The sequence below is a fragment of the Phyllostomus hastatus genome, unplaced genomic scaffold (genome assembly GCF_019186645.2).
Source record: "Phyllostomus hastatus isolate PE091 unplaced genomic scaffold, TTU_PhHast_1.1 phas_scaffold_46, whole genome shotgun sequence".
In the NCBI taxonomy this organism is placed as follows: Eukaryota; Metazoa; Chordata; class Mammalia; order Chiroptera; family Phyllostomidae; genus Phyllostomus; species Phyllostomus hastatus.
The window spans coordinates 22,071,212-22,647,927 of record NW_025334032.1 but is presented as its reverse complement, the minus strand read 5'-3'; the positions used below and the strand labels follow the sequence as shown (position 1 = coordinate 22,647,927).

General features: G+C 42.1%; 1 protein-coding gene across 2 annotated transcripts; it reads right to left on the bottom strand.

The window, feature by feature from the left end:
• Positions 1 to 118,900: 118,900 nt before the first annotated feature.
• Positions 118,901 to 435,451, bottom strand: ZMAT4 (zinc finger matrin-type 4). Of its 2 annotated transcripts, XM_045821471.1 has the most exons (8): positions 435,325 to 435,443; positions 430,540 to 430,639; positions 368,064 to 368,169; positions 313,718 to 313,807; positions 252,789 to 252,945; positions 226,258 to 226,485; positions 157,486 to 157,582; positions 118,901 to 120,848 (listed from the first exon to the last, which is right to left on the bottom strand). In XM_045821471.1, exons 3-8 carry the CDS (start codon positions 368,163 to 368,165, stop codon positions 120,833 to 120,835), a joined length of 690 nt encoding a protein of 229 aa, XP_045677427.1. In that variant the 5' UTR covers positions 368,166 to 368,169; positions 430,540 to 430,639; positions 435,325 to 435,443; the 3' UTR covers positions 118,901 to 120,832. The 2 variants fall into 2 exon arrangements, with proteins under 2 accessions (XP_045677427.1, XP_045677428.1); XM_045821472.1 differs by lacking the exon at positions 430,540 to 430,639 and having other exon boundaries at positions 435,325 to 435,451.
• Between the last annotated feature and the right edge of the window lie 141,265 nt (positions 435,452 to 576,716).

Below are 576,716 nucleotides of genomic sequence, written 5' to 3'. Positions count from 1 at the left end.
AGCTTCTCTTCCCACCCCTGGCCTTCTCAAGCAAACACACAGTCACCCCCTTTCCCAGCAAATTGGCACGAATCACCGCTTCATTTTGGCCCCAGGGGCAGTATTCACTAAGGTCCCTGGGCTCAGCTCTGAGCTGGATATCTTTGCAAATCACACTAGTATTTTTTGTTTTCATTTGTTGCTTTGGAATATAAGAAGTGAAGCTTCCTAGGGTCCCCCATCTTTGTACATTTTTGAATTCTATGGGGTCTTGTGTGCATATGAATTTAGCCTCAGAAGCTCTGAGGAGCTGGGAGCCCTGACTTCTATGAGGAATGACAGTTGGAGATGGCAAAAGTGGTTCTGCACACCCAGGGTAAGACCAAAGAGGGTAGTAAGGAAGACTAATTCTTGGCAACTATCTCTTTGTGGGATTCACATATAAGTAGAGGAGAGAAGCTGAATTTCCTTTTTCTTTCTTATTTGTAATGATGTGGTATATTTTAACACATGTTTCTAACAGCATCCCATTCCTTAAGCTTCCCCTTGAATCTCTTTGAAGCAGAGATTCAAATTTGGAGACCTATGTGTCACCTGGGGTCTTTTCCCCATTGCACTGCCCAGGTGACTGAGCTGGGAGGGTCGTGGCATGCAGACTGACACTGTGGTCCTTCACTTGCCTCCCTGGGGTGGTTTTTATCCACCTGATTGTGAGTATAATCAGGGAATAATAGCATGGGCCCTCTTCTCCCTTATTTCTTTTTTGTTGCTATTTAAAATAGAAAAGAAATATAGCTTCAGTGATTCTATTTACTCCACACAATAGAGATAAAGCCCACGGGCGGCACTGTAGATTTCTTCAGGGAATATAATTGGGCTGAGAGTAGAAGGTGCTGCTGGAAGCATTTATTTCTGGCAAACAATTTTTCATTTGATGGAGGATGGGAAGCAATAGAAATAAGTGAATATATTCACATGAGGATTTTAAAAAAATAATGATTTGAGGATTATGCTTCTGAAAGAGTGGGTATTCATTCTGTGGGACAGCACGGGGGTTGGGAAGTGTTGAATAAACACATACGCACACACACACGCATAGACTGACAATCCTAAACTTAAAAATGAACCTCTGAGCCCTGGCTGGTGTGGCTCGGTGGACTGAGTACCAGCCTGTGAACTAAAGGGTGGCTGGTTTGATTCCCAGTCAGGGCACATGCCTGTGTTTCGGGCCAGGTCTCCAGTAGGGGGTGTGTGAGAGGCAACCACACATGGATGTTTCTGTCACTCTCTTTCTCCTTCCCTTCCCCTCTGTCTAAAAATAAATAAAATCTTAAAAAAAAAAATGAACCTCTGAGAGGGCAGCCATTTTGAACAACTTTTCAAAGAAACAATGCTCAGCTTTTTAAATTTAAATTCTTTCTTTCTCTTTCTTTCTTTCTTTCTTTTTTTCAAGAAAAGCAAGGATTAAGTACGTGTAAACCAAGGGTTAAATAAAGCCATACATATTTAAAAAATAATCGTCGGAGATTTTAAGTACAAACAGTGCTTGACAAATTTTGTATTCAAATTCAATTTACTTCTATAAATTCTTACTGAGCACATGTTATTATAACTGGGCTTAGCCTGTCCTTTCTTCTCCTTGATTCCCAGCTCAGACTTCAACTAAGGCTAGTTTCAGGTGGATGCCAGAGAAACGAAAAAGACTACAGCTTAATATAGATGTGACTGTTATGTTAGTTGTTGAGAGGACTTTTTGGCTCTCTTCAGACCTTTCTGGTCCCCAAGATGGGCCCTCAACATCAGGTTCCCATGGAGAAGAAGTCACTTTTATATGTGGCCCTCTGCTCTTCCCCCTGGGGTTCGTACCATTCTGCACTTGCATTATAGGCTATTTATTTTCCTGTAGATGAGCCATGTGGCCCAGCCATAGAAGAGTATGCTCCTTGTTGGTGACCTATTTAGTTATCTGAAGTACCTTCCTCAGCTACTTGACTTGTTCCAACTCCACCATGAAACTTCTTCATTACTCTCCAAGATGAAGCCAGAAACTTGGCTGCATTCCTTATTCTTCTTTTGCATCCAGCTGCAGAGGTCTGCCTCTTCTGTTTCAAGGCTGGGGCCCGCCAGCCTGAATCTAATGGAAATCAGAGGCAGGTCTCACTTCATGCTTTTAGACCGAGGGGCATTGCTAATTCCAGCTCACCTACACATGATTAGCTCACCCCCGGTCCAAGAAATGATCAATCCCCAGTTCATTTAGAGGATTGATTTAGGTATTCTTCCACCCATCCCAGAGCATTTAAGACATCCTTTATTGTTAGTTAATCAAGATCATTTTAATCAAGGGTGGGGAAGATGTAATTTCCTCAAAGAAGACTGACTCCAGGACACATTGATAGGGAAATGATAAGAGGCATGACCAATTCTTGTTAACCAATGTTACCCTGTTAAATTTAAACCCAGAAGCATGGCCAAAACTAAATACTGCTCTGTGGCCAAACACAGGTCTCAGTATGACGGGAAAGCGCTTAGGTGGGCTCACAAGACAGAACCTCTAAGCATGATTGACCCCAATTCAGCACCCAGTCGGATTGTGATTCTAACTTAATATCTGTTTCCTTTCAAATCTGTCGAAATTCCCTCATAATCTCATAGTGATAGTGTAAGTAAATGTGAATGTGCTTTAAAAAGTGAAAGCTGGGATATAAATATCAAGTGTTGTTGTTTATGCTTATATCTAGTCCTACAGCTTCAATGCAATCCACTGATATATTTTTCTATCCACAGTTATAGCCCTTTTTCTTTATCACTTTAGACATGTGGCTGTGTGTCCAAAAGCAGATATAAACATATTCACAAAGAGAGATGACTGTGACTGTGGTTATAAATGGTTACACATGTGCTTTTAGCTCTTTTTTTAATCCCCGCTGCAAATGACTATGTCTTGAAATGCTCTAGTGAGCTATGTTTTGCCTTTAAAAGCTGGTGATCCAAAAATAAGACTTGGGCTGAGTCATCAAGCCCTGGGCTAGGGGAGGGATGCGGTGGAGGAGGAAGTGAGGAGGTTTTTCTAGTGAGGATGCACTGAACGCAGTGGGAGGGCTTTCTCCCGGGGATTGGCAACCTATGGCCCATGGGCTATATTTACCCCTCGTTTTGTTAATAAATAAAGTTTTATTGGAACATGGCCACATTCATTCATTTGGGTATTGTCCATGGCTGCTTTTGAGCTACAATGGCAGAGTTGAGTAGCAATAGAAACTGTATTTGGTTGGAAAACCTAACATATTGTCTATCAGGCCCTTTAGGAAAAGTTTATGGACCTTGGCTTTTTTCTAACATCTATAAACCCATCATATATTTTACATTTTTCTATACTTTAATTCATCTTACCAGCATAACACTCTGTGAAGTAGCTATGGTTTGTGTCTTTATGCCCTATTTTGCTGATGAGAGAAATGAAGCTCAGAGAAGCCATATGTCCCAATTCCATCACCTAGAAGAAACAAAAAGGGACTTGAACTAAGATTTCTCAGTGTTACTTTGATCCTTCGTGTGTTCCTTCACCATATCAGCTTCTGAGTGGGAGCCTTCCTATGGTGTCTACTTGAAGGTGAATACTCTATCTATCTATCTATCTATCCCAAGCTTATTGAGGTATGTGGGGATGAAGATTGAAATTCAGCTTATTAGACCAGCCTTCCTTAGACTCAACACTGTACTGAATTAGAATGTAAAGAACAGTGGTTTAAAATCAATAGACAACAACTGCTGGCGAGGTTGTGAAGAAAAGGGAACCCTAGTACATTGCTGGTGGGAATGCAGACTGGTGCAGCCGCTGCAGAAAATAGTATGGAATTTCCTCAGAAAACTAAAAATAGAACTGCCTTTTGACCTGGCAATTCCACTGCTGGGATTATACCCTAAGAATCCTGAAACACCAATTTAAAAGCACCTATGCACCCCGATGTTCATAGAAGCACAATTTACAATAGCCAAGTGCTGGAAATAGCCTAAGTGCCCATCAGCAAATGAGTGGATCATAAAACAATGGTACATCTACAAAATGGAATACTATGCAATAGGAAAAGAGGAGCTCCTACCCTTCATGACAGCATTGATGGAACTGGAGAGCATTATGCTAAGTGAAATAAGTCAGGTGGTGAAAGACAAATACCATATGATCTCACCTGTAAGTGAGATCAACAAAACAAACAGGCAAGCAAAATATAACCAGAGGCACTGAAATAAAGAACAAACTGACAGTAACCAGAGAAGATGGGGAAGGGGGATAATGAGGAAAAGAAAGGAAAGAGTTGTCAAAGAACATGTATAAAGGACCCATGGACAAAGCCAAAGGGGGGTAGGATTGAGGGTGGGAGGTGGGGGTGGGTGGGGCAGGGGGAAGTGGTGGCAGGAAAATGGAGACAACTGTACTTGAACAATAGTGAAAGAAAGAAAGAAAGAGAAAGAAAAAAGGAAAGAAAGAAAGAAAGAAAGAAAGAAAGAAAGAAAGAAAGAAAGGAAGGAAGGAAGGAAGGAAGGAAGGAAGGAAGGAAGGAAGGAAGGAAGGAAGGAAGGAAGGAAGGAAGGAAGAAACAACAACAACAAAAAGTGGTTTAGGACCCCACCTTCTTGCTTTCTGCACCTAACTACCCGAGGAACCTTGGGCAAATCACTTAGTTCTTCTGGGTCTAGGTTCTCCATTTGTACCATAAATAGATACGTGAAAAAAAATCTCTAAATCAATGACAACATGAACTTTCTACAAAATACATCTTTCCTTTCCAAACCGTGAATTGCAGTACTCCTTTACACAGCCCCTCATAGCGCCGGCAGGCTCAGGCATCCGGTAATGGCAGCTGAGTTGCACAGGTGGCTGGGGAGACAGCAGCCAGCAGAAGGGCGACAGGGCTCCTAAGCTCTTCTGTCTCTGGCTTTGTGTCTTGCTCCCTGGGTCCCCTTGTTATAACTCCTGCCTGTCCCTTACATTTTCTGCAAAACTGCAACTCTGCAAAGAGTCTGGCGAGGGGGCTGGTGTCTGTGTAAAAAAGAAACAAAGAGAACAGTCACTTATTTTGTTACCAAAGAGTCTTTCTTTTTTCCTTTTAATGGAATGTGCTATTTTTAAGTCTCGTCAGCCTGCAAGTGCATGTGCAGCAATTGCCCTGAACACATTTGAATAATGTCTCCGCATCGCTCTGTGATGTGGTGCAGAACGGCAACTTTGTACTTTGCATTTTTATTGTGATGAAGATATTTTATGACAGTATTTGAATCTCAACAAAAATTTTCCTGAAAAAAAAGTCATTTCTAGACCAGTTATACAGAAGGAGGATAGCCCAGACCAGTGTCCTCTTGGACAATTTGGGTCGGGGAATGTCTCGTCTCCACAGTGGTAAGGAACCCTGGGCAAATTCTAGAAGTCAGTGACCACTACATTTGCAGTCTCGAATGGTCCCGTTCAGCCTCCTGCCCACCTGGCTGCATTAGGGTCAACCTCAGGGCAAAATAGGCAATGTCAAAGACTGCCCCATTGCCCTGCAATCTTTTCTTCTCTGCAGTCCCACGTTTTCCTTTCCCTATGCCTAAATTGAATGTGCCTTTCACAGTGTATCAGACAGGCCCCAGTCAATACAGATATTTTGGTACATGGAAATTGGTACCAGATATTGCAGGAGCTGAAAATTCAAAGTTGTGAATTCAGAGTTGTGAGGCAACCAAGAGATTTAGCAAGAACAGGAAACTGCGATCATCTCTAGAACGGGAGAAACACGGGGAGGAGATGGCATTACCAGATCTAGGAGCCCAGTCTTTCCAGCCAAAACTGGGCTTGTGTCAGGAGCTCCCTGTAGAGGGTGGGTCCACAGAGGGGGATTGTTTGAAGGGAGCTGGTACCATGGAGGAGACAGCCGTTTCCAGAGATGCAGCTCAAAACTGAGGGGATGGGGGACAGAAATTCCCTGGCTTCTCCCTTCTGTCTGTCTTCCAGTCTCCTGCCAATGACTCCTATTACCTGGACTCAACAAATTAGCAAGACAGCCTTGGAAATATAGTTTTCATGGGTCGGATTCTGTAATTCAAGCCAGAGTAGAAAAGGGTAGGGAATTAATTTAAAGGAAACAGGCCAAAAAAGCAAAAAGTACCTTGCAGAGCACAGCACAGCACTGTCAACCTCTATTACTCTTAAAGACATCTCCATTGTTCTGGTAAGATTTCCTTCTGCACACAGGGCATGCCTGTGACTAGAGGTGACAGAAACGAAACCACAGGAAATGGGTGTGCCTGCAGACCTGGGTGTAGGCAATGGGTGAGTGTAGTACAGAGCCAGGGGTCACAAGGATGTGTGTTGGTGACTGGGAGTAAAAATTGGTGGTATTGATTGAAAGGGGGCTATACCAGAATTGAAAATTATAGGAGATCCTTATGATCAGACATGATGGCTGCACTGTAGTTCCTGAAGGCCAGCTCATTTTAGGGCTGGATTCCAGCTAGCAGCTACTGGCTTAAAGAGCAGGCTTCCTGAGGGAGAAATTGGACAGCTGTGAGCCCAGAGTTTAGGCTCCCATCAATCAGAACAAAACTGAAGCCGTGACCCCAATCCTAGCAATGCGTACCCAAGCCTGGCCCTCTACACAGAACCAACACATTTAAACGTCATAACCTCCAAGTTTACAAAAGTCAGTTTCAAATAGTAAGCTGCATTCCAAACAACTACCCAGGTAGCCTACCCAATTTGCCCCAAACCTATTTTTCATGGCCTTGATTTTCTTATTCTAAAGATTAGATTTTTATATCCACCTCTGGTTATTTTTCTCTCCATTGTTTTGAGACTGTTTGAAACACCTCTGAGACTGTTTTTCTCTGCCGCTTCTGGCTTCGTCTTCTCCCACTGTCTTGGGAAGAACTCCTTGCTCTGGCTCCTGGGCTTTCAGGATGTTTCTTCCTCCGCCCCCTCTGGCGCCCTTCCTCTGCCTGCCACGCCGCCTTGCCCTGCAGGAAGGGTGCATTCTGAGAAGCGGAGAAGCCATGTGTCAAACAGTAAGGGAATAGAGATTCTGTTGGATAGATAGGCTAGATAAGTGTGGTAGGGACCGTGGACGAATGGGGTTCCTAATGCGAGAAAATTCATCCTGGGCCAGTCAGGGAAATGTGGCTGTCAAGAGCTAAGCACATGAACTCTTTTCCCATATATCATCGGCTTTCTCATTGGCCAGCAACATGTGTGCCCCTTCATCTATCATAGAAACTCCCAGGGATCTGTCACCTAATATTTTTAAAAATGATGACCACTTTCTCTGTTTTCAAGTTTTTCTTTATTGGTGTATTTGTTTGTTAAGAGATAATCAGTCACGTTTTCTGTATTTAAATATCAATACTACTTTTGACTAGCTCGGTGACTTCAAAGAATAATTTAACCTTTCTAAGTCTCAAATCCTGCATCTGTAGAAGAGATGTAATATTAGTATCTCTCTTATAGGGTTGCTTTGAAAATTTAAATTGAACAGTTTCATTAAAAACTTAATATAATAAGTGTTCAATAAATGATGTTTGATGTCATTATTATCATCACTATTATGATCTTCCTCCTCATATCGTCATTGACTGAGCAGTAGAAATAGTGTTCCTGGCTCTCCACTCCTTTGATACCTCCCACAATAATGTTATTAGCTTGTTTTTAATGTTTTCTCTTACCAGTCACTATCAGACAGATGATGGTAGGTACAATATATGTCATAATAAAAAAAAATCTTACAAAAGCCTCATTCTCATGGTCCCTGGCCAGTAATTCCTAAACCTTTTATTACTTTTGGGTCTCAGTAGACTTCCTGGCCTTCTATTTTTTTTTAATCAAGAAACATCAGAACTTCCTGGGCTCTCTTTCTAGTCTCTGTTATTTCTTTGCCTCAGGAGAATCCCACTCTCCAGTACTTATGTTCAGGTTTATATTTTGGGTTCCTTAAGTCTCATCTGTAGATGGCCACTTACCTCCTAGGCCTCTGTCGTTCTCCTGTGAACTCAACTTCCAAAAGTTTCCAAAAAGAATAAAACTTGCCTTTTCAGGAGTTTGAGGTTAAGAAAAAGTGAGGTGCTATTTATAAAACCCTCAGATGTGGCTAGTCTTCTGAAACTGGGCATCCCCTGGCCATCAGCTGAGTGACACCACGGCTGATTTCTAGGCTCATGTCCTTGTTTTTTCAGTGTATTATTTACCAGATCAGGAGTTGGAAATGTGGATAATGGATTGTCACAGAAAAGATTTGTTTACATCTGGGCACTCTCACATCTGTTATTGGTAGTGGGATCAGAACCCAGGGCCCCAGACACAGTCCAGTAGATTTTTTTATCCAATATACTCACAAAAAATTAAAATCCCAATATTTTAGAAAAGATTAAAAATGGGACACAAGAGGAGATGAAGGAGAGAAAAGAAACTTATACCTGTGGCTGTGGCCTAGGCATGATCCTATAGTTGATAGCTGAGTGGACATATGACCTAAATTCAAATTGTAGCTCCAATTCCTATTAACTGCATGATATAGAGCAAGTTTCTTAATGGCTCATGCCCCGGTTTCCTTATTTGAAAAATAGGAAGAATAATATCTACTTTATAAGATTCAGAGGAAGTGTAGATGGATTAATACATGTAAAACACTTAGATTACTGACTGGCTCAGGAAATAAGCAACCTGACAAAAAAATCACAGAAATCTCAGTGGTGTGCAATAACAGGCATTTGTTTCTGAGATGGCTGTGGATCAGCTAGAGCAACCCTAAGCTGAAGGTTGCATGGGGGTGCTCCATATTTCTCTCATCCTCCTTGGGCCAGTGAGCTAGGCAAGGATTTTCTTCTATTTTTATGGCAGAAGCACCAAGGGGCAATCCCCAACAAGCAAGCTCATTTAACCCTCACTTCCTTCTCATCTGGTGACATCTTGTTGGCCAAGCAAGTCATGTGGATGAGCCCAACCTCCAGGACCAGGGAATTATATTCTGTCTTTGTTGGAGGAACTGCAGAGTTACATGGCCAAGGACATGGGTTTGAATGGGAGAAAGTATGAAGAATTTGGACACATAACATTGGCATATAATAAAAGTTTCCTTAATGTTAGCTATTTGAGGTAGTATTATCTCTAGACACTTTTGAAAGAAGATTCTGTTTCCTACCACATGTATGTAATACCCTTTTTATCTTCACAAGCACCACCCTTATGTGGTCTCACTACTCACTGCTCTGAAGGGACTCCTGATGATGCCCCTCACCTAGGACCTGTATAGCAGTACCCCATGCAGGCTCAGAGTGGCAACACAATTTCTCCTCATTCCAAGAGGGCTGCAGGGAATCTGAAGAAAAGCTGGCTGCTTCATACAGTAACACTGCAATTAGTATATTTATTTTAATAAAAGTTTCATAATAAAAGTTTTAATAGCACAAAAAGTTAGCCAATATTGTTGGCTTATAAAAAGAGATACTCAGGTATCTGGGAAACATGAAACATTGGTGTTCTTACTGAAGAACACCCAAGAGAATATCAAGTTGACCTTGCTGTTTCCAGGCTGAGTGATGGCCTCCCAGGACTGTCTCTGTTCTAATCTCTGCAACTTGTGAATATGTCACCTTATAAGGCAACAGGGACTTTGCAGTTGTGATTCCAATAAGAATCTTGAGATGGGGAAATTTTTAGATTTTCCATGTGGCTCCAATGTAATCACAAGGATCTTCATAACGAGAAGATTGTAAAGTTAGAGTCAGACTGAAGACAACACGAAGATGAATGTAGAGGGACACATAGAGAGAGATTGGAAGATTCCACACTACTGGTTTGAAAGATGGAGAATGGGGCCACAAGCCAAGAAATGCAGCCAGCCTCTAGAAGCTGGAAAAGACAAGGAAATAGATTCCTCCCTAGAGTCAGAAGAAACATAGTCCTGATGACCTATTTTAGGACTTCTGACCTTCAGAACTGCAAAAGAATAAATTTGTGTTGTCTATAACCACTATCTGTGGAAAAGCCCATAAATTTTCTCTCTGCTAGGCCATAGGACCTACACCTCTTAGTCAATGAAACTAATACTGTGCTTTTGATAAGACAAAAAGTTAAGAGACCAAGCATGTAGGCTGTCTAGAGTTCTAGCAAGCTGGCTCAAACACAGACTTTTTAAATGTCTATCTGTCTCATGTGTACTTGAGACAGCCTTTCAAAAGTTCTGTTGCCCAGCAGGACCTAGAGGGCATGATTTGTTTCCTAGTTTCTTCTACACCTAGCCTTTTAGAATATTCACTTTCAGAGCACAGCTGGAACTTCTGTGGCTACCTAGGTCTGCCTTATGGATAGGCAATATAAGCAAGTAACAAATTCTGAAGTGTGAAGGGTGAGCTCATCACTGGTCCTGGAAAGGATTTGATTAATCTGAAAATAACAGAAAACACACGTGGCTTAAGTAAATGAATTCATGTCTCTGTGTCTTAAATAAAAACAAAACCCAAAAAACTGACATCAGATAAGGAAGACTGATACATAGGTACAGTTAGGAGGGGGACAGCCTCCTTCCGTCTTCCTGCTCTGCAGCCTAGAGCATGGCTTCATAATCAAGGTTGATTTGTTGTCCAAGCTGACTGGCAGAGGTCCAGCCACTCTCTCTGTGTTTTTGGCAGGAAGAAGGAAAATTAGGGAATGCAAAAGAGCATACTTCCCAGAAGAATCATCTCCCTTTAATGAGTTTTTCTGGAAGACCCCCATGACCACCACTTATATTTCATTTGCCACCTCTACTTAGGTTTAAGGGCATTTTGTAAAAGTAATCTTTTTTGTAAACATGGACATTTTCTCAAAGAAGAACATTCTTGTTCATTCCAGTTCTGTTAGGGGAAAAAAAGGGGGGATAATGGACATGGATTAGGCAACAGTTTTTGCCATAGTTTGCCCCTTCACTATCCAATGTCCATGAATGTACAGAATACATTCACCACCTCCCTAAAAGAGTTCGGTACAAATTCTTACCAAATTATTGTATCCAGCTCACTACTCAGAATATTCAGGTTATGTGCAGCTCTATCATATCTGGGTATTTCTTCTGGTGAAACACAAACTCAAAAGCAAGTTATCTTTTCCAAAACAAGCATGATGGAGAAAAAATGGAATAACTGTAATAAAAACAAACAAACAAACAAATGAAACTCTTTTCCATTTGGAAAAATGGAAAATGGGAAGCACTGATCCACAGGAATCATGAAACCCTTGTGTGTAAGGATAGCGAGGACTCCTCGCCATGACAGTAGAGGGTTCCAGTGCAGTTTGCAACAGATTTCTTTATCAGGCAGCCTCAGTTCTGCTCACTGGGAAGAAGTCCTTTCTTTGTCATTTTTCCTCTGTTTCCTCTGGCCTCGAACACTGGATGTCTTCCCATTGCTCATTATCCTCCATAACCACATCTGAAATAGGAACTGGAGAGTACTCCCCCTTGGGGGGCTGGATATCTCTCATCATCTGTTTGCTGTTGTGCAGTTTGTGGGCCCAGGTATTGCTTTGAAGGTAGAAAAATCTTACGCTGCTGCTGGCCATGATATAAGGTTTATGATGATTGTTATCTTGTTTTCTCTAGCACTGACCACACTGCCAGGCTTCTTGCTTCTATTCTGCCTTATGCAAAGCAATAAAAGGTTAAAAAGAGCTTTCAAGCAGAAAGGGCCTCATCTCTTATTTACTGGCCTCTGTGCTCTGCTCAGCCTTGTTTCCTCAAATCAATGGTCACTTACTGGACTCATCTGATACAATGAGCATAGATGGAAATGTAATTACCTTTAATCTTATGTTTGTCAGCAGGTTCCTAGCATCCTAGGAGAGAGCATCACTCTTGTAAAGACAGCAATTTACAGCTACTACTTATAACTGTTTCAGTTCGGGGCATTAAAGTATTCAGCTTTTTCAACCCTGCATGACCTAAATTATGATTAGTCAACCTAATCAACCTAGTCAACCTAATCAATCCTATTCAACCTAGATTGTAGAGTGTAGGCAGGACAATCTCCCTTTAGTAAACTGGTATTTCTCTCCACCTGTGTGTATAGTGTGACTAGCTCTCATATAAGCTTCTTTTTCTCCTGTAGGACTCTACAGAAAACAACAAGGAGAAGCTAGAACATACCAAAAATTTTAATTTCTAACACTTCTACCATTTTCTAATGCTTCAACTTTGGTCTGCAGGGAGTCTGATTTCCAAGGTCCAGTAGGCAGCAGATGGATAAAATGCTCCCCAGTGTAGTAACAAGGACAGCAGGGTTTCCAGACTGCAACATCTGAATCCTTTATATCTACTTCCCCATCTCCTCCATTCAGGCAACTTTCTACCGTACTACTTTCTGGAACCCAGATCTGTATCAGTTAAATTTTGTTTTAGCCACATAGAACAGAAGGCCCAAATTCCAAATATGTGATCTAAACAAGGTAGAGGGTCATTTCTCTCTCATATAAAGTAAGGAGGTAGTCTAGGGTTGGTATAGTAGCTCTAGAGTATTTCAGGGACTTGGTTGTTCCTATCACCTTTCTCAAGTTTACCTCGCTGTCCAAAATGCTTGCTGACTCTCCAGCCATCATGTTCATAATCCAAGCAAGAAAAAGGAGAAGGGAGCAGGGGTACTGAACAGCAAAGTAAAGCCTACCAGCTGGGTGAGCTTTATTTGAAATTTTTTCCTTGGTTCCTCCCAGTGACTGTTACTCAATCACTCCCAGTGGCTGTACCACGTCTCCTACACCACATGGGAGCCTGGGAAATGTAGTTTTGTGGCTGAGCACATAACCACTCAAAATAAAACTGGGTTTCTACTAGTAAAGAGGAAGAGAAAAAAATATTAGGCAAGAATATCAGTTTCTTTCACATTCTCCAGAATTTCTGTTTTCTCCTACCTTGTGCTATCAGAAGTATGACCAATGCCTCATTTGCATAATAGCGATTGCCAAAGACTTGAGCTAAATGTTGGGGGTGGGGAAGTAGGGGGAAAGAAACAATGATTGAGTCATCTACACCTTAATGCCAATGAATTTCCTGTCATTTCCCGACAGTGGTTTGATGTAAGAAGAGAAAGAGGTGAAGGAGAGACTATAAAAAGGGCACTTGGCACCAGAGTAGGGAAGAGGATATAGGACATGGACAGTGGAGATAATTTCATTAGTTTTTCTGGTAAAGGCCATCCCAGCTCTAGGCTCTCTCTGCCCTTCACAGGGTCTCTGCTGCAATTGCATCACAGCCCAACTTTTTCCTTTGCCTCAACCTGTGTCCTTCATTTATTTTAGGTATTATTTTTTAAAGTACTCCTGTAACAAAACTTCTGAATCAAATCTAAGTCTCAATCTGTTCTTGGGAGGGGGGGTGGTGAGGAGTGTTGGGAAATGACCTGCAGCTGCCTGTGAGATGAGGACACCTTTCTGGGACTTAGGCCACCTGGTCCAGTTTCTCTTTAATGGCAGCGCCTGGGGTGCATGCTCCAGAGCACCCGGGAACTTTCGCTGGTAGTACCTCCAGAGGCTGTGGCTGACCTCCACTGATCCCTTTAACAATCCATAAAGGCCTGTCAAGAATTTATTTAGACATTTGTGTACCAATCACGTTTTTACTATGTATAATCTACTTGGGAACTTGATTTTATAATTTTACCTTATTAGAAAGATTATTAAGGCATTTTCCTTAAATGAAACCTCCTTCAAACTTTAAGGAGTATCTCCTGCTTATAGAGGATTACAAATAATGGCCCATGCTTTACCTATGTGATAGGTAACACACAGATCTTTTTTCCCTAAAATGTACCCCTTTGTTCACCAGAAGTTTATCAGCCTTCTAGCAAAACATTCTTCTGTGGATGTGGCAAGGAGGTGTGAGATATCCCCTAAGAACTTGGAGATAAGACAAATAAAATTAGCTTCCAAGGTTTCAACTAGTAAAATCCACACACAATGTCTAAAAATCTGAATGAGTAAATACGAGTATGTGACCAAAGGATTTGCTTTGCCCCTCGGTTCCACACAAGGTGACCTGGGTCTCCGAGAGGCAGGACAGGGATGCGGTTAATATTTAGCAAGTGAAAGCTCAATCACATTGTAATGCATGAACATAAAGGGACAGTTTGAATCACAGCAAGTACAGCTCAATAGGAAAAAACCTGGCAGTGTTTTTCCAGCATTGTCCAAGCTAAGAAGACACTGAATCAGCAAGACAACTTTAATTTAATTACTAGAGAGGTGTTCTGTAGCAAAGGATAGAAATGATTCATAATGCCACACTGTGGCCTGGATAAAAATCTCCCAAATTCTCCACCTTCCTTCGCTCTGATTTTACACTTACTATGCAACTTGAGAATTATTATTTTGACCTCACCAGGAAGGGGCTGTCCTCCAGCTGGAGAAATGAGAATTTCTTTCATTGGATCAAAATAACGTCCATTGTGCACTAATAAGTTTCAATCTCCTGATTCACTTAAATTTAAATTTGGTTAGTGTGAGTCAGTGTCCTTGCTTCCATCTGACTCTGGGACAATGACTAAGTTTGGGTCTCACAGGCACAGTGAATTTAGCACAGCAATACTTCTCTGGGAGGAGACTGGGAAAGGAGCGCTGTAGCCTTCAACACAAGACCCCTCACCTCTCAACGTGGGCAGAGATCTTTGGAGAGTTTTTGTGTGTCTGTCTGCTTAATATTTTATACCCAAGAAATGTGGAAATGCTGAATATCATAGGCAACTTTGGGGATTTCTCTGTAAACTCAACCTTCCAGATCACTCAATAAAAACAAGTTCTCCTGGCTGGCGTAGCTCAGTGGATTGAGCGCGGGCTGGGAACCAAAGTGTCCCAGGTTCGATTCCCAGCCAGGGTACATGCCTGGGTTGCAGGCCATAACCCCCAGCAACCGCACATTGATGTTTCTCTCTCTCTCTCTCTCTCTCTCTCTCTCTCTCTCCCTTCCCTCTCTAAAAATAAATAAATAAAATCTTAAAAAAACAAACAAACAAACACAAAAAAAACAAGTTCTAGTTAAGTTCCAGTCTAGCAGTTGAGTGGAGCTCTGTAATGCTACTAACTGAGCTCGCTGTAAAGAAATAACCTTCAAAGAGGTGAGCGATTGACCATGCCAGCCTCTCTGAGAGTAGAACATGGCTTGACATCATGACAAAGCTGTCCCCTGTGACAGGGTGGAACAAATTGCCTGGTGGCTCCTGATGTACCCACGCCTCTCTCAGACCATGGAGCAGAAGTAGCAAACCTGTTCAGTAATAACCACAGCCCTGCAGCTATGCTGCTAGCATTGCTCTGGGCAGGGGTTGGGGGGGTGATCTATAATTGGAACCCTAGCAGACCAAAGAGCAAGTGACAAAGAGCAAAGGGTACAGGAGATAGAGAATCAAACTCACTTGTGTTCTCAAGGTGTTTACAGTCCATGGGGAGATGGCAGTGAGATGGGTGCTGAAATAAAAGTTTCTATGAAGGACTTCCAGGGATGAAAGAAAGGAGCAGCTGCCTGCTTTACTCCGAGGCTTGGAGAACAAGAAGGTTTTATTTAGTAAGAGAAGGGTGGGGAAGATGCTTCAGACAGACGAGCAACATGACCGTAAAAAAGCACCTTGGTGTGAGGGAGTAAGCAACCTCCCAACGCTGCAAGTGACTCGTCTGTACATACAGGGAAGACGGCAATAGTCAAAATACCCTTAGAAACTCTTAGAAGACTGAGGTTTCTTTTCTTATTAAATCCAGCGGAGGTCGTGTCCCAACATCGAAACACAATTCTGTTTTCCCATTTAAGCCGCAGATGAAGGAATTGGGTTGAGTTTTGGAGTCACGTTCAACAAAATGCATTTATCTTCTGCCCCTAGGCTGAGTGGTGGCACTCGCACTGAGAGACAAGGAATGCAGAGCAGAAGGCGGGGGACCAGCAGGTTTACAGCTCTCGTCTCTCAGCGTATCGCAGGACAAATGCTCGTCTAGCACAACAGGAGGCAGGAACACCTCCCATCTAAGTTATTGCTTCCTCTAGCTATTCCCGTTTCTCTCCTGCCAAGACTGTATCACTAAATCTCCCTGTGATGTGACCACAAATGGTCAGACTGCCGAGTTCATACATGGCCTGAGGGGTGGCAGCTGGGAGCAGGAGGAGAGGAAGCAATGCAGAGGAAGTGAGGGAGTTGGTTAAGAGCCATCCTGTGATGCATCTGGCATGCCAGTGCCTTTGGACATTGTTCAGGAATGGGACCCGGGAAAGGCTCTGAATACCCTCCTGTTGGAAGCATGGAAGATGGATGGAAGAGCAGTGTAAACGGAGGCTGGGAAACGATTTAGCAGGCGGCTGGGAAACCCAAAGGAGCAACAATTAAGATCTCAGCTGGTAAGGCAATCATTGGGAATACAAAGGGAAAGCCCACTCCCAGAAATATTGGGTGGCATATTTAACAGGGAGGGGATTAGGGGTGCAAGAGTGGATGGATTAAAATGACCCCTAAGCTCTTGATTTTAGCATCAGTTGAGATGTTGGCCCTGAATAAGAATTCATAGGGAAAACAGATAACCTGTCAAATTGATGAGGGGTGTGTGTGTGTGTGTGTGTGTGTGTGTGTGTGTGTGTATGTGTTTGTTTTGTTCTGACACAAAACAAAAGGGTATAATTACAAAGGCGTTGGCAGGGTGGAAGGCAAACCATGAAGGACGGTACAGTAGGACCTCCCCAAAGCACACCTGAGAGGTTTTAGTGCCCAGCAACACTGGGGCCTCATTCAAAGGGACAGGGAAGGGAACACTTATCAGGATCAAGAGGGCAAGTCTTGTAAATCAAATCACCTTGAGAGGAGCACCGATCTTCTGAGAAGGGATACTGCCAGCCCAAGTTGACTCCTCAGGAAAGGAGCTAGGGAGTAAACACGTTGACCTCACCGTCCTACTTCCCTCTCATTTCCTGCTCAGGCTACCTATTGACACTGCCAATTGGAAATGAAGTGCATGAGGGCCTGTTGATGTGAGGGCCTGTAAGACATGACTTACAGTCAAGTCTCCAGGCACAGAGAGGACAGTGGAGAAGGTGCAGAAAGTGGGGAAAGGAGTAAACCTAAGATCTCCAGCCCAGGTGCCTTCGTATGAATATGCAGTTAGGGAGGAAGAGCACACCTGGGGGAAGATGACACATTTAGTTCATACAGGGTAAAGACTTGGAGATTCAGATACAGGATCCAAGGAGTGTGCCAAGAAGTCGACATTGAGCAAACTACCTAGTATACGCCAGACCTTACTCTACGTGTTTTCTGGAATTGACCTTGTTTAAGTTTTATTACAACACCTCAAAGGAACGTTATGATCTCCATTTTACAGATAAGAAAATTGCAACTTAATGAAAATGTGACTACTCTAAGATCATACTAGTAAGTATTAAGAGGTAGGATTTGAATCCAGTGTTGCCTGGCTCTGAAGAGTGTGTTACTTCCCATCTGAAAGTTAATTAAGTTGTGCAAAAAAAAACAAGAGAGGATGGAAGCTCTAATGTCCCACTTCAGTGCCTGCAATTATCCAGACAATTTATAAACAATTCCTACACTTCACCTCCACATTCGGATCAATGGCTATTTTCTGTGACTTTTCTTGCCGTGGTTCATTTGCCCATCTGTTCCCTACAGACTTGGAAGGCCTGTGTGATGATATTTGGGGTTTTCTGCAGCCTTGGGCTCCAATTATAACAGAGGAAGGGCGCAGACAGAGGTGGGCTGAGAAGGAGGAAATGGGGCTCTGTGAGAGCACCCTGTGGCGAGAGCAGAGCAGCTGGCAGGATGGTCAGGATCCTGCAGATGGCTTTGTATTCTTGGCACCTGTGCAGTGTCTGCCCTCCATGCCAGTGGCCACGGCAAATGGCAAGGTGACCTGTGTGTTTCTTGGAGCCGATCCTTCAGAAGGCAGAAACCTAGCCTTGATGGGAAACGGATGCTTGGCATGTGCATTGCTTGCTCTTATCCGCCTGTGAAGAAGGGACAAAAGAACCAGTTCCAATTATATCTGGTTGCTAGTTATGATCCCTCTTAAATGTTTTTCCTCTTCAGATTCAAAAGTTAATGCTTTAAAAAGCAACAACTCCCTGTCCTCTTGCTCTTCCTTTCTATGTATTCTTTGCTTCTCCCCTCCCCTTCCCCCTCACCCTCCTCACCTACCCCTACCCTTCCCCTGCTTCTCCTCCTTTTCTCCCTTTTCATCCTTAATGTCTTCCTCCTCTCTTTCCTCCTCCTTCCTTCTTTCTTCCTTCTTCGCCTCTTCCCCATTTCTTTTTTTATCTCACTCTATTCTACTAACTGAATCAGTGTAATAGAGTCTAGATCTGTAAAATCTAAGCACCTTGCTCAAACCTACTCAGTCATGCTCAGTCCTTTTTTGGGTGCATGAGAAAGGAGACTGCAGATTACTGTGGGGAGCCGGCATTCCCAGACTGCATACTGGCAATGAGAGCAGCTGAACTAATAACATGTAAACCAGAGGGACAGGGACTGCAGCCCAGCTGAGTGTAACAAAGAGGCTTTCGGAGACTAGACGTATCTGTTTAGTAAGGAGAAACTGCAGGGAGAGAGTGAAAGAAAGAAAGACAGAATGCTAGGAAATGAGCTCTCCCATCTCCTGGGGGATATAAGAAGGGTTTAGCATCATGGAAAAGTGTCAGCTAGACATTGGGAGGTCACTCGGTGCTTCGTAATTGTAGAGAGTGGCAACCATAGGACCTCCCTCACGCAGGCTAAAAGGGTTTCCTGCCTAGTAGTAACACTTATGGCATGTTAGGTATCCAGCAAGCCTGGGGATGGAGGGTGCTATCTTCCCAGTGGTAGAATGGGAGTGAGAGAGCTAAATTACATGGGGGTCCTGAGAGTTGAGAAGCTGAAAACTGATGCAAATGCATCTCTGGGCTTCTAATTCTCATCTGGAAAGGACTACATTATCCAGAGAGATGAGTGAGATAAACAGGAATCTGAGTCAAAATTAGCTAGGAATTACCAGTGTCTATTTGCAGCCTATACTTTTGGCATTTTGGGTAGCATTTTCTGTTCATTATGCTTTTTAATATTTTATCATGGTAAAGGTGATTGTCCATAGTTCAGATGCTCTCAGGAGTGCAGAGATAGGCATGAGGAATGCTCCCTGGCAGTAGCCCATGAAGCCAGTCACCTAGAGAAATTCATGCCACACAGTTACTGATTCCGATGTTAGACACTTTCTGAATGTTTAAAGAGGAAGAGAAGAGACTGATGCCTTTTGCTTACACACCCCTTCTTTTATACAGTTTCCCTACCAGTTCAGTGGGTTTGGGTGTATGAGAAGAGAATTTCTAAAGATCAATGTTGCTAGACTGGTTCATTATTATTTACCACCTTGTGCCAGATGTTCACTCGGCAGACAGTGCTTAAAGATCCAGGAACACTCGGAAGTCAAGTTTCTCCCTGGAAGCTACACATTGTTAATTGTTTGTCATTGAAAATTATGTGCCAGCACATTGTGTCCTCAGCCACCCCAAAAAAGATGTTCTATGTTTCTGAAACAGTATTTTTTTTCTACATCAGGCCAGGTTGCAAAATATAGGTTGCTTTACCCTCCTACCCTCATTAATGTTCTTTCAGTCTCATAGTTTTTTGTCTGTGAAGATATATTCGACGAGTCTCCCCTCACATATCACAGAATCTCATCCCCTGAATGGCTGGATCTCTTACTTGGGTTGACAGCCCTTGTCAGATGAGGGTCCAGATTGAATGCTGAGCTGCTGGAACAGAAACATGAGTCTCTTTGATGATCTGGAATAGAAATCCACTCCCTCTCTGTGTGCTGCCAGGTGGCTGAGCTTTTTACATGTTTCTCCCTGAGCCCTGCTCCCGCCAGCATTCTCCTAGCCGTGCCTTCCACAGATGCATCTCCCTCATGAATGTCACCAAACTAGAGCTGTGTTTGTCTTGGCTCATACTGGCCTCATCTCTTATTTCTCCCCATAAGTTTCTCATTCCTAACCTCTGTCTTCCCAAGGCTCAATTCTTCATTCTAGCCTGACCTCCCCACTTTGTTCCCATGCTTCGTATTTTTGCAATCAGTAGTTAGCTAATTATTAATAAAGAAAAGGGTGGCAAAGGGAATTAGAGATTGAGTTTAATAAACTGGGGAGCATAGGCCTGCTTGCTTCACCAGGAAGCTACAGCTTCACACCCCAGGGGATCATAGCATTACTCCACTAACAGTATTAACACTCCTCCCTCCCCTGCTCCTGCGCCAGATTGTCGGGAAGCACAGGGGGCGGTGCTTGAGCAAAGAGGCCTATCAATCTAACTAGGGAGTAGACCCATCAAAAGCCCATAAAAGCTTGGAAAGTTGACTGGTTCTTTTGAAAAAGCACCTAGTCTGGCCATAACCCAAACTAATATAATCCCAGGGGTACAATGAAGTGTGCTCTATCTTTCTTTCTCTCTCTCTCTCTCACTTGTGGCCTACATTCATTCCATGTGTTTGCATTCTTTTTCTCTCCCAGGACCACACAACCTATGGGTCTGGCAGCTACAGGAGCCCACAGCAGATAGCGCGAGCTCCAAAAGACTGAGCTTTAATGTGAAGCAAAAACTCTGGACACTAGCTTTTGCTTTGGCCTTGCTGAGGACAAGGCTAGACTTTTCCATGGCAGGATGGAGGGAAATGAGACATTAGACATCTGGGGGCAGCTTCTATTTCTACCTGAAAAAATTTTGCCGCACCACAATCTTCCATGTGTAGGTTCTTGGAATGCTTTCCTTGTGATCACATGGAAGAGCCTTATTTCCATCTACATGTCTGGACTCTTCTTTTCTTTTTTTCTCCTTCAAAACATTCCTTTTGTATTACTTTCCAATACTACCATAACAAATCACCATTAATTTAGCCTAAAAGAACACAATGTATTATTGTACAGTTCTTTAGGTTAGAAGTCCAGCACAAGTTTCATGGGGCTAAGATTACAACATCAGCAGGGCTGAGTGCCTTTCTGGATGCTCCAAGGAAGATTCTGCTTCCTTGTCTTTTCCATCTTCTGGAGACAACCCACATGCCTTGGCACATGCTGCCTCCCCACATCTGCAAAGCCAGCAATAGCAAGTTGAGTCTTTCTCATGCCACATCATTCTTACTTTGCTTGGTCATCCTGTGCTCTTCTCTGCCTCTCTCCTCTACTTTTAAGACTTGTGTGATTTCACTGGGCCCAACTAAATAATCTGGGGTAATTTCCCCAACTCAATTTTCTCATCTTAATGACAACTGAACACTGCCTTTTCTCATGTAAGCTAACAACATATGCACAAGTGCCAGGGATTCAGCTGTAAGTATTTTGGGGGTGCCTAACCTTATTGTGAATATCACACCATTTTTGGCCCCATTCCCATACAAGCTTTAGATGGCTAACAATAATTGAATATACTAATCCATCAGGAGTGAATGGATTTATATCTCTCCCCAACACACACACACACACACACACACACACACACACACACACACACATTGTATTTCTTTTTTAGCTGTTGCCTTCGATCTTTAGCCTAGGTAGTCCATCCTATAGGAGTTTGAGGTATCATGGTGGGCCCCAGGGAGATGCCATTTCTGTGTGGTGTAAACAGAATGTTCTAGCCCTTCAAATAGCAACACATTGACATTTGCTGGTTCTGCCTGAAGTCAGATCTGCATCTCACAAGACCTTTATCACAGCATGTAGATTTGGGATCCAGACTGAGCACCACAGACTGGGCTGAGCAGTGTCATTGGGAACCAGCTCATGTTGTCTGCCTGCTCCAAGTGCCTGCTGCAGGGAGTCATTAGAGTAAAGGAGTTTTTCCATATGACATTCATTTATAAGCAAAAATAAATGCCTCTGCGCTTTGCCTCTCCTCTAGTAGGTTAAGATCCCTGAGGGTAAAGGAAAGAAGATGTTATTGATCTTACTGCATTTAAGAAAGATTCATGTGCATGTGAATATACATACTTGTACGTCTGTGGACACACACTTGCACATCTGTGAATGTGCACACGCCATGGGAGTGACACAGCAGTGAGCACAAGCCACTCAAATGACAAATTCAGGACCAACTTCTCCTTTTCTATCCCCAGTGTCATGGAGAGAGCATGCTCAGCCTAGGAAACAATAGGGGGAAATGAAAAGTGTGGGACCTTTGAGGGAGGTTTACAGGCAAGGTGAGGCTATTGATTGTTGCATGATGAGAAAATGAAGAAGGATGTGGCACATTTGGCGATATTGATCCAACCTATTAGCAACAGTGGCAGGTCACTTCATCCTCCCCAAATCCTCTGTAAGTTCTGAGCAACAGCAGGGTGTGTGTGTGTGTGTATGTGCACACGTGTGTGTCTGCACACGTGTGTGTGCGCACGTATGTGTGTAACAGAGAGGCAGAGCAAAAGAAAGAAAAAGAACTAGTGAGAGAGGAGTATTTTGAATGGGGTAGACCTTAGCATTGACCAGCTTTAAACCAGCAAAGCAGGCAGTTCAGTGCAGACCTGCCAAGAAGTTGATGTCATAAAGTTTTAAGAACTTTAATTGAAGAATGAGTAGTAGTTTAAATGAACAGCATAGGAAACAGAACAAACTTTCAGGGACATAAATCCTGGCCTTCACAGCTAGATTTCAGGAGCTTTTAGAAGTCTCTCTTCTTTCCTCCAAGTTCCATACCTGAAATTTCACCATTAGAGATTTATTGTGGAAAAGGGAGGGGATTCTGTTTTTGCAGGAAGGCCCCATTTTAGAAAGAAGTATACATACACCTCGGATACAGAACTTAGTTGCTGTAAGGCATTAATATTAGCAGAGCTGGTTTTTAATGAGGGGACCATTGCTGAAAGTACAGATTTTGGAGAAAAAGAAATACAATAAATAGTGAAGACCCTAGAGAGAATGAGTACAGAAAAAAGTGATACAGAGAAAAAAAAATAGAATATGAGGCTAGCCAGAAGCATAGATTAGAATGAAGGCTTTGTAATAAACACCAAGACTAGTGTCTTGGTTCTACCTTCTGCAAGCTATGTCTGATAACATGTGCCTTACGCTCCCTGAGACATTGCCATGCCACTGTTCATCCTAAAAATTGTGACAGACCTCTGGGTTGTTGTGAAGGCTAGAGTTAATGTTTATACGGTAGTGTGCCTGGTGCCTAGCAGGTGCCCAGTAAGTGGCTGTTCCTTCCCTGGAGAGGAGATACCTAGAGTGATCTGTTCTCTCATCGAATGTGTACTCTGGGCACTCTGAAAGCCGGCGGAGGAGGTTGGGAGTGCTAATGTTGCGTGCAGGGTGCTCTGCATGATGGAGGTGTCACATAATCTCCTTTTATCTCATTCACTCTCCAAAGGACCCTCCAGAGATGACAGGAAGATTTTGACCCCATTTCCAAGAAGAGCCATGAGCCAAGACAAGAAATTGCTCTAGTTATTCTCCCCTCTTTCCCCTCAATCATTCATTTCTTCCTGTCCACTGAATCTTTCCTGTTATCATGTAAATATGTTGTTATTTATCCACCTCAAAAATATTTCTCTTGACCCTACTTTCTTTCCCATTGTTATGCTTCTCTTTGCAGCAAAACTCCTAGAAAGAATTGTTTATCTTGCTGTGAGAAATCTCTCATCCTATTCTCCCTTAGAGCCATTCCGATTAGGTGTTTGTCCCTCCCACTCTATTGAATGGCTCTTGACAAGGGCACCAATGTCTTCCATGTTGCTAAACCTAAGGGTCAGTTCTCAGCTCCCATCTCACTTGACACATCAACCATCGATCACACCCTCTCCCTTGAGAGATGTTCTCTTAGTTTCAGGATTCCATGCTTTCTTCTGTCCTGCCTATCTCAAGTCTATTTTTTTGTAGCATCCTTTGCTAACCCTTCCTCTTCTAATGATGGAGGTCCCCCTAGCTCAGTTCTCTGTCCTCTGTTTCTTACTATTTATTCTCACTCTTTAAAGATCTTATCTAGCCTCAGGCTTTATACATTATCTGTGCTGGTGATTCTCCCCATCCTCTCTTACCCCAGATCCTTTCTCCATCAGCCTCTGCTCTGCTCTGTGTCCCAGGAGGCTGGCCCCTGCAGAGTACATTTCCCAGGCCTGCTTGCTGGCTGACTTCTGACTCTGGCTGATAAGAAATAACTGTAGTAGATGGAGTTTTCCGTGGTTCTGTTTCTCACTGGGTTTCAGATACACTTTAAAAGTAGTAATGGCTTTCCATCTTTGCTGCTCTCTTGATGGCCACCATTCCTTGTAAATCCCTTTAATCCTGACAACATCTTGATAAGTATCTCTTTTATTAAATTCTTTCTAGTGAAAGCCTTTAAATGTGTCACTCTCTCCTGCAGGAGCATTCCTGATAACACCATCTAGAATCAGATGACTCATGAATATATAACCCCGTTTCCTAAATTCCAGGTCCATATAGCAAATGGTGGACTTCAAAGCTTCGTTTGGATGTCTCATAGTCACTTCAGGTTTAACATGAGACAATACCATCTTTAAAGATGCTCATCCCCAAATCCCTGGAGTTCATCTTTGACTCCTCTTCTTCTCTTGCATTGTACATCAAATCTATCGAGGAAACTCCTTGGTTCTCATGACAATAAATCCAGAATCAGACCGATTTTCTCCCCACCCCCATTACTCCCACCCCAGGTCAAGCCAGCATTCTCTTTCCCCTTTGGACACTGTGATGACTTCATCAGATTAGGTCTCCTTGCTTCTGTTCTTGCCTCTTTACAGTCTATTCTCAGCATGGCTGCCAGGAGTAATCCTTTCAAAAAGGAAGGTCAGGTTGGGACTCCTCTGCTCAAGACTCTGCCCATTTCCCACTGAGGAACAGCTGAGCCCCTATGACAGTCTAAGAGGCCCCACTTGCCCTTTGCTCTCTGACATCACTCCAGTCATTCCGGCCGTGCTGACCTCTGCAAAAATTCCAGGTAAGCTCTTGTTTTAAGGCTTGTATGCTGCCCAGGTCCTCTGCCTGGTTACTTTCTCCTCTGATATCTGCTTGGCTAACTCCTTCACTTCTTTCAAGTTTTTTTAATCAAACATTACCTTCTCCATGACTCTAAGACTATCCTAGTCGCCATGGTACAATGGCCAAGCAGCCCCTCCTACATCTCCAGTGTCTTTATCACACATTTTCTTCTTCAAAAGATGTATACTTCCCAAAAAACAATAATGTTTGTTTTTACTAGGTTTGTTTTTGTATTTGTTTTGCAAATTGTAATTATTGTAATTTGTAATAAAAGCTTGTATTGTATTTTGCAATATACTTATTAGGTTAATTATTTATCATTTGTATCCTGTGCAACTGTTTAAACTTTATGAGGACAGAAATCTTTGCCTGTTTTACTCATTAAACAGTGCTTGGGGTATAAAAGATACTCTACAAATATATTTTTAAATAAATGAAAGGTAAGTGAATTAGGAAACTTTACTAAGGGCAGGTCTCCCCCTTGGAGCCCCATCTTTTCCTCCCACCCCTGTGTTCCTGTAGGCGCACCATATACTCAGATATGGTATGACCTTCACTGTCTCCTCTGTGAAGGTATAGTCTTCAACAGCAGAGCAACACAGTTAAGGGGGAGAATCTAGAGGTAGGCTGAAAGAGTTTAGATCCCAGCCATGCTGCTCACTTGCTTTGTGTTTGCCTAAGTTACTTAACCTGACTAAGACGCATTTTGGTCATCTGTAAGATGAAGTAACTGTGTTAAGGCCTAGGGTTACCAGGAGGAATAAGTCAGAAATATGAAATGTAAAAGCCATTAAATGATGGCTGCACAGCTGTGTTTCAGAGTAGCTTTGTTTTGCTTGGTGAGTAATCCCAATCTCTTCCAGAGAAATACTACTGTGTTCTCACTCTGAGGTTGGATACGTTGCACAGGACCTGGATCAGAGTAAATGCTATGGAGTGCACAGAGGAGAAGTGTTGTAAGGGTGGAAGCTGAAATTCAATCCTGTACACATTTCCAGGCTACAAAAGAGGAGGCCATCATATTTAAACCTGAAGATTGCATCATTTCCTTGATACTTGACCCTTGGAAGTTATTTCTGGGATCAGCATATATCTTCCAAATAGTTTAAAAACTTCATAAAACCCTGTTCTTGGGGTTTATCCATTTGTTCTCTTCCCAGCCATGGGAAATAAGAACAGTTGTTTAAATTTTAAGATGATTCTTCCGATATGCTGAGATATTCTGAACCTATAGAAAAGAGTTTGAAGTTAAGAAATTTGTCTTCAACAGGATCAAGAGTGGACTTCATCAGCTGCTCTAAAATGTGGGTTTATGGCCTATGTCAAACCCTTGGTAGGCATTGGTTCTGCTGTCCTCATACTTACCATTCACACGTGAGTTCACACGTGTGGTCACTCCAGGACTGAGCTTTACCTTGAACTCAGGTCAAATGACATGGCCCTGATGCCTGCCTAACTCTTGCAAGTGAATCCTACTTTCTTAGGATTCTGAGTACAGTCTACTCTTTCCTACTCATATTCACTTTCCTACACTTTCCTGGGGGATGTAAGAAGTGTTTCCTACACTTTCTTACTCATATTCAGTAGTCCCACCTAGATTGGATTATGGGAAAAAGATGAGCAGCTACTTATCATGCCAATCGGAAAAGGACATTAAAATATCACTGCAATAAATAGAAATTGTGATGCCAATTAACTCAGGTTTCCACAGGGACTTATTAGATAACTGGTGAAATGCTAATTTGTCCTGACTTCCAGAGTATGCTCAAAGGTGAATTAAAATGAAAAATAATAAATTAAGTACTTACATGTTGCAAGTGCAAATCTAAGATAAATTAGATGATACTCCTATAAAATTGGTATTCAAAGTCTAAATTACAAATTAGAATGGTGTATATTATAATCCTGTTTGCAGAGATTCCTTCACAGCATAAAGTTGGCTTCAGACAGTAGAAGTCAATTGTTTGGTAAATATTTTCTTAATATTTATTAATAGGAATATTAATAACTTTCCAAATAAGTATATCACCAAATAAATTTCATAGTATAAATGCTGAATAAATGTTTAAAGAAAATCAGTTTGGAGATCTATGAAATTATTTTTTCATTAACATTGCCCATAAGTTTGTGCAGCGTTACTTTTACCATGCCCCGTGGGTAAGAAGTGTTTTCCAAGTTGAAGCCCAAACCTTCCACTGTACTAGTTAAAAATACCAAGTGCTGGCCCCAGACTAGCTCTACTAAATCAGAAGAAAAAACTAGGAACCTACATTTTAATATGTTACCACAAGTTATTCTTATGTAGACTCCTAATCTCAAGAGTTACTAAATTAACAACTAAAGAGCTACTAAAGGGGGGAAAGAGAAATGAAAGAATGAGAAGAATGAATGAATGAATGAATGATAGAACCCAAAATGCCACCATTCTTTCTGGTGAAAAGGTTTAAGTAGCATTCTTTCCCTGCAAGGTAAATGATCCTGCCCACCTGCCTCCCTCCGAGCACTGCCTCCCCCCCCACCTCCGCGCACCATCTCCTTCCCCCTGCAATTAGGGTGGACCTCATTCTGGGGTGTGGAGGTTACTTAGCCAGGGGCAGTGATGGTTCTCATCAAGCAGCCAATGGACTCTCATTTATCTTTCCTGGTAATTAATTCTAATACAGCTTCATTTAATACAAAGAAGAAAAAGCCTTTGGGGCACGGTTTTACAAGATATTGCAAATCCTAATTGAAATTCTTTACCCTATATTGAAAACAACCTTCCCCAAAAGAATTTAGAAATATTTAAAAGTGATAAAAGGGCAGTTTAGCAACACTAGCTTTTGGCTGTGGAATGTTTTGAAGATGTGTCCATGTCTACAGAAGCAGTTTTAATTCCCTAGTAATCTTAACATGGGCTAAAAAATCATGCTAAGTGCTGGGCCTAGAATTACAAATTTACGTAAAATTAGATCTCCTCTAATATTATCCAATGTTTTTCATGATGCTCACTGTGGACCAGGTACCACCCTGGGCACTATGAAGTCCCTCAGTTCTTTTTATAGGTGTGGAGCCTAAAGTACAGGGAAGTTAGCTAACTCTCCCACAGGGACATAGGGGTGGTTAAGGCCCCAACTACTGCACTGCCTCTGCCACAGAGAGTCACCCCACTCATCTAGTTTCCAAATGGAGAAAGTGAATCTAAGGACGTGTGGTAGAGTGCAAGGTCACATGGTCAGGGAACAGCTGAGCTGTAGTGACTTTGGACTTCCCAGTCCATGTCTCCTACTCTACAGCTGAGTGCCTGTCAACAACCGAAGCACAGAATTCCAGAGGGGGAAAGTAAAACCTGAAGTTCAATGAATCTCGTTCCTTCCCCTCATGTCTATTGCTTTCCTTTCATGATCAATTAAATTGTTCTAATTTTTAGCTGAGCGAGAAGGGAGAAAGGCCTAGCCTTTAAATTTTTTCTGAATTTCCCAAGGCCTAAGTCAGGACCAATCCTTTGGTCGCTTCTATCTGGCATTAAAACACATTTTTCCCCCTGAACTTAGAAAAACTGCTCTTGCGATCCTTTTATTTTGTATTTGGGAAATGCCCTCTAAGTAAGGAACTAGAAGGCTCTCCAGTTGGGACTGCCTATAGGTAACTGTCTCTCAGTTGGGTTTTGCCGACCCGGCCTCTTCTCAGGCTGGTCAGCTGCTGACAGTGGGCACAGAGTAGGAAAGACTTTGCCTCCTGAGGCTGAGCACGCACACTGGGGAGGGAGGTTTTCCCTGTCCCAGCCCGTGGAGTAAGCCTACCATGTAGGGACCTGAAAGGCAGAAGGGCCACCTGGTAGTCCTCATGGCTCCCAGGAACCCAGCAAACATGGATTTCTCTCCCTGCAACGTGTTTGTTCTCTCACTTTTAATTTAGTAGAATGAGATCCCCATACTTTTAGTTGGATTTGACCTTAATATTCTTTAAGCTTTGCTAAGGCCTTCCTACAAGACTGTCAAGCTTAATTCCTCACAGATAGATTCAGTGTCACCAGCTACAGATTCACCAAATGTTTTTTCAGTTCAAGGGAAGCTATCTAGCCTATTAACCATCACTGATTATTTATGTCATGAAAGAATTCCAAACATTTTGCAATCCATGAAGTATTTATTTATTGCTTTAGGTCAAATTTTATTGCTACAAACTCCAAAGTCCTTCCCATATTCCTTAGTGTAAGTGACTTTTGCTGGGGAGGAATGTTGCTTTAAAAATAATGAGCTGTCAAATGGAGCTTAGAAATCATTTAGTTATGTAGAAATTTTCACTGCAACAGCTATCCAAATTCAAGAAACACCTCTTTGATATGCAAATACATTTAGTTAATTCCAGCCTTGTATTTGCCCTTTTCCAGAGAGAAATTCTTATCTTTGTCTCTCCTCACTCTGAACACTTTCTTGGGTAATCTCATCCAGCAATGACCTCACCATGCACCTGTGTGCAATATAGCTTCCAAATGCTGGTAGCATCCAAACATGTATCTTCAATTTAGACATTTTCCTTAGCTTCAAACTCATATGTTTAGCTGCCTACTTGAAATCTTTACATGGATGTGCCTCATTGCATTCAAAACTGATTTTCTGCCCAAACCTTTTTATCCTCCTTTATTTTTTATTCGGATGAAACTACCTAGTCACTCAGTTCAGTTAACCTGAGAGTTGTGATGGTCTTTTCCTCTCTTTCCCCACAACAAAACAATTACTGACTATACTGATAATGTTGACTGCTCACTGCCCCTTCACTTCCCCTGCCCCATTTCTAGAAAATCCGTGATTTTGTTCAGATCCACATACACACTGCCCACTTGCTTCTGGAAAAGTGAATCCCACCATATTGTGGAAGGTGGTTTGTGATGTTTGTTTTTCCAATATTTGCTTCAAAAAACTCCCTAAATGACTCATCAAATCTTATCAATATCTGACATCTATCTCCCCATCACTCTCTCCACTGCCACTGTCTCAGTTCCCGCTTTCATCATTTCTTACTTGGATTAATAAAACAATCTTCCTAACTGATGATACTGCATCTAACCCCAATGTACAGCAATGCATCATTTGGAGTTGCCAGAGTGATTATTCTAACATGAAGAAGAAGGAGAAGGAGGAGGAGGAGGGCAAGGAGAAGAGGAGGAGAAATCTGCTTGTCTTAGACTCCTGCTCAAAATCTCTTTAGAATTTTTTTTCTTACCTTTTCAACCACCAATCAATGCAAAATGACTTTATGACTTATATTTATTTGAAGAACACTAAAAAAGGATGAAAGTAGAGAAAGATGAAAGGACCAACATTGCTCCAGATAAAGACAAAGGTTGACACAGAGGCCCAAGAGACTAGAAGGTACAGCAGCCCCTTTGAATGACTCTGGTCTGGATTGAATAAATTTCTCAATCAGACTGTGCGGGCAGAGACTAAGACATTTGAACCCCGCAGCATCTCTTTCAAGATCAAGATCAAGGCATGTTTTAACCTACATCCTGTTGCAATACTGAAGACTTAGGAGGTAAGTGCTTACTTCCTGGTAAGAGACTTAGGAGGTAAGTGCTTACCTCCTAAGTGCTTAGCACTCTCATTCTTTTCCACCAGCTCCCCGCAAGTGGACCATGCAAATTCAAATCATCCAGAACAAACCAAAGGCCAGGGAAATAAAAAGTAGGAGATTCATGGGTTGGCCAAATGATAAAAATTGTATTACCTATAAAAATGATAGTTCTTACCACATTATTCAATTTCATTTATGATAGTACCCTAAACTTTTTTCAGTAATAATAGATACCCATTGTTCTATTTTCCTAGCACCCCAATATGCAAGTAACTCGTTCTTTGAATAGTCACTTCCTCCTGGGACTATTGAATTTTCAACAGGAGTTACCATGTTCACACAGAAACTTGGTGACCTGCCTTCACAGTTTTAGTAAACTGTTTCAGAGATGGGACTCTGACTCAAGGGCAATCAAAGGACTCCTTGAGAACTTTTAAACTAGAACCAAGACAGTGAATCAGTCTCTGTTATACATTTAAACTGTGTGTTGTAAAGCTGTGAAAGGGAGAGAGAGAGAGAGGGAGCTGTATAGAGATGGAGATGGAGATGATGGAGATGCAGATAGAGATAGTGATGATGGAGATGGGGATAGAAATCAAGAGATTCAGAGAGAAACAGAGATGAGAGAGGAGAGAAATGCCTGTCAGGGTTTAAGTTTTCTTATCTTTTTCATTTTCATTTTTAAAATATGCTCTCATGGTTAAAAGTCTTTTACTGATAATCCTGGGTAAAAAATCAACCCCATTTTTTCTTTTCTTTTTTTTTCCTCCTCTTTTTCTCACTTTTTTACCCCCTGATTACAGTTCCTCTAAGACCTGGACATATTACTGATCTTAGGCTCACTGAGATACCACAGTTCCTTATAACAAATACTTCTCTTCCTTCTTCTTCTCCATCTCCTCCTTCTTGCTTAGGTTCTAGTTGACATTTACAATAGCCAAAATGGTTTCAGCTGATGCACCAGTCTCCTCTCACCATTTAACTTCATGGAGCTCATGCCCCACGCCTATGACTCTGTGATTCTGTAGATCTCTCCAGCCAGATTCATGAAGCTGATTTTTCCTCTCATGTCTCTATCCATGCCTTTGCCCCCAGTTTCTCTCTAGTTCTTTTCCTGGAATACGCAGGTCCCCATTTGTCAGTTCGTTTCTGAAATCTTTTTTTATACCTCTGACTCAAGGTAAGTGCCCCTACCCCATGCTCTCACAGTACCCTTTGTATAACTCCATCATCATTCTTAAGACACTCCCCAATAAATGCTGAGCTTTGCCACTAACTCTGATGCTCAGGTCTTTTTAGGGCACAGGATTTCATCAATCTCTCTTTCTCCAGCTTCTCACAAGGCATTTATTTGATAAATAGTTCTCGACTGGCTAGTTAAATGAACGACTCGATCAATTGATCAAACAAATGCTGTATAGCAACCTGAGTGAATTTTGCAACCTAGCAAATTAGCAAAAAATTTAAAATAAATAAATAAAAGATGGTGAGATTCTTGGAAAACTGGCAAACATGTACACTGTTGATGGTGTTGCCAATTAGTGTATCACTTTAGGAAATCAATGTATAATGTACAACAAGTGCCATAAAAATGTTCACATCTTCAGTTAAAAAAAATGAAGATTGTTTTCCCAAGGAAACAATTCTAGAAAAACAAACAAAGAATGGCATAAATATATTTATGGCCACAAAAGAGAAATTTTCACAAAAATTATAGTTTATCAAGGTGGTAAAATGTCAGAGCAATTTAAAATAAGAAATAAAAACTATAAATAAGGAAAATGTTTATTATATATTAAATTATTTTTTATTCTTACCAGAGGATATGTTTATTGATTTCAGAGAGAAAGGAAAGTGGGGGGAGAGAGAGAGAGGGAGAGGGAGAGAGAGAGAGAGAGAGGGAGAGAGAAAGAGAGAGAGAGAGAGAAACCTCAATGTGAGAGAAAAATATCGATCAGTTGCGTCCCCTATGTGCCCCAAATGGGGATCAAATCTGCAACATTTTTGGTGCATGGTACAACACTCCAACCAGCTGAACCACCTGGTCAGGTCTATATTGAATTTTAAAATGAAAAATTACAACAGAGCAATTTGTGATGGCTTTGAATTTTTCAAGCATAAATTTAAAGCCTAGAAAACTAATAGGCAAAATGAAATTGTTGAGTGATGGGACTACCATATTGTAGTCTCTTCATCAAAATTCTATTTGAATTAAAAAGATGTCATTACAATAACATTTATTAAGCAGGGAGAAATTTTATTTCTGTCCTCCATGCTGTGAGTTCTTCTTTGTAATTCCTGCAATACATTCTCCTGGATAAGGTGTGGGTACAACTACCTGAAAAAATTCCTGACACATGGAATTCAGTACGTTCAATTGAGAACCATTATATCCATATAGTCACAGTTGGCAAATTTGCATAATGATTTATGGACATTTGCCCTAACAATTGTGCGGGACTCCAAAGCAGCTGTTCACCAGCTCAGCTCTAACTTTGCTAACAAGAGGCAGACAGCTGTGGTTAATGAAAAACAATTGCTAATAGATAATTGTAATTTAGCCTTGAAGTGTGCTTTGGTATTGCCAGTACACAGAGTAACTTAAATACAGATCCAGTGGCCTCATGCCTGCTTCACCCCCTTTCTCTTCTCAGGCTTCATTCACCCTCTCGGGCTGGACACTGTAGGGAGATCGTTCCAGAAGGCGATCTGGGAGCATGCTGCATGAGAGGGGGCTGGCTCCTGTTCTAGCTGGTGGCAATAAAATATAAGCCCAATGACACAGTATAGTTTGTGAGGAGTCAGGGTGGAGAGAACCGGGATTAGAACAGAGCTGTGATAACTCCATCCCTTATTGTCTCCCCTTCACTGCTCCACCAGCCTAAAACATTAACACCCTCCATATAGGCCCCTAGAAAATGAATGTCACCCAATAGCACAAGCAGGAAGCCAACAGAGCCTAGGACAGTGCTAAGACAGTCGATGTAGAGGACCTGTGGCTTCTACCCTCGGCTGTTATCCTTTCTGAATAGACCACCCTCTTTTGACCTCACTTTGCTCCTCTACAAGAGAAAAAGGTTGAGAGAAGATCACAGAGCTCCTCTCCAGCTTTGTGATTCTTTGAGTCCCAGCTGGGGTTGGTACTCTTCTCGACAGGCTGTCTTTAAGTTAGCTGAAATGAATTTAGGACGCATTCGTCATTGCTAAAGCCCTCAGTCCTTCCTTCTGGGTTTGAGTGCAAATTTGAAAGGACAGTGGGACTCAAATTAGAAACTGGGTAATTGATTAACTGTGCAAATATTTTTAATATACTGCAAGTTTCAGTTCATATAGCACAACTTAATTGAATTTGCCCTAAAGTCCTTCAATTAAAATAGTGCAGAAACTAGCATTTTCAAGATAAATGTGGGACCTTGACCAAACTCCAAGAAAACAAAATGGTAAGTTTTTCAAAGGTTAATAACATTCTTCTAATCAAAGCAATAATAGAGATGGAGAGGCTAATTTTCTTTATATGGCGCACAGGAGAATTTTGATAGGTCCGTCCCCAGAGAACGCTGAGACTCTGAGAAACTCAGCAGAGAAATGAGCAGTTTGAAAGCAGTGGTGGAGCAGAGCCCCCTTCGGGAGAGATTGTGAGTCAGTGCACTTACCTCCGTGTTACCGCTCATCACACGATCTGCACTGCCTGGCCCACTCGTCCTCGCCAGCCTTTTGCTTACTTCTCAGGGTTTCTTCTTTTTTTTCACCATGAAGTTCTGAATTCCCTGCCTTTTTTCACCTTTTTTATAATTTTTTTATTTCCACTTGGTCCCCTTATACTCCCTCCCCCCTCAATCCTTGTCTTTTCTTTCACTCCTCCCTGGGACTGGATTAGTCTTTGTCTCCCACCACTTCCTCTGACCACCCTCCACCCCTTCCCTGCCTGTAAAACTCCTTCCTCCTAATCCTTTGAGAGTCAGGCCACCTGATTGAGGAGTCAGTTAAGTCTAAGTAAACCTCCCGGCTCTGCTGCTTATTATTTGTATAACTTGGACCCAGTCTTTTATACATAAGGGACTCAAGTTCTAATGAAAAAAGAAAAGTGGGTCAGCTCTGAATTGGTACTCCAAAGATTCAAAGGAGTTTGCCACCTGCAAAACAAGGTAAATGACTTTCTAAGAAAGGGCAACACCATGTACAATATATAGAGGTCTGGAAGGAGTTTGGAGATGAGATAGGAAAGTAGGCCGGAACCAAATAATAATGGATCTTTTGTGACATACTAACTTTTAAATAGTATCTTCAAGAAATGGAAAGATGTTGGAGGATGCCGTTCTCAAAAGTACTTGATTACTTCTCCTAGCCCTGTAATATTCTGAGTGAGGTTTTTTGCTTAAACATTCTCAATCCAATATGGCACTGATTCTGTTTTTCTTTGGGGGCAAATGGTGCATGTTCAGGTAAATATTCATTCTTGATTTACCAGAAACAGTCCTAGTTTTACCTGCTGTCCTGGTTTAATTATTAATAGTGCTTCCCTTTTTATCTCAGAGGTGTGCCAGATTGGCACAACAGAATCTTCTCATCACCTCAAGAGTTTGTATATGAAGAAATTCACATTTATTTTCAAAAAGGTTAATGGCATAATTCTGTAAAAAACAAAAAGCCAAAATTATTCTTAGAAGAAGCTAGAAAATATCCAACCACTGAAAGTTATGCCCAGGGGCATGATTGGATCTCAGAGAGCGGTGGGTAATGGGGGTTCAAGATGACTGTGTAGTCAAACACCTAGTGCCCAGATGCTGGCCATACACATGCTTCCTGTGTGTCCTTGGCCTTAGTATTTAACCTCACTGTATTCTAGTTTTTCACCTGTAAAATAACAAAGACATTAATAGCACTACCTCATACTTCCCTTGTGAGGCTCAAAAGAATTAAAATAGGTAAAATGGGTTGAAAAGCCTGACATGGAACAAGAGGATGATAGACGTCAGTATCTGTAAGATTGGTAGTTGAACGCTATTTTACTGTGGATGAGACCTAATATATTTTGGTTCTGATGATCATTCTGAGTAGCCCATGCTCCTCCTGCCCTACAAATATCCTTTTTAGAAATATTAGGCTCCTTATTACTTATTCACCTGAAGTTTTTCAATGGAACAAATAAACAAAGACAAAGGTCTCTTTAGAAATGAAACTCCATCAGGGAAAATGCAAGAATAGTACTTCATCACATTGCTAAACTTGTTTCTTGACATGCCTGTCTTCCCCTCTAGAAGGAGGCTTCTATGAGCACAAGAACTGTATTTTACCTGACTTTGTATATTTGTACCTGACCTCATAATAAGAACTCAGTAAGGATTTTTTTGGATAGAAATTGGGATTATTCACCAACTAAAACAAAGCTGTACTCTGGAACATGGCTCTGCGGCCATCATTTAATGGTTTTTACGTTTTGTGAATCTTGAGCTTCCTCCTACTGCAGTCAGGCTGATCTTGCCTTCTAACAGCTCACTTGCTTTAGTTGGGAGATACAGAATAAACCAAGTTAGCAGTTTGCATAGGAAACTTTCAGCACCCAGCCTGGAGCAAGGTTAAGATTAGATTTAAGTTTTGAGAAAGGTAGAAAACAGCAGCAATGTACTTGGCAGACAGGGAGAGGTTATTTTTAAAAATGACATTAACTTTGTAACCCAAGGTTTTACTTTTTTCCTTAGAGGCAGTAGATGGTATGGTTAGAAAACACAAACTCTGGGAACAGACTCCTGGGCTCTAATCCTGGCCTTGGTGCTTATTCTCTCTAAAGCCTTGGAGGAGTTACTTGTCCTGGCTGGGGCCTCTATGACCCAGAGCGTAAGGCGCAAGGTGCTGTGCTCACACTTTATTGGGGAGTGTAGTCCCACTGAAACCTGAATAAAAGCAAAGGGAGGTGAGGCAAAGGTAAAAAAAGAGGCCAAATACAAGGTAGTGTAGAAGCAGGCTGATCGCAGCTCCCTAACACCCTCATTTCTTAGTCTTTGCTAATCCTTTCAAAGCAATGACAGGAGACTACTCTCTGACAGTAGGAAAGAACTTATCTGCAGATTGTTATCTTCAACTGCCCTAAATCCACCACTATGGAAGTGAATTACCCTGAGCTTCTGCTTGGCTTATGCATGGTTGACCAGTAGGTCTCACTTCACCCCCTTAGAGGCTACAGGGAACCCCAGACAGGAACTGAGAGACAGGTAGCACAGTTTGAGGCAGGTTGTGCTCACAGCAGCAGAAAGGACTGAAGAAGTTTCTGCAGGTGACCCCTTGGCCTGCAGGTCCAGAAACAACAGCATCTGTGACCTGGTTCAATGATGCCGAGAGCAATGTTGGTCTTTCCTAGAGCAGCTCCACTCAGACGGGGCTTGGATCTCCTCTCTGTGCCTCAATGTCCTCATCTGTAACATGGGAGTGACAACTACTCACCTGCCTCACAGACTATTGTCAGAATTGACTAAGTTAATAAATGCAAGGTACTTAAGACAGTGCCTGGCACACAGAAAACATCATTAAATGTTAGCTATCAGTAGTATTATTGGAAGAGTTGTGACAGTTCTTGTGTATATGCAATTCTGCCTTTGCTTAGGAGTCTGTTTGAAGGCGGGGCGATAAGGACTAAATTCAGCATGGAATGATATCTCACGCACTCAGGCCCTGTGCCTTGTCCCTGGCCATCCCAGCTGAAATGATGTTCAAGAAAGAGGCAGAAACAAAGCAAATCCCACCAAATAGCCATGGAATTCACCTCTGCTTTGGTCTCAAGAGATGCTCCAGGAAAAGTTATCTAACCCCACACATTCTTATCACACTGCTACCCCCATTGGCCTGACTGTGCTTTCTCCACTAGTGTCACTCGTTCAGAAAAGTATCTACTAGAACTTCAAGGACAGAGGTGCAGATGCAGCAAGGGCTTAACACAGAGCTCCTGTACTTGGTGGCACTCTGGACAAACCCAGTTTGCAGGACTCTTCTGATTGAAGTGCACAGCGTTAGTAAAAATATTTCAATTTGAGCTTTCATTATGACTCCCCAAACAACAGGCTAGCCAGGAGATGCTGTCGGTCACAGTCAGTGAAGCCAAAATTTAAGTGCATTGAAACTAACATTTTAAATCACAGTATCCTCCATAAAAGTCCTTACTTCCTACTTTTCTTCAAAAAGAAACTAGAAGTTGGATAATCCTGGGCCTGAATTTCCACATGGAATTAATTAGCTGGAGCAGAATGGTGCCTTTCCACTTCAGACAGAACATGTTTGCCGTAGTTCTCATATTGCCTCCCCTGGCCAGTGGTAACCTAAAAATAAAAAGCATTTCAAAGTGAAGGACGGATAAGCATTTATTTGAGACCAATCAGAATAACTATTCAGGAACCATTAATTCATGCTGAAGCCCAAAGAATGTTCTGATTAGGAGACAAAGGCAACTGGGTATTTACAAGAGAGGAAAGGGGAACAACTACATCAGTAGAAAGAAGGCATTTCTACTCGTGCTGATAATGTGACATTAATTTTAAACAATTTTAAATTTTCAGTCCAGGAGTCATCAGTCCAGTAGTCACGATAATTGCTTTCTTGTTATCTTTGTACACTTTTTATTTCTTTTTAATTTTTGGAAATAATGTTGCCTTAGGCCCAGTCCCAAGGTTAGTTTCTCTGTGTGAACATACCGGAGTTTGAAGCATTAAGACATGCAAGGCAGTGCCTCTGGCATGGCAGCTCCGGCTCCATTTTAAAGTAGCTCCGTTAATTAATTTTTGACACCAGTTTCACTCATTTATATTAGTTTTTATTGCAGACATTTCAGTTTTCAACCCTGGACGTAAAGTTTCCTGGGCTGAGCTGGCCTTTTATCATGGAAACATAGGATCTCAGACTGAAAAGTATTTTGAAGATGATCTGGTCCGATCCCTGTGGATCCACCTCTACCTCCACTGCCCCAAACTTGCTCAATGAATACTTGTTTTGTTTGACTGCACCAAAGTGGAATGAATGGCCTTTAGATTTTATTAACATTGTCATACATTTTCTTTGTCTATAAAAAAGACAGACATGGAGAATTGAATAGGAAAATAAAGAAAACAGGCACATGATCACATGATACAGGTTTACACTGGAAATTTTGGTACATATATGTGGCAGGTACTGCAGAAATGGTTCACTAAACTCCACGCGTGTGTATTTGTAGGTCTGTGCAATCTTATCACATATGTGGCTTCAAGTACTCATCACTACAGTCAAGCTCAAGGTACGGAACAGTTCCAGCTGCTCAAGGATCTGTTTTACAACCACAACCACAACCACAACCACCTCCCTCCCAATCCCCTCTCTAGTCTCTAAACAGGGGTGTCCAAACTCTTGGCATCTCTGAGCCACAATGGAAGAAGGGTTGTCTTGGGCCACACATTAAATACACCAACGCTAATGAAAACAAAAACTTCTCATAATGTTTTAAGTAAATTTATGATTTTGTGTTGCACTGCATTCATAGCCATCCTGGGCCACACACGGCCTGTGGGCTGTGAGTTGGACACCCCTGCACCCCTGCAGTCACTAATCTGTTCTCTAGTCCTATGATACCACCATTTCAAGAATGCTTAATATAAATAGAATCATGCAGTATTTAACCTTTGGAGACTGACATTTTTACTTAACATAATGCCCTGCCAATTCATCTCAGTGTGTATCTTTGTGTGTATCAGTAGTTCTTTCCATTTCTTTTGTTATGTACTAATTCATGCTAACAATATGCAAAGTTTGTCTAACCATTCACCTACCAAAGACATGTGGGTGGTTTCCAGTGTTTGGTTATTACAAATAAAGCTGCTGGGAATGTTCATGTACAGATTTTTGTGTAAATGTAAGTTTTAATCTCTCTGGGATAAATGCCTCAGAGTATAATGACTGGTTCATGTTGCAATTGCATATTTAGTTTTACAAGAAACTGCAAATCTCTTTCCCAGAGTGGCTGCACCATTTTACCTTCCTGCCAGCACTGGCTGAGTGATACAGTTTCTCTTCACATTTGCCAGAATTTGGTATTGTCATTTAAAAAAAAAATAGCCATTCTGATGAGTGTGTAGTTGTATGTTATTGTGGAGTAATATTATTTGATTTTAAGATAATTCATGTAGCACTGTATTATAATTTCAATGGTAGTATAGAGTTTTTTATGCCATTATATTCAGAATTTATATTCTAAGTTTGCCTTTCATTTCCACAGAATTTTCACATATTTTATTACACTTAATTTTAATACTTTATGGCTTGTACTTAGCATCAGTCTCTTTTTTATGAGGAAATGGAGAAAATGGGAATAAATAAATTATGCAAGGCCACTCAGGAAAATGAAAATATGTTTACTGAGCAACTAGTATATGCTAGCCCATCATATCATTTCCTTTCTAGGTGTTTCTAGCCACTATATATGATTGAGCTAAAATTGTTAAACATTTTCTTTGTCAAAAACATACAGGCAGACAGATATAGAGGAAAAAGCTACATATTAGCTATAAACTATAGATAATCCATATAGTTAATAGATTGATTATATGATGCATAATATGTATCTGTATATAATGTCTTTAATAATATAAACCTACCAGACATTTTTGCTTATATGTTTAGGGCAGGTACTGTAGAACGACTCTCTAGCTCCACTTGAACTCCTACCCAAGGCTTTTCCTGCTATGCTGTGATACTTGCTGGCAAACAAAAGAGCGAAGACTAGAACCTCGCTGCCTGATGCCATGCTTGGTGGCTCACCACAGCATTATTACCTCTCCTTCTAACTTGAGAAGATAAACCAAAAACAAACCACCAAAGTGAAAGTTTCAGGGGATATTCTAATTTTTTATTTCTGTTGATTGAAGTGTTCTCACCTTAATGTTCCATTTCTTACACCTCCCTTCCTGCCTCTGGTCCTGAGACAGTGACTATGTTGGGCACACTGGGCCTCCCAGTTCAGCACTTCACGACAGGATGAGTGTACATCTGGGGGAGCCTTTCTTTGACTGCAGAGTTCCGTACCTCATCCCTTTACACCGTCACGGCCTCTGGGAGGTGAACTAGTGGGACAAGAAGACAGAACTGAGAACAGGGGGACAGAAGTTCAAGAATTAACCAAACTTGGGCAAATCATAAGAACATGTTCTTAAAATGCAGCAATTGCACCAAAGCAATCTCTCAGTTGCTTCTAACTTTGTCATTGGCTTTGGTGGGTGTTTTGATTGTATTTGCTCTACTTCCCAGCCTTCAATAAACAAGGCTGACCTGGAAGGCATCATCGCCCGGGTCTTTTTAAGGATTCTGGACACCTTGGCCCCTTTTTTAAAGTGAGATGTCCAGAGAAAGAAAATCTAGCCTTGCATATATGAAACAATCTGATCATTTCCTATGGCATATGATTTCAAATAAAGGCACATACAAGCAAGTGCATCCTCACATCAAGATTTACCATAAACAAAAAAAAAGCAGTCCAATTGCCATCCTGTGTGTTAATTCTAGTTATCAGACGTGACCTCCCCTGAGATCCCTAGCATGGCACTGGCTTGGAAGATGAATTTGCTGCTTGTTCACATCAGTCTCTTACTTGGCCATGAGACGTGAGCCGGGTAGAAAAGCAGCACGGAGACTGTAAATGGATCTCGGTAATAAAATACTATTTGTCCACCATAATTCTTCCTGGTTTTCCCATGCACTCTGTCCTTCACCGAGAGACAGGGGTTCAGAAGAGCATTCAATCACCAGCCTCATCTACGTCACACCACTACAATGATTAATAAATAATTGTGAAAGCCACACTTGTTCTGTTGACATGGGGCCTTCCAGAGTTAGCTGTTATCCAACTGTTGTCACATCACTTAATTAGGAGGCCAGCATCTGCTGAATGATAAGCCTTAATTGGAAGCACATGGTGGAAAAATAAAACCAAGCCTTAGCTGGCCTTCACTTCTTATACTGTGAAAGCCAGGAGGGACTTGCGGATCATTCAGTCTAGCATGTTCATCTTAGACACAAGTAAATGGAGGCTTAGAGACTGACAGCTGGTTAGGAGGAAAGCCAGCCTGGAGCTCAGGGTTCTCGGCTGTGCTATTTCTCAGAACCTCACTGCATTTGATCCTTCAGTTTTGTCATTGTTTTGGCAGTGGCAATTGTAGAACGGACACTGGGTCTTGAATAATGGTGACAATTTGGACCAATGTAGGAGCATTTTCACAGGCTTTTGATAGTCGGTAGGTACAACTCCTTGGTGAAAATCAAAGGACAAAAACTGAGTCTAACCCAGCAGAAATGGGTGGTACTTTGGGGCAGTAAATGTGGGTGAGTGGATCTACCTATTAACCACTCCTCTGCTCCTAAGGCATTGCATCCTAAACATCAGCACATTGCAGTGCAGTAACACTTCAGAGATGTGTCTCCACATCACTGCCCAGCTGTGATTTCCTAAGTTCTAAAGAAACTATTTTAGAAATATGAATCAAGATAATGATTCTACCCATTGGGACCCCTTCTACTTGGTGTGGAAAGTCAGGATAAGTATCAGAGAAAAATACACTGGAAGGGTATTATGAATTGCCTACTAGGAAGAAAATTTGGTCAGACACAGCACCTCGAGTGGTTAGTAATCTTGTTAAGATGACTGCTTCTAACACATGGGACAAAACAAAAACAATTCCCAACAGGCTAGGGCTGGGTGGCATAATGATACCAAGTAAAACACTGGAAATAGCACAGGAGTGAGGACTATTAAGAACTGATGATAAGCAAGTTCTCCCAAATTTCCAACATTGTCTTAGACAGTTGCTCCCAGTTTTATTTCCACTACCCAGCACCACTCCTGGCATGGGTAAGCCCTTATTAAATAAAATATTTCATCTAATCCAAGATAGCATCACTGTCAGAAACACCATTATATTTTGTACCCTTAAGAAAAAATTACAGTGCTGAGTAAACACATCACAACAATGTCAGACACGTTAACACATACACAAATAAATGCATCTTCAAATCAACAAAAGGCAGCGTTGGTGAAAGAACAGATGAATGAGTCGCCCAGGGTAGACCTCAGGGGCCGCAGCTCACTTCAGTGTGACCACGAGCAAATCACTTGAAGTTTCATTATCTTGAAATTAGAAAATACTAAGAGACCTGCTTCAAAGTTTTTTCATAATGATTAAAATACTGTATAATTTGTGATAAGCACTTCATGAACTCAAAGTTTTAATAAAAATTTTAATTAATTAAGTTCCAAAATGTATTCATATGCAACAGTTGCAATGGCTAGAAAGGAAAGGATGTGTGCGAACAAAACAGCATGAAATATTATTGGAAACTGCAGGATGGGCACTGTTTCTTGAATAATGGTGACAATTTGGACCACTGGAGAAGCATTTCCACAGGCTTTTAATTGTCAATAGGTACAACTCTTCGGTGAAAGTCAAAGGCCAACGAATTGAGTCTAACCCGCAGCAACAGGTGACTCTGCTGCAGACATTTAACGACATTCCTTTTTCATGCTGACCTTGTCTGGTTTGTTGTTGCTGATGTTACTGATGTTGACCACACAAGTTAGCTGAAGTTGTGAACAAAACAACAGAGTGCAGCTTACCAAATTAAAGTATTCTTTTAATTACCTATATTTTAAATCATTAATATGTGTCCCAAGATGTTATCTGCTCCTGAAAATAATGAATGTAAATTGTAGGACAAAGAATTATGGAAAAATAGAAAACATTTTACCAAATGTGTTCCTTTGTTTTTCCATGCATATTAATTCTGTCTTAGCAAATTTAAGTAAATTAGTGAGCAGAAAAGTGTCTTTAAAAATTTTGTATCAAATCCTGTCAAGATATTTATTAACAGAAACCTTTTTGTTCTTTCCTCTACTAAAAAACAGTGAAAATAAATAAGAAATATTAGTTTAAAGGTATAATTCTGTCTAGGGTGCCCTTGTGTGTTTATGTGATCCTGATGAGAACTGAGACTTAATCTTCTAACATGACTGTTTGGAGAAATATTTCTTCTGCTTACTCTACACAGGAGGAAGGTTGAATAAACACCTGAAAATGTAAATTTCTTCCAAGCCACTTTTCCTCTTCTAGCAATTATTCCTTCAGGAAGCATTTCAGTTTTGCTTGACACAGTGATATAGTTCAAGGATAATTCAGGAAAAACTGGCAATAATATTTAATGCATAAGCATTGAGCTCCCAACGTGGTACTGCCCTCCTTTTATCCACTTGATATTTGGGAAAAGGGGTGCAATGTAGTAATCTCTGCCCTGCAGTTCCCACCAGAAGAAACATGGGGGCTTTGTATCCATGAACCCGCCATTTCCAAGTAACAATCCAGAGCAGATTTGGCCACTGAGATTCTCTAAAGCTGCCTGTTTCTATTTTCTCTTCCATGGCTTTTGTGCTCTTTCCCCTGTTTCCTTGGTTGCACAACTAGCACGTCCACCTCACTGATAGTGCTCTGTCTGCAGCATGGTCTTCTGCTGTCGCTCTGATCATCTACCCTTCCCAGTGATGTCAGAGCTTTGCTTACCTCCTCATGGGGTCTCATCCTCCTTTCCTCTTCCATCACACACATTGCACAGTACTGTGATGGAGGCATGCTGTAGTTTCTTAGGGCTTCTGTGACAAATTAGCATAAACTGAGTGGCTTAAAACAACTGAGGTTTATTCTCTCATAGTTTTGAAGGTGAGAAGTCCAAAGTCCAGGTGTTGGTAAGAGCTGTGCTCCTTCTGGAGGCTCTAGAAGAGGATCCTTTCCTGCTTATTCCAGCCTCAGGTGGTTTCAGGTGTTCCTGGGCTTGCAGCTGCATCACTAATTTCTGCCTTTGTCTTCACATGGCCTGTCCTGTGCCCCTACTCTGTGTTTCTCTTTAAACACTTACCTTTGGATTAGAGCCTACTTGGTTAATCTAGCAGGACCTCACTTTAAGATCCTATTTAATTACATCTGCAAAAGCCCTTTTTCCAAATAAGATTGCTCTCACAGGTTTTGGGGAGTAAGACATGGACCTATCTTTGAGGGGGTGGGACATGATTCAACACACTATCAGGCGTAGAAAGTCCTATTGTCTTAGTTAATATCTATATTCCCACCGTGTAACTCTTAACGTGGCTCATTTTTTAGTTTCTCATATCCTCTTATCAGGACCATTCAACTAAGAGGGGAAGGGTGTAGTCAAGGCACACATATGAGGGACCCATGGTAATAGACAACAGGGTGGGGGGCTATGGGGGCGGGGATTGGGACAAGTGTAACTGAACAACAATAAAGAAAATGCACTAAGTGTTGAATTAGAAGTTGATAGCAACTCGTAGTTCCAAGTAAAAACAAACTGTGCCTTTCTTAAAAATACTTTTTCCCTAAACTTGACCTTTTTTCAGAAACGTACTGTAGATATTATTTGATATGTGTCCCTGGTCTGAGGTCAGGGGAAATGTACTGCATTCAGCATACATACAATACGCCTGCTGGCCCTCCCCCTTGAGGAAGAGAATGAAATTCCACTGCTATCGCCACATCCAGCCAGTTGCGGCTTTGTCCTAAGAGGCCCAAGGGAACCGCCTGGACTTTCAATGTTGACTATCATGAGGCTAACTGAAAGATCTCTCTGTTATCTTCATCATTGCCCCAAATATAAGCTCCTCAGATCATTTAGTAAGTTTTATTTACACGTATCTCAAAAGTTTAGTACAACTCCTCTTTCCTGATACAACTTCCTGCAGCTCCTCTGTTTCTAAAGCTCACCCGTGAAATGCACATTCCACCATAAGCAGGCCAACCTGTGTCCTTAATTCCGCTCCCATACTCCTAGTTAATAGCCCCTATATTTGCTGACCACCACAAAGTCTAAATAGTGTTTAAAATACATGCTGATTTCTTCTTCTAGACCATTGAATTATGATATGCTGAGGCCACAGGACCCCTGCCTTTAAAAATGATCCATAATTCATTAATGAATGTGTCTGTTAACTATGGGCCATAATCAACATCCCTTGGGGAGTATAGATTCAACTAATGGGAAATAACAGCAAAATAGCTAGAAAGGCTAAACTTGGACTTGGCAAAAGAACTGCAATAATATAAAATCCAAATTTAAACTTCAAATCTTTTTAATGAAAAGAACTGTCAAGTAATATTTGTTTCATATTCTTATAAAAAGATTGCTCTGGGGAGAGATTTCTACCTACTTGCTATTAACTTTTCATTTAAAGAGCATTCTATGTTTTTCAGAGAAGCTTCACATTAGGTGGATCCACAGGGGACATATCTGCAGACATATTTCCTTTCTTCCATAAAGGTGAGAACAACAAGCTCAGGAATCAAAAACTTATTTGGAAACAAGCACTCAATTTTGTTCACTCACCTTAAAAATTTATGGTTACCTCGATTCGACCTATTAAGAATTGATGTTAAACAGGTTCTCCCGTTTCCAACCTTGTCTCCAGTCTGAAGTCATTCCAGCCACGTCTTGGATTTGGGGACCTGCTAAGTCCCTGATTCACACTTTGCTCAGCCTTACACTGTTTATTTAGAAGGTGATTTCTTCTACTGTTTCTTAAAGTTTTGTAGAAAAGACGGTTCCCCCTTCTCTCGTTTTCTCCCCCTCTTCTACCTCTCTCAACCTCTGCCACCCTTCTTTTTCTTTCCCATTGTTTCGGTTTCAAATGGTGTTTTTCTTGTATTGTCTCAAAGCTGATATATAAATTTATTTCACTTTTGGGAGGAAGGGCATTGGATGAATTTACCACTTGCTCATGTCTAGAGCTTTCATAATAAAAACGAGAGGCAGATAATATGAATCTGCAGGGAATATTTTATAATTCAACTATTCTGAAAGTTAAAACCTAGTAGCAATAAAAAACACAAAAAGACAACTTTTTGGTTGTCAGTTGAGAATTCAGTCTCTCCTTGTTTTAAATCTTCCCCAAATGACCGGGGATGAAATCTGGAGGTGTCTATTTCTATTGAGCATCTCTGATTGAAAGACTTTACTTGCAGAAACCCATTCAGCTCCTGCCTGCTTTATGAATTGTTATGACTAAGTCAGCCCATAGTGACCCCTGAGTTTTTACCTTGGGCTCCTTATTTATTCACTGTTTGTTCATGTTTCCGAAGTTTTTGTAAGCTCCTAGCAGACAAGCATTGTGTCTCAGCAGAGATAATTACAGTGCAGTAGGAAAACTCTGCATTTGGATTTCAAAGACTTGATAATAGTGCAGAAAATTCATTGTGAGTGTGCTTTCCAAGAGATTCAAGGTTTTCTTCACCTTTTCTATTTTCCATGCCAAACAAGTGAAGAAAAACAAACACAAACAAAGAAAAAAGAGTTTACTGAAGGTTGTGAGCAGAGAAATGAGCTCATAAATATTTAAATGGAGGTTAGAGAACAGGCTTATCAGGTAGCTGGTTCTATCATGAATGAGCTACATAAACACATGTTCTTTATATTTGCATTAGAGACATGATTTTAACACTTTGAAAATTATATTTGGCCATTTGGGAGTTCTTACTGAGGTGTCCAGTTGGTTTACCTTGTGTAACTGATTAAACTTAGTTGCGCAAGAGGTGCTCCTCATGGGCTATTTTAGGCCTAAACATGTCTTGACTTTTAGGATGAATCCTTGGCAACAATAAAAGTTTGGTATCTTTTGCCTCTCAATCTTTCTCTTTCTATTTCTTTATTTTAATTTTTTTTCCTTTTAAATTCTGTGCTTTTTTTTTGTCTTTGCTTCTGGTTATGGGCTGACTTGCACATGGCTGTTCTGGTGGCAGGGATGACTGGTGGGCGGGTTGGTTCCCATGGTCCGACCATCAGGTAATCTATCAGATAGAGACAGGGCTCTGGTCGCACCCAGTGAGAGATAATAGAGGACCTGGTTTTTTCAATTGGTTTTGTGTTATTGTTGCTACACAGTGCTTCTTAGCTTCTTATTTTTATGTATTACAGAATGACTATATCCCTGGGTAATGTTAACAGAAGTATTCATTTTTGGTACTTTAGAAGGATAAAAATGTGTGAAAAAGATATTTGTGCTGCAGAAGTCATATATGTACATGAGTTTTGTGGGTCTGTTAAAATGCTTGTATGTGATGATTGTTGCCTACCTTCTAGTTTTTCTGTAAAATAAATGTTTCCTACTTTGCTAAAGTTATAATTAGCATACATGAATGAGAGTCTACTAGGAGCCATAATTGCATAGAGGTACAACTTAACATGCGAGATCACAAGAAGTTTTTTCGTTTTCCTACATGAAACAAGAGGATAACTTTGTTTAAAATTAAGTGACTGGTTGTTCTAAAATGTGAAAGAGAATAGCAAAAAAACAAAATATGAATTCCTGTTGAAGGAGGAAATTTTACTTTCCTTGGATCATAGTACATGTAAAAAATCAGTACGAAAGAAGCAATAATATCTGCCAACATTTTGCCAAAGGTGGTTAAGTTTATTCAAAAGAGGTTTTTAAAGGAGCTATGATTTCTTTAGTATCAAATAGCATATTGGTGCAAGGTATAATTAGGTTTTCTCTCTGTTTAAATAACAAATATGTCTTGGAATATTGTTCTTTACCTTCTATGATATCTGACAAGAAAATTTGGCTGGTACCTGTTCTATGGCTTAAAGCAGAGGTTGGCAAACCATGGCCTGCGGGCCAAATCCAGCCTATAACAGTGTCGGTAAATCTGGTTGTGTTACCCACAAGCACACAAATTTGTTTACATGCTGCTTATGATGTTTTCGCATTACAACAGCAAGGGTAGAATAATTGCAACAGAGACCTCATGATTTGCGAAGTCTAAAATATTTACAATCTGGCCCATTACAGAAAGTTTGCTGACTTCTGATTTAAAGCTTCCCATCCTTGTAGGTAGTAAGGAAGGTAACTTCCTGGTTGGCCAGGAGCCGTATATATTTGTAGGCATTGTAGACAAAGCTGGTAGAGATGAATATCTTGGGGTTGATTCCCTGGTCTCAAATTAGAAAAGAAAGTAAGAGCGATGAAAAATATCTCTAAAATAGTAGAAACAATTTTGTTTCTCTGGACAAAAATTAACTTTCTAGCCTTACAATTCCTTAACACCACGGGGCTCTAGATTTGCTGACAGTATTAAAAGGTGGCTCGTAAGGAGAAATGAACACTTTTTACTGCAACTATGTAAATGCATTAGGCTTGAACACAAGGAGGTCAGCTTTTCTGTGAATAAGAATAATCTTTAGACATTATGATTTAAGGGGAAACTGTTAATAAAAATAACCAAACCATAAAAGTGGACCAAAGAGATTACTGAATGTTCTTTCAGTGTATTTCTGAGTGTTTTCCACAGGCTAGCCTCAGGATTATCTGATTCTCCCCATTAGGGCTCTGAAAACTATGACCACAGGTCAAAAACAGCAGCTCCCTTTTTTGTAAATAAATAAAATTTAATGGGAACAGCCATGCTCATGTTTTCTTTGCTACTTTCAAGGGTAGAGATGAGCAGTGCACAGAGAGCATATGGCTTACAAAGCCCCAAATATTTACTGTCTGGTTCTTTACGAAAACATTGTGCCAACTTCTCCACTTGGAATGTTTTTCTTTCTTTGGCTTATTTACTTTTGATTAGAGTAGGTTTCAACTCAGTAAATATAGATTATAACATAAAAAACTTACAGCAAGGCAAATGATTCTTGTCTAGTGGGAATGTAAAAAAATTGTTCTGCAGAGATGCAAAAGACTTCTATATAAGAGGAGAGGTAATCCCCCCAACTGGAGTTGTATTACACTCTAGGATGTTAACTAGTTCTGTAGAGCAGTGAGCTGTCTCATCCAAGCATCAGTTACTACATATTCCTCACTCTTTCTAATCACCTGTGAACGGTCTTGCCATTTTGTTGGTTTTCTCATTAATTACCTAAAAAAGCTGTCAGGTGCTCGCTTTAAGATTTAATAAAAATGGTTAATATGTAATAACTTCTTTTATTTTTGAGGAAACATTAATCAGATCTTTATGATGTAGTTATGATATCAATATAATTACTGATCAGCAAAAAAAAAGTAAGTTGAAACCACACAAAAGATACAATTTCATAGCCAATCATACTGACACACAGTAAAGCCTGATCAATTCAAGTTTCGGGTAATTTATGGGAAACTATAGTTATTCATGGATGCACAGTAGTAAAGCCACCACTCTAAAGAAGAAGGTATGCTCACAGTAGGTAGGAAAGTGCAGGTGAACAAGGGGGGATTCTTCTGCCAGGTATGAACCCAAGGAAACCTGTGGAAATGTGTCCTAGGATGCATGTGCAAGAATGTCCACAGCAGAACTGTTTGTGTTGTCAAACAAACAAATCTAGGCATAAAAATGTATACCAATAGCAGGAAAAATAGTATTTGCATACAACATAAAAAATAAATGCATTATAGCTACATGCAACACTAGGAAAGAACCCTACAATGCAGAGATGAGTTAAAAAGAAAGAAAAGAAAGAATATATGCACTATGATTGTATTTATACAAATTTAAAAATTGTGAAAAACTACAATAAGTTATTTAGAGATACAAGTGTAATAAAATTATAAAGCAAACAAGGGAATCTAACAAAATTCAGGATAGTGGCTACTTCTCAGAGAGTAGAGGAAGGATTAGAATCTAGGAGAGGCTGCAGATAACTTTGAACGGTCATGTTTTTCTTAGATTGGGTGGCGAATAATTAGGAGTTTGATTTATAGCTATTCTTGAAATCTGACAAATATCCTTTTAATATCTTCAACATTTGATAAAACTAAATTTTAGAAAACAGTCCTCAGTGACAACCAAATGGACTATAAAAATAAGGAATTTGAGGTGGGAAGAGCTTCATACATCAGCCAAGATTCTTTAGGTTGCAAATGAACAATAACAAAATAGAAAACTAAGTTTAAGCAACAAGGGGAATGTATTGGCTCAAGAAAACAAAAGTCTAGGGCTTCAGCCACAGCTTGTTGATGAGAGAGGGAGGGAAGAGTGCAGTTCAGCTCTGTCACCAGATCCTGATCCCTCTGAACTCTGCTTAATGCCATGTGGGATCCATCATGAGGTAGCTTTCCCCCTGGAAGATGGCTGCGCCAACTCTAGTACCACGTTTTCTAAGCTCAGGCCTTCAGGTACAATGGAAAAGAAAATATGTGTCTTATTCATCAGTCCTAGCAAAAATTTATGTTGTGTCACATTGGCTCATGTTTGGACCAGGTGATGATCTTTGACCAGCTACTGGTCAGAGGGCATAGAGTGTTCTGATTGGCTGAAATCTAACAACATGTTCACTCTTAAACTAGACTTGGAATGAACATCTTTGGACCCACAAAACCAGGAGTAGAGAAAAAATGATTGCCAGGAGAAAACCAGGGTTTTTATTCCAAAAGAATGCAAAATCCAATCTAGGTGGCAAAACTTAAAAATCTAACCAGTCATTGACTCTGACTCGTCTCTCAGCGAGCCTAACCAGAAAAGCTCCATGCAGTTTCACTGAAAGCAGGAGAAATGGCCCAGAGGTGAGTACTGGTCCATGCCCAGGTTCCCAGGAAGCTGAGCCTGAAGCAGGGGCTTTCCTGCTTTCAATTCATGAGGGAACTTCATAGGACAAGAAAGAAGGTAAGGAGAATGAAGTAGGGAAGGAGGAAGACAGAATCCAAAATAAACTGATGAAAACAGTCACCATTAACAAGATTGGTTGCTCTGTCCTTGGTGGGGGGCTCTCCACCACAAAGTACTATAAATTGCCCCTATTTCTTCGTGATCAAAGTTTTATCCCACAGGTCACACATGCAAGGTGCTGAGCAGAGAAGCCCTGAAATGAGGAGCAAGAGGTAGCCAGCATGGGCGTGAGGTGAGATACTGCCGGGTTGTATCTGTATGAAGGTGTTTTCACCCACACACAGCTGGTTTGCTGCAAGGCCAGCTGGAAGAAAAAGCAGGAGAGACAGAGCAGATCTGGTACTGAGCCTTGAAGAGGGAGATTCATGGGCAGAGAATCCACGCTTTGCTTTACTTCACAGTGTTGCTCATAGTGCTGGTGGCGCCAAGGGTCAAAACTCCCATCACTTCAGTGACACAGCAGGGGCCCTCTCAATAGGATTTCTTCTCTCCAGCCTCTGAAGCTTCAGCCCTCCATGGGTTCAGGTGTTGTCTCTCAAAAACTATCTGGTGCACCAGGAAGGATTGGTGGGAGGTCCACCCTCATGTGCATCACTTACTTCTCAGATGACCTGCTAAAGTGACTGCCCCATGCCTGGAGTAAGTTTTAGCAAATACTCAACATCAAGCCCAGGTTTTTGTGAGGCCCCTCTCATGTTGTCCTAAGCCCAAAACTATGAGCGAAAGTGAAGAGCCAGGGAGAAATAAGAACCATAGAGTGAGAATGGTAAGAGAATCAGAGGCTTTGGGGTAATTCAACTGAAAGAAGCAGAGAGGGCTCCTGGAATTTGTGGCTTGCAGATGGTCTGGAGAAGGGTACTCACAGTAAAGGGACCATTTTCCTATCATGTGAGCTGTTACAGCTCCTTGAAGGTTAACTTTTCCTGTAGCATTCTGTGCTGCTCTGATGCATAATTGGTTTCTGGGAGGTCAGTGGTGTCTCACGAAAAAGCCCCTTTTGAAAAAAAATCAATTGGAAACATTAAAGTGGAAATAATTCCATGCTTAGCTACAGAAACTACAGAAACACATTTCATTGATGAAAAGCTTTTAAAGAATAATATAGGCCTTTATTTCCTAATCCATAAAATAAGGGGGTTGGATTAGGTAATCTTGAAGGTCATTTGTTTGTCTTCGTTGCTAGGAAGTTTAAAGCTCCAATTGTTATATATTTTAAAGAGGGGTTTGGGGTTTGGGTTTGTTTATGTCTCTGTCTCTTTCTTTTGTTCTGTACCTTTCGCCTTTTTAGCCAGTGCTAACAGCATCTATATATATGGGTGTCTGTAGTTACGGTGAGCCATTGCAAATCCCTCTGGTAAATTTATATAACCTGTAAGATCCCTTCAGTTTCTAATATTCTGTGATTATAATAACACCTAGACTCACTTTTCCCATCTGAAAAATAAAATAAATAAGTATCGCTTCTCTCTTTGACCAAATGCTGACTCTCGCGTGCATTGAAGCACCCAATGTAAAGAACAGCTCTGAGAGGCCTCAGGGTGCCCTGTGCCCTCCCAGCTCAGACCTTGACTGAGACAGCCCTGGAATGCCCAAGACAATTCCTCTGTGTCTGCCTTTTAGCAACACTCTGACTCCCTCCTCAAGCGCTTTGTCCCAGCTCTGTCACCCTGCTTTGAAGTTTAGTCACAGAATTTAGCCTCCTACAATCAGTGACACTAGGACAGCTGGGACACCTGAGGCATTCTTTGCCCAGGTCTATTCAGGCACCTCAGGGAAGCCCAGCAGACCTATCAGCAGCACTCTGAATGAGGACCTCAGGGCTCTTCCTGGGTGGTCTATTATTTCAGAGCCATCCACCTCAGCAAGAGCCAAGAAGAGAACAGAGAGATGTCACTTGGCTCCACTCCTTTCCTCTGCCTTTCCTGTCCTTTTCCCTTTGCCACTGTGCTAGTTTATCTGCCTCCGTGGACCTGAACTCTCTTTGGAACATTCTGTTTTAGTTGCTGTCCTTCAGTTTCCCTTTGTTTTCTTTTCCTTTATTCTATCTTTTTCTTCTCTTGTCAAATGCCTCTTCCCTTCAGGATTAGTTTATATGCTATTGTATATTCTACAGCTGAGGCCCCATATTCGTAGACAAAGGGGAGTGACTTTCATACATTCTCTTTTGAGCTCATTGTGGTGGTCTGGAAGGAATGAGCTAGACCTGCAACTTATCACACATGTAAATCCTGGGCTTGTGCCTTTCAGAGATGGTTATTGGTCTTCCTGACTGTATAGTTTGAAGCTCCGCATTAATGCACCTTTTCTTCTTGCCACCTCAGGTGGAAAATCCATTCCAGGCTGCAATTGTGAACTAGAAACATAAAATCCTCCGCAGGGTGCTGGCAGGCATGTCCTAGGACGTTGGCCTTGACAAATCGGTGATGGTGGCAGGGAAATCATTTTCTACACAGGTACCAGATGAGGGAGAGCAAGCTGTGAGAATAAAGGATGGAGAACTCGCATTTCATGCCTCTGATACCTGCTACGCGCCTTCCTGTGGTCATAAACTGTCATTTCATTCTAATAACAACCAATTAGGAAATAATCATTAAGCCATTATGCAGGTGAATAAGCTGAGGCTCTAGGAGATAAGATCTTTCTCAAGGTCTCACTGCCAGTAGATGGTTGAGGCAGGATCATTACCCAGGTTTGTGTGACTGCAAAGGCCATGCTCTTTTACCAAATAATATGACGACCCTCTAAGTGTTGGTACCAGCCTTCTAAGATGGGTGCTAACATCCACAATTTTCAAATAAGAAACTCAAGGCTCAGAAAAGTTCATCAACTTGCCCAAGTTCATGCTGTTATAAAGTAGCAGGAGGCATTGCTACCCAATCTTGCTCCAGAGTCCACATCTGGAAGTGACCCACTCAACAGCCAAGGCAGGGTGGCCTGGTGTGCTCACCTGAGGCAGGTTTGGGCCTGCAGCCAGTGAGGTTTCTCAGATACTTTGTTTGGCTTCCATCAGTGTGTACTTAAGCCCCAGGGAGCTTCCCAGACAAACAGTGAGCTGCTCTTCCTGAGACAGGCACCATTTGTTCCGCACACCCACTTCCCCTATCCCTGGGTGTGCTGCTGTGCTGGGGCAGCTGCACCACTCGCAGCCCATATGGCAGACCTGCAACCCACTTAGTGTAAGGGATGTACCAGAAGAGCCTGACAAAAGGAAGCAGCTTTGCTGCCTGTGGGATGATCCCATTTGGAAACCAACATGGGGGACCAGGAGTCCTGTGGTCACTGCACCACAGGCCCAGCCAACCCCTGCAGCAGGAACCAATTACCATGGGACAAATCTGCTTACTTTGGTGCATAAGCATTGCTAACCAGATTTTCAGTCATTTTCCACTCCCTTCAAGCAAAACAGCTCAACCAGCACCCTACTTGGAAGTAGAACAATATCTATGGAGACAGAAGGCAATAGAAAAAAAAAACCAACAAAATCAAAACAAACCCAAATTTTCCCATAGCAAAATGGCTTATATCCTGGGGTCTATGAGGCCTGTCCTCCTGGAATTTCTATTTTAGGACCCAATCTCTTCTTCTTTTCCTGTTACATCATTCCTCTGTAGCTGCTAAACCCTCCTTTGTGTTTAATTTTTTTCCCCTAAGAAGCAGATGGGAAAACCACAAAGCACACACTGGATAAAGAAAAATGTTTGGAGTGAGGGAACTAGCCTAAGAGTGAGCTTCACCATGGGTGGGGGCCTTTCCAAAGACCCAGCCCTGGGGCTGGATGGCAAGCAACAGGCTCACCTTTGAGAGCAAAGGCACCACCAGGAAGAGGAGCTCAGAAATCTTTGTGCATCTGGGAAACTGTGAAATACCCCCTGAAATTTTACCAACAGGGCAAAGTGGTCTGGCTTTTGAGATGGGCTACCTATAATCCATCCTCACATGAAAGGGGACTTAGGCATGGAGCTCTGTCCAGAAGGAAGCCAGCTCTGTGCTGACAGCCGGAAGTATTGACCCCTGTGCAGAGGAAGGAACAGTGGAGATGGTGAAGAGGAGGAATGAGGGTGGCCAGCGAAACAGCTGGGTGTTGGCCATATGAGGATGAGGAAGTGAGTGGGCTCCTAAACTCCTGGCAGCCTCAACTGCTAAGCTGCGGTGTTAACAGAGTAAGGGCACAGATCCCCAAACAAGGTGTGCTCTGGCCTTAGGGTAAAGAGTGCATTTATGGAAAATATATTGTCCCCTTAGGCAATTTGTTGTTTCTCATGACCCAAAGAGGCTTGACTGATAACAAAAGGGGAAAGAAAAAAAGAACAAGATCATAGAAAGTTACTGTTGGGGAACATAGGAGTAGAATTCTCACGGTTTGTTCTCCACAGGGAGACGCTGGAATACATCACAGAAGGTCATGTTTATTCCCAGATAGGCAATCTTCAGGGTTGGGGGTGCCCCTGAGACAAATAAAGCCCACACTTGAAACTGAGAAATGTGTTCTTTTTATAAGTGCCTAACTCCATGTCTCCCAGGTAAGCCAGGCCAATAAGAAACTGCTCACTCCGCCCAGTCGGGGACTGCTCTGAGAGGGACACCCGCCAAGGGTGCCAGGGGGGCACTCAGCAAATCTTCTTAGGAACAACCTCATATATGAGTCTAGATATTAATCTCAGACCTCCAGATGTCATAATTTATTAATACTCAGAGGATCAATCAACTTAGGAAGTTGTGATTGCTTCAACCAACCAAGTGTGACAGAAGTGAGCTCATGTGACGAAATACAGAAGGCTACGCTGCTTCTACCTGACTCTTTTGGGGACGCCCCCTCTCAGAATCCACAGACTATTCTGTGAGAAGCTCAAACCACTTGGAGATGCCTATGTAAGTATTTTAAGACTTCAAGGAATGCCAGGCTAGGTAGCAGACACGTGAGTAAAGAAGGCCACTGCTGATTCCAGGCCCCGGCTGTTTATGTCACTCCAGCAGAGGACTGAGATGTTACTAAATACAGACAAAACCTTCCCACTGTGCCCTGTCTGAAGTTCTGTGCCTCTTCTGAGCACCGTGAAATGATAGCTGTTTTACATCATTAAATTGGGAGTAGTTTATTTAACGGTAATAAGTGGGGACACTAAGTGTTGTACCAACTGACATTAACATCCTCAATTTATAATAGTACTCATATATACTCCTTTACAGAGATCCTGTGTTGTATATTCTAAGTACTAAAAGAAGCTAATTAGACATTAGAAACTTGCTTGAAAATTGAGGAAGAAAAGACTGGTGGTCATAAGAGGTATTTCCTGGGCCCCTGTGATAGGGCCTGATGAAATACCGTTGTTCTCTTTAAGGTCCACAGTCCTATTTTCATCTTTTGAGAAAATATTAGGAACTAGGCACTGTACTAAATGCTGAGTATACAAACATGAATTAGAGAAATCATATTTTAGAGAATGTAGACATATAAACCAACACTCATAATGGATTCATGTCTGTGAGAGAATTAGGAACAGGTGTAATGAGGTGGCAACTGAGCTGAGTCTGGATGGATAAATAGTAGTCAGCAGAAGACACAGAGGACATTCTCTGCAGAAAGAACTGCGTATGCAAGGCTTGGAGGAGGAAAATCACACAGTATATATGCAGAGCCATAAGATCCTTGGTTCTTCGATGTGTAAAGTGTAAACACAGGGGAATAGGGTGGGGAGGCCAGGGCAAGGAATCCGTCAAGTGCCTGGATGCCATGTAGAAGCTTGGATTTCACAGTGCAGGTGATGCAAAGCTAGGGGTATTTACCACTAGGAAGTGATATGGTCAAGTTGTGTTTTAGAGAAATCTCTCTGCTGGTTGTATCAGTGATGTAACTGAGAGAGCAGGTATGTGGGCAGAGAAACTCACTGGGGGATTATTTCCAAAGCCCAAAAGAGGAACTATAAAAGGGTAAACTTAGATAGTAATAGAGGGGATGCAAAGGAGAGAATGGGTTTCAGAATATTTGTAGATAAAATTTTCAGAATTTTCTAATTGATGACATGCAGGTTGAAGATCAGGGAGGGATCGACATTGTGAGCTTGAAGTGCATGTGAGTTACAGAAATGGAAATGCCCAGCAGAATTTGAATATTTAAATCTGAAGTTGAGGGAAATGAAAATTTGGAAATTATGTACAAATTACAAAAGTAGATAAACTCTCCCAGGAAAACTGTGTGGAGGAAAGAGAATACTAAAGATAAACCCTGAAGGAATTTCAAATGACATTCAAAAACAGAGTGAATAAATTCATTAATCTATAGCTATGTGATGGAGTATTACATAGCAATGAAAATGAATACTACAACCACTTGCAACAAAAAGAACTAAGTCTTACAAAAGTGAGAGAAAATGCACGTATTGGAAAATGCATGAAATAAAGTATGCAAGGTTAAAATAGGCAAAAAATCAACAAATTGTTAAAGGATACATATAGGTGGGTAAAACCACAACGAATAAAAAGAGAATGACAGACAGAAAGGTCAGAAGAGTGGAAGCCCATGGGGCTGAGGCAGGGCCGCCATTGTGGACAGATGCACCGGGGGCTCCAGTGGCATTGGTAACACTCTTTCTCAGGAGGGTTTAAGGCTCCACAGGTATAAATATTCACAGCCCATATGAATATTACATACATTGTTTTCAAATGCTTGAAATAATTTATAGTGATATATTTAAATGACCAAGATGTAACTAAGAGACAAAGAAGTCAAAACAGAAAATGTAAATTCAATTACTTTTAAGCAGCTTGACTGAGGACAAGAGATTCGACAGGGTTTAGGTTAGAAGAAGGTATGAGATGGAGAATGTCTTTAGCGTCATAGTGATGTGAGCAGTTGCACAGACTCACGGGGCTGGCGCGCAGGAAAGACAGCAGATGATGTGTGATTCGGTGACCCTGGGGAATCTAAGAAGAGGACCGTTTATATAGGAATTTCAACCTTACTAATGAAGTAAGAATCAGATTGACCTAGGAAACTTTCTGTTCCTAAGGAGTTTAATTTTCAGAAGGAAACCTTCCTTTCCTGGGAAAGCCCCTCAGGTCTTCCTTTACATCCCTCCAGTAGCCGTCTGTGTAACCGTGACCTCTGCGTGCCCTAGCAAGAGGCATGTGTGAGTGCACAGCAGGAGAGTGGCAGATACTTTCTACTGAAACCAGGCAAAAATAGGATTATTTTTCTAAAACTTCAGGGAGAAAAAAAAAGAACCATTGGTAGATGACCGTATTACCAAATATATAAACTTATTTGACACTTTGATTAATCCAAGTCATGCTGGAAATAATCATCTCACTGCAAATGACTTACAGTTTCACTTCTATTTCTGTGTCTTTATGGCATGGCTCATCATCTGCCCCTGACCTTGTCATAGACGGCAGACCCCACTACACATACCAGTTGTCCAGTCATTATATTACTGGGGCTTTCTCTGCCTCGACTGGGGAACAACTGCTTTGTCCCTGGGCTGCTTCTCTTAGTTAAGCTTTTTACTAATTTTGTTCTCTGGATCTCACTGATTATTCTCTCGTGGCCTTTTTTCCCCATTGATTACAGCTGGTAGAAAAATAAAATGTTTACAGTGTTCGTGTTCAGTCTTCCTTGTGTTTATTGCCCCAAGTTCACCTATCTAGGCTCACATCTGGAAATCTTGAATTATTGACTTAGTAGCTGGATTACAAATATTTAAATAAAGGAAGGTTATCTATCTTAATAGCTGGCACCCAAATTTGTCTTAGATATAGGGCCATTTATATTTTAGAAATCACTATTAATCACTTGAGGGTGGGAGGTAAGACCCCAAAAAGATGGGTTGCAATACGACCAACCAAAAAAGCTGTAAGAGATAGTTATCTTCACAGCATGAAATGAGTTTTGTTTATTTATAAAGGCATAAGCCCCTCAAAGATGAACCCACTCTACAGACAACTGTGAACACTGCACAAAATACAGAAAGCAAGCCCCTGAAAGCACTGGAAAAGGAACAAAAGCAGAGAGGTTTTGAAAGTGAGACCAAAAGCAGCTGTCCTTCTGTCCTGAAGAACAAAGGAAAGACATGAGTCAACCCCGGGGTACAGAAAAGTGAGGAGGGAACCCTGGAAATGAGGGAGCCACAGGAGAGCCCCACATTCTGTAAAGTAATTTGGCTCAAGTGTCTGGGTGGCCCCCGACAAACGCACATGTGAGCTTCCGCCCAAGGCTAAGAGACGTGAGCTGAGCTCTGGGCAGTACCCACCATGGGCGAGAAAGGGGTTAAGTTGGAATCGAATCAAATTAGTTGTTTGCTAAAACAAAATATCAACAGTCTTTTAAAAAATAACAGAATTCAAAGTTGCTGTAAAATGACGTTCATATTGTCCAGCCTGCTGCAAAATTAATCTGTAAGGAACCAAGTAAATGGGACACAATCTCATGGGAAAAGATGTGGAAAACAGGTCAATCCCGTGATTACCACACATTGGAACCATCAGATAAGGATTTTTAAGCCACTATTGCTGGTGTCCAATGAGACAAAGAAAAATACACTTGTAATGAATACAAAACAGGGATTCTTAGAAAAGAGAGAAAATACACAAGAGAATCAAATGGAAATTCTAGAATTGAAAAATAAAATACTATTCTACTGCACACACATTTGCGTCCTAAAATAAACAAAACGAACCTGTCAGCACCAATCGTTGGCAAAGATGTAGCATCTTTAATACACTGCCAGTGGTGTTGTAAACTGTGCAACCACTTTGGCAGTTTCCAGAGTGAAGCATACACCAATCATATGGACGCTGTGATTTTGCTCCCAGGTATTTACCCAAGATAAATACAAACATCTGTCTGTACAAAGGCTTGTACACAAATGTTTCAGCAGCTTTATTTGCAATAGTTCCAAACTGGAAAGAATGTTAAGCATTCATCAGTGGGTGAATGGATAGATAAAGTGTAGTACATCCATGCAATTACTACTCATTAATAAAAGGGAATTCTTGGGGGTGAATCTCAAAATCATTATGCTGAGTGAAAGAAGCCAGATGCAAAGGAGGAACACAAACTAGTAAATCCTATGATGCTATTTTTATAAAATTTAATACAATTCTAGAAAATGCAAACTAATCTACAATGACCAGAAGTCACTTGCATGTAGTAGGAATTGCATTTGGCTAAGGAGGCAGAAAGGTTAGATTGCAAAAAAAGCATGAAGAAGTTTTGTGGATGATGTAAACATTCTTCTTGATTGTGGCAGTGGATTCACTGTGTATGCAATTGTCAGAACTCATCAGATTGTGCACTTTAAATGAATACAGTTTGGTTTACGTGGAATAAACTAATGATTAGCAGTCAGAGGAAAACAGAGAAAAGAGGAAGTTCAGTAACATGGAACTCCGGTGGAACCGTGCAAGGCACTGAAGACTATCATTTCTTAAGATAAGGCATGTGTAATATTTAGTCAGAACCATTTTGGCTTCTTGCAACATAACCCCATTCCATCCTCTACAAAACTTGGGTAATTCTGAGAAATACACAACAATCTGTGAGTGGTTTTCCATGAAAATTAAGGACAGGAACTTAGCTGTACAGATGGCTTGATGTAGGATGGAGAAAGGAAAGCATGCAAAAGGCCAAGGAACAAGCCATAAACTGAGTCATTTCAGTAGAAACTGTAGTTTAGGGCCAAAAGTCACCAGGCAAACATAACATTCCCACATTGGAAGAAATCGCAGGGAGGCACTGGTTTCTCTGTGTGATCTGGACTGGGGATTTGAGTCAGTTGTCCAGATCTTAAAGAGCATCGCATATTCAGCCAATCATCTGGAGGATATCTATAAAAGCTCTGCATGCTAAACTTTCCCTTTGGCCACTTGCATTTATGGGCATGAATGCGGAACCCCTATATTCTTAAGGTAGTATTCTTAATGTGTCCTTATATTCTTAATGTGTCCCTCCTCAATCAAGGGACACATTAGAATCACCTGGGTTTCTTTAACAATTGGAACCCAGTTCAACTAAGTTGGTGTCTCCAGGGTACGGCCTAGGCATGTGTATTTTTAAAATTAATCTAAGGAACTCTGCACTCACTGGCCTCTGGGTCCACAGAGAAAAGACTGAATGCTTCCTTCACCTTTTGATCCAGAGAGACTAGCTCTTTAACCAGACAGGTTCCTGACCCCACTGGAATCACACGTCTCAGCAGTGGGCTGGCCCACATCTTCTGGCCACACAGCCTCAGCCCCTCCCTAATGTGAAACTAGTCTTTGACACAGAAGTCCAGGGGCAGTGAAAAGACTTCCCAGATAATCCAGAAAGCTATTCCCTAAGTAACCAAGTTACCTGGTGTCTATAAAGTGCTCTGTGGAACTTTACTCTGAAACTCTCTCTTATGAATTCTGAGCAAGGAATGGAAAGATCATGCTTCTAAATGTGCCAGCTAAACTGCTGCTGTCCTAATAAAAATGACTTCCCACACTTTTAACCATCCAGTTCCTCTCTGTCCACAAAATGAACCATGCAAATGCCCAGAATGGATGGATTTATAGAAGGAAAACTGAAAGGATAAATGTAAGATAATGTACAATAACCACCTACTTATTTGATAATTAGAATTTAACTTTTTTAATGTGCAAAGTTAAAAGGAGCTATTATTCATCTTAGAAATAAGATCATGTGTGCTTTAATCTTCAATATATATATATTTTTTGCATTATGGGTATGATTCGAAGGTAAATCAGATGGAATATATCATTCCTTAGCTAACACTACTTTGATTCTTTCTATATATCAAGTACTGTTCTAACACTTTATATATATTAAGTAGTTTAATCATTACAGCTCCATGAGTTATCTATTATTTTTATTCTTATTTTACAAAGAAAAGAAAAGAAGAGAAAAGAAAAGAAAAGGAAAGAAAAGAAACTGAGATATAAAGAAATTAACCAACCCTCCAAAGGCCACACGTGTGTGAGGTGGAAGAGCTGAGCTTTTCGCCCCAGCAGTCTGGACCCAGAGAAAACACTCATCTGTGAATCACTACACTCTGCTGACTCTTGGGACTTAAAACACTTCTTCTGTGTCTGCTCTTTTTCCAGCAATGTATTTCCCATACAGTGGCATTTGAAAATGGTCATAAAAATAGCTGGAGTTGTTCATTCAGTTTTAACCTCTGACAGTGTATGTTATAGAGATAATATTGTTAAAATGCATTTTGCTACATTGTCCAGTGTCCAAAGCATTCAACAACAAGTAATCTAGGAAGGTATGCAAGATAGGTCAACAAAACTTAGAAGTAAGGGAAATTTTTGTTCAACATTAAAAAATACATACTTGTTTATTGTGAGTTTTTCTATGCTCTTATCTTTTTGTTTGGGCCACCAAGAAACTAAGAACTTCATTTGTAAACTAACACTTTTAAAATATAGGCCCTTTTGCCATGTTTTTTACTTATTGGGCTTGCTTTCTCATTTTTTTCTCTGTTTTCATTGGTAACATTTTATCTTATCTATTTTACTGAATTTTTCATATATACTTTACCTTGCTTTAGCTCTTTTGTAATACAAGGCAGGTATGGACTACAAAAACAGAAACTTTTTTAAAAATAGACATTATAAAGGACCTAGAGCCTTTTAGGTAACACATATGGATGTAAAGAAATATTATGTTTTTCTAAGAAAAAGTTTAATTATCTTAAGGGAATTCCTGATCAATAGTCTCCTCTTAAAGTTTTCTCTGTTTCTGTCTGTCCCTCTTTCTACCCCATCCTCCTTCTTTGCACCATTTCCTCCTTTCCCCTTTCCTTCCTCCTGTTAAAAATAACACTACTACTATTTTTCTGTTGAATGCAGCTATGCGTACTTTATCTTCAGAATCAGTTATTAGAAACGTGATTATTGCACACCCATTTTGAAATGGACTTGTTCTTTGTCTATCAACTTAACCATTCATATATATAATTAATCCTTTGTTATCACATGGTAAGTATTTTTCCAGGGTGGCACTGTTTTGTAATTTGGTTTATTTTTTTAACTTTTATCTCTAAGAAGTCAAAGGTATTATTCCTTTTTATGGTTTTCAGGTTTATTTTTCATGTTTAGAAAGGTCTCTCCTACTGCAGTTATATAAAGAAACCCACCTATGTTTACTTCCATATTTTTAAACTCAAATCTTTAATTAATCTGCCTCTAATTTTTCTAAAGAATAACAACTTGTCTCTACATAATTTGAATGATACATCTTCCCCTCACTGCTATGTTTATCATCCACAAAATCTTTATTTATATTAGGGTCTATTTCTTGCTACTGTATTAAATTGATTGGTCTATTTACCCACCTATGACAATATAAATATTTTAAATTTCAGCATGCTTACATTTCTGGTAATGATTATTTTACCCTGTCATTTGTCCTTTTAAAAGATGATATGCTTATTCTTACATGTTACTTTTCAAATATCATTTTATCAAATCCTCTCAAAACCCATCTTGTTTTTTGACTGAAATATCAAAATTATAGATTAATTTAAAGAACATGTATAAAGAATTTTACATTAATGAACTTTCTTAGTTTAACACATATCTATTTTTTAATATTATTTTTCTTGGTATTGAATTTACTTCATTGGATTTTTAAGTTACAAAGTAACATATATTTGCTGTAACAACACAAGCAGTGTAAATATTTAGTAAAATAAACAAATTACTATCTCTCCAGTCCATCCAAGTCCCCAGAGTAACCAGTGTAAACAATGTTGTATGTAGCATTCTGTGCCTTTGGATGCTTCAAATCAAAGTTCATATACACATGTGTACATTCCTGCTTTTTACAAAATTTTTAACATGCTATACCCATTACTCAGCAGCTTGCTTTTTCCTTTTAATGGTGAGACTTACAGACTTCTCTTTAGACCAGTATATCTGAATCTAACACCTTGTTCTTCATACCAGTCTGGGTGCATCATAGACGATTTATTTCCCCTATTGATAGAACTTTGGGTTGTTTTGTTTGTTTTTAAAGTTTTTATTTTTGTGGGTTTTTTTCAGTTACAGTTTATATTCAATATCATTTTGTATTAGTTTTAGGTAAACAGCATAGTGGTTAGATTCAATATTATTTTATGATCTTTAATAGAATTCAAAGTTTCTGAATATTAGTTCTATATATTCCTTGTTAATTTCATCCCTATATATTTCACCTACTTTTGATGTTGCCACTTTAAATGGCATCTTGTTTTTTATTATAACTTGTGAATGACTGAAGATGGATATATGCTATTGTATATTAATTTTGTAACTGATCTCCCTATTAAACTGTTATCATTTCTAATATTTTAATAGTTATCCTGGATTTTTCATATATGGTGTCACATCTTTTGCAAATAGTGATGTCTTCTCTGACATTTGTACTTATTTATTTTCTCCATATAGTAGATAATCCTTAAGAATATTATTAAAAATATGTTGATAATAGACATCTTTATCATGTTTCTAACTTTAATGGAGAACTCTATTAGCATTTTCATCAAGTCTGACACTGTTTGTATAGTAAATCATGTCAAGATATGTTTTTAGGACTTCTGGCCAAGATGGAGGCATAGGTAGATATACTTTGCCTTTCCACATAACCAAAAGAAGGATGACAACAAATTTTAAAACAAAAAAAAAACAGAATTGCCAGAAAAATTGAACTGTATGGAAGTCCAACAACCAAGGAGTTAAGGAAGAAACATTCATCCACACCAGTAGGAGGGCATGGAGACGGGCATCCAGGCAGAGAGGACTCACAGCAAGGCAGCAGCTGGAGGACTGGGGCAGGCAAGGTGACAGCTGGCAGAGTGGACAGTCCCACATTTGCATTTGGATAAACCAGGAGGGACAACTGGGGAATGAGACAGATCGTGCAACCCAGGGTTTCAGTGTGGGGAAATAAAGCTTCAAAACCTCTGACTATAAAAACCTGTGGGGATTGAGGCAGCAGGAGAAACTCCCAGCCTCACAGGAAAGTTTTTTGGAGAGTCCCACAAGGTCCTAGAATGTACATAAACCCACCAACCTGGGAATCAGCACCAGAAGGGCCTAATTTGTTTGTGGGTAGTGGACGAAGTAACTGAAAGCTGACAGAGTTGAGCAAGTGGCATTGTTCCTTCTGGGACCCCTCCCCTACATACAGCCCAATGGGTTGTCCCACCCTGGTGAATATCTAAGACTCCACCACTCACTATGAAACAGGCTCACAGAGACAAAAAAAATGTGGCCCAAATGAAAGAACACAGTAAAGCTCCACAAAAAATACACCTAAGTGATGAAGAGATAGCCAACCTATCAGATGCAGAGTTCAAAACACTGGTAATCAGGATGCTCACAGAAATGGTTGAGTATGGTTGCAAAATAGATGAAAAAGTGAACGTTATAAAAAGTGAGATAAAGGAAAATGTACAGGGAACCAACAAGGAAGGGAAGGAAACTGGGACTCAGATCAACAGTTTGGAGCAAAAGAAAGAAACAAACATTGAACCAGAACAGAATGAAGAAAGAAGAATTCAAAAAAGTGAGGAGAGGCTTAGGAACCTCTGGGATGACTTTAAACATTCTAACATCTGAATCCTGGGGATGCCATAAGGAAAGAGGAAGAGCAAGAAATGGAAAACTTATTTGAAAACATTAATGAAGAAGAACTTCCCTCATCTGACAAAGGAAACAGACTTCTAGGAAGTCCAGGAAGCTCAGAGAGTCCCAAAGAAGTTGGACCCAAGGAGAAACACACCAAGGCACATCATAATTACATTACCCAAGATTAAAGATAAGGAGAGAATCTTAAAATCAGTGAGGGAAAAGGAGACAACTACCTACAAAGGAGTTTCCATAAGATGCTGAGCTTATTTCTCAGAAGAAATCTTACAGGCAAGAAGGGGCTGGAAAGAAGTATTTCAAGTCATGAAAAGCAAGGACCCACATCCAAGATTACTCTCTGCAGGAAAGCTCTCATTTAGAATGGAAGGGCAGATAAAGTGCTTCCCAGATAAGGTCAAGTTGAAGGAGTTCATCATCACCAAACCCTCATTATATGAAATGTTAAAAGGACTTATCTAAGAAAGAGAAGATGATCAAAAATACAGACAGTAAAATGACAACAAACTCACAACTATCAACAATTGAACCTAAAAAAAACAAGAATGAAAACAAAATAAGCAAACAGCTAGAATAGCAATAGATTTACAGAAATAGAGATCACATGGAAGGTTATCTGAGGGGCATGGAATGGGGGAAAGGTACAGGGAATAAGAAGCATAAATGGTAGGTACAAAATAGAAAGGGGGAGGTTAAGAATAGTATAGGAAACGGAGAAGCCAAGGAACTTACATGTATGACCCATGGACATGAACAAAGGTGGTGGAATGATGGTGGAAAGGGGGTACAGGGCAGAAAGGAATAAAGGGGAGAAAAAAACTGGGACAACAGTAATAGCATAATCAATAAAATATATTTAAAAAACATTAAATTGACCCACAAGGAATAAATGAAATTTTATTAATAGTTTGTTTTCTTAATCTTTTTATTTCTTTTTCATTGTTTATTTCTAATTAGTAAAGCCCTTATATTTTATTAAGTATTTTTTAAAATATCTGTTAAAATAATATGCTATTATTTCCTTTTACTTATCTAATACAGTTGTTTAAATGCTGCCTTGCCTCAGTTTTAAGGTCATGGCTAAGGTCAGTTAGTTCCTCTTCCTGAGCATCTAAGTCCATACCCCTACCTCCCACATAGAGTTTTTATGCTCTGGGCCACCACACCCCTTCTAATCACCCCAGGCCAAGTACCAGACACCTAGGCACAGTTCTTATGCTCCATAGTCAACTGTATTCTATGCAGCCAATCCTCAACCTGCTTGCCCTGCCTTGCTCCTTCCTTCCACAGAAGCTGCACTAAAGGCGCTTACCACAGCCAGCTCTCACTCCACTTCTTGACCAACCCTGAGCTCCCCCCGAGCAGTCAGTGCACGCTGTGTTCTCCCCAGGGAACTGTGAGTAGTAAAACTGTAAAAGTCTGTCTGGTCTCTCTTTCATCTTCATTGGGCCTCACTGTACCTCACCCAATGTAAAAGGGTAAAAATTCCATATTGGCATGTTGAATAACATTGATAGCTCTTATAATATTTAAACCTTGACATTCCTTGGTATAATATATTAATCTTTCAATGTGCTTTGTGATTCTACATACCAGTATTTTACTTTAGAATGTTGGATTCTTATAACAAATGTACAGCAAGAATTTAGATTGATATTCATGCACTTTTTAAACCATGGATTGTCAGGATTTGTTATCAATACTATGTGGGTTCTAGTAACACAGATTTACTTGTTCTCCATGTACTGGAACAGTTTCCATAGTCTAGAAATCACCTGTTCTTTAAAGGTGTGAAACAATCGGTCTGTGGAACAGTCTGAGCCTGAAAGGGGCTTGGGAGAGCAGGAGTGTGTAGCTCTGGCAGCTTGTGTTCTTTCTTATGAACTGTTTTATTTACATTTTCTGCTCTCTGAAGTAAATTTTTGGGTTTTTAATAATTTCCAACAGGTGCTAAGTGGGTAGAGGGAAGAAGGAAGAACGGCTCGGAAAGAAGTGCAGGCTGCCATGCTGCTCCCAGCCAGCACCCCCGCCCACTCTGGACTGCCCACTGCACAGGAGGCCTTTGCTGGGACTCACAGCTCCTTGCTGTCCCAGCCAAATCCTGTTGAGATGCTGGATTCATGCTCTGATACAACTCCAAAGCATTGAGAGGACCTGTTCATTGGCAGTTCGTGGCACTCATCTGAAAAAAAGAAAAGTATTTCTTTTCTGTGTTTCTTGAGTCTGTATTGACAAGGCATGAGCAGCCTTTTTCTGAAAGTGCTCTCACAGCACAGTGCCACAGGCAGAGCAAGACAGTTTCTGTAGGGAGCAAATACTCCTTCACAGTCCAAGACTTTGTCTATAGTGGTTGTCACCCTGCAGAAGGAAAGTCCCAGAGAGCAGGGACCCTGGAGCCGCTCATTTGAGAAATGCTCACCCAGAGAGCACAGTCAGAAAACACTTGGTGCCTGATGTGTCTAACAAGTGATGGAGCTTGACTACACCAAGACAAGGAGAAGAAGGAGAGCACCGAGGAGAGCAGGGAGAAGGACACGTCGCACATCAGATGCACACTGGGGTAGGGAACACGACAGTTCTCGGAGTGGGTGAAAACTCAGCTCTGAGCAGAATAGAGCTGATGGGGTGGGCTCACGTGCAATTTGATTATTATTAGCAAAGCCATTATGTGAAATGAGGGCAGAATGTATCATGTAATTCATTATTCAGGTGTGAGACTAGACCCAAGACTTGGGTTACCAACCTTGTCTACAAATTGACCTGTACCCCAACGGGAACCCCAATTCTACTCCTCACCCTGACACCAACAACATCATGCTGCCTAACGCTGACTTTCCCAGACACTGATTTCCCAAATGCATTCAGTGAATGAATTAAAACGACAAGTCATGATTCTGGCAAGGCCACTCCTCTGGTCAACCTAGTCTGGGGCCCTACAAAAGAAAATTTGTTCTAAGAAGTAGACTGTGGACAGGGACAAGGGAAAGGGTCTCTTAATAAAGGTTTCTACTCAGGGATCAAGTGTTACTGGCATTTCCACAAGGCAGTGAAAGAAGTTATTTCCTACTGTCTCTTTATAATAAAGAAAACGAATCACAGTCTACAACCAGCCCCCATGAACTTCCTTTTGTTACAAACTGAACTGTTACAATGTCATGTTAAAAATGCTAATCATTTGTGGTCTCATAAAACAGATGCCATTCTGCCATCAGGGGGCAGTTTGGAAAAAACCTAGGATGGTATGAATAGTCCTTCTCATCCCTCACCCACTACCCTCTGACTTAGGAGAACTCATAGTTGTTCACATGTTCTGGGGAAGCCATTAGAAAAAATATCAAAAAAAAATCTGACCCTCAGAGGGTCAGCTCAGAGAGTCAGGAGGCTGGTCGAGAAGCACCACTCCAGTCTCCCCAGAAAGTATAGTCAATGTCAGCTGGAACCACATGGCAGAGCTCCTTAGAGGAGAAGAAAATAATTTCCCCTAACTCCTCAAATAAGTCCCATGTGCAGCTTTAGCCCCATGGAGGCATTTATATCTGCCAAGGTCAAGTTTTTATCTTCTCTTGAGCTCCATGTGCAATCTTAGGTGATATAACTGTTCTTTTATGTCTCTGCCTTCATAGTCTTTCCTGTGAAATTGATTTTTAAGGTCCACAAAAAAAGGCTTATATGCCTTCTTTGGACAAGTAGCATGTGAAAATGGGAAAGTGAAACCAAACTACAAGTTAGAAGAATCAACTTGTATAGAACAACAATTTTTTAAAAAAATACACCCCCCAAAAAAAAGAACCACATTGTGGTTCTGTCTCTGGGAAGCGCTAGTTGAGTAACCTTGGATTTGTCATTTTCTTGTTTGGGCCTAAGTTTGCTCACCTACTCAATGAAGACTTATCTCATTAACTCAAGCAGAAAATATTTTCTGAGTATCTTTTTTTGTCAAACACAATAAAAAATACTGGGGAAATGAAGGTGCAGATCCAGTCCTGATCTTCACACAGCTCATTTTGTTTTGCTATAGTGGTATGGTACATATTATAGTTGAGATCAGGGCAATGATTTTCTTTTGGAAGAGCATGTGAAAATTCAGAATACCTAATCCCTGAAGTCATTTGACTTGGGTATAATTTTCAAAATATTTTACAAAGAGTAAGGGATTTCACTGCCAAGTCCAAAAAGATACACCAGCAATTATGCATCAGCTGACTACCAGCTCTGCCTTCGTGGTCATAGCTGACACTGTTATTTGCCTCTGTTTCCTCTTTGCCAACAATGCTCAGTTTTGTTCAGCTGACCATGTGCCAGGTCTCAGGAGGTGAACTGTGGTTGTCTTTACTCAAGCATCAGCATCCCATCCTCTCTGTTAGTGATTGACCTATGGGTAGTATTGGCTCAGTTCAGACCAGTGATACATAAGGTGACTGTTGAGAAGTTTCTGGAAAGAATTTTTTACCTGATGGAATGACAGGATTACAAGAAGAATTTTCTCTCATTTGCTCTCTTCTCTCTCTCTCACTCCCCTTACCCCTCTTTGAGCCCTGACCACCCCCCTAATGCCTACTTTGGGACAAAGTCTACGAGGAGCTAATATCTAGGGTTGAATTAGCCACTTGACAACATTATGGGGATGCCAAGAAAATCTCACACATATCCACCAGCTCTAGGTTGGAGATGCCATACTAATCTAGAAATCATCTGCCTATAGATTTATTATTAAGTACAAAATATAAGCATCACATGGTTTGAGCCACTCTAAGTCAAATTTTCTGTTTGATGCTGCTTAATGCATTCCTAATTCATACAATGATATAATCATTTTTGCTACTGAATTTCCTGTTTATGAACAAGAGAACTTTATACACACTGAACATTGTGACTGCGTTTTACAGCCATTCCTAGCTCAGAGGTTCCCCTGGGCTGGAATACTTAGATGTTTTAGCTTCTTTAAATAAATCAGTGCAAGAGAACCCTCTTTCCTCTCCCAGGAAGGAAGTCATTCTACCCCATTTTCCAATCCAGAACTATTCTAGAGGCATGATTCCTTCATGTTCTGTCAAAATGTGATGTCCAAGAGCCTCCCCATCACTGTTCACAGATGGAATTTCCAGGCTTAGCCAGGAACAAAGGTGGTACAGCAGGACATAGCTCTTTGTTCCCTTCATTGTCCCTGCCATCCTCTACATGTCTTTCCCATGTAGACCTTGTGGAGAAGAGATCCTCGAAAATATTAGTGTGTTTACTGTTGTGCTGAGAAATGGTAAATATCCTACAAAGATCTGAGGTTTGTATAACTCAAAATGCACAAGATCCATAAGTGACATGACAAGTCTGGTGGAAAGACCCCACCCTGCATCGGATCCAGACTCATCTTCTCCAGGGCATAGAATAAGCCATAAAAACTGTGCTTGGATTACACAAAACAGAAAGCTTATGATTTATAGTGGGTCAGGGCTGAGATTGGGAGAGATATGGTAGGTGCCAGGGGATAAGGAGTTTGAACTACGATTTAAACATAACAAGGAACTGTTATAGAAATAATTGTGTCTGAGCTTAGAAAATTCAGGTGATTAAAGCAAGTTTAGAGGTGGTACATAGCATAAAAGTCCTAAAACTTAAGCTACTGCTTTCTCTGGAGCAATTTTTTTTGGCAGGTTAGAAAGTGCTGAGAAAGCATGTACTAAATTATTGACCACCTGGCAGAAAAAGAATGAAAGGACTCCCAGTTTTTGATGAGGTTAGAAATATTTTTAGATGTGACATTGAAGAGAGAAGGGTGTCATGAGGTGAGATAAATTCTATGAGCTTTAAGCAAGTGCTGGTGGAAAATCCATAAATCCCAGCTCTACTAACCAAACTTATGCATTTGGAGAGGTCTAAAAGATTCACCTTGTAATTTCAACGGACTCAAGTAGAAGAGAAGAACACAAAGCTGCTCACAGTCAGGGAAAGAAATAGCCTAGGGAAAGGCAGAACAAAATATAAAGGGGCCAATTTACAAGATTTTCCCCACATGAATAAAGAGTGATTTCTATGCATATTCATGGCATCTCCTTAGTCATCATAGACCCCTTCTTCTACTTCTAGTGAGTGAGAAAGTAGTGCAGGCAGACGGCATTGTGGAAATATTCAGAAGTTCAAGTACAGGCAGACAAATAGCCTGTGGCCACATGTGAGAACCAGCCAACCTCAAGAAGCTCTCAGCTCTGCTCCGTGTGTCTGCCCCAAGCTCATTCCATCAGACAGAATTCAGTCCCTTCTCCATGAGGTTGGTGGTGCCACATATGAACAGAAACAGAGGAATGCCAAGCAGTGCTGGGCAGTGAGCATTAGGTATTTGCACATACTAACCATCTACGAATGACATTTGGTCCACAATCAGCTATATTCAATGGGGCCCCTATGGCCCAAGCCTGGAAAATGACCCTCTCTGGCTTCTTCCTTCCATTTACTTTTATACAAATAGTTCTCCAATAAAACCCTTGCATGTTTAACCTGACTTGGTATGTGCTTATTAGAGGATCTGAACTACTACATCCTCTAACTTCTATAGGAATTTTCTGGACCATGCATTCTCAATGCAGATGATATCAACCCCCTGCCAAATGAAAACTGGTTCTTGAGTGCACAAGAAAACTTTGACATTATAATTGTTTGTTTACCACAGTACATAAAGAGATATGCTGTATCTGTGACAGCAAACTTCATGGAGGAGGGGCAATTAGGAAAAAAAAAACCCTTGTGGGGGCAGTAATTTAAAAATGTTGAGAAATTGTTCTAGATGAATCATTGAGTCAGAAAGCAGTGATTTCAGAGCTTATGTGAGGATTTCTAAGAAGTGCATTACAGACAAGCCTTAGAATCAGCATGCCTCTCCAACTGCAAAGTGTGGACTAAAGGACAGCAAACAAATGAACAAAGACTGATTCACACACCCTGCCCTAAGTTCAGGAGGTTTTAGACACACAGCAATAAGCTGATGGTTCTCAACATCAGACCTAAGAAGTAAGATCTTCCTAACATTCGTATTTCTCTCATCATGCCCAGATACATCCCACTACGATGCCCTGTAGAGCTGCTCCTTGCTGGAGATCAACACAAACCCAAGTCTGGAACAATCGTCACCTGTTTAACCAGCAGCACCCTGAGAAACTGCTGGCAGACAGTTCTCTCGGGGGATCCTGCACTTCAGCAGACCTTGTGATAAGGCACGGACAGCTTAGTCCCAGACCATCTTTAAAGGACGTTTGCATACCAAATAGCCTTTGAAGAGGGAGACTCTCTTTCAGGAGGACTCTAAGGAAAAGGGAATATTTATTTCCTGAGTAGGATAATAAAGATAATATCTCCTCCAGGGTAAACGTGAGACATGTTTGCTAGAAGCTTTTTATAAGATCGGGGGTTTACTCAGCTCAGAGTTCCTCAGCTGAGACATACCCACTATCTGTGCAGCCTCCACCTGGGCCTATCACCACTTTGCCACCAAAGGGCTTGGGGACAAGCGGAACCAATGTCAACATGAAGCTCATGCTGTCTGCTGCGCCATGAGCAGTAAGGTCCTCTGCCCCTGACCCAGGAATCTGTTTCCTTTCAACATCTTTGAAACTGTGGCAGGCTAGCTTCTTGGCTTGCAAGCAGGGTAAAATTTCAGACCCTTCATGGTCCTTACCAGAAACAGAACCAGGGAGGGATTTCATGAGGAAGAAGCAATTGGGCAAGAATTGAAAACACCCGGGACTGTGAATTCAATGGTGTTCCTTGCTTGATACTGGGAGCTGTTCTCCTGTAGCACCTGAGGAGAGTAAGCAAGCTGTTTCTCATACACCTGACCTAGAAGCCTTAGAATTCAAGTGTGCAAAGCCTAGCTGATAAGTTCAGAATGAGAATGTGGTGAGGGTGGAGCATTGTCTCTGCTACACTTCCCATGTGTCTAGACCCCTCCTGACTTTAAGGGCACTCTGATGGAACCACTTTCTCCACTCAGTTCTACCTGATAATTTGGGGAAAGGAGTAGAATACCATGGTTGTAAAGCTCAAAAAATGATAGTGCAGGGACAGAGTGGAAAGTTTACCCTTCATGCCCTCCTTATTCAAGGGAGAGAATTGCTTTTAGTTAAATAAAATGTTAAGGTTATTTTAAGAGAAAACCAATAAGACAAAGAGAGTTCTGTCCATCTTATAAATGTGTCATACTGAAGAATGTACGTACTAGGACCCTGAGGGTTGTGACAGAATGAAGCTGAGATGAAGAGAAAGAAACCAGTGGGACACTTAGGCTCTTCCCAAGGAACTTACTAGAAATTCAACGAGAAAAATGAAGAAATGATAAATTGATGCCGAACTTTGAAAGTCTTCATGTTAAACTGCTACATTACTATTTCTTCATAATATATATTGTATACATATAATATTATCATTATAATTATAGCTAATGTTTATTGGGGGCCCTTATCTTCTAGGGACTGTTTAAGGGCCTTAAATATATATGAACTCAGTTAATCTTTGATAAGACTTTAAAGTAGGAGCATTGTTCTTCTCATTTTATAGATAAGAAAATGGCCTCACAACGACAAAAAGTAACATGCCACAAGTTGCAGATTTATAAACTCACACCCAGGCAGCCTCGTTTCAAAGCCTGCATGCTTGGCCACTATTCTATAAAGCTCCTCTAATATTTCATTTATCCCTAGATCTCCTGCTACCCTGGGACCCAAAATAGTACTATTAGAAAAGGAAAGTTTTGGCGACTTAAACTAATTCTTAAAGAGAATACTGAATCTCATCAAGCTTTCCTTGATATTTCAGAATCATCATGGTGAATCCCAAATACCCTGATGGCATTCAATGAAACTTCACAGACAACTCAATCCAGTTCAATGAGCCATGCTTGTTGTTCCTGTGTCTTCTTGTCTGACATTTTTTCTTATCTTCTTGTTAATTCAGCTGACTGGTATCATTTTTTTGTTGGTGGTGTCTTAATGAATCTAGCATGGTTATATGACACATTAACCTTAAGGGAATCTGAGTGAAGAGTATATGAAAATAAATAACCTTTATTTTTCTTTTACAAATCCATAAGATAATGTCTCTGTAAGGATTTTATAGCAAATTAAAAAGAATTAAAACACCAACCGTGACTGAGTGTGACTCCTGAGTCACACCTTGGTTTTTGCCACTAATGAGCCTATGACCTAGTGTTTCCTGTTAGAGACTCACTTTCCTCATCTTTTTTAGACTTGCAGGATAACAATAGTTATATGTGGTTATCTTGTAAGGATTAAATGAAATAATGTGTAGAATGTCTTAAGCAGGCTGTCTGCTAAGTAAGAATTTGAAATTTGTAGCTCCAACTATCCTTATTATGACCATAAAAAGAGGTCCTTCACCTGAGTTCAGGGACGACTTCAGAGAATCTGGAAAATCCCTAAAGCCATACATAAAATTGCTCACAAAGACTCATGTGCATTTTTTTTCTGGGCAAAACGTCAATAGATTTCACTGGATTCTCAGACAGGAAACTTACCAAGTGATTTTAACTCCTGGTCTGAAATAAGAGCTTTGAAGAGCCTGAGGAAGAGAGTGGGAAATGGCTTCAAAGCACGTTGTGACTTTCTGCTGGTGTGTGCATTTCTGTGTGCGTGTTTTCTTGGTGACTGGGCCACTCGAGTTTTTTCCTCATGAAGGTTTTTTTCCCTTAGAAGAGGTTTTGTCTGAAGATTCCGGAGGGTGCAGGGGTGAGCATATGAGGGTCACCTCGCGGCCTTCATTACTCTTAGTCCTCCTTTGCTCTTCTTAACACTGATCACTGCTCGACAACGTACCTACCTATGTGTTTGTCTATAGTCTGTCTCCCCACAAGACTGTAAGCTTCAGGAGGGCAGGAGGGCCTTTGTTAGCACTGCATCCTCAGCTCTTAGAACACAGCCAGCATGGGATAGGCACATGGTAACCATGAATTGGGTGAATGAAGCTGGCAACGTGCAGCCTGGCAGAGAGGAAGGCCTTTGGAAAAGTTAGGCGGGGAGCACCAGAACGGTCAGTACCAGACCCCCTTGGGATCTCCTGCATGAGGCTGAGCGGGCCCATCTCACTGCTCCGACTCCACTCTGGGGCACATTGGTTGCAGCCCTCACCCTTAGTTTTCCATGAGGGGCTCCAAAATTTGCAGACACCACCAGGGGGCTTTCTTGTATTCTACCCTTTCCCAGCAGTATTTGTAAGAAAGGCTCAGTTTTCATGGAGTTAAGATCACTGAGGGATATTGTTTTGGGCTGGATTGTATTCTCCCCCAGTTCATATGTTGAAGTCTAACACTGGTCACCAAGAATGCGACTGTATTTGGAGATAGGGTCTTTAAAATGGTACAGTTAAAAGGAGATAGAGAAGGCCCCAATCCAATATGAGTGGGGTCCTTTTAGGAAGAGGAGAAAAAGACACAGATATTCACAGAGGAAAGACCGTGTAAAGACACAGGGAGAAAATGACCATCTATAAGGTGTGGAGAGAGGCCTCAGAAGAAACCAACCCTGCCAATGCTTTGATCTTGGACATCCAAACCGCCAGAACTGTAAGAAAATAAATTTCTATTATTTAAGTCACCCAGTCTATCATACTTTGTTATGGCAGCCTGAGGAAACTGATGTAACTGTATACTAGTATTTCAGTTTAACCTCAGGGCTCTATTGAGAGATGAGTGTGCCAGACAAGAAGATGAAAGTTCTGTTTTTCCCTTTTGTAATACAGGCAGTTGTCCTCCAAGTGTGGTCTTCAGAGCAGCAGAATTGGCATCAACTGTAAGCTTGTTAGAATATAAATACCCAGGTCCTACTCCAGATTAACTAAGAATCTCTGGGAATGGAGCCCAGAATACTGTTTTAAAGAGCCCTCCATGTGACTCTCAGGGATCTTGAGGGTCACTGGAAAAGAAGCCATAGGGCATGGGTTTCACCTCTGTAAACTGGGCTCAGCAGCTTCCCCCCAAGTTGCCCCAGTTCCCCTCAAGCACCACGAGGGGAAAGCAGTGAAAAGAACATTGATTGGTGACTTTATTTGAAAATAAAAAATCTAAGGCTCTCTGATGTTAAGACAAAACAATGATCTCACCAGGAAGTGCAATAATTTTTTTTATATATGAGGAAGCAATAGGCCTGAGAAACCACACTGCCGGCAATTCAGTCAAGAGAATAAAAAATAATTAGCTTTTCTTAAAGGAGATAAATAAAAAAAATTGAATTCCATTGAAACAGAATATTCTAAAAGTCTCTGGTGCTTCAAGCCTTGTTTAATTGCAGGACTCTCACTGGGTCTTGTGTTTTCTTTGCCAGGGAACACAAACTCAAGTTCGTGGCTTCTTAGGCATTTTCTTCTTTATGAATAGGCAATTTTAAGGAGTGATTATGCTGATAAAATTTGTAATTCCTGGAAAGATGAAAAGCCACTGCAACTTTCTGGAAAAACTTTGCAAATGGTGAAGTTTGAAAATGAAATCTTAGCCGTCACGATTACAAATTTACCCTACTCCCCAAGTATATACGTTTTAAGGTATCCAGGACCCCTGCCCAAGGTAAAATCTTGTCTCAAACTATGTGACCTCACTGTGAATGTACCAATAGGCTGCATCGCTAAGGGAGTTTTACCGTTTTGCTTGTATATTTCATTGGTGATAGAAAAGTATGATTTTCTTTCCAGACCACCAATCAGTACCTTCTTTTTCTCTGAGCTCCTGGAGAATTCTGACCATTTTACTCTCATGGTTTCAACCACCACTCACACCAAATACTAACCCCACATTTCTTCAGCCCTGGTCTTCTTGATCCACTTGGCAAATCAGTTCTGGTGATCTCAATATAAATATCTTGTAAACAACTCAAATTTAATATGTCTTAGACTTCAGCATTTTCAGTTACTGCAAAACCTCCGTAATTTCAGCGTCAAGCAACATACTCCCGTTTCTCACTATCTGCTTACTTCCTACAGGCCTTTGGTGCTGCCACCATATTTTTAGTCTCTCCGCACTCCTGCCTTCACTCCTCCCCTAACCCAGCTCATCCCTTTCATTGTCCCTCGACTGCCTTGACCTTTTGTCCCATCATCATAATCACTTTAAAAAAAAATCCCATCTTTTATTCAATTTTACTTTCCTCCATTCAGAGCATGCACCAAGTGGAGAACCTGGCTAGAAAAGAACTTTAAATCATGCTGCCTATTCTCACCTGAAATTTATGAGCACAGACCTCAATGTGACTCATAATGCTGTCCAGTAACCATAGCACTTTAAAGCCACTCTCTGAGATGACTATTTCAGTCTTCCTCTCTCTTCAAACCTCCAAAACCTTTCCACCTTTTTCCTGCTCAATTGATGACTTGCTTCCATTTCACTGCAGAAACAGAAACAATCAGAATTTCCGCAATCTCCCACCACCCTGCTACTCACCTAACTCTATGTGCCCATACACTATGCTCTTTCCTATTAATGACAAAAAGACTGTGCTTGTTTCAAGCTAATCCTAACCACCCATGAGTATATGCAATTTTCTTCCTTCTATCCACTCAAATGCATGGGTGTAAAAATTACCTCCTCTCTACTGCATCATCCAATATTCCTACTCTTCTAGGGTCATTTTTATAAACATGGGATAATTTCCCCATCTTAAGAAATAAATTTAAAAATTATCTTCACTTTCCTCTCCAGTTATTGTCTCCAGTTCTGTGATTCCCTTTGAGAAAACTCCTGGAGTTATTATATATGCTCACCATTGTCCAGTTATCTCCTCCTCTTCTCTTATGACCTCAAGGCAATCAGGTGTTCATTATCCCCCTCCCCCCCACTCTACTAAAACTAAGCTGTTCTCATCAGGGTGACTAATGACCAACTTAGACAGCTAAATCTAATGGTAAAATCAGTTCTCGGCTAACTAGACCCACCAGTATCCTTTGGCACAGTTTTATAATCCTTCTGTCCTTGCTATACTTTCTTCCCTTGGCTTCCGGGACACCGACATTTTGGGGGTTGTCTTTGTACCTCACAGGCTACTCCTTACATTCTTTTGCTGGTTCCTCCTCATCTTCCTGACTGCTTCATGTTGCAGGGTTCCAGGGTCTATTTTTAAAGCTTTTTTTCTTTTATATCTTCTCTTGCATCTTTAGTGATCCCATCTGTTCACATGGCTTTAAATATTTTTAATTGTTGAGGACACCAAACTTACAACTCTAACCTAGAACTTTCCCCTGAAAGCCATAATAAGTATCCTACTGTTTACTCAGCATCTCTTCTTCTATATCTAAAAGGCATCTCAACTTGTCCATCACCAAAATACCCCCTTAAGATTCCTTCATCTCCTTGCTTCAGTAAATGGTAACTTGATATTTTGGGGCATTTAGATAAACTACCTTGTGGTCATTCTTTACTCTCATTTTTCTCTCATATTCTATAAACATCCCATCAACTAATGGTTTCTGCTTGACCTGTAAAATATTTCAAATCCTAATCACTTTTAACCATCTTAACTGCTCCTTTGTAATCTCATTCAAGCTACTATCAATGTCCCTCGGATATTTACAGTAACCTCCTAATGGGTCTCTCCCCTCTACGACCTATTATCAACATAGTATCTGGAGCAATTCTTCTAAAACATAACATTTTCATCAATTCTACAGTACATGTTTATTTTTTCTTCACAGCTTAACATCTCTGAAATCAGTAATGATCTTATAATCTTTGGCATCTTACAATCTTTATCAGCCAGATTACATTGCTCTGCACAAAGCCTTCCAAAGGCCCACTGTCACCCTCTTCAGAGGTAAAACCAAGAATCCTTACAGATGTGCACAAGACCCTGTCAGACCCATCATTCCCTGGGCTTCCTATCCTGCTGCTCTCCCATTCCCTCCACTCCAGCTACCATGTCTTCTTTGCTCTTCTTCAACAGACCAAGTCACCTAGACACGAAGGTCTTGGCACTTCCCCTTCTTCCTCTTAGAACTTTCTTTCTGCCCAGGCCATTCTCTCATCTTCTGTGGGTATGGGTTCAGATGTCACTTCTCCATAAGGCTTCTCTTCCACCTACCCCCACCTGCCCAGTATTTCCTATCCACACTCCCCTCTGATTTTCTTTTCTTTAAAGTCTTTCCATAACACATAATTTATATGTTACTTACTTTTCTTGTTTATTGTTTGCCCTCTTCCATTATGAAAACTACATGATGGCAGAGGTTTAGTCCATTTAGTTCACTGCTGAAACCCCAACATATAGATTTAGTGCCTGGCATCTATTAGATCATTAGTAAAAGTTAATAACCAATTTAAAATAATCAACAATTTAAATCATAAACTTAATATTTAACATGTTAAATTAATTAATACAAAAATACATATTTTTTAAAAGAATAAAATGCATGACAAAATAAACTAATTTTTTTCTTCTCCAAATTAGCTCTTTCTTCTGTCCTCCATGCTGAGTTCCTAGTCATCCTAGAAACATTTGTTTCTCCAGCTTCCTTACCCAAAGCACCTAGGCAGTCTCCACACCCTTAAATGTCATTGGATTACATACCTTCTTCCCATCTCCATTGTCCCAGTCTCAGTGCAACCTAACAGAATGGCCAGCCTCATGGCTAGAGACCAGGAGGCTGTGACAGGGGTAGAGAGGGTGGGAAGGATGATAGCTTGACCTGGTCATTTCCCTCCTGGCTGGCTGGGCAGTAGTGAAACAATTTCCAGGCCACTTTCTAGCTATGCACCACCATCCTGCCTTCCTGGCAGCACAGTGTCTCCTTAGTGGTCAGTAAATATAGTCCTCTGAATCCTGGGCATTTGGACTCCTTCAACTATCCAAAAAAGATGATCCTGTAGCTTGGAAAGTTACAACTTTCTCTAAGAAGCTGGTTGTCCATTTTCTCTTGCTCATTAAGAAGCACAACCCTGAGGCTTCTTAATGAGCAGTACTTAGTGTGTCTCATGAGCAGTATTGGCCATGCCATTATCTGGTAAGAGTTGCAGCGATCATAGAGTTTGGACTTAGCCCCTCCTTTCTGATCCCCCTGATAGGAAAAAATTGATGGTGGAGCAGCATTTCAGATTTCCCCTAAAGGTTTTAAGAGAAAGAGCAATAGTTGGGCTGAGAACAGGATCGATGATTTCACTTGTTAAATGAAGGGTGAGATAACTTCGAGCAGTGGAGTGATGAGAACTCTGTGTGTACCATTCCCTCCAATGATGCTTTATGGGATGGGGATATGGAAACATTGGGCTTCAGCCAAAATGTTTCCCCACAACTAAGCTTATAGTAGTATAGGGTCAGAGTGAATAGTTCTTGCTGTAATACCACCAAGAAATGCCTAACCAACAGAGAGAATAGAGAATAGTGAGAAGTCAAAATTCAGTTTATCAAAAGAAAATTCCAGTAGTTGTTCAATGGAAACAGCCAGAATCAGACAGCAAAGCAGGGGCAAGTGACTAAAAGCCATCATGCCATGGACCTAAAGAATAAACAAATCAAGGTGCAAACAGAGGGATCTCCAACAAGGTCCTAAGGTATCATGTTGTTGTTGACAATGTCTGGGAATTATCTGTAGCTCAGTCCACCAATTTCAAAGACCTAGGGAAGGAAATACCCCTAACACACAGTATGGGCACAAAAGTATTACTTCCTGCCTTACCCACATCATCTCTCCTTTTTTATTCCTCTTGGCATTGAATGCAAGAGCTGCAAAGCAGAGAAAACAATTAAGCAAAAGCAGTTAAAAAATATATGGGAACAGAAGACCCTTTGGGCCATACTGAGCAAGTGGCTGCCCTCACTTCTGATGCCAGGGGCTGGTCCCACCCAGCAGTTGTTTACTGTTCCTCAGGGCCACTGGAAATTGATGGAACCACAGGACTCCCCATTAGATAAACTGAAACAGCAATAACTCATTTTGATTGTAGTGAATCTCATTCAGTGATTGTGTGTCTAACAGGAAAATAATTTGACCTGAATGAATGAGGATTTGCTTCCAGATGTCACCAGGAGTTGTGGAGTGAACATGGTCTCCCAAATCTATCAGTTTTTGAATGGAAGTAGTCCCATTTAATAATGGACTAATCTTTCAGGTACCTGCTATGCACGGTACAGTGAAAATGAAGAAAAAAATAGCTGTCAGTATGACATGGGCCTGTGATACTTGAAATTAATGGCCAAAGACCATTTGGAATGGTGACCAGGCAGTCATTATCTTCAACAGCTACTGCATTCCACCCAGAAGCCTTGACATTCAAGGCAACTCAAACTCTTTCACAAAAAAACCACACATGTGCCAGTTCATTTATTTAGTACCACATCTGAAGATATATTATATGCTCCATGCTGAGATCTGGTGTATGTCTTGTTGGACCTAACTCACCATTGCCTGGTGTCAGGTTACCTGAAAGAAGGTAGGGAAAGATTTGTGACCACAGTGATGCCCTAATTCAGGACTATATTTAGTGATAGGGTGTTCAGAAAAGTGCAAAAGTATCAAAGCAGCTTTGGCCATTATCTGAAATAGAATAAAACCCTTTACCCTCTTATACCATGCCCACCAAATGTTAACAGTGATTGTCTCTGAAAGTCAAGAATGTGGGTGATCTGCATTTCTATTTCTTTATATATTTTCTGTGTATCTTAAATTTCCCACTCTGTATATACTATTTTTAGAACTTAAAAAAAACTTGTTTTTCAAAAGAAGGGTAGAGAAGTTAAAGAGGAAATTAGGAATTTCTTCTCAATGAAAAGAGAAAAGTGGACATTCCCATAGTTGATAGAAGAAAACTTAATAATCCAAGAGAGACAGACCAGGTTTAAGGCCAGCTTCTCACCCAAATTTATGCATTGTAATTTTTTTCTACATTTTCTTGGCAGCTCTTTGAGTCCCAATAATGCTGGCTTTTTAAAATTCACTGTGTCAAGAGAGAACAGAAAGCAGGGGGTGATTGACAGGAAGAAGAGAGTGGATTCTGGAGGCTTCCATTCATCCCTGTGGCCACTTCACTGCAGACATGCATCCTCAGGAATTCCTGCCACAGGAAGGGACAGGTGTTCACTGATGGGTGTGCTGTCTCCTATAAAGAAAGCTCTCTGCCAGTCATACTACACTGATGTCTTCATCATCCTTCCTTGACTGTTTGCCAGTTGCACACAGAGCAACATCATCTAGACAGGTTCAATCAGTGTCTATTTAAACAAGCCATTTCTTAGTTGAATTTTATCCCCTCGCTCATCAAACTCATCCTCAGCCTCAAAAAATTTCTTCAGGTGCAAACACTCCAAACAACATCCACAGGCCTTATACCTGAGGAACAAGAGCTCACCTTCTTGAATACTGACTACAGACAAGAGCCAAAGCCCTTGGCATGGCATAAATAGCCCTTGACCATCCATCTTCAATTTATAATTTCAGCATTACCCAAATCATGTGACAATTCAGTTTTTACCACACTAATAACAGCTGCCTGACTCCCCAGTGAATTTTTAGGTCATAATATTTCTTCTTTTCTTTTTCCTCTGCCAAGAATATAGTTCCTTTGCATTGTTATTCACTTGGAAAATTTCTGCTCATCCATCTATCTCTAATATTCCCAGATCCAAAGAACATGCTGCTCCCGCTTCAGGCTGTCACAGAACCTTGTACCTGTATATGGACTATCACACTTCCCTCTCACTTTGGTTTATTTGACTTCTCACATCTCTACACTTTGTGGTTTACAAAGGAAATTATTTGTTCATCCTTAAGTTCCAAATAGCCAATGACATAGTAGCTGTTCTCTCAATGGTTGATGAACAAATTAGTAATTTCTTCTACCAGGTGCTCAAATACTATGAGATCATGCATCCAAACCTAATCATGAATGGAGTTGTATTTCTTGGGGGGAGGGAATTAAAATATCTTCTACTGTGACTCAATTATTCTGGCTTTGCATTCTACTTAAGAAAGTAAATGATTATAAATGTAGGCAAATAAATAAATTCATGCAAGTATATGCCATTTCATCAACAAACAGGTATGTGTTGAAACCTTATTTGAAGCTAACTCTGTCCTGGATGCTGGGAGACATGTGTTTGCTAGTCAAGAAAGAGAAAAAGCATATGATCTAAATGGGGAGATAAAACTTAGAAGACTTAGACCTGTATTTATTTTGGTTAATTAAGATTAATAATGTAGGTCTGATTTACATTATATTATAGTAGTGGCTTTTAACAAGTGCATTAGTTCAAGAATAGAAGGTATTATTAGTAAGCACAGAAATACCGAGGGAAAGCCAATGAAGAACACAGGGCTGGAGCAGACCCTTGAGTGTGTCCACACTCTAGAAAGAGAGGAAGCCTTTGTTTTCTCTGTGATATGCTGCCTTTAGCATATCTAGCAGAGCTTATGCCCAGCAAATTGATTCCTTATAGCCAGTTTCTCAACTTCAGCACTACTGACATTTTGGACAGGGTAATTCTTTGTTGTGGGAACAGTCCTGTGCATTTAGAATGTTTATCAGCACCCCTGGTTTCCACCCTCTAAATGCCGTGGTAACCTGTGCCCTACTTCCATCATGACAACCAAAAGTATCTTCACACACTGCTAATTATACTCTGGGGAACAAAATCTGTAAGGGTCACATAGTAAATATAATTTTCAGGCCTGTTTTGTTGGAGCATTATGTTTTTGTTAGGATTCAGAGAGAGAGAGAGAGAGAGAGAGAGAGAGAGACAGGGAGAAATCACATAGGTTACCAGGAAGATAGCTCCTAAAGATTCAGTGTATTTGTTTTGCTTTGTATAAAGCTAGTATTACGAAAATGAGGAAAACACACACTATTCACTGTCTATTTCCTAGTGTTTATTACTTATCCAGGATGAACTGGTAATACTCCAATGATATGAAAATGGTGCCCAAGGCCATTGAATATGACACTGAATTAAGCTTTGGAAACATCCCTAGCAACACGTTTAATTAACTAGGATACTTAGTTTATATTAAATCCACATCAACTAATATTAAAAACATATATATTGAGGCTTAACGGCTTCAGGAGGGCTCAGAGTCTGGTTGCGGTGTTATACATTTTCAGTATACAGGTTCATTGAATCTTTTCAAATTGAGCATTGGGGACTGGAACATTACCACCGATTTGGAAAGCAAAGTGGGGAAAATTAAATTCTTGTGTAACAATGTTTATATTTCAAAGCACTGTTTTTAATGAGCTATAAAAAGATGTTGGGGGACCTTGCCTTATTGGTCGTGGTATTCTTTTTACCTCAGAATATTTGGGTCTCACTTCCTTCAGCAAATGCAGGACAACCACATGATAAAATGGCCATGTGGTGTGGCCTTCCACATTTACAGGAGGAAATCTAGAGTCTCTGGCCAAGTTTAGCTCAATGTCCACGATCTTCACCAAACTGTCCTTTGCTGGGCCTGAGCTGGGAGAAAGCAAATGAGACCAGGATCTGGAAGCAATTTATCTCTGCCTAACTGAGATGAGGTAGGCATTTGGTTGAGGGATTTGGGAGATTACTGTAACACGGAAGGTGAGGGAAGATGCAGAGAAATGGCTAAAGAAGGTTCACTTAAACTTCCTCTAACAAATAGAATAGATCACAGTGATCACAGTATATGGAATATGATCCATAAGATTAAAACTTTGTGCTATAAACCCCCTTACAATAGAATTAATGTTTTGCCTAATTTTATAACTTTAGTTGTCTTACTTATCACATTCATATGTTGTCATCAACAGCTCATTAATAGTTTTTTACTGTTACTTTTGTTGTCCCCAAAATATTATAAAATTCCAAGTGACTGAATTATGGAAGGGAGCAGAGCCAGTGAAAAAAGGAAGCCTCAGCTACCAAATTCTTTTTTAGGCCTCATGCTCCATTGTCAGGAATCTGTTGACTTTGTACCATGAGAATTTCCATGAACTTCCCACACTGGCCAGTATGGGCCCCACGGTGGGTGCTGGGACCTCATTCTCCAACCCATGCTGGTTGCTAAAGCCTCATTTCTGGGTCTGTATCCACATGCCCCCATTAGCAAAGGCCTGACCCCATTCTCCACACTCACCCTGCCAGCACCCCTGGCCCACTCTCTCATGGCTGCCTTCCAGGACATTTCCCTAGACCTGGGCCATTCTTAAGACTCTGACAAGTACAATTATTTTTTAAAACAACAGCAGTGCTTGTGGGATTTTCCTCCTGATTATTAAAAACAAAGCATTTTTTGTGTCAGTAAATTCCTATAAACCACAAGATCTACCCTTTATTTTTCTGAGTGATGCTGCCATTTTGCAACTCATGAATCAGTTTTGAGTCAGCAGACTCTGAACAGGATCAATACAGCTGTGTGCAGGTTGGGCTGCCTCACCAAAATATCAAAATGTGTGAGCATCTTTCTGCTTGCCTGTCAATCAGAAGACAGGACTTGGATGAACTTACAGTTCTTTATCTCTCTTTTTCTAAAAATAGAATTTTCTAATACTTTGGATTTAATATAACTTGAGTGTGATGTCAGAAAATCAGAGAAGGGTAATAAATTAAAAAATGAAAGAAATGAGGGATACTAAGGGTATTTAACCAAAAAATTACTGTTGTCATTCTTACATCTTATCAAACAGATCAAATGTCCCCAACATAGGATGCTGAGCGGTTTCTCTCTACTTTAAAATCTAGTTTTAGCTAAAGAAATAAAATCTTGTTTATTTCTTTAATTGATGCTTTTCTAAACCTTTGAGTGAAAAATCCAAATAGCCATCTTATCAATGGAGTCATAATTATACCTTTCAGCTCTGGTTTTATGAAGCAACACCCAGCAAAGAGCAATATCCTCAGTCTTTGCCCCGGAAACTTGTGCTTTCTTGTTCTTGACGCTGAGCAGTAGGCTGCAGACACTCCTGAGAGACGGCAAAGGAAGTGAGATGGCTGAGGGTGGGAAGGGGTCAGAGATGGGGACATCCCACAGGAGTAACTCTAGAAGAACTTAAGGAGTGTCTCTTTCTCTGCCCACCTTTCTTCTTCACACTCCAAATATATTCCACCACCGCATGACCTGCAGAAGCTCACAGTCCTGACAACATGGGAAGCTCTGGGCAGTGTGGGCTGTGTGCATCCTGACAGGATTTCACACTGGACAGGTTGTCATTTTAACATTGGCTGCTGGCAATAATCCCATCTCAGGGATGCTAGAAGCACAGCTCCCACTTCTGCCCTCTCTCATTCAAAGGGACCTTAAGACGACACACATGAAAAGTTGATGCATATGTGACAGGCACAGGTTTCTCTTCTTCCTGTTGTCGCCCCCTTTTCAACCAATGCTATCTCCCAGGCATGCACGTTGGGTTCACACATACAAGCACATGTGTACCCAAAGACAGAGAAAGCGACCATCTAAAGGGGTGTAGGTAATTATATGTGTGCATTTTTAATAGCCACTTATTAAAACTAGAAAAATTTAAAGTAAAAGGTAAAATTTTTAAAATAAAGTAAAAGAACTTGAGCTTGAATTTGGCATGATGGTGTCCCACAGTACGCTGTGTATGCCACGGCATTTCAGGCTTCTGTGTGTCATCATCGCTGGAATGCTCACTCACCTTTGGCCCCCAGTGAAAGGGATAGCATCTGCCCATCTCCCAAGCCACGGAGGCTGAGGGCACAAGAAGGCACACACATTAGGAACTGGGCAGGAGTTCACATCCTGCCAGGAGCAGATTTGCATGAAGTTCAGTCTCAAACACCTCCTCTGGTTCTTCAGGAGTCATGGGGCTTCTCCCAAGTGTTTGCAACCTTCCTGTCCTATGTGCTGTTGCTGTACCCTCTACCCCAACCTTCTGTTGCTCCAGATGGGCAGGGTCCCTGGGCACTGACAAGTCTGCAGAGCAGAACTGCCTATAAAAGAGATCTTAGTGGTCCCTTCTGTGCAGTCACAGAGCCTTCTCTCTGCTTTTGTTCTCCTTTCGCTCTCATTTCCCTCTGGTGACTTCCTTGTCATGGAGCTGCTCTGAGGCTACTGGGCAGTTCCTCCTGGGGGCCACCAAAAGCTCTTTAAGACTAGCCCTCAAGCTGCCTTTCATGGGTCCTATGGACTTAGTTCTCCTCTCCTCCATAGCTTTTATCAAGGCAGATAGTTACTGTCTGCCTACATTGTATCTCCCTCAACTATGATTGTGAGCTTTCAAGAAGTCTTATTCATCCTTGTGTATGAGACTTGTGTATCCAACTGACCACCTCACATGTCCATTTGGTTATCTAACAGACCTTTCAAAGGTACATGCACAACATTGAACTTCTGACTTTCACTTCAGACCTCTTCTTTCCTAAATATCGCTCAGTTCAAGAAGTGAAAATCCTTTTCTCCAGCAGCTCAGGCAGAAAATTCTAGAGCCTTCCTTGACTCCTATTATTCTTTCCTAACCCAGGTCCAGTACAAGAAAAATTACCTTCCACTTAATCTTTAAAATAAAGAATCTGACTACTTCTTGGGGCCTCCACCACAACCACGTTGCCCAAGCCATCGCCATCTTTTGCCTGGACTATTTAACTAGCTTTTTAAGAGGGACCCTTTCTCACTTGCCTTTGAAGTGAATAATCCACGAAGCAGGCTGTCGAGAGTTGGATGATGGTCCTCCAAAAGTTCTGTGCATGTCCTGCTCTGCAGAACTTGTGAACGGATCTCATTCAGAGTAAGAGATATAATCAAGCTAAGGGTCTAGGAGATGGAATAGCCTGGATTATCAGGAGGGCTTTAAACCCAAATAAAAGTGTTTTTTTTGTTTTTTTTTTTTTAATAGAAGATACTCAGAAGAGAGACTTAGGGAGAAGAGGTGGTGATGTAAAGACTGAGGCAAGGATTGGAGTGGGGCAACAACCCAAAACAACAACAACAACAACAACAACAAACACAATTGTCACCAGAATCCAGAAGACAAAATGATAACCTTAAAGCAAGGATGTCAAACTCATGTTCGCCAGGAGCCTTATCAGCCTCACAGTTGCCTTCAAAGGGCCAAAATAATTTTAGGACTGTAAAAATGTAACTACTTCTTAACTGTTAATGAGTTGAAATTACATTGGGCCCTTTGAAGGCAACCTCAAGGCTGATGTGGCCCCCAGTGAACATGAGATTGACACCCCTGCCTTAGAGTCTTCAGAGGAAGTACAGCGCTGCTAATGTCTTGATTTCCAACTTCTGGCCTCAAGAACTAAGAGCATGCCTTTCTGTTGTTTTCAGCCACCAAATCTGTGGAATTTGTTGTGACAGTCCAGAAAACAAACACAACCCAAGGAACACCTTGGGCCTTGTATGTTCTGCCTATCTCCTCCATCCCAACCTTAAAAGTATTTTTTTATCAAGCTTCTACTTTAGAAAGTTGAGACAAAGTCATTCTTTAAGAGAGCCCAGTAGGCATTACAATACCAGTGGCAGGTGCTCTCCATCCCCTTACAGAGGGAACATGAGCAGCGGCACAGATACCAGCATAGCACAGGCCAACAATGGCAGATCAGAGTGACAAGAACAGTAATGGTGGTGGGGCATGGACAGTAAATTGCAGGGCAAAGAGCATTGGTTGTGGCAGCAGCATAACCCTGACGAAGGAAGGAGGTGATGATGGCTTTGACCCTGATTCTGCTGGGTGGACACTCTTGTTGTTGTGGGTACTCCTTGAAGATTTCCCCTCCAGCTTGTGTGGACCAGGAAATTAGGGAAATTGGGGATTTCACTCTGCATTCACAGAGCCCTTTATTCTATGTTGTTTGTTTTTTTTAAATTTGAACTTAACAAACGTATTTTTGACATCTAACAAGAAATTCTAAATATTCTACTTGGAAAAGAAAACACTGACGTTCATAGTCAATGAGATAGGATATGTATATTGTAGCCCAATCAGGACACTTTTCATTGTGAAAGCAATTGCACAATTTTGCTCATTAATCTGGAGGTGAAAAATGCATTCAGAAGGAAAGACTAAAAAAGCAATGACTAACTGCAAATGATGTATAAATTTTAGCAGAGTATACAAAATCAAACTTGCTCTTTTTTTTTCCACTTGCTTTTAAACCTCTGAGCAGAGAATGGAGGGAAGAAGGGCAGGAAACTACCACGTTGGAATTCCTCTATGTTCTAGTCTCACTGCACGGTAGCCTTAGTCCTCATTGAGTCATTTTATTTATTCCTCACCACAACCTACATGGTTGGGCTACTTATTACCTTTTTACAGATGAAAAAAACAGACAGAAAGAGGTTAAATGTCTTACTAAAGCCATGCAGTTTATAAAAGACCAGAAATGCTTTGAAATAAGCTGCAATCACATGGAGCTCCCCCTCAGCCTGGGTACAGATGGCCTTCTATGGAACACTAGTAGAAAATATGAGTTTCTAAGGAGTCCCATTTAAGTTGTCTAGGTAGGAAACATTTTTTGACAGATCAGATGACCTGTCATTATTATTGAGAAAACATCATCAGCATCTCCATCTGGAGAAATAGCTGCCAGAAGTGAGAAAGTATCAATTTCCTTAACACTGTTCCCAACAGGGTTCTTTATTAATCTGCCAATAAAGTCAATTTTGGAGACCTCTGTTGTTTTAGAAATGAAACTTATTTGATTACTTCTTCCTCCAGGACATTTTGATCATTTGCACTTCTAGAAGTTTGATTCTCAACTCTGAGACCTCCCTCTAGCTAACTGTGCTTTAAGAATGCCCTTCTTCTGGTGCTTGCATAATTTACCACACTTTTCTTTATGTATTAACTGATTCAATCCTTGGGACAATCCTAAGGCACATAGGAATATTCTCACTTTTCAGATTAATAAGCTGAGATTCAGAAAGTTTTGGTAATTTTCACAGAATCTCACAAATAACAAAGAGTAAAGATAGGACTTGAACTCCTATCTTTAACCTTCATTAGGGTCTCCTTGTCTGTACTTATCCATGATATCCCTTGGGCTCCCACATATTACATTTCCAGATATTTGAAAGTAGGCACAGTGTTCTATACTGTACCTTACATACTTTCCAAGAAGAAAATGAGGAGGGGAGAGTCCCAGCCAAGGTGGAGGTGTAGGTAGATACACTGTGCCTCCTCACACAACCAAAAGGACAACAACAAATTTAAAAACAAAAAATAACCAGAACTGCCAGAAAATCAAACTGCACAGAAGTCCAACAATCAAGGAGTTAAAGAAGGAACATTCATCCAGACCAGTAAGAGGGGTGGAGATGGACAGCCCAGTGGAGAGGACTCACGGCAAGGCGATGGCTGGAGGGCTGGGATGGGTGAGGCAGCAGCTGCAGGACCAGGCGAGGTGGCAGCTGGCAGAGCAGGCAGTCCCACATTCGTGTTCAGATACACCAGGAGGAACAACTGGGGAGTGAGACAGACCACACAACACAGGGTTCCAGCATGGGGAGACAAAGCCTCAAAACCTCTGACTGAAAACACCTGTGGGATTGAGGCAGTGGTGGGAGAAACTCCCAGCCTCACAGGAGAGTTCATTGGAGAGACCCATAGGGTTCTGGAATGTACACCAAACCCACCCATCCAGGAATTCTCTGATTGCAGGTAGTGGAGGAAGTGGCTGAAAGTTGGCAGAGAGCCAAGCAAGCAACATTGTTCCCTCCCAGACCCCTCCCCTATATACAGCACCACAACACAGCTTAGTGGGTTGCCCCACACTGGTGAATACCTGAGGTTCCACCCTTTACTATGTAACAGGCGCACCCAGACAAAAAATGGCCCAATTGAAGGAACAGATCAATGCTCCAGAAAAAATACGACTAAGCAACAAAGAGATAGCCAACCTATCTGATGCACAGTTCAAAACACTGGTAATCAGGATGCTCACAGAAATTGTTGAGTGTGGTTGCAAAAAAGAGGAAAAAGTAGACACTATGAAAGTGAATTAAAGAAAAATGTACAAGGAACCAACAGTGACAGGAAGGAAACCAGTACTCAAATTAACAGTTTAGAGCAGAAGGGAGAAATAAACATTCAACCAGAACAGAATGAAGAAAGAATTCAAAAAAATGAGGAGAGGCTTAGGAAACTTGGGGACAACTTTAAGTGTTCCAACATCTGAATCATAGAGGTGCCAGAAAGAGAAGAGGAAAAGTAAGAAATGGAAAATTAACCCTGGCTGGCATAGCTCAGTGGATTGAGCGTGAGCTGCGAACCAAAGCATCACAGGTTCAATTCCCAGTCAGGGCACATGCCTGGGTTGTGGGCCAGGGCCCCCAGCAACTGCACATTGATGTTTTTCTCACTCTCTCTTTCTCCCTCCCTTCCCTCTCTAAAAATAAATAAACAAAATCTTTTAAAAAAGCCTTTTAAAAAACAAATAGAAAATTTATTTGAAAACATAATGAAGGAGATCTTCTCTAATCTGGCAAAGGAAATAGACCTTCAGGAAGTCCAAGAAGCTCAGAAAATCACAAAGAAATTGGACCCAAGGAAGAACACACCAAGGCATGTCGTAATTACATTAGCCGATATTAAAGATAAGAAGAGAATCTTAAAAGCAGCAAGGGAAAAGGAGACAGTTACCTACAAAGGAGTTCCTATAAGACTCAGCTGACTTCTCAAAAGAAACCTTGCAGGCAAGAAAGGGCTGGAAAGCAGTATTCCAAGCCATGAAAGGCAAGGACCTACATCCAAGATTACTCTCTCCAGCAAAGCTATCATTTAGAATGGAAGGGCAGATAAAGTGCTTCCCAGATAAGGTCAAGTTGAAGGAGTTCATCATCACCAAGCCCTTATTATATGAAATGTTAGAAGAACTTATCTAAGAAAAAGAAGAATGAAAAGTTCATATAATCAAAAACTATGATTGTATCTAAGTTTCCAAATCTAAGGAAAAGTTCCTACAATCAAAAACTATGAACAGTAAAATGACAGCAAACTCAACTATCAACAAATGAGCCTTAAAAAAAAACTAAGCAAACAACTAGAACAGGAACAGAATTACAGAAATGGGGATCACATGGAGGGTTATCAGAGGGGAGTAGGACAGGGGAGAATGAGAGAAAAGGTACAGGGAATAAGAAGCATAAACGGTAGGTACAAAACAGACAGGGAAAGGTAGGCATAGTATAGCAAATGTAGAAACTGAAGAACTTTTATGTACAACCCATGGACATAAACTGTGAGAGGGGGAATGCTGGTGGGGGGTAGAGCAGGGTGGAGGTAATAAAGGGGAGAAAAAAAATGGGACAACTGTAATAACATAATCAATAAAATATATTTTAAAAAAACAAGGAGGGCGCACATCTTACGGTGCCAAATTCAGTGCTAGACCTTGTGACCTATTTATTCCTTCACCTTACCTGGGCCTCTCTTTACTCACAGCCAAATTAAATAACTCGAAAACAATGTAATCTCAATTATTTTTCTATGGTTTTCCAACAGAATGTATACTGGCTGTGTAATAGGAGTTTAGATGTTTCCTTTTGACTTTTCATGAAAAAATATCCAGTACCCTGGGGTTACAGAATCCTGTCTCATACTCCTCAAATCTGGACATCATCTATACACATTCATACTTCTCTACTTACAACACATTCGATCCTTTCTGTGTCTTTATATATTAAGCCTATTTTGTCAATACGAATTGAGATTCCCTAGAGAATAAGCTCGGGGCTCATTTTTCCACCTCTACATTGAAAAGTAGCTTCTCCATTAAATGGCAAGTCCTTCAGCTCAGAGGCTGAATCGTACAGAACTTAAAAAAGACTTCCAGCTGGTTTCATTTTAGGGGCTGGAAAAAAGGCCATTCCCAGAATATCTACTGGCCCAAGGCTGTGATATATTTTTGTTTGATGGTGAGTTGGAAACATTTCACTTCTTCTCTCTTCCTGCTCCATGAGATTTGGTCCCATGGATGCAGGCACATAAGCATGAAAGTGTCCATGGCCACAGTGCCCTGGTATAAAGACTGCACCAAACTATCATTCATTTGCTCCTTAGCACTGCCAGGCAGGGGAGGCCTCCTGCTCAGACCCTCAGTGGTGCAGAAACTGGGAAGTGTTGAGTCTGCAAGACGCTTTTGTGCCTTCAACCAAGCCTTTTCATTCAAGGGCAGGGCACAGGTGCGCAGTGACCAGTGGAAACGCCATGTGCTTGAATGGAAACCCTTCCTCAAATCAGCTTCTCATGGTGATAAATGTCTACAGCCATTTTCTCAGACATCTCAACTGAAATTTCTGTTTGGTTTGACTTTCCATGCTTCCCTTCCTCATATCTAGGCTATCATTAAGTCCTAATAATTATGCCTCCATTTTATTGATGCCTTTTCTATTTCACCCCTAAATCTGTTGCAACCATGCTAGCTAAACTCCTATTGTTGCAACTAATCTGCAATCCCCTTACCAGTTTCTCTCCCTCCACATTCTCTCTCATCAATCTATCCTGTACAGATTACTTTTTCTTAAAATTTAAAATCCAAGCCCTGGCTGGCATAGCTCAGTGGATTGAGAGCGGGCTGCGAACCAAAGTGTCGCAGGTTCAATTCCCAGCCAGGGTACATGCCTGGGTTGCAAGCCATAACCCCCAGCAACCGCACATTAATGTTTCTCTCTCTCTCTCTCTATCTCCCTCCCTTCTCTCTCTAAAAATAAATAAATAAAATCTTTAAAAATTTTTTAAAAAATTTTAAATCCACATATTTTTAACCATATCACTTCCTTTTTAAACAATCCTCAGGAATTTGGTATTATCTATGGAATAAAGTTCAACTTTTTATCTTAGCTTTCAAGCCATTTCATTATCTGGTTCCTACACATGTTTCTAACCTAATTTCTCACTCAGTCTTCACAAAACGATCTGTGGAGAGGTTGCTCTGCTCACTGCACATCCTTCCTGCTCACTTTCGTCTCGCAGCTTCCGCCCATGCTGTGCCCATTGCTCAGGCAGTGTTTCCCACCTGCGCTCTTCTTCCTTGCTGCGTCCACCAACCTGACTTTGCTTATTAACTTTCACTCACCAGCCCAGCCCACCAGGAACTTTCCTAGCGTTTGCTGCTTGTTCCTCTATTTTGGTGTGTTTTATGTCCACTTCTCTAGTCAGTTAATATTCCACGTTTCTCACACTGCATCCTGATAGCTGAACATCACTGGGGATTCTGTCTTGTGCTTACTGATTTCTGCCGGAGTACTTACCCCACAAAAGATGAGTAATACATATATTCTCAATAAATAAATGTTCTTTTTAATACTGATGTCAGCAAATGGTTTATGGCTGCTATTACGTTGAATCCATGCAGTGCATCGATCAGTGCTATTTTTCTTATACACAGGACACATTTCGAGCTGCATTCCTTCTGCTGGAAAGAGTTTGTGTGGATGCGTCCACACAGTTTTGTGAGATTTTCCCCTGTGACCAGTGCATTGACTTTGTGAGCTGGCCCCCCAAGGTCACAACTTTTTAAAAGAGGCCTTTATTTTTACAGAATTTACTAAACATAATGGACTTTGAACTCACAGATTTGGCCTATTTAACAGAATGCATCGACCATCAGAAGCATTTGGGTCCTACTTCAGTTTGGTACAATTACTTTCAGTATAAGTGAGTCCATGTTTGGGGCATTCGTGCCTACAGGTCCACTCAGCATACTCGGACAACCATCTCTCTTTCTACCCCCGTCTGGTATTACATATTCCACCTAACAGGTAGCTCCAAAACGTCCACAGAGCCTTGAGGAGAACCCTTTTAGGGCACAGGGCTAATGTTAGGCCCTGAACACCCAAGAGGAATCAAGTCTTTCAAAAATGGCAATTAAAACTTCTTTTTTCCCTCTGTCTTAGTTCTGAACAAATTAGGTAGTTAGGCAAAGGGAGATAAGTGCCAAATATCACATTTTTTACTGCTAACATCTAGAGGAAAAGATATGACTTACATAGGTGGGCATCTAGTTCTCCTAACATTGTAGCTTGGATCAGGGTGACGTACACCCGTGGCAGCAGCCATGCTGGACTGGTAGCCATACCTGCTGCCCTGTGAGGGCTGAGCCCACCCCTGGAAGGCAATAGTGGATGGAACATGGAAGGTGATGAAGCAAGCACAGTGTTTGATTCTTCCCAAAGTTTCCAGTCAGATTAGTCACTCTGCCTTGCCAGAAACAGAGCATGTGAAGGAGCAGGAAGAAGCCGGGAACATTATACTCCCGAAGATTTCCCACATGGAAGGGAACATCTGGTGTGGGAAAGACACCACACTCCACATCGAGAGATATCCTTGTGCCAGCCCCGAACTGGAAACTTCCATCCATCTTGTCCCCACTGAGGTTCCGGACACTTCTAAGTTACTTGTTCCTCACCTTCCCAGTAATTTGTTACTCACCTGATCAAGGTCAAAGCAACCTTCAGATTAGGATCAAAGGGTTTAAAGAGAACACATATGCTGGATTCCAAAATGGGGACTAGACAAAAACGTGAATGATGCCACTGTTCTATTTCAGTTTCTGAACAGCAGCTTAAGCAAACATTAGAGATAGCTCGATAAGCTCACTTAGAGTTTGAACCAACAGCAGACGTGCACACATGCAAAGCCGCGGTAGCTTGAAGGGCACTGATTTTGAAGGAGTGGAGTTACACTAACTTGCTCTTTCAGCTCCGGGCTATGACTTGGTGCTAGATATGGACTTTAAGTTTATCGTCTGAAGGCTAAAGCTTCCTAAATTCATTTGAAGAAGTAAGAAATAGAGCATGGATAACTGTTTTTTTTTTTAAATCACCTATATGGCTATATACCCTGCCACAGTGCGGGCTCTCTATCCTTAGAGATTGAGAACCTTGTAAGGCCAAGCATTTTGCTGGGGATGTACCTCTATTTATTAATTTAATCCTTGCAAGGTAACTGTTGAAAAATGGGGACAATTTCTGATGAGCATCATTAAAGAGTTTGCTCAAAGTCACTGAGCTAACACGTACTGGAGTTAAGACTTGGGTAAAGATCTTATTGGTTCACCAACCTGCTTTTCCCCACCACGCTAGGCTCCAGCCCCTTGAGTATATGAGAAAGGGGTTGATCATTTGAGTCCCACCTTGCTTTTAATCTAATGAATAAACCAAGACAGGTCACTTCCTGCTGAAGTCCTATTTCTTTCTGTGTAAAGTGCCAGCCTCACTGGGCTATCGTGAAGAACAAAGGAGGCTATTTATGTGAAAGCCTGTTGGAAATTGTAAAGAAGCAGAGCAGTGGAAGGGATTCCAGTGATTTTCTTCACTTCCTGACCCACACACACCTCCTGGGAATGGGTCTGGATAGCAAACTCATTAGGGCCTGACCTCAGTTCTCTGTTTGACCGCATCACCTGTCTCCTGCCTGTCTCTTCCTTCTAGCTCTGTGTGTCCCCCTTCTCTTTTTCTCTATTACTGCCCTTCGTGTTGGCAAAGCAGGTGGGGAAAAACTTGGCATTTGCCAAATGCTTGACATGTGGAGGTAGTGAGTGAATGCAAAGATTCAGTATAAACAAATGATTTTAACTTTTCTGAGCCCAGCAGGTGATGTGGGTGGAGAGAGATCAGAATGGAAAATAACTCAGGGCGCTATGACACCCAGGGTGATGAATCCATTGTCCTTGTATGAATAAATCAAACACAAAGTCACTCCCGACTTGTGTGTTGGTCAAGTTACCCCCACGCTCGCCTTTCTCTTGGTTTGTGGATACATTTTCTTGGATTAATTCCTCTTCCAGTTGGGTCTTAAATAACATGTTTCTGATCCTGAAAGCCCAGGAGAGAAATAATTCACTTCAAAAGAAAAAAAACCATGCAATAATAAATATAAAATGCCAGCATTTCAACAACAAAACACCTACCACATAGCACTAAGGAAGGAATGTCATCTAGGGAGATTGGAAACTCCCCCGAGAGGGGGCCGAGGAACTGAGTGGGAAGCGAGAGGGACTGCGAGGCAGAGGACACGAGATTTCCCAGCAGGACGGGCTCAACTGCAGAGAAAAGGCTATGGGTTGAAAACCTTGAAATCAGAGAGCTTCTAAACAGCCAAGCTCAAGTTTACTGCCTGCTTGGTGGGATGAAAGCTGTGAGCCTACATAAAACTGATTTTTTAATACAAAAAAATGATATTCTTTCCATACCTGAGTTTGAGAACTAAGATTCCTACCCACTACACAATCAAATAGAAAATCAAAAGAGTCTCACAATGATTTTAAAATGGAAATGAACCTATATGAAAATAGTTTCATTTCCCAATATGGAAAGAAAACCTATTTTTATGTAAATGAAGGATAGAATAAAAAAAAAGTAGGCTTAAGACGGAAAATTCCCAAATATGGTTGTAAACAAGGCAGGTGCTGAGGGCTTTTCTGGGCAGCTGGGCTTTTCTTCCATAATTTTTAGATTTCTGTATTTGCTTAGCTTGATCCAATTTTGCCCAGCTACTGGGTTCGCCCCATGTTTTCTCACCCTGGGGTAAGACTGCATAATGAAGCAAAGTGGCCTCTGGGGGGCAGCAAAGAGAGCCAGGCTCTCCAAGCCGCTCTAGCCCAAGGGCTTTTGGCAAGTTGTGGTGTCTCTTTTTCCTTATCAGTAAATGAGATGCTTAGGTTAATTCCCTCTTCAGCAACTGTACCCCAAGGGGGCTGCAAAAGCAGGCCACCCCAGTGGGAGGAATATTTCATCACTGGAGGAGTTTAGAATTGTTGGCACATGGATAACAAAAAGCTGACTGGCTGTTATTCCTTTTTTATTGTTTGGAAGTTATTTCCAGATAATGGACTGAATTCATTGTTGCCCACCCCTGGAGTGGGAGGATCAGGCCACTCCTTGTCCTCTCTCCATCCACCACCTGCTCAGAAGCGTTTTGCAGTTCCCCAAATCTGTAACTTTTCTTTTCCTCATCAACATTTAAAGCTTTCTCTGTTTCTCCCCCATCTTCCTGCTTGGCTGGGAGAGATAACAAACCAGGACTGTGTTGGGTAACCAGCAAAGACAAGATCTTGCAAATTGGCAGGGAGAGAGGCATGCATCAGCCTGCCAAATGGTGAGTGTTATTGAAAGATGTAAAATACTCCATGACTTTGATAATGTGGAGAAATGGCTTGACACGAACTCTAACTGCCAGCCAAACAGAGAAAGTGACAGCTGATCCATTAGGCTTTCTGAGTTTCCAGGCATGAAAGTTCTTGTTGGTCCCCAGGGGCTTATTCAGAATCTGGCCTGAGGTATTAATTTACAACCTGCTAAGAGCACTGGGAACTTGGATAAATATAGATAAATACAAGTCAATTCGTTTTAAAAAGGTTTTTTTCCTTGTTTTGTTGATTTCCCTCCTATGGGTGTAGTATTTCCTAAGAGCTCTGACTTTGTATCTTTCATTCCTCATGCATGACATTTACTAGCCCTGCTGGCCATGACCATCCCTGAGTACTTAAGCCTGAGCTTCTGAGGTACAGAGAATGGGAGTGTCGTAGTCCAAGGACAGGGAGCCTAAGAAGTGAGCAATCTCATGTCAATTATAACCACCATTCATTCACCTTTCCCCTGGTCCACTTTTGACCCTGAGAATGATTTGCTCAGAGTTCATTGTTTAGAGAGGGAAAAGAAAGAACGATAGAATAATGGGTAAAAAAAAATCAAAACCTACTGTCAATATTCTAACCTCCAATCTAGTTGTTCTTTGTCTCTATCTCTTGCGTATTTCAATGCCTATGGTTTGATGGGGTCTCATATGCCTTCCAGGTGAGCCTTAACTCATCCATCCTTCATCTATTCAACATCATTACATTTTTGCTCAGCCCTGAAGGGGTCATCCCTTGAGTCATTCACCAGGCTTTCAAATCCCTGAGACAACTATGGGCAGTGACCTCAGAGCAACTAGTTACACATTTGGAGAAGTTAAACAGCATTGCTGGGCCTGTGGTGCCAGAAACCTCAAGGGACCTGAAGGATGGAGGACAAGGAGGGAATAAAAGAGAAAGGAGGAGAGAAGATGCAGGGAAAACTCAGCGGGTAGCATGCCCTCTTATCTTATGAAAGAATCCTGACCTAGCATGGGGACTTGGAGTACCAGGAATGCCCGTGGACTTGGGCTGAGAAAGAACTTATGGAGCAAGGGAATCATTAAGATCTCCAGGCTACTGTGATTTGAAAGAACAAACAGTTCTTTGGGGGAAAGCCTTTACAGGTAAAGAATCCTTAAACAAGGTAACATCTATATTCAACAAGCTTTTATTGACCTGCTGTGATGTGTCAGGCAACATGCTAAGAAGAATGCTGAATATGACGGACAAGGTCCCTACTCACATGGAGTTTACACTCTAGTGCAGAAGACAATTTAACAAGCCATTAACTGCATGTGGGACATGCATTACAAACAGAAGGTGCAAGAGCCTTTAGGAGCATGTAATGGTGGAGGACCCTCTTGACCTTGTTAGAAAATCAGGAAAAAGAATGTCCATCAAGTGAAAGCACAGGGTACAGTACCAAAAGGATAAGAACACCAGCAAAGCTCACAACCTACTGCTGCTAGAGGCCAGGCTTGCCCAGACCAAGAGCTGGCCCACCCAGACTGGCCTTGTCCAGATTTAGGGTGCTTCTTTCACGGTGCCTCTGCTGACACCCACATGTTCTCATTTATAAGAGGCACCTCCATCCCATCCAACCCAGAGTAGTGCCAGCTCTCACAAGATCATCTCAAGGGTATAGAATGCAGGGAATCAACTGCCTACAAGGTAATTTAAAAAAAAAAATCAATAGAAGCCAAGTTTGTAGTGCTAAATTTTTTCAAACTATATGTTCCATTAATCCACAGCAGATGATTAAAGAAGGACAGAAGGAAATTGCTGTCAGTTCACAGAATCACGGAATGTCAGAGCGCAAGGGGTCTTTAGGGAGGATTTCGCCCAGGGGTTCTCAGCTAGGGTGGGCCCTTCTTCGGAATGCCAGATAAAGCTCTCAAAGTTGACGTCCTGCCTATGCCCCAGCCCAGTTCTGATACATTTATTTGGGTTGGTGTGAGGAAGGAGGTCGGTTGGCTTGTATGTAGAACATGATCCTCGGTCGATTCCAGCATATTTCTGACAGTTCCCTGCACCCCTGCTCCCCTGCACCACACAGAGCACCACTGATCTAATCTTGGTCTAGGACCAAAGAGGGTAAGTGACTGTGTTGAACTTTCTTTAGTAGTAAACCTGGCACTGGAACACATGCTTATAATATTTTATTGTTTTTCCATGTTTGGGGGTCTTAAAGCAGGACTGGCTTTAAGGGCTGCCACCTCCTGTCCCTGCCAGGCTTAATCACAAGATGGTGTTTATAGTCACAGCAGCCAACACAGGGGTGTGTGTGTCGGTTCTATGAAGGGGCCTGGACCCAAGTACGGGAAGAAAATACCCCTCAAATCCCGGTCTGTCTTAATGCTGACAAAGCCATGGGTCTGCACAGCTGGGGTGGAGAATGAGTCTGTCTCTGTCTTAAGAGTCCCTTCGTGCCGGAAACCCACACAGGACAGGCCCTCGGGACCCTGAGTCCTGCCAGTCTAACCATGTGAACAGGGCAGAGAGGCACCCTCTAGGCCTTTCAGGGAGGACATTGGAGGAACTAGAACCACCAGTAATGAGGTTGGCCACTTTTCTGAAACAGGATATCAGTGAAGGACCCCCTTTCTTTTGCCCTGTCCCGTGAGGAAACATCGGAGACTGCAGAAGGGCCAAGAGGAGGCAAGGGGAATCTGACTTCACTCTTTATGGTTTTCAACTCAGTATACTGATTCAAAAACAATTCACATTTTGAAGGAGAAGATATTTCCCAAGTGCAGAGGAATGCTTAAATCTGTTAGTGTGAATTATTCAAAATAGATAGATTTCATGCTAATTTATAGTTATTACCACCCCATCCACCCCAACCTCTGCAAGGGGAAATAAAGAGTCACACTGGGGGCAGGAAAGGCAGATTTGTGGGCGCATCACTATGGAGGAACGTGAGAGCCAGTGTGAATCCTCCCAAAATCCGAATGAAGGAGGAAAGCCTGAGAAGAGAGGAGGACGTGAACATGGGAAAGGAGGCATCAGGACTGGAAACGAATATCAGTTCCAGGACTCTCGTGAGTAGCAAAATCCATGGATTCTCAAGTCCCATCTATAAAATGGCATAGTTTTTGCATATAACCTATGCACATCATCCTATGTATTTTAACGTATCTCTAGATTACTTATAATACCTAAAATAACATAAATATTATATAAATAGTGTTATACAGCATTGCTTAGGGAATAATGACAAAAGTCTGCATATTCAGCACAGATGAAACCATAAGCATAACTACATAGTACATGTCACCAGCAACTTGGCATTTTTTTCTAATATTTTTGATTCATGGTTGGTTGAATTCATGGATGCAGAACTTTTGCATAGTTTGCCTGAGGTTCCTACAGTCTCTGAATGATCTCAAAATTCCTACTCTGGTCAGTGACTTCAAGGAGGAGGCCACCAAATTATGGCCCATAGACCAAACCTGGCTTGCCAACTTTTTTGTGCAGCCTGAAAGCTAAGAAAGGTTTTTAGATTTTTAAAGGTTGAAAAATATCTGTAGAAGAATAAGATATCATGATATGTGAAAATTGCATGGAATTCACATTTCAGTCTTCATAAATAAAGCTTTATTGAGCACAGCCACACTCATTTATGTATTGAATATGGCTGTTTTTGTGCTATAACAGCAGAACGGAGGAGCTGCCAAAGAGACCAAATGACCCTTGTAATATATTTTACTATTTGTCTATTTACAGCAGAAAAGTTTTCTGGCCTCTGATATAGGTGTTGCAATGAAGAGGGAAGTCATAACAGGAGAAGGACTTGTCTCCATCTTTTGAGACTGGGGTCTCCCTAGCAGCATGCTCACATCCTAGTCTGTGTGTCTTCTTTCACATCACCAGCACCATTTGTTCTGCCACCACCTTCCACCTGACAGGAGGTGGTGGCATCAGTTTTTACTCCTGAAACAAAGGAGAACGGAAGGCCGTCCTAATGCTTACAACTACAGAAAGAGTGCGCCCTCAATCTCAGCATCGGGAAACTACCTAACCTTCACATGAGAAATTCTTAGCAGGTCAAAGAATTTGAGTATTTTGAATGTATTTCAATGTTCTCTATGAAACAGGAGGATAAGCATAAGGAAAGCCAATTGACTAATTCCACTTTAGCTCCTCACCAATCCTCAAGTCAACCACAAATGTCTAGACTAGGATTCCCGTAACACAAACTTTAGACTACATCAAGTAAAATAGAATGAAAATGGGACTGGGAGAAAGAAGATCCACTTTGACACTAACTCTCTCTGTGCCCTTGAAAAATTATAACCGCAATTACAATTATTATTCTTTGTTGAATGACCACTAGGCTCGTTATCCCATAAGAATGCTATAAAATAAGTATCATTAATCTCCTTTCAAAGATAAGAAAATTGAGACTGAGTCAGTGACTCCACTGCCCAAAGTCACCCCCTCAATAAATGATAGAAACCAAATTTATTCAATTCTGACCACTGGACTCTTATTATGATCAAAAGCTTGCTTGCTCTGTGCTCCTCAGTTTCCTTATCTATAAAATGAGAAGATCGTATTAAATTTACTTCAGCCTCTGTCAGCAAAATAAATTCTGTTGATCCTGGAATCCTTAAAATTTGATTTGGTCATTTAGTAAAGCATCAAGACATATGCTTTTCCACAGGCTGAAAAAATCCACGTAGGTCCTGGGGAAAGAGCAGTAACTTCGATAGACACTGCTGCCGCTTTCATGGAACTTCCAGGACAGTCTAAGCTGGGTTTCACCCTATGTGTTGGATTAGGATTTCAGATCATTTTTCTGGAATACATGCTATAGAAAGAAGATGTACTTGAAAGCAAGTGAAAATATTTGTGAAAGGAGATTATTCTAAAATTCTTTTCTCATCCTCCCTAAAATAATGTGCTCAACATTGCATATTTTCTGAGCTTCCACTTGGGCATCATGTCAGATAGGAGTCATATTTTGTTGAAAACACAGAGACCTGGAGACAAAAAAAAAAGAGTCTAAAATGGAAATGAGAAGAAAAGCAAAGTCACTAGGGCCCCGGAAGGGAGGTAGCCTTGGAGAGCCAAGCCTAATTGGGCACATTTAGATGAAGACAATCTCTTATTGTTTTAAAGTATAATTCATATATATGTGCATTCAATAAACACTTAATTAGGCATCTACTAGGTGTCAGATACATGCCTAGGAACTGGGTAGGCTGTTTTATAAAGCATGCTTCAGGCATTATTATATTTATTGTGGGGAGGGAGGGTTGTGTATTTAACTTCCAGCGCACGTTTGTTGAATGGCTGCTGTGTCTAATAAACTATAAACTCTGAATGCAGAGAGACAATTTCTTGATTCCAACACTTGTTTTACCCTTCTCCACCTTTCCACTCAAACAGCCTTGAAAAAGGCAAGTTAAGTTACAATCTCTTGGGAGATAGTAAAATTGGTAAATGCTCTTGTACTAAGAAAAATACAATGAAGCTTTAAGGTATAGCAACTTGGCCATGTAGATACAGAGGAGACTTTCATTGTCCCTTTTGTGTGTCCCTTCCTAAGAGACACCCTCTAATGGGAAGCTGCTGCTCCTGTGGTGCCCAGAGCCTTCTCGCTCTTTCACACTCTCCCGGCCATACCTGCATGCCCCCACCAGTCTCTCTTCCTGGGAATGGGTCTCTCTTTCTGAGCACATCCTTTTGGGAAATCAAATTCCCAGAAATGGCCAACATGGAAAGTGAATAATAGATGGAAATGTCTTGTAGCTTGGATCACTAAGAATGTCATAGGAATTGGTGGAAATAAGAAGAACAATGACGAGACACACTTTTGACACTGTAGTTTTTCATTTTCTGTATCTTGCAAGAAAAAAATGATAGCATGTTTTATTTTTACAGAAATAAATTCAACTGTCCATAGGCAGATAACTGTAGAGTATGCACACATGAGTCTCATTCTAAACACGGCTGTGAAATAGAGCTTCCTGCAATGATGAAAATGTTTCATGTCTGTACTTAGTGGGCACTAAGCATTTGAAATGGAACTAATCGAAAAGAGAAACACATATTTTAAGCTTATTTAATTTTAATTAATCTATAGCTGTACGTGGCTAGTGGTTACTGTTTTGAATAGTACAGATCCAGAAGGTACGCATTAAACAAACATGCCAAGCAACAAAAATTTGACTGAAGCTTCTAAACTTCAATATATCTTCCTGCTTGAGATATAACATGCAAATTAAAATAGGTTAAATCAAGGGAGGTAAGAAATTTTATTCTTTTTGAAGGCAAACTGCAGTCCTAAGTAGCTCTTGCCCAATTTAAGGATGAGTAGCAATAAAAAGAAAATAAACATTGGACCCTAGAAGATATTTTGAGACATAAAAGAGCAAACATATTTTTTTATCATCTAGTTTAGGAAAAAATATATTTTGAAATCTATTGTTTCATGTTGATTAAATTCTCAATAAGACTCAAGAACAGAAACTCTATAAAGGAAAGTTGAAAGATGAGCTGTAGAGACAACTAATTGAAATGGAAAAATAGGTAGCTGGAAATCAGAAAGAGATTAAAAACAGTTGTTAGATGAAATAAGGAAAGATTACAGACAGTTGAAATCCAATCATAGAACTGCAATATGCATTAGAAGTCCCAAAAGACAGAATCAATACTGTGAAAAAGAAAAAGAAATCAAAGGAGCAATCTGGAAGATGAGTTTTCAAAGCTTCACTCTACTACAGACTACAGATTTTTTTCAAAAAAGTAGGAATACAAACATCTAGAGTTAAGATGAATCAATGGAACAAAGCAATAATCAGATACATAGAGAAAAACATTCATAAATATAAAGACAGACCCAAGACACAGAGTGCAAGAGGTCACTAAAAGCTAGTGAAAGACTGCCAGGAACCAAGAGGCAGATTCCTCTATCTTAATAAATAGTTTAACTTTCCAGACTTGTTCAGTCCCTCCAAGAGTCTTCAGACAAACCTGTCTCTCTTCAAACCCAAGAGTAGAGTGCATGACCTAGGAAGGAGTAGCAAAGGTCAGTATTTCAGCAAAGTACATTTTTGCACTTGATGGTCAGCTGTGCACCTGCACACTCCAGCTACAGAGCTCTCGCTCATTTTCAGCTTTCACTGGCCACACAGAACAGAATTATTCTGAAAATCATAACACTGTTTTAAAATTAATAATACAATAAGGTCATTAAGATATTAATATGTTTGAAAGGATGTCAATGTTGTTTCTCAGTATGCAGTATTTCATCAACAATATCAGTTTTTTCTATGTTAAAATATGAACGACATTGCCTCTCCAGCATTTCTTTCACAGATTATTCAAGGTAATTATATTTTGAACCCTTCATAAAACTACATTTTTAACAATATTCAGAAATTGGTTTAAAATAGGCTGTAATATTTCATAGTTACAACTTTTATGGCTGGAAGCTTTTATGTATCATGATAAAATTAAATCAGAAGATTCTTAAGGTTAAACCCTTTGTTTCAATCTTTCTTAGAGTTCACACTATGCTTTGCACATAGTAGGAACTTAACAATAATTTTAATCTACCTTAATAACATGTATTTCCAAAGTCAGATCCACTGCAATGTATTGAATTTTGTTTATATTCAAATATCTTTTTTTCTGAAAATTCTTCTGAATTTGTAAGTTCTGGTACATCAACTCCTTGCCCCCTCCTGCAACTTAGACCAGAGGAATGAGCAGAACCAGGCCTGGCCAGCCCTCCCCTGCACTATTTTTAAAAATATAAAGTGGGGAGAAATTCTGCTGGTGCTGCCAAGAGCCAGCCTCCCGCTGGTCCCCATTAAGAGAGCCCGCCTACGGTGCGAAACCAGCAGAGAGGAATACGGCTGGGGAAGCTGGGGAGGGGCGGAATAGGGCCCCTCCAAGCCGGGCCTGGCTTTCTCCTGGGCCTCTAACTGCTGCCTCGCAGTTTCTTCTTCTCAGTCCTGAGGCCCAAGAATTTCTCTTTTGATGATGGTGATGTGAATTAGATTTCTGCGACTGAAAGATACCTGACTGATAATTACAAAAATAAGCGAAATTGGAAAAAAGTATACATAAATTTATATTTTTAAGCTTTTTGTTAGTTGGTTAGAAAAAGGTGCCTATTATTACCATAGTTTAATTAACTATCTGTTCTCCTAGGTACCTAGCATTTTCATATTATTTTATAATTATCTGTTTATGTATGTATCTCTCTGGGTAACCTGTTTCTGGGCAGCAAATTATTCCAATGATATGTGGCTTAAAATAGCCAGTGAATTTTATCTCACAATATAATGGGTCAGAAATTCAGACAGGGCTTGCTGAGCAAACCCTCTGCTCCACGCCGTCCCTCCGTATCCATGGAGCCACTTGGCAGCGCTCCACCGGCAGCTGCCGGACTGGTCTGGCGAGTGCAGACAGCTTCACTCACACCTCTGTTGTCAGAACTCCGTGGGGATGACTAGAGGCTGACCTCAGGGGACCTCTGTCTCCCCACGTGGCTTCACAGTCCCTCCGTGCAGAGTACTCACGTTAGCAGAGTACTTCCCACAAGAGTAGTCAGACTTCTTACCCGGTAGCCCAGGCTCTGTAAGAGCAAGGAACTGGGAACCGCCAGTCTGGGAGACCTGGACCCCAAACTGGCATGTAGTCTAGTGGTCAAAGCCAGCCCACATTCAAGGGGAGGAGCAGTGTCAAAGAACTGGCGGCCTCTTTGATCCTCTGCACCTAGTTGAGCAGCTTGAGGGCATGAACGTGCCTTATGGGTCTACACATCCCTAAATCAACAATCAGGCCAGAAACGTAAGTAGGAAAGCTAGCAAAGAACAGTCAGAATCTGGGTTCTTAACAATATCAGTGGATAGCTGTCCTAAGCGTGGACTACCCACCTCTCAATTACTTGTTACAGAAGGGAAGGTCCCTAAGTGTTTCAAAACATTGTCAATAAAACATCAGACTAGACTCATCTTGCTCTAAATCAGATCTCAGAATACAATTGAGCAGTGTTCACAGGATTTTCTTGAAGGGGGCTGAAAGGATGAAACAGCTTTGATCTACATCTTGCTAAGTTCTTAAATTCGTATCAGGGGGATTAAATATGGCTTAATTGTTTCACATCAAAAATTAAGAAAATATTGCTTTGGGTGCATTCATAGAAAAACTTAAAGGTAACCATCATAAAACTTAAATTTTAAATTATAAAAATTACTGGTGGAAAAGAAAGCACACAGTACAGGAGAATACAAAGGGAACCCTCGGCACTCGCCTCTGTCCAGTCAGCTCAGGATCTGGGTGGGAGTCGTTGGGGGATCAGAGTAAATGTGGGGAAGTGCTACAGAAAAGACGCTTGTGCAGCCCACGGTAGCCCCCTGGTTTGAAGCCAATGGGAGCCGAATATCTCACCTGCCACACTTTTAGGATCATCAACATACTTACAGTGTGCACAAAACTGTGTTATTCTAAGATCTAAACATAATGCGTACTATAGCAAGGGGAGAAGTCTCCACTGATATGAATCTGTCGGGGCTGGTTTCTCTCCCCTTTGTGTTGGAAATATACCTGGGGCTGCAGGCTAAACCCTCTCATCACCGATTAGGAGTTACAAACATCTTGGAGCCTCTGTATCCTTCCGGGTCTCTCTCTGGGGTGCATGCATATAGCATTCTCAGGGCCTGACTTGGCAATGTCTCCCTTCGTTGTCTCATGTTACTCAGGTGTGAGTGGTCCATGCTAAGAACTCTTCAGGCAGATGGGAGTAGGGTCATCACAAGGACTCGGGCTGGGAGAAGGATGCTAGAGTCTGCAGGTGCAGACATGTCTGCCAACAAGCCTCCCTTTCTCTCTGATTCACTTTCTCTCTGGCCGGTTTCAGTGGGCATATGTTAGTTACGGTTTTGTTAATTACTTTGCAACATCTATCCTCTGTATTCCACATCTGATGGCCTTCATGTTTCCAAGACAACAATCACCCCAACAACAAATAGATGGAAATAAGCAGTTTTCTGCCTTCAGCCTCTCGTAGAAGTTACATTAGCTGCTTTTAGAGGAGGATTAATGAGGTCTATCTAATTTCTTTTGCCAAAGTTACTATATTTAACAACCTTTTCTCATTGGAAGGGTACAGGGATGATCTGTAGCTTTCTACAAATGTGTGAAGAATTGACTCATTTCTCCAGATATTCCAACAAATGGTTAAAGCCTTAAGATCATTAGAGTATTGCTGACTCATATTGATGGCTTGAACTGGCTTGGAATATTTTACAAACCACCAGAGAAAACAAACATGACAAGTTATTTTTTGTGAAGAGTAGAACACATTGGTCTTCAATCAAATGGGAAGCTTTTCATTTGTGTGTTTGAGAGCTTCACCTCAGTCTGGCACTGTTCTCTTGAACCCTCAGTACAACAAGCAGTTACCTTCTTCTATGTGTATGAATTCAAATACCAATTATGTAATTAGCAAATGCATTTCTAATTAGAACTTTAAGTTTCTGACAGTCAACATAGCTTTCCCCCCAACCTTTGAGAATGTTTCTAGACTGTATTTTTAGCCTCTGAAATACATTGAAATAAGACCTACAAGAGCACAGAATGTTGCCCACAAAACAGGCCTATCTTTTGTGTGTTAACTTCAGAGTTGTCAGAAGATTCTAAGTTAGTACCTGAAGGCAGCCAGTACCCACCTGTCCCCAGGCAGTCCCTTGCTAGGACATTGTTTGTCAGCAGCTTTGTGTTCACTGAGGCAGACCCTGCCATACCTTCACCATGCTAGTGCCTTAGCTTCTGAGCACTTTGGCTAAGCTGACCACACTCCCGGTATGGACTGGAGCAGATACCTGCCATTTACCCGTCAGGGCCAGAACTCCTCAGAAACACACCGAGAAATCTGAAGTCAAGTTGCAGCAGCATCCAACCCTCTGGTGGAGTTTTGTGGATGTTTTGGGAAGCTGGTGCCCCTCTTGGAGCCCCTGCTCTGGGGGTGGCTTGCTTTGTCTCCTTGGAGCTGCCTCTTGGTGCCTCCCATGAAGTTCTGTCCTTTGTCTTATTTTCTGCCTTCCTGCCCTGTGTCGTCTCCTCCTCCGTGTCCAACCTCAGCTCTCAGCCTTGCTCAGCTCCTGCTCAGTTTGGGGCTAGCAAGTCCCTAATCCCTGCTGCCAGCTCCAGATTCACCTAAAGTGGGTGCCTTGTTTGGTGTCCTCTCCAAGCATCAGCCGAGGAGTCAGGCCAACCCCAGACAGCTCACCCGTTATCTGGACCAACTCTTGATGTGGTTTTCGTTTGTCTCTTTGTTTGTTTGTTTAACCTGGGTGGCTGGATCCTGTCTCTTTCTTTCCAGCCTCTTCCTGGAAACTTCTGACCTGCTGCGTGGTCTTTTTTGCATATCCTCATTTAGATCGTGCCTTATCCCTGAACAGAAACATTTTTCCTAATGACACAAGTTTGCAAGGTCTTCTGGAAATTGCACAATAGCCCTGCAAGCAATTCTTACTTTAATGAGCCCTTGTCACCTGGTCAGTCTCTCTCTCCCATCTGTGCCCAGACTCTGCTGCTGAGACATGGCACTGAGGTCTCTGGGTGCCTTACTTGGAAGGGCACCTGAGAGGATGATTCTCATCACACCATGGCAAAGCCGACTGCAGGCTTCCATCACAGGCCAGCAACAGTGACCAAAGGTTATCTCAGCATCTTCTTTTCTAAAAGAGCTTGTGCTGAGAAAGTGTGTGCATTTGGAATAGAGTTCGGCTTGGGCAGAGTGAGCGATCCCTCTCAGCTTGTTCTGCAGAGAAGGTGGAGCTCCTCTGTTTTCCGTTCCCTTGACACATCCAGGGAACAGTAAGCAGCATGGCTGCAATGAGCTGACCAGAGCAGAGACCTGATGGATCCGCTCATGCCAATCCCACATTGTTTAGGCAGGAAGAGTGAGGCTCAGGGAAGCCCCCTCCCAGTCTCAGAGTTGGTAGCAGGACTAAAAATAGAACTCTGAGCCTTTTACGGACCTTGGCTGGGAGCAGGAGGTACCACAGAGGGTGATCCGCAGGCACTGTGCCATCTGTTAGCCTGTCCCGAGTTTAGGTGACACTGATAAAGTTCAGTTTTCAACTTGTCCTCTTAGACTGTATAAAATTGCTAAAGAAATTTCAGGAAGCTCATACTTTCCTCTTTCCTGCAGATAATTTTGCCTGTATTCTTTCTCGTCCCCCTTCTTTTCCTTGCTGTCCCCCAACAATACAACTTTGTGTAGCCACAACAGTTTTGCAGAGGCCAACCCTGCCCCCTCCCTCCTGCCCAGTAGAACCTAATATGGTACCTTAATATTCCTAGGCAACATTATTATCATTTGATATGCCAATGTGATAACAGGCACTTCGCCAACCTTGTCATTTTAGAAGCAAATTGGCTTAAGTAATCACCTAAAACGTCCCCTTCCAAGGCACTTTTTTCCCTGCACATAGAAGACCGCACCTATTATTTCCACTGGGAGCAAGAGAGAAAATATTTCCTCTACTAAGTGATATGGGGATTTATTTGTTTGAAGCCTTTTCGGGCCTTCCATTTAAATAAACCTCCTCTTTAAAAAATGAAAATTCAATGCACGCGTACAGGATTTCAGTGTTGTCAAATATTCGATTTAAACTCTCCCTGTTATTTACATGCAGATCCTAACAACCATTATTACACAAGAGAGTTTTTCTCCCTGCTGACAGCATTCATGCGACGTGGTGCTGGTGTTATTACCAGAGCAATTCTTGTCTCCTGTTTGCTGTGTTCCAAAGCCTTATGGAACAAATGGAGATTGTTCCCTTGGTCCCCCCCCAGCACCAAGTGGGCATTCTCCACTACACAGCAGAGAACGAGTTCACATCTCTCAAAAGTCAGTCTGATTTGAACGGGATTGATTGGAGGGAGCCAGAGCCTGAAAGCCCAAGGGCATGAAGGGCTCCAGCTCCACTGCCTTGCAGCTTCTGATGTGACAAGGGGCCATCCCTGCCTCTTCTGTTTCTCGTAGGGACATTTCCTAGCATGCCTAACACCAGGCCAAAAAATGCTGCTTCACGTCTTCTCAAAGGGCTCTCTGGTGCGTGCGGCTTCCTCCCGACTCCAGCCAGGGAGCAGTCACACAGGATGCTCCGCTGGCGCTGCGGCAGGCAGTCCTGGGATGACTCTTGGCTGTGATGGATGGCGGCTACAGATCTGCAGTTTTGACTGCATGCAGGCCACAGAAGGGGTGACTGTCACTGGCTGGAAGGAGACTTTTTTCCTGCTGCCCTTGAGATGCACGTTGATTTGATCTTGGACTCAATGCTCTTTCTCCAGTTGTTGTCATTGTTAAAATTGTTTGACGTATTTGATTATAAAATTAAAATGGTTTTCTCACTGTAAGCTGAAACCAAGGATGTACTGGACAATTGCATTCATGAAAATGAAGAATAATGAGCCAGAGCTGCACCCTGTGAGAGGTAAATGGAGACGGTACTGCTAAGGGCACCAAGGAAAATGCCAGGAACCCTCTGGACATCTTTGGGAGTTCATGATAGTTTAATAATCTCAACAAAGTAATTGCAAGCTCCATTTAATGATACAGGGGGTATTGGGGCTACCCTTATGTGACCTGGTCATATTAATTTCTCTGAGTTGCTTTTAATTCACATTCCTGAAAACTGAAATAATCTTAAAGTAAGAGGCACTACTTCATCATACTGTGAGGGAGTAAAAATGCATAGGCACTTTCCTTCATTTACCATGGACTTCCCATTTTGCACAGTAACTGGAACCATCCAGACTATAGCTACCCCGCTGTTTTACCCAAGAAAGCCAAACCCAGGGAGGCTGCTTTATAAAAGCCCAGGTATCCAGGCAGACACAGCTACAATTCTGTCCTGCTAAATTTCAATTCCCTTCTTGCAGCTGCAACTTGATGCCTCCTAATTCGTCAAGTCTCAAATGATATTCATGATTGTTTCTTTAACTTCTTCAGATAAATGAACCCATGAGACTATATCTATTTTTAAAAAATGTGTGCAGACCATGTAAACACGTGTCTCCTTTTGTCTCCCATATCTCATGATATCAAGGTCCTGCTCAGTGATGATGAGAAGATGAGCAGGAAGAGGATTGTGAACCAAGACTGGTTGACAAGGAAACCAGAAATATAGGATCATCTCTTTGAGGGAGGAGTCAGCAGCCCTCATCATCAGCACTGAGAATGCTGATGAAATAAACATGACTTCTTTCAAGGGTCAGGGGTCTTGGTCCTCTCCCCGGAACCAAGGAACCGAGTTCTGGGGAGAGGAGGCAGCAACTAGACACACTCAGGGCTGTAAAGAGAGACTTTAGCCTAATGTTTGAATCGCCAGTCTGAATAGCTCAGGTCCACCAGAGCTGCTCAATGACAGGCAGGGCTCTTATTTCCTCGGGGACTGGGTTGGGTGGGACTTCTAAATCCATCGTGCTGCGAACAGGACTGGACTGAAGTAAGCCAGCTCCAGCCCCACAGGAACTCACGCCCAGGGAAGAGGTTTCTGATTATGCATCGATACAGTGCCTGCTTCCCTAGCACCCATCTTGCGGAGAACAGGAATCATAACGCAGACTTCTGAGCAAACATATAGGGCATTCCAATCAGCTAACGATAAAGAAATCTCTAGGGTGCCAAAAAGCAGACATATTTAGAGATTTGAATTCTTTGTTCTTCATGCCCATTTGCAATCAGCTAACTTTCTGGAGTGGGGGGCTCTTATGTTGAAAGCTGATTTATGTAGTGAGTTCGGCTCAAACTCATGATGTTTATGACTCAGCAGTGTCTGTCTGACATTTATTAGCACTCAAACAGACTGGCAACCATAAATCCAGCTTCATTTTTACAGTTAAATGGCTCCTATCATGAAACAAAGGAACAAAGGGGAAGAATCCACAGCTGTGCTATTCATCCTGCATCTTGTCAAAAAATAGAGGAGTGTAGGAATGAATAGGTCATATTGTAATAGATTTATATTTATATGCATACATGCATGGACACTATGTACAAATACTAGATAAAAATGTATGCTGAATTCTGCTCTGTTTGTTGGAAATATGTCAAGGAGACCCATGTCATATCCTGCCATGTTAGAGCAAAACTGACCTCCAGCTCTCCTCGCTGGCTGCAAGTGTGGGTCCTTCTACTGAGTAAAAGCCCAGCAGGCTGACTGAGCTGTGGGGCCCAGATGCCTGAGGGTGGGGGAACTAGCGGACATGCTTGAGCCTGGAGTGGAGGTGGGGGAGTGCAGCAGAGTTGAGACTGAGACTGATACAGGGGCTGCTGGGGAATGCTCACTGACAGCTGCTGGAGCACTCTGGGTGCTGCTTTTCTGGGAAGCTTTGCTAGCAGTGACTCTTTTCCAGGTAAGTCTCTATTTCATCACATAGTTTTAAAAACCAGAATGACTAAAATGAGAGAGATGGGCAAGATATTCTCACAGTTTCCTCCAGGTCTCAGATTAAATGGTTCTGTTTTACACTGAATGATTATTAGCTAATTGGATAGCAGAAAAGAGGGGAGAATAAGAAATGCATGAAGTTAATTTGTTTAATTTGTTTAACTCAGTAAGAAGGGTATCATTAGCCCACTTTAAATAACAAGAAACTGAAGTTCAAAAAGCATATATAACTTGCCCAAGATCATAGGGCAAATAAATGACAGAGATCATTTCCAGGGTTTTTTAAACTCCTTTACTATCTCCTCTATAGCATGCCCTATGTCTGGGACTTTGTAGTCAGTCAATAATTACTAAGTTTTTAAAAAGATTTTATTTATTTATTTTTAGAGAGAGAGAAAGGGAGGGAGAAGTAGCAGGAGAGAAATATCAATGTGTGGTTGCCTCTTGTGCGTCCCCCCACTAGGGACCTGGCCTGCAACCCAGGCGTGTGCCCTGACTGGGAATCAAACCAGCAACCTTTTGATTCACAGGCCCGCACTCAATCCACTGAGTGCGCACTCAAACACCAGCCAGGGCTAATAATTACTAAGTTAATGTATGCAAATATGCTAAACATAACTGCAACCCCTTTATAGTGTTTGTTATAAACTGACCTACCAGAATTTGCAAAAAATGATAAACAGGTTTGGCTTTTTGTTTTTCCTTCTCGGGGGTACCCATCTCTATTCTCAGGGAAAAAAAATTGGTAACAAAGATCATTGCAGATGGTTTGTTCTCTGCAAACCCTAGCGATAAGTCAGATGATATCAGACATGCCCTAAAAGTAGGAACTGTACTCTGTCTTCACTCAACAGCTATAGAGATAAGACTCTGCACTAACCCTAAGATGCGTTACTACACACAAATGTGTAAGGACTGAGTCCAAGGCCACCCAGAGAGAGGCTCTCCATTCATCTGAGATGGGCAATTTCTGAACCAGTGAGTGACTGGAAAAAACAAAACCTCTCAAATATTTAGTTTATTTATACCTCAACACTTTCGAGGAAGCCCATGGCTGATGGAGTCACCCAGGGGGAACACTCACTTTATTACATACTCCCACAGGTAGCTTGCAAAGGGTACCTGATTAGCTTTCATCACCATTAAACTCCCTACACCTAAAGGACACTGACAAACGGTAGCTCGTATAATGAGGTAGGAGATGGGCTCATAATTGGTCTTAAATTAAGTGGTAAAAAGAGGATAATGAAGATAGAGGCTTTAAAAAAATTAAGCAAAAGTAGAAGCTTCTTGGCATTTTAAAAATGTCTCCAAAATGGCAAATATTTCCATATACCAAATGTACTTTTTGTTACTAACCACTTTTGGAATAGCAGCATGCTCCAGTGAAGGAAGATGAGTGATGGAGAAAAAGGACAAGCCACTTTAACGTTCTCGGTATATAGTTCTCAAGGTAAATCTAAGTGGCAAGAAGAATTAATTCAGAAGCGGGAGGCGGGGGGGGACTTAAACCAGTTGTAACATTAATGCTTCTAAAGACCACTGTGGACATCTCGAGGGCAGGGGCTGTCCTCTCTCCCCAGGGCACATCTCCATGATGCCCTGACAGCTCTGTCTAGGAGAAGAATTGCTGCGGATGGCCTTCCTTGCAAGAAGACCTCCATTTTTTCAAATCTTCTCAAGCTCAGCCAAAGAGATCGCATTTTTGACAAAATAGAAAAACATCCCTACTGCCTGGCTTACACATACGCAGCATTCACAATTTCCTTGGAACCGATATTAGGGAGGCTAATCACATCCTCTCATTCTGAGCTTCTTGAAGACTATTTACTGCCAAGAGTAGCAGACTGATGGGACACAGGGTTGACACAACATGGCAAATCTTTGGACTCTCAGCAATAGAAGCATGAGCACCGATATTGTTATGCACACTGATTAACACCCCACCAGCTATGAAGGCAGTTTCATGAAATATGAGCACATACAATAAGAAATTGATTTCGAAGTAGAACATATTGTCACTGAGTTGGCCACCACAAGGAAACCTTCTCTTGCTCATCATTTGTGGTCTTACAGTCAGAACTTTTAATTATCTGAAGAGCAATAATTCAAGTAGAAAATGTGCTGAGAGTTCTCCAAATAGCAAGAATGAAGGACAAGGGTTCAATATTGTGTATAGCAATTTCATTTTTTTCTCTAAGAATGCATAAGTGTAGAAGGCAAATATACTACACTATACACTACTCGAACTGTCTGAACTTAAAGCAGCCTTTGCTGATCCTAGTGACCACCTACAGAATGAGGGAACCTGAGCCTAGACTTCAACCAACCACACTTGAAGTGAAAGTTTGGCACACAACAATAGTTTCACTGCTACCTGCTAATGATAGTTGGAGGTGAGGGGACAGGTAAAATTAAATTTTTTTCTTTCATGCATATAATTTGAAGATTATAGAATGTGGATTCTAAAGGTCAGAATAAATTGCTAATTAACTTGAGGCATTTGAAATTAGCAAAAACACCTGTAGCTCAGAATAGCGACTATGGAGTAATTAATCATATGGGGGGAAAGGACAGAGGAGTAAATGGCAGCAGGAAAATTCTTTTTCAGCTAGTTGCCATAGCCTTCATGTGCCCTTACTCAGAACTGTTAGCTATTCATTCCTCTCTCTTTAAATGATATCTTAAAAAAGAAAAACAGTGTTCAGCATTGTTCTAGAAAGACACAAATCAAGGCAGATGTTCATCTGAACAACTTCCTTTGAAGGTATTCAGATATATAGGAACTAGCTATGGTGATTGTCTTTATCTTTCATGCAACATATGAAGGAATTGAGGGATACATGTCTTTAAACGTAAATTAAGTTTTAAATATCAATTACTGCCAATTTTTGGCATTCTAACTATTATAATACAAGATTACTTAAATCACCCTTTAAAACCAGTGTTGACCTCTCCACAGACACACTTTGGGGATGCCTGCTTTACCACCTGCTTAAGAAAATATTTTGGTGTTGCTTCTAAGTGCTTTTTTCTTTCCTGAGGTGCTACACTTGCCAGACTTGAGTGTGATGCTCACAATGCATGCTGGGATATTCAAAATTTCATTTCACATTAAGATATTTGCATATTAAATGTAAAGCCAAATTTATCGGCATGGATATTCCAATGAAATATCCAGTCAGTTAATTTGACATGAAGATCTTCAGCTAGAACAAAGGCAGCACTTATATGGAGATTTATATTTTGAAGCACTTGATGTTTATTAATTAGCTCATCCACACCACAAACCTATGAGGTAGTTTAGCATGACTTCAGCATGAATATGTTATGTAAGAAGCAGGAAAAGAAAAGGTCTGTTGCCACAATAATGTGTTGATCAGACCCTTCTCATTCCAGTCACAAAAGAACAACAATCGATTCCTTGTACAAGCTGGTCAAACAAGCAATGCATATTTATCTTGGATGGAATGTAGAGAGGGTAGTAATTTTATCACCTGACAGTTTGGAAAGGTTATTTTCTTGTTGGAGTTCTAATATGCCGTGCTCACAACGGCCTGTCGGAAACACCTCACTCAAAGATTGTCTTCAGCCAAGGTGTGCTCCCACCCCACCCCGCCCACCCCCAGGGCTCAAATTTCCCCATGGGAATATTAGGATTTTTCATCAAAATATTTCCTATTTTTCTTTTCTTGGTCCGATTGGTCTAATAAACTCACTTTGATAGAAAGGTCTAAAAACTCCTGCAGTTCCTATTTATATTTATATGCCATCTGAGGGGCAGATGAAAAACAAATCCTGTTGGTCTTTGTAGGCAAGCGATTGCAGATGAGAGTTTTATTACCACTTTTATCAGCAAGAGGGATCACTGTAGTCCTCTCCACTTAGCAGATTGCTTTATGATCATATTTATTAGTGCACTTGGCTGTGAAGACCATGTATAATGAAAGCTCATTAATTTGGGTTTCACAGCCATGGCATTTGTGGCCACCGGCACAAGTGCTAGCCTGAAGCTCTCACCTCTGCACTTAGGAAGAAAAACTCTTTGGAAAATAAGTGAATTTCATAACCAGGACTGTAGGAGCATTTTATCTCTGAAAAAAGACAGACTATTTTAACTACTTAGCTAGTGTCCCCTTAAATACAAAAATTTTACTCTAATAGAAGGACGCCGCCGTTAGGCTTGAGTGCTATGTTAATTCTGAATCATTTCTCCCTCATTGGAGCAAAACTTCAAACGGGCAGTAGGTGGCTAGTTTCATTGACATTCCTACAAGTACTCTGGAACTGTGAAAGTGCTTTAAGTATAGATAATTTGGATAGCCTCGCTCTTTCTAATAGGTAGCGTTCTTCCCTAGTTCACATGAATTGAGGATTACCCATATCTCTCTTGGAATCTCTACTGTAATCAGGTGGCCCTGCCAGAGTAGCTCCACAAAGCTCAAATCTGCAAGGGTCTTTTCTCTTGGTCAGAATTAATTTGCCTCTTTGAAAATATTTACCTTGCATCTCATCCCATTCATTCATAATGAAACTAGAATGAGAGACGTGACCTAGTGAAACAAATATAACCATACCCTAGCCCCATCCCCACCCTCCCCAAAAATGACAACAAACAACTAGCTTTCCAAGCAGGAATGTTTCCATTTAAGACTTCCCAAAATATAAGTATATTCATAGGTTCTTTTTGTTTAAAGCTGAACATATCACCTCCATGGTTCCCTGGAATGATAATTTCCCTTATCTGCATGGGCAAAATATGTAAAGAGATCTGAAAACAAAGTCTCTGGCAGGGTATTCACTTTCACTTGACAGCTTGCCAGCAAGCGATGGCGCTTCAATGAAGAATTCTGAAATAATCAGATTATTATATCTGGAAGCTTATCTATAAATGTTGGCAGAGCCTCTCTGTAAAGGAAAAGAGATCTATGTTCATAGGCTCGTCTACACTATATTAGATTATTAAAAACACGAAAACGAAAACACCTGAGGGCATGAGCTCACACGCTAAACACAAAGGAAAACAAAGACTTTTTTAAAAACATGGACAGTGCTTATTTTACAGCAGAATTGACAAATAAAGCCATATTTTACACATTTCAACTAAAGTCATCATTGGAGGTTGGTAGCTCTTTTGTGTGCTTTCCAAAACAGCAAGATAGGTTGCTTCCTATCAAAGCCTTCCTTCTTTCCAACAGGACAGCTGTGGCTGGTGCGGCTGCTTCTTTCCGCCGGCATGGAAACTGGCCACCCTGGTCCCTCCTGAGTGGGCCTGCCTCCAGGGATGGTGCCAAATTTCAGATACCTGAATAACAATGCTGTGCATTTCTAAGTCATTTCATTTATTGCTCACTGAGATGTAACCACCTCAGCTCTCTAGAAAAACAACAGGTGACCAGAAACGCTGACATCTGGAGATCAGTTGCCTGTAGTCACAATGAACAAAGGGTAACCCCAGCCAGAGAGCACTGAGAAACATCAGGAATAGAAACTAAATGCCCGGCTTTCCAGCCAGCCTGCAGAATACCACATCCAGCCCTGGTGAAGAAGAATTAAACCTAGAGAAAGAGCTTTATGATTTATTCTTCGAGATATTCCCCATCAGACAGTAAGTGTTCCAGTTAGCCATATTGGCCACTGGTGCTTTTTCCAAAGTGATTGAATCTTGGCTCAGAAAGAGGGCATCAGTGAGAAACAGAGGAGTAGGGGACCTCATCATACCCCAGGCTGTCATTCTTCAGAATTTACTTTTTTTCCATATCATCAGTACCCCACATTAAAGCCCACAAGTCAGGCCAACTTCATAAGAAATATTCATTTACTTCTCTCTCATTCCGGGATTTATAATTCTTCTTTTGGATGCCTTTGGGAAAACATTTCATCAAGGTCAACTGCTGTAAAGACTTTTTTGCCTAAGAGGATCATCATGCAGGCAAACTAATTCTTTTCCTAAGCTATTATTTTGGCAGCTTGCAAAGAGGACTTGGCTTAACCTTGAGAAACTGTTCTTTGAATGATCGGAAAACAGAGATGGGGATTCTTCCTTTATTTACCAGCTTCCTTCTCGTTGTTCAGATGGCAAACCTGGCTCACATTTTTGAAGGCGAAACGAGAAGGACCAGGATTTGCATTCATTATTTATCTTCTACTAATAGTGATTCTTTCTGGTTCAGTGCATGTTGCCATAGTCATGTTCAACATGATGAAAAAATAATGTTTGTTTCTTGATAGAGGTGGTTTACATCTCAATCATCAAGGATTTAATAGAATAATTTTATATCTTAAAGGAGTCTAGAATAAGCTGGAGATAAAGATTTTTCCACTGTCTTTAAGTTTAAACGATGCTCCCACTGTTTTCTATAGGGTTATAATTTAACATGAGCTGAATATGTTATCAGGAAAGAATTTAAAAATCCATCCACACATCACAACTTACCACAAAATTAAAAAAAAAGAAAGCTCATTTACTCCCCAAAACTAAGATTAGTCATATGTTAATTTGTGAATCCTCGTAAGAAATGTTCATTGTTCAAGAAAGAATCCTCTGGTGGTTGATAAGCAATTCTCCATGGCAGAGAAATCCTGATATTTTTCTCATTTCTTGATTGATGTTTTCACTACTTATTCTTCAGGCTATAAGACAGAAGAGAAGACAGTCTCACCCTCTTTCATAATTACATATTCCAATCTCTCTCTCACCCTGCCCCCCACCCCCACATCACTTTATCCATCAAATTGAAATAAAGCTAAATTTATATAATAAATCTTTTAAATTCAAATAATTTAATTTATATAATAACTCAATTATTACCAATATCATCTCCATGTATGTCTATAGAAGAAAATATATATCTTTACATGGTCAGTCCAGACATTAAATTCATTCTGAAAATTCTTAAAATAAAAATAATAAATGAATTTTTATTTGTGGCATATTGCATATACCTATAAATTTCAGATAAAATTACTTGTAGAAACCTCTTGTTGGGAAAGGAGAACATTATAGCATTTAGATTTTAAATGATTATAAACCTCATTCTCTATTCATTCAGAAGTTTTTCTGTAGATAAATAGAAAAAACTGTTTCTGGTTTTACCCTCAAAAAGTATTGATTTAAATCAAATAGTTCATTAATTTTTTAAGGTTTTTTAGTTTTGTTTTTCTTTATGGTAATCAGATACTACCATTTATTGCATGCCTACTATATGTCAAGAATTTCACATTTTGTTTTACATGATAATTTAATCCCTACAACCATCTTTATGAATGTTAATAACATATGAATGTAATAACATATGAACATTATTTCTCCCCATTTTTAAAAAGGCTTTATTTATTTATTTTTTAGAGAGGGAAGGGAGGGAGAAAGAGAGAGAGAGAGAGAAACATCAATGTGTGGTTGCTGGGGGCTGTGGCCTGCAACCCAGGCATGTGCCCTGACTGGGAATCAAACCTGCGACACTTTGGTTCGCAGCCCGCACTCAATCCACTGAGCTACACCAGCCAGGGCCATTTCTCCCCATTTTTTGTAAGTGAGAATATTGAGGCTTAAACTGGCTATGTTAATGGCACAAGGTTATATGCCTATTAAGCAGTGAGGGTTGAACTCTGAGAAAGATCAGATTCAGAAGGCAAAAGAGCTTATTGACATTACGTGCAGGGGATATCTCTCATGCTATTGAAGATGTCCTCTGGCTGCATCAAGACTGCCAAAACAGCCCTGGCCAGTGTGGCTCAGTTAGTTGGAGAATCATCTCATAGACCAAAAGGTCACAGGTTCAATTCCCAGTCAAGGCACATATCCAGGTTATGAGTTCTATCCCTGCTCAGGGAGCGGACAAGAAGGCCAACTGATCTCTCTCTGTCTCTCTCTCTTCCTTCCTCCCTCCCTCCCTTTCTCTCTCACACAAAAAAATGTCCTCAGATGAAGATTAAAAAAGAAATAAAGACTGCTAAAACAGTATTTTCTAATAGTTGACTACTAACACTAAAGTTATATTCTAGGAGGGAGTGTGGCAAAAATGTAAGAGCATGTTAGAATCTTTGTATAGATTTTCCTGTCCCTTACCACTAAGATCTAAATATCCTAGTGGAAAATCTGATAAATGAAAATTCACATGCCACAAAAGGAAATTCTATCACTCACCTAGAATCACACAGCCTATCTTGAAATTTTATTTTCTCTCCTCAAAAATGCTTAATAAAATAGATCTTAAAAATAAAATATTCTTAAAATTCAAATAAGAATTTGGATATTGTTGGTATAATGCAGACCAAAAGAAAATGGAGACCACACGCTATTGTTTTTTTATAAAAACAGCTTTGAAATTTTGCCTTGGAATGACCCTCATAGTGACAGCTACTTTTAAACAGTTATAAAAAGAAAAATCCTATTTTAGAATCTCATATTCCGTTTCTGCTACCATCAAGTCATGACCTAAGAAAATTCTACAGTCATTGCTATCTTCATGAATTTATGTGACACAAAGGTGAAAAGTTCTCACTAAACAAACAAGTATGATCCCATTGTTCTAAGCTGCAAAGATGAACACTTGTCAAATTAAAGCGAGTTTGACGTGCAGCATAACAGTGAGAAGAACAAACATATCTGCAGTGGAGCAGGTCTTCAGTGTGATTGCATCATTAGAGCTAACCAGAAGAGAGTTGTGTTTTTTTTTCAACTTATAGTACAAGTGGTATATTAAGAACTTCACCTCATAATGAGAAAGAATATCACATTCTTCCCTTTTATAGTCAAAATAATTATTCAGATTCTTTCTGAATGCAAGGAAGTAATGACAAATTAAAATGCCTTTAAATTCCATATAGCTTTTATAATTATTCATCTGTTGCTATTATTATTACTATAAAGTCTCCTTTATGTTGTAGTTTGCATCCTATTTGATACAGAAGAACATGGAAAATTTTATTGCTATTAATAAATACACAGCCATTCAACCCCAGGAGAAAATTATTTTTCATCTGAGAGATAAGCTGCATAATTCATGTATTTTCAGAAATTTCTTTAAATAGAAAATTGAAGAAAAGCATAGGGAAAAAAGAATTCATTATATAGTTTCCATGTATGGTGAAGAACGGTCTTTGCTCTCAGGGAGTCTTAAATCTGATTTGGGTTAAAGAGACAGTTTCCATTGCATTGTACACATACCACTTATACTCACAGAGTTCACTTTATTTTTGAGATATATCATCATAATAAAGAGGATAACATAACCTCCGTTTCACTTTAAAAAAAAGAAAACATAACAAAAGATCATGAGGGCCTTTTCTTGGGGTCTGGTAATGCAGTAAGAAAAACCTCAGGATAATTAGGAATGGATGCCTCCACCTTCCAAAAGCAGTGTTCATGGCAGGGAACGGTGAGGAGCTTCCGCACGTCTACCGCGAGCTGCGGCCGGCAGGCATTCCTGACACACACGGGGATGTGATGGCCCCGCAGGGCAGGTCTTGCATTCTAAAGCCCCAAGGCAAATGAGATTCACATTTCCAGGGCCAGTTAAATTAAAAAAAGCTTCTCTTTTTCTTAGTCACTTCTTTCCCCCTACTGACCAGAAGGGTTCAGAGGGCAGAGGGGGAGGGGGCGGGATGCTCTAAACTGCCTTATGTGGATTGGTAAGAACTTCTTAATACCTGGAAAGGAGCTTTAAATACTAAAATTAAACTGTTCTCACCATTAAAAATGACCAGAAATGAAAAAATTGTGAAGGAATTAAAAAGTACAAATAGGTAGTTACCAAGGAGTCATGGGGATGCACAGTACAGCGTAGGGGATAGAGTCACTGATATTGTAATAACTATGTACGGTGTCAGTGGGCCCTAGGCTCACTGGGGGATCACTTTGTAAATTATGTAATGTCTGACCACTATGCTGTACACATGAAACTAATATAAAATAATATTAAATGTCAACTGTAATAGAAAAAAATTATTTCAAAAAAGAAAAGAAAATCCAAGTAAACCCAATGGTAAACTGAGTTCCTAAAATACCTGTTGTATATATTAAATTAAGTTAAAATGACCAGAAATGTATGTAGTCTTCTTGAAATATTATCAAAGTATAGGAAAAACATTCTGACCAAGTGTTTCTGAAGTTCGTAACTCCAGAAAAATTTACTGATTCATTTGTCCCATGCTAAATTTAAACTGTGTGATACACCAATTAGAAAACAAAACAGAACATCCTCAGCCATTACCAAGCCCAGGTTCTGATAGCCAGGGAGCAAGCTTACAGTGGCATGAAAAATGAAATGGTGGACCATACATGCAGTGACATGGCCAGAACTTATTAGATTAGGAGTTACGTCAGACATTCTCATCAAGCATGTTGCTGAACAGTTATAACTTTCAACTTGTTCAACCTACTGAGATGTGCCATGAATGACATCCAAGGACCAAATTAAATTAAATTTCCAAAATTAAACATTTCCCAGTTTTTATTCTTTTCCCCCCCTGCATTTCCTATCTTGGCAAATAATAATTTAAGGCAGAAATTCAGTGTTTTTCTAGGCTTGTTTTGTTTCTCCCTCATCAACTACAGATTTACTGGCTTCTATTTCACTTTGAAATATGTCATTTCCTCTGCCCGTCTCCCATCCCTGCTTTATTCCAGACCCTTGCCATTGCACTAGTGTGTATATGGCATCTTTGCAACTGGCTCTGCTGCTTTATCCTTTGGTGTTGCAGTGCTTTTCTAGATTCCCATCACCTACTGCAGAAAATATACCAAAGTCATTTATAATGTGACCACACTGCTTTCTCCTCCAACTGCAACTTTTTGTCAATCATACACCCCCTGCCCCCATAAATCATTCTAAACTCCCATCACAGAGAATTACTTGAGGTTTTGCCATGCTCTTGAAATGAGCTGCAAATCGGGGTCTTCAAAATATTCCCCACAGCCCATGGTAGGGGGATGGGAGAAAGGGGTGATAGGGCAGTTAAGATACTTTTTATAACAATGGCAAGTTGATAGCTAGCTGATAGCTGTGCTGCTGCCCTGGTAAAAGGTCTATATAGTGGCTCATGACGTAGCTGGGGGAGCTTATACAGAAGTTGCATGAAAGGCAGGAGCCAAAGGCTCCTGTGTCATGAGGAACTCTTGCCCTGGCTAAAGATGGCACCTGAAAGAAGGTAAAAAATATGGGGGAACTAGCAAAAGTGGCACATTGTAGGAGGGGCCAGATATGTGGTTACATAGGAAGCTTCAGGTCGGCATTTAAAATAAGGGCAGACTGAGAGAGAGGAGGAAGTAGCAGCTGTGTGGCTTGAAGGGGTGCAAAAGAGCTGCCCCATCAGCCATGAGGCCAGTAGTGAGTGGCAGCCATGAGGAAGGAGCCATGAAGTAGGGGGATTTGGCCATGAAGTCTGGTGTGTAAGGAGGTGCCAAGCAGTTTGGAATAAGGAAATGCCATGCGGTTTTGAATTAAGAGCTGGAGTAAGAAAGAGGAGACTTGCTGGGAAACCTGCCTGGAGAAGACAGTGGCAGAGCAAATGAAGCTATGCAGGGACCTGTCCGACCAAGCACGGATTAGTGGGAGATGCCTGGAATACAGAACTGTGGCTTGGAATACTGTGCCACAGATTTCTGCTTTTCTGAAAGACCATACCTCTGACTGGAGTATTCTGAAACTGGCCTAGGTTTTCAGGGCAGAGGAGGAGGGGTGTTTTAAAGGGAGTAGGACTTAATGGCAGAAATCTGCTATTATTCTGAGTCTATATAACCTGTAAATAAACAACCCCTTTCCTTGTTCACCAAACTCTTGCATTGGGAGTCATGCTTCTTGGCAGTAGGCAACTGAACACCACAGCTTTTCCATAACAGCATAGGCGGGGGTCTGTAACACTCCTAAGTGCTTCTATGGTTTGCATAGGCTCCTTCTTCTGCCCAGGAACTTATTGCCCAAGCCTCTACTCTACACATCTTGCCCAGCTTTATATATCACTCTTAGTTGAAGCATGCTTCCCTATGATACCCTTTACTGAATGTACCCTTGGCCTAACAAAATGTACTTGGAATGTTTTGAGCAGCCACTTGGAAGTAGAAAACAAAGCCTCAAGAATATGTCCAAGCTACAGGAAATGATCAATAAGTTGTTATGCTTAAGGCAAGGGGTGAATATGTTTTGCTTCCAAGAAGGGTGAATGGCAGGGGAATTGGGGGTGGTGGAGAAGAAAGGAGAGAAAGAGAATGTGGGAGCAGGGGATGAGATGGGGAGAGAGTAGAATCAGAAAGACGGCTTTGTTCTGCGCATGGTGCAGTCTCTGTATGACGTCCAAATGTCCAATAGTTGTCTAAACAAATAAAATTCTTGCAAAATGTTAATTATTAGTGCAAGTCTATGTAGTCTGATTGATAAAAGAGGAGAAAGCAAAGTTACAGGGGAGAAAGATGAAGAAAGACCACAAGAACTGGGAATTACAAGCATAGGCAGGGCTTTGGATTTAAACAGGTTATTATATATTTTGTTGTCCTATACCAAACCAAGATGACTGGAAGTGGGATATTCAGCCAACATCTCCGACATCTGGGTAACACAAGACGAATTTATCCAAGTCCTTCTTGGGGCAAAAAAAAACTCTGTCTGTTATGGCCATTGAATGAAGAAATAATTTAAGAAAATTCAGAGAACAGTCAAATATTGTAAACATTCCAGAAGTTGTGAATATTCAAAATATAGACTGTATAAAATTAATGCAGCTCTATCACTTCCTAATATACACAGAGTAATTTACAAAAACAATTTGCAATTAACTTACCAAAACACCTAAGAAAACAAACCTTCTCTGCTTCATATAGAACTTGCATTGTTTATATGCAAATTAATGCCCCTGATGTGCTTGAAAACAATTTATTCCCTTAAGAAGGCAAACATTCTCTTTATAATCTTGTTTACACTATTCATTTGCTTTGCAAACCATTTTTCATAAAATTACAAATGAAATGTTAGAGGCAGAGGGACACCAGGGATCATAGACAAGTCCAAAGTCCTCGTTTCACAGGTGAGATACTCGATGGAGCCCCTGACACGTCCATATCCCTCAGCCTTACCAAGGCCTGCATCCTCACACCTGAGGCCCCTTATCTGGAGGACTCCATTCCAACCTTGGGGTTCCAGCCATAGCTGAGGCAGGTGCAAACAGCAAGGGGCATCAGTCTCCTAGACAGATAAAAGAGTCCAGCACCTTGTTCCATTCACTTATAGAACTGGAGGCCTGTTTGTTTCGGAGCCTCACTCTTACTTTTATCTCCTGCAGGAAATCTTTCCTGACTCTCTCTCCTCCTTATCCTGTCCTAGTTAAGTCCCCCTCCTGAGTGCTTCCCTCTGTTGTCTCTCTAACCACATCCTATTGCAATCTTTTGTTTACCATCTGTCTCCCCTTCACAAAAGCCTGGGACTGTGTCTTTGTCTGTGTGTTCAATTCTTGGACGAGGCCTGACACAGAATCAATGCACAGCCTTCCCCAAATACATGTAAATACATAAAGAAAGCTAGAGAGAAAATCTATTGCCACAGTGGGGAGAAGCTTAACACCCAGATACTCGAAGTCCTCATTTCCTGTCCTATACTGGGCAAGTTCATTCTTAGCCTGCATTCTCAGAGGAGAAAAACAATTAAGTATTTAAAGTAGCTATATCTCTATTATTATCTTCTACTATTCTTCTAATAGGTCCAAAGGGCTCATGATATCAAGTTAGAAAACTTGGTTTTAAACTCCAGCACCAATTGTTACTGGTTGGATATTCATGTACAATATTCCTAACTTTATTTAGTCTCAGTTTATCCATGTGTAAAACAAAGACATCAACCATATCTTCTACAAAGGGTTGTCATGAGCATTAAAAGAGATCATGGACATGAATGTGCCAAGTAACCACTGAAAATTCAGAGATTCTTGTGACCTTATCCTTGTTCATCATTGAAAGAAAAATTTCTAATGAAGTTGTTATATAATAAAGACTTCATCTGGTTTTTGTCCAGGTTCTTGGAGTCCCTGTCTTAAACCCTTAGAATGTCCCAATTGATTGGAACATCTTTGTTATTCAGGGTGGGCCCATCTGATAATTTGTGTTAATGAGGTAACACATAGTGAGTCCTTAGATAATTTCAGGATGGGACTGGCCATGCTGGAAACACCAACCTTGTAATCAGAGGGTTGAGATTTTAGCCAAATGATACTAGCTCAACCTCTTTGAAGATGGGGAGGCTAGAGATTGAGACCAGGCACGTGCCAGCGATTCAATTGCTCGAGCCTAAGTGACAAAACCCCAACGAAAACTCTGGACACTGAAGCTCAGAGGGGTTCCCTGCCTGGTGAATACACCAATGTGCCTGACGGATGAGGGGCGCTTCCTGACTCCACAAGAAGAGGGCACGAAAACTGCATTTGGGACCCTCCCAGGCCTTACCCTAAGCATTTTGTCTGGTCCTGATTTCTACCTTTTAGACTGTTCAACAGTAGACTATTGAACCTGAGGAGGCAGTGGGAAACCTGGGGTTTGTAGCCACTCGGTCAGAAGAGCAGATAGCCTGGAATCCCAAAAGCTTGCAGCCGCTGGTATCTGAAGGAGGGTAGTCTTGTGGAGGACTCGGCCCTATCTTTTAAAATCTTTGATAACTCCAGGCAGTTAGTGCAAAATCACACGCATTATTGCAATAGCAAACCTATCCAATTCTGCTTCTGTGTTGGAGTGGACAGAGCCTAAGCCTACTTCTATTGGGGCAGGCACTGATCAGTCTCAAGGGGCTCGACCAGGAGCTGCTGTGCAGTGGAGCATGTGGCAGAAGCAGTTCAGCAGGGGCAGAGCGAGCTGCACCATCAGATGCTGGACCTCAAATCCCAGATCTGGAACTCACTGCCTCAGTTTCCTGATCCATAAGATGGGATGATATAACAATAGCACAGATTTCAAGAGGCTGCTATAAAATTAAATGAGTTAATACATGAAAATATTATGTACCTTGTACACATGAAACAATAAATAAATGTTGTCTTTTATCACTGTTAGGGTTATTTATGCTGCTATCTTGCCCCTAATTTAGGCAAAGTCAGTTATGTCTGGTACCTTGGCTGGCCTGCTGGTGGTAAAAATAGAAGTAACATGGTAATGCAATTTTTATAACAAATTATTTGACAATTTTTATATTATTATCAAAACCTCAAAACACTATGTGATGGAACAAGCAAACTCAGAAAGAGCATTAAATTGTGATCTGGGCCTGGTACCACTAACTGGCTACATTGCAAGTGTCACTTCATTTCCCCAAGCCCTAATTTCCTCATCTGCTCTATGAAGAAACAGACCAAGTTATTCTCTAGGCCCCTTCACCTCTGTCATGCTGGAACCCCGTGGATGGGTGAAGGTCACCGGAGCAGAGATAGACTCAATCCTTTAAGTCATTCAATTCCAAGTTCACCTTTTTTCCGTCAGTCCCATCTGAATTATTACAAACTCCAAAATGACACATCCACTGATAGAGAAGAGTCTATACAAATTTTCTTTTGCTTTTCTTTTCTCCTCCAGGCTCAGAGTTCATTTGTTAACCAGCACCAACTACAAACGCAGCCAAACCTTTCAGCAGATGCCTGAATCCACTGCTGAAATCTACCAGTGCATTTTTCAAACAGAGCCAAACTCTGTATTATAAATGTGGCAACCAGTCAAAGAGATATAAAAGAGTCGGCATGTCCTCAAGGAGAATTTCTGGGAGGTGGCGGCCTAGTGTAGCACCCTTCAAAATATCCAGGTCTAAACCAAAACAAACCAAGGTGCACACTGCAAAGGGCAACGGTGTCTGCAATGTCTGTGGAAGAGAAACTCAATGATGTGGAGACAATTCAGACACCTCTAGGAATCCTCCTAGTGAAAACGGACAGTGATGGCCCGCTTTAAATAACAATGCCCTCCACATTGTCCCAGTAGGACGTCTGTGATGCAGAGTGAAGTATATTGCTGTGGAGTCTGGGATCCAGTGCCAGTCGACACAATCTGAGCCATGCAATTAACAACAGATGACTTTACCTCTCTGAGGCCCAGTTCCCTCGTCTCCAATTTGAGGATAAGATATCTGCTGCATAGGACTTTTGTGAGAAATAAATGGACTGATGAAACCCTTTGCAAATGGTAAAATGAGTGGCAAAGCTATTTAAATGTAAATCATCACAATGATAACTGTATATAATAATGTGACTTCATTAATTCTTAAAGACTACATTATACATTTTAATTGACATATAATGTAGTGGGAATAATATATTGGCTGACTACATTATCATTGGTTTGTTTACATGATAAATCTCTATCACCACAGATTTCTGAAGTGTCCAAGGACTTGACTCTAATGTACTTACGCTATTGAAAGTAAGATGTTTGTCAGGCTGGGGGTGCTAAAAACCTCGGCCTAAGTAGTCGGGATCTGTGAAGGGCAATGAAGCCGGTGGAGGAGGGGAAGACGGGAGCAGGTGGAGGCCACAGGGAGGATTTGCATTTATGTATGGGAGGGGCTAATTGCAACTCACAACTTGGTCCCGACCAGCACTAACGAACTTGGTGATCCAGCTGAGGAGATTTTCAAGCTGTGTTTAAGGTGCCATTTTGGTTTTTCTTGACATTTAGAGTAAACTGCAATAGTAATAAATTGTAGGAAGAACTGTTAAACAAAAAGAAACCAAGACTTGATGATTTAAAAAAGTCTCAGTCTCTTGGGACAGCAAAGGATGTTAAAGTTAAGACATGGCTTCCGAGTACTATCAGGAAAATGTGGTCTGGAGATACAGCTGAGACTGCATCACACCTGATATAAACTTGGAAAAGGTAAAAGAATCCGACTGTTACTGGATCCCACACAGGGGCCTTTGAAGAGAGTAAGGGTGTCCCTCAATGGAATAATAGGGCTTCCAGGAAATTTAAGGGCATTGTTTCTCAGCCTTTTCCACTGGACCCAAAGCTAGAATAAGAGATTTGTGGATGTGACTTTTTTCTAGTGCAGTGAATCCCAGTAAAGTTCACAAAAATTCTAACATTTTTGAGAAAATGGCGTCCACAGAAACAGTGTCATTTTAGATGGAAAGGAGCAGAGATAGCACCAAATGCAAAGAGACCAGCGGACCCAGAAATTCTACTGGCAGGAAGCAGGCCTAGCAAAGTATCGGGTGTGATTGGGTTAGCTTTCATGAACAAGAAAGGATGACTCAGAGGGCAGACCCAGATGAGCAGCTTTCAAAGTGAGGTCCCTGCATCCTGGCATCCACGTCCTGGTGCGATGTCCTCTTCTTGACTGTGGGCTGAATCTGGTGACTTGTTTCTAACACATACAATATGGGCAGTGTTATTTCAAGATTAAGGAAAAGGCTGTGGTGTCCATCTTGTTCCCACACTGTCTCTTAGCCTGTGGCTTGCTTGCTTGAGTTGCTATAGGCTGCCCATGCCCAGAAATGCCTCTAGCCAGTAGTTCTCTGATGTCAACAACTCACAAGGAACCAGATCCTGCAAACAATGATCTGAGTGAAATTGGAAGCAGATTCGCCCTTAGGGTAGCCTTGATTGAAACCTTAGGAGAAACCCGGAGGCAGAGATCACAGTTAAGTCCTGCCTGGATCCTCAACCTGTAGTAACTGCAAGATAATAAATGCTGGTGTCTTGAACCACTAAATCGAAGTGTAATTTGTTAAGCAACAATAGAGAACTAGTGATTCGTATTATGCATTAAATTATGTCTCACCCAACCCTAGCGTACCCCCAGAATTTGTTGAACTTTGTAGAATTTTGCTGAAATTCTAACCTCCAGAACCTCAGAATGTGACCTAATTTGGACTTACAGATGTAATTAGTTAAGATGAGGTCATACTGCAGTAGGCTGGGCCTCTAATCCAATATGACCAGTGTCCTTATGAAAAGGGAAATTTGGATACAGAGATATGAATATGAGGAGATACGTATCAGAAGCTAGGAGAGGCCTGGGACAGATCCTCCCCTAGCACCTTCACAGGGAGCATGGGCCTGCCCTGACCTTGATTTCAGACTTCCAGTCTTCACAACAATATTCCTGTTGTTTAAGCCACTCAGTGTGCAGAACTTTGTTATGGCAGCCCTAGGAAACTAATAGTCATTAAATGGAAGGGGGGAGGGAGATGCTATTATTGAGTATCAAGCAGAAGAAAAACAACCAAAGAATGACTTTCTCTGTTCCCAGTAGTATCCTGAAATGCTGAAAACCCCTCACAAAAGCCTAGCAGGGGGAAAAAAATCTATGTGTCCCTATTCAATTTCCATCACCACAGGGCTCTTCCAATCACAGAAATTGCCAGCCAAGGCAATGAGTCATCCAGGTGGGCATCCCCTTGCAGCACAACCTCCTTCCCACACCTCAGAAAGGTAAGTAGGGTACAGTAGCTGGAGAAAAACAGAGCAGAGCAAACCTAAGGTACGGTAAAAGAAAGGTCAGTGGAAGGAGAATGTATGTACCTCTCACCTCCTAAATAGATGTGTTCCTTAAAAAAATGACTCCCTTTTTCGTAAATTAATTTACAGCAGTAGCTGACCCATTTAAAAAACCACAGGGTGAATCATTTTAGCAGGAAAAATCATCTTCCAATGTATCTCTTACATAAGGTTACACTCTATGGAGAAACGCGCCGCAGCTCAGCTCTCAGTGTGACTGAGTGGTCTCCTAGGTGTCAAGATCGATCAGTTCTCAAACTCTGTACATATTCATTCTTAATTAATAGACAGAAAGACATTGATTATGGGAAATCCAGGGCTGAAAAACAGACACTCTGATTAAAATTCATGCTGACTACTCCCACCCAGTGCTGGCAAGTCCTGTTGGAAAAGAAAATAATTTTTTGTTGACTTTTTTAATATTTGAGAAGAAAGATTAAGAAATGAATTACATTCCAATGGTCCTCAGAGGGAAGTACTGATACCTGAGGCAGCACAATTATCTGCTTCCAACCTATGACCTTCACTCCCTGAGGACTGACAGAGAGTGGGGGAGAAGGGAGCCGGGGATCCGCAAGGCTCCCAGTGAGCCGCAAGGGACAGGAAGTGCTCCGCTCCAAACCTAGTGCTACAGAAATGCAGGTTGGACTCGAAGTCGCACTGAAGCATGTCTCAGTACTGCTCCTGCTCGATTCTCGGAGCAGACTCAGACGTACCCTGCCTCCAGGGGCTGGTCTGAGTCGAGTCTACATTTTGAAATCATTTCACACACATACCAAACTAACATGGAAATGCAATCATGATAAGGAGTGCCACTTCTCAAGGTACATCATTTGCAATATTTTGATGAACTCCCATTTGTGAACAGCCAAGCAACGTATATTAATAAACAGCAATTGCAGTTAGACATCTGTGTCTGCCATCTAAATGGGACCAGTGGCTGGCTCCTCTGTGTTACCGGTTTTCCCACAGTTTGTGGGCTTGATCCATCCTGGGTGTCAGGAAGATGGTTTCCAGTGATCTCAAGAACCTAGCAGTTAACTTTTGTGGTATACAACCCACCCCCCCAGTTTTGTTGTCGATCTCATTTGTTTTCTTCCTTGGCTTTTCACACAGGTCCCTCATTCACAGTTGGTTGCTCTGGCCAAAATTCAGAGTTTAGGAAGTGGAAACTCCCTGTATGGAAGCTGCCACTGATTACATGAAAGTATTTAACTGGCTGTTTGGAAAGGAAAGAAAGCGTACGTGAAAAGGACATGCATGAATCTTCAGGCCAGACAGATCTGGATTTGAACTGAAGCCTTGTCATTTACTAATTATGTGACTTGGGAAATTATTTCAGCTTCCTCAAGCCAGGCACCTCATCTATGACTGGGATGTTAACATTCACCCCTTTAGAGCCAAGCACTACTATAATGTGCCAAAGACACAGCAAAAAATCAGTGGCAAAATCCACACCTTATATTTTAATATAGAGAGATCAGCAATGAATAAAAATAAGTAAGTTACATGGTATATTAGAATGTGAAGAAAATAATCAGGGCAGAGAATATAGAGAATGTGGAAATAGGAAGTGCAATTTTTAAGAGTGGTCAGAGAACTTGCCATTTGCATGTACAAAAAATGGCCAGTCAACATGTAGTTGCTGGGGAAAGAGCAGGCAGGGGAATCAGTAAGTACAAAAGCTCTAAGGCAAGACCCTCCTACTCTCCAAGGAGTAGCAGAGTCAGCGTGGCTGGGGCTGAGGGAAGGAGTGTGAGGTGCATTAGGAGGGCCAAGAGGTGACTGGACTGGGAAGGTTTAGGTGTGGATGGGGCCCTGCAGCTAATTGTACAGACAGGCTATTATGGTGGACAAGATGGAAAATGATTAGTATGTTTTGAATCAAGGAGTGACCTGATCATTAAGGGTTTAGTGAATTAAAGGGAGATGAAGATAAAGATGAAGAAGAGGGGAGATGGAGGAGAGGATAGAAGGCAAGGAGGAGAAGGAAGGGGCAGTAGAAATAGTATAAAGTACTTAGCACATCTGTTGGGATAGGTAGGTGCTTTAAAAATGCTTCTTTGAAGCCCTCTTCACACTCCACAGAGAACCACAACAACCTTTCTTTCTCTCCTGTTTACCCGAAGACTGTGATTTATTCACACAATTTTGGTTAGAAATTTTTATGTTGCCCGAATTAATGTTATGAAACTTAAATAATAAAGATGAAGTTTGGGGTCAAAGCACGATGTTTTGCTGAGATTCTGAGGATTTCTGCAGCTAACTTCTGCCTTGCTGGGTTAAGGAAGTCAGACAATGTGTCACCATTCATCCATCATGAGTTGTCCAGAGATCAGGGCTCTTGATCAACATCTGCAGGGTCGCTCCACTGTCTTCATGGAGAGAGCCAGGATGTGTTCTTCCAAAAAGAACAGAGGAAGACAAAGACGGGGATGGGACTGATAGTTCAATATGGCTGGTGCAGTTTGCAAAAACTGATTTCTCCCAAACTAGTGTCTCTTCACGCAGTGCCCAGTTTAGGGCATATCTCCATGGTTTAGTGTGCAAGCCAGAAATCTGGGAATCAAAAATTCCTCACACACAATTGGTGATCAAGTGATGTTAATTCTACTTGCAGATGTATTTCTGAGTTTCTGCATTTCCAGTGTTCCCGCAATAGTTCAGAAGAGAAGCTGTTCCAACTTTTCTCCCTGTTTTTTTTTATCACATTCTAATCCATACACTGATTTATTTGGAGGAAAAACATGCCAGGTTAGTTCTTTTCTCTCCTTCAACTCCCCAATTATTGCCTAAATCCCTTAGATTTATTACACTTTAGACTGTGCGATGTGGCTGGTTACTGTACATCTCTGGAATCATTTCTCAATATCTGCCCCTTTCACTTCTTCCTCATTACCCCAACCAAAATGCACCTTCTACTCTAGCCATACTGGGCTGGTAGTTCCCCTAAAAGGCACCAAACTGCCTTAGGCAAAGCCTGTGTTTTATTTGCCCTTAGCCGGGGGTGCCGGCCTCACTGTAATGACATTAGCCTTGAGAATGTGCCTCACGGACTTGCACCTGCAAGTAGCGTACTGGACCAAGGGTCCCACCTGCTGACCTCTGACTCCTCCTCCAGGGCTCCTCCCAGATCATGACTTTGGGCAGACATGATGTAAGGGCACATCTTTTCTTGAAGGTGGGGGGAGTTCTTCAGAAGCAGACAATGGCTTTATCTCCCAATGGCCCTGCTTTCCTTAGACTACAGAGTAGTCAAGAGATTTCCACCCAACTTTCCTTCTTGCTCTCCTTCCCTCAGGCCAGGAGTGTAGTCTGACAGCTTTCCCAGTTTCTCCTGGATCGCTCTACATTTTGCTCTCCCAATTTGCCCTAATATTGTTCTCACACACTGGGTGCTCTCTTAGCACCTGCATCTCAGAAGACCTGGTCCCAGACTAACACAATGATCATCTGGTGAAAGGCCACTTTTTATCTGACATATCACTTCTCTACAAAGTACCTTAGGACCGCTAGGTAAAACAATACATCACATGTAATAAGAGTATATTAAATGACTAATAACAGCATTGTTGATTTTAGAGATGTTAATATCCACATGTCTCCACTGTATTCTATATAAAATGTCATCATACCTTCTATTATACTGCATTTGTTTATTACAGGGATAGTGTCTTATGTAACATCTCTGTACCCATAGAGCTGAGCACAGTGGTTGGCCCACAACCCCAAATAGTTCATCAGTGACTAGAAAAGTGCTTAGTTCATAGGAGATGCTCAATAAATACATGTTGAGAGTGAATGAATGATGTTTACCCATTAAGTGGATGAGTGGGTGAATGGATAGCACATGTGCATGGAGGGCAGCAGCAGAAATCAAAGGTCATAGAGAAACACCAGGGAGAAAGTGAAAATGGTCTCTTTCCTTGAAGAAATGATGAAGAATGAGCAAATTCTAACAGATAAGAATTGTTTTAAAAAAAGACTAAATTTTCCTATACACATTTCAATTAAAAGTCTAATTGTAAATCAAGTATTTGAAAGTTTTTTAATTTTGGTATGTTGGACCATTTTGGTAGTTACATAGTTATTAGATGTTACCCAGTAGAAGATGCATTGGTTATAGTCTGGATGTTCAGGAAAGGTGAGCTTGTTGTGGAGGACACACACCCTTATCTCTGGATGGGAAAGATGTGCACGTGCAGGAGATACTCTAAAAAAAGTCAACAGTCACATTTTAAATGTTTTTTGCGGTAAAACTGTTGCCAAGAGCAAGGTGCTATTCACGGACTGAGTTACACCTATAATTTACCATACCAGTCTTTTCTTTAGGGAGATGCTATATGTCAAAAAAACGTTATTTAATCCATGATGAATCTTCATTCACAATTTGTCATTTTAAGAAATGAAAGTTGTGACATAATGAAGTTTAAAAACGTGGATCCTAATCCCAGTATTTCTGTTTGCTAACTACGTGACTTTGAACAAGGAACAAGCTGCCAGAACAGTGATCTCCTATGAAAAAAGAATGCTAATCAAACTTCCCATACAGTGTCTATGAGGACTGAATGAGATAATGGATGTGCATGCCATGAGAACAGCGGCTGACACACAATTGCTGCTCAATAAACACTGGCTGAAGCGACAGCCAAGGCTGTAGTAGCATCTAATGCATTTTAAATGTCTGAGATGAATTTACAACTTGGTATTCCTCCAAAATTAAAATCTACTTGAAAAGGTTTCTTATAATAGCCCTTTCTTGCTCTTGCTGAACCCACTCATTCTTTCAGGCTGCATTTCCTACTCCATATTTGATAACGGCTTTCCTTTTGTAAACTCTGAGAAATTTCCCCACTAGAGCTTCCACTCTGTAAGCCTTCTTGCCACCCATCAAGCTGCTGCTACCATTGCAGAGAGTTTAGTCCACCTTTAGGCCTTGCAGACTAGCCACCCCCCGAGACAGGTGCTGTTGCCAAGCTATTAGAGTGCCCAGTTCTCTGTCATGTTGCCACTTTGCTTTCTTCCTGATCCATGATCCTATTCTTCAAGCCCTTACATCCTCTTCCTCTACAGCTTACAAAAAAAGGATCCCATAAACTATTTACATCCAGAATCTTTCAATAGATTGAACTATATTTATGGAACTCCTACTTTTGCCAGGCACTGTGTTTGGTCTTGCCAAAAACATCATGGTTTTTAAAAGACAGTGTATTAGGACATATAAATGAATGCAAATAAAACTCCATTGGGACAAGTGGAGCAAGCAGGTTGACCTGGCTCTGTGGAAAGAAGATGGGTCTTCTCCATGCTAAGTATATCACCAGTGTAGGCAGCCACATGTTCTGCTTGATGTTCAAGGGGAGCCCAGAGGACCACTCCTTGACTTTGACTATAGAGAAATGTGGTGGCTTTGAAACATCCACATATTCTTTCATAACTTTCCCTTTAAGAAGAGGATCCCAGACTCTCCCCTAATCCCTTTTTGGTGTGGCTGCACTTGGCTTCATTGGAACAAATAGAAAAAAATGGAATTAATAGTGTGTGCATTTGGAGGCTTGGTCACACAGGGGCTATGTCTTCTCCCTTGTTCTTTCTCTTGGATCTATCACTCCAGAAGAAGTTAGCTGCCATCTCTTGAGGGGAGAGCCAGGTGGTGAGGAACAGAGGCCCCCTGCCAACAGCCGTGAAAGGGCGCCATCTTGAAAGCACGCCCTTCAGCCCCAGTCAGACTTTTGGATGACTATGTCTTGGCATCATTCCTGATTCACAGAAACTGTGAGACAGCAAATATTTGTGGCTTTAGGCTATTTACTTTTGAGATAATTTGTTACACAGCAATGCATAGTTAATAGAGAGGAAATGGACATTGTCACGTTTTGGAGTTACTTAGAAGTAGTAAGTGATATATTGTGTTTAAAGGTAGCTACTGAGTGTGTTATGCCATCAACTTTGGAACCTGAAAATGCCAGGAAAAAAATCCAAAGCCGTGACTGACTTTCGTCCCAGAATAAGATGCATGCCTTGGCTACAGCTGGCTTTGACAACCAAAATAATGTCACCTTACATTCATATAATATTTTATGCCTCATATCACCTGATCCTGGAAAATTATTTTCTATATTTTATAAATAACATGATATAAAGTGCATTGCTTAAGGTTTCATAGATAATGATATGGATGGTATGAATTTGGGACCCTAAATTTCTATTTGACATAATTTGTTTATATTATACTCTCCACATGATTCTATTCCTAAGCCAATGACTATGTTAGTTAATAGGGGAAATAAAAAAATATTTACAGACTATTTATTCTGTGCCAAGAAATGCATAAGGTATTTTACATACTTTATTTCATTTAATGATCATATCCACTGACATAATTTTTGTTAATATCAGTTTTCAGTTCAGGACACTTGAGAGTGAGGAGAAATAGCAAGAAACTATAAAAATAATAAGGAAATATAAAAGTTACTATCATTCAGTCTTAGTGTTCTTTTCCCTGAAATTCCTACAGCTATAATTTAACATGATATAAGATGGGATCATTCCTAAGTCTTGCCTGAACTACTTTAATAATTTTCTGCTTCTAGATTTTTCCAGTCTGCTACCAGAGTGATATTTCTAAAATCACTTGAATGTGACTCCATTACCTATAGGATTAGTTCTCTCTTACCTATAGAATAAGCCCCTCCTTGGCCCCACCCCGAGGACTGCTTACTCTAGCTAACTCCCGCTGATTGGTTCCTCTCTCTACACTCCAGGCTCTTTTCTAAACATATAAATCAGCTGTTACTAATGGTGGTGTCACTTGCTAGACCAACCTCCTTACTTTTCCTGTACATCTACTCATCAACAACTCAAGTGCCACCTCTTCCAGGGAGTCTTCTCCCAGGCTAAGTTGGCTTCCCCTCTTCGTGCTCCCATAGCATGCCCTGCTTCCCCAGAAATGTCATTTCCCATCTTATATTAAAAGTATCTGTCTCTCACTGTCTGTAATACTAGAAAGCAGTGCATACCTTCAAAAGCAGTGTTTTGGCCTCTTGGGGCAGTGGAGATATAGCAGCGAACAAGGCCCAGAAAACCCCTGCCTCTCTGGAACTTTTACTCTATTTGTGAAATCATAGAAGAATGGGTGAATGGATAGATAGATAGAAATTTCAGAGGAAAATAAGTAAGGTAGAGAATTAAAATAAAATGATGTGGTAAATAATACCTAGGATACATTTAAGCTGAGTATTGATTGACAAAGAGGAGTTAGTCATGTTGGTGACTGATGGAAAGACACATCAGAAAGTGATTCCAGGTACTGTAGGAAACACAAGTTAAGGCAGCAAAATGTTTGGTTGTTTGAAAAACAGAGCAAAGGGCAGTCAGTATTCCTGGAGCACAGTGGGCAGGAAGAGATTGGTCTGAGCTGGCGCAGAGAGCTAGGTGAAGGTCAGATCTCGTGGGCTCTGCGAGCAGCACAAGAAGTTTGGATTCTCTTCTGAGTACAATGGGAAACTTTCAGAGGATTTCCAGTGAAGAAGACTAAAACATGTGGTATATTTTTAAAAGCTTATTCTGGCTGCTGTGTGAGAGATGGCATATAAAAAAGAAAATGTGCCCACAGGGAGCAAGTTAGGAGGCTGCTGCAGGGAGTGCAGAAAAGATAGAAACTGAGGAGATGGAGAGACGAGGACAGATTTGAGATAGGTAGAGGCAGCCACAGGGCTTGCTGATAGATTCCACGTGGAGAGAAAGGGAAGGCGAGGAATGGAATCAGGTTTTAACCTCTAGCCTTTTGCCTTGCGCGACTGGATAAATGATAGTGTTGTTTAAAGATATGGGAGATGGGAGGGGGATGAGGAGGTAGAAGGTCTTGGAGGGAAGTCAGGTGTTCTCCTTTTAATTATGCTAAATTAAAGATGCCTGTTGGACGTGTCAGTAGGAAGTCTGAAGTTCCAAGAGAAAGATCAGGGTTGATCTTACTATGTATATCCATAGGTATGGGTATGTATAAATGGATAGATAGATAGGTATATAGATAATACATATGGAGATGATTGATAAATAGATAGATAATACATAGATGATAGAGAATAGATAAACAGAGTCTGTGTGTGTGTGCGCGCGCACGCGCATGCGTGTATTCGGATAAGCTATCTTCTGGAAAATGTGCTGACAGAAAAGAAGACAGCACCAAGGAATGATCTTTATAAGCCCCCTCGTGACCAAGCTTTCATGACAATCTCTCCCAGGCAGAAACTGGACAGGAGCTGTTGGACCTGGGCAAGGGCTTGATGTCACGTGTAGGCTTTATACATTTTCCCCCTGAGGCTGGTCTCACACTCCGACTCTCGTCCTGGTGCCAGTTTCAGTAGATGGCTTCCTGCCACTGCCAACACTGGTGCCACCTAGTAAGTTCCCACCTCCACCCATTCACAAAGCAGCAAAGCGATTTTCTTTGGAATGCTCTTCCATAATTCTGTCACACTTTAAATATACACATTGAAAGTAAAATAGACAATTTTGCTAAGGGAAATTGGACATTTTATTATAGCTTGTTGTCCTGAACAAATTATATAAATAACAATACTTCCGATCACAGATGGTCCGTTTTCCGAGATGCTCTGTAATAACTCACCAAGCCATCTCACCAGCAGAATTTTGCCTTTTTTTCTTATGCTCATCAATGAGAAAAAAGGTTTAATCTTTCACCTCAAAGTAATCTCAGTATGCAGATAAGGTCATGTATTTTCCAGGTCCTATTTTAGTTCCCTAATATTCTAGATATAATACTCATTCATAGGTGGATGTTAACTATCCTGTACATGTGAGTCTAGAATATTTTTATTAAAGGCATATGGTTCAACTGAAAAAAGAATGGTCTTTCATTTATATTTTTTACTTGTTCCTCAAGCAAAGAGATTCAGCATGTCATTCATTAATAAAACAAGTTCATCTTCCTGAGAAAATTGCAAACCTCAGAAGTCACTCTATCTTTGATTTCTTTAATTTTTTTTCAAAGAGGGACAAAAAATAACTCAGCACTTAATGCCGAGTCTTTCCTTTGGCATTTAAACATTCTGTCTTATATTGTTACTCAGCAGCTTCACTAGTGTACTGTAGTGGTTTCAGAGCTGCTGGCACGGCGGGGCTGAGCCACACTTCCTGGGATTCTCTTCCCTGTCTGTTTCTGGGTTTGTCTTTTTCCATCGGGAAGATCTGCACTTCTGTGCCTTCCTCACCAGATTCCCCCTCAGAATGCTCACTTCACAGAGGTTGAAGGTGGTTTTCTGTCATCCTCACAGGTTCTAGCCCACACTCATGAATTTGAGCTTGTTCTTGCTCTTCCCTGCTTTATATCCACTTCCCTTTCCTACATCCTGCCCTGCACACCTCACGCTCTGGCATTGGATGCAAAGCCAACAGCAGTAGAGATTGCTTACCCAGTGCCCACAGCTGCCTAAGGTCAAACCTGGTGCTTCTCTTTCTCTGGGTCCCCTTCTCTCCTCCAAAGGATGCATCTCCTCTTCAAGCCTTAACCTCACTTACCTAGCAGAAACAATGATCTCCATTTTAAGTCATGGCTTGTATCTGCATTCCAGGTCTGTTTTCCAACTACCTGCTTCAAAAGCAATATGTCTAAAGTCAACTTACTAAAGTCTATACCAATCTCAATATTCCTTCCATCTCCCAGGCTGGAGAAAGGCAGGCACCTTTCATTCCCTTGTTGTCCTATCAGCAATGACTATCAAATGGTTCCTCCAACTTCTGGAGAAAAACAGGGCCAGAGGGGAAATACAGCAGGTGGCAATTTTGTTTAGATCAGTTTCCCTCAAATTCAGCATACTATTTATTTTATATAAGAGGGTTCTGTTGTTTAATTTTGAGCTCTTTTGCAAAACCTTTTCCTCTATGCAAGCCATACGTCACCCTCCGCCCTTCTCATTGCTACCATTGCTAGACTGCGGGGCACTCTGTCTCCTTCAGGGAGAACACTGGTAGGAAACTCCCTCCCTTTGTTCTTTACCCAGCCTTTGTGGTCATGGTGGTCTTGAAACTTCAGCAAGACTCTCCTGGCCCAAATTAACCACCAACCCCTCACTGACAAACCCTCTGGGTTTTTTGGTCATCTTCCTACTTAATTCTTTCTGGTATTCAGTTACCCTGTTCTGCACCTTCCTTCTTGAAATGGTTTTTTTTCCTTTGCTCCTGAAACACTTATCTATCTTGTTCTCCTCCTGCTTAGAAAAGGAATATAAAATGTGCCATTACGAAAAAACGCTCTGACTTCTTTTCCTTTGTCACTCTGTGTGTGTGCATGTGTGTGTGTTTGTTCTTGCTCTTTTCCAGATGCTCTCCTTGAATGATCTCATGTATTCTCACCTCATTCACTTCAGTAATCTCCTGTGAGCTGATGACTCCTGAGTCTGCACCTCCAGCCATCATCTATATTGTGAACTCCAGATCCACAGACCTAAATGATCACTGGACCACCTGAATGTTCTCAGACACCTTAAACTGAGACTGCCCCAAATTGAATTCACCCTTGTTCCCCAGCCAGCTTCATCTCATCCAAGCACATTTCTCTCATTATTCATGTCTGCACTAATCTCTCCCATCTCTCAATTTTTTGCATGATGTTATATAAAATCATGTTGCATATGTTAGCATTTAAATGTTCTATTATGCTCATCTCTTAATTTAGTCTCCTAATTGAAACTTTAGGCTTCTTGAAGGTAGGGATCACACTACTGAGCAGTCCCATATTCTTGAAATATCTGGATTTTAGACAGACAGAGAATGGAATTGAACCATTCTTAAGAATTGGAGCTCTACAAAAGGAGGCACTGCCAGGAATCATAACTCAATCTGTGTCTAAATCCAATGGTAGCAGGCATAATTCATCTTTTTCTGTGAACACTACTACTAAAGTAAATAATTTTAAAGTAAAAAATCTATAAGAAAAAATGCAATGTGCTAAACTAAATTTTTAAAATATACTTAGGACTATGTCTTAAGAATTTCTTCATATGAATGGCTCTGCAAAACTTGATAATGTATCTCCCTCCACCTCCAATTCTCTGATGGGAACAATTGGACCTCCACCTCCAACTCTCTGAGGCCACAGGAGAAAGACATGACTTCTTAGACTATAGTGGTTCGGTCTCTAAGGATGGCTGTCCCTTGACTCTGAAAACCAGTTGGAACCTGGGGTAGTGGGGGAAGGTGGGAAGCAGAAACCAGAGGCAGGGCTTCCAGGTCCCACTTTTGTTCCCCATAGTCAGGCTCCCCACAGGGGCTGCCATTGACCTTCTACCAAGTGGCCAGTGGTAGAAGGAGTCCTCTCCGAGTTCTCATCATGACTCTCAGAGGTCATATATCAGCTGGCTAATAAACTTTCTCCAGCTAAAAGTCACAGTGAAGCTCCTTACTCCCTGTTAGTCCTCCAAAAGGATAAAGTTGTTACAAAATATTTGAAATCATTGTTTTATCAGCACTAACTTAAAGAAGGGAAATAAATCATAGTGGACAAAACGATGAAGGCATGGGGGGTCTAGAAATATTTTTTTGTATAAGAAAATATTTAACTTATCAAGTTTTATATGTTTTCCCTTGTACTAGTATAAGTCCAGAGTATATGGAAATAGGTGTAACTTCTTCAAGCTTATCTGGTCCTGGACCTAAAGAGGTCAAGCTCAACCTTGCTAGTCCCAGCCTTCTTTTTCTGCCTTCTCCTCCCCATTTAAAGACATCCTTTACATTTCTATCTCAGGCTTGCCATCTAAACCTCTCACAGGTAAGATTCTGATATTTTTCATTTATGCATCCCATTGTGCAATTATGTCTGTGACTTCTATGGGAAAGTAGACAAAGTAGATTTTTTGTCTGGGAAAGACAATTTTGACAATTAGCTAGCAGGCATGTATGGGAAGGAGGGTATCGCTGTGAGAGGAGAAATTGATTCCCTGAAATCACATCATAAGGCAGGCCAGTTGTTACAGCCTGTCACATCCTCCCGAGGAAATGAAGAAATTACAGCCAGCAGAGAACATTTTGAAATGATATTCACGATTTTCATTGATTTTAGTCATTCTAATTCTGTGTTGGCCTCAATTCTAATTAAACAGTGGGGAAAGGAAAGACTATTAATTGTTGAGCATCCATTGTGGGCACAGGATGAGATATTTTATTTAAAAAATCCAGAAATAATCCTACTTCAAGGTTAAAAGAGAAATTACCTGCATAGGTAGTAAAAAAATCTGCTTTAGAGCACTAAAGTCATTCTTATTATGAATATCTGAATCACACAGAGCAAATAATCTGCTGTCGATTCCTAGAACCATACACTAGAGAAAGTGTTACAAGCATGAAGGAAGAATAATTAGAGTAATTTTCAACAGAGGTTGGACAGATGAATGTCTCTAATCATAATTCTTTGATCACCAATGTCATTTATTCTTAATATAATTGTTATTCCTGTTTTCTCTCCTCACTTAATAATGATAAAATATCCTATCAGGTGTTACCAAATTTAAATAAGCATATATAAGTAAAAGGGCTGTACAAAGAGAACCCAGAACAAGTAAACTTTTAAGTGAAGAAATTAGTTTCTTTTGGGTAAAGGCTTAGCAGGTGAAGCCCTTACAACCGCCCATACAACAAAGCTTCCTGTTCATAGGCAGGTGCCTCATCCTGTTCACACCTGACTTCCTCCTGGATCCTGAGCTTGTTTTCTTTCCTTCTTTCTTAAGTCAGGTTCCAGGCTACTTTGGGCACCAAGAACTGCACCAAGAGCCTGCATTCCTAGTGATGACATTATGATTGAAGGCATAGCGGGTCCTTGTTGTGCCACCCCCCAGCTCCACATCGCTGACAGCTACTCAGCACTCACTGACCTTCATCACTGAGCAAAGCGCCAGTAATCTCTCTTGCACTCTGAATGCACCAAAGAATTAAGGGTTCACCCTCTGGAATTGCAAAGCTTTAGTGTTTCTGCACTTAAAAGTTACACAAGCGTTTTAAGGATAAGAATGAAACATTCACTTGTCATGTTCTACTACGTGATTTAGAACCTAGCACATAGTGGGTCACTTAATAATTATTTGCTAAACTATTTACCCAATCGGTGAGCACTCTGGTTTTCCTTCACCATGACATGTTGCCTCACTGAAAACCTCCAGATCTTGAGTGGATCAAATTCTGTTCATAGAAATGAACTCTCTTGATTCACTATAGAAATATCACTTGCATATTCTAGAAGGTTAGCTCATTAGTTAATTGCTACTGGGTTTCTTGATAGTTCAGTTTGAAATGAAAAATACCCCTCCAGTGTATACATATGTTGAAAAGCACTGATGAATATTTTACTCGCACTGATGTTTTGCTGCCATACTTGTGTGAGAGAGGCTCACCCCTTTTCCTTCATGTTTGGAATGGGAACAACAGATGCTGGCCACTGAATTTCCTGGCTGCAAGAAATCCCTCAGATTATACTTTGACCTGGTCTCTCTTCTTCATGGGGGTCCACTTTTACCTGCAGGACTCTTACATAATATGGAATTACAAAATTATGACATCCAGTTCTAAGGCTAAGAAATAGAAACCTATATAGTTGGCTTCCAAACCTTTGAAGTATGAAGGCTGCTGACAAATCTGAAACCCCTCCTACTCAGTTGCCCTGAGTAGGAATTATGCTAACCTAAGGCTGGATTTAAAATGAGAAAAACTTTAGCACACCCAGTAAAACCCATCTACAACAGAGACTTGAAGTGTCCTTTCTCATATAGACATTCTCATAGAATCTATTGTCTAGATTCTAATTTAGTAAGTTGCCTGCTCATGAAAATCTTAGCTATAAGTAAGTTTATTTTATTTAGCACTGGAAAGGTGTTATAAAATAGAGTGTATTATTTGAACTTTATCTATTATCAAGGAAATAAAATCAGAGGTCTGAAACTCATCTACTCAAGGTTATTATAAGATCTTTGTGTTAGAACAGAAATGAGTTTGGTGGTGATGGTTTTAGAAATCAAAAAGAATACAGTGCACATGTTATCCTGTTAGGTGTCTTTAGAAGAAAGGGCACTTAAATAAGGGAGAGAACAGATAGATATAGCTCCAAAGAGTATAATAGCACCAGAGGCTGTGGGTAGAACTTTGAACTCATTGTGTCCCTAGCTTGAAATATCACCCACATTTCTGAAACCTAGCTTTATAGATTTTGATTTGTATTTGACTACTCAGCATGAAATAGGCTGAGATTTTTTTGTGACCCTAAAAGCTCTAGACGAAACACACATTTCCCATTTGCTGCTAAGGACTATTAAGAGTGACAGATATAAATGACTATTATGATGCTTATATAAATTTATATTCTGACTGAGGTCCAGATTCTGGTTCCATCTGACTAGCCTTAACACAATCCAGAATGGTATAGATAATGTTAACTCAAAGAAATAAGAAAAACCCAAATCTTCAAATTGTTTGCTATTAAGTTATAACTGAAATAACAGTGGTTAACATTAAAAGAGGTGTCACTCTTGCACATGAAGAGTATTCAGTTTTTTAGAAAGCCCTTCCAACTGAGATTAGCCAGACTCTGGTATGAGCAGAAGCACATAGATGCCTGAGTGGAAAGGATGCAAACAGGGAAGAAAAGTGAGCTCCATATTATCAGAATGGTTAAGGAGCTCTATCCATGGTCTCAAAAAATATCAGGGGAATGATTTTAGAAAATTTAACCAGGATCACAGTTCAATTTGTTTTCAAGGTTTATAATCTATGGTCTTTGGAGAGTAATGTGCTAACTACAAATGATTAACAAAATGCAACTGAATCAGAGGGCTAGATAAAGCGGGAAGCCTGGGGAGGAATCAAGGTGTAAAGACTGTGTGTAATTGGGACCATTCAGAAAATGTTCTTTCTGGACCTGGCTGGTGTGGCTCAGTGGATTGATTGCCAGCCTATGAACTGAAAGGTCGCCAGTTTGATTCCCAGTCAGAGCACATGCCTGGGTTGCAGGCCAGGTCCCCAACTGGATGTATACGAGAGGCAACCGATCAATGTATCTCTCACACATTGACGTTTCTCTCCCTCTCTTCCTCCTCAAAAAATAAATAAAAATCTTTTAAAAGTTATTTTTTTAAGTTGTACTTTCTGGTATTGCAAGACTAAATATCAAGCTTGAACCTGTTGTAGAACATGAGGATGTTCAACAGGTAAAAGGCATAAGACCACAAGATATTCAGAATGAGAGTGGTCTTTGGAGTCCTGCCCTAGATCTCTATGTTCCACTGTCTGGTTAATGTCATTTTGGGATGACATTAAACCCTGAGAAAAAGTGAACTTTTTTAATGAGAGTCCAGGAGCCCCACATTTGGGCTAGAAAATAGAGTTTGCTGTAAAGAAGCCTGGGACAATCTTACAGAAGAATTACTGGGACACCAGAAGTACTGCTACCTGAACATTCATCTACCCATTCCTCGAGGCCTATTTCAAGTTTAATTTTGTTAATACACAATGTAAACACTCATTGTGGAAAAACTTCATGTCAAGTACTATCTAAGCAATTCTGTGCTCTTTTTTTGTTCTTAAAACTCAATCCTCATCTGTCAGTTTTGGAAAGCATTTTTATAATCTGTTATACTTTACTAATGTGAAGTCTAAGTCACAGATAGGTCTTTAAGTAACAGGCTCAAGGTCACACATTCAGTGGAAAGTAGAGCTGGGATTGGATCCTCATGGTCTCATTCACAAACCACTTTCCTGTACTCACTCCTCAATGACCTTTCCTGATGGCCCCCAAACAGACACAATTTCTTCCTTTTCTGAATTCCAGTGGCATTTTGTACCTCTTTTACTTACCATATTCTATGTTGATTTTAATGATTATTACTTGACTACTTGTTGCATCCCCTCAACTAGATTATAAATTTCCTGAGAGGTAAAATTACCGTATTTTTTGGACTATAAGACACACTACCCCGCCCCCTACACACACAAAAATTTGGGAGGGAAATGCAGCGGTGACCCTGCTCCTGCCTCCTGTGAACCCGCTCCACTGCCATCAACCACCCCCTGCACCCCGCGCCCCCCCCCCCGCAGTGAGCCAAGTAAGCTACATTAGGACTATAAGGCACACCCCTCTTTTCCTCCCAAATATGGGAGGTGCATCTTATAGTCCAAAAATATGGTATCTTGGTATCTCCTTCTGTTGTCCCTAAGGCCTGTTTTTAATGCACCATATTAGGTACTCAGTAGATTTTTGGTTGTAGCACTGAATTATATGATATGAAGGGCTAACTTGTCCAATCACTCACACCACTACCCCACCCACACTATGAAAATGCAGCCATAATGGACATACTCAATCCTCTCCTCTACCCCCAAAAGAGGTGATGGACAATTGAACTCAGTAACACAACCAAGGGCATGTTTTCACTCCCATCATGTCTCCTCCCCCCACTTTTCCAACAAAATCAACCTATATGAAGAGAAATTCTTCACTTATTTCATTCGATTCCCTGGCATTGCATATTCCATGATAATTTTAAAACGAGTAGACAGATTCTGGCCAAAGTCAACATTCTACTAAAGTTTGGTTGGAGTAAAAGTCAATGGCAGCTAAATACAGTGTATAGACAAACACAATCTAATTTCTAATGAATTTTGGTGAAATGTGTGGGAAGGGGTTGCAGTCGCTTAGACAAGATCCAAGATGAGTGCAAGTCCAGATGCCTGGACTGTTCAGGTGAGGGGCCAAGGTCTCCTTTAGAACCTTTCTGACTCCCTCTTACCTGAGAAGCCACCAGAATTTGTGATCTATACTAATAGCATGAAATAAAGCTAAAATAAGCTTCTTTCTCTACCTTCTCCTTATACAAACAGCTTCACCCTTTTCCCTCCAAGTGACAGACAGCATTTGGAAAGCCCCTGGCCTTTGGTCTAAGGACAGAATGAAAGGCCTTCTTCTCTCACACAACGTGATTAAAGGGTAGATCCCCTCTGGGCCACCCAGCAGTACAGAAGTAAACACGAAAGAAGAACTAGTTTACAGCCAATCTTCTGCCAGCTGAAAAAATGTATAAAACAGTTAAAGAAGCTAAATACCAAAGCCATAAAATAAGAGAATGTTAGAATTGATAGAGACCTTGACTACCCCATATTCCAGCTCCCTCAGGTTTCAAATGAAGACATTGAAGCTTGGTGAGAGGCCATGATTTATTCAAAGCCACACAGGGAAAGAAAGAACTACTGATATGTGCCACATTATTAATGAATCTCAAGAACATTATGTTGGGCAAAAGAAGCCAGAAAGTGAAGAATATATACTATATTATTTTACTAAGGTCTAGTACAGGCAAACTTAAGCTATGCTGACAGAATCAAAAAGTGTTTGCTTGGGGTGGGGTATTGGCTGAAAAGGGGCACGAGAACTTTTGATGGTTGAGAAAATGTTTTATATTTTAGTTGGGCTGGTAATTACATGGTGTATAAAGTGTCAAATCCCATCCAATTGTATACCTGAAATCTATGCATTTTATTGTATGTAAATTGCATCTCAATAGGTAGATTTTCAAATAATGTTTTAAAGTTGTTAAGAGCCACAGAGAGTGTGAGAAACAGGGCTGACAATGGGGCTCTGGTTGTCCACCTCCTAGGCAGGCCTATTAGGCTCCACCACCCTCCTTCCAGACTTTTCTCTCTTTCTTGATGTGCTTTTCAGAGCCATGTCAGGTTGGTGATTGGTCCTGGATGACTATCTGAAGCAGCATGACAAAGAATGTGAAAGGTTTCAGTGGGGTCCACAATTAAATCTGGGACATTAAATCATCAGCTCAGAACTACTCTGGAGACAGCCGTGACTCATGCAAATTTCAAGCAAGACAAAATAATGATTATGGGTCCCCCAAGAAGGAGGTGGGTAGAAGAATGAGTGAGCTGAGAAATATTAGATGTCAGCAGTAATGCTAAAAGTAACATGAAAGAATGAAGGTGCTCACCATTTAGTTCTTTCCAAGCCTGCAAAAGGCCTAATCTATTCACATACTATAATTATAATGCATTCCTAGGTGTGGTATATATAGAAAAAGCATGCAAGTGAGACTTTTTGAAAAATAGAGCTGTTAGAATTGCCTGTGCATTAGGGCTATATAGAGAGAGTTATATGGTTTTGTTTTGTTTTTCTGTCTTCTCTGATATTCTCCTCTTTACAGGCTACTGTCTTTTTCATTTGCAAAGTTTGATTCTGTTTCATCAGAGTCCCTCCTTAGAAAAGGGAGGCCTGTTGACAACAGTGGACCAGAATGTTCTATTAAAAAAACAGGGCTAAAAAGAGAACACCCTTTAACCCCCAGGTCTCGCCACATCCTCACCCCTGTGCTGCAGCAGGCACCCGATTCACAGGATCTAGGAGTGCCTTGGGCTAGGAAGATTCGGCAACACTCCATAAACTCTGCTTCCTAGAAGAGCTAGTTTGCACCACCAGAATCATCGAATAGGACAGGCAGAACAGTTGTGTTGGGCTCTAGATACTGTTCTTTATTCCAGGCCTTTCCAAGCAGCTTCCAAATAATTATCAACTGAAGAGAAATAACCTGACACTCTTTGGGAAAGGACAGCTCTCCTTTCAACACTGTCTCATGTCCTGCTCATCTCAGAACTTTACTGAACTTTTATACTTTTCAGAAAAAAAAAATTCTCATGAAAAAATAGACCACAATATCAAATCCCAACTCCTCTGGTTATTGAAATTCTTGGTTAGTGGCTGTACACCATACTGAAAATTCCACAAATAATATTTATATTTTTAGCCTTTGAAAAGTCTATACATTAATTTGTTGCTGCTTTGTTTGCCTGTTTCCAAAGAGAGCATCTTCTTGGGGTTTATGCAACTTTTATTTATCATAATAAAAAAGCGTTCTTAATGGTTGGCATATCTTGCAACTATCTTACTTATTTTTGTGCACCCCTCAGATAACTTACCACTGTCCTGAAGGCAGGAACTGAATTCCAAGATATTTAAAGCAAATATATTCCAGCTCTGAAAACTAGTCTAAACATCCACTCAATCACTTCACAAATAAATTAATATATTGGAAAACTGAATAATATAAATGCTTTGTCTGGAGGGTTCATCTAGGTGAAAAAAAACTGCAGAAAAAGCAATATGTATCACCATTTAAGGTTTCCCATCAAAGAAAAAAGCAAATTTAGAAATTGCTGCTAAGTTCTGGTCAATCTGATTTATTCTCTTAGACACTTGTGTCTCATTTTCAACCAACTGAAGTATCAAAGTAAGTAATGGCAACTTTTATATCCTTTATTCTAGGTAATATACTGTCCTAAGGCTTGAAGTGTTCCCCAATCTCAAATTTAAATACATTGCATGGGAATTGTTCATTAGTCTATGGTATGCACTCATCTGCCTTTAAATTTCATTTTAATCATTTGTACTAATTGACAGGCTAGCTCCCCTGGAAACACTGAAAAATCTACCTAATAGGCAATTGCTTTAGACACTAGTGTGATCACCTGCATTTCTAAACCTTTAATCTCATTAGCTATTTAATGCCACTTAGTATTTCTCTTGTTATTTAATGATGGAGAAAAATTTGACTGCTATTTTGTTGTTTATGATGTTTGCCAAAAAAAAAGAAAAAATCCATATTACTACTAGTAATAAAGTCAGTAGTAACTTCATTCGAAACAATTTGTTAGATTATATTGTGACAGCTGTCATATCAGCGTGCATTAGAAAAGCATCAAAATTGGTGAATTTTTGCATAGCCATTTTAACATTGAAGATGGAAGAAAATATGCAACATGTTTGGCATAGTATGCATTATTATTTCAATAAAGGTGAAATTGCAGCTAAAACACAAAAAAAGATTTGTACAGTATATGGAAAAAGTGCTGCAACTGATCGAATGTGTCAAAAGTGGTTTGTGAAGTTTTGTGCTGAAAATGTCTCACTGGATGATGCTCCATGGTAGGGTAGACCAGTTGAAGTTGATAGTGATCAAATTGAGACAGAAATTGAGAACAATCAATGTTTTCTCCCACCACATGGGAGACAACTGACATACTCAAAATATCCAAGTCAATAAAGTTTTCAGTGAAAATGAACAATGTGTTTTTACTTTACAGAAAAAACTAAATGAACTTTTCGGGCCAACCCACTACTTTCAAAGCATTTTAATGTGTTGCTGTACTCCACTTGAACAGACGTTCCATAGCACTTTTCACCGGTGGCATCATCACCATCATCATCATCATCCTCATCAGCATCATCACCACTGTTGTCATTATTGTGACAGGCATAATAAGTTGCCCAGGAATATGTGACTGAAGGGATGCTTATGGAATAAGTCAAGTAGGTTTTACACTGCATTAATGTCCTAGGGCTGCCCTAAGTAAGAGAGAACCACAAACTGCATAGCCTAAAACAACAGAAGTTTATCCTCTCACAGTTCCAGGGAACAAAGTCTAAACTCAACGTGTCAGCAGGGCACACCCTCAAAAAGTTCCAGAGGAGAATCATTCCTTGCCTCTTCCAACCTTGCTGGCCCGTGGTGTTTTTGGCTTGTGGAAACATAACCCCAATCCCTGCCTATGTCTTCACACGGCCTTCTTCTCTGTGTAGCCAAATCTCCCTTTCCTTTATCTCATAAAGACACGAGGCACTGGATTTAGGGCCCACACTAAGTCTGGAATAATTTCCCCTTGAAATTCTGTTTACATCTGCAAAGATCCTACTTATAAATAATGTCACATTCTGAGGTTCTGGGTGGACATAATACTGGGGACACATTGCTAGCTCCAATAAAATGGTGAAGGCTAACTGGGGGACCTGTCGTAAGAAGAATTTTAAAGCTAAATTCAGGATTAGTAAGAAAGAGCCCAGGCTCATGAGAAAGGCATGGAAAGTGAATTCACGTTTGTCAGGCTCCTGTCATCACTATTCATGTGTCTGTAAGGGAACTGAGACTGGAAGACCTGTCGGTGCCCAAGAGGACGCAGTGGCAAACTTCTATTAGAATAAGATCTACTGACTTAAAATTCAGTGCTCTTTCCACCACACAATTTAATAAACTTTACTCATCTCAACACTTTTTCTAGATATTATTAGTAAAAATATAAATAAAGGAACTTGAAAATTGCTGACACCTTAACACTCATGTTATTTTAATTGCTCAGATTAGAATACTTACAAACCGTTTGGCTGACTTTCATTTTCAGCTCTGATGGGGTAATTGGTATAACACTAACCTTTCACCTAAGGACAAAGTAAAGGCTGGATAAATTCTAAAGAAAACATTTGGGAATCTTTGAAGAGTTGGTATACATTAAGGAAAGTATTATTAGTAAAAAAAGAAGGATATTTCCTGATGAAAATATACCTTTAATATATATTTTTTAAAAAATAAAATTAAGAAGTCATTTAGATAAATCCATATTCACAGTTGGAACTTTAAAATGATGTCTGTTTCTCATAAATATCATAAGCAGATCAAAAGTCAGTAAGGGCACAGAAAATTTGAACAAGGTTGAAAATTCTAACATAATTGATATACAGAACCATTTACCTAATTACTAAAAAAGTACTTTAAAAACCAGTGAACATGGGGTATTACCACAGCTGACCAGATGCCTGGGCCACAAGACAAGTCAACACAAACGTCAAGGGCCTGGAGTCTCTCAGACTGTGTCCTCTGACTGCAGCAGAATCAGGCACAAATGGATCACAAAATACATAATAGAAAAATCCCCCAAATATTTTCCTAACTATGGGTAAGGAAAAAATCGCAGTAAAAATTAGAAAATATGTTTAAATAAATAATGATGATAATACTATATATGCAAAATTGTGAGATACAAAAAATGTGACTTGCAGAATGTAGCTAAAATAATCTGTGGTGGCACAATGAGAACTTTAAATGCATGAATTATAAAACAAACACTTAAAAATTAATAACCTATACTTTGATGTTAACAATCTGGGGAGGCATGCAAATTAAATTGAAAGGGTGTAGAAAGAAGGAAATAATTTTTAAATGGTAGAAAATAACTGCACATAGAGAAAATCAAAAAATGCCAAAGTTCATTCATCAAAACACCTAGTATTGATAAAATTCTAACAAAAATGATCAACAAGCAAGAAAAGGAAGAGACACAAATAAATAAAGTCAAGAGTGAAAAACATCCTACAAACATTAAAAATAAAATTAAAGGAATATAATGCACAACTACATACCAATACATTTTAAAATGTAGATAAAATGAGCAAATTCATTGAAAAATAATGAATTAAAACTGATCCAAGAAGAAATAGAAAATATGAATAGTGCTATATTAAAGACATTAAAATTCTAGTACAGATATTTCTGCAGTATAAACTCCAAGCCCAGATGGTTACATCAATGCTTTCTTCCTAATATTTAAGGAATAATAGCAATTTACCACAAACTCTGTCAGGGATTAGAAATAGAGGGAAGACCTCTCAATTTATTCAATGAAGCATGCATAAATTCTGAGATTGAACCTGACAAACATATTACAAAGTATTATGGAACAACAGATCACACACATCCTAAATCTGGTATATGGCAGGTGAAACAGGCATGTGGGTCAAGGCTATTACAATGATTTCTTTCACATTCCCCTCACTTTACTTCTCAGAACAAGAGAGACCTTATTCTTTTGAGGCAGAAAAGAACTGTCTTTATTGGAAAGAAGGCAGTACAGTAGAAGAGGTACCCTTCTGAAGTCACATATATTTATTAAATCCTTCCAGGGAAGGTTGCCCCCTTTTCTCAAACCTCATCACTGTACTCTGTGTCAGCAGGCATCCATGCCAAGCCCGTGTGTGGTGACTGAGTGAAGTGGAAGAAGCAGAAGCACAGGTCAGATACTGTGAGATGTCACTCCCACTCTGCCATTCGTTGACCAGGTGACATTGGGTAAGCTTCTTTGTCTCTCTGAGCCTTAGTGTTTTCATATAAAATAATGGGTTGTTAGTAGTTATCTCAAGGTAGTGAAGTGCATCAAAGGAGACAATAGGTGTGAGAATGCCTAGCACAGATTCTGGCATGTCAAGTTGTACATGTACACATAGGGAGGCAGATTTTCCTGAAGCTGAAGATACTGTCTGCATTAGTCATTTACAGGACTCATGCTACTTCCAGTCACTATTGTCTACCTTTGTATGTTTTCAATATATATTATATTATGATACATATTATCTATATTAAGAGCAATAAATACATGCCCCTAAAAGATTACCATTTATTGTTGCAGCTACTTGTGTCTGTGTGTACATCAGATCCAGGTTAGTAGAATGCATATGGTGCCTCTTACAATATACTAGTCAGACGATGAATAGACTACTAGGTGGGGGAGTGGCCAGCAGTGTCCGATGATCCATAGGAGCACTCTAGGCACTCCATCACAAATCAGAGAAAATCTTCCTTTTGCTTAATTACCTTGATAAAAGTGCTCTGGGGTGGATCAGAGTAAAGCAAGTCATGAAAGTGGCTTTGATCATGAGACAATGTGACATGGATGCAAAGACTGAGAATCAGTAACCAACGCTGGGCTTACGTTTCCTCACCTACACCAGACCCCGTGACCTGTGTCTTTAAAATAACCTCACAAAGAAATTTGCTTGCCTGGAATTCACCTTCCTCATACTCCTGCATGGAAAATTTTACTTATAGTTTAAAACCATTTCTTCATTCATTCAAAAATGTTTATGAATCCCTTAAGATGCATGAAGTGCTGTGTTAGGCCCCAGGGTTCTGAGGGTGAGCAGAATCAGAATGTGACTTCTTCCTTCTGTGCTCAGCCACTGCACCAGTGTCCCTGTACAGCTTGCTCTGGTGGCCCCTTCCCTAGTACTCAAAGCTCTGAGAGCCCACATGGTATTCGAGAAAAATCTATGTCTTTACAAGGCGGTCTGGCGGTCAGCTCCTCAAGAGGCAGGCCTGGGTCAATTCATCTTTTATTTCCTAGCGTGCGCCTCGGAGCTGACACATAGTACAGCTCAATAAATGTTTGTTGAATACATCATTCATTATTTATGAAGCCTTGGTACAGTCAAATCTGTTAAATGATTCTGCTAATAAATATCAGAGAAATGAAAACAACCACACTCAGGAAAATTACATATTTTTGAGATATTCCTTGTTTTTTTCTATGTTGTCAGGTTTTATTAACAGTCCTAGCAGTTACTTTAAAAATGCCTACAAAGCTAATGTCATTTATTTTTAAGAAGATGAGAAGTATACATGAAGGTAAATATGCCCAATTGGCCTTTTCAGGTTTAAAATCATGAGAATTGTTTTATGTAATGAAATAAGCTTCCATTTAATTGGAAATACTCATGTACATGAATGATTGAATACATCATCAAATTTGTTAGGTTTCTATACTAATTAACAAGATTCATCTAGAAATGGCAGAAGATATTCATAACATTTGAAATAATGCTAAAGTCTGGCACATCCTCCAGACAGAGATAACATTGTTTATTTAAAAACACTTGGCATAGATATAAAACGTTCCTGAAGTTTACAAAAATGTGAACTGTCCTTAAAGAATGAAAAAAGAAAGCCTGTCATTACTTGTGCCACAAAAGGAGAAGCCATTCTTCAAGTGGACTTTTGGAGGCTTCCCAGCAAAAATATCAAGGGAACTCTGGAGATAAAGAGATGTTGTTTCCATCTATTTATTTTGAAATAATTAAAATGTTTAGCCTTTGATCATCATCTACAAATCACATATGAAAGGACTAAAGAGGGAAAGTATGAAAGTACCTACTTGGTCTGATGTTTAGATCCTTTCAGGTGGGCATGATACTGTTCTATTGAGTTTAGAGAGACACTGCAGATGGTACATCTGTAATTGCGCCTCAGACCTGTGGACAACAGACAGACCCGATTAGCTGCATGCTTGTCTTCACCCCCCTGAATGAACCCAAGATTCTCCAAAAGTTCAGGCTCAGAGCAGCTTACAGGTTATCTGGTCCACCCCACCAACCCTTCTGCCCCTCCTTCCAGAGCCCCGTCAATAGGTCGCATAGAAGAAGTATTATAACTGTGAATTATGCTAGAAGCTGCCTGCTTCATTTATGGGTGACTGACATTATTAGAACATACTTTATTGATGGAAAATGCTTCTGGAAATTTTGTAACCCAAGCAAAGAAGCAGTCCACTTTTTCTCGAGGCAGACAGACATGGTAAGCTGTCACATCTGCATGAAACTTGAGACTCCAGAGAAAACCTGTCTCAGTTCTTCTTCCACCACTACTCCGATGGCAGAATCAGACAACAGCACACTTATCACTCATTTGTGTTCTTCTTCCAGGACCATCTTATAAAATGTAAACACTCAGAAGGATCAAATGTTAATCTAATTCACATGAATGCTAACTTTCCACCAAAGAGTTTAAAAGAAAGTTATGTATTTATTTGTTTATTCATTTAATTACTTCATGAATAGACTATCAACTTTGGACCAGGCACTGAGAATTCCAAGATGAGTAAGTTGCTCTTTGCTCCAAGAAGTTTAGTAAAAACCCGACTCCTTTGTAACATTGACTCATCTAGAGTCAAGCGTGTTAGGAAGCAGCTTTAACCAAACAACTTGAAAGATTTGTCACAGCTCAGAGACCTACAACAGAACAAATTCCTTCTGCTAGTGTGTCCCATCAGGGCAGAGAGGAAAGTAAACTCATAGTCAAGATCTGAAACTTCAGATCTAAATTCTGGCTTCAATTATTTCTGGTTGTATGATCTAGGGGAAGTCACATAATTTCTTCCTGGCCCCAGTTTCCTTCATCTGCAAGATGAAGACAAGACCATCTGCATCACAAAGTTGTTGTAAGAATTAAGTCAGTAAGATATATTAAAATTCTTAGCAAGCGAGAGTTGTTTTTATTAATTTTGCTCCAAAATTCAATGTCTTATCCTTGTAAAAAGCCAGGCTATTAGGCAGCTGTAGCATTTTTTTTTCTGATGAATGCAGAGTATTTTCTTTCTAAGAGACAAAGTTCTTATTTTCTTAAAAGGAAAATAATGCACAGAGTTGGAAGAATTTTACAACCTGCTACCTGGGTGACTTTATACAAAGTATTTGACCTCTCTGTACTTCTGATTTCTTACATGATTGTGGGGGAAACCGAGTGAGATAAAGCATGCATGAGAGAGTGTCTGACACATAACAAGCAATCAATATAAATAAACTATTTTTACGATTTCAAAAAGATGTTCAAATGCAACTCTTTCTGTCCCAATGTCCTAGATGAAGCCCTAAGACACGGATGCTAACTACACCCACATTGCTAAAGTGAATGTGAGAGCCCCAGTTCAGGGCATCCAAAGGAAGTGATCAAGAACCCGTTTCCAGCCCCAAGCTGATCATTCACCTCCAGTCTAAAAAGGAGATAGAAGAAAGAGGTAGGGAATTTCTTAAAGGGAGCTTATACAGTACTGTGAATGTTACTTACCCTTCTCCATGTGAGAGAACTTACCTTATGGGGGTAGTTCTCTCTTACCTGTACCCTATGGGAAAAGGATTCAATGAACTATCTAGAGAGCTGGAGGCATGCTTTCTTGTACTTGGGAAGAAGGTTCTTGAACACTAAACCACCTGCAAGATCCAAAGCCCTAGAGATTGTGGCTATTAGCTACTCTGATGGCAAAGAAAGAAAGGTAGCAGAATTAGGCACAGCCTGTATTCACAGAGCTTGCCAGAGCATAAGATATGTGGAAGTTCCCACAGACCATGTGTGTACTGTGTATGAGAGGAGCTGGTTTGGAGATGTCTTAGATGCTGGAGTTGAGGACAATGGGATCTCAAAGGAAAGATGCTAGAAGTGTTCAGCTGGAAATCCAGAAGGTCGGCATGATCTCAAAGGAAATATTTAGCTCAGATCAAGTAATGCTGAGTTCCTGAAAGAGCCAAGAAATCCTTCCATGAGTAGTCAGTTTGCAACCCCTGCCAAGCCAGGCAAGATCTATGCCAGCTTCATATACGTATCTATCAAGTAAACCTTAATCCCCTTCACCTTTCTCACTTGATACACTGAATCCCTCAGCCTTGGAGGAACCTGAGGCAATCTGCCAAGGTAAAGAAAGAAAAGCAAAATCCTTAGAAGAAAAGCAAAAGCCCCAGGCAGAGAAAAAGAGAGCCTACCTACTCAGGCAGCCCAAGCAGAACTGAGCTAAGGAAGGGAAAAACTTTTAATAAAGTTAGAAGATAGTTTAAAAAATATTTTCCTATCCTGGATATGTCAATTAATGACAAAGAACTTTTATGTATCTAGAAATAAAAGTAAAGAAATCTTTGCTGCTTAAAAGTGTGTGAAAACTCATTAAACTTATCCCAGTTTTTATCCAAGAGGGAGGAAAAAAGTAACCCCACAGAGAGTTTGAAAGGGCAGCAGAGGGCAAGAGTAAGGTTACTTTCTGATTACATCTAATGAGTCTCACTGAATGTTACAGAATCACTCTTATGTCGATAATGTGGCAAAAAAAACAGAACCTCAAGGACACTGTCAAATTTGTATGGCCCAATGCAGGTTTCAGAAAAATCTATTTGATGTGTCATAGGATAAACTGGACTGGCCAGTGGAAAGACTGGCTTGTTGTTTTAGTTTCAATCACATAATTGGACACTGATATCCCTAACTGTTCAATTAAAAGTCAATTCAGTTATATTCAGTCATAGGGAAACAAATAATGAACCCACAGATCTCTGGGACCTTCTTAGGAAGCAATCTAAGGGACTCAAAATTTCCAGGCAGAGACTGATGATTCAGAGATGAAATAGACAACTGTTGACTCTCTATTCCCTCAAGCAATGACTCTCAAAATTCTCAGTGTGAATACTGCTTCTAATGATCATGCTAAAATGTAGACTCTCAGGCACAACTTCTGGAGATTCTGATTCTATAAGCTTTGGAATGGGGCCTGGGAATAGACAAGAAGTTTTCGACTTGTAACCCCAGCCCCCGAAATACACATACACTGTATAAAGTACTGCCCCATAGACATCCATGCTTTTTGGTAACTTCAATCTGCCAGAACAATAGTAGGTCTTTAAAAATATATTATTCCATAAAAAAGAGCTGTGCTCCCATTGCTTTTGCATTTCACAGGCGTGCATGATTCAAAAAGATTACCGTGGACCCCAAGCCCAGAGGCCATACGTTATCACAATGACCGTGCACAGGAGTTCTTTGAATCCTCATCTCCTCTTTTATGCGTCAAATCAGAATATGAAAACCAGCTTCAGGCCTTCCTCCCTCTGCAGTTCTCCATCAATTTTGTCATAATACACGATAACTACTTTTTATAGGGGTCCTCTTCAGACTACAGACCAATCAAAGTTCCCCTCGTAACAAACGAAGGTTTGGCTTGGCAATGGGCATAAATATTTATGTTTAAAAATGGGCACTTTCAACATCACCAACAAATCTAAAATAAATATTCTGATCTGTTGCTTTTCATTACAGTTCTCATGCTCTGCAGCCAGAGAGAGGCGTGGGCAGGAAATATTTGGCACTTTATTGCGAGGCAGACTACAGGGAGCAGAAATGGGAAAGGCAGTGCATATAAACAAGAACAAAGGCAGCGAAGGGGCAGGGGAGTCCTCCCCCACTCATGACACAGTGTCCTTGGCGGGAACTTAGGGCTTTATTAATGCTCAGTTGAAATCCAAATTGCTCTGAATTTTATAGCTTCCTTTCCTCAAAGAAATAGAGAGTCTTACTAAACAAAAAAGGGAACTTTCTTATTTAATTCATTTTCAGTGCAATACCATACTAAGAGTATCCAAAAATCTTTGCAGACCTAAAGGTTATATCTGCAAGATTTCCAATATGTGTCAGGAAATACAGTCCCCGCCTGCAAGGATCTGACAGACGGCTGTAGAGAGAGAATATATGTATACAAATAGCGACAGTGTGAAAGGTAGATCATAAAAAGTACCACAGTCAGTACGAGTAGGATGAGCAGAGTGTTACGGGAACTAGAGGAGGAGATTGTTTCTAACTCAAAGAGGCTGAAAAAGCTTCTTGAAGATGCATTGCTTTTGTACTTATATCCCTAAGCACAGTGTGTAGAACAGATGGTCCTGGAGAGTGGAGCAGTATGTGATTACTCTGTGTGCCTTTTCAAGTCCAGCAAAGCTAGACTCTAGGTGTCCCTGCAACTTCAGCTGCATCCATTCTACATGAGAGAAGTGTCACTGTGCCTTTGTTATGATGTCAGTTATTTTGCTGAATGCCAAGAATGTAGGAGGGAATAAAACAGACAGAATAAAATTCTTTATGGAGCTAGCCTGGCAGGAACACAAGAAACTAGTAAACAAATAAAAACATAATTAAAGATTGTGAAAGTAGCACACAGGATGTAGATAGGCTAATGAGAGAGAAACAAGGAAGAAGGGTGATTTTTGATAGCACGGTCAACAGAGTCCTCTGAGAAGTGGGATGTGAAACCAGAGGGACGAGAAGCGAGCTGTGACATGAAGAACTAGTCCAAGAGTTGCCTGGGGGAGTAAACAGCCAGACAGAGAGCCAGGAGTGGAAATGAGCTTGGTCTGTCCAAGGAACAAAAGGCAGTGAAAGAAACAAACTAAATTAAACAAAACTGTCAACTCAGAATTCTATCTGCAGCAAAAATATCCTTCAAAATTGAAAGTAGAATAAGAAAATTTTCAATACAAACTAAGAGAACAGTTTTCCAGCAGACCTGTGTCACAGAAATGCGTACAGAGTCCTGAAGGTGGGGGGCAAATGGCACCGGCTGTAAACTCACATGCACAGGACAAGGTGGTGAACCCTCATTGATTAATGTGTGGGAATCTACATTCTTATTCCTCTAAATTTATCTGAAGACAGTGGACAATTTAATGCAATACTGTATTGTGTATTGTGTATACTGAATTGTGTACTGTGGTATTTTTAATATATATATATACATATATACACATGTAAAACATGCATGTATGTCAATAATAGCACAACGATGAATAGGAGTAGAACAATACTGTTGAAAGGTCATTATGTTTTACGTGAGATGGTAAATATTAACTCTGAATAGATAGTGGTCATTTAAGGCTGCACACTATAATCCCCTAGAAACAAACACAAAGCCATAAAGCTAAAGAACTTATAGGGAAAATAAAATAAGATAATAAAATTATCTGATTCGATTAACACAGAAGAAGGCAGGAAAAGAGCTCTAGACCCAGAGGGTGTCACTGGAGAATTCTATGAAACATTAAAGGGTTGCATAATATCTACTTATACAACGTCTTTCAGTGAAAAGAGGAGGAAGAAACACTTTTGCTCTTGCTTTTGAACCAGCATAGCACTAACAAATTTTGACAGACTCTAAATGAAAATAAAATTGCAAACCAATATTGATCATGAACATGACAGAAAAGTCCTTTAAAAATTGGCAAATCAGAAACAACACAGATATAGACATGCATGTTGACATGTATGTACATACATACAAAGATAATCATATCACAACAAAGTTTGTTTATTCCAGGAAGCAAGAGTGGCTTAACATTTAAAAGTTAAATAATATAGTAATTCACTATATTAACAAACAAAATGAGAAAATAATATAATCATAATAGATGCCCAAAAGAGCACTGGACACATTTCAACATCCATTCAAGATCAAAATTCTCAGCATACTGGAAAAGAACTTTCTTAATTTTATAAAGAGCACCCATCAAAAACCTACAGCTAATATTATATTAAATAGTAAAGTACTGAACAATTTCCTAAGATAAGGAAAAAGCTAAGAATACAACTCTTATTTTTTCTATTCATCATTGCACTGGAGATTAATTCTAGGCTGTAAAATAAGAGAAGAAAGAGAAAAATATGCTTACAGATTGGAAATGAAGGAGTAAAATTGTCTATTTATAGAAGATACCATTGTTTACATAGATGGTCCTAAGGGAGCTATAAAATAACTACTAATATAATTGAATTTAGTAAAGTCACTGTACACAAGGTCAATAGGGAAAAAAATCAATTGCATTTTTAAAATAGTTACAAACAACTGGAAAATAAAAAAATAAATCTAGCATAATAGTATCAAAAATATTTTAAACTCTTAATAAATTTAATAAAAGATGTATGTGACTGAAAACTATAGAACATTTTCAGAAAAATTAGGGAAAACCTAAATACATACAAAGATATATATATGATATTTGTGAGCTAGAAAGATCAATATTGCTAGATATCAGTTTTCCTTTATATTCAATACAAAGTCAATCAAGATTCCAACAGGTTCTTTGTAGAAACAGACAAGTAGATTGCAAAATTAACATCAAAATCAAAGTATCCAGAATGGCCAAAACAATTGTGAAAAAAATTTTAAGGATTCACACTTGAAGATGTTAAGATTTCCTATAACATTTGATGTAATCATAAAAGTGTTGCATTAGCATAAGGATGGAGAAGTTGCATCAATGGAACAGAATCGAGAGTCCACAACCAGATCTACACCCAAAGGGTCATTTAAGATGTAATTGACAATACAGTTCTGTATATGTTCACATATACCCCATAATGACTTGAAATACATATACTGTGAAATGATTATCACAAAAAGTTTAGTTAACACCCATTATCTCATGTGGATACACACACAAAAAAATTTTTCCTTATTACAAGAACTTATAGGATCTACTCTCTGAGCAACTTACAAATATACCATAACAGCAGTGTTAACTATACTTATCAGTTGTACATTACATCGCCAATAGTATTTATCTTATAACTGAAAGTTACTATCTTTTGACCACTTTCATTGATTTGTAACAAAGGTGTTAAGGCAATTCAAAGGTGAAAAAAAATTATTTAACAAATGGTGTTGGGACAACTAGATAAATGTGTGCAACAAAAAGATGTACATCAACTTCTACTTAATAACAGACATTAAAATTCAGATTTATTATAGATTTGAATGTAAAAGCTAAAACTATAAAGCTCCTGGAAAAACACAGGTGAATATTTAATGAACTTGGGGTAGACAGAGATTTCTTAGGAAACAAAAACATAAAAGATAAAAAATGAAAAACTGAATTTTATAACAATCAAAAGCCTGTTCTTACTAAAAAAAATTAAGAAGACAAAAAGTTTAAAAGATGAAGGGATTAATAAAAAGAGAAAAAATAAAAGTTAAGCTATCTCCTAAGAAAAAAAATATTTGCAATATATATATCTGATAAGATTTGTTTCCAGAATACACAATTAACTCCTACAAATCAATAAAAAAAGACAAACAACCCAATTTTTCCAAAGGACAAAATATTTCATCGGATATGTTATAAAAAAGATACAAAAAATGATCAATAAGTACATGAAAAGGTGCTCAACATTATTTGTCACCCACCAGGGAAATAAAAATTAAAGGAACAATTAACTACTGTCTCACTATCTACAACTGCTACCTTCAAATAAAACAACAATGCCCAATGTAAATGACTGGAATGAGTGGAAAATCTGAAATTCTCATAAATTTCTACGAAGACTCCAAAATGGTAAAAGTACTTGGGAGAACTGTCAATTTCTTTCCAAGTTAAACACATTTTACCCTGTGACTCAGAAATTCTATTCCTAGACACTTACCTGAGGAAGAAAAACTCAAAACAATGTAAATGTTCATCAACACAGTAATAGACAAGCAAATTATGATGTGTTCATACAATGGAATAATACATAGAAATTTTAAAATCTACTAATTTTTATTATGTAGTGATTTTTATTATCTACTGGTTTTATTATGATTTTTATTATGTAGTTGATTTATACAACTGCATAAATGAGTCTTAAAAACATAATGCGTTGGCAAAAAAGCCAAACATAAAAGAACAATGCTGCATGGCTTCATTCACAAAAAGTTCAAGAATGACAAAGCTATTCCGTAATTACAGAAATTCAGAACAGCCACATTCTGGGGGTGGAGAGTGACTGGAAGGGAACACGAGAAATTTCCAGAGGAATATAACTCTTCTGTGTCCTGAATGAGACGGTAGTTACAGGGTACATTCATTTATCAAAGTTCATCAGATTATTTACCCAAGATCTGTATATTTCACATTCTTTAAAAGAAAAACTTAGATGGATGTGATGCTACACAGAAACATCAGCAAAATAGAGATTTGAGTTTCTATTTTATTCTCATTTACTCACTGCACATTCTCTTGTAAATTACAAAAAGTCAACTTCATACTCATATTTATGCTTTGGTAATCTTGCAACACTCAAAAAATATTTACACATGGTCTGAATTAAAATGCTTACTACAGCCAAAATCACTTTGAAAGATGATTAACAATATAAAAGTAAAAACAATAGAAATTTGGTTTTGAATGATTTCTTTCTTTCCACTTCTTAAACATTCATTAATCAACATGTCTTTTGAATGAATTGGTTATCTTCCAGTATAAAAGAAAACTAATATTTACACATGCTATGTATAAGTACTATTCTGCTTACTTTATCACATTTACATATTTACTCTCCACAATACCCTCTGAGTGGACACTATTGTTATCTTGATTTAACAGATGAAGAAATCGAGGTACAGAGACTTACTCAGCATCACAGAGCTAGTTGGAGACATGGCTGGGCTTTAAACCCCTACATTCTGCCCAGGAGTCTGTGCTCCCAACCACTGTGCACACTGCTTTCTGGGACTGGTGACTAGGAACAGAGTCACAGAAAGAAGAAAGGCCCTTTAGAGCTCATCCAAATTCCAGGCCTCACTCCAGATGATTGTAATTCAGGAAACCCACAATGTAATCTAGAAATATGCATTTTCTAAAGCTCCCCAAAGTACAAGTTTTGGAAAAACCATTGGTCTAGTCCAAAACCCCATGAGGGACACAAATATTTTTTTCAATCAGAATTGTTCGTACCTGCTTGCCTTCGGGGCTGTCCTTTTATAAACATGATTGAACTCTGCACACTGGCCTGAGTTCTGCTGTTTGCACAGGTTTATTTCCAGCTCTTCAAATACATCAAATACTTGAAGAAAGATATCCAGTCCCCTAAGGCTCTGTTCACCAGGCTGAAAGTCCACTGGCACTTTGACAGTGTTGTTTATTTTAAGTTCAAGTTCCCTACATCATCTCTATTATATTCTGGATGGCATTTCCTATTTCTTGATCACAGTCTTAAACTACAACCCCCAAACTGAAGGCCAAGTCACTCGTGTGGTTACATCAGCACAAAGTAGAGCAGAACTGTTACACCCTTTGTGCACCATTAATTCTATCAATACCTTTAATTATCTGAGTATAAATGCCTGTGTGTATGTGTGTGTGTGTGTGTGTGTGTGTGTGTCCCCAGCAGCCTGACCCACATAATCTAAGCTCATACTGAACCTGCTATCAATCAATACTACATCTTCTCTATACAGGTTTTTACTAAGCCAAAGCTTCATTTATTAATTTTGATCAGTTGGCAGTGGCTGCCAGAGTTCTATGAAAACACTATGAGCCCACTGCAGAAGGTAAAGATTGCCGTCATCTGTTAGCCGAGTCTGTCACTGGTGAGGGGTAGAGTGCCAGTAACATGCTTTTCATGGTTCTGTCATTCCAGCTCCAGCATGTTAACATAAATCATAGAAAAGTCGGGACAAGGAAAACTCTGGTAAACCAGGGAGTCCTCAACATGCAGGTGGTGGTGAAAGCCATAGGACTGGTTATACCATCTACAGAGATGGTGGCAGGTGAGGAGAAGAGAGTGTGGAGGAGAGCAGAGGAGCAGTTAGTATTCCCTGATATCAGAGCATCGTTGATCTGCTCTCTCTCCTTAATGCCTCTGGCAAGAGCCGGGTCTACAGGCATCTCCAGCTCCCACTGGATCTCCGCCTTCAGTGCTGCTGAAGCCTGGGGCAGACGTGGGGGTAGGAACCTGGTGCAAGGCCCCACCTCTCCTGCAGGTCACTCATATCACTGAGGATGGAGCACTGAGACACAGCTTCCAGTTTGTCCTTGTGGATATCCTTTTTCCCTTGAGAGTGGTCTTTGTTCTTTCTTCTTCATGCCCATCCCTCCTGACAGCCGAACCTGTTGACTTCAGGCCTAACACGAGCTACAGAAGAATGAGCTTTACAAACACTGCCTCACTAATCCCAGAATTACATAAGGTCTAATCCTTATAATTTCCTTATTTTGTATTTGTTGTGAGCAAGGGAGCATTTCTGAAAGAAGTCACTCACACACATCTGTGTCTTTCCACAATGCCAGGTTTATTAGGGGAGATGTTCCCCAAAAGCCAATACAGTCACATGCAGGTGACACACAGAGAGGGGGAGCTTACACCAGGCAAGTGAGCTGAGCTAGCCTCAAGCGCAAAGTCCTGGTCACTGGCTGGTGGCACCTGCAGGTAGAGAGGCGGCACCAGTCTCAAGCCAAGTGCTGCAGTGTCAGCACGCATCAGTGGCATGAAAAATCTGGCAGGGCTCCCAGTTAACCCATGGTACAGCCACGCTGGAGCGTGGGGTGGTTGGGGCTCCGAGTTCTTATAGCCCACAAGTGGCAGAGGTCCCACTCACAGCAGTGTCCAGATGGAGTCCTTACCCAGTGTCCAGACTTGTGGTTTTGGGCTTTCTGGGCCCCTCCTAAGGGCGTTCCTGTTATACCTCATTACCTCAGTCTTGTCAGAGCACTTGACATAACTGTCATGGCTGACAGGGACTTCCCACTGAATTGTCAAAGGTTCAAAAAATTTGCTCTGCTCTTGCTCTACACAATGTTAATTATGGCGGTTGTACTCCTCTGATCAAACCCTAACTGATAGACATGGTATCTAGGAAGCAGAGAGAAGAAAGATTTTCTAGAACTATGAAGAAATCATATCACATTTTACCCTCAAAACCACCTTATGAACATTATTATCCCACTTTACAAATGAGAAAACTATGACTCAAAAGCATTGAAGTCATAGAACTACTAAGTAGGAAACCTAGTGGCCTTAATAATTATACTAGGGCTTTTAAATTTTTTTAAAAAGGAGTAAAGAAAAGAGAGTAAAAGAGTTATGTTTTCGAAAACCTTGATTTGAATCTAATATGTAAAGCAGACAAGCATAGTTGCTCTGGTTTGAATGGGAGTTAGTCAGAGGTCTCAGACTCCAGTCAGTTTTACATCAAACTCCAAGCATAGCACTGAGGTTAGCCCAAGCAAGCCACCTTGGGCTCTGCGAAGCAGTATGGAAAACACTGCTTTTTGTCCCGTCACCCATCATAAGAATAACGTAAGGCACTTTAGTATGCTCTGTCTTAGACTTGCACTATAGAATGTCCCTCCCTGTGAGTTTAATCTAAAGCAACTTCACTAAGATCAGGCTTTGCTGCAATCCCAGTTAAAGAAGAACCTGTACTACTCCATACTGCAGCCATTACAATGGACAGGGTGTTTGAATGTTAGACCTTCTGAATTCATCCCACAGCTCGCAGGCATAGACCGCAGGGTACCAAGCAGTCAATTAAAGTACACACATTTTTCTAAGACAATCCTTCCTCTATTTAAATAGTATAAATGCAAAGCCTTGAAAATGGAATCAGGAAGCAAATGGCTTTGCATCTTCAAAAGCTATTTCCAAACAAAACCTAAAGCTATGAAATAAATTTATTCTCAGTAATTAAAAGACAATTTTAGCCATGTTGGATGCCTGACCCAAGAAAGGACTGGAAAATTGTTACCCTACTGTGAAGATTCAGGAGGGACAGAGTAGCTCATGCTAAATATTTAAAGAGCTGCTTTATTGGAAGAAGGTTTAGATGTGTTTTATGTGGCAGAGAATAGATGTCACTCTTTGAGCAAAATCAGCCCCTAAGCAACCTTGAGCTTAGCCTTGGAGGTTATCACTATTAATGTGATTGCTATTAGCAAACTGCAAACAACCCCAAAATTGAACTGTTTTTTTTTTTTTGTTTTTGCTTTTGTGATTCAAGCTCAATGTTAAGAAAACAAATAAATAAATCTACTCGGAAGCAATTTACTATTTAAATTGTACTCAAGGAGTTTTTAACCATATATTAAATAACAACATAGGGGCAAAATAGCATCTTCCTGGTCTGGATGCTGATGTGACACAAAGGAAAATTCCAGAACAAAAAAAAATGTGCTGTTTCATTTGGGCCCTATGGGATCTCAGCAGACTTAGGCAACTAACAGCATAGCAGGGTATGTGTTTGTTCTGTTTTAATGTGAAGTGTTTTCATAAAATTTATGTTTTTCTAAAACATATCTTTTGATTACAGATTGTCTTCTGCACTGAGTAGACTGTACTCTTGTTACTCACAGGGGCCTGGTCCTGGGGGTGGGGGGTGTGCCCAGGGCCAGCTGTAGTGTGTGGGTTCTTGACTTTGTGTGGGAAAATCTCACAACACAGTCCAGGTGACTATGAGGATCCATTTAGTAAAGCTGGGAGCAATGAAACAAGGAAGGGCTCAGCATAGAGGAAACAGCAGGAGAGCCTGGGCTGGGCTGCCTGAGCTCACCGGGAAGTCAGAGAAAAGAGGGCTTTAGGGACAGTTAGGTTCAGGATTAGTCTGGGACATGCTGCCAGCTGCTCATTGCTTTAGAGTTTAGGAGACACATGCAGAAAGAAGTGTGAGGTGGAGGGGGAAGAAGGGAAAGGAAATGGCCCCGGCTGCTCCCCAGAGGGAGAGTGCCTGTGCAAGGTCCTTTGTCTTGAGGCATCTATCTCTCTCTTGGAGGCAGGAATCTTAGAGGAGGCCTGAGGGGAGGATTCAGTAAAATAGTCATCAGTTCTCCAGCAAGTCCTTTCAGGGTTGTGGTCTCCACTGATCAGTCAGTGACAGGGCAGATGGTCTTGAGTCATTGTGGTTGGTTCTGGCATCAACCACCCGGTTTTGCTGCTTTTCTGGGCCTGGAGCTGAAATACAACTGAGGCCAAGATGTTCTCTCCATGGAGGAAAGGCCAGAGGATGAGAGGTTACCCTGGGTGTGAGGTCCCTGTGTTCCCAATTTTGCCCCTTGCCAGGAACTCAAGGTGACCCTCTGCGCCTGGCTGTAAATGGCGTGCCCATTGTGTTCAGCTACCTGTCTCAGTTTCCCTATTCCACTTGCAAAGGATTTTTCCTAGCTTCTCACTATCCTGTCTCAGTGTGACCATAATTTTGTGGATTATGGCATCAAGTTAAACAGTGGGTTAAATGAAAGCTCAGATAGTTGCTCGTTGCTCCCTGGGGTTGGTAGAAAGCAGAGTGCAAGACAGGGTAGTGGCATTTCTCTTCCCCTCTCTCTCTGTCCTGCAGTGGAGTATCTTTCAGGCCATCCCTCATTTTTCTTTCTCTTTTTCTCTTTTTCTCTCAAGGGCTTTAGATCACAGGCTGCTATGATTTACCTACAGAATTGTCAGTAACCATGATAGATGCACAGCTGTCAAAAAACTGTGGTAGTGGTATTGGCTTTTTAGCTGCATTAGGGGAGGACACTGTGATTGTCAACCCTTTCAGTCCTCTGCCAGGAGCCCAAACACATCTTCGGCAACCCTTGCCTTGGAGCTGCACCAGCTGCCTGGTCAATCAAAAGGCCCCGGAAAGGAGAAGCAGCCTGGGTGATAATTTTCAAGAGACCTCATCCAAGAAGGATTCAAAGGTGAAATATGAATGGCAATAAAGTTATAATTGTCAATATCTCCTTTGAATTATTTCCTAAATGAGATTGCACTCTTTCCCTCTTCTTTCTCTCCCTGTCATTCACACACCAGCAGGCCATTAGGTACATGACTATGATCTTTGGTGTCCTCGTGGTTCTTTTGGTAATCTTTCTTGCTGGCTTATAGACATCTCTCTCATATGGCAGGTCTTTATCTTGCTTTCAGCAGACAGCCCGCCAAACTCTGTGTTCAGTCATGGCTGTCTGCTGCTTCCCTGCAGCATTGGCCTTCTAATAGGGATGTTTGGAGTTAAAAAGCTTTCAAGGCTAGAAGGAAAGAACTTTGAAGGTGAAATTTCAGGTTTGACCAGATGGGTCAGAGAGAGCTTTACACAGACAGCAGCCTTCCAGTCTTCACCACAGAGCTTCCCGCCGTGCCTTCCCCTGGCCAGCCTGACACAGGCCCTGACACATGGAGCCCCACTGTAACTTGCATAAGTGACTTTTCTCTGGGACACAGAAGATTCCCAATTTACCACTATCCTAGCAGTCTTGCCTACTTATAGAAATATGCCTGATCTCGTGTGATTCGCAATGTGAGAGAGAATAACAGAACTCACAAGTTACAGATAAGAGAAACTGTTGATTTTAGAAAAAAAAAGTTATACAGAATCTAGAAAATGACTGTGACTCTGTAATTCTCAAAGGTATTGGGGTCTAAGAATATGGAAAACAAAGGACAGGAAAGAATGAAGTGCCGATCATTTCCAGGAGGAGGAACTCCATATCCTGTCACCTTTCAATCTACCCTTGTTAGTAATCCTTAGGTTTCTCCACGTCCTAGTCTATAAAATGGAGATGGTAACTGTACCTACCTCCAAGATTTTATATGAAAATGAAAAGAGTCAATATGGTCAGCAGTTTTCAACCAGTGTGCCATGAGAATTTTTAAAACATGAAATACATGACTATTTAGTCAGGGCCACTTACCTCTTTCCCCTTATATTGTCACATTAAAAAAATGACAACAACCAACACAACAATAGCTGTCTGGTGTAAATGAATGCACATTATACCTATTTTTTTGTCAGATCGGCAAAAAATACATTTTTTGGTGTGCTGCAGAATTTTGTAATTAGCTTTATTGTGCCATGAGATGAAGAGGTTGAAAATTGCTGATATAGGTGAACAACTTAGGAAAAAAAACAAAAGCAGCTCAATAAATATAAACTAGGGTTCTTATTTTTAATCATGAATATTCTCTGTTTGGACAAAAATAAAGACCGAACTCATAAGTGGGAGATTTCATAATAATTTTAATATTCTAAAAATGTTCTCTTTTTTAGCATCCTGAGGCATATTCAAGTATTTCTGGCAAGATGCCTTATCCACAGATGCTATTTATACACATCTTTTTTGACAGGTCAAATGTTTCCTTATAAACTAATCATCCTATATATTTGCTTGGCATAGAGTTGAATTAAAAATTATCTCTACTCTCTATTTTTAAAAATTTTTTGAAAACATGGAAGATATGACATTTCATGAACTGCTTCATAGGAAGCTGTTGATACTGTAAATTTCAATATATTTTCCCTACTTTGTTTTTTAAATTGGGTGATTGAAGCTATTGAATAGGTAATTAGCTAAGTTAATTACCTAAATAAAATAGAGAAAAAAGAAAATGCAGAAGGTATATTAGAAGTCATGTAATTTTTATTCTTAAGATGAACACTCAAGAATCCAGCTGAAGGGTAGGTACTTTTTATTCCTCAACAGCCTCTGTCTGCAATACCATTGGTTCTCCAGGGTCCTTACAATTACTAAGCACCCCTGTTGCTACCACCCTAGTCCAAACCCTCATAATTTGCCATCTGAATGATTGCAATTGACCTCTATATCTGTCTCCTTGTTTCTGCTCTTCTTCCCCCTCCTTAGACAAATCTCAACTCAGCCGTCAGTGAGCCTGTTAACACTGCAGGCCAATCGCTTCCCATCACACTCTGATTAAAAGCCAGAGTCATCACTGTGGCCTCGAACTGTCACACTGGCTGGACCTCTCCCATGGCCTCACCCCCCTCCACTCTCCCCTTGCACACTCCTGCCTCAGGGCTGGCCCCGCTGTTCCCGCTGTCTGACCAGCCTCAGCTCTGTGCATGGCTTGTCCTCAGCTCCTTCAGATCTTCATTTGCATGTCGCCTTCTCTGAGAGGCCTCTCTTGACTGCTCTAGTTAGATGCAAACCTACTCACCCCTCTATCGTCTTTCTCTCATCTTTCCCTATAGCACTCAGCATCTGATACAGTATAGATTTTACTTTTTAAAACAATTTTCTAAAGTGCTGTATTAAAATCTAACATTCAAAAAGGCACATATTTTTGTCTTTCTGTTAATCAAGCTCAGAGAAGTGCCTGACACACAGAGGTACTCAGTGAATGCTGGAATGGATAAATGAACGAACGAATGGAATGAATAATTATTAAAAGGCAATACAAGTAAGCTGAACTCAAAGAAATGTTTCATCCTTAGAGAAATATCCAAATGGCTTTTATTTTTTGGTTATGTGAATGGGAAATTTCATTGAACTATTATTTGAATTTCATGGTTATTTAAAACCAATATCTATAGATGGGGGAGGGCAGATTTCAAAAGTATAGTGCCTCTCTTCCCCCGCAAGACCCTAATGTGCCTGTTCAGAAGGAACTATCTGAAGAGACAAAGAGTATGTGTATTTTCAAAACTCCCTGAGTATTATGACAATAGGATTAAAATATAGATTGAAACAAAAAAATGCATGCAATTCAGTTTTTAATATGCTACATTTTGAATTTTTAAATGCTTATTTTGAACATGAAAGTAATACACAATGTATTATTTTTTAAATGTATAGTGAATTTATTTTGAAATAAGATATTAGGCCTACAATCCAGTCATATAAAATCCCAAAGGCTACAAAATGTATCTTTGCTGTTCCAACTGATGGTTTCTACTAGGCATAACTATCACCAGGAATGTGAATTGTTACAGGATTTTTCCTGCTCAGCCAATACAAAATAATTGATCTGTAGTTAACTTTACAATTTTGGGGGAAATTTGACTGAAAACGAGTGAATTCAATAACATAAGTTGACACAGTCAAATCAAAAATGTTATTAAATTTGGGATTTTCTGCAAATGTCTCTTAAAAATGTCTGACATTGATATCTATTCTGAAATATTTAAAAAATGAATTCTTAGGGTCCCAGATTCACTCATTGCAGTTTCTTTCATCTTTCCCCTCTTGCATTCCTATTGTACTTTAATTTTCTAACACTCTGACCTCCTGTACTACTTGGTTATAGTCCTGGAGAACAGGGAATGTCTGATTCATTTTTGTATTTCCAACATAGGGCCTGGCACACAGTAGGTATTCACTTTAGGTTAATCAGTAGGACTCTTTCTAATGCACACACACAAATATATGTACACATTTGCATATATGTAAGCATAAACTCATACACATACATACACATATACACCTACATAAATAGATTTAAATGTTTTCCATACTGACTTGCAGGAAGGTGAAGAACTAAATTTTCAAAGTGAAATTGAAAAACTTCATCTAATAAGGGCTTTCATAGTATAAGGGGTCTTCTCTATTAAAAGAGTTAAAATTGTTTTCCCTTTGGTTAAAAAAGAGAGAGAGAAAGAGAGAAACACGTTACATGATGACACGTCTTAGGGAAATGCCAGCTTGCTCTGAACCTAAGGGTTGGTATATGCAAAGAGCTGTGTACCTATGTGGCTGTGTGATTCCCTGAGTGTGGGTTCCTCTCCAAAGGCTGTGCCTAGAGGCAGGTGGGAGAGTGAGTTGGAGACCTCTGGAAGGAGGGCGTATGAGGATGGTGACTGTTGAAGCATGTGCTGCATACAGAGAAGCTGTGGTGAGAGATGGGGTCCCTACCACTCAGTCCAACTGAGTCTTTAATTCCCACCACCAATCCCTTCCATCTGTCCTTCCTCATACTACATTAGTGCCCCAGCCATCCTCTGGATTCCTTGGACACTGATTATCTCTACTAGTTATGCAGAGTTCTTCTCTTGTCCTGAACTATTTAAACTAGTACAATTTAATTTCTCCTAAGTGTGCATTTCCCCATCTAAAGTAAAAGTTGCTTTGAAGAAATAATGGCATTTAGGACAGTCATCCTTTTATCTGCCCCAGCACCTGCAAAGATTCCTGCTCAAAGAGCTGGTCATGAAGCTGTATAATTAAACATGTGTATGTAAGTATGGGAGGATGCAGTGTAGGCTCTTCTTATTGGCCAATATGACTCACTATTAGACCTTTGAATTTGGTCAAACCATGTATATTGACAAAATAGCAAAGTCAGATTTTTTTCCTCTGGATTCTTCTTTAATTTTATTCTTAACTACTCTTACTTTCTGGATTCCTTGAGAGATAATTGATTCAAGACCCAGTGGTTTGCCATCCCTCCAAATTTTTCTTATAGCTTTGGACTTTGATTTTCCTCAAGTTTCAAGTCTTCTCAGTTCATTCAGCTATTTTTGAGGAGACACTCCATGTTCCAGCCGAGCCCCCTGAGCCCCAAGGGGATACAGGTCACAAAATTTGCTGTGTCAGTGTCCAGATCTAGGTCCTTGTTCCTTTATTCTACCCCGATACAGCAAGTCCCAAGGTAAGGCAGCATCTCTAAACTTTACAGTTGTTAGAAGAATAATTAATGAACTGCAGTTTTAACAGGTTCCAATCGGTGACCTGTGTAGTTGGTTTAAAGAATAAAAACAAATAACAGTATTTTTCGATAATGCTGATCCTTGAAAACAAACAAAACTACAAAGAATTTACCAAAAAATCCCCACTGATGATTGAATCCAGAGCTTGGAAAGCTTCAGTAGATCCAAACTTATAAATTATCCACAGAAACACACAAGAATAAATTCAAAGAACATCAAAAGTGTTTTTCACATGCACGAAGAATGCCTGGGCATATACATATATTTTATCTGAGATCAAACAGGCAAACCTCGGTAAGCACATCACATCCTCAGCAGACACTATTACAGTGCAAAAATAGGTTCTGTGAGGCAGCTACTCGGGGCCAAAATTCATCCCATGAGGGGATATCCAAGGAAAATCACACAAAAATATCCTAATCAAGTGGAAGATCCACCAAATCATAGACATTTTTTCACTGCATCTGTCTGAAAGCTTGATTGCCGGTTGAAGCACTTAAGGCAAAATGAATCGTCTGCCTCATTTGGATGAAAGCAGGAACAATTTCTTTCATAAATGGCATGAATATAATTTAATTCTGTTATCTTTTCTGCTTGGGAAAAGTGCCTGGATTTCACAAAGAAATAGGAATTTGATGTTTGTACATTTGCCATGTTTTCTTTGAGGCTAAATAAGAAAGAGATGACGCTATATGCACTTTTGAATCTTTGGGTATGTATGCCTTTGATTCAAATTTGTAGGCTCTATAAACAGCAGAAAGGAGTGATAAGCGGGGTGCAACAGAGAAAGCAAGGTGTGTGGGAAATCAAGACTAAACTTTCTCCTTTTCTCAAACTGAATAACCAGATTTACCCTTTGGCACTATTTTTGGCTAGTCATAGCTCATGTGTGTGATGGCTGTTATGGAACTTTCTCTTTATCACTTCATAGAAAAAGATACAATTATCCTTCACCAAATGACCCAGGGTGGCATCTGCCCTTTCCTTGAGTTCTGAGAACAGTGGTCTATGCTTAATTGAGAAGTTCCTTTTGCAAATGCAAAAGTTGTGCAATCTTTTGCTATAGAGAGTCACTTAAAAGTAGTTTTAATGGACCGTGTAATAGCTTATTTGACTGTGCTCTTTTATTTTAGCATAAAAGCATAAATACTCTATTCAAATGTTGAAAAACTATTCAAGGCAAAAATACAAGCCCAGCGTGTCAGCTACAGCATCATTTGGGTTGTGGTCCATTTAAAACTACATCAATGTGTCATCATTAATTGTGTCTGGCTAGAATTTGCACATATTATTTGTGGGATTTATCCGATCCCTGAAATTCACACTTTAACTTATTGTCTGGGCATATAATCACATTTAGGAAGACATTATTCTGTCTTACACCATATGAACATAGGATTTCCTTCTGGAGAAAATGTTTGTATGTGGTTCATTATTCTGGGCATTAATAAGGAAGATGGATAAAGATAAAAAGCAAAAGTTTCAGATGTTTAAATGGTTTCCCAAAAAAGGTTAAAAATAAAATTTTATTATCAGATAATTGAGTTTTGTAGACAAGCTGCTTAAGTGCAGCACTAAACTAGAAGTAGTCTGGAACTCTCCTTGCTGTATAGCGAGCTGGTTTTTCAGCAGGAATTTTTACGGTCAGACCCCCATCGTCACGGTTGAAAAGCAGAGGCAGCCCAGCAAAGGGGAAGTACCTGGGTTCTCAGTTCAAACAAACTGGAGGCTCCACTCCCAAGCACCATTGCTTCCAGTCAGAAGGCACTGAGGCCCAGGAATAAAGATAATACCATTCACTTAACAGGGTCATTGTGAAGGAATGAAGTCTGCAATATATGCAAAGTACTCAGCACAGTTCCAGACATATTTTGGATACTCGATAAATTCTCTCATTCATAATTGCTCTTTTTCTTTCCCTCATGAGTATGTGCATGCTAAATGATAGTCCCTACTTCTCCGAGCAATATTACACAACTAAAGACTCGTTTGGGTGTCAACACAAATAGTGGGCAGGAAATGCAGGTTCTATGCCAAATTAGTTACTAGTAACACCTATAGAAAATTTCTAATTCCATATTTCTGGTAACTCTGCTTCCCCTATTGCCACCTCTTCTCATGCACACATAATATTCATTCCTTATAAACTGATATTCCTCTAGTTTCCATGTGTGGCCCACTTTTCTCCTTGCTTTTATCTTATTCCCAATCTTACCCACTCAAGGACTTTAGCTACCATTTCCAGGCTGTTGGGGCGCAGTCCACATGCTCAGTCCTGGCTGCACCCTTAAGCTCCAGTGGCTGACTGGCCTGTTCACCTGAGTGACCTGTAGCTACCTCCGACATCACATGTCCAAAAGTGTCTTCACTACCTCAACCTACCCCATCCTCTTACCTGTCCATAAACATGTTTCTGTTATTTCCTATGTTCCCACTAATGTATTTCTACCCAAACTTTCTCTGAGCTAGAAATGGTTTACCTGCCAATTTAAATTGGTCAAATTAGCTTTGCCCTCTTCTTGATGTTCCTACATTTACTACTTCACTCAGGTATGGAGTTCCATTCCCCCCTGCCTTCTTCCCATCCCACACCTTTAACCTGCTCTTTACTTTCTTATCTGCTCATGGATAAAATGCATACTTTATCTGTCATCTAGGCTTTCCTCAGCCTCTTTACTTTCTTATCTGCTCATGGATAAAATGCACACTTTATCTGTCATCCAGTTTCCTGAACTGGATGTCACCACCAGGAGCCAGTAAGTCATCTGGCCTTCCTGAGAACCCTCGGCTGGACATAGGCAGAGTTGCTGCTTCTTCAGCCATTTCTAGGCTTGAATGTGACACCACTCTGCGAGGCATGAGATGTGACACCCCAAGCGACCTCCAAAGGGCTTGGATGATACAACCTGGAAGAACAGGAAAGGTAGCTTTTCCATAGGGCTGATATTGGCCCAAGGAAAATCACAGACAGGATGAACCTGGATAAAGGAATTTTTCCTTGTTCCTCCCTCTAATGGGCTCATTTAAGGTACATCTTCTCAGTACAGACAGTGCAGAAGCATTCCACATGCTGAGTGACAAGCCCTGTTGGGTGACCTTCTGTGTCTCTTCACAGCTCATAATGAAGAAACATCCCACACAGTGATGTATCACTTTTTACTGCCTTGCACCCCTCCAATTTTTTCCCTCTTAGGCTACCCTCCATTTGCACTTAGCAAACAAAGAACCAACATTTTTACCATTATTTTATGTATTTATTTATTTAAATATTTTATTTTTTACTTTTTAATTTTTTTAATATTCTATTTTTTAAGCTATTATAGAATCAGCATTTAATCCTTGCCTAAAGTTCTACTTTTTGAGGAAATTAAGGACTAAGAAAACATCAAAAAATGATTTTATGCAACTTTAAACAAAAGTCTCTTTATAAAAGGTAAGAACCTTTGGCTCATTCTCCTTTTCATGCATCACTGTTAAAATAAAATAAATATTTATAGTTTAAAAGCCTATTGGGAGAGAGCTACAGGAATGTTACAAAAGTTTGCTTTACCTATTTTAGGAGCCAGAATGAAGAAGGAAACATAATAAATCTCACAAGTGAATAACAACTGGAAGTAAATTTATCAAGAAAAAAAAACACCTTACCTGTTACTAGGCCCCGAGCTTTGGGAGGAATTTGTCAGAGTGTCATGCTGAACTTTGCACAAGGGTCATAAACTAATGTAATGGATCAAATCCTTTATATCACATGTAGTTTTTACAAAAATTTAAAAAATATGTAGAGTTGCCTCATGTAGATTTTTCTTGAGCTACAGTTAAGAGAAAGGCAACAGCAAGCTCTTTGGGTCGCTATTGTAAAACCTTGATGTACACAAATGCTTCAGAGTCCCATTCCAGACTCATGAGCCAGAATTCCCAGGGCTAGGGTCTAGGCATGTGTATTTTTGAAAGGATGAATCAAATGAGTACCAGAGTTTGAATACTGGCAATTTCCAACAGTTTAACCTAAGTGTTATCTAGGAAATTATTTCAATTTTGGTAGCCATGGCTGCTTCTAAGTAAGAATACATTCTAAGTACTATCACAGAACGCTGGATCACTGCCCCAGTAAACACCATCATTTGGGTTTTAGAAATTATAAAGTGTACATAAAGCCAAAAGGAAACGGAAAATTATGGATCAGTTGAATATTGTCAGAGAAAATATCTGTGAAACACCCTTTACTGTTAGGAAGCCCTAATTAAGTGAACAGCATAGGGTATAGAACGTGGGATGCTAAAGTGGAAGCAGGGCCCCTAAACACCATCAATGAGCTCACAGTATAATTCAGAAGAAAAGTCAAGCAACAGTAGATTATATCACTAAGGGCAAGATGCTGTACTATGAACTAACTCTATACCCACAGATACAAACTGCTTCCTGAACGTGTAATTCACTGAGGTAGCCCAAGATGAGCCAAATATTTGTCTTTTCTATAAGGAACTTGTCATCCTGGCCAGTGTGGCTCAGCTGGTTGAAGTGATGGCCCATAAACCGGAAGGTGGTGGGTTCAATTTCCAGTCAGGGCACATGCCTATGTTGTGGGTTTGGTCCACGATTCAGTTGGGACATGTACAGGAGGCAACCAATTGATGTTTCTCTCTTGCAGAGATGTTTCTCTCCCTCTTTCTCTCTCCCTTCCCTCTTCTCTAAAATCAATAAGCATATCCTCAGGTGAGGATAAAAAAAAATGGTCCTCCCATAGATGTTTTTGCTGTAGATAACTGTTATGTGGTGGAATATAAAACAAGTGAGGCACAGAGCACAAATAAGGCCACTGGCATGCTCTCTCAAATTCGACCCACTCTCCACTTTTGAGGGTGTGGCAGAGACAGGGGGATGTTCGGGGCTGAGTCCCCGCTGCTTTCTCATACTAACCCACAGGCTCGAGGTTGCCACACTCTCTGCATGTTTCAACAGGCCCAACAACCACTAGAAAGAGCCGCATCTATCTTCACATGACTTTCCAGATTCCCTATTTAGAGGTATTCTCAAATATAAGTCTAATTAAAACAAAAAGAAATAAATTATTGGACCCAGGGTATCCAGGACAAAGGCATATGAGACACCATTTTCCTTTGTAACAAGGAGTCCTGCGGGAGCCGCTGGTATTTATCTTCTGTATCTCTGCTCGCAGAGGCTAAACACTCACAAACAGTCCGTCAGAGGGTCTGGGGAAAGAGCAGGTATAAATAATACTTCCTGACACCGAATATTTTTCACAGTGTCTAAGTGATGCTCCAGATTTTAAAAATGAAACCATGGTTTAACTATCTTTTAAGAGGACACAGTTTGTGTTGGCAGAAAATCGGATACTACTTACCACAAGGTTTTTAATTGTCCTTGAATACTTTTAAATCAAGCTACCAAATCATTTGTTTAATGCAAAAATCAAAACTGTGTGATCATTTTTATCCAGCAAATTACATTTTTCTTGCAACTAGGAAAAAAGTAATGACATGGTTTAGAGGTCACTAAAGATGGAAAGAAGGGGAGAAGCAAGGGTCTGGCTCGCTTAGTCCAACCAGGTATCCGTTGGAACAACACAGCTTCCTGCTTCATGCCCTTACTTGCTATTATTGCTTGATTAGCTTCTTAGTTTGGCTTCTTCTGGGTTTGACTGATTTCAAGAAATTGAGTGCAAGAGGTTTATTCTGGAGGCAGTTTCAGGAAACACTAATGAGGGGGTGGGAAAATTAGGTAAGGAAAGCCATTATGGGAAGGTTTGTGTTCCAGTAAGTGAGCTTTATGAATAAGGCTGAATTCCACCAGGGGCTCCGGGAGTGAGCGTAGCGTCTCGGAGAAATCCCACTGTAGGTCAGTCACTGAGGGCAGGTTGCTGGGGGGTGATGGAACAGAGTATTAATTCTCTGATGCTTCCAGCCTCCCACAGGGACAGCAAAGTGGGCCCTGGTGACCAGAGAAAACCCTCAGACAAAGAGATGCTGGTGGAGACAGTGTGAATGCGGGTAATATGGACAGACCACCACCACAGGGGTTGGTCTCACATAGACTTGGCCTTGCGTGCCATTCAAACTCTCTGTAGTCTTCCTAGTTCAGGAAGATGCCTGGGGGTAAGAGAACAAAGGTAAAGTAATAATAATAAAAGCATAAATAATTTGGACTTCCCTACATGAGTGGAACATACTTGACCCCTTCAGTGCTTGAGCTGTGCTGGGCAGGATTCAGGCTGGAATCAAGCAGAGCTCACAGAGGAGCCTGTAAGGCAGGCACTGATGGGAAGCCATGAGTCCAGATGGGGTCAGCAAGAATGGGCAAGCAAAGCAGAGAAGCAGCAATGGAAATTTTTGCTCTGTCACTGGGGTAACAGATGGAAGAGATGGTGTAGCCAATAGGAGCAAGGTCCAAGTAGACAGGTACCAGAGAGAAGCAGGGGTCTGGAGACAGCATTATTTAACAGAGGGTGTGTTCCAGCAACGATTTCCTCCCACCTTTCCCCCACATCGGCTCACCATTGCTGATGTTAAAGTCACAGGCATGAAAGCTAAGAGGCACATCCCAGTAAGAGTGTGATGTGATCAGTGGAGACCATGTCCACCACAAACAGCCCAACTATGTGTTCTTTAATTGTGAGTCAAGTGTGTCTTTCTGAAAATTAAAGCACAGCCTCCTGCCAGTAGCCCAGGGCATTTCCATCCACTTCTCAGAGTAAATCATTTACTCACAAAGAAAATGCACAGCAGAAACATCTGGCTCCATAAATGTTAGTAAGCCATACGCTAAATAAAACCACACTGTTTAGAGGGTATTGGACACAAAATATAAATCTAGATCTTTCTCACTAGCCGTATAGAGGTCAGAGAGTTCCTAAGATATGAAAGTGCCTTAGCTCACTGGGGAATGCAGCAGGCTACAAACTGCTACTGGGCAGGAGGACCGGTACCCATCTTATGATAATTTCACCTCTGCCACTATCGATCCTGAAGGGCCTGGCAGAGGCAAACTCTAAAGTGAAAAATAAAAGTCTGCATGTTTAGAGCTACAAGAGAGTTGGCAATGGAGCAAAGGTTGATGTGGGGAATATTTCGGAAAGCTCCCTTCTTCCCCATTCTTCCCCAGAGCAAGGCAAGGCCCACGGCCTCAAGGCACAGAACCAGGACAAGGTGAGGTCTTTCCCGCCCAGAGCTAGGCAATCTGTTACCTGATGAACATCGTTTTTCTTCCATGTTAAAGAACATTTTTGTAGCTCAAGAGTCTTCCTATAACATCTAGAAATCCCATTTAACAGCAAAGCCAGAATTTTGTTCAAAGGGAGACAGACCAATTTTGGATTTGAGATGCTCCCAATATGAAGTCTATCATACATTATTATAACATAAATTATCCAACCAACAATTCCTTACACCCAACTACTTATTTATAGATTTTATTACATTTTTGATTTAGCCACTTGGTTTTCAATCGCTTCTATTTGAGTCATCTCATTACAAATGGCCCTTATAGGTTATAATTCTGCAACTATAGTACCTAATACAATCTGTATGCAAACCGGCACAAAGATGTTAAGACAGATCTGTTTACATTTTAGTGGCATTCTCAGACAAGCCTTTTGGTTGCTCAAGCTCCTTTTAAGTCTGTGCTGTGCATTTTTCAGCAGAGGCATTTGATTATATATCCCCTGCTGTTTATTCATTTCCAATGCATTGTAGACCTTTTGGAATACCAGCAAAGTCTTCAAGGAATTATTTATAGCCTAATATGTATTAGCAATGTGTGCCATTCCACAAAATTGAGACCTGAACCATTTTTACTAGAGAAGTGATAGCCACCCTTTCCAGTCTTAGTAATTCCTGCCTAAGAGAGTGGGGGATGTACTGCAAAGAACAGGAGTGATCTGGGTGGGAGGAGAGACAGTGATTCTAGTCTCAGCTCTACCAGAGAGGGGTTGGGGGGACCTTGGGAATGTTACTCCAGGCCTCACACAGAGCTTGTGCTTGTGAGAAAGTTCAGCACACACCAGCACCACTTCTCTGGGAAAAAAACAAAAAACAAAAAAAACAAAGCAGATGCATGGGAACATGTCAGAATACATAAGCAAAGCCAGACTTTGCTGCAATGAAGGGTGAATGCAGACACAAAGGACTGAATAGTCCAAACCAGTACATAACTCTGGGGGAAAATGGCCGGAAGCAGGATATAATTCTACTAGCTGGGGATTTGAAGTGAGGCCAGGTCGGAGCAGCTGGTAATCTGCAAAGATTCATGGGTTCAGTAGTTAAAGCAGATAATAAGGACAGAGGAAACCAGAGATTCAATCTGGTGGTATCAGGCAGGGCTGGGAATTTAAGTCCCACCATTAGAGTAGAAGGAATCAGCAATAATAATGACACGATGTGACATCATCGAGCTAATGTCAGCAACTCCTTGGTCCCTTTTGAACCACATTTCTAGGTAGTTCACAGGCCTCAGCTTCGAGATGACTGGGAAATGGGGTGGGGAATCAGGAAAATACTGTATGTCTCTTCTTTGGATTTCCCCCTTTATAAAACAAATGACTTGGACCAGACCTCTAAGCATCATTTAGGGTCTCAAATAATATTATAATGATTTTTTGATGTCATCTATGAATCGTCCAAGGTAGGCCAAATCATATTTTAAAAAACCTTACCTATGGCTTAGTCATGTCAGCTGTGACACAGTAGTCACAGGGTCACGGCACTATCAATATTGACTCTTTCACTTAGTATTGGCAAAAACAGAAACTCCACTCCCATTTAGCAGAATAACATTTCTCATAATCTTGGTAGTAAGACTCAGTTCAAAGTGTTTAACATGTTTAAATTGTATATCAGCAAGACATGAAAACACAACAGAAAGTTAAGTTGATAAATGAGCTGATAATGCTTTCCACTACTAAATTACCATGGCTTATAATTTTAAACATGTGAAATATAAAGAAAAAAATAGTTTTCAGACATCCAGAGTTTACACTTTGGTATCTGCCCAAAGAAAACAGTGAAGAGAATGAGTATGTGTGCATGGTACATGATTGAAAGATAGTTGGAAGGATCCTTGCCCCCAAATACCTGTCTTCTCAAACACTAGGAAGAGACCCTTCCAATGCTGAGGTTGTATACTCCAAAGAATCAGGTGTGGCTGACGTCAGTTATGGAGCAGAAGGAACACTGGGCTGAGAATGAGTTCTATTCTAAACAATTATACTAACTGGATGACCCTACACCAGTCCCTTAACTTCTCTGAATTGTGCACATCCTTTGCTATAAAGGATGCTGAAGACTGGCTCATAGGTTATGAGCTTCTAAGAGGTTACAAAGCATTAACACTTCATTTAACAAACATTTATTGCCTCCTTCTTATGTGTTCAACACCAAGGCAAATAAAACAGCATCTGAGACTTCAGGGAGCCTCTGTCTAGCTGGTGGACTAACAAAGACACCGCTAACCTCTGAGCAGAATGAAGACCAGAGAAGGCACACAGCATACTACAAAGGTAGAAGAAGGGTCACTTGGTGTAACAGAGGAAGCTAGCCAGAGATTAGTGGCTGGTCATTGAGTGCATGGCTTCCGATAGGGCACATTGGGGCAGCATGTGGCACTAGGACAATATGCCATAGCAGCCAGAATCCAGACTCAGAGGCTGTTGTAAGCTAATGCCATTACTACTCTAAGCAGTCTTCTGTGACTCTCAAAAACAAGAGTAATTATGACTTTCTTTGCCGGGTGGGTGTGAGGATTAAAGTGAGATAATGCATGAGACAATATTGGCAAATACTTAGCATAATTATGTTAGCTATTTTTATTTTACTAATATGTAAGTTATTCAAAAGAGGAGCCAAGAAGACAAACTTGGCCTTGCTTTGCCTGGCTGGAAGCAGTTGTCATCACTAGCCTGTAGATCCTCAGATGTATATTTCCTCTCACTATTACTGAATACCACGAGTACAAGGGCCACATCACACATTCCAGCAACAACCAGAAAACAACAGTTATCTTGGTTGCTGGAGATCCATCACACATGCATGAGACAAGTGGAGTTCTAAAAACCACAGGGACCCTAAGATGAAATAAAGGACCCCGTCTTCCTCCAAGTTTCAGCCCTGCAGTAATAAACCACAGAAATAACTAAGTTTCTACTTGATCCATCCAAGCAAGTACAATGATGACTCCAGAAGGAGAGACTTTCTGTGATTGGTGGGGTGGCCCTTTCTCCCCTGACAATCAAGGCTTATGAGAAACACCAGTTTGCTAGGCTCTAACACAGATCCAAGTGCTCATTCCTTTTGGGAAGGGCTGGACCTGCTGATCCCTGTTCACACTGCCTTCTCCTGCTTGTGCTCCCAGAATCCTGTGTTTTCCTGTTGGTTCATTACAAGGACTGGCTTATGTGTCTGCTTTGGACTGAGTTGTTTTTCCCCAAAATTCCCATGTTGAAACTCTAATCCCCAATGAGACTACATTAGGAGATGGGGTCTTTCAGACATAACTAAGGTTAAATGAAGTCATAAAAGTGGGGTTTTAATCCAATAGAGTTGGTGGCTTTATTAGAGGAAGAGAGGGATAATTCTTTCTTTCTGAATTCACACTGGGGAAAGGTCATGTGAGTAAACAGCAAAAAGGTGACCATCTGCAGGCCAGAAAGAGAGCCCAAACATGCTGGCTCCTGCTCTTGGACTTCCAGCTTCCAGGACTGTAAAAAAAAGATAATTTTTGTTGTTTAAGCTACCCAATCTGTAATATTTTGTTACAGTAGCCCAAGCTAACTAAGACAATGTCCACCTTCCTTACCAAATTATCAACTCCTTAAGGGTAGAAACCTTGACTTATTTGCTTTTGTTTCCCCACCTCTGGTATGTCCAACATACCTTTCATACTTAAGAAATATTTGATAAATAAGGGAATACTTGATGAAATGGTTAGGTGTGAATATATTTCAAAGTACTCATAGATTCTTCTTAGATCTCAACATACATTCTATTCCTGCCTTCCTCAGGATAAGGGGGTTGACCTTATAAAAGGGATTCTCTTCTTTGAGGAAAACTTATTTTTTACCAGTCACTAAAGAGGAAAAGCAGCAAGAGCTGGTTGAACCTAGTGGTCAGTGAGTGAATCACCAAATACTGACTGCCTCTCCCATGGACCAGGCACTGACCCAGCCACTAAGGATATAACCATGAAGACAGTAGGCAGGGTACTTGCCCCAAGAAGTTTCTCCTCTGGTGGGCAGAAACAGATAGCAAACATGTGCCAGGGCGGGGGAGGGGGGGGCGGGGACAGATAATTCCAGATACTGCCAAGTGCTCTGCTGAGGTTGAAATAAGGTAATGTAGTAGAGCATGACAGAGTGGGGGCTACATAGAGTGTCAAGAAGCATCTCTCTGAAAAGGTTACATTTGAGTTGCAACCTGAATGAGAAGGTGGCAGCCATATGAAGATTTGGGGAACAGAATTCTAAACAGTCGAAAGAGCAAATTCAAAGTCTCTGAGGATGGAACATGTTCAATGTGTCCAGTGAGAAGAAAATCAGCAACTGGAGCACAGTGAACAAGGGGAAGAGTTAGGAGATGGAGGGAGGGGAAGGCGGGAGCTAGATCATGGGGGCCTGGCAGGCTCTGATAACAAGTTTGAATTTATCTGGCTACAATAGGAAGTCACTGGAGATATTTTAGCAGGGATATCTAATAATCCGATTTACATGTTATAAGTATGACTGAGTGTTGTGCAGAAGAGGAGGAACATTGGAGAGGCTGTGACATGTTTGGGAGAGAATGGCGTGGCTTAGACAAGACTGGTCATGGAGGAGGTGGTTAAAAATGGCCCGATTATGGGCATATAATTTGGAATAGAGAAACTGAATTTATGAATGGATTGATCTCACCAGCTTTTTGGCATGAGTAACTGCATGGATATGGTGTCATTTACAGTGACAAGGTGGGGAAGCAGAGCAGGCAATGGCCAGGTTGGGGTAGGGGGAGATGATTGATTCAGTTGAGACATTCGAGGTTGAAATACATACTGGACACCAAATGCAGATGTAGAATAGGCAGCTGGATACATGCATCTAGAAGTTAGGGAATAGGTCAGGGCTAGATACACAAATCTGTCAGTCATCAGCATAAAGACAGTGTTTGGAGCCATGGACCCAGGTGAGAGCAGTGAGGGAGACTATGCATGCAGGTGGGAAAACAGTGGATGACAAGGGTAAGGCCCTGGGCACTTCAATTTCTTGAATCATATATTCAGAAGAAGCCAATCAGGAGCCTTAAAATGTGCCATGAGTGAGGAGGAAGACCACCTGTGTGGTATCTCAGAAACCAATGGGAAATAGCAATGTTTCCAGTGAGTAAAACACAGATTCTGACAAGATAGGAATTTGTTTTTCCATTTCTAGGAGTGACAGCATTAGAAGAGATGTTAGACCTCAAATGTGTAAAGTGAGGGAAAAAAAATCCCTACGGATATACAACTCACCTGTTCAAAGGGCCGAGACTAGTCTCCAAGACCAAACTAGTCTGTTGTCAGTCCTGTGCTCTTCACCTGCTGTCCCATCAGGTCACCCTCCCCGCCACCATGCCATGGGCAGTGATCGTGCAGGACGTTTGGGGGAATGGCAGAGCTGGTTGTTTAAGGATTTATTGTGCTTGACCTTTGCACAGCACATTGTCTGAGAGAACAGACCAGATCTTTATCCCACTGGTGTGAGGTTAAGCCTCTGTGACTAAAGGAAAATGTTCCTGTGTCTTCAGAGTTAAGAGAGCAAAGCTGCCTGTGGCTAATAGGAGATGAATGAAGATGGACAGGAACCAATTAGGGTTTCACTGTAGAGATAAAAGAAAGCACAGAGAAGATGTGGGGTAGGCTAGACAGAGCCATTTACAACTTCTGCCCTCCCCAGAGAAGCCACAATGATCTGGGACTGCTCTTCAGGGAAAAGGAAGATTGAATGAGGAGCTATGGAATAATCTATTTGATTAACTGAATTTCCACTCCAAAGTTTAGGACACATGACCCTGTGAAGCTTTTCCTGATAACTTCACTCTGAATTAGTTGTTCTTACTGCAGCTTTCCCAAATAATTCTGTTTCTAAAATTGCATTGTACTTATCTACCTTTGGACCTAAGTTCCCCAGTAAACCACAGATATTCAATAAGTGATTACTGAACCAATCAATAATCAAAAAAAACTAATGAGTCAGGAGACTTAAAATTTGGGTTGTCCTTGAAAATCTGAAACATTGTTCCCCTTCAAAATACTGCCGTGAGATATTCTGTCAGAGAAGCTGAGATTTTCAAGGGCATCAAGCACACTGAGAATGTATCACCACATTATGTAACAGACATTTTGAAACCAGATATATCTGTAGCATAGTCAAACATTAGAATCTACTATTTAGATAAACAGAAGAAAGATAAAAATATATATATACATACACACATATACACAAGTGTACACATACATATATGAATATGTGTGTGTTTATAAAAGTAGTATATGTGTGTTTACATTGTGTTTATATTCATATATGTCTACATATATACACAAGAAGTCTGTCCATAAAAAGTCCAGCCATTGTTAATAAAACAAGAATGGTTTTCATGACATTGATGCAACCTGGTAGCCAAGGAGTGACCTGGAATGTGCATGTATGAACAATATGATTTCACTGTACTACTCAGTGGGGACAGTAAACACCATTGAGTGAGCATGTGTACTATGTGGCTGTTGCATTCAAAATAAACAAGAGGAGCAATGAATCTGCATCAGATTTTGTGTTAGGCTTGAACATTCCTCTGAAGAAACTATTCAGATGATTCAGAAGGCCACAGCATGGGCAACTGGTGATTGGAAGCTTCATCACAACAACACACCTGCTCATGTATCACATCTCATGCAGAGTTTTTTTGGTGAAACATCAAATCCCCCAGCCCAGAACTGGTGCGCTGCAACTTCTGGCTTTTCCCAAAACTAAAATCACCTTTGAAAGGAAAGAGATTTCAGAATATCGATGACATTCAGGAAAACATGATGGGGCAGCTGATGGTGATTGGGAGAACTGTGTGAGGTCCCAAAGTGCCTGCTTTGAAGGAGACTGAGGAGTCATTGTCCTATGTACAATGTTTCCTGTATCATGCATCTTCTTCAATAAATGTCTTTGTTTTTTATATTACGTGGCTGGATACCTTCTGGACAGACCTCATATGCATATGTGTCTGTGGGATAGAAAAAAAAATATATATATATGTGTGTGTGTGTGTGTGTATACACACACACACACATGCACACACTGAATATTCATTGTTTTACTGTCTTTATGGACCAGAAAGAAAATATACTTTCCTAAAATTAATATTCAATAACATTTACTGACAATATTATATTTTAATTTTTCACTTGAATGATAATTTTTCTACCATTTAAAACATTGCAACTATGTATAAGCAGGGACTATGACTGAAACATCTTATACCTATGAGATTTAAATGTTATCAAAACTGATTTTTAATATTTAAATTATTTTAACTTGTTCATTCAAACTTTAAGTCCAATGAGAGAAGCATCTTTTCTTTCTTATATAGCAATAAGCGCTCTCTCTGTTCAACCAATACTACTTAGAGAATCCTTCCAGAGGATGAGGAGGGAGGTAGAGGAAAGCTCTTACATACAGAGACAGGAGGCCTAGGAATTCACTGCCTGAAGGGCTCAGTTTTGTCTCTGCCATGGGAGGAGAAGCCACCCACAGAGACAGAATGTGGTGGAGGTTAGGAGGAGACTTCAAACAAGCGTCAGCTTTGAATTGTCTGTTTTTAGAGAATAACAGTGTTATAGAGGGATGCACCAGAGGACTAAGGTCTGAGTTAAAAGCTCAGGAAGGATTCTGTTAACCTATCACTGTCCAAGGTCTTGGTGATTTTCCCCATTGGAGTCTCGGCATCGTGATCACAGCAAAGGACTGGAGACCCTGCTGGATGGCTCCAGGTTGCAGCCTGTCTGAGGGACATAAACACAGGGGGCACAGGGCCTGGGGGCACAAACGAGGGATGTACTGAAGATGGGGAGACATGGCAATGCCTAAGCGAAATAAAGAATGAAATGAAAACAGGAAAGAGGTGTTAAGATGGTAATATATGGATCAAAGGACTAAAGGTCATAACATTGAAAGTAACATTTTTAGAAGGCTTATTATACACCAACTATTGTGCTCAGCATTTCAAATACACTATTTTATTTCACAATAACTTTATGAAGTATGCACTATGACTATCTCTGTTGAAAGCTTGGAGAAGTAAATCATCTAATGTCATCCTGAGTAAGTGGTGAGGCTGGGAGGACTGAGCCCGAAGAATAGTTACAGTGGAATTGAGAAACTATTTTAAGATTAGAAATCTGTGGTCTAGGCATAAAATTTTGAATGGAAAGGATGAATTGCTGGAGGGGTGATAAGATGGCCTAAAAGTTGGTAGCTGAATGGTATCAGCCTCACAGGAATGTGATTATTAATTTGGAGCAGAGAGTTGAAAATTTGGAAATGGCATTAATAAACTAGGAGGATATCCATACTGCTTTTAGGTGCTTTGAAATTTAGATATAATATAAATAAGGAGCAGCCATAGGGAAAATGTCAACACTATACTATCCTATCTATACTATACTATACTATACTATATATGCTATATATGCTATGCTATACTATATACTATTTTATACTCTAAAGAACCATTACTATTTTAGATCTAAATATATAGTTATATTTTGGGAACCACCCTGCCTGGTTTCAGAAGCTGTAACCCCCCATGGCTAAGGCTCAGTACAGAGACCTTGGGACCATAAGCCACTAGGAGACAAAGCTTGTCTCCCTGGCAAGGGCACCACCTCTGCTCCCTTTTACTTCACCCTGCTTGGCCCTCAGTGCATGGCCGGTTAGCCAATGATGGGTAAGATTCCTCAAGGGAGAGATGACCTAAGACAGGCATAGTCATGAAGGAGCCCTCAGGGAAGGACTTGGGGGGCTATAGAAAAAGGGGGTGATGGACTCTAGCCCCCCACTTTGACATAACCTGAGTCCTCATTCTGTCTGCAAGAAGTCTCCTAATCTCTTGGCTGCCTTACTTCCCCTGCCTGACTTAAGCCTGAAATAATGCTGGAGGATGGTGCAGCCCTGGGCAAAAACAAGCAGTTCCCCAGGGCAATCAGGCCTAAGAAAGAATGCATAAAATCCTGTGAAAACTGCTTTGCTAAGAATACCCTCAATTTTCTGATAAGGGTCCAAGCATGAAATGAATTTGTTTCCCAAAGTTTTGTGGCCCTTTAGCTAACAGACCCTGACTCAGAATAAGCCCTCATAGTTCTTTGAATGTTATCTATTGTTTGATCCTTACTACCTGACAATGACTGATGAGCTTTACTTGTATTCCTGTGCAAATTGAACCCAATAAAAGCCCATTGAGGAATAGGCTCAAGGCCCTTCTCCTTTGAGAAATCAGCCACCTTTCCTCCCCAAGCAGATCATGTCTTGGTAGACTTATTCTCATCCATGGCAGACAGGGGGGCTCTGCAGGCAGAGCACCCCCTCCCCAGTTATAAAGATACACCATATGATGGAAATAAAGACTGTATTCCCATGGAAGACCGTGTGTAGATAGTATAACGTTTACTTGCGTCTTACTCTCAAGCTTCCTTTTCCATTTCAATTCTCCCTACTGTCCCTCAAGTCTTATTTTCAACACCTCCTTAATGACTTGCCACTCCACATGAAGAGGTTAGTTATCACTTGTGTTGGTTCTTCCACTTGGAATGTCCAACCCTCAGCTGCATTTGTGCAAATTCTCTCTTGACTGGACCAAATTCTACATTCTACACAAAATTTTTCTTCCTTCTGCAAACAGAAGTATATGTTACTTGTTTTAAAATATCCCCACTGCTTTTATTGTATTTCAAATGCTTATCTTGCCTTCCATAGTTACATCCATATTTAGAAAACAACAGCTCACACTGATTGAGAACATATTCCTGCCAGTCTTACAACTGATCCACCTAAGTGGATTATCTTCTCTACACATAGCCTATGTACAAGATAACTGGTATGAGTTCCATTTTATAGATGAAGAAACTGAAGTTCACAGAGGTGAAATTAGTTGACCAAGCTCCACAACCAAATAGTAGCAGACCCAGCATTCAAACATGGGCATTGTGATACCTGCTATCAACCTTGTGCTTAGTGGCTGCACTGTACTGCATTTAGAGGTTTACATTCCATTAATCTTATGAGCTTTCTAAAGAGTGAATACTACAGGTTCACATCTGGGTCTAATTCATCTCCGTATTTCCTTGAGTGTCTATGACAGTGCTTTGCCCATAGCAGACTGTGCAAAGATACTGAATGAAAGGATGAGTGAATCTGGCTTACAAGATTTAACAAGAGAAAACATTGTTTCTAAGCATATAAATAATTGTAGGAGAAGATATATTATCAGAAGAAAACAGGCTTAGAAAGTGAAGAATAATAGGCAGTGGTAGAGTGGAGGGAAAATGGGGATATGAGAGGCATATGTATCACAAATATTAGAGACTTGAGCCACACATACCAGCATGACTACAGCACCACTAACCCCCCACTCTCTGTCAGTGCACGCATTTTGTGTCAATGCATCTGTGGATATGTTCAGGAAGTCTTTTTTCAAATCCTTAAGAGTTTGATTTTTCTTTTTTAAAATTTATTTCACTTGTTTCATTTTCTTGATACCTTACCCATATACTACCTTTCAATGACATCCTCGTCCATAGCAATAGAAGTTATAGCAATTAACTTCTCAGTTCAACATGAGTCCTCCATCTTCAAACATATGGACTAATCCTCTCACACAATTATTGCCCTGCAGACATTTTGTTTCTACACACACGAGCCAAACTCTTCCTTCATCTAGAGCTAGATTTCTGCTCGTATCCAGTTTTTGTCAAGTTAAATGACCACAGGGAAACCTTTCTTGATTCACCTGACTAGTTAAGTAGAACCAAGAGATTCTGTGGTTTTATTTATAGGGTTATCTAAAGGTTGAACAGATGGATAGCAATTTCCTAGGGTGGAAGTTTTGGGCCCTGATGTCTTGAATATAAGCTTCACACCTAGATTTTTGATGCAGGGATTGCTTAAAACAGCAGAAATTCATTACCTTGTAGTTTGGAGGCTGGAAGTCAGAAACCAAATGTCAAGAGCCCCATCCCATGTGAAGGCTCTAGGGAGGATCCTTCCGTACCTCTTCTGTCTTCTGGGGGCTCCTCACATACCTTGCTGTGGCTTACATAACTCCAACCTTTGCCTCGTCTTCACATGGACTTCTCTGTGTTTCTGGTTGTTTCCCTTTGGCCTCTTATAAGGACACTCATCACTGAATTTAAGGCCCACCCTAATCCAGGATAATTTCCTTTCAAAATCTTACCTTAACTACATCCGCAAAGACCCTTATTTCAAATAAGGTTACAGGTCTGAGGTTCTGGGTGATCAAATCTTCTCTTCAATCCACCATAGTAATGTACTGTTTTCTCTTATTTGCCATTTCTGTGATAGTATTGCTTTTACATAATCATTTTGTAATAAGCAGGAGAGAAAATAACATGGCTTTTTTAAAAAATCTATAAAACTGTTGGACTAGGATAATTTAAGAACCCTATAGATGGAGCATTATCCAAAGGGTTTGCTTAAATATCAAATGAAATTAAGATTTAAATGCCATTAGAGTGAATAAAATTAATTTCTCTTTGGCCCACCAGTAGTTAAAGATGCATGAAAAAAACCTTATTGATTGAGCATCTAAGCACAATAAAAATGAATTAGTGTTAACCCCAGGTCTGTCCCCTTAAATAGCTGGGGAGAACAATTTTCTATTTTTTGTCACCTCTAAAAGACGACCTTTCACAGACCAGAAACACTCTTAACACCAATCCTGCAGAAAGACTATTAACACATCCTTAATTTCACCCAGAAATTTAAAAGCCAAGGCTTAACCGCATGCATCCAGCAGCCATTTTACAGGTAATTGAGGGCCCTAGAAGTTCTAGTTCTGCATGTGGGAAGTGGGGCAGGAAAGGTGCGGTTCACAGGTAAAGGTTGCCTGTCTAGGGGAATCGTTCAGCATGGTGATCTCAAGCTCAATTACCTTCTTTGAATTCATAATACCTTCTGATCACCTTACAAAAAACAACTCAAGTATCATTAACGCACAAAATTTACGTGTGTGTAAAAGCTTCTGAGGAATGCAGCTATCCACGTAGTTGTAGAAAAGACACTGATGCATGATTTATTTTGCAATCTAGTTTCTTGCAGAGTCTAATGAGTCCATTACCCAGTTCCCTTCAGCACCTTGCACACCATTTTCAGTATATTAATTTGAACACATTTATAGGGGTTTCCCAGCGATAGTTTGAGAGTCCAGCCATATGTCTCTATTCTGTCTCACCATTTAGGTGGTAGATAATCTTCTCAGAGGCAAAGGCAGCAATTTCCAGGCAGTCCGTGCATAAACTGCTCAGCTACTAATACGGATAACTAAATTCTGAAAAACTGATGAACAACAGAGAGTGTATGTACTATGCTCTCTCTCCCAAACCTATATAAAACATTGCCACTTGTATGATTCCTGAGAGGTCCACTTAGCAAAGGCACCAACAAGGAAAAGGTAGCTTGAGAAATCAATGAGTTTTGATCATTTCTTTCACCACAATGTAAAACAGTTGTAAACACAGTGATGAAGGGGACTAGGGAAAATTTCATCACTGCTTCCTTCTATCTTATTCTCTGCATCCTTTCCTTCCTCCCTACAATCCCCGGTTGCCTCCTGTGATCTCTCTGACTCCTTCCCCTTTAAAGAACACCCCACCCCACCACACACAGACACACTCACACGCTTCAGCCCCACACCCAGACATGTTAGTCAGTGACCTGGTATTATCCTCTGGCTTCAACAATTCAAACTCCATTCCCTGGTAGTAGAGGTATACTAAATATTTATTTAAAGTACAATAGTTCCCACTAAGAGAGTGGCTGCAATGTTCCAAAGGGAGCACCAGACTTCAGTTTGGATGCATTTATATCCTGGTTCTATCGTTTACTACTTCTGTGGCCTCCTTGAAAAGCCACTCCACACATTGCAGAGACCTCCTTATTATGTTGGCATCATGTGAGAAGGTTCTTGACAATATTTACTGTTGTAGAGTAAGTGACTAACAGACCTAATCTTCGTGCACGTGTTCTGTAAAGCAATGTTTTTAAAGGAGAGCTTGTATCAAATAAACTGTAATCTAATTAGTAAAAGTTTGAGAGGAGGAAAGGCTGAATTCTGAAACACCAGAAAAAAGGGTTAGCAGCTCAAAACATTTTCCAAAGGTTACAGACTTCCAAGCTTTTCTTTTCTTTTTAATTATTATTATTATTATTATTATTACTATTATTATTTTGAGTAAGCTTCTTAGCCAACCACTGTAAAATGCATTGTGCAGAACAGTGAGAGTTTGCCAGCAATAAAAATTGAGAAAATTTCCAGAAGAGCCTGTGATTATTCAAATACACTTCTCGATATCTCATTGCTTTCTCATTTAATGAACATGAGAACATTCTTTAGTAGAAATTTGAGCGTGCTAACACACACACACACACACAAACTTCCTGTGCCTTTTCTTCTTTAAAAACAGGCTTGCAATCACAGAACCGACTACAGTTGAAACTCTGACCCCCCGTAGAAGCAGGGTTTGAAGCATGATGCCAAAATATTTCAGTTTGGAAGAAATCAGCATCTCAGACATAAAGTCAACCAGTTGCCTCAAGTCCACACATATCCATCATTTTTTAAAAGCCAGTGTTCAATTTTTTTCTGACAAACACAATCAAAATTTCCTTAAATTGTTAAATTGTTTGTGTTGTTGTTGGTGATGGTGGTGGTACTTTTTTTTTTCCTGGTGTTCAGGAGGTCAGCTTTAAATACTTTCACATTTCTTCTGTTGCCTTCTATTATTCTTTGACAAAAATAAACAACTTAGAAAAGAAGGAGAATTTGCTCTGCTGTCTAAAGCTTCTGGGGCTATAAGAGGAGAAAAAGGGGAGGGGCAGTCACAAGTGACATAGCCTGGAGGAGCTTGTAATTGAAGAGTGGAGCTCTGAGTACCTACAGGAAACCACTGACAATATATCCAGGGGTAAGGAAGGGCTGTGTCTCAGACAATCAAGTAACAGCCTAACACATGCATTTGGAGCATTAAGGAATCTTTTATGAGGGACCGGGGCCCTAGGATCAATTTTAATTTTACTGAATTCATAAGACACAATTGCCAAGGTTTTTTAATGAAAACCTTTCATCTTTTTAACAAACACCTCCCTCTAGAGAGAGTCACAGTTACTTTTTCTGATCTGAGAGATGCCAAATGCAGAACTAGCTATCCTTAAAAAGTAATTACTTCTTTAGCAAAGGCTCGAATGTGCAGTTCTTGAAAAAATAATCACCTTCAAAAGTTCCAAAATAAGGAAGACATTCTGAGTCTTAACTATAAAAAAAATAATAAAATAGCTTTAAAAAAAACCTCTGCAATTCCCATGAGGATACACAGAACTCATGAAATCTCTTCTCTGTCTTGAAACTAAATTTCTCAGCCAAATTGCAGGTGTTGGAGAAGGGGTCAGAAAAAAACACTACAGTAATATGACCAAAAAATGTAACATAAAATTATTTTCAGGATGGAACCAATTTTAGAGAGACCATAAAAGTCAACAGTCATCACGGGAACTGCTGAGCACCAAATCCGAATTAATGACGACGAGGCTGACTCAGACTCCAAGAGGCTGACATCCCAGGAAAGGTGTGATTTCTGCGTTCAAGTCTCTGAAATAACAAGGTCTGGATAAAGTGACTTAAAGCAAGGTGTTAACACGCAATTTCTTGAGATCACGCACCCACCACTCCCTGTCCCCTTCCAAAGAGAAGGATTAAGGGGACTCAGTCAAAGAATTATTAAAATCAAATTTTAGAAACGTAACCCCCCAATGTCATATTAAAATAATTATTACATGGGTAGTTTGCTGCAATAGAAACTATAAAATAATTATTACATGGGTAGTTTGCTGCAATAGAAACTATGTCCCAAAATAGCCACTGAGACAGTTTGGGCCATAATGACATCTTGAGCAATAACTATTTTTAAGAACCACTTGCGTAACTGTTGAAAAGAGGGATCCTTTCTGTCTAGATTCACCAGGATGTTAGGTACCCACCCCTGGGAAGCCAGTGAGTGGAGTAGTGCATTTGTACTATGATGTTATAATTTAAGGGACATTGGGAAGACATTCATTCTAACAACAACAAATCTTCAATTCGTCTTTATACTTATTTAATGGAAGACAGAGTCCTTCGTTGTACAGTTGAAGGGTTAAAAAGCCTCACTGTTATGAAAGAAAAGGAAATCCACTGGGAGTCCCTTCTACAGTATAAGTAACTGCTTATCAACATGCAAAAACATGTGCTATAAGGAATGAAGGGTAGAGAGTTAGAGGCAGGAGGCAAGGTACTGTAGCAGTGGCTCTGTGAGGGTGGAGAAGGCATCAGAAGAAACAAGTGGGGGCATTAAAATCAAGTGCCACCCACTTCTTGGTTTTGCATTTTTAGGCTATGCCAGGACATGAAGACCTCAGAAAAGACTTCTGTGCTCTGGCGGCAGTAGAGCATAAACAAGGTTAGCAATGAATATATACACTGTTTGGATTTCTATTGAATAGGGAAACACTGAATAAATGTATAGGGTTGTATTGGAGGAATAAAGAATGATAATGACTAGAAGGCACATTAAAGTGCAAGAGAAAAGCTTTGATGAGTTCAGGCTATTACATAGCTGTGTAATAACATATACCTGTTAAGTCATTACAAAATAATGGAATAATTATCTTTAGTCACACTAAGCTCACTCTACTCCTGTGCACCACTCTATGCTGACAGATTGCAGGGCACCCCCTTCTGCCATCTAACTCCCGGGTCTATGACAGGTGCCTGGCCCTCCTGCTTCTTAAGCCGATCTCATGCCTATATAGGGATCCAGCTTGGACAGCAATTCTTGAGCTTCAGAATTTTCACCATTCTAGGTCATGGAGGTTTTTCTCATAACTCTCCACAGAGGTGGAATGAAAAAACAGAACCCTGCTTCTCTGAGGTTCAGCCAAGTTAAGGCTGAATTTTTCCCAGCTAACTTTCTGTACAAAAAGTAAGGATGGGAAGGGGAAGAGTGAGAGAAGGCAAGAATATACATATTTGCACACAAACACACACATTGATGAAATCACAAAAAACCTGCATCAGTTCCCATTTGCCTAGGTCTAATGCTCATAGCTTTGAGGTGGGTGCTTGTCTCGAACTAACAACAAGACTTTAACATAATGTATGAAATATAGTCTATCTTATGATATTATAATATAATATACTATAATATAATATAATATAAATATACTAATACACAATAGAAAAATCCAGAAGAGGACTCAAGGAAGAAGGGAGTTTTTTAAAAGGGGAAAAATGACAAGCCAACATAAGTCCCTCCCTTCCCCTGTCCTCTGTCTTTCTCTTACACCCATTTTAATGTTCACAGAGAATGTGAAGGCCAGGGGGCTGGCTCAGCAGAAACCAGTGAGTGCATAGGTTGATCAATATGTGTGACACGCAGCGATGAAATGCACTAACAAAGACCCCGCCCTCATTGCACAGAGGCAGCATATCTTTATTCGGTGAGTTGCCTCTCATTGCATCATTTTTATCACAGAGATGAGCACTCAACTCCTGTCAGTGAACCACTAACAAAAAGCCCATATACAGGGTCCAGCAGAAGTAACACCTGCTGGTTGGTGGGGTAATAATATGGGTGTAATAATTTATAGCTTTAATTTGAACATTTCATCTAAAATGTCATATGGTGAGCTTGAGTGTGATACTGTTATGTTATAGAATTACATGCTCATGATTTTGTAATAAAAGATTTTGTAATAAGAAGGGGGCTTTCTTTGTGCCAGACCCTGTATATATGGTTTATTGCCTAGTACTTTTAAAGCATACTAGCGGCCAATCTTGCTAGTTCTGAGTTCTGGAAAGTTCTCCTTTGGGAAAAAAAATAAAGTTTCTTTTGTCAACTTAGTTTACTTATTTTAAAAAAAGACAGCACATAAATTTGCACCAGCAACAACAAAGTAGAATACACATGAATTGAGTGAAAACTCATAAACCTTTCAGGTCAAAAATTTTAAATATTTTTAAGTGACTAAGGTTAGCTCAATCCCAGTAAAAATCATTCTGTAAACATGTTGAATATTTCCAATATCTCTAGAGATCTGTGTGTAGGTGGCAGATAAAAGCACCTATCTGAGGAGAAAAACAAAGCAAAGGCTAGTAATAGACAAAACTGACATTAAAAACCCTACAAAAGGGGAGAAGGTTGAGGCTTTGATGATCCAATATAGTAGAAAATAAGTATTAAAAACAAGACAGACCCCAAACCAACTAGCTTATGTTGAGCCCTATGTTACCAAACCCTGATTTAAATACAGTTTCGGCTCCTCCAGACATGGAATCTGAAACCAGCCCATTAGGAATTGCCTGATCAGCCCTAGTTAGGTCATCTGCCTGGTAAAACTCTTCCATCCCCTAAAGGAAAGTGACTTTGCAGTAATTCATCCCTACTTTTGCCTAGTATGGCCTCCTTATTCCCACTATCTTCTGCCTATAAAATCTCTTTCCTTGTATAGCTCTTTGGAGCTCCTTTTTAGCTGCTAGATCGGATGCTGCCTGGTTCATGAATATTGAATAAAGCCAGTGCAATCTTTAAAATTTGTTCAGTTGAATTTTGTTTTTAACCAAAGTCAAACTTTATGTGGAAAAACATTTATTTTGCTTAGGTGACTTTTCAAATCTTGCTAAGGAGTGAGAATGGAGTAAGAGCTCAGAAACTTTTACATACTTTAAATATCTCAATAATTTGCACAGAAAAAAATTTAAAGACTGTGTTGGTGATTTTATTCTTTTTTAAAATGACTTGCAAATTTTGGGACCCCAGATAGCCAAAGCTTATGTTACAACAGTAAAGTGAACCAATTCTCTGCCCCTAAGATAATCTTTTGCTGTTTATTTGATTGAAATATAAGGCTCTTAAAAATATTTTGGCCTGAAAAAATTAGGCACAACATTAAGATTGTCAAATTTAGTAAATGCAAATACCTGGTTAAATTTCAGTTTTGGATAAACAACAATTTTTTAGGATATGTATGTCCCAAATGTGGAATACTTGTATACCTATATTAAGAAAAATGTGTTGTGATCTGAACTTCAGGCCTCACTAATGATCCTATATTTTATCTGACAATCCCAGGGGTCATGCCTTCATCACATGGCCCACTGTGTTAGTAGGTGAGTAGAAAATAAAGTAGGGCATTAAAAAATAATTACTCTGGGCTATCATAGACAAAAAGAAGAAAATTAAACATTTGTTCACCCTTATTAATGTGGCTCAGAGGGACAGTACCTACAGGGTCCAATAGAAGTAACACCTGTTTGAGTGTGGTTGGTGGGGGAATAATATGAGTGTAATAACTTATAGTTTTAATTTGAACATCTCACCTAAAATGTCACATGGTGTGCTTGAGTATGATAGTGTTATATTACAGAATTACATGCTTATGATTTTGTAATAAAAGATTTTGTAATAAAAAGGGGCATTATTTGTGCCAGACCCTGGCACAATGTTGATATACAATCAACATGGTTTCCAGGAGACTAAAGAAACTGAATACTTTTTAGTATATTCAGCTGTCTTAATTTCCTCACTTGACAAAAAAGGATAATTCTTTTAAAACAAACACATCCAATTAATTCCATTTAGTACCAAAGTGAAAGACTTTCCTTCTAATCTGATACAAAAGTATGTTCTTTTCAAAAGTATGTTTTTCATGAGGAAAACCTGGCAAAGCTGTGGCAATTTTAGCCCCTCTCAGACCACTGTTGTGGAGAGCTATTCATATTCCCCTCATTTCTCCACCAAAAGCAGATCTGAGCTAAAACAAGAGGATTGGAGGCACTGCCTGTGACATGTTATCAGATTTAGAGGAAGGGCATTGCTGTGCATATGTTTGGTAGGAGTAGAAATGACATCCATTCTGATGGCTCTGGAAACCTCACATCCAAGCCGTATTTCATTAGAGCAAAATGACTGTCCTATTCTCTTAAGGAAAGATATTTTTAAAAAGTTTTCTCTGGGTAAAAATGTGTGTGAATCAACAATGGCAAATCTTACTCACTTGCTCTTGTGTTAGGGTCATCATGAGTGTGTAACTGTCAGTGTGGAAGTGTAGAAGTTTGGGGACATTTGCCTTGGAAATCATTCTATGCTCTATTCTGTTCTATTATGAGCCATAAAGTGCAGGTGTAAATTTCTTGGCAGCTTTAGAATTCCTGTCCATTTCTTCATGGCTGGTTTCCCAGGCTGTTTAACCAAGAACGTGCCCACACACTCGATTAGAACTCATCTCAAGCAGTTCAGTAGCTGCACCTTGCCTTCCACTTTCATTTGGAAATGAAAAACATAGGAGGCTGGGAACTTTGTCTTACTACGAGTAACAATAGATGAGTTGCATTAACTGTTTACCTACTGAGGGACACCCTGCCTACAAAAACTAAAGTGTATTTAACATTTGGAAAACATTCCTTTGGAAATACATCAGTGACAACTGTTTTCTTGAGACCAGCCAGATGGAGAATAGTCCATGGAACATTTATTGATTCACTAAACAAATACTGCTTCAGTACATACCAAGTGCCAGGCCATGGGTTAAGTGTTAGCAATACAGTGATGAAACAAATGTTCAGGGTCACTGCGGTCACAGTGCTTTCAGTCTAGAAAGGAGAGACATGTAAAAAGGTGGCTGCCAACCATTGTGATGAGTGCTGTGAATTGAAACCGAAGTATGGTGGGGGAGACAACTCAGGAAGTGAGCCCAGCCTGGATGCATTCTACAGAGTTTCCTAGAAGATGCTCACTTAAGAAGAGGATCTGGAAATTGAGTAGGAACTTACCCAGTGAAGTGTGTGTGTGTGTGTGTGTGTGTGTGTTGTCCAAAAGATAGGAGTAAGGGCAGGGTTCCAGGAATTAAACTATACAAAGACACATGAGGAACTAAAGTTATTTCTAAATGGATGGAATGTAAACCAAGGTTGAGAGATTTTAGACATGAGTTTGGGGAGGAAAATAGGAATCTGATCCCCAAATCCTTTCCACCAATATTAATTTAAATGTTCTCCTGAGGGCAACACTGTTTATGGAGGTTTTTAACCACGGTAATGGTATATTTGTATTTTATAAAAATTTCTCAGGTTACCAAATGGGAAATAGATTAAAGGGAGAGACTATTTAGAAGACTCTTACAGCACAGGGATGATGAGCAACAGGACATAGATGGAACTTGGAAAAAAATCTTTACAGAGAAAAAATTTGCTAGATGGAATAAAAGGGGAAAAATCATTTGCAAAATACGCAAGAAATCTAGTGCCCAGATCTTGATTTCTAACACCACTCAGGAAGGAAGGAAGGAAGGAAGAAGGGGAGGGGAAGAGAGGAACAGTATTCTGACAAGTGCCCTTAAAACTGTCAAGATAATTGAAAACAAGAAAAGTCACAGCTAAGAGAAGCCTAAGAAGACATGATGAATAATCATAGTGTAGTATGAGATTCTGAAATAGAAAAAAACTAAAGAAACGAATAAATTATGGACTTTTAAAATAGAGGTCTCATTAACTGTGACAAATGTACTACATAAATGTAAGATTAATAACAGGAGAAATTGGATGTGGTATATATAAAAGCTCTCTACACCATCTTTACAATCTTTCTGTAAAACTAAAACTATTCTAAAATAAAAATGTTTACTGAAAAATAAATAAATAATACATAAAGATAAGAATGAAAACCATGAATTATTGACATATGGAAGAACTTAACTTTTATGAACAAGCAGTATTTAAAGAGACACATAGGTTTTAGGGAGAACCATGACATAATGAGTATTGTGCCCAGGAAGTTTAGTATGGGGGATTAAGATTAGAATGCATAAAGCTAAATAAAACCCGCAGGAAATTTAGGTTCATTGCAGTGAGGATCTTTATTTGTGTATCTGTACAAACGAAGAAAAAAATCAATGGAATAAAAACTTTATGTCCAGCCATATTCTTGCTTGGGGAAAATAATTCTCTTTAGCCCCAATGGGTGAAGTATGAAGAGCCTTAAGAAATGCCTGATTGAGATATAATTGGAACAGTTCAAGTATGGCTGGAAGGTTTCCAACTCTAGGAAGATGTCCGTACAAGGGAGATGAACTAACTACAGTTGACAACTCATGAGGGGCACAGTTTCCTATGAAAATACATTAAAAGCCAAATCATTTTTGAACACCCTTAACTCATCCATAAACTGTAGTGTATACAGTTGTATATATACAGCCATGTGGAGTTAACATGTTATGACAATGTAACAGTAACACAACAGGGTAATTTTGCAAAAATAATACACATTATTTACTAATAGAATTAGAATCTTCTTGTTTTAAATTTTTTTAAAGAAACATTCTTTTTCTTTTTTTATTTAAAGATTTTATTTATTTATTTTAAGAGAGGGAAGGGAGGGAGATAGAGAGAGAGAGAGAGAAATGTCAATGTGCGGTTGCTGGGGGTTATAGCCTGCAACCCAGGCAGGTACCCTGGCTGGGAATCGAACCTGGGACACTTTGGTTCCCAGCCTGCGCTCAATCCACTGAGCTACGCCAGCCAGGGCAGAATTAGAATCTTATTACATGGAGGTCTTCACACCATGAACAATAAGCATCTCCTCTGTAATAAGATTTTTTAATTTAATCTTTATTCTTTTTTCTCTTACTATAGAAAAAATTTTAATTGTACTTCTTTGTATTTTTGGTGGTTTCTCTAAGAATTATTATACACATATTTCTATTTTTATTCCATTTATAATTAATGTTGTATCACTTCACATAAACTATAAGAGACTTACATTTTCACACTCTATGCTATAATTGCCAATTTTATTTAATCTACCTATGGCTTGGAGACAAAGAAGGGCATATTAAAATCATGAAATAGTCAATCTATCAATAATACAGAACAATTATATATGCACCTAACAATGGAGCCCAAAAGAGCATGAGGCAAAAACTGATAGGATTGGAGGAAAAAACAGACAATTCAACTGTGCTAATCAGAGACTTCAAAATCCCACTTCCAATATGGATAGAATAACTAGACAAAAGAGCAACAAAGAAATTGAAGACTTGAATGGCACTGTAAACCAAGTAGACCTAAGACACATTTCCAGAACACTTCACTCATAGCAGAATACACATTCTTCTCAAGGACACATGGCAATTCTCTGGAACAGACCATATGTTAGGCCATAAAACATGCCTCCATACATTTAAAAGGGTTGAAGTCATATGAAGCATATTCTTTTAACTATCGTGGAATAAAACTAGCAATTGGTGACAGAAAAATATTTGAGAAATCCATAAATATGTGGAAATCAAATAACATATTCTTAAATAACTAATGGGTTAAAGAAAAAATCAAAAGGAATAACAGAAAATACATTCAGATGAATGAAAATGAAAACACAACATATCAAAACTTATGGGATGCAACAAAAGCAATACTCAGATGGAAATTTATAGCTATAAACACATTAAACACATGCATTAAAAATGAATATCTCAAATCAATAGCCTAATTTTCTATCATAAGAAAATAGAAAAAGAGTAAAATAAACCCAAAGAAAGCAGAAGGAAATAAATAATTAACATTAGAGAGAAAATAAATGGCATAGAGTATAGAAAACATTACAGAAAATAAACAAAATGAAAAGTTGGTTCTTTAAAAAATCAACAAAATTGATAGACTTTTAGCTAGCTTGACCAAGAAAAAAATAACTCACAAATTACTAAAATCAGGAATGGAAGTGACAACATCACTAAAGATCTTACAGAAATTACAAGGATTATAAGAGAACACCATGGACAATGGTACGCCAACAAACAAGGCAACCAGGGTAAAGTAAATAGATTCATGGGGACAAACCACCAAATCTGACTCAGGAAATAAAGAAAATATATCAACAGAACTACAACAAGTAAAAAGAATTGAATGGCAAACAAACAAAAAAATTCACACAGAAAAAAGCCCAGGACTAAATGACTTTTTGGTAAATTCTACTAACCAAATTAAGAATTAACACCAATTCTTCACAAACTCTTTCTAAAACAGAAGAGGAGGAAACATTTTCCAACTCACTCCCTATGAGGCCGTATTATAAAAATGAGCCAAAGATGGCCCTCTTTAATATTGATCCTAGACCACTTTCTTCTAACTCAAAGCCCACCGACACCAAATTCAAATTTTATACACAGTTATTTTAAATAGAGCCCCAAATAATCAAATTGTAGCCACTTAGAGCCTGCTTGTTTTGTATACCCCATGAAACTATACTGAACATCTGCTAGCCACACATAAAATAAATCCTAAATATACTATATACTGTACTATATATAGTATATATGTGAAGTACATAAAATATATATAAATATATGTACTATATATATACACGATAAACAGCCACTACTGCTTTCAGAGCTCTCTCACCTAGACTGCCTGCCATGCTGTTTAGAAATACCACCTATACGCTAAACCCCTTCTCCACCTCTTCTCTCCCTCAGGAGCTTTCTTGGCTTCCTCCTATTCTGGGTAGTGGTCCAGGTGCTGCAGCATGTGGATGGTCTCATGCTATGATTTTCCCAGCATGCAAACCTGTCAAAGCATCACCCAATCAAAGCTCATGTGTGCTACTGCGACCTTGTGTTCATATCATCTTCCTCAATCGGTGCCTGAATTTCTCAGTCTCATTGTAGGCCTATATAGGTAACCTTGACACAAAAACCACAGTCATAACAAAAACAAAAACAAAAAACTCTACAATCAATATCCCTTGTAAATATAGACATAAAAATCTTCAACAAAATGCTAACAACTGAATCCAGAAACATAAAAACAGGTTATGCACTATAACCAAGTAGAGGCCATATCAGGAATACAACATTGTTTCACACATAAAAATCAATAAATGTAATTCATCATATGAATAGAACAACATAAAAACCACATGAATGAATAGAATTAAAGACAAAAACTATAAAACTGTTAGAAGAAAATTTTAGTGTAAATCTTTGTGAAAATTGGATTAGTCGATGGTTCTTTAAATAAGATCCCCAAAATACAAGTACCAACAGAAAAATACAGATAAATTAAACTTGATCAAATTTTTTAAAATATTTATGTTTCAAAGAATACTATTAAGCAACTGAAAAAATAACTCACGTATGGGAAAAAATCTGCAAATCATATACCTAATACAAGTCAAGTAACCCAATTATACAAAAATTCCTGCAACCCCAAAACAAAAAGACAGATAACCCAATTAAAAACTTGTCAGAGGATATATATATATAGGTACTTCTCCAAGAAGATATACAAATGCCAATAAAAACCTGAAATAATGTTCAATGTAATTAGGTATCAGAAAAAAGCTTACCAAACCCACAATGAAATACCACTTCATATCCACTAGGATAGTTAGAGTCAACAAGATAGACAATAATAAGTATTAGCAAGGATATGAAAAAAATGGAAATCTCATACATTGCTGGCAGAAATGTAAAATGATGTAGCCACTTTTGAAAACACGTCTCTAGTTCTTAAAAAGTTAAACATAGAGCTTTCATTTCCCTGGATTTCCACTCAGCAAATAGCCAAAACTGAAAACATATATGCACACAAAACTTTGGGTGAATATTGAAAGCAGTAATTTTCATAAGTCAAAATGTGGAAACAACCCAAATGTCAGTTGAAGAACACCTACACAAAAGAGGCCCATACAAGGGAACAATGTTCAGAAATAAAAATTATGTACTGATACATGCTACATTGTGAATAAACCCTGAAAACATTACACTAAGTAAAAAAGACTAACTCGAAAGGCACATGTTCCCCTTTATACAAAATGTTCAGAGTAATCTAATTAATAGACTGTATATTTATGACAGCCAGGGGCTTCAATAAGGGGGGAATGGGGAATAATTGCTAATAGTCCAGAGCTTTATTGGGGTGATGAAACATTCTACAGTGGATTGTGTTCATGGTTACACAATTTTATGAACAAAATACAACTCATTAAATCGCATACTCTAAAAAGGTGATTTTCATGACATTTAAATTATATCTCAGTATTTTTAAAGAGGGGTCATAAAAATAACCATATGGATTTTAATGAAATTAAAAGAGATAAAACGTCTATTCTATTAACCTACATATTAATCATGAATGGTGATTTTTAGTCCTTTATGAAGATCTGATTTTTCATCCGGTATTTCTGTGTAGCCTGGAGGGCTTTAGCACTTCTTGTAACACAGATCTGCTGGAAACAAACTCCTTTGAAAATATCTTTTTTTTTATTGTTGTTCAAGTACAGTTGTCTGCATTTCCCCCCGCCACTCCCCCAACCTCAGGCAGCCCCCCTCCCTCCTCTGATTCCACCACATCTTGGTTTTGTCCATGTGTCCCTTATACATGTTCCTGGAAACCCTTCCCCACTTTGAAAATGTCTTTACTACATACACCTTTATGCTTGTAGAATATCTCCACTGAGTGCCAGGTTTGTTTGTTGTTTATTGTTGTTTTTCTTTCAGCACTCTGAAGAGTTTTACTGACTTCTCGATTTAACGTTTTGTGTTAATGAGAAGAAATCGGCTATAATTTATATTGCTGTTGGCCTCCAATAATATACACTTTTTTTCTAGCTGTTTTCAAAATTTTCTCTGTATCTTTTGCTTTCTGCAGTCTGACCATGAAATATACATGATGACTCTAGGTGTAGTTGTCTTTAATTTATCCTACTTAGTATTATGAGCTTCCTAAACAATGTAAATTTCTGTCTTTTTATCTTTTTTGTGTTAGTCTTTTTGACATTGTCACATACTACTATGGTGTTTTAAAACTATTCTTTTGAATATATTTTTCTCTGTGTTCTTTAGATTAAGTAACTTCTATTGATCGAACCCCCAGTTCACTAGCTGTTTTGTCAAATCCTGTTGGTTTTATAAACACATCCAGTGAACTTTTATTTCGAGTACGTCATTTTCCAGATCTAAAATTCCAGTGTCTGTTTTTGTTTCTATCACTGATTAGATTTTCTATTTATTAAGTAATTATGAGTATATGTTCCTGTATATTCTAGATATACATTAGCTGGATCATCTCAGTATTAGTCTCCATTGATTATTTTTCTCTTCAGTAGACATCACATTTTCCTATTTCTTTATATGCATGAATATTAATTTAGTACTGTACCTGCACATTATGAAAAGATATACTATTTAAACTCTAGATTCTGTTATATTTCTACAAAGAATACTGATTTTTAAAGCAAGCAGTATAGACTTAGCTAACCTCAACACTCTGATCCATGTCTCCCCAGTAGTGTGTGTGCTGGGAGGAGGCAGCAGCTACATTTTCTGCTCAGGACTTCCAGCCTTAGCTGGGCTACTTACGGTGCCCACTGTATGTGTTGTTTAGCTGTCAGGTGCAAGTTTAGGCAGAGTACATACAGAGAATTGGGGGCTTCTCATCTATGGCTTTCTCCTTCCTTGGATTTTCCCTTCAGTTTGGTGCTATGGTCCCCCAGAATGCTTTCCTCTGTGAGTTTTTATCTGAGTTTTAGTCAACCATTTTGGTATTGTCTGGTGTTAGCCCTAAGGGAAGAAGCCATAAAAATGGAGAAAAACACTCAATGTTGTTTCCTTCTTCCAAGTATTCACTTCTCTCAAGTTCTTGTCCATTTTTTTAATGTTCTTCTTTGCCTTCAAGTTTGGTTTTCTATGCTTGTCCAGAGTTCATAATTATTACCAGTAGGAAGGTTTATTTGATAGGAGTTACTCCACTATAACAAGAGTGGGTTCCCATGATTGGGCTGCAAAAATGGTGAAATCCATTCACATAGTAAACACACTTGGAGAAAAGAGAGACAACTAGAAACAATATATATGGTCAGTAATCATGTATGCATGTGTGGGTACCTGTTGCAGAGGCCAATGATCACTGGCTTCACTGAAGAACTTTCCTGTCTGAGGGCTATAAGAACAGGAAAATTATAGATGTGCACTTGAAATTCAGGGAGGTCTATGGAACAGAGAGGAGATAAGGAGATGAGCAAAACAATAAAGCTGGCATTGACCCTTGGGGATTGACAACAAGTCTCAGGTACAAGGGGAATAAGTTGAGGTATCTCCAGAATGCCTTCTGTGTTAGTTTGCTTAGGGCTGCAAGTTCAGATATAGTTTGTCCAGACACAAGCAAAATAGTAATCAAAAGATTTTTTGCTAGCCCTGGCTGGCGTAGCTCAGTGGATTGAGCATGGGCTGTGAACCAAACCATCACAGGTTCAATTCCCAGTCAGGGCACATGCTTGGGTTGCAGGCCACAGCCCCCAGAGAGAGAGAGAGAAACCACACATTGATGTTTCTCTCTCTCTCTCTCTCTTTCTCCCTCCCTTCCCTCTCTAAAAATAAATAAATAAAATGTAAAAAAAAAAGATTTTTTGCTATGACTACATACCTGAATCAAGTCAGGTACATTGAACATGGACTACAGAAGTCCACAGCTTATCAAAAACAGAGAGGGGACAAAATTCTTTTTTATGGGTCCAAGGTAGGTCCTTTCCTCACTAAAACTGGGCATGGACACTCTGATACTGCAAATTCTATTCTGGATGTGAAACTATCTACACCCCAAGCACACGGACTCACAGTAACGTGTTCTTCTGTGGATCAGACTGACCTAGAGAAAAACTGGATGCAGAAGAAGAAGAAGAAATGCTAGGAGAGACATTGTAGATGGCCCAGCCAAAGACCTCCATTGCAGAGAAGAAACTGAAGTCCAGAGAAGGGAAGCAGGTGATCAGGGTCCCAGAGCTACTTAGTAACACAGACAGGACCAAATTCTAAGGTTTGACTCTGAGTCTACTTGACTGAACTTGAATGATTCACCAGGCAACTACAATTTCCCCCAAAAGGGCTTATACTGAGCAATAGATGTCTTGCTTTCACATGCTGTGGCAAAAGAAATCAAGACTCATATTTACAAAACAGCAGTGCTTGATAACTCATTTCAAATCATTTAACAGTTTGCCAGCTGGTGTCTGTGAAAAGCTATGCTACCACTTACTTCACTGGTCCATTAGCTATTTCAGTAAATGTATCATTATTTGTCATACATTGTAAAAATAGAGTCTAAATCTAAGTTACTGGGTATTTTTGTTCATTATTCAGGTCTAAGAACCCATTTAGCTAATGCAGACATCATACATACCTTCCAAATAAAAGATGTGTTTTGGTAAATAACATTTTTATTGGCAGCACACAACCAGCTTCCATATTTGCAAAGAAACCTTTAGTTTTATTGCTAGGTATTTTTTTAATTAAAATGGTTTTTCCAAGAAATTTTCCCATTTCTTACAGTAAAAATGTTTAAATCATTTGGGAATTTTAAACACATCCTTTAAGTAATGGAAAAAGCCTGCATTTCCTACTAGCATAGAAGTGTCCTGAAGGCAAGGACTTTCTTTGCCTTCTTTATTATGGCATCTGCAGCACCAAGCATGGTGTCTATAATACAATATTCACCTACTAAGTATTGTTGGATGACTATACTATTGCTGAATGGGTGAATAAATGCAGAGATCTTTCTACTGGATTGAATCTCTCTATTTGCATGTAGCAGTTTGGGCAATGGGCATTTAACCACATGAAGGTTCAAGACAGAATTCATCAGGATACCTGTTGCTTCCTCCCTTGCCTCAACCTCAATTATAAAATCTCGTTTGCTTGGGCTAACATTCACATGAGGTGATAATTGCCAGCAACAGAATCTATTTGAAAAAATGGATCAAAGGTATAGAATGGACTACACTTCCATGTCATTCTTTCCCATTATCTCTACACACAGACATACCAGAGATCTTCCAGTAAAAAGCTTTTCACAGTATTTCATTTGCCATAGCAACACAATGCCTGTGGACTTCTCGAAGATAAAAGAATGTCTTCTTTTATATTCCAGGACAATGACAGCTTTATATTCCAGGGTTTATCACAATGCCTATTGCAGGGTAAATGCTCATTAAATACTGGTCAAAATAAGATAGTGAACAAAAACATCAGTAGGTATGTCCTACTTTGGGGAAACTGGACATTTGTTTTGTATTCCTTAATCTCAGTTCACAGTCAATTTTACAGAATCCCATCCATTGCAGGAAATTAGGTCTATCTGCAGAGTTTTAAAAATAAAAGACATTTATGACTACTTTCTCTGCATGGAGTTAAAGCTGTAACTTTAGAAACAAACAATATAGTGTTCCATTTGTTAAAAGAGATTTCTTTTGATTTTGCATTTTTTTTTGCAAACATCCCCTATGTTGCCAAATGAATACATGCCACTAACAAAGCCCACAGCTATTTAAGAGCCAACATAACAGATACACACTCCTAGAACCTTAGGAAAACACTGTGCTGAGCTCTTGCAAAATACCATTTTAGTTGCTGAGCTTAAACTAAACAATAGAGACCTTCAATCAATACTGAGGAAGGGCCATAGAGCCCTGAGGAAGAAAGATGAATTGCTCAGTAGTGACAGTCACGCCAGAGTCAGCTTCTTCAATGTAGCCCAAACTGGCAATTGAACAAGTGACTTGGATTTGGGTGGGTATGTTTTGATGTTGCTTTTGCCCTTTTTCTTGGTCAACATCTCACAACCAAGAACCCTTGTTCCAGTTTCCAATTTAGGACATTCTCCAATGTATTAGCCAATTCTGAAATTAGAAATCCAACTTGGTTTCCAGTTCTCTAATTAACGAGGGCACCCACAATATAGAAATGGAGGCAGAATTGTTCTATTTTAAAAGCCATGTTCATCTTTTTTGGAATCTAGCCAGTGATGATGAAGAGTTCATTAAGCTTCTTTAGACTAGTGTTCCATGTATTAGCTTCATTAATAACAATAATGGGCAAGAGTCTGTGTCAGCTGAAGAAGAATTGCCCACAGGATGTAAATACACTACTTGCATGTTCATCAACTACGTTCCTTGTTGGATTTGAGATTGAACAAAAATTTGTTATTACTCATATTATACATTAAGTTTATATTTTGCTATTAGTGGTCCCGAGGCCTTGCCAAGGTGTCTTTGAGAATTCTAATCTCTGGCTCCTTTTCATTTTGCTATGGGGGAGACTATAAAGAAAAGTGCAGAGAGGAATACATGTTTCATTTGTTGTACTCTTCCCCCTACTCTGCCTCAGACCCCTCCAGGCCTTCACACACACCTCTGCATCGATTCTACCTGGCTGCCTGACCTCCCGAATCTGCCCACTCCAACCCGTCACACAGTAATCCCCCTAAGACACAAATGTGACATGTCATCTCCCTGTCCCTTTAAAAAAAAACCTGTTGCTATCAAATATATAGTTTAGCTGTGCCTGACAGGCAAGACTATTTATAATTTGTTTCCCCGACTTCATCTCACTTACACATCTAACCCTACTAAATGCAATTGCTAATTATGTTCACATCTTTTCCCCATTACTTCATGCCCTTAGTCATGTTCGTCTCTCTGTTCTAAAACATCTGGTTGCCAATTTCCACATGACCTAATGCTAGCTCCAAGTTGGTAATAATTTTTTCTCTATTTTCAATTCCCATTTGTATTGAAATAACTGCTAAGCTCCATTTTTTCATATTTTATGTATTTGTTTCATTAAAGGTATTAGCTTGCTCTCCTTCCCTGCTTCAGACTTTAAAACCTTTGAGATTACAGGATGAGTCACAGACATGTTAATGTTCTGCATGACTTCAACAAACAAAGCCTGGTACATAATAGGAATTTACTAAGTGTGCACGAATGAATGAATGAATGAGAATTATTTCTTCTATATCAGACTGTTTTTCCAGTCCAACGATATGACAGGAACATGAGCCATTTAAGCAATGCAATCATCTAAGCCAAAGTGTGGGCTCTGAAAATCAGACTGAGTCTATATGCAACAGCTGAGGTGTCAAAACACATTAAAAATAATAATGCAAAAATAACCAGGTGTAATCTAAGCTAAGCATTTTTTTCTGCCACCTCTTCCTCCCATTCAACTTAGATTGTGTTCTATAATTATCATAGCTGCTTAAAGGCCCTATTTTCTGATGATTCTCAACTAGATAAAATACATATAACTTTCAGAGATTGAAAATACAAGCATAAGGAATAAACTAATTTTTTTAACTTATTAAATGTAATAAAGATACACCTTACTTGACATACTAATATTTTTTATCGACTATCCAACACTGGGAAATATTCAATTATCTCTTTGAGACTGATAATTCTAACTGCAACCCAGAAACTGGAGAATCTGGAGTGTAGTTTTTAAGTTAGTTAACAGAAGTGAAACCATTCAAATCACTGGACATTCATTCAAGACCTTCTATCAACAAACACCAAAAAAAACAATAAACAAACAAAAAAACAATTAAAAAAATGAGCAAAGGACCTGAATAGACCCTTTTCCAAAGAGGACATACAGATGTCCAATAGACATATGAAAAGATGCTCAACATCACTAATTTTTCATCAGAAAAAATGCAAATTAAAGCCTCATTGAGATACCATCTCACACCTGTCAGATGGGCTATCACCAATAAATCAAGAAACAACAAGTGCTGACAAGGATGTAGAGAAAGGGGAACCTTGTGCATTGCTGATGGGAATGCAGACTGGTGCAGCCGCTGTGGAAAGCAGTATGGAGATATCTCAAAAAATTAAAAATGGACCAGCTTTTTGACCCAGTGATCCTACTTCTGGAAATATATACAGTGAACACAAAACAGTAATTCAAAAGGACATAAGCACCCCTATGTTCAATGCAGCATTATTTACATTCACCAAGATAAGGAAGTAGCTGAAGTGTCCATCCATAGAAGAGTAGATAAAACAACTATGGAACATTTTTTAAAAAGACCTTCTATCAACTATATCTATCTATATATGTATATCTATCTATATCTCTATCTAGCTATCTATCTAGCTATCTATGGTGCTGTGGATGATAAAAGAAGACAGGGACCCTGCCCTCAAGATGCTCTGCCAAGGCCAATAATGATAAAATCTAACACCTAATCCTAGTGGGATTCACACTTTGGAAGAAGGCTGCACCAGTATCTGGGTGTGCCTCATGGCAGGAACAGTAAATCAGGGACAGGCTCTGCCTCTGCATGGAAGGGACCATGTCAATGCACTCTGCAGGACCAACTCTCCACCAAATTCTGTTGAACTTATATCTATTTTTTTCCTCATTTTGTTCCACTTACTTATATCCGCACTGCTACTACTTTCTTTAGTTGACGTTGGCATACTTTCTCACTGGATTAATTTATAGCCTTACAATAAATCTCCCTGCCTCATGTTTAGTTCTCTTCTAATCAAGCCTCCACAATGTTGTCTATAGAAACCTCTTTCAAAAATAGAAATATCAACATGTATTTTTCCTGCTAAAAATCTGCAAATCACTCCCCTGTTGCCTTTAAGTTAAATGAAAACTATTCAGCTCCCACCATGACCTGACTGTATTTCTCTAGCCACTTCTCCTGTTACTCTCAAACCTGCCATTAAGCTCCAGCCACACAACACAGCTCCTAGAAGGGCCCCACTGTCCCCTGCCCCCAGGGCTTTGCATAGGCTCTGTCCTCAGACTGCAGCTTTGTCCCACTCGGCTGCCTGCCCTGGGAATCTTCCAGTGGTTCTTCAAGGTTCACCCGACTCCCCTGACCTCAAAGTCCAGGAATTCCAGTCCAATCTCACTGTCAGGTTCACCTCTCTGGACTTGAGCAGCCTGGCTCTTTTGCTCGCCCAGTTATACAAGGCTTAATCAGTGGTCAGGATCCTGGAAATAAACCCCCAGTTTCCAGTAAATAAACTCTCCCTCACAAGCCTGCATGCACCTAATGCATTCCATTTTAACACTCCTGCTATTCTGCAGGAGCCAACATGATGTTCCCAAACTTGATCTCATCCTCAACTCAATGACGGTTAAGAAATTTCTGTTCTCCAATCCACCTAACCACCCACCCACCCACTGCTAACGGTATTAAAAAGGTCTATGTCAGTTGTTCTTGCTCTTAACTACTAAGGAACTCCAGGGTATTTTTAGCCCTGAAAACCATGAATGAATGATGGACCTATTACTAGAAAGTTTTGCTACCCCAAAAATCTGCTAGTGGTTTGAGAAATGTGACCTTGGACAAAGGAGTGGCAAAAATAGGACCTGCTCTCGGACAGAGAAGAGCAAGTGATCTGGGATAGAAATGAACCAGGCCATTCAGCAGAGAAAATGTGGAGAATCTGGATTCACAAGTACGATGAGATGCAAACACCTATACGCACTTAGAATCAATCAAAACTTCTTACAGTGACCTATTAGGATGTATACAAGGTGACCCTGTGTAACCCCAGTTTCATTCTCTACCCCTCTCATTAGCTTCAGGCATTCTGCCAGCCATTAGGCCCTACATGTATTAAGTCCTTTCCCCACACAGGGCCCTTTGCATTTGCTAGTACCTCTGCTTGGAATAAACAGGTGCTTCGTGTCTGTATCTTTCCCTTCCTTCGGGTCACAGTTCAAAATGTCAGCTTCTCCAAATGGCTGTCACGAACCATCCCACTTCCAGGAACCCACATCTCATTATTCACTTCCCATCTCATTATTCAGCATATAACTCTACTTCTCTCCCCTTAGCCCTTGCCATGGGCTAAAAATACTTGGCTTGTTTATTTTCTGTCTTCTCAAGACAAGAACCTTCACTTTCAGTTCACTGCAGTATGCCCAGCATACTGTGTCTGGTACTCTGTAGGAGTTCAATATTAGTGGACTGAACAGAAAAAATGAGTGAATGAATGAATGAATGAGTCACAGAAGAAATAAAGAAATAACATATAATAAGGTTTCTGTTTCTAAAAAACTGACCTTAAGTCAAGTGATCAGAACTTCTGCTTCTATGACCTCCTCACACAGAGTTTGGGAGACCTAATCAAGCCATCAACTTGAATTAATTTGGTCCACAAATCTTTGTAATCCGTCAAGCCTAATGGAGTGGCCAAGTATGAAGAGGGTATGATTGTTGGATGAAGAAAGATTTGCTTAAAATTCATGTGGAGGCTCTTAAGCAACCTTCAGGGGAGAAAGCACACTCTTTCTCTGCAACCTTCGGCCAGGACAGCCATCAGGATGGGCCCAGGTCTGGAGCAGAGGACCTTGGAGAGACTGTGTTCTGTTGCCTTGGTTCCCATGAGAATGGGCAGAAATCCCTGATAGATTTCACTATAAAAAAATAAAATCCTTGGCTTCATCTGTTTACTGCATATATTCACTCCATCCATGAGTAGGATGCTTTTCACCACAAAGTCTGCAAGGCTGCGATAGCATAGTGCTTGCCACACAGGTATTTATTTGTCCCCATGCATTCTGACTGATTGCGGTGGTTTTCAAATGTCCTCATATTCTCTGATGAGTCTCTCTACAAAGGTGGAGTGTAATTCCTCACCACTCCTTTATTTTTTGTTTTTGTTTTTTAAGTATATTTTATTGATTATGCTATTACAAATGTCCCACTTTTTTCCTTCTCATTATCCTCCTCTACCCTGCAATGCTCCCCTCCCCCTCCAGCATTCCCCACCCCCACAGTTCATGTCCATGGGTCATACATACAAGTTCTTTGGTTTTTCCATTTTTTATACTATTCTTAACCTCCCCCTGACTATTTTGTGCCTACCTATTCTGCTTCTTCTTCGCTGTACCTTTTCAGTTCATTGTCCACCTCTCCCTCCCTGCTAATAACCCTCCATCTGAACTCCATTTCTGTGATTCTGTTCCTCTTCTAGTTGTTTGCTTAGTTTTAGTTTTTTTGTTTTTTAGGTACAGTTGTTGATAGTTGTGGGATTGTTGGCATTTTATTGTTCATGGACATTGATCTTCTATTTCTTAGGTAAGTTCTTTTAACATTTTATATAAGGGCTTGGTGATGGTGAACTCCTTTAACTTGACCTTATCTGGGAAGCGCTTTATCTGCCCTTCCATTCTAAATGATAGCTTTGCTGAATTAGAGTAATCTTGGATGTAGGTCCTTGCCTTTCATGACTTCAAATACTGCTTTCTGCCCCTTCTTACCTGTAAGGTTTCTTTTGAGAAATCAGATGATGATCTTATGGGAACACCTTTGTAGGTAACTGTCTCCTTTCCTCTTGCTGCTTTTAAGATTCTCTCCTTATCTTTAATCTTGCATAATTATGATGTGCCTTGGTATGCTCCTCCTTGAGTCCAATTTCTTTGGGACTCTCTGGGCTTCTTGGACTTTCTGGAAGTCTATTTCCTTTGCAAGATTAGGTAAGTTTTCCTTCATTATTTGTTCAAATAGGTACCACTCCTTTAATACAAATGGATATTGACTTCTAGTTAATAGGATATGATGGAAGTGATGCCAGGTGACCTTCAAAGAATTAAGAAAGATAGCTTCCACCTGATGGATGGCTGGCTCTACAGGAAGCCAGACACCACATCATACGTACATTCAAAACCCCTGGGGCATGTCCATGAGGAGAAAAGCGGAGGTCTCCTGCCAACAGGAAAATGTGTGAACCACATTTTCTACTTTCTTTTATTTGGCTTTTAAATTTACATATTGTTCTCTCCTCTGTGTATAGTTACACAGGTTTTGACAAACACATAGCCACCACCACAGCAAGGTACGGACAAGTCTCGTCACCCCTCCAATTCCCTGTTATTGCCCTTTGTAGTCAACCTCTTTCCCTCCCCTACTGCCAGTGCCTGACAACCACTAACCTGTTTTGCAGAATGAAAGCAACCACCCTTAAAAGTAGGACGGCACTCCAGGCCCCTGTCTCAGCTGCAGGGTTGTGAGAATGCTCAAGCCAGAATGACCCCAGCCAAGCTGACCCCAAATCCCCCACAGAACCTACAAGTCATCATAAATGTCTAGTGTTGTTTCCAGCCACTAAGTTTCGAGGTAATTGTTACACAGCAACAGCTGCACTGGTTGCCTTTAGAAACTGTTCATGTTAACCAAGAAATTCCACCAGTCTGGAAACAGATCCAGAGCCCAAGTTCCATTGCACAGGTAACTTGGGTTACCTGAAGGTACAGGAGAGTCACTGAATAGTATGACTAAGCTGTTCCCTGTCTGAGATGTAGGCAAAGGCCAAACTAAAATTAAGTGAAATGGAATATGAGGCAGCCAATCCACTATTACCTGAAAGTTCACAGCAGGAATCATTTAAAAAGTAAAAATCCCTCACTCTAGTATTATGCTTATTCTGAAGGAACACTGGTCATTCTGACTCACACACTACTTCTCATGATTGGAAGTCCTACATGAGCTTCCTGTGTCTTCTGGAAACTAACCCCCATTCCTACTAATAAAGGTGGAAGTTATATTAGAGAGGGAGTAATAAATTCGAGTGGCTTCTCTAGAAGCGTGTTTTCACAGAACTTGGCTTCTGAATCCCAGGCCTTATGAATAGTGAATATGATTTCTTTGCATTTCTATATTCATCCCAGCTAAGATGGAATCATAAATGTGGGGAAAACTCCTTTATTAAATGTACACAATGTACTTTGCAAAGCACTCATTCCCAGAAGACCGAGAATTGACTGTGCCCACTATCTACTTGAGTTCAAAGCAAGTTTTATACTGAAATATACAAGCTCCCAAATTTAACCATTTTGAAACAAAAGGGTTAATTATCAGAGTTCTAGTTAGTCAATAATGAATCACTGGAAATTGGGCCTACAATGAGGATTCCTGGCTCTCGCCATAACTTAGAAAGGGACAGCCACTTCATTTCTCTGGGCCTCAGAATCCTGCTCTTGTAAAAATAAGGGACATAATTCAATTATGTTTTTTATGTTCTTTCCATAAAATATCATGTTTTTATGGTGCTCAAAAACCATGATGTTTTCAAGTAAGCTCTTTTGCCTGTGTCTTTAAATGAGAATAACACCAGAATAGTCCAGTTCAGTGATTTTCAACCATTTTTTCATCTCATGGCACACATATTTACTAAAATTCTATGGGACACCAAAATATATGTTATTTTTTGCCAATCTGACAAAAAATACATATATATTTGATTCACCAAAAAATAATAATAGTAATTACCTACCCTTTTTGCTCCAAAGTGACTTTTTTAAAAAATCAGGTGCCTATATTTGTATATAGGGATTTATGGTACCAAGAATTAACCAATCACACACAACCCCATTATGTGATGTGACCAGTAAGATGCAATTCTATTATATGAACTATATATCTATGGTTTGAGATGGGGCATTCATACCAGATAGCTATTGTTGTGTTGGCTGTTGTCGTTTTTTAAACTGACAATCTAAGGGAAAAGAAGTCAGTGCCCTTGACTAAATAGTCAAGTATTGCTTGTTTTAAAAATTCTTGTGGCATGCCACTTGAAAATCACTGCCCTAGTTTCCTCTGAAACAATGAAATAACTACATTTTTCAATCTTAAAACTTGTAAAAGAATACATAATAAAAGTCTGCAATATGAATCTTTTGTTTTCACCTAACTATAATTTCATAATTTATACTGTTACATAAGAAACTGCTTTATATTTGTGTTCTATGCTGACAAGAAGAATTTAAACTATAAAGCAAACCTCTAAAGTACTTTCTGACCATTAAATTTTATCATTCCATAATTCAAAAGCTTCCTTTGTATTCTCCATTAGATTCTAAATTCAGAAAGAGGTGACTGATTTTCTTAACAAATTAAAACTTGGAAGGAGAGACAAATACCATCTGTTTTCCAGAATGAATATCACTAAAGTTGAGTCAGTAACCAGGTTATGCATATTAATAACTAGATCAATTCCACTTAAAATTCTTTGTCATCCTATAAAAATAACTTCTTTTAAAAAAGAATTGATCTTCCACTTCAAGCAAAGGAAGGCAAGAATGTCGACACCATTCTATAGTTTCCAATGGCTAAATAGTGTGAATACACACAAATACAGGTATAAGAGTTTTGTGCTATTAAAATATATACAAATAATAGGTAGAAAGTTATGTGGAGGTTACATGATTCAAGGGCAATATACACAAATCAACTGCATTTTTATATATCAGTAACAAACATACACAAATGAAATTTCAAAAAATGTAACATACTACTGTTAAAGAACACAACATACCTGAGGAAAATTTTAACAAATATGCTTAAAACTTTTACACTGAGAACTGCAGATAGAATCTGCAGATAGAACTGATAGAATTTTATAGAACACATAGAGAGATATAGGATGTTCACGAATTGGAATATTCATTATTGTGAAGAATTTAAATAAATTCTCTCCAAATTGATCTACAGATTTAATTCAAACCCATTCTATATTACAAAGTTTTCTATGTAGAGATTAAAAAGATAATTATAAAAGTTACATAGAAATGCAAAGGATTTAGAACAGTCAACAATTTCTAGAAAGAAGAACAAACCTGGAGAAATCGCACTACCTACCGGTAATATCCAGCCTCCTGTAATGCTCAGAAAAATCAATACTATGTCATCCTGGCATAAAGATGGTGGAAGAAATCAATGGAACACAATAGATTGTACAGAAATAGACTTACACGTAATCAATAGATTTTTAATAAAGGTGCAAAGACAATTCAATGGGGAAAAGAAAATATTTTCAACAAATTTTCTGTAACAACCTGGTAAATGAATTAAAACAAAATTAATTTCAACTTCTACCTTATATCATATATAAAAGTTATTTGAGATACACCATAATCATAGATGTAAAAGCTAAAATAAAAAACTTTGTAGAAAAGAACTTACAGAATGCCTTTGATCGTGGGTGTAGACAAAGATTATTGTAGGCAGGACACAAAAAGCAATAATCACAAAAAGAAAAAGAGGAGATAAATTAGACTTCCATAATGTAAATGTCTGCCCACCAGATAGTCTTTAAAAGAGTGAGGATCCATGTCACAGAGTAGGAGAAAAATAGTAACAATGCATATATCTGACAAAGGATTTGTATCAATAATACATGAAAACCTTCTACCTAACAGTTACTCAATAATAAAAAAGGCAAACAACCAAATTTTGAAAAATATAGACAAAAGACACGAACAGGCACTTCTCAAAGAAAGATACACAAATGACCGATAAGCACAATTAAAAAAGCACTTGGCATCTTCATCAATATGGAAAAACCAATGAAAGCCATCATGAAATACTCGCCTGTACTCACTAGAGTGGCTAAAATTTAAAGCCTGGCGAAAACACATGTTGGTGAGAATACAGAATTCATATACAGTACTTTCCTTTTATCTGTAGGAACTATGTTCCAAGAATCCCCAGTGGATGCCTGCAACCACAGGTAGTACCAAACCCTCTACATGCTACGTTTTGTTCTACACATAAATAACCATGATGTTTGATTACCAGTTAGGCACAGGAAGAGATTAACAACAGTAACTAATAATAAAATTGAACAATTATATCAGTGTACTGTAATAAAAGTTATGTCAATGGCTTTGGGGCCATTATTAAGTAAAATAAGGATGCCTTGAACACAAGCAGGGTGGTACCACAGCGGCGGACCCGGTGACTGAGATGGCTACTATGTGACTAAGGGGAGAGAAGCACATACAGAGCGCATAAGCTAAACAAAGACATGGGCCGCATCCCAGGTGGGACTGAGCGGGATGGTGCACAATTTCCTCATGTTACAGGGCAGCGCTCGACTTAAAACTTGGGAACCATTTATCTCTGGAATTTTCCATTTAATATTTTCAGACCCTTGTTGACCATAACCGAAACCAGGGAAAGTGAAACTGTGGATAAGGGGGTATGTTTCTTTTGAGAATGCAAAATAATGAAACTACTCTGAAAAATATTGGGGCAGTTTCTTACATAGTTCAAAATGCATCCAACTTAAGACCCACCTATTCTACTCCTAAGAATTTACCAAAAGAATTAAAACATGTCAATCACAACAACAACAGCAAAATGTTCACGGAAGTTTTATTCTAAACAGTACTCAAAAATCAAAAGGAGAATGGATGTACAAACTGTGCTAGTACTCTGTAAGAAAGGCTACTCTGCATTATAGGCAACAAGTGGATACATTTCAAAAACAATATGCTACGCAAAAAAAGATACACACACACACACACAATAGATACTTTCTGCTCCCATTTATATGGGGTCTTAGAGCAGGCAAAACTAACCTATGGTGCAAAAATAAGAAAAGTGGTTCCCTGGAACAGGAGTTGTAGGATTGACTGGGGAGGAGCACGTGGGGGTTTTCTTGACAAGGGTGTGGATTACAAGGTGTTTGAATGGTTAAAACTCATTCAACTGTAACACTTAATATCTTTTCATGGGACGATACATAAAATATACAACATTTTTTTGAAATTTAGAAGAAAAACATCATAAATCATTTCCTGTGAAAATTATTTAATCAGGATCTTTTTAGAATTGAAAATGATTGCCATGTTAAAATGTAGGATTTTAGGTGATTTTTAAATATTGTTTTTGCTGTTTATTTATCCACTTGGCAATTATTGGGTACCTACTATGTGGCTGTCACTGTTCTAGATGATTTGAACACATCAGTGAGCAAAACAGTAAGGGATGCTTTCGAGTTGCTAACAATTCATGGGGGAGCAGGGAGAAAAACGGATGACCAGGTAAACCATAGTAACCAAGTAAACACACTGCTTAAAAAGCTGAGACGTGCTGGGAAAGAAAGCCCGGGGCATTGCCATATTATCCTCCAACTGCTCGATGCCACTTTTTAAAAAGTGACGGCTATGCCTTCGATAACTGATTAGCATTTGTGCCCTTATTAATTAATTGATCATGCATTAGAAGTGTTCTAGAAATAGGGGTGTGTCTGTGTGTGTATGTGTTTTAAAATGTGCTGAGTTATCATCATTGCTTTATTCCTTGAGCTTCTGCAATATTTAATGCTGGAATGAACATATGTCAAGATGTCACCAGGGGTAGGGGAAAAGGCTGGTTTCAAGGACTCCGAGTTCCATGCTAATTGCATTTCACTGTTACCACGTCATAGCCACATTGAGTTATCAAGTCAAAGAGCAGCCCTCTTTGTCTTCTGTGGAAAAGGCAAGCTGCTCCGACGCAGCAGAATTCAGACGCCCATGTCATTAAGATGTGGTTGCACATAAAAGGTGCAGCAGGGATAATTCAACATTGACAAGAAGAATGTACTCTAGGAATAATTTTCCCATATGTTGTGATATCCGGCACAAAACATAAGTCCTGCTTTTCCCCTTCAGTGCCCTGCCATGAAGGAACCACTGAGTCAGATTGTTATCTGCCAGTAACAGTGAGTCAGGGCAGGCCTTCAGCTATGGGGAGACTCCTCCTGCATTGTCTCCACAAGACATAGACTGAGAACATGAGAAATCCCCCAACAAACAGCAGTAATAACAATGACTCCAAAGTTTCTGCAATGAGATCATTCAACATAGAAAAATATTAAATCCGTTTTGTTTTTCTATAGCTAGAAAACATACACAAAAGCAAAGTGTTGTTAATGTTTGCTTTTATTTGTCATTTTCAATCACATTTCTTAGAATAATCAGTTTCTAATCAAGCTCTACAGATATACCAATTGACTTCTGATCTTAAATATATGCTGGATTCTTTCTTAATAATGTGTTTATTTGCCAGGTAGCCAACAGCTTCTATTTTCCTGTCTCTTTGCCTAGACATATAACCCTGCTCACATGGAATGCCTTTGTACCGCTGAAATGCTACACACCTTTCTAATTCCACCTCAAGTCCCTCTCCTTGGTGAAATCTTCCTCACCAGTAGCATCAGAAGTGACTTGTCCCTTCTTTCGGCTCATACAGCACGATCTTCTATCCCACTTACTTGGTCTAGAATTGTAACAGGTTATATCCTGACTACAATGACCACTCTCAGAGGCTCATGGCCTGCTTGGGACAATAAAAACTGTAGGCTCTACACACAGAACTATTTTAAATCTAGGCTGCATTTGCGAAATTGATTTGCAAACTTTGTTATTATGGCTATTGTGAATGATGATTCCCTGGCCAGCCTACAACAGCTTACGTCACGCAGACAACCTCTGACGTCTAGTGTTAACAGCATCCTTCACAGGATTATTTTCTCAGAAATATATGCCATTTTTTCCTACACTGCCAACATTGAGTTGATCAAAAATGTTTAGGTGATCAAAAATGCTTAAACAGTTATTGACGATGAAATAATCTATAAATTCCATCAAAAACAGCTACCTGGCTGCCTAAGAAACCCACAGGACTGATCCTCACCCTACAGTTTCCGGGTTTCTGCTCAGCAGCCTCTGCGAAACCTCACACAAACTTTGAATGCTGCATGGTTTCCATCAAATGGAAAAAATACCTGTCAAATGGGGTGGGGTAGCCAGGAACCGTGGCACACAGCACCATCTTGCCTCAGTTTCCAGGCTATTTCTGTTAAAGGAGCTAGGCCTTGCTAGAAGCCATCGAGTGGAGTCAGTGCATTGCCCTGTTTGGGCTGAATTCTTAATAGCACAAAAGTTTGAATAAGAAAATGCTACTTGGCCTTTTTTAGCATCTTCTCTCCTACTGTTCATGTACAAAAGCGTTTGTTAGAGAAGATGTTTAAAGATGAAACAAAGGACATGAAATCTGATTTGTGGATGGGTGGCTTTGATCTGAAAAACAGTCGATGAAAATATGGAAATAAACTCTTTGAAACAAAGGAGATCACAAAAACTGAGCTAGTTTTCTGCTCATTTCCTTTTTCTTCTATTCCTTTCAGATGAGCCTAATTAATAGGAATAATCACACCAATCTGTGAAAATGTAGCCTTTCTCTGAAAGCCCAGTTCTGGGGCAGAAATTCGCAGAGTTTCTCTTACCTCTTAGTTCCCCCATATCCAGAGTTGTCCCAAGTTGTTCTAACAAAGCCACTCTTGCTGCATTCTTTTTGTGTTTCTTGCCATCGTAATGTTGCTGGGCCATCAGAGGATTATTAAACCAGGCTGCACAGAGCCCACAGTATCTGTCTGAGTCTCTTCTCTGGTAGGGAGACGCGACCACCGGACCAGTGTCCACCCTCGGAGGCTTAAGTGAGCTGAGGGGGGTTGCTGTGAAGGCAAACAACCAGAGAGAAGCACAAGCCTGGTTAGTGCACTTGTCCTCAGTCTCCGGAGGTGAAGCATCTCAGATTCATCACAGAGCTCAAAAAGCCAAGAGTTTATTGAGGACGGAAAAATAATCTTTGCCAGCCTTTGCGCTTTGAAGTCAGGATACAATAAATATTCCTAATTTATTGAGGTCAGAGTTCTCACTTTGTTATGCTTACCTCTGCTAGGAGACTATTCCTTATAAAGAAAAAAAAAGATTTTTAAAAATAAACTCTTGGAGATTAGGAATGGTCTGTTAATCAAATTGAAGCAAACCATGAAGTAAACATTGAACAAACATGACTTGAAATACCCTGAATGAATGAATGAATGAATGAATGAGACATTTGTGTGTCATAAATGAAATTACCGATAAAGGATTTGCCCAAATGGTAGCAGATCGTTCAGTGACATGGATTGTACCAATTGATAAAATCATGCTGATTTCACTGTCAGTTACTTCTGTTTATTGTGATAGGTTATTTTCAAACTATACCTGCTAAAATAATGTTGAAAGTACATTAAAAAAAAGGCAAATACCACAGAGCTGATGTTACTTGTCTAAACTGAAAAGGTATCACTATCAGTATTTTGAGATTGCACAGTCCCAGCTATTAATTTAACACATTCCGTTGTAAGCTTATAGGGTTTTTTTGGTCCAGGCAAAAAAATATAAATAAAAATAAATAAATACACCTGCAACTTGAAGTTTACTAACAGAAAGTAAAAAATAAGTTTTTTATACATCACAACATAAAAGCTGCTTTCATCCTCATAACAACTGTGACTCTGATTACTGCCCCACTTCCCAGAGGATGGACTTCGGAGATGCCAAGTGATTCTTTAAAATGTTTTATTTATTTATATTTAGAGAGGGGAAGGGAGGGAGACAGAGAAGGAGAGAAACATCAGTGTGTGGCTGCCTGTCTCTCGCCCCGCACTGGGGACCTGGCCTGCAACCCAGGCATGTGCCCTGACTGGGAATCAAACTGGTGACCCTCTGGTTTGCAGGCCAGAGCTCAATCCACTGAGCCACACCAGCCAGGGCAGAGATGCCAAGTGATTTACTGAAGGTGAGATATCTAGTTACGGGAGAGGTAGGACTCCATGCCAAATCCTTAATTTCTAAGACCAATGTTTCCTCTCATACCCCTAAGGACTCTTTTCACGCTTCTTAATAAGCAAAGGGATTTTTTTTCTAAACCTCAGTCATGTTTGTATTTTATATAGGATTTAATTTAATTAGGGGAATTTTTTATTCTAATATTTTGGCAAAGAAAAAGAAATGTAAATTCTCACATAGCCTAGCCAAAATGCCATATAGCAGTATTTCTGTTTGTCGTTTTCTCTGTGATGTGGAAGGCAGCTGGCAAAACCATGAAAATTGGCATCATTCTAAGAAAAAGCTGAGGTACAGAACCTCAATAGCAAGTTAAGCAACCACTTAATTAACCCTCCAAGCTCTCAAATAACTTTTCTGTGGACTTTCCCTTTTTTAGATTAAATAACTGACATAGAAGTTAGTATTTGCTAAATGACATTTTAATTTAAGGAATGCCTGTTACTACATCTTGAGAAAGTCTTTTCCTCTCTACCCAGAGATTTCGTCAGATCAGGATGTTTTCACCAGCTTGGATGGAGCCACGGTATTGTTTCTGTGAGGACTTAGAGAGATAATACACTTCTTAAAAGCTTCATGGCCACCTTCCGTGGTAAATCACTGTGTGAAAACGAACCTCAAGCGTGAGCACACCATCCAAGCAGCCACCCCGAGTCACTCTGCGGGGGCCTGGAAACCCGAACAGAAAGCTGCAAATACGCAGTTGACCTGCGTGTGAAAGGCCTACCATCCACTTTTCTGAAGGAAATTGGATTTTGCTCCCCAAGTTTCCTGTATCCTTATCAATTTCTGAGGATTTATAGCTGCCTATTGTTTTTGATGACAACGGAAAACATATCAAATGTTCACGATCTGAACGAATGCTCATCCTCGAAGCATAATTTACTTTTCTCTAAACTGGGCCCCAGAAAAACCCTTCAGAGTCTACTTTGTCAATTGATACTTTATATACCACATTCTAGCAGGAGCGATGCACGATAGAGTGTTTGTCAAATAAGATAGTAATCTTATCTTGCTTTTAAGAAAATACTCTGAGGCTGTGTCTGCATTATAGCCTCTCCTCTCTAATAATTCTATCCTCTGTATAGCCCGGAATATTAATGCTTTGTTTCCAACTGTCTTCACCAATCTCAACCCAGTTTGTATTTCGTATAAAGGCAAACCAAGTAGTGTGAGGGGAGTGGAAACAGCTTTGAATCAAAGTCCGCCATCAAGGTTGGGCTGGACTCCCCCACCACTGGCCTGTATAACATTTGGCAACATCTCTGATGTCTCTGGTTCCCACAACTTTAACATTCAGGGTCACCATCTCTTTACAGTCCACAGTGTGAGTGACAGAACAAGTTGCAGAAGCTCAGTCTCTCTTATGGCTTTAACCAGATGCCAAATAACAGAACTGTGTACCAGGAGAGTATTTTCCAGGTTATAGTGCTAAATCTGTATGAATACTTGGACCATAACGCCCACATTTCTTTGGCAAAATATATTATTTTCATAAAGTACATACAAAGTAGGATAAAGATTATCCTTTGGTTTAAAACATGTTTTTAACAAAACTGGTTAGTTGGCGTGGAGTTAATTTTTATTTTACTTCCATGCTTTATATTTTCATTTTAGTTGCAAATACATCTAGCTAAAGTGGAGGCGGGAAAACAGAGACAACTGTACTTGAACAACAATTTAAAAAATTGTTTAAATAATGCTGTGGAATTACCCCAAATAAGTAAGTAAGTAAGTAAGTAAATAAATAAATAAATAAATATTGACTTCACTCTCTTTATGTAGAACTTAAAACCAAGAGTGAATTCTTGAAAACCAGTGGTTTCCAAGGTTGGACGAACATTAGACTCACCAAGAGCTTTAAAAAGTCTCTATATCCAGGTTGCCCCCCAGACCAATTATATTAGAACCTCAGAGGAGGAGCCGGGCAGGAGGAGGCTTTTAGCACCTTCCTCCCCCGCCACGGTCACCCATCTCTCTAATGCACCACCAACACTGTGAACCGCTGACCTCTGTACTGCCAAGTTTTATTTAAAGTGACTTATTTTAAAGTCTCCTTGGATCTTCACATAAGACAAAGTCTCATGTTACATCTAACAGCAATGGAGCAAAATTTTTGTAGGCAATAACCAAAATGTCACATCTTTATCTGTGAGACAGGAAGGAATAATGATTACTTGGTATTTTCTTAAAACCCAATCAGTTTTCGATTTCGCCAAGATATAAAAGGTTCTTCAAAATAGTAGCTGATAGTATGCATTAATATGATGAAAGTTAAAAAGCAGTTCTAATTTCTTTCCACATGCAGAAACTTGGATACACCTTGAGCTGCTGGACCTTCTACCTTGGATAGGCAGGCACCATCTTCAGCCTGGTCTGCTGCTGTGTGCCAGCCCTCTCCACGTGGCAGCTAAACACCTGTCCCTCTGGGGCTTCTTGATCCCATCTGTTCTGTGAGGCCCCAAGGCCCTAACAACCTCCTTGTAATTGTGTGTGTGTGTGTGTGTGTGTGTGTGTAAGAGAATTTCAATAGATCATAATACTAATACTTTGATACTTAATGCTTTTGTGTTTGCTGTCTTCCAGAGTCCTTTATTTTAATTCATAAAAAAATTAAAAACTCTGAAATTTAAAACTATCTTTGTGATTTTTTTGTCATCAAAACTGGATCCAAATTAACAAAAGTCCATTTATAGTCTATATACACTTATATTACTTAGTTTAAAAACATACATATTGCAAAAGAATTACTTATATCTCAGATCATGATGTGCTATTTCAGATCCATAGAAACATATGTGGTACGTGTATTTTATTATATACCAAAACTCCTAAAATTTCTGATTTTCAAAATTCATTCAGCTCTAAATATTTTGAACAAAAGATCACAGGTCTGTAGCCAGTTCAGAGTAAACTCAAATTATTTTCATGATTGAGACAGTTCAAATAAGTCACTGTCCAAAACTTGAGTCTCAGAACCACCTGAGACTGGCATAATTTTCAATGTCATTTTTAGTGCTTTGCACGTTTGTCAAGAAGCCAGATCTCGACAGCCATTTGCAGCTGTCTGGAGCACCTCTGTCCTATATTTGTTTCTTCCTGGAAAACAACTACAGTTGATCTAATACCAACACTATTTCCTGAGCATCCTGTGCGTGCCTCCCACAGAACACACCCTCACTCCCATGTAACACTGCATTCGGCCAGACTCTCCAGGAGGCCAGCACCTTGTGTGGTGGCAGACACACAGGGTATATATACATCATGCCTTCTGTTGAATTAACTAATTAATGCTCTTCACATGCAAAGTGGGTAAAGTTAACTGGTAACCAGAGTTTTCTTTTTTCTTCTAACTTGTATCCTTCAGCACTTGAGTCGAGGTAGATAGTAACAAATAAGTGACAAGATTATGGGGAAGTGAAGGCTAAATTCTGGAAGGGCAACAGGCCAGAGTATAAGCACATATCCCACTCTCGTCTGTCTTTTGGATTCAACTGTATGTTTTGAAGATCAGTATTCTTTGACTCGTATTCCTTTGCCACAGTAACCTATGCCCATACATTTCAGAGAGTGCAAATATGCACACTGTTCTAGAAATTTCACTTTTGAACAGGAAGCCACCTGCTCTGATTTGTTTATCGTGACATCCAAACCCTCACTCTGAGCTTCTGGGCTGATACTAACCACCCGAGTTTGACCAGGGCTGAGAGGGCTCCTGGAACATTTGTGCCAAAGCTAAAAGTCCTGGGCAATCTGGAATGAGTTGGTCACCCTAGCTTCTGGGGTCAGACTTCAGTTAACATCACAATGGAGAAACAGGAATTAGTAAAATGTTTGGAAATAATTGTTCAAGAGCCTAGGGCAGGTGCGCTTTCTACCAACTAGAAAGGATCCACCAATAAATAGATCCCAAAGTTTCACTTGTCAATCTACCAAGTGGGTTTCCTTAGCTGGGTTAGGGGGTAACACAGTCGGCCATCAATGGGATGTTCACCTGCTTGTCTACCTTTTGAACCAGGGACACGGGTGCCCTTCAACTGCCCTGCCTCCATGTGGGGCTTCCACAAACATCTCCCCTTCTCTCTCTGATGCTAAAGAGCTTTAGGATAACACAAATTAGCCCATTCTCAAAAAGGACTTGGGGTTTTTTAAATAGTTTGAGGAATTTATTCATTTTAAGATGTGCCTTTCTCACCTACAGTACTCTTAATCATGATACAAATTCTGGGTTGTGTGATATGTTGCAATTAATATGAGGGGGAACCCCCCTAAACCAGAATTATCTACTGGAGGGAGGGCCCCTTGTAGCACAGGCTTCCCTCACTGAATGAGTGTTCTAGGAGCCCATTTGTATCTGTACCAGCTGGAGTTGTTGTGAGAGGCTGTGTTAGACTTCAGTGAAATTTTTTTGAAACTTTCAACACGTTTTTCCTATTTCACAATGGGTGATTTATGAGCACATCTGCCCATACCGTGCTGAATGTTCGGCAGGTTTTGACCAAGAATAGCATGAGCTCTGGGCCCACCCTCCCTATTCACCTGATCTTGCCCTGAGTGACTTTTTTTTTCTTTCTCCAGATGAAAAAAGCCCTGAACGCAAACCATTTTGCCAGTGTGTAAGAGGTGAAACAAAAAACAGCAGAAGCACAAAAAGGCATCAAAGTCAGTACGTAAAAAACTATTTTGAGCAGTGGAAAAACATCTCAATAGGTGTATTGCATCAAATGGAGAGTACTTTGAAGGTGACTGAAGTTTAAACATGAAGAATAAATGTACATTTCTTAATAAATAAATTCCTTTTGGGGGGTTCCCCCTCATATATTATGTCTATACCATGCATCTTCTTAAGTTGCCCCAAATCCCATTTGACCAATGGGGGCAGCTTGAAGTTCAGAAGGATACATCAATCACATTAGACCCCCTAATAATAAGCAGCAAAGAAAATGGCAGAGGCTAGATTGTGGGTCTCTAAGACCAGCACCATATTTCGATGTCAACTAGTTTCTTATGATGCCGAGGGAGCAACAGGTTAAATGAACATACAGATAAACGTTAGAGTCGGGACACATTTCCTAGGCTTCAACACCTGTTCTCGGTGGGAAAACTGTCTCTGAAGTGATTTTTTTCTGATTTCTACTCCCTATAATAAACTGCTTTTTCACCCTCTTTTTTCCTATCCTAGATCAAATTAATGACAGTAGGAATTCTTCAGCAAGTATCACCGTCTTTTTGCAAGTCCTGTTTAGAGGTACATTTGCATGGACCATTCAGTGAGGGCCTGAGAGGACGGCTGTCAGTGTAGATTGCCAGCCTGGTCTCCAAACAGGCCAGCCGCTCCTGCAGATACACGCACCATTCAGTGCAGACTGGGCCCAGTCGAGGCTCAAAACATAGACTTTTTTGTCTCTCACAGAGGACGGTGCTGCCTGTGTAGCTGGTAGACCCTTAGCAACCATGTGATAGATAAATGAAAAAAAATATGGTGAATTTCAGTTAATAGAAACTCAGGGGATTTTCATGTTTTAATAAATTATGAAAGCTAAATTTTAAATCTTTAATGGTTTCATTAAACTGACTTTAAAGGATTAAAAACAAATTAGATGTTGATAAATGGTTATAGAGTAAATAAATTATGGACATCTATAGTCTGAAATACCAGGCAGTAACCAAAAACATGTTTTAGAAAAAATGTTCAGGATATAATGTAAACTAAAAGATGTGGTTCACATGTAGGTTATAAAGCAAATTACTTATTATTAAATTATACACACACATAAAGACTAGAAGGCTATAAATGAAAATCTTAGCAATGGTTATTTCTAAATTGTGGACTCTGGGTAACTTGCTTTATACTCTGGATATACACTCTTTGGTGCAGAGGGAAAGCATTTTTATTTTATCACTTACATATAGACCACATTTCATGCTAATCCATTTTAGTGCAAAGTCTAGAAAACACTGCTTAGGGGACTCGAAGTGCCACAACTAGGTTTTAAATTAAATTTCAGGTGATTTTATTTGCAGTGATTTATTTACGAATTTATTGTTGATTTGGGGAGAAATGGGTTGAGAGAATGCTGGCTTAGTCAGACTCCTATGTGAACGGTCCTATTCCATCTCCTCCTTCTCCAAGAGATATAGAGAAAAGCCATGTCTCCACCGTATAGCAGATCCAAAAATGGCTCTAATTATTCAGGTAAAATGAAGAATGTCTCTTCCTTCTCAAAGAGAATTCTGCTCTCCAAGGCTGAAAGATGGGGGTGGAGGGAAGCATGTGCTATTTTTTTTATGCCATGAAGGAAATTAAATAAGACACCCCATGTTCCAAAATGTGTGGCATTAAATGTTTCCAGAGGGTAAACAAAGATGAGGGTGACCTACCAGAAACATCATTCCCACTTGATTTTGTATCGGCACTCTGAGTATAATCAATCCATTAATGGAAATTGCTTCCTCACGCACACTAAATTCATATATCGTCAGTCATCATTAATATAGTATGCATAGATCATTGATTTTCATTAACGTAGTATAATTCCCTCTAGTTACAGTCACCGATTAGATCCTAAATATCTTAAGTATGCCTGTTTTCTGCGGAATCCTAGCATTTGAAAATAAGCCATTAAACGGAACTTCAGAGATCCAAGTCCTTTTCTAACTTTCTCATGTCGTCTGTCGGAAGAACTCACAGGCGATGCTGCTCTGCATTCATCCACTCCCTAAAACAAGGGGATAGGATGTAAGTTCTACAAGGACGAGGATCTTTATCTGTTTTGTTCACTGATGTTTCCCAGGTGGTCAGGACTGAGCCTGGCACATAGCATGTGTTAAATAAACTCTTGTCGAATGAGGGGAGCAGTTAATTCTCCAGAAAGCTCTGCATTAAGAGAAGGAATCATGGTTTTACTTTTCGATACTACACTAGTATGATGCGATAGTATCCCTACTGTCTCTTAGAAACAGCTGTTGTGTTGTGGATATAGAGACATACCTCATTTTCCTGCACTTCACTTTATTTCACTTCACATATGAGGTGTTTTTTAACAAGTGAAAGGCAGGACCTTCCACCAGCAAAAGATCCCAACTCATTTTATTGCAACACTCGCATTACTGCAGTGGTCTGGAACTGAAGCACAGTGTCTCTGAGCTTCGTCCGTAATGCACTCATGGCATTCAGTCTTCAAACGATATTCACTTAGGGCACTCGACTCCCTCTGAGTTCACTGTCAAAATGGTGGGCTATGGCCACAGTTCCCCAACTCTGCACAGAAGTGCACTGGGATGATGCAATGAAGATAGAGGAGATCCATAAGATATTTTACAATTGAAAAAAGCATAGCTACATCTGTCAGACACCATAGGAGCCACTGTCTCCAGGTAGCTCAGTTTCCATATTAGATGTTACAGTCCCTTCAGTGAATTAATATTCCCATGAAGCTGGATTTTCAGAGGCTGCTGTGTTCCCCCAACTCGTCCACTGTGAAACACAATTCAATCAATGAGGAGCATGAAATAAAGGTGACAGTGTCTCTAATTCTAATTCTAATCCTGAGATTTCAGAAATTAGGCAGCGCGCAAAGTGGTTACTTAAGGAAGAAATACAAATATTATATTTTCTTTCAGTGCATGTGTATTATTTTTTTTCAGACAGCTGCTAAGTAATTAGGACATAAACACTTATTAAGTTGTCTGGACACGAAGAGTTAGGACATCCTCCTATGATAAGATACTTGAGCAAGAATCGATGGCCTGCTTATTGGCCACTCCTAGCAATGCCTTTTCCTGGAAACCTCAGACGAGAAGCAGAGCTCCAGAGGGCAGAGTGGGTTTCCCAGAAAGGCACTCTCTGACTCACTGCCACCCCTGTGTCCCCTCGGCAGGTGTCAGCCTCAGACTAGTGAGCTAGAGGGCATCTCCCAGATCACAGGTAGTATTGTGAGGGGGCGGGGGACTGAAACCTGGGATCTGAGACTGACTTTTGTTCTTTCCATTCTGCCATTACTCTGACTTCACCTAATCCATCCTCCATGCTCAGGGGTGGGAATGATTAACTTATCCAGCAGCATCAGCTAGAGAGCCAGCTCCCGAGACGGTTTCTTACAGCCTATGAATATTTATAGAGGATTCAAAGATGAGAAGAGTGATCAGTGTCATAAGCTCAGCAGAAGATAAAGTACAGGCTGGGTTTAGGAGGACAGAGGGAACGGGTGGCCTTTTGGCCTGGGCTGGACAGAAGCTGAAACTTTATAAGTAATTCTAAGGAAGTTAGTGCTGTTATCAGTCCCTGAGTAGAACGACTGCATCTACACTTCTCCCCTTCACCCTCGGTCAGCCTCCCCTCAGAAGGCATCTCCCGATTTCTCCATTTAATGCCAGTTGTGAGTTACCATAAATATATATCCCTGAAACTAACATTGCCTTTGATCACCCAGTTTGCAAGTTATAAAAATTGCCTCTATGTTGTATTTAAAACTACAAATATCAGCTATGCACATATTCTGCAAGGATCTATTTGGATTAGTCTAGAAATGAAGTACTATATATCAACTGTCACTCAGAAACTGCTAAATCTGAAGGTTTGATGCTATTCTGAGTCAGCTCTATACAACCTCAAAGTGCATCCAGAACCGCTTGAGGTCAGTTTGGGAGACAGATGGAGCTGCTTTGCTCCATCATGTGAGCTGCCCCCCAGCACTTGAATCAAGAGAATCCAGACTATCAAACACCAAAACAAGGAGGTTCTCTAGTACCTAAGTGTTTCAAGAGTATCACCTATACAGCTGCTTCTCATATTGAGCAATGAGGTTGCTGGGTAGAGGATGACTGCAAATAAGGAAGGGTTTTAGGCTACATGAGACTACAGATAAGTGTGGAAAATCATTAGATTAATTCAGTTCCTGGGGGAACAGAAGCCTACCCAGGGCCTGAATCATTTAGATGTTTCATCCATAATCATTAACTTAACTATGGCTCCACCACCATTTAAACACTTCATTGCCATGCAGATACTGCCAAAAGGAAGTGCATGAGGGAGAATATAAATTATTTCTATTGAAGAATTTTTAGAACAGGGGTGCCATTAATAGCCAATGAGGATGACACATAAAGCTTTCCAAGAGCTTCGACAACACCTGGCAGTTGATCGAAGATGAAAATCTCAGGTCCAATCCTGGACCACTGAATAAGAACCTACATTTGTGAGGGCTTCAGTTGGCTCGTATGCAAAATGCATTTCAAAAGCACTGAAATTAGGATTCAGTGGTTCTTACCTACGGCTGAGGGTTAGATTGAGCTGGGAGAGGCTAAAAACTTACGGACTCTAGGGCCAACCCCAGAATCCCTTGCCATGGGGCTGAGCCATGGTAAGTGTTAAGGTTTTGCAGGTGCTTCTAGCGTGCTGCCAAGGTTGGAGACCATGGGACCAAAGGGATACCATCTGTGATGGGCCTCACTTCCATCTCAATTTTACCAAGCATCTGTGTTGTCATGTTTTAATCATTCAGCTTGATGTGTTGCCACATTAGGCATCTAGCACCACCCCAGTCCTCATGGAGCTTGAAACCTGGAATGGAACTATTTTAACTCATTTCACAGAACTACTGTATTATATTTCATTAATTCTACAGAAGTCTATGTGCTTTCTAAAAAAATTATAAAAGGCAATGGGTATAGAGGAAATAACACGAGTTTTAAAACAAAGTCAAAGCAACACTCAGGGTAGGGTGTTTAACTATACTGATGTTTCCTAAAAGAAACTGTTTCCACTGTATTCCAAAGTGAGAGCTAAGCCTGGAAGTCTAGCTTCCCCTACCCTTTGGGGAGAATGCACAATGTATTTATTCCGGGCTGTCAGACACAAAGGGATCTGAATGTTCAAAGAGGGGTGTGTCTGATATTGAGAAAATAATTGCTTCTTCAGGCCTAGAACACAAGAGAGTTGCAAGTATGATAGAGATCTGGGCATCTTAAAAAAAGTGTGTCCAAAGTGGGGCCTTGAATGTCTACCATGGGCCCTCGGCCTTCTCTTCCGCAGCCTAGCTTGGCACGGAGGGGATGGGACCATCAGTGGAAGTCATTGACCTGGAAGAATATGGCTGCCTGAAGAGGGAGAAGATGAGTAAGACCCATTCTGAGGAAGCTCTGGCTTCACCTCCAGCCTGTGGAAGCCCAGCCCACAAGACCATCTGGGTGGGCATAAAGTAGAGCCCACAGGCTAAGAGGCTCCTTCAAGGATACCCAATGCCTCTAGGCCCGTGTGTGACCCAAAAGATGGGGAAGTACTCAAAGAATGAATGAGACTTGCCTTCTACCCAACCTTAAGGGCTGGAAGACAGAAGTATTTTTAAATGATTTCAAAAATATATAGAAACATATTCTTGGCACTCAAAAGCTAACTAATAATTCATACTCATTACATCTGATTATTAAAAAAACAAACTGAACATTAAGCAAGCTTTTGAAGCTGTTTGTATAGATATTTCAAAAGATGAGACTATAGTTTAGGAAATTTACTACCAATTATTTTAGGTGGAATGTTTACTTTACAAGTGCCTTCTCAATTTGATAGACTAGACAGTTTTAAGGTTCTTATGTTTAATAGATGACAAGAATTACTGCCAGAAAATCTCTCACTGAGTTTTTTTCTGAACAGCAATGTATTCTGTGCATGGATTCCAAGTCCTAACTACAGCTCTTATTGACAGCTCCAGAGGAAGCATGGGAAATTGATTATTTTATTGTTCTACTATATTCCTTCATAAAAATGTGCACTTTCTGGAATAAAGGTATGAGCACATCATAAAGCCTCCTGAAAACATCAACTGTCTCATACAGGTCTTTGATCAGCCAAAAGTGAGTTTATAGTATTTAAAAGGATTTGTGAAAATCATCTAGGTAGTAGTCTCATTGTTAAAATATTTAATTCCATCCAATCGTCAATCTTTTGTTTTATTGATCCTGAAATATAAAATAAGACAGTAGTCTTGATCTGATCATTGATCCACACCTCTTTCAATCTACTGCACAAAAGTAATGACCAAATGAATTTAGTTCAGCTCACATTGCTAATTCACTTAATTCTGCTCACTGTAGAGCAGTCCATGGCCTGATTGATATGGTTTCTTTTGACAGCATGACCCCATGGAAGGATTACTGCAAGAGAAGTCTCATTGCCACCAGCCAGCTGTATCACCTTGGGCAAATGGTTTCACCTCTCTGGGCTTCAGTTTCCTCATTGGGAAAATGAGATGATTGAAATGATTGGTTACAAACCTTCCAGCTTTGTAATTCTGGGAAGCTATTACTTGTTGTGTTTGTAAGCATTCAAAAGCCAAAAGCATCACCAGAACAAATGCATTGATTTAGAGATGGTGACTTAGAATAGGCCAGCTTTTCTGATGTAAAAGGAAATGCATGGCTACGAATAGCTGCTTGTGACAAACTATTGTCTGCATCTATTAAAACAAGTATCTAGACAGGTTATGCCAGGCAAACCAAATAACCTGATTCAGGTGATAGAACTACCACAGTATATAAAGTCTTATATGCAAACACAAGGTGCCGATTGAACCAGAAGTCATGTATTATTCAAAATTTGAATTTATGCAACTTTCAAACAGATCTAGAACACCCTGATCTTTATTCACTCTACAGGAAACTCACATAAGCCATTCTGTCTGGCATAGGAATTTATAGAAAAGTTCTGATGCTCTGTCTCTTTCATCTTCTGAAGGAGGGAAAAAAGAAAACGAACAGGATTTTAGAAGAGAAATATACAATAAACACACTTACACACAAGACAAGCAGAGTTGACAAGATCATTGCTTATCTGTCCTTTCCACATTGTTCACTGTTCCTACCAATGCAAAATGCTTGACTGAATGTTTATAAATACCTGTCTTTGTTACTTTATTACTTCCAGCCATGTTTGTGAGAACCTTGGGTTTGAACTGTGCTGTTCATTAGGCAAGCAAACATCTGTAGATCATTGTATGAAGCATTATTTATCACCATCTGGAGATCAAGGCAAGGTCCTAGGACGTACAATCCGAAGTCCTGGGTTTAAGGGCCAATTACATATTTTACTGTGTAACACCAAGCAAGTTATTTTAGCCTGTAGGGTCTCAGTTTCTCTTCAGTTAAATAGAGATAATACTTTGTACTTTGTGTTTGTTATGATGATTAAGTGAAATAATAAATGTGATGTTTCTGACACCAAGTCATTACAATGATCAGCCATGATCAATGATTTTATTAAGTTAGATTCAGTGTACCCAACTGTAGTTTTACCACATCCCAGGATCTTTAAAATATTATGTATTTTTATTTCACTGTTGAGAGATAGACTTTTGAAATTTATTTTTTATAAATGTAATAAACATAAAGTTACTTGTGCTGTGTAGACAGTTAATTCTTCCTATTCATGGTAGTTATGTTCTGTAAAGTCTCCAAGAACACAAACAGCAAATACTAAACCATTGCTCTTGGAGGAATTCAAGGTTTAGTTTCCTGTGAGTCTGTGTTCACCACACTTTAACCAATTGATCAACATAAAACCATGTTTTATACATGCTTCTGTTTACGGACACTTTATGTAATATATATGTATGATTGACTCATACACACACACACACACACACACACATACATATATGTTTCATTCAAAGCCAACAACGGTCTAATTCAAGTTTGGATGAAGCTTATTTTCACCATAAGGCACATCACAGCCTTCTTGGGACTTAAGAGCACCAGATAGCACTTTAGCACTATCCCTAGGAGCCATTTTAAACTACAAAATCACCAACAAAAGGCACAAAAATGCAAAAAAAAAACTGGCAGATTGCAAAAAGGGCCCTTTGCAACATGAGAGCTGAAACGAGAAGGCACAGTGTTGCCTTGTCACCCCCAGGTGAGAGCATGCACGTGGAGCAGCTCAAACACATTACCAGTTCGCACATGTCTACGGATCACCACTAAGGTGCCATGAGCAGTAATTTTTTGATTGCAGATACACTGTAGTGAGTAGGTAAATTCACAAATACAGAATCTGCAGATAATGAGAATCAACTGTGTGCATATGTGTATACCTGTACATATTTACATACAGTAATATACTCATCCAACCCTTTATCATGTGGCAGGTACTGTATTATTTTAATTATATTGCCTCCTTTATTATTACAGTTATATAATGTAAGTCCACTATAATTTTAAAACATGAAATTGGGGGTGGGGAGGAGTTAAAATAACTTGTAACACAGATTTTTCCAGAGTTTAAACTTGAGTCTATTTTCAGAGACTATGTGCTAAATTCACCTATTTTATCAGGAGAAAGGGAGTGTTTTAAAGTCAAGCAAGTGGACAAGCCTAACACATCTTGTAAAAGTATAAAACAACTACCTTTGATCATCGTATTTAACTAAAATTTATATAACCAAGATAATTTAACTTGAAAATAAAGCTATAGATATGTAAATGTTTATCATTGTCCTAATGCACACTTCCTATTTTTACTCATCCAACAAATATTTATTAAATGCCTACTATGAGCCATGAAGCATTCTGTGCACAGTCATCACCTGAGAGGCGATGCTCTGGTGCCTCCCTCAGCAGCACACCCCACAGCCGCTCCCTACCCATCTTCCAGTGCTGCTCACACATGCACACCACTGCGGCCAGTCCAAACTTAGGGGTCAGAGATGAAAGAAAAGGCATTGCTTAGAATTACATAAAGGAGAGTGCTCAACATCCAGTTTTGCTAGGAATAAAAGCTGAAATGCTAAACGGTACCTTTAAGGGACAATGTTTCAACAGGATAGATTAGAGTATCCTGCAATAAGAAACACCACCAAAGTATCACAATAAAGGCATCTTTCTTTTCTTGCAAAATCTGATGTAGGTAGAATGGTCCTTCTCTATCTTGTAGTCTATTCTTAAAATAATGCAAATTGCATCTAATCACAATCAATTGAAAGTCTGGGGAATGTAGACAGCAAATGGGTTTCAGATGAGCAATGTCTCTGCCACAAACAAACAAATTTTCTTGTTAATCATAAATACAATACCCAACCATTTAGATTATAGGTAATCTTAAATCTCCCTTTGATTAATGGCATGCAGTGGAGAATATCCATCATTTAAAGCTTTCTTTTTCTATGCTTCAAATTCCTTTTAAATCACCTATATTCTCTTCAAGAAAATTTTTTAAGAACAGTTCAATGAAGTTTTCTTTTAGGATGTTCTTTAGGATTTGGAGTAAGAATTCAGTCTAATTCTTATTCCAACTATTTTACTTACATGCACTTCTCAAAAAAAGAGGGGGAAACCACTAGCCAGCATTATATTGAGATCCATGATCTCTGTCAGTTGCAGAGATGAAGGTGGCTTGTATACTGTGTTGAAAAATATTTCCCCAAAATTTATGTCCCATCTAAATTTTACAAGGTGAACTTATTTGGAAATAAGGTCTTTGCGGATGTAATAAGTTAAGCGAACATGAGTCACACTGGATTAAGTTGAGCCCTGAAGCCAGTAACTGGTGCCTTTCTAAGTAGAGGAAGAGGACACACTGATACACAGGGAAGAAGGACAGTGCCGACAGAAGCAGAGATTGAAGTGACAGAGCTGGGGCGTCAAGGCGGGAGCCCCTAGAAGGTAGGAAGATGCAAGGAAGTGTTCCTCCCTAGAGCCTCTGGAGGGAGCCTGGCCATCCGCACACCTTGATCCCAGACTCTGGCCTCCAGAACTGTGGAAGGGTAAATTTCTATTGTTTTCAGCAACCCAGTTTATGAGAATTCATTGCCATGCCCCAGAAAACTAATACAGATTGGAGTTCAGATTTCAAATAAGATTTAACAATCAGAAGGTAAAAGCATATTAAGGTTATGGCAAAATCTGGTTATAATTTTCTCTATTTAGTTTCCACAAATGTTTTGAATTTTAGGCTTACAAGAGGCATTTGATATCACTCGAGTCTTACAGCTTCCCTGGAGGGCTTCTCCACAGTTAGCATGGGGGAGCCAAAGGGTTTTCCGCCTTCTCTAGTCTTGAGGTGCCACCCCAAAGTATGTCTTTCTAACTCCCCCCTGCTCTCAGTCACATCTGTCACACTGATCCCTAGCTCAGTGCCTCCCCAGTTTCTCAAAGGTACATGGCCTGGGAAAATGCTTTTGTTTTATATGCGCATCATACCACCGCCATCCTCTCCTTGATGCCTCTCCCTCAAGATCATTCATTATAGAGATCAGGGGTCAGCCAACCTTTTAGATAAAGGACCCTGTGGCAAACATTTCAGGCTTTGTGGACTCAATGGTCCCTGTCACGACTGCTCAACTCTGCCATCATAACACAAAACCAGCCTAAACAGAACACAAGCAAATCGGTGCAGCAGTGTGCCCATAAAACTTCATTTATGGATGCTGAAGTATGAGTTGTATATGTTTGCCACGTGTCACAAAATATTCCTTTTTAATTTCTAACCATCTAAAAACATGAAAACAATTTTGCCTTGCAGACTTACAAAACAGGCAGCAGCAGGCCCCTTTTTGCTAAGCCCTGATCTAGATCACTGGTTCTCAAGTAGGGTCAACTTTGCCCCCAAGCAATATTTGATAATGTCTGGAGACATTTTTTATCATTTCATCTAGAGGGGTTCTTCTGGCATCTAATGAGTAGAGGCCAAGGATAATGCTAACCATTCTACGATGCATAAGACCCAACCAAGAACTATCCAGTCAAAAATGGCAATACCATTGAGATTAGAAACCTTGTTCTAGTATAGGATTCTTAAGAGAAATTGAGAACTCGCCCTAACAAATCTCCATAAGTTATACAGTTATTAATGCCTTACTTAAGTGACTCTCTTTATAAATTCATCTTTGAACTTTCCAAGTGCAGTTATTTTAACAGTTCTCTTGTTTTCTCATTTTATTTTAATCATTGTTCAAATACAGTTTTCTGTCTTTTACTCCCATCCCAGCCCACCCATCCGTTCCTCCCCACCTCCCTCCCATTTCCACACACCCCCTAGTTTTTGTCCATGTGTCCTTTATATTTGTTCTTGTAAACCCTTCCCCTTTTCCCCTGAAATTCCCCTGAAATTCCCTCCCTTCTCCCCTCTGGTCACTGTCAGCCTATTCTCCATTTCAGTGTTTTTGGTTCTATTTTGCTTATTTGTTTTGTTGTTTAGGTTCCTGTTAAAGGTGAGATCATATGGTATTTATCCCTCACCACCTGGCTTATTTCACTTAGCATGATGCTTTTCAGCTCCATCCATACTGTTGCAAAGGGTAGGAGCTCCTTCTTTCTTTCTGCTGCATAGAATTCCATTGTGTAAATGTACCATAGTTTTTTGATCCATTCATTTACTGATGGGCACCTAGGTTGCTTCCAGCACTTGGCTACTGTAAACTGTGCTGCTATGAACATTGGGGTGCATAGGTTCTTTCAGATTGGTGTTTCAGGGTTCTTAGGATATAATCCCAGCAGTGGAATTGCTGGGTCAAAAGGAAGATCAATTTTTAGTTTTCTGAGGAAGTTCCATACTATTTTCCATAGAAGTTGTACCAGTCTACAGTCCCACTAACAGTGCACTAGGGTCCCCTTTTCTCCACAACCCCCCCAACACTTGTTTGTTGCTTTGTTTATGATGGCCATTCTGACGAATGTGAAGTGATATCTCATTGTGGTATTAATTTCCATCTCTCTGATAGCTAGCGATATTGAGCATCTTTTCATGTGTCCCTGGATCCTCTGTATGTCCTCCTTGGAGAAGTGTCTGTTCAAATCCTTTGCCCATTTTATAATTAGGTTGCTTGTCTTCTTAGAGTGGAGTCGTATAAGTTCTTGATATATTTTGGAGATTAAACCCTTGTCCAAGGTATCATTGGCAAATACGTTTTCCCATACAGTTGGTTCTCTTCTTATTTTAATACTGTTTTCTTTAACCATGCAGAAGCTTTTTATTTTGATGAGATCCTATTTGTTTATTCTTTCCTTTATGTCCCTTGCTCTAGGAGACATATCGGTGAAAATACTGCAGCGTGGAATATCTGAGATTTTCCTGCCTATGTTCTCCTCTAGGACTTTAATAGTGTCACAGTTTATATTTAAATCTTTCATCCACCTTAAATTTATTTTTGGGTAAGGTGTAAGTTGGTGCTCGAGTTTCATTTTTTTGCACATAGCTGTCCAGTTCTCCCAACACCATTTGTTGAAGAGGCTATTTTTACTCCATCTTATGTTGCTGCCCCCTTTGTCAAATATTAGTTGACCATAGAGACTTGGGTTTATTTCTGGGCTCTCTGTTCTGTTCCATTGGTCCATGTGCCTGTTTTTATGCCAGTACCAGGCTGTCTTGATTACAGTGGCCTTGTAGTACAGTTTAGTATCAGGCATTGTGATCCCTCCTACTTTACTCTTCTTTCTCAAAATTGCAGCAGCTATTCAGGGTCATTTATGGTTCCATATAAATTTTTGAAGTGTTTGTTCTATGTCTGTGAAATATGCCATTAGTACTTTAATAGGAATTGCATTGAATGTGTAAATTGCTTTGGGTAGTATGGACATTTTGATGATATTAATTCTTCCAATCCATGAACACGGTATATGTTTCCATTTGTTTGTGTCTTCCTTGATTTCTTTCTTCAGTGTTGTGTAGTTTTCTGAATACAGGTCTTTTACCTCTTTGGTTAGGTTTATTCCTAGGTATTTTATTTTTCTTTTTGCTATATTGAATGGGGTTTTTTTTCTTGATTTCTGCTTCTGCTGTTTCATTGTTGGTGTACAAAAATGCCTTTGATTTCTGGATATTGACTTTGTATCCCACTGTTTGTTTTAACAGTTCTTTAATATCCTCTTGCACCTGTAGGTCCTCATGGTGTTGTGCCTTATAGTTGGCACATATGTGCCCTCCCACTACATGGTACACCTGAGAAGGGCAAGGGTTTCTTATCTACTTTTATATTCCCAGGACACAGGATATTTGTTGAAAGAAATTGAGCTAGGAAAGTAATGAAATAAAATATCCAGGTTATGAACTTGCTTAAGGCAGGTACCAGATGAGGGAATTTCAGAAGCTACCTCTATTCCTTAGAGTGGATATTTTCTATCCTAGAATGTCAGCTTTGCTGTTGGGTCAGCTGCCAACAGGATGCCATGCTGGATGCAGTGTGAACAAGCTATGGCCAGAAAGCCTGGTGGGACCGGAGCTGGTTGAGTATCTGCTCAACAAGGAGCTCCACTTAGAGCCAGACCAGACCTCCTGCACCACTCCTGGAGGCACCAGTGATGAATGGGCAAGCATCTGCTGAGCTTGGGGTCAGAAGCTAGAAGCTGTATAGCATTATATGAGGTGGGGGCAGTTGAGGTCACAGAGACAATAATGGATTTGCAGAACACCCAGCTTGGAGTTTGTCTGTCCTGCTCCCATCTGACATACCCAATGCCCCTTGGATTCTCAACTCAGCTTCCCTGTCCAACTCCTGATTTTCTCTCACCCTTACCCTACTTTGTTCTTCCCTTCTCACAGCTCCTCTGTGGCCCCACCCTAAGCCTCTGCACTGCCTATGCTTATTCCTCCTGTGTTTTCTGGTATCAGCCCATCCACACCCTAATGTCCAGGCCAGCACCTTTACGGGCCCCTGCTGACACACGGTGCAAAGCCCCAATGGTGAGCCTCCCAGGCCCTCAGACCATTTCTCCCATCCTCCAACATAATCTCTGCTCACATCCGGTCTCCTACTCACTGTTACTAGCTGCCACCTGGCTCCCCTCTCTGCCCGGACATGCTGGATTAATGTCTCATTTGGCAGATTTCTATGGATGTTTGATTCCTCTTCTCTCCAAGGTTTCTGTGACCTTGTACCCTGTGCTAAATTTTTACACTCATACTTGTCCTAAGCAGGAACTGAACAGCAGGTTACGTTTTTCTGTCACTGTCTGTGAGGAAGAAGAATGTGGCAGTCCCACTTGTATACAGGAATGTGACAGAAGACAGAGTAAGTATGGAGATGTGGCTCCTCTCCAAGGAGCACTCACAGACCAAGTGGAAAGGTAAATTCACCCAGAGGAAGGAGCCTTGTATAATAGGCAATACCATATTTTAAGTGCAAAATTATACAGCACAGAATTCTGAGCAGAATAAATAAAAATACCTACATTTCTTGAGTAGACCGAGCTACCATTTATTGAATTCTATGTGGCACTGAGACAAGCACTTTGTATTTTTTTAATCAGCTGGTAAAACCATCATGGAAATCCTTTGACATGAGTAACAACACTATACCCATTGTACAGATTAGGAAATGGCGGTTCAGGTGAGTGAAGTCCTCAGCTAACAAAGAGTGAGGTCGAGAAATGCCTGATTGCACAGCACCCACTTTATTCATTGCAAATTCTAATAGCCAGGAGAGACTCCACAGATTGGTGGAGACTCAAACTGAGCCTCGGAGGATGGAAGGTATTTAGATCCATGACAGGAAGGGATCTTGGATGTAGGATAGCTGCGGGAAAGGTACAATGGGCTGATGGTACAGAGCATTTGAGGATGTGTGTTGAGGAGACAGAGGAAATAAGGTTGGCCATATACAGGAGCTAACTTGTGCAGCTCCTTGTAGGCTAGGAAGACTAACATGTTTCAATATCATAGCAAACAGCAGAGGTTTTGTGCAGTATAGTTATGTTATAAGTTATGTTTACGGAATACGACCCTGATACAAAGACATACTTCCTGCCTCAAAGGCAAAGGCCCTGACAACAGTTATGTCAGTGTTCCATAAGTTGAATTTGAGGTGCCGCAAGGTAAAATATGTGAAATGCACATAAAGGACTACTCTGTCTGGCCAAGTATTTACTTAGGTCGGTGTATTAGTTTCCTATGGCTGCTGTAACAAATTACCACCAGTTTAGTGGCTTAACATAGCACAGTTATAGTATATTACTATTTTAGAGATCAAGAACCTTAATTCCATATGCTACCTTAATTCCTTCTTGCCATGTAACACATATTCACAGGTTCTGGGAATTAGGATGTGGACATTTTTGGACACCACTGTTTGGTTCCCTACAGTCAGTGCTCTTACCTTTGGAGCTCCATCAAAGGCAGACCTAACATATAACCTTATAGGCCAACCAGGCAGCCACTTGGGAAAAAACACAGCTCAGCTCAGTGCACAGGAGCCCAGAAAAGCCATCATAAAGCCCACTCAAGTCTCTGTCTGATTGCTCCTCCTCTCCAGCCTGGAGGAAGCACTCCCCTTCGTGCAGAGTCAGCTCCTAGTGAGGGGTGTCTAGGGCCAATCCCAGCCTCGAGTAAGCAAGACTGCAGCAGCCTGATGTGTACAGTTCGGCATCAAGCTTCTAGCTCTTTTATCACTTTGCGCTTTTGCTCTGATAACAAAGTCTTTTCTATATCCCTGAGATCTATACCCTTTCCTGGGTCCTCATTCTGGTGTTCAGTTCCTTGTTTTGTCCTCTAGAGATCTTGAGTTTTTCTTGAAAATGACTTACTGTTGCTCTACTTGCCAGGCCCCAGACCTGGATCTATGGTCCTGCCCCCAGCGTGGTAGCTGAGTCTCTTCTTCCTGACAGGTTTCCTTAATGTCAGAGCCTGTTTGTCTCCTCAGCTCCACGCCACCCCCTGTCCATGCTCTCCGTGACCACCAGCACTGCCTCTCTCACGTGGGCAGCTCCAGTGCCAGGCCCTGCCTCAGTTCATAGAACTTAGCCCTGGAGGTTTGTCTCTAAGGAGATACAACATAAGATCTCTGTGTGGTATTCCCAAGGTAGTGTTTGAACAGCCCTGTGCTAATCAGAAAGTTAGAGATTCTGATACAGGGAAGGAGTCATATCCCATATCAACTCATTTACTAAATGCTCATAGTACCTTATACCTCTCAAATAACTCTTAAATCTATTATTGGCTCTGTATAAGGGTCAGTGAGATAAATTCATCCATCATGAGAATTAAATGACAGATAAGAAATCTGAGGTTGAAAAAGACAATGGAGCTTCTAAGATTACATAACTAGGCAGAGCTCGAGCCTGAGTTCCTGCCTCCTGGCTCCCAGGCCAGCATTCTTTCTGCTATTTTATGTCAGTGGGTCAACCTTGTAGACTCTGGCTGGGAATCTCAGGGTTAGAAAGACCTCTGTCATCCGGGCTGATGTCATTAACGTTGGAACCCCCTGAGAAAATGCCCTGCCAAGTGATTAGCCAGTCTCTGCTTCAACAGCTCCCACAGCCACACATTTTACCTTTAAGTATCTCTGAATATTAATAAACTCTCCCTTATCCTCCGCTCAGATCCAACTCCCTAATTTTCTACTTACTCACTGGCTATATTTGTTGCATCCAAGCACACAAATGCATGTATACACACAACATGAATCTTTCTTTCCCATGACAGCCTTCCAAAAGATTTACCCCTGAGTAATCATTTTTCCATGCTTAACAACCCCTGCTTCCTTTACTCTTCCTCCAGTGAGGGGATTTTTGTGCCCTTCTACCCTCCAAGTCTCCCCTAAATGCTCCTCACAGTTGGATAAATGACATGTCTCCAGCAACCTCACTCTCACCTCTGATCTGGGCACCAGCTCCATGCTGAGATCTGCTGACCCTGAAAGAACACGGTGGGTCTAGAGTACTCCTCATGCTCTCATCTTGCAGCAGGACCTAGAATGGCATGAACTAGAAGAGATATTCTGAAACACACTAGGCAAGAATTGAAACTGGTTTTTGTTCAAGTGGCTCTGCCAAGTATTTCAGAAATTCTAGTAAACAGACACCCATCTGGACAAGGCAACTCAAACAACAACAAATTCTGCAGGATGCCCAGGGGATGCTTGAGCCCAGTGCATCCTGAGTAGGAGAAAAGGTAATGATTCACAGGTACCGATTGTTCACCCTCATCCGATGGAATAGCTAGGAGAAGCAATGAGTCATGCTTCAATTATTTCTACCCAGAAATCACTCCAGTTCAAGAGCTTATTATTCATGGAGGGGCAGCTTAAGCAGCATACCAGAGCAGGAGAATTGCTTCTCTCTGGCATCTTGATTCACTTTCTTGGGTTTTATATGTTCTTTTTTCCCTTTTGTTTTCATTATAGAAGTAATTTGAAGCCAGCCTGGTTGATTAGGCAGAGCAGTTCCTAGATGTGCACAGGACAGCCTCAGCTTGGACAGTGAAGTCCTTTAGGAACTGCTGGTGGTCTTGGCCACAGGCAGCAAGGAACAATGGCAGACGGTCCTGACTCTAGTCAAGGAGCTGATGGGGCTGCACCTAGTAACTCAGGAGGCCCATGGCCTGGGTGTTATTTTCTGGTCCCTCTTGGTCCTTATCCTATATTTGTAGTAACTGAATTTGTGCTTGAGACCAAGCCTCTACCTATATCCTAGGCCTGGGAACCAGGCTACTGATTTGTTCCTTATACTTGGTTACCAGCCCAATAGTCTTGTCTTAAATGAGGATGTCCTGCCATGCTTTCAACAGGCCTTCCTTTACCTAGAACCTCAGGACTGCAGCCAGGGCCTCCGACCACCTGCCAGACATTCCTAATGCCAGTACACTGCTTATGTCTCTGCAGGGTCTCTGTACCCAGACTCTCCATTGCTAGGTTTCACTCTTCCATCAAACCCTCAAACCTTCATCCTGTGCCACACGCCCCTAGTCCTACCCTCTGCTTACATTTTCACTAATGACTCACCTCCCCCTGGCAGGATGTATTGCTGCTGCCTTTGCTCCCTGCCAGCAGCCCAGTAGACACTAAGCCAAGCCCAGGGACCAATTTCACTTCTCAGATGCTTCAATTCTGTATGATGTTCCCACTTTTCAAGATTTTTTTTCTGTTCACAGCAACTTTAGAGAAGAACAGATGAGAGGATGAGCACTACAGAGCAGGGATGCGCAGCCTGGGAACCCTGGGCTAGTTGGCAAAGGGAGATGCTAGCACCAGGACATGAGAATCTGTTTCCCCCAGTCCCAAACATGACTGGTGCTACTTCCCCCTCCTCACCACCATTCCCTCCTTGCCTGCCCATCATCCTAGCTTCTGTCACAGTGAGGACTGGGCCAGTTCTGTGGACACCGAGGCAAAGTCACTAAATAAAGATTTCAGTTTAAGTGCCTTTGATTTTTCCTTTGGAATATATAAATTACACCCAAGTTATATTTACAGCTCTGAGGGTATTTGAATTCAGGAAAACAAACCAGTACTTGGAGATCTTGAGGATGTATTTAAATTGACAAAGAACTATTTTTGCTGTGTGGTGATTTTTTTACAGAAATAACAACTCTCCGTTTGCTAATTAAGATGATAAACAAAGGTACAACTCCTCTTCCATCACTACCTCTGAGGTTAAATTTAACAGCAATCCTCTGCTTAGGCAGAGAGAACAAATGGGCTAGTTGCTCGTTCATGGAAAACAGGTAAATTTTCCAGTGCCTGTTTCTCTGAGGTGTCTATTTTAAGAGATTTGAAGGGGAGTAGGTTACAAGGTGAGTATCCAACCTTTTAAAGAGTAAGAATCAGGAGTTTCAACTATGTGGCTGCCTATCAAATACTCATACAGAGTGTGCCCCCAAATAAGCTGGGCTTGTCACTGGATTTCATGTTTCACAATCCTATCCTACCCGTGAATGTCAAAGCCACACTTGCAAAAACAATAGTCTTTAGTTGGACTAAGTAGAAAAATATAGTGAAAAGATCCCTTGCTATTCTCAAAGTAAAAGAAGGTCTTTCTCTTAAGAAAAACACTGCTGAGGATAAAAGCCAAGTATTGTTTTAGACATTCTCCAATTTCCAAAATACCATTTAAAAAAGAATTACACCCACGATTTATTCACAGTTCATTAGACAGCAAGATAAAATGAATTGCTAAATTTTAATTGCACTGAAAAAGTAGACATCATGATATACACCCCCAACTTCTTCACCTAGTCTAATTCACATCTTCACCGTAATGTAAACCTTGTCCAATTAGCCTACCTTGATTAAATTAAAGCAGTATACATTTTTTTTTTAGTTTTGTGATTCGATAGGCTTCTGAAGAATGTCTTCAGTTAAGCAATTAGAAGGCCAAATGTTATCAGTATGTAAGCTTTTTATTGTGAAAGTTCATAGGGTGAGTCACAGGATTCCCTATGAAGATGACAGGAATTTCATCTCGTAAAACGATGGAATATTGTCATTTGTTACATGATGGACCTTATATGCTAATTGACTAAGTCAGATAAAAAAGAAAAGGCCCATATGACTTTACTCACATGTGGAATATAAAACCAAAAGGAAACAAAAAAAACACAACAGACTCATAGACGCAGACGAGAGATGAGTGGTCACTGGATGGGGAGGGGGTGCGGAGAGGGGCGGGGAGAGGGGCGGGGAGAAGGCGAACCGGGCAAAAGAGTCGAATGTGTGCGAAAGGTGGGAACCAGACTTGTGGTGGTGGGCCCCTGAGACTCATGCGGTGTTATAGCCAATGCTGCCTCGATTGATAACAAATCCTAATGGATTACTAACTTTACCACAGACACTATTTAGCAGCTGAAAATAAGGGCTTTAAAATTAATATTTAAAACACATTCATATTCACACTTTCTTATTCTAAATAGAAAATTTCTTTAAAAATTTTTAAAGTTTGCAGACTAACTCCATTGTCTGCCAACAAAAGTGTTTTTAATAACCCCAGTTTTGCTCTCCCCACTGCCACCACAGACGACACCGTGCTCCCCACAGGCCTGGGCAGGGAATGCACCCATTACACACAGTACGCTCTCCGCCACCCACACTGGTTGCAGACTGACGCTAGGGAAGCACAGCGTTCTTTGCATGATAGACAATCTCTTACATAATATACAATCCATATGACAGACTGCATCTTGCAGAAGGTAAACACCTTTCAGAAGTTGCGTGCTGCAAAATTACTGATCCGAAGGAGCCGGGTTGAAAAGGAGTACCTGCTATGGGACTTAAGGGTACATGACAGTGAGGTCTGCGGGGCTCCCTGCTCTCCCCCTTTTTGGTTTGGAGGGACATCTGCCATTAGGCTCTGATCCTGGCAGCCACCTCTGAAGTGGGAGCAGGATTAACCGGACAGGCCCGCTGCTCCGACTTCAGCGTCTCCCCGCGGTTGCTGTTCATACACATACCTGTGGCCTTCAGTGGAGTTTTCTCTCCTAGCAACAGTTTTAACCTTTTGGCATGGATTTTGCCTTGATAGTGGGAGTCGGCCACCACCGCCGAGGTAAAGGACATGTTACAGAGCGTGCAGCACTTGTTCTTGTCGACCATGTCGGCATCACTGCCCTGCCGGGGGAGAAAAAAAGGTGACATTAGAGAGAACCCCAGGTTCTGAGAGTTCTGTATTCCCATTCCCATCTGTTGCAAGTGGGACTGATCACAGGCCTGCTTATTGAAATGTCTAATTTCTATTCTGCAATCTCTTCTTTACTTCGTGATAATCATCAAAACCTACTCAGTAGTTGACTTTCAGCCCACATGTACTCAGTGGCTGCTGTGCCAGCCACTGCGGATGAATACAGGACCGACATGCAGATGTGAGTTACCAGAAGGAAGGAAAGCAGGGCCCCGCAGTTAGGCAAAAACACATTGTGTCTGGCACCGTGAGGAAAACACTCTCTAATTGCACTCGTTATTCTCATTAAAGCAGGTAAAATATCAGAGTTCAGATGGCCTGAATTATTTAGCAGAAATTATCATTTGACATTCAGCTCTGCCTTTGACGAATTTTAGCCTCACCAGGCAATATGGCTACGTGTTCAAAAACACTGTTTTTAAGATTTACTCAAGGACTTGAATATTTTCCATTATTAACTCATGTATCTCTCATAAAACTCTGACGGTCATGCTGGCTGAATTTTCTATGTGAACTTGTGTAATTATTCTCTTCTTCAGGAAGGTGATTAGTGAAACGCTACACACACACACACACACACACAAACACTTAAATCCAACTTGATTTTTATTCTTTTGAAAGACCTGATAAAAATGAATCATGATTCAGAAAAAATAAGTCCTTTGTCAGACCATGTGACCTGACTATTTTGCACATAGATCATCAATCACCGATATTATGCAAGGGGAAGATTAATCCATTGGCTGCCCTCCTGCCTAGGTGGAAATAGAGGATAATGTGGACTCTCAGATGAGGAGTTAATCTGTTCCTTAATGGAACAGCAATAGCAAAGCATCCCTTTGTTAGAGCAAGCCCTGGATGAGTATCTTGCCTTCTCTTATTTCTAGCAAGCCCAGAGAGTACAATTTAAAATGGCATGGGGAGAAGAATTAAGGTGGGAATAAATGGTGAAAGGGAATGATTCTGTGCGTTTTTCTGCATAATAATAGTATGTCCGGACTGCTAGAGAGAGTGTTGTCTTGCAAATTACGTGGCTGTTAGAAAGCTAACTCTTTTTTCCTTAAGGCATTAGTCTGGAACTTCTCTGACCATTAGACTTAGTCCTTGGGAGGAGTAGTGTGTGTGTGTGTGTGTGTGTGTGTGTGTCCATGTGTGTGTGTGTGCATGCATTGTGTGTGTTCAGCCCCTACACTGGCCTGTAGTTCAAGGGAGGAGAGGGAGAGAGAGACCTCAAAAAGAAATCTGAGTTATTTGGAATTACAAAGCCCCACCTACTGCAATTTATTCTTTTAACCTTAGAATGTGAAAACCTTAGAGTTTCCCCCCTTTATTATAGTTACTGAGTGAGATGTGAGGAAGTATACTGGTAGGGGTTGGGGATCAGGGAGAGAAAACAAACCCTGTGGAGAGAGAAGGGGGTCCCCGAAAGTCCTCTCCTGGAGGGGGACTAGCATTAGGGCAGGACACCTGGCTAGTCACCGAGGCTGTGCCCACTGGGTGTGCTGTAGCTGAAACTTTAAAGCCAAGATGTTTTGGTTTTCCCTTCAGCTTAAAAATAAAAATAAAAAAAGCTATAAATACTTGTGCACCCCTGCGTGGTCTATGGTAGAGATTGACTGAACCAGGCAGGAAAGGGGAGAGTTGGCCTCTCTACCTACCTGGCCAGCCGAAGACTAGGTCATGCCACATACCCCATGGAGTGGGTAGAGCTCAGGAATACCAGAAAATGACCAACTGGGGTGTTACTACGGGTTCAAGACCAATGAATGAGGTGTTGATAGCCCAAGAAGGATGAAAGACCCAAACTGGCACTTTCCCTACTATGTTAGAAGATATCAGTGCTACATGTTTAAAAAAAAAAGGAAAGGAAGAAAAGTTAAGATGAAAGTGGTTGCTTTAATTACAAATTTTTCACTTATTTCTGTATGATATGCATCAGGTAAGTAATTATTCTTAAAATTAGGCACAAGACCATCAGCCAAACCTTCACCTACAACCTACACCTACATAGAATTTGCACATCCCTCCTGCTACTTCCATGGAAAGTGCCAGGAAAGCCTGACCTTGGGAAGCAGTCCTTCTCCCACAGCTCTAACAGGTAGATATTTCTAAAGAAGGGCTGGAAACCCAGAAACAGGGGCTGGTATCATTACATGACCGGTACTCAGAACTGGTTTACAGGGAAAAGAACTGCCCTTGATGTGGATAACGATCGGTGGATTTCTGTCATTCATTCATTCAACACATTTTTAAGAACTTATTGAATGTTAGATTCTTGGTTAGATAAATATGGCACTGCTCCCTATTTTCAATGACATTGAGACCTGGAAAACTGGAGAAGTCAGACAAAAAATAAAAATAAAAGTATTATGATCAAGGAAATAGAGTCTTCTCTTTGGTTCACATCCTTTCAATTGTAAGGTAAAAGACAATTAACATAAGTCTGTTTGTGTGGATTTTTATCTTCAAGCCTTTCTCGTGCCTGGAATGCCTTTCCTCATCACTTCTTGTCTAATCCAGTCTTTTCAGAATCTATCTCCATGGGTCAGTTTAGTCATCACTTCCTTGAAGTGAAGATTTTTCTGACCCCTCTATTGTCCTGCAGAAGTGAGCATTCACCTTAGTTAGGGTCTTCTCTGTCCTGTACATACTTCTTTTACCATAGAACACTAATTATTGCATTAATTTGTTTTCATATTTGTTTCCCTCACAAGCCTATAAAATTATTTTAAGATCAGGGAAGTCATGTCATTGATTTTGAAGCCCCAGCATCTAGCACAATGCTTGCCACACAAGGGGACCTTTAGTTGTCTACTGAATGAATGGAGCTTTGGGTTGTTTTGTGAGGTTAATTACTTTAATGAAACAAAAGCCAACAATGAAAACAGTTAATGCAAGGAGGTCTAGTTGTTACCCAGAATCTTTCAGACTGACAGGAAAGTGGCCAGAAAAAGAGCCAGAGGTATCAACAACTTATAAACTAACTTGAAGGTTTAAGTAGGAAAAAATTTCCCAAAAATTATGTTAGTTTCATCATAGTTTTAATATAGATTCCTATATTTCTGCTCTCCTGGGCAATTTCATTCACATCATCATATAGAAGGATCAAAGAATGATAGAAGAGGAGAACCAATTATTATGGAAGTAAATATAATGGAATGCAGTTATGCCACAGTTGTAGACAAGGGACCAGGAAAGTTTCGGTTCCTGGCAACAGAAGGTCCACGACACCCCGAGAAGTTAGGCAGCCATTGAGGTCAGTAGGACATGCTTCGGGGATATTTTACTAAAGGAACTAGTGTAACTCACTTGATACAATTGAAAATGCCACCACCTCTGACTACTTTAACAACAGTGGTGAAAAACAACTACCTAGAAAAAAAATGTCAATATTAATCAAGTGCCTGCAAAGAGGTAGAATTTAATTGCATATTCTTGGCTATGAAAATCTCCAATTAATGGCTCCTTGCAACTACAGATCATATAATCTATATTGGAGTCTCCCACTGTATCCAGAGCCATGTTGATAGATTGCCCAGGGTAGAACTCCATAAAGTTTGATGAACTGACTTCAATGAATACATTTAAACTTTCTGGCTTAAAGAATTAAGAATGGCCCCAAGATATCAAGTAAATGAAGAGAAAAACTAAGATTGTGTTAAAATATGGACCTCAAACTGGAGGTAATAATTGTCAGACTTTTCCAGTGAGATGTTTGCATTCCTGGGAAAAAAATTGTGGAGTATCCTGTCTGCTTAGTCAAAGCATTTCACAAAGGTAAGAAGTTTTCAGAATTTAATCTCAATGGAAAACCCTAAATGACTCTGGCCAGAAATCTAATCCCAAGAGGCCTTTCTCTTTAAGATTGTTTTTTTACTTAACTCAGATAATTGCCTTCATTCTCTTATACTTTATAGGCCAGCAATTTTTCAACCAGGATGCTATGACACACTGGCATACCACAAGAATTTTTAAAGCATGCATATCTGACTATTTAGTCAGGGGCACTGACCCCTTTATCCTTAGTTTGTCCAAAAAAAAAAGTGACAACAGCTAATAGAGTAATAGCCTTCAGATATGAATGTCCTGTCTTGAACCATAAATATATAGGTCATAGAGCTGCATCTTATTGGTCATGTCATACCATAAGGTTGCATCTAATTGGTTAATTCTTGATATTAGAAATCCTTATGTGTAAGCATAGATACCTGATTTTAAATTTACTTTGGATCAATAAGGGTAGATAATTACTATTATAATTTATTTGGTAAATCAATCAAAATTAAACCTATTTTTTGTCAGATCAGCAAAAAGTATACTTTTGGTGTGTCACAAAATTTTAGTAGTTTATATGTGCCATGAGATTAAAAAGGTTAAAAATTGCTGCTTTAGGTAAATATCAAAAGCCTTAGAGAAAGCCTATTACTTCCAGAATTTCAGAATGAGTAGTCCTTTGAAACTGCTTCCTATCAAACAACTATAACTAGTAAAAATTATTTCTTAAAGAATTAACTCTCTATCCTAAGAGCAAACAGCAAATTAAAAAATATTTAAGAAAATATACTAAATTTAAGTAAGAATTTCAGCTACAAATCTCTGCCTCCCTATCAACCACCAAACTCAACATAATGGAAGTTCAGCTTTGTGTGGTGGGGTCAAGAAAAGAGGGTTTCCTCATCCATCAGCTCCCAGTAAGGAGTATCAGGAATGTAAGGTCACCTAAATTAATCATGTTCCCTTAATTTGCAAGATGCAAAAGCCAAATTCCTAGTAATATAGCCATGGGATCAGGTACACTCTACTTCTACCCACCCTCACTTATAGAACAGAAGCTCTGTTCCAAGCACAGCAGGCCAAGAATATTTGAACTCTGATTTCCCTTCTCCAGCACACATGCTTATCTGTCCATGCCAGGACAGGTAAGCTGAGAAGACCGGAAGCCACCACCTCTGCCCATCTAATAATGCAGGACTTTCATTCTGAGGGAAGCAAGCCACTCTCCCTGTCCCCAGCTCTGGAGCACCAACTTGAAGCTTTTTTCAACAAGAACGGATAGGGAAGAGCAAGTACATGAGAACAGAGAGCTCGTAAACTCTCCCCAAAGGAATGACTTTATCTGAAATAGAGTGTGGATAAGTTTAAGTCCAGGGGTAGTCTAAAAAACAATGGAAAATCAACTAAGACAAAAATGATAGCTCCATTAAAGCAATAACCTAAACCATAGGCCAGCTAGTTTACCAGAGATGACCAGGGAAAAAGACAGCTAAGGACAGCCTTTTTAGAGTCAGAACAAACTTCAAAGACTTGTCTCAAAAACTAACAGTACAAAAAGATGTGAATTTAATTGAATCAGGCTGTGGAGTATTTATATCCTAGAACACTGACAAAAACAATAGAGCAATCATCTAGCAATTGGTAGAACCTAAATGCTAGATATGATTCTAGTGGAGGCAGGCAGTTTCACAGGGGGAGATCAGAGAAATAGATAGTCAAAGGGAGTCTTCCAAAGCCACTGTCACCCCACAGTGACTATGCACATTCCTAAGGCTGCTCCTCTAAGCAATGATATTGGTGGCTGCATATTGTGAAGGAAATATACATTATTAAAACAGTCTGGACAAGACATTGGACAAAGAGATAAGCAAACAACAACAAAAACAAGCCCCAAGGATGAGGGAATCAGCATATTGCTACAATATATTACCTAAATATTCAATTTCAACAATAGCAACAAACTCACAAAATATGCAAAAAATAAAATAAAGAAATGAAAAGTGTAATCCATACACAGAAAGGAAGGGGGCAGATGTTAGATTTAACTGGCAAAGACTTCAAAGCAACATCAAAGACTTCAAGCAATAACAAATGTGTTTGAAGAATGAAAGGAAATCATGATTTAAAATGTAATGGAATATATAATGCCAATATATTATCAAATAAAGAATATCAATAAAGAAAATTATTGAATTAAAATTCTGGAGTTAAAAATACAATACTTCAAATAAAAATTCACTAGAGATTGCTCAGCAGTAGAATTGAGCTTACAGAAAAAAATAGAATTAATAAACTGAAGATAGATTGATAGAGACTATGTAATTCAAAGAAGAGATAGGGGAAAAATGATGAAAATTAAAGTCTCAAAGAAATGTGGGGCACTGATAAGAACACTAATATATGCATAAAAGGAGAGTACCAAAAGTGAACAGGAAGAGAATGGAGCACAAAACAATATTCAAAGAAACAATGACTTAAACTTTCCCAAATTTTAAGAAAACATTCATCCACTCACTCAAGAACTTTAACAAAATTCAAGTAGTTTTGTTAAAAACTCAAAATGATTCACACCCAGATACATCGCAGTTGAAACAATGACAACCAAAAACAAAAGGAAAATTTTGAAGCAGTAGGGAAAAACAAGTCATTACATACAAGGAAACCACAAAATGATTAACAGCTGACTTCTCATTGGAAACAATGGAGGCCAGAAGTCAGTGGGATGACATATCCAAAGTGCTGGGGGAAAAAATATGTCAACCAAGAATCTTAGAGCCAGCCATCCTATCTCTCAAAAATAAATGAAATAAACACATTCAGAGATTTTTTTTAACTGAGAGAAACTGTTACTAGCAGATCCATCTTACCAGAACTACTAAAGAAATCTCTGCAGACTGAAAGCAAGTGACATCAGACAATAATTTGAATTTCATGAAAAAAATAAATTTAAAAAATGCACCATAAAAATAATTATGTAATTATAAAAAGTAGAATATATGCGTATATGCATATATCTTCCTTCTTCCCCTAACTAATTTACAAAGTAGAAGTATAAAATCACATGTATGCATTTGTATATTTTGGCCAATAATGTATAGAAAATATACATAAAAATATAATGTATTTGACAATAACAGCACCAGGGAAGTAGGTGAGAGTGAAGCTTTACTTGAGTAAGAAAATGACACTGAATTCTAATTCAAATTCACAAGAAAAAAAATGATGAGAAACCACAAAGGGTAAATAAGAAGGTTAATATACTAAAACATATAACTGGTATTATTTATTTTCTCAGCTTCTTTAAAAGACAAAATTATGTAACAATTACTATAACAATAACAATAACAATATATTGTTGAATTGTAATGTGCAGATGAAAATGTGTAACAATATTAGCACAAAAGGGGAAGAGAAAAGATAACTGTTCAAGAATAACATTTCTATGCCTTAAATTAAGCTCAATTAAATCTTAAGTAGATTTTGATAAGTTCAGAAGTATATGATAAGCCTCGGAATAACCACTAAATAAATAATTTAAAGTAACATAAAAATTCACTAAAGAAATTAAAATGTTGCAATTCAAAATATTCTCTTAATTCAAAAGAAAGTTGTAAAGGGGAATTGAGGGAAAAATACATAATTCATTTATAAAATAAAAGTAAAATGGTAGACACAATTCTAACTATAGGAATAATAGCATTAAATGTGGAAGTATTATACAATGTAATCAAAATAGAGGTGGTAAGACTGGATTTAAAAAATGACCAACCTATATGTTGTGTGAGGAGACACACTTTAGATTCAATGATACATATGGGTGAAAGTGAAAGGATGAAAACATATATCAGGCAAACAGTATCCACAAGAAAGCTGTAGCACCTATACTAATATCAAATAAAATAACACATTAAAACTAAAATTATTGCTAAAGGTAAAGAGGGATGCTTCATTATGATTAAAGTGCCAAGTCCTCAGGAAAATATAATAATTATAACAATTATATACACACATGCATATAATTACATCATTACAAAACATATTAAGCAAAAAGTGACAGAATGAAAAGGAGAACTAGATAATTCTATAGATGCCTACTAGATCTAGTTAAGTCATTTTTTTTTCAATTTTCTCATTAATCTATGGCATAATTGTTCTATTCATTATTGAAAGAGCAGTATCAAAGTCTCCAACTATTATTATTGAAAATTACCCAATTTTTTAAAAAATGAGCAAAGGATATGAATAGACATTTCTGCAAAAAAGATATACAAATGGCCAATAACAGTATGAAAAAAATGCTAGACATCGCTAGCAATGAGGAAAATACAAATGAAATCACAACAAGCTACCACATCATAACCAGTAGGGTTGCTAGAATAAAAAAGATGAGTAATAAAAGTATTACAAAGATGTGGAGAATAGGGAACTCTCATATACTATGAAATTACAATGGCACAAACACATTGGAAAACTGTCTGGCAGCTCCTCAAAACTTTAAACATACAGTTACCATATGACCTAGCAATTCCACTTCTAGGAAAAGTCAATATTCATTATTCACTCACGTGAATTTACCTACTTGCAAATATTTGTTATAACCCCAAATCAATACTTGTGGCATATTTTTGGCCATTTATTGATATGTGCAAAGTGGCAAAAAATTTGAGTCACCTGACACTCCCAGTACCTTCTGAGGTTGAACAAGGCTATGGTCCACCTTCTAGTTTCGCCCTTCGGAATATAAACAGTGCTCTTTTCATGGTCTACTAAGTGCCACATTTTCTGCATTTTTGTTTTTTGTTGGTGATTTGGCTGCTGAAAATGCCTCCCAGGGGTAATGCTGAGCTGCTGTTTAGTGTTCTGAAGCACAAGAAGATTGTGATGTACTTTACAAAGGAAATACATGTGTTAAATAAGCTTCATTCAGGCATGAGAAATAATAATGTTGGCTGTGAGTTCAATGTTAATCAACTGACAATACTATACATCTAGAATAAGGAAGAGGAAATTCCTGGTATGTCTGTGAGACCACTCCAGATAGTGCTAAAGACATCTACAGCCCATGATGAAATCATGGAAAAGTGGTGAAATTTGTGGATTCATGAAGTAATGAATAATAGAAAATGCATAATGCATTGTTATGAGGCTAAAAGCCAATGAAATTCACCATATTACCCAGAGTCAGCAAAATGTTAAACCCTTTTCAGCTAGTATTTCATTATAAAGAAATACTACATGTAATCAATTATTTGTAAGAAATACATATTAAATAAGACATCTTTAAATGGGAACACACATAAAACAAGGTTATGCACTGATCGGTTGGCAAGAGTCTTGTAACCAGAAGCTTGCATTTGGTTACATAGTCTGGTATTTGATTTTGAATGGCTCAGTTTTTGCTAATTGGCAACTTTATAGAACATAACTAACATGAAAATGATAATCAAATGTACATTTCATTTGAGATAAATAAAAATACATGTTCACATAAAAACTTGTACTTAAATATTCATAGCAGTATACCTCATAATAGCCCAGAAGTGAAAACAACCTATATGTCCTTATTTTATTTACCTAAAGAATAGGTAAATGTAGGTATGTCCACATTTTATTTACCTGAAGATAGGTAAATGACCTCTCATCAGAAATAAAAAATAATAATAAGTACTGATAAATGCCACAACACAAAGAACTTTGAAAGCATTAGTACTAAGTGAAAGAATCCAATCATGAAAGGCCATATATCATATGATTCCATTTATATGAAATTTTTACAATAGAAAAACCTATAAAAACAGAAGTAGATTAGTGATTTTCTAGGAGTAGGGGCATGGGAAGGGGGAAGTCAGGGAAAATGAGGAGCAACTCATCCCAATGGAATGGGTACAGGGTTTCTTTTTAGTGATCATAAAGTTTATTATGGTGATGGTTAACACAATCCTGAATAAACTAAAACCCTAAATTGGACATTTTAAATATATAAATAGTATGATATACTGAGTATATCTCAATAAAGCTGTTATAGAAAAAGTCTAAGAGATGAATTTAAATTATTTCAAAACCCCAATGAAATAATGAAATTTGAAGCATAAGTTTTCTTTTCTTTTCTGGTTATCTTCTACTTGGAAGTGAAACTCTTTCAGAAAGGGAAAAATAGTGAGAATTATTTTGTTTATGTGTGCTCCCTTATAGTATACAGAATTCCTCTGAGCCCTGGCTGGACATCCTTGGAATTCTGATCACTGGCTAAAGACATTTCTTGGTTATGCTGGAACTCTAAGTGCAGCTACTACTGAACTACACCTAACAGTAAGAGCTATCTGACATGCCCTGCGAGAGACAGAAATAACTACCTCTTAGCACATACCTTATAGTAAGATTAAGTGTTCAATTAATGCAACTATTTCTAGTGTCATGCATGCTCTTAGAGCCTGGTACTCAATTTTGAAAAGACACAGCAAGCAAGAAAAATTCTCCTCTCCCACTACGGTGGGACCAGAAGACCTAAAAGACATGCTTCCTGACTGACTGCAGGGTCCTAGGCAATCTTGCCCCCCACTGTCCTCTTTCATGTATCCTGTTGCACTCCATCCAGGTCATGATCTTCTCCCCCCTTCCAGCCTATTCAAATCACAATCAGAAGTCAAAGTTCATTTCATCCAGGAGTCCTTCAAGGACTTTTGTGAACTTCATCCATATCTTTGCTGCTGACCTCTCCCAGTCTTTAACATTTGTGCCATAGTTCAGGTTAGATCTTGTCCTTTAATTGTTTTATTAGCATTTTTTAGGACTATCTCTCTAAAAACACCATGGAGGCAACAACTTTAATAATCATCCTCCCTACCCCTCACCCCCAATCTCCAGTGCCTGCTATGGATCTAGATATACAGAAGAGGCTTGATAAACATGAAATAAATAGTTGCTAAATGAATGACTTGAAGCAGACATCCACTAACCAATTTTAACTCAGTCACATAAGTCTTTTCCACATAAAATAATCTCTCCCCTGCTTTCTTACCAACATTATTGCTTTGTTTCAGAAATGGACAGTTGGCATCAGGTCCATATCGAACACTGAAATGAAGATAGTGGCAACGTCATGTTATTGGGTGAATTTGCCCACATAGGAAGGATGTGTCCCACTGGCTAGGATGTCCCACAGAGAAGCTGATGTGTCTGTGTCTACAGAGTCGACATTCAAATTGGCATGGGCCTTGTGCTCCACTGTTAAGTAGAGAGATGTATACCCTGTTACTTGGATAGACCATCCAAGTAACCATCCAAATGGAGAGTGGACAAAAACTCTCCATTTCCATAGTATGAAGAAAATGGGTATTTGGACAATAAAGACAAGAGGGAAGGAAGATGCCTATTCAGGAGGGTGTAGAATTCTCAGTGTGCCTTTGGTATTTGGAAGGCTTGGTTTGTGTTTCAGTCACTAAAGAAATATTTAAAGACCTATGGTAATAGTACTCACAAGACCCCCAAAACCAGAAATTAGCCAGAGCTCCCAAGAGAAGACAAATACATAAGTTAGATAAGCCCCATTAACAAAAAGAAGTAGCTAACAAAGATGTCAACATGTCACAAATAAATAGATGTGCCAGAGAGAAAAAGAGTGGTACAAGAGGCAGATAGGAAGAGAGAGAGAGAAAATGTTGAAAAGCTCAGAAAAATCTCAAAAACTACAAAATGAAAAGTTTTATTTCCTGTTTGAAACATCGCTTTAAGATTGGATTGGGATGAGGCAGTCTTAAAATCAGAATGAGATCAGTGCCAGATTTTTCTTCAGAGCAGCTCTGTTTGCTGTCGTCGTCCACAGTCTCAGACTCCACAGCATCAGCACAGCTGCCGTGGTCTGATTGTCCTACGGGCCAAACACCGCATTAGGTGCCTGTGTGCTTCACCACATTCAGCTTTCACAATAATCCCAAAATAGTATTCACTCGTCCTTCCTGTTCCCCATCCCATGGATTCAATTCATCACCAAATTCTGTCACCTTGTCCTCCAATTACATCCCCAAACTGTCTACTCCTCTTTACTTCTCAGTCCACTTTTATATTCGTTTCCCATCACTTGTGTTCAGAGGCCTGAGTTCCTCTCCATTGCATGCCCCTCTTTTACATTCTTCATACTCATTTCACATTCTAAAAGTTTATGGTTTAGATATTTAAATTTACTTAGTTATTAGTCTCTGACTGCTAAATTATTCAGTATTGTATCCTGAGTATCTAGAAGAGCACTGTTCTGTAGTGTACAGCACAAGCCAAAAATACAGCCACATATACATTCTCTAATAGCCATATTTTTTAAAAAAAAATAAAAAGAACCTGTGGAATTAATTTTTAAAAACATATTTTATTAGCCCTCTATCTCCAAAGTATTTTCCCTTAAACATGTGTTCAACCTAAACATTATTAATGGGTACTTTACATTCCTTTTCTCAGACTGAGACTTTGAAATCTGATAGATGTTTTACACTGACAGCACCTATCAATCCAGATTATCTATGTTTCAAGTGCTCACTGACTCCATGTGGCGAGTGGCTGCTGGGCTGGACAGTACGGTTCCAGTAATTATTAAACAGTAGTTGAATTAAAAATGAATAAAGAAGTCAATGAGTAAATACATGAATAAATCCCCATTTTTACAGGTCAGGAAAAATGACGCCCAGAGTGGTTGGGTAATTTCTCCAATGTGTCATATGTTTACAATGTGGAGCTGGTTTTTGAATCCTGGCCTAGCTAAATTCAAGGTGGTTCTGTTTCCATTACACAGCAGTGGCACCTTAGGTCAGTCGTCTCATCAAAAAACTTTCAAGGGTTCTTTACTATCTAAAAATAAATTCCTTACCATGACAGTTAAAGTCTGCTAAAATCTCTCAACACACTTTTCTGGCCTTTTCCCCACCATTGCTGTTCATATATAATATGCTCTAAGAAAACTGATATTTTCAAGGTCAGGAACACCAAGGAGCCTGCCAAGAGATTTCTCTGCTCTAAATTTCTCTGACCCCCCTCTCCTGGCTGCTTGCCCTTGTCTGATGCTGCAGGTGAATGGAGATTCAGTCCGTAGGTGTCATATCTGTATCGGGTTGGAAAGCAGTAGTCGCCCCCACTAGATGAGGCTCCTTTCATATCCATGTTTCTGTCTCTGCCCTAGCACAGTGCTTCAAGTCACACAGTAGCTTAAAAGATTCTTGAATGAGTATACAAAGGAAAAAATGATTTGATGGATGAACTTTCCCTATTCTCCAACTATATGGAGTATATTCCTATGTCTTTGTTCACATGGCTCCTTCCAACTAGAATTGTCTCAGTCTCTCTATTTGCAAGGGTCACTCAAATGCCATCACCCTCAGCAAGTCCCCCCCAATACTCCCCACCACGGAGATCTCATTCCGAATCCTTCATGCCCACAGAACTTCACTTAGGCCTCTCCCTACACACTTAACACCATTTAGCATATATCTTATTATAGTTAATGAAAGTTTAGCTCCTTGAGCTAAAAATGTATCATTCTTGGCCCCCAACATAGTGTTTAGTGTGCTGTGGTATTAAAGAACACAGAATATTAAATTAAAGAGAAGCAGATTCGGAGCCAAAAGATGCCGGTGTAAGCCCTGGCTTTAAATGTAGAGGATATCACTTATCTTTATTGAAGCTGAAACTTCTTCCCTTTTATTTGAGAAATAAAATTTGTACTGGTCATCTATTTATGAGATAAAAGTCAGGATAACAGAATGCAATAAACTAAAACATGCTTTGCAATCTGCAAAGTACTATGCAAAGTTTATTTATGTATATTGAAATTAACTAAAGAATGGATGCATATTATCTTATTTTATCTTCTTTATAGAGCTTTCTTATACCTGATATTTTCTCTCTTATTTACAAGTATACATGTTTAAGGTCTTCCACCATTATTATATATGCTTTCTGAGGGCAAGAACTCTGGTTTATTTATAGCTATATCCTCAGTGTCTATAGGAGGACCTGCCATAGGCCATTTAATAAATATTTGTGCTGATTGGTTAAAAATATATATACACATGAAATAAAATGATGATTCTGAGAATATGTTGGCAGTAGTGATATAGTTTGTAAATTTCTCTAGCTCCCTAAATAAAAGCAGAACTAGATAGCCAGACCAAAAACCCACACGTAACATTTATAACAAAACTAGGTGACAAGGTATTTCCAGGAATCTCGAAGTGAAAGTGAATGAAAATAAACCAGTGAGAGTAATAAGACCTGCATGGCATCTGCATCTGTTCAAGGAAATAAAGGCAAACAACAGGGCACCCGTTGGACCTCAGAGCCGCAGAACCCCCAATTACCAAGAAGCACTCATGACAAAGTGTGGCAGATCCTTGTAAGAACAGCAATTGAAATTAAGATGGCTTGCCTTACCCCAAGAGGAGGGCTTGTCCCATCCTCACAGCAGATGAGTACGAGGGGCCTACATAAGGTCTGAGGGGCAATTACAGTTCACAATATGACCCACCACATCTTCCTTCCAGGAAACTGCTCCATATTAAAGAGAAACAGCTGAGGATAGAATCAAAATTGATCAGAACAAGGATAATGGAGACACAGAAGACAGAAGGTTCAGACAAACATCAGAAAGGGAGAAAGAGCCAGCAAATTTCAGTGAACAAGCCATTATAAATGTTTTTAAACAGTATGCTTATACATGTGCATGGCAAAAATTTAAAAAGAAAGGAAATCTGTTAAGTTAGAAAAGCAACCTTGAGAATACCTCCTTCTAAAGGTTTGAGACAACTAACTACATTATAATAAGCAAGAGAAAAATGTCAAAGCCAAATGCTATAAAAAGTTGTTTAAAAGCAGCAAAATAAAATGCTTATAGACAATGGACACATATTAGAAATAAATGCTTTCAAAACAGAAACCCATTTCAAAGCAAACTAAGGAACTTTAAGAACATGATATATGAAAAAACATGAAAATGACAAAATTCATAAATTAGTTGTGAGAACTACAAAAATAACTACTAGAAATAAGGAATAAATCACCTCAGAAACAAAGACTAAGCTAGAAGAGAAGATAAATATATGTAATGAATAATTCTCTAAGAGAAATAGGAAGTAAAAGAAAAATATTTAAAATTCCTAAAGAAGCAAAGAGATACAAAGAAATTCAATAGTAAGTGACAAATAGAAGAAAAACAAAGATGATGTAGTAAATGAATAACAAGGGACCTTAAAGCAGAAAGTCAAAGAGTGAGAAGAATGTAAATACACTGGTATTTCCTAAAATTAAATTAAAGAAAGTATACATTGAAAGAGAAAACTCTGAATGTTGATGCAAAACAAATTACACTAAAATATTTTTAGTAAAATCAATGAACTTCAGAGTAACATTTTTAAAAAGTATCTGAACCTTTAAGAAAATGACTTATTTATAAGGAAAACAAAATCAAATCATCATCAGACTTTTCAACTCCAATGTTTTACTCCAAACACAAATGGAGTACCATATTGTACATTCTCAAGAAAAAACAACAGGAGCCTGACATTTTATATCCAGCAAAAGTGACACAAATATAAATGGCCCAAAGTGATATAGGCAAGAATTCAGGCAAAGAATTATCTTTGTTCTCATGAACCTTTCCTGTTGTTATCTACTGGAATATAAGACTCAAATAATCAAAATGACTAAAGAGACATCATATAAGAATTAGAGGTAGCATGACATATACAGCAACTCACAGAATTAAAGTAACTGGAAGTTCGTAAGGAGAAAGTATAGTTACATAATGGCTGTATTCTCAGATAATGTAGATATAGTATAATTATTTTAAAATGGGAAGAATATGTATTATAGAACATATTTTATTTATTAGTTAATGTATTAGTGGCATAGTATTATCATTGTTATTGGCAGGATGTTTATCTGTGTAATATTCCATAAATAAATGAGTATTTATGGAATACTCTAATTTTGTCACTTCCTGTGTCTGTGAGAATTAAGATACTCAATGTGGAAAAAGCTTAAACAGAAGAATACAGGAAAGGAAATACAGAACTCTGTTATCTTGACTGAATTGAAAAATAATTAGTATTCATTTCTGAGGTAATATATAAACCTATATTTCTTAGCTCTATCCACTGAAGAGAACTAAAAACAATTACAAACTCAATAAAACTAGCACTCAGAAACCTTAACAATCTTGAAATAACATTCCCACTAAAAGAAACAATCTCCTGTGGGAGGGGAGGGGGAAGGCTGATTCCAGAAGTATATAAGGCGGGAACATCTCGCCATACTAGAAAACGAGAAAGCTGTCAAAGACTCCACGGTCACAGCACAAGGACTCAGAGACAAACTTGAATAGGCTTCTACCGACAAAAGATGGGGCGTGCTGAACTTCAAAAGGGGTAGTAATTGTGATTGACCAAAACCCATCAAATACATTAAATTCATTCATTCACAAGTGCATCTCTTAAAAGCCTAGTTGGTCACGTTTGCAGAGTTAATAATGAACCAATTCCTTAACCGAAAAAATTGGTAAATAAAAGGAAAGAATGAAGGAATTTTTCTGCCTTTTCTAAAAGAACTGCAGCACAGAATACCAAATAGGAAATGAGGAACTATGCTTGTTCAAAATTATTTCAATGCATCAATGGAAAATAAATATTTCAACCTCCAATGAATTACTGGTTTGAGGCACTGAGCATCAGTGGCAGCTAACATTACAAAAAGAGAAACCCTCAGACATCATATGCCTTTGGATAAAATAACTGAGCACCATTTACGGTCTGGCCAAATGCACCAATCCCAAATCCTATCAAATCTCTGGATCCATCTGCCAAATGGCAACGAATAGAAAGAACACAGAAAAGTATTGAATGGGACCAGAAATACACAACCAGCAAAACCTATGCTTTAGAAAACTCTAAAGGTCAAATGGCCCCAAGTTCTTATACTGCTATATTGCAAAGAAAAAAAGAAATCTGCAGATTCAAATAGATGAAAAAATACATTGTTTTTTTTTTAAAAATCAATCAAGGCTAAACTATGGTCATTGGGGAGGCTCACTTTGTCATAAAACTATACAAAACCCAAGAAAATGGTTCTGGAAAAGGCAGGATAGTGGTTACTTCTGGAGACACAAAGAGGGTCGGGGCAGGGATGGAGCAAATGATGGAGCTCCTAACATGACTTGCAAAGATCTACCTCCCAACCCGGGTTGAGGTTGCAGGACTCTTTGCCTTGGAATTCATTCAGTGACACACCTACTTTTTTTTAATGCTATACCTGTGTTTTATTTTCTAATAAAAGGTTTTAAAAAAGATTAATTCCTATTTAAAATGCCCCTGGCTAGGAGCCCTAAGTGTCTCTAAAATGTTAATGAAGGCCAAAAAGGATGAAAAGCACACTAAAAATTAATTTGATAGACCGCCTGATGCCGGAAGTTAAAGTAAATTTCTACCTGCTATAAAAGGGAAGGAATTCAATTGAGGTAAGCCCTTGAAGTAGAATAATAATAGAATTTCCCTTATAGTGTAATAGTGAGAATTAAATAAATTTATACGTGGAAAGTACTTAGAATGGTGCCTTACCTAGAGGAAGAACAATACTGAGAATAGGCTATTGTTTTTATTATATACTTACCCAGGACTGTTCCTCATAAAAGAGAGACCCTTGAAACAAAACAAAACAAAACAAAACAAAACAAAATAAACAGACACTGTTTATGTCACACTGCCCTTCCCCCAGACCAGACATGTAAAAAAACAAACAAAAAAAAACTGAACAGCTACCCTTTATCATACGGTTTAGGAACCGATAAAACACCAATTGCTTGCCATTTTTCTGTATCCATTCTTTGACATTCATTTCTACTTGTCATCTGGGCAGGGGAATGCAATTGGTATGTTGTGCACTGGTGAATGCAGCTTCCCATCTCAGGAGCAAAAACAAAGGGCTACAGGGGCAGACACACGGAAAGCTGCAGTGGCTCAGCACCCTGGGAACCACAGCTTTAATGCCAGGTATTGACTCCTGATGTTGGAAAACCAGGCAGCAAGGGTAGGGAAAGATGCTGCCAGAGAAACAACAGAGCTTTACTGTAAAACTGACGAACTTGCAGGAACTGGGAACGGGTCAGGAGCTGTGCACCTCAAGCCACATCTAATAATAGTGCTCATAAAGGGATAGAGAATTAGCCAAACACCAAGACAAGTCATAGCTTTTCAAATTTATTTACAAATGTGATGCAAGTGTAATCACTGGAAGCTGGGACAGGAGAGTTTCTAAATATCCTGTGCAAGAAAAAACACACAGTAAATAGCTGAGATAATTTTGAAAATAAAAAATGAGAAGGGCTTTAGCCTAATTTGAGAAAATATCATAAAACTCTAATTTTTAAAGTGGGTTTCTGCTACAGAAAGGTGCAAGTTAATAAAACAAAATGAGAGCAAAAGCAGTCAAATAATACCTTCAAATTAGTATGTAATAAATGAAAACTCCAAGTTGATGAGGAAAATGACATTATTTAATAAGTGGAATTGGAAGACTGAATAAAAATTTGGGGAAAACAATAAAGCCATAAAATAACTAGAACATAGAAATACTTATATAACCTTAAGATGGGTTAATCTTTTTAAGTATAATATTAAAAAGCAATTCAATACAGAAAATATTGTATATTCCATTCCATAAACCCTATATTCTGTATCAAAAAATACCATGACATTTAAAATCAAGTGGCAAAGAAAAATGACCATATTTTTAAATGCTTACCTATATAAAGAGCATTTGCAAAATGCTAAAAGAAAGCTAATCATCCTGCCCCAATTTTAGTAGAGAACATAAACTAAAAACATATAGAAAAAATACACATGTTTAATAAAAATATGAAAATATCTGTCTTACAGTAATCTAAACATAAAATTTTAATGTGTTTTTTTACTCATAAAATTGGAAACTTTTGGAAAAATATCTAGTATGATCAAAGGTGAAGAGGAATGAGCATTCCAAATCACTGCTGTGAGAAAGATATAGCCCTTCTGGAGAGTGATTTGAGAATGCATATTAGAAACCTTACAGACACATCCTCACTGACCCAGAAATTGTATTTCTAAAAATGTATCCTATAAAAAATATCAGAGATTTGGGTAAATACATACACAGTTATTTGCTCAGGTTGATTACATCACCTGAGCAAAATAAATACATACTGAAAATAACAGGATAGTACTTGAACAAACTGTGGTGCATTAGCTATTAAAATAATGTGTAATAAAATGTGGTATTTTTATATATTGGTGTAATAAAAAAACACAGTTGTTAAGTGAAAACAGAGCTACTAAAATCATGGTAGACAATATTAATGGACAGGGAATACAATTCCTGATGCTAAGTTCATTCATTTGGTACTTTTAAACAGGTATTTGTGGAGTATCAGCTGTGCACTGGGGACATGCAAGGAACAGTCCAGGTGACAACCCCTGTCACAGAGTTTATGTCATACTTGAAGAAGCTGATAATACTTAAGATATGTAAAAGATATATTTATCATAATTGCTAAGAAGGAGAAAAAATAAAAGGGGAAAATGAAGCTTTGGGGAAGAAAGTGTGTGAAATTTTAAAATGATCCAAAAACCCTCCTTGTAGAAGGGACTTTGGAATAAAGGCTTGAAGAACCGGCGCTGCAGCATTCTGGTGGAGGAGCACTTTAAGTATAGGGAACAGTGATTAGAAAGGCCTGAGCCTGAGGGTGACCCACGTGTTCACGGATTAGCAAGAGGACCTGAGCAGCAGGTCAGGGAGGCTGCCAATCCTGCAGGACCTGGTAGGTCACTGTGAAGACATTGGCTTTTATGCTGAATGAGATGCAAAGCGTCTACAGGCAACAACTGGCATGGACCACATGCAAAAAAAATTTGCATATGTATGCATGGATTTTATTTATTCATGTGTACATATGGGAAGAAAGAAGAGTAAAAACAAAAACTAGAAAGGCATGGCTCTAATTTAAAAGATTATGTGTACATTTACATAAAACTTTTTCTTTGTCTTATATAAATTGTGTAAACACTCCATATTTACTATATGTTCCTTTTTATTTAAAAAAAACAAAGTTTGAAAAGTATCTTAAAATATTTTAAATATTTTAAAAAGAATGAGCAAATCTCTATTCCCATCATTTTGGAGGTTGACAGTTAAAAAGAGAGAGAGATCATACATTGACAGATGAGATTCCCTTTCAGCTCTTTGCAGATCTCAGGGATGTGTCTCTGAAGTAGAGTCACCAGCATGACCCACCTCAGTGACCTGGGTTCACTGTCCACCAGGTTCCCCTGTGGTCAGTTTCTGTACCTACGCAGACTCCCAAACAAGCGGCAAGACCAGCAACACCGTGAACAGACAAGTCATGACCGGAAACTGCCCAGGCCACAGGCTGTGGCATGCCTTCTGACCAAATCTTCAAATGTCTGTGGCTTTATGTCTTTACTGTCCAAATGCCACCTCCAGACCTCAACTGTCTACAGAGAAATGAGCAGAAACAGACACTATTTACTCCAATTCCCATGGCTGTCTTTATTGTCACAGCACTGGAGGGGAGGGATGGGGGGAAATAGAGAATCAGAACTAAAGGATAAAAAAATTAATGGATGCTTTTAAGAAGGAAAAAAATCTCAGACTGGGTTCACCATCAAGAGTAAGAAATGAAACAATCTAGATCTTCGGATTGTGGTACCCAACTCTGCAGGGTCTGAATCACTGGAGAACTTCCTGGAAATGCAAATTCCTGGGGCCTCACCTGAGAGCTTCCGCATCCAAAAATTCTTGCCATAGGATCAAGCACCCTAGACAATTCCACCGTATCTATCTAAAGGATTCCCTAAATCAACTGTGGGAGTTGTTTCCTTGTACCTTTCCTCCTTTTACTTAAGAAAAGTCAGTTTCGGGGGGCAAATGGCGAGTCTTCTATCAGATCTTCGTTACTGCGTTGTGTTCTATGGAAGTTTCTAAAGAAAGGGTCTCTTCTAGATCTCAGTACCTACTCAGGCTCATTTACTTTGCCAGCTGGTTAGCCTGGGCTGGAGTTGGATCAATTACAATTTCTCCAGCACAGGATGCGGAGACCACATGAGGATCTACTTTCCCCTCTTATTCCCTCCACTCCTGGCACTGCTGTCATGGTGAAGTCGTTTCACTGGTAAGTTAACCTCTGTAGGTACAAAACACTGTCCTTCTATGACAAGTCTGAGCACTTTCTTTCAATGAGGAGACCGGCTGAAATATTCCAGATTGCTTTTATAATCCTGTAATCTTATCTTTGATTGCTCTGTAATACCATCTTTTCCCAGTAGGGTAGAATCATTCTTTTGCTATTAAATCTTGCTGAAGGTCCTGAAGTTCCAATTTGAAGAGGCCAGAGAGAGGGTATTCTGAGATTCTCATTTACCATTTAATATGTACTTGGTCTTTGATGCAGACTGTATTTAAAAAGGTCAGAACAAATCATATATTCACTAGCCTTTCTGCGTCAGTTCAAATAAGCAAGCCATAAAAAAAAAAAACCTAGTAGGAAATATGCAAAATATCACAGTAAGTAAAAAATTCCATAAAGCAATAACTCCAGATACTCTTTCAACATCAAACAGGAACTGAGATTAGTAAAGTAAGGTTACTGTGAGTATGCTCCTTTTTATTTTAGTTTTAAATAGTCTACTTATATTTGGAATAATTTTAAATATGCAGACAAGTTGTGAAGATAGTACAGAGTGCTCATACCCCATTCACACAGCTTCCCCTAATGTGACATCTTACATAACCGCGACACAGTCCTCAAAACAAGAAATTAACATTACTGTCACCTAAGCCCCAGGCTGTACTCGAATTTCACCAGTTTTTCCACTCACATTCTCTCTCCATGCCAGGATCCGATCCTGGATGGCCCACGGCAGTTAGCATTTTGTTTTCCAGTTCTCTTTTACTCTTTCCTGCCAGCTTCGGGATCAGAACTTCATATGGAATAGGGGTTTATAAATAGCTGTTAATTAACCAATTCAGCATCTTGTGTTTCATAATTGGTAGCAATTCTGCCCCGAACATAAAGCAACCCATTGCGCAGTGCCACCAGCCTGCCTCAGAGGCGAGGCTGGTCTTACCCAGACTTTGGCACGCTCTCAGGCAGGCCTGGGGTTGGAGCAAGAAATCATTCTGGAGCCCAGATGAACTGGACACTCCAAACAAGCCTTACTAATACCTGCTCCTGAAGATAAAAGTAGGCCAGTTTGTCATAGGGCAGTTCTTTGTAACACTACTCTCCAGATGGCTAGAATGACAAATGGCTTAGGAAATGAGAATCATTTATTTTGGAAAAAAATTACTAGGTTATTCAAAGGCCATAGTATAAAGAAGGTCTGGGTAAAGGTGGGAAAAACAGGAATCATCCACCAGTCCTTGCACAGATTCCTCTTCACAACAATTACTTTGTAATTACCTACTCACCAGCTTCCCACCCTTTTCCTCACTTGATTCACCTCCACTGAGAAAGAGTGTGGGGGGGAGGGGGAGGAGATAGGGATATAGAGGAAAGCAAAGTACAGTTTTCAACCAGCCTGTCCAGACCATGGCTCTCAAGCCTGCTCCAGAGATAAGGTTTCTGGGGGCGCAGGAAAGCGGCTTCCTACGTGGAAGCAAATGTCTCTCACATTCCTATGATTTCAGGTTCCAATTCCTAATGATTTCTCCATCTAAATCTCCGACACGTATACACCTCCTAAGGTTTACCTGTGGCGTTGACCTGGAATCCCAAGAATCCTTAGAAGTGGGAGAAACAAATACACAAGTCTGATCCTTGGAGATACTTAAAAACACTGACCAACCAGGTGAGAAAAGGGTCAGGGCCAGAATACAATGGGGGCTCTTCTTAAATGCATTACACCCAAGTGGTTTGTCCTTTTTTAAATTCGTAAGTTTACATGACAGTTGTTGAGATTTTAGTGAAAGCACATTAGAGAAAGCAGTGGGAAATATGCAACTGAAGTCAGCGAATCCCATGGAGAAGTTCTCAAAGCCTTTTATGTGCAAAGAGCACCAGTGCCCACACTTCTCAGCAGTCCCTGCCTTTCCCCAAGGGTACGTCTGGCTTGCATTAAGGCTTGGAGACAGTTCTGGTGTGTTCTCTGCAGTAGGCAATGCAACCATCTATGTAATTTTCTGCCTCCCCTGAGTTTAGGTCGACCATGGACTTGCCTTTCCCTAATTTTAAAGTAATAATGAACGTCTGCATCCAAGCATTCTAATAAACTTCTTGGCCATGTTTTTTTTTAGCCTCACAATTAGTCAGAAAACACCAGCACTATTAATGGTCCAAATAAAAGCAATCTCACTCAGGTGATTGTTGTCACAACTGATTGTATCAATCAGCACCATTCAGGGCAAGTGTCCCCAAACTGCTTAATACATTTATTTTTAATTTCTAGAAGGTGTTGTGATTGCTTTGGGTTAATGCAAGTGTTGGTCTGAGGTCAGAAGCACTTGTATTATCCCCCTTCTCTGCTGTCATCATCCATTTGAGTTACAGGAAAAGGATGACAGGGAGTATGACATCGATGGCCAAGCTAGGTCATGAGCCAAATAAAATTTCAGAGCCATCAGGTAGACTCTTTTAGAAGTCCCTGTCTCCTGATTGCACAGTCTGAATGAGGGGAAGGGGATGGAGAAAGGGGCTCAGAAGCAGAATGACAAATGTCATGAGAAAGCTAGTTTTTTTAATTACTTTATTGTTGTTCAATTACAGTTGTCTGCATTTTCTCCCCACCCCTTCCCCCCATCCCAGCCAAACCCACCTCCCTCCCTTGCTTCCGCCCTCCCCTTGGTTTTGTCCCTGTGTCCTTTAGAGTAGTTCCTGAAAACCTTTCCCCTCGCTGTCCCCTCCCCCCTCCCCTCTGGCTATTGTTAGATTGTTCTTAATTTCAATGTCTCTGATTATATTTGGTTTGCTTTTTTCTTTTGTTGATTATGTTCCAGTTAAAGGTGAGATCATATGGTATTTGTCCCTCACTGCCTGGCTTATTTCACTTAGCATAATGATTTCCAGTTCCATCCATGCTGTCCCAAAGGGTAGAAGTGCCTTCTTTCTCTCTGCTGTGTAGAATTCCATTGTGTAAATGTACTGTAGTTTTTTGATCCACTCATTTGCTGATGGGCACTTAGGTTGCTTCCAGCACTTGACTATTGTAAATTGTGCTGCTATGAACATCAGGGTGCATAAGTTCTTTTGGATTGATGTTTCAGGACTCTTAGGGTATAATCCTAGCAGTGGAATTGCTGAGTCCAAAGGCAGTTCCATTTTCAGTTTTCTGAGGAAATTCCATACTGTTTTCCACAGTGGCTGCACCAGTCTGCATTCCCACCAACAGTGCACTAGGGTTCCCTTTTCTCTGCATCCTCTCCAGCACTTGTTTGTTGCATTGTTTATGTTGGCCATTCTGACCTGTATGAGGTAGTATCTCATTGTGGTTTTAATTTGCATCTCTCTGAGCATCACTAGTCATCAGAGAGATGCAAATTAAAATCACAATGAGAAAGCTAGTTTTAAGCTTAAAGTTGACACTGAGGGTAGAGGTTTCCTGAACTATAAAGTGTCACTTTAAAGCTGAACCATATGTCTGCATTTTAGAGCTATTAGCTGGAAGCATCTTAGCAAGTAGAAATGCATGTCTATAACCAGGTAAGTATAGGGTCCAGTACATATAACACCCCTTTTTATTACAAAATCTTTTGTTACAAAATCATAAGCATGTAATCCTGGAACATAACAATATCCCACTCAAGCACACATGACATTTTAGGTGAAATGTTCAAATCAAAACTATAAATTATTACACCCATATTATTACCTTACCAACCACACTCAAGCAGGTCTAAGGAGGCCTGCCAGACCCTGTGCACAGGTAGATCACAAATATCTTAAAGCACTTCCCTGCCTCTGTTCTTGTACTTGAAACTCTTTTTCTGTAGAATTATTTGCTTTTCTTTATAAACAGCCCTAAATGTGTCCTTAAATAAAACATGATCAAATATGACAAAGCCATATTCCAATTATTGTTAAAAAATTAATAATCATCTTTTTTCTCTGTGATCCCCCGAAATAATAATAATAAAACTGTGATGAAACGCCAAGAGGAAAAGCCACACTTGGAATACCAGAAAACAACCCTCCTTGCCCACGGGCAGGAGATAACTATGGAGGTATGCAGTAGACAGAATTAAGCACCAATGCCATGATGAGAATCTACATGCAGAAGAAAACTGACAATGGGGAGCAGGCACTGTTTATATCCATCTCTGCCCATTATACGCTAGTCTTCCCAGTGCCGGCATACAGACGCTTAGCACAGAAGTCCAACTTGTTTAAAAAGATAGAAACCAAATGATACACAGACTGGTCATCCTCAAAGCATTGTCTGTGAATACTAAGGACCAAGAAGCCTCCTCAGCCAGGCAAAAAAGGGAGAGGAGAATGAGCATCCATATTTGAGTTACCCAATAGACCTTTCTGTAGGAATCATAGTGTAAAGATCAATTAGGTATAGTTGAAAAGGCTCTATTGATTCTCTACCTTAGGTACACCATGGACTAATGAAGATTAGTTGACCCACTAGAAATCTAATCAGCTTTTATAATATTATTTCTATAGAAAAAAGGCTCCAAACTCCAGGCAATAGATTTACAAATGAATTGTTGGAACACAATACATTTGTATTTTGGTAACTACTGAAGAGGGGCAGGAAATAGATTTTTGTCATTTGTCTGGAAGACAGATGTGAATGGTGAAGAGGGCCGTGCTGAAATGTCACATCTGAAACTGCACACTGATGAATGACTGCTGTTGCCCTCCCGTGTGCAAAACTGTCTCCTCAAGTCCCCGTGGTAAGCACGTCCTGCACCTTGCACCCAGGCATCATGGTTCCCCCAAAACTACCCTGCTTAGTTTGCACCTCAGTGTTTCCTGGTCCTCTAGGTAGTTGGTTCCTCTGCACTTCGATTTCTCTCTAGAGAAGCCGCTCCCCCATGCTCTCCTTCTCGACTCTGCCCAGCCAAGTTGCCCTGAGATAAACAGCCACATAAAAATGGGTAGTCTGACCACACTCTGGAACTTTCACTTGGTAACATAATGCAAGTAGGACAAGGAAGGGAAGAGATGACAAAACCATTCAAGGAGCCAGATGTGCCGTCTGTGGTAGGCCCCATTCTCACAGGAAGTCAGGATGTAAAATTCTTTTCTTGGCTTTTAATAAGATTTGAAGTTTATTAGCTTGCATATAGGTATTGTACTGTCAGCCTTCCAAAAAAAAAAGACGAAGTTTGATTTGTTCTAACCTGTTTTTGCAGATCAGGACATCATCGATAATGTTTTAAGATGACATCTAGCTTTTCAGTTGTCTAACTCATATTCAGGTATTTATTAATCATCTACTATATGCCAGACATCAAAGAGAAAGATATAGACTCTTACCTTTAGGAGCTCATAGTGAAAGGAGAAAGAAGGGTACTTCACTGGGTCAGTTAGTTTCCATACACGTGATGTGTTCTAAGTAAACACAGGGAGGCACAGCAGAGAGACTAACTTCCTGAGAGAGCTGGGACCTTCATAGAGCAAAAACACTAGAACTGGGTTTTGAAGGACAAGTAAGACTTTGCCAAGCATGTGAGAAATAAGGAGAATAGAAAGGAGATGGCACAGTCTGGAAAAGGGAAGAAATGCAGAGAAGGGTCCTTGAGGGAGGAGATGGAGTGAACAGGTGGCAAGAACCAGGACCAAAAGAGGCTCAAGACCTAAAAGGAGGGGGTGATCTGACACTCTTAGCTCCCTAGGTTCCTTTGCAAAACAGTTTAGTAACCGAAGGATCAGAAGTCAAGATGGTATTTCTTATTAAACTGCCTATATTTTCCACCAATAAAGCTAGAAGGATAACTCTTTCCGTCTCTGCAGGACTTGCAAGTGGACCCGTTTGCAGCAGAGAAGCTGCCTCGTTAGGAGCCACACCGCGGGGAGCACACTCAGGAGGGAAGTCATTTCAGAATTACCAGACATTAGAGTTGCACTTCCTGAGGCACCTGTGTGTTTATTCCTGCTAAGTCACCTGGCGGCAACTTAAAAGCATAGGTTTTCCAATTAATTGTAAAGTGGCAATCAGGCTGTGGAGAGAGCCATACAGAAGAGTTAGAAGAATTCATGTCTCGACCTGGCTGTGTTCACTCATTCCCCAAAGAGGCAGGGAGGACCTAATTAGAAACAAAGCTGAGGTAATGTTTTTCCTGAGGTGCTTCTCCAGGGGCAGGGAGAGTTCTTTTGTTCTAGTGTCTTTCTGTGTGTGTTTGCGTTAGTCAGAATTCACTAAGGCACTGGGCATCAATGTCTCATGGTAGCATGTACTAGTGTGAGCAACACACACTCCTAAATGGGGTGCAAGGAACTGTTGCTTCGAAGCACAATGTCTAGCCTTCACTGCTCCTGCGCGACAGTCACAGGGGAGGACCCGCCAAACCATCCACCTGCTGTCAGCGGTAGCGCTGCATTTAAAGGAACAGGAAAAATGGGAGATTAGGATTTTGTAAAAATTATTGAATTACATAATTTTATAGTATTCAGCATTATTCCATCTTAGCCAGGGTACTCGAATTTTCATTCTGCCTTGCCTCTTTTCTTTTCTCCACGGATATTCATCATTGGTACTTTCCTAGATCAGTCTTTTACCTGATTTCCATTACCCCGTGGTGTTTGACCGAGTTCATAATAACCTCAAACAGTGCGCTGGCTAAGTGTGACAGACTGGCATGTTCCGAAACACAGTCTTTCCTGTTTCCCTAATGAGAACAACATTCCTGCACAGGTGGCCCGAATGCACCGGCCTTTGTGCAAACTCGGAAAGCTAACCATGCTGGCTTCACTTGGTCAAAGAGCTTTGTGCTAAAGCAGATGGACTGGAGGAAAACCACTCCAGAAGTACGGTTTTCTTCATTCAGTAGAACCAAATTCACGGGACAAATGGTTTCAAAACATAGAGCCAACCATCAATTATCCAATAACTGATTAAGTAGACAGTTGATTATATAAAGCTCTTGTTCCTCAATTTTCTCTCCCTTGACTTCTGGCCTCTCCATCATCTTGCTGCAGATGGCTCTTGAGCCAGAGCACAGACAATGCCAGGAGCAAAAATAGGAATCAGGCAAGTGATCTGGTAGATCACTGCTCTGTGCCCCATCAGCCTTGATTACCCGAGGCTGGCTGAGAATGTATTTTAGGCCAGAGGTCGACGAAGTATGGCTCATAGCCCAAATCTGGCCCACTGTCTGCTTTCTATAAACAAAGTTTATTGGATCACAGTGCTCATTTGCTACGTGTCACCAATGGCTGCTTTCACACTATAACAGCAGAGTTGAGTAGTTACAACAGAAACTATGACTCTTACCCACTGGTCCAGCGCAGAAGCAATTTCCAACCCATCTTAGATGCTTGGGCTAGTGGGTTCAGCTTCTTAGAGCATGTTCTGATTGAGGTGAAGGCCTTATATTTTCTAGCTCATGAGCTCAAATGGTACACTGGCCCTCAACAGGAACATTATAAATGTCAAGGCCACCCTAAGTGATTAGAAATGTTGAAAACATACTTTGGAAGGATACTTTTAACTGCAAGTAAAAGAAAAAACACCAGATCAACTGGCCAAAAGATTTTGTTCTTTCATATAAGAAGTTGAGAAGTAATTTAACTCCAGGGTTAGTTTTGTCACTAGGTTGGCAGTTCAGTGAACACTCAGGTTCTTCGGATCTTCCTGGCCTGTCACCCTTAGTGTGTCTCATTTGGGCTTCAGGCTAACTCTCCTTACGGCCCTAGGAAGCCTCCTGGAATTCTAGTCATTTCCTGCTGACACAACAATGTCCAGGAGCAGTAGGACGATCTTTCCTTATGTCTGTTTTTAAGATGGAGTAAAATTGGTCCCATAACTGCCAGGCCCACACTCAGCTATCTTGTCTTGTATCTCAGCAGCCAGATCAGTGACTGACAAGGACAGGAGGACCACTGCTTACTCAGATCATGATGCAGCCCTGGGTGCTGGGACAGATGTCACTTCCCCCTGGAGCTAATGGCTGAGCTGAGAAGGATGAATACGGGAAAAAACTGGGACTCTGCCAAAACGAAAGAGGACAGGGGGAATGGATGCTGAGTTGGCAACCAACAATGTCTGTTACTGACTGGCCCGAACCCCCTTCCACCACTAGAAAAACAGTTCACACGGTATGTCCAATCAGTGACCAGCGAGCTGTGCTCTACGTGCAATGTACGGAACATTGGTATAGCAGAGAATACTTTCTACTTAAAAAATTAAAATAGTTCCATGAACCAACACTATGGGTACATAATTTTATCTCTCTGGACTTTACCAGGTTAAGACAAGATGAAAATCCCTTTAAGGTTACTAATTCAAAATTTTTGATAAAGGAACAGGGTGTATTCCAATAAATATTTTCTTTATATGTTTTTATATTAATAAGCTGCATTTTCACACTAAGAGTATGAACTAATGTTTTTTTAAAAAAACCTAAATACCAAAGGGCAAAGCAAGTACTCATGGGAATTGGTACCAGCAGAAATTAAGGGGAGAAGAACGTGAAAGACAGAGGTGAGGGGACACAGGGAAGGACAAGCCGTGTGTTCCTGGAGAGCTGCTTGCAGAAACCTCCTGCAAACTGAGCTCTAAGCTCTCCATCATTTGAAACAAGAAGAGAAACACAGTAAGTTATAAAGCTGACAATGTCTATGAGATAAAAATCACACTACTGGTTTAGAAGAAACATAGCTTTCCTTGACATTTACGCTTAAGATAAATTCCACTCGTGTCTCCCAATTAAGAAGGCATTGTAATAAATATCATTCTTAGGATAAACATTTTAAACTCTGCTAGATTAGTCAAAGTGATGCTAACCGCTAAAACAAATAAACCCTAATATGTTAATGCTTTAGCACAGTAAACATTTATTTCTTGCTCACACAATGTCCAGTGCTGGTATTTAAGGCCAGTGGGTGGCCACGACCTTTCCATCTCACAGGTTCATCCTTCTCTCAGGACTCTGAGCCATCTGCATTCAGGTAAGGCAGGATTTCTCCCCTTGGCACTATTGACATCTCAGAACAATATTTTGTTGCGGAGGGCTGTCCTGTGTGCATTGTAGGGTGTTTACAGGCATCATGGATCACTACCTACCGGAAGCCAGAAACATGACAGAAATGCCTTCAAAAACTGCCAAATATCTTCTGGGGACAAAAATTCTTCTGGTTGAGAATTGCTGAGTCAGAGGATGGGGAAAGAAAGAGTAGAGAAAACAGCTCTTTTTTACTGGTAGATAATTTGCACGTGCAAAATGGTCAGCTCTTAAGTGTCCAGTTCAATGAGTTCTGACAATTGTTACATATGTGTAATAATTACCATCCAAAACAAGACGTCAGCCCTTTCCCTAACCCAGCAGATTCCCCAGTGCCCTTCTCTAGTCAGTGCATCATCCCCTCCCAGGCAGCCACTTTCTAATTTCTATCACCATAGCTTAGTTTTATCTACTCTTGGACTTGATGTAAATGAGATAATACAATACGTATCCTTTTGTCGCATAAATCAGTAGTTCTTTCCTTCATGCTGCTGAATACTATTGCGTTATATAGGTAAACCACAAACTTCTTTATGTTAAGTGTTGCACACAGTCCATTGGTAAGAACTAGTATTAGGACCCACACAGTGTAAGAAGGGCGAGAAGGGACAGTGTTAGCTGGGCAGATACTTCTCAGTGACAGTTCTGTATTCTGAAAACTAAGCATCAGTCTCTGGGAGGACAGTTAATTACCTCTGTCACATCTAGCATCTGACTGGGAGATCTGTGTATTGCTTCTGACCTTTAGGCTAGGAGAGGTAAAAGCTCTTACATTACATGGAAGTACTTGCATTATATACATGAGAACAACCAGTTTAGAAACATAATCTGAAAAACTATCAGCTCCATAACCATTTTTACTAGTCAGCCATGTTAAGTAACAAAATAAACTCATATCGCAGCTAATTACCCACATGTTCTGACTAAATATTAAATAACCAATCAATATTCAAAGTGATAAAGAATTTGCAGCTAACTCATATTAGTGCATTCTTGAAGCTTCAATATTTTAAAAATAAATTCTTTGGCATTGATTCGAACATTATTGATCAGGTATAAATAGTAATATGTTTGAATTACCATATTGTATTTAAAATCTGCAGACACGATTCACAAAGGGCTCAACTTGAATTTCATATGATGAATACATTTGTGTTACCTTAGAGTAAAAAAACTATACAACCCATAATCATAGGAGTGTAAATTGAATATTTATCACAGGCATCCATGAATCGAAGCCCATATTCATGAATTCATAAATATTTTTGGAATAAAATATTTCCCAGACTGAAAGCGCTAGAATCCTAGGAGCACACGGAATAAACACAGCAGTCCTTTCTGTTTGAGGAATGCAGGAAAGCTAAACAGGCCAGCATTCTCTGCTTGATTTTGACTAATGATTTAACATGTACAAACTCAATGAAAATACATAAAAGAAAAACTGATTGAAGATAACTTGATATAAACATATCCTTCATTTTTAAAGATAGGCAAATATATTAGGTTTGCCTCATGTAAAAATAGAAAGTTTTTACACATGTGCATTAATATGCCATCACATGATGATCTTTTTGATTTATGTAACCTAACCTATTTCCGACACTTAATTCTTTATTGTCTTTAAAATACTTGGTTTGTATTCATTGCATATTTCTGTGTAGGTAAATTTTTAAGAGTGATTCCCATGTGTGTTCATCCCCTCAAAGGGGTCAGACCTGAGAGTGTAGATGGAGTGTGACTGGCGTAGGCCTGGCAAGGGTCTCATAAGGATCCAGGAAAACCCCAAAGAAATAGCCTCTCCCCACACCTCCAGCCAAAGAAATGGCATACAAATCTGGCTCAGAGACAAAGGGTCCTGATAAAGACCTGGCAACAGGAAGGTCAGGCCCAGTGTGGGTACTGGGAGGCAAGCAGGCCCAGGAAGCAAGAGAGAGCAGGCTAAGGTGGATAGATGGCATTGGACAGAGCAGGACAGCACCCATGAGAGCCCCCTGGCTGCAAGCCTCAGAAGAACCAGCAGAAAAGAGGTACCTGAATTAGGACAGTCAGGGGAGCAAGGTCCAAGCCATAGGGCGGAACTTGTGTCCAGGACTTTGATGCCCCAGAGGCCTGGGGACTGCAAGGTCTGGGCTCCTGCCCTAGAGTGGCCGTTAGGTCACTGAGATAGGACTAGGGCAGGGGCAGAGGAAGAAGGGCATTTTAACAGCTATCCAAAGTAGTTGGGGGTCCATGAGGTCGGGCTAAGTCTTGAAGCAAGCAAGGCTGATGCTGGTTTCAAAAGATGTAGGATGGCCCTTCATTATCCCTTCCCCAAAAAGGGCCCGAGGCCAGCAGGCCCCAGAGCCTCCGCTGTGGGAAGAGGAATGCTGAGGCTGGGAACCAGGAACACCTGGCAGGCACAGACTGAGCATGACCTCCTGCTTTTAACTTTAAAACAATTCTCAACCCAGTTGAAGTAAATGAACATTCTTTTGTAAGAACTTGAATCCGTCCTTGCAGAGAAAAAGTTATCACAGGGGGTTCAGTGGGCAGCATAGACTCCATTATTGAACTTTTATTAGGTTTTCAATTGTCTCTGTGAAAAATAAACACTCTGGTATATTTCACTCCTAGCTCAAAATGCCTTGAAACTCTTGGGTTCTTTTAAAAAGTGTTGCCAAAGAGAGGGTAACTGCAACTAATTTGCAATGCATGCCTAGTCATATCGCTAATTTACAGGACTTGTGTTAATAGTATAATACACTTCAAAGTGAATGTTGTATATTCTACAGAATTAGCTGGAGTTTTTCTGGGGACTGTTAACAAGTTGCTGAACTGCAGAAGCTTTTGGATTTGTTGGGTAGTCATAGCCTATTAGAAGTTGTGTCGAGACAATTTCAGGGGCAGGCGAAAGGGAGCTGCTACTCTCTGCGGAGCCTTAGGCACTACTTTCAAATTTCATTCAGAATGACAGATACATGCATTCCAGATTGATATTCCAGGTGGGCTTCATCTTAGGAAATCTTAGTTACGAAAGGCAACCTTAGAACATGTCTAAATTAGCAGGATGTTATTTACCTCAATAAAGGATTTTCTATTTAGTCAACTATTATTCATTTATTTATTCATTTATTCATTCAACAAATGCTTCCTGAGCCTTCCCATGTGTAAGGAACTATATTAGGAGTAAGATGTGGTCCTTGCCCTGAAGGAGCCAATACCCCTGAAGGCACATATTAATAATTAGCTACAGCCAGTAGGTGACGGGTTAAAAACAAGATGCTATGAACATTAAAATGATGGAGGTGACATTTCCAGCAGGAAATTCAAGGAAAGCTTCACAAAGAAGATGGTAGCCTCACTGACACTCAGATATAACAAGACTTTAACAGTTAGTGATAGCAAGTAGAAAAGATGAACAATCTAGGCATGCAAAGAATGAGGAGAGAAAACCATAGGGCATGTTCACGGCACAACAAAGGGATCCCTTTGTCTGGATGTGAAATTTGAACAAGATAGTAGGAGCTGGAAATAGAGCTGTAAAGGTAAGCTGGAGCTGAACCAAGAAGAGCCATAAATGCCAGGGTAGGGAATGTGTGATGGATTTGTTAGGCAATCGGGAGCCAAGAAGCTTTCTGCAAAGAAAATAACAGGATTAATGCTTATTTAATGACAGTAACATTTGTTTCTGGAATACTGTGAATCAAGTACGGAGCAAGAAGATTGAGAAAATCAATATCAGATAAAAATACATCATTGTAGTTTGGTGGAGAAGTAACAGGGGCCTCAACCTACCTATGTAGAGTTATACTAACTCTACACCTCTATATGTAGAGGATACTTAGCAGTGGTGTCACATGTGCAGTTGTGGGTGGGGGGGGTGTCACAAGACTAATCATGGTGCTGCCTGAATCGAGCATACATGGTCAGCTGGGGCTTCAAACAGGAGGTGGCTCTTCCTCCCCAAAAGAGGTTTCCTGTGTCCCCATCATCACTGGCCATAGAGAAGATGCAGGCACAAACAACAGGCGAGCGGGACAGAACTGTATGTAGCGCTGGGATGCCACTGCAGGAGCTAAGAAAATGCAATCGTCAAAGACATTTTTTACATAGAACCAAACCAAGTCCAATTTACTTTGCTGACAGGGGTCTGCAGTAAGGAAACCCTGGACATGCCAGAGCAGACAGACTCTCTGGGGCAAGAGCAGTGGGAGCCTCAGAGAAGCAGCTCCAGACAAGACCAGTTCAGAAACGATTTCCTTAGCATTGCCGGTGAAGGCTGCTCCTCAATTCTTTAGTAAGGAGGAACTGGAGACTACTGTGAAAACCCGCAGGCTAGTCTTATATTTAGTTGCACATAAGGCTGTATAGAAAGCTAAATATTTCCCTATAAGAATATAGATGTGATCATTCACAATGCATCCTCTCATCCGGGATATTAGGTATCAAGAGGAAAAACCTCTCTAGATATTGGGATGTATCAATGACCTGGACTGAGAGAACCCTTCTGAAATGTAAAGTCAGGATTTCTGTATCCAGAGAGTGTGTGTTTGGAGGCAGGGCAAGTACAATGCTATACTGCAGAACAGTTTCATGTTACAAGGCTTACAGGACAAGCTGTACTTTGCAGTAACTTCAAGAACAATTTTTGCTTTCAGCCTACATACATGAAGGAGAAGAGCTGAGTACAACTGAGTGTTTGAGTTTGGGGAACTGAAAGAACAGTGACACTCCCTGCCAGGTAATAGTAGTTGGGAGGCGGGGATTATTTTGATAAGATGATGATCTCAGTTGAGAACAGTTGAGTTGGGTGGGAAATCCAGAGTAAGATACAGGCACAGAAAAGACAGAATGAGAGATCACCAGGAAGTCAGAGCACAGGAACAACCATTTCTCAAAATAAACCACAAGCCAATAAAAAGATGCTCTTAAAATAAGTATCAGTTTGCACACAACTTTCTAGAACTATCTCAAAAATTTTAAATGAGACATACCTTTTATTATCTTACTATTATACTTGCTATTAAATCATAGGCCATTTTACATATTTTTAGAGGAATAAGTAAAAAAAATACTCTTTTTTAAAGACTTTATTTCTTTTTAGAAAGGGGGAAGAGAAGGAAAAAAACATCAATACACTGATCAGTTGCCTCTCATGCACCCCAAACCAGGGATCTCACCCACAGCCCAGGCATGTGCCCTGACCAGAGTAAACCAGCAGCCATTTGGTTTGCAGGCAGGGGCTCAGTCCACTGAGCCACACCAGCCAGGGCACAATACTCTTTCTAAAAAAAGGATTGTAAAGTTCTGGTATGTCCACCATCTCCCTCGTACATAAAGCCAGTTGTCCAGTTGTTTTCCAAATCCACACTCAAAACAAAACAAAATAAAAGGAAAACATACTTAAATAAACTTTTGAAGCCAAGAAAACACCAGTCCGTTTCATCACTGGAATATTCCGCCGCACAAGGACAAAGGCTTTGTTTGTTCACTCCATCCTCAATGCCTAGGACAGTGTCTTGGCAGATGTCAATAAACACAGAATCGAAAATTTTATTTCTCAACAGACATACTTTTAGCATTTTAGAGAGGACTGTTTGTACCTGTTAAATTTTGCCCTGCACAGTGTAGGACATTTAGGGCCACTGGTCAACTCCTGCTCAATGCCAGTAGTTCCCATTGTAATGACCAAAACACTCTCACCCATTTTTAATGGCCCCTGAGAAGAGTACTGGCCCCAATGCAGACCCGGTATGCATGAAATGTATTGGCATCCACCTGTGAACCACAACCAATTTCATGAGACTCTGCAAAATAAAGAAAACAAATCCGGAATATTTGAGTGTAGACTTTAATGATTTCCACATAAAGAAGAATTATCCATTGCTAATAAAATGCCCAGAGACCCAGTGGAAAGACCCTGAGTTTGAAAGGTGCTACCAAGTGGAGACAGAAGAGTAGGAGTAGCCTGCCAGCGTGCTCTAACATTCAGGAGGACGGGGCCCGTCAGCCATCCCCCTTGAGAAAAGCCCATCAGTCCACTCTCCCCGCCCCATATCAAACAGTACATCCAAGTTTACAGTGAAAGACGGCTTCTCCAGAAGACAACTATTCCTTAAGACTACACATAGCTAGCTGTTCCAGAAGCCAGCCTTGGAAGTCCTCTACCAAAAGGAATCAGCATTGTCCAAAATTTAAGAAGTCCTTAAAATATTAACATTGAAATTACATGTTTTGTAATAATGCTCTCATTTTTTAATTTTGCAAGAAATATTTTTGGCTTTGGAATTCAATATATGTGTAAGGATTCAAACAATGCCCTGAACACGTCATATGGGGTGTATGTCAATTTTTATTGAATGTTATGTAATAAAATCAGTTTCTGTTATGACCCCAAAATTGCAGAGCCTGCTGAGTTTGAATTTTGAAGAACAAAAACCGTTTCCAACTCTTTCTTGGGAAAAGGCCCATAACTGGATGCCTGAAAAGGCTGGTCCGAGGCACGGCTGACTCAGCTTTTAACTGATGGAGTGTGTGACAATCTGAATTGCTCACTAAATCTGATGTTCTAGGCAGAAACTCCAGCTTATCATTGCTCAAAACTCCAGATTTCATATATAACAGAAAAACAGTCACGTTGTGTCCGTGGAGACACAAGAAAGAGTTTTTGTTGGTGATAAATCTGCAAATGAAGATACTAAACAGCCAGTGCTTAGCACAGAGATTGGCATGTATTGGGACTTTAATAAGTATTTATCAAATAGAGGAATAAAAGAGATGACTTCAGTCACACAGAAATTTTAGGTTATATTCAATATTTTATGCTTATAAAAGACAAGGTAATGTTCCATACATTTTGTAAAGATTTTCATCAAAATGGTTAAATATTCATTTTTGGTGCCCAGAAGAGTAATAGCCAATTATGTGGAAAAGACTCTCATCTAGAATAATCCATTTTAGACAGTGCCACATATTTTTAAGCACTATGAAATACAGGATATGGATATTACTAGTTCTAGTATACTAGAAACTTGATAAAAATGTTTAAGAGCTGATTTCAGGAGTTGAACCCAATTTAAAGCTTCAGGAAATACATTCGGTGTTGAAGCCACTTTTCCAGCCACTCATCAGAATTTTCAGAGAGCTGTGCCCTGTAAACGAAATAATCCTCTCAGAGCAGGGAGTTCAATGACTCTCAGGTAAAACACTCCAAACAAAGGCACGGGGGCCTTTAACTGCAAGCACCACCACCATCCTGAGTCCCAGAACAGCACGCCTGAGCAGGAAACTGGAGAGCGTCTTCCTTTTACAGAAAAACAAATAGGCACAGAGAGTCTGAGCAACTTTCTCTAGGTCACACGGTAAGTTCACAGCTGAGATGAAACTGGAAATCAGATCTTCTAAAAGCTAAGAATCCCAGACAAATTATGGAGGAACACAAATAGAAAAGGTGAGTGTGTATACGATCATGCTACCATGCAGAACAGCAGATACGCAACACCCACCTTCTGACTGTCCAGACCGACAGTCCTTCAGGTGGAATGAGAAGAGTCTGATTCACCTCACCTGAGCTCCCAGTGGCCTCAGGAACATGGGGAAAGAGTCACCACAAGCACGTATTTGCTGGCTGAGGGCCTGAGTCCAAGAAAACGTGTAAGGCCTGCTGGTTAAAACGAGGACAGCTCCTCCAGCCTTTGCTGGCCTGCCACAGTGGACCCACCATGAAAATGCATGAGACATACATGGAAGGGGCCCTGTTGACCATGGTATATGAATAACAAGGAACAAACTTCAATGAGAAAGTGGCAGGCACTTTCCTTCAAATCTGGATAATACCCAGAAGCCTTTGCTTTCCTGACATTGCTATTTTTTATATTTCAGCAGTAAGTTTCAGCTAACAATCGCAAAGTAACCTCCTGTGATCCTCATTCATTCAGTAAATTTGGATTGGGCACCACCTGTGAGAGAAGTATAGCACCAGCCCAGGGGACACCAAATGAGAGGCATGATCCTTGCTCAGGAGGAATGCCCAGTCCAGTTACAGAACAACACTAAAAACAGAAGTTACAAAAAACTGCTGGAAGTATTTTACAAGAACATAAACAAGTTTAAAAGAGTAAGAGGGGGCAACCCACAAGAAGGAGACTGGGGGAGATGGGAGGTAGTAGTATAAGCAAGGGAAAGATCGTGAAGAAATGGGTTTTGCCGTTTCGAAAGCTTCTCACCAGCTGTGTGAGAGCCATGGGGAGCAAGGGGAGAGAGGACATGGAAACCAAGCAGTAAACAGGCCACAGAGGCTGAGCAGATGCAAGACATGGGACATGCTTATGGGCTGAAAGTAGGGGATGAAAACAAGAAGGACTCCAGGGTGTCCAACTTTGGGCCTCATTTACCAAAACTGGAAATACAGGGAACAGGCTTAGTTCTGAGTGGACTTAAAGAGCGCCTCTGGGACTCCCAGGTAGAGGAATCATTAAACCATCGCACAAGCAGGTCTAGAATTAGGACAGAGGTCTGAATGTGGGTACCTGGGGTGGTGGCTGAGGCCATGGCAGCAAACGGAAAACAATGCAGAGAGATTTAGAGAAGAGATGGGGGCCAAGGGTGGGATCTCTAAATGTATCAGAATTTAAGAGCTTAATGGAGGGCAAGCCATAGAAAGAAGAAAGAAAAGAAGTCAGAAAAATAGAAGAAGGAAGAAAAGTCACAAAATCCAAGAGGGTAAGGTTTTTAAAAATAATATAGAAGCAGCCATTGATGTCATATGCTAAGGCTAGGTGAGAAAAGGCCTGGAAAGGCCTAAAATCCCTGCGGACACTGGTCTTTAGCAGGTCATTAGTAATATTGGCCACATTTCAGCAGTGCCCATTGGCTAGGTAGGTGGGAGGTAAATGAGACAGAAGCCAGAGTGAACTAGTTCAAGGAAAGGAAATAAAGCTGGGGGAGGGGGTCTTATCATATACCTATATCTATATACATTCATGCAGATTATAACTGGATCTAGATATACATATATATATTTTTATGGAAAATGACAAAATTTCAGCTCTATAACTTTCCAACTGTAAGATATTAGGCAAGTTATTTAATCTATCTTATCCTCAACTTAATTGTTTTTTAAACAGAGACAATAGAGAATAATAGTACTGACTTCAAAGAGTTACATGCAACAGTGCCTGTAAAACATCTAGCTTGGAGTCTGATGCACTGGATACACTTTATACTACTAATATTAGTATTTTTAATGCTAGTCATTAATATTGCTATCACTCTTGCTACCATAGTTAGGACAGTGAAGGTGCTGGCAAAAAGCTGTCCCAGGTGAGTATTGCAAAAAGGTGAATGTTGAATTGGTTGAGAAGGAAAAAGTTGTGGGGTTGGAAATAGGAAGAGGTAAGAAGAAGGATCCCCAGGAGTCAGGAGTCGGAGAGCCAGAGGAGTAGGAGTTGTGATTAGAAGTGTGCATACTGCACGGTAAGACCTCAGAAGAGGGTGAGTGCCGGTGATGACGAACGACTCTGAGGAAGGCAGCAGGGAGCTGAATTGCGAGTAAGACAAAGGTCGTTCATTCACTCTCAAACTAATATTTTTTGAGAAATGACTGCATTATTTGGAAAGCTAGAGACACGCCTTGGGAAAAACAATCAAAACCCTGCTTCAAAGCTTTGAGTTTAGGAGGCTTGTTCCCACAGATGGAAAAGTTGTTCAAGACGGTGGCTAGACAGCAGCAGGGAGACTGCAGACCCAGCGATTGCGGAGCAGACAGGACAAAACCGTAGACTACAGCTCAAGGAGAGCCAGAGGCCGATATATACGGATGCAGTGGACCTGTAATTAGGAGGGGATTTTGCACAAGGGTAGAAAAGTGAAAAAAGCAAGCAGGAACTCAGCACATGCGAGGCCCCATGGCTAGGGGGAGCTAACAGTGTTTGCTCATTTAGATGGTGGCAGGAAAGTGCCCTCCACGTGGAGAGTTTTCAGTTAAGTGAAGGAGGCAGAGGATGTGCTCCTAGTAGAAAGGCTGTTAATTTGCTCTGGGCAGTACAGGCAAAACGAACTTAAAAACAATAGGCCCAAAATAAGAAAACTGCAAAATTGCTATTACTAAATGTTTAATTAAATGTACACAAAATGTAGAATTATGTCACCCTCATTAATTGTTAAATTTAGTGTTCATAAAATTTCATTACATTTAGAAAACAATCTGTATGTTAGTTGTATTTTCCCACTTTGCAGGAGCCGCTGAGTAAGCACAATAGTCACCCAAAAATTGCAGTCAATTGAAAATTAAATTAGTTTCTCATTACCAAGTAAGTTTAAAACTCAAGTTATTATAATTATTTTAAATTTGTATAATTAAAATGTATTTAATGAGGAATGTGGGTAGGTTTTAATGGACTTGGTACAAGCTTCCAGGGCACCTAAGACAGGTATCCCAGAGGGCAAGTAAGGACACAGGGAAAAGAGCCAGAGCAAAGGAAGGAGCCCTAACTTCTCACCAAGGGGCAAGTTAGAATCTTCTAGTGACTTTACCATTCTCTCCAGCTCAGGAATTCTTAACTTATGTGCCTTGGATGACTTTGATAGTCGGATGAAGCTTAGAGACCCTTCTCAAATATAATGTTTTTAAATGCATAAAACAAAATGCACAAGATTACAAAAGAAACAAATTGGAATGAAATGGAACTATTAAAATATTTAATGGACAGTGGTGAGGACTGGCTGTGAGATTTCGGGGAGGGGCAGGCTAGGGGGCAATAGCGAAAAAGGCGGTACAACTGTAACTGACCAACAACAAATAGATAAATTAAAATAGTTAATGTTTTTGTGGTAAAAAGATAGGGTAATATATATGCTTCTTTATAAAATAACAAGATCTTTCATTTCATCATGATAAGCCTTAAAGATATTATGTGTCTTCAACAACAGTAATGTGATTTTAATATATTGGTGGTTTTCTAGTGTCAGATATCAGGAAATGCTAATATTACTATGGTCTGTAGCTCACATTTATAATTGAAAGAAACAGTAAATTTCAAGGTGTCAGCGCAGATGAAGATGTAATGTTTTTCCACATAAGTTCACAGATCTCTAGAATTCTACTCACAAAGCCTTCGGAAGTTCAGGGACCCCTATTGAAAACTGCGCTGGAGTGCCTGAGCAGGTAAGACGGTCAGACCGGGGCAGATGTGGAAGGATGGAAGGAGAGGGAGCAGGAGCAGAGCCGTGCTAGCAGACTCACAGGGGTGTCACATTCAAAGGTGCTCCCCCAAATATTCACTGCCTCTCTCTGACCTACTCCACACAGTCTGGAAGAATCTATTTCAGTCAGTTTTGGATTTTATCTTTTTTATCAAAACCTCATTTGAACAGCACTGGCCTTTGAGAAACACACAAACTCACACACACACACACACACACACACCACCTCTCAAAGTTAGAAGACAATTTTACAAACTGGGGGCAAAAATAAAAAAACAAATATAACAATCAATTATTTCAAAATAAATTATATAAACTTTGCAAAAGCTTATGAAAATTTAGAAATGATGGACATAACCACAAAAAATGATAGGCAACCTCATTAGCAATTAAACTGTATCAACTAAATAAAATATCAACTTTACCTATCAAATTAGCAGTGATTAATAACATCTACATTTATGAGGATGAGGTAAAATGCACATTTTCATACATTGAGAGTGGAAATGTAAATCAGTACAAAATTTGAGGAGGGCAATATTGTTATATACATTAAAAGACTATAAAATGTGTGTACAGTTTAACACAGCAGTGCCACTAGCAGGACTTCATTCTAAGTAAGTATCTGCACAAGTAAACCAAAATATAGTTACAAATTTGACATAATATAAATATCCATTAATGAGAGATTTATTAAATAAATTGCACAATATTCATTCAATATAGTAGTAAAAAGATAAAGCATTAAAAATGAAAAGATATCTCTGGTAAGTACTGAAATAAGGAATTTAAATTATTTTATTACATAAAAAGACAGGACACAGATCATTATCTATTGTATGACCTCAATTCTGCCAAAAGTATGTATGTATATATAGAGAGTTTACATATAGTTCATATATAAACATTATGTATTGTTTATAGTTTATATATAATATTATTTATATATATATATATAGAAATGTGGCTATCAAAGTAAAATAAATATATCTGTATTCATTTGCAGACATAGCAAAGAAACCAGAAATTGTCTATACCAGAGTGCTAACAAAAATATCTCAAGAGTAAAATTTTTATTTTCAATTTAAAGAAAGAAAGAAAATAATCTTGTATATTCTTTTATAATTAGAAAGGAAAATAATATTTCTGTTTGACAGAAAAGTAATCTGGTTTCAGTGTCTGCCAAAGGTAGACATCTCTGAAAGGAGCCTTTGAATAATTAAGCTTTTAACAAGAATTCAGGACTTTAAAACACTTGCTTAATTGGGCCATTTCAGTTAATACCTGAAAGCAGTAACCTGAGGTGACAGCTGAACAGGGGCTCCCTTCTTGATTATTTTCTAAAGGTCCCAGGATGTCGGGCAGAAGCCTCAAACGGCTGATTCGAGCTTGTCCTTGGCTGGGGTTGCCCCCAAGCACCTCCTGAAGGCTAAGCAATCTGCTTCAAAAGTAGGGATGCTCGCAATGACAGAGACCTGGCTATAGCCCAAGCATCACTTTCCCATACATTCACCCCACGTGTACTAAATATCTATCACAAAAAAGAACTAGCAGAATCCCTGTCCTTCTGGACATTATGGAGAGAAAGAAGTCCCTAAAATACAGGAAACATACATGGATATACTACAAAACAGATGCTATGGGGGGGTCACAGGTCACAGTGGTCTTCATGGTATAGGTGCTGTTTGAGCTCAACCATGAACAAGGAACGGGCTTCTCAAGGCAAAGAAGGGGGAGAATGAGCAGTCATTTCTGGGAGGGTGAACAACAGGAAGGAGGGAAGGAAGGAAGGAAGGAAGGAAGGAAGGAAGGAAGGAAGGAAGGAAACAGGAGGGGAGGAGCGGAGGGAAGGGCAGGGGAAAGGAAAGAAGGAAGGGAGGGAGGCTGGCTAGTAGCATATGCTTCCAGGAATGAGGAGTGTCTGATTTGACATGACTTACGGGTTCACCTGGGTAAATGCCAGCAGCTGAGACCAGAAGGTTGACTGGGATGGGAAAACAAAGGTCTGTTTAGGGACCCCTTGGAGAAAATGCCCTACCAGGGGTGTTGGGTTTCCTGACACTGCATGGTAGTTGTTTCTTTCTTGATGAAGCAGGAAGGACTGATTCACAGATTGTGCCTGCTGTCTTGGGTTCTCCATCCAGCTACCTCAAGGACTGTGGGCACCCAGCCAGCAGACACTGAAGGCAACCTGCTCAAGGTTGAGAGCTGGGAGGTGGAATGAGGAGGTTGAGGTGAGGCCAAGGGGCATTTAGTTGGCTTAGTTAGGACACTCAATGCCTTTGATATTTCTATAAAATATCAGGGACACCTGCTCATCAGTGTTCCAAATGAGGTAAAAGAAATGTAATAATATGTGCCCAAGAATCCACCATTTCTGTCCTAAGAAGAATACATGGGTCAGACCCCTCTCCCCACTTCCAACACCCCTCCTTGGTGTCGCCGCATGGTCCTGCCCAGCTGTGACTCACAAGTGTCTCCAATTGACTGACTGAAAAACACCCACCTTGGATACAGGACACCCTATACAGCTCAAGGATTGTTTCTTTACACAGGGGCATGAAACTACAGACACACTCTGGGCAGAGAGTGAAGGGAGAAAGAAATCCTCCAGCCAGTCTCTGCCCTTACTATCTTGCAACTCTTATGTAATGTCCAACAAAACTAATGAGTGAGGCAGGCCCTGGTTTGGCAGCCCTTAGAAGAGAGTGGTGCCCTGCCAAGAAGTTTAGGTTTATTCTACAAGAAAACACATCATCAAAGTATATAAAGAGGATGGGGACAAGATAAAATCTAGACATGAGAAAGGCAATTCTGTTGACAAAATTTCTGGGCTGGATAGAAGAAAAGGCAGACTCAGAACAAGGGTCAGGAGGCAGGGGCATCAAGCCAAGTGGGAGCTGATGAAGGCTTTGTCTTGTTTTGAAACAGCAGGAAGGGACAGAGATGAGGTGACCAGGGTCAGGCAGCGCAGAAATGCAGGATCTGGATGTGACAGGTGAGTGGGGCTAAGCGCAATTCAATAATTTTTAGTCTGAGAAAATGGAAAGTTTGGTACTATTAAATCATAAAAGGACATATAGGAGGGGAAGCAGGTTTTTGTGGGGAGAAAACATAAGTCCACTTTGGCATGGTTATGCTAGACTGAAAACTTCCAAAAGTTCATGATTCTATGACCATAGGACTCTATTTTCAATACATAAAAGCAAACTGCAGGGGAACAATCCAAATAAGTGACACATTAAAACATCTTCCCCTCACTCAAACAACAGCACTTCCCAGAATAGAGATGTATGTCTTCACATTTAAGACTTAATGTTCTGAGCAAAACAGAAGACTTAAGCTAATCAGTCATTTGCATCTTAGTATGAATGAGCTCATAAGGTCTTTTCCAAAAGTAAGACTTTGGAGGAGAGGTAGCAAGAGTGTCTGAGAGTCAAGCACATGGGCCCTGAGAGGGAATGAAGGTCAACAAGAGGACACAGGCAGCACGTTCCTTACAATGTGCCCGCAGAGCTTCTAGGCAACATCACTCCATTTCCAGCCAGAGGATGGATGTATCCCAAGCCTATCTCTAAGGTTATCAAGGCAGTGTCCCCCAAACCCATGACCCAAAAGGCAAGAAAGCAAATGTGCATTTGATATCTCATATTGCTCAGCACTCAGCTCCCCTCTTGGGGAAACAAAAAGAGACCATTCAGTGTTTTATTGAGTACGTAGTAGTAAGATGCACAATTTTTGTTTCATAGCTGACTTCATCTCTACAACTGCTTTAATAGTAATCAGTTAGCCTTCCCTTGCTCTACACATGCATGGTTTTCCTCCCACTCTCTGCCTTGTTCCTTCCATGTCTCCTTTGTGGCCTCACTGTCTTCCCAGCAGTAGGTTTCTACACTCTCCTTACCTCCCTTCCCCTTCTCTGCCTTCCTCTCCTCTCTCCTCCTCTTCTCCCCTCACACTCTCCCACTAGATGTTCCCAACCACATAGATCACACACAAATTTCCATCTCCACCAAAACCTCTCCTGTGAGGTCCAGACACACATCCCCCTCTATTTGATATAATCTCTTAAATGTCTTATTCACTCCTCAAAGTCAATGTTGTCTAAAGTACACTGTCTTATCCAAACCTAGTCTTCTTTCAGAGTTTTCTCTCAGCAAAAGGTCCTGTATCTACTGCTTTGTAACAAATTAGCCCAAACTTAATGGTTTAAAACAACAACTATATGTCTAGTACATAATTAATCAGGTCAGCAGTTTGGGCAGGACTCAGCACGTGTAAGTGGTCCTCCTGGTCTGAGCTGGGATCACATGCTCTACAACTTGGCAGGCAGCTTACTGGGTGGCTGGCACTGGCTGGTTTCTGAGGTCCATTATGGTCTCTACCTCCATTCACATGTTCTCTCATTCTCCAGTCAGCTGACCCAGACTGGTCGCCAGAGTCCAAGAGCATCAAGAACCTAAAAGCAATTTGCACATGTGTTCCTGGCTCTGCTTGTGATATGGTTGCTACTATTCCACTGGCCAAATCAAACTGCCTGGTCAAGGTCTGAGTCAGGTTGGGAGGATGATTATAAAGGACATGGATATAAGGAGGTGGGAACAAGATAGGGCCATAAATCAGTTCTCCATCGCTGAAGATGTCAACTTGAAATTCTCTCGAATTTGTTCTCCTAATCTCCACTTCTTTTACCCTAGTTCCTTCTCCCCTAAACTTCTACAACAGGACCCTAACAGGTCCCCTCACTCCCCTCTGGGGCCTCCTTCAAACTTTTCTCCATATTGCAACAGAGTAATTTTTAAATGTCAAATCTGATCATTTCTTTCTCCTAGCTTAAATTCTTCAATGGGTTTTTATTGCACTTAAAAACAAAAACTTCTTCCAATAGCTATTTCTTTAGAGTCCTTGATAATAACTATCAGGTTGCACCTGGTGTTCCAATTTCACTATTGATAGTGCTCTTCCACCCTCAGAAGTGTCCTAGTTTGGATGATAAATTACGTCCTCACCCTTTCCCTAAAAACCTCAGTGGTCTGGCTCCTGCTTAGTGCTCCTTCTAGCCTCTTCTACTACCACCTCTGCTCTGTGCTACCTCGCCATGCTCACCTGCCTTCTACCCCACCCAAAACATTCACAAACACTATTCTTTCTCCCTGGAATGGTCCCCCTTACTTCTTAATTCTTCATTTTTATTTATTGATTTGAAAGAGGGAGAAAGAAACGTTAGTTAGTTGTTTCACTTATTTATACATTCATTGGTTGATTCTTGTATATGCCCTGACTGAGGATCAAACCCACAACCTGGGCATATTGAGATGACGTTCTAACCAACTGAGCTACCTGACCAGGGCCTTCCTTATTTCTCTACCCAGTTAATGCTTGTGCACCTTAGAAATAACTTAGATGCCACTTAGGAATCACTGCTCAGAGAAATCTTCCTTCAATTCCCAGCCAGGTCACCTCCCCTGAATGATATTTCTTAGCACCATGTCCACTCATCCACAGCACGTCTCAGAGTTACCGTTTCCACCTGAGGGCAGAGACCTTGTCTTCACAGGGCTGTGCCCACCACTTACTCTATATGTGGAATAGGCACAAAACAGTGACCCATGAATTATATAGGTAAATAATTATTACACAGAAAATAAAAGAAGTATTTGAAAATATAAACAACCCACAGATCCAGTTTATTTATAAATCATCAGGTTGGTTTCCAGAGAATATTTAAATCACATGCTATTAAAATTGGAAAGCAATACATGATCAATTAGTCCAGGGAGGATACAATCCAGGAGGGTAACTCATCCAAGATCACTCAGCCTTTCTTAAAGTCCAAGAGAAGTACAGACAAGGGCTACAGCTTTTCTGTTTCCTGTCTAAATGGCAAGGAACATTGTCATTGGCATCGTAGGTGACAAGACTTGCACTGAGAAGCCTTCAAATTCCTTCCAGGCTCCGATATTCTTTTGTTATGACTTTACTTTTGCTTTGGGAGCACCCTATTTTCCCCCCTTTTTCCTTCCTTTATTCTCTTTACCTCCTCCTTGCTTATTAGCTATGAAAGCAGAGAGCTACTGCCTAGGAAGTAAGCCACAGTACACACACAAAAACATAAAAATGTGAAATCTGTATGAAGAGGGGGATGGGTAGGAAAGACACACCAAAGACTCTTATTTCTTGGTATTCAGGAAACTTTAGGTCATAGTTCTACCTTGCATTTTTCCATCCCCCATTACAACAATGGAGATAATGGATAGTGAGAGATCAAACAAATTAATTTGTCAATTCTAGGATGTGACACAATGACCATTCATTTCTGGGGTTCCTAATGCCAACTATTGACCTTCAGGATTATGAACAACTGAAATGTGAAGAGAAAATTTAATAAGAAAAGGTCAACCATCACTCAATGCACCAATGAAACAAGATTTTTTTCCTTTTACAATAAAATATCAAAAACTAAAAAAAAACACTGTGTCTTATGATACATATTCAATACTTATCACCCAAACTATAATGATTATTTAAATTATATTGAGGATAATATTTGCTGAGCTCCTGGGTACCTGAAATCATAGACATTCCTTTAAAGGTCAGCTGTAAAACCAAGTTAATGACTCTGAAGAAAAATGCCTTTTTTCATTAGGAATTCACAATAAAAATACCTTTGCTTTTAACACGGTATTTTTAAATATAATAGACAAATTATACATAATCACAAGATGACCGGGCTGTACAGTGTCACGGATCACGAGGAGCAGTGCCTCTGCCAGCACATAATAGCCCAGTACCGTGTTCCCTCACGTATGCTTCCACAGAGGTTTTCGATGGGGTTTCAACAATGACACACTTAAACAGCAGCCTTTTTAGAATCTATTGAAGTCACTGTGCCATGACAGAATAATACCACCCATGAGCAAAAGGGAGGGGGTACAACCAACCGCACTGAGCACGTGGCTGAAGGTGTGCATGCTGTTGTTACCCAGCGCTATTCCAAATATCTAACTCTCTTCTGGCTAGACTTAAATATGGGGGCTGGGTAAGGGCCAAGCAACGACACGACCTACGTGCTCCTCCAAGCAGAGCTCTGATGTGCAAATGCCAACACCATATTTTTCACTCTTTGTATTAGGTTAAGTTCTTTAAAACAAGAATGTTATTGAATACTGTAGTATTTTTTCTCAGTTGTTCTAGTTCCTTGTCAATTACCTAGGGCTTCTGCAGAAAATGTATCTGTCAGCAGCACTTAATCCTGGAATACAGAGCATTGAATTTCCCCACTAGCTCATTCTAATCAGTCTGCTGTGTGTTTCCTCCCTCAAGTAAAGATTCACTATCACCAGGTCCATTAGAAAAGAGACCAAAGTAATAGTTACTGAGCACCTGTCTATCCCTCACCAGGCCCTATCCTCCCTACTCAACATTCACATTATCACATTTATTCTTCACTGCAGTCCTGGACCATACAAGTGGTTGCCAGAATTTTTTAGATGAGGAAACCAAGTCTTAGAAAAATCAAGGAACTTGATCGAGGTCACCCAGCTAGCAGAAGTTGGAGGCCAGATGCAGCTGCAGGGCAGTTCCCCAAACCTACGCCTTTTCCTTACATCACACTGAACTGAGTGGCACCATAGCACCTGAACCCTCAGACGTGCAACAGGTGCGGAAGGCCACCAGCTCTCAGTAGGGATGCGGGAAGAAAAGAGCCTGACTGGGATGAGCTGGTGAACATCGCCCCAGCCCACTGCGGGCTCTGAGCGGAAGAATTCCGAGTCACTCCCATAAAGGATGCTTTACAGGAACGTAGCACTACTAATGTCACCAGCACATTGAAATGGCTGAGCCAGGAGTAAAAGGCAGAACTGCGTGTCTTAAAAATAGAGAAATGCAGTTCATCAAAGGCTGCCACAGGGAGGTGGCAGGATGAAAGAGGCACTAGAATTAGATGGCCTCAGTTTTGATCCTGTGTGTGTCTCCACTGTCCTCTGAACCTTTTTATCTCCTTTGTCTGTAGGCACGGCAGTGTTCACCTGATCACATCTTCTGAGAAAAGTCCATAAGATCACGTATTCAAAGTTCCCAGTGCCACCTGTGATACAGGGCAGGTGCAGAAGAGAGGTCTGCCAGATCCAAGTTTAAAGAGACATTTTACTTCAAATTAGTAGAAGTCAGTGCATCATCCCTGTTTTTCAAACATATTTCTGCAAGGCTTTCTGGCATTTATCAGGAGACATCAATCTCTGTCTTAGCATTACCTGCACCAAATCCAGGTCACATGAAGTTATAAATGTATCTTGTATTCGAATGTCACAACCCTTGGCTGGTTCTCAGGCAAAAAGAAAAAAATAATATACATACATTATATAATTTCTAAAAGAACACATCAAGCTAAACAAAGCCAACAGTCACAAGGCAGAATGTAGTAAAGGAAACAGACTTCTTTGTTCTACAAGAATAACATTTGGAGCATGAGGAACGCCCAGAGGTTACTAAAAAGAAACAGAACGGGCACACGGGGTCACTTAATGGGAAGACAGCAGGCATGATTTATTGCATAGCTCTACGAGAGTAAAGACTCACTGTGCTATGTAGGACAAAGGAAGGAAGGGAGGCAAGATTATCTCACAGCCCTCCCTGCAGCCGGAGAAGAGATGAAGATAAATGGATCCAGACACATAAGGAAAGAAATTTGATTAAAACTGAAGGATAAAATTTTTCAGGAAAGAGTTGGGACGTAAGAGAAAAACAAACATGTTTTATGAGATCTTGGCATGTTATCCAAGGAAACCTATCTATCAGGGAAAAAAATTTTTTTCAAGATGGAAAAATGTGCTTCAGATCCAGACAGTGGAAGAGAGAAAAAAACAGCAGCGAGGGGTGTGAAAGCCAGAGAACCCAGGGGTTCACGCCAGGCAGCCAGCAAACGGTGCTTCGAGGCTCCTGGGCCCCCCTGCTGGACCCTGAAAAGAAAACCCAACAGATAAACTAACATTTCCAGAGCTGGAATGAGAGCATGATTATTGCAGAAGAAACAGCTCCTTGGCAGTCTATTGTCACCAGAAATCTTGTATTTAAACTAACCTAAACAAAAATACATTCTGATTCATGTTCAAGGGAGGGCTCCTTTAGTATGTAAAGTGAAACATATGCTGAGGAATCTGACCTGTACTCTTCCATGTCTCAAGATCATCCAACAGATCTGCTCAATCTCTTCACCACTGAGTCTGCATGAAAATGTCCTCCAGAGAACTTCCCGAGTGACACTTTTTTCTTATGGGTGAAAGACGGTTGGGATCCGAGGACATCTACCACCATTAGCTCCACATCAACACCTGTGCTAACAGCCTTGATTTGCAGTAAAACAGCTTTGAGCCTCAAGGACAGGCAGGAGGAAGCAGGCAGTGACTAGTGGCAGAGACAGGAAATAAGTGAGCAGGATCTTCAAGGGGGAAGATGGAGTTGGAATGGGTAGGTCCCGATCAGAAGCAGTTGCTGGAGAGACCAGTCTGTGCTCGGAGAATACACCCTCCGAGAACCTGTCTCGCCCTTCCCTCAGGTTCTTCCTGTTAGAGGATGACCCCCCAAAGGCCAAGAACCCGGTGAAGAGTCTTATGGAAACCATTCATAACCCTCATTTTCTAGAACAAAACCAATCTTACAAAATACTCTTTTAACAAAGGCACTTTGATAGTTCTATATCTAAGTAAGAGTTTATGGAAATGCTCTATAAGATTTTCCATACATATAATAAATTTTATTAAAACTATTTTAATCATAATTTTTAAAGAAAAATAACAGGACACTCTCTTACTGTGAAAACACAAACAATCATGTCTGGCACCCCTCTGTGTGACATGTTAAGGGCACAAAGATAAATGAGGTACGGACCCTGCCCTCGCACAGGCTGAAGCTGTGCTCTCTGGGTTCTGTCAGCTCTGCCTTCTAATCTAAGGAAGGACAGGATGAACCCGCTGGGGCTCACTGGACTGGTGTCCCACGAGCACGTCTGAGCTGTTGTGACCCTTGAAATAACCCTCATTCTCCTGCTGGAAGCACATATCTGACCATTGCCAACATCTGCATCCCTCTCTGGAAATCCTCCAGCAACTTTCTATGGGCTTAGTTCACGATGTCAGGGTCTGGCACTATCTTCACCCCAGTCCCCCCACCTTGGTGACTGTCTTGAGCTCACTTAACACACTGTCCTGGCTTCGGACATCAGCACACCTGTGGGCATCTCCAGCCTGTGCCTCCGTGGGATCCACTTCCTGGGCTGGCCCCTGGCTTGGCCTCACCCTCCATCAGAGAAGTAGACAGACATGACTGGGTTGGAGCTCTGAGGACAGAAGTCTACCAGTCCCTTCTCCCTTGTTGCCTCCTACTCTTCTTCGGTAGCAAATTTGCCTTTACTCAACTTTACTCTTGCTCAGCTTGGATCAACATGGAACAATCTGGAGAAAGGCTTTTCGTCGCTTCCTTCCGTGCTTCTCCCATCTTTCTGCTCTCTGGGTCACGGCTTTAAAAATGAAGGTTATCACGGCTGCGGGAAGAGGCAGCAACCGTCTAATTGTGCGAGTTCTAAACCTGGAAGACATTCTAAAACCTTCTTCTCTTTCCCACCCATTATTCAGTTTGTCCATTTTTACCTACTTAATTCTCTCTCAAATTTATTGATTTCCCATTTTTCACTGCTGCCATGACCCTCATCGAAGGCCATACTCTTTCAGTAAAATAATGAAAGCGTGACATTTGACACTTCACCTCTCCTCGTTTTTCCATTAACCCACCCTGCATGTCACGGCACTGCCTGCTTCTGTCTCTGAACACTAGCTGCGCTGCCTTTCTTTTTACTCCTTAAGTGCGCCATGATTTCTGTGGCTGCAGAGGCTTTGCACATGCTCTTCCCTGTGCCCAGGACCCCTGTCTCCCCTCACCTCTTTACCTAGTTAATCCGTGCTCATCTTTCAGACACAGCTTAGGCATCACTTGCTCAGAGAAGCCTTCTCTGACCCCAAAGACCTTATGATTCCGCATTTTAGGCTTTTCCATTCCTTTCCTTTATTTATACAATTGTATGATCCTTACAAAATTAATGTCCATATCTCCCACTATTCTGTAAATACTGTAAACAGAAACTATATCTGTTTCACTCACCATTAAATTCTCAGCAATCACCACGGTAACTGACTCTGGGTAGGTAATGAATTAAATTAATTTCTTAAATAAAAGAGTAAATGATTGATGAATGCATAGTGATACAGAGCTGAGGTTCTAGAGCCAAACTCTACTGTGTTTGGATCTTGGCTGTATCACTTACAAGGTGTGAGATTCTGGCTAAGATACTTGGCCCAAGCTTCAGTCTTTACACCTTTTTGAATGGAAGCAATAGTTGTAAAATTCAAATGAAATATCTAACAAGTACTTAATATATGGCCTGACACATAAAAAGGGGCTAGTAAGCGGCCTGTTAACAACAGAATATACACAATGATGTGTCAACAATAGAACAGCAATGGAGTTACAGCAGACAGGATGGAGGTGACAAGGATCACTTTCAGTGATCAAGGACCCATGATACTAACTCTACTGTTAAAAAGAAAAAAATTACTTTCATAGCTGCCATTTTGGGGAATCCTCCTTTTCTCTCCTCTAGATCGTATTCTGCATGCAGGGAATAACTATGATACACATTTCAGTGTGAGTGAGTTTCAGAACCAGAATCCCAAGCTAGAGACCTGGTCTCGGGCCCGGACGGTCACGTACAGATCGGTGCCGGACTGCACGCTTAAATCATGAGGGGTTCTGTTTTCTTCACTTAGCGTATTGCTGGGGTACCTGTAACAAAAGTGTCAATTCCACTTTGGGGTACGGGGTGGAGAGGGAATATTACCCTTTCCAGAAGCTATTCGTGATGTGTAGCAACAAGAAGAACTATTCCAAATCATTGCTGTTCCAGAAAGCTCGGGAGTGTTGGTTACCATCAGTTGAGTGTGATGTTTAGGCGGTGGAAGAAACAAAACACCCCCTTTGTTTCCACAGTTTTGCAGGCCGCAAGCAAATTCTTACAACATACCTTGAGGTCAGGAATTTCAAGCCATCTACATTGAAAAAAAAAAAAAAGGCAGAAACAATGACTCGGATTCCAGCTCAGGGGTATGGAACGATACTTCCCGCTGAGCAAAACCTTCAACCTGCTGGACACCCGTGAACTAAAACTCACAAGGAAGAAAAGACAAGGCAGCTTCAGAGTCCGGAATGTCCCGCAGGGGCCCTTCCTGTGAGCAGGGACACACATGCCCAGCAGTGAGCACACCTCCTCTTCCTTCACCAAAATCAGCCACTGCACACAGCAGCCAGCAGACATCTTTTGTAAATACTGTTCTCAGAGAGTAAATGCAGCAGTGGACAAACGTAGGTTTACAGTTGCTCGTACAGAAAATAATACGATAATTAATAGATAATAATATAAGAATAAACTCTTTGTTCGCATACTCACGACTATAAACCTACTTTTGCCCACCCCTGTATTTCAGGCTTTGTGATACGGACAGTCTCTACCGCAACCACCCAACGCCACTGCTGTGGAGTGAAAGGAGCCACAGACGATGTGTAAAGGGCTGAGTGTGGCTATGCGCCAATGGGACTTTTTCTATGGACATTAAAATTTGAATTTCATGTCATTTATGGCAAAATATGGCATCAAAATAAACCATACTCTTCCATGTGTAATGTGTACCTTTTTTGCCCAAATTTTGAGGGAAAAGTAAAGATGCGTGTTATACATGGGTAGTACCTAAAATACCTTGTATCTGTTCTTGTGTTTTGTGATTATTTGTTATATAAAATTTCTTGTACTATAACATGTTCAAACACAAATGATAAAATTCCATTAAAACACAAAAAATAAGTATCTAAATACAAATAAATAAATAATTGAATTAAAAAAAGTTAAAATGAAAGATTTTTTCCTGACAGTTTGGGCCAAAAACGTGGGTGTACATTACACACAGCAAAATATGGTATTAGTCTTCTTTTGATTTTTTTTCTAAGCATTTAAAAATGTAAAATCCATTCCCAGCTTGCAGACCTTACAAAAACAGGCAGTGGTGGCATTTGGCCAGCAGCTGTTTTCTGACTTCTGACTTAAGACACAGAAGTAAATACTAACTCAGGCCTGCCTACTTTTTCACCGCTTTTCAAGTCTTCAAGGTGAGACCAGCAAGCCTGTGCCTCGCTGAACTGCAGAAGTTGTACACCGCACGGGAGAGACCAAAGAATGGCTCCAACACACCAAGAATAAAAGGCTCCGTGAAATAACACTTACAATACTCTTCACCGTTTATCCTGCAGCTTCACACGGAGAAAGCTTTCCTGGAGCCCCTTCCCAACTCAGAGAGGTAGGCAGGGCAGAGACTGGGGGCCCTGAGGAAAACCACGGCAAGTACGGTTTAGAAAGTCCAAAAAAAGGTTGTAAAAACAGCTCTGTAGCAGAGCCAGGACCAGAATCCCCACGAGTTCAACAAATCTAGACAAAGTAAATGTCAATGTGATGCCCCGTGTAGGTCTGTACCCTTGTCCACCACCCCAACCTCAACTGTTGTCTCCATCCCAGTTCTGGGTGAATACTGTCCAGCTGAAATTGATGTCCACCTCAGACATGGGACCTTATTTGGAAACAAGGTCATTGCAGATTAACCAGTTACAATGGAGCCATCCTGGGCTGCAGTGGGCCCTAAATCCGATGATGAGCCTCCCTAGACCAGGAGGGAAGGGCACACAGAAGCCAAGAGAAGGCAGACGGGTGTATTGCAGCTGCAAGCCAAGGCTCCCCAGGGGTCGCCGGTGACCCCCAGTGGTGAAGAGAAATGAGGGACCTGATTTCCAGTCAGAGCCTCCAGAGGGGGGCCCTGCTGACACCTTGATTACAGACTTGCAGCCTCCAGAGCTGTGAGAGAATAAATTTCTGCTGCGCTAACTTTGTACTGATTGGCTGCAGCAGCCCCAGGAAACTACCACAGCCACCCACTGGCACTTTGCACTCCAGAAATGCCTTTGAATTTTATTTCCCTAAGGACAGTGTTCATGTGGACTCCACACTCAGAAGAGCCCTTTCCCACTGTCCTTCCTTTGGCTCACCCACATCTGTCCTTCAAGAGTCAGCTCAGTGTCGCTTTCTCTATGAAGCCTGTCTCCCGTCCCATCCTCCCAGGGGAGATCGGCCCCGCCCCCCGCCCTGGCTGATGCCCAGATGGTAGCCCAGGCTATGTCTACAGAAACACTTATCACACTGTATTCAAAGCCCACCCCCCACCGATCCTGATTTCTGTTGAATAAGGTTCCACGTCTTTTCATCTTTGTACCCCTAGCACTTAGTGGGTGCTAACTACCTGTTTCATGAAGTGACATGGCAACCTAGTATGCGTTCCGGAAGAAATTTTCTTTTGTTTTTATATTTTTCCAGCCTTGTTTATGCCACTTAGTAGCTGTGTGGCCAGAGTCAAGTTACTTAACCTCTCTGCTTCAGGTGACTTCTCTGAGGGCTACCTTGTGCAGACATTGAGAGGATTAAATGTGTTCATGTACATAAACGTTTAGAACTTAGGTGGGAAGTGCCTGAAAAGTGACAGTTACTATTATTACTTTGCCCCAAAACAACAATGCTCTGAGGCACTGGACCCAGAGGTGGCTTCAATGCCTAAAAATAAGACACAATTTCAAGATAGGTGGGAGGAGCCTGGGACTCGGATTTATGGAAGGAGGAAGAGTCCTAGTCTCAGGTGCCACCAATTTGGACAGGGCATGGTACTTGTTTGGGCCTTATTTTCACCTTTGTACCAAGGGCAAGTGGGTTGAGTCCTCCCAACCTGAAACCCGGGATGTTTAGGAACCTGGGAAAGTGATAGTGGAGGTTCTCAAGCTATGCTGGGCACTTCAGTGCTCAGGGAAACCAGGTAAATATTTAGGCCTGATGAGCATGATCAGACTAACCAAATGCCAAGTTTCTCCACTTAGAAGGAATTATATTAACTCCATGTAAAAACACTATTTACTTAACACTGACTGGAGATTTAGATTGGCGGTTAGTTATCTTTACAGGATAAAAATAAAAGTAAAACTAAATCACCCTTTTACTTAAAAGTGCTATTTTTCAAACAGACCATTTTTTTCAAAGCACGTGACCCATGGCTAAGAAGATAATAAAAAGGGCCATTGGTGAACAACTTAGATTCTCAATGCACCAGAGGATTTCTAAAGTCCTTTTTTGGCTAGAACGCTCAGGGGATTACTGAAAGTTTCTCTAAGGCAATCAACTATAACAATTTATTTTACATGTAATTTTACTTTGTGGCATCAAGGGGAAAATGTCTTGCTCTAAAATTTCAAGGGAAAAAACACAGAAGAGCCAAAGGAGGATTCTAAACAGTAAAAGCACATAAAGGGGGAATGTTAAAAGTTAGAAATGCCAGAACAGGAGACAGAAATAAATTTAAGTTTTTAACACAACCCAACAGCAATAAAAAGGTCAAATGAACTGGAATAGAACTTAGGACTTAACGATAATAACAGTCACTTCTGCACATGTAAACCTGGAGTTCCCGTGTATGCCAGACGACTCGGGGGTCGGGGGCGGGGGGGAGGATGTGCCGTTATCACCAGCCCCGTCAATTGGAGGAGTCACTGATGGCCCAAGGTTCACTGGTGGTCAGGGTTTGGAAAGTCAGCCACAAGTTTTCTCTCTTTCTAGAAGCCACTCACTCTGTCGGGTATTCAGGGCAACATGGAGCTGCCCTCCATCAGCTAACAATGGGACTCCAACCTGCCACAGCCCCTGGAGGCGGGGCAGGTCGGGGCACAGGCAGGAATAGAGAAGGAAGTAGAGGAAAGTGTTCCATCCTTCCAAACACACAGGCTGCTGGTGGGAAGCGGAACAATAATAACAATCGTGCACGCAGAAAGCTCCTTAAAACAAAGTACTAGAGAAATGAATTACCTCAGTTGGGCCTTACAACAAACTTGTATGTTAGATCTTATTGTTACCCCATTTTACAACCCTGTGGGAATAAACCAAGACCAACTACATGTGCACAAGAAAGGTTATTTATTCAAAGCTTGCTATAGCAAGGAATCAGCCACCATCACTTGTATTTGGAGGAGATTCAAAGGCAAGCGGAGAAATGGGAAACTTTATAATGGTAAAAAGGGGAGGCTGCCGGTATGCCCTGCGTGGAGGCTGCAGGTGGGTTAACTGAGAGAGGACACCCTGTGTGATTGGATAGAATGTATATATGGCTTTTTCTGGTTAGTCTTAAGTTGGAACTGGGGACAAAAATTAGGGAAGCTGAGAGGTAAGAATCAAGCCCTATTCTTTTGGGTCTGTTGTTACAGGGGTTATTGTTTGGTTTCCTGAGTGAATGCTGAAGACTTCCTGCAAGTCTGATTTACCGTCCATGAATGGCTTGGTTTTCTTGGACAAAATTCTATTTTTATATATGGTCTGGCCATTGTCCATTTGTACATTCAGTCTCTCAGCCCTTAGGTATGAATCTGTACGAAATAAAGTTGGTCCAAATAATTACCAATGTTGACTCTCAGAGCCCTGGAGAGTGGCTGGGCCTCTGCACTTTATCCCCTGTGCCCAAATGCCTAGTGGCAAAGATAGACTCACCTATGGAAAGTAGACATAGCCTAATAAAAAGCACCAATCATCTCTTTCAAAAGCAAGATCATTACGTTGTTTTCCTGTCTGCTGATTTGCTTTAACACTATGATTAATAAGCTATAGAAAAATGATTTAATAAATAAATGAATGGTAGATCAAAAATTTCAAAGGAAACATCAAAGGGAAAAGTCCTCAAATCCTTGCAAATACTTCTTGCTCTAAAATCCAAATATCTTCCACTCCATACACTGACCTTGAGCTTACTGGCAGAACCAGAGCCTGAGTGGGGGGATGAGGGGTCTGGCCAGAGAGGCAGGACCCTGTCTGGAGGAACCTCAGCTTGAGCCCCAGCGCCCCCTTTCTGTCTGCCTGGTCAAGCACTCCTTAGGAGCTCAGGCAGGAAGTGCTACAGTCGAGTGGAGAACGTGAGTGGGTAGAAAGTGATCTTGTTCAAAAGCCAATTGTCAAGTGTCCCTGACCGCAATGTTTCTATTAGGATAAGATGCTAAGTGGCTATTGAATGAAGCAATATAGGCACCATTGCTGGATAATTTCAAAACACAAACAAGCAAAATACCGATTCTGTCTCTTTTCTAATAGATACGTGATGGAAAGCATGATTGCAGTGTTGCTGAAGAACTCTGAGATCACATAAGCTCTTCTGACAAAATGCACCGGTCTTCCTTTCTCACTCCTACCCACTTACATCTGACACAGTCCATTTAGGCCCAGAGACCCCAACTCAAATGCCAGCTCTTGAGTAGCACCTTCCCTGATCGGATTGCCCTGGCTGAGCTCACTCACCCATTTTTCCCATGGGACTTTGTGAAGAGTGTTAACAAACCCCTACACTGTGGCATTATAGCTATTTTTTACACTGTCAATTTTCCTCACTCTACTATGAGTTTCTTTTAGACAAGTCTGTGTCTTATTTAGCTCTCTTTTCCTCAATGCCTGACATGTAGCAATGCACCTCGTTACCTACGTGTTCATTTCATATTCCAGAAGCCCAGTGAGGGAAGTATGATAATTACAGCTGTATCGAGGTAGCTGAGGCTCACAGAGATCAATTATCTGTCCAAGGACATAAAGCTAAGCACTGACAGAACTAGACTCAGTCCCACTTCTTAGCACTTGTAGAGTTTTCAGGGCACCCTTTGCCTCCAACAAGCTCTAAATGCTGCTTCACCGAGGCAGTAAAGAAAATTCTGGCGTTCCAGATTAGTCTGTGTGTGAGCAGTTCATCTTGCGGTGCTAACAGACATGCTTGGAATTCATTAGCGGCAGCAGCCCCGATGCTCACTACCTTTGATCGTGTGCTGTTCTCTTGCTCTCTCTTTTCTTTCCTGTGAAGAATACACAGGTGCAGCTTTTGTCAAGTTTCTTCAATGATTATGTATCAATTTTAAATGAAGAAAAGAGGACTGGCATCTATATGGCAGCAAAGGAAAGCAGGATCACAAGCGTAAGTGAGAGTGTAGGGTATAAATCTGTGCCTGCAGCCTCCTCGGAGCTCAAAGAGTGAGGAAATTTCGTGCGGGAGCCTCCGTGTTTGCCACGGCTCTGAATATTCCACTCGGTGGTGGAGGGACTGCTAATCGGTGCGGCCACTGTGGAAAACAGGATGGGGATGCCTCAAAAAGCTGACAACGGAACCACTGTATGACCCAGTAATTGCACGTCTGGGTGTTTATAAAAAAAAAATGAAAACATTAGTTTGAAAAGATATATGCACACCTATATTCATTGTAACATTACTAGTAATAGCCAAAATATGAAAGCAATGTAGATGTCCATCAATAGATAAATGGGTGAAGAAGATGTGGGGGACATATATATACACATGCATCCACAATGGAGTACTACTCAGCAATAAAAATAATGAAATCCTGCCATCTGCGACAACATGGACGGCTATTAACTGAAATAAGTCATACAGAGAAAGGCAAATACCACATGATTTCACTTATATGTGGAATTCTTCTTAAAAAATAAAAACAAATTAACAAACAAAGGGAAACAAAAACAGACTCATGGAAACAAAGAACGAACTGATGATTTCCAGAGCGGAGGTGCACAGGATGGGTAAAAAAGGAAATATAGTCCTTAATCGTGTGGTAAGTCTGCATAGTGGAGATGGTAACTAGACTTAGTGTGGTGTTCACATACCGTAAAATATATAAATGTTGAATCACCATGCTGTACACCTGAAACTCATATAATATGGTATGCCAACTACACTTTAATTTTTAAAAAGCAGCTCAAATAAAAAAATAGTCTCCCACTTATTAGGAAAAGTAAGCCCTGCTAGGAATATTCATTTCACCAGTCTTCACCTTGACCTGGCTGCAGTAAGCCCATTGTTCTGACCTGACACCCTCAGAGCAACTTGGTAATCTTCATTTGTCTTCCGAAATCAATGTTCCTTCAGGGAGAAGGGGCGCTGATCAAAAACCCTGAGTATTTTTATTTGCAAGATATGTATGGTCCTCATTATACATGAACAAATTCATATTCTGTTTTACATACCAAAGGAAAAATAAAATATGTAAAAAGCAAAGTATCTGCTCGTTCTGACAAGTTTGCCCCTTAGGTTATGTCTTCCCAGCTGTTCATCTTCTCATGGCCCCTGGCTCCCCTCACCCAGCCTCCTTCTGTCCCGGCACCCCTGTGCACTCTTTCTCTGTGCCGTCTGGGCACAGTGTCATCAGAAAGTCCTCTAATACCATAACTGCAAGTTCCAGCGGGAAAAAGAAAAAAGAGTTGCTTACAGGTAATATTTTCCATCACATTTAATGAGAACAGTTTCTACACGGCTACAATTCCTAGATATGCAAAGTTCTTAGCAAACACAACAGATTGTCGAAGGGTATCACGTGGTGCCAAATACTCACATTTTCTGACCGGAGCCTCTTGGCAGGACACCCACCGTCCCTGGGGTGAAGCATGTAATACAGTCTGACTTTGCTTGCATGTTTTCGACTCTGGGAAGAAAAAGCAGAAGCAGATACTGTGAGCAGGAAGGCACTTTAAGTCTTTGGAAACACAGCCCGTGACTGCAACTGCCAAGAAACACTTTTATTAGAAAATACTTCTGCATGCATTTCGTGGGATAAAGGCTCAGGTGTTAAGTGATCTGCTCAAGGTCATAAAGCCAATCAAATTTCAGGATTAGAAATCACAATTAAGAAAGGTAAGAGCACTGGTGTCTTTTAGCTTGGAGTGAATTATTTTGAGGACTGTTTATCCTCAAAATAAATTTATATTTATACAAATTATATTGAATATTGAATAAATGTTGAATATTTATATTTATATAAATTATATTGGATATTGTATAAAATATATTGAATTCTATTTACTTGTCCTCAAAAGTAAGACAGGTCAGCAGAGGAAATAATGCAAAGACCAACTCTGATGAAAAATCCACTTTCTCTCTGGCTCCTGCCACCCTGCCCGCAGAAGCGAGGAGCCACGCCCCCGGGCGCCAGGCACACACAACGTCTCCAGCAGAAGCCTTTCCCTCCAGTTCTCGTACCCTAGCCTCGGCAATTAAACTGTCAAAAGAGCTTTCCAATGTCAGATATCATGGACAAAAAAAAAACATTGTCAGTACATCTGAGGACTGGTCAGGCCCCAAGCTCCGTGTGTGTAGGCACATCCAGGGAACAAATAACGTCTCACCTCCTGCAGGATCAGCAGGACGCTCAATTTCCGCTGGCGCTGACTAGTCCGTGCCCATGCCCAGGAGTGGTTCCACCTTTCCTCTACTCCTTCGCTCAACTGAGACTACATCCAGACTTCCCTCACCTTTAAAGAATACCAAGTTGCTACCTGAGGCAGGAGGGTGGAGTGAAAAGGGTAGCAATAAAACACAGTCAAGACAGACCACATATACAATGGTGGTCCCATAAGATTACAATGTAGCTGAAAAATCCCTGCTGCCTAGTGACATCGAAGCCATTGTCATGTCATAGCACAACGCCTTACTCAGGTGTTTGTGGTGATTCTGGTGTAAACAGACCGGCTGCACTGCCAGTCATGTGAAAGCATAGCACATACAGGTGTACAGTACATAATACGGAAAATGATAATAAATGACTGTTAATTTGCTCATGTATTTGCTTACTCTACTTCTTATTGTTATGTTGGAGTATATTCTTTGTACATATAAAAAAAACAGTTTGTCCTGGCTAGTGTGGCACAGTGGATTGAGCACCAGCCTGTGAACCAAAGGGTCACCAGTTGTTTTCCCAGTCCAAGGGCACATGCCTGGGTTGCAGGCCAGGTGCCCAGTAGGGGGCGCATGAGAGGCAACCACACATTGATTTTTCTCTCCCTCTCTCTTTCCCTCCCTTCCTCACTCTCTAAAATAAATAAATAAAATCTTTTTTAAAATTTTAAATAATTAAATATTTAAAAATAATAAAAACAACTATTAAAATAATATAATTTAAAATAATATTTGAAAATAATTAAATAATTTAAAACAATTTTTAAAAATGTTGCTGTAAAGAGTACACTGTGTTATGCCAGCAGCAGCCTCATACACCTCATATTTAACTAGTCTCTTGACTACCATTTTTTTTGTGCTTCATTTAATCGTGTGTAGTTTTGTGCAATAACATGCTGTACAAGCTTGTAGCCTGGGAGCAATAGGCTATACTGTGTACTCTAGGTGTGTAGTAGGCTATACCATCTAGGTTTGCGCAAGAGCACTCCATGATGTTTGCATAACAATGAAGCCGCCTATGACACATTTCCCAGAAGGTAGCCCCATTGTGAAGCTGCGTATGACTATTGTCAGAAGTTCAAAACCCCACTTCTGTCTCTAGCACTTTCTAACTATGACATTGAGCAAGTCACTTACTCTAATTTGTTTATAGCCCAAAAGAGTCTCCTTGTCTCCACATACAAAATGAACATAACAATGCTTACTGGGGTTGCCATAAGAATCAAATAAGACAACACATGTGAAAAATTGCAATTTACCTAATGCTAAATAAACATTTCTCAGTATTGACTGCACCGATCCCTACCTTTGGTTCTACCATAGTCTGTATATGTAAATTTGCCTGGAATCCACTTCTACCTAATTCCAATCCTGTCCCCTTCTTTTACTCAGAGATTATTTCTCCTTGTCCAGGCCTTGGCTCCACTTTGCCCTTATTAGCATTTGGGCTCTGGCCAATCTCATGGATGCTGGTCTGTCTTCATTGATTAGATACACAGCAAATTGCATCTTGTTTACAGGATATATTGTAAATTCTTTCTGTCTGGTTTTCCTCATTTATCACCTTTTTAATGCCTTTTTTGTGCCTAGAGCAAGTAGATTGTGCTTCTAAAAAGTCTCTGAATAATTTTAAAGCTTTTAAATGGGTTTAAAAGTGCTATTGGAACATGAAAAATGTTATAGACCTGTAAACGTACTGAAGTGTGATTTTATAATATATTTGTATCCATTTCTAGGACGCAGAGAAACTTTAAATCAGGGTTTATCTGGAGTCTTGTTTGCCTGCAAAGTCAGAAAAATAGAGATCCATGCGGACCTGTGTCATTTGATTTCAACACCATCATTCAGCTTCTGCATGTTTTTGAGAGCGATTCAGTGCAAACTAGTATTTGTTCTTTTTGCAGATAAATATGTTGACTACTAAAATCTGTACACATTTTCTGCAGTTCTGTTTGCTCTTTGTAGGTATGGGGTAGTGATAATATTGGGAATATACTGTTACAGTAAAAAAAAAATTAAAAAGAACTTTAAAAAACTCGCAGGCTCTGAATGTGGCCACAGAGTCGGGGTTGGTGAAAAGCACAACCGACAAGTAACTGGTGAAAAGAAAAAGTGGTAACAGCGTGAACTCAACTACGGCTGAAGTGGGTTTTCAATTTTTCATTTGTTACCATAGAGAAACTTCTTATCACAGTTCCTACACCATCAATCTACTCAAAGCCCTGGATTCCCAGAGAACAAAATCGTAGCAAAATTGGAAATCTCATAATGTGGCCTGTTTTGTGGTTGTTATTTTTTCCTCTTTCCTAAAATATTACTTTTCTTTCATAAAGACTCCAGCAAAGGCAGCATTCACTGGATCATTTAATTGCAGGTTGATAAAACTAGTAAGAACTTGTTAACCAAAAAGACAGAAATAAATGATAAACTCTGCTGTGAAGCCATGCTGCGAGGAGAGATGTTGGAGTTTAAGGAGTATTACCAAGTTTTGTTCATTACAGGCTGGTTTTGTACCCTCAGTCTCCCCCCTCCCCAGTGTGATGGAAGGAGGACCAACTTCCCTACATGCATCGTCTTTGCCCTCGTGTGTGGGTAAAGAAAAACAGAGCCTTGGCCAACGGCACCTGATTGCGAAACAGTGGTGGAGGTGGTCTCACTCATCGCTTCCTGCGTCCCTTTTGTCTGGTCAGCTCTTTTCCCTCCTGCTGCTTTCTCCAGGCTGCCTGGGCCATATCCAATGCCTTCCCACCCACGGGCCATCCTACACTTTGGGCTGGAAGTCCAACCCCCAAAGGCAATAACCGTGGAGGCACCCTCGCAGTTAGTCTGATTCACACCCAAAGCCTCTTCCTAAGGATGTTGGCTAACAAAGGGAAAGAGTTTCCCAGTGGTTTGTTTCGAGGAGCTCAGCACCTTGCCCAGCCTCAGCACTGGGGTGTGTTCAACCCAATTCAACAGCTCGGTGCAGCTCTGCTAGTGAGCCCTCCCTTTTCTTCCTGGCACAGTCCCCTCTTCCTCAAGCGAGGACTCTCTGAGTCACCTCCAGTGCCTGCCTTCATCTGACTCCTCTAGACCCCCTAGCTGCCTGCATTGCTTGACAGGTGGCATAGAAATCTCACTTCCTTCGATTTATTCTAAAAGTAAAATCTTCCCCACAGGAAGTTAAAATGAAATTTGAGGGAAGATGTCCATTGCAGCTTTATCTAAAAAGAAACAACAAAAAATCACAAAGCAGCTACATGTCCAACAAGTGGCAATGGAATGCCCTAATGTTTAGCTGAAAACTGAATAAAGAAATTCTTTCTACATAATGAATGTTGAATGAACAATTCTAAACTCAAAATCGCTCTTATGCTGGGATTAAAGTTACATAAACATTCATTAGGATTTCATAAGAGGGGGGAGAGGCACAATATATCAGGGTACAGGAAATACGGGAAGTTCTTATTTTTTGTTTCTGTAAGTTGGACTTTAAAATAATAACTTCACAATGCTCAAGCCATTGTAACTCCTCATTAAGTATACCTTTCACTCACAATGATTTTAATTAGTAAAAAATATCACTGATCTGGAAGGCTTTGGCATGTACTAGTATAATTGACCACATTTCCATCTACCCTTATAAATGTCTTATCAACATTCAAAACACATTTTTTTATTCTAATCCTTGGTGATTAGATAAGTGTGCTTAACCAAGTGCAATGTATGTTACTTCAGATTTTAAAACTTTATTTTGGTGGATACAAAGGTGCCAGGGTAAAAATGTGTATTTTTCACAATGCAGTTACTTTTGCTTTCTGTGTATAAATTGAGACTATGGGGCCAGGTGGCCGATGTCCAGACAGCCAAACTGAGAAGGCCTGGAAGAGAGTTATTTCTGAAACTCATTTATGCCACACAAATAAACATACACAACAACAAATCCTTATGACTTTTTCAAAGATTTATTAATACTTGAAATTTGCACCACTTCTAAGAATGTAAAATGACAGACACATTGCCAGCTCAAAGAAAATGTAAAGAGAAAAATATCCTACATACTAAATGTATATATTACAGAATTTTAAGAGGGAAAAGGACAATTACCTTAAGAGAAGGCATGAAAAAAATTTATAATCTCTTTCAATTGCACTGAGAGTCGTTTCCAGCTCTTTCTTGCATTAATATTTGCATTTTAAGCAAAAGTCATTACTTTCATTCAAACCACATCAGCTTTAAGCTTCCCAGAAAGGCCGGAAATGACCAACGCTTCCATTTTAATTAAAGCCCTTGCCCCTGATGCCAGGCATTGCGCAGGGGCAGACCTATCTGCAGATTAGTTCCTTTTACTGAAACAATCTCTTGGCACTCAAAGAAATCGTCTAAAGTGGAAATTCAGGCCAGCCTCCTCCTCGGGGGGGATAAAGAAGACCACAAACCTCTATTTCAGATGTACTGCTGTGAAAGAAGGGGGAGAAACTCGTATAGAAATAGAGTGGCTTTGTGCTTCACCTAGAGAGCCATCTTCCATTATCACATATTACTTAAAAAAAATTCACAACTCAAATTTGCTTCCAACAAGCCTCCTGGTTTTTGGTCTCATAAAGTGTGGAGATAAAGCAACTTTGTGTTTGCATAATGCTCCAAACAGCCTTTAAAATTTTTTCACATTTATCATCTCATTTTATCCTCAAATCACAGCTTTGAGGCTGGCAGGAAAGGTGTGATTTCAAATAAGCTTTAAGATCCATTCCTGATTTCCTAGTTAAGTCTTCACCGTCTTACTTCATCATAGATATCTAATTATACCTCTTCTAGAAACCAGCTGAAACAAGTCAAAGACTATAAGCAACAGAGAAAACCTGGAACAGACTCATCATTACAGAAGAGTGATTCTCGCATGCCACCGATTTTGAGGTATTTCAACTCATTCTAGGGCAGGGGTGTCAAACTCATTTTCATCAGGAGCCACATCAGCCTCACAGTTGCCTTCAAAGGGCCAAAATAATTTGGGGACTGTATAAATGTAACTACTCCTTAATGGTTAAAGGAGTTGAAATTGCATTCAGCCCTTTGAAGACAGCCGTGAGACTGATGTGGCCCCCGGTAAAAATGAGTTTGACAGCCCTGTGTAGGGTGAGGATCACAAATACCAAGCATCTGACTTCCCAGGCTGCCTGAGAATGACTGGCTGATGAGAGATTGGGTTTCCATCTCTCGGGAAGAAGGAGAATGTGTGCTGGAAGAACCCAACTTAACACTCCAAGACTGAGCCCTGGAAAAGCTGTAGCATGACCTCACTAGAGAGTCAAGGTTAAAAGCAGATAAACCAAAGAGAGAACCACAAGTGGTGGACATTCCTCTGATGAGTGGGCCTCTTTCCCCGAGTGATGCACCTTTCCAACAGGAAGGGGATTGGATAAAGAAACCTAGAGTGGAAGATGGTTCAAACCCTGAAACCTAGGAAGAGAGAACCGTCCCCTAGAGAAAGGCTTTACCAACATAGAGAAGAAAGAAATAAAACTCCTCTGTTGAAACTGCCCAAGGCCCCAGATTCCAGATGTCCTCCCCAGGCTGCTAAGCCACTGAAATGGTCTATAACCCTGTACTGGATCAGAAGATGCTCAGAGGATTCTATGAGAAGATCCAAGGCCAATCCCTTCACACTGGGGACATGCGGCAGGCCTTAATAACTTTTTGTTCTGCCAAGGATGAGTGGCACCTCTAAAAAAATTCTGTAATACAAAGCAAGACTTTGGAAAAACCCTCAAGGAGGAGATATCAAGGGTTGGATTTTTTTTTTCAATGCAAAATATATACTACAATCGAAGTAAATTTCAAAAGGTACATGTTTAATGTCATTTCATTTAAGAAAATACAAACTGAGGATAAAATCTAAAAGATGAGATAAGACAATTAAGAAGATGTATTGTCTGAGTTAATAAAGTAAGGACATTAGGCATACCATAGCTTAATTTGGAAGGTCTTTCACAGAAGTTCAAGAACAGAATCAATGCCGCAGATCAGTGTGAAAGTCAAGACAGAGCAACTTCCTACAGTACAGAGGAATAGGATGAAGAAAGGGACGGGGAAATGATATTGATGAGATCTTGCATACAAAAGGCCAGAACAAATACAATGTGGCTTAGGTGGCAGAATAGACACAGAAATTCCCAAAATAGACCCAACACTTTACAACCAAAAACATATTAAAAAAAAAGTCTAACTTTGTGAATTAAGAGCAAAAAAAAGGAGCAGAACAGATAGATATGATTACAACAAATATATATATTTTAATCTGAAATGCATACACAGGGTGCGGCAGAAGTAAGTAGGTTTACAGTTGTTCCTATGGAAAGTAATACAACAATTAATAAATAATATTACAAGAATAAACCATTACATGTAGTCACAATTGTAAACCTACTTTTGCCCCACCCTGGATGAAAGAGGCAAGTCTGAAGTAGGAAAAATATTTGCAATATGTAAAAAAATGGTTTAACACCTTAAGATAAAGAGTGCACTAACAGATTTATTAGAAAAAAATATTAAAATAGGCAAATGATATAAATAGGAATTGTAGAAATGCAAATAGCTAAAAGATACATGAAAAGAAATTCATCCAAATTCTACCTTGTAATTTTTAAAGTAAAACATATATATTTTTTCACTTATTAAAAATGGCAAAAAGATTTTCAAGATATACATATCTATATGGGTGAAGATTCAGGAAAACTAAGATTCTTGAACATAGCTAATGGGCATAGAAATTGATATAAACTTCCTGGATGGAAATTTTGCAATGTAAATTCAACAGGCAAGAACTTGTTTGAGCTGACAATCCTACTTCTATGAATTTATATTAATGAAGCAATCAGAGACATGTATTACTATGTATTTATATTAGTGAAAATAAGAAAATAAGTTAAATGTCCTAGATAAGAGAAATAACTATTATCATACATCTATATGATAGATTACCAAACTGCCATTAATGAGCATAATAATAACATTCAATGACATGAAAAGTATCTATAAAATAATACTAAGAAAAAATTCTTCATTTCAAACCAGACTATAAATGATGCCACATTTTTTAAACAAAATTATATGTATGTACAACACGTGTGTGTGCATAGATGTAGCAACAGTCTAGGAGGAAGCATACCAAAAGATTAACATTATCACAGATCACAGGTGATTTTAATTTTTCTTATGTATGATTTTTTTTTATTTTCCAGTTCCTTAAAAGATCTAATTATTCCAATAATTAGAGGGAAAATCAAAATGTTAATGACTCACTTCAATATTGATTATTTACCATTCTACTTGTCCATCTTTAAGATGAGGAAAATGTCTCAGAAAGACCAAAGAACTTGTTCAAGATCCCATAACTTATAAACTCTCAGAGAACAGGGATTATAGCTGTTTGTTCACTGTCATGTCCCCATCATCTATTACCATGCCTGATACATAGTAGGTGTGTGATAAAGATTTGTTGATTGAGTAACTGAATGCATGAGTGAAAGAATGAGGCAATCCCAGAACAAGAGCCCAAGACCTTGGATTAGTTAAACCAATTGTGTGAAAGTATTACACACATAATTGGTACAGACTCCCTTCCATTACAAAAATAAAATTCAACCTCACACCCATCTATTTTCATTTCTATACCCAATTTGCTGCAGCACGAGTCAGAGAGGAGCAGGGAACCTGCAAACCAAGGAGAGTCTAAGAAACAACTGCAGGCACTTTGCAAAGTGTACACATTGGAAGAAAAACTCTCAGCAGGTGAAGTGATGAAGACTGAGCTTGAAGCATAAACTGAAGAAATTGAGAAAATGCTGCAACTGGTACGAAAGTCAAGATTCAGAGTGAACGATGTTGCTGCAGAGCACGAGCGGGCCCAGCTTGTTAAGGAAGAGGTCTGGAAGAAGCTGGAGTCAGTTCCTCCACAACTTCTAAGAACCTGACTCCCCAGATGCTAGTTAGATAAAGTCTCTTTCATCCTGTGGTCAGGCATGTAGTCTATTGGGCTAGGGTATTATGTCTCTTACTTTTTAATTGTAGGATATGGGGCATTTGTGCCATTGTAGACTGAATTGGGTCCCCCCAGTTTCATATGTTGAAGCTCCACCCCAAATTTTACTGAACTTGGGTATTAAGTCTTTTTGAAGGTAATTAAGGTCAAATGGAGGCAGAAGGGTGTGGCCCTAACCCAATAGGACTGGTGCCCTTTTAAGACAAGGATGAGACACCAGCCATCTCTTCCTCTTTCCACATGCACAGAGTAAAGGCCATGTGAGGACACAGCAAGAAGGTGGCCATTCTGTAAGCCAGGAAGAGAGGCTTCACCAGAAACCAACCCTGCTGGACCCTTGGCCATAGACATCTACTCTCCAAACCTGAGATGAATGTCTGTTGTTCTTAGACACCTATCCTTGAGATTTTACTGCAGCAGCCTAATCCAAGACACCTGCCATTGTCTGAAGTGATGCTCTCTTTGGTTCTTTCTTCTTATACATACTATTCAGTCTATTTATCAAAAGCAAAAAGCATAGCCTCAAAGTTTCTAGAATTGGGTCATTTCCTTTTTTTCCAAAACATTTATAAAAGAGCCTTTGAAATGAGAAATGCATATCTTAAACAAGTATTCAGAAAAGATCATTTTTCTTCGGAGAAAACGTGTGTGGTGGGAATGTGCAGTATTCATGATTGTGTAAACATGTTTGCACTAAATTTGTACTTCTGTCTGCCTACACAAGTGACTGCATCAATGCATTGCAATTTTAAATCAAGGTCTTGCAATTCAACAAGTTATTTTACCACCAAAGCATGGAGGAAACATTTTCCTGCTAATTATGTTTTCATGATGTCTGAGCATTTTAAGCAGAATCACATGAGAAATAAGAGAACACTGGAGGCTAAATAATGTTATATACCTCATCTAGGCTTCTCTTTTGCTGTTTGGGGAAAAAAATAAACAAAAATGATATTTCCCCAGAAGCTGCTTGTAAAGAAGTTAAAGTTAGAGATGAGGGAAAAAATAAAGCCAATGTGATCGGTAACTAACGCCAGAGAAAACTGGGTGATTTGAAGCAACAAAGCTACCAAATCCTCCTGAAATGTGAAAGTAGAAACACCACAAGCCAGTCCTGGGCTATTGTTTCCCAAGGTCTCTTGGTTTCCCTTATAAAATTCAGGTCTGGATTTTTTTTATTGTAAAAACATCACAGTGTAAAGTCCTCCAAGATTAACCCCACCACTTCCATGGGCAAACACGAGTGCAGGCTCCATCTCTTTGATTGGAGGGAGGTTTAGCCTGTCAAGAAAACAAGGTTAAGTAGCATCCCTGCCCTTGTGAAATGAATGACTAGCTGAGCAAGGCAGGACAGTCACCCTGACGGTCACAATTAGGACAACAGCAGCAGTAAGGCTCACACGTGGCCTCTTTGCTCCATATGTATTTTCACATTACAGCCTCTTTTACCCTGTCATTTTGTACTCCTTGACATGTACCATGTAATTATTCTTAAGTTGAGCTCTATTCTTATGACTGAAATCTCAATTTCTTGTTATTTTTATAGTTTTAATCCATCCCCACAATGTACCTGCACAGAGCAGCTCCTCTGTGAGCAGAAGATGTGTAGTTCTGTAGTCTGTTTTTGTTCTGTAGTCTGCTTGCTTGTTTTTGCTTTTATTGCCTTTGATTTTGGTGTCAAATCCAAAAAATCATTGCCAACACCAATGTCAAGGAGCTCATCCCCTATGTTTTCTTTTAGGAGTCTTACAGTTTCAGATCTTACATTCAAGTCTTGAATCCATTTTGAGTTGATTTTTGTGTATGCCGTAAGATAGGGGTCCAGTCTTCCCAATACAATTTATTGAAGATAATGCCCTTCACCTGTTGTATATTCTTGGCTCCTTTGTCTTAAATTAATGACCATATATGGGTGTATGGGTGGCCTTATTTCTGGGCTCTCTATTTCTGGGCTTCTGTTCATACTGTTTCATTACTATGGCTTTGTAGTATAATACCAGGAGGTGTGATGACTTCAAGTTTGCTCTTTTTTCTCAAGGTTGCTTCAGTTACTCAGGGTCTTTTGTGGTTACATACAAGTCTTAGAATTGTTTGTTCTATTTCTGTGAAAAATGTCTTTGGAATTTTGATTGGGATTGCAATAAACTTGTAGGTTACTTTGGGTAGTAGGGACACTACCTAAATTTATGATTACGGGATATCTTTCCAATTTTTTGAGTCTTCATCAATTTCTTTTATCTGTATATTGTAGTTTTTGGTGCACAGATCTTTCTTCATTGGTTAAATTTATTACTAGATATTTTGGGATTCAATTCAAAATGGGACTGTTTATAATTTCTCTTTCTGATATTTCATTATTAGTGGATAGAAATGCAATTGATTTTTGTATATTGATTTATGTCCTGCAAGTTTACTGAATTTGTCTATTAGTCCTAACAGGATTTTTTGCTGGAGTCTTTAGGGTTTTCTACATATTATAGTATGTCATTTGCAAGTAGCAGCAGTTTTACTTCTTTCTTTCCAGTCTGTCTCTTTCCTGATCTTAGAGGAAAAGGCTTCAGTGTTTTACCATTGAATCTAATAATACCTGTGGGTTTGTCTTATATGACTTTTATTATGCTGAGGTACAGTCCCTCTATAACCACTTTGTTGGGAGCTTTCTTTTTATTATGAGTGGATATTGAATTTTGCCTAATACTTTTTCTGCATATATTGAGATTTTCATATGATTTTTATAGTTCATACTGTTAATGTGGTGTATCCCATTGACTGATCTGCAGATGTTGCACCATCCTTCCACCGTTGGAATAAATCCCACTTGATCATGATATGATTCCTTTCACGTGTTGTTGAATTTGGTTTGCTAATATATTGTACAGGACTTTTGCATCTATGTTTATGAGGGATATTAGGCTGTAATTTTCTTGTCTTGTAGTGTCCTTGTCTTGTTTTAGTGTTAGAGTAATACTAAGTAAATATTAAGTAAGGCCAGTAAATACTGGTTTTGTAAGTCAGTTTTAAAGTATTTTCTCCACTTCTACTTTTTGGAAGATTTTGAGGAGAATTAGTATTAATTCTTTTTTTTAATGTTTCATAGAATTCACCAGTGAAGCCATCCAGTTCTGGACTTTAATTTCTTGGGAGGTTTTTGATTACTGATTCAATCTCTTTACTGGCTAGTGATATGTTTAGATTATCTATTTCATTATGGTTCAGTTTTAATAGATTGTATGCTTCTATGAATTTATCCATCTTTTCTAGATTGTCCAATTTTTGGGCCTCTAATTGTTCATAATGGTGTCCTTTTGATCCTTTGTATTTTTGTAGTACCAGTAATAATGTGTCCTCCTGTATTTATAATTTCAGTTTTGCATCTTCTTTCATTTTTTTCTTGGTAAGTCTAGATAAAGATTTGTCTACTTTCTTTATCTTTTCGAAATACCAGCTTTCAGTTTTATCGATATTTTCTATTGTCCCTTTAGTCTCTGCTCCATTTTTTTTACTTCTACTAAGTAGATGTATTCTTCCTTCCACTAAAAGCTCTGCACAGAATACGAGACTACCAATGAAATAAAATACAACTACAAAATGGGAGAAAAATTGCAAATTACATCTGATAAGGGGTTAAGATCCAAAATGTAAGAACTCGTGCAACTCAAAAACAAAACAAAACCAAAAAATTAAAACCCCTCTGATTAAAAATGGGCAGAGGAACAATGTAGACATATTCCAGAGAAGACATACAAATGGCCAATGGGTACATGGAACAGTGCTCAACATCACTAATAAGCAGGCAAATGCAAATCAAAACCACAATGAGATATCACCTCACACCTGCTAGAATGGCCATCAACAAAGAGTCAAGAAATAGCAAGTGTTGGCAAAGATGTGGAGAAAAGGGAGCCCTTACAACTGGCACAGCCACTAGGAAGATGGTGATTCCTCAAAAAAAAATTAAAAGTAGAACTGGCCAATGATCCAGCAATCCCGCTTCTGGGCATATATCCCAAGGAAATAAAAACAGGATATCAAAGAGATATATGCACTCCCATGTTTATTGCAGCATTATGCACAGCAGCCAAGATATAAAACAACCTCTGTGTCCCTCCATGGATGAATGGATAAACAAGATATGTTATATGCATAGAATGGAGTATTATTCACCCATGAGAATACAGGAAGCCCTGCAAGTTCAGACATATTGATAGGCCTTGAGGCCATTACACTAAGTAGTAAGCCAGAAGGAGAAAGACAAATACTACATGGTATCCCTTATACATGGAACCTAAAATAAATAAAAAATAGAACTGACAGAAACAGGGAATAGATAAAGGGTTGTCAGTGGCTAGAGAGAGAGAGGGAAGTAGGGAGAGGTTGGTGAAAGGCTGGTAAACTTTCAGGTATCAGATGAATAAGATCTGAGGGTCTAACATAAAACATGGTGACTGTAGTTGATAACTGTATTATATAAATGAAATTGGATAAGAGAGTAGAACTAAAATGTTCTCTCATACACACAGAGATAAATATAATAAACGTGTGCTAGATGTGTTAATTAGCTTGATAGGGGAAACCCTTTCACAATGTGTATGTTGAATTACTACAATGTATACTTTAAATATCTTACAAATTACTTGTCAATTATACCTCAATAGAGCTGAAATGAATGAATGAATGAATGAATAGAGAGCCAGGTGACTCAGACTATAGAATATAGCTCCACTAGACCTCACTTTAAACACAGAAATAGTTTGTAAAAAATGGGCTAACAAAACAAACAAAAACAGTAGAATATCCACCTAACAAAGATTCTCCCACTTACAAAAATTATATTTTTAAAGTCAGGTTCCTCTGGCACACTCAAAACATGACTTTAACAATTTAGTTTTAATTCCAGAATGGTCCTGGAAGGAGGTAAAGATTTTATATCCACCCTATTTTCAAGAGTACTTCTAGGCACACATCATTTTCATAATCTGAAAAAAAGCAATCAACAAACTTATTAGGAACATTTCCCGGTATAAAATGCTACACACAGGAAAACAGGTCCATTTCCCCAGCCCCTAATGTTTCCTCCATGTTTGGAGTAGATTTGCACACACATGATTAGCTAGCTGACATGGGCAGGGCTGGAAATCCTCACTACTAGTGATATCGAAGGTCCAGCCTCTTTGTCAGTAGAAAAATAGACTCGTAGCTTGGCTTCACTCAATGACAAGAAAACAAAAATAATTTATCTTGAATTCCTAGGGTCAAGTGCCCAGATGCACACTCCATTTTCCCAGCACTATGGGGTTGGTTCAACACTACTCTGCAGACCTTAAGGGGAAGCATGCATGTGGCTGCCAGCTGCAACTTTGCCGTCACCTGCAGCTCCACCACCACCTGCGTTTGAGTGTATCTGTTTACCTACTCAAAGCCCCAGACTGTAGTCTGTTTACAAGTTTTTGAACTGACAGCATGATTAAAGGAAAGTCGAGACTTTCTGAAATAATCCTCCTCTCTAGCCAGGTGGTTCAGAAAGATACATATGTTTGGTAGAAGATAGTTTTATTCAATAGATATTCACCAGATGTTCCCAGAGTCCCTATGTCACTTCTTTCCCTAAGCTAAAAGAACCAGAGAGAAAATAGCTGAAAGGAGTCAGAAGTTTACATTTCCAGATGCTATGGAATGCAGAGTGTCCCCTCTTGGGGAGAGCAGAGAAGAGAGTGCAGGAACTCCTAGGTCCCACCCCACTGCCTGCCCCCCTGCATACAGACCAGACCCAGAGTAGTTCTTTTCCTTTCCATCTTTCTCTAAGTTGGGTCCCTGGACCACCTGATTCAGAATCATAGGAAGTTTTTTTAAAAGGAAGTTTTCAGACCTAACGATAAGAATTACTAGGGGTGGGAGGCTGGGAATTAGGTTTCCCACCAGCTCCCCAAATGCTTAGAAGGCAAGTACATTTCTAAAAACCGGGGCTTTTCTTTCCCACCTTTCTCAACTGCTCCTCTCCCCTCCCGTTCTATGGCTGCCAAGCTCAGGTTAAAAGAAAAAGAAAATAGACTGAGAGAGCTATCTCCAGTTTCAGCTGGATTGCACTTCAGCGTGCAGCAAAATCAGGAAGAACCAGTCTCCAGGCCAATCTCCCAGGGAACCGCAAAGAGCAGGCTGAGAAGGGCAGGGTTTAAAAGACGCGTTTTGCGGGCAGAGGCAATGCTCTGACACCTCCCAGCGCTCAGCTTCTAAGACAGCCTCTTTTCATTGCTCACAATTGTTTCTTTCCATCCCCCCTAACAACTTCCATCTTCTTCTCCCTAACCGCCTTCAGAACATTCCCCTTAAATCCCCTACTGACCTACTCAAAGTCAGTGCTTTCAAAGAGAAGCCATTATCTTTCCTCCTTGGCCTGCCCTCTTTTTGATGTTCCTGTCTTTGTCTAGAATACCCGAATTCTTGCAGGCCACCATGCACACAACCAAGTGAAGCAAAGATATTGGAATATAGCAACCAAAAAGTTTAAACAAGGATGATAAATATATTTAAGAAGTTGAGAAGATATTTCAGATGACACAAAAACATGGAATCATAAAAAATAAAAAGAGGCCCATTGCATAGTAGAATTATATACCATGACCATGTTAGATTTATTGGTTTAACAGATGAAAATCCAGCAATGTTGAGACACGGTTCAACTTTAATTTTCTTTGATAATCTGAAAAAATACATCTTGTTTTTTAATAAAAACTTATGCCCACACAAAAAACATGCATGTGGATATTTGTAATAGCTTTGTTTATAATTGTCAAACCTTGGTAGCAATGGAGACATACTTTCCCACCTGTGATACACCCAGACAATGGAATATTACTCAATGCTAAAAAGAAAGGAGCTATCAAGCCATGAAAATACATGGAGGAACATTAAATGCATATTACTAAGTGAAGGAAGCCAATCTGAAGAGGCTGTAGACTGTATGATTCCAACTCTCTGACATTCTGGGAAGGTTGAACTATGGAGACAATAAAAAGATCATTGGTTGCCAGGGGTTAAGGAGAGGCAAGGATGAATAGGCGGAGCACAGGAGATTTTTAGGGCAGTGAAACTACTCTATATGATGATAAAATGATGAATATGACATTATACATTTGTCCAAACCCATCACCCTAATGTAATTATGATGGATTAATGTCGGTTCATCCATTGGAACAAATGTATCGTTCTGGTGGGGGATGCTGATAACAAGGGAGGGTATGCAGGAGTCGGGGCAGGGTGTGTATGGAGTGTCTCTGCACATCCCTCGCAATTTTGCTGCGGACCTAAAACTGCTCTTAAAAAAACTAAACGTCTTTTAATTAAAAAAATTTAATGTAGATCCCAAAACCCAGGAAAATTATAGGAAATTATCAAACTGAACACAACACTGCGGTTTAATGAAGAAATTAATGAAGAAATTTTGATTGTGTCCCTTGAAAGACTAGTAACAAGAACCATATGAGTACTGTCACTTTTGCTGCTGAAGGCGGCACTGGAGCTTCTCACTAACACCATAAAGAAAGCAAAAGAAAAGGAGATCTAAGAACAAGAAGGGAAAAGCTAAAACTCATTGTTTTCAAGTCATGAAAACATTTATCTAGAAAAGTCAATAGAATCAATGGACAGACTATTAGAACTGATATGAGAGTTTTGTCACTTTGAGTGACATGAAGATGCACTGCCCAGGGCACCTTCCGTGGAGAAACTGTTGCCCCTGCTATGGGGGTACAGTCAGCAGGCAGCCTTTAGCTGACAATCATTTGGGGGAATCCCCTCAGCTAGAGAGAGCTGCCTTGCCCAAGGTCAAATCCTTCTCAAAATATGGGGAGAAAGGTACATTAAGTAAATATATAATAGGAGAGACACCTGGCATAGACCAATTCTGAGAATGCACTATGAACTTTGAGGGTGATTAACTTATTCCACTACACCAGAAGTTAAATCAAATTTAACCTGTACCAGGTTATACAACTAGTAGGTTGAACAGAGCCGGGATTTGAACCCAGGTTTTCTGACACCAGAGGCTAATGTGTTAACTGCAGTGCTACAGGATAATTTCCCCTTACCATCATAAGATCACAAAATACCTACTGTGTTCCTGCTTCTATATGTCTGTCCATTCTCTTGCCAATTCCTGGGATACATGTATGCCTTCTATTGTATATTTGAATATAACAACTCTTCCCTGTCTAGTCCAAAAATGACCCCTTTATGAACTCCTCCCTAGTTGCTCCAGACATTAATATCATCCTATTTTAACCTCTCATTGTCTTTATCATATATTTTTGCCTCTTTGTTACTTTTATTTAAGCAATTCATAAAATACTCACTAGCCTATCTCATGCATATCTAATAATTTCCCAGCCTGTCTCATGTAGCCCCAAACCACAGTCACCTTGCAAAGAGTAATGTATGGATTTTCTATATTCTCACAAGGCAGGATATACAGCAGGTGTCAAAAAGTGCTTGTTGATTTAAAGTAAATCAACTTTATATATACACATATATACATATATATAAATTAGTCTTATTATCTCAAGACTGAAGTTAAAGCAGAGGAAACAGAACTGTCTGTCCAACTCAGTTCTGCTTGTCTTTCTCAAACACATGGTCAGTATTCTACAATTTCTTCCTTCTCCTCATCATTGTAGACAATCTAATTTTGATTCAGAATCTGATCTCAAAAGTCTGCCCACAGATAAATATGCATTTATAAAGTTAGCCCCAAACTACTGAGAAGCATTTAACCAGTGTAATCACGCATTCAGGCTGGACATCTCCTCCTCTAAAGATGCAATGCAGGCTTCACCTTAACATGACTGGACACCACGTGGCTATGCTGCACCGTGCACAGCCCTCTCCCTGCTGCCACCTGCTCCTCCCTAGATTTCAAGTCAGCCTGCCCCACTTCTTTTCACCTGCTGACTGATTTGCTGTTTCATATAAATGTACTAAAATTGAAAACTGATGAATAAGGGTAGAAAAATTATGACTATTATTTTTTAAGGGATGGAGGCTTTCGCTGTCTTCAGCTCTTCGCCAGCCCACTGCAGTTGTTTCGGGCTTACATGACAAAACGCAGCAGCCAAGGGGAGGCTGCGGCTGCTGGTTCTTTTCTTCTTCGCTGAATTGAGAATCCAGCAGAAATTAGTGCCTTAAACACAACCATCTGTTCTCCTCCATGCGGTTTTTTCTTCTGGACTTCAACAAGGGGTGATATGTTGATTCAAAGTCAAATTTAAATCCAATTCCTGGTATTTCAAATCTTATTCCTCTCAGCTGAGAGTAAATTTATGAAACTGGGCCAAGATGAGGGAGGAACCTAACTAATGTTGGCATCCTGTTAATTTTCTAGTTTTCTTTTACTACATGAGACCAATGCTACAAAAATAAAAACCAAAAACCCTGTGATATTTCAGCTATGAGAGGATTTAAATGGCCATAGATTTTGGCAGGTAAATAGTATGTGAAACTATATAACATTCATTCATTCATTCATTTATTCTCCAAACCTTTCATGCATATTACATTTGGACACAAGTCAAAAACCACCAACAGAAGTTATCTGGCATATTGATTATTCTGGTTGAGTTATTGCAACAAAAACAGATGCTACCAAAATAAAGACTAGCCAGCATATATTTTCCAGTTATCTGTTGTAAAGTCTCAACCTCACTTTCCATTCAGTTAGTCTTCTCATTCAGTCCTTGTGCCAGAACGCACCTCCCTGTTCTTCAGTCTGACATTTCTTGACCTTCTTTTGGCTTTAGTATGTCTAATAGCACACTGCTTCTCGAGTGTCTGGGCCTAGTATAAATGTACACAAGCACAGGTTGTGCTCACAGAATAAAATAGGAATTACATTCCACCAAAGGCTATTCTAGATCCAAGGATGAGTAGGTAGAATATAATTTTGCAATCTGTTGCAAAGATTAAAACAGAGCAGAAAGTTAGAGTCTGCTTTAAGTATAAAGATAGGTCAGCATTTCAAAACTAATTTCACAAGAGATGTTGTTTAAACATTAATGAAGGAACATACTGGTGGAGGTGGTAATCAAGAGAACATGAGTGCAAGTTGACCCTCCAGCTGAACCCAGGCACTCAGAGGCTCCTTCCCCCATCCCCTGTCCTTACAATATATCCTCAGCCTACAGTTCCCAAGTGGAAGCTGTTCCAAAGACAGTCTTGAGAGAGTAAGGTGTTATTGAAACCATCTGTACTGAATACGTGACTAAACGCAGTTAAGTCCTCTATAGAAACTTTTAAGATTCTGGTGGAGATGATACAGAGATCTACTCCTCTTGCAGCCACCCAAGACAAGTCTTATAAGTAAGTTCCCTTTTTTATTAAACCTGCCACCTACCAATCTGGAGTGGTCTGCTTCTTTCTTTTGTCCCTCCTTGCCCTGTATGTATAGGGGCCAGTTTGGGAACTAATACAAACATTAACTTCGAGATGCTGACTAATTTATGGTTCCTTAACTATAGAACACAAAGATGGGACATGATGATTTTTAATGTCCCAATAAATATAACACTTAGTGATTCATGATATAGACTTTGAAAATGCCATGACAAATTTAGAACACTGAATGCATATATTAGAAAAGAAGGTCTCAAATCAATGACTTCAACTTCACCTAAAATAAAACTAGGAAGAATAAATTAATCCTAATGAAAGCAGAAGAAAGGAAAAAAATTAATATCAAAGTGGAAATCATGGAAGTTGGAAACAGGGAAAATAGAGAAAAATCAATGAAAGCAAAAGCTGTTCGAGAGATTAGTTCAATCAGTAAGACTCTAGTCAGACTAATCAGTCAAAAAAAAAAAATGGGGAGAGAGAAAAAGACACAAACCACCAAGATCCAAAACAGGGGAGGTCACAACCTTACAGATATTAAAATAATAAGAGAATATTATGTGCAGTGTTATTATGTACATTAATTCTACAATTTTAATGAATTGGAAAATATTCTTGGAAAAATGCAAGTTGCCAAAGTTCACTCAATAAGAGATATTCCAAATAGCAGATCCATTAAAGAAACTGAATTTGTACCTGAAAACTTTCCCACAAAGGAGACATATACTCTGATGGTTTCACTGAGAAATTCTGACAGACATTTAAGAAAGAAAAAACACCAATTTTATACAAACTCTACAAGAAAATTGAAGAGGAGTGAATGTTAACCAACTCATTTTATAAGGCCAATGTTATTCTGATACCAAAAACAAAGACATTACAAGGAAAGAAAACTTAAAGACTAGTATTCCTCATGAACATAGATATAAGAATTCTTTAACATATTTTTAGCATCCTAAATGTATCCTAAACGAATCCTAAAATGTATTTTAAAAATACATCAAAATCAAGTAGGTTTTACCCCAGGAATGCAACATAGGTTTATTATTTGAAAGCCAATCAGTATAATTCACCATACCTACAGGCCAATAATAATAAAAAAATAAGAAAACTCATTTAACATTAATTACTAAAGAATAGAAAGGAACTTCCCCAACTTGATGAAAGGCATGTATAAAAAAAAACTAAAGCTAACATTGTACCTAATGGTAAAAATCTAAATGTTTTTCCAAAAATGTATTAGGCAAGGATATTCACTCTCACATGTTCAGTGAAACATTGTACTACAGCCAGGGCAATAAAGCAATAAAAAATAGAATGCATCCAGATTGTAAAGTGAAAGACTAAATATACAAATGGACAATGGCCAGACCATATATAAATACAGGACTCTGGCCAACAGCTGTAACAACCAGCCCTGGAAGTCAACCTACTATTTGCAGTAACCAGTCCATAAAGTCAAACTACTATTTGTAGCAACCAGTCCAAGAAGCCATACAGTAATGTCATAGCAATAGCCACAAAGTGACAGAACATGATTAATAACTGAAGCTTCACTAATTTTTTTCCTGCTTCCAACTTACAAATAACTAGAAGAAGTCAAATACCTATCCTAAACCAATCACATAGAATGCCCACTTCTAGTTAGCCTGCCTATAGCTTCCCTATTACCAAAAGCCTCCAAACGAGGCATATCTGAATCCCTACAATTTTTCCAGCTATAAAGCCTTCCCACTCCTCTGCTTGCCTCTGAGTCTCTGCCAAATGCATGTGATGGTGGCTGACTCCCTTACTAAGGGAATCAGGCTCTGAATAAATAGCCTTTGTTTATTCTCACTTAGTGGTCTTCATTTCACTCCATGAGACAAAGAAATAATACCATTTTAATTCACAAACAACATGATTGTACATGTAGAAAATTCTATAGAACCTTTTTTAAAGGATCCTAGAACCAATCCCAGAATTAGGAATGTTTCAGGATAGAAGATTGATGTTTAAAAATCAATTATATACCTACTAGCAGCAAACAATCAGAAATTGATTTTTTTAATTTACTATCATAGATCAAAAGTATGAAATACTTTGGGATAAAAACTGACAAAATATGTGCTAGACCTATAAATAAAAATGACAATACATTGCTGAGAGAAATTAAACGAGACAAATAAGTGAAGAGATGTACTGCATTCATGTATTGCAAGACTCAAAAATTTTAAGGTGTCAATTCTCCTGTAAGTCATCCATAGATTTAGTGGAATTCCAATCAAAATCTGGGTAGCTTTTCATTTGTAGAAATTGATGAACTGGTTATAAAACGCATATTAATATGTATATTCTTAGAATAGTCAAAACAACTTTGATAACAAAGAACAGAGTTAGAGGACTTATACTTCCTGAGCAAGACTTACAATAAAGCTACAATGATCAAGGAAGACTGGGATTGGCATCTACATGGAAAAACAGATCAACAGGAAGGAACAGCGTGGGCAGAAATACACTCACACGTACACAGTCACCTGATTTTTGACAAAGATGCAAAAGCAATTCAGTGGAGAAAGGATAATCTTTTCATCCCTTTTCAAAGGTGCTAGAAAAAATAGATACCACAGACATAAAAAAGAGCATTGATCCATACCTAACATCAATTTTTTTAAATAATAAAATAAAATGGATCCTAGACCTAACTGTGAAACCTAGAACAATACAGTTTCTTGGGGGGGGGGGGGGGAACACATAGGATTTTTGCAACCAAAGATTAGGCAAAGATTTTACAGATATGACACAAAAAGCAAAACCCACAATTGAGTACAAATGGACCATTTATACTTAATTAAAATTAAGAAGTTTTGCTTTCCAGAAGACAGTTAAAAGAAATAAAAGACATGCTCTGGCTGGTGTGGCTCAGTGGACTGAGTGCCAGCCTGCCAACTGAAAGGTCAGTGGTTCGATTCCCAGTCAGAGCACACTCCTGGGCTACAGGCCAGGTCCCCAGTTAAGGGAGTACAAGAGGCAACCGATGTATCTCTTACATATCGACATTTCTCTCCCTCCCTCCCCTTCTCTCTAAAAATAAATAAATAAATAAATAAAATGAAGTCTTTAAGAAATAAAAGACAACCACCCACCCAAGAAGAAATATTTGCAAATCATGTATTTGATCAAAGATGTGTGTACAAAGAATTTTCAAAACTCAACAACAAGAAACTGATTTTTAAAAATACGCAAAGGATTTGAATAGGTAGCTCTCCGATGGCAAATAAGCACATGAAAAGATGTTCCAAATCATTAGGAAAATGACAATTAAAACCACAATCCGATAGCACTGCACATCTATCAGGATGCTAAAATAACAGTGACTGATCATACCAAATGTTCACAAGGATTTGGAGCAACTGAGACTTTCAGAAATTGCTGCTGGGAACATAAAATGGTACAATGAATTTGAAAAACACTTTGGAAATTCCTTAAAAAGTTAAATGTATACCCACTGTATTAGTTTTTTAGGACTGCCATAACCAATGTCACAGACTGAGTGGCTTAAACACTTACATTTATTGTCTCACAAGTCTCTAGCAGTCCAAGACCAATATATTGGAAAGTTCAGTCTCTTCTGAGACCTCTTGCCTTGGTGTGTAGAGGGCTGGCTGCTCCCCGCGTCCTTACATTGTTACCCCTCTGTCCGTATTGTCTGTGTCCTGATATCTTCCTCTTCTTACAAGGACACCAGTCATATTAGGGCACACTTTAGTGACCCCACTTTAGCTTTAAAGGTCCTATCTCCAGACACAGTCACATTCTCACATTCTGAGGTACTGGGGGTTTTGGACTTCAACATACAAATTTTTAAAAGACACAATGCAGCCCGGAACATCTACCATATGATTCAACCATTCCACTTCTACCCACCTACCCAACAGAAATGAAGCGCTGGTCCATACAAACACTTGTACATTGAGTTTATAGCAGCTTCATTTGTAAAAGCTAGAAACTGAAAACAACCTACGTGTCCGTCAACAGGTGAATGGATAAACAAATTGCAATGTATTCACATAGTAAGACAGTGTCTGTAACAAAAAAAAAGACTAAACTACTGATACTTGTAACAACATATATGAATCTGAAGTCAAAGAAGCCAGACAAAATAGATTATATACTGCATGATTCCATTTTATATTTATATAAAAGTCCCCCCCAAAAAAGCTGTAAACTAATGGATAGTGACAGAGCAGGCCAGTTACTTCCTGAAGCAATTACGGGCAGGGAGAGTCGAGAAGGAGGACTGGTCTTCTTGGGAGAAGTGTCCGTTCAGTCAGGTCCTCTTTACATTTTCTAATTGGATTGTTTGTTTGTTTAACAGTGAGTCGTGTAAGTTCTTTATGTATTTTGGATATTAACTTCTTGTCAGAACTGTTGTTTACAAATATCTTGTCCCATTTGGTTGGCTTTCTTTGTGTTTTGTTGGCAGTTTCTTTTGCTGTGCTGAAGCTTTTTAGTTTATTTTTGCCCTTACTTCCTTTGCCTTTAGGGTCAAATTTGTCAAATCTTCTCTAACACAAAGGACCTTAACTTTAGTACCTATGCATTCTTCTACGTAATTTATCACTTGACTCCCTTTTGACAGAAGATAATCTGACTTTGGGTGTTGGCTCATGTTCAAAATGAAGACCATGTATTACAGAAATGTACATTTGAAACCTGTATAATCTGTATAATCGTATTAACCAATGACACCCTAATAAAATTAATATAAAGGAAGAAAAAGAAGGACTTACAAAGGGACACAGAAAACTTCTGGGACAGATAGATATGTCCTCTAGCTTAATTGTGTGGATAGTTTTATGGGTGTACACCTATGTCAAATCTTAGCAAAGTACGTAATTCAAAAACAGGCACTTTGATATATGGCAATTATACTTCAATAAAGCTGGTGGAAAAAATGAGTCCCATGTCAGGCAAGAAATGACACACCTTTCCCAGAATTGTTCTCACGTGTTTACTAGTAAAAATAGCATGAGAAAGGTTCAGTCCCTTCATTCATTTATTACACAAGTATCAGCACATGCCATCTTGTTAGGAAAGATGAGGTTCATGCCACACATCCTTTGCCCCACCAAATTCATGTTCCCACTTCACCCGCACTGTTTTATGGACCCCAAGGTGCTGAGCTGTATGAACTCTTCTGCCAGGCTTCTCACCCTCTGGCCTTGGGCAAATCTCAGCGTACACAAAACCCACAGGCAAGGCCAGCTTCATGGGTATGTGCTCTAAAATATAGTGTATTGATAGAAAAGACAGGTATAGTAAGACCAACAGATCGAGGGACAATTGCTTTTGAAAAGAGAGTTTATGACTCGCAGTTCCCAGGAAAGAGGAGAGGGAGCGCTACATCATGGCCGCAGCCAGGGCATTGCCCGGGGTGGTCCTGAGTGGAAGGAGGGAGCTGGGGGCAAGACACTTTATTGTGGCTCCCACAACAAGAACAGGTGAGGCAGAGGAAGTGGGCTTAAGATTGGCTGGGGCACAGGGATTGTCCCTAGTTATCTAGGATGATTAGGACAGGTATGGCCTCAGGTGTGGGAGCCTGGCAAAGGAGGTGGTTTGGTGTGTGAACTCTGGATTTGTTGGCTTGTGTTTGAAAAGTGCAACCCTCAGAGGAGGACCACTCCCAAGGTGGGGGGTCGGGGTGGGGAGAACTGGGGAGGGCAGGGGCAGGGAGCCAATGCAAGGTAACGCAGGCATATTCTCAGGCTGTCCAGAACAAGCTTGTCCAGCATACACATGTAGGGCACGCATGAAAGCATCCAGTTTATGCAACTAGAAATATGGTCAGTACAGTGTGCAACCCGTGCAGGCACACGGCCACAGCACTCAGGAAGGTCTCGCATTCGCTTTAACACTCTGCTGTCACCGTCTTGAAATTCCTAATAATTTCTGAACAAGCTGCCCTACATTATGTGGCTGGTCCTGCGTGGGAGAGCAGGCAGACAAAGAATTTAGGGTGTCCTTTCCCGTCTGCCCACTCCCTCCCTGCTCGGCCTTGCTTTTCCCACGCCTTCCTTTGTTCCTCCCTCAAAGGTCACGACTCCTGACACATGGCCCTCTCCACCTGCTCCAGTTCCCCTGGGTCGAAGAGACCACATGGCCCCTATGTCTCCTGGGCTGGTAAGTTGCTGAGTAAACCCAAGGAGTTTCACTAGTCCTTGCTGGTTTTCCTAAACTCTTGTCTCACCTTGGCAAAACACCTTCTCATTAACTCTCTTCAGCTACCCTCTCCTGTGTGCCCGTTTCTAGCCAGGACCCGACCAGAACCCTGTGGAGGATGGTTGTGCAGGAGGAGTAGAGGGAGGAGGCCAGGGTGACACCCAGAGAGCATGGGAGGAAGCACAGATTTGACGGGTGCTGCAGCCATATTACAGAGTAAAAGGCAGTGTGGACACTAAAAGGCACTGGAAGTCTCTAAGTACTTCAGCTGAGCACAGCCCAGCCTCTCAAAAGCAGAGGGTAGAGTTTGAAAACAAATAACCACAGAAACTACACTGAGAGAATAATGCAAAATTTACAGAGTGGTTTCAAACATACTATTCTATCTCCTCTGATCCACCAAGAACCCTGAGGCTCAGAGAGGCTGAGCAGCCTGCCAAGGTCACCAGGTCCCTCATCTTGGCTCAGGGCTGAGTGTGTGGGTAAGCATCTGGAAGGCAGAGGCTGGTCTGAAGGGCTCGCTGCCTCTCCACAGATCAGAACACCTAGCTCCCCTGGTCCGGGACTACGGAGAAAATCGAAGCTGGGACTGTGTATGGGGGAGAACGAGTCTGCACAGGCTCTGAGGCACAGTATAGTTTTATATTAGTTTTACATTACTTTACCTATAATAAAAGCCCTGTTTCACTTTCAGTTTTCTATACTTTTGTATTTGAGCTAAATACTATGTTGAACCATGTGACATTGCCACTTTCGTAAGTGAAAAATGATCAAATATCGGCAATTGCATATGGTTCCATTTTATTTCTTTGATATTCATAAAAAATACATCTTGATTTTTGAAAAATTGAAAGCTTATGTCCACACAAAAATCTACACATGGACATTTATAGCAATTTTATTCATAACTGTTGAAACTTGGGAACAACCAAGATGTCCTTCGGTGGGTAAGTGAACAGTGGTGCATCAGACAACGGAATATCATCGGAGCTAAAGAGAAATGAGCCGTCAGGCCGGGGAAAGGCACAGGGGAAACCCGGAGGCACATCACTAAGCAAAGGAGTCGATGTGAAAAGACGGCACACTGCACGATTCGCACTCCGTGGCACTCTGGAAAAGGCAAAATGATGGAGACAATCAAACAAAACCAGTGATTGCCAGGGTTGGGGGTGGGGGGATGAAGAAACAGAGTTCAGATGATCTGAAGGGCAGTGAAGGTGCTCTGCATGAGCTTGCAACAGTGGATACACACCTGTATGCAGTGGCGCAAACCCACAGGATGTACAACACCAAGAGTGAACCCTAAGGTAGTGAAACTACAGACGTTGGGGGATTCTGACTCTGGTGAGTGATGTTGATCATGGGAAAGGGTGTGCATACCCCCCGCATGTGTGCGGGTGGGGGGTATGCAGGAAATCTTTACACTTCCTTCTAAATTTTGTTGTAACCTTAAAACTGTTCTTTTAAAAAAAGTCTTTAAAAATAGTAGACTGTAAATCTTCGTGTTTTTCTTGTATTAGTTACTTCCTTGCAATAATTTTTGCAATTCTAATATAATCTAAGCATTAAAAACTTTGCCATTAGCAACCAAGATATTCTTCAATAAGTGAGTGGATAAAATACTGGGTACCTCCATACAATGCAATATTATTTGGAGAAAAAAAATAAATGAGTTATCAAGACACAAAAAAGATGTGAAGGAAACTTAAACACATATTACTAAGTGAAAGAAGCCCATCTGAAATGGCCACACAATATATGGTTCCAACTATATGACATTCTGGAAAAGGCAGAACTATGAAGAGGGTTAAAAGACCAGAGGCTGCCCGGGGCTTAGGGTGAAGGGGACAAATAGGCAGAGTACCAGGGATGTTTAGGGCAGTGGAACTATTCTGTATGGCCCTGTAGTGGTGAATACATGTCATTATACGTTTTTGAAAACCCATAGAATGTACAACGTTAAGAGTGAACCCTTGGGCCACCTACAGACTCTGGGTGATAACGATGTGTCGATGTAGGTTCATTGACTGCAACAAATGTATCACATTAATGCAAAATATTAACAACAGGAGAGGCTGTGGGGTGAGGGAGTATAAGGGAACGCTCCCTACTCTGTGCTCCATTTTTTGTGTTCCCCAAACTATTCTAAGAATAAAAGCCATGAAACTGAAAGCACACACACAAAGAAAACAAACGCCACCTTGCCTTCCCTCTGCAGGTAGAAAGCCTAGAGGACAGGTGAGATCCAGGGGAGAGAAAGCACAGAAGAGGCTGAGTGCGTCTGGAGGGGGATGCAGGCTCCCGCACCCACAGCAAGGGCCCTTGAGGAGCACGGACAGCTCCCGAGGACACGCTCCATCCACTTCCCAATCTGCCTAAGGCTGACCTTTCTTTCTTCCCTCATCGCGTGACTTAACAACACCCTTGAAATCCTTCGGCGAATTTGCTGCCTCCTTTCAAGCATTACAAATTTTCCATCTGGGGTGTTTCTAAAGCCCTGGTGACATCTAATCTTATCTCCAAGTCATGCCTAAAAGTCCAACGTTTGCGAACATTTCCAAGTAAAATGAATACTTTGTGACAAGCAGTGTCCCCGATGTTTTCAAACCTGCAGGTTTACAAGGACTGTAGCCACTTATTTTCATCTATGTCATTTTTCTGGCCCTGGGGTTTCTCAAGGTTGAGGGGTCCCCTGGGATGTGACATCTATAATTACAATCTGTCTGGATTTCTCTTGCCACCTTCTTTAGGAAAAGTGTGACAGACTTGCCCCTCCTTTTGTTATCTTGGTAGAGGCGCATATCTGTGTATTTTCTGCCCTTGTTCTGTACACTCCTCAAGGACATCCGCAAGCCGCCATCCATAGAAAACAAAACACGTTTATGTCTCCCCACCCATTCTCCTGTATTTTCATCCAGTTAAGCAGAATGTCCATTTTCACCAGTTTTTCTTGGAATTAGTTATCTGTGGGCTGATCACTTTAGGAGAGGTCAAAAGGCCATTTTTATGTTTTACCTTTCACAGAAACTTTTTAAACTAAAAACATAGATACCACTAAATAAAATCCATTGAGCCATTCCTGTTGGCGCATAACATAGCATACTACCATGGTAGTGGAACTCTCCGGCTTTACCAGGAGGCTGAGGTACACTGAGGAGGGAAATGCCCTCAAGAGCATGGATGAAAAATAGCTTATCTGCACCTAAGCTGAAGAAACTCCGTTGGCATTGAGAAGCTTTGGGATCTGACCTGACTCGGGCATCAAGTGCTTCAGAAGTGTTTTTACTCAGTACACTGCAGAGCACTGCAAGTCTCCACTATGACTATTCACTCTACCTGGGGCACCTAGAAAGGAAATACATACTCATTATGTTTTGTTTCACAAAGAACTCTATCAGCTAAATGATCCCAAAGAGGATCTGCAGAGGGGACCAATCATCAGGCTTTTACATCAGGCTTCTTCCGGAGGAGTTTACTGGGGCTTTTCATCACCTCGTTGTCAACAACCCAAGGAATTGGAGAAAGACAGCTGGGGAAGAAGCAACAGGTCCTTCATCGGGGTGTGCTGTTCGGACCAGGAAGGCACATGACGGCATGGAACAGATATACACTGTCCCCTTACCCTTCCAACTGTCTCTTTCCTTAGGACACATGTGTTTCCACCCCAGGCATGTCCCTGCCCCATGGCCTCAGTTCCTCCTCCTCGGGTCTGTGTCTCAGCTGGGTACCAGATGTCCGGATGTCATCAGAGAGGTGTTGCGGTATTATGTGACAATAGTGATGTTAATGAGTCACAAGAAACTACAGATGGAGTAGGAGGGGAGCTTTGTGGGATGCTGGCAAATGGAACCTTATCCTCCGGAGAGCAGAGGAGAGAGACAAAGGCCCCAGAGGCTCCGAAGAGGAGGAATAACAGATGCAGAAATAGTGTCTCATCTTAGAAACTCAAAACAAAGCCATTAGAGAAGTCCTCTCTGGGCCTCTGTTTCCTAACCTGCTCATTAGGGTCTCATCAGCAACCCTATTTCAAATCCTGTCACAATGATCACCACCTCCCAGACCCTTGTCCGGTCACACATCTTCTCTGGACTTGGCCTTGAAAGCCCTTACCTTGGGCCCCTATTTACAGCCATGCATCCCATCATACCATCTGACCTGGGGCAGAGCCTGAGAGCAGTCACAGCGAACGGTTTGAACGTCCCTGCACGGTGCACTTCTGCGGAGAGGCCCTGTGCGCCTGACTCCTCAAGACACAAAGAGAAGATCCGTGGGATCTGTCCCATCAGGCATTCCAAGGCAAGAAGTGAAAGGTGCAAGGTGCTTTATGAAACGCTGTGATCACCAGACCGTAAGACTGCTTTTTAGTGCCTATCTAGCCAACGTAGTTAACTCGAGAATTTACAGTTACAGAAATTCGATTCAGAGCCTCGGCTGTCCCTAGGCTGAGGGGAAAATTTAGTGTCACACCTGCTTCCCCCGGAGGTCCCTTTTTGCTCTGACTGGCTGCACTGATACATCAATTGGGAAACTGTTCTCATCAGTGGAGGCAAGTATTGATTTAAAGTCTGAGGCTCAGGGACTCAGGGTATAAACTTTCTCCACAGATTTATTTTATATAATCCATTGCATTAATGTTGCATATAAAAATTTTCCCGTACTTTATAATAAACATTATCTGTTCTGCAAATTGCAAACCGATGGCATTCTTGAGCATCCAAAGCAATGTTTTATATTCCACTCACTATCACCACAAGTATTTTAGGGTTTATACAAGACACTGCCTACACAGGATTCTGTCCCTTCCTATTATAAAATGGACCTGAAAAGCAAAAGGAATGTTTAAAAATATAACTGCAACTTTTGAGGGGTTTTTTGCATTTTCTCATCCTTTGTTTTTTTTCCCCCTTTTCTTTTCACTCAGTCTTAAAGGGCAACTCACTGTGTGAGGAGCTGGTGAGGTTTATGCTGTGATCACTCTGCACCAAAACAACCTCAGTCTCTCCCTCTCTGGCCTGCTGCCAGGGGTGGGGGAGCACAGAGGTTTCCGGGCCGTATTTAACCTGCCTCAAAAGCCAGGTCTGAGCAGACTAGGCACATCTATGGTGGACTGAGCATCTACAGTGGAGGGCGCACCCACAGGGGTTCCAGGATGCACCGCAGACAGAGGCGATGTTGGCCCCCGCTGGTGTCTGTCCAGCCCACACATTACCTGGGCCTCGGTCCTCCCCACTGTTCCCCTCCCTACTCAGATCAGCTCTGAAAATGAAAACAGAAACATTGGTATTCCATCTCAGGATATTTCTTTTTGTACTGTTGAGCACAGAAGGAGAAAAGGAAGGTGAAGAGCAAGTGCTTAAGTCAGCAATTCACCAAGTTGTCTGCTAACCACAACCCTTGAATTTCACCCAACTCTTTATCACTGTCTCAGTGGTATTTAAAAAAAAAAGACTTCAAAAGTGCAGACCTACAGTTCTGCCTTCAATGTACTAATTAGAATGGTATCTCCTTCCCTCCTTGGCCCCACCCCACGCAGCTGCTGCAGAGACCCGGAGGTGAGGGTGCTTGGATTTGCAAGCTCGAAGCGTTTTTCACAGTATTTCCTTTTGCTTCCTAATCAAATCCCATCTGGAATTCTTTCCCATTTCAACCAAAGGTCACATTGTTCTCTCCTTTCCTTTTGGGTGTCCAGGAAGATGCACGAAGTTCTTGGCCAAATAGTCACCTGCTGCGCTCAGAGAACTGACCGATACCTGGGCACAAAACCTTCCAGCCCGACCCAGTGCCCCCCTTCCTCTTGAGTTGCCAGTTTGCCTGCCTTCCATCTCCAGGGACCTCAAGCAGGTTCTTGGGCCTGGCCCACCTCTAGGCTCAGACCCTCAAGACGGATGCACTCCAGCAAAGCCAGGCTGTACACCGTTCCCAGGCACTCTGACTTCCGAGGTTTTGTGCCATCAGCCTGGAGTCTCCTTCCCCATGTCCAACTGCTGAAAGTGTGCTCACACTTCAGAGCCCACTCACTGCTGCTCTGTGATCCCGCCTTGAGATCCCCACGTCCCACCCTGCCAGAACACAGCACTGGCAGCCCTCTAGGCGTCAGGGCGGCTCTGACCTAACACAGAGCAACCTGATGTGTGTAACAATCGCACGCACATTCCTCTCAGCCCTCCAGGAGCCCCCGTGCTGTCACGGAGACAGCACCCCTCACCCTTGCATTCTTGGGCCCCAGGCTCAGTGCCTGGCACTTTCTGAGGGAACACACATGCGCAGTTGAAGAGGACACAACTGAACTCAACCGTCCAGTCACCTGCCCCTTCCCAAAAAAAGGGCAGAGTGTGACAAGACCAAGGAAAGTGGCATTCAGGGAATTTCCTAAATAACAGGGTCCAGGTATTGCAGCTGGGCAAATTATATAGTTTCTCTGAACCTCAAATTCCCTAAAGGAAAAGTGAAAAATCACAGTATAGTAGGTTCCCCCAATCCTTTCCACAGGTTCCGTTGCCCCTGATCAACTGCAGTCCAAAAATATTCAATGGGCAATTTCAGAAATAAGCAATTCTTAAGTTTTAAATTGCACGCCTCTCCGAGTAATGTGATGAAACCTCACACTGCCCTGCTCCATCCTGCCTGAGACGTGAGTCACCCCTTGGTCCAGCAGGTCCATGCTGTGCACGCTCCCTCCCCGTCAGTCACTTAGTAGCCCCCTCTGTCATCAGTTTGACTTTCGATAACTGTTATTTTACTTAATAATGGCCCCAACACACAAGAGTAGCAATGCTGGCAATTCGGATCTGCTGAAAAGAAACCATAAAGGGCTTCCTTTAAGTAAAGAGGTGAAAGAGAAAAAATCATATACTGAGATTGCTAAGATGTACACTAAGAATAAATCTTCTATCCGTGGAATTGTGAAGAAGACGTTCACGCCAGTTTTGCTGTCGAATCTCAAACCGAATCAGTTATGGTCACCGAGTATGACGAATGCTTGGTTAAGATGGGACAGACATTATATTTATGGGTGGAGACATGAACAGAATATGTGTTCCAGTGGACAGCGGTGCGTTGTACAGAAAGTGTTGAGCCTACAGGAAGATGTCAGCAGGGGGTCCCTTGAAACAAGTGACATCAAGCTATTTACTGCAGTAAGGGAGAGTTACACAGATTCCAGAATCAGTTTGAACTAAAAAAATGTAAAAATTACTGGGAAAGCTGTGTCTTCCATCAAAGAAGCTGCTGCCACATTGCCGGCAGGGTTGACGAAGTTCATTAGGACTCAGTGCTATCTGCAGTCTCAGGCATCCACTGGGGGAGGGGGTCTTAAAACATATCCCCCACAGAGAAGGGGGGACAACTGTATCTGCCACTTGAATCATTAAAAGAATGATGTGAGATGACGCATACAAAGATTGGCCCAGCACCTGGTCCTCAATAAGTGGAAGCCATTGCCGTAAATAAGATTTGGGTAGAGAAGCATGTTAGGCAGGCAGGCAGTTCATCAGTTCCACACTCCTCACCTGTAACACCTTTCAATTTGAAATTGGTTTATTGGTGGGATACGGAGTACGATCCTGGAGTCCAGGCCAAACCCTCCAAGAGGTGAGCTAGATGGGAAACAGGGGAGGGTGCTGGTAGGTTGTACTGAGGTGAGCTCCTAGGGAAGCAGTGTCAGGGATCCAAGCTGTTCACCCTCTCTGGCGTTTTGACTACCCCCCCTCACAGCAGGTGAGCAGGAGGGCACGGCATATACCAAGCAACCTGGGGAAGACCCCTACTTCAGGCTGATAGATGGGCTCTTTGCTCATTCCCCTGCCTCCTATCAGTCTGTGAAGCTCTTCACATAACTTTAAATCCAAGCATGAACCAGGGCTGCTTTGCCTGGAGACCTGATCTGCAAGTTAATGCTTCATGCACTTCCCAGGAGGAATCTTCCAGTGCTCTTGTCCTCCTCCCCTGGCGGAATTATCAAGTGGGATGTGTTCCTGCCAACCTGCGCGGCTCTGTCCCAAGGTCCTAATACTAGGCTGCTAACATATGACACCCCACAGCGGGCAGGACGTCTTATTTGTCAAGCCCTGCTTGAAAGCTATATGAAAACAGATATTGCTAAAAAGCAGAAAAGAACACTTAGAAACTAATAAACGTCTCTACCCTGTGACTGATTCTACCTTGAAGAGCTGCCTTGAGCTTCCACACGCTGCATAAATCCTCCCTCCTTTGGAGACACAGAGGTCCCTGCTACTGCTCCTCTCAGCCCCACTATCTCTGACCCCTATGGGCTCCGACAGGGGAAAACTTCACTGACAAAGTAGATAACTCGTACGTGCTTCCCAAAAGCAGCACTCAGCTGAGATTCATTTTCTCTCACCTTTACTGCTGTTACTGCTATTTCTCAACTTTACTTCCTAGGGCTTCATCCGGAGCCAATACAGTGTTTTATCAGTTAATAAAATAACAGCAGTAATTATAGGCAGTTTTGGTGTGCAGACCTCCCTCTACCCCCCTTTCTCCACTTCAAGGTTCTGCATTATTTCCATTTAGAGGGTTTCTTTCAGATCAAAGCCTCCTCAGTTGATTGTGACTAGGACATGTTCCCAGTTCACCATACCTTGAGCACCAAGTATAGCTTATCTCTTCTTGTGTCTGTGTGTGTGTGTGTTTCTATTACTAGACAGGTGAATAGATAGACAGATAGATAGATAGATAGATAGATAGATAGATAGATAGATAGATGATAGATAGATAATAAATAGAATCAAAAACTCTGTTTCTCTCTCCCCCTCTCCCTCTCTAATATATGGACAGAGATAGGTATATGTTATACCTCTAATATAAATGGCAGAGAGAAACTGAGTCAGACAAGAAGAAAAACAAATTTTTATTCTTTGTTCCAGCTTTGCAGATTTGCCCTCTTCACCGCTGGTCCCACAGCTTGGAGGCTCTCTTACATGGTTTTCTATTTGAATACACAAAAGAGAAAGCTATTCCACAATTTAAAGGCATCAACAATGTTTTTAAAACACCAGCAATATACTTGTCAATCAATCCCTAAATAAATCAATCTAGTGATAATCTTAATCCAATCATTTGGTTGACCCAATTTAGAGATCACTGGCACAAAACCAATTTAAAAATATGAAGTCTCAAAAGGCATAATGGGATAGTGGGCTCTCATACACAATATAGTTTAAACCAATGTTTCTCAACTGCAAATAAAGAAGAAATTTTAAAGTGTCCACAAGAACAAAATCCTCAAGCTTCTGATAACTCCTGTCTGAGAAACAATAGCTTAACAATTTAGAGTCTTGTTCTATAAAAAAGGTCTTTTGTTATCATGCAAAAGGGAAATGTTTGATCTTCATACCTGGCAAAAATATGTGCATTAAAAATTATCGTTAAACAATTTAAAGTCTAGAAACATTGGTAGAACCTCAAGATTACATTCCTGTACCCACTTGGAGAAACACCATTCCAAACTTGCGTAACCAGGACCGTTCTTGCATGCAACAAACAGTTCAACAGGCCATCTATGGACACACACCAGGGCCCTCGGAGCCACCAACTTCTGCAGCTCTGGGGAACCAAGCACAGAGCTTCGCTGGCGAGCATTTGCATTGTCACTTTTCATTTCAAATCCAGGGCATTGAAAATGTCTTTATTTCCTGAAGACACAAAGAAGTACTTCCTCATAATCACACATATGACAAATGTCCAAGTATAGAGAAGCGAGATTTTTTGAAGTGTGACCTTGGGCAGCCTAAAGTTTTGAAAATGTATTGTCGTAATCAGGGCTTTGTTCTATATGTCAAGCAACCACCTTTCTCCTTTTTAATTAATAAATGCATCATAATATATACCTAGTCTCCAGAAAAGACAAAGGCAGTTCTTTTTTCATTATTCTCACATTTTATTAAATTGAGAAGAATAAGGAATAAATATAACCAAGGATGTAAAAACCCTGTACTCAGAAAATTGTAAGAAACAGCAGAGGATACAAGGGGAAGCACATACCCTAATCACAGATAGGAATAATTAACATTAAAACCAAGGCACTCTATAGATTCAAAACAACTCCTATCAAGATACTAGTGTTGTATTTCACAAAACTAGCAGAAATATTCCAAAAATGTGCATAAAACCACTAAAGACCCAGAATAGCTATAGCAATCTAGAAAAAGAAGAACAAAGTTGGAGGAATCATGCTACCTGATATCAAACTATACTACAAGAATATTGTAATAAAAACAGCATGGTACTGGCATAAAAACAGACATATGGATCAATGGAACAGAATAGAGAGCCCAGAAATAAACCCACACCTTTAAGGTCAATTAATATTTGACAAAATAGGTAAGGAAATACAATAGGAAAAGGACAGTCTATTTTAAAAATGGTGTTAGGAAAATTGGATAAATACATGCAAAAATGAAACTAGACCACCTTTTTACATCATACACAAAAATAAATTAAAAATGAATTAAAGACTTAAATGCTAAACTCAAAACCATGAAAATCCTAGAAGAAAACATAGGCAGTAAAATCTCAGACACTGTTTGTAGCAATATTTTTTTCTGATATATCACCTCAGGCAAGAGAAACAAAAGAAACAATAAATAAATGGGACTACATCAAATGAAAACCTTTTTGCACAGCAAAGGAAACTGTCAACAAAATGAAAAGACAACCCACTAAAATGGGCAAAGGACCTGAACAGACACTTCTCCAAAGAGGACATATAGAGGGCCAATAGATATATGAAAAGATGCTCAATGTCACTGATCATTAGATAAATGCAAATTAAAATCACAATGAGATATCACTTCACACCTGTCAGAAAGGCTACCATCAATAAATCAACAAACAAGTGCTGGTGAGGATGTGAAGAAAAGGAAACTCTCATGCACTGTTTGTAGGAATGCAGACTGATGCAAACACTATGGAAGGCAATATGGAGTTACATCAAAAAATTAAAAATGGAACTACCTTATGACCCAGTGATTCCATTTCTGCAAATATATCCAAAGAAACCCCAAACACTAATTCCAAAGAACATATGCACCCCTATGTTCATTGTGGTGTTATGAACAATAGCCAAGATGTAGAAGCAGCCCAAGTGCCCATCAGTAGATGAGTGGATAAAGTAGCTGTAGTGCACTTGCACAATGGAATACTACTCAGCTGTAAAAAAGAGAGAAATCTTACCATTTGTGACAGCATGGATGGATCTGGAGAGCATTATGCTAAGTGAAATAAGCAAGTCAGAAAAAGACAAATACCATAAAGTTTCACTCTTATGTGGAACTAACAAACAAAATAAACTGACAAACAAAATAGAAACAGACTCATAGACAGAAAACAGACTGATAGCTGTTGGAGGGGAGAGGGTTTCAGGGCTGGGTGAAAAGGGTGAAGGGATTCAGGAAAAAAACTCAAAAAGAGTATATGACACAAAAGTACATGACACAAAATTACATGTGATCTTAACAATTACAAAAACCCTATTTAGAGCTTCTATTTGCACATTTATTCTAAAGTATTTCATTTGTTTGATGTATGATTTTGTGACTTACATAAATTCATCAGTGACAGAAAGTAAATGACTTCGTGTTCATAGCTTTAAAAAAAAATTTGAGAAGAATAAGTCAAACTGATTTTTCTTTCTAACAAAGCCATCCAAAATCTGTGTGATGAATAGCACATACCTATGCTTTTCTAATGCTACTTATATCCTTGTCATTTGTATGGTTGTCCTGTCTGCTACTGTCTTAACTCCCTGTCCTAACTGAGTACAAGATCTTTGTCTTTTTCATCTAGGGATCCCTGTAGAGGAAGAAAATAATGCATCTATTATGGTACATTTATACAGTGTAGATGTTCCAAAAATATGTTGGGATAATAAATGCAGGCAAACATCAGGGGTGTTCATCACCATGCTCCTAACTTGGAAGAAAGTACTCAGAAGTAGCTGCGAGTCTCCCACCTCTGAGAATCCTGCGCTACTTGGCTGACCCAAATATAAGAACACTACCCAGGGTGTCCTTCTGTACACCAGCGTCACAAAAATAAACTGAAGAGACTTGTCTTTTCCCAGGTGAATGTCCCCAGATGGTATGATAAGACCCCCTTGAATTCTGGAGTCCACCCCTGAAGTCTGAGCAAGCCAGGTAGTGGAGAAGCAATTATGCTCTAGGTGTCCCATGTCTTTCAAAGATTTAAGAACTAGCCCTGAATCTGATGACCCAATCCCAGTGTGGCTTTTTATTTTTATTAAATTGAAAATGTGCATCGCTGCCATTTTAATGTTTTAGCTAAGGGTTGCTTTTCTGAGCAAACACATTTTGGTCTTTCAGGTGCTAATGTAGTAAATACTACTTCATATTCTCTTACTCAGAAAACATTTCAATAAAAATTCTAAATGTCATAAAGACCTAGTGATATCAGATTAACTTCAAAACTTTGTTTCTTTCCTCCTCCACATAATCAGCATATCGATTAGTCCATAAATACCATCCACACTGTGTTACCTCAAGCACACCAAGCCATTCCACAGACATTTGGATTCTTGAAATATTAAAGCCAAGGGGTACCATGCTCTTTTAGTGCCTTAGCTTATTCAGCATCAGACTTTTAATTATTTCTTCTAAATGTGGTCTGCCCTTCTCAGTACACATGGTCCCAAAGCAAACTGACTTGATTAATTCTTTGCACACTGACAATATCAGATTAAAACAGCTTTTAAGCTAGGAAAGCCTCATTATCATATAGCTTATTATTATATGGATTGGATAGAGTATAGGTCAAATCACGTCTCTGGAGCATCATAATTATACAGATTGGAGAGCAGACACAAGGCATTAACAGCCAATTGGGCAAGGGTTAGACATGTCACTAGCAAAATAAAGATCCACCATGATACCTTCCTTTCTTCTAAGAAAATAAAACTTTTTTTTAGATCAAAGGAGATGACTATGGGAGCACCCAAAACAATAAAGGTTTCAATAAAGAATGTTATAGCACTTTGCAAAGAAAATGTGGTAATGAAAATGCAGCTTACGGGTGAAATTGAAAAAAAGACAGCATATTTTGGCTTTTTATTATGGGATATTTAAGAGGCAGCTTGGCAATAAATGTTAACATCTTTCTAATGGCTAGGAATGCAATTGTATAAAGCAAGAGACTCACCTTGACTTATTGACACAGCTGAGTTTTCAGTTCCATTGCTCATCCCCAGAGGAAATGCAACACACGGGAAAAAAAAAGTGCTTACCCTCATTGGATAAAGGGAGGTAGGCATGAGCTACTGTTACACAGCCACATTAGGCATTTTCACCCAGGGAAGGCAATAAGAAAAACATATGGAATAGGCAAGCAAATCAGTAAGAAGGGAGAAAAAAGACTAAAATGTAAACAAGAAGGCCAGAAAAAAATAACCTTCAGTTGAGTATTTATCCTGGATATCAATTAATCAAAAACCTGCTATTCATTATGTCCCTCTAGGTTCAAGTGAAGTGCGGAAGAAAAAAGAAATTACAATCAAGGCCCTTGTCTTCAACGTGATTACAATTTATAGAGCAATGATTAAACCTTGGTAAAAGAATAGAAAGAAATATACCATTAAGAGCTAAATTACACAAAGATTATATGTGTGCTCATATGTTTTATGTTTATTAAATTACATTTCCCTGCAATTTTAATATATAAGTTAGGTTAGCATTGAATAAATGGATGGGTATAAGATGACTTGGTACTATAAAGATAACAATGCTCTTCAAATTAATTCTTAAATTTGATGAAACTCCAATAAAATTCCAACTGAACTTGTTAATTTCTTCAAGCATCTATTCCAACAACAAAAGTATATACTGCACAAACAGCTACGTAAACTGTGCAACAGAAGAGGAGTGACTTGTCGTTCTCAAATATTAAGACAAAACACCAAGGCCTAGTAATTGAGTAAAGTATGGGCTGACCCAGATAAAAACAAATAGAATCACAGAACAGAACATAAAGATCTAATTCAGAGTCAAGTACATGTGGAAAATTCACATATAGTAAACACGACACCGCAAATTATAAGGGGCAATGGATAACAGGTAGTGGTAGGAAAACTCATTCACTGTGTAGACAAAAATTTAAGTGGCTTCCTAACTTTCACAATATATAAAGGTGGGCTCCAAACAGAGTTAAAGACAATTAGAAGTATGAAATTAACAAAATCTAATATACTTAATTTTTGTGATCTATCAATTGGAAGGAATTCTTAAACAGCAAGCAAAATGTTTATTAAATTTATTATATAAATGTTAACAAATTTTACAAATAAAATTAGTAAAGGCCATCATGAACAGATTATAAGAAGATGACTGAATGGGAGAAGATATTTCCAATGTCTAAATCCAACCAAGAATATACAAGGCAATCAAAAAGGCAAATAGAATAGAAAAAGAGACAAAGGACATGAACACAAGGAAACAAGAGGGCCAATAAGCATACAAAAAGTTGTTCAAACTTTACAATAATTAGAGAAATACCACAATATTGATATAAGCTAGATTTTTAAAAATGAGAAACCCAAACAAAAGCATTTATTGGTAGAGCTGTGGATATGGGAACCCTCATGTACTAACCCTCTTCTGAATGAGGCTCAGTCAAATTAATTTGGCTTATGATGCACAAGTTCCACTGTTGTGTGTGTACCCATCTCACATAAACCCTCATACCGGTTCTTTAGGAAACATGTTTAAGGATATTTGTCCCAGTACTGCTTTGGTTAGTCGGGCCCAGAAAGCAATCTAAGTACCTATCTCTGTAGAGATAGGAAAGATCAAAATATGACATATGCTCCCTATGGAAGGTTGTGCAGCAGTTAGAAGCAAGAGAGTAGATAAAACTATAAGAGTGTCCTTAGAAACATACTGCTGGAGTTCCAGCCAAGATGGAGGCATCGGTAGAAAAGCTTTGCCTCCTCACACAAGCAAAAGAAGGATAACAACCAATTTTAAAACAACAGACAATCAGAACTGCCAGAAACTCAACTGCATGGAACTCCGACAACCAAAGAGTTAAAGAAACATTCAATCCAGACCAGTAGGAGGGGCAGAGATGGACAGCCGAGCGGAAAGAATCCATGGCCAGGTCATGGACTAAGCAGAAGAGACAGGGCTGGCTGACTGGGACATTAAAGACTCAAAACCTCTAGCTGTAAAATACGGTGGGGGTTACAAAGGTGAGAGAAACTGCCAATCTCACACAGAGAGTTCACTGAAAAGTGGAGCTAGAATGGAGCAAGCATGGCATTGTTCCCTCTCTGACCCCTCCCCCACAGTGCCACAATGCAGCAAAGAGAGTTGCCCCACCCTGTTGAATGCCTAGGTCTCTGCCCCTTATGATGTAACAGGTGTGCTGAGACAAAGAGATATGGCCCAAATGAAAGAAGAGTTCAAAACTCCAGAAAAAGAGCTAAAGAGCTCTTTTTCCTTAGGAGATAGCTAGTGATATCTATGCAAGGAGATAGCTAGTCTATCTATGCAAATTTCAAAACACTGGTAATCATGATGCTTAAAGAAATGGTTGAGCTTGGTTACAAAATGAAGGAAGAAATGAAGGTGATACAAAGTGAAATAAAGGAAAATGTACAGAGAAAAGGAGAGATTTACCTACAATGGAGTTCCCATAAAACTCTCATCTGATTTCTCAAAAGAAACTTTACAGGCAAGAAGGAGCTGGAAAGAAATATTCCAAGTCATGAAAGGCAAGGACCTACATCCAAGATTACTCTATCCAGCAAAGTTATCAGTTGCAATGAAAGGGCAGATAAAGTGCTTCCCAGATAAGGTAAAGTTAAAAGAGTTCATCATTACCAAGTACTTATATGAAAAGTTAAATGGACTTATCTAAGAAATAGAGAAAGATCAAAAACTATGAATAGTAAAATGACAACAAACTCATAACTATCAACAACTGAATCTAAAAAAACAAAAACTAAGCAAACAACTAGAAGAGGAACAGAATTACAAAAATGGAGATCACCTGGAGGGTTATCAATGGGGAGGAGAGAGAGAATGCGGGGAGAAGGTACAGGGAATAAGAAGCATAATTGGTAGGCACAAAATAGACAGCAGGAGGTTAAGAATAGTATAGGAAATAGAGAAGCCAAAGAACTTATATGTACAACCCATGGACATGAACTAAGGGGTGAGGGGAGTGCAGGAGGACAGCAGGGTAGAGGGAGGAGAGAGGGGAGAAAAAATTGGGACAACTGTAATAGCATAATCAATAAAACATACTTAAAAAAGAATACAACTTAAATAAAATAGTAAAATATTTTTAAAAGAAACACACTTCTAAATGAAATGGGAAAATAAGAATAAGAGTCACATCACAACCCATTTGTATACATTAAAAATACACGCCTCTTCTGTGCATAATGACTGCCTTCCAAAGAGCACAATATGGACAGGCAGGAAATGTATATTTGCAGTGAAGAAACTTGGCAAACACTACCTAGAGCTAAAAGATCAAGGTCAACATCAACAGTGGTAAGTCATGTTGATAGCAGTAACCTTGATACGATCTGATAAAAGTAGCACTTTACCTTCCCCCCCAAGAACACAAAACCCCAAGCTAATGATTTTTAAAAATAAAAAATAAAAATCTCTCCTTTAGGGGTTATTCTACTAAATGTCCAACCAGTAATCCTCAAAATAGACTATCAACATCATCAAAAATAAGGAAAGTCTGAGTAACTGTCAGTCTAGAGAGAGGAGCCTAAGGAGACCCACTGGCTAAATGTAATGTGGAATCCTGGATGGAATCCTAGAACAGAAAAAGGACATTAGGTAAAAACTAAAGCAATCTGAATAAAGTACAGGCTGCACACTTTACAATGTATGTTATATAATAATGTATCAATATTGGTCCATTAGCCCTGACAAATGTACCATAGTAACGCAAGATGTTAGCAGTAGGGGAAACTGGGTCAGAGTATTTAGCAACACTATACTATTTGGTAACTTCTCTATAAGTCTAAAACTAGACTAAAATAAAAATTATTTTAAAATATACATACAAAGCAATACACATTTTAAAGAACTGTATACAAATAAAAAAAAATTTCACCTGGCTGGCGTAGCTCAGTGGATTGAGCACGGCTGCAAACCAAAGCATCGCAGGTTTGATTCCCAGTCAGGGCACATGCGTGGGTTGCAGGCCACGGCCCCCAGCAGCCACACATTGATGTTTCTCTCTCTCTCCCTCCCTTCCCTCTCTGAAAGTAAATAAATAAAATCTTAAAAAAAAAAACATTTCAATCCTAAGAAATTGGTTCCTGTGGGGATGCAGAGAGGATGGGCATGAGAGGGAATAAAAGGAATGAAGACTCCAATCTTCTCATGTTCTGGAAGAAAGAACTAAACTCTGGAAGGGTTAAATGACTTAGCTAAGATTGTACTTACAATGCAGGCCTTCTGACCTTCGGTACACCAAAAGCTCTTTTCATAACTTGGCCCTTTTCTGCCTGCTCTCGGGGTAAGATGAGAATGAATTCAGTTCATGGGAAGGAAATGAGAATTTAGGAGGCAAGACAAAGAAAGAATGAACTTTTCTATGAAGTGGAAAAAGATGTTGCTTTGAGGCTTTAAAGCAAGTGACAACACCCTATAGGGCTCCCCACACTAAACATGGGGGTCAGCCCTGGCCACTGTGGCTCAGGCGGTTGGGCATCATCCTGCAAACCAAAAAATGGTCTTGGGTTCAATTCCCAAGCAGGGCACATGCCTGAGCTGCAGGTTTGGCCCCGGTCAAAGCACATTCAAGAGGCAACTGATCAATGTTTCTTTCTCACATCAAGCTTTCTCACCCTCTCTTTCCCCTCTCTCTAGAATCAATAAAACAAAAAAAATTAAAAGTTAAAAATAAAAATAAATAAACATGGGGGCTGGCTTTAAGGCCACAGAAAACTGGGGAGCAAGACAAGGGGCATTATTTAGGGCCAACCCTGGAGTTTAGTTGTCAGAAGATAAATTTATTAACAGTAAGTCAATAGCTACAAAAATCTAATGAAAACAGGAATGGGTAGGATTCATTTCTTGGACCAGAAGGCATGGGAACTTCCCAAGTCAGAGGCAAAGCTTATACTACAAGCTTTGGCTTGTAGGAGGAGGAGGACTATTTGTGGCACAAATAGAAAAGAATTGTTCTACTTTTCCTATTTACTTGGTAAAATATAAAACTTTCAAACTGCCTATAGGTTTTTCAAGGTAAAGAAAAGAAGGAGTCTTTCTATATTTGAATCAGTAGAGACTGAGCATAAGAGCCTTTCCAGCAGCTGGTGTAGTGGTGCCAAAGCCGAGCCCAGAGGCCAGGAGCAAGGAGCCGTAGGCACATGAAGGACAATAGGAAAGTGGCATGGGTACTTCCTGATTAGCTGCAATTATTTCTTCAAGTGATCCTCAGGGAAACTGATGGAATTCAAAGTTAGAAAATTCTACTCAAAATTAAATCATCTCAGTAAAAGCCTAAATAAACTAATTATATTTTCAAACCACAAAGGAGGGGAACACGCTGTCCTCAACTCTTTCTCCAAGCATCAGAAGACACGTAGGCAAAGACACATGGCTTAGATTAACACAAGCCCACCACTTAGGTCATTAGCCCTTAAGAACCCCCTGTGTGCTAATACCTTCTTAAAAAATCAATAAGCCCAGATGGCTCAGTGACTGCAAGGCCAGAAATACATATGTTTTCAAGTGAAGGCTAGGAATGGAAAGCTGAAAGAAAAAATTGTCAGTCTCAATAACCAATCAGTACAGTCCAAGATCCGAAATGCAGCTGGTATGTGCTTCACCAGACGAGTGTTCACAGAGAGAAAGTCTTTCTTCCACCAGAGTTTTATCACGGCTACCAAAGAGTTTTGAGTCAATTTAATAAACATGTCCTAATAAAGTATGATACATTCATATAATGAGAATCTATGCCACAATTAAATAAAAACAGAGGGCATAAGCATGTCACCATTTGTGAAAAATATGTTTAGAAATTAAGTTACAGCCCTGGCTGGCGTAGCTCAGTGGATTGAGCACGGGCTGGGAACCAAAGTGTCCCAGGTTCGATTCCCAGCCAGGATACATTCCTGGGTTGCAGGCCATAAGCCCCAGCAACCTCACATTGAAGTTTCTCTCTCTCTCTCTCTCTCTCTCTCTCTCTCTTTCTCTCCCCTTCTCCCTCCCTCCCTTCCCTCTCTAAAAATAAATAAATAAAACCTTAAAAAAAAAAGAAATTAAGTTACATGTACGTGCACAGGATATTTCAAAGGAAACTGTTCATGTGGGTGTCACCTCAGAAGGAGAACCGAGTAGCTGAGAATCAAACCAGGGACAGGTGGGAGGCTTTTAGCATTATACATTGTTTTATACTTTTTGAATTTTAACTCGTGTGAATTTTACTCCCTCTTCAAAAATTATTAAAATAAAAAGATTATGTAAATATTAATACATTTATACCCCATTATTTTCTTTCGAGACTTTAAAAAAAACACATCAAAATGTACCTATATCTAATGCAAAATGATAAATAGCTGAGAGATAATGGATTTAAAATGAAATGGGAAAGTTAAGTAATGTCCAGAGGCAAAGTAAACACAATAAATGTGTACACAGGATCCTGTCTAGTAGCTGGACATGGCCGTGAATTTGGTGGCTAAAGTAGAGCAGGAAACAGAATCAGAGACTCCAGTGCCTGTAATGAACCAGCCTCTCAGGAAAGGAACCCCTTCTTGTAAGGGAGAGCAAAGAGAAATTTCTCTCAGACATCCATCTTTCAAAGATACTGATATCATGGTCATGTCCCCAGCCACAGCTCGCAGTTGGAGAACAACTCCAGAGGTTACTCTTGGACCACCTGAGCGAGGAGTGGCCAGGCTATTCGCCACCCAAGGGTGGCAGAGCTCAAGGCCTGAGAGATGTGATGGGAACGCTGGACCTCAAAAGACAGCACAGAGAGGAAACCCTGCAAATCAGACACGCCACTCAGTACGCAGGCTCCCAGTTCCAACTGGAAATCTTTGTACTTGACCAATTAAGTCTGGGAAAGAGGGAGAACACCTTAATTTGATAGCATATTGTCCCTTGTCTTTTCATTTCCCTCCATGACATTGTAATGAACTAGGCATCAACTTCACGGCAGCCCCAGACACTTGATTTCCAGAATTGTTTTACTTTTTATTTGCCAAGACCACTTCCTCCGTGAATCACAGCCTTTTCTTTCTTTCTCTTTCTTCTCTACCACAGCTCCCCATCCTCAGCACCCCCAAAGCAGGTCCTAATCACGATGTGCCCTACAGTGTCACACATCCCGTGCACAGAGACAACGCTATGTGCTCACCAAACCTGTTCCACTTTCCTCCTGGGCACCCAGCTAAGCCACATTTCCCAGGCTCTCACACAGTAAGAAGAAAACATATGACTGAGTTCTGGTTAGCAGAATGTGGATGGATAAAATGTTGGCACTTCCAGGCCTGGCCTCTAAAACATCCTGCACAGTCATGCACCCTGCCTATCAAGTACCCCTGGGGCCAGCTGGATTTTAATACGGCAATGTCAAGAACAAAGATGGTGAAGCCTGTGTCAGTTTGCATGTTAAAGAATTATGTGGCGCAAAATTCCCCTCTGCTAATGCATAATGAGCTATAATATAAGCAAGAAATAACTTTTTATTTCTTCTATTTTTATCTCTGAAATGCTGAGATGGTTTATTACCCATTAGCCTTCTTTGTCTAAGAAATAGGGTTCTCCCATAACAAAGAACCTGAATATTTGACATTGGCTTAACAGACAGATAGTAAGGAGGGAGGATACAGATACAACAGATCCAGGTTATTCAGTGGCAAAATACTGGCAAAACTGTTGCCTATAATACTGTGGAAGGCAGGCCACCTGCCTACTGAGCTTATAGTTCTTCTAAAACTGGATGGTTCTTTGCAAGGTGATGGTTATAGTTCTAAAAGAGCTAGCAGAGGATAGGAAAAAAAAACAGAACACATGGTTGAATGTTTTTTTGGTACTCATTGTCTGTTACTAATGTTTGATTAGATTTTTTAATGAAAGAATGAAATACAATAATATGTAACTGGCACATTAGCACAGAACAATAAAACAAAATAGTTATTCCAGAAGTTTGGGACATAGAGAGTTGGAAAAGTCAGTTTGCCAATTGCTTCCAGTCACCAAAAAGTGAGAGATGTCATTTCAAAAGACACTGTGAATTGAAGACCCAGTGAGACTTCCCAGTTATACGTTGTGGCCCAGGCCTTTGGCAAAGATCAGATTAAGGATGTGGTACTTCCACCCCCTTTTCCATAACCTCTAGGCGGCCACCATTAAACTGAAACATAAAATAAGGCACAGTTGAGGAAGCAATGAAATAAACAAATACGCCTTGAAATTGTTTCTGGGAAAGAACTGTTGCTTATGACACATGGTGTTTTCTGACAAAAAATTAATCAGAAGTCTTCTGTGTTATTGAGAGAATTGTATTACTAAAGCAATTATGATGTTGAACTGGAAAAGCCTTGAATACGTAAAAAGACTTACATCAATCTCAGGCAGGAAACGGGCTATAAAGGCTGAAAATCCGGGGCCCAGGATTTATTGCAGATGTGGCAAGGACAGTGGACAGAAAGCACAATAAAGGTAAAGGGCTGGAGGGCTGAGCCAGGGCTCACTGAGAAAAATAAACAAGGAAGTCCCTCCCAGAGAGGAAGATCGGAGTCTGTTTGGGAAAGTTCCCCCACCTCCTGGAAAGAGAATCTTCACAATGCATGCCCTGCAGGATGTCAGCTTCGCTAGGAGCCAGTGATTACTCTTTGTCTTCTCCTTTTTTCTGAATGGGAAATATTACCACTACTACTCTAAAGTGTAGAAAGAGGAGAAGCAATGTTTCTCTTTCGCTCACAGGTTGCTGAACCAAAAGGAATCACATCCAGATCAGTGACTGGGGAGAACTTGAAGTTGTCCCTTGGAGAGAGGGAGTGTATGCTCTATGTGTTAAAGAAAGAATGAAATAGATATTTGGTTACTGGAGGCAGCAATCAATAGATGGTGGCAGAGATGATCCTATGTATTCGTTGAACACATTTCATTTTCCCACACACTTAAATTACATTTTCTAACTTCCCCTGCAGTTAAGTGGGACCATGTGATTGAATTCTAGCTGATGGAAGAATTGAGCCTGGCTCCTAAAATCCAGTGAAAAACATCATAGGCTCTCAGCAAATGAGAATTCATGATGCAGAGTGTACTCTACTTACTCTTAACCAATGAGCATTGAGCACACACACCATCTGACAACTGCTCTTAGCCAATATGTGTATTGTCCCACGTTGAGAGTGTTCTTCAGCTTACTGCTGTTCACCTCACTGAAGCCTCTCTATGAACCATTCATTTTTGTGTTATAATAAACTATTTTGACTAATAGTGACTAATAAAAGGTAAAATGACTGGAGCTGCTAAAGTAAAACACAAATTTAAGAATTACAAATTTTATAGAAGTTCAAAATTCTTTAATGAAATGGTCAAGAAACAGAGGTTCAAGACTTTCAGACAATCAGAAAGAGATTCAAGTCCTCTGACATTATGAAGGGTAATGAAAATTGTTTTAGGCTGTATAAATGCACCAGCACGTGTATTAATAGCATCTGGAGGAAATTAAACATGTCATGACTGCAAGAGATTTGAGGAGACTAAAACAGTAATTCTTTATGTACAGTGCAAAGAAGGTATCCTCGCAGGAATTCTGCTATAAAGATCTTTTATTGTTCTCACCCAGTTAACACGTGCATCTCCCAGAGCACACACCCCTGCAATACCCAGCGTAAGTGTGGACCCAATGAGCCCTGACAGTTCTCAAGTCCATTTAATGTGGTACCTGTCAGGACTAATGGGCTGCAGGAACACAAGATGGCATTGACCTACAATTCTCACACATGAGAAAGGAGTGGTCCAACCTGCATGTTAACTCAGGCAGTTAGAAACAAAGAAAAAGGCAAAGTCGAGAGGAAGGTGTGAGAGACTAAGGGAAAGAAGACATTAAAGGCATTAAAGGACCAGAAAGCCCTGACATTTTAATCAGCAAATATTAGGAACCTGAATTTTCACCTTGTCTCTACCCATGAAGTACTCATACACCATCTATTATTAAAGAGACCAGAAGAGTGCCCTTTGGCTATTCCCTGGATTGAAAAGAAAGCTAGGGAAGGCCAAAGTTCTTTCGGAAGGCAGTCCAAACAAGGGAAAGAGGAAGAACCTATTTCTGTAGGCTCAACGTGCCTACTGCTACACAGACAAGAGAACAATACTGGATTCTGTCATTCCCTGGTAGGTTAATGGGGATTGACATTACTTCAAAGTGCAGAGATATTGGAAGGACTTCTCGTCAGTTTAGAGAATTGTCTTTCTGATAACTACAAAACCATCGTTTATACACTGAAGGTCAGTTCTTGAGTATATAGACTCCCAATGTAAACCTATGCCTCCTCTGCCACACCCATCAATGCTCCCATTAAACCTGACCCACTGCTTTCCTCCTCCAGTTCCACCTCCAGCCTCTTCATCAACCTCTAAGTGCACCAATGACCAGCAACATGGACAAAGCGCTGTAGTGGGTGCTGTGGAAATAAATGAATAAAGTCAATGTGAAACTCCCATCTGCCCTCAGGAAGCTTACAATCTTGCTGGGGGTGCCAGGACACCTGAGCCACTGACTTCACAATTAATTCCACATATAGCACAGCAACACAAGGGATATTAGGGTTCACAAGAAGGGGTAAGCAACAGGAGTTGGCACAGTTAGGGCTGGCTTCATGGGGCCTGCCTAACAAGATCTTTCCTTCTAGAGCTGTTCATTCACCATCTGCCTTCAACTTCACTCAGAAAGAAAACAATCCCTTTGTCCTTTTGCTTTCATTTCTCATGGCCCTCCCTATACAAATCCTCTTCTTTCTACATGCCAAAAAAATCACTCCTTCACTCAAGCAATCAACTCTTTCCCTTTGCAGAGAATTATTTTTTAGCCACTTGAAACTTCAGCAAACTGCTAAAGTGGCCTCACTAGGAAACTATTTCTAACCTCTATAACAATCAGGCATTCTCATTTGAAAGCTTGTTCTTCCCTTCTATGTCTGTGTCTACTTGTTTTATTAATTCAGACTATTCATCCACCCAGTGAGCAGAGATAACATCTAATTATAGTTCCTACCAAAACATTAACATGTTATTAATGCTTAGCAAGTAAGAAAAATAATAATGTCCTGACATTTCCCTTTTTTTTTCAATCTTGGGACTTCACATGCAAAAGGAGATTTTATAAGCATAGCACGAAAGGGTTTGGTCCATTAGATAGATATTAAGCTTTTCTGTCCTCCTATACAAAGGTTCAGCCTTTTAAATGGGGCATGCAGATATTAGACAATAACCCATCTGCTAGATTTTTCTCTCCTGCTTCAGAAAACTAGCACACTAGTTGATGGCACACGTCTTATCAAAAGCTGTTCTTTTCATAATACACCTAGACTACAACCATTGGACTATCACTCAGAAATTCTCAATTATACTGTTATGCTCCCAAATGCCTAAGAAATTCACAAGAATCCAAATACCCCTTCTCTTTATGCCCTGACCCCATGCTACCTATACATGATACTGCTCCTTCCCTTCCCTACACAAATCCTCCAGTCCATCCGGCCAGACCTCCTCAGTGCTTCTTGGAGATACCAAGACCTCACATTCCAGCAACCTTACAGCTAACCCATCTACTGAGGCCAAAATAATTCATAATATTCCCCACAAGTCTTTCTTGGCCATAATAGCTCTTGGTAATGACCCGATTTTTTAACTTGGAATATGCAAATATCTAAAAAGTTAACAGCACAATGTAGAATATATCAGAAAGCTACATGGGCAGGAGAACTAACATTCTGTTTATATCACGTAGATCAGCAGCTCCTTAAGAGCAGGCAGCAGAATTCTACAGATTATGTTCTCGGTATCATACACACATTTACACCACACTGAACTACTCGTAGCTTTTTCTTCCAATGAAGTTTATAAGCTTCTTGGGGGCAGAGACTATTTCTCATGCAGTTTCAAAACCCCCTGTAATAACTAGCACTAATAGTTCTGGGCACACAGAAAGTACACAGTGGCTTGTCAGTGATTTGCTCCGTAGGGAAGCTAAGAATATTATCTGGTTGAACTGAAGAGTAAAATTATACTAAAGCAATAAATCAGAGATAGAGCATTGAGAATAAGGATGACAACATGTTCAGTGATGGGACTTTGGACTCATAGAGACGCACTGTATATGCAATTTCAGCAGAGAGGATGTAGTGGAGGGAGGGGAGAGATTAATAGAATCAGAGTGTCAACTCTCAAGTGGCATATAGAGATCATCTGACGGAAGCCATCCTTTTGGAGATGAAGAAGTGCTGGGGAGCCTCCTAACTGAAGCTGGAAAACCAGCTTCACTGCACAAGGTGGCCTCAGTCCTGAGTGGGCCCTTTGCACACACATGTCATTCTCACGGGGGAAGTGCCTCACCTCTGCCTGAAAGCAGGGAATGAAACGTCATTCAGAGTTCCCATCCATGGTTAATGGGAATGCATTTACTGTTGTTTTAATGATGTGTAGCATTGTTAATTGTAGATCTATTGTAATTACCTTCTTTTCTTTATCTCGTCTACACTACGTGCAACAAATCCTCCGAATGATTAAATCGTGTCACAGCAAGAGTACAGTGTGCAGACAAGAAAATCTGAGTTCAAGTAACTGAACCCTTAATTGAGCAGCCAAAATTTTTTTCTTTTAAAGAATAATTTTGTTGTTTTCAATTTTTGGATATTTCTTTTTTAGCTCATAAGAACAAAGTGGGGCTGGACATTGTCACCAGGATTCTTCAATAAACAAATACTAACTGAGCGTCTGTGGTATACAGGCACTGCTCCAGGAATTATGAAAGACCAATGAATAAAATTCTCTCTCTGTCCTCCAGAATCTAGTAAAAGGGCTGAAAATGAGCACAAAAAGTCAAGTAAAGGGAGAACATAAAGGACTAATAGGAAGCTATGGAATATCAAAGCAAAGACAAATTCCCTGATTTTCCTTAATTGGGGGAGTCAAACAAAGAAAACCATATGTGTTTATAAAGCAATATCCACCGAAACTAGAGAGTTTTTAATTTCAAAAGATGGATATCTTCCCTAGTAGATAATGCTTTAGAATTCACATTCACTTCTCACATTCAATTGCCTCTTGACAAAAGAATATGCTTTTTCCATAGATACTGATTTTTTAGTTTTCTCTGAAGAGCAAGTTTCATTTGCCTTCCACAAAATACTGCTACAACAGAGTTAATAATGAAAAACAATATAATTCTGCATGTATGGCACACTTTATAGCTTCTAAAGCATTTGCACAAATACCATTTCAATAGGTCCCATTGGGCTACCACAAAACCCTGAGGGGTACACAGGTCAGTTCCTTGTGATTCTGGGTGTGTCCATATTATAATCATTGTTTTCACTGTGCATACAGGACTCTGAGGCTCTGAGGAGTTTTGTGAGTAACAGTGACAACTGGCACTTGTCAGACTCGTCAGACAAAAAGAAAATTGCTGGCTAAGCCCTCCAATCTAAAATTACTTGCAAATTATTACAGTTGAAAACTAAATGGTGCTGGGAAAATTGGAAAGCCACTTGCAAAAGAACAAAACTAAACTACAGCTAATCCCCATGTACAAAAATTAATTCAAAATGGATCAAATACTTAAATGAAATATCTGAAACAATAAATTACAGAGATGAAAACGTAGTTACTAAATTTATGGACTTTGGTTGTAGAGAACAGTTTTTTTTAATTTGACCCCAAAGGCAAGGGAAGTAAAGATAAAAATAAATGAATGAAACTATTTCAGACTAAAAAACTTCTGCACAGCGAAAGAAACCACCAGCAAAACAAAAAGGCAACCAACCAAATGGAAGAAGATATTTGCAAACAACATCTCTGACAAAGAGGTTAATATCCAAAATATATAAATAACTCATACAACTCATTGCCAGACAAACAGACAATCCAATTGAAAAAGGGACAGAGGACCTGAACAGACACTTTTCCCAAGGAGACATACAAATGGTAACAGATATATGAAAAGATGTTCACCTTCACTCCCTATTAGGGAAATGCAAATCAAAACTACAATGAGATACCACTTCACACCTGTCAGAATGGCTACCATCAATGAGACAAGTAATAACAAGTGTTGGAGAGGTTGTGGAGAAAGAAGAATCCTCATTCACTGGTAGTGGCAATGTAAACTGGTACAGCCAGTACAGAAAAAGCATGGAGGTTTCTCAAAAAATTAAAAACACAGTTACCATGTGGCTCAGCAATCACTCTTTTGGGTATCTACCTGAAAAAACTTGGAAGCATTTATTCACAAAGACATATGCACCCCTATATTCGTTGCATCATTATTTAGTTTGACCAAGACATGGAAACAACCAAAGTGTTCTTCAGTGGAGGATTGGATAAAGAAGATGTGGTCCCCACATACAATGAAATACTACTCAGCCATAAGAAAAGATGAAATACTGCCATTTGAGAAAACATGGATCAACCTTGAGAATATTGTGCTAAGCGAAATAAGTCTGTCAGAAATGGCTAACAGCCATATGATTTCATTCATATGTGGGATATAAAATTGAAACTCACAGATACTGACAACAGTATGGTAGTTACCACAGGGAAGGGAGGTGGGGGATAGTAAAGGGTAAAGGAGGTCAAATATATGGCAATGGAAGGTGATTTGACTTTGACTTAGGCACACAATGCAATATACAAATCACATATCATAGAAATGCACACTTGAAACTTAAATAATCTTATTACCCAGTGTCACCCCAATAAATTTAATTAAAAACAACAAAAAAAGGCCCTGGCTGGTGTTGCTCAGTGGATTGAGCACAAGCCTATGAACCAAAGGGTTGCCAGTTCAATTCCCAGTCAGGGCACATGCCTGGGTTGCAGGCCAAGTTCCCCAGTAGGGGGTGCATGAGAGGCAACCACACATAGATGTTTTTCTCCCTCTCTTCCCCTCTGTCTATAAAAATAAATAAAATATTTTAAAAAACTCATGTTTCCACTAGTATATGTTCTCTTGAACAAGCAAACATGCCCTGGGCAGCACTAGGCATTGGGGGGCCACAGCTTTCCCTTTTCTTCATGCCTGACACCTTGTTCCCTCCTCAGATACTAGCCAACTCTTTTCTCATCCTTTCTTCTCAACAGACGGTGTAAAGGCAGCCATTCCTTCTTTCACCCTGAAGAGCCAAAGCCGCCGAATTATGTCCTTGAAGAGCATTTGGGCTATAGAACTTGTTAAAGCTCTGCAGGGGAACACATCTAGGGCGGCAGCCCCCAGGGGAAAGGAACTCGGCACTGAATCACTAACGTTGCCATGTTTCCCTGTGGTAAGGAACAAAGGGCCTCTGAGCTCATCTTCAGGGTCACTGAAGAAAAGAGAAGCTGGCACTCGTGCATCCTGCCTTGTGTCCCTGAAAAGAACTTCAGGGATGAACAATGACAGATTTAACAAGCAGAGAAAGCCCACTGAGTCTCAAGGGGCTGAGGTACAAAGGACAAAAACAGAATCTGGGAAGCAGCCAGGGCCTGAGAATGACCTCCCCACCCTCACTCCCAACCCCATATATCCACATTTGCACCTGGCCTGAGCTCAGACGAAGAAGGTTCAAGCCCTGTACTTCCTAAAATCTGCCCCAACTCCAGAAGGGGGTACCCTCAAGTCCCACAGCCACGACGCATGCTACTCTTTCTTCCATTTGAAAACTCTGAGGGGGGGAATCGGTCCTTACCTCGTAATGGGCCACACGCTGAGATTCGGATATCAGCTGTGCACTGCACACCTTGCAGTAACTGTCTGTAAATAAATCCTGATCGATATCGGAGGACTTCATCAGGCTAAAGGAGAATCAACAGAAAAGAGAAATGAGTCCACTGTGTTGGTGTTTATGCAAGACATAACTGTGTAAAAAAGCCAAATGCACAGTAACAAATCCCATGACAGTAACAGTGGGGAAGCTCTCCCAAAACCTTCGGTGTCACTCTTTCAGTTAACCATAGTAAGTATACCATTTATAACTTCCTCATAAATGCCCAATAGGGTTGCTAGTACTATAAAAAGGGAAATCCAGTTTTAGTTTTCTGCGTTTGATAAATCAGCCTTCTATCTAATGCACTCACTGTCAAGGAATTATAGAAGAGAATACTTTCACATATGGTTTTATGTTAGTAAAATATTGTAAGCACTTTATACACCCAACAATAGGAAATAGGTTAAATGAATTTTGATGCATCCACACACTAGAATGCTGGATAAACAGTGAGTGAATTTGAATCTAAATTCAAATCAAATACATTTTAAAAAGAAATATTTAGTGAAATAGAATTTTACCATTATCAACAAAAAAGATTTACAAATAAATATGCACAGTATTATACTAAATTTGTTTTAAAATATCCATAGGGCCATGACTGGTGTGGCTCAGTGGGTTGGGCATCAGCCAGCAAAGCGAAAGACTGCCCGTTGAATTCCTGGTTTGGGCACATGCCTGGGCTGTAGGCCTGGTCCCCCCAGTCAGGGTGAGTATGAGAGACAACTAATGATGCTTCTCTCCCACACTGATGTTTCTCTTCCTCTCTTTCTCCCTCCCTTCCCCACTCTCAAATAAATAAATAAATAAATATTTAGAATATGTATAGATACATAAAAAAATTCCAGAAAGTTTTAACAAAATTTTAATAGCAGTTATCTTTGGGATATTATATGCAATTGCCTGTGTAACACTCTTTATATTTAGATTTTCTACAATGAACATGTAATACAAATTAGCTTTGTAAAGAGCCTTATAATCAACATGAAATCTAATTCTGAGTTTTACAGCTATACTTTCCAAATTAAAAAATAAAGTCAGACCAAACTCTAACTTTCCTTATAAGCTTATACCTTGTAAAATAGGAAGTCCTCAGCATTTCTGCTGACTCTTTTATTTTAGGGTTATTGAAATTCATAAAGGCCTCCTTCACCACTCTGTACCACAGTTGAGACCACAAAGGTACATGTCAACATATTCTCAAATTCCAAGCCCCAAATCAAAATGCAGCCAAGGGTTTCAAGCTTGTGAAAGTGATCTGGCAGAAAGGTGTCTCATAGCAGCTGACGTGTAATGTTACTACCACAGAAACACACACCAGTGCATACGAATGTTTTCCTCCAATCGACAAATTTTGCTTCATTTTGCCTCTTGCCTGCCAGGCAAAAAGGAAGGACTGTGCCAGACAACATGTGGTACAGAGGAGCAAAAGACTTTCAAATAATAGGGGAGCACCTTGGAGTTCACCTTATCCCAATGCCCTCACTTTACTTATGAGACTGTCCGAAGTCACACTGCTGATAATTGGCATGGCCACAAATACAGCATAGTTTGCATGGTTCCAATTTCCACACTCCAGACCCATCCCAGGTCTAATGCTACCTGCCAGCTGTGTGATGTTGGATAAGTCACTAAGCCCCAGAGGTCTCACTTTCCCTCCTATAAAAATTGAGAACATAATTTCTATGACTCCTTAGAGAATTGTGGTGAATATCAAAAGGAGAAATACAGAAGAAGGTATCATATAAACTGTGAAATTCTCTTATCTTGAAAGGGATGGTTATCACACTTTTAATAATATACTGATGTTGGTAAGATGTTTGTCTAGACTTTTTTTAATGCTATGAATATATTAATAGTTTATTTATGGAAAATATGTTAATAGTTTATTTTCATGGTCCTTGATGTCTGCTGAACTGTGGAGGCAGGCTCCGTTGGCAGGGTTGCGTGGTACCGTGTATCTCTCTACCTCTTGAAGTCCTGTTTACCATCCTAGAATGCTCAGCTTCTGAAGAAGCTGAACATATATATAGAAGGGTGTGTTCCGAGGAAGAGCGAGAGAGATTTGGAGCCCAGGTTGATGGCATCAAATACTCTGATTTGTCTCTTGCTCCATGCTGTTCTGGCTTCAGAGAGATTAGACAGTTGTGGTGAGATTAGTGCATTTGCTCATAGTTTCTGTACCTTGAACTCTGCCACGTCAAAGATCTTGTTCCTGGTTTTGCTTCTGTTCTAAAAGCTCATTAGGTTCTCTTTTTCCCAGAACATGAACCTAGAGCTTTGATTTTTAAACCTAATTTGGGCTCTTGGCTCTGGAACCCCAATTTCCTTAGCAAGTTGCTGTCTGTAACTAATCCCAAAATATGGGTTCTTCACAAGGCCATGAGGGTGTGTAATTGGGAGGAAGTATAGCTGGTATGACACTGTCTATCTTCTCTACTTTGAATCTTCTCTACAGGGTAACCTTTGTCTTGGCTTGCTTCTAAGTCCTCCTCAGGTTCTGATCTTTTCTGGACTCAGTGCCTAGCTCTTTGATTCTGAAACCAAATCTGGATTTCTAAAGCAAGCTTTTGCTTAGTAGTATAACCTGGGTGAGGTTTTGGATGAATGTTTTAATGAGGATTTTAATTGATCTTCTGTGAATTTAGTGCAGCTTTGTCTACGATTCTATGTCTACCATGCTATGGTCTTGTTTGGAGAATTGACTTGAGCCACGTTGGAAGAGAATCCTGGAGCCTTCAACCAAGGGTGACTAAGTCTTAATTAAAGCAATAAAATGAAATACTGTGGTCCATTTTGAGGGATTTTTGAAACCATCTAAATAGCTGGACCACATAAGTATCTTCCTAAACGCCTGCCTTAACTACTCCAAACTCACTTTCTGCCTAGGCTTTGGTTGCCACAGCCCTTTAGGGCATTTGTAGTAAGTACTTTGAAAGGATTCATAGTTTCTAACAAACAACAGTACCACTGGTTTTTCAATGCCTCCAGCACCTATGGTAATGCCAGATAGTAAAGACCACTGACTCTCGAAGCTGAAGCAGACATGTTTTTCTGGAAGCATCATTCTTGGCAAACAGCCTGGTCAACCTACAGTGCCACATTTGACACGCCTGGACACTCACCATCTCATATGACAACCTGTTCCAGAGAGCCTGGCAACTCTGGTTGTCAGGTACTTTTCAGGTTGAATCAAAATCTGTCCCGCTATAGATTTCACTCAGTGATTCTGTCTTTGGGTACAGCACAGAACAATTCTACTCTTTTCTCATGAGCTATCATCCCTCAAGTGTTTGAATATAGCTCTCTTCTATCTATTCCTACCCCCTGTCCTGTCTCACCGCGTTGGTCTGTGTCTATCTCCTGATGGGCCATATTCACAGGCAGTGCCAAGAACTAAAGGAAACACTACAGGTATGGTCTAAATGGGGCAGAGAATTGTGAATTCATATGACTATCCAATATATCCATTGTCCTCTGTAGTGGTCTCTATTCACACACCCAAAATGCAAGCAAGAGGTGCTTTGATGACGGGAAAATGTAGTACAACATTTTGAAATGCCAAGTGGGAGAAGACTTATTAGGTGTAGTTTTGAAGCAAGGTCCTATAAATAGTTGTGTTTAAATATTATCATGTTCCCTGCTATTTTTAATAAAGAAGTGCACAAAAATAGATTCATGGGTGACCTGGTTAACAGGAATCTACAAACGCACTGCATACTCCTTCCTCATTATACAACCGACTGCAGAAATCAAACACTGTGAAAGGATATTCAAGGTACGTGTCGGACCAAGTGGAGCCCGTAGGAGTCTCAGTCTCGGCAAAGCAGCTGTGCAGCAGAAATAGCTTTAAAGGCAGAATATAAAATTTATGTACTAAAAAAATATTCAAAGGAAGAAGAGAATATCATGCCTTTTCTTTTACTGCTATATATATATATGTGTGTGTGTGTATATATATATTTGCATATAAGAATATTGATTTGTACATGCCCATATACAGTAAAATGACAATACAGACTCAATTTTGAAATTTACAAGGCTCAAATGCAATACATGAAGAAGTTAAATTCAGTGGGAATTAGTGGACAAGCATCAGCCTGGTTAGTGCATGAGGGCTTTTTGTGTGGGTCGCTTTATTTATTTATTTTTTAACTATTAAAGCTTTTAATATTTTTGTCTCATTTTTTAATTTATTTTAATTGTTGTTGCAGTACAATTTTCTATCTTTTACTCCCATCCCAACCCACCCACCCAGCCATCCCCTCCTCCCTCCCATTTCTACCTGCCCCTAGTTTTTATCCATGTGTCCTTTATACTTGTTCCTGTAAACCCTTCCCCTTTTCCCTTGAAATTCCCTCTCCTCTTCCTTCTGAACTCACTTTAAACAGCTAGAGGGAGTGATTTTTGATTTAAAGAGTGAAATTCCTGGGGTGGGGGAGGGGCTACTTGTTGATCCCCGGCCTCTGGCTCCTTTAGAATAGGACAACGGGCTTCTCTGGCCTTAAGAAAAGGCAAACCTGACTACTTTTCTTGAGCCTGGGCCATGGCTCTAAATCAGCAGGTAGGCCAGAGACAGGGCAGGGCCACGGATCACTTACTGGTCAGTTCTGCAATCCCAACAGAGCTAATCTGTGGTGACTTCCAGCCTAGAAACACAGTGACTATGCTGCACCCTGAGGCCTTGGGACATGGTGAGGAAAGGGACAAGAGTGGGAAAAGGTGGGAGTCTGATCAGTCTGATTTTCTGGATCTGAAACAGATCTGAATGAGAGCTTCCTCAGTGTTCCCCACCCTGGCACATTCCCAAGCAAACACTTAAGATTTGAATAACCTCTCGATCACTTTTCAGTAACCATAGAAAACAGTGCTGTCTGCATTTTAGTGAAGAAGCCCAGAGTGGTGTTGGAGACAGTATTAGAACAATTAGAACAGGAGTCTGATCGGATTTTCATTGGCTGGCTCAGGTCTCTATACAAAGGTCTATTCACAGGTGTAGCAGAGACAGTATAAGACTTTGAGGTATAGCTAGGTATCATAAATAGAGGAACAGAGAGGAGAAGAGCTTTTGTTTATTTCACAATGGCTTTTGAGCACCTACCATGTGTGAGGCACAGGGATAGTAACAGACGGCACAACTCCTGTCTCCCAAGTCATCATGAACTACTGCGTGAGAGAGATATACTCACAAATACCTAAGGCACAGAGAGCAGGTGTAAATTGGACAGTAAAAAGTGTTACAAAATTTGAGAAGACAAGCAGGGTTATCAGAAACTCTTTAAAGAGTGTCTACAAGAGTTGAACATTTAAGGATGAGTAGAATAGAGAGGAGGGAAATGGGTCCCAACTCAAAAGCTAATTCTTTGTCATGGCACAGAGGAAAAAACCTTACCACCAGTAGGCCTGGGGAGATAAATATCAGGGGCATTGGTAGGGCTAATTCAAGATTATGCAAAATAAAGTGAGGTGGCAGCAAATGTAAGGGAAAGAAGAGTACGCAGAGCTCAAGACCGAGGCAGAAGGAGGAGAGACTGGGGGAGAGCAGCCAGGCCCGAAATCTTTTCTTAGGTGCAAGAATAGCCTTCGCAGGATCTTCAGATGAAGGTATGAAGGCTTTTCTTCTGCTTCTTTCTGTGTCTCAAGAGTAGATTTCAGGAGCACAGGCTGAAAACCCAGAGAACACTGAGGCTTCACAGCAAAGAGTAATATTCTTCATTCCACTTCATTTCTGAAAAGTGCGAAAAATTCGAACTAATGTCTTTTTCCTCTGAGGGGCCCCAGATGGGTTCGGGGATCTTTGAGACTGAGGCTACCAAGTTGGTCACTCGCCAACTAGACCTCTGAACAAGTTACATGTCCTCCCTGAGCTCTTGCTTCCTCATTTGTGAAACGGGAAACATTCTCACAGGGCTATTGTGAGGATTAGAGACAGTGCAGATTTAAAAACAAAATCTAACAAAGACTGGGACATATGGCATACCCTCAAAAGCAGATATTACCACCATTATTATGAATATTATTAATTTTGTATTATTATTCTCGTTTTCAGGAGGGATGCTGTAAATATTTAAGCAGAGAAATAAATAGACCCACATGCACACTAAGGGGGAAGATAACACAGTCGGTGTGCTGAAATCACAGCTTTTATTGCCATCATAGGCCTTCTCTTTTGTATTAACAATATCGTCTATAAAAATGTCTCATTTCTACTACATTCTACTGCCAGCTGATACTCAGACCTCATGCCTGTGAAGACCCCATGCTTCAGGAACACTTAAAATCTATTTTTGTTGTCAGTGGGTGTTGATACTAGCAGACGGGGCAGTTGGATGAGAATCCCACCTTCTCTCATGCCCATTAGGGCTCTTCTTGCTGGGACCAGCTCCCCTGGGGGACACAAAGGGACACACATGTCATCTCAAAACTGGATGCATCCCAGCTGTCTGGACCCACGGACACTCATGTGGTCACCCTGAGATGGCCACAGCAGTCATGCTCCCCAGGGAGTCACCTCCTCGACTCCTTCTCCCTTGTGGGGAGGAGCCCTTGGCTTAGTGATCCCCACCAGCGGGTGCCCTGTCCTCATAGTAACATTGGGCGTTTCCACTATAAAATTCACCTAGAAGATCTAACAACCTACTTTCTACCCACTCTCTCTCCTCATGGCCCTTTAAAAATAGGATTTAAGATCCATGGCAATTTCAGCCAAAGGGCTGTCTTGCCTTCAAGAGCAGATGTCTGAATCTCCAGGCTGGCACTCCATGTGACTTTGTGAACCAGGTGACCAGTATCAGGGATTGTGGCTCCCCAACAGTGCTTCACCCTCATGAAAGGGTCTAGACCCAGAAGGAATACAGATTTTATTTTTCTATTATAAACATCTGAAGTGCGGCTCCTGAATGAACCAGGCTTAGTGCTAAGGGCCTAACCATCTGATTGAATTCCCTCGCAGAGACAGGCAGAGTCATTCTCACATTTTAGATGAGAAATTAAGGTTGAGGGGTGACTGAATGGTTCAAAGGCCACACAGCTCCTCAGTAGCAGTCAAGGTACAAGCCAGGGATGACTGTGCCCCTCAGTCCAGCCCTCACACCACACCCCACCCCACCCCACCTCCCTGTGCTTGAACTCAGCACGTGAGCCCTTCAGTCTGTTCCACTGCCTGTCTAGTGAGGGGCCAGGCATCCTGCCCAGAATTAATATGTTATGGCATGGGGAGCTCCTACTGTCCAGGGGGAGCCTTGGAAGATGTTACTGACCTCAGGGCACAGCCTTTCTTCCCCGTAGTTACACGAACCAAGCTGGAATGGGCCATCATCCTCCCCGACAGTCTCGTCCTGCTTCTGCCTGCACCTCCACAGCTTTTGTGTTCTGTGACCTCACTCACTCTCAGATAAGGCACATACTTCTGCCCTCCCCCCGGGCTTCAGAGCCTCAAACACCACAGCACCCTTCTGACCGGTCTGACTGGTCCCTCTTCACCCTTTCTGGGGCCCTCAGCTCTATGCCCACCCTCCCCCACCAAGGTCACCACTCTCAGCACCTCTGGTCCTCTGTGTCCAGTGTCCACCATGCTTTGCTCAAGCTGCAGGGTAGACTAAAAATGCCACCAGTTAAAAGGAAGGATTTCCCGGTTATGAACGTGAAGCAGATTTGAGGTGCATCACTGCTGTTAAAATTCAGCCACATTTAAAAACGATTAAACTCCCAAAGACTATTGACATGTTTCTGTTTTGTTTTATCAATACTGAAATGGATCAAACTCTGCTCAGAAGGGGGAAAGGTATGAGAACCAGCACTGGCCCATTATTAGTACAAAACAAATAAGCCTTGGTCTGCTCTTTTGTGATTGATCCTTTTGAGTTCTTATTCCACTTGCACAAGGACTCTTGAACCAGAACGCACTTTTGGTGGCCTCACCTTTAATCCGTTCCCCTTCCAGGTCCTACCACTGTCTTACTGGGTCATGTTAAAACTCCTTTTCTAGTCTCTCCAGGAACAAAAAGAAAAAGCTTTGAGAGAGAAACCTGTGGCTTCAGCACGCATCTCCACAGTGACCCTCTCCTACCTGCCCTCAAGCTCAGAACAAGGAGCTGCGAGGATAGGCTGGAAGCAGGAACTATCCCATCCCTTTCACATCTCCCTCCACATGGAGGTGGGTGATGAGGGCTGGTTGCCATGGCAGCAGACCAAGCAACCTTAGGGGGGGAAAAAACAACCATGGAAAATACTTCAGAAATGAAACCATATTGGTCTTCCATGAAATCATGCCAGAGAGAGAAAGGGGGTGGGGAGGAGCACAGAGCAGCAGAGAGGAAGTAGATTCCTGAAACCTAGATTTCGGGGCCTGAGGACTCCAGCACACACTTTCCTTTAATTCACCATACACCCCATATGTGGTCAGACCGGGAAACCTGGAACCTCCTGTGCAGTGGCTGAATCACAGTGAAGGTCAAATGCATGACCGGCTTGAAGAATCCCTTCGATCCCCTGTGTCTCAGAACGAGCCCTTTCTTCTGGTCAGACACTGCTTTTCCCATGCCTGGTATTGCTCAGGTAAAGGAATTTGGCGATCCAGGCCCCTCACCATAAATTATCCACATGCAGGTGCAAGCTCTGTTTTCTAGCCTGAGCTCTGAGCTTTGTTTAAAGAGACATGCAGAGTGAGAGAGAAAGAGAGAGAGACTGCACGCCACTCTTTTCTCTTGCTTGGCATTGCCAGGAGCTGCATAGCTGACTCACACCACTTGAATAATTGCCTTTTAATGGCACCATTTTCTTCACGTGTAAAACCAAGCTCTGTGATTCCTGACTCAGAGGCATCTGCCACTGCTGGGCACACAAGGCTCACCCACGGCCCTGGGCCGTGGGACCATATCTGTCAGTCTCGTTCACATGTGGCACAGGCCAGCCTGATGCCATCTGGGGAGGAGAGCTGCAAGCACGCCCCCAGCTTGAACCATCCTCTGTGGGCACACACACATGCCTCGGCCAACTCTGAGGAGGCACATGTGCTGGTTCCTCGCCACTCCTGCCCTCTCTGGCCCCTGGTCCATAGTCTGAATGTACACACCCGAGTTTTAGACTCCAGGGGCATGAGCAGAGCCCAGCATTTCAGAACTCTCCAGCCCCTCAGATTTTTTTATGGAATTCACTACATGGCCTCTGTCCAAGTCCAGGACAGTATACAGCCTCATTAAGATCCCCCCATATTCATTAAATGAATTGTTATTGAATTGTTATTTACTCTGTGCAAGGTGCTGATCTCACGAAGAAGGGTCACATACTGGGACTCAGTCTACACTATTCTACATAAACATGGACAGGATTCCTGTCTCCTTCTCCACATACATAAACTATTATTCGCACCAGCTAAAAGGCAATTGCTCTGGCTCTCCCATGTGTCATTCTAGAATCTTCACTTGCCCCATGGCCCAATGGTCCTCTCTAAGATTTTAATGTTGAACCTTTGCCTCCGCCTAATGGTAGAGACTAGGATGGAGGCAGAGGGCACTAGCAGGTATTCCAAAAGGTGAAAGCCGTTGGGTTCTGCCTGCATTCCAAAGGCCCTGTTGGAAGCTGCTTTAGGGAGAGCCCTGGCAATAAAGCATCGAGCTCAACTGCACCCGGCTGACTGGCAGGTCTGGGCTGCAATGATGGAGCGCTCTTGTCAGGGAAAACACTGTCTGCATTTGTAAGATATGAATGGGTAAATTCCAGCCCCTGTGCCAGTCACACTGGGTCACCAGCATTTTCTTTCTCTTTCTGTACTTTCAGAGAGGTGGCTTGGGTGGTGGGCGGAGAGCCTGAATTTCCCATTGCTGTATCACTTCAAGTCAAAGCAAAAACAGAGCACCCATCACAGAAGGAAAGCCAGAGGCTGAGGGGAAAAAAATGATCACTAGTCCACAAAAAGCAGGAGGGGAGGGAAGGAGGAAAGATGGGGGAGTAAAACACACTTCTTGTGTTTTCTTTTGCTCCTTCCATCAAACTAAAGGGCTGTGCAGCCAGGTGGAAAAGCCACTCACGTTTTAAGAACAAGCTCCCAACCTCCCCCACCCCTCAAGGGAGAATGCCAATGTGCATTCCCGACTTTCCAGTGTGCTAGCTCCCTGTGCCTGCTCCACAAGCTAAAAGATAAGACCTTTCTTTTTAATGGTGGATACAAGCCTTTGAACACAGAGTTTATAAATAAGTATTCCATCACTGCAACTTGTTTACATGATTTATCTTCACAAGACTGTCCCTACTAAACCAGACAGATTGAGGGCAGATTTAAACTCGGCTAACACATCCAGGGCTCAGAGGCACAGTTCTGCACCTGGACCCCGCTGCGGAGGAGGGCACAGACGAGACGGACTGGCTGCTGCAGGGAAAACTACTGCCTTTATTTCAGTCCACACTCCAAGGCCACTGCACGGAAGTGGGCTGTCAGTCAGCCAGCAGATGGGTTCAGCTCCATTCCCTACTACAGCTCACTAACTGGGCTTGGCCTCTCCGCGGAACCCTGTTTGGTCTACATCTATCCACTACCTTTTCCAAAAAGCAGCAAATTGTGAAGTCCCTTCAAAGTCTCTGGAGTGGCCGAGATGGGAAAGCACAGGAATTAAAATGTTGCAAAGTTGAGACTGCCCATCCACACATTGACCTGTGTACAGGTCAGCCTGTTGTTCCACGAAACTGTTCCACCAGAACTTCTTTCCTGATCTGAGAATTGGTTGGAGATCTCATGTCACCTCTTGCGTTGGGATGCAGCAAAGAAGAGTGAAAATAAAGACAGCTTAAGGAATTCAGCTACCAGGGGCAGCTACACATATAAAAGTATGTGTACTTTGCTCATTAATAATGAAAGGGTTAGCCCTGGCTGGCATAGCTCAGTGGATTGAGCGCGGGCTGTGAACCAAAGTGTCCCAGGTTCGATTCTCAGCCAGGGTACATTCCTGGGTTGCAGGCCATAACCCCCAGCAACCGCACATTGATGTCTCTCTCTCTCTCTCTCCCTCCTTCCCTTCCCTCTCTAAAAATAAATAAATAAAAAATCTTAAAAAAAATAATGAAAGAGTCAGTAAAAATTAAAATAGCTGACTATCTCAAGTGTAGATGAAGTTGGGTGCACACATGGGGTCTCACACATTTCTGACCGGAGGGTGAGTTGAAAGCATTATTTCATCAAGCGAAGCAACCCGGCAACCACACTGCTAGGTGGCAGACAACACTCTTGCTCATGTAGAACACCAGGCGTGTAAAGGATGATGAGAGTAGCATTGTTCAAACAGCCAAACCTGCAATCAGCCCAAATGCACATTTATAGGAGAGTGGATGAATAAATTGAGGTGTAGTCACAACACAAATGAAGCATGGCAACACACCAGACTACGGATGAATCATAGCAATCTAATATGCACGTGAAGAAGGGAAGTCGAAGGGCACATACACAAGGTCTTTTTTGTAAAGTCAAAAACAACTCAAATAAAAACAGGTACATCTTGGGGATACATGCAGATACGATACAACTCTTAAAAATGTTTGGCACAAAAAATGAGGCCAGAATTCAGCATGACAATTTCTTCAGAAGGGCAGGACAGTAGAGAATCACATAACTGGTAGATGCAAGTCGCTGCCAGATCTTAACTTTGCTTTGGAAGGTGTTATAGAGGTGCTCATTCCGTTACTACAGATGGTAAATGAACGGGGGATATATCATAGGCTCTACCTATGCTTTGGTGATGACAAATGACTTTCCAGGAATGAGCCCTCCACACTCTCTGTAACAGAGACAGTTTATGGTTGTTGTTTTGCCCCTTTTTCCCCAGCCACAAAAGATTCGGCTGAATTTCTCACCCTCTCTTGCAATGAGAGTGTCATGTGACTGAGTTCTGGCAAATGGAATATGGACAAAGCCACGTGCACACTTCTAGGGCTGGCCCTTAAATGCCTGCTGCCTCACCATCTATCTGCTCTCCCTCCTGCGTCTTGCATACTGACACCCCCCGGTCAACGTTGGAAGCCCTATGGGTAAAGGAGCCCGGGTGCCTGAAAGTCTGAGTTTCAGAATGGTTACACAGAGGAGAGCCCCACGTCCCCAGTCCCTGGTGCTCACTGGCCTTTATGTGTTTGAGAAATGAATTTCTAACACATTAAGCCACCGATTCCAGGATTTATGTAGCATTATCTTAACTAACTCAATCTGAACACTGGTAGCTTCACAGGGTCTGGGAAACAATTCCACAGACGTGTAGTTTTTACCTAGTTACAGCTCGTACATGCTTTGTGAGGAAGCTGGAGAAAGCCAGAGACTTTCAAGGGTCTTGCGCTCAAGAGATTACATTTAACATTGCCCTTTTGCCCCGTGCTCTGGGTAATAGCATCGGGCAGCGCAGGCCTCACTGAGAATGCTTATTCAGGGCGGTCCCCATCTATTCCTCATTTGAACAGAATGTGGGATTTTTTTATGACTCTGAAACTTACAGAGAAGCATGGCACGACTTTAGAACATGGTCTCCGTACAGATGCATTTCCCATGAGTCCCTTTTCAGGCATTTTAACTAGGAGCCCTTTTCAAACACCAGTGGCACCTTCTAAGAAGACCGCTCTACTTCTCTCTAGTTTCGAGCACATCCAACCTACTCCCCCGCTGGCATGCTGGTGCTGGTGTCTTGTGAAATCTGCTTTGCCACTTGTGAGGGGGCACACTGAGCAGATGGTCATGACCACTGGGATGCCAGGTAATGAGCAAATGCCTCACATCAGAGTTCCAGGGTCTTGTCACCTCGCCAGGAACGACAGCCTGGCTGTCTGGCAACAGCCCTGATGTTGGGGGAAAGCACACATCTCCCCAATCCAATCCTTAACATAGGTATACTTTCCAATTCTTGCCCCAAGTCAATTCTTCTCACCTTTCAGCTGCAGCGAGCTGGGGTTGGGCAGGTTCCAGGAACCAGACTGATACAGGTGCAGCACCTAGCTGAGCAGTTTCTGGGTTTCGGGAACAGAGTGAGCATATCGAGTGTAGGTTGGGTGATACCCTTCTCAGGCCACGCCTCACTCTCCCATCAATTTTGTTCTCGGTCCACCCCTGCCTCCAGCCTGGCAGCGAATTATCAGCTCCCCCGTCTAAGCTGTCCACCTATTAAAACCAGACTACCCTGAAACCAATGCCACCTCTCCTGCATCCCTCCCACTCACCTTCTCCCACTTGCTTGCAGGAAGGTGGGGGTGGGGTTGCTCAGTAGAAGAGCAGATCAGAGTCATGGAAGGGCTCTGGGAGGACAAGGAAAAAGGGGAACATGAACACTTCGGCTGGCAGTGGAAGAGGGATGAAAACTTGAGATGGAGGGAAAGTAAAGGGACAGGGACTCAGGCAAGCAAGGACTCTGAACAGATTGGAGAAAGAATGAACCTCACCCTATGAAGGAGATAGGAATAAAGAAAGTACAAGATTAGAAAGGACCTTGGAGATCGTCTACTGAATCTCTCACATCCAGTGAAAACACAGAAACAACACCGAGGATGATTACGGCACACTCACTGTTAGTAAAAGGCAAATGGGGACACCTAACTCCTACAATAGCATTCCTTCCCTATGCTCCTCTGCAGTCTGGAATATTTACTGTCTTCCTTTTAGGAATCATTCTGGCAGGGAGGAACCAAAGGCAACCGTTTAAACTTTCAGAAAACCAGACACCTGTGGTTTTGACTGGTGGGAGCCAGTGATGCAGAGATGCCTAACAAAGACCATCTTTGCAGGTCAGGTCCCCGGAGGGCGGTGAGAGGGGCTGAGAGTGGAAGGAGGAGCAGGCATTGGGGTTGGAGGGTACTTCATCTCTTCTGCCACGTTCTTGGATTTTACAAGTGGCAATAAAGGCCAGAGACCTGTGCCAGTGAAGATATTAGGGTCAGAGTGGGAAATAAATTTAAGTACTGATTCCATCTAAAGCTGAGCACTAGCAATGCAATTTCTATCACAAGCAACAATTCTTATTTCTCACCACCCCAAAATAGTAGGCCATGCTCCCGAGCTGATGGGCTGTGACTTGGTTAGTGACTGAGTAGTCTGGACCCACGTTAAGATAAGTACTCGGAACCTCTTGTGGAGGACAGGGAAACGTTCGGGTCAGGTGCCCTTCCAAGGAAGGATTTCTTGCCCCAGCTGCTGGGAGTGGAGTTGTTGTTTGAGCTTCAGCTGTCTGCCCCTTCAGGAATGTCCTCTGCTGAGAGAGCCACCTCACCCAACAGGAAACCCACACCCAGTGACCAGTGAATGCAGGGGTGGAAAAGCCCAGCCATGCAGCCCAATATGGGACAATTCCAGCAGTCCATTTCAGTCCTAGAACTCCCCGCCACAGGGCTGGTCTAGACTGTGGCACTTGCTCCCAAGCCCAACTTCCCCGTCCTTCCTCCGCACCTCCCTGCCTCGGATGGCCACCCCAGCAGCCATCGTGAGCACTGAACTCTGCAGAATTTGTCTCCTGGCAAACCTTCTCTATGATGTCTCGTCCCGCCAGTCTGCTCATGAAGCAGACCTCACATGGCAGCCCCAACTATGGACGTTAACGTCATCAGAAATTCTGAGACCAGATCGATTCCTGGAGCCCCAGAATTCCTCCAAGAATCCACCAACTTTACCTCAGGATAACATTTGTGCAATACTAAGCAAAGAACTGTTTCTGGTAATGCTGTATCCTGAGATCGGCTCTATGCTATTTAATAATATGCAAGAGAGAGAAATATGCTAGTGCTGAATCCCATTCTTTTGATCTGTGGTCCCCAATGTGGTTACAGTTACTATCGTACCATCTGAGTTGAACTGATGATTCTAAGCCTCATAATGTCAAATAAGTCATATTTCAGTAGCACTTCCTACCCACTGCTAAAAATATTGTTCCTTCCCACACAGCTATTCTTAATGAGATATTTCAAGCCACCTGGCACCCGGGGGAGTTCTTAGGCTAATCTGCCATGGAGTCCCACAACACGGAGACTGTACACAACAGACCCCCAGTGGATGCTGGTGTTGGGGACAAGCAGAGCAAGTGGCATCGCAGGTCATTTTGTCCGACAATAAGAGATGTTTTCTTGGAGATGTCATTAGACCCACAGTCAGTAGGACCCTGGGGTGAATCACGGTGCACTGTAGCACGTTTTGCAGTGAACACTCCAGAAGAAGAGCTGGCCCCAGTTACTGGCTGGCTTTCCTCCAGGACCTTAGCTGCTCTTACAGTTTCTGATGAGAACCAGTTTGAAACTTGAACAATTGCTAACTCCCACTGAAATGTAAATGCACCAGGCAAGGCCTCCTCACCAGCTGCATTGCCAACAAATTCCAGCCATTCCGAAGGCACACCACCGTAGCTGACAATTTGCCCTGCTTGCTCTTGCCACCCTCTCTTGATAAATACTAGATTGTTTCTCCTCCTCCTCATCACCCCACTGATCCATGCATGTATTAGGCATCATCTCCCCGGAACATTCCCACTCCTCCTCTCACCCAGGCTGGGTGAGGGGCCCCTTTCTAGGTTCTGCAGCTCCCTGTGCGCACCTATACATAAGAGATGAAAAGCACTTTTGCAACTGTGTGCTCCCCCATGCACTGGGACTCTCTCTTCTCTGTACTCAGTACTCAGCACCGTATTACACACCTCAGCTAAGCACTCCAGCTACGCATTTCAGCTGGCGCTGCAGTAGCAAAAATAAAATGCACTGACTGGTGTGGTCAACCATGTCCAAATAGAACATTTTGTTTCTATTCTTTGAGTCTTATCCTTAAAATGATTTAGGAGTCCAGAGGGTGGTCCCAAAGAAAACAAATCCAAGAACACCTCTGGGTCTTCTCCAGGGAGAGGCAGGACGCACACAGCTACTTGTGCAAGACAGTCCAGTGTCTTAGAGCCCATGGAGGGGCTCCACTCTCTGATTAGAAAATGAGGCCTTTGTCATCAGGAAGAGGTCTAGAAGGAGAGATCAGTATAAAGTCGTCCCTCAGCCATCAGCAGCCCCTGCTTCACACTGGGTCATAGCTGGATCAGGAAGTGACACCAAGAGAAATAAATGTGCTTTCAAGTGGCAGCAGCGTCCCAGAGGGATCCAGTGAGTTCACCAATTCTTCCTCTTCCCATCAAATGCACCTCTGCTCTTGGCCACACTATCCCAGGCCCTGATGCTCACAGGTCGAATAAGGTCCACAGAACTAGTGTAACTAGAGCAGGTACTCAAATCCATGTCTCCTGACTCCAAGTCCAGGCATCTTTACAGAGGTTTTAAATCAGATTTTGGTTTCAGCATTTGCTTTAAGGGTCTTCTAATCCTTATTAAACATTCCAGTTTCTTCCCACTTGCCAAAAAAGAGAAATGATTTGCGGCTCTGACTGAATTCCAGACCTCACAATCAGGAAGGCAAAGCCCGTTGCAGCCGCTGGCTGCCCAGTTGTCACAGATCCTGCCTGGGTTGTTGCACTTGATTTCGGGGTCAAGAGAAAGCAGTAATTTACAACCTGCCTTCACCTGCCAGTGTCATAAAGGGAGTCCACAAGCAATTAGGCACTTCTAATCACTTAATCCACTTTAAATCTCTGCAAGAAGAAGGTAATAATTATGAAGCTCCGATTTGGCTGGTCCTTGGCTGGCTTTCAGTCAACCAGAGTCCTACAAAATATTATCAAACACATTTTTTAAATATTCCTCCAAAGCTTCTGCAGCCCTGAAATTCAAGCCCAGAGCAGAAAGTCAAGGCCAGGAAATAACCTGGGTTTCCTTCTACCCCTTTCCTCTGCAGGAAGCCGAACTGTCTCAGAGCCCCCACTGAGAGGACCTGGGTTATAAATTGGAACCAGACCCCTCATTGTATCACATTCATGCCAGTGACCTCTCCAGCCACTGCTCAGCCCCACACAGCCCCTGACCAAGGCCCCGTGTGGATAGTTCACTGGGGGCTGCTGGATCACAGACCCCACGTGATCCTGTGGCCCATGTCCAGCTCAACTGTACAAGGGGACAGTTGGAAAAGAGTACACACCTCGGAGGGAGCTCAGGAAGAGACAAATGCCATCCCTGTTTCTGCAGGGAGCAGAGGCTTACCAAGGGCGTGGACGCTCCCTCCACCTGCTGAACTGAAATTTCTCCTCTGATCTTTCCAAAGCAGCAGCAAGTCCTAAATATCTCAGGCTTTTTATCTCCAGGTCTTTAGCATGCCTCCAGCCTTCAACACCCACAATGGCTATTCTGTAGAAACGCATTATTTATTCAACAGCCGCCGGCTTTATGTACTCAAGGGTCACACCCGAGACCGATCCTTGTCTTCTTTCTGGGAAATTTGTGCCTGCGAGACACCAATACATCCTGGTGATACGAGAGACTCAAAGAGAGACCACCCCAAGAACTATTTGTGAAACAAAACTAGCCTGAATGGATTTGCTGCCGACTTTGATTTTTGGTTGCTTGGGCAATTTGAGGCATGATGGGAAAATAAATCCAGCAAGGCAATGCACTAGTTTTCAGGACCCGTCCCTTCCCCTGTTCCCCTCGGGTTTATAGGCTGTGTATACACTGCATCCAGAAAACCAGGACTCACAGAACTGGGATCGGAACAATTCAGCCAAAGCCCAACCAATGGACATTGAGCATCTTCTTCAGCCCAGTCTGGGGGCCTCTGAAAAATGCCCAAGGGTACCACCAGCACACCTGACACCCAAAAAGTGATGAAGAAGGGGAAATTGATAAATAAAATGTAGGTTTTAAATGAAACAATAGTTTACCTTGCGTTAGCAACAAAACTTTCTTTCCAAAGTTAAGATGCGATGATCCCACGTAGCATCATCACATCTTAAATTCACCTGGGGTAGTACAAGTATCTTTATCTCACAGATGACAGTGTGAAAACTGAGGCTTACAGAAAGTGAGTGACTTGTCTCATGTCACGTGGTCTGTGGCAAGGTCAGGGTAAGAACTGGGGCGCCCGTGTCATTGGTATAGGTGGACATAACAGGATTCCTCCAGAAAGTAGGGCCACAAGGTGACCTCAGCACTGTGGACTGCGTGTTGATAGCACAAATGCAGAGGTACCGGGTGCCCTGTGCCCCAGTCGAGAGGCCCCTTTAGATTCAGTCTTGGTGAACATGATCGCAGATGCTGGCTGAGGCACTGAGTTGAAAATCAATCACCAATAAATGAATATCACATCTCCAGCCCTTTTGGCCTCATCTTTCAATGAGTTCAGTTCCCGCATTCCTGTAAAACTTGGACCTTCTGCTAAAAAGAAACGTGTGGATACCCTGGACCTGTTCCCAGATCGATACGGCCAACCAGCCTCAAACAGAATATTGTAAGCATCTTCATTATTTTCTAAAGCTTTGCTTCTCCAGAAAAAAATACTCTCCTTTTGAGATTCGCCCCTCTGCTGATTGCCCATGGAAGAGGACAAAAAGTTAAGAGCTGTGAATGCTTATCTCCAGGCAATTACAAACACACTGCCCTCAGGTTTCTGGTCTCTCCTAGCTGCTGTGTGCCAACTGTGGACTTTGCTGCCTCTGCAAGATAATGCAGCCCTTGCCGCAGTTGGTGAAATGCTCTAGGAGACCTGCAGGTTGTGGCAGCTTCTGAAAAAACAGCAGCGTCCTGTAATTTCACTGCAGGCAAAACAATTGCTTGTGTTTAGGTAAGGTAGCCCTGACATGGCAAGAGCCCCAAGGTACCATGGCAAAAACATAGCGCAAACCTGTGTTCACTGTCGCAAGGCATCTTGAAAAGCTTGTTATGAATTGTCTCAAAATCACAGGCTTTAAGTGCACAAGGCTAGTTTTTAAAAGAAAAAAAAACTCCAGTATTAGGGGGCAGTGAGGGTGAAAATGTATTTAACAAGGAGAAAGCCAAGCATCCATTAGGACCAGCCCCAAAAGGAGGCAAGATGTCAAAAGACAGTAGCAGCCGTGCGGGTTCCACACAGGGAGGAAGCAGGAGCCCTCCTTGTCTGTGAATCCTGAAATTCTGGGGTTGCACTTCGGCCTCTTTAGAGAGATAGCAGGTCCACATTAGCCTTCAGGGGGCACCAGAAAAAGAGCAGGAGGATCTGCCAAGGTGGTACTCGGACCTGCCGGCTCTAACTAAGACCTGGGAGCTGTCTTCCAAAGAGGGTCCCCAAATAACACTTGTTTTCTTTTCATACAGCCTTTCACCTACTTTTGTCTCCTCAATCCACTCCACCAGACCCTCCCACTCAGCTCCAGCTCCGTACACCCTTCTGGGACAGGAGGAGACAACGAAGGGTGAGGAGCTCAGGTCTGGGGGCCAAGGAGGCCCGTTCTGCAGAGCGAGAGGGTTCCCTGGGCAAGGCTGTAGCTGCTTTGGAGCTCCTGGAGGCTGCCTCTGACCGCCTGACTCTGGATTCCATAATTAAATCACGGGGCGTTTGATCACCTCCTCAATGCAGAGTAATTAAAATCGCCGCACTGTTTGTTTTTCATTTCCTTTGATAAATGGTGACAACTGGTACTGAGCAAAGCAGAATGTTCACCCTCACTCACCCCAGGCTCCCCACTTTCCATGAGCACCCTGATTCTCTTTGGGTGAGTGCTGAGTCAGGAACTATAGGAGTAGGGTGGGCCTGGCCCAAAAGCAGGCACTTGGCAGGAGGGCCCCAAATGGCTGCTGGGAAAACATTTGAGGACGACCGCTCAGGGAGAGCTGTCCCTTTCAGCCTTTTAAGGGTAGAAAGATAAGACCTTGTTTTAAATGATAAAACTTCAAGTGTAAGTTCACTCTTCTGTTGGCTTTTCAATGCATCCCCCTTTCCTAAGCCCTTATGTTAAAAAAAATGGGGGCAATACAGCCACGCTGGAGAAACAGCTTCTCAGTGTTCCATCTCTCCATCCTCAGAGTGGGTACCGCCTTATTTGCCCTGCCTATCACACTAAGGTGTTCTGAGACTTAAACCACATGTTATACATGAAAATGTTCCACAAGCCACAAAGTTCTGCGGGATGTCAGTAAGTTCCTTGCATTAATCATGCCTCCCTGAGATTTTGAGTGAAAAAGAGAAAGAATTCATTCGGCTGGTTTCCAAGGCAATTTGGTTAAAGCAGGGAGCACTGAAGAAGGGCAGGAAAGGGGAGGAGGTGGGAGGGCAAAAGCTGTCTCAGGGAACTGTCCGCACCTCCCCCTTCCACACTGCAGAAGGTGCTCCTCTAGGCTTGAGCCAGTCAGCTGGCCTCCCCTGTCCACACTACTTTCCCAAAGAGCTCTGCCACACTGGCACCTGCAAGAAAAATGCCCCTCCCCTAATACCTTCAATGTGCTCTGTAATTGGGTTGTGAAGCAAATGAAAGCACCTGCAGAGGTGACTTCTGTCCTGGGAGTTTTCTCTGGCATCACCTCTACGTGGCAGCTTAAGTCCATCCGCCAGGCATGGACTGAGCCTGCTTCAATTAAGTCTGGTGCCTGCAGGGCTCTGGCAAGAAAACCTGAGGTCAGTCCCTCCTGGCCTCCAGAGCGTGCCAACCCACCCATGGACTTTGTGAAATCTATTTCAACACCACACACGATATGGCCTCTAACTGAAGCCCCAGACTTTTCCTCAGAGCCGCAGGGACCAGGCAACCTTCTCTTGATGGGTAATTTTGAAAATGAAAAGAGGTTTGTCTGCTGAAACTCTGGATTTAGGTGCTACTTCTGCCCACCTCCTCTCGCCACCAGCTGTCCTGGAAAAGAGACGTTAACCCAGTAAGGGAAAATGAAATCTGAAGGTAGACAGCATCTCTCCGAGGGAATCTATCCTCTTCCAAGCCACACCAGGCAGTAAGAAAGAAGGCCGCCCTAAAGGTACAATGTTTTCTCCACGTGGAAGTCACACTCCACTCCATAACCCCAATTCCACACTCGTGGCCAGTGTGATCACGTCAGGTTTTCTACCTCAGCATCCCCAGAATGCAATAAAGTTTGCACAAGGAATGCCACCAATGCCACCAACACCCGAACACATAGTGGTTAGTTTCAGTTCTACGGCGGAACTTACGGGAACCGAAAAGTTTGGAGAAAAGTGGGAGGTGACTGAGGCAGAGGCCGAACAGCGGTGCATAACAAAGTGGAAAAGGTGTGACTGCTGACTCTGTCATGTGCTGGTCACAGCACTTTGGGCGAGTTATGTGATCTCTGAGCCTCAATTTACCCATCAATAAATAACAACACCACATCTCATCATTGTGGTGAGGGGAAAAAAGAACATAAAGTGCCTAAAAGCTTGGTGTATAGTTGAGATCAAGCAAATGGTAGCTACTATCATTTCTATTGCTATCAATAATATCACTGATTTGAGTGGGGATTGCATAATCCTTCAGCCATTCCCTTCCTCAACTCAGAAGTCCCTTCACCATGATTCCTGATCACAAAGACTAAGTCAACGCCTGCATCATTTCAGCCAGCCCCGAAGAGTGTGTTTTGGAAAGGGCTCCAGACACGGCACCAAGGAGAGCTCAGGGGTCCCCTGCACATCAGTTCTCTCTGTTCCGGGCAGATGGCAGGTCACGCAGGGAGGACAAGCTGCTGCCAGGCTGGTGGGTGCCACCTCATGCTGCCATCACAACTTGCTAGGTCAAACCTGCACAGCAGTTTGGAGAGACACAGAGAACCCGGCCTGCAGATCTAGAAATGGGTGCAGCTGGGAAGGGCTGTGGGAGGAAGAAGCTAAACCTGTCAGCTTCTCCCCCAGTCTGCACCGGCCGTGGCTGACCGCAGGCCACTCTCAACACAAAGTTGCCCTGTTCTCATCACCTTTAAACCAATTAAACATGGCCAGACACTCCAAGAAGAACAGTCTTCTTTTTTGATTTTCTGAGTACTTGCATTATTTACTTGTAACATGTTTATAAGTAATGACATTCCTCCGCCTACCTCTTTCCCACAGATTCAGGAAGAAAGAGTAAGATAAAATACTATAAGCTTCCCGGGAGAAAGAGATAAAAGATGATATATTTATATATCTTTGGATCCAAAAAATTGCATGCTGGTTACCCAATCATGCCACCTATCTCCTAGAGAACGCACACCTGACCTGATTACTATCCTCTACCTCGGTCATCCGCACACATCCCCATGAGTGGGTGGGGCTATGAATAGAGGATAATTCACCAAATTCACCAGATGGCATTACTCACTCCATCTTCTCTGCTTCCAAAACACCATAATGAGAGAGAGGGATAAATATGATTGTCTCTGTGTATGCGTGCGTGGCTCATTCATGAGGATCTCCTTCAACACCTAAGTCAGTGTCTTGCATGGAACAAATACTTGACCAATATCTGCTCAATTAAATTGTGGTTTATATGCCTGAATATCCAAGAGGGCTCAAACCTCACTTTAATCCAAAGAGAGCTACTGAATATCATCTGTGAATTCACTGGCCTCAAAGTTTCCCATCTCAGCAAATGCTACGATTCACCCAGCTGCTCAGGACAGAAGCCTCAGATTCCTCCTTGGTCGCCCTTTCCTTTCTACCCATACCCAATCTATTAGCAAGACACACTGCTTCTGACTCAAAAACAGATCCTGGACTTGACAATATATGTCAAGTCTTTGGCAGTCTATCTGGAGCCTGAGTTGCCATCATCTCTCACCTGGACTTCTGCAAAGTACCTGTTCCCCTAGCCTCCATGTTGACATGTTAGGACCACTCCTTATGGTGGCTAGAATGAATTCACCAGCCCTCCAGACACTGTCACACCCCTGTTTAAAGCTTAGCAAAGCTTCTCAGGCAATGAGAATAGAATCCAAACTCCGTACCAGGCCCATGACCCTATCTGAGCTGGACCCTACCTGCCTCTTCAGCCAAATCTTCCCCTACTCTCTCCTCCTCACTCACCACCCTCCAGCTGTGCTGGCCTTCCCTCTGTCCACTCAAAGGCACCAGGCTTATACTTGGAATGTTTATCCACCAGATTTTCACCTGGCTACCTTCTTCCAAATATGACCAAGCCCCCATCTATGCACTCCCTACCCGTCCCCCTGTTGACATCGCTGTCCACCACATCACCCCATTTTCTCTGCTTTAGACTGCATACCAGTATATACAGTGATGTAATTTTTATGTTTATTGTCTAACTCCTCCTCCCCACAAAAAAAACTTAAGCTCTTTAGATAGAGAGTCACTCTACCTTAAGAATAGTTGTATCCCCAGGGCCTGGAATGCCACTGGATACATAGTTTGCACTCAATTAACATTTATGAGCTGACTAAATTAAGTGGCTTGATCTAGTGCTGTCTCCAGTATCCAGGTTCTCTCTCACTGAAGGTAGTTTTGCACACTCATGTATATTTATAGACCACTGGGGGAAGGGGAGGAAAGAAACTCTCCAGAGACATTATGCAAACCCTCAACATTATAACTATCCTAACAGGCTAGCAGTTTGCACACACATTCTCCTCTTACAAAATATTCCAGGTCAGCAGTTAAACTTTTTTGTCTCAGGACCCCTTTACATACTTAAAAAGTTTTGAGAATCCAAAAAGGCTTTTGTTTACGTGAGTCCTATCTATTAGTATTTACTGTGATAAAATTCAAAACTAAGACATTTTTAAATATTATTTAACAACACACTTTAAAATAACAATAATAAACCATTATGTCACATATATAATATATTTACATAAACTAACTATATTCCAAATGCAATGTGATATTCTAGATATGATCCTGGAACAGAAAAAGGACATTAATGAGAAAAATTGTCAAAGCCAGATAAAGTCTACAGTTTAGTTCATCGTTATGTACCGATAATAATTTCTTAGCTTTGACAAATATACCATAGCAACATAACATGTTGACATTAGGGATAATGGAGAGAAGGTTATACAGAAACTCTTTGTACTACGTAACTTTTCTATTAATGTAAAATTATTTCTAAATAAAGGATTTATTTTTTAAAATTGTATTTAAAAAATTTGTGTGAAGAATAGCATTTGTTGACATCTTTGCAAATCCCTTTTATGCCTGGCTTAGTGGGGAGAGCTAGATTCTAGAATCTGCATTCAAACTGTTGTCATGTGCTGTTTTAGTTCAAGTGTATGAAGGCCATACAGTTCACACAGACATGTAGTTGGGAAAGGAAAGATTTACTAGCCCTATCATGTAATTATGGATCCTTTCTTCTTTGATATTGCACCAAAATTTGACAAGGGGTAGCTTCTTAAGTGATAGCTACATTGTGAAATGTGAAACTGTATCAGTGAACTCTTTGTACTCTGTTACATTAAACTCTGTTGATTTATCTTGCATTTTGGATGCATCTTCTACCAATTGATTTTATAACAACATGTATTGATCATTTGGAAAACAGTTCACTGAGTTATGTAAATTTTCCAAATGTTGACACATTCCATTATACAAGATCAAAAAAAAAAAAAACCGCATTAGTTATATCAACCATCTCTTCAGAAAAGTCTTTAAGGTTTGGGAAGTTGTCAAGTTCATTGTAATAGATATAAATTTTCCAAAATTTAATTTTCCCTTGAATGCTTGAATTTTATCACTGGCAAAATATACAATGAATTGTAGTTCTTAAAATGTCAGGCTCTTTTCATTCAATTTTTTTAATGTTTCCCAAATATTTAAATCTGAATGGCCACAGTTTGTCTACAACCCATTTTTTTCCAAGTAAAAATGGTGTTCCATAGAGGAGACTCCAGGTCAGTTCACAGCTCAACTTTGCCTCAAGACAATCTTTGTATTACTAGTATGAAACAGAAGTCTTTTATGCATCATTCCTACTTTATCACACAGGATATTTTTTAAAGTGTACACAAAGACTGACATTTAATGAACACCATAAGGGAGACACAAATTAAAACCATAATGAGATACCACTTCACACCAGTCAGAATGGTCATCATAAAGAAATCAAAAACAACAAGTGCTGGCAAAGTTGTGGAGAAAAGGGAACCCTAGTGTACTGTTGGTGGGATTGCCAACTGGTGCAGCCATAATGGAAAACAGTGTGGAATTTCCTCAAAAAACTAAAAATGGAACTGCCTTTTGACCCAGCAATTCCACTGCTAGGATTATATCCTAAGAATCCTGAAATACCAGTTCAAAAGATCCTATGCATCCCAATGTTCATAGCAGTGCAATTTACAATAGCCACGTGCTGGAAGCAACCTAAGTGCCCATCAGTACATGAGTGAATCAAAAAGCTATGGTACATTTACACAATGGAATTCTATGCAACAGAAAGAAAGAAGGAGCTCCTACCCTTCATGACAGCAATGTATGGAACTGGAGATCATTATGTTAAGTGAAATAAGCCAGGTGGTAAAAGACAAATACCATATGATCTCACCTGTGAGTGGAACCTAATCAAAACAAACAAGCCAGAAAAATAGAACCAGAGACATGGAAATAAAGAACAAACTGAAAGAGATCAAAGGGGAGGGAGGAGGGGGATAATGGGAGAAAGAAGGGGAAGGGTCAAGTCAAGGAATGTGTATAAAGGACCCATGGACAAAGATAACTCAGTGGGGAGGGTGCTGGGGGGTGGGTGACGCAGGGCAGGCAGGGTGCAGGGAGGATTGAATGTAAGAGGTGGGAGTGGGTAGGATGCAGGAGAGTAATGGGGGAAAACAGAAACAACTGTAATTGAACAACAATAAAAGAAAGAAAGAAAAATTTCTAAAACTTCACCTAGGACTGAAGTGGAACTGGCAGTTTTGGGTTTTGTTTTTATTACTACAAATGTGTGGCAGTTGCACTGACTTCTACTACAGTTTAGTGTCATTGCTTCGATTTGAGCTAAGGCACCAGCAATGTTAATCATCTTTGCTCCTTCCTCATTGTCCAAGTTTTAACCCAATGGAAAAGGCAAATGACACCTTAATATTATTATGATGATAACTTTAACCTCATAGACTTTCTGCAGGGATCTTAGAAAACCCTAATGGTCATTGGACCACATTTTGTGACCACTGTTCTAAGTGATTTGCCAGTGTAATACCCCCAAATGCAAACATTTATTGAGCACCAACTGTATGTAGGCCTACTTCTAAACTTCTGGGGCTATTGAAGTTAAGATGGCACAAAAAAAAGACAATGTCCCTTTCATGGGAGTTCAAAATATAGTTACGTAAACAACAGATAAATAAAAGAATCCTGAGGAGTATAAGGTAATGTCAGTGATGATGACAAACTGGAGATTGCAATAGGAATTCAAAGTGCTGAGGCAATGAGGACCGTGGACCTGCCCGAGTCAGATTAGTTAGGCAGGGATCCCGGGAGTCAGCCCTTGGCAGAGTCAGCTCCAGCTTCCGGATTTCTCCTCCCACCTCATTCCCAGCCATCAACCTAATGTAGATTCTGAAGACCCAAGCCTCAGCTCAAAGTCTCCAGGTGGGGCTGGAGCCAGCACAGGCAGAGAGGAAGGATGTCAGCAAGATGTGTAAGACGGTTTCTGGAAGTTAGAACAGTACAGAAGAGAAAGGCAAAAGCCCCTGGTCAGGTACCAAGAGTGGCCAATTTCCACATTTGGGTGAGATAAAGAAGGAAGAAAAGGAAATAATGTGATATGCTCCAAGAGGGCTAATTATTGGGAAAAAATAGTTGATTGAATGGGTGACCAACATTCAAGGACAGGTAGGGCATTTCTGAGAAGGGTTTATGCCAGCTGAATACTGTATACCAACAATAGCGGAAACTCCCACAGCTAATTTGAACACAGTGTTATTTATGGTTTTCCTTCAGTCCCTGCTGTTTGTGTTCATTTCAAATGACACTAGACTTCAAAACTTGGCCACCAGCCCACTTAACTTAGGCTCTTCATAAATGGTTTGCCCAGATCAGACACGACGTGAGCCTGCATCATTTTTCTGACAAGCTGTGGTGTTTCACCCTGCAGAGTCAGGATGCACTGAATCTTAGTGGAGCCCAGCAGAGTCCATCCCCATGGTCATGGGCTTGTCTGTTGGCTGCTTTAATGACCCTTGTGCCAAATGACTTAGAATTCCTCAGGATCTCAGTGACTAGAGTTGGATGATTCCAGAGGACCAGAAACACCTTCAGCAGAGATACAAACTACTTCTTTTCCAGTGAATCCATAGGCTCAGGAGGGGTGGAGAACCACCAAATTCCACCACAGAGCCAAAACTGGGATGAGAACCAACTGGCAGGGAAACTGCAGCATTTCCCCAAACAGAATTGACTAGTGATAAATATTGATGATAGTAAAACTTATCTTTTAATGTCTACCCACCACTTACATGGGTAGCTCTAGCCTCCAGCATTTTGATGCTATCATTATGCTCACCACCACCTTCTAAAGAGTGGTGCCACCTAGTTACCCCTCCCACAAGACCCCCATGCTCCGAATAGTGCATGATCCCCAGTAAGGTTTAGTCCCCATTGGTTATGTGGGACAGGGAAGGGGATACCATGAAGTCTAATCATATTGTTCCTATCTCTTTACTTGCATTTGTCTCAACTCTCTAAATAGATGGTGGGCCTTTAGGATGGATATATTGGGTGACAAAGGAATATAGAAATATTAAGTATAATTCAGAGAAGAGTTAACTGCTGGAGTGGGTGTCCTGGGATGGCTTAGAATTGAAGAGCCAATACAAGGTGGGAAGAATTGGGAAGAAAAGACAAAGGGTAAAAGATATTCCAGGTGAAGGAGAACATTATAGGCAAGGGCATGGAGAGAAATGTTTGTACATTATGTTATGTGTACCATCATGGCAGGAGCACAAGGTGAAAGCATGGAAATTAACGCAGGTAACATAAGAGAAGTAGGTTGAGATCATAACATATAGGAAATTGAATGTCAGATAGCTAAGCACTGCGGAAACAAAGTGATTTCGACTACTACAGCCCAGCAGGTACATACAAGGGAAAGTGGTAGCACAAAGGAGAGAGGTATCAACCCTGAAGACTTCATCACTGAGCATCTAGGCACAAAGGTTGTCCTATTTCCCCACACAGACATTGGGAGATGAGCAGAAAAGCACTTTCCAGAGACAGGGAACAGCATAAGCAGAGGCCTTAGAACTTGAACAATATTTGGAACTCAGAAGACTACAAGCAATAAAATATGGCTAAAAGGGAATGTAAGGGAGATGTGGGAGCTGGTACTCTAGGTATGGACAGGTGCCAACTCAGGGAGGGTCTGGTCAGTTGGCAGTTTCCAATGTACACTAACTCCAATGGGCACAAGGAATTCACAAGGGACCTCAGGGGCTTCAACTGTCAGGAAGGACAATGGGAATGATGAATAAGTAGGTTCCGACCTCCCTTCCACCAGAGGAGCTCTGCTCTAATGAAAAGTTCTCCACTGCAGTCATAACTAAAATTGTGAAAACTCCTGATATCGGTGTTGTTAAAAATTGTCAGCAGCAAAGGACTGCGGTGACCAGGAAGCTACCAGGGCAATACCAGCAGCATGGATACCTGATGGAAGGGAAGGAAATGAAGAGATTACCACTTAGTTCAAGTGAGAGTTGATCAAGGCTGGACTATGACTATTTAAAACAAAAAAAAAATAAAAAAATAAAGATATGTTGCTAAGAGACAATGTCAAGAAGGGATTCATTGGGATTTAATGGCTAATTATACATAAGGAGCCACAATGGGATTTCACTACACATCAACTAAACTAATTACAATTAAAAGTCTGACAACAGCAAATTTCGGGAGGAGTCTTCTAAACCTTCACGCATTGCTGCTAGGAGTGAAAATGGCATATTAACTTTGAAAAACTGTTCAGCAATTGTTGTTAACATAAAAGAGAGGCCTACTTCATGACCCAACTCTTTTACTCCTATATATCTACCAAAGAGAAATGAAATTATATACCCCCCAAAGACCCATATAACAATATGCATATTAACTTTGCTCATCAAAGTAAAAAATACAGGAAATATCTCATATATTCATCAACTGGAAAATGGACAAGCAATTTTTAGTATATTCATATAATGGAATGCAACTCAACAATAAAAAGAAAGGCACTACCAAAATAAGGAATGATATCAAAAAATATATATGTGTAGTAAAGGAAGCTAGACATAAAAAAGTACATAATATAAGATTGAATTTATATGAAGTTCAAGAACAGGCAACACTAAAACTACTCTGTGTGAGAGAAATCAACAATGGTTGCCCCTGGGGAGGGGGAGTTATTGACTGCAAAAGGGCAGGAGCAATGTTCAGTGGTATTAGTCACGTTCTATTTTTAATTTAGGTGAGAGTTACACAATGTAAACATCTGCCAACACTCATTGGACTCTACATGTAAGATCTATGCATTTTACTATATACTTCAATGATTTTCCTTCACATGAGGAAACTAGAGTAAGGCAAAGTCAAAGGTGACTCCAGAATTCAACTGGACAGATAGGGGAAAAAAAATTGCCACTAATGAAACAAGGAAATCGGTAAGGGGGTAAAATGGTTCTGATTTCCACCTTTTTAAAAACTTAGTCTTTATATTTTGAAATATTTGGGGTTTTTTTCTTTTGCCTTCTCTTAGATCATAAGCTCCCTGAAATCTCCTTAAAACAAAAACTGGGGCAGAACAAACCCTCAGTCACCGGATGTTGCCTTGGCATTGAGATCACGTGGCGATTTTTCCTCTTCCCTCTGGAACCTAAGATTGACAGGTTTAATAAGCAAGTGTATAGAAGCCTTTATGAATGACAACAGGTCAATATTACTGCTGCTTGAGAAGATGGCTTCATTTCTGTGGCTCTTACATCCAATGCTTTGACCCAGAGGAATGACTTACTAGAAGATTTTAAGTTCTGTGAAAGGCCAGCTACACAGATGGTATGAGAAGGGTTTCCCATACCCCTTAGCTCATATTATCTGCTCCACCCACAAATAGTTCACCTCAGTTCTCAAGGTGCCAGCAAACTCCCCTCATTAGAAACTCCTTCTCCTCATACCTCCCCTTCTGCTCTCACTCACCATGTTCACCTGCCTGACTCTTGTCCTCTTTGTCAACGTGATCAAACACATGAAATCTGTCCATACTAATTGTGTATGTGTTCCGGCCAGTTACCTGCTCTGTAAGACAAAAGGTGGCCTTGCAGGACAGCTGTGTTTATGATCAATGGTGAAGCATGTCATGTCCTGTCATCCTAATATCATTAAAATACATTTTGCTCACACCTACCTTGGAGGGAAGGGGGACTCCTGAGGTCCAAAGAAAACCTCTGTAATTGCTCTTGACCACAGAGTAAACTCTATGTAAATACTGTTTCCTCTCCAGCTGGGCCAGGGCTGCTGGTGCCTGCCTTGCCATTCCTGATCTCAGCAACTTCAGAAGGATTGTGCTTTTCAGAAAAAATGGATTTATGCAAAATAACCAAAGAAGCCACATGCCAACCTTCAAGGCCTCCTGCCTTAGAAGCTGCAGGGAAAGCTACCCCAAGGTAACTCTCCTTACAGGGAGGGTCACCCTCACCCTCATCAGTGAATCAAGAAACTTAACCAGTGACACAAATCCAAAGAAAAGTGACACTTCTTCCTTTTTCTCTCTACTCCCTAATCTCCCCTCAAGCAGTACCTACATGGAAACCTAAATCTTCAACCTCTTAAAATCCATGAGAGTGGCAGTGGAAGAGTCTAGTAACATACACACACATATAGAATGAGGCAAAAGTAGGTTTAATAATCCATAAATAGCCCTGGCTGGTGTAGCTTAGTGGATTGAGCATGGGTCTGTGAACCAAAAAGTTGCTGGTTTGATTCCCAGTCAGGACTCATTCCTGGGTTGCAGGCCAGGTCCCTAGTGCATGGTGCTCAAGAGGCAACCACACACTGATGTTTCTCTCCCACTCTTTCTCCTTCCCTTCCCCTCTCTCTAAAAATAAATAAATAAAATCTTTTAAAAATAATCAATAAATAATAATACAAGAATAAACTCTGTTTCACATACTCACAACTGTAAACCTACTTTTACCCCACCCTTAGGGATTCTGAGTTTATTGTCAGACAAGGAAAAGTCTAGGCTCAGTAATTGCCTTCAGTGGGCTTTTAACATAAGCAAAACAACTCTGATTAGGAGCAGAATCTCAAGATAAGCTGGAGTAACTCTGCTACCAGTCTGTACACATCCTGACAGGTGTCGAAGCAAACATGGGTGTTCACAGGAGAGACGCAGCAATGGCAATGGTGGTATTACAGCTACAGCAATAGAAGAATAGAAGTTACCCTGCAATATAACCAAGCCTCTAGATAACCGTGAACAGCCAAGTTATGTCATAGGAGGTAAGCAGAGTAAGAGGGTCGGAGGGATCACAGCACTTCACATGTTAATGTAATCATTTCGTGGACACTCATTCTTCCATATCTCCCAGATCTACTTTACAGCCGCACTACTCAATCAACTTGAAATTACAGAAAAAGATGTGATTAGATTAGTCTGAGGAAAGAGGTTGCTAATTCTATTTACAGAGAAGTGACAAAATTCTATGTGAAACAGCAAAAAGAATAAAGACTTTGTGACTATTTGGATCAAGGACTACTCCCAGCTCTAGGATCTGTGCCTGGAGCAAGTCACAGATCATGTCAGCATCACTTTCCGCATCTGAACACATGGGTAATGTTTGCTTATACACAGTGTTTGATAATGACCCCTGGCACAAAAGGCTTTTTCCTAGAGATCTTTCAATCCAAAAAATATTAATAAGCATCGCCATGGTTTTAGCACCAGCCTGAGGTGGGCCAGAGGCTTCATCAAATGAGTGGCAGCCAAACTGACCCAGACACAAGCCAGTACTCACCACAGCCATTGTTACACTTCGCCCTCCCACCCTACATTTACAGAGATGATTAATTTATTGACTAGAACAGACATATTTTCACTTCCTACAATACCCAATGTCGTTTTAGGTGCTTTCAAAAGGTGTGTTATTCCCTTTCATTGTGACATCTTTTAATGCTTGTTTCCAGGACCACGCATGAAGCTCCACGAAGAGCCATGGCTGACAGTGACACAGAGCCTTGGACATGTGAGTTGGTCACTTTGAGCATTAGGACAATGACCCCCCAATTTTTTCATCTCATGGAGAATTTTCACAGAAAACACAGATCACATACTACAGTGTCTCTCATGTTACTGGGAAGAGTTTCAGCTTTACCCCAAAAGGTCAACAGATACTCTTGAGCAACTACTTACTTGCTTCAAAACTGAAGATGCAACAAACCAGGCTCTGACCCTGCTCTCATGGAGCCTGCAGTCTAGAGGGGAGGGGTGACTGCAATATAACAAGATAAAAACATCTCACTGGGCAATGTGTGGTGCTATATGAGCCCCACAGACACCATTAAAGCTGCAATTGGGAAGGCCAGGAAGAGCTTCCTGGAGGAGGAGGCAGAAGGAAGACCCAAAGGGCAGCAGGTCTCAGGTCTCCTCACAGCCTCAAGGAAGGCCTCCCCAACTCTCCTCTCAGTCTAAATTAGGTCCTTCTCACACTCTCTTAGAGTCCGTGTTTCTTCCCTTACTTATCACCATTTGTATTTATGTATTCACACTTAACACTGGCCTCCTCAACTAGTTCAGAACTCTGTATCAGGGGAGGGCCCATGTCTATTTTGTGTACCAGCATTTAGTCCAGGGCCTGGCACATGCCAACTGCTCTGTAAATGTATGTTGGATGAAGTAGGACTCAGAAGCCTGTTCTAGGCAGAAAGAATGAGCTGTGCCAAGGGTGGAGGGTTGAAAACAGATGACGCATTCAGGGAGTAGATAGCCATTCTGGTGACCCAGTGGTCATAGTGCGGGGAGGGGCAAGAATAGCACCATGAGATGAGTCTGAGGAAAAGGCAGTGAACAAACCAGATAGTGTCATGTAAACCTTATGGAAAAGTCTGGTCTCATCCCTGGCTGGTGTAGCTCAGTGGATTGAGCACGGGCTGGGAACCAAAGTGTCCCAGGTTCGATTCCCAGTCAGGGTACATGCCTGGGTTGCAGGCCATAACCCCCAGCAACCGCACATTGATGTTTCTCTCTCTCTCTCTATCTCTCTCTCTCTATCTCCCTCCCTTCCCTCTCTAAAAATAAATAAATAAAATCTTTAGAAAAGTGTGGTCTCCATCATGAGGACAATGTGGACTTTTGAAGAATGTTAAGTAGAAAAGTGAGGTGATCAGATTTGTATTCATCTTACTACAGTGTAGAAAATATTCACAAAGAACCCAGACTGGAAGTGGGAAAATGGTTATAAGTGTATCTATGAAACCACATGACAAATTATGGTGAGCCTCTCTCGAAATGGAAACAAATTTTGGGGAAAATAGAGGTACCAGAAAATCAGTGGGAAGTAGAGCCTGCTTGTGTCACGGATCCTTTGAAAGATGCACTTGAAGAAAAAGGAGGAGTCAAGAACCATGCCCTGGCATTTGGCTTGGACGGTGCTGCCATTCACTGTGACAGAGGACAACCCAAAGGAGGTGGAAGGTGAGGCAGGGAGACGGGATGTAGACAGTGGTTTCAGTTTACACCTGGATACATGTAAGTTTCTATAGAGTTTGCAAGTAGAAATTCCTAGGAAATAACTGAGTACACCAGAGTGGGGCAAATCGGAACAAGAACCAGAACAAAGATACAGATTTGAGGAAAATCCATATAGTGCTGGTCACTGAAATAGGGAATAGATTAAATTCCCCCCAAATTAATCAGAATAGTATACTTTTATGAGATACCAATTATGGGAGGCCTTGTGAAGGTCATTAATTTGTGTAAGAACCCAAAGTAAAGCTATCTATTGTGAATACTCATGATCCAGTATTCGTGCAAAGATTACACACACACACACAATTTTATGGCAGTACTGACCTATATAAAATAATTGTCATACATTATTACTTGCTCAGCAATTAAATTATAAAGTCCTAGAAAATGGGATGCATTTTATCCATATTTTATTCACCTTCGTATCTCTTGTGCTTTGCCCAATGTCCAGCACATAAAAGGTGCCCAAGCAACACCTGTGTACAGCATTGAATTGAATGCTTTGATTAAAAGACTTTCTGAATTCCTTCCCAGAACATGGATGAATTTGACTTTTGCTTAGATGAAATAAACCAGAGTTGTGTGTTTCGGGCCCAGGAAATCTGGATCACTTCAGCCTCCAAAGGCATTTTCCACTCACCAGTATCCTGAAAGTCATCAGAAAACAGCCTATGTTGACATTCAATTTCCCATTGAGAGTTTCCCCTTCTCCCCTGAGTATACTATATGTACACGCACAGACTGAATACATTACTAAAACCTTACATACCTGCAAGTGTTTGCATCCAAGAAAGTTGGGGAGAAATAGAGGGAAAAAATGAATCTCTGGTTAGTGGGGTATCGGGCAAGGTGGCCCTAGCGTGGGTGGACATGCTGGCAGACCTCAAGTCCTCCCCGTGCAGGTGGGAAGGGTCGATTCGATGACCAAGGTAAGAGCTAAAACATCTTAGTGGCAAGGGCAAGAGAGGTCAAGTGTCATGCTTGTCCTGTGCAGCCTGGGTACCAGCCACAACTCACAGCAGCCACAAACTGGTGACAGTGTCCTGATCCTTCATCTAAATTCTTTGTCTCTGTGACCACAGTGGGGCTGTGCCCTGTCGGAGTGACTGGACTTTTGATGCATTGTGATGGTACAAGCTGAATTTGAACAAACATGGAGACAGCCTCTAGCATGTTAAGAGATGGCTGTAAAAAGTCTACGAAATTATATTTCTCAAAAACTGAACTATATGTCACAACATATTAAAAATTGAAAGCACACTGAAGCTGATTTGGATGATATGAAATTCCAATATTATACTGGGTTCCTAAAAATATAAAATCCTGAACACTTTTATTGAAACACATTGAAATTCTTTTTCTATTTAGGAAGTCAGTTCTCTAAATACAGGAGTGGCATTGTGCACAACACAGAATTTTACTGAATGAATTCTGAACAGGATCAGACAAAGATGCAAAATTAAATCCTATTGGCAAATTTTGATACAATGTTCCCTAAAAATGTCTTTTTTGTGTGTGGATATCTTTTGGCAAAGGCAAGGGCTGAAAGAATCAACCTTTTGCTGAATTCACAAGTTCTCAATGACTCCTAGCAAGATAAGCAAATGCCACTTTTTTCCACTCTGGAGCTTCACACAACTTTTTGCACTACAAAGCCCTTGACAAAAAGAAAGTTGTGAATGCAGAATGAAATGTGCCAAGACTAATACCACTCAGAAAACCTCCCCTTTAAACAAAATCTCCCACACAATTCCACTGCACTGCTACCCGGGCTGAGACCTGTGCTGGGAGGGGGCGCAGCACAGGGGGACTGGACTGCCTAGGTGTGGAAGGGCCTTTGGGTGGGATGAGAATTCAGCCCCCGTGGCAACACTGTAGTGAGCCAGGTCCACAAAGGATGAGCAATGGACATTGACCCTGCATCTTTTTCATGCTGAACCCCCAGCTGGGTAATTTAAATACATGGTTCATCATTCCCCAACAATAGTCCTAGGAGGGATTACAGCATTCTTAATTACTGGGACTCAAACAGAAACTGGAACTTAGAAAGGTAGTCACCTAATGTTCCACAACCTCGGTTGATAAAGCTGGGACTCAAATCCAGACTCTCTGACTCTATCATATGCTGTTTTCACTGCCCCAGGCTGAATGCAGAAGTTTGAGCCCGAAAAGATATCCTTCCTTCTCCTACCATTTGCTGGATATCAATCTGATTTTCCCAACCAATTTTTTGGATTTTAGAATGCCAAACCAACTCACTTTCCAGCTTCTCAAAAGGATATAAAGCTGTGAAGCAAATGAATGGTAATAATAAAGACTCAGCTTCAGGCGCCTTGGAAACACAAAGCTCCACACCAGCCTGGTGTTCCTGAATGTCTCCGGGCTGAAATTCCATTCGCGTCAACCCCTGGACACGACATTCTCAGGACACAGCACTGCCAACGCTGACCTTCCAGGGCCCCCAGAAAGAAGGTGATACCCTACAGTTCTCCAGAATTCGAACCCATCACTGCACACACATGGTCTCTGTTGCATGCTTCCTTGGTTTTGTCCTATGTCTCCCCTTCCTGTTTCAAGTGTTGGTGGGCACCGGAGGACTCAGGGCGGTAGGCATCAGGGTTCTGCACATGATGCCGGTGTCCCAGGTCTGGGAAACCTCAAGTGTCCCATTGCAAGCAGATCCATTTCCACTAATAGCTGGTCGATGTGCCTTCTGAGCCCACTGGCACCCCAGGCACATTTCCAACAAACAATGTGGCACACACAGGAATTCATCTGAATCCAGCAAAAATCACTTAGCTTAATAACGCTGCCCTGATTTAATTTTAACTTTTCATAAAGCGTGAGAGACGAGTGGGGTGTGCTTGGTGCTTTATGGATTACTGATGAGTCTGGGCTCACATCTGGTTGTTTTATCTTTTTTTTTACAACTTCCAAAAAGAAGGGGTTTAGGAAAGGAAATGGAAGGATAATTAAGAGGAGGGCAACACCTGCAAAACGAGCAACTGAAATGCTCTACCCGAGGCAAGGGGGAGTGTTTTGCTTCTCTCTAGTGTGTAAGTAGCTGGCAAGAGCCTGGGGAGTCCAGAGATAATGGCCTCGGTTAATGGATGCAGTGCTGTGGGTGTGAGCATCCAGCAGGAAAGGCACCACACACAGACATGCACGCACACACAGACATGCACACACACAGAGACATGCTCACACACACACACATGTATACGCACATATGGGGCACACAACTGGTGGAACGATACCATAATTGTCCTCCCCGGTCTGCACTCAGGCAGTGCCCTCAGGGCACAGAAAGACACCACTGCCCACAGAGTGACTGCGCCTTGCAAGCTCTAGGTTTAAACGGATGTTCTAACAAAGTCGCCCTGAACTCTCCTCTTTGCCCCATCCTAACTTCTCCAGCTCTTCCCTGCAGCTACACCATCAGAGAGAGGCACTATTGCCTCTCACAATAACCTCCTCCCTCTTGCCCTCTCTTGCCCCTTATTCTATTTTCAAAGGAACAAAGGAATGATCCTGATAAACATAAGCCAGATCCTATGATTCCTTTGCTCAGGCCTCCCCAGTGGCTTCTCATCTCCATCCAAGTTAAAGCCAAAGTCCTTGCAGCGGCTGCCGAGCCTTGTGTGCTCAGCACAATCTGCACCCTTCCCACTCTTTGCCTCTTTGTCCAAATCACGATGCTCCTTAGTCCCAGCCACACTGCCTTCCTCGCCTCAGGGCCTTTGCACCTGCTGTTTACTCTGGAAGGCTCTTCTCAGAGGTCCACGTGGCTCACTCTGTCATTTCCTTTGAGTTTCCATTCAAATGTCACCGATCATATGTAGGGTTCCAATTCTCTCCTGCTACCCTCCTCTACATTCCCAGTCCCGCTTAACCTGTTCTATTTTTCCACTCCACACTTACCACCCTATGAAATACTATAGAACTTGCCTATTCGCTTTTCTTGTTGGTCCCCACCGAGCAGACTTCAGGCTCCACGACAGCAGTGATTACTGTCCTCAGCGGCACCCCAGAGGCTAGCACAATGCCCGACACAAATGAATTATTAACATATGTGTATAATATATATTACTGTATTGTAATATAGTTGCTGAATGAAAAACGAACAAAAAATTTGTTCTGATTTGCAAGTATATTCACATAAAAAATTCACTCCCATTGTTTACATCTCTAAATCTCCTGCACTCAAAAATGGAATCCAACAAAATCAAGAGGGCTGCAGGGCCTCAGGAAGGCAGGGAACGAAGCAGCTGTGGCCACAGCAGCTTGGAAGCCTCCGTGAGGAGAGTGAGTCGGCCTCCTCTGCCCCTGCGGTTCCTGGGAGTCCTGGGACTCTGCCCGCTGGAGCAACGAAGCTCGGCTCCAGAGCCACGGGCAGCGAACGACAGCTGGCACCCCGCCCGGGCCTGCGTCGCCTGAGCAGGGCTTAGGGCTTTCTCAGGACGCAACACCTCCTTGCCCTGGGACCCGAGTCAAGAGAGCTCAGCCATCACACGCTGCACTTGGGCACCATGAGGACTCCTCGGAGGCCAGGACAAGAAAGCAGAAGACAATGTTTGGGTTAGAAGTATTAAAGCAGAGAAGAGTCCAAGGTGATCTGTCCTGCGCCCCGTCCCATCTCCAAGCAAAGATCATCACAAACCCCTCCCCACCAAAGCAGACTGGGTGGGCTCTGACGCCTCATGCTTACCTTAGTAAGCCTTTGAGAAATGCCCGTTCATCCCTCTCCATTGCCACCAAAGCAGGCGCACCAATCGTCCTCCCGGACTGCAGGCTGTGCTTCACCCAACCCGTTCTGCACACCAGACTCAGAACGTTAAACAGCATCACACTGTGGAACTGGCCTAACAAAAAGTCTACCGTTTCACCTCCTGCACCAAACTAAAGCTCCCCTCTCCGACCCCAAAGTCCTGCAGGGCAGGCTCTGAGCCACCGGCCCACCACCATTTGCCATCATGCCCCGGCCTGAACCCTCTGCTTTAGACACCGTTCTTCATTCCGCCCCTCTTCACACGCCTGTTTCCACGCCTGTCCCCACCTCTACTCACTTGCATTTGTGCCACTGCCTCTCCCTGGGAGGCCCTCCCTTCAGCTACACAAGTGCTAACGCAGCTTCCAGAGGACCCGATCCAAGCTTTGTCTTCACCGAGAAATTCTACCTCGCTTCTGAAACTTTAGAAAACATTTGGTCTGCACAGCCGCTGTCACATATAATGTGTCATGAGTTGAACACCACAAGAGCCCCAATAATTACTGACTGACTGACTGACTGACTGGTGCCTATTGTCTTTGTACAATATCTATGGGATTATTTTTTTGCCTCTGGGGAGAGAGCATAATGTCGGGCTTTGGTGTCAGGCAGACTTGGACTCAAACCTCTAGCCTGCCACTTACTATGCCTGAATTTGGCTAAACGACTTCACTGCTTCTAGTCTCAGTTTCATTCTCTAGGAAAAGAGAATGAAAGTACACATTCCCCAGGGTTATTATAAGGACAAAATGAGATGATGCCCAGACGCTGTTAGGGCAGGGACTTTGCCTTCATCATCTCAGGGTCCAGGACAGTAACCAACACACTGTTCTCCTCAATAATAAAAACAAATTTTACAAAAAGGTGACTGGACAGTGTGCATAAAACCCCTTGTACATCCCCTGTATGGTGGCTAATAACAAAAAACGGAGCTGTCGCTGACAGCCTTAAGCCAACCGGAGAATAACCGTGGCCTCTCCCTGGAGGACTCTCCCCGCACCCGACGGCCATTAGCGGACGCTCCCCGCTCTGCTCTGGCTGAGACAGCGCAGGCCCATTAGCTCCTCCTTACTGCTCTCGTCCTCTCATCTCTTCATCACCGTCCTTGAGGACCTTCCCAATTTCACACAAGATAAAAATTAAGAAGTCTGGTTAACTCTGGAAGGGAAGAGGATCCTCCCCTAGACGTTCATCGCTTACGTCATTCGTGTCTTTCTCGTGCTACCAAAGAACTCGGTTTTGGTCTTTCTTCACACGCCATGTGTCCCCCTCCCAGACTGGGCATGGATTCGTAGGGCTACACGACATTTCTGGCACATATCTGCCCCCCAAACAACAGCCACAGAATGGATGCTGAAAAAAAATAATTGTTGAGTAACTGAATGAATGGGCTGATTGATTAATTAAAGTCAATTTTATAAGTGTGGATCTTAAAAATTAATGGCAGAAATGAGTTAAATTTTGGTCTTCAAAATAAAATGAAGACTTTTTTTCCAGTCTAAGGAAGAGGATACAGGAGCAAACCACAGTCTTAAGATACTCTTTCCAAGAAAGGGCTTCTGTTTGCTGGGCCATCTGGAGTTTTGGATCGTTTGGGTAGTTATTCAGATGCACATGTCACCCTCCCTCTCTTCCCCAGCTCCCTTACCTGTAAAACAAGCCCTGTGACCTCTCATGACCTTCCAAGGAGGCTGGCTGAGGGGTGAGGAGGTTTACTTGAAACATCCTCTCTCCCCAAGGAAATGAAAATGCTCTGAAGGAAGCATATTATTTATTATTCTCCACCGTCAGATGACGATGGAGCTCACATCTCATTGCCCCACAGAGATGACGGGCAAGAACATTACAAGAGTTGCTACACCATTTCTTAAGGGTGATGTGGGGCAAGACAAAGGATAAGAAAGAGACTCCTCCCTTTTCTGTGAGAGTGCAGACACATTTAGAATTAACCAGAAGCAGTGGAGAAAAGACCACTGTATTTCTCCAGATTTGTACCTTGGAATATCAAGAGCAATAATTTGCCATGGGTTGGGAATTTTCAAAATCTCCGTGGATCTGCAGAGAAGGGCTGAGAAGAGCAAAAGCAAGTGAACATTAGAAAGAAAAGCAAAAAAAGAGATTCCCAGCCAGAAAGTGGGACGACAAGTGGCAACATCACCAACAGTGAACCTCCCAAGGATGGGTGAGACCCTCCAGCCAGCCTGGACGGTGCTGAGATGTGGACGGACCCATCCTCTGCACTCACAGTTTTCTGTCCAGCATTTCTCCACAGCAGAAGCCGGCCCTTCCACTGGGCAACCCAGTTCCCCTGCGCTCTTTCCGCCCCCATTAAAGAAATGTTCTCAGGAAAAGATTTGATAGACGGCCTCTGGATAAGTCCAAGATGATCATAGAAGCTCATGAGTTACCACTCCTAAATATATGTGTTTTTCAGCTCAGATTAAAACCTAACGTGAAAGAAATCCATCTCAATTTGGGGCTTTCAGAGAAAATGTGGGGCAAGATTTATAAGGCAGAATAGGATATTTGAAATCAGGGCCAACTGGGGCAATTCTGGGACGTCTGCTCACTGCTGCGGTCAGCCCGGGGGGAGGTGCCACTTGAAAGCAGAGGGTGGCACCCGAGACCTCTGCAGTCACACTGGCTGAGCTGCTGTGTTCACAGCCTCTCCACTCCCCATCCCACCACCAGGCTCACACACGTGCACACACTCACACAGGTGCTCGCACACTCAGCAAGCAGGCCTCTGTTTGGAGCAGGAAAGGCATCCCACATTGAGGAACTCTGAAGGGGGCACCCTACAGAGTACCCCCCAAGAGTTCCCCAGCTTGGAAACAGGAGCAGGGAGCTCACCAGGGGCCAGTGGAAACATCTTTTCTTCAGACACAAGTCCTGTCACAGGATGTGCTGTTGCTAGGTAACAGTGATTCCCCCCACTTTTCCTGACTGTAGGCCCCCAAGCCTTCCCACCCTGGAGGAGGAAGGCTAAGCAACCTATGAAATGCCTCCAGTGTGTTCTCAAAGCCCCCTCCTGGGCGGGCAGGCCTCTGGCCCCTGTTTTATAGGGCTGGTGAGGGTGCAAAGAGTGACAGTGGGGCGCAAAGGCTATAGTGACAGCGCAGTGCTCCCTCCAGCAGCCCTCACCTTGTGCCCCGGGGTAATGCCAACATCTTCTGGGGCTTAAAATCACAAGACTATTGTCTGAGAACTAGATTTGAATTTGAGCAGAGGGGTACTGCTGGTTGGCTGTGGGGGGTAGGGGGCAGTCAAGAAGATTTTGTTTATGTTTATTTTTTGTTAGGTGTTTTCAAATTTAAAGGGGTTTTGCTATTCCAGGAGGCCTTTGTGGAGCAAAACATGGCAGAGCAATCAGCAGGGGCCGGCCCACTGAACTCTCTGTGGACCAGTACGCAGAAATTGTGGCCTCCAGGATTTTAAATAATCAGAGGCTGTCAGTACCAATAAACCTCAGTCTCTGAAGCCCTGAGAAGTTAAAAAAAAAAAACAAAACTCCTCCATGCAAGGTGACAAAGAGACTTAGATAAAGAACCCTGCAGGGGAAAAAAGGGTCAGCTGTAGCTTGAGGGATGTGTCGCCTTTGGCCCATCAGAGAGGCCCCCCACGTCACCTGACTGGCAACCCAAGCCCCAAATCAGCCTCCCCCGAATCCATGGGCACATGTGCACAGAAAAGATAATGTTAATGTCGCTCCTTGTTTGCCTTTCTGTCTACAAAAATGCCCACTTATCAGTATTTAATGGCTCTCAGAAATAAATCTATTTTAGAACATTATCCAAGATGCAAATGAGTCACTGAAAGCTGTGGCTATGACCTTTCCCTGTCACTGGGTAGATGTTTCCAAATCAACGGCAGCCTTCCCGATGGCCTCACTCACACAGGGGTTGCTTAAGGTGACACAGGGATGTCGAGTCCTGGACCCCTAACCTTGCTTTGGGGAGTGACAGACCCCCAAGTGGTCCTCAGATCTTTGAAGAGTCAATGCCCTCATTTTACAGGGATGGTTCCTATTAGGCACAATGGTTTCTCCTCGAGAAGTGGTTTCCTCCATCTCCTGGTCTCTGATGACAAAGCCATGTCATCAATAACGTCTAGAGACAAAAGAAGCCCCCACAGAGAGACCACTGCCCTCTGGAAGGCCCAAACACACAGAAACTGCTCAAACAAGGTCCCCCGACAAAGCAGTCCCAGAAGGTCCAAAACTAGTTCAACCCCACCAGGAGTTAGGAACCGTGGCCTTTTAAAGACCACCAGTCCTCCCCACTGTTCCCATTGTTTGTGATGACGTCTCCATTCCACTCTGACAACCTGAGTTTCACCTTCGGATGCTTGTGAGAAGGGGCAAGTTGGTTAACTGTCACGGAGGCAGCCAGGCTTCCATGAGGGCATTCGACTCCCACCACAAGCCCACTGCTCCCAGGAAAAGCGAGGATGGTTAATGACAGGCTGGAAATTGAGCCGTGTCTTCTCATATCAAAGGTTCAGGTACTCTCCCCAGAGGAACAGACACCCACATGCCATTTATTTATTGTTTTAAGTATTTTTGATCCTCACGTGAAGGTACTTTTATTGATTTTGGGGAGAGAGAAGCATCGATGTTAGAGAAAAACATCTATCAGATGCTTCCCGTATGCACCCTGACCGGGGAGTGAACTGCAAGCTACGTATGTGTCCTGACGAAGGATTGAACCAGCAACCTTTTGGTGTATGGGATGATGCTCCAACCAACTGAGCCATGTGGCCAGGGCACAGCCACATGCCTTTTATTCTTTCACTGCCACTCCAGACACTACAGCTTATGGAACACACACACCTGTTGGCTGCATGTTCATATTTCCCTAGATCTGAGAATCCCAGAACTAAGAGCCATCCTGGGCTCTTCCATCTCCCAAACTCCCCAAAGTCCCCTCTCTCTTCCTCAGTCTCTTCATCCATGTAATGGAGTGATCTTACCTATCCTGGAGGCACAACAGTGGTGTGGGTAAGGACGTGGATTGTGAAGTCCCTGGTTATGCGAGACCTTGGGCAAATCTGTGCCTCAGTTTCCCTCACATATGGGAGGAGTCCTTAATAATACCAACCTCATAAGGTAATTGGAAACACTAAAGGAGAACACTGCCTACCTCTTAGCAAGTGTCATCAGTGTCATTATAGAGTAATTTTAAGATTAATGAGTAACCTGAGTGCAGAAAGGTACCAATGGCTCTCCAGTTGGTCTCCACCATTAATGCACTAATCCAAGTCACCATGCCTCCTTCCCCGGGCTATTGTAACAGGCTTCAGTCTCCGACTCTAGAGTCCCACCTCTCCAATAGGTCTTTCATAACACTCTAGAGACACAGTCATTAATTTATATTATTCTTCTGCTTAAAAACCTTTAATAACTATCTGTTGCTTGTTGGATAAAGTCCAGATTCTTGCTGGCCTGCAGGACTCTCCATCAGTGGATCTGCCACTTCTGGCTCCTCTCCCACCCCACTGCTCCCATCTGCCTGGAATGGTCCTCCCATTTCGACTGCGAGAACCACCGGACGTCCTTCTCCACACAACTCTCCTGCCCTCTACCTCTTCCCAACTCCATCTGTCACCCTTGACATATCTCCCCCTTCTAATATACTGAGTGGTAGAGACTGGGACGGTGTGTCCGGCATCCTTATCTTTCCCTATGTCTAGCATCATGGCTGGCACTGAGTAGATGCTCCATAAGTACCTATGAAGTAAAGAATTTCCTCTTGCAATGGCATAGACAGAGGCAGGTTCAATGTCAACACATACTTATCACTGATACAGCCCCATAAGGGATATTTCAACTAAGTAGCCCTTCATTAACTTGGGAGTGCTCTCAGTCAGATCTACATACCAGCAAAGTGGGATTCTGACCAGAAATCTCTGAAGCCCAGGATCACACATACAGCTTAACATGCCCTCTCTGTCCTCCCCACCCCACTCTAGGCAACCCAGAATACAAAAGGAGTGTTTAATTTTTAACAGTACTCACACTCTGTTGGCATGCCAATTAACACCAGTGAATCATCTTCATTAGGTGTGATAGTGACTAGGGGAGAAAAGATTAGCTCCAACAAAATATTCTGTGCTTGTATCAAGTATCCTGGTGGCTCATGAGATTAACCTGCCTCAGATCAAATCCTCATCAAACTGGCCCTGCTCCACTGGAGACCTGTCACTAAACCTCTGGATGGTGTCAAAGAAGCAAAAACACCCAGCCAGGGAAGCAGCCAGATGTAGAGATCTGACCCAAACAATCATCACAAAATTAATTGATGTCCTCTAAAAGCAGGCGGAATTCTTTGCGATCATAACAGCCCCTGATATAAGAAACATCCATCCGTTATAATTCCTGAGTCCCTAAGGAGATAGCAAAGATGAATCACATAGCACACCTATTCCTAAGTAGTTTTCAGTCCAAGGAGGACCAGTTACAAAGCTCCTTACTTGCCAGAGGTCCCCCTCACAGCCCTTCCCATCTCTGGCATTGGCATCTGCAGCTTTCCAGTTCTTCAGGCCAAAATCCTTGCAATCATTCTCGATTCCTTGCCTTCTTCCACGTATTGATATCACAATCAATTCGTGAAAAACAAAATTCAAAATACACACAGAGTCTGACCCCTTTCTCGTCACCTCCACTCTGGCCCAGGCCACCTGGACAGCTGTGTTAGCCTCTCAACTGGTCACCTGCTTCCGGCCTTCCCTGCCTTCAGTCTGTTCTAAACGAAGCATCCAGGGAGACTCTTTTTAAAAGCAGATCTTATCACTCTTCTGCTCCAAATCTTCCTTGTCTCCCTCAGTCCTTAAAATGGCCTGCAGGGCCCAATGTGATGTCCCCCCTGTTACTTCTCCCTCTCCTTCTCACTCTATTACAACCTGACTGGCCTCCCGTTCCTTGGACACATCAGGCACACTCCCACCTCAGGGCCTTAGCACAAGTCTCTGCAGAGATGTAACCCTCTTCAGGAGTCCTGTGGAAAGAGCACCCTATTTAAAACTGCAACGCAATGCCACATTCCCTATGGTGGCATCCCCAATCACTACTTATGCTGCTCTTTTTTTCTTTTTTCCACAATAATTATCACCTACTAACATTTTATTGAATTTACTTATGCACTATATCTAGTGTTCATTATTTGTTTTCCCCAGCTAAAATGTAAATTCAATGAAAGCATTAGTCTTTGATTTCTTCATTGATTTATCTAAGGTACAGAGAATAGTGTCTGGCATCTGATAGGCACTCAATCAATATTTTACCAGTAAGTAGTAAGAGAAGCACATAGGAGTGAGTATGAGCATCTTTTAGAGCCAGAGACAGGAGAGGAGAGATCAGGCAAGGTTCCATTGAGGAAATGACATTTGAACTAAACCTTGAAAGATGAGTAGGATTTGAACCTATAGAGCTGTCAGACGGGCATTTAAGTGGACTATGCCTTAGGACTACAGAGGGCCTGTAGAGAAGAGTGGGGTGGTTCAGTTAGGCACAAGGCAGGCAATGGGCAGGGACATGGTAGAGAAGTGGGTTGGAAGAAACGATTGGAACCACAGACTTGATGGTCAGGGAGAGGACCCTGTTGATAAAAGTGCTAAGATTTCTGTGATGAGTTGGAAGGATCGTTTCCCTTCAGCCACTTCCACTTTATAGAAACAGAAACCAGGAATGTTTTGCAAAACATCATCAACCTTCACAAACTGATGGCCAAGAGACATCCTTAGTCATTTTCCTTTCTGTCCTCAGACCTGCCAGCTCATTCCTGTTTAGGGGCCTTTGCTCATGCCACCTTCTCAGCCCAGGGGCCTTGCTCCTTTCCCTCCTTTTACTCCTGAAGACTAACTGAGCCCTAGCTCAACCCTTCCTTGCACTTGCACTTCTGACCACCACCCAGTGATTCACCACCCCCACTTGCGCATGTTCACTGCACCCTCCTCTACCCCACTGAACCCTTCCTTGTTCTCCGGTCACTTGACCTGTATCTGTCTCCTCATCTACATTGCATGCAACTTTGTGGGCAGCACCAATGCCTTGGTCCTCTTTTGTGACCTCAGCACAGTTCTGAGCACATGGAAGGAGATGCATTAAATGTCTGTGTTTCGGGCATTCTAGAGGCAGAACCAGTCTGACCCATTGCAACATTTGTAATGAGTGCACCCATCACGTCCAGTTGCTAAGACACCACCTGGCATCCTCTTGAAGAAAAGAACCTTCTGAGGCAGTGGAAGCTACATTCTAGTCTCACTTGAAGATGATGGGGTGGAAGGTACTGGTTAGCGTGTTGGTTGGCTGGTTGATTTTTAAATGTATAATATATACTGGGAAGATGCTCCTCGTTAGAGTGGGAATGAGTGTCAGCATTCACCCTAGCAGTTTCTAACTTTGAGGTTGGAATGATCCCCCCACTAAGTCTTACAATTGGGTGCCCACAGCCATGACTGACACCCTCAGAGAAGAACATTCCCCTAAACTAACACAGTATATCTTCCTTAAACTTTCCCTGAAGTCTCAGCCCCAGGGGAAAATTATAAAAGTCGACTTTACATTTGGCATTGGTTCCTATACACCCTTCCCAGGGCAGCTGTGCATACCTAATTTATACACAATTTCATAATGGTTACACTTTTGCATATGAACGGTTTTGAGCTACTGGAACTTTTGTTTAGTGCTTTTATCAGCTCTGTGGCCCAAGCCCTCCCCTAACTATAACCTTGGCCTGAGCTGACTGGACTGAAGGAGGCGTGGCTTCAGTCACGGCTTATCTCAGTAGGCAAAACCAGAGAAGGCGGTGGTACCTGTGTTTATAATTCAATAGAAGGAAAATGCCCCCCTTCCCAACTTTCTACTGGATGTTCCATCTGCCCTACTCAAAATATCAGGAACGGGGCAGAAGAAAGGACCAAGAAACAGAACTTGTATCTGCCAATCCTGCACGCACTGAATTTGCACCTGTCTCTGGAACTGGCCAACAAAATCCTCGCAGCATCTAAAGAAGCTACCAAGATGTCCAGGATGAAGCTAAATTCTTACTTCTCTGTCACACCAGGCTCTGCTCCCATCATTCAGGTTTCTAGCTCTCCAGAGGCACTCCAGTTTCCTCCTCAGCAAACATAACTGACCCCTCAGTTCCCTGTCCAAGTGTCACCTGCACATAAAACTTCCTGCCCAGCTTTATACTTAACACAGAGCTCTTCCTGGATCTGAGTCTTGCCTCTCCCTGGCCCAGTCCCTCAGGTGTGATGGCTGCGGGTATAAGAACATGAAACACTGAGGGGGCCACTAAGGAGTATGTAAACGTGTGGTTTCAGACAAGGGAATTGGTTAAAAAGAAACAGCTAATGAGCATGAATACTGAAGAGGAGTCAGCACAGTATAGCATAATGGTGCTTGCAGCCCCCACGCTGGTGATGAAAATACTAGTTGTTACCTATGTGATTTCCAATTTAAGAAGAGCAATGGGAAACAGGCTAATGATTGAGGTGTGTGGTGTCTTCACAGGTGTTTGCGGGGCTGGGGTGTGAGAAGTGGCCGAGTCAGGGCTTTGGCCCCAGGACACAGCCAGGCTGGTAGCTGGACTTAGAGGAGCTCTTACTACTCCACCTGCTCTGCTGGGCAGCCAAGCTCTGGTACCCTGAGCCAGTCAGGCCTCAGAGGGGCAAGCAGGAGGTCCTGCCCTGCCCCACCCCTGTGTACACATCTGCGGGGAGACTGGGCTGCTCCAAGTCTCTTCGGTGGGAACCTACTGCCCAAGCTGCTCGAGACGAGTTCTGTGCCATGAGGACACCGAGACAGTGAACGCGTCATGTCCTTGAAGATGACTACTGAGCCACTAGATCAAGGGTGGCAACCGGCTGTCCCCATTCACTCTGTGCAAGAGGAAATGGGTTTGGCTGCGGAAAGGGTGATTGGGTTAGCAGAATTAAATCTGAAAGTAGCATAAAGTAATATAACTTGGAGACTCATTCCTTGGAGGAGGAGAGAAGAATAATCAGTATGAGGAAAGCTATTCTCAGAGGTAGAAGTATTACCTCAACACTGTTGTTATATGTGGAATTGCACCCCCTCCCGAAAAAAAACAATTGATATGTAAAGTCCTAACCCCAGTAGGTCCAAACATGACCTGTTTGGAGATGGGGCCTTAACAGCGGTGACAACATTAAAATGAGGTCATCAGGGTGGGCTCTAACCCGGTGAGACTGATGTCCTCATGAAAAGGGAAATCTACACATGATCTTAGCCAAAAGGCCAAGAAGGATCTGGACACGGTAACAGTGGCACACAGAAGAAAGACACTCTGAAAAGACATCGATCAGCCAAAAAAGGAAACCTGGACCAGATCCTTCCTCACAGCCTCAGGAGGCTGCTAACACCTCGACCCAGAACTACCAGCCTTCAGAACGACCAGACAATAAATTTCTGTTGTTTAAGCCACTCAGGATGTGGCAGTTTGTTACCGCAGTCCTAGCAAACCGACACAACTGTTAGAGATTCTCTCTACAACTGTTAAAAATCCCCAGGTATTTATAAAAGCCATCTTTTCATATCTGAAGCCCAGGAAGCCTGGTACTAATAAAGCTGCCCTCTGCTGTGCTGTGAGCTTTGATGACAAGGACTAATTTAATTCAGCACTCTGCCTGGACATAATCAATACTTGGGAAAGTCGGTTTTTTTCTGTTGTTGAAAGCTCTTTAACTCCTTTTTACCAAATTCCTAAAAAAAAAAAAAAAGGAACAAAACCACATATGTGTTTGAACACATTCAGGATTTTTACTAACGTCTGCACATAAGTGTGTGTGTTTGTGTGTAGCCAGAGAGAGAGGACGGAGAGGAGGGAGAAGAGAGATTTCCTTCCCAAGACTTTCAGTGGGTGGCAGGGAAAAACTCAGCACCATGCCACCATTACAGCTGATATCTGGTGCTATTTATAGAGTCGGCCGTAGCCATGTCAGATCTTGAAAAGAAGAAAACATCTGGGCTCATTCCCGGGGAGACGAAGAGCCCAAGTCACAACACACAGCACCGTGCAAGGCCGCATTTTCACAAAAGTTACAACTTCCATTTGCTTTTAAACGTAACCCTGTGCCTCAGAGGAACTCAGGGAACCAGAGTCCTGCACCAAGCGTGGTAAAAGAACAACACGACAGCCATTGCATTCTCAAGTTTACATCAGTTCTGAAGTGAAGGGATACATGGTTTCCAGAGGGCAGAGAACACAGAGCATCTCCTCAGCCAAGAGCCTCAGAGCGGCCAGTGGCCTCCAACAGTCAGTCAGGAGAGGAGGCCCCACTGACCTGAGGTCAGCAGCAGCCCCGGGGCGTGCTCAGCAGGGCGGGACTTACAGCCGAAACCGGCCACCAGCTCCTCACCTGATGGCAGGAGGCACCCACTCCCTGGGCCATCCCTCGGAGATGTCCTCGGGAGAGACTGAAGGAAAATATTTAAACTCACATAACACTTGGGATATGTGAGTTTAAATCTTCACCAAAAGAGAAAACATCACTATTTCCACAATATTTCACAGACTTGAAGCAAGTGTGGCCTACTTGAAGCAAAACCAATATATTTTTTAAACTCCAGATTTTGAAAACATGCATATCAAAATTGTCTTCCAACGTACAAAGAGTAAATTCTGCACAGCTCACCAGGGAATGCCCAGCACCCAGCCCAAGACCTGGAACAGTGCGTGTCCTCAAAAGGTATTTGTGGAGAAAACAATTGTATCTGTTAAACAGCCAGCTCCATTGATGTGCTCAATGTATTATAAAATACACCCCTTTCCTCAACATGTGTAGTGTGGTAGGTGAGACACCTTTGTAATGCAGCCCAGGCTTGGGGACAACTGTGTCCTAAGGGATGCATCATCCCGGGCATCTCCTGCCCCAGTGAGCACCCTGTGACCATTGTGTAGGATGGGCTGCTTTTTTCTTTTCAGAAACCTCTTCCTGGCCTCCCAGTTTCAACCACAAGGAGGAGGGCGGCAGGTTCCAGTCGGGCTGTGGCCCTGGCGGTGAGCGGCTAACACGGGGGTTGTCAGCATGTCTGTGGATGTCAGGGCAGAGGGCACACCCAGGCTGTCCACCTGCTGTGCGGGCGCTGTCTTCACGCCCACTTCTGCCTCTTCACTCCACAACGTTTGTTTCTCTTTTCTTCTTCTAATTTTTATTGATCTTATTGGGGTGACCTTATTGTGGTTAATGAAATTATATAGGTGTCAGCTGTACAATTCTACAACACATGGTCTGTATATTGTATTGTGTGTTCACCACCCCAAGTCAAGTCTCCTTCCGTCACCATTTGTCCTCCCTTTATGCTCTGCTACCTCTCCCCACCCCCGTTTCCCTCCGGTCATCACCCTATTGTCATCTGTGTCTAAGAGGGCTCCTTTTTTCCCCTTTGCTTAATCCCCTCACCTTTTTCACCCAAAACATGTGTTTCTCCCACATTGTGCAGAGAGGGATACGAGGAGCACCCATACAAAGCCACCCAACAAGCTTCCAGGAAATCCACACCTGATCTACAGAGAAATACTGATCCACACAGGCTGCCAGATATTCTTTCTGTAACTCTTCCTATAATAATTAATAAGGCCTCATTGTAGGATATTTGTAAATCTCAGGAAAAAATATAAAGAGAAATACAAAATTCACCCATAATCTTACCATCCGCAGAGAATCTTTATTGGCATTTTGGCATATTTTATTCATGTTTGCATATATAGAGATAGATATATAATCCATTAGCCAGTTTGGAATATATGTCATGTAGAGCTCAGAAGCATTGTCTCATGTCATTAACATTCTTCAGTGCTTTTATACGGCTGCCTATACTACTCCATTGTATGGATATACCATAATTAATTAACTGGTTCCCTGCTGTTGGAGAAAGTTGATCCAGTGTTTCAGAAAAATAAATAACACCGCCATGCACAATTCTGCAAGCACACATATTTCCCCGCACTCCTGATTGTTTCTTTGTGATGGAATCCTAGAAACAAATAAAAAAAAAGAGTATAGAAACCCCCTAAATCAGCCTCCAGAAAGACTGCACCAATTTCAGCTCTACTAACAGGACATTTGTGTTTCCGTGACAATGCCATTTTTAACCCTCAATAATTTTATAGCTGTGAAAATGGCATCTCGTTTACATTTTAATTATCATTTTGGTTATTGTTATTAAATTGTTATTGGTGATAAGTGCTTGACTGGAATCTCAATACACCACAGCCATCCCTGTAGGGTGGGCCCTCCCGCCCCCCACCCGACACAGGGAGAAACAGACCCAGCTAAGTGGCTTGTACACTGACCAACCAGGCATGGTCAGAGCCAGAGTCAGAGCCTGCCTTCAAAGCAGGCTCCTATTTCACTGTGCTGCTTACTCGCAGCGTCAAACATTTTCCATGTGTTTTCCATTGTATTTCTCTTTCTCTGAACTGTAGTCAATTTATTTTTCTGTATAGAAAAACAGCCTAAGCATTTTGGGTGTTTTGACACGCCACACTTGTACCCAGATTGCACGTCACCCCCTAACTCACAGGCGGCAAACACAGGGCCTGCGGGCTGAATCTGGCCCTCCACCTTGTTTTGTCTGGCCCAGCACCTTGTTTCTACCCAGCGGCAGCACCGAGCTCCTTGCCCCTAGTTAAGGAGTAGTTACATTTACACAATCCTAAAATTACATCCGGCCCTTTGAAGGCAACCGCGAGGCTGATGAGGCCCCCCCACCCCACCCCGTGAAAATGAGTTTGACACCCCTGCCCTAAATCCTCCTTACCTCAGCCCAACCCAAACAACTGCCCATCTCCCCACACATGCCACGGCACAGTGTCTCCCCGCTACACTGAGCAGGGTTTAAATGGCTCCACCTAAGCCTTCTTGAGATTACCCTAAATGCCCTGGAATTTAACTTAACCTTCATTGGAAAATGTCCATTCATGGCCAAGAAGCAGTACTGAGTATCAACCATATGGGGCCCAATAACAGACCAGCTTGAAAACACAGCTCTCACAAGGGCCCTTCTGCTGGATCATCCATTCCTTTCCTTGTAGGAGGCAGCCCCCGTGACAGTGTCACATTTAAGTGCACAACCAGGCCAGCAGCCGTCCATCACAGTCACGCCTCAGAAGCCCAGGGAAATGGGTGCCCCTCCACCCTCCACGGGCGGAATCCTCTCAAAGGGTGAGCTTCCCAGAAGCTCTGCCAGGGGCAGTCAGAGAACGCCACCCGGCAAAGAGCCCTGCACCGAGAGCTGAAAGGGACGCCAGGAAGGGGGAGTTTCTTTCCTTCAAAGTCACCTGCTTGCCCAGGAATTCATGCTGCAGGAAACTTCTGCAGGATCATAAACCAGCCTGCGTCTGCCTCCAAGCTCACTCTGCAACTCGCAGCGATCATCTGCTTGATTCACCTCAGGTTAGGGAGATGGATAGGATTCTCCCACAAATCACTTGGTTAGGATGAGAAATCTATGCTCCTGCTGTTCTAAGCATTGCAGAGATTTTTGGTTCCCTTTAAATCTCTCTCAATATCATAGTTCTTGCGGCTTTCAGAGTTTCCTCCCCAAGATTTATGGTCGGAAGGCACTGCACTATTTGGCAGTGCTACATTGTTCCTCTCTGGTACTCTGACCAGCAATATTTTGGGAGGAAGCTCTTGAGCTCCGAAACTGGAGAACAGGAATTCCGACCTTTTTTTTAATCACTCTGGGATCCCCTCTGCAAAGCTGCTCGGAATCCCTGGCCTGGCTCCTCCTCGCCCCAGCCCACGGTCAACCTGGCCCACTAACCTGGCCCATCCTGGCCCAACCCTAGAGAGAAAGCACCCCATGATGACCTTGTCTTACTTCCCATAGACCCCTGAGCATGCACCCCATTACAGATCCATGCTAGATATCTTACAGCTAGCCCTCCACTTGATCCCTACAGCAAATCTACAAGATGGGTATCATCAGGTATTTCTAAACTGGGGAAACTGAGGTTTGGAGCAGCCACACAGACTGAGCCAAATCTGTGGGTGTACTTTAGGTTAGATAAATTCCAGGTCCCTATATCTCTGTGCTTGCATATTGTTTATTTTATCTCAAAAAGACCACCAGGAATAAGATTGGGAGAAAAGATGGATGAGTCCCTCTTCCTCCATCAGCCCTGAACCACAAATTCCTCATTGCCTTCATCACTCCCACAAACGACCTCGTTCCCTAAGTGAGAACAGCACTTTAGACTTTCTGCAATCTGAGTTCCCTCTTAGAAAAACGTAATGGCCCGGGGGTGCCAATCACGGGACCTATACACCCCCAGCTCTGTAGGAGGTCACACCCCTTCCCCCTGCCGGGGCTGGACTGACAGTGCATTGACGTAAACCCTCGCAGGCTTGCTGAAGTCACCTGAGCGAACGCCCCACTTGCCCCTCACCCAGCTTCATGGCCACCCTCAGACTCCCTCAGTCCCCACACAGCACAGTCTCGGGGCCAATCACCCGCCCTGCTTCTCTGCTGGGTTTGTGACCACAGATCGTTCTCTTTCTCCAAAGCCCCAAGTCATTGTCCTTCCCTGCAACCCCACTGATTCCTTGGTCTGTCTTCCTTTTGCTTTCCCCACAGACATCTGACTAGAACTAAGGAGGTGTTCTGTTTCTTCACAGTTCATGCCAGCATTTCCCTCTTCCCAGACTGCAGGGAATGGAGAACCCCTCCTGGGGAGATGTCTTCTCCACTTCTCCTCCTGTTGTCCTAGGACGCCGAGAGGAAGACACCGCAGAGTTCAGCCCCACCTGATGAGTTCCACCCCATGTCCAGATCTTGTGACCTTGAGTAATTCCCTTCTCTCCCCAGGACAACGTCTTAGGTAAAAAATAAAGAAAGAAGTCTTCCTGTCATTCTCTGCCCCCTCCTTTCACATAGGAAGATGTAAAAAAAAAAAAAACCAACAAGAAATCTCAAGAGAGAGAGAGAGAGAGGGAAAAAGTGCAGTGAGCATCCCTAAGTCCCCCAACCCCAGATCAGTAAGCTCTTGGCCCCTCACTCAAAGGACTGTTAGTAACTCCAGGCAAGTGATTTGATTTCTTCAAAATATAATTGTACAAAAAAATTGTAACTACGTGTAATAGATGTTAATTAGACTTATTATGGTGATCATTTCACAATACATTCATATATTGAATCATTATGTTGTACACCTGAAACTAATATAATATGCTTATTGTACCTCAATTTTTAAAGAGTACAGTCATACAAGAGCCACCTGGGTAGGCAGCTTCAGGTCTGTAGGAATCTGAGACTATTTTTTTAAGACTTTCAATCCATACCCTCATCTTGACCTTATTAATTCAGTCATAACTCTTCAGAATGAACGGGGCCCCTTTTACAGTGAAAAGCTCAAGTGACAGCATTGGCAGAAAACTTATAATTTTGATTTAAAGGCCCAGACTCCTCTCCATCTTTGTCTCCATCCCTCTCCCCCTGGGCTCAGGGGGCATCTATTCCCACAGCCCAGGGGCCAAGGTCATTCCCCACCTCTTTCAGAGCTCTTGATCTTCCTTCCTAGACACTGAGAAAATGAAGCAATAGAAAAGAGCCTCCACACAGATCCCCACCCATCCCACTTCGCCCTGACACCCACCTACCTGCCCTTCCCCCCCTTGGCTGTCCGTTACCAGCTACAGCCATGCCCATAGGTTCACTGGGTCCCAGCCCTGCCCTCCCTCAAGGCCATCGCTCCAGCTGGCCTCATCTCCTGCTCCTGCTCCTGCATCACCTTCGTGTTCTCCTGACTGGATCATCCCCACCAGCACACAAGCATCATCCTGTTATTTTTCCCACTTTAGGGAGACATGCTTGCTTTGACCCAACATGCCCCTACAGTTAACTTTTCATTTCTTTGCACCCCCTTACAACCACACTTCTCCCTGAAGTTGTTTACATGGTCTGTCTCCAGTGCCTCTCTCCCATCCCACTCCAACCATCCAAACTGCTCTCGCCAGCCCACCCATGGCCTCCACGCAGCTAACACTCAGTTCTCAGTCCTCATGTACTTCAAACGTCGGCAGTAGCTGACCCAGCTGATCACTCCTGCCTTCTTCAGAAACACTTCCCTTGGTTTCTAAGGCAGCAATCTCTCTCGGTTCACCTCTTGTCTCGTGGGCTATTTCTTCTCACCCTCCTTTGCTGCTTCGTCTTCACGTCCGAGACTCAGAGTCAGTAAACATGGCCTACAACCCAGGTGCCTGTTTATATAAATAAAGTTTTGTTGAACACAGCCACATTCATTCATTTATATGTTATCTAGGGCTGCTTCTGTGCTGTCTGAGCAAATTGAACAGTTATAGCAAAGACCGTATGGCCCACAAAGTTTAAAAATTTATTATACAAAGTCTAAAATATTTAGTATCTGGCTCTTTAAGAAAAAGCTTGCCAATTCCTATCCTTGATCTATAAATATTGGAGTTCCCAGATGCAGTCTTTATACCTCCTGTGTATCTATACCACTAAGTGATCTCATCTGGTCTCATACTTTAAACTGAATCAATATAACACCAGTTCCCAAGATTTTTCTCTAGCATAGACTTCTTCTCTGAAACCCAGATCCATAATCCAGCTGACTGACTAGTGGGTATGTCATTTAGATGTCTGACATCTCCCCAGATAAACTCCTCCCAACATTTCCATCTCATGCCAAAAACCTTGGAAATCATCACTGAACCCTCTTTTTCTCTCAAACCCCACATGCAACCCATCAGCAAATCTTGCTGGTTCCACCTTCAAAGCACATCCAGAATCCAACCACTGCACACCCCTCCACCGCTACCACCCTAATGCAGCCCGCCGCCCTCTCTCGCCAGGATCCCTGCCTCCTGACTGGCCTCCCGCCTCTGGCAGCCCTCCTACAGTGGCTCTCAAAGCATGTGGCAGCCAGAGCGATCTGTTTAAATAAGAGGCTATGTTACACCTTTGCTCCAAACTTCCCAGTGCTTTGAGGAAGCTGCCCCTAGCCTCACTGCCACACCTGACACCTTAAGTGTCTGCAGCTTCCGGGCCTCTGCCAGCCTAGACTGCTCCCCGCACACACATCAACGTGGACCTCCCCACACTGCCCTCGGTCTCTGCCCCGGCCACTTTATTGATAAGCCCCCCCCCCCGGACACGCTCTCCCCACGCACACTCCCTACCTATCCCCTGGCCCTGCCTTGGTTTCCCGTGTCACATATCAGCCCCCCCCCACATGTTTACATATTTGTTTGCCATCTGTATCTGCCACTAGAATATTATTAGCTCTGCGGGGATGGGGCCTGGGTCAGCTTGGTCCACTCCTGCCTGCATTCTACAACTTTAGAACTGTGTTTCCCAGGTCTGAATATTTTGAGCAATGAATAAATGAACACATAAAATTTCAGCCCTGGATGGTGTGGCTTACTGGGGCTGGAGTGTCAGCCTATGACCAAAAGGTCGTGGGTTTGATTCCTGGTCAGGGCACATACCTAGGTTGTAGGTTTAATCCCCTGTGTTATGCTTCTCTCTTGCATCAATGCTTCTCTCTCTCCCTTCCTCTCTCCCTTCCTCTCTCCCTTCCTCTCTTTCTAAAACGCAATGAAAAAAGAAATGTCCTCGGGTAAGGATTAAATAAACAAATAAATAAATGGAATTTCAGAAGCTCGCGTCCCTGTTAAGGAAACGAGGAGGAAAAGAGAAGCACACTGTCTTCATCGTGGAGAAATCGAAGAGAAGGTCACAGCTCAAAGCTGCCATAGACCGGGAGCCAGCAGTATCCCTCACTGACCTGTCCCAAGGAATGGACAAGTGACAAGGGGACTGCTTGCCAGCAGCCCCTCAAATCTCCCTCCAGAGACTCCTGGAAGTTAGGAGGGGGCAGAACAGACAAATGGAGAGGGGCTGCTCTGGAGGCAGATGGAGCCTCATTCCCCGTCCCCTCCATGCCTCCTCCCTAGTCACCCGCGCAGACCCAGAAGGGGTGAGTGGAGAGGGGCACCGCAGGCAGCGAGCCAGGCTTGGAATCTGACAACCACCAGCCATGTCACCCTGATGAGCCTCAACCACTCCGTGCCTCAGTTTCTTCTCTGTAAAATGGGGGTGATGGCCAGATGTTTAAAAATCTGAAAATGAAGGGTAGTCTCAGACCTCTTCTCCTTTCTTATGTGTGTCTTACCACACTTAAAGACTGTCACTTAAAAGGAGGTTCTGCTCAGCTTTTCCCATGTTCTATAAGTTGTTCCCTCATTTCCAAACATCCCTCTTGAGTTCCTCACCTTCTCCCCATTCTGCTCCCACATTTTTCTTCCTGTCTTACAACTTTCCCTTCTTCTTCAGACATTTGGAAAACACTAAATTCTAGGCAGGCAGGCAGGCAGGGGAGGGCTGGCAGGACAGGCACCTCCAGATCCTCTCCCTCTTCCTGGAGCCCTGCAGGGCAATTTCATTGTCAGCAGGAACAAAACCACCAGGGGCAGCAAGAGACAGAGAATTCTTATGAGAACCTCCAGCCCATTTCCCCCTCCCTCCCTTCACTCAGGGCACAGCCACACTGTCCCTCGCTTACAAAACAGAAGGAGTTCCTGAGAAGGAAGCAGAGCCTGGAAAAACAAAACCACCCAAGGCACCTCCTGTGTCATCTCCCTGACCCAGCCAAACAGCACCTTGCCTGCCCCTGACATCCCATGCTGGCTCCTGCCTCCAGACCGCTACTCACACCAAGGACATCTCTCCTTCCACCCAAATCGTCCTCATCCTTCAGGGCTCAGAACCTGCAGCCTCCAGGAACCTCCTGAGACCACTGGTACCCTCACAGACATCCACTGTTCTCAGCACTTCCTCGGGGCTTCATGCTGGGGCTCAGCCAAATACACCCTTGCACTGGAAGTCATCTTGTGTGTGCTGCTGTCCACTGCTCACATGCCCTCCAAGGCCACCAGGGTCTACGCCCCACCCCTCCTTCACCCAGGACCCAGAAGCCAGCAAGATCCCTTACTGATTAGGGGCTCAGGCAGTATTTGCAGGCAGAAAATCCAGCTCATTCCCTGATGGCTTTTCTGTCAACTGCCCATATGAACTGAGGTGAGTGGTTTTGCCTTTCCCAGTATTAATGTCCTCCTCTGCAAAATGGGGGTAACAACACCTTCCCCACCCACCTCCAAGGCTTGTGAATACAAAGCACCATACAAACACACACTATGATTAAAATAAATAAAGCAGCAAATCAGCCACTTGGCCCACAACCCTCCTCAATCTGCCCTACCTCCAGGCTGGCCCATCCACTTTTCCCAGTTAAGCCTGTGAAAGCCCCAAGGACACACCCATCAGAGCCGCCACCTGCCCTGCCAAAGGAAGGCACCCCACAGCTCCCACGTGGCCCGGGCATACAACACGGGGCCAGCCAGCTGTGACTTCCACAGAGAGAGAGAGCAGGACTCTCAGGCTGCCTGGAGTTTACGCAATAGTGAAAACCATAACGGGAAGCAAATGCACTCCAGAAAAGCAGCCATACATGACACAGTTGGTCAGGAGGCAGGACCCTGAGGTCGCACTGGAGAGCCTGCAGCACCCAAAGATGCTCCTGTAAACGTGACAGCTGTCAGGGCATTGATTTGGTCTTAACGACCGTGCAAACTGACAACAGCATGGCTTCTGGGAAAGAGGGGACTACGGTCCACACTTCCTGGTGGAAACCTGCCCGACGTCCTCAACAGCACGAGGAGCCCCACAAAACAGCCCACTCTGGAAAGGGTGCAGGCTCTGACACCAAAGTTCCTTGTCACCTAGCTCTGCCACTCACTAGCTTTGTGAGCCTAGCCAAGTCAGAGCTTCTCGAGCCTCAACTTCCCCGCTTGTGAAGTCAGCAGATGTACGTGCTGGGGGTCCACACGCCGCCCGACCACTGTAGGTGGGTGGCAGGGCCTGGCTGGGGATGTGTGTGGATGGAGGATGAGGTGGGGGGAAGGAACAAGGATGCCACAGCCCATGGGCATCATTCCCTGCACAGAGATTCTGCAGCCTCAACGCCAGAAGCAGGCATAGCCTTTACTGATGCCAGGTGGCCCACGCGGCACTTCCTGCCACATTGACCTGATCTCACCAAGTGGAATGAGAGCACCACGTATTATAGTGAGCAACACAGTGTCTGACACATTGCTATACGTATGTTCAGTGCTCAAACATTTGTAATTTGAGTAACTGAGTTAAATGGCATTTGTTTCACGTTTGTAAAATAATGCCCTTGCTGTAGGAACTTTGGGAACTAGTCTAACAAAATAAAAAATCACTCATTTCTAAAACCCACAGATAACCACTGTTATTACTTTGATATGTTGTATTCTATTCTATTTCTCATGACTGTATGCATCTCTACTTTTTTACAAAATTGCACATACTCTTTTTATTTTAAACCTTTATCTACTTAATATATAGTGCTACCATTTTCCCACATTCTTACCTATTATTCAATATAATTTTAATAGCTTCCTTAATTTCCATTTTATAGATGAGCTGTATTAGGTTTAATTAATCCCCCCACACAATGTTTTGTTTGATAAATAATGCTAAAAGAAATATCTTGATTAGAGCTATTTTGCACATCTTGGATAACTTCCTTAGAATAAATTCCTAGAAGAACAATTGCTTAGTGGCTCAAAGGGTATATTTTTGAGCTATATCTCCCATATTTGCAAATTTTCTTCCCACCAGCTCAGTATAAAAATGTCCATTTTTTCAGCACTCTTAATAACACTGGATCTTATCATTTTCAATTCTGGTAATCTGGAAGGTGGATAATTATATCTTAATTTTTAAGCTCATGTTTTAATTATTAGTGAGGTTGGACACTTTTGCATATTTTCCTGGACATTTCTGTTTCTTTGCTCTGTGTTTGCCCACTTGCCTATCAGGCACAGGCAGATTTTTTTCAATCATTTTATGGACAAGAGAATCAGTCCACAACTTCCTGTGATGACCCAGTCCCCATGTTTAACAATCCCTTCCATTAAGGCATTAATGCTAATGTCCAACTCATATCCTTTTCCTGTCCCTTAAGCCCACTTACCCTCATCCTGTCTAGGAAGTGGGGGATGGACTCTTCCGTCTTTTATCTCGCAGCGCGACCTTTCCTCATCAGCCAGCTTCTCCTCCGGGGAATGAATAATTGCTCTTCAATTTTGCCCAATCTAGTGTAACTTATGAAGTCAGAGTATCACCCTTTGATGCTGTCCCCTCCCCTCCTTCCACAATCACCCTCTTCCTCCTCATCACTTCTCACCTGGACAGCAGCAAATTATTTCAGAATCAGCCTCTCTGTCCCAGGGTTGCCCCTCCCAAACCTCGCCCCCCTGCCCAAACATCACCCCCACTCTCACTTCACAACTCATCTTCTAAATGCAAATGTGACTGTCTTTTTCTGCCTAAAACCCTTCTGCTCCTCAGTGTGGCCAGCTGGTCCCTCCCCCACCCCCCAAAAACACACCTCACGTGCTTAGACACAGCGACACCCGAGTATTACTCACAGCGCTCTGACGCACCGTGCTGTTTCATGCTTCTGAGTCTTGCAAATGTAGCTGTGCTCCTTCCCACCTCTCCCACCTTCACCTGGTGGGGTTCTACGTATTTGCCAAGTCCCTCTCAGGTGTTCCTCTCTCCAGAAGGACTCCTCTGACCATGCCAAGTAAGGGTCACCACGTGCACCCTGCATCCAGAACATACGCTGTCATGCCACTACAGCTTACTGGATTCTAGTGCACCCCATGCGCCCAGAGCAAGGGCAGAAGTGTGCAGTCAGGTGAACATCATTCAGAACGGAAAGGACACAGAGGGAGCACCCTGGGCTGGCCAGCCCACCTGACACATTACTGTGGGCCGTGGGGTCCCGCATTTCCACTGACAGGCTCCTATCCTTTCTCATGCTCTCCGACCTCTCCTCTCTCGTCTCCATTTTCACCACCTCTCTGTCCTTCGAGCCTCTCTCACAGCCTGGCAGCCCACCCCTGGAACCCACTGTGTCCTCTCCTCCTTTGGTTCAGCCAGTGCCCGGACAGACAGTGTACATGGCTGCCCCCAGGGGCTAGTGGCCTTCCCACACCAAGTTCCTGCAGAAGGACCGTGCCTATCTTGTCTGATAGACCCCCTAGTGCCTGCCTCCGTGCTGGGGCTCAGATAGCCCTTGTTAATACAAAAAAAAAATGCCAACAGGCTGCAGGAGTGGAAGGCTCAGGCCCTCCCCCAGGCACTCGCTGCTGACCCCTAACTAGCCCATCACAAACTTCTGTGTTTTCTTCCTTTTTTTTCCCAGTGATTACACATGTGAGCTTACTAATTACGCATTTATTTTGTGGGGCTCATGTCACCCACTCATCTTCCTTCCTACGTGGCTCAAAGCACTGCCAGGCAAAGCCCTCCACAGTGTCTGCCCCACTCTCCTGAGTGGGAGGCTCCTGGCCGGACAGCAGCGCTCCGCTCCTCCCAAGTCCGCACCCCACAGCAAGCAGCCCCTGGCCCTGAGGAGCTCACACCTGTGCTGCAGCTCCCCTGGGCCCCTCCGACACTCCATCCAGGGGGTGTTGGGGGGCTCCACGCACAACACCCAGGACATGTGTCTGCCCAGAAATGAGTCAAGTCTGGCTGGAAGAAATGCAGAATTTCAGCCCCACCTTGGAGAAGCTTCTCTCAGGAATAACTACCTGTATGGAATTGAAAATTCTGTTTTGTTTTGTAAAGGTGACCGGTGAAGTGTCTTATCCAGAGCCTGCGCGTGCTGTGGGCCTCTGTCACTTCACGTATACCAAGAGGAGTCTCTCACCTTTGTGAGATTCAGTTCAAACGAGGTTTTCTTTATTCGTGGCTCCCTTCCTGCTGCTCCCCACTGTACCCCACCCCTTCCTTTTGGCTCCCGTCTCAGGCATGCGTTCCACCACCCCTGGCCTGGCAGCAGCCCGTCCTCTGCTGGGCCCTCAACAGTTCACTGTGTAAATCAGGGAAGCTGGAGTTGAGTGTGCGGTGTTAGTAATGTGCACTCAATAAATACTGCTTAACTGCAGGTGTCCCCATCTCTGCCATTTGGTTCGAGAAAAACTGGGAGCCCAGAAAAACCAAATGATCTCTTTGATCTGGAAGCAAGGGGAAGGAATGAGCTACAAAGCAAACGACACTGACTTGGGAGATGGAGGACCTTGATTCTGGTCCCGGCTCTGCCAGCGGGTCACTGCTCGAGGACGCCAAGGACTGTTACCTCTTTGGGCCTCATTTGCCCCATCTGGAAATGAAAGATTAGATTTGATGAGAGATCCCCAAGCTCTAGGCAGGACCTGCCAGTCAAGGCAGCAGCCTGGAGAGCAGCGCAAGTGGGACGTGTCCCCACTCGTCCCCCGGGACTGTGAGTCTCAGCCACTCTGGTGCCCCCCAGTGAAGGGGAGGGTTCAGAGAAATAAAAAAGGACCGTCATTGGAAAGGGAGGACTCCCTGGACTAGACAGCCCCTACCACCCACCCCCTCCTAGCCCTCTGTCTTCTGAAGCAGGAGATTCCAGCTGAATCTCCTGCCTATCCATTTCCTAAGGATCATCCCAGAGGCTCCACAACCTTCCTTTTTAACAACTCTTGCTGATGGAAAATTCTTCCTCATACCTAATCTAAGTCCATCTGCTGCAATTTCTGTCTATTTTCTCTCGTTCAATCCTTACTGGAGATGGAGAACAGCTGGTCGCCATCCTCCATATAACATCCCCTCCTAAACCAGAATCAGTTATTACATCACCCCGCAGCCTGTTTCTCTGCTGGTATAACATCCACCATTCCTTCTGACCTGCCTCCATAGATTCTGGCTCAGAAAGCACCCTGAGCGCCGTGGCCTGCATGGGAGGATGCTCGGCGAGCTCCAGCTCCTTCTGGAGCTGTGGCATCCCCAGCTGGAGGTAGGACTCGAGTGACAAAATCCAGAGAGAAGGTCAGACAGAGCAGAAACGGCTCAACCAGTCCAAGCCCCTGGCTTTACATATGAGCGAACTAAAAGACAGAGCAAGGAACTACAGCAACCAAGGTCAAATCCGAGGGACCATGCTCCAGGGGCTGGACCCCGAATATTGCCACCACAATGCAATGAGAGGGTGCAGCACCTTCTTGACGTGGGATGAGCAGGATTAGCCTAAACTGAAAAGCAAAGGGCCGCAGTTGCTCAGGCACTTCCCATCCAAACTGTCTTTCCAACCCCACTAGCCGATATCTGAAACTTCACTACGAACGTCTCTGATATCTACCAAGAACTCAAATATCTCTGTTAGTGGCAACAGTGCTAACGGTTCACACCTTAGTATCAATAAGTAGCTTTTATCCTTTCCATCCCCTGATAGGGAAATGTAGGGGTGAGATGAGAATAAAGGACAAAGAAACTGGGAAAATGACAGACAAATTTCATTGCCTGCTAATGTTTTCAAGGTCAGTCCTGCACATGGGGGCTAAGGGTAGGCGGGACAGTGCAGCAGTGAAGGTTTTGCCTGGTGGGAAATTCTTGCATCTGACAGCCCCGTGCTTAGAAACATCTCCCCTGCCTGGCTTGCGGAGGGGAGTTGCACCTCCCCAGGTGTTCGTGTGAGGTCTGTGTGGAGCTGAACATGGTGAAAGAATTACCTCATTGCTCCCACAGGGCCCACGCAACGAGCATCCCAGAATTCCTGACTCCCCCTGGTTAACTGTTTCAGATATGAGGTGAGCAGGGTGTCTAAATGAAATCGCAACCTCTAGGGTACCCTTAAGTGGCAGGAAGAAAGAGCCAGAAGAGAAGGAAGAAAGGGAGATATATTTGAGATTAAGTGTGATTGTTCAGGTTACCTGCTCCCATAGCTCCCAAGTGGGGAGGGAGAAAGAAGTATGGAATAGTGAATCAGGTGAACTATTTACTAATACTTTGGGCTATGAAATTTCCCTAAGTGAAGAATGAACAGAACTTATGACATTTCAGAGCTTATATTTCAAAACAGCCTTCACCCCGTCGTGAATAAACGGAAGCTCCATGTTCCAGCCTCCTCAGCTTTCAGGGGCGCTCCAGGCTACTTCCAACCCGCAGGCTTGCATGCCCTTCCCCGGGATAACCAGGGAGTCCACACATCCATCGGAGAAAAAGAAGACATGTCAACAGCGTTTACAAAAACACCTAACACAATAAACGTGTTTATTTGATTTCTCCCAAGCCACAAAATTAAATTTTAAAGTAGAAGTCTAAAAGGCTCTTTTCTGATAAAAATTCTAATATGTTTTCAATCCCATTTTATGGGACAGTTTTCTTTAACAGCAGTATCAGCACAAAATGACAAGATCAAAGCAGGGTGGCAAAGAGATTATTTACTGATGTATTTGTGATGAAGGACATGACAGGAGAGAGACGGGATGGAGTGGCGGGGGGTGGGTAGTAAGGAAGGGACTTTTACTTGCCAGGTAAATCAGCCAGGACTTGTGAAAACAGAAAGAGGCAACCCCTTCAGAGCACAGTGGTTAAATGAGAGAAATCCTAGCTGGCCAGTTGGTGGCAGGAGAAAATGCTAGGTCTATGGATGACGCCTCTCTAGGGTCCTGGCTAAAGCGACCATGTCTGATGAAATAACAACTAACAAATTTAACTTCCTGAGCACTAATTGGGCCCTACATACACAAGCAGGTGCTCGCTTCACAGCAACTAATCAGCCTAACACCAGCCCCAGCGATTACATTCTCCAACCTGGATCGTGGCAGCGGGGCTGGAGCTGGGTGTCATGCCCCACCACGCAAGGTGAGGTTGCAATGATAGTATTTTGCATTTTGTCGATTATTCTTCAGCTCCTAATATGCTTTTTTTAGTCTGAAGTTGTTATTTTAATGATCTCTGTTCCAAATGGGGAACTAAAGGGAAGAGAAATGAGGGGGAGGGAAGAGGGAGGCAAAGCAAGCGCTCCAGCGTGTCCCACTTGTACTTCAAGGCTCCCTCTGCTCCCTGCCCCCAGCCTGCCTTTTTCCTCTCTGCATGAGTCACCATTCAGAAGCTGCTTTAAAAATCTTACTTTTAATGTCCTCTATCACAACAGAAACCCAGCAGATCAGCTTCAATGAAAGGGACCCCAACTTCATTACCTGTTCCTGGTTCTAAACACCCCCTCAGACTCAAAGTATTTTCTAGTTTTATCACTGTCTTCATGAAAGCCAAGGTGTCCCCTTTCAAAGTCCCCCACCTGCTGGGTGCAGCCTGTCCTAGGATCCCTGGGCGTCACGTGCCCTAGACAGACCACAGAAGAGGAGGTTTGGGGCCGGTTATAGCTGGCAGCCAACGAAGGTCCACAGTCCACCCCTGGCTCCTGAACACAAAGGCGTTATAATTTGTGGGGCTGCGAGTTTGTTTTGTTTACTGTCAAACAACATGTGCAGAAGAGAAAGCTGACTGTATCTTGACAAAAAAAAATAGTCAGGCAGCTGTTTTTTTAATCATTGTGGGTAGAGCTTCGACAATAACAACTCCCACCCAAGATAACTGCCTGAACGAGGTGGAGGAAAACCTGTTGTAGAGGCTAAAGAAAATAGGAATTAAAAAGTGAAAGTGATGCGTGCAGCCCGAGAATGGAGGCTGTCACCTGCGCCCAGTGGGAAGGGTGACACTGGCAAAGGTGTTGCTGGAGGACCCTTCCCAGAAAGTTCACTTCCTGCCAGGACTGGGGGTCAAATTCCCCAGCTTCAGGTCAAGGATAGAAACCAGAGTCAGAAAGTTCACCTGAATTCCCCAAAGCCTTAGGGACTTGTAAGATCAACCCTGGACTGGGAGCTCCTGGGTATCAGCAGGTCAGAGGGCATCCCCGGGGGAGTGATGTGGGGCATTCAAATAGGAAGTTCCTTCAAGACCAAGCACATTACCTTCTCCCCCACGGGTACCCTGCTTCCTAGGAGGCACACCTCCAGGAAAGGAGTTTTCCCCGGGGCCAAAAGTGGGTCTGAGAGCAAGTGAGGCCTGCTGGTCCCACAGTTAGAGTGCACTAGGGGACGACCAGGCTGAACCAGCTGCCTGCCTTGATGAGCTTTTCTACTTGAAGAGTAGTCATCAGAAGCAGTGTTGCTGGTGGCTCCAGCAACTTGTGGACCACAAAGGTACCATACCTGTGCACCTAAACAGAGCCAGCCCCCAGGAACCCACCCCTCCCACCAGCCTCCACCTCCCAGAGAGGCTGCTTGCTTACCACAGAATAGCCCTGGTCTAATAAGGGTAGAAACACAGGATAAAATTTAGCTCCATCCCCCTCATTTCAGCGCACACCGAACCTGAAAAGTCTTCCAGAGTTTTCGGGAGCTAATCAATTAAGAAATTCCTTCTCCTCTGAGAACTGTTTTGTTGGCCTCCCCCCAAGTTGTGTGACACCCAGATGCCCACACCCCAGGAAATTTCCCCTTCGAAATGAAATGAACTGAGACAGAGTGGGCAAGGTGTAAGAGGCAGGAAAGAGGCAGAAGTTTGAGAAGGACTCAAGTTGAAGGTCACAACAGTTGGGAGAAGGCAGGTGAAGGTAAAAGGTAATGGAAAGGGGGCAGACCTTATGGCGGAAAACCCAGCCAACCAATCACGTTTCTCAGAATCGGCCTCCCAATGATGGGTCCACCAGCAGGCAGCACACTCAGAGGTCCAACTCTCTCTCACCCAACTAACCTGAATCGACACCCCAACCCTGCGGGCACCCTAGCCCAAGACCAGACCTATTTCCACAGACGTGAGCGCAGCTAATTGAGGGAGTAGTAAACAAACCCAGTTAAGGCAGCGCAGAAGTTTTCCAAATTGTCAGCTTGTTTTCCTCCCAACAAAAGACGGTGATTTCCCACCTTTGCCACATTTCCTCCCCTAAACTTTTCTTTCTGCATTCCCTCGACATATGCTAAACTGCGAGCCACCGAGCGTGGAAGCGCGGGAGCAGCACCCCGGGGACGCAGGCAAGAGTACCTTTTCCGCGGAGCAGAGGGGCTGGTGCCCGGAGGCTCGCTGCCCGGCCGAGCCGTGGAGGGATGCTGCCGGGAGGGAGCACGCTGAGGATTACGCGTTCCTGTTTCTGCGACCAGACCTTTCAGCAGCTCCGACCAACTGTGCTAGCGATGCACTTAGCAATTATCTGCTGGCGCCGACGCCCCGCCCTCTGCTCTTGCGATTGGCTCTCCAGTCCCGGGCAGGACTGCATTGGTTTCAACCGACCTCACTCATTGCTTTGGCTCCTACTATTATCTAAGCCATCAAAGGGAATAATTCCATGTTTCATTGACAACCTGTAAGGCTGTCCTCCGGCCGGTGTGGGGGCAGGACTGGGAGTCCAGTGGAGGGAGGACGACAGAGTAAAAAAAGTGGAGGATGGGGGAGAGAGAGAGCTGGAGAAGGGGTGGGGAGAGAGGGAGAGAGAGAGGGAGGGAGGGAGGGAGAGAGGAAGAGAGAGAGAGAGAGAGAGAGAGAGAGAGAGAGAGAGAGAGAGAGAGAGAGAGAGAGATGGAGCTATCAAGCAATCAGATTCTTGCTCCAGCATTTTAACTTCCACAATAAGAGTCCATAGCAACAATTTTCTGGCCTTATTTCCCCCCCCCCCCCAACTGGTGCATGTTCCTGAGGGCACAGAGAAATATAACGGCGGGGTTTTGCCTGTGTCAGACTAGCTCTGGGAAGCAAAGCAAGGTAAGAGCTGAAGGAATATAGGGGTATTGTTCCTGGGGCCACCCTGGAGGGCATGTGAAGGTCATTTTAGACTATTTAGGGGGACATATTATGCATCATCCTTGGAGTTTATCCACCCGTTCCTTCTTTCACGCTCCACCTAAGCCCCCAACCTGCAAAGACAGTTTCCCTTTGCAGCCTAGTCAGAGTCTGAGAAGAGCTGTTCTTAAAGCCAATGAAAGTCTGGAAGTCCTCACTGTTCTCACTGGGAGGCCCAGAGAGACAGGCATTCCAGAGCTAATCATTCTGCTCAGAACCTCACTCTCACTTATTCTAACCAAGCGTCAATAAATTGCCTAGACCTACATCAGCAGCCAAAGCAAGGGAAAGAGATGGAACCCATCAAGGGGTGGGAATGGCTTAAATGCTTTGCCTTGTTCACCAGAGAATCATAAAACGTAAGTTTTGACATTTTCCCCTTAATGTATTTTTTTATGATATGGAAAGGATGTTATTTGGTTGCTGAATTTTTTTTTAGAGAAAAAAATGTTAAAGGGGTCTCTTAACAAAACCACTTAGAATATCAAGTTTCAGATAAGTTAGACTAAATTAATCTTTCGCCCTTCTCCTCCTGGGATCCTCCCTCACAACTTTGAGTCCAGGCTATGGTCCCAGGCCCTCCCCCGTGGCCTTGCACAACTGCAACCATTATCATCGTCCACATCCTTGGAAACAAATGGCATGTTCCCTCTGCTGTGTCCAGTGAGCTTCTGCTTCATGCATACATGTCCAGCTTCCTTAAATACATTGCAAGCACTGTAAGAACAGAACCAGTATCATGAACACCTTTATAACTCCACTGACAACACTGAGCACTCAAAAAGTGGGCTGATTAATAAAACCCAGTTCAAAGCATGAGGTGTGCAGAGCGCTGAGCCCCCACAGAATTATCATTCTGCTGTGATAGCTCATCCAGCTAGGCAGTGTAGGGAGGGGGCCCACCTTAAAGTCCAGGAGGTAAAAATTCAGGACTAAGCACTGTGACTGCTGCAGCTAGGAAGTCCCTCCAAGCTCCTGGTGCCTTGTTCTCGCTAGAAAATGAAGCAACTCTTCACTCAGTGCTGTCCTTCTCCCTCAAGCATCTGAAGGAAATAAGAAATGTGAGATGCACATTTTATTTCTGAGGCATATACCTCCAAAAATTAAGTCATTTCCATAATGGCTTTCCAAACATCAACATGGCCAAATGAAGAAGGACCACATCTTAGGAATCAAAAACTAGGACAAGGAATGCTGCGAAATATTTGTTCCTATTTCATTCATTTGTCTAGGTAAAATTCTTATAAAGGTATAGTGGTAAAATTAAACTCAGTTATTCATTTAAAATTGACAGTCTCAGAAAATCTGGCATGTTCAGTCATGGTGTAAAACCCATAAATAACACTTTCAGAAGTTAAACAGTGAGATTTCCACTTCTAGAAGAAAGCAGGCTTTGGGCTTGGGCCTTCACACTCTCTCTCTGTCCCCCCTCCCCCCTCCAAAAAATAAGAGAAGTAAACTAAATTGTAAGGATGCTCTTTAACACCTATCAAAGGCTCAATTGTCCTCTAAGAAAAAGGAATCCATCTCAAGTGATTTTCTAAAATGCTTTGTCTAAAACAGCATGTTTTTACACGTACTTTTTGCCTTCTGAAGATGAGAGACAAAGAGAGCTGCAAACAGTTGTTTATGTCGGTGCCTTTTAAACTGCCTGGTCATAAAATATTCTCTTTGAGAGAAGGATGATCCCTTGGTGTCCCATAGATCACCTGCTTAATTCTGGGAGTTGGAGAACGCATATTAAGTATGCAGATTCCGCTGGTACTTGCACTTGTATTAAATATCAGCTCCATACAATTTAAATTCACTGGAGTATGAAATGTACCAAATTCCATTTTGTGGGCAGTACCCTGGCGAAGTAGTCCGTTTTGATTTAACAGTTTCAGGGCATTAGCAGTCTGAAAGGCTTTCGGGGGTTCATGTTCCATTTTGAGTAATTAAGGAAAGAATTTTTTTTATTAAAACACAAATTACATAGCAGCTGCTGGAACTGCCATCTTTCTTGTGGGCAACCCCTTGCTACAACAAATTACCCTGACCTACAGTGGGAAGCTGGAGAGACCCTGTGTTTACTCTTCTGTTTATGCCACTTTCTCAGTTATCATTTATTTATGCCAAATTCTGTTCCTAAAAGGGAGAAGAGAAGAATAAATCTAGGCAATGCCAAGAAAGAAGGAAGTGTGTGAAAACAGGAGGGAAATAAAGACGGTGACTTTCAACACTACATCTTTGCTAACTGAGTTGAGCCACACAACACCAGTGTAGTGAAAGTGTGATATTAGCAGGATTTCTGGAAAACGGCACTGAGTGAATGAAAGCTTTTTCAGAAAACTTCTCCCCATTAGAGAGGCTTGGAGGAACATATGCACAGCTTTCTGTTCTGGATGATGGTTGTTGTGAAACTTCATGTAACCCAATTTCTTCCCCCTCCGCCCACCCACGCCACCCCCCACGTCAAACCTGTGGAGCCAGTGGCATTTCGACTAAGTACAAGAGGGTATTGTGGTTGCCAAGAAGGTGTCAGTCAGCATGAGCCATTCTTCATGATTTCATTAATTACTAATGAGTCTTCAGTAGGTTGGCGTTAAAAGAAAAAGGGCTTCATGAGGTTTGAACACAGTCAGGAATATTTTATTATTTAAAATGCCCTGCTAAATAAAAGCAGGTGATCCTCTTGGTTCAGATCATGACTATATTTATTAGTAAGCCAGAGTTGTGAGTAATCTGAAAAGAAAAAGACAGAGACAGACAGAGATTTGCAAGATTAAATTGCCCCCCTAAATTCTGTTGGGCTTCAGTTAAATTATTCATAAGAAATATGGAACTGAAAGTTGTCATTAAATATTGCCCAGCAATGCGCCAATTGACAGAAGTTGGAGAACTGAATGAAGAAGATCAGTATGCTTTCTGTGAGGCTGGCAGATCGCACGTGGCATGACGCTCCCTCCCGCAACAAAGGTCTGCACACACGAATACAACTGTCGAATGCACCCATTGCCCACCAGGACCCATGTTCTCACATAGAAGCCTCCCTGAAAGGAGTCAAGAAACATGTTTACAAAACCTGCCACCCATTATTTTCTCATTGACAAATCAGAGTAATAGTTATTTCCGAGGCCATTGAGAGAATACTGTCAAATAAACCTACACAGGACTACACAAATGCCCTATCACCTAATATTAAGCAACAATGCCTTCCTTGGTGTGGACCAATACTAACATGACACATAACCACTTCCCTCCACTAGTCCAGGACATCACATCAGCTCTTGGAGGGGGACCAGAAGATGCTCAGGGCAGGGGACAGAAAAGATGCTCCAGACACAGGGTATAACTTGGAGCAATGAGGTTTCACTTCTCATTGCCTAAGAAAATTCACAAAGTGTCCCATCTGCACACACCATACTGAGGACAGTTCCTGGGGGTGTGAAGGTGTCAAATGATCTGCTACAAGCCAAAAAATTTAAAACTATGCTGACTTTATTGTTTTAACATGCCAACTTTGTATTCTACCCCAAAATATATCCATGTTTGCTTTAGCACAGGAGTTAAAGAATGATTTGCCCCAAATATCTGTGTAGCACTGAGTTTCCAGGAAGATGCCCTAACCTTACGAGTAGGTGAGGTTTGAGAAACACAGGCCTAAAGTCTCTAGTCGGCTCTCTGCCTAGCTTCCAGAGTTAGGTGAAATCTGGCTCCTCCCCAGCGGTCAAAGCTCTTCTCCCCTTATCCTCACGACCCCAGTCCCATCACAGCCCTTGCGTGAGCATGCGCATTCCAGCCTCCCGACCTTCCCCTGGCTGCTCCAGTTTCCCCTCCCACCCTGCCTTCCCCTGATGAGACTGCAGCCACCCTTCAGCTTCGTCTCTCCTTCCCTCACTTTGCCTGTTCACCCGGCTGTTTCAGAGGAACCCTGCAGCACGCCAGTTAAAAGTTCCATTTTTGTTTGTATTTTCCTAATTGTTTCCACATGGCCATTTTCATATCTGCTACTACATGTTAAGCTTCTTTGGTAGCTTTAACAGCCCCCCAACAACACCACCCCCAAATCCACAATGATACACATAGCAGTGAGTGCCGGACGAAGCCTTAGAAATCCCAACAATGAACAGTTAAGGACAAAGTGGACAGATGCACTTCATGCACAGCTAGAGGAAATGGACTGCTTTAACACAAAGATGGATACTTTAGGTGACAGCTAGTCCAATGTTCATCCTGACCTGTTCAAAATGTTCCGGAGAGAAGGAAATGTCCCATCTCTGTCTCTTAAGCCTTACACTTGATATCACAGTATCAAAGGGAAGCAAAGAGCTAAAATCATTGCACTGGTGGCAGGACCTGATTTTCCCTCCCCTCTGCTCCCTTATTCTTCCACCAGCAAGGAAGGCTTAGTGAGGCCTCAGAGGTTACTTTTAGCATAAGAATGCATCTGAGTTACCTAGGGATGTGAGAAACATTAGCAAGAAAAGATTGATCTGTCGTGAAGAAGTATTTGAAGGAAATTCTTTCTATCAAGTATGTTCCCCCCTTTCGCAATGATAGAAGGGTCTTGAGGGGAAGGCAGGAATAGACAAACTGTAAGGCGTTGGAACTGAAAAGAAAAATAAGGGAGAGCAGGAACTCCTGGACTCTCATTTAAGGTGGTCAACATTACAACTGAAAGATGATAGATGAGAAAAGCAAATTAATACCTTTGCACAATCCTCTGCATTCTATGTATGCTCAGGATCGGCTTATATGAAGAGTGCTTTCTAGCTGGGAATAGACTGCACATCTCTCTAATCACTGGGGCATAACCAACAGTTTACATGATAATGCAACAGGGGTAAATCGCTGATACAGCAAGACCCCGAAATTGTTAAGATGAGATTACGTTTAGTGCCTTCTCTTTAGGACAGCATCAAGTGTATGGAAAAGGAAGCTCTTAAGAATAACTCACTATCCAAGGGTTTACTGTACATCAGTTACCTTCCCTTTTTGTCTTAGAAGTCATCTTAATAAGCTATTGACCACGAAGTTTCAGATATAACAATGTTAAATAGAAATTGATTACACATAATAATTGTGGGTATTGGTTATCTAAAGGTCTAATCTGCTTTAGACTTGGAGAAAGACTTTTGCCCCCTTACCCCCAACCCCACACCATGCTTAGGAACTCTGGATCTCTCCCCAGCATCTGAACATCTCCTGGCTACCCTCCAGCAGGCAAGTGGTAGTTTCCTCTGTAAGACTTCCAGAATACCAGATTCTCTTGGTCTTTCCCCACCAAGACCCTTTTCTCTTTGCTGGTAGCTCTCGAGCCTTTTAACCTATGTCCTGGACAAAAGCTCTGGACTGCTATCCCCAAAAGGAAGCTGATAAAATCTCATCAGGTACTCCCTTAGCCACCAACCCCCAACAACAACAAAAAAATCCTTTTACATTCTCAATGAGAGATGCTTCTATTTTACCACCTAGTTTATTAAGGGAACCAGGATTTTTTTTTACTTCATTTTCTGATCATAAGAGAGTCAGGGTCTAGTTTCAACAAGTTCTCTTCACACACGTGATGAGTAGGAGACAACTGATTATTGCTGAATCCCACAGAAACCAGGGCAGAGGGCCTGGAAGTGTCCTGCAGCATACAACAGACGCGCTCACTATGAAGACGCAATCTTGGGGTCTGGACTGGAGAACAGTGCTTGCCCTTCAGGGGAACCTTAGGAGGACCCTCTCCTCCTGTTGGAATAGTTTCAGTGCAAGCCTTCTTGAAGAAATGTTCCCTCCCATTTCCCTCTAATCTGTACACAGCATTTCTTCTGATCCTCTCCTTCCTTCCCCTCGGGCCTCTTTCCCTCTTTCCTTGCCTTCCTTAGGACTCTGCTTTTCTTTTCAATTTTCCTGTTTTCCTTTTCAGTTTTCAATATTAGGCCCTTGTGATAAATGCTCCTAAAAGTGTCTCCTCCTCCTCTTCCTCCTCCTCCTCCCCCTCCTCCTCCTCCTCCCGCCACCGCCTCCTCCTCCTCCTCCTTCTTCTTCTTCTTCTTCAAGTCAAGTCAAGTCAAGTCAACCCATACTGATCATTGAACTATTTAAGGAGACACAAAAATCTAATCAAATGGAAGAAATAAAATTCCACCTCTTTGCCTTGATTGCCTAGAGGGAGAAAAAGAGCAAATATTTAGTTTCTAAAAGATTTTAGGCTAAGTGTTTAGACTAAGTGTTGTGAGGGCACAGTGACATAAAGCCATGGTATAATGGCTCTGTTGAGCATTTTGTTGAATTTTCTTAGAAGTTATGTTGAGGAGTTATTCCCAAATAATCTCAGCAAATGACTCCTTGGTGCTAAAATTCACTAAAATCAGTCCCATTTAGAAGCATACAGCATGAACGTCTGAAGAAGTTGGAGGATCAAGCAGGGCAGGAGATGAGAAAAAAGAAAATAATGATGGTGCCAACATTTCAGCTTAAATCTTCTTAACATTAGTGTTACAGAATATCTGAGCAATGGAGTTTTGGAGTTTCCGAATCCAACTCTGCTTTTTAGCTATTATAGAACTGTTAAGAAGAGCTTAAGCTTCCAGAGGAAAGCTTTGAAATCAACACAAGCTCCTTAAGACAGCTTCCACAGCCCAAGACATTGAAGGGCTGGAAAAGGATGGATATGCCAATGTTTTTATAGCAATGTCAGTGCCATGATTTAGAGTGGTCTTTAACATTTTTTTTCAACTTTCAAGTCACTGCTAAGCTCCTGTGATCTATAGCTTCTATGAAATGGTGTTCCTTTCATGGCTCTCTCCCTTTGGTTCCATTGAGGGCAGCCTTTGTGTATGGAAATACAATCTTTCTGCCCTTGTAATGGGTAAAATGCAATGCCCCAGTCTGTGAGCATGAATGTTGCAGATCTTTAACTAGAAGTTCTAATAACACTAATAATCAGGTTCAGAATAAAGGCCAGCTGGAATTCTCCATCTGGACTTGTTAGGAAAATATTTCCTGAGGTGACAAAGTGAATGTAGAGCTTCTCTGAGACTATGCTGGGAAATAGTGCTGGACTCGCATCCCGAGACTAAAAGTCTTAAGAGGTAGATGGTCATAAACAAAGGTTTATCAAAGACCCCTTACCAATAGAACATTCTAATAACCAAGAAGATCAACAAAAAGAATTCTTTTTTGAGACAAAAAAAATTATGGAGGTTGAGGAATCTAAACAGCAGCTTCCTGACTTTACCAGAACACCAAGCCTATACACACTAGGGATCCATACTATTTGTTACATGAATGAGTGGATGGAGGAATTGTATCACTAACTTAAACCTCTGGTTCATTTAACATGGCCTTTCATTTCCTGGAGTAGCAAATTATATGTTTGTAGGAAGAAATAATTTCCTTTCTTGACTTATCACTTATGGTTAGAAATGCCTCCTAAACATCACATCTTTGTAAGTTCCTACATACCCAGTCAACTCTACACAAAGCTACCCTCAACTTTTGCTGTTTATCTCCTGCAACACCTTCACCAAATTTTGAGGAGTCCCTGACACTCCCTAAAACTAATTCTGGATGATGGGATATATGTGATTAATAAAAACCTTTCTTACGTTGTCTGGAAGACCCCTTTGCCTCATTGCTAACCCTTGACTTTAGTTACATCTCAGCATTTCTGAGGCCATTGGTGCTGATAAGAGACTAGTGAAAAGTTCTAGTATTAAAGAACTAATTCTAAAACACAATGTGTTTGCATTAGTCAGCGTGGGCTGCCGTAACAAAATACCATAGACTGGCTTAAAAAGCAGAAATTATTATCTTACAGTTTTGAAGGCTAGAAATTTCTCATACTCTGGCAAGATTAATTTCTAGTGCAAGCTTTCTTCCTGACCTGCAGACAGAGACCTTTTCACTGTGCCCTCACAGGGCACACAGACAGTGCACTCTCTGGTGCCTTTTCTTATGAGGGCAGTAATATTATCAGATCAGGGTCATACCCCTACGACCTTGATTAACCTTAATTACTTTCAGAAAGGCCCTATCTCCTATAGTCACATCAGGGATTAGGACTTCAACATATAAATTCTGGGAGACACAATTTAGCCCATAGCCATGTTCTTTCATCTTTTTGGCATAAAGTCTAATCTGTGCCTGAAGATGAAGGAAAGAAATGGATGACATCCCAATATCTTTTACCTCCCAAATTGGATTTGGTTGGGGCTTCTGGAAACGGTCTTTCTTTCCTTTTTGTCATTTTGCCTCTCCTTTTACTTCTTGCTATTGTTACCATGAAGTTTACTAATTTTTAATATTAGAACATTAAAAAATAATAGAGCGCTCCCCCATTATTTGTACATTACAATGCATAATTTCCTACACTATTTGCAAGTTCCCCACCCCCACCCCTGTCTGCTATATTCCTTCCTTTCAGGGCCTCCAGCTTCACATTCAACTTTTGGAGCATCATCCAGAATCCTGGGTCTGCATATTTCTTCTGAGTAACCTCCTCTGATTTCTTGGTGTGCTCAGTCTTCCCCAGCCCTGTAACCTGTCTCTTTATCACATGAGCAGACATGCTGGGTGGCAGAGTGCCTCATTCACTGAGAGATGCCTGTGGGGATCTTGTAGAAAGTAGGTGTTCAATAAATGCTTATGGGATGAATGACAAGTCTGTTGGTTTGACATAACTGCAATTATCAGAGTAAGCTGACAAAAAAGATATGACTAGTTGACCAATGTATGGCACATTTCTTTTTCAATCTGAAAAAAGTTGGATTAAGAATCAGAGGATCTGGTGTTGATTTCCAGCCATGTTCTTTCTTACCCAGAGCAAGCAATCTTCTCTGACGTTTAGTTTCCATAACTTTATGCTTCTTTTATTGCACTTTGCCCATTACCTTTTAGCCCCCTTACACCCCTATCCCCCTGCAATCACCATACTGTTGTCCATAAGTCCTTTTTCCTTTTTGCTCAATCCTTCCATCCCCTAACTTGCCTCTCAGAGCTGTCATCCTGCTCTCTATGAGTCTGTCTCTATTTTGCTTGTTAGTATCTGCATGTGTCTGTCCAATTTTCCCAACACCATTTATTGGATAAACTATCTTTAGCCCTTTGTATGTGTTTGCTTCCTCTGTTGAATATTGACTATAAAGGTGTGGGTTTGTTTCTGGGCTCTCCGTTCTGTTCCATTGATCTATGTGTCTATTTTTATGATAGCACCATGCTGTTTTGATTACTATGGCCTTATAGTATGGTTTGATATTAGGTAGCATGATTCCTCCAACTTTGTTCTTCTTTCTCAGAATTATTGTTCCTTTGTGGGGTGTTTTATGCTTCCATATAAATTTTGAAATATTTGTTCTAGAATCAGAGAATCCAAATAGACAGATTACACCTAGTGAAATAGAAGCAGTAATCAAAAAACTCCCAACAAACAAGAATCCTGGACTGGATGGCTTCACAGGTAAATTTTACCAAACATTCCAAGAAGAAATAACACCTCTCCTTCTCAAACTATTTCATAAAATTCAAGAGGAGGGAAAGTTCCCAAGATAATTTATTAGGTCAGTATTACCCTAATTCCAAAACCAGATAAAGACACTACCAAAAAAGAAAAGTATAGGCCAATATCCCTGATGAACATAGATGCTAAAATCCTCAACAAAATATTAGCAAACCAAATACAGCAATGCATCAAATAGATCATACACCATAATCAAGTGGGATTTATTTCAGGAATGCAAGGTTGATACAATATTCACAAACCAAACAAATGTAATTCACCACATAAGCAAAATCAAGGATAAAAACTACATGATCATAACAATAGATAAAGAAAAAGCATATGATAAAATCCAACACTGACTTATGATTAAAAACTCTCAGCAAAGTGGGAATACCTAAACATAATAAAGACCATATATGACAAACCCACTGCCAGCATCATACTCAAGGGGCAAAAACAAAAAGCATTCCCCTTAAGATCAGGAACAAGACTGGAATGTCCACTTTCATCCCTCTTACTCAATATAGTACTACAAGTCCTAGACAGAGCAACCAGACAAGAAGAAATAAAAGCTATCTAAATTGGAAGGGAAGAAGTAAAACTACCTTTATTTGCAGAAGACATGATATGGTACATAGAAAACCCCAAAGGTTCCACCAAGAAACTGCTAGAACTGATAAATGAATTCATCAAAGTAGCATGATACAAAATTAATATTCAGTAATCAGTTGCATTTTTATATGCTAATAACAAACTAACAGAAAGGGAAATTAAGGAAAACAATCCCATTCACAATTGCTTCAAAAAGAATAAAATACCCAGGAATAAATTTAACCAAGGATGTAAAAGACCTGTATTTGGAAACTTATAAGATTAAAAAAAGAAATTAAAGAAGATACAAATAAGTGGAAGCACATAGCATATTTTTGGATAGGAAGAATTAACATCATTAAAATGTCCTTGCTACCCTAAGAAATCTATAGATTCAACCCAATTCCTGTCAAGATTCTAATGACGTATTTCACAGAACTAGAATAAATATTCCTATAACTTTAAAACGCATATCAATGTCCATATGAAAACAACAGGAGGATTATACATGAGCTAATGTATCTGAATTTATCAGCAGAGTGCTGGACATGAAAAGTTCTTATTTAATGCATTTTGAGCCTGAATAGTGTCACATGAGCACAATGCATTACTTTTTGTTAATGTACATATAAAAGTTTGCTGGAGTACTTACTACCTTTTAGGTAAATTCTCCTTGATTGCAATATACTGCCACAAAGTAGCTTATGGTGTCTTCCTTATGGACTATAAAATAGTTAGCTCCTTTTTCATAAAATGGTTATTTGAAAGGACATTTGGAGACCAAAGACAGTAGTGATTTTCTTTTCTTGGAGGACAGAAAACAATGTATTAAGGAAATCAAATAGTAAATACAATTAGATACTTTGAATATTATCAAGCTTATCTTGATCTGATCTGATCTTATTCTCCCAAACATTTGAGTAGTAAATTATTTCAAATAAGTTTATGTCTCAGTCTTTATTCCTCTAAGCAAAAGTTTACAAGATCATAAAATTGACTCTAGCCTTATGGGAACATATGTCAGTTTACCATCAGTCACCTTAGCTATATATATTTTTTAAAAAACACTATGTAATAGAAATGATTGGAAGCAATTAAAACAGTACTGTGAAAAAAATTCCTTAAGAATGCATTAATAAACAAGAATGCCTTAAATACTTATGTAAGTAGTCAAAAATGACTGAAAAAAGTAAACATAGTACAAGTTATAAATTTTTAAAATTACCTAAAATAAACAGAAACAGTAATTAATTACAACCAGAAATCAATAAATTAGAGGACTAAAATGGGAGAACTAATACATAATTAAATAATTCTTTGACAGAAGCAAACAATAAAATTAATAAACTGCTAATTTATCTAATCAAGCAAAAGAGAGAAGCATAATTATTCAAAATATAAATGACAAGGATAATATAACCTCAAATAAAGGGGAAGTTAAATAATCGAAGGAGAATATTTGCTTAGACGTATGCAGATAAATTTGAAAACCCAGACACACCAAAAATTATGAAACTAAAATGTAACTTAGATGAGGTAGTAAATCCAAATAGACTAGTTACCGTAAGATAAACAGAGGAAATTGTGAAAGAACTATGCCAACAAGAGGTGCCAGCCTGGCTGGTTTTGTGGAGGAATACTATCAAAGACTTAAGAAAAAGATACAAAGATGATATTATAACTGACCCAAAGCATATTAAACAGAAAAAATCATCTAAATATTTCTATAAAAGAAAAAAAACAATACTGATAACAAAATATGAAAAGAACACACACAAAATATAGGCTAATTCTAAAGTAAAAAATTTAAATAGGATACAAGATAAAAAAGTATTAAGTACTACATTAAAAGAATACTGCTCCATAGCTATGTGAATTTTACTATAGAAATGAAAATAACTTGATTATAAAATTAATGAACATAATTTACCATGTAATTATTATATCAAAATACATCAAACTATCACTGCACCATGAGCAAGGAGACACCTGTGTTTTCTGCGCATTACGAAATTCCCCGTGACTTGGATGTTCCCTGGGACCTATAATAGGTGTTCGTCTGTTGAATGAATCAAACAAATGAGAAAGTATTATATGATAATCACCATAGATTTCAAAAGAGTGCTTATAAAATTCACCACCAATTTCTCATTAAAAATTTTTATGAAGTAAAAATAAACAGGCATTTCATGAAAAGTATTAAATTCCTAAAACTCCTGTAAGTATTTGCATGTATCCACATATAGATAATACCACAAAGGAAGGTCAAAAAAAGACACGTATATGTATTGTAACCAATTTTATTTAACATTGTTCTGGAGACACTAGCCTATATAATTACATAAAAGAAAGAAGAGGGATGAAAGTACATTACTATGCATGATGATATTATTGTATACCTAAATAACATAAGAAAATAAAGTAACAAATAATACAAATTTAAAAATGAATAAAGATAGCTAAGAATAGAATTATTACACCAAACTAAATAATTTTTGCATAAATAAAACTGAAAATTAGCTGGAAGATATAATAAAATAAAGATAACAGTAAAGTTAAAACACTTAGATACATTAAAAATGTGTAATATCAATGTGATTAAAACTCTAAAATGCATTGAGGAACACAAATAAACAATTTAATAAATAATAGGCATGCCACATTCTCAAACAGAAATATGTAATATTATTAAAATGTCAACTCTCCCCTAAAGTAGTCTTTAAAATAATGCAATCCACAGTATTTTAAGGAGAGGAGCACACACACAAACATATTAGGGTTCTATTCTTTATAATAAAAAATAAATAAGCAAGAAGAATGAGGGATGCTTTTAAAAAGCAGACCTCCACCAACTACTGAAATACATTGTAGGCTGTAAGAATTAAAAGAGTGTTACACTGTTTCTTAATTGGACAGACCAACTGATGACTCTGAATAGAAAGGCCAGAAGCAGACTCAAATTCATGTAATAAAGGTAGCATTCCAAATGAATGGAGTGAACGTAGGTCACCCTATAAATAATACTGGGACAACTGGGTCATCATGTGAAACAATGAGAATATGTCCTTCAGTGCCTATTCTACATAAAGCAAAGTTCAGATGGGTCAAACATTTTATAACAATAATGGAAATACTAAAAGTAATTAAAGTATACTATGGGGATATTTTGTATTACAGTTTTTAAAGGGGAAAGTGTTACTATGATACAAAACCAAAACACAAATAAAAAAGAGGAAAACCACACATTTGCTAACAATAATTAAAAAAAACCTTTTGCAGAGCTAGTGGGGTGAGGGCATACCAAAAATGAGATCAGAAGGCAAGTAACAAAACGAAGATAATATTTTCAAATAACAGTACAGATAAACAATTAAGTTCCTTCATATGCAAAGGGTTTTTTTTATAAATCAACAAGAGAAAAGGCCAAAAATCAGTAGGGGGAACAAAAGCAGAAGAAAGAATATTTACTTCTATGAAGACTCTTGAACATAAGGATGTTCAACCTGACTCTGAATGCCAGTGAAAACCACAATCACATACTTTTGATCTACCATAATTTTACCTAGCCTAAACAATTTTTTAAAGCCTGATAATGCTATGTGTTGACCACAGTGTGGGAAACAGGTACCCCATTCTCTACTAGTGGTACAGTTAGTTGGCAATATTAACAAAATGGAAGACATACCCTTTGTGCCCATAATTTCACTTCTGGGAATTCATACCACAGATACATTCCCACGTGTGTGAAATGATGTATGTGCAAAGATATTTATCACATCATGGTTTGAAATCGCAAAAGAGAGGACATGACCCGAATGTGTTAAGTAAATTCTAGTGCTTGCAGACAAAAAAAGAAAAAGACAAAGCATCCATTTAAAAAGAAAGAAGCCATTTAACAAGACCTAATTGTGTTAGCAATCCCCAAGGTAAGGTATTTTGCTCCATAATAAAAGCAAGATGGAAAACACCATAAATAGTGTGCTGACATCTTTGTAAAACAGAAAGAAAGAGAGAAGCGTGTGTTGCCATGTGCGTGTGCTTGTCCGTCTGTGCACGGGATACCCACAGAGGGCGCACGGGCCGCTGCAGGCCCTGGAGGGGGGGAGCTCACCTCCCTGAACCGGGCACCATTCCCTCCGTCCATGCTTCCTACCCCTTTTTGATTTTGTGTTCTATGCACATTGTTTCAAAAATAAATAAATGGTGTTTAAAGTCCTTGACTTTGTCATTTAATGAGACCTTATTGTTTATAACTAATCAAAAAAAATGTCCAATATAGGGAGAAAACAGGGTTTAAAAAGCAAACAGTACAATATTAGGGAGCTAGGGCCAAAGACTAGAGAAGCAAATGTTTTTCACCTTTTTTCTTTTCATCCACACAGCTCTTCAAAAAATATATATATTGAAGTGAGTTTTGTGCACAACAGCTATATTTTTCTGAGCAGAGAGGTTGCCTCTCCTCTCCGGGCCTCAATTTCCGCATTTTTATAATGAGATCGTTGGACTAGAAGCTTGCCAGCGTCTCTATGGTGCCCAAATTCTATAGCACACCACTCTGATCTTTCCCTGAGGTCATTTTATTAACTTGCTGCAACGTTAGCACACAAATTAGGGATTACCACCTGCTAACTATTGCTTGAAACTTCCTCTTTATTTAAATAAAACGGTTCCCTTCTCAACCTTTCCCATAAAGCCAAGTTTATGATTTGAACAGATTCTGTGTATTTCTTTTTTAATTAACAAAGTTTGTGTTTATATAATCCCAATTTACACCATTCTCTGTTTTCTAAAAGCCAGTGTTCCTTGTAATTCAAACTGTGCCTAGCCAAAATTTGCATGGCAAACTTTATGTCTAAACAGGACGTATGAAGTGCTTTCCCCTTGTGGTGTTTTTAAAAGACAAGACCATGCTCAGAGAAGGATTTTTGACCTCTGATTAACTCAGCCATTTGCAGAAGAGGCCTCTGCTCAGTGTTCTGAAAGCCCCAGTGGTCTGAGATACGCTTCTCTTCCGCACCGAGGCCCACTCCTCCCTGGAGGGGCTTCTGAAAGGCAGGTCCGTCTTCCGAGGCTGACTTAGCCAGTGGGCGCATTAACCAACTCTGCAAGCCCTTTTTCACTTCTCCTGCATAAATTCTGCCCTTTGGTAATTCCTAGAAAAGCATTGGTGCCTTATTTTCTGCTTTAACGATAACCTTGAGGGAGAGCGAAGTCACATGACCAGAAAATGTTTTTGAGCAGGCAAAGAACATAGACCTTTTTTTTCAAAGAGGGATTACATAAATTTCCCTCAGGTCATTAGAGCTTCTACATCCTTATTCATGAAATTCATATATAACACCTACCTTGCAAGGTGTTTGCAAAGATTATAAAAAATACATAGTACATGAAGTAGGTAATATGTGTACTATATAAGTATATATTGCATATGTAATATATATCTGTGTTATATAGTATATGTATATCTTAAATAGTATGCAACATACACTAGTGTAGGGGGTAAAAAAATCGACTTTTACTTATTACTTAACCATTCCGCCTCAGTTCTCACTTCAATCAAAAGGATGTTAGTGAGTCTAACTCCCAGTGTGGCTGGAAGAGTTAAATGGTTGAACACACAGAAAGCACCTCTCACAACACTAAGAGCTCAACGAATGCCATCCAGTGTCCTGCGTGGCCAGGTCCCCCTGACAACGTGAGCATTCTGTAAGTGGTAGGTGTTACTGCTGTCGTTCATTTCTCTCAGCAACCGTCCAGAAGCACAGATGCAGGGGTTCGGCAGAATTTTAGAGGCATTTCCAGGAATTTCACACAATACACCCAGGAAGAAACAGGACCCAGCCTGTGAGGCCAGGACCCAGGGAGAACATCAGCAGCACTCACCCTTCCTGCTCTCCAAACAGGGAAAGCGTTCTCCGTACCTGGCTTTGTATTTTCCAAAGACGGCAAAAGCCTTCTTCGAAGAACAGGAGGTGACAGCACGGAGGGTGAGGAAGGCGTAGGACTGGGAGTGGAGAGGCACGGGTTCCACTGGCAACAGCAACGCCCTACCAATTCCCGGCTCTGCTTCCTCCGCATTGAAGGGAGGTTGTTTCGGACTGGATGCCGAGATCTTCTCCTGGGGAGGTGGGGCTGGGGGGAGAGTAGTGGGGAAGCCAAAGAATAAGACAACAGAGGATGGGGATGCACGTGGAAGTGAGAGCTTCCCAGAGGGTCTTTCTCCCGTGGCCCAGGAAAAGAATGACCCTGATCCTGGGGAAATCCCCTGAAGTTTTCTCCAGGACACGTCACACTGCAGGACTGCCCAATCAGCTCATCTGAGGAAACAGAGCAAACGGAGCACAGGGCCCACGTTCGAGTCCTGTGAGCGTGGTGGCTGCGGCACCAGTCGTTCTGAGGGCAAGCAGCTCACTTCCGAGTACTGACTGGTTCAGCAGCCACAGCAATGGGATTCGGCTTAAAAAGAAACATCTTTGTTCATGATTAGCAACCCCGCCTTGTCAAGACGGAGAGGATGACCAGCCACAGGGGTGGACAGAGGCAGCCGACCACGTTGTCCCCAACACACACCTCCATACCCAGCCAGGAGCCTTTCATTGCCTGAAAACTTTAGAGAGTGAGGAGGAAGCTTTTCAACTCAATTAGCACTTAATAGTCCTGATGCTCAACCTCAGGGATCAGCTGTGAAGTTATGAAAGTCATTACCAGGGGCCATAGTAGTCAGTTATATTTAAAATGTCAGTGCATTTTGCCTGATGCCACCTTCCCCCTACCCACCATCCCTTCCAGTCCAAGGTCCTGCTATTTAGTGACATTTCACAAGGGCAAGGAGTCACCCTTCAGTATTGGAATCTGGGATCTTGAAACATCCATGGAGTCAACTACAGCTTCTCTCTGTACCTGGGGAAATAAGCCAGCATCAGATATGGGAAGGAGCTGGGAACCTGGGTAGCACACATGTGAGTTCTGAAGCAGGTGCGAGCTCCTTCTCCCAGATGGTCTCCTGCACCCCACCACAGCTTCTGAGAAGACGAAGGGCCCCATAGGCTAGAGAAAGAGCTTGGGAAGAGCATGTGGCAAGACTTGAGCGTGATGCCTCTATAAGCGAAAAGGAATACCAAATGACAGTTATCTACTATGGGCAAATGATTCCAGGAATGCAACCCTTTGTATTTTGAAGATCTGAGTAAATTGGTGGCTCACTCATACCCACTGTACTTCCCACAGCCCCCTTGCACCTCGATGGAGCCACGTGGCATGTTCACGCCAGTGGACCATGAGCAGAAGTGGCAGGTGTCATCTCTGGGTTGAGGAGGTCAAGAGTGGACGTGCCTTCTCCAGGCGCCCTTCTTCCCTGCCTCCCATGTCAGACGGCCCAGTGCAGGCCTCTGAGGACATGGTGAGGGTGGACCCATGCGTGGCATGCAGAGCCTGAGTTCCTGATAACTGCAAAGATCAGAGCTCCCCCACTCCCAACACCAGGCAGTAAATTGAACAAAAAATAAACCTTTCACCTGCTAAGCCACTGAGATTTTAAGTCATCTGTTACAATTACAGTCAATTGCTCTGACTGACAAAATGACATACTCAGAATTACAGACAAAAATATTGACCATAGATATATTTCAAAACAACAAAATAATTGAAATTATCCAAAAGTAAGAAACTGGTTAAATAAATTATGGTAAATGACACAGCCATTAAAACACATCTTTAAAATTGTGCTTAATGACATGGGGATACGACATAAAGTTAAGTAAACTTAACTCTTTTTTGACTGCAGAGTCTAGCAACTAAAAAGCAATTGTAAAACAACTCAGATGCTTTCCTTAGAGGCTTTGAAGGGGTTCTATAGATCACAGAATTATTTTTCAAATTGCCCCTTTCTCTTTTGTCCAACTATCTTACCACAGCAGCTGCTCGGATACTTATCTCTTCAAAAATTCTCTCACAGGCTCTCCCTCATCGGCACACTTGCCTCTAGTTCTCCCTTCCCTTCTTGTCCCCAGTGCGGCACCCGAACCTACGGGACAGGTCTGCCTGGCAGAGAAGGAGGAGGGAGGGAGGGAGGCGAAGCCTGGTAACAGCCATCCACCAACAACATTCCCCTATCACTCATATTTTGGCAGAAGGAACTCCATTTTTCTACATTTTTCTAACATTGGAATCATGCTCACCTCTCCCTCAGGGTCAAAGGGAATTCTTGTCCTTAGAGGAAAACCAAGGAGGTTATACCCATTGTCAGTTAAAGTAAGGACACTTCAAGGCGGGGAGGAAGAGCATGGTAAGCCTACCAGAGGCCACGGTCATGACACGGAAAGAAAAGGGGTCAAAGTTATGTTAAAATGAAGAATAAGAGAGTTATCTTATTAAGGAAAATAACTATTTGGTAGTGAGACGATTTTCATTTTTGATATTGTGGGAGAAAGTCACCTGATGCCTGGACTGACAACTCCTCCCCAGTGCCACCTCCGTACACACGTCCTACTCCCCACTCCAGAGCTCCAGCCCCGCCACAGTGATCTACCCGCCTCCTGTGGGAGGACGCCCTGTGGCTGCGTTATCTCAGCTTCTGGAGCCAGCGAGAGTGGCAGAGTTACATGTTATTCAGCATATGGTTTAAACTTGAATATGTAAAGACTAAGGAAGAGCCTGGTGGAATGACACTGGATTATTTTACAAGAAAGGGAGATATATCCTGGAGAAAAGGACACTGAAGGAATTAAAGAAAATGAATATGTAAAGTGAGAAAATTTTTAAAAAGTTAGGAAAAGGAGTGTAATGTGGAACACACACTCACACTCTACCCACCCACACCCCCTCCCAAAAATGCCTAGACAACCTTGGTTGGGTTCAAGAAAGTGAAATAGTTTGATCAGGGGTACAATACTGGGCTGACTACCTAAAGCTTTTTATTAAAAATTGCTTAAACTCCCTTTGGGCCTCACATGCACTTAGGTTTAGGAAAATGCCCATGGGTTTGTGGTCATCAGCGGATAATAGAATCATCTTCCTTTTGGATACTGAATGGCAAGAACTATTTTCTGGAAGACAACCAACCAACTAAAGAACTCTGCCCTTCCTAATTCCCCGGGTGGTAGCTAGAGATGCAGCCTACGGGACACCCCTTTGCCCTAAGAAGGATATGGCCCACTGTAAAGTTTTCTGTGTATTTTTAATTCATACAGTTATCTAGCCAAACACACAGCTAAAGAGCAAACACACAAAAATACTAAAAGTAGTTACCTCTGTGTGATGGGATTAAGAGTGAAATTTTCTTCTTTATATTTTCAGTATTTTCTGAATTCCCTACAGTAAGAATAAAGTATTTCATAAAGGGAACAAAATAAACATTGTTTATATAATAAAAATCTCTGTAATCCTATTACAAGTGAACGTCTCCTGAGCAGGTGGCATCAAAGAGAAGCCAGACTTTTTTTTTTCCTCAAATAAATTAAAAAGAGTGAAGCTTATCTCAGGTGTTATAATTCCACTTGTGGGCACCACGGATTTTTTAGGGCTTTCCATTAGCTCCCTGAGACTTCACAGCATCCCTGGGAAGCAGAAAGTCAGTGAGCATCATCCCCATTATAAGGATGAAAAAAGGTGAGAAAGGCACGTCATATTTTAGTGAAAGGATAACGACTGGAATGCAGAGCACTGACTTGGAGTTTACCGTGGCCTGGCCAGAGTGAACTGAAACAGGCAGCTTCCCCATCTGCCACTCACACGCACACACACACACACCTCCGTGCGCATGAGCTCACAGCTTATCGCACTCCTCACAGCCTGAATCTGGGACTCGAACAGGAGGAGAAAGGAAACCGTGCAGCCCCAACCATGATATTCATGCTCCTTTTAGTTCTTTTCCTAGAGAGGAAGTGGGATGTTCTCATCTTTAGACGGTCAATGCCAGAGGTCCTGGGAGAGGGCCACCCTAGCCCCCTTAGCTCTTCGATGCATTAGCTGCATGACATTTTTATAAGACTGCATGCCTTATCAAGTCAGGAGCTCACCCTCAGACACCAATAAGTAATAAAGTGTCTCCCATCATAGCCCTCATCCCCCATAGCTTCCCCCTATTACTAGTCCCCATGGCTGGTGACAATGTGTTTTGCCTCAACATAAGTCAGATGGGCTGGGAATGTGTCACTCTGAAAAGAAGATGCCCCAATATTTATACATAAAGAGGGCAGATTTCCAGTCACCTCGGCCTTCCCACATGTTCTGGGCACCCATTCAAAGCTCAGAACTGATCCCATTAGCTGGGCTTTCACAGATGTTAAGTGTGAACTGGTTAAATAATAAAACCCTAGGCCATGTCAGCCAGAGAGGGTTATTAATAGTGTCTCATAGGATGTGTATTTTGCACGTTTTTAAAATTTTTGCACAGTGGGGGATTCTTTTAAACTCTGACCCATCTGAAAGTTATTTTATCCCAACTATAAATTTCAGCTCAAGAGAATGTGGGTCCCAGAGAGACCTCACAGAGAAAAAGAAGAGAGCTGTAAAGCTGATTCTTATAGAGGAAAGCAACAGGCATTTTGCAGAGAGCGCTAAGGGGAAGCCTCCGTTGATAACGATTCTACTTAAAAACAGTCCTTTGAACTGCTACAGCTGTGGGAACTAGAGCTCTTTCTGATCGGCAAATACGCAGTTTGCACAATCTCAACAGAATACTGTGAGATCAGGCAAATGATAAGGTGCTGAAGACCCTCAGAGCCTGGGTTTTGAAGGAGAAGAGCTCTGAACTGGCTGAGAATGATTGTTGCACTGGATACAAAACGCTAAGAGTTTCACCAATCCTCCTAAGAGTTTCATCAATCCCTTCCTGGGGATTGAATTTCACACAATCCTCCAAGTGCTTCCAGCACTTGGCTAAAGAAGGACAGAAGGTTAATAATACTAGAACTTCAGTAAAAGGGACTTAGATTTTGCAATTAACCTTTTTGTTGTCTCCATAAAAGCAAAGGGGGAAAATAATCTTAGTAATGGTTATGAACCAGTCTCGGAACTAGGGTGTGTCATTGGCAACTGCAGACAATGCTATTATAACCATTCATTGAGTATGACAATGGGCTAGTGACAGGCACTTTCAAATATTGACTCTGAACTGCCCAACTACACTGCAATGCAGGCATGACAAGTCCCGTTTTTAAGAGCAATAAACTGAGACTCAGGGAGGATGTGTGATACTTTGTTGCAAACACCAAATACAGAAATATATAAAGGAAAAATGGCCTGGTAATCCAATCCCCACTGTTATTTTAATCATTTTTCCTGTACATGCATTATTAAAATTTTAACAAAATTCAAATACTCCATCTGGTATTTTGTGCCTTGCTTTTTCATCGTTCCATCATTAAATATTCTTTGAGAAAATCATTTTTAATGAATGAACTGTTTACCATTCTTTAGTTGTGCCATCAATTATTTAGCCAACCCCCTATTGTGGTGTTTTCTAATATTTTTTCCTATTACACTAATGGCTGAGATAAATATTCTTGAACATAAATCTTGTACACAAATTTGATTATAGCCTTAAGATAAAATCCTAAAAGCAAAATCAGTAGCTCACAGTGTATGAACATTTTAAGGCTGTTGAAACACAAATTGCCGTATTACCCTCCAGAAGGTTTGCACCAATTTCCATCCCCACCAGCAAAAACAAGTGAAAACATCCTTTCCTCTGCATCCCAGCAGCAAATTTTGTGGGGGTTTTCAACTTTCTACCAATTAAATGAGAAAAAAATTACAGATTTATGACATGCATTCTTTGGTAGGTAGTTCAGTGGAACATCTTTTTGTGTTTATTGGGCATAAGCTTCTGTTCTATTCTGAATACCCAGTCATGTCCTCTGCCCACTGTGCTGGGAGATGCTGGTGTTCAGAACCTTTCCAGTGCTTAGTGTGGCTCTGCTCTTGATGAGGTAGAGTCCTTGTTGTGAAAGGCGGTTGTTCCTTAACACTGAGAAAGCGTCAGGCCCTAAACCCTGGCAGGCCAGGGGGCTCGAAGTGGCACCTCATCAGTCTAACGACAATGGTTCCATAGGAGTTATCACGCCCCTGAATGTCAACAATCACCAGTAAACAGGACCAGTACTTCAAGATCCACAGGTCTGAATATCGACGGGGATGGATGAGATAGGGGGGGTCTGGGACAATCCCCCTAAATAGTACTTCTTTCACAGACTTTGTGAGTATTGAAAAGTCTGAACAAAATCTAAAAATTCTACTGCTCGAATTATACCCTAAGGATCCTGAAACATCAATTCAGAAGATCCTATGCACCCCAATGTTCACAGCAGCACAATTTACAATAGCCAAGTGCTGGAAGCAACCTAAGTGCCCACCAGTAAATGAATGGATCAAAAACTATGGTACATTTACACAATGGAATATTATGCAGTAGAAAGAAAGAAGGAGCTCCTAACCTTCACAACAGCATAGATAGAACCAGAGAGCATATGCTAAGAGAAATAAGCCAGGTGGTGAAAAACAAATACCACATGATCTCACCTATAAGTGGAACCTAATCAACAAAACAAACAAGCAAGCAAAATATAACCAGAGACATTGAAATAAAGGACAAACTTACAGTAACCATAGGGGATGGGAGAGAGGTATAACAGGGGAAAGAAGGGGGAATGTCATCAAAGAACATATATAAAGGATCCGTGGACAAAGCCAAAGGGAGAAAGGATTGAGAGTGGGTGGTGGGGTGGGTGGGGCAGGGGAAAGTCGTGGCAGGAAAATGGAGATCACCGTACTTGAACAACAATAAAAAATATTAAAAAAAAATAAATAAATAAAAAATTTTTGAAATGTTCTCTATAAAAAAAAAGTCCAAACCATTCAAGGTTAGGGTATCCAAGGGAAAACAAAGAAACCATTGTCTCACTTTGACAATTAAGGCTAGGATCCATATGCTTTGGAAACAAGAAAAGCAAATGGTAGAGATGCCATGGTTGAGGAGCTGATCGGTATTCCCACCTGAATGGAGCTCTCCCTCCTCCCCAAGAACAGGAGGCATGGACTGACTTGCCTCAGGTCACGCACGCCTAAGAAAGAGGAGAAAGTCAGGTCCAGTTTCATGACTCTCCCTATTATGACCCTGTTCAGTGAATCTTCACCCTACCAACTACCCAAAGACCCCAGCTTTTCTGGAACATTTCAAAGACAGTTGTGGGCTTACCATTTTAATGGCAAATTTTAATTTGGATACATTTTAATGTATCCAAAAGTTTTTTATTGTTTAGTTTTGTATAAATGGAAGTCTGAGACCAGGGTGATGGAGAACAAAAGGGGAAAGAGAAGGAAGTAGATAATTTACACATTCCTGAACTCTTGCTTTTCATGCTTGAAACTTCATTTTTCCAGCATTCTAACCATAAAAAAATATTGATGATTATGATGGTGGTGGTGGTGATGTTTTTAGTGAACACCTACTCTGTACTATGTACCATGTCCTGTCTTAAGCACACTTCCTCAGACTCTCTGATTCCTTTTCTTTCTTTTTTTCTTTTTTTTTTACTTTTAAATATTGGAGTATCCACCAAACACTACTCTTTTCTATCCCCATTCACTCTCTTAATGATACAATGTAGTCCCTAGATTCATAAAAACTATCTAAACACTAACGATTCTCAACCTTATATCCCAGCCCCAACTTCTGTCCTGGGCCTCAGCCTCTCATATGCAACTGTCCACTCATCACTGTCACTTGGATGTCTAACAGACACCTGCAGCTTAACACGCTAAAGTCAAATTCATGATTCCAGCACCCTCCAACTCAAATATTCTCTCCCACCTTATTCTTCATGTCAGTACCTGACAACCCCATTTTACCAGTTGTCAGGACAAAAGCTTAAGGTCATTCTTTGTGTTTCACTATACACACATCCCAGCCCACATATCAGCACATCCTGTAGGTTCTACCTACAGCGTACATGAAGGTCCTGACTGTCGCCACTAGCACCATGGCCATAATTAAGGATATCATTATCTGTCACCTGAAGGTGCAAGAGACTCAACTGGTCTTCTTACTTCTCCATTTACAGCATTAAAATTTACTTCCCGTTACATGGCCAGAGTGATTTTTCTAACATACACATTAGGCTACCCTGGCTGATATAGCTCAGTGGATTGAGTGCGGGCTGGGAACTAAAAGGTAGCTGGTTCAATTCCCAGTCAGGCACATGCCTGGGTTGCAGGCCAAGGTCCCCAGTGGGGGCCATGTGATAGACAACCCCACATTGATGTTTTTCTCACTCTCTCCCTCCCTTCCCCTCTCTCTAAAAATAAATAAATCAAATCTTTAAAAAAATAAAATATAAAATATACATCAGGCCATGTTGTTTCTCTGATCAAAGCCTCCAAGGGCTTTCCATGTCACTTATACTGACCCTGTAAGGCCCACGGGATCTGATCACTTCCCGCACAGGCAGACATGCGCAAACACAATCTCTTCGCTTCTTTCTTCCACTCTCCTCATCTCCTTCCCCCCAGTCACAAAGAGCATCTTCATGTCCCTTGAACTTGCCAGTCACTCCCCCCACCCCCGGCACCTTTGAACTTGCTCTTTCCCGTGCTTGGATACCTATATGCCGCCTCATTTTCTTCTGGTTTCCGTTCAAGTCTCACCTTATCAAATACACCTTCCTTAACCATCCCTTAATAATTGCCCCACACATACCCTGTCACTCTCTAGCCCCTCACCCTGCTTTGTTGTTTTTCTTAACATTCTCACCACCTGAAACATGTAATTGTTCAGTTTTCCATCTTCCCACATTAGAGTATAAACATTCTAAGAGAAGAGACCTTATGATTTCTTTACTGCTTTACTTTCAGCCTCTAGTATACACCTCAGTATGTATGTGTATGTGTGTATATATATAATTTGTTATATATATATATACACCATTGTTGTATATATATATACAACAATGGTGTATATATATATATATAATTTGTTAAATAAATGAGTGTATAATAAATAAATCAGTATGTATGTATATATAAATTATTTGTTAAATAAATTATCTAATTTTAGAGATGAAAAAAATCGAGACTGATAAGTTGATAAACCTGCCAAAGACCAGTAAGTGCCAGAGGCAGGACCTGGACCTAACTTTGCCAGGTGCCATGATAGCAGCATCCACTACGGTCTTTTCTCGGTGTCCAGCTCCCCCCAGAGTCACCACGCCCATCATGTGGTGGGCGTGGTGACACGCCCACAACAAGGCCATCTCTTCTCACCAAACCCTCTTCTCCTGCCTTCTGGGAACAGGCAGCTCTTGGGCACCATGACAGACCAATGTACAAGCATATGCAGCGGTGAGAGGAGAGGGGACACAGGGAGTTTGATGGGGGGTTTGTGCTATGTATTCTGCCTCTTCCATCTCTTCAAGCTGCCACACTGTCTGTATTTGGGCCTGCTCAGCACGCATGCTGTTCGGGCTTCCATATTAATTATGAGCTACAGAAAAGAGCAGAAAATCTATCTTCGTAATTGCAACTCAGCTGGGTTCTGTAGGACCTATCCACCTCAGTAACGTGATCCCTGCTTGGCAGTATTGCAATCCCGTCATTAAACCAACGTTACCCATCCCTTCCATTAGATCAGAGCGCTCTGACACACTGTCCAACAAAGGCTGCGGGTTACAGCCAATGGGGTTTCTCTGGTTGAGACCCACACTCAGGCCACCCCGCCAGCACACAGTGCCTCCACCCGGCTGCCTACCGGGATGGAGGCCGGGAGGAATGAAGGCAGCAGGGGCAGGGCTTTCTGAGCACACACAAAGACAGCCTCGGGTCCTCTCTCTGGGGAGCACAGCCTTTACCCCCAACTCTCCTCTAGGAGCCAAGCCCATGCACTCTCTCAGGCACAGCAGCTGCAGAGAACTCAAGCTGCTCCCCTTGCACTCTCCTGCCTCCCAGGGCTCTTCCCTGAGGCCTCAGGGAGAAATTTCACCAAAAGAATACCAATCTATTGATACAGGTTCCAACAGCCTTTCTGAGCAGAATACCAAAGCTACAAGCCGGCTCTCAGCATGCACCCTAACTGCTGCCTCTGGTCTTGGTTGCTCTGAGCTGTGGACCTGAGCTGGGAGCTGGACTTTCAGGTTTCAGGGTCTTTTTGCAGCCCAAGCTGGGAGGTGTGCAAAGGGAGTGTGTGTCGTGAGTGTTGGAGGCAGGCAGAAAGAAAAGCGGAGGCCTAGAGGGAAGGCAGCGATGCCTCCAGCAGCCCTGCTGTGATGCTCCTTATAAAACTTCCTTTCTCCTCCTGCCTCTGACTGTTCTGTATTCCAAGGACATGTGGCCTGGGAGTCTCGTTCCCTTCCACCTCACAAACTGATCTGGATGCTCGCAGACTGGCTGACAGGCCAGGTCCCGTCACCTGCTGCTGCTGTTGCTGCTGTTACTGTCACAGCACCTCTTCAAGGTCTCCCCATTCCTCAGCCCACTTTCCACCTTTCAGCCTGCTGCTAAGCCCATGAGTCCCACATGAGTGCGCAGGATGCTAAAAGTTGTCACGTGTCAGGGGAGCTGTGAAGGGTAGTAACCACAAAGCCGGGAAAGCTGGGCTAAGGAAAGATAAACAGGTGTCTTTACTCTGGGCCTTCTCAGAGCCTTTAATTGTGAATGTTTAGATCATGAATTCTCAAGGGGGAAAAAACAAACAGTAGCGTTCCCTAACTTTTTAATAAGGGAATGCATTCTCAGGACACTCAACTATAGGTGAGGGCTTCGGAGACCTATTTTGTGAAGTGTCACTGTTGGCATAAACACTGGCCTGAGGTTTGGGGAGGAACGGGGAAAAGTGGGCAATGCTACATGTCCAGTGGGACAGAGAATCCCCCTTTCAGAGAAGCAAGACACCTGGGCCTCCCAGAGCCCTGTCACCTCAGCCCTGCCCTGGAAGGAGTTACCCCATGTCTCAAAAGGGAGGCCAGGGGAGAGAGAGAAGATGTAGACACTCCTGAAGGGGTGCATGAAGAGGGCACAGAGGGGACTGGGGACAACAGAGGAGGGTGGGGGCAGCTGGGGCTGTGGCACAGTGGCTGCCTCCTAAGATGTGCCCAGAGAGCCCACTCTCCCCTCACACCTCAGCCTTGGGAAGGGTGGGGAGGGAGGAAATCAGAAAAGAGCCGGGGAAAATGATGGACTGCGGGTTTGCTCCCAAAGTTTAAGCTTTGTTTTTAACTCTGTAAAGTGAATATAAGGCACAAAGCATTCCTGTGCATTTCAATTCATTTCAACCAGTACTGACTGAGTCACTAGCATGGGGCCAGTGCTGAGTCAGGGGCTATGAGGAACAAGAGCGTGAAACCCAGCTGCCTCTTTCAGAGTGCCAGCAGCATTAGAGGAGTGACAGGGCCACACGGGCCAGCGATTAGAACACAAGAGGAAACGTCATCAGGAACAAAGAGGGAGGAGTGCCGATGTCAGGGGCGGCCTGGTTGGGAGGGAGAGGGCTGTGTGCAGGGAGACTGGGTGCAGAGAGCCTCAGAGGGCTGGCTTTTATAAACACGTCTGGAGAAGGGGAGGGCATTCCTGCAGGAGGACATTCAGAGAGGCACCGTCAGCAACTCTGTCTGTCCAAAGCAAGATGGCTGGGAGCTTGAGACACCTGTGGACCTGCTGGATGGACCTGGGCCTTGTGAGGAGGCTAGAGGGATGGTGATGGCTAAGGCCACATTCCTTCCTGGGTGCCCTTAGGCCTTGTAGGGAGGCAGAGAGGTAGAGACAGTGAGGCTACTCCCTCTACTGGTGGCAAATGGTGATGGCCAGAGAGCCACCCATGTGACCTTCATCACCTTCCCATCTGCCAAATGGGATTGATATAGACTGAATTATGCCTCCCACCCAGCCCCCAAAATTCATGTGTTGAATCCTCAGTACCTCAGAATGTGACTGTATTTGGAGAAAGGGCTTTTAAAGAAATAATTAAGTTATGATGTGGTCATTGAGGTGAGCCCTATCCCAACGTGGCTGACGTCCTTATAAGAAGAGAAAATTTGGACAGAGAGGCACAAAGGGAAGACCATGTGAAACCCTGGGGAACAGAAAGCCAAGGAGAGGGACCTCAGAAGAAGCCAGCCCTGTCAGCACTGATCGAGGACTTCTAGCCTCAGAACTGTGAGAAAATACATTTCTGTTGTTCGGGCCACACAGTCTGGAACACTTGTTACAGCAGCCCTGCAAACTAATGCAGCAAATAACACCATCTTCCCAGCTTTCCCTGGAGGGGCACTGTCGGTCTTCCCATGTCCTGGGCTCATGCCCCTTCTCTCCATCACTTAGGCTCCTCTCCTCCAGTTTTATTGTCAAGATTAAATAAAACCCTGAATGTGAACAAACTTGGAATAAACTTTATATAAACATTGGTCTAACACTAATGCTCCACTGTGCTGGGCACTGGAGATTAAAAAAATGTGTGATGCAGAGTCCCCCTCTTGGGATGCTCACAATGGGGCATGAGAACGTTGACACACACAAGTGACTGTGAGGACACTGTGGAACTGGGGGTGCACAGAGAAGACTGTCCAAAGAGGGGACACTTAAGCTAAGTTTTGAGAGATTCATTGGAGTCTGTCTGGGAAAGAGGCAGAGTATTTCCTGTAGGAAAAAGAGCATGTGCAAAATCCAGAGGCACGGGGCTCACTTCGGCAGCACACATCCTAAAATCTAGGGGCCCAGAGTGTATGCATGTATATGTGTGTGTGTGTTTATAAAACAGTGAGGAGTCGGGGTGTCTGCAGAGACGGGGTGTCTGCAGGCGAGGAGTGGTGGAACGGGACCTGAGAAGTCAGGTGAGTGTTGCCATCCAAGGACCCCTGGAAAGGATGCTGGCCTCCCTGGCAGAGTTAGTGAGGAGCTGAGGAAGGGTGCTGAGAGGAGCTCTAGGGGCAGTGTGAGGGGAGCCCAGAGGAGTGAGCAGATTAGAAGTCTGTTTCTGGACTCTTCGGAGGCCAGCGGCACATTCATGTGCCATGCAGTGAGGGTGTGGGTGTATAGCTTAGACAGATTGGAGTTGGGGTTTAGGGGTAGGAGTAAGGCAGTGTAGACAGCAAAAAGAAAATGCAGTTAGGGCTGGAAGCCCAGCTGGGCCAAATATTTAATTCTTCTAGGCCTTAGTTTATTCATTTGTAAGTGTGGGGAAAAGAGTTCCTACCTTCACATGACCATCATAAGGATGAAATAAAATAATCTATGACAAGCTGTCAGCCTGGCCTCGCCAGTGCACTCAATGGCATCAGCTCTAAGTGCTCTTACTGGTCCTGGAGGGACAGGGTGGAGGCCTGGTCCCACAAATAAAGTAGAGTCTCGTCTAAAACAGGGAAGGACATCAAAGATCATTGACAGCATGCCTGCCTTGATGCCATCTTTATGGAACTATGGATTTAGCACTAATTCAATCATCCCCGACTAGGGACCAAATTGGTCCTGAAGCCGAGAGGAGAGTGAAGCAGCCTTAGCCATGAGGAGTAAGGGGAAGCAGGAGCAGGGCCCCACGTAGGTTATTAGGATGGCGGGGCTGCCCAGGGTGAGCCCAGAGAGAGCAGAGGCTTTGGGAATGTCGATACTTGGGCATATAGAAGAAAGGGGAAGACAAGGAAGTTAAAAGGACTGTCAGGAAGAGAAGGAAACTGGTTTCATGGTAATCAACAGAGGAGGGCTTCAGTTAGTAGCAGGAGCTTCAGATCCCCGAGGGACAACAGAGGGAATGAGACCCAAGCCAAGAAAGGCTACGGAGGCTGCAGTTGGGAGACCCTTGGTGCCTGAGGAGGCATCATCGGTAGGACACGGAGACAGCAGGCGATGCCGTGGGCATGGGAACTCCATGGTCACTACAAAATTGGAGGCTTGAAGCATAGACTGTGCTTTGAGGAAAGGTAAGGCAGGTTGGAAGCATTAGAAGGTGGCTGAACTGAAGAGTTATTTCAGACAGCACTTGAGCCTTTGTTTATGTTGGTGGAAAGGAGAGGAGTGGGTGGCTTGGGAGGAAGAGGCTCCAAATGGTAGCCTCAGCAAGGTCCCAGGGTAGGAAGAAAGGATGGAATCTAAGACTGCCTAGGGGAAGAGCCCGTCTTCCTCTGTACTCTAGTAAAGGGCCTAAGAGTAGTGGTCAAGGAAGGAAATCCTGATGCAGAAGGAAGAGGAGCAGAAGCAGTCTTCCTCTTTCTTTCAGGTAGAAGGGAAGGTTCATTCAGATAGGCCGGGTCATTTCTCCAGGAGGGCTGGGTTTAGCGGAGGTAGCTGAGACCTAAGGAGAATGAAAAAGGATTAGCAGGGCTGCTACAGGAAAGGCAAAGTGGGCACAAAGAATGAAATTCAAGTTTGACTTACGATGGTGTCCACAGTAGCAGATTCAGAGATAATAATGTGCAAGTAGCGTATACAGGAGACAACCCCAGGAAGTGCGTGTGTGAGGGTGGGGAGGTGGGAGATTTAGACATGTAAGGGAGGAAAGATAGTAAAAGTTATAATAATGGTGGGCTACTGCTCTGGGAAAGAGGGGCATCAATTTCTCGGGGCACCCTTGGCAGGACTGGGTAAAGCCACCTCAGCATGGTCTCAACAAGAGAGCAAGAAGCTAGGGTATTAATCCACCAACTCCCTTCCCTCTTTGGCTGGGGTTGTCCCCTGAGAGTGTTAAGTTCGTTGCATTTAGGGTATCCCCAACGCTCCTATAAATAGAAGAATTCCTCAGGCAGACAGACCTAGAGCTTGAGGTGAAAAACTGGTAGTCAGAATTGTAAGATGGTCCCCAAGAATTCTGCCTTCTGAGGCACACATCCTGTCTCATCCCATCTCCCTGCACGTGGCCTAGAATGTGAATATAATATGTATTACTCCTGTGATTAAGTTACATCATGCGGTGAAAGAGGTAGTGTGTATGCACTTAAGTTCCCTGCTCAGTTGAATCTCAGTCCACCAAAAGGAAGATTATCCTGGTGGTGCTGACCTAATTAGACGAGCCCTTGACAAAGACAAGAAGCAGCTTGAAAAAGCAAATTGCCATGTTGTGGAGAAGGCTGCGTGGCCAGGTCCTGAGGACAGTTTCTAGGAGGCGACACTGACTGCCAGCCAATAACCAGCAAGAAAATGGGGACCTCAGTCCTACAGCCACAAAGAATTGGATTCTGCCAACAACCAGTGAGTTTGGAAGAGGACCCCAAGCCTCAGATTGGATGGTAATCCCAGCCGACACCTTGATGGCAGGCAGTCTGTGAGACCCTGAGCTGAGGACCCAGACCAGCTGTGCCCAGACCCCTAACCCACAGAAACTGTACGGTAATAGATGTGTGTTGTTTTAAGCTACTACATTGTGATGATTAGCTATGCAGTAATCACAGCAAACGTCATCGATCCACATGCTGACCAAAGCTGCTGGTGACCTTCAGGGTGGAATAAGGGGAGATGGGTGGAGCACCTCCAGCTTCCTTTCTTATTCTGAGTCACCTTTAGACCTAAAGGCTCAAATCCAAATTCAGGCACAGGAGGAGGCAGCATGAATTCCTCCTCTCCAGGCACTGGAAGGATCAGCCGATCTGGACATCAGGTACGAATCGGTGTAGCGGTTCTCCAGGGCCGTGTGGGTCTGGAGGTTGGAACAGGCACCACGCTTAGAGCTGAAGGCCCTGCCAGGCTTGTGGATGAAGATGTTCTGGGGCTGCCAGCCAAGGGGCAGGTGGTTTGCCTCTCTTTCTCCTTGAGTTCTCCCATTACTCTCTGGGCCTCTGGCGTCATGAAGCGAAGCACTGACTTGATTCTCCTCTTTGCAGCTGGGCATGCTGCATTTGCCCCTCTTAGGTGGCAGATGCTCTCACTCCCCTTTGCAACATTGGCTGCTCGGCCCTCACTTTGCTGCCACTCAGCAGAGTGGAAACTAAAGCCGACAGAGGCAGTTTTACAAGGCAGACCAAGAAAAGGTATTTAAGATGCAACACAATTCCACATTTAGATGTCTGGGATCCCCCACATGGCTAGACTCAGCGCTTAATCATTTTGAAGTGTAGCACTGAACACATTATCACGGACTTTCCTTATCTAATTGAGCCTCTTAGATCTAATGCAAAAGTTCAGTGGAAAATTGACATTCGGAAGGTTAACTGGAAGCATTATTTTAGACTGTGATTTCTGTGTATTTTTATGTGGTGAGTTTACCAAAGGTCAAGGTCTGTCTGGGTCTCAATTTTACAGATTAATAAATTAAATTTTATTGATTCATCTGAGGATGAGCACATATTTGAGAATGAATGCATGCTAATCAAATTCACAAGGCACTGACAGGTAATTCTTACAATGGGAGAGGCATGCCGGGCAGAATAACCCATTTAAGTCATTGCCCAGGTTTAAGTTTTAGTGGGTAGGTTCACCCCAAAATATATTTAAAATTCTCCTCAGTATATATCTTCTGAGTCCTTTTAATGTGCAAGGCACCAAGCCAGACACTGTGGGGATGCACCAATAAGTTATACATGCATGGGTCATGCCCTCGAGAAGCTTCCTTGCACATAAATATAATTAAGAACATGCTATAAGAACGGCAAATCAAATCTTCTAAGGAGTGCAGGCAAGGGAGGGATCCTTCCAGCAGTGGTAGGGGTAGTGGGGAGGAAACCAGAAAGAACCAGGGGAGGCAGCATTCGAGCTGGGTCTTATAAGAAACGTGAAGGTTTGAACCCAAGAGCATAGGAATGGTCATTGCAAGGTCAGCAATAGGTGAGCAAAGACAAAGGCAGGGAAGCGAGTAACAAACATGTTTGGTGTGCTGGGGGGTCAGCACTGGAAAGACAAGGACTACCAGATCATGCCTCACGGCTGCAGAACCCATGGAGAGGGAGCTCTCAAGGGGTGTGTCGATCAAGCGAGGAGAGCTTGATGAAGTCCTGTTGCCAGGGTGTGGAGCCTTCTGTCTACATAATCAGCACTGGCTGCTTAAAGTGTGTCTTCCACCAGCTGGGGGAGACACCCTGCCATGCCGCAGTCTGCTCTGCTTAGGCCTCTAATTCTTTCTCAGTCATTAAAGTCTTCTGCCACTGTAACAGCTAATGACAGCTCCTGATATTGTAGCTGATCTTGCATTAGTTGCTCTGTGCATTGGCGTCTTTCTGACAGCATTCTAGAGAGCACCAGGTTCTTGGTGAGAGCCCCGGACCCTCTGTTCTGTCCAGCAGTGCAATCGCTCCTTCAGGGGGAGTTTCTTCCTCAGAGGTGTCACTCCTTAACTTTTGCCAGGATCTGATTTGCTCCCATAGCAGAAGGTGATTTTTCCTGATGTTGCTTCCATCCCCGAGGTCACCCTACTCGGGCTTACATACTCCCTGCTGACTGCATTGGGCTGGGGCTGGAGATGACCTGGGGTGAACAGAACACAGAAATCTGGCCTCTGTGCCATTTCGGTGAGGCAGGTAGGTTTCTGCTGCAGAGAAACAGGAGAGAGATGGTGCGGGGCATGTCCACACCACCCGATTGTCTGGAGCACCAGAAAGGGCCTAGACGTATTTAGTGATGTGTACAGTGGTTAGGAAGGTGGATTCTAGGGTCAAACAGAATCAGCCCCAAATGCCAGTTCTACTACTCACCAGCTGTGTCGCCTTGGACAGGATGTTCAACCCAAGCCTCAGTTTCCATGTGTGTCAAGTGGGGACAAAGATCGTCCTTACCTCCTAGGGTTGTCGTGGGGCCTGAGAGGATGTCCTTACAGCAGCCAGAACAGTACCTGCCCTGTTAATGAAGCTCGATGTACATCAGCCATCATTACTGCAGAACTCCAAGGGCCTGCATGGCTGATACAAGAAAATTTCCAGCCAGTGAGAGGAGCTGGCAAGTCAGTACCTCTGTTTCTGCCCGGACCGTGGCGGTTTCCCATCTGCCCTCCCCTTTTCCTGCATCTGAACGTACAGTGCCATCTGACAATATTGCACAACAGTCATGGAGCCCAAGGAGTGTTCTAAAGCTCCACATGACTTTCCAGGTCCTCACTTCTATATTGGTGGCCCACCTGGAACAAGAGAAATCCAGACTCCTGGCCACCTGAGGCACAGGGAGGAAAGATACCAGGCTTTATTGTCACTGATGGTAAAAGGCAAGATGGCAGCTTGGGTCTCTGGGCTTCCGGAGACAATGGGATCAGGGATGAGCTGGAGAAGACACCTACCACTTGTGTGAGTCTATTGCTAAACCCTTCGGGAACTGTGCTAGCTGCTTGACATCCTACTGGTGGCATTGATGTGTCATGGTGACAGTATTGACACCACAGAAATCAGCAGCTATTACCAGTCAGGGTTCCTCCCCCACCACCCCCAGGAACAGGCGGCTAAACATGTATCAGCACACCACCGGGAAAGACCTTTCTCACCCCCACCCCCCCACCTCAGTTGCTTTAACCATTCCCTCATCCAATACACTCACTTCCACAGGGCCCAGCTAAGTCTCGTCATCCTGAGATAAGCTGCCAGGGAGAGGCCGATGAGAAATCATTTTGAGATGCAGAGTAAGTGTTCCTTGTGAGTTAGTGTGGAGGCTGGTTCTTCTTTTAGTTGACTGTGCTCCTTCTCAGAAAGGAGTTAGTCAGCAGGGATTTAGATACAGTACATTCCCCTTTTTCCACAGTTTCACTATCTTTGGGTTCTGTAACCCTCCATCAACTGGGGTCTGAAAATATGAAGTGGGAAATTCCAGAAATAAATAATTTATAAGTTTTAAATTGCGTGCTGTTCTGAGTAGCACAGTAAAATCACCCACGGTCCCTCTCTGTTCTGCCCGGGACTCGAATCCTCTCCTTTTCCACTCGGCAGATCCTCCCTGCCCATGAGTCACTGAGTAGCCGTCTTGGTATCAGATCAGCTGTTGCAATATCACAGCGCATGGGTTCAAGTGACATTCATTTTACTTAATGGCCCCAAGGCACAAGAGTAGTGATGCTGACGATTTGGATCTGCCAAAGAGAAGCCATAAAGCGCTTCCTTTAAGTGAAAAGTTTGAAAGTTCTCAACTTAATGAGAGAAGAGAAAAAGTCTTATGCTGACGCTGCTAGGATCTGCAGCAAGAATAAGTCTTCTCTCTACGCCATCGCCTAGTTTAGAAGTGACACTTTATCATAGGTGTGTGTGTGTAGGAAAAAAGCAGTGCACCTAGGGTCCAGGACTATCCATGGGTAAGGAGGACCACTGCTCAAGGACTCAGCGCCACCTGTCAGCAGTGAAAGATCTTCATGCCAGTCCTCTGAGGTGCGGTTGGATCGAAGAGGAAGCAAAACCGTGACTCAGCCCACAGGAACATTGACCGCTAGGGGACCACATGGGGCTCCAGGGACTTTTGGACACCACCCAAAGTGCAGAACGAAAGTCCCTGTGGAGAGGCCATATGAGGAGGGGTTTGGAGGCTTGTGGAGAAGGAAAGTGTCCAGTACAAGCAAGGGTCGGCGAACTCAGGAGAAGCCTCGGCTTTTCTGAGGCCAAATCTGCATGTCCCCTTGCAGGAGCTGGAAACAGCCCAGAGCAGCTGCTTCGGGGCTGAGAGAGGTGATGCATCCCCTGCACACCATCACTAAGTGGACATTCACAATCCTGTAACATTAGCAGCATCACTGAGGAGCAGCCCCTCTAAGTACCCAGATGCCCCAAACCCTGGGAATGCACCACGGAGCCACCGATGGGTGTCCCACCCCCCGACTCCTTCCTCCGTCCCCCTGCAGGAGTCGGTTCCCTCTGCAGCAGGAGGTTTCTCCCTGAACTTTATCCTGAAGTGTATCTGCTGCATTCACTCCTACAATATTTATGACTCACATCAATTTTTTAACCAGCCCATCACTCAGCTTCTTAGGTGAGTTTGGAAACTCTGGTTCTCATTCTCTGTAGGGAGAGATGGAGGCTGCAGGAAAGCACCAGGGACCCGCTACACCAAACCCGCTGTCCCGTCCTCCTGCTCAGGAATCCAGTGTCTGCCACACTGACTGCCTGCTCGTCTGCCTCACTTTCTAAGCCCTTCACAGTCTGATTGCACCCTGTGTGTGCAGCCGAACCCCTGCCCCTTCTCCCCTGCCTTCTTCTCACTGTAATCTGCAAACATGAAGTTTCTCCTCCCTCTCCGAGGGCCGTCTGCTGCTTCTGCCACCTGGACGACCCTTTCCTTCCTTTGGTGCATCTGCAGCTGCCCCTTCCTCCAAGCCCAGACGGATTCCACATCTTCCATGAAGACACGCTATCCCTAATCTAACCCCGACATCTTCTCCCTGCTCACCTTCAATCAATAACTCATGACTCAGAGTTTAGCCATTCCTTAATCTTTTCTCCTGGCTGAATTGTAAGCTCCTTGTTAAGAAAAAAAACCTCATAGACACAGACAACAGATGATTACCAGCAGGAAAGGAGGGTGGGGAGAGGTGGAAGAGGGTCCAGTGAAGTTAAATGGTGATGAAAAGACACCCAGCTTTGGGTGGTGGACACGTAACACCGTATACGGAGGGTGTATTATAGAACTGTGCACCTGAAACCTATATGATTGTATTAACCAGTGTCACCCCAATCAATTCAATTTGCTCTTTAAAAGAAATCTCTTGCAAAAAGAAAAGACACAGTCTATACTTTTATGCTTCTGTATTTCTTGCAGGGGTTAGACATGCCATGCAGCTCTGTAACAGATGCTGAATAAGTAACTAGAAAAATGAATAACTGACAAAAAGAAAATAATATAATAAAATAATTCTTAATAAATGATATAGCAAATAACTGGCTTGGTAGAAATTATTAGGGACCTTTCTCTGTAACCATTGGATCTCTTTCTTATCTGGTCTAATCTCAGCTGTAATGATGACAATACTTACAGAGATGTTCTTATCCCTGAGAACTATGTTGATATGCTAATTGTATTAATACCAACTTATCCGATTTCTTGAGCACTTACTCTGTGCTCAAAACAGTAAAGTGTTTTACAAGCATTATCTTATTCACCTCTGAGGTAAGCACTAACATAATCCCCACTTCACATACGAGGACACTGAGACTTGGAGAAGATGTGACTTGTCCAAAGACACACAGCTAGTCTGTGGTAGAACGAATATGCAAATACAGTAGTCCAGCCCTTGGCTCCTGCTCTTAAGCATCGCCTCATGTCTGCTATTGCTAGCGCCCCCGCAGGCATTCTGCAGGAGGGCATCTGAAGTGTGAATTAGAGCAGCGGCCACCAACGGCTGCTGCAAACCCACCAGCAAAAGAGAGGAATCTTCAGGTGAATATGCGGAATGAGCATTCGCATGTCTATCTGCTCCCTTCTGGAATGGTGGTGATATTATAGTAACAGTCACAAAAGAGTACACCCATAAAGACAATGAGAGGAGAAATGACAGCAGAAGAGACGTATTAGAAAAGTTCCAGAAGCCAGAGAGTGGGTGGAAGAATGATACATCACCACGCAGGGCAGACTAAGCTGAGCAGTTTATTATCCACCTGTAGGACCCTGGGAGTTCCAGAATGAAGGCCTTGAGGTTTGCGGAAGGTGGGGCAAGGAGAGAAACTGGAGATAGAACTGTCTGAGAGCTTTTATGCAGAATGATCAGGCTCCCGAGTCTCTTCCTCTTACCACTCCACAGTCGAGAAACAGCTCCTTGGATCCCTCGGCTTGGGCTGCCGAAACAAACACCATACATTGAACGGCTGCAGCAACAAGCACTTACTTCTCATAGTGTCAGAGGCTGGGAAGCCCACCATCAAGGTGCAGAACCATTCAGTTTCTGATGAGAGCCCTCTTGTGGATGGCTGCCTTCTCTATCCTCACAGGGCAGCAGAGAGGAAAGAAAGCCCTCTGGTATCTTTTCTAATAAAGGCACTAATCCCATCACGTGGACTCCAACTTTCAACTTCTTCTAAACCTACCTACCTCCCAGAGGGTCCTACCTCCACACACCACCACCTTTGAGATTGGGCTTTAGCACATGGGTTGCTAAATGGAGACAACTGTATGTGAACAACAATAAAAATAAAGAAATCAATGAAAAACAAGATAGGTTTCAGCAACAAATAAATACACATATATACATGTGCAACTAAGAGAAAGAGGGAAGAGGAGATTAAACCAAGAAAGAGAAAGGCTGGGTCAAGAAAACCATAGATCTTTTCATCAGAGAAACGATGAGAAGAAGCCCAAGATGATAGCCACGTGCCATGCCTGAAGAAGAAAGAAGAAAACAGAAAGCCTCAGGAGGAAGATATCCAGGAATGAAAGTAGAACTACTGAATAATTTTTTAAAAACTGCTGCTTCTGTTCTTCTAATGAAAGAAAAAGTAGCTGTAGGGGGATAAAAAGGCTGTGTGAGAGCAGAACAATACCATAGTACACTACCTGGCTTAGCAGTGAACAGCATTTGCATAAGCCTCATAAGGCAACAACCAACTACCAGTTTATCCGAACTGCGTGATGTAACGACGTGGAGAAGCCTGAAGAAACGTGTATGTGTGCCGGCAGAAGGAGTCAGAAATTTAAGTCCTCACCCAATTTTATTCCTACCTCCGGGTTCTTGCCCTGGCGATTCCCCCAGACAGGACGTGGCCCACTTCCTTATTGTATTCAAGTCTCTGCTTAAGTGTCACTTCTTTTGTCCCAGGTATCTAAAACAATGCCCCCTCCCCCCGCCCCGCAATCTGTAGTACGCTTACCACCTTCCTCCGCTCTGTTTTCCTCAGAGCATTTCCTAACCACATGCAGTACAAACCTATAGAACAGCGCTTGCCACACAGTAGATAATTAAATTGAATAAAATAATAAGTGAATTACTGTGACGGGAAATCAATAGTTAATGTCCGTCTTAGCAGGATTCTCCAGAAGCAGGCCCTGAGACGAGTGTTAGTGCAAAAGCTTATTTGGAGTGGTTACCAAGTGGCTGGGGGAGGAAGTAGTAGAGGTTTATTGCTCAATGGGTACAGGGTTTCTGTTTGAGGTGATGAGAAATCCAAGAAATGGGTAGTGGTGATGGTTACGCAATAATGTCAACGTACTAATTGCTGCTGAATTGTATACTTAAAACTAGTTAAAATGGTCAATTTTATGTTATGTATATTTTACCACCATAAAAAAGAGTGTGTGCGTACTTTTTTAAGGCCTCACATGGGAGGTTCAGAAAACACCACAGAGGAGTGGGGGGAAGAGCAGGGGCACCAACAAAGGTGCGTGCGCAACCAGAACCCACTTGGAGCACCTAGATCTTCAGTGCGTGGGAAACCTCCGGGGAATGCTGCAGTGCGTGCCTCCGAGTCAGTCCGTCAGCGGGAGGAGGTGAGGAGAGTCACACAGGGAGTCCCAGCAGGGCCGGGGCTGCCTCCAGGGCACTTCCTTAGCACCTCCAGCCTGCCTCGTGCAAGGGCTGAGTGGCCTTGGCAGAAAGTCCTCAGGCTTACCCATACCGGCACCTAGAAGCGGGACAGTGGCACTGGAGCAAGGCCCAAGGGACACGGATGAGGCACCGACAAACCTGTGACAATGCCTATAACTGACAACGTACACAGGTTACCCAGAAACGTGGAGTCGAACACCACAAGATACAGCAGAAGAGGCAAGAGGCAGAACTAGGGAGCAGGACCGAGAGCAGAGAAGGAGATTGCTTTACTTGGTCACGAATTCTCCTAATTGTTGCAAGTATTGTTTCCCTTTTAAACTATGTCCATGTCTTGTTTTGGAAAAAGAAGAAAAGCTGAATTTTAAATGAGTATGAATATCACCAGGAAGTCATCCCACACTGATTTGGTTCTAATTTTTCATGAGAAAATGTCACAAAATGATTAACCAGCACTGTGGAAAAGGAACTCAGGGAATGTTAATGGAGTAGAACTGCAGCCAAACACTGGAAGTCAGTAATCAGTTGTATTCAATTGTGAAAACTTTTTGTTAAGTTCTTACTACGTGCCAGATATTTTGCCTCGTGTTAGCAAGATGAAGAGGTAAGACCCTTGGGCTGGGGTAAATTGCATAGTATCCCTCCACAATCCATGTCTCCCCGGAACATCAAAACGTGACCTTATTTGCATATCAGGTCTTTCCAGAAGGAATGAGTTAAGTTGAGATGAGGTCGTGCTGAAGTAGGGCGGGCTCTGAACCCTGTGACTGCTGTCCTCATAAGAAAACCATGCAGAGCCATGGAGAGGGGTGCCATGTGAGGTGGACACAGAAATTGGAGTGATGTGTTCTAAGCCAAGGAGCACCAAGGATTGTCAACGGCCACTAGGATCTAGGAGAAAGGCATGGAGCAGGTCCTTCCCTAGACCCTCAGAGGGAGCACGGCACTGCCAACGCCTTGATTTCCGACCCTGGCCTCCAGAACTGCGAGAGAATAAATTTCTGTTGCTTTAAGCTACCATTCTGTGGCTATTTTCTGTGGCAGCCCTAGGAAGCTAACACAACCCGGGTTCTCAGAAGTCTGTGGTCTACAGCGGCAGCTTAAGACTGAGGTTGTGTGTCCTTCACCCTCCTCCTGTTCCTCCTGCTGGCTGGAAGATGAACCGAACAGGCTGAGTTAAAATAGCCAACCTGGATCATGAAAGGAAGCTGCAGGTTAAGAGAGAGAGGCCACACAGGTAAAAGGCTCTGGCAGCCATGCCAGCCCAGGACTGCCAAGTTAACATGTGACTTGGAAATAAACACCAACACTATTTCTGCCACTCTCATTTTGGGTTTCCTGTCACTTGCTGCTAAGCCCAACCCTAATTCACTCTGTGAGACAGATTTGCCAATGAAAATGTGCCATTCAGTGCAATGCGACAAGCCTCGGTTGGGTCACAAAGAAATGAGTGATTAACTTACCCTGGGGAGATCAGGAAGGCTTCTCGGTAAAAGCGATGGCAGCTGGATTTAAGAACATGAGAAGGAAGCCCTGTGGCGCAGCTCAGTGGATTAAGCGTGGGCTGCGAACCAAAGTGTCACAGGTTCAATTCCCAGTCAGGCCACATGCCTGGGTTGCAGGCCACAACCCCCAGCAACCGCACATTGATGTTTCTCTCTCTCTCTTTCTCCCTCCCTTCCCTCTCCAAAAAATAAATAAATAAAATCTTAAAAAATTTAAAAAAAAGAACATGAGAAGGAGGTTGCCAGGCAGCCAGCACAGAGGGTGGCAAGCAGGTATTTCAGAGAGACACAGATGGTGGAGTGAAAGAACAGCTCCATGGAATTACCTGTGGTCCTGCACGGGTGGGGTATCGGGTGCAAGGCAGACAATGGCGAGACGGAAGAGCGAGATAGAGGCAAGGCGACGAAAGCCTCCGAATGCCATTGCCATGTCACAAAGAAGGGCCATTGATGAATGCACAGTAATGGAGACATATTGCCATATTACCATTTTAGAAAGATCGCTTGGCTAAGTGTGGATGGCCTGGAGGTCACAGGAAGAAAGTCACAGAGACCAGGTAGAAGGCCATTTCAGGGGTCACTTAGTTTGATGATGAGAAGGGTCAACATGAATGCAGAGACACTGGGGACAAAAAGGAAGGAACAACTTGAAAATACTAATTTAGGTGGCTAAACTGACTGGCTGTGGGACATGAGAGAAGACAGAGTCCAGGGGGACCCACTCTGCTGGCTTGGAGCATGAGGAGATAATCATTTCCTGCGACATGGAGCACAGCGGGAGGGGCAGGTGTGGAAGTGAATGACGGAATTCTTATGACTGATTTGGCTCCAGTTCACTCTTCCAAACTTTGAGGATCACATTCTCCATCTCTGGAGGGCTCCCTGGTGGGACACCAGTCAGAGGGTGATGAGGGGAATGAGAAGGATGCACCCTTCTCGCGTGGCTTGCTTCCCACCAAGGCTGCCCAGTGAGGGTTCTGAGCCCTGTCCGCAGCAGTAGCTGAGAACGTTTTCCTGCTTCCTGGAACCAGTCTGATGGATCCCCTTCAGAAATAGCACCAGCTGGTCATACCCCTCCTTAGAGCCCTGAATCCCAGCTCCGAGGGTTCTGCTCCAAATTCCTGAGGTCCCAGCACAAGCCTGGCCATGCTCTCTACACATGATCTGCATCTCAGCCCTGCAGAGTCCCCCGCAGAGCTTCTGGGTGCCCTAACCCCCACCCTCTTCCCCTGTTCACTTGTCTTTAGTGGTGGTAGCTGCTTCCTGCAGTGATCTTGCTTCCTCTTCGCTTCTTCCGTCCTCTTATGCCTATTCACCAAGTTCCTATCGTAAATGTACTCTAATAAATACTGGGTCCTGATACAGTTGTTGGTGCCCAGAGTGCTCTTAGGAAATAGAACACCCTCCCCCATAAGAGTCTAGGGTCACCTCTCTGGGTCCCCCATGAAGCAGCCAGGTGGAGCTGTCTGGGAAAGGCTCCTTAGGTGAAGTTAAGGGAAGGTTTGTGCATCCTGGGCATGTGGGTCACGGTTAATTCCTCCAGGAGGATGGGAAGTGAGGCGAGAAAGGGCCGAGGCTGGAATGCTAAGGAGCCTCCAAGTTCAGGAGGCAGACAGAAGAACTCAGGGGAGGGAGTGGAATAAAACACAAGGACCTGAATTAGGAGGAAAGTCGGTGAAGTGCAGTGTTTCCTCCCCGAGAGAGGGCAGTTTTGAGAGAAAAGTGGCCCTTATACAAAAGCTATGATAATGACTAAAAAGCAAACAGTAGACTCAGCAGTAGCCACACTGACCTTGTTGAGGGCCCTTCCAACAGAGTGGAGGGCACAGAGGGCGATGGGAGACGTTTGAGGAGTGAGTGGAAAATGAGCCAAGGCAGACAGAATATTAGCTAGAGGGCCAAAGGAGAGTGTTTCTATTTTTACCTGAGGGTGACTGGAGCTGCTGCACGAGCTCTGGGAAGGAGCCAACAGAAAGCGAAGCTGACCCTCGGGAGGCAGATGGAAAAGAGTGAGGTGAGCGGAAAGATAAGCCTGCAGCAGCCGGTAGACAACTTCCTCTCGGGCTACTCGGGCTACTCGTTCACCCAACAAAGAGTCTGGAGTGTCTAAGATGCGCCAGGCACCGCTCTAGGTGCTGGGGAGAGCAGTAAATAAAAGAGATAAGAATTGGAGGCTGGAAAGCAGGTGGCAAAAACAGGCTTAGCGTGTAAAATCTAAAGCAAAACATCACATTTCTGGGAAAGAAGGGCAGTAGGTTTAGGCAGCTGACTCGTGCTTTATTTATTTTTTTCCCTGTCAGGTTATTTTCTGAGTGAGGAGGGGAAGCTACTCCTACCTTGTGACTGGGTGGTTACCTCCCCAATGAAGGCTGTTTAATTCCCCCTGGGTCACCTGCCTTGGGAAGAGAGGCACAGAGAGTAACTTGCCTGCTCCAAATCTCCTTGATGTGGCCTTGGGCTCCACAGCCCCTGGGGAGGGTTTCGACCATTCTTTGCCTTTATAATGCATAGCAACTGTCCTTCACGCAGAATGCTGTCACCACAATCATAACCGATAACTATAATTACAGAGATGACACACCAGACATGTCATCAAGGAAGGCAACAACTAAAGCATGGATCCAAAGCTGCAAGGGACGCTGAAAGACTGTCTCACACAGCACTGCACTGTCTCACACGGCACTGGGACAGGAGGTTAAGGTATTAGAACGGCCCCTCATGGCTCTCACGGTTCCAATCACCCTCCCTTTCAATCCACTTGCTAAACGTGCCGTTTCCCACTTCACGTGCATGGCCTATGAAGACTCCATCCTTGCCCACCTCTGCAGCAGCCTCCCTCAGGGATGCCCTCCAACACTCCATGTTCCAGCCTCATGTGATGACCTGCCCTACCCTGAATGTGTCATGCCCTCCTGGGAGCATGCTCATCTTCCTCCATCTGAAACACTTTTTCCACCATTTTTTAGCCAACTTCTACCAAACCTTTCAGACTAAACCCAAGCATCACCTCCCCTCATAATTACCATGATAGAACCTATCGTTAATTGCTCTCTACTTTATTCTGGGCACTTTGCAAGCAGGTTCTTTAATTCTGGCCACAGGTTTGCATAGCAGATGTTGAAGCAGGACTAAATGAAGCTCTTTCCCTTACCGACCACTCAGGGAAAATCCAGCAAATAAAACACAGGTTCCTCCACCAAGATCACTTGGGGGACTTACTTAAATATAGATTTCTGGACCCCATACATATCACTGATTAATTTGGGCTGGGGTCTGTTACTATTTATCAATGCAGGAAGTTGGAAAATTTAACTCAGGACCAGAAGAGAAGCAAGAGTTCTCAGCATTACAACACTAGCACTCTTCATTCATAATAAATAAAACCAGAGCTACAATTTTAGCAATTAAAATATCAGTCCCCAAACTTGTGTTTAAGAAATACCCATTTCCACATTCTCTTTACATCTAATTTTAAGACCCCATCTTTCCAGGATGGCAAGAAAGTGCCTCTCTACTTCACTCCCCTTCCCCCCGCCCCCCACACACACTGCATCCGTAGCATCACTTCAGAACGCTCGGCTTCAGGAGATGCCTGGAGACAGTGCAAGGACCACCAGTGCCCACTCAGTCATGACATCCACGATGTCCACGGTCACAGTGCCCTCTTGGGGATCTCAGTTTTGCCTCTTACACACTGTCTGTGGGGTGTGGGAATCTTTGCCAAGGCTAGGAACCCCTGGGTCCTCTAAGCTGATGGTCACCTCCAGTGAGCGGCCACAGTTGAAGGTGCTTGGGCTACTAGCAGGTTCCTCTAACCATCTCCACTTCCCCAGTCTCCTGAAATCTGTTTCTTCTTTCTTCCTTCCATCAAAATCTCTTCTGCATCTCCCTTTCTCTCTCCATGGCTATCCCTCATCCATGACGACTAAAATAATCTTGCAGACCTTGGAGAAAACAAAAGCCTGAACAACTGTCCTGTGGGTGCAGAATTCACTCTTCCCGCTGCCTTGGGAGCTGTCAGTAACTGACCCGGATCCGCCCACTGTAGTGCGGCCATTGGTGCAGTGGGTGGGAGAGGAGAGAAAGGGTGAACTGCCTAACGAAACCAGCAGCCACAGACCTCACAAAAGTAGGGGGGAAACCCTCCTGAAAATGTGTAATTTCTTTAGTTAAGGTTGACAGATCCTAAAATAAAAGAAGAGAGAAAAGAAATTAAAGGGAAGGGTTCTGAAAGAGGAAAAGACAGCGGAATCCATATTATGCAAAGAATGTCTATGGGTCAAAAAATCAAGAAAAAAAATTGAACAAAACAAAGACTTGATGGAAGAAGAAGCATAAATAGCCAATAGATAAGGAAAGATGCTGGACAGGGCATTGCAGATGAAAACCACAGAGAGGTTTCAACATCTCTGTGCCAGAGAGGCACTGATGCATATCCACCATATTGACCAAAATAGAAAAATGTGGTCACATCAACTGTGGTGAGGATAAAGAGAAATGAGAATCCTTGGCAGAAGTGGAAATTATTACAATCACTTTGGAAACCAATGTGACATCACCTAGGAAATTTGAATATATGAATGCCTGTTATCCAGCAATTCCACTCCCAAGTCCACACTGTCGGGCAGTGGTGCCCAGCCAGCTGTGGTCCACACACTCCTGGGAGTCCCTGAAATGGTTCCGGGATTCTGCCAGGTCAAACGACGGTGTTTTCATCATAATGCTTATAAGACATAATTTGCTGTTTTCATTGTGTATTCTTCACGATCATGTACTCATAGAAGGAAAAAATGCTATTATTACCTAAGAATGTACTTAAAGCAGAAAACAGTATTAAAGGTATTCACCTTATTAACTCTCAACTCTCGATAAACATCCTTTCAATATCCCATGTGAGAAATGTGCCTGAAATGCTTCAGCAGTGTGTTGACATATGAAGTTCATCTCGACAAAAAGCCCCTGTACAGTTGTTTGAGTTGTGAGCTAAACTAGCCACTGTGTTCCCAGAACAATTTTTATCTGAAACAGTACTGACAGATAATTCTGATTATTCAGAATTGAATATTTGGGAGACATTTTCTCAAAAAATGAATGAAGTGAGCCTTCACTTTAGGGACAACTAATGTCATTGTTACTGATGGTGTAAGATTCCACCTTGCATGTAAACACTAGGATTTTAAAAAGCCTGTCTCCATCTCCATGAGCACTGGGACAACTTCCCAATACTTAAAGACTTTTTAAATGAGATCAGAAGTGATATTACTAAATGTGATCTCCCAATATAATAAAATGTGTTACTATTTATAACATCTGCATAACTAAGTGAACTCATATGCAAATGACCAATGAACGATGTTACAAAATTATGCATGTGTAAAAGATGCACTCAAAGTATATGACAGACCAGTAAATTTAATATAAAAGAGTAAGAAAAGGTCATTTACATGGTTTCAGATTTGATATTTCAACTAACCTTTAGGAAACTGTCTCTTGTCAAGTTTTGATATAATATCAGAGAAGAATATCCACTATTATCTGAAAAGGCTACTAAAATATCACTACCTTTTTCAACTACATATTTGAGTGAGGCCAGGTTTTCTTCACATACTTCAACCAAAAGCACAACTAATAATAGATTGTAGAAGCAAATATGAGTATCCAGGCCATTAATGAGATTGGCCATTAATGAGATTTTAATGCCATTAATGAGATTTTTCTAATGTAAAAACAATGCCACTCTTCATTATTTCTTTTTATTTTGGAAAATAGAGTTATTTTCATAAAAATATATTACTTATATCAACATATAATAGGTTTATTATTTATTATTAGCTTTATTAGTTTTTGGTTCACAGCAAAATTGAGGGAATGGTACAGAGATTATATAGACAAATGAAACTCATGAAAAGATAAATCAACTTTGAAAATTTAAAAAGTGGAAAGACGTCCTACTAAATGTATTATCGAATCATAATTAAAAAAACAGTATGGCACATGCACGAAGAAACACGGTCCAAAGGAAGAGAAAAATAAGCTAAGACAGAGCTCTGAGAATACACGGAAATTCTATATCTCCACAAATTAAACTGGAGCAGACTGTTAATACAAGGTGTTGGGACCCCAGGCCAGGCGGCTCAGTTGGTTGGAGCATGACCCCATACACTGGAAGTTGGCAGGTATGATTCCCAACCAGGGAACAAGCCTAGGATGCAGGTCTGATCCCCGGTCCGGGTGTAGACAGAGAACTGATTGATGTTTCTCTCTCACATCGATGTTTCCCTCTCTCTCTAAAAATCAACAAAAAACATATCCTTGGGTGAGAATTAAATAAATAAATAATGAGGAGTCGAAAAATTGACTCACTGGCTTAAAAAAAATAGCCCTATCCCTAAAGCAGCATTTCAAGATAGATACCAGATGAATCAAATATCTAAAAGTGAAAGATAAAAGTATAACATAAATAGATAATAACAGAAGAAAATATGTGTATGATCTAGGGCTAGAAAAGGACTTCTTAAACAAAACCTAAAAAAAATGTAAGGTGAAAAGTTCATGGATTTGATAACATTGAAACTGAAGATTTTTTGTACATAAAAGTTAGCTGACAGAAAAATAGAAAGAGATATTGACAGCCTCTAAAACAGACAAGGGACTAATATCAAAAACCTTTAAAGAACACCCCAAGTCAACAAAAATCATCCCAAGAAAGTCAAAAGCCCCAAAGGAAAATAATCAATGACCACAGTCAGTTCACAACAGGGAAATCCTGGAAGAGCAACAAGCACATAAAGATATGCTCATGTTGATGAGTGATTAGAAAAAAAGCAATTTAAACAACAAGGCTCCGTCCCTTAACACTGACCAGCTTGGCAAAAATTAGAAAGCTCGACAATGCCAGTAGTTTCCAAGGATGTGGGGACGCGGGAGGCCCCGTGCACTGCTGGTGAGAGTGGGTGGGTGCAGCCATTCTGGGGACCACTCTGGAAGGGCTTAGACTAAGCACTCAAATACTCTGTGGCCCAGTAACTCTCTCCCGGGTGTAGAACACAGAGAACTTCTCAGAGGTACCCACGTGAGGCTCTGAACTGGGCTGTGGGGGCAGGTTTGGAGCCAATCTAAGTGTGCATTTCTGGGGGAAGGATGGAATAAATACGGTGGACACACGTGTTGTGATACTCTGCAGCAATTAGAAGCAACATATCAGAAGTTCACAGACCAACAGGAAGAGATGTTGCAAACATATTGTTACACTTAAAAAAGAAAAGAACCCAATTTTTAGGTACATTAAAATATTGCACATGATATAACACATAATCTACAGCATGAGTCAAAATGAATGAAAACATATCAAGTATGCTTGGAAGACCTCCTACAGGAGGGGAGGGAAAGGGCATGAGAATACAAGGGAATGAATAATAAGTCACAGCAAGAAGATAGAGGCCATGCAGGAACCAATGGTGAGATGCCCTGAAATGAGAAGAGTTTAGAAATCACAGCATGGCTGCCTGGGGCACTGCCAGACCAAGAGGTCTCACCCACAGGGATGTGGCAAGAAGGCAGAGGAGCTGCTCCAGGGATCCTTCACCACTGGCTTAATTCCGATGAAAAGCTGCTTGAACTTTCACAGGGACAGTGTGAATTTGGATGGGAGAAAGAGTAAAGATATGGCATGTTAGCATTCTCTAGAGAAACATAACCAGCAGGTGATGTGTGCAGATAGATAGATAGATAGATAGATAGATAGATAGATAGATAGATAGATGGATGGATGGATATGTATTTCCATATATATATACGGAAAGAAAGAGATGCACTCAAGGAATTGGCTCATATTATTGTGAGGGCTGGCAAGTCTGAAACCCACGGGGCAGACCAGCAAGCTGCAAAATCTCACACAGGAGTTGACGCTGCAGTCTTGAGGCAGAATTCTTCTTTCTCCAGGAAACCTGCTTTGCTTTTCAGGCCTTCCAACTGACTGCATGAAGCCCACCTACATGATCAAGAATAATTTCCTTTACTTGAAGGGAACTGATTGCAGATGTTAACTGCATCCACAAAAATCCCTTCACAACAACCCCTAGGTTACTATTTGATTGAGAAACCAGGCGCCATAGGCCAGCCAATCTGACACGTCCAACTACCCACCAGATGGCATCCAGGTCCCAGGGGAATCGTCTCTGGCAGCAGATTCATTATAGACAATTGGGCACCTAGGGATATCTACTCACAAACTCCATCCAGAGAGAACAATTACATCACCTCCTCTCCCTTCTTTCCTATCATCTCCCCTCCTCATTCCCAGCATAGCTAGAACTATGCCCTCCCAAACAGGCTGTGGTATTTCTTCCTGTCTTACAAATGAGGACACGTGTTCCAAGTTGTAATTTACATCACCTGCCTGAGGCCACTCGAGAGTGCTGCTATGTCATCTCGAGACAGTCTGATTCCTTCCCTGGCAGTAACCTTCCCTCCAACACAATGCAACTCCCTAAGCCTCATCCTCCAATTGTGTGAACTGCCTCTCCCTGAGATTTCATAGTAAGAGCAAGTGTAGCTTTTACCTCTCCAAATTGTGTTGCTCGGTTACCTGCCTTCCCCACCCAAACCCAAGCTCCTGGCCCCCCCTTGTGCGTTGGTTGCCTCACCTGATTCTGGCATACATATGCATGGTATAAGAAACAACAATAGCCCCCTTTTCCAGAAAAGATTGAGATACAAAAAGGAGGAGGACTCAGTGTTCCCATTTCTATGCTGACCCTACCTCTCTGGCCACAGCACAGGGTGGTCCCCTGACCCTGTTAGACCACCCCATGGAAATTTGAACCTGAATGAACAGAGTGACCCAGCAGTGACAGCGAAGTGCAGCTGCTTCATGGCAGTGCCCGAAGAGCAGACCGACAATTCCTGCAGCTTGAGGTGTCCAAGGTGCCCCACCCTGCCTTCTCCAGGCTGAGTTGTAAGCAATTCTCCCCCAGTTCGCTGTTCTGAATTCATTAGGGTAAAGATTAAACTGCTAAAGTGCGGAGCCTCAAAATGCAATGGCTCAAACAAAGCAGACGTTGACTCCTTGTAAAGTGGCAGTCCTCTGGGACAGCCATTTCCACACAGTCGCTTATTAAAGTCCCTGACCGCCCGCAGCTCTGCCATCTTCAGCACCTGGTGCCTTCCAGCGCCACTCCAGGTGAAGCTATCCCAACCAGAGGGAAGTGGGAAAGGTGTGCAGCAGTGAACCTTCATGGTCTCAGGGGCCGGGGCTAGACGTGGGACCTAAAGCTCCCACTCGCACTGTTTAGCAAGAACCCGGACCTACAGTGACACCTCGCTGCAAGGGTGAGCGGGGAAATGCTGTCCCTGGCTGGGCAGCCAAAGGCACCAGCAGTCTCCTCCTGTTACAATTTTCTCATAACTCTCCCCCTCTGCTCCCACACTTGTCAGGGTCTGTTTCTGTTGCTTACAATCAAAAGAAAGTTTGTTGACACACAAGGCACCCTGTATTTCTCGTGAGTGAATGGTCCATTTGTTGATCCTTCGGCATGTTCACCTAGGGACAGCAACCTAGACTAATCCTGACCTACCTGGGGCCAGGAAAGGGGAGATCTGTAGGTTTCATCCAATCTACACGTGGTGCTCAGGGATCAGTGCGAGTCTGACCTGCACGGGGACCTAGACCATGCAGGAAGGCAGATGCCAGTGCTGTGTACGAAGAAGGCAAGGTGGGGAACCAGGCACATTTTGGAATCCCACAGCTTACACACAGACCCCACAGGAGTGACCAGGTGACTCCAAGGTCTTGGTTTAGGGGCCATCTCCTGAGAAAAGAACCCAAACAGGTTGTAGAGGGAGGTTCAGCGTCTGAGCAACCGTGAACATGACCCTCCCCCAGGCTGGCCCAACGCCCTGCAGAAGCAGAGACCCCCAAATGCTTTCACAGTCATTTTATAAGTGACTGATGCTTTCATTTCTGAAATATGACTGAGCTCTCGCAGGCCTAGAGGGACCCAGAACACAGCCAGCCTGAATGGGGTCTGGGACCAATGCACACTGGCCAGGGGGCTGCCAGCCTCCTGCCTCACCGAGGAATGCCGCCTCCCCTGCCCTCCGCCTGCCCGCTCTTGGAGAGCCCCAGCTGGCTCCTGTCTGCACCAAAGGGGAGTTCCTAGGTCACACCTGTGATGAGCAGGGAAATTTTAAGTCACACACAAGAAAATGAGAAGGAAGGAGCCCACGTGGCTGAAGGACAGTGACCCTGTATGTCGGTGAGAGTGCCCTGAAAGAGGTTGCACACTAGTCTCATAGGTGTGCATTACACTTAATCATTTATCTGTGCTCACACATGCATTATCTCATTTGATGCTCAAAGCAACCTTGTGAGATACGCCAGACAGATAGTTTTACTCCATTGTCTGAATAAGAAAATGAAGGGTTTTCTCTAATACATAATATTCTTTCCCTATGTCTTTCATGTTGGCTTCTTAGTTCTGGTGACCTCGCCTTTAGGCATAAAAGTGGCAATAGTTAACATCATGGGCACATATTACAGACCAGGCATCCTGGCATCCTACCTTCACGTGCACTGCAGTACATGCAGCCCAGAGCATTTAAACCACCCGGTGAGAGAGGTACTAGTATTCTTCCCATTTGAGAGATGAGAAAATAGTCTCAGAACCACTAGGAGGAAGGTTTTCCATGCCTTGTGGTATAAAATCTGACCTTCACAGTGTCCCAATATCTTAAGGCGGGTGGTCTCAAGACCTACTTCTTCCACCTGCCTCAAGCCAGAATGTGGCTGCATGGACTCCAGGAGCCAATCTCACTGTCTCCCTCAGCTGCTGCTCTCCCAGGCCCCTGGAGAGGCTAAGGCTCAATGGCAGGAAGCCTTCTCTTTGCTACAGACAAGACAACTCATGCATGGAAACCTCCCCACAGCTCATCTGTAATAGGAGTCTCCAGACAGGCCTGCTCCTCATTCTTCCTTATGCTCAGCAACACAGCAGCCCTGTGCACACTGCATTAGTAAGAATGCCGCAACACTAAATTAATTCAAATTTAAAGTCAGGCGAAGCATGGATTAACAGCTCGTCCCATGGGGTGCTCTCTCCTGCGCCCTGCCTATGCCAAATTCAGGTGTATTTCTGGGTTTCGGCCACAGGTCCAAGGACTGTCAAAGCTGCGAGTGGACGGAGGGCAAATATCAGTGAAACACAATCAATTTCACTTCAATGAAACCATGTCTCAAAAGTAGACGATCCGTCAGGAGCACCTCTTTAAAATAAATCCCCGGTCCAAATGGATAGCAGTCCAAGTTCGATCATTGTCAAGCACCCAAACCAGAAAAGCACTTCTGCCTTGGATAGGGAATCAGAAATCTCCCGGAGATAATAAGTTTGCCTAAGAAGCTGTATGTTTGCGTGGTCCTGACAGTCGCTCGTTGCATTTGTCAGTTTTCAATTAGACTCTGTCACCCACACGCCCCTCCACTCTCCCCCGCCTCGCACAACTAGGGTTTGCCTGACACCGATGACAAGGACCAGGGACGCATCTCTGGCTTCCACGGCCCGCCTGCCTCCTGCCCCGCCTTCTGCCAGCTCGCTGGGATCCTCCTCCCTCAGACAAGCTGTAAAAGCTAATTGCTCTCTGTCAAATGTCTGTATTGCTTTTCCCTATGACTTGTTAATAGTGCTCAGAAGAATTTCCGTGGCAAAAACTCTAATTTTTAAATGCTATTATCAGGGATGCAACACCAGCACTTGCCAGTAATGACACTCCAACTGCCTATTGCATTTCGAGATTTGCTATTTTCAGACTGGCGCAGAAAAGATGCAGTGTCGGTGGGGGGTCGAGGACAAGTCCTTGTGCCAAGCTGATCCTCTGTCCCCTGAAAGGCCCATAGTGAGGATGGTGAACGTGTTGTGTGAAGATTGCAGCAGCTGGGTAATGTGCTGGAGAAACTTTGCTGAATGTTTCAGCACAGTGGAGAAGGGACGTTTAAATTTTGCTCGAGTTCAAAATTTGGCAGCACCTACAGGCTGAAGCTTAAAGTTTACACAGATGTCATTTATGATAAATTTGCAAACATGATACACATTTCTTAACAATTAGCTAAACCGATCCATTTTGATGATGCTAAACACACAAGCCCTATATAACGTTATCATTAAGGTTTTCCTTATAACTTGCAGTCGAAAAACAAAAAAATTTAGTCTTAGGGATAGCCCTTGGTCTAATGTGGGGTCTGGGTTTTCGTGCCATTTCATCCACTGACCGTCTCTGGGAAAGAGGGTGAGTCACTCGACCTCGTTTCAGCGACCCAAAAGGCTGGGGCAGAACAAAGAGGGGCATGGCAGGGCAGAAAAACATGTATGCATTTTCTTGTAAAACACCTGACCTCACAGACATGAGAGCCCCTTGCAATTTAATAAAATTTAATGGAATTTGTAAATGCTTTTTAAAGAGAAGAGATCTTTTGCACCATCATTAGTTACTTCAGCAACAATGGTTGATTCAGGAGAACTGATATGCTGAACTTTGTCCATTACCAGGGGACATCTTTTGCTTACACCGTGTTGATAACAAGGCTGCAATGGCAGACAGGAGGCTGGGACCATGATCAAAGGCCTGCATTCAGGTCTCAAGTTGTGCCCCTCACAGTCTGTGCAACCTTGAAGGAATCTCCTTCCTTCTCTTGACCGTGATTTCCCTGTGTAAGACAGCAAAGCTAGGCAACCTAGGGTTTATGAGGTCTGTGGTTGTTAGTGATGTTAGATTTGGGGTGCACACTGTAGTGGACAGTGTTGGTGGTTCACCTAACCCCACTGGACCCCTGCATTGCTTCTGTGTGTCCTCCTGCATGCACCTGGGGACTTGGTGTCTAACAGCCTACTTCTCAGGTCTGCCTTTGAGCTACTGAGTCAGCCTACTGGCCCAGAGAACTGAAGAGCCTGGGAATTTACACTTCCTCCCCACTTGGCAATAACTGACTTGGAAGTGTGTGAGCCCAGCTACCTTGCCTGCATCAGGACCAACTCTGAGGAGTAGTTCCTGCTCCAGAGCCCCACTGCAGGCGAGCTGAGGTCGGCCCACACAGGGCTACTTCCCTCCCCGTCTCCCCTGCTCCCTTCCCAGTTTCTCCTAGGGACACTTTCTTGATCTGCTTCTGGGGAACTGACTTAAAATGCACATTTAATAGGCATAGCAAAATTAATAACAATAATAGTAGTAGTAAAAAAGCTTTCTGCGTCTCAGGTGCTACATTACTGAAAATTAAAGAGATTTGCACCTGAAATAAATAGACACAGAATCGCAGCACTTAAGAGTCTCTGAATTTCCATGGCAGGTTAATGAGGGCACACTCTTGAGGAGGAGCTCATTCAGTTTCAAACTCTTTCATTTTCTACGTGGACCTGAGGAAGCATCCGTGTGTCCTGGGTTCAGGAACCCAACAGATGGGGGTGGTAAGAAATGGTGCATCAGAGATCAAGTCAAAAGGTTGACAGAGGACAGAAACCACAGAGAAAGAAAGTGCTCGGAGCCAATGTGCAATGCTGGTGGACTGAAGATGAGGATGTAGCTGGGCAGCAGAGTATTATCCCATTTCTTCACCAAATGCCCAGGTCCAGAGGGCGTTGACTGTTAAAAGGCTGCCCCTCCCTTTCAGCCTGCCTTGCCTTTCTTCCCCTCCCCCTCTTCCTAGACCCTTCCTTCCCCCCTAGGCAGGTATAAAGCATTCCCCACAAAACAGCCAGTCAAGCCCTGTGGATGTAAAGAACTACCTACCCACAGGGTTTAAGGTCCTGACAGGACTAGAAGGACGTGCACTGGCTTCTCGTCAGTATGGTTTAAGTCTCTGACAATTATAAGGGAAGTGTCTCATGATTATATGTCAGGGGTTAGAAACATCCTCCCAGAGGAAAGAACGTGTGTGTGTGTGTGTGTGTGTGTGTGTGTGTGTGTTGAGTTCTATGAGTTCTTTATGTGTTTTTAATATGAACCCCTTATCAGAGCTGCTGTTTGCAAATATCATCTCCCATTCAGTTGGTCACCTTGAGGTTTGGTTGGCAGTTTCTTTGGCTGTGAAGAAGGTTTTTGGTTTGTGGAGAGAAGGATCTTGAAGTACACCTTGAAAAATGCCAGGTGGCACCAGCAGGAGAGAAAGGGGGCATTTGAGAAACATGAAGCAGCAGGGCTGCCCACAGGGGCACACCCTACCGCTGCCAGTGTGTAAGGGTGGGGAAGTCAGCCGGGAAGGGGGAGATCAGGTAAGCCTGGGGACGGAGGCCGCAGAGGAGTCCGCATGGAGGGCCTTCAATTGTCGGTCAGGGGGTTGAACGTTATCCTACAGGCAGTGGACAGCGATGGGTGGGACCGCCCTTCAAATACCTCCAAGGTCATTCATCTGCCTCTGCGTCCCTCAGCCTCCAAATCCTGGAGATTCTGAATTCTCCTTGCCAGGGCTGCCTTTCCTTGCCCCGCTGATGATGCCCAAGGCAGAGGCTGCTAATTTAAACCTCCATTAAGCTCTGCGGCAGGGCCCTGAAGTGACTTAATGAATAGGAGTGTGATAACCTGTTCTTCACAAAAGAAGGAATTAAGAACTCGTTTGTATCAGTGACAGGGCAGAAAGAAAACAGCAATCTCCTCCAGCCAGATCACAGAGATAGCAGCCCTTGCTTCATGGAGTCTTAATTAGATGTCTACCGTCCTCTTGTTTTCATTTCATGTTTGCCTTTTAAAAAAAGTAAAGGAAGCATGGCCATCCTCTCACGCCACTGGGGTGTGCGTGCTATGGGAAGAATACCGATGGTGAGGCTCCAGGTCCCACCGACCCGCAGGGGCTGAGGAGTGAGAGAAAGGTGGACTCTGCTGTGCCTGAGGCGAGCGAATAATTGCTTTTCCTAATGAACTCTCATTCTAGGAGCTCCAGAGCGACTTGCCGAGGACGCTTCACCTGCTGTAGGAACCTGAACCTCTGCTGTGGTTCCTGGGTGGGGCAGGGGATGGGGTTAGAGCAAACAGGCAGGCACAAGTTGGAACCACAGCAAGCTGTTGTGAGAGATTTCCTATGGGCATGTTTCACGTGTGTCGACTTTCTGTTCTTGAAGGGAAAATGGGAACAACTTGGGAAATTCGGGGAGAGGCTTGGGAAGGGTGCGCTGCGGAGAAGGTAGGGCAACGCCAAGGACCAGCGCTGGAGTGGGGAGACCTGGGTCCTGGCCCCAGATCTGCTGTTAACTAGCTGTGCGATGTTGGGGGAGTTCTTTTATCTCACTGAGTTTCTGTTTACTCACCAGTAAAACCGGATCCAGGGGCCTCCAGGGCCCCATCCAAGCGTAATGAGCTTTAAGCCTGTGGAGACAGGATGGCCCTCTGGTCAAGCTGGAGGCAGGGAGAGGGGCTGTGGAGAGGGAGGACAGAACAACATGTATTTCTTCTCTCCACTAGCTTCAGGTGACCTCTTAAAAAATCCAAAGATATTTCACCCCAGACTCTCAAAGACACACTAGCCAGCCTGGACCAGAGGTCTCTGTATGCCTCCCAGGGGCCCCACCTTCCGCTGTAGAGCTGGTTTGGTGCCAGGCAGACTCTGGATAGCAGTCTCAGCTGACACAGGACAAGCCTGGCTGAATTCTCCTTCTCATCAGTCCTCCCCAGAGAAGGACGCTCGCATCTTTCCCCTTGAGCAGCTCCACTCTCTTCTCCGGTGTTGCTCTGGGCTGGCTCCCTCGTCCCTCTTTTCTCCAGGTATGGCAGGGTCAGTTGGGGCTACAGTCCAGCCCAGGCAGTTGGGGCTGGGTGACTGGTCTGGGGTCAGAAATACAGAAGTCATGATCTGGGGGACTCAGCACATAAAAAGGTCAGGAACACGGAGATCAAAGTCAAGTTATCAAACCAGTCATACACTTAGAGAAGAGAAGAGCGAACTGCAGCCCGCAGGCCAAGTCCAGTGTGCTGCCTCTTTCATAAATACCATAGTATTGGGACTCAGCCACCCGCATGCATCCGTGCACCATCTGCGGCTGCTTTTGTACTAACACAACAGAACTGAGTAGTTGCAACAGAGACCTCACAGCCCACAGACCCTGAGTTGTTTCCTAGCTGGCACTTGACTGAGAAAGCTTGACAGTGCCTGGCTATGAGTGTGCACTCAGGTCACTCCCCCACTTCTGCACAAGTGGCTGGAAACTCCAGGTCTCCCCCCGGCCGTCCAAGCGGAGCTGCCTTAAGGAGGCTGGCCGCCTACTCAGAGCAAGCCCCATGCACAGCCGCAGAGCCAGGCCCGCCTCCAACCCTATGGGAGTGGAAGGACTGGCCCCCTCTCTCCTGGATTCTCATGGAGACCAGAAAGGCGATGGCAAAGGGGGAACCGACCAGCACACGTGAGGGGAAGGGCTTCCCGGGAAGCCCAGCCTCCCTCTGCGGGTAGGCGCCTGCCTTCACTGGCTTGGGAGAACTGTCCCTCTCCTCTTACCCGCCACCCTCATCGTGCCTGCTGTGTCCTGGGTCCCACCAGAAGGGCGCTTCCAACGCCTCAGGAGCCTCACTTTAGAAACCAAACCACACACTGGCCCATGGTCCTGGGCACCTCGGAAGACAGAGCTTCTGGCATCTCCACGTCCTGCCTGATCAGCACAGGGATTTAAGTCAATCGAGGAGGTCACAGCGACCCACCCACCAGCTGGACCGTCACCAAGCACCCACTCTGTGCCCGGCACTGCGCTTCGCCCACGGGAAAGGGCAAGGTGAGGCCGCCTGCGGCCCCAGAGCCTGCTGCCGGCAGTCCACCCCCCGTGGTCTCCTCAGCAGGTGGGGACGCCAAAAATCCCTGTTCCCGGGCGATGCAGTTATTTACAATTTCTAATTTAAAACCAGCCAGTTCCCAGAAGACATAGAAGTGGAGATACAGCAGGACTGTTCAGAAAGGCATTAAATAGATAATCTTGTATTTTCATATACTTTTGAAACATATACAGGTTCCTGCACAAATAATGCCTTTTTATTTCAAAATCTTTTATTACAAAATCATAAGCATGTAATTCTGTAAGACAACAAAATCACACTCAAGCACACCATATGACATTTTAAAGGTGAAACGTTCAAATTAAAACTATAAATTATTACACCCATATCATTACCCTACCAACCACACTCCAGCAGGCATGCCTTCTGCTGGGCCCTGTATTTTGAAATATATTTCGGCAGATACAGAATCCACCGCAAAGGTGCTGAGGTTTGGTGACAAGTTGTATCAAATGTGACGAGGGCCAGCCCCCGGTTTTAGGACCTCCTCAGAGAGGACTGCTGGGGAGGAGCCGTGGTGAGACGCAGACCCACGGGCATGGCCGTCCCCACTGATCGAGAAGGAGAAGACCGCGGCTCACGGCGCAGGAGGCCCTGATGGGGCGGAGCGAGGAGGCAGAAGCCCCAGTGGAGTCGGCATGGGGGCAGACATAGAGGCAAACGGGGGGGCAAAAGGAGCGAGATTTGCTGTTCGTTAGGCGGTAGGAGTGCGATCAGGATGGGGCACTGGGGTCAGACCTCAGCAATGCGTGTTGAGCGGGTTCGTGCCGAAGCAAGAACCCGGGGACAGCCCCCGGGTCTCCCCAGGGAGGCGCCGGAGGTGAGGCTGCCAGGTCTCCGCAGGTTCCTTCAGGGCGGTGGGGCTGGCCCGCTGAAGAGGTGGGACACAGTCCCTCTCTGAAGGAGCCCTGCCTTCTAACCAGGCCCTGGCTCTTGTGGGATTTGTCTTTGGTATTTCAGAGAGAAGCCTCAACGCTCCGAAATAATCCTCCAAGGCCCCTCTCCTGCCTGCCGGCTGCCTGCCGGGAGCGCGCACGAGAGCAGTCTCTGCTGAGCGCGGTTTTGATGGACGGTCAGCCAGTGGCACGGTTAGAAACATACGCACGGCCCCAAAAAGAAGTATCTGAACCGGGTCTGAGGCGGTCCTTTACTCCAGGAGCGGGTCATTGTGAAGAGATTCTAGTAAGTTTAATAGTGGATTGACATCATTCCTCAGTAAGAGAGGTCCTAGCACCCACCGGAGTTGAACCTGCGTCTGACACAGAGCAGCCCTTCCCACCCACGGCGCGGGCCCCCCGGGAGGCGCATGCGCCTGGCTGTACGTGTGTGCGTTTCCGAGTGGAGAGAGGCTTGGCGTCGAAGCAGACCAGCCCCGGTGCCTCCGCACACACCGGCCGCCTGCTTGGGCGTCCGCTCGCAAGCGTGGGAGGAAGCCCACCCTTCGGCAGACACCTCACCTGATCCATTGGTGCCCGCACAGTCTTGGTCAGATGGCAGCTCCTCTGTGATGTCTTCCTGGCGCCCCCAGACAGAGCGGGTAGCGCCCTCCTCTGGGCGGGGGTGGCCTTTGCCCAGTCTCCCTGGACATGCAAATAACTCCCACCACCCCTGACCTGCTCCCACCAGCTCCCGCGGGCCTCAAGGACGGCTGTGCCATTGCGCCACATTCATCCTCAGATCTCCCACTGGGAAAGCAGGCAATAAGAGACAGAAGATTTTAAAACCAGCTGGCAAATGCCTCGCGCATCTACTGCAGCGGGGGCTCTGGGCTGGGGAGGCCTCCTGAAGAGCAGGATGGCTGAAAGCGGTCCCAGAGGCTGGAGAGCCCGCAGAGACCCCGCCAGCTGCACACCCGATATGCAAACAGGGAAGGCTGCTGTCCTAGGAGGAGCTTTTCCCCGGGAATACGCGGTCTGCTCCCCATCCTCCTGCCTTCCAGACCCTGCTGTTTACTTTTCTCTGCGCCCTCGGCCTGCTCATTCGTCCCTAACCACTAGGTCAAAGCCCCGGCCGCAGTCTGACTCACGAAATCACCACCCACCAGAGCTAGAAGGACCCTACGGATCATCAGGTCTGGGGCCTCCGTGCTGTGCCAGGCGGGGCTTCAGGAGGGGTGCGGCCCCAGCAGCCACCTGCTTACACGGTCTGGGGGGGGTGTTCGCGATAGGCAGGGCTCTGGGCCAGCCGGACTCCTCCCCTGTTCATTTAGGGAAGTTTTACTTTTGATTTGATTTGTAATATCTACAAATGTGGCTTCGACACGAAATATCTTCCTTTTTTTTAATCATTCTGCCAGTAAAACAAGAGTGAAGACCCTTTGTCCAAGATCGTAAGATTAGTAAAAGGCAGATCATGGGCTAAAATTAGGCTGGTCGGCCCCCCTCTCCTAAAAGCCGTCTTCCCATCACGCGGCCTCTGGTGGCGACCAGCGACCTCCACACGCGGCGGCACTTAGGACGCTGGTCAGTCTCATCCTGGCGAAGCTGCTACGCTCAGACCCAGAGGCTTCAGTGCGCGGCACCAGGTGCTGTTTACTGCTCAGGAGGCGCTGACTCAGTGCAAGTGCCCCACGCCCAGTCTACCACGTGACCATTGAACCGCGCCGCTGCTTGCGTCACTGCAGTTCTTGGCTGGACAGTCACCCCAAAGTCTGAAGGGAGAATGAGCCGTGAGCTGGGCAGGGCCAGTCCGGAATGGAGGGCCGGTGGCAGTCAGAGGCCTGCAGGTCCGCATCTCTAAAACTAATTTCTCCTCCCTGGCCTTCACCATCACTTTCTAACGTGACACAAAGACCCTGGCACCACGGACTCTCAGGGAGCCCATCAGAACCCTCCCGCGGAGCTGGGGCTGAAACAAGCTCTTTCCCAGAAGGGGCCCGTGTCCGTGAGGAAGGACAGGGTGAGGTCCTGGCTGGTGTGAGCATTTGAGGGATACGAAAGGAGAAAGTAAGAGGGTCAGGACAACCCAGACGGAAATGCTGTCGGAGACTTGGCACCAAGGAAGCGTCTGTGGTATTGGGATTCCACGGAAATGTGTTCCATGGATGCAGGACCCAGCCAGTTACTGGGAAGATGGGGAGCGAGGTTTCAGACTTCTATCCAGAAATAATGGACACTGTGAAAGATGAGCCAACCCCAACAACGTTATAATATAGAAAGTATCATCACCCTGTTTTACAGGTGAAGAAATCGAGCCCTAAACAAAGATTAAGCAATGTGTGCAGGGTCACAAAGGGGACTCACGCCCGGTGATTTGCCTCAGGAGCCCACAGAAGCAACCGCAGAACGGCCACAGTGCAACCATCCCCTGAACAAAGGGACCTTTCCCATGGCAGTGATGGAAGAGGGTGGCCAGCTATCCAGTCAGGGTTTAGATCCAGGGACATGTAATGGGTACCAGACTGGGAACCGTCCCATCCTGCAAAACCCCTTTCAACAAAAACTCAACCATCCCAGAAAGAATTAGTTACTGTTCACCATCCACTGCCAGGTGCTGTTCTGGAGACTGCCTCGGCAGCCAGGGGCACATCTGCCACTCGCCGTGGTCGGTGAATCTGTGGGGAACAGTCTGAGAGCCTGTCTGTGTGTCACGCCAGCCAGGCACTCACAGAACAGACTCCAGCAGCGGCTAATGTCGTTCCCGGGCTTCGGCTCAGCCCTCACATCAGGACTTCACTTTGCTCCCCACACCCACCTCTCCCTGACCCCCTGTCCTCCGCACCGCACCCTGATCTGGGTTTCCTGTTTGCAACCTCCTGTCACCTCCTAGACCCAAGGCCCTGCGCCAACCCCGTGACCTGACCACGCAGCCCAAGCCGGTGCAGCCTAGACTCTCACGCCATCGGGCGCACTCCCTCACAGACCAGGAGGCTGATGAGGAAAGGCTGTGCATGGGGGACCCCCAGGGCACCAGGAGACGGCATGTGGCTGTTCGTCCCTGGTAGGGACTGAGCTGTGGACACCAACCAACTTGATTCCATCCATTTACACAACAACAAATAGTTACCGAGTGGGGGCTCTGAGCCCAGCGCTGCTCTGGGCGCTTGGGATACATTGCTGATAAAATAAATGAAGGTTGCTGCCTTGCAGAGCTTCAATCTGGTGGGCAGAGAAAAGTAAATAATAAACATGAATACATATGTGAATAAAGGGTGACAGAAGATATGGGGGAAGAAAGAGTGGAGCAGGGTGATGGGAATAGGGGGTGCCAATAGGGTGGGCCGTCAAGGCCCGGCATCAAGGGGGTGGCCAGGGCACACCCAGTGAAAAGATGAAAACTGAGCAAAAACTTGAAGAAGATGAAGAGAGGGTGAACTAAGGAGACGTGTGGGAAAGGAGTATTCCAGGTGGAGGGAACAGAATGAGCGAAGGTCACCGCCAGGGGGAAGCCTGTCATGTTTGAGGTGCAACACGCAGAGATGTGCTGGAGAGAGTTTTGGAAGTTCCAGATCCTTCAATTTACTCTGTGAAACTGGGTGGGAGAGGAGGTTGAAAATCAGGAGAGGGGGAAGAGTTCCTTTAACATGTAAGAAAGTAGTAAAGCAATTTCAACTTGGCAAATATACCGTGGATGAATGCCTGGCCACAGCAAGACCCTCGGAGGTTTCGTGGCTGAGACTGTGGATTGGGAACCAGCCTCGAGGTGTGTGTTTTTCTCCAGCCGCATTCAAGGGTCCGGTGGGCAGCCAAGGCTGGGTATCAGTGGCCTCTGAGCCTGCAGGGAAGAAGAGACTCTCGGTCCCCACCACCAGGGGTTTAGGGGTCACACCGAACTGATGCTGAAACCTCGAGCTGGACTCCCCACAAAGGCCACTCTCCTCTCCTTCTAGTTAAGCTTTTAAAAGCAACAGATTTGGAATCCAAAGAACTATAGCAGGTCCTGGAACCATCATTTCCTTCAATGTCACTTTGCTATGACGATGATGAGATGCTGTAGGAACTGGAACTCTTGTTTATGTCTGTTAGCTGATGGCACAGTGGGTTTCGTTATATGTGGTTTTGCTTAAAGTCACAGAACCTACTGACGACTTTGAGTGAGAACTCATTGTACTTTTGAATCCTCAGGCAGAGTGTCTTGAAAAGGTGGCATCCTATTCATGCTGTTCCACGGGAATCACCTCTAGAGCAGGTCTGTGGGAGCATTGTGAGACCAGACTCCTCGACTTGTCAGTCAGCTGTGAGCAGCTGGCCCCTGTCCAGCCAGGAGTCCAGTCTCCAAGCTGGCTGATGACCGTGTGTGCAGAGCAGACGCCGCCCCTGCCCCTGCCATGCAAGCTTGTCCTCCAAGCTGCCCTCCCCTACTTGGGTCCCTGACCAGGGGTCATTTAGATGGACTCCACCTCTGGTCTGAGAGGCTCTCCGTGGACCTTCCCAGTCGCACAGCTGAGAGCACTGGGCGTAGACACACCAGCTGGCTGGAAGTCGTCAGCCAGGGAACGGGAGCTGCGATCAGGTGATGCAGGGCTGGGAACCAAGAAAAGGGGAGGGAGGGGGGCGGACAGCAGGAGGGGGAACACTGTCATCTTCATTGTTTAGTTTTCCGTTACCTGAGAACTCACCACCTGTGCATAAGGTTTTAAGCCAGTATGACAAAAAAAATTAACTAAATTGACTTAAACCTCAAAAAATAACAAACGAGTGAGAGAGAACCGTCTGGCACAGAGAGCGTGCCCACCAAACTGTGTTTCATAATCATCGTCATAAGGTTTTCTGATTTGTCTCTTGTTCCTTTGCACGTTCTATTATCTTTCAGGCCGAAAGTAAGGAATTAGAAGGAGGGATTTCAGCATCTCCTTAGCTTTAATGTATTCTCAAACCTGATAGCTCTGTACCTTGTTGGGGAGTTGTTTCTAAGAACAATTATCCACCATTAGAAAAGAAAGCCACCCCAGGGGCGGCAGGGGCAGGGGAGGGTCCGGCAGACGGTCTCCGCGGGAGTCTACGCTTGTGACTGTGCAGCTGGGGATGGCCACGGGGGCACCAAACCCACGCGGACCCTGCGACTGCACATCATTCCACCCGCACAAAGGAGCGATGGAAAAGCCATCCTCAACTTTCCGATTCACTTTCAAACAGGGCACTACTGAAACATTCGCTGTCTCTCAGAGAAAAACAATCGCATGGAAAGCCCTTCAGCTGTGTCTCTCCATCCAGTTGTTTCCTGCATGTCTGCCTTCCACATTCTCCCCAGAATTCTAGCGTTTTTTCCTGATCCATTAGAATAAGAATCCATTGAAAGGGTTAAAGACTTACTTGTTTTAGTTTATTTTTCTAAATAGAAAAAGCAATAAACATCACTAAGAATGGATCTTGAACATACATTCTCTCTGATGCATTAACAAACGTAATCAATATAAATTATATTTGTCAAGGAACATAATTTTGTCAAGCCGTGCATCTGAGTAGGGAATGGGCTATGAGCGGTAAAGAGCCCCTTTTCCAGGCAAAACCTGTCACCTTGTGGAATAAGATGGAACTGCAGCCATCTGTCAGAAAAAAGCCAACATCCACAGGGCATTTGCAGCACAAGGTCAAAATCCAAAGGTCAAAAAATAGATAGAAGCCCCTCTAGACAATGATCAGGGAGAAGATAATCCCGCCTCACTTTCAGTCGTCTTAGACCACCAAGGTGACACCCACACTGAGGAGTGGGTTAAGTTCAACAATCAAATCAAGCACCTAGTTCCAATCCCCTGTGCTTTAGACAGGGCCAGCCCTCTGGGGAAAAGAACCACCAGGAGAAGGGGAGATCCAGTTCACCTAGTTCATCCTCTCTCTCTTAAATCAAAAGACAAAGGGGAAGCGACAGGATGCCGGGGAATTCTCCCGTAGAACCGTGTCCTTGAAACTAGAGTTAAGAGGGGCAAGGACATCCCACATGCGTGGTGACGCAAACGTGGGTCAGGTGATTCAATCTCAGCCTGCAAACACGGGCGAGGTGTCCCCGGTCCCTGCCTCCCTCACCGCTCTGCAAGGCGCAACTTGGGCGGTTCCTCTCTGCTCGACTGGGAGGAAGGGGGTTGTTGTGTTTTGTTAATTTACAACTTCTTTTTTTTTCATTTTAAACCTACAAAAAAATGAAAGACTAGAACAAGAAAACCAGCATATTTTCCACTTAAATTAACTGCTTTATTAGGGTTTAGTTTATCCTTCCTGTACTTCTTTGCAAAAATAAACACACACACACACACTGTAGGGTGGGGCAAAAGCAGGTGCACAGGTGTGCTTAGAAAATAGTACAATAATTAGCAAGTAATGTAAGGATAAACTCTGGGTTTTGTAGACTCACAACTGTAAACCTGCTTTCGCCTCCCTATAGGTATTTTTGTTTCCCCATGTTTCTTACACAGAAGTTAACAAACAAAATAAATGCAGCAGTTTTGCATACCATGTTTTCCGTTAATGTACTCTGAAAAATGACGTAGCGTCAGTCCCTCGAAATCTCGGCTGGTTGTGTCTGGTGATGACAGTGCTCCCCCACGTCGATGTACTGCAGTCAAGTCCACCAGTCAGTCTCTCGGGGATGGGCTTTTAGCTTGTATCCACTATTTTGCCATTACAATGACCTAGAATAGATAACTTTATGTATGCATTTGCATACGTCATCTTTGTTTGCTGTTTCCCAATTTCCCGGCCGTCAGAATATCCCATATCGCACACTCACCAGCAATCTGAGCCCCGCCCACCCCCACAAATCTTGCCAAGGGTGTGCTGTTAACACTTTGAATTGTTGCCAAGCCAATAGGTGAGAAGCGAAATCTCAATGTCGTTTTACTTTGCGTTCTTGACAGTGAAGTTGAACACCTTTTATGAGATTAGTGGTCACTTATACATGTCTTTCTGTGAACTGTTTGTTCATTTTGCTCACTTTTCTATCAGGTTTCTGATCCTGTATACCTCTCAATTTCTACGAGTCCTTAGGGAAACTAGTCTAGAACCTATGAAGTATATTGTAAATATTATCTCCCAATCTGTTACAGCACTTTTGGGTGTTAAAAGGTTTTTTTGTAATTATATGTAATACAATGTGTCGATCTTTTTTATTACATCTGAATTGGCTAATGTATGTAATATAGTATCCATCCCAGTGGAGAGATGAGACATCTTTCCTGGTTCCTGGGCTTATGGAAAAGCCCCTAATGTTTCACCAGTAAACTGCTGCTTCTGGCCCAGGATGCAGGGGTCCACCCACCGTGCAGTGCAGCGCAGTGCAGCGCAGTGCAGCGCCACGGGCATCGCGTCAGAGCGGCGCCCATCGGTTACTGTGTTGTCGTGGGTTCTCGTCTGGCACGGCTTCGGAACTGTGCCGAGGCTGGCAGCCGTCCGTGGACATCAACCCTGTATTCCTGTGTTAATTAACATGGCGAACTGCATTCATCTATTTCCTAGTGTTAAACCATATTTTAATTCTTGAAATAAATCCTTTTTGATCATAATGTTTTCTCTTAATACGATATTAAATTCCACTTGCTACCATTATGATTTTGCCTAAAATTTCTAAGAAAGAATAGCCTGTTCCGCCCTCTGTTTGTAACATCTTTAGCAGACTTAGTATTATAACATGGTAATGTAAAACCATACTGTAATAATATTGTAGCATTTTAATATAATGTGATATTTCTTCATAAAAATAATTTGAAAGTAGTCCTTTTTAAACTGAAAAAAGTTGGTCTCTAAAAGTGTGATAGAAATCACCTTCGAAGCCATCTGGACTTGGTGAGTGTTTTCTAATAGCAGTTTTTTTATGACTTTCTGTACTTCTTTAATGGAAATTAGTCTGTTTAATAGTGTATAGCTATTGAAATTAATTTTAATAAATTGTATTTTCCTAGGGAATTGTCCATTTCATCAAGGCGTTTAAATGTATTTGCATAAAGTGATGTATTAGCCCCTCGTGAACGGTAATATAACGAGAAATCTATATCTGCTGCTCACCCCAGGTTCCCGGAGCAGAGCCCCTAGAGCAACTTCCTGAGCAACAGGGTGTGGGAGCATCTGTTGTGATCCTCTTTCTCTCGGTCCCCAGGTCCTGACACCAGAGCTCCGCAGGCACCGGGCGTCTCCTGAGTGCCAGAGGTGTCTTTTGTACACCCCTCAGATAGGGGGGCTGGTTGCCAGACAGACCTAGTCATCGTGACAGAGTCGGCACTTTCAGCCCCGCACCCGGACCTCCGAGGATAGGAGAGGGGCTGGAACTGAGTGCAATCAGCAGTAGCCCATGATCTGATGTATCGTGCCTGTGTCATTAAGCCCCATAAAATCTGTGAGTGACAGGGGTCAGAGAGCGCCCACACTACAACGCTGTGCGCGTGGCACACCCAGAGGTGGCGTGGAGGCGCCATGCCACGCCCCTCCATACCTCGCCTATGTATCTCTTCCTCCCGGCGGTAGTTCAGCCATATCCTCTCTAACGAACCGGTCAACGTAGGTATTGTGGCATTCTGGGTTTTGGAAACCATTCTAGCAAATCATCAAACCTTAGGAAAGGGGTCATAGAAAGCTCTGAACTTAAAGCCAGCTGGCCAGGAGGCCCAGGCCCTGGGATTGGCGCCCAGCATGGGAGAGCAGCCTTGTGAGCATGCACCCTTCACCTGCACCGTGGGCGCCGACTCCAGGGAGCATCGGGGGCGGAGGGCCGGCACACCCGCTAGGTCAGAGGTGCTGGGGGCGAAAAACAACTCACACCCTCACGATCTATAATTTCCTCTGTGCAAATAGTTATTTCCCTCTTGCCATTTCTTATTTTATATATTTAGCATCCTCTTTTCTCTGATTGGGTTAACTAGTAGGCTATAGTTTTCAAAGATATGGTATTTTTATTCATTTTTCCTTTACTATTATATTAATTTCTGCTTTTATCTTTATTTCTTTTTTCTGCTTATTTTTGGTTTAATTTGCTGTTTGGTTTTTAACTTTTTGAGCTGGGGACATAATTTACTTAATTGTAACACTTCACTTGTATGCTAAAATATGTAAGGTGATGAATATGGCTCTCATCACTACTTTAATTATATTTCACAAATTCTGATACAGCATGTTTCCACCATGATAACGTTTGTGTTTAAATGTAATTGACGTATACTATTTTATCAGTTCCAGGTGCACCATACAATTCGAGAGTAGTATATACATTGGGAAGTGATCGCCGCAGTAAGTCTAGTTAAATGTCCATCTCATACATAATTACAGTTTTTTTTGTCATGATGAAAACTTTTAAGATCTACTCTCTTAGCATGTTTCAAATACCCAACACAATGTTGTTAACCGCAGTCACCTTCTGTACGTCACACCCCAGGACTTAATTTATTACTGAACGTTCGTGCCTTTTGACCACTCTCACCCATTTTTGCCCACCCCAGCCCCCCCACCCCTCCCCCCGCCGGCAAACACCGATCTGTTTTCTGTGTGTGACAACTGTTTGAGTAATGGCTTTGCAGAGATAGCACTCACACTTTGGAGTGGGCAGTGTAGTGGGATTTAGTGTGGCCACAATGTGGTACGACCATCCTCACCGTCATATTCCAGAACATTCCAGAACACGGGAATCTGCCGACTCTGGACATCTCATGTCAGTGGAATTACACAATATATGTGGCCTTTGCTTCTTTCCTATAACAACATTTTTAATATTTTTCCATGGTGTAGCATACATCAGTACTTCATTCCTTTTTTATTTTCAAACAATATTCCCTTGTATACATACACAACACACCGTGTTCACCAGTAAGGTGAACTGATGAATCAGGACCCACAAATGCTGGCCTCCGCAGTGGCCTGGCCCACGTCACACATCCAAACCTGAATCAGCCGGCACTGACGGGAAACACCTGCCCGGAAAACCTGCCACACACCAGCCACAACTGTCCAACTCATGTTAGCTAGCTGGCCTTACCCTAGGACGCAGGACCTGCTGGCCTTGTGAGGAAATGCCCGCCCTCCCAGCCAATCAGGCCCCGCCTCCACCTGCCCCTTCCAACGCTCCGTAAAACTCAGTCTCACCCCAGATCCCGCAGGAAGCGTTCCACCATCTGTAAGGCACTGTCCACCCCAACCCATGGGCTATTTTCTTTGAAAAAGGACGTCAAACTTGTTACAAATACAAACTGTCCTAGTTCTGTCACTTGACACTGCTCATGAGCTGATGGACATTTGGGTTCTTTCCACTCTGAGGCTGTTACGAATGCTGCTCCTGTGACTGTTCATGTACAAGTTTTGTGTGGTCACGTGTTTTCAATTCTTTTGAGCGGAATCCCTATTTCAGATTCTAGCAGTGGGGTGGCTGGGTCATATGGTAACCGTTTGTTTGAATGTTTGAGGCACGGCCAGGCTGTTTCCCAAAGTGGCTGCACGATTCTATCCTCTCGCCATCACTATCTGAGCGTCCCTCTTCCTCCACGTCCTCACCCAACACTTGTCATTACCTGTCTGTTGACGGCTCTCGTCCCGGCGGATGTGGATGGTGTGCCGTTGTGGTTTGATTTCCTTTTCCCTGATGACTAATGATGTTGAGTATTTTTTATGTGCTCCTTGGCCACTTCTATCTTCTTTGGAGAAATTTCTATTCAAATCTTTTGTCCATTTTTGGGTAGAATATTTGTCTTTTTACTGTTGAGATGTAAAATTTCTTTATATAGTCTGGATACTAGTCATTTACCAGATATAAAATGTTTTCTGCCCTTCTGTGAGTTGTCTTTTCATTTTGTTAAAGGTGTCCTTTGAAGCTTTTTAATTTTGATTAAGTCCAAAAGTTTTTAATTTTGAGTAAGTCCAAAGTCATCTATTTTTATTGTTGTCATTGCTTGTGCTTTTACAGTCATGTCTAAGAAATGAGTGCCTAATTCAAATGCATGAAGATGACGCATATGGTTTCCTCTAAAGCCTTTGTGATTTTAGGTCAGTGATTCGTTATGAGCTAATTTTTGTATATTATCTGATCAAAAGGTCCAACTTTATTCTTTAACATGTCGATATGCACTTGTCCTGGTTCCACTGGTTTAAAATACTCTTCTTTCTTCTCATTGACATCCCTGGCAAAAATCAATTGACCATAAATGTATAGGTTTGTTTCTGGACTGCCAGTTATATTCTCCTAATCTGTGTGCCTGTGGTGGTACCACACTGTTGTAAGTAGTTTTGTTAAGTAAGTTAAGTAAGTAACCTCCATCTTTTTCTTTTTCAAACCTGTTTTGACTATTCTGTATCCTTTGTGTATATCCCTGTGACTTTGAGGATCATCCTATTAAATTCTGTAAAAAAAAAGTCATCTAAGATTTTGATAGGCATCGTGTTGAATCTGTGGATCAATTTTAGAAGTATTGCCATCTTAACAGTAAGTCTGCCAAGCCATGAACATGGGATGTCTGGAAGTTCTATTTAAATATAAATACATTAGATGAGGTGTTGAGTTATGCTGTTCTGGGCTTTATGGTTGGTTTTGATGGGAGAGAGAGTAATATTGTCATCTTTTTCATTTTTATCTCATAGCAGCTTTACATAGATGCTGTCTTTTATGTTCTATTCTTCTAAAATGTCATACTTCCTGGCTAAGCAATAACAATGTAAGTAGGCAGGAATTAAGGATTTAGGTGACTTACTGGGTTTCTTAATTTTAAATTTAACTTTCCTCCTAGTACAACAAGATGCAGGGTTTTTTAATTAATGATATCTTTTCTATGGAGATGGGTTTGGTGTGTCCTTGGGTCCTATGGTGCTGTGTTGTTTCTACGGGAGTCTTAATTTTTACCTTTGGCATCCTTCATCCCCCATCCCCACCAAGCCTCTGAGGAACACCTGCCTCTTCTAGGTCCCCTGCCAGAGTCAGTGTCCCCCGGGCCCTCCAGCTCTGGGCCTCCACGCATTCATATGCTTCCGTCTTGATTCCCCAACAGCCAGGTATTTGACTGCAGGTCTCAGACTTGTTTTCATGTTTCTGCTTCAGGTTTTCTCTCTCGCTTCTAAGAGTGATTTTGTCTGAGTTCTTTCAACACAAGGACCCAGAGGCCCACGTCTCTGTCCTGCACAATCTCCCCTCTCCACTGCGGCGAGGGCTCCGGGCGGACTCTCTTGATTTCCGGTGCCTGGCCCCTATTTGCACACACACCAAAGTTGGTCCTGTTTCCCTCAGGTTGTGCTGCAGACCCAGGTTACAGGTGCCATCCCTGGCTGTCCTCCTGGTGGGATACAGTTTCCGCAGAATATGTGGAGAGGTGCCAACTTCAGCAGCTGCCATTATCTTAGAGGCACCTGGGAGTTCCTCATACTGACTTTTAAAGACTCCTTTTTATTTCAAAACTTTTCCTGAAAATTTTTAACTTGGCCTCATGTATAACAATGTGTTGAGTGATGAAGGAGAAGCTGCACAGAGTGGTTGAACTCAGCCATCCCCCAAGCTAGAGAAAGAGATGGTTTCTGTGTGCACGGCATTTCCAGGTTCCAAAGATTCCACCGGAACCCTCTGTGCCTCCACATCCTCTTTCTCCTCCGCCCTCTCCTCCCCACAGCCCTCCAACACAATCCTTTCATAAAGATATCTGTGTCCCTATGTTCACTGCAGCACTGTTTGTAATGGTCAAGACACGGCAACAACCTAAGGGTTCTTCAGCGGATGACTGGACAAAGATGTGGGACAGATGTACAGTGGACTACTGCTCAGCCGTAAGAAAACATGGAATATTGCCACTTGCAACCACATGACTGGATCTTGAGAGTATCATGCTCAGTGAACTAAGTCAGATGGAAAAAGACAAGAAGCACAGGAATTCATTCTATGTGGGATGGAAAACAGAAAGTAACAAATGCAAAAACAAGCTCATCGGCACAGACAACAGTGCGGAGGTTGCCGAAGGAGAAGAGTGGGTGGGAACAGAATGAGAGGATAACAGGGGTCAAATACATGGTTTCGAAAGGAGACTAGACTTCGAGTGGTGAGCACACAATGAAATACACAGATGATGTGTTATAAAGTTGTACACCTCAAACTTACGTAATGTTATTAACCAAAGCTACCACAATAAATTTAATTAAAGACAAATATAATGATAACCCTTTACCTCCTCATGACAAGTGAGAGAAGGGGTTCTACTTGCAGCGGACGTCAGAGGAGCCCCTGGTTCATGTGCAGTCGAGGGAATCAAGACTGAGGTCAGAACATTCGGACGCCGCTCCTCTTCTCGCCGCCCCCGCCTCTCCGTCTGCTCACATGTGCTGAAGAAGGTGGTTTATCTCTCCGAGCTCAGGATTCTCATGTATAAAGCTGAATAGTAATCTTACCTCAGGAGATCTTACAAAGTTCTTATGAAACATGAAAGTGCTTTAGAAAGTAGGAAATGCCATAAAAATGTGAATAATGTTTATACACACACCAGAGACAAACCAGCCAGAGATATACAGATAGCATCACATCACACATTTTGGTAAGATTAGTGACCAACCCGGATGTAGAGACGTTCCAGGCAGTGGCGGTGAGACACAAGGGGGTGAAGGAAGGAGGAAATAATTACCTTCACTACTGAGTTGAACATCACCTGGGAGCACTCTGTAAGTACCATGAAAAACCCTAAATTAGGTTCATAATGGTTTCCTCAGGCAACAGACAATTTTGTACCCGGCCATTTGGGGACCAAACTGAGAACGAAGGCAGCTGCACTTGGCATTTTTAAAAAGATTTTTATCATTTCTTCTCCTTCCCATCTTTATTTACTCTAAGAATAGAAAACAGGAGCTTGAAAAGGCTGCAGCCCCTTCTGTGGCTCTTGGCTTGCTCACCCTTGCCTGGGCTCCTAGACAATGAGCACAGAGGGCAGCTCTTTGTAGAATTCGGAGAAAGAAGCCCTGGAAGCTGCTCAGTCTCACAGTTGCTGCACGAGGACTTTTTCTACTCAGATGTCTACAGTCCGGTTTGCAAAGTGACGGCCAGGAGCCTCCAGCCCCACCGTCCCTGTAGGTCTCTGGGGCCACCAGGGAAGACCCCATTTTCTCTGAGCCCTACAGAACCCCCTGGCTTAGCAGATAATTGTTATTTAGTGTCTCTGATGCATTTGTTCTGGGAAAGGTCTCAACACCCAATCTATGCGTATGTCCTTGTTTTTACATTTTTATTGAATTTATTGGGGTGACGCTGGTTAACACAATTATACAGGTTTCAGGTGTACAATTCCACAACACATCACCTGCACACTGTATTGTGTGTTCACCACCCCAAGTCAAGCCTGAATCCCTCACTGTTTATTCCCCTACACCCTCTTCCACCTCCTGCAACCACCTCCCCCCACCAGCAGTCACCACACTACTGTCCGTGTCCATGAGTTTTTTCTTTTTTTTTTTTCTTGTTTTGTTAGCTAATTCTCTCTCTACTATCATCTTAGGAAGTCCACAAATGAGAATCTATGAAAATGATATAGTATGGGTGTAGTAAGCTATACTGAACATACATATTTAATAGACACTTAGTTACTATTCCCACCTCTTAATTCCTAGGAGAAACTTTTTTTGTTGAAGTATCCACCCTGTGTAATTCAGAGAAAGGGGATCCCAACTCCAGGGGTAGATCCTACTCAGTCTGAGCCAGTTCTAGTAATTCCATTCCCCAGACAATGATTGGTTTACCAGTAGGCACATGGTTTAGTCTGGCCAGTAATTCATAATGAGACATATACTGGGGACCTTCTGAGAAGAAATTTCTCACTTCCAAGAATGAAATAAAGGAGAAATGCCCCTTCGGTCGTGTCTGGATACGAGGAACTGCCCTCGCCTTATTGCTCCAGACTGAGGATAAAGCCAGACCTCTTGACGTTTGGAATAAAAAGTTTCTTTTGATTAAGCCAGTTTTGTCAGATTTTCTGTTCCTACAACTAAAAATATCAAATACAATAATTTGAGTAATATAAGCGACTTGTTTTAGAATTTCTACACGCAACCGTCCATACCCATGAAGTGTATCTCTATATCATTAAAAAGTCTTGAGGGTGAAAATGCTTATGTGGCAGAAGGGAGTAATTTTGAAATACTGAAGATTTCCCTACAACCCCTTCATACCACAGGTATGCTAATTTTGGAGAAAAATAACTGTGTTATAGGCTTCGGAGCTATTCAAAAGGAGCCTTCTTTCAAAAGTTTGTACTCTGAACATATCATAGCCCAATTCCAAGAAAGTAAAAGTTGTGCCTTTGACTTATTCTGGATAGTGGCTTCTGAACAAAGGCCAGACACTAATGGCAGCTAACAGCCGTCGCCACGTTTACGGAGCAGAAGCCCAGCTGAGTGCCCATCACCAGCCACTTTGTGTGCCTTTCCTCAAATGCTTATTTCAGGTTTGCTGCCGCAGTCTGTTATTCCAACCAGCAAACCTGGGGTTGTTATCTCATTGAAGATGAAAGGAAGCTAAAACTGGAGGGCTGTTTAACTCCCTAAATATCACCAGAGAACCTGATAATAAAATAAAACTAAGCTCACTGTAGGTCGCTGCCATAAGGAAGAATACCACCTTGACTGAGTGTTAGCCACGTCTCAGAAAGGTGTAGTTAGCACTGGGCTATTTATAGGGCTTTTGTGTCTTGGGTCTTTCAAAGCAGGGAACTCATTGGGAAGATTCTGTGATAAAATGGTTTAGGAGTGTTGGAGGCAGGAAGCAAGAATCCTGAAGCAAGGCTTAATACGTAAACTCTTACTTGATAAGTAGGTGGTCCTCCCAGGTGAGCAGACAGTTGTTTCCAATAGAAGAAAACAGCAAAGTTATTTATAAGCTTGTATTATGTTTCCTAGGAAAGTTTTCATATAACAAAGAACTTAGTCACGTTGACACAGCTGGTATCAGCTTGTCACAAAATATCATGCATCTCAGGGAGCAAGAGAGAAAGACTTAGAATTGGAGGTGAGGGGATGCACATGTCTCTAGTCACACTGCCCAACGTTCCCTCTTACACCCTGTCCAACACCGGCTTTGTTTCGTTCTCTTCGATGACTTCTTCATGAGCTCTATGTGTGAGAACACCAGACCACAGCCCTTGCCTAAGTGACCTTAGGCCTAAGTGACCTTAGGCAAGTCACAGTTTCTCTGAGCCACCATTTTCTCAGTAGAAAAAACAAAAACAAAAACGAATCATCCATTCCAGAGTTGGAACCGCCCAATGAATGCAAAATGAACTGAGCGAGGTACCTGGAATCACCCAATAAATAACTTGGGTTTTTCCTTTGTTTTTAAGGGACTTATGAAATTTTTAGAGAAGAAAGAATAACATAATTGACAAATATAGAAAAATAAGAGATTCCACAAGACAACAAATGCCAAGTGGGCCAAATAAGTACTATGGAGGTTGTGGTTGGCTGGAGCCATGGGGAAAGGCTTCGCAGTGGAGGCAGAGTGCCAGTGCCAGACTGGAGAAGCACATTGTGTTGGTTTTCTGATTCCAGTAAGAGGGATCCAAGACAGCATTTGCTTCAGTCCCAAAACTCAAGAGTTGCAATTTTGTCCCATGTGTGATAGTGAGATACTCTACTTCCCCTCAGGGGTTCTCTGTAGCAAAGACCACACCGCATCTGAGCATATCCCTGATGTCATTCAATTGTAAGTGAATGAAGAAAAAAGAATTCCTGCTCTTTCTCCCTCAACACCAGTTTGATCCTGAATCCTCACTGCTTTAAGAGCCGTTTTACACAAACAAGGACCCGTGAAGGTGCCTGACCCCCTTGAAGCCATGCAACCCAGAGGAGATAATCAGCATCCAGTCCCCCTCATTTCTGTGCCCCACTCAGGCCTCTCTGGTTCCCCAGAACTACAGATGCACGGGTATCAGGTATCCCTAGTCTAAAAGAGAGAGACAAAGAGAGGGACACAAGGGCTGCCAACCTCAGACAGCCCCAGAACCTTTCTCCTACCAAAAGGTCTTTCTCTCAAGCATCTCAGCTTATTTTGTCTAAATCCAGAAGCAAAGGAGAGGAGAGACGAAGACATAGCTCTCTCTGCCCCAGGAGGCATGGTCATCCTACTCCTCTTTATCTTTGTCTATAAGAGCAGCTCCTTACAACGGTCCCCAGACTACTATGACCTGGGCTCCAACTCGGGACCATTCCTACAGGCCTGAGTGAGACAGCACCCCAAACACAACTCCAACAAGGCCATTCAGTATTTCGGTCAGTCTGAAACTCTGAGTGATTCCGATGGGCCCTTGGAGTTTTCATCTGGGCTGGAGTTCAGAGAGACCTGCAACAGGGATGGGAACGCCCAGGCCCACCCTATGTGATGGCTCCGCCTCTTCTCCTTTTACTCACTTTAGCACAGATGCCTTTTCATTCAACCTCTTAAGGATGTCTGCTAATGCGAAGGGAACTAGAAGTAAGCCTCTTCCAGATTCTTCTCATGGGGGCTGGGGAGTGGGGTGCAGCAGAGAGCAGAGCTACTTGGAGAGTATGGTAGCAGAAGGAAGCGGTACATGTGGTATAATTAGGGGGAAGAGGGAAGTAAAGAAGAATGTGCTAAGTGAGGGAACAGTCCATTTTTAAACTTCAGAATAACTTTGAAGGGTAAATATTATTAGTCCCCACTGGAAAAGGATATTGAATAATTTTCCAAAGATCACACAGTTAATAAAGGACAGAACCAAGACACAATAATTCACATCATTTCCAAAGTATTTTATACCACACACTCGCTCTCAAACTGGTTATTTGCATAGCACCTCACTGGTTTTACCATACACTTTACATGTTTAATTGTGTTAATATTTAATACATGCAATATATTACTTTTAAGAGATATTTCCTCAATAAATGGAAAACCATTTATGGATCAATTATCATAAATAGAAGGTAACTATGAAGATGATATAGTGAAAATGAAATAATGTTATTACTTTCTAGCTAGATACTGTTATCTGCCTAATGAGCCAAGCCTCAGGCCTCCTCTTCCATTTTTTAGAAGAAAAATTAGCCAGTATCAGACAGATGTTGTAGGTGTCAAAATAAGGCTTTCCCCTTGAGGTAATTGGAGGGATGGGCAAGGAGTTAAACAATGAACAGCTTTCTCATTATGTTATCCAGTTTAATGTCATGTCTGTCCACCTCCTAAAATTGTTTCCAGTATCACCAGGAGTAACACCCTATCATAGAGGGCAACTAGCTCACTACCACACCACTTCCAGGTGTGGGAGAGGGCTGCCTCTGACTCCCGCCCAACACACAGCACGAGCACAGCAACATGGGAACCTTGGGGGGCCGGGAGTGTGTCCTGGGCCTGGCCTAGCAGGCTGATAGGGAATGCTTGCCAAAACAATAAATAAAAATGTTACCTGGAAGTCTCCACTAACCTCACCATTAATGTATTATTCCTGATCCCTTATCAGACTATCTCTAAAAAGAACATAAAAGAAACTCAGTGAAGAGAATGTGAGCAAGTTTCCTATTGGCAAGTGGGGCAATCCATGGAAAGGTAAGTCCCAGATGAAGATGGTCAAGAAGTTGGTGAGGAAGGATGGGAGGGAGAGGCTTCTATAAGATACTTTTTCAGTGACTCTTGACTTTGGGGACAAAAATACCGAAACATGAGACCAGCAATGTTTAGAGACAAAGGAAGGAAGGAAGGAGGGAAGGAAGGAAGGGAGGAAGGAAGGAAGGAAGGAAGGAAGGAAGGAAGGAAGGAAGGGAGGGAGGAAGGGAGGGAGGAAGGAAGGAAGGGAGGAAGGCTTGCATAGTGTGTATCATGTGCTGGCCTAGTAGTTAAATGATATCATTTAATCCTCACAGATACACTATGGAGAAGATACCACATTTGCCTTTTTTACAAAAGGGGAACCTGAGACACAGAAAGATCACGAAGCTAACCAACGTCAGAGACAGGACTCCACCCCGGGACGCCTAACACCAGAATCCATGCTCTTGAATTAACTATGACCCTCATCTGCACATTAGTACACTACATATATTTCAGAAAAAGAGTTCATATGGGTGAACCCATACGTAGGCAGGTGAACTTCAAATATGTGTGCCCACGCATCCCTAAAAAAGATCCCACTGCTATGGAAATGTGTAATGTTTTTGGAGTAAATATTGATGTTCCGATGGCTTCTAGTTGTGGTTCTGAAGTGTGGTTTTCATAGGTGACTATCACAAAAGAGCACTGTTAACAACATATCCAGTACTGTAGGGAAAAGAGGAGAATGAATTAGACAAGACTTCTTCCCTGATGAAGCTGATGGGCTAGTGGAGAGATGTGACTCATGCACCACACTAAGACCCTTCATAATTATTTGATAAGTTGCATAGCACAGATGGTGAGGAGCCTGGGAATTCCAGAAAGCGAGCCTGGAGTGGCCAGAGGAGCCTCAAGAAAGAATAGAAACTTGTAGGATGGTCAGAATTGGGCACAACACTAGAAACAGGAGTCTACAGAGGTGGGGACCATGAGTCATGGTTCACCAACAATGAGGAGACATCTGATCGAAGGAGGAGAAGCATAAATGTGGGGTGTCAATGGGGGGACAGTAGCAGACCCAGAAGAAGCTCACCATGAAGTGCCTGTGGTCAGCAGCCTCTGACATGGCCTCTCAGAGTGTCCTCCAAAGTTCCCACAAAGACACAGGAAAAGAGGATAACCTAAAACAACACTGAAAGCTGGAACTGAAGGCTGATTTATTTCCAGAATCTGGGAAGAATTCCCATTAATTTTAGAGAAGATATAGAAAAATCCCCTGCCAGTGCTCTGCTGACAGTAACAGAGTGATCCTATCCTCCTGAAAGGTGGCCCGGTTCCTCATCTCTGCCCTGCCTAAGAAACTCAGGAACTCCAGGTAAGCTATTTATTTATTGCACCAGCCTTTTTTGATGCATCCATTACCACCCTTTCTATACCCAGTCAAAGGCTATAACATCCAGAAAACATATCAGTGGGAAAGGGACCTTGAGAGTAGAATATCCTGGGAGATATGGCTCATCAAGTGAAGAGAAAGACAAATATATTATTATGGTCTCCAAATATCCAAGTTCTGGATCTAACTAGAGAAAACCAGCTCCAGAGCTACCCCCTGCCTCCCTCCGATGCAGGAAGCACGACTCTTCTCCTGGTTGTTACCTTCTCCACGTCTATCCACATCCTATTTTTGCAACCTTATTTTCCACTCTTTTCCCCTATGAACATGGAAATGAGCCCCTTGCCAATCCTCCCTACATGGACATGTTCCCACCGATACCTCTGGAGCCTGCAGTCACCTCTGCTGTCACTGTCACGACCAATGCATCAGCTCACAGCTGGTCCATTGCTGCTGCCAGGTCAGGAGTCCTTGAGCCCAGCACTCCTGAGAAGGCAAGACTGCTGCTGTGGTGGCTGAGAGCCTATGACCTACAAGCAGAATCTGACAAAGGCTTCTCTACCCCTTTCACATTCTCACCTCTGGCCAGCACCTCCTACTGGCAGAATGTGCCTGGAGAGCAGCCAGGAAAGATGTTAGAGGTGGAGCTCCCTGACTTCCAGCATCTGTGATACGAAAGAGAGTACTCAGTTCCCCAGAGGAAGCCAAGAGGATTTTGGTCAAATATCAAATGACTAACTGTTAAAAATCAACATTAGACAAAAGTCAAAAAGGTATCCTCATAGAATGAACTTCTGAGATATAAGATCAGTCTGGAATATTATTTTTAAAATAAATTACTATGTTTTTGTATTAGCAGTTTTAGTAGTAAATCTCAAAAGCATAATACCATAACACAGGAATGATAATTTTCGAACTAGACCTTCACTTTCAAGAAGGTTGGAGGAAGAAGAAGCAAGATATTTCGGAGTATCTTTTTTTCTCTCACACTTTAGTTTTTACTCCTTTTTACTCCTTTTATTATGTTTCAATCAAAGACGTTCTATCGTGGGAGTCACAGTATATGATTTTGTAGATTTTTTTCTACTCATAAAGTTCTGTGTTTATAAAATCACAATCTGCTTTAAATTCTCCTTCACAAAATATGAAAAAAGTCCATATAGTACTATATCATAAAAGAATTTATGGCCTAAATGAAATAACAAAAATTAAATAGTCTTCCGAGATTTTAAAGTTTTGAATGCTAGTATACCAATTATATAAAAATTAGAATGTCATAACATACCTTATTACTATAAATAAAAAAATGTTAAAATATATTGACCTGCCTTATATGATTACCTAAATATTTACAAACATTTGCTGCTGCAAAACACCACGTCAATATCCTTCCTAAAGTTATGCTACTCACACCCTGTCTCTTAAACTTGGATAAGGGTCAGTCTATTTCCCTGCTTATTTAAGAGTTTGAAAATACTTGATAATTTTTATATAAAACTAAGAGATTTCCCCAAATATTATTATAGCATTTACTGGTCGAACAGAATTTCAACATATAAAGTATATGAAGAAATCTTTTCTCCAAGTTAACTCTAGAATGCTTACCTTTCTATGAAAGTGAGTATTTGTTCATTAATAATAAATTCAACTCCTATGCCATGTGAATATGTGAAGCATTAAATACGGTGTTAATTAATGTGACCACATGACCACTGATTTTGCAAACCCAGAAATGGCGGAAATGACCCTGATGTCAGATGGGGCTTCCTGAGTTTCCAAAGGCTCCAGTCAAAGCCAAATAACAGATCTGAGCTGAATGTCAAGGTTGAAGCTAACCCTTGATGTGTCACAGGCTGGGAGTGCATTATCTTTTGTTTCTTTTTTTAAAAAAGGGGCAGAAAAACTTTATTTGAGCCCACACCTGCCTGGAATTGGCTGGACCGAACAAGAGCAGCTTGCTGATAGAGCCAGAGCCACTTCCTCCCCTAAAGAAAAGCCAGGTTTCGTAGGAAGAGCCTGGCTTCCTTGCCAACCCCACAGGCGACTCCTGGCCGCCCTCAGACACCTCACCCGCACCTTGGCAGCCCGGGCACCTAGGAGACCTCAGCTTTCAATGCACTTGCTCCAATTTTCAAGCCAGGAAACCTTCTCAGTGGAATAGGGGAGAGACAGATATTAAAGACTGAATGTTGTGTCTCTCGCAAAGTCCTGGTGAAACTGCCTGACGGTATGCAAAGATCTGCTCAATATTGCTTTTCCTCTCTTCCCACCACCCCCTTAAAAGCCTTCTCTTTAATAAGAAGAAACGATGTTGGGAAAGCACTCCTGGGAGGAGTCTCTAGAGAAAGGCAGAGGAGGATGTTTCCGATCTGCTGTGGCGCAGTTGTCCAAGTCCTCCAGTGTGAGCCTGAAAGGACCTTCCGTCCTCCTGACCTGCCACTTGGCTGTGCCCTCACCCACCTTGCCCTTGAAGCTGAGTTGAGGGCCTTCCCCAAAGGAGCGTGGAGACCCGGGCTACCCCCGGGGAATAGCCCTTCCTTCCCCAGCAGTTCTCTCCAGAAGAACACCCAAAGTACCTTGAGTAGGAAAAGAATGTCACCCGAAGTTTGGACAGAAAAGAGCTAAAGTGACTTAGTTGGCAAACTGGCCTGCAGGCCAAACACACTCAGGAGATCATATTTACATATCCCATGAGTTAAGAATGACTTACAGTTTTCATAATTAAATAAATTTTGAATAGTTAAAACAATATTTTATCACATGTAAAAATTACAAACCATTCCAATTCGGGTGCTCATAAATGAAGAATACCAACACGCCCACCCAGGAACAAACTGTCTGCAGCCTCTCTGACTCTGTGGCAGAGCTGTGTAGTAGTGACAGCAGCAGTACAACCTGCAAAATGGAAAGTGTTTGCCATCTGTCCTTTCAATGAAAGTCTGCAGACCTCTGGCCTCGGCAGTGGAGGGATAGTACTCTGTAATGCAGATCCAATCTTTTGAGCTTCAGGTCTCATTTGTTAGCTGTTATCCAAACCATTCACTTCTCCAGTCACTGTCTCTTCAAGGGAACCCTCTTTTCAAATCATGGGGCTCTGGTTACTGCAATTATTCTCTGCCGGGGATAGATGTGGGTGGGGCCCAGTGTCACTCTGATCATGGGTGATGATGGTGATGGTAATGATGATGATGGAGAAATGGGGAAGAAGAAAGAAAAGGAAAATAAAAATAACAAGATGGCACTTAGAATTTGTGGGCACTGTTCTAGTGTAACAGGGTGGGTCCCCTGAGGGTGGGGGAGCCCCCCCAAATCCTTCAGGGAGGCAAGAAAGGTGTGATGGGGAATGCCCACAGAGTGGAGAGTATGGTTTTTAAGACACATTGAGTAACAAAGGCAGGTTAACAGCCTATGCCTTCCTAAAGGGAAGATCTGCAGAAGCTGCAAAATTGTGACATGACTGTGAGAATGTGCACTCATCAGAGTGACTCGTGACATAGTGGGGGGGGTTTGGGGGGATTGGGTGGGGGTGCACAGGCAGGGAAGCTCATATAGTGTGTACATGAGCCACAGGGGCAGATGCCCTCCCCAGATGCTCGTGTGTCACTGAGAACTCTTGCTCTAAGATGGCAGCTGAAAGAGGGTCAAAGACACTGGGGAGCTGACAAAAATGGCAGACACTAACCACCACAGAAAAGCTGGGTGTGAGATCATGCAGGAAGTTCTGAGCTGAGCATTTAAATTAGAGTGGGCCGAGTAACAGAGGAACCACAAGGTCTGTGTGCCTGGAGGTCTGCCTGAAGAAGAGTGTCAGAGCTGGCAGAGCTGTGGGGACCTGCTTGGCCACCAGACTTGTGAGAGATGCTTAGAGCTGAGCCGTGACCTGCAATGCTGAGCTGCAGGACTCTGCTTTCCTAAAGGACATTTGGAGAAGTCACTCTCTTGGTATGGAGGTTCTTGGTATGGGACTTTGGAGCTTGGTGCAAGCCGTCTCTCCCTGGGCTTTCGGCATTTGGAGGTTCTGGGCCTCTGGCCCTGCCCCCTGCACAGATGAGAGTGCTCCTGGGCCCAGGCTATGTGGGGCCCACCAGGGACTTAGACCCCGCATTGATGGGAGCCCACTCCCAGAGGCAGGGTCCTATGCAGGGACATTTGCCAACCTGGGCTCCACCCCCTGGGACAGTGTAACATGGCACAAGGTTTCCTGAACTGCTACATGGAGGCTGAGAACAGTGCACCCCAGATCCTGAAAGAGAGAGCGGCTGCGAGAGGATGGTGACTCTGAAACCCATCAGTGCACATTCCAGAGAGGATGGAGACCTGTTTGTATGACTGGATTATGGACAGATAAGGAAATGGGGAACTTCTTGGAAATCCCCACATCACCCCATGAGATAGATGTTATCATTGTCCCATTTAACAGATGAGATAAACAAAGCTTGGGAAGGTACAATGTAGTAAATTGCCCAAGGTCACACAAGGAATGGGAACACTCAGGTATAGCCCATTCTTCCATGTCCTGAGCCTGTGCTGTGGTGACCATGTCAGATTACCTCCCATGGCACCTTCTGAGTCTGAGAAAGCCTTGAGACTCTTCGATGTCACCATGATTGACTTTGTTTAAACTGGCTCCTTACTCAGCACCAGGGTAGATGGGGAGGCGCACTAAGTACAGAGTGGTCAATAGCGGAGAAAGGGGATTCTCAGAAACATTATTAGAGGTAAGAAAATGAAAATGTAGAGGAAAAGATATGTCATCCACCACTAAGAAGTAGCCCCAATGTCAACTGACCCAGTGTCCAAATCAAACAAATCAAACACAGTAATTATTTTCCAACATGTAGAACTCAGATGCCTGGGCTGGTCTCAGAGTCTTCACAAGAGACCTAAGAATTCATCTATACATCAGGGATCAACCTTTGATAAATGAATACTGTTCTATACTTACAAACAAACGCTCAATGAATATAAATGCTGTTGTGGTTTAGAAAAGAGATTCTTTTAAAAGTTATTGAATTCATCTTGTCTTCTTGCCATTACGCTTCCTCTTCCCCATCAGTGGTTACTGACACGGGAGCAACTAGCATCCTGGGTGTCCTCGTGCTCGGAAGTGACTGGGGCCTGTGGCCGCCACAGTCGGCCTTGCAGTGGGACAAAATGGTTGCGACTGATGCTTTTCAAACAAATTTAGGGTATATGGGCACCATTTCCTGAGCCCCTCCATTTCCTGGAGTCTTCCTATTGAATTACCTAGTTTCTATGGACATCCACAAGAAATGAACATGGAGGAAATTTATTTTGGGTCCCATGCAGAAGCTTACTCTAGAAACAGATTATGTTGCTAGCCAACTATGAAGTGGGTACTTGCTAGCCTAAGTTTCTACTTTCTAATAATGAGTGACTGCCTCAAGCCCCAGTGAGCTCCCTAGTATGGGGAGTATTTTTTTTGTTTTTGTTTTTGTTTTTGTTTTTGTTTTTAAAAGGCTGAATATAACCATGTATCAGGGTCACTGCAGATGGGATTTTTACCCTGGGCAGGAGATTCTGACAACCTCTAAGGGCCATTTTGATTCAATATCTATTACTCTAAGATAAGGCCTGGGAGCATTTTTCTGAGACTTCCCCAAAGAAAATTTAATAACTCCAGACACACAATGGCTCTTGTTCATCATTTACCTGTTGCCACTACCTGCCTCCCTAGCTTTCCATTAAGTTCACAAAGAGTAGAAGATTTGGCCCCTGGGCTGCAATTTAATATGGGCATAAAAGTGATATGCGGGTCCTGCCATGAGAAGTCTGCAGTCCAAGGAACAGGGGGAGCTTTATTAGTGCCTCCTCAGTGCAGCAGGGAAACCTTCAGGCTCCAGACTGAACTCTGTCTCAGGGGCAACAGAGAGAGAGAGAGCTTTTTGTCTACGGGAGCAGAAATCCACCGGGGACAATGAAGACTCTGTTTCACACGGGAAGAGAGTGGGGGTGTCTTATCGCCTCAAGCAGCTATCTCCAGTGAGGAAGAAAATCCTCTTGTGAAAGAGGGGGTGACAAACAAGATGACTCCGGGGGCCTTTGCAAACTTTACATCCTACTCTGTGGGAACACACATGCCCCTTTTCTTGTGAGACTCTTTTTATGAAAAAATGTTATGGATAGTAGCACATTCTATGGCTCGCCATGCTGGTACAGAGAGAGTGGAGAACTACAAGCTGTGACAGGTGCATGTGCAGGGGATGGAAGAGGACAGTGGACATTTGGTGGCATCATGAATATATAGTGAAAGGCAGGAACTGTAAAGAAATAATGGTAGAAAATGAGACTGACACCTGATCATGGAGAGTCTTGTGTACCAGGTTAGTTGCTCCTGGAAGTGTTATAATGCCGCTAAAGGATAATAAGGAGGGAATTGAGGGAGATGTAGATTTGTCAGCCACCTACTGGGGAATATACTTGGATCCCCCACTGGCTTTGGAAGCCAAGGAAAGAAGCTTTGACTGCAGATAATTTGGGTATCATCAGGGTAATAAGAAGTTGATGAGGACATGGAGGTCCGAGAACCACCCCCCCACACCACAAGGGAATGGAATATATGAGGAGTGTAGAGAAAATTAAGAACCTATGAGTGATCCCAGTAAGGGCATATGCCTGAATTGCAGGCCACGGCCCCCAGCAACCACACATTGATGTTTCTCTCTCTCTCTCTTTCTCCCTCCCTTCCCTCTCTAAAAATAAATAAATAAAATCTTTTAAAAAAGAAAAGAAAAGAAAATCTTCCTCGTTGAAAAATGACTGATTTGGGAGCAGCCAGTCATAAAAAAAAAGAAAGAAAAGAACCTATGAGTGAGATCAGAAAGCAACAATTAAACAGGCAGACGAGCAACCAGGAGATTCAGGAGAGCAGGGAAAGCCAGAAGCTGAGATGAATGTCATCAAAGCACCACAGAGCACCTCCTCCCCCACCCCCAAGCACTGCCTTCTCTTCAGGGAATAGGAGTGGGAGGGTGCCAAGACCCAGGGAAACTCAAATCAAGGGTGACCACTCCTTGGATATCAGTCTCATTTTTGGAACAAAGAAGAGCACTGATGCAGAGACACAGGATAGTGAAGTGGACACGGCAATGGTCTCAGCCCAAATGGCTGAGTTCTGACCCCTGGCTCTTACCCAACGACCCGGGAAAGCCCCTTTACTCCTCTCAGCCTTTATCAGCTCCACTGACGATTAAGGGCGCTAACTGATCTGCTCCCTGCTCTCCACTCAAACAAGCTCCATTTCTAAAGGAGTGTACATTATCAGTTGTCTTTCCTGCCCAGCTGGACCAACAACTATCATCCTCCCTGGTGCCTCACATCTAGGGATTTAATATAGGTGGCTAGCTGTTTCTGCCTTCAACCTGTCATACCCCAAGTCACATCTGGCTCCCAGTATTACAATTGTAATGCTCTGTTCTTCCTTATCAAGAGCAGGAACGTTTCTCCTGGGCTACTCTGAAAGTTACCTTAGGACATTCTCAAAGTCTCGAATGAATCATTAGAACTTCTCCAAACTCCTCTTTGAGAATCACAATAGTTTAGGGAACAGGAAGAGCATTTTACATGTGTCTTGGTGAAATCAGGACATGTTGACATCCCAGGAGCAGTGTGAGACACAGTTGTCCCTCCTCGACCGAGAGTATCAATTCTGCTGCCAAGGTACCCCTTTGCACAAGATACCACCATGCAAAGCCTTGCTCCATGTCACAAGATATTTCAGCCCAAAGCCCCTGACACATGCTTCTCAAGTTACTTTAATTTAAAATTTTATTTTGGGGGTTGTAGGGAGCATCTTTCCCATCTCTCTGTGGACTTTGGTGAGACAAGCCACAAGAGAAAGTATGAGACCAATGTGGAGGAGGGGGGTGCCTTTGGGGGTGGGAGGAGGTGGTGTTAAGATAGAAGAGTTTCTAATCCCCTAAGTATTATTTCCCCAAAGCCATGATCTTCCTTCAGGATAGCTGATGTTTTCTAGTCCTACCATAAAAACATTTAAAAAAAAAATACAACCTTCTTTCCAAATGTTAAACTTCCCAGTAAATTGCTGCTTGGAGCTCGGCAAGCTGCAGAATAGAGACTAGGCTCCTAGAAAGCTTTGCTTCAATTCCCAAGCTTCCACTAGAAGAGCTGGAGTGTTAGAACTGGTCTGGGGAGTGATGGGAGAGAGAGAGTCACGACACTGGCCTTGAGTGTAATCCAAAGTGATTTTTGGCACAGAAATTTTAGAAAAACATCATTGTCCCAAAATCAGCACAAACATCTTCTTCCCCCTAGCCTTTTCCCCAAATGCTTTAGTAGTCTTACTAACAAAAATAATACATGTCTTGCAATCAACTCAGATCCCTTAGGACATCCCTAAGGATAGCTGTCTGTCTCTGCAGAAGGTGCCCACTCCCCTTTTCCCCTTAAAGGGAGATGCTTCAGTTCAAGACAAGAATTTCAGATGCCATTGGCAGGATGCCTGGTTCCAAACTGCTTAGAGTCCAAACTCAGCAGGGAAAACTCTTCCTGGATGAGGTTAACCTTGACTATTGTTATTAAATAGGGAACCAAGGGGAAAGAGAATGCAGGCCCACTGAATGAGTCCTGGTCCTTAAAGCATTTGTAAGACGCTCGAGGGGAGGGCAGCCTCACCGTTTTCACACTCTCCTCTGACAACTGGGTCCAATCCATGGGTATCTGAAAATCAAAATATGGAATTTGGCTTCAAATGTTTTCTATTACAAATATTCAATCAATACAGACCAATCCAGCCCCACCAGCCCTCAAGTGAAGAGGGCTTATACAGTATGTAGACTTTCTCAACTGTTCTTTTCTCACCCAAGAAAAACAATACTGTCAGAGCACTGGAATCTGCTGTCAGCACAGCCACTAACATCCTGAGTGACCACAGACAACAGCAGCTGCCTCTCTGTGCCTGGATCCCCGAGCACGCAGTGAGGGTTGCAGGCTCCCAGGGGCTGCAATGCAGGCAGAGGTGAGGATGCCAGCGAGACATTAGGGTTATTTGTGGCCACCGATCCGTCCAGACTGTCAGTCAGTTCCTGAGGGCAGAGGCTCAATGGCCTCCTTTGCATATACCAAGCACAGTTAGTGCCTGGCACATGGTGGAGACCCAGCAAAAGTTTCCTCAGTGGGGCTCACTGCTGTTTTCCAAGGGTCTGTGGTGCTCCGGCACAGCTTCTGTTCTGTTTACGTAGACTTGCACGTCATTTCACCTCTTGGGTTTAGTAAATCCTCATTCTCAGGAACTGCACATTAAACAGCACAGGCGTCTTCAAACACGATGGTTGGGTGGGACGCATCCAAAAGGCAGAGGAGACTTTCAAACCAATTCCTCTCATCACGTTCTAGATTGAGAATGACAGGCTGATAAGGACACACTTGTGTAAACAGAAGGAGGAAAAGAAGGGAGGGCGGAGGGAGGAAGGTAAATAAGGAGAGGAAGAAAACAGACTGGAAAAGTAGTAAATAGATATCTTTTTCATAACTCTCCAAATTTTTCTTTGGTTTCCTATTGGCTTTTCACATTAGAATAGACTAAAAGGGAAGTGGAGGGATTGATGGGGAACTCAAATGTTGGAAAAAATTTTAATTTAAGGTACCAGTTAATAAGCCTGTTAGTTAATGCATGTAAAAAGCTATTGTTTCAGGAACTGCAGGTATGGTCCACCCAGACTCCAGGAGACCACAAGCAATTGATCTTTGTGCTCCAGAAGAGACCATAAGCCACCAAGGTAGTATTGGAGCCATTGTGTCCCAGGAAGAGACAGTCCGCCACCCAGGACACAGACACAGGAAATCACCCAGACACAAGACACAGAACACAGGACACAGATAAAGAAAATGACAGCAGATGAAAGAATGTCAGGGAGATTGGCAGACTGCAGCTTGTATCCGATTAACCTCATTCCTGAATTCCTAATCCCTTACCTAAGGTTTTCTTCTCCTTCTAAAAAGGGCTGGTTTAAAATGGAATTTAAGATGGCCTGTATGGGTACAAACCCACCGTCTTCTCAAATTGCCGACCATCTGAATAAAGCACCCATAAAGATTCAACCTCTGTCTCTGCTTATTGGGTCTGGTAGGTGGCAGGCAGCCTGATTGCAGGTTTTTCTGGTTTCAGGATGAAGATCTTCTTGTCTTTGTACCCTCAGCACCTGGCCCAGTGCCTGGCCCACAGGACTTGAGTTTGTTCATTTTTATTAAAAACACAATTTTTAGTGAGCTTTCACATACATAATCTAAGGTTATGATCAATGTGATTGTGGCCCATACTGTCCTTGAACTCTTGCTGATTGTCACGGTGCTCCTCAGAAAGTTGTGGGGCTGCCAGCATTTCCCCAGCAAGAGAACACAGCTCCTCAAAGACATGCTGGAGAGCAGCAGCTGGAACTCAAACCCAAAGCAGTCTGAGTAATTAACAGCCATGCTGTGCTGTTCCCATTGCCAACATTTCAAGATCACAGATCCCAGCCCCTCGGGAGTGAGGAAAGCTGAAAATAAAGACACAATTGACAAAAAGTTGAATGGTGAGCAGTTGCAGCCAGAGTGACTCAGAATTCTCTATGATCAATATAGCTAGCTGCAAGAGAATGTTTTTGTTGTTGCTCCTGAAACTAATCTGGCTAACTTGAAATCAGTCAGGGAGGGTGGTGCGAGTGGGTACTTTTGAAGAAACAGGTTTCCAGACTACTAAAAACTGGACATAAGCTGAGTTTCAGAGACATCTGGGCGCTGACCCTGCTTTGTCTACCCATACTCATGAGGGTTTGGCCCTGCTGATGCCGAGTTTGGTGCAAGAACCAGGGGGCCCAAAGTTGGCGAACCTTCCTCTAAAACAGCAGTTCTCACAGGGGTAACTGGAGGGGCCTTAGAAACTGCTAATGCCTTTGTTACCAGACTAACATGGTTCATTGGTCTGGTAGATTCAAAGCCCAATCCCATAAGAACAGGAGTTTGCAGCAAAGAAAGTAAAGGTTTATTTTAAGGAAATGATGTTAAACCAAGAGTCACAGGTGGGGTATTGCTGTAAAACCTGACTCCTCAGTGGCTTTTTGGGGATGGGTTATATAAGGTAAAAATCATCATCGTGGTGGAGTCAGGGTTGTGATCTCTTCAGATTGGTCGGTGCTTGGGTCGGGGGCAGCTAATCATTGCATCTAGTCCTGATGTCAGCCACAACACTACTCTGTCTGGTGTTCCAAGGGTGGGGTCAGTGGGGTCATTTTGCTTTTCTGGGCCTGGAGCTGAAACACAACTGAGGCCTAGATGTTATTTCAGTTTGACTAAAATTCTGTCTCTGTGGTCAACAGACATGAGGCTTTGTTCCTAAGATTATTTGGACCTCATTGTCTTGAGGGCTTCATGATTGTGGAAGTGGACGAGCAAGGGAGAAGGCCATGGGTGAGTCAGGGTGCTCCTGGCTGTTTGAATACAAGGTCAGTTTGAATCAACAGGAAAGAAGGAGAAAGGGCCTGATGAAAGAAATGAAGTTTCTGCATGGTTCCAGCTGGACCTCATCCTCAAAGATGCTGATTCACTAATCTGGGGTGCAGCTTGGGCATCTCGGTTTTCTTTCCTTTTGTTTTTTTAATCTTATTTCTTTTTAAATAGGCATTACATATATATGGCAGAGAATTAAAAATGTACACGAAGACAGCAGAACAAGTCTCCACCCAACCCCTGTGCTCAGACACTCGCTTCTCCTCTCACGGGCAACTTCCTCTGTTTATGCACGCGTGTGCACACACACAGTCCAGCACAGATAATGCCCCTTGTTTTACACACTGGCAATCTACACCAAATCTTTTATTACAAAATCATAAGCATGTAATTCTGTAACATTACTACTTCACACTCAAGCACACCACATGACATTTTAGGTGAAAGGTTCAAATTGCTGTCCGTCTCATGCGAGACGTTCATGTTCCCTACCAACCACACTCAGTGGTGTTACCTCTCCTGGACCCTGTATGTCGCTGTGTTATCTATGTGTCATGACCTCCCTTGCTGTTAAAAAATTTCCCTTTTAATTAACAACATCTTGTGTTAGTGTGGAACACGTATTAGAATCGATAAGCTGATAATGACACATTATTATTAACTAAAGGCCATAGTTTACATTAGGGTTCAATTAGTACTGTGTATTAAGTTTCTAAAAATGTATTAATGGCATGTACCCACCATCACAGTATCACACAGAATAGGCCCATTGCTCTGAATATGCCCGTGTTCCATCTACTCCTCCCCCCTTCTCCCCTCACCCCCGGCAGCTGCGGATATTTTGTTGCCTCCACAACGTTGCCTTTTTCAGAACATCATATAGTTGGAATCATATAATATGCAGCTTTGGAGATTAGCTTCTTTCAGTTAATAATATGTATTTAATATTCTTTCATGTATACTCATGGCTTGATAGTGCTCATTTCTTTGTTTAGCTCAGTAATATCCCATTGTATGAATGTGCTACAGTTTGTGTATCCATTTACTGATTAAAGGACATCCTGCTTCCAATTTTTGGCAGCTATGAATACAATTGCTATTAAACATTCATGTGCAGGTTTTTGTATGGACATGAGTTTTCAATTCATTTTGGTAAATACCAAGAAGTATGAGTGCTAGATCATTTGATAAGAGTCTGTCTCACTTTGTAAGAGAATGCCCCACTGTCTTCCAAAGTGGCTGCAGTATTTCGCATTCCAACCAGCACTGAATGCGAGTTCCCATTGCTCTGCGTCCTCACCAGCATCTGGTGTTGTCCGTATTCAGAGTCTGGGCCACTCTAAGGGGTTTGTAGTACATCTCATTGCAGTTTTCATTTGCAGTTCCCAATGATATATGACGCTGACCATCTTTTCATGTCTTTATTTCCAAAAAGCACATGTATATCTTCTCTGGTGAGGTGTGTTTTCAGATTTTGTGTCCATTTTTTTAATCAGGTTGTTTTCTTATTGTTGGTTTTTAAAAGTGCTTTGTATATTTTGACTACTAGCACATCATCAGATGTATGTTTTGCAAATATTTTCTCCCAGTCTGTGGTTTATAGTTTCACTCTGAACAGTATCCTTTGCAAAATAGATGTTTTTAATTTTAATGAAATCAAAGATCAATTCTTTTGTCTTCCGTGGATTGTATGTTTACTGTAGTATCTAGAAGTCATCATCAAACCTAAGATTACCTGGATTTTCGGTTGTGTTATTGTCTGGAAGTTCTATAGTGTTGCACTTTACATTGGTACTATGATCCATTTTGAGTTAATTTTTGTGAAGGGTGTAAAGTCTGTACCTAGATTCTTTTTTTTTGGCATGTGTCTATTTAGTTGTGCCAGAACTATTTATTGAAAAGACTTTCCTTCCTCAACTGAATTACATTTGCTCCTTTGTCAGAGACTGTTGGCTCTACACACCCAGAAACCTGGGCGTCTGTAGGGGTTCTACCTCCCAATACTGGATAATTCTAACATGCAGCCAAGGCTGGGAACCACTGCTTAGATGAAAGTGTGCAGATTGTCAATATAAATTCTTCTGGGAAGGTAATATAAGCCCTAAATACAAAAGGCAGCAGTTTAACAAGAGTCTACCTGCTTTCTCAATTATGGAGGATCCTAATTGCAGGGAAGGTGTCACCAGCAGCTGTGTGTCTTACTACAACCTCAGCTCCAAGAAACAGCCAGCCCGAGATACGTTGTCTCCACCCCTTCTATGGTGAACCACCTCATTTTCTTTAAAAGGAATAATCCCAACTAAATAAACTGGGAACTTAGAACAGGTACAAGTGTGTTTCTAGCCTCCTTCCTCCTGTCCCTGAGTGACCTGAGATGCTGCGCGAGGACTGAGTATGCTCAGGTGTTCTACGTGGGTTGTGGAGAGCTTAGGTAAGTGCTGGAAGAGCAACAGAAGAGGCCAAAGTGACGATGGGGAAAGGAGAGGATTCGAATTCTCCCAAGTTAGAGAAAGGCCCCACGGTGTTTCCAGCCAAGGGCTTCATCAGAGCCTATCCACATCACCCTCATGGTAGGAATAATACACGGGAGGGTGGCCCTGGTGGTAGAACGAAGTCAGGGCTTCAGTTCTGGGAGGTCTGGGAGACAGAAGCAGGACCAACAGAGCTGGGAAAACAAGGCAGCATCAGTGCTGGTGGAAAAGCTGTGAGTCCATAGCCAGAAGCCTAGTACAGCCCCAGGGCCACTGAGGCAGGAAGGAGGTTATACAGGAGAGAGGCAGCTGCTGCCAGGAACTGAAATGAACAAAGGGTCAAGTGAAGACAGAGCCAGGAGGGAGTGGGACTGGACGGGGACCCTCCAAGAGCAAGGTCAGCAGGGAGAAGCAGCGGGCCCTCGGTGGTTCCTGCCAGTGGCTGTGTGGGAGTTGGTGGCTGGCTTTAAGAGTCATATATGTGCTGGGTGGCTGGCCTGGAGGGTGATCCAGGCAGCCACCTCCTCACCGTCTGAGAAAACTCCTCTCGGGCACAACCCGTCTCCGTTTGCCCCTGACTTCTCTGCAGAGGGAAACAGCACATAGCAGGCAGCCACTGAATGAATGATTGTGTGGAATTTGCAAATTATCTAGAATGCAAAAACCACAAGAGCACCAAAATGGCACATCCATCACTAGAGTGCTCCCAGACTATGCTCCTGTTCACTGACATTAAGTCGTGAGTTGACAGCCACTACATCCAAAAGAGAAACTAATGAAAAGTAAGTAGACATGTAGAGTTTATTGATAAAAACGTAATCAAGAAAGTGACATGTTGACTACTATACGTAAGTGTTACCATATTGCATGGAAATGAGCTGAAATGTTCACTCATGCTCATAAATGACTGCTATTAATAATATTTCTGCCCAGAACATCAAATTTCAGAGCTTTATTTTCTTGCTATTCTGCATTATGCATAACAGACATCAGTGTTGACCCTTTCCCCTGTATTTCCCAGCTCTCACTTAATCAAGTATTCTTAGACTCTTGAAGCTGAACTGGAAGCTTAATGGTATTCTATTTGAGCCTCTACTTAACGCAGAAGATTTTTTACATAAACCCTCAAACACTTCCCAACACACACACATACTGTCCTCAAGTGGCTGCCTCCAGCTCACTTCCCCCAGCCCGAGACCCCTCAAGAACTTGAGGTCCCAGACATCAAAAACTTTGGGTCCTGGGCCACCAGTGGCCTTTCTGGAGGTCATGATCGCATAAAGGGAGAAGAAATGGGAGGGCAGGGAGTTGACACAGGGAGAATCCTGTGCATATGGGAGTCTTGGATCCAAGAAATAAGATCAGATGGGTTAGAACTGTAGGTCTGGGGGAGAAAGAGGAAAGGGAATGATGGCCTGATACCCTACTGCTTCTCCTAACCCACCTCCACCCCTAAATGAACTAAAGAAGCGTACTTAGGTTTCCAAGCAGCCTTGGCTATGAGTTCAGTGGCCAGCAGAAGTCTATCCCCATCTCTCTAAAAATATTATCTTGTTGTTGCCAGATGTTGCCCTAACCAGAGACAGAGCACTCCCAGACGCCAGTTACAGATGAAAGCTGTTATGAGCAGAAACCTAGAAGGCAGAACTTGTTGGTGTGGATAAGTTTTGTCAAAGTGTAAAAAAAAAGTATCAGTTATCATTGTATTTTGAGAGTGCTAGCCAAATGGCAAAGAATTCAAGAAAGAAGAAAACAAAGAGGAAGAAATGGCCAGGGAGGGAGAACTACAGATGCTGGACTTTCCAAATCAGGATTTGGCTGACAACCGATCCCATTTCCAAGCACAATTTAAATTTCTTGTTGTGAGTTTTCATACATTTCTAGCCCCTCCACCTTTGTGTGAAAATACCCCAGCTAAACACATCCCCTTTCTTTTCTAAGGCACATGACCCTATAGATCTTTCTTATAGTATTTCTTGCTGTGTACCTGGTATTGTACTTCGGGGGTATTGACCACCTCTCGCCTTGAGTGTAGGCAGCATCTAACTGCTCTGTTTAAAACAATTTGGGGCAGAGCAGAGTAAGCAGAAGTGATCTGTTGTTGGGGACCCCCAAGACCACCCTCAGGTTCAGTGATTCTCTGAAAGGACTCATAGAACTCAGGAAGCTATTATTCTCACAGTTATGATTTATGATAGCAAAAACAGAAAGATTGCAGTAAGGACTGTAAAAGGCACATAAGCAGAGTCCAGAAGAGAGAGGCCACACATGTGCTTCTGCTGTCCTCTCCCCATGGAGTAATGCAGACAGTGCGCACTTCTCCCAGCAAACGATGTACGACACCATCAGAGAACATGAGCCTTGGTGTCCAGGACTTTAAATGTGGGGTCCGTCACATAGACAAGGGGTGTCCACCTAGCTGATCACAGTTTCTCAGTCTCCAGCCACTCTGGAGCTCACACTAATACTGTGGGCCTAAGGCCCACAGCACAGTGTGAGCATAAACTGTCTGGTATGGCTTAAGGCCACGGGTAAATGGGCACTTTCACCAGGCAGGATATTCCCAGGGTTTAATAAGTTCTCTCTCAGGAGCAGTCAAGGGTTGGAACTTCTTTAAAATGTGTGAAGTGTGAACTCCTGGACCTGGTGAGTCAACCTTCTATCTCACAGGATCGAAGGAAGAGGAAGACAGACTCTTCACCACAGGTTCACATCTGACCAACCTCAGGGGATTTCTAAGAAGGCCCCATCTAACCTCCCAAATGAGAATCAATTCTGGCTGAGGATAGACTCTGCATCAATAATAACAGATAATGTCCTCACATTGAACTTCTAAAATATTCTACTTAAGAAATGAGCATGTTTGCAAAGCAGTATCTGTCGCCTTCTTTCCAGATAGTGTTACGGCTCTTAGGGCATACGTTTTAAAGAGATACAAGGCAGACACATTATTGCTTTTTCTAAATGCTGTGGGACTCTATTGTATAAAGGATTGGAAATACAAAATGAAAAAACCTATAAAAAAAGAGAATTCAAAGTATCTCTGAAAGTGGACAGGAGTCAGTTGATGGGTCAACTAGGCCAAGAAAGACGTGGCCTCGCTGAGCGGTTCTCAAAGCGACGGCTGCAGAACGCTGAGATCCTATCGGATCCCTTCAGAGGGGCCACAAGCCGTTGTTACATGGCATAACACTAAGATATCACTGGTCTTTGTCTTTTTTGTTGACATTTGCACCGATAGTCCAAAAGTAACAATGGGCAAAATTACAGAGGTCTAATAATGAATCTCGTCATAGCACCAAACTATACTAATAGTCATTTTATTTACTCCCATGCATTTGCAAGAAAGCAAAAATCAATTTCACTTAAGACTATTGTAACAGTTGCTGTGTGTTAAAACAATAAAATTACTAATTTTATTAATTTTAATTTTGACTTTCAAGTTTTGGTGTAAAATAAAAGGATGTACACAATTATCTAGAAAGGCTATTAAAATGCTTCTCCCTTTTCCAGCTACATATCTGCGTGAAGTCCAGTTTCTCTACATACTTCAACCAAAACCACTCCAGCTGACACAGCAGACCGAAAGCAGAGTAGATGTGAACAATGATAGGACAGATCTACAGAAGGAACAGACACTCAGTCGCTGAATGGAAGAAACGCTCCTTCCCTATTCAAAAGTGGCCCAACTGACTAATTAAAGAAACACTCAAAACGGTTCCCAAGAAGAACCCATGTGTCAGGCAAAGAATTAAATATTCTGAAAATGAAAAAGAAGAGAAGTAGATACGAAACTCCAGGTGCCTTTCATTAACCTAGACAATAAAGAGATTTGCAGAAGTGTAAAACAATTAGTGAGGAGAGCCTCACTAAATCGTTTGTTTTAATTTCAAAAATTTAGGGATTTTTTGTGGAAAAAAAAAGCTTTTTCAATTAACATGCAATGAGTTTATTTTTGCTCCTTTAAAATAAATGAGTAAATAGTTTTCAAATTTCTCAGTTTTCATTTCTGACGCAGTAAATATTGACAGCCATCACCCAGATGATTAAAAGCTCATTGGAGTCCTCACTACCTTTTAAGAACATAAAGAGTCTAGAGACCAACTCATTTGAGAGCCTTTGGCCTAGATGACACCTCAGGGAATCCACCTGTCATTCTACCTGGACACCAGGAGGGCTGAGTCCGCTCAAAGGGAACCAGTGAGCAATGGAGCAGCAGCCAGGGATTGGTGGCGGTCTGCCGGGGAGCGCGGTGCTGCTCCTCCCACGCCCTCCCTGCACAGCAGGGGCAGCGGGCCTTTCCGAGGTGTCCGCCTGCCTCACCTCGCTCCAGTGTGAGGAGTCCTGGCTTTCCACCATGAGTACGGGAGATCGGGGGAAAGTTAAAGACCCGTAGAGCAGCCCAAGAAATCGATGCTGAATGCAACACTGTCTTTAGTGTCAAATCGTTATGGCACAGATTATTCATCTTCCAGATACTGCCACTGTCCTTTCTCTGACTGCTGATGTTAATAACCGTGATTTATGTTCACAATATCGTGTCCTTCATTGTTTCATCACTTCCCGTGATGTGATTTAAGTGTGTGTTGTGAGGGCACTAAAACTTTGACTTTGCCTGTGGGGTGAGTGTTGCGCTTTGTATCGAGACAGTGCTGGTTTCATTTTTCACACTGTGAATGTTGTGATCGTGTTCTAAGAGTTCACATAATCAAAATGAGAACAACAGCAATACTCACAGCCCCATGACCCAGGGACCGCTGAACAAGATGGCTAAACAGCTGGGTTATTTTAATGAAAGACGGAAGGACATACAATTAGACTAGGGAAGTCAATAACCCAAACACGGAGTACTGCACCGTATGGCAAAAGGGATTCGGGAATGGTGGAGATGTGGGCGTGAAAATACACGGAAACTGAATCTCAGTGACTGGGATGAGACAGGCAAGTACTTCTAAGTCACTCAAAAGGTTTTTGTTTCCCAGAAAAACACCAATGCTTAATTAAAAACAGTGGCTGCTGAATTATCTTAGTATGCCATAGAAACAAATACACATTAGTGTATCCTTCCCTTGATTGTGCTATGAAACTGAATAAAGTATTGTAGTAAAATTACACATTCTGATTGAGAAGATGCAACTTACATGCCCTGTGGGTGAACTAGAGGGAAAATTTTGATACACTTTATGTTGGTTCCTTATACTGCAGCACCCACTCTGTAAATCTTACGAGTGACAATGCTTTCTGCTGTGTATCAAATAAAGCACTGAACTGCAGTAACTAAAAATTCTTCCCCTACCTCTTAGGTACTTTGATTTTAAAAATGAAATTTCAAAGTACCTTTATCAATAATCTTGTCCAAATAAAACTAGACTTTGCTCAAGTATCTGTATACAGGGTCCGGCAGAAGTAACACCTCTGTGAGTGTGGTTGGTAGGGTAATAATTTTGGAGTATAATAATTTATAGTTTTAATTTGATCATTTCACCTAAAATGTCATATGGTGCACTTGAGTGTGATATTGTTATGTCACAGAATTACATGCTAATGATTTTGTAAAAAAAGATTTTGTAATTAAAAAAGGGGTGTTATTTGTGTCAAACCCTGTACTTGGTAAACCACACAAATGTAAATGTTGGCAAATTCCACTCCTTCTGTAAATCTTCTACCAACGAAAATGAAAAGACCTTACCTGTTAAATGTCCTCCACACTTTGCACAGAAACTATAGGAAAAAAGAGATGTGATTTTCTTACCTGTGACATTGAGGTTTTCATAGTGAAAGGTGTTTTTTCCCCACTTTTCACGTTCTTCAAAACACACAGAGGCACTAAATCAGATTTTCGACGTTATGTAAGTAAGTAGAGGGAGGTGTCTTCCTTCCTACAGCAGGGCTGTCACTGCTGCCAGCCACAGAAAGCAAGTTAAAAGGTGAGCCTGCCATAAAACCATATTTTCTAGATGTGGGACAAGAAGCATGTCCTTCTCTGTTTGGAAATGCATGGAAGATGAGAATGGCGAAAAGATGAGAACGGAGATGAGAATGGAGAATGGGGATTGTCGTAAAACAGATTTATATGCCGTTTCTCCAAAACAGTTTAATGATCTGTGAAGAGGCCACAAGGGCCTCAGAAAAGGATGAAGTAACTGTGCCTGAGCTGTTTGATGTTATATGGAGGATGCACTAAATAGTCATATAGGGAAAAAAAAGACTCATTTTGGGGAGAATAAAACGATTTCAGAACTCAAAAAATTGTTACCACCAATTGAGCAGTCAAGGGAAATCAAACTTTCCCAGTTTGCTCACTAAAACACTAACCTGTTTGGACTCCAGCTTTGATTTCACAAGTTCAAATTACGGTACTTCTGTGTTTTAAAACCATTTTCCCCGAGAGATTTAATTTATGATGGCACCCAATATGCTTCAGAGTATTCAAAAACAATGGACATCTTACATATGGACAGCCTGCATGTTGAACTTACAGATGCAAAGGCCTTTATTAACAAAGAGCTAGCTGGTCCACCAGAACAAGCCTGTAGATGCAAAGTGAATGGACTGGAAACTAATCCCTACAAGTCTAAACACCTTCTGCTGCTAGTAAGTAAAACTCTACCTGTGCCATGGGCTCATGCCTTGGTGGAGAGGACATATGGTCTGATGCCATCGCGTTGGCCTGGCCCCAGAAGCCAGTGTGATGTGGACTGGATAAGAGCAGAGTGGCAAGCCAGTGAAATTTGATTATTCGGTTTTACTGCTACATAAAAGAAAAGAGGTCTGCCTTAAAACCTGTAAGCAGTTCAAAGAACACTTGTTGGAAAAAAAAAGAGAAAGAGTAAAAATAGCCAACTTTATCATGGGAAAGAAAAAATATGTTTTTTAATTAAATGTAGGTAATAACTGTTTTATATTATACCATCTACAGCTCTTGTGTCCTGAAAGCTTGGCTTTTAAAGCCAGGGAGAGTGTTCTTTCTGACTGTTCCTGGCTACAGGGTCCAAATTGTTGAGTCTGTGTCTGGACGCAGTCAACTGTGAGGTCGGGGACCTGAGCATCCTCACTGTCACCAGCGCTCCTGTGATTGTCCAAACTCACATCCTTCTTTCTCTCGTTGCCTTTGCAGCGCTGGGAAGTACCATCCCAGTATCACCCATTTGGTATCATAGCTTAGTGGGTTCATGATTGAAGGCGATTGGCAGAGTCAGCCAATTCTTAGGCACACCCAGAACCTATCATTAAAAAAAAAATAGAGGATCAGGAACAGCATGTTTTTTTAATTGATATGGGTGCAACTTCCTCAACCATCTGCTCAAATGAAGCTTGCAATTATAATCCCTTTCTCTTCTCCTATGAGATGTAATCTTCACCACCCAGAATCGTCTCCTCTGAATACATTCCAGTTAACACCTTCCACTCCCTTCATACTCCTGCTGACTCCTGCTTCCCCACTCCAGCATCCAGCATTCCTGTTTCCCTCCTTACTGACACAACTCACTAAGGATAATTTAGCACTTACATGCCTTCTTTGAGAAAACTTAAGATCTCAGAGTGGCTCCTATAATACCTTTCTTTACCCACTCAGCCCTTACACTCCCTGTGGTCACTCGTTTTAGCCCCTCTGCTCCATCAAGAGATTCAGGGACACGCCCTTCAAAACAGCCACCCAAACCAAAGAGACTAATTGGAAACAGGCTGGATATTCTAGTCACTCAGATGTGCTTTGGAGATACCTAGACAGCTGCATGATGCCTCCTAGGGCCCTTTTTCAAATTTGTGTCCCCATTCTCCACAGGATTACATATCAAGGCAAATGAAAATCTTAAACCCTCCTCTACAAATATTGGTTAAAAAGAAGTTTCAGCCTTCATATTGAGCAGATAACCTTAACGCATTCCATCTGCCAGCAACACAGCCTGCATGAAGATGTACAGGAGAGCAAAGATGAGAACTAACTCCTACGTAAACCAGTGAGTTTTGCGTTACTGTGTTTATGCCCAACTTACGGCTAAAATTTTAGAATGAAAACCATATGATCTCTACTTGCATCTGTCTATATGTTTATGTAATTATGTATATGTGATATTTTCCTACTATTCTAATTGGCTTAGAGAAAAAATAAGCTCTTATGTAAATAAAATATTCCTAAAATTCTCAAAAATATAGAAATTAGCCCAAATGTTTTTTCAAGTTCACAAGATTTTGATAACTATGACTAGTTTGATATTAATTTAATAAAAGCAAGTATGTCTCCAGAGTTGTCAGCATTAAATATGTCAGGGGGAGATCTTGATTCTAGCTGACTTACTGACGAGAGAATAAGGGAATAGTATCTCTACTAGATGTTTAAGATTATAAAATTCATAAATTTAAATCTAATCAAATTGAGTCATTGTTCTGAAAAACTTTATTTGAAAAATAATTATGTTCTATTACATCTGCCTAAGAAGTTTTCAAAATCTTCTTGGTGACTTTAATATCAGAGTTGTGCCAAGTTAAGTATTAGATATTCACTAAATACGTAAATCACTTCTAACAACGAACTACTGTAACAACAAACTGTGTTCATGCATGGCGAACATAAGTTTAACTTTGTACACCTTTCCCCGGCCGGGCACTCGGTTGGAGCATCACCCAGCGCGCCACGGCTGTGTGTCTGCTCCCCGTCAGGACACACAGAGAAGCAGCCGGCGAGTGCACAGATAAATGGAACGACAAACTGATTGTCTCTCTCCCTCTCGCCCCCCTTCCTCTCTCCCTCTAAAAACCAATAATTTTTTTAAAGTTTATATACTTTTGACTTATTTTTAAAAAGAAATTAAAGATATTGAAATCTATTAGACATGTTCTTTTCCAACACTGAAAATGAAAAATCTTACTTTAAAGATGAATATACCTATAGTAATTGTGAGATGGGATATATATTCATAAAATTTGTTAATCTGCTATGAAATGATGATAGGACAGATGAGTCATGATTATCAGCTGCCTGGTTTTCACCATATAATAAAGATTACTAGTGGTTAAAAATTATAATTAATACATGCAAATTAAACTAGAAATAGTAGGAGTGAAGGAAAACAACTTGGTGTGCAAGGAATGTAAGATGCGGTTTTGTTAAAAGAAAAATAATATTTTTGCACTAAAGTAATTTTTTAGAAATTGTTTAAAGGTTGTTCCAGAGTGAGACAGAGGAAAGTAGAGGAAAATAATCTGATGGATAACGAGAGTTGTGAAAGGTCTATGGGTGGTCAAGCTGGCGAAAATTACATGCATTTATTTATTTATTGATGAGGCTTTGAAATGAGCTTTGATATCGACATTGCACTGACGCAAAACTAGGGTTTTCTTTCTCTAATAACTAAATTTCTTGGGTTACTAGTCTTATCTTCATAAGAGATTGCAAAAGGTTTTTCTTTACTCTTTAAGTAATCCATCTAGGAAATGTTCTGTCTTATCAGAATAATTTCTTGTGTTGTCTTTCTCATGTCTTCAATTATTTAAGAGAAACAAGTTTTCTCATTGTTTAAAGAGCAGAGATATTTTTTTAATCAAACATGTAACCTCCTATATTTACCTTTAAATCTTTATTGTCACTTTGCTCCTATATTTACCTTTAAATCTTTATTGTCACTTTGGTTAAATAGATAACTAAGTATTTTTTCACAGTGAACTACAAACCTATTTAATCAAGTATTTAAACCTTTTGACATTTTTGACAACTTTTGATATATTGACTTCCCATGATCTAAGCCTCAGTGCAGTCTTCCTCTCATGCTGACTTTGAGATTTCTTAGAGCATTCCTGGGAAATACCAAAGAATCTGTTCTTTCACCTTCTCTGGGAAATGTTAGAAAATAACTAGATTTATTTGACATGTTTAATTGTATAAAAAAGCACTGTCAAACTAAAAAGAGATAGATAACCTTTCCGGGTTATATTCATGTGGGTAAATGTTATTAACATAAATATTTCAGGAATGATATGGAATTCTGAGAAATTTGTCAATGACCTTGCTGTTCATGGTATGTCCTTATGATGCTTTGTCTGATAGTGGAAAACAATGGCATAATGCTATCAGTCATAATTCCAGTTACTATTGAAAATGATGTATATCATGGAAAAAAAAACAAATTTCTTAGCCAATTGCATTATCTTTATAATGAAATCTCATGAGATCTTCAATCACAGCCATTTTTGTCTTTTGTCATTCAGAGATATTGTTTTCCTCTGGTTTTTCTCTGAAAGCACGTGCAGTTAGCTACAAGCCCAAGCACTTTGCCTGCAGCAAAGAGCATCTGCCTCAGACACCCACAGAAAGGACTGTGCCAGGTACTCTGGGTACAGATTTCTGGTGACATTGGATAAAAACCTTGAGATTATAATACTGGACTAAGTCAGGATTTACAAAAATTACAGTGATGAAGCCAATGAGTCCATGCAATTGGACTCAATTGGACTTATTCTGCTAATCCAAGATCAAGCAGAATAAGAATTGATTACATAGAAGTAAATGAACTGATGAATGATGACAATTTTTTGACTTTTGTTTGAAACATTGCTGGTTCTTAGAGTTCTATTTCTGGATATAAGGAACCCCTTTCTCTTTTAAGCTATCTATAAATCAAAACAATTTAGTAGATTGTATATTTATAAACATAAATGAAACATTTCTCTTCTCTCTCTGCCCAATTCCTCCAGAATTCAGAAACTGTTATTGAATATTCTTATGCCAATGTAACTATTTATATAGGTCCAATTAGAATATATACTCCTAGTATTAGGACATGATTACAAACATTACTTACATAATAAAGGCTTTAACTGGAAAGTCATATTTGAGAATGGTGTTCATAGAGTCAAATATGGCCAGACAGTTTTATGGAATTAAGGTTGACTTTATGGAGACAATGCTTACACAGTCCTTTGGAAATACCAGCCTGGTACCTGATTTAGAAGAAAGTAAGGGAAGTCCCTTCCGGGCTGGCCTAAGAACTTTAAAATATTTGGGGGACCATAAGCAGAGAGGAACTGACCCAAATCTATAGGGACTGCGGATGAAGTATGATGGCAAGTTCTTGGTTTGGCTTCCTAACCTCAGGAAGCTTTTACAAGTGCAATCTGAAATTTTTTACAGAAGTTCCAGAAAAGCAAACGTAAAAAGGCTTGTGTGGTCAATCACTATTCTTGCTGCACTTATGTAAATAATCATGCAGTATATAATGAGACCAGACTTATTTTGTAAACAAGAATAGTCTTATTCTGATTAAAGTCGATGAAAGAAGGAGGCAGCTGGATGTTTCAGTAGAATACGATAACACACCATTGTGGGTTAACAGACTGGTTTATTTTCTCTGAGGTTTTACCACTGACCTGTAAACTGGACTGGATCATGCCACCTTATACATTTTGTTGGTCCTTACCAAATTCTTTATTCTTCTACCTTTATTCAATATCTGGTTACAACCCTCAAAATTAACATTTTTAAATATTCTCCTACCCTACTGGCTTGGTGTGACTGAACACTAAGACCTGGCCACCCAGATAATAGTTTTGTAGCTGCCCTTTTACCCTCCAACCTGAAAAAGTCCTGCAAAGAGAAGCTGGTTGACTTGAGCTGAACCTCATGGACTGATCACCACAACAGCTCGTGGCATCCCTGTATGGGATGCCATCACCAAAGACATTCAAACTAAGAACCAGAAAGTCCACAACTGTCACTGTCATCCTCACTCCTCCATCTAAAAATGCTTTGAACCCAGATGTTTAATCCTCTGGACTGAGGAATTGTGTTTACAGTCTACTCCAACCCTTAATCTTTGTTTTTTCTCCTTCTAATCTATGTTCCTTTCCTTTTGAAGATTGCTCATTTCCCAATTTCTAACCAGGTCCTTCTCTCCTTAGCAATCAACCAGCTCCTTGTTTGTGAAACATCTTGGGAAGTTTCAAATGGGGGACATGAAATTGTCCCACATTTCATTACATGAATGTGGCGTATAAATTATTTTAAACAAAAAATATCTGAACTACAGGCAGCCACAGAAACATTTTCTAAGCTTAAGCAGAGCCTCCCAAAAGTACAGCTACCAGTAACCTGCCTTGAGGGAATTTCCTGTTTGGGAGAAGACTGGCTCTTAACATTGGGAAGTGAGACAACCAGTAGTACCTCCTGTTGCCATAGGTAGTTAGCTAGTTTTTAGTAAGGACAGGAGCAAAGGGAATTAGACGTTGAGCTTAATAAACTGGGGAGCATAGCCTTCTTGCTTAGCTAGCAAGCTACAACTTCACACACTCCCCAGGATCACAGTTGTTGGCCCATCAAGGAGATTAACACCTCTCCCCTTCCCCACATAGGAGGCAGCCTCTCTCTGGTACTAGGTTGTTGGAGAGAGCAGGGAGAGGTACGCACATGCTGCAGAACAGCAACCATAGAGGCCTGTCAGTCTAACCTGGGGAAAGAAGGACTTGGTTGGGAGGTGCCCTCATCAGAAGCCCTTGAAAGCTTAGGAAGTTGATTGGTTATTTTGAAAAAACACTTGGTCCTCTCCAAGCCCAAGGTAACATAATTACAGCTTAACAAAGAAGCTCTGTTTCTCATGAACATACACTTGCCCCGTTCACTCACGCGTTCTCTCCACAATATCCATGTGGATCTAGTAGCCTCACAAATGTCAAGCACAGGCTTCAGGCAGGAGCCTGGGTGCAACAGCACAGCCAGGAACAAGCGAAGCTATCGGGAGACGCCTAAGACTGCTTAGCAGCCGCCTGCAGGCTCCAAAGGACTCAGCTTTAATATGAAACAGAAACTCTGGACACTGGCCTCTGTTTTGGCCTCGCTGAAGACATGGCTGGACTTTTCTATTGTGGGATGGAACAGGAGCAGCTTCTATTTCCCCTGGAATAAAACTTGCCACACCACAGTCCCCCATGCATGGGTTCCGTGGATGCTTTCCTGGTGATCCGTGAAAGAGCCTTCCTTCCACTGTCAACACTTCCATACTTTCCCATTAAAGTCTTAATGTTAAACTGGTGTATAAACCTTTGCCTCTGTTTATTCAGCAACTTACTCACTATTAACCACTCCTAAAATAATAAACGTTTCTCCTGTTAATCTGTGTATTGTCAATTAATTCACAGATCCCAACCACAGAGACCTAAATGGGTAGAGGATGTTTTTCTCCTAACACAGACATCAATCATTGTCTAAAACTGGTAAGTCAAGAAATCAGGAAGTATATTATAAACATGCTGTCTATGGTTGTGAAGGTAACCAGTCGATGCGCTCAAAAAACAGTTACAAAAGGTTTTCTTGGAGGAATTGGAATGGGATTAGAAGGGAGAAGTGGAGTGTGTCACTTGGTTTTCATCATAAACTTTTCCATAGTATCTGATTCCTTGATGTGTACATATTAATTACTTTCATTAAAAAGCAAATGAAAGAAATGAAAGTAGAAGAAACCCACCGTAGTGACTGAGGGCAAGGTATTCACACCTTTATGTAGTTCACTGGGCAGTTCTTTCCTCACTCTCCCCCTTCTCTGCAAAGGATGTAACACAAAACGGTACACAAAACTGTATAAAACACTTCCCAAGGGATGCACACTTGGGCAAGTGCCCCAGCAGATTATGCAGGGAATGTGGAAATTGATTAAGACTTCAAACTCTAGACCAAATGTTAAGTGGATATTCAATTGCAAATGTGGCTGCTTTGCATTCCCTCAAGACCATGGTGGAGTATTCATGTGTTAATTAGAACTCTGCAAAACAATGTTGCTCATCAGAAGCTAAAATCAGTACAAATTGTTAATGCAGAGAAACTTCCAGAAAGCAAGAGCAAACATACTTCAAAGAAAAAAAAGACCACTTCTCAAGTTGATTATGGAAAATGTGATTTCCCTGCCATGTCCAAATATGTTAAGTCTTTCCTTAGACTATCAAAGGGCGTGCACACAGGTAAATCTGAGTGTGCAAGGCTTCATTAGGGCCACGCAAATCTCTCAACCCTCATTAGCCTGCAGAGCCTTGTTGAACAGTAGGCACTACCCTCTTTCATGCATGTGTGCGTTTTTTCAAAGAAAATGCTGAAACCGAACGATCCATCTCAGAGGTTCCCAAATTTTCTAGGTTTACGGTGCCCTCAGTATCTCACTAAATTTTTTTTCCGGCATTCCAGAATAAAAGAAGTAACTAACAATTCAGTTTATTAACTAGTTATGTAATGGAGTGCAGAGCACAGTGCGGGGTGGGTCCCCTGAAAATAACAGAACCTATTCCCCACAGCCCTTGATTGCGGGGAGGGGGAAGTGGCTGATGTGGCATTTAAGATAGCTTGTGCAACAATGGCAAGTTAATAGCTGTGGCTTTCCTGAAGGGAAAAGGACTACCACCCAGGGGGAAAGGTGCACATGACTTTAAAAGCATATAGTGACTCACGACATAGCCAGGGAAGGCAGATGCCTAACCCAGGTGTCCCTGTGTCACCGGGAACTCTTGCCCTGACTAAAGATGGCAGCTGATAGAAGGTAAAAGATACTGGGGAAATGGCAAAAACTGTGGACATTAACACATCACAGGAGGGACCAGATATGAGGTCACATAGGAAGTTCTGGGCCGAGCATTTAAAATGCAAGTGGGCTCAAAGAGAAGGGGTCCGCCACGGGGTCTGGTGTGTGAGGGGAAAGCCACACGGTTTGGAGTAAGAGCATGCCACGGGGTCTGGAGTAGGAAAGAGGAGGCCCGCTGAGAAGCCTGCCTGGAGAAGACGGCAGCAGAGCTAATGGAGTTGTGCAGGGACCCGCCAAGCCAAGCGCGGATCCTTGAGGGATGCTTGGAGCTGAACTGTGACCAGGAACGCTGAGCCACAGAGTTCTGCTTTTCCGAAAGACAGCACCTCTGACCAGCATATTCTGAAACCGGCCTGGTTTGGCAAAGGGAGGCAGGGTTGTGTGTTTTGGGGGAGTTTTAAAGGGAGTGTGGCTTAATGGCAGAAGTCTAGCATTATTCTAAATTTATATAACCTTTAAATAAATAACCCCTTTCCTTTTCCACCAAACTCTTGCACTGGGAGTTACACTTCTACACTTCTTGGCAGTGGGCAATTGAAACCCACAACTGTTCCAGAGCAGCACTGGTGGGGTTCTGTAACATGTCCCATGCAGTTTAACACACAATGTTTTATTGACTTAATACCTGCTTAACCACAACTACTCACTGTACTGGGATGTGTGCTCAGCCGGGCGCATGTGTTGGTGGGTGCTGCCACCCTCAGGCCCTCTTCCACATTGCATTTTCACACGGCCCTTCATTTCTATCACAGTGCAGAGAGGAAGAAAACCATGGCCTCTGCCCTTCTGACTGCTTGGCTAAGACCCCTATAATAAAGACCGATTAACAAGAGAAAAATAAACAAAATTTTGTCAGCATGTGTCTCAGGTGTACATGATGTTACTGTACTAAAAGTGTTCCTTTGAAGAAAAAAAAAGTGTGCATTTGCCCACATGCATCAAAACCCAATAAAATACAAACTGACATTTGCTGCAAAGAAAGGAAATGTTTAAGGACATGGCATCAAGCCAGCAGACACAGATAAGTTAGCTTTCTAAGACTTGGGCCCCCAGTGGCCTCTAGGGAATTGATTAGAGAGGGGAAACCTCATTAGGCATGGTTGCTAAGGAAGTTGGGGTCATGAGCTCTACTGATTGGCTGGGGCCAAGGTAGAAATTGTTGACCGCTACATCTGGTCCTGATGTCAGCCACAGTGTCGTTCTGCCTGATTTCATGAGTGTGCAGTCAGTACAGTTATTTCGCTTTCCTGGGCCTGGGGCTGAAACACAACTGAGATCAAGATATTACCTTTAGTGTGACTAAGAAGTTCTGTTTCCTTGATCAATAGAGCTGAGGCTTTATTCTTAAGACAGTCTGACCCGACTGGAACCTGATGTCTTAAGGGCTTAATGATTAATGGGGTGGATGGGCAGTACATGCAAAGGCAGAAGGATCTGGTTGAAAGGAGCCAAGTTAGTCATGGCGCTATTAGATAGGACAAAGCTAGTGTTAATTAAGGAAAAGGTCGTATTAGAGAAATGAAGTTCCTGTGCAGTTACAATGGGAGACACCCAGGGGAAAACGAGTGATTCTAGGAGGCGGCTTAAAATTCAGGCTTCAACACCATATTAATAGGGAAAAGGGAGGGAGGACGTAGGTCTATTAGAGGAGAATAAATGATTTTTAAGAAAGAAGAATGGGCCCTTAGGAGAATAGAGGAGAGGTAAAGATAGTTTGTGACAAAGCTTGTCTGGGTGCAGTGCTGGCTTCTAGTCTCCTCTTCTGGAATGAGTCAGTCTTTCCTGGTTGATGGAACTCCCAGGGAGGGGTTTAGAACAACTGGGTTCCTTTTGGAGGATCTTTCTCTAGGTGGGTAAGGGAAGCTCGGAGAAAGGTCTCTCCCCACATTTGCTATTTCTCAGGTTCCTGTAGCTCAATGAAACCAAGGGTCCTCGTGACTTTGACTAAATTTAGCTCTGAATCCTAGCTCTAGAAACCACACCTTTCGCCTTCTCTCTTCAACCCTCATAGACCTGGCCTCTCCCTGATAATCGGCAACCCACGACAGCAGGAGAGAGCAGCCCGAACCTGACTAGTGGTCACTAGGTCCCGACCTCTGGCAGGCTGAAGACAACATCTCGACCTAAGTTATGTTTCAGATACAGAGCCCAAAGGTAAAACAAACCCCTGGCTACCTTTCCATGAAATCAGACAGAGAGGCGCCAGAAAACACCTCAGAGCCGTTCTCAGGACCTGAAGAAATGATTGATTGCCTTTACCTCACCTCCAATGAATCAGCTCCCAGCATACACCTGAACTCCTAACCCACAGCCTTCTGTGGCTTTACCATCTTGTATAATCCGTAACCTACACTCCACTGGGGAGTTGGGTTTCTCAGACCGTTAGCTTGCCCACACTCCCAATTGGCTAATTCTCTGGTAAACCTCCTTTTTCTGTACTGCAAACACATGCTCATACATTTCATTTGGGCCTGTGCACACAGGCGAACAAACTCAAATAACATTAGTAATCAGTCCAGTGAGGCCCTGAACAGATGGTTAGATCATCATTCTGATACACCAGGGTTGTGGGTTTGATCCCCAGTGGGAGCACATACAAGAATCAACTAATAAATATAAAAATAAGTGAAACAACAAATTAGTGTTTTTCTCTCCCTTCCTCTCTCCCTAAAATTCACAACATAAATTTTTAAAAATAATCAATGTGGCAAATTGGCGTATCTGGGTATAGCATGTCCTAAATTCTTGAAGTCATATTTTGTTTTGGAGTGGCACATTCTGCTACCCTTCAGCAGCTACCCCAGAAAACACAAGTAAGATTTTATCAAAAGAAATCAGTGCAGCCATACTGAAAGTGTATCCAGTCTATGAGATAAATAAATCATGAGGTGACTGACAGATGTCAAATTGGTCCCAAATTTCACAATGTTCCACAAGTTTCCCTCTGAATTCATTGTGATGAGCACAGTTTGGGAATTACAGAGCTACTCGAAGACAAAGTTGAGGCCAGACATACGTTCCTGGAAATTTGGGTACATAGTATTAAGTGGCAGATGATGGGAATTATGAGACTTCACCTTAATACCAAGTAAGTAAGAATTTCCAAAAATCTGTACATCTGAACTTTAATGCTATCAGTAGAAAATATTACTGCAAAAACTACCAAAGCATTCGAAATACTTTTGTTCTAGAAAGTAAGATATATTTAACCTTAAATAATGTTTAAAACTGGAGGCACGCTAAAGATAAGGTAGCCAAATGCCTCTATTTTAAAATAGAGAATAACTAGCATCATTTATCTCTTACAAATATCAGTCACTATCCTAAGTACTGTCCTGCATTAACTCATTTATCTGCACCACAGTCCCATGAGATGCTATGATTACCCTCACTTCACAGATGAGCAAACTGAGAGACAGAGAGGTTCAGAAATTTGCCTGGGATTACACAACCACAAGTGGAGAAACTGGCACCAGACTTCAGACCACCTGGCCCCAAAGTCCAAGTTCTTCTTCAAATGGAAAATAGATGTTGGGAAGTTGTTTTACTAGGTATTTGGTTCAGTATGCAACAATTTGCAAAGGGCTCTCAAATCAAAGACCTCTTCTGACAGCCACAAAACTGCAAAGTGGGAAGGGCAAATGTCATACCCTGTTCCAAGTGGGAAAACTGAAGCTGAGCAGGGTCCAATCCAAGGTCAAGTTGCTAGAGAGTGCTGGTATGGGGTGAGCCCTGCTTTGTGACTCTAAATCAGTGATCTGATCTGGCCGCTGCACCACATTTAGGTGATTTATTTTTCTCATACATTCTCCAAGATAACACAAGTGACTTCTTGGAGAAAAATTAAGACACTAAATTACTGTTTACTAGATAAAACAATAATGGTATGTGCCAATTACCTCAGTAAGTCCTCTTGACAACCTTTCAAGGTAGAAGCTACCCCCTTTATACAGATAGGGCAACTGTGGCTCAGAGGAGTCGGGTCACTTAGCCAGAGCCCTTCAGTCCTTCAGCTGGTGAGACCTGGTGAGCAGATTTTCTAGACCCCAAAAACAAATGTATGCTTAACCACTGTGCAAATTTTACAAAACCAGATTTGTAAAATGATATGCTTCAATTCCAGGAACTAAAGAGACTTTTCACTGGCAATCCTGTTTTCTGGAAAAAAAAATTATCTTACTTGCTATAAAACACAATCATGTCTTTGTAATCACTATTTTCCTTGTTTGGAAATGGTGGGAACAACTGGAATGATAACGTGAGAAGGTCAGGAGATGGCGTCTTTATTTAATTTGGCTTCTTGTGGAAGTACTGCAGTGGAATTTAAGGAGATAAAAAGTCACCAAGAACTACATTTACAGAGAAAGTAACTTAGGAAAACAAAAGAAAATAAGTATTATTAAATTCTGATGGTGCACTACAAGCTTGACCCCATTTCCTCCTCACATCTGCCAGTGAAGTGAGTATTTCTCTGGTTTATAGGTGAAAAAAACCCTGAGGCTGTGGGTTGGGGATATAGGTTTAACTCTCAAACCTGAGCTCATTCTCCTGACAAACTTTCAGACCAAAGAAATTCATGATGCAAACATTGGAAAGTGATTACTTGTGCAAATATACAAATCAACAGACAAGTACAATATCCTGTGATAATTTATAAATAGTAAGTAAGAATCAATAACAACAATTAATTTAAGGATCTTGTTTCGCCCTGGCTGGCGTAGCTCAGTGGATTGAGCGCAGGCTGCAAAACCAAAGTGTCGCAGGGTCGATTCCCAGTCAGGGCACATGCCTGGGTTGCAGGCCATGACCCCCCAGCAACCACACATTGATGTTTCTCTCTCTCTTTCTCTCTCCCTCCCTTCCCTCTCTAAAAAGAAATAAATAAAATCTTTAAAAAAAAGATCTTGTTTCACACATACGCACACACACACAGAGATATAAACAAACCCACCCAGGACATTCAAATAGGCAAGTCAGTCAGATTAGAGAGGGCTATGATGCTTGATTCCCCCAAGAAACCAAAACTTTTTTATATCACCTTGATCAAAAAGCCAATCAGGCTTTTTCTTGTCTCAAGTATATTAAATTATCTGTTCCCAAATGCAGTGCTTAGATTAAAAGACAAAAAAACCAACTCTGTTAAATATGAATATCTAAGTCATAAAGAGTTTAAAATATTTGCAAACAATTATTACAAAGCATTGCTTTGTATAATGGTAAGTTCTAGAAGAGTATTGCCAAAAGAAAGAGAAAGAGGAGGAGAGGGAAGGAAGGAAAGGAGGAAGGAAGGAAGGAAGGAAGGAAGGAAGGAAGGAAGGAAGGGAGGGAGGGAGGGAGGGAGGGAGGGAGGGAGGAGGGGGCATCCCACTCCCACTAAATGTGGTACCTTTCTTGGCATTTACCAGCACAGTCTATCAAACCTTGTTTTTCCCCCAACGGAAGTTGATGTGTGTATTCAAATCAATTTAACCACCCAGGTACACACAGGAAGAACATGTAAGTCTTCATGCATGTGAACTGACTCAGGACCTAGAGAAGAGAACTATGAAATGTTCTATGGTGACCTTTACATTGGCACCAAAAAAGTCTTTTTGACTTGTTTTCCTTTTTGTTTTTCAAAAAGGAATCCATTAGTATCCATTGATAAGCTTGTTCTTAGGATAAATTAGTTAATTTGTGTCAAATGCTTAGAACAGTGTAAGCACAAAGAAAGCACTACAAAATAATGGTGTCTATTATTGTTACTATCATCATCATCATTCTGACATCTGCTGACCTACATTGGCATTCTGTGTAAGGCTGGAAAGCCTGTCATTCCAACCGAGGGAGCCTGCCCAGGACATCTAGTAGAGCAGGCCTTTGTTCATTTTTTAAAATGTAGTTGCAACTCTTAGAAGACACACACTTTAGTGCATTAAATCTGAATTCAACATCTGGCTTGTTAAGAATAAATTATTACCACATTAAACTTTAAATTTCTTGGTTTTAAATTTCTTTCTAGATTTCTAATCTTTAATTTCAAAAAGTGTACAAGAAGGAGTAAGACTTCAAAAATTAAATTGGTGCTGTCTGTTCCTATTTCTGTTTCTTCTCCTGCTAAAAAGTAAATTCAAATAATCTGTGATGGAGGCACAGGAAGAAGGGAGAGGTGGGAAAGACAGAGATTACCATTTTAACAAGTGGTCCCACGCATTTTTCAGCACTCCCTCCCCCAGAAGCAACAGGTCTGTTAATGTAAAACAGAGTCCTGAATGCACCTCGAACAGAGACAAGGAGCGGTGACACATACGTGTCACTCTGTGCAACAAGTTAACCCATATAACCCCTTCTCTGTACAATTCTTTTGGTTCTCAGCACTTCCTCCTTGGCAGTAATTGAGTTATACTAATTCATCTCCAGTACCAAACTGAAAAATTTAGAGATTGTTTTATCTACGCATCTCCAGAGCCATCCCTTTTGCACTTTAGGACATAATAGCTTTATGATTACTATTTAAATGAATAAATTAATCAAACATTCAATGAGTATTTAATGAATATCTGCTTATTCATATAGTCCTGTCTTGACATTGTGGAGGATACAAAGAAATATGAGAGATAGTTTTCAACTTAGAGCTTAGAAATTAACAGAACAGGTAAGACACAATAGACACATGACAAGTTACAGTAAATCCTTCATGTATAAGGATGATGAATGATGAAAATGAACATGGCAATTCCAAGAGGGCAGCCACCCTGCAATGTTCCCATCCCCGAACACCCTGCCACATTCCCATCCCCGGACGGTGTCTAGCATTATCGACTGCCCTTGGCAGGGGTCCAAATGTTGCTTGTGGATTGAACCAATGAATGTAACACAGGCTGTCAGATTTGAATGGGAACTTAGAACCTATGAGGTCCAACCTCCTCGTTTTACAGGTCAGAGCTGTTCCTTAACAGGGTTCCTCCCACTCAGGCCATCCTCCCTCTTCTTCAGTCTCCCAGACCCAGGCTGTACTTCACCTTCTTGGCCAAGTCCTACCTGACATTCTCCATGCAAAGTGGCCTTGCAGACCCAGGAGTACTTGGAAATCTTGGGGTCTTTTCTTGCTTGCTTCTTTTTATCCCCCCCCCCTTTTTTTTCCTTTTTCCCTTTCTTCTTTCTTTTTTCTTTCCCCTTCCTTCCTCTTTTTCCTTTCTTTCTTTGTGTCTCCATTTTATTAGTCACACATTGAACATACTATGTACCTCACAATCTTTTAAATCATGAAACATTTCAAGGATATTTTTTAAAAGTACAGAAAATGATGAAACAAAGCAAAGCATCCACTATCCAGATTTAGCACATGTTCACATTGCACCACATTTGTTTCAGCTCTTTATTTAAATATGTGTCCAAAACACTGCCGCGGCAGGATAGACTCCAATTACAGCATGGTAATGACCTCTGAGAAGGGAGGAAGTGGGGAAGGAATGGGATGAGGGGGCAAAGGTTGGGGATTTAGCCATTAACTGCCTTAGAAAAATTAATAACAACAACAAAAATGTCCTGGGAACTGGCTCCTTTTCCCTTGCACACTGCACCCCTGTCCCATTCAACCATCAGATCATTTCGTTGTCTCTGGCTGAGGCTCTCGGGCACTGTGGCTCAGCTTCTCCGTGGCTAAGTCTTGTGTCAACGATCAATTTGATTGCAAGCTCCCAGAGGGTAAGGGGCCATGCCTTACCCACATTTGTCTTCCACTCAACACAGAGCCATATGGAACACATTGGACGCTCGTTTCATTTTATTAAACCACACAGTTCCTGTGAGTATGACATGCACAGCTCATTTTTTAATTTTAATAAGGGTTTCTCTCTCAAATTATTAACTTGCAATGTCTTCATTTATCATCTCATTCCTAGTCTTCCCAAGAATGTGGTAAGTGTAGCAAGTCAAACTCACATGTGATCTCAAACTTCTTTCCAAGGGACTCCCATTACAATGACGATGAAAAATTGCTGAAGGCAGTGCTCAACCCCATCTGTACATACCATGCTTTGGGGATTCATTAGACACATTTTCTTTGCTTATTTTGAAGATAAACTATTGCAACGTCTCCTGATGGGGCAGATGTAATCTTCCCCAGCCGGATTCACTGCAGATGCTTCGTTCCATGGTGGAATTGAATGTCTCAAAGGTCAATAACTCTTTCTATCATTTTTCATTAAAGTGTTTGGAGCGGGCAGCTCCTAAAGGAATAATTACTTGGAATCTGGCATATGATTCTTGTTCACCCCAGTGAGTCAACCTTGAGCGTTTCACTCCAAAGCCCGCCCTTGACAGGTTTTTGTGGGAGTTTCACCTCACACCTTGGAACAACTGAAATGTCTTAGGGAAACCACATTTCCAGAGTGAGAGTTCGCAGGCTGGGTGCAGAGACACGAAATGCCTGATCACCCTGCATGAGGGTGAACAGACCAGACGTGCCAGATGGGGAATGGAAGGGGAAGTGGGGGAAGGGAGCAACAGTTGTGCAGGCTTCGTGAAATTGCTTTTGTTTCAACCCTTATTTCCTATAGGTTCAGGGAGAGTCCAACAAAGCTGTTATTATTCTGAACTCCAGGCTCCGGTGACACAGTCCAGCTCCTAAGCACAACCTCTGTCCGAACCAGACACCTTGGGGAGCTCAGCTGTCCCTCCTGGCCAGCAGAACCTCCTAGTCCAAGTCCAGTTCTTGTGGACAAAGCTAACATTCCCTCAAGACAAAGGGCTGGAGCAGGGTCTGGGGAAGCAGGATGATGCTGTCCAGGTGATCTCATCATTTCAGATTGTGCTTGAACTTGACCTGTTGGGAGCATTGGGAGGGTTCTCTGGCAGAGCTACAGAATCATCTAGACAACTCCCCAAGGAGGTTTTGGTTCAGTTAGTCTATCAGTTGTAGTCTCTTTGGTAACAAATAATTCAAACTACTCAGACTAGTGTAAACCAAACAGAAAACAGAATGGAAGAAAGCTGGGTGGGCTCAAGGGAGAAAAGACAGCTGAATAACTTGAGCCAGCTGAGGCTGGAAGCCACCAGCCCCACAGCCTCCTGGAACTTTTCTCTAGAGTGGTTTTCTCCAAAGGAAATAAGATTCCAGCCTCACATGTAATTTCAAATTTTCTAGAGGCTGCATTTTAAGAAGTAAAAAGAGATAGGAGGAATTAATTTTAATATTTCTAACTCAGTATATCTAAAATATCATCATGTCAATACATAATCAAAGAAGTATTAATGAGATCTTTGGAAACTTTTTTCATATTAAGTCTTTGAGACCCAGGGTGTACTTACACGCAGAGCTCATCTCAGTCTGTACTAGCCATGTTAGAAGAACTCTAGCCACCCTTGGTTACTATGCTGGGCAACACAGCTCAAGAGCACTACCATTAGCCCAACTCATTACCAACCATGCCTGATGTCAGTGGACCGTAGCTCAAAATGCCACATTTCTGAGGAACAGAGATGGGACTGGGCAAGTCCGTATCCTGGCCATGGCTGGATTGACTAGTTGGGGCAGGGCAGGGCCATTTGGGACAGACAAGGCTGCTGAGAGTCCAGGCTCAGAGAAGGGGAATCATAAGCTAGGTAGGTACCTCAGGATGTGGTGGCCAGAGCAGGTTTAGGGTGCACACAGGATTTATTTTCAGCTCCAGGGGTAATTTACAGTGGGGCAGGCCTGAGACTCACTGATCTATTATCTCTCTTTTTTGCAGATTCAGAACAGAGACCCATGCAGCAAGTAAAGCAATCCATCAGGCACAGCACTAAGGAGATGTGGAATTGTGTTGCCAGTATGTACTATAAGGCTATGAAGACCTTGCTCAATACAGCACTTCTGAGATCATTGGCAGAATCATGCCATAAAGGATATCTCTACTGAAGATGCTGATGGCTTGTATTACTTATGCAAAACAGTGGTGGAGGAAGGACCCCAAATATTTGCACCTCTATCTGAAGAAAGAAAGAACAAGAACTATCAAGAAGAGGTTCCGATCTATGTGCCAAAATGGATGCTGTTCAAAGAATGGGTGATGATGTTACAGCCAGCAGGCAAGAAACTGGAGATCGGTGGGCAGATGGAAAAGGCAGCTGCATTCTCTTCCAGTGAAGTAAGAGCTTTCATTCCTATCTTGTTCCAGAACACATAAAGAAGAACAGCTGCCAGTGCTGAGATTAAATAGCTCTATCTTCCTGCCCTGGCTGGTGTGGCTCAGTGGGCTGAGCACCAGACTGCAAACCAAAGGGTTGCTGGTTTGATTCCCAATCAGGGCACATGCCTGGGTTGCAGGCCAGTTCCCCAGTTTGGGGTGTGCAAGAGGCAACCCATCTACATTTCTTTCATGCATCAATGTTTCTCTCTCCCTCTCTCCTTCCCTTCCTCTACCTCAAAAATAAATAAGTAAAATCTTTGAAATAAAAAAGTAGCCCCATCTTCCTAAGAAAGCTATTTCTTGACCATGTGGATTCTTCTCTTGGCATAAATACTCATTTAAAGACCTCTTGGAATCAGCCATCGGTTTTGATGAACCAATAGATCACAGAAATTTCACCTAAGAACCTCTTCCTTCTGGCCTGTATGAGGTTTTGCTAAAGAATTGAATATTGAGGCAAGATGTCAAGTGAAGCACCTTAGTTTGTTGACTTTCTAGACAGCTTCCCTTGATACGAAACTGGAGGGCAGCATTTTTCATGTTGTTTCCAACATGGAGTAAATGGAGGCTCTGGCTTCAGATGAAGGGAGCTGGAAGATTCCGAGAGTCGGGGTAAAGAATTTGTGAGCAAACGGGAGACACAGATTGGGAGGTAAGGGAATCATATTTGACCTTGCAGGAATTAAGAAGGCTCCCTTTACACATTTTTTCCAATAAATAATTCCTTTAAGAGTGCTAAAAGAAAGAACTGAGACCCAGTGTGTTCTTTAAGTAGCTTGGACATTGGCCCCCTTCTTTCCCTCTCATGTTCTGGGATGAGAGGTGGCAGCTCTAATGACTGTTTTCCTACTCAGTGGGGAGGTCCTCAGTGAAAGTTCCCAACCTCCCAGGGAGGGGTCAGCCCTTCCCCAACCCAAACATTGGGTAGCTTTTGTTATGGACGACTTCACCCTCTGTCCCCCAACAGTTCAGAACAGGGCCTAGATCACATCAGCCCCTTTTGGCCAACCTCAGGCTGAAGGCCTCCAGGTGCTTTTCTTAGCTCTCCTTTTCTTTCTCTAGTCGAGTTGTGTTCCAGTAAACCAGATGGTGGGGGCGGGGGGGTGAGACCCCTAATTTGTAGCACTTGCCAATTTCTGTGGTGTAAATGCTCCCACTGTGGCCAATTTCAAGCTACTGATGACATCAACCTGCCTGCAAAAATCCTAAACATTTAACTCTCAGGTCTTGCAACCTAGTGTAAGCTGGACCCAGCACACAACTGAGGCAGTAACAAAACACCAACTCTTCTGCGCCATGCCCATCCTCCCCCCCTTGGTGTTCCTCAAGGCAGCAGCACAGTGTGGGGGCCGCTTTGGAGCCAGTCAGAACATGGCCTGACCCCTTGGCAGTCCCTCTCCCCAGAGAATATCTTGATGTCTGAAATTCATGTTAACTAACTTACAGGAGAGTTGTGAGGATTACAGAAAATCCTTGTAAAGCCTGCACCTAGCAAATACTCTATAAATGCCGCCATTCATATTTTCCCATTTCAAGTTTTTAACAAGCAAACTCACACAGCTAGCCAGGATTACAGCCAGCATTCAAACACAGAGAAGTCCCTCAAACTATCAAACTGTCCAGTGGAGGATGGTGTAGACAGGCTGGGGCACTTCTGACCCTCCTGTGCATATCCCTTGGAGTGACTAGGGGGAGGACAACAGGGAATGAGAGGCAAAATCAACATTAGGAATTATGATGACACTGAAATGGAAACTAATGTTAGGTCCTGTATTCGTTCCCCGGCCTGTGGTAATGAAGCGCTACGGACTGGCTGCTTTACAGCAACATAAATTTGTCCTCTCACAGTCCTGGTAGCCAGAAGTCTGACAGCACGTTCTCAGCACGTACATGTTCTCCCTCAAGTTTCTAGGTGTGGGACTTTCCATGACTCTCCCAGCTTCTCAAGGAGCCCTAAGCACCCCTTGGCTGGTAGCAGAGTAGTTCCATGTGTCTCCCCATGGCAGTCTTCCCTCTCTGTGTGTCTCTCCCACTCTCATCTTACAAGGACACAAGCCATGTTGGATTAGGACACACCCTAATGATTCCAATGTGACTGTGTCTGCAAAGACTACTTCCAAATAAAGTCATGGTCACAGGTCCAAACTAGGGTTACGACTTCAACTCGTCTCTTGGGGGACATGATTCAACCCACAGCAGGTCCTTTGTCTGATCTAGTTGCTACAACATAGACTTCCTAGAGGATATTCTCAGCCCTCCAACCTGCTTTCCCCAGAGAGAGAAAAGTATTTCATACATCTCTGTTGACAACACTGGAGAATCTGAGCTTCTTCTCCAGGTCCTATCAGCCAAACTTAATCTGATAAAACAATCAGCAAGTCTGTTTCTTAGCAGGAAGACTGAGATTACAGATGCTACATTCCCTTGTTCACACTGCCTGAGAGCTGAGTCTGAAGTTCAGTTGTATGGAGGATCTTTTTAGCTTCCTTACTAATTTCTTCCCACCCTCCTCTACCTCAGCTCTCCCACAAAATGTTCCTTGTTCATTCATTCATGTCATCCATTCATCAAGTAAGGAATCGGTGCCTACTACTGAGGGGTATTGTGTAGTATTTAAGTCCCTGTCGGCATTTGAATCCTGGCTCTACTCACCAGCTGCGTGACCTTGGGTAAGTTACTTCACCTTGGTGTGCCGTCTGTAAAAGGGGAATAATAACAACAGCCACTTCACTGGGTTGGTGGGAGGATTACAGGGTGCAGCATGTGTAAAGCAGCACAGCGCCTGGCACCTGGCTAAGCACTGAACACGTGCTGACCATCACTGGTATGGGGAGCCTGGCTCTGAATGAGACAGTGAAGAAAGAACAAGGCCTGCCTCAACAAGTTACACTCAATGCCGATGACCATGAACAAATAAACTAACAATTTCAGGTTTAAAGCACTCATTCTGTAAAATCTTGTTTCCACAACTATTCTCTTGGGCCCATGTGAGTTTCTGGGTTTGTGGCCAGATAGGTTGGGAGTGACTCACCTTGGCCAGTCAAGACTTTCCAGTTCTTCCAATTCAATCCCATCCGATCCCATCAATCTGGTGGTTTGATGTCATTACCTACTTGGGGAATTTATTGCGTTGGCCAAAAAGTCCATTAAGTTTTTTTCCATACAATGGCTCCACTAGTGCTTAGTTGTCTTTAACTTCATTTGAAACAATTTTACTAGGTTGTATTGTGACAGCTGTCATATCAGCGTGCATTTAAAAAAACTTAACAAAATTGGTGAATTTTTGCAGAGCCCTTTCAATATTGAAGATGGATAAAAACATGCAACAGTTTTGGTGTATTGTGCTTTGTTATTTCAAGAAAGGTAAAAATGCAACTTAAAGCACAAAGTAAGAACTGTGCAGGGTGTGGAGAAGGGGCTGTGACTGATCGAATGTGTCAAAAGTGGTTTGCAAAGTTTCTTGGTGCTATTGACATTTTGGCTAAATAATTATTTGCTGTGGGGCTGTCTTATGCATTGGAAGATGTTTAGCAGCACCCCTGGCCTCTCCCCACTAGACACTAATAGCAGGAGATAGCCGACATACACAAAATGTCCAAATCAATAAAGTTACTGGTGAAAATGAAAACGGAAAAAAACACAACAGACTTTTCAGACCACCCAATATATGTAAGGATGGGAGTGGAAAAGGGGTCAAGAACAGGGGCACTCATTTATTCTTCCCAGAAAGCTTTCAAATTTGGATGTTCTTGACATAAAGAAGAGGCTGAGAAAATTGTCCATGTTGGAGCTTCACAAATAGAATTCTGAATGCAATTTTGATATATTCCACACATTCTCTAATAACATAAAGAAAAAAATATACCACCTTATCAGGGCTCAGATTCAGTGAAAAATATCCCAGCTTCAGTTTCATCAGCAATATTTCTGGGAAATGAGAGGTGAGAGACAGCGGGACGTGGGTCAGCGTGACCCTCTCCAGGACGGCCTGGGCTCCTTGTCAAGGGGCAGGGGCGGGGGTAGTTTATCAGAGCCAAGATACATGGCCTGCTCTTATAAGAAACTTTTGTTGTCCCATATGTATTTAACTATTTACACAGTTGTCTTCCACCTGCAATGGATCTGTGGGCCAGTCCTGATTTCAAATATTCAAATGCTAAACAACTATCTATCCTTTGTACTTTTACTATGATTTTTTCCAAAAAAGACATTGCTATCTTTTTATTTATATCTTGGTAGAATGTCTCATGCAAATAATTTCATAAATCCAACTCTTCTGCACCATGCCCAGGAAAAAAAGAGATTAGGAATTAAAACTGTGGGAGGGAACAGCCTTGTGAAGAGGGTGCTTCCAAGGGGCCCACTCTGCATGGACTTCGACCACACCTGCACATTGCCAGTGAGATCAGGGAGGCTGGGTGGTGAAGGCGGGTAGTGGGACTCCCTCTACGTACCTCTAGGTTAGACTGGTGAGAGTTGTAATGCCTTTAGAGCGCATTTTTACAACACTGAACGCAGGCAAAGGTGATGGGGAGTGAGTGGCCAGAAATGGGGCTATAGCCCTGAACGGTCCACTGAGGACAGGAGGAAAGGCAGCGTCTCATCCTCTGTTCTGACACTGTCAGAGCTTGGGCAAGCCATGCTACTCTCTGGACCTCAGTGTCCCTCCTAGTCCCACCACATCATTCCACAGATTGTTCTAAGGTCTACCCCAGCTCCAGGTCACTGCAGTGTGCCTCCAGGGCACCTGAAATGCTGTTCTAGTTGTCCTAGAGGAGCTGGCAGGCTTCCTAACACTCTAACTGGCCTCCACTCACAGAGGTGGGGGAGTCCAGCAGGAATTGGAATCCCTTGTGATATATGTGTATTCAAAACCTGGGTGCATGTCCCTAAAACAGCTTCAGAAACCTGGTGGTCAACAAGGCCTATTCCCTTCCTCCACCAGTCCCTCCCACAACATCCTGCTGAGCCTTTTCCAAGAGCCTCTAGGTTCAAGAGCTGAAGGAAGATAAAGGTGGGGAGAGGCTGCTCTCTCTGCCTCTGCTGGCGGCCTGCATTCCCATCAGCCCCTGGAGCATGGCCAAGCACTGACTAATTACCCCTTTTCCACTCTTGCTTCTCTTCTCCCTGAGGCACACAAAATAAGTTAGGCTTTCAGAGTTCTTAGGGGAGGTGCTGCGCACGGATCAGGATCGGAAAAGGAAAAACATTCCAAGGCCTGAACAATGAAGACCTTTGTTGCCGGTCAAACTGGAGGCAGTGGCTCCCGCGCTGGCCCAGGACTGTGTGAGGTCCGCCAGCATTTCCAGCCAAGCTGACCCCTCCTCACCATCCTCACGGATCTGGAAGGGAGTCCAGGAGGTTATGTGATACCGAGTCTAACAAGCCAGGATTGATTGCCACTCTTCCTTGGCCCTGGCTGTGCTGGGAGAGATGGACAGCAACTGGTTAGGGAATTTCTAGTATTTTCTAATCATCTCTTTCTTCCCTGTCTCCTTATTCAATTCAACACTTACTGAAAACCTACTATTGACAGGACCGAAGAAGAGAAACCTACAGGCCTGTTCATGGGGGTCCCAGAGGAGATTAAGCCTGAATCACCTGAAGAAGCTTCGAGGGCCTCGCTTGAGGCAGTTGCCTTGTGAGGCACTGCTGACTCTCCTCAGCATCTATCCCATCCCACCCCCACCCCCACCCTCTTTGCTTCTCAACATAGAACTAGATTCAGTTTCAAAGGCCTGGAAACCCAGAGAAGAGCCAATGTTGCAGTTCAAGTCCAAAGGCCATCTGCTGGCAGAATGCCTTCTTGCTCTGAGGAAGTCAGTCTTTTGTACCCTTCAGCCTTCGGCGGCTTAGAGGAGGCCTGCCCACATTAACCACAGCAATCTGCTTTACTCCAGATCCGTCAGTGTTAATCTCATCCACGAAGCACCCTCACAGAAACATCCCAAATAATGGCTGACCACATACCTGAGCACCACAGCCAAGCCAAGGTGACGTGTAAAATTAGCCACCGCAAGTCCAGCCCTTGTCAGTTAGGCGCTCTCCTTAAACCATACTGAGTCTCCAGATGAAGTGCATAACAAGGTTCTACTTCAACCACCCATGATACCACCACCCTACACACAACTGCGATACACTAATCCCATCCCCAGGAGAGGATGCAGAGTCCTGTGTGATGTTTTTGCTTCTACTTACTATCCTATAATTTAAACATTATGATGTAATGTTAACAATACTTAAATACTATGATCTATAGTTAATACATCTGATGTTATATCACAAGAGGATAAGAGAAAACAAAGATTTTTGCATACATGACAAATAGTATATTCATAACAAAATAAGGAGGAAATACTCATGACAATTACAGTCCCTGTCTCTATGGCTGTCCTGTGCTCATGGCAGGTATTTGCAACTGCCTTCTTCCACTACCTATTCTATATACCCTTTGCCCTCAGCAAACATGGCAACCGGTCCTGGTTCTCTACCTGTGGGATGAGCCAAACATTCATTCCTGAAGGCCCTGGGTCACTGGTAGTCCCGCTTGTATTGTGTTGCGTGTTTTCTATCAACATTAATTGCAGAGCATGATGATAGGAAAGACACACTATGGGATCTCCTATATCCCAGACACAATCTTCTTCACCTCCATTGTGGAGCAGCAGTCTGCTTGGTAATCAACCTATTTTAAAAACCACCCATGCCTGGCCCTACCACAGACCACTGAGACCTTGTCTGTGGTAGTGGGGCCTGGGAAACAAGCTGAAAAGGTCTCACTCGTTGGCTTTCATATGCACACAGGGCTGAGATCCATTAACCTGGTGGGAGAGGCAGGAAGGGAAGCAGGTGGAGGGAACGACATGGCTGAGGCTGGAGCAGGAGGGCAGGAAGGACGCAGCATCTCCGCTGTCAATGCTGGTACATGCAGCTCAATGTGCCAGGCTGCGTCTGAGGAAGCCCTTGGTGGGAACCAGGGCAGCATCACAAAATCCAACAAAGGGAACATTCCCCTCAAAAAATCGAATCTGGGTCATCAAGTCCTGTGAAATTAAAAATATGGAATAATCTGTGAAAGAAGAAAACTGGCTCTGAATTTGAGGAGTGTGAAGGGACAGGAGCCAGCATTATGATTCTGAGGACAAGCCCACATTAGCCGAAGGGCCTTGGAACGAGTTCGCTGGAAGCTGCATCTCTTTCAGACACAAGAGGAAGCAGATGAACTGGCCTGAGGATTGAATTTTCTCCTCACAGCTGATAACATTTCAATTCCGTTGTCCAACAGTATATGAGATGTTCAGTTTCCCTGGTAATCAAAGAAAGGCAGAGTAAATCAAGACACCGCGTGCCGCTCCGCAGAGTAGGAGTAAGGGGGGAAGTCCGACGATGCCCTGGCACCCTGGCAGGCATGCGCACGAGGGCGGCCACGCGGAGCTGCGTGTGGCCGTCCTTCCTGATGTCAGGAACACCCAAGGCTGAGTTGGAAAACCCTCTCTAGGGGATATGCTCCTGAGAAACCTTGCGTAGGTACAGCAGGGGATCACAATCCATATCCGGGCATGTGTATTAAACACCTCAGACTAGACACATTTGGGGAAAAGGGATACAATGGGAATGAGGAATGAGAGGGAAAGATTAATTGAACTAAAATAAAATAAGAGAAGAGCCCTGCAAGACCAGGTACACAGCATGCCATGGACAGAAGAGTATAATTAATGGAACATTCTCCATCAGAAGTCCAATTTAATTACTTACTTAATTAATTACCTTGACTCACACTCCCAGGGCCAGCTCATCCCTTGGCACTGACAAAAGGCAAGTCTGAGCCTTCCAGGAAGGGACCAGTTTCAGCCAGGTATACCCTGGATGCTATCATTATACACCAGGAATGCAAATCATTTCTGCAGGTAATAATATTTTTAAAAAATCTTTGTCGTTCTGATGATGAGAAAATGTATGAGTGAATTTTGGAAGATATAGAAGGATTTAAAAATTAGATTTTTGTCCTGGCTGGTGTGGCTCAATGGATTGAGTGCCGGCCTGAGAGCCAAGGGGTTGTTGGTTTGATTCCCAGTCAAGGCACATGCCTGGGTTGTGGGCCAGGTCCCTAGTAGGGGGTGTACCAGAGGCAACTACACATTGATATTTCTCTCCCTCTCTTTCTCTGTACCCTCCCCCTCTCTAAAAATAAAGAAATAAAATCTTTTTTAATAAATAAAATAAAAATTAGATTTGTTTTAAAAAGTCAAATGTATAGAAGTATTCATTTAATTAACACTGTCCATAGATTCCATAGGTTCTGAGACTTGAAGTGAAATGACATATAAGGAAACCGATTTTACCATAGGCTAATTCACATAAACAACAGTTAGTTTCCTTTGAAATCTCATCATGTTATGATAAAACAACATTATTTGAAGATTCGGCACTCTCAGTTGATGCCCAAGAACTCCTGAACTATCTACCGCAAGGTAGGGCTCGGTGAAGGCGGTAGGCAGAATCATGACCCACCCCCAAATGTTCCCGTCCGAATCCCTGGGCTTACATGGCAAAAGGGTCTCTGAAAATGTGAGTAAGGTCAAAGACCTTGGGATGAGGGAGAGTATCGAGGATTATTCTGGTGGGTCCCACATAATCACACGAGTCCTTAAATGCAGAGAACCTATCTTGTCTGTCACCAGAGAAGTGTGGCTAACTGCAGAAATGCGATGTTACTGACTTTGAAGATGGAAGAGGGGGCCACAAGCTAAGTACTGCTGGTGGCCTCCAGAAGCTAGGAAGGGCAGCCAATGCATTCTCCCCTAGATTCTTCAGAAAAGAATGCAGCCCTGCCGATGCCTTGATTTTGGCCCAGGGATACTCATCAGACTTCTGATCTGCAGATCCTTTAATAAAAATACGCTCCTGTTGCCTCAGGTCACTACATTTGTCAGAGTTTGTCACAGCAGCGATAGAAAACTAATACAGTAAATACACCTGATTTCACTTTATCCAGACAATCAAACATTAGCTCTTTTCCCTTTGCTTTTCCTGCTAAAACCCTATAGTCTCTTCAGAAACATGATTCAGGGGAGGCAGGACAGTGGGAAGCTCACAGAGTGTTGCGACTGGAAGCCATCACAGAAGGAACCCAGTCCAAGGGTCCGCCCAAAGCCAGACTCTCCCCTACAACATACCTGTTGGGCACGTGGCTTCTGCTTGAACAGCTGAAGCTTCAGGTCCCCCACCCCGTCTGCATCTTGAATTTTCTCTTTATAGCTCACTCTGTTCTGCCATCAGAAAACACTCTTATGAGGAAGTCTGTTGCATTGCTTGATGGCTCTGTTAAAATGTTCTTTCTTTCCGCAAACTAATGTTTATTGCTCTAAGGTACCCATGCCTTGGCAGTAGTTCCACTAAAGCGACATAGAAGATACAAGTTGTAAGACCATCAAGCAAATTAATAAGCTGCTGGTCAATTCCAGACTATTCAGTTCTATATATTGTCAACCAAAGGTTGTTAGTGCCCACTCAGTGCCAACAGTGCCACAATTTGGGGTGCAGTAAAAAAGTAAGTTCTGTTCAGTACAAAATAGCTCAATGGTAATACAGCATCACTATGAGGCAGCCCTGGGGCTAGGCCCCTCTCTAGCTGGACAGCTCAGGTCCTTTATATTTGTCTCTGCTCTGGCAAGACATCTTCTATGTTTCAGCTCCACCTGGGGAAACATGCTTCACTTTTTGCAGAAAGGGAAAGTGTGCTCCCAGAGCCAGTGGGGAGCTGATTTATATAGACAGGAAGCCCTACCCATAGTCCCTGATTGGTCCACCCTCATGCAAATGAGGACTCCAAATCTTTGCTATTTGATTGGTCCAAAAGGCACTCTCCTGATTGGTCAGTATGCAGCCACTCTGATTGGCCAGTGAAGATGTTGATGGCAATTTAGCTGCACAGCTCTGACTGGATGGAGAAAGCCTCAGTTCTTCCGGCTGAAATAGGATTCCAGGACCTTCTTTATAAGGCTGGTCTGGCTCTTCAGTGCAGAGGCAGGCTTCTTCCTGGTAGTTCAATCTGTGCAAGAGGCGCCTGTGTAAAAATGGCTGCTAAGCTCTGTTTTTTATATTTGAGCCCAGTTAGCTATTAGGAGCTCATTTTAGTAGGTATCTTCTTTCCTAGTGTTTACAACATGTTCATCATGACCCTTGAAAAGCATGGGTTTGAACAGCGCAGATCCACTCACATATTTTTTTCAGCAAATGCAGTTGGCCCTTGTATGTGGGTTTCACATCCACAGATTCAATCAAGGGCATTTGGACAACACTATTTTGATATTCCCAGCAGCAGTTTCCCAACAGTGGATTCCCATCCACTAATTAAAAGTGTTCTCTTTTTTACCTCTAGGTTGTTATACAAGGATTTCCCCCTGGGCAGGGGTGGGTGCCTCTAACCCCCACATTGTTAAAGGGTCACACCAGGCATTCTGTTTGCTGCAGTGAATGTACTTGTGAGCACACAGATATAGTTCCTGCCCTATTAGAGCTTATAGTTAAGGGAAACAAATAGTAGATACAAAATTAAAATATAATTACGGACTATATACAAGCTAGCAAAGAAAGGTGATTATAATATTTGGGAGACTGAGTTGCTGTAAGGAGCAAATCAAATAGTGGAACAGGTGTCCAGTAAAGGTCTGACCCTTCTCCCTTGCCCTGAAATATCTTGGTTTATTTCTATGTTTATCTCCCAAGTCCAGGAGTAGAAGGAGTCAAGTAAAGAGGCAGAGATGAGAGCAGTTTGAGATAAACCAGTTTGCAGAGGATATGAATCCAAGATGTAATGTGAGAAAACACTGATTTCTTGTGCCAGAGAAAAGAAGTCAAAACATGGGCTGCACCCCCGGGAATTACTGCTTCGGGAAGTGCTTAAGTGGTGTCGCCGAGTGCCGCCATCCTCAGGGCACCTTCCAAATCCAGATTGTTTATTTTAATCTTAAACTTGCTCTGACTTCTCTGGGGAAATTGCAGCTACAGTGGGAGAGCAAAAGTCTGAGGATTCTCAATTCTTGTGGACAGGGATGCCACTAATCCCCCTTCCGGACTGCTTACGGTCGTGCAGGAAAATAGGATATTGTTTCCTGGAGCAAGGAAACCAAATCTCTTGATCTTCTTACTGAGTTGCCAGCAGACTTGCTGTCCCACAACAACGGCAGGACGGTTTTGCCCAAACTGCTAGGGAAATGCGTCCTCGTCCTCGGGGAAGAGTAAGGTTGGTGGGTTTTGTGTTGCTGAGGGGCGAGGGGGGAGAGGGGAGGGGTGGGATGAGACATCAACATCTTGAATTTTCTTTGTTGGCCTCTTTGCAAGTAACTTCCCCCTGCTGAGCTGTGGTGTCTAGAGAATGACAGGCTGGATCAGAAGAAGATGCTGGGTCCATAAGGAGGCCCTCAAAACAACCCCCTGAAGTTGGGGGCCGGTGTCTGTCTCATGGCTCAGCGGCAAGGACTGAGTTAGAGAGCACAGAGTCACGTGACCTAGAAGGGGCAAAACCAGACCTATTGACTCCAAGTGCAAATTTTATTCTAATAGGGCCTTTAAAAACAAACCATCACTAATCGAAGTAAAGAGCTCTTGGGTTCTTCACATTTAGCGTCTACCTGTAAGAAAACCAACACAAGGAGGGGACAAAGGGGGAGAAAAGCAGAGTGGGGAAACACTGCTATGCTTTCTTTGCAGCTCACATTCCGATCTTGAAGAGCTCACTCAAACAGAAACGCAAAATTATAGATTTGCTTTATCAAATTGAGAACAAAGGGGAGCGACTCCCGCTTCAAAACAACGGATGCAGCTGCAGAAGACGACAGCTCCAAGGACAAAGACTGGGACATGCAGCTGACACTGAGGCTCCAGGCCTCTCTCCAGGGTGGCCCTGGCCCCTCAGGGTGCTCCAGCTCTTCGTCGCCTCCCCATCAGCCCTCAGTGCTCCACCTCGCCTGCAAGGAGACGAAGAGACAGCACTCGTGAATCGGCCGGCGGAGGCCCAGCACACTGCACCGGGACGCACCGTGACCCACAGGTTATCCCAAAACTCCAGTTTCAGAACAGGAAGAAGCCAGATCTGCACCGACTTCTCCATAAATCCCTCAATTTCTGGTCACCCCATGTCTCTTTCCAGATGCTTATACGTACGGTTTTCTATTAGAATTTAATCAAAGGTAGACATTAAGTTCACTGTTGTAGCGCTGGTCCCATCGACCATTTCCCCCTTACCCACCTCCCCTTCTGAAAGCCGTTTCCTCTTCACCCATCTGCAGCAGTCACACACACACACACACACACAAATCTTATTTGGAAGAAAAAAATGTCCTTCCTGAAACATTTTTTTAAACCCAAAGAAAGTACCAGAATATCTTTGGACTGAAGGTCCAGCATGGTTCAGGAAGCACATACCCCACCGACCAGTGGAAACTCGACGCTGGTGTTTTGCACGCCAAGTGCTGCCCACCCACTCAGCCGCTCCTCTCTCCTGCGGTCACCCAGGGTTCTACAGAACACTCCACGAATGCCACGGAGACAGCCCCGGGCCGGGCCCGAGTCGGCTCCAAGCTGCTCATTCATAACGAGGCCCCAGGGAGCCACAGGGTCCAGGACTCTCCGTGAGGGTTTACGGCTCCCCCCTCAAGGCCCTTACCTGGGGGTGGAGACTTACAGGGGGGACGGAGAGCCTGATTCTGTTACCATCTGACTGATTAAATCCAGGTGCTCTGTTTATTTCCGAGTGCAGAAAACACACCAAGAGCTTACAATTTCCATCACAGACGGGGGAACGGCACTCCAGGGACCCCGATGTCTGAGACTGGAAGGCCCTGCAGGGTGTCTCCTCAAACAGGAGCTGTTCCTTCCCTGGCTGGGGCCGAGCCCGTGCCTCCAGATGGAGAGGGGATTTCTGCCTCCTCACCCTGGGCAGTCCAAGGCCTGGCTGGCTATAAATGATGTATTTTACATGTCCTAAGTCATCCTTTCTCCTTACATTTAAAAGCAGATAGTTTCAACCTGATCTCAGCCTCACTGTCTTAAAAGAGATAGTTTCTATAAACAGGCCATTAAAATCTCTCTAAAAGTGTATTCTAAATGCACAGCAAGAACAAAGGTGGTATCTTGGCTTCCAACGAGGAGCTGGGGAAAGAAAGGAGGATTTTGAGGGCAATAACAGCCTCCTTAAATTTAACTACTTTTCAGGGCTTATTGAGACACAGGGACTGGAAGAACCTGTGGGTGGGATTTGAGTCCTTGGTGTTAAAACGACCCACTCTCAAGTTCCCCCTCGCTCCTTCACACGCACACACATCATATCACACGCCATGTGCCTGCCTCCTCACTTTGTCTCTCACATCAGTAGCTCCCTGAGGAGATTTAAAAATATGTATATACATCCCTGGCTGGTGTGGCTCCGTGGACTGAGTGCCAGCCTGTGAACCAAAGGGTCGCTGGTTCGATTCCCACTCAGGGCAACATGCCTGGGTTGCGGGCCAGGTCCCCAGTAGGGGGCGCATGAGAGGCAACCGCACATTGATGTTTCTCTCCCTCTGTTTCTCCCTCCCTTCCCCTCTCTCTAAAAATAAATAAATAAAATCTTTAAAAATATATATAGCCCTTCTTTTTCATCCCTGACATATTAGGAGCCCCTGCCTCTTCTGTGTTTTCATTGGTGATAAGGGTCAGCAAGAAAACATAAAATCCCACCATCTCCTCTGAAAGTCTAAGTGTCAGTGCACACCACCGCACTTGCAGACCGAGAGCCCTTCCGCTGTGTGCACTGGACAGTGCGCGGATCAGCAGTCCGAGCCCCACTGTGAGGCGAGCAGGGTGCAGCCCTTCTGCGTGGGCCTCACTCCCTCAGCCGGCAGAGCATGACCTCTGGGGCTTACTCCAGCTCCGGAGCTACGCCCGCCCTGTGCACCCCTGTGCGAGGAGGCTGCTGCCTCTGGAGCCTCTGCTTTAAGCTCTCTCCCATATCGCACCAAAGGGTGCAAACGATGGAGAAAGGACTGGTAAGAAACTGGCTAACATGTAACAGGGGCGTATCCACTCAGGTCTTTCATTGTAAACCTTAAAAATCTACTCTAAGAATTCAAGGGAGAGCAGTTTGTTATACTGAATGGAAAACAAAGAGATCAGAAGATGCGAGGGACAGATTGGGAGAATCTCCAGAGACAGAGCCGTGAATACTCCCGTTATGTTGCTGACATCAGAATGAGTCATCTCCAGCTGACTTTTATTCCTGATATAGTCACCAAAGATCCCAACCCTGGCAGAAAATAAATTCCGTGCTCTCTCTGAATCACATACCCACTGCTGAGGCTATGGGCAGGGTCCAGGGACTGACAGCTCTAGCAGAAAGGACCATGGGGAGAGGGAGGGTGGGCCCCAGAAGGAGGGAATACTGCGTGAGCAGAGTCAGTGGATGCCCACTCTAAGTGGCCACTGCTGGGTTGTCATGGTTTCCCCCTGCTTTTGATGCTTTTCTGTGACATCTAATTGTTTTAGGCAATAAACTCCTACTGCTCTACAGTCATGTGTGTATGTGCATATGTGCATACATATATGTGTGTATACACATTCATAATGTATATGCATATGTACATTATACATATATGAAGTATACTAAAGATTATATATACATATATATGTGTGTGTATGTGAGGTATGTCTGGAAAAAGTTCAGCCTTTGTTAATATAACAAGAACTGTTTGAGCAACATTGATGTAACCTGGCAGCCATGGAGGGTGGACTGGAATGCACATGCGTGAACAATGATGACTCCACTGTACTAGTCAGTGGGGGCAGTAGACACCATTGAGTGAGCTTGTGTACTGTGTGGCCATCACATTCAAAATGACTGAGCCAGTAGACCAATGAATATGCATCAAATTTTGCATTAAGCTTGAACATTCCTCCATGGAAACTATTTGGATGATTCAGAAGGCCGCAGCTATGGGCAACTGGTGATTGGCAGCTTCATCAGGACAACGTGCCCACTCACACATCACGTCTCATGCAGAGTCTTTTGGTGAAACATCAAATCACCCAAGTGACTCAGTCCCCCTACAGCCCAGATTTGGCACCCTGTGACTTCTGGCTTTTCCCAAAACTAAAATCACCTTTGAAAGGGAAGAGATTTCAGACCATCAATGAGATTCAGGAAAATACAACAGGGCAGCTGATGGCGATTGGGAGAACTGCATGAGGTCCCAGGGTGTGTACTTTGAAGGGGACTGAGGTGTCATTGTCCTATGTACAGTGTTTCTTGTATCTTGTATCTTTTTCAATAAATGTCTCTATTTTTCTTATTACATGGCAGGATACTTTCTGGACAGATGGCTTACATACATATATATTCTTAAGAAGCTCAACACCAGACTCTCTAATCCCTTGTATGAGTATATTTTAATCAGAGCCTGTTTTTAAGCCAAGCTGGGTTGAGTCCAGCACTAAAACACTGAGAGCCCTGGTAGTGGAATGAGCCTCACGATAATAGATGCTCACTTAATTGTGTTCAATAAAAATGGAACTGGGAAACGCTACAGGAAGGGAAGTTAAAAGCCAGCTACCTCACGTGGTGGCCAGCACTCTCTCCACCGGCAGTGATCCAGGGGGGCTGGTAACATCACCAAACTCTATTGTTTTCCCCTTCTCTTCAGAGGAACAACCAATAGATCCACTTTGAGAAGAATTTTGCGCACAAAGCAGCTACTAAGTGTGCTCCTTATTCTCATCACTGCCTGTCCCTCAGAACAAAACACAGCCTGGTATCCACAGGATGAGTATGTTGAACAAGCTCCACTGGTGGAAGAAGAGAAGGCACCCCTATTTTTTCATCTCCCTCTAACTTATTAAAGTTTCACCAAAGAGGCTTTCCCTCTGCCTCTAGATGACAGCTCAGCAAGCTAATGACTTTCTTCACTTTTAGCTTAGAGATAGTCCGATGTTCATTCTCAGACACAGAGCATGCTCTCAGTTCAGAAGCGAGGTGTCCTGCTCAAGATATTAACTCGCCTTCACCCTCCATTCTCGTTGCTTGATCGAGCCTGTGGCAGGTGGGCGGCCAGCCTTCGGAAACGGGTTAAGCCACTTCTGTGCACTTATTCCTCCCAGATCCTTCTGCATTCACTAGCTGCCGTTTTGAATCCTTCCAGGCTGGGAAGGGATCAAGTGAGCATTAGGGAGGAGGGGCAAGGGATAGGACTGTTTTCACCTGTGCACATGCACGCATGCCCTCCAAGCCCAGCAGCTAGAGAGAGCTGACTCTGAGAGGCATCTCCAAGGTTCTTTGGAGGTTCCTGAGCAGGAGCCCTCCAGATGCATGGACTCAGATGTGCACTAGGCTCCCCTTCCATAGGCCGCTCTGCCCACCAGGCCCACCCTTCTCCTGCAGGACATGCTACACGCAGGAGATCCTCGTGGACAGGACCTAGAATGGGTCCTTACGGTCCCCTTGTCAGCCAAAGGAAAAACTTACCTGCACCTTGCTCCCTCTTTGGATAGATCATTCTTTCTCAGCTCAGCTTCTGCTCCTCCTTCCTGCCACAGACCACTCAATGCTCCTAGCTGCAAGCCGAGCCTCAAAGCACAGACCTCCCCAAGTGCAGGGAGCATGTTGAAGCTCGGCAAGTCGTCCTGTTACAGAAGTTGTCTCTGTCCCTCTTCCTCTCCGTCTCCTCTGCCCCACTCAGCGCAAGTGAAGAAGGAAGCACCAGCCATCCCTGACCTTACAGGAGGCAGGGCAGGGCTCACACAAGTGTCCGCAGCACAAAGCCCTCCCAAATGCCCCCCTCCGCTCTCAAGCTCTTGACCTTTTCATACTTCCATCAAGCAGGAAGGAATCAAAACCCAGGGAATGGGTTCTGGAATAAGTATGTTAAAGATTCCTCCAGGTTGAGGTGTTCTCACACTTATTCGGGCATCTAGAATTTACATCTGGGTCAAAACTTGAATGTAAACATTCTGCACCATTCATGCGCTTCCAGCTTTGCCACATAACATCTACTGGGTTGGCCAAGAAGCTCATATGTTTTTTTCCATAAAATTAAAGACACGTCTTTCATAACTTCATTGATTTGGATATTTATAGTATTTTGGCTATCTCCCACGAGGCATAACATTGATTGTTCTCACTTATTGCCTTGACTTGATCACTATCAACTTCAGCTGGTCTACCAGATCATGGAGCATCATCCAGCGAGAAATCTCCAGGATGAAACTTTGCAAACCACTGTTGACATGTTTGATCAGTCACCACCACACCTTCTCCATACACTGCCCAAGTCCTTTCTTGTGTTTCAGTTGGGCTTCACCTTTCTTGAAATAATTAAGCATAATATGCTGAACATGTTGCTTATTTTCTTCCATCTTCAATATTAAAATGGCTACACAAAAATTTACCAATTCTGATGTTTTCTTTCCAATGCACATTGATATGACAGCAATCACAATGCAACGCAATCTAACAAAATTGTTTCAAATGAAGTTAAAAGACAACTAAGCACTAGTAAAGCCATCTTACAGAGAAAACAAAACCAACTTTTTGGCCAACCTAGCATCATCCAAAGTCTGTACAACACCCCTAATGAGGCCCTCACCCCACGGTGTAGATGCAGGAGGTGAGGCTCGGGAGCTGACAGGCCTGCAAGAGGTCGCTCAGCAGGGCCCTGGGGAAAGCCAGGCATGACCTCACGTGCTGGCTCTCTCTCCCCTACATCTCGCCAAGTGACCTGCAGAGCAGGAAGAAAAGTCTGACCTGCCCCAGAACACGGGATCCATTCAACTCCTGGGAGATAACTCTGGCCCCAGACGGCCATTTGTTCCTGGCAGGACAAAAACAGCTGTCCTTCAGCATGTGCTAGACACTCACTTAGAGATGGTGCTGGACACCCAGTGCCTTGCACACTCATTCTAGAATGTAGACTATGTAAGTGTGTCCAACTTTTGGTAAATTCAGCATTCACATTTACACAACAGCTTAATGAGGGGATAATTCTATTTATATTATTAAAAAATCGAATACAGTTTTCTTTAAACAATGAAGTATCCCAAGCAAATTAAATATGACTGACTCTACCAAGGTCTAACAGCCAAAGCACCTCTTCAAAAAGCAAGGGCCGTGCCCTTCCCCATCTTTGCCTGGTGCCAGGACTTCATGCCCAGTGGGTCTACGGACAAGGGTCACTTTGGAGATGAGCACCTTTTCTTGATCCAAAAGAGCAGGTTCGTCACAACTTGCTGTGCGGCAGCCTAAAATTTCCTTCCAGTGCCAGGTGCCAGGATTTCTTCCTGAAAGAAGGGAAGACGTGGATCTAAAACAGGGGAGCAGAGAGAAAGGAGGATCAGCGAGGGGAAGAAGGGGCTCGAGGTGAGGAAGCCCTCTAGTTGGCTCTGGAGGGCCACGCTCTGTGTGCAGCCATCATCCACCTGTCCCCCACCTGTGGCTGTCAGGACCCGTGCCCAGTGACTCCTGAGGACCAGAGACCTGCGAAATGTATTCAGTTAAAAGCAAACAAAGGAACAAACCCTCAGGTGCTCTGGCCCGGGACACCTTCCACCTTACCCACCACCCCACTCCGGCCTGTGCAGGCCTCACCTGCACACCGAGGCTGCTCAGGAACCCCAGCCCTCCAAGACGGCCACCGGCCTCGGGTGCTTCCCCTGAGCACGCCCTTCAAAGGCGTCACTTTTACGGTGACATGACAGTCTTTAAAGACTTGTTCAAGACTCCCCTACGGCCAGGAAAAAGCAAGACTGTGGCACAAGGAGGAATTCGTCATCCAACATCGTTGCCTTTTTAGGGCGCCGCTTCTCTCTCTCACACACACTCTGCCAGCCAACGTGCAGGTCCCAGCTCCCCGCCCCCTGCAGCTCTGCCTCTGGGCTCACTCCCCTCTACGTGCCACCTTGGTTTCCCCTCTTTGGTCTCCCCCCTCAGGAGCAACCACGGGGCTTCCGGGATGCTGCAGGCAACACACCCACATTCAGTTATGTCATTCTGATATATTCAGTGAGTTCATCCTGTCTCCTCACGTGGAGTGTAGACTCACTGATGAGCCACCACACACCCTCCCTGCCCCTCCAATCCTACCCAACCAAGGACAGAATGGGCTCCCCCAAATATTTTCTCCACCCTGAAGCCCGTGGACCCCAGCCCTACGGCAGCACATTTAGAGCTTCCAAGTTCAGAGCTGCGATGCGGAGAGGTTAAACCTGCCCAGTCACAAACCCCAGCCAGAGCAAGGGGCCACGCAGACTGTCCAGGTCTGTCCCTTCACTCGTTCCCAGTTCATTCCCTGTCTTGGCCATCAGATGGCACCACGGTTCCACAGGTCACCCAGGCCTGGGCATCCGTGAGGGCAGCTTCCCACCCTGCTGCTGCTGCCCTTCTCCCACGGAGTGTGCCACGCTGCGTGGACAGGACTCCCAGCCCCCAGCTGCTCTATCCGGAGGGAGTCACGGGAGGCTGGGGTGTCTGAGGCAGCATCCCTACACCAGGCTGTGTCCTCCTGCCCCCCACCCTGCACAGGGCGCGCTCATTTCTTGGTATGCAAGGACACACCACCTCTGGGTGCTGAGAGGGATGGAGAGGTAATAAGCAGGGTGAAGCAGAGCCCTGCAGTGGATCTCAGCTAGAAAATCCAGGAAAGAACAAGCAATTCTAGAGTCCCCCAGATCCACAGGCTTCCTCCACCTCCATCTGACCCCGAGTACCCACGCCCCACACCCCGGCTTTGCCGGTTTGAGCCGCAGCATCAGGCATCTGCTCAGTCGTCCCTGAACAAGGTCATGGTAGGTGAGGCGGAGGAGGTGCCCACAGGACCCTCTGCCCCAGAAGACACGTTTTCCCAAATCCTACTTTTTCTCCCAAAAGCCACTTGAACACGTCTTCCTGTCAAACACTCAGCAAATAGATAGGGGGTGGGGGGAATTTACATAGTACGTTCATTTTCTGCAACTGGCCTCTCTTCCCTGAGGGCATACAAATCAGACGACGTTGAATAATCTTGACTTCAAATCAGAGGCATCCGTGCTGTGGCCACAGCCCCTACCCGTGGAGCCTCTGACGATGAGAAGGAGCAAGAAGGAAGGAACACAGCTTTACACAATTTACTGACGACTGAAAAGATACAAACGCTTTTGACTTGCAAACCACACGATCAATCCAGTACATACGAACTGCACGCCAGCGATCACACAGAAATGCACAGAGCCCACAGGGGCTCGTCTGTAAGATGAGCTGTGAGTTCACATGCCCAAGACAGATTTTAGATTTAAGAGCCTCTCTCCCCCCACCCTCCACTTCACACACACACACACCTATCTTTCCAATCAGGTGTTGACTGGTCACTTAGCCCCAGAAACCCTTCCCCAACCCCCCAATATTAAGTGTGGCATGCTTCAAAGCATCTCAAGCTCACTGTCTGGGGCCCCCACTGCACTGTTAGCTTCTTGAGAAAGGCAGCTGGATTCCATTCCTCTTTGGTGCTGGCACCGTGCTCTACAGATATTTGTTAAGCCCACGAACACATGTGCATGGGGGTGTGCACATGCACACGCACGCACACCACACAGACTCTTCTTACGAACACACCCTTTAACCTAGGAACTGGGCTCCAGGGGATCTGCAGGAGGGGCCTCGGCTCCAGTGCCCTCTCTCCCAAGACTCGTGCGATGCTTTTCCAAGTGGAAGGGAATAGAGAAAGGAGCTTGTGCAGACAGGGACGGATGGTCCAAACTCCCTAGCCTTCACGTTGATGCCTGAAGATTGCAGGCTGGGGCTTGGGGTGGAGACACAGACACCACCATGTAACACCAATATGAAAAAAGAATGCCAATATGAAACCTCCTTCCCTCCGGTGCCAGGAACTTTCCACTTCCGACAGCCCCTGAGGCGGATGACCTTTTCTAGCGGCTTCCAGCCCTAGGAACTGCCACATCGAAATCGAGGAGCTTATCAGGAAGCTCGGCCACAGCCACTTCATCTCCTGGTTTATTGTCTGTTCGGCCCCAGCTCAGGACAGCTGCCAAGGTCCACCTCTCCCTCCAAGCCCAGCCAGGGCCACGGTGCAGAAACGTTTCCCATCTCTCTCCCCCTCCTTCTCCCTCCCTCCCTCTCTCTCTCTCTGTTTTACACTTAATCTTAGCCAAAAGACCAAGAAGCAATCTCTCTCTCTGTTTTTAAAACTTGTATCCATAACCTGTTCCATTGGGGCTTCCCTCTCACCAAGGTCCTACATTTTCTGGAACTGAAAATAAAGACATAATTTTTTTAAAATCAGAAGATTTATAATCTTGCTCTTCTCCAATAATTTTGTTGGCCAGAATGAGTAAGGGATTCTTGCTCTCTGCTTCTCTTGGCTTAATAAGGAAATAGGCCAGCACGGCTCCTGGGACAGGTCCAGATCCCCCGTGGAACCAAAGAGGCCCCACAGAAGTCAGGTCTTCACTGCAGCCTCGCCCCCCCGCCCCCGCCCCACTCCCAGGCTCCTACTAGCTCTCCCTAGCTTCCTTTTTCTTCACAACACTTACCTCTGCCTGGCTTATGTATGTATTCATTTGCTTTTTCATGATCTGTCTTCTCCACTAAGATTTAAGTTTCTTAAGGCAAGAACTTTGTCTCACTTACCACTGTAATTACAGAGCATGGAAGAGTGCCCAGACACAGTGGGAACACAGTACATGTTGAAGGAATGAATGAATGAATGAATGAACAAATGAATGATTGCTCCTGCACCTCCTCGTCTCTAGCACTCATCACCTACACTCTTCCCCCGAGCCTCCGTGTCCAGCCGCTCTGGTCTTTAGTTGTGCTCACCCTTCACCCGTCAGGCTCTGGGCACACCTAACTCTCCCTCCCCCACCTGCCCCCTTCCGGGTCTCAGCCCCAATTGCTCCTCCTGGCAGTGAAGCCCCTCCCCACCACCCACCACCCACCACCCAAGAGATGTCAGGCCCCCATCACACATGTTGTGATCTCCATGTCCTTTCCCTTCACAGCATTCGTCATGGTTTGCCATGTCACTGTTGTTTGAGGGATTCCCTACTCAATGACCCCTGCCCTATAGCTGTCTTTTTCCCCCCATTGTATTCCCAGTTCTTAGCACAGTGTCTGGTGCATGGCAGGTGCTTAATAAATATTTGCACTTGATGTTTATTATAACTACGTGTGCAAAAGTTTTCTTCAAACTCTTGAGTTTTGAGGTAAAGGATCCAATTTATGAAGATAGAAACCATGTTCCAGGTTACCAAGAAGTTTTTAAATTCTTTGTGGGCAGGCTTCCCTAAATTTTCCTACTTCTAGAGGCCAAACCACACAGGACTGGACCCATTCTTTTTCGACAGTGAGTTTCTAAAGGGGCACGCAGAAGGACGGAGAGGCGAGGTCCAGAGCGGAGAGGGGACTGGGCGATGATGGGAGAGAAGGAAACGGACAGGTTACTGGGTAGTTCTGAGGTCTGGTCTTTCCTCACTGCCGACTACCTTCCCACCATCCCCCACTGTCATCTCAGGAAAAGACAAAAACAATCTGTTATCACAAAACACCTCAGCAGTTCAGATTGTGAATATGCCTGCTTTTACTTACTGCCATGAGATTAGCAAGACAACCTTGGATCCAGTTTCACAGCATTTGGGAATGGCGAGGTGTCCAGGGAACTGTGCAATCCGATCCTCCAGTTTTAACCGAGAGGGAACGGAGGTCCGCGAGTTGCTGTGTTCACACGATTCAGCCCCGTCTCCTAGAACCACATGCTGCTATTGTAGTTGCAAGGTTTTTTTTAATTAGCTAAATTTTCCAACAACATCATTCATTGCAGCCAAACATAGTAACACGAGGCAGACAAAGGCTGACAAGGAGAATGTGTATATTAACTATGTGCTGTATTTTCCTTTGGGTTTTCCCTAAAGCAGCCTCCTAGACAAGGATTTGAGTGCAAGCAGTTGGTTGGAGAGCTCTACAGATATCCTGCACCCCCAGAAAGACAACCAGTTGCATCCTACAGTGAACTAAGCTTGAAAGATGACTGGAGGCAAAAATGGCAAAACGGAAGCTGTCCTACTTTGCGCACACCGTGAGAAGGCAGGGTTCCTTGGAAAAGACAATACTGCTGGGAGAAACAGGAGGCAGCCGGAGAAGAGGAAGACCAAGTTTGAGATGGACTGGCTCCGTCAAAGAAACCACAGGCATGAGTCCACTGGAGCTGAGCAGGGCCGTTCGGGACAGGACGGGGCGTTGTGGACACCACTCATTCATTGGGTCACCGGGATTTGGAGCCAACTCAAAGCGTGTAGCAACCTATGTTGATTTGGAAGTGATGTCAGGATGTGCAGAAGGAGTATGGTGGTGAGACAGAAAAGGAAGGAAACAGAGGGGGCTGATGATCAGTTCCTCAGCTCCCTGGGCACACCTCAGGTGGGGGACACCAGCGGTGAGGCAATTGGGTT

What these genes read in the sequence shown, in the direction of transcription:
- ZMAT4 (XM_045821472.1), bottom strand. Translation starts at nt 368,165, where the DNA reads ATGAAGTCCTCCGATATCGATCAGGATTTATTTACAGACAGTTACTGC. An exon ending in AGCGTGTGGCCCATTACGAG is followed by an intron (nt 313,808 to 368,063) that starts GTAAGGACCGAT and finishes TTTTCTTCCCAG; the next exon opens with AGTCGAAAACATGCAAGCAA. An exon ending in AGAGGCTCCGGTCAGAAAAT is followed by an intron (nt 252,946 to 313,717) that starts GTGAGTATTTGG and finishes CTCCCCCGGCAG; the next exon opens with GGCAGTGATGCCGACATGGT.